The sequence below is a fragment of the Haemorhous mexicanus genome, chromosome 3, assembly GCF_027477595.1.
Source record: "Haemorhous mexicanus isolate bHaeMex1 chromosome 3, bHaeMex1.pri, whole genome shotgun sequence".
Classification (NCBI taxonomy): domain Eukaryota; kingdom Metazoa; phylum Chordata; class Aves; order Passeriformes; family Fringillidae; genus Haemorhous; species Haemorhous mexicanus.
In genome coordinates, this window is record NC_082343.1 from 92,431,419 (window position 1) to 93,008,134 (window position 576,716).

A 576,716-nucleotide genomic window follows, 5' to 3' on the forward strand; every position below is an offset into this window, starting at 1 on the left:
TAGATGGGAAAGGCTAGACTTTGGCCTGTAAACTTAATGTCTGTTATAAACTACTTCCAGATCCTTGTTGGGTGTACATGAATGGCAGCAGCTGTTGGACTGTCCTGTACTCCATGTCTACCAGAGCAATATGGTGCACTTAGGATTTATTTAGGTTTAATCATAGAATCATTGAATGGGTTGGATTGGAAGGGACCTTAAGGATCATCTCGTTCCAGCCCTCTTCCAATGTAAAGGGATACCTTCCACCAGACCATGTTGCTCAAAGCTCTATCCTGCCTGGCCTTAAATACATTTACACAATTTGCAATAATAATCTAAAGTTTCCACCTCAGAAATCATTGCAGTAGATGGAAATGCAACCATCAAAATAATGAAAGCTGTGTAACTAATACATATAGTCTGACCTTGCTTTCCAAAAGAGGGCTTTGGAAGCCTTTGCCATGTAAGAATATGTAAAAAAAAGTGTGTCACCTATTAGGAATATAAATATTTTCCATTCTTCCACTCTGTGTTAGAAAATCTGACACTAAGAGGTGAAATGCAGTTATTGCTTGAAAAGCAGTTATCCTACACTCATTTTAAAAATGAACATTTCTGCAGACTTAGTTCCTTTGTCCATTGTGGCTTTCTTTCTCTGTTAGTTATCTGCCGCTGATTTTTCCCCTTTTATTCATCAGTGGATTTCATCTCAGCAATATTGCAACTTTTTCTGATCTTAATCCTCAGTTGAGCAGAGGGGATTTTTTGATTTGTTTGTTTTTCCATTGCGACTATTTTATATTCTATGTTTTAAAAATTATTTTTAAGAAACACTCGTATTTAAAAGCAAGGTCTACACAAAGTGCACTAAGTACATTTTTATATACTATTTTATGCCCTCTCTGGGCAGTAAAAGTCAATTCTGAATTGCTTTAGCAAGAACTATAAAAATGTAAATTGCTAAGATCTGATTTGGTCTTATTGCCTGAGCTGAGTTCTAACAGCTAAATCTAGAATATATAGCTGCTGAAGCTTATTAATACAGGATAATTTACAATTCAGAAGGATCCTGTTGTAGTCTGCTCTTCTCAGTTAATATAAGATGGATGAGAAAAAGCCCCAGAGGACATCTAAACAAGGTTCTGAATTTGAAAATTTTTGTCTTCATTGAAAATTTAGAATTCCTTAAGAATTATATCAGTTTATAGGGTCTCATTCTCCCTTTTTTATTTTTGAAGGGTGTTTCAAATAATGAATTATTCCATATAGCTTACAATTTTAGAAAAAAATTATAAAAAGAAACCTAAAACTATTGTTTTGTCTTTGATCCTTAATGATCCAAATCAAATGTAATAAAATTAAAATTCCAGTCATATCTCTGTGATTTTGCAAGAGAAAGGTATATGTATACCAAAAGTCATACTCTGTATTTTTGCAAGAATTTTGTAAAATTAATCCAGTTTATGCTGCAATATAGCAAAGTAGAGAAAACTGTGGATTTTTCCCTCTACTAACTGTTTGATATTAGATCCTGATCCAGCCAGTCATGTGTGTACTCTGCACATGGATAACCTTCAGCAAAAGGAATTTGCAAGAACACATAAAAAAGATAAGAAAGCTTATATATTTCACATACTGTACGTAGTAGTTGTGTAACTAGTGATATTTACTTCATAAGTGGGCATTCTTTTAATTTAAATAGGCTAGTTAAACCCTATCAACTTTTCAGTAGAAGCAGCTTGTCAGTAATAATCTTACTGATTTCAACATGAGATAGACTCTGCAAAAACCTCAAAATGCTAAACAAATTTCATGGTCCAATAAATATAAATTTGACAGATGGAACTGGCTGGCATGGGATCTTTTCAATCTTATGATTCAAAACAGACCAGACATTTGTGTAGATGTTATCTTCAGACCAGCTACCTAGAATGGAATCAACAAACAGAGAAATCCCATAAACTGTTTAGCAGCTGCAGTCAATTGTACAGTTTTGGTACTCTTGGATATCTGTGGGTAGTACAGCCAGTAGGCTGAGCTAATCTAGTACTGCCCAGCTCACAGGTCACACCAAATGACTCCAGACTGCCCAGCTCACAGGTCACACTAAATGACTCCAGACTGCCCAGCTCACAGGTCACACCAAATGACTCCAGACTGCCCAGCTCACAGGTAACATCAAACAATTCCAGCATCAGGCTCACACCTTTAGCACAGCTGCTCCACATCTTTCAGAAATATAACTTCTAAAGACTTTGGTCATCAGACCTCTAGGCATTCTCAAGAAGAGAGAAACAGATTGTTAGTAGGGAGAATGTGGTTTAAATTACCAAATGGTTTAAATGTTCCATTTAAACCATTTGGTGATTTTTGCCTTTTTTCTTTATATAAACCTAACTTTCACCATGATAATTGTTCAGTGAACTTCAAATGAAGTGAATGACTGCAAGTGTGATAAAGTTGCAGTTTGCAATCTAAATTCCGTGATTACTGCTCTGGTTATTGAAATTTTTGTGTAAGAAGAGAATATGTGGTGGGACTTTATCCTGAAGAAATGTGTTGCCAGTGCACAAACACGCACAGAATTTAAGCTAAGCCATCAGTTTATATGTTATTGAAAAAAAGAGAGAGATGTGAAATCTAGTAAAGCCATGGACATTTAGATTTGCCAAGATTTAGAAAAAATGCTTGCAAAACACTGTAGAATGAGTAGTTCTAATATTATTGGCATAATTTATTATTCTCATTATATTGTCATTGAAGAGAATTCTGGCTAATATAGCCTGAAATTTTTCTAGAAAGCAACTATAATCTCTTCACGATTGGCACTGAAACCACACAAATAATTCAGACTTAGAAAAGCTGGGATCTACATTAAAATATTTGGCAAATATACATAAAGTTTTAAACTACTTTAAGAAGGCATAATATAATAATTAATTTTTATACAGCAAACTTCAAATAATAAATTCTTCTTCCTCTTAATTCACATGTATACAGTTTATTCATTTTATCATCCCTCTAACATTCCATAAAGCTATCTGTTGACTGCTCAGAAAATTGTTATAGCAGTAGCAAAAAGCCAATAGTGATAATGTATAGCATTTTTTTTATATATTGCCCCCCCACTTCGTGGGTATGTCCTAATTTCTGCAGATCCATTAGCTGGTATCAGGTAACATATTTGTCTCTGTAAATTGCACCAAAGGAGTCTTTTGTTATGCCCTCAAATTTTTTGTTTACAGGGAAGCAAGCAATCACAGACTCTGCCAGAGCCACAGAAAAACTTTGCCACCCCACAAGTCACTCAGAAAAGTGCACATCACCAGCAATTAGATGACAGCAGGTACTTCAACTTGACCATGCTGATTCACACAAAGAGCCAGCATTTGTGACTCAGATTAAAAAACCACACTTGGCACAACACTGTTTAGGCAGAGGAGCATTCTTTGCTTGTAGAGTTTATGATATCTCGGTTATATCTCATTCTGACACTTTAATTAGAAACTTAGACTTAGTGCTTTTATCTTTTCTATTCTGTGATAAATGCAAGCAGTAGTTTAGTTGAGGTTTCTAAACATATTCAGACACTTCAAGATGCAGACAAAACTGTAGTGGGATTTACGAAATGCTGTAGAAACTAATTAGGAATTTAATAGCCAGGTGCTTCTGAAATTCAAATTGGGTGGATATTTAAATTTTTAACAGCTCCTTTCAAATATAAAACTAAGTAGTATAGGCTCTAGAATAAAAATAAGGATATTTATTTAGTCTTTTAAATTAAATTTCAAATTTAATATGCTGTGAAAATTTATTTATTGTGTTGTTTATGTCTCTGATTCAGATTGCTTTGCTCTTTGTGCATCAGTGCAGTGAGAATCTCCACATGCATTAATGCAATTCAGTGCAATTTATTTTTCATAGTGGATTTTATATCATATACTCTAAAACCATCAATTTTTTGTAAGATAGACCTTATGACAGCAAACAATAAACAGTTTAACAACAGTAAAGAAAATAAATTTTATTTTCAAAGTAGTTAATTTGCGACATCCTGGGAGAAAAAAGTAGCTGTGGTGGGTTGACACTGGCTGGGTGTCAGGTGCCCTCCAAAGCTGCTCTACCTTTCTCAGTTGGGCAGGAAAGAGAAAATGTAGCACAGGGCACATGGGCTGAGATCTGAGCAGGGAGGGATCACTCACCAGTGACCATCATGGGCAAAACAGGTTTGACTTGGGTAAATTATTTTAATTTATGAAAAATCAATGGGAGAACAATAATGAAAAATAAAATCAAATATTAAAAACACCTTTCCCTTATCCGTCCCTTGTTCACAGCCTCAGGGGCAGTCTACAATTCTCTACCAACTCCCAGTGCAGCAGCACAGGAGCATGAGCTGTGGTTATTTCTTTACCTGTTGTATCTGCACCTCCTTCTTCCTCAGAGGAAGGACTCCACATTCTTCCCCTGATCCAGAGAGAGGGGTCCCTCCCATGGGAGACAGTCCTCCATGAGCTTCTCCAAAGTGTGTCCTTCCCTCAAGTTGCAGTTCTTTGTGAATTGCTCCAGCAATGACTTCCCGTGGTGTGCAGTCCTTCAAGAACAGCCTGGGTGCCCTATAGGGTCACAAACCTGCCCCAGAGAGGGCTCCTCTCTCCAAGGGGCCACAGGTCCTGCCAGGACCCTGTTCCAGTGCAGGCTTCCCACCAGGTCACAGCCTGCTTTGGGCACCCACCTGCTGCACCACGGACCCCCATGGGCTGCAGGAGCACGGCTGCCTCACCAGGGGCTTCCCTGTGGGCTGCAAGAGAATTCCTGCTTTGGACCTGGAGCACCTCCTCTCCTGGCTCTACACTCACCTTGGCGCCTGCAGGGTTGTTCCTCCTGCACATTCTCACCCCCCTCTTCATTGGCTGCAATTGCTTCTGCACTGTAACTTTTCCTCTTGCTTAACTATCCCAGAAGTTCTCCCTCTGTCACTGCTGGCCTCATCCATGGCCAGTGGGGGGGTCAGGCTTGGAGCCAGCTGGCATTGGCTCTGTTGGACACAGAGGGAGCTTCTGGCAGCTTCTAACAGAGGACATCCTGGTGAGCCTCTTGATGCCAAATCCTGGTCACAAGAAGCCACTACAGCACTACACTGTATTTCAACTTAATAGAAAAGTCTTCTGATGGTGTTCCCAGTACAAAGTGAAAAAAGGCCATAAAGAAATATTTAGTAAGAAATTAAAATATGAAAACATTGTAATACAGTTGGTTCTACAAGTGCATATGACTATAAAACTATAAAATTCAGTGATCAATAATTTAAAATTTCTTTGTTATTAAAATGTAGTTTAAAAGTAGAAAAAATAAATATGGTGATTAGTGGAAGGGTAGTTTGTCTAGTTGGGGGCAACTGAGTGAAATTTCCTATCAATATTAAGATTTGATATAGTGCATGTATTTTCAACAAAACAACCTCACCTGGTTAGTAAATTTTTGGCATTTATATAACTGATCAGAAAGCATCTTTCTCTGGAGGGGTTCTTAGGGGTACAGGTTAAATGCTGGTGCATATAAAAGAGATAAATGCCTCAAGATTTAAAATAAAGTCCTTGAAAGCAGTGATGGAGTTTCAAATCCCCTAGTATGGTCAGTGCAATATGTTCCACATTGATTATCTGATTACAGCACTATTGAATGTCATAGGAGGATTTTTTTTCAGTCTCTTCTTGTGACTTGTTCCATGCTGTATAAGATATCCATTACTTCTTTGGATCAGATTACTGTAATCAATAGGTTTAAAAGTATCTTGTAGATAAATATTTTGAACTAAAAAATATCACACCCCATTTAGAAATAGGAGATTCTCTTTCAGCTTTTTATTGAAAAACACCAAGTTGCTGAGTTTGGGGGCTCTTTTGTTTTTCTTTTTTACTTTTGATCAGAGTGGTGAGAGATTTTAATAGATTTTAATAACATTTTATTTCAATAAAGTAGAATTTTTTTTTTTTCTGAGAGCTTCTATTTCCAGCCCCTAAGTTCCAAGAAAAGTTAACACAGTCTCAAAAAAACAATGTCTACAAGAGGGCATTTCCCTGATTATTAAATCTCGGTGTTCTGAAGACTGACATTTTGTGTAATGTGAAATTGTGCTTCATCCATTATAAGACTACATATGTTTAACTCTTTAAGCTCTCAAGGAAAAGATAGGAATGGTATCTTTATTTCTGAGGAGATTTGTATATTCTTAAATTTAAATAAAAGAACTACCTGTAAAAAACTGTGAAAATGCCACCTTTCCAAGGAGAATTGCCACCACTTAGTTTCTAACATTTGCAGATGTCAAATGGTATTTTTTGAATTCTAAAACTGTTAAAGAGATCTGCTCCACACTGATGGGCTGCTGAGAAGATTTTAGCAATTAAATAAAACTTGTTAATTGCAGCTGAAACCTGAAACAGATGCCTCTGTGACAGTGTGGATTCTAAATTTTGCTAAGCCTGTCTAGACCTGTATTTAACTTGTATTCAGGATCTGCAAAATTATTATGTTCTACAAATCCCAATGTATGAGATATAAAATGTCTGACCAGAAAAAAACAGCTGGAGATGACTTTTGTGAAAGAGGTGCTGTGACAAAGCTCATTCTGAAGGCTGCTGGAATGATACTGCCTCCACTGACTGAAGGTGTGCATTATTACAGATATAACTGAAACATTTCCATGAGAGCCCTCCAGAAGTGGAGCTGTCGTGCAGCCAGCATCCTTGGAGGTTTCCATGACCAAACTGGATAAAGCCCTGAGCAACCCAGCCTGAGCAGAGTATTGTCCCTGCCTCAAGGGCTTGTAGTGGAAACCTGCTGAAGTCCCTCCCTGCCTGAATCATCCCATAACCTTTTGAGTATCAGCCCTGTTTGCACTTTGCAATGGCACAGATTTCTCAGTTTGTTCTGTGTTCCCAGCATTTTGGTCTTGTTGCACAGACACCCACATAAAATTGTTGAAAAAATATATATATAATTCATGGATTTTTGAATGGGATAATGCTCAGTATCTTAAATCAGTTGACTGCCTCTACTATGCCGAGATTACCTGGGAAATTATCAGTACACAGTGTGGATACTCACAGTGCCACAAACTTTTAAAACCTGGCTGCACTAAGGCTGTAACTTTAAAAAATCTTGGCTTTCATTCTTATATTACAACTCCATACATTTTGCCACAGTGTTTGTGAAGAATTAATCTTTTATCTTCACATATTTAGGATACACAGCTTAGTAATATATCTTGGAGTTGAAAGCCTGTATGATTTCAGTAGAGATCATTCCAATATGACACATTAGGCTTGAAAGTATCAGCTCAGAAAAGCAAGATTATTTTTTTGGAATGCAAGTCTACACCCTCTGCAAAAGAGGGACAAAGAGCACTTCTTCTATTCTTTCTGTAAGGAATGTTACATCCTTCATAAACACCCTCTTCACCTTCTTTGGAGATTTTTCAATATTTTATTCAAATACAAAAGAAAGTATATTATATATTAAAGTATATTATATATTCAAAATGAGTTAGTGACATTTAGAAGAAAATAAATCAAGACAATGAGCTTTATGTTTGTAACAAGGAGCTAAATCTGTCGAGCTTGTTCCCCAAAGACTCTGTTTTGTCTCTCTTCATGTCCACTCTTGTAACTTGAGTGTAGTGAGGCAGACTATGGTGTAGATTATGTCTGACCTGACTGGCATGAAGAAAGCCCTGCTGAAGAAAATGCAGTTTTTAGATTACCATGGAATACATACTTTTCATCGAGGAAGATTAAAACATCACTCTCTTGGTAATTTCCTAATTATATGGATAAGATACATTATTTTAAGCAACCTGTTAGAAATCTATCATCTTTGGGACTATAGACTCTCAAGGTAACATATGCAGCTAAAGACAGGCTAATCACACAGACTTTTAAGCTCAGTTCTTCCTTCTCTATACAGATCAATTCAGGGTTTGAATGTTATTCCAGAAAATATTATGTATTTGCACAGTACTAAAAGTTGATTAGTGCTCTTTCCAATAAATGTTGCATGAAAACCAAATCCTAACAGACTTTTAGCCACAGCCTTTTACATTACTAAAATAAGCTAATTAACAGATTTTGAAATTCTTTCAAAAATACAAATGAGAAATTTTTCTTATTTTAAATTTCCACGTCATCTAAATTATACTGTTATTCCTGAACTATTTCTGTTGTTGTGCACTTGATATTTAATTCAATATAACATACTCTATTGGTTAACCTTACATCTACATTACTCAGAATATCATTTTCACATTGAATAGATTTATTCATAATGCTTTATAAATGTGTGTGTGTATGAGGCATTCACCCTTGACTCTTAATACAGCAGTGAAGTCAGCACCTTTAGGGAGACAGTCATCTTGATCTGTTTTCCATTTACTGCTTTAGTATGAGATGAATTACACTCAAAAAGGTACTCATTTGTCTGATTAGGTTTAAGCATGCAAAAGACAACTGGCTCAGATATAGAGGATCTTATTGTGAATGCTGACATTTGATAAGATGCATAAGCTCTCCCAAATCCACAACTGGACATATATGAACCATTCCCAACAATCAGGAGGCATATTTGCAGTCTAATTACATTTGTTGCATTCAAAGTAAAAAGACAATAAATTATCTAGGGATAAATAATCACATTAAATTAATAAAACTCCTGCTAATTATCAAATAATGTTCAAGTATTTTTGTTCTGTAAAATAACACAGTAAAAAAGAATTTTACTATGAAATTAATGTAATGCTAAAAGTGTTTATTTCCTTTCAGCTGAGGGAGCTTAGGATTGCATAGGACATATGTGCATGTTTAATTACATTCACTCCACCTATAAAAAAAGCTTGTATCCTGAAAACCCCCTCTTGATGCTTGATTATCATTAATTTTTCAGTCATTATTAATGAACATTTTACAAAAATGATTATCTTGTATTGTATTCATGAATGAAATCAATCATTTCTTTCATACAGGAAAATATTCCATTACATACCTATTTCACTTTTATGACCAAGACCAATACTTAATATAGGAATGTCCAGGTCAACCTTAGCAACTAAGAGAACATTTAAACAGGCATCTCAAAAACTTAATTTCTGTTTGAAAGCCCCCATTAAAATGACTGATGAAATCTTTGATTAAACAATAAACACTTTCATGTAGGTGCCAAACTCAAAGTGACCAAGATCTTAGGTTGACAGATGCAGTAGATCATGTTCCAGGCTTTTTTTTTTCCTTTTCCCTTCTGACAAGAGCTAGTTAACATTTCAATCACCTAGGAATTAGGAACTTTGAGGACCATTGACCAGCATCAGCACTAACCATTGACCCTGCCAACACAGTAGCTAAATTTCTGAAGCTGTCTGCAAAACTTCTCAGTCAGCTTTGCAGCAAATGTCAGTCTCCATCTCTGCATTGAAAACAGGCTGTAAGGAAAATGACTCATTGCACTCAACATTATATCTGAACTGGGCACTGCAGTAACAAAAATGGTATTTACTTTGCTTACTTAAATGATATGAATTAAACAGAAAACCACCAACAACAAATTCTTCAGCACTGGACCTCATATCAAATCTTATTTCTTACATACAAGATTTTTTTTAAAGAAGTAAGCTTGGTCAGCAATCTGTAGTCTTTAGGTTTTGTAGTATCAAAGGAAACTTTGTCTGAGCCCTGCTGTGGAATGGTATTGTGGGTTTATTGTGGTCTGAGAGTTTTTTGGTTAGGGAGTTGAATTTTAGCAGACTACTTCTCTCTTCAAATCAGATCTATTTGAAGATTAAAACCTCAAATAAAAAAATTTCATACAACCATATTGCTTTCTTCTGATTCAGTTCACAATAGTCTCAGGTGTCGTTCTGAGAATAAATATCAGGATCAGAGGCTCCGTGGATGAAGCTGTCTCCAAGCTCCCCCTGCAAAGAAGGGTCTCTGCCCAGTGCCTTTGATCATTTCATGATCCAGGGGTGGTCAGGCATGAGCCAGCTGTGGACAGGGTGGGACAAGGGGAGGCAGTAGCTTGGCTTGTCACCCACTGCAGTCACTGGCACCTCTGCAGCCCTGTGGAAACAGGTATGGAAATTGCAGATTTGTCCAGGGAAATGAGCTGTGCTTTAGCTCTGGTAATACACCTAGCAAGCCATGGCTTGTCTCACATAGCAGATTTGTGGATACAAATGGAAACTTAAATCTGTCCTCTTGATCAGTTTATAAAAGTAACCTTTGTAATATGGGGAAAAAATTTTCTGGTAACAAGGCTGTAATTTTGACCATGATTACCTATATAGGTAAATACTGTGGTATTTGCATTAGGTTATTGTGTGGGATTGAATTCCAGAAGAAGGTGAAAAATCTATCTTCTTCTCTATTTGTAGAAATTACAGCCCAAAAAGATTACTACCCTTAAATGAACACAAGCAAAATGTATGAAACAAGATACAGCCACAAGAGGGGATGCATTTCTGAAACATGCCTTCCTCCTACACAGGGATAAAATGTTGGTATGGACACAGCTGGTATTGCACTTCCTGCCACCACAGAGAAAGTTTATACTTCAGGAAATTTTCAAAGACAAAATAGCAGGAACGTGCAAATAAAATATAAGCTCTTTGCCTCTGTTCTGGATTTTTTCCTTGGTAGGTGCTGTCATTTTCTTCAACAAAATGACAGACCATCAAACAAGGAATTTATGTTTCCAGAGTTACATTTGTTTCTTCTTTTATGGTTGAAATATAATTCTAAAAGACAGAAACTGTTTTCTTTGTTATTGATCCCAAATAAGGGATTTTTTGGAAGCAGAAATATTTGCAACAAAACAAATAAGGCCCTTGGTAGGCCCTTGCACCAACAGTCTTCCCTGAGCTTTTCTCATGCTCTGGAAAGAGGAGAGAGAGAAAATTTAGGTGAAACATCTATGTATTAAAGAATGTAAGAAATCTGACTTCTCTGAGTTCCTATGATAATGTTATGTATTTCTGGCAAGTGAGGACCATCAGCCTTTCCTCTAACTGCTAAAAAAACTGAAGAAATCCCTCTCTGCTCTTTCCTCTCATCTTGGCTGCTGCCAGCATAGTGACACGAGCCCTTTGCTAGTGTGTGCTAGCCTGGCAGGCAGCAATGTTTGTGTGCTTCACCCAGGAGGAAATGCTTCTCTGCCTGCGTGCACAGTGCCCAGGGACTCCCAGGAGGGGAAATGACCCATTGGTTCCCAGGACTGACTGGAGGGTTTGCAAGAACAGCAGCAAAAGCTGACACATCCCAGCAGCCACAGAGGCTGGGGAGATGTCTGAGCTCTTAGGCACACAGTTTTCTTGCCACTTAATTCACATTTAGACAATTATTCTCACAACTGGAAGGGGCAAAACTATGTTTTTAAATAAAAGCCTGACCTTTGCAGACATGATGACATTTGCCAAAGGGAGCATGCCTTTTTCTTAGCATTTTTCAAGCCTTGATCCCAGTGTGTTTTATATAGTCCAAAGTTTCTAGGAGAGAGAAAAAGGAAAGAAAGGGAGGAAGCAAATATATTTTTAAATATACACACAAATTTGAACACAAATTCTGCATCTATAGCTGGATTTAGAAATCAAAATTGGAAAAGGTCTCTGAAGTCATTAAGACAAATCCCCTCCTGTCACACACATTTTACTTTATGTTAGCACAGTAGCATATCCACATGCAGTAACTCTGTTGATCAGAGCTGTATATTAGACATTCTTCTCATCACATTTCTATTGACTAATGCAGATGCACTGTGCCTATTAATTCCCTCCTACTTGCAGTGGGATGAAGGAAAAAGGAGTTTTGTAAAGCTCCCAGTAACTAGGTTTTCTTGAACTAGTGAGCTAGTACATCAAAGAGTGACCACAAACTAAAATGTGTTCCACTCCAAACTATTCTCTTTACATTTCTAATGCAAAGCAAGGATCTTGTTAAATTAAAGAACAGGTTTGCTTGAATAAATTTAATTAGATTGACACTGCATGCTATTTCTTATTTTCACTACTTTCATGTCTAACTCTGTCACTCTTTAATTTTTATTGTTAGGGTGTGGTTTTTTCCTCTTAAGTTTCCAGCTTTTGGTGTTGTATTTACAAAGAACGGCCACTAGAGTGCTGCAAGTATCCATTGAAGCTGCAGTTGAGTACATTTACTATCAGCATTTCAGTGTCAGAGATACTTTTAACATATATTTATCACACAAACGTTTTTTTTTTTTAAGAGTTTGGTGCCAAGTAAATACCTAGAAAACTTTAAAATGTCTATGTATATAAGCTAGCTCAGATCTGATACTTTTGTGTGTATGGAAAAGATGCATATGACTGCTTACCATGTAGTTTACAATTCCACAAGAGTTTAGAGGGTTGAGAATTACATTATGTACACCATTGTGATTTAAAGGGTTACCAAATAACCACTATTAAGTACCCATTTTCTTGTTTAAGATGTATGTAGCATTATTGATGCAACTATAATGTGAGTGCCTCAGGTCTGTTGTCAGTTTCTGAATTCAGACTAACAGGTGATACAGAAAAAACTTGTTTCTGAAACTTGTTTGAGTGCTAAAATAAAAATCATCTTAGAAATTTCAGTACTTACTCAAAATTTTGGCCAAGTCTGTTAAACAGAACAAGTCCAAGAAGGAGTCACAATTTTCTGTGCCAAAGGGATACACTTTCCTTCCCTGGGATAAGCCCTGTATCCAGTAAAAGAGGACCCACTCATCCTTGAGATAACATGGAATCATGAAGTCATAGATTCATAGAATGATAGAATCAAGGAACCATAGAACATTGTGCATTGAAAGGGACTTTAAAGATCTTCCAGTCCCAACCCCCATGCCATGGGGAGGGACACCTTCCACCAGATTGGGCTGCTCAAAGCCCCATCCAACCTGGCCTGGAACACTTCCAGCAATGGGGCATCCACAACTTCTTTGGGCAACATGTTCCAGTTCCTCTCCACCTCTCTGTGTGCCTATTCTAAACCAATTCTCTTTCAATTTAAGGCCATTCCCCCTTGTTCTTTTACTAGAGACCCTTTTAAGGAGTCCCTGTCAGGTTTCTTTTAGGCCCTCTTCAGGTACTGGAAGGGGCTATAGAGTGGAACCCCCTCTTCCCCAGCTGAACAACCTCAGCTCTCCCAGCCTGTCTCTTAGGGAAGGTGCTCCAGGCCTTGCATCACCTTTTGGCCTCCTCTGAACTCACTCCTATGGCCCACATTCCTTTTATATTGAGGACCCCAGAGCTGCATGCAGCACTGCAGGTGGGGTCTCACCACAGTGGAGCAGAGGGGCTGGATCCCCTCCCTGGCCCTACTGGCCATGCTGCTTTTGGTGCAGCCCAGGAGACAAGTGACCCTCTGGGCTGGGAGTGCACATTGCTGGGTCATGTCCAGCCTCATTAACCAACACCCCAAATCCTTCTCAACAGAGCTTCTCTCAATCTGTTCTCCACCCAGCCTGTGTTGTACTTGGAGCTGCTTTGATCCACATGCAGAACTTCACCGGCCTCTTGAACATCACGAGGTTTTCATGGGCTCTTAGCACCCTGCTTGCTCTTCCCTGACTGTGATTAGTCCCTTCATAGCAGCAGCTGTGGGAGTAGTAGCCTGAATGGGAGAGATGATAGGAGCCCCTTTGCTGTAGCCTATTAAGTGTTGAGGAGAAGCCAAGGGCCATCTCATGTTTCTGTGGTTTTAAGGTTGACCTTGGCCCTGTCTATTACAGCAGAAGCTGTCTTGGTCAGACTCCCTTATAACCAGAAGCCAGAGGAAGGAACTGAAATTAAAAAAAAAAAATTAAAAAGCAGGCAAAATCTGCTTGAGCTACTACACTTCTGACAGTCTAGTTTAACTTATTCTAAAAGAGATATAAAAACATCACTTAAAAGCCAAAGACAAAGCCAAAGTATAATAATACTCAAAGGTTAAGAAGGGAAAGATTAAAGGTGGGAAGTCTTATCAGAAAGAAACTGATACTGGGGTAAAGATGAAAGCAAGCACTTCCAGCTTGCTCTGAGGAATATATCAGGACACAGCACAGAAAAGGGGAAGACTGGTGGGACAAACAGATTAACAAATGAAGTAACAGTTAAAGAATTAGAAAAACTGGCATTGCAAAGCGCTGCTACGACTGAAAGCTAAAAAAATCCTTGCAAGACCCTGAGAGACGGGACAACTGAGGTCACTGTAACTATGACGACCAGCAAAATGGACAGAGGGAAAGAGCAGGCAAAGAAAACTGAAACCAGGATGATTTGACACACACACATGCTCTTTCTGATCACTCAGGGGAAAAGGAGAGTGGAATGAAGGTGAAAAAGCACTTCAATGGTAAGCAGAGACGGGCAGGGTTTCTTTTGCCTTCTTCCTTTGGTTGGTATTAAATTCCTTTCCATTTCACACCTTCCATACTAAATTGGCAGTGTCAAATTCTGCTTAAAGATAATGAAGGATGTGTTTTCAAAGTGTTCAGTATTTAATACCCCTTTTAAATGTCATTGTGTTCCAGGAATTTCTAATATTGTTAAGTTTTTTATCAACCTTATTTTTTTTCCCCTTTTATACCTATCTTACGTGGTAAACTCTAGGACCAAGTATAGAAATGTCTGAAAATCCCCAAATATCAGCTATTGCAAACACATGGATTAATAATGATTTACTCAATCACCAAGGTGGATTTAATCCATGTAAACCTATGAGAACAGTTTGGCTCAGGAGGTAATACCATTTTGTCAAATTCTTCTTTCATGCAAGCGCATGCCAGCTCATGGACTGATGTCATACTATTGATTTGTCCTTTCAGGAAATTTGTATTTTAAGTGAGTTCATATTTTAATGCAGAATATAATCATCAGTGATTGTGGTGAATAAAGGAAAGTGAAATAAATAGAAATGCTCTTTGTCCTGAGGAAGGACCAGAGGGAATCTATGACTCTGATAGAGAGAGGAAATTTTTTTCTGCTGCCTGAACACCTGTGCAATCAAAGACATCTTGTCTGGGCAAAACATGCATGGCCTCTGGAAGGGCTGGAGCTTCAAAGGGCCCAGCACCCTTGTTGATACTTCCTGAAATCAGAATACACAGCTTTACTCAGCTGCACCTTTAAGTGCCAATCTGATCTCTTGCAAGACAACCAGTGCTCAGATAAATCAATCAAACTTTTTAAGTGCTTGTGCTAAAGTTCTGCCCAGAGGAAAGCAGTGTGCTTACCTTATTGTGCTGTGTCTGCTGCTAGAAGTGGGTTTAGCTTTGATCTCTACACTATGTTTTTATAGGTAATGCAAAGTCCAGATTGTGAAGGGATAGTGACACGAAAAAATAGGACTAGGCAAGCAGAGGTCTTCTCACGGGTTATTTAGTGTAGACTTTAAATTATTGCACCAATGGAATAGTATTTAAAACTTTAGTAGATTTTTTACTTCAGTGTAGAGAGTGACAGGGAGTGACAAGAGGGACAAGATCTTGTCTGTATCCTTTTAAGACCCTATGTATATCCCTTTGAATACCATAAGCAATGCATCTGTTGCATTTGGCAAAATACCAGAAAGGGATAGTCTGTTTAGAACAAAGGGAAAGACATTTTTTTCCTTTTAATAGAGATTATTTGAAAGTCTAAGCACTCTGTAGACTCCTCTCTTAATACCCAAAGTGGCTTAAATTGTCTGACATTTTACACACAGCTGAATTTTATTTCAGGTACACCAGGAGAGCAAGAAGGAAGAACCAAGGATCAGGAAAAGTGTGTTGAGAATTTCATGGTGATTTGCAAGCAAGTCTGCAGACAACACTTTAGGGCCAAAGCTGTATTTGCTAGCACTTGTAGTGAGTTAGCATCTATATGTGGATAATTCTCAAAACTGGTTCTACTCTAAACACCTCCCTGCATGTCAAGATTTAATTTGATATGTTTCTTAGCAATGCTCAGAGATGAGCACAGATAAAACAGATTTTTCCCTTTACCCCTACTTATGTCTATTACCTTCTTTTCTGTTCTCGGCAGAGCTCCTGGGACTGTAATAGAGGGATCATTATTAAAAAGAAAATCTCCTTAGATATCCTGTTGTATATTGCACCAAACAATTCTGGAAGATTCAGTCACCAAGGAAAAACTTTAGATACTTCAAGTCTCTCTGATTTCCCAAAAGCCAAGTACTTTCATATCTATTCAGAACAGTGATGCAAAGACTATTGTTAGTCTTCATTTTGACCATATCACCTTTTACAGTGTATTGCTTCACTCATTCTTTCAGTTTTATAATGTAAAACATAATAGGCTTTTTCATTTTCAGGGTCTTCCATGATCTCTCCTCTCCTATCTATCATTTCACATTCACCATGAAGATGTCAGGCCTGTCCCTGAGTCTTTCCCCATCTCATTTTTCAAAGAATTTTTTTTTAAATATCTTCCTTCCTTCTTCCCCAGTGTTTAAAATGAACTCCCTGACAATCCCTACAATAAAACTTTCCTGCTTTCTTTTAAAAGTCCCTTAAACTTCTCTTTTTGGAATAATAAATGAAGGATTTTCATTATACCTTGGTGCATTACTACTATGTAAAGCTCTAAAGCGTCTTCTTTTCCTCAGATTTTTTTTTTCTCTGTCTGTCTCTGTACATTATTTCTTACTTTTAAATTTATAATTCCTGATCTGTGGCCCAAAGATCATTTCTGTTCAGTGTTTTCACCAGGCTTAGAATGATGCAGTCCTGGATGCAATGCTGAGCTGTGACTAGAAAAACAAAACAGAAAACCAAAACCAATGGTAGAAGGACTGTCTTTGAAGAAAGAGTTGCTTATGTTTTCTAGGGAAAAAAAAAAAAAAAAAGTCATTTTCTGAGACCCAAAATGCACAATAAATTAAGAAGTTACAGTTGTTTACACTCAGAGTAGGAAATGTATCCTCAAGTAGCTGATTAATTTGCTTCAGCTTTCAGGGTGTACACACCTGCTGAATAGCTGTTCCAGAATGCCCAGTAACTACTTCCACAAAAAGCCTCCAAGAGACTTACATTGTTTAAGTTTCTATTACTAGATTTTACAGTTGTGTGGTCAGGAAATTACATCAAAGGTCAAACAGTTCATTGCTACAAAAACACTGTTTTTAGAAAGTCTGGGGAAATGGAAGCCCCCATAGCAGAGTCAGTAAATCTCTCTTTGTGACACAGTAATCACAGAGAGACCTGTTGGTTCTGTTGACTGCAGAGTATGGGAAAGGCTTCAGTTCCCAGCAGTATTTTCTGGATCATAATGCATTATTTTTTCTGAAAAGTAGAAGCAAAATTTGGAATATTTTCTTGCACAGACACCCTCACATAGCACAAAATTGGATTTTGTGATGAAAAGTACATAAATATGCCATCAAGTCACTAATCAAGAAATGCTAAACAAAACTAAGGAGCAGTAATAAAGGAAACACTAAATGGGAAGTCAGCAGTAAGAATTCAGTAGCCATTGAACATCTACAAGCATTACTGTGTGACAAAAAAAGATAAAATTTATAAAACCCATTTTGTTCAAAAAGGATAAGAACAAAATTTAAGTACACCCATATTTCTAATACAGTACAAAAAAAAAAGTAAAATCATATGGTTTTATAAACAAAGGAAGAATTTCTTTCTGAATGTACAAATTATTTTACAATAACTCTCTTCTTGAAACCAAATCTAAGGAAATGACTCATTGTTATATTCTACATTTTGCAACATTTTCTTAATTAGAATTCCATTTCAGTTCCATGCCATTAAAAACAGAGCCATCTTTTACAAAAGAGATGTTTGATCCTGTAAACACTTTCTTCATGCATAGACACACTGAATTCCAGCAAAATGTTCAGGACCAGACTAAAATAGAATTTTTTTAATTGTTAGAAAAAAATAATAACAATAGAAAAGGCCTAATTCCAAGATAGATGAGCCACAAATGTTTTTTTGTGGTAACAGTAATTAACACAGAAATACAGTTGAAATAATCTTTACAGTATAACATAATTTTAGCAGCTTGTAGTCTTACAACTTTGTTAAAATCCCTTTTGCTAGTGCCTCATAATATTTTACAGTTCTATTTTCCTGTGAAGATTGGAAAAACAACAGGGGGATTTATTTAAACAGTCGTAATGTTGAATTCAGATAAAATATGGGGTTCAATACACTAGTGTAACCCAGCCAATGAAATGTTTGCTGCCTCAGCCATGAATTTTTTCTCTAGGATTTACAGACGTGAAGAGTTTCTTTACTGAATGGCAATTAGTCCAGGTCCTCCTGATGTTCATCCTGTCTGTCAACACCTTCACTCCAACCTGCAGTGAGGGAGTGACTTCATCAGGGCGTGCATACAAACTTCTGCTGGCCTTTGTCTGGGGACCTTGAGTCCTGGTGTGTCACCAGGACCTTGTGTCCTGGCCCTGCCACCACACGGGCACGTCCCACCAGGGAACTGCATCCAGAGCCAGTGGCTCCTCCAGCCCCACCTCGTGCCAGCTCTGACACAGGGGACACTCATGCTGCCCTCCCTGTCTGCTGTGCACTTCTGGGCTGCCCCTTCACTGACACCCAAGAGAAACGTGTGTGGTTGCTGGCCAATCTGGTGAGCAGCACTGAGATTGGCCCAGCTCCTTGGGGCATGGTCCCAATAGTGCCAAGGTTGTAGGTTGGATCCTTGCTCACTTAAAAGGTGGATTCAGTGATCCTGATGGGTGGTTTCCAACTCACAAAACTGAGTGGTAATAAGAAGCTGTGCTGAGCTGATATATGGTCTCTTTGATGCTAGGTCTTATGAGCTCTTTGAGAAATATACCACACCCAAGATAGCTCAGCTACTTCAGATGGCATAAAATTAGCAGGATGGCTTCAGTGGCAGTCTTGGAAACTGAAAAGTTTTAATAAAAGGCAAAATAACAAAGCTCTTTACAGAGGAAAACTGAGTTAGGGCAAGAGGTTCTTGCACCTGATAAAACACTTCACAAAAGCAATTAGTTTCTTTGTTTTCTTCTTTTTTAGTAAATTGCTTAGGTGGGGCTTTTTGGCTTCTTTCCAATCGGCTATCCTTAAAGCTGAGGTGAAGTTTTTGAGGTCGTATGAGGTGTCTTCTTACCTAATTGAGGAGAGAAACTTCTGGGCTTTTTTCCTTTTTTAGGAGACAAAGGGTAGTTTTGTCACTCCATCAACAGGGGGCACATTCCTACACTGAGCCTTGGAAAGGCATTCCCACTTTTTACACACTAGTTTAGACACACTTCAATACTATTATTTCATGCTATTGCATCGGTATAATGGGGGACAGAACTCAGATTCCAAGTCAAAAATAGAAAGAACACTGTTTAAAAAAAAAATAGGGCAATAGAGCTTGAATAAATATGATAGGTTCATAATTACATTTCAAACTAAAGATAACAGCTACAAAAAGCTATGAATTTGTTTTCAGTTATAAACAGCAGTTATAAACACCAGTTTGGGCAAGTCTTCCTGGAAAAGAGAAGAGCCAAGACTTAGTTCAGGATGATATTTAACCACATGTGTAACCTTTAATTTTAACCTCATGAATAAATGCTTTGTAGTTTTAGAATATAAGTGAGAAAAAATAATCAACCAAAAAAAAAAAGGCTGAAGTATTCTTCTTTGACTTTTTTTTAAATTTGGAAATATGTTAAGCAGAGGCCTTAGTCTAAAATAGAAGATGAAAACTGTTAAATAATTGACAACTCAGGAAGAGAACTGTGGTAGAAATTTTTGTTGATTAAGAAATAATGCATTGCAGAAGTCCCAAACGATTCTGACAAGTGATTTTGAGGAATACAGAAGAAGCAGTTCTTGTCCCTAGAAGTGTGAGTGAAAGGGAAAGATGAGAGGGGAAAGATTGTTACCAGCTTTACCTAAAAGCCAAAGACAGAGACACAGGCAGTACTTGTAACTTGCCTGGCTACAGGCTAATCTGCTTTTTAACAGAACACTGACACTGATTTGCAGTCACAGGATGGCTGTTCCGTTTTTGATTTTCTCCTGGTGACCACAAGTTACAAATTTAACAACGTGTTCTGGCCGTGTAAAAGAAACCGAGAAAAAGAAACCGAGCATCCAGGTAATGAAACCCACCTGAAAACTGCAGCAGTGGCAGGTCATAGCCTCTGTGTGGGTTCTGTGGATTGCTACCTCCAGTCACTGCAGATTTTAGCTGGTTATTTTCTGTATATAAAGCACCAAGAAATAGAAATGAACTCTCGGAGATGATTTGAGTGGAATATAGTATCAAGAGAGCTGTCAATGTGCAGCACATTCCATTATATATGTAGGACAACTCTTAGAAAGAAGTGTGTGGAATGAATCCCTAGATTTGTAGCCTGACCAGAGTAACAGAATATCTATTGCCAGCAAAATCCTGGAAGCGATAAAACATTGATTTGCAGAGCAAAAAAGCAGAGGTTGACTTATTAGAAATTAAACAATAGATCTTCTGTCTAAGAAATTCACAGCATTTATGTTTGTTTGGCTCAGACATATTGCCTCTGGCAGTGATTCTGATTAAGAATATGAAGGTAAGTTGTTGTCACCATATATCAGGGGTTTTGTCCTGGTTTTTCCTCCCCTGTTAAGTTCTTAGGAGTTCCAGAAATTTTCCTTAAATTTCCTCTCTTTCTTGTGAGCACTGCTGTCTGTACAGTCTGGACTCCAAGGTCTTGAGTAGTACCTTACAGTTCTAATCCTTGCAGCTGAAAAGATCATAACAGGAATGACTGAATGTCATTCAAAGAGCTGAACTCAGAAGTGTGTTTCAAGAAGCATGGTGAGGTATGAAGCCAACGTTTAACAAAAAAAAAAAAATGCTAATTTTTATTTTTAAGAAATAGAATCTTCTTACAGTGTCACCCAGAGAGCATTGGTAGCACTGGATTGTGACAGTGTTAGGACCAGCCTCAATATTAGAACTCAATCTTGTTTGTATTACCATGGTATGGTTTTGGAAAAAAAAAAAAAAAAAAACAGGTTTTTGTGACACTACTTTGATTGTTATTGGTTGTTAAATTCAGTGTCAGGTTCTCAGTGGACATTTTTCTGTAAGAAAGAATTGAGTTATTCGCTTTCTGATAGCTATAAATGTAGACATGTTTGCTATGACAGAGCTCCATCTTTGCAATATAAAAACATAATGAAGAGTTTTTAAATGCTCTCACAGCATCAACAGTCAGAAACTTGAGTATTGAAATGTCTTTGAGAACAGACATGGAAATCCGGATGGTTATCATAAATTAAGTTGGTTTAACTACACTATCACCTAGTAGACTGTAAAGACAGCTTAAAGCTATTTTAACTCTCTTAATCATTTCCATGACAAAGACAATGGCAGCAAATTTAAAACATGGCCTGCATAGACATAGATTTTAATAATATGGGGGGGGAAATTGTATGTTAGAGTTCTCCCCAAAAATAAGAAGCTTCAAGTACTTTCAATTTCTTACTCAGTTTTATTATCTGAAATGCTCATTTGTTGTGTTGCCTTCAGTGGTGACTAAGAGGAGTCATTACCTTTGATGACCACTGGTCATCTCTTTGGAATGAAGACACATCTACTTCAAGTATTTAACACAGTGAGCAACGTGGTGTATTAATTTAGGTGAAGCATCTACAAGCTGTGCTAACAGACTTCGTGTTAGAGCAGTTATCCTCACCGCACACTGTCTTGTCTGACTGGGTGCAAAGACAGGGATTTATTTGCCAAATGAAAATGGTGGAGGAAAACAGCCAGGTTTCCTGGGCACTGAGCTTATGGTCTGATATTTAGACCATCTTTCACTTTACTTACAGAACAAAAGGTGGTGAACATGTAAAAATGTGGGGAATATCTTCCAGCACAACTGACATCTTTTCCTTTCCTTTCGTAGTTCAGCAGGGGCTTGAGATGCTGTTTATGGTTTGTGTGATGTGTGAATATTAAGCTGCTGTTCCAGATGAAATTTCACTTCCTAGCTGCACTGTGCCAGAGTATCTTAGTTTACCACTGTATTTAAGCTTCAATATCATAATGACTGCTTTTGAAATGCATGCCATTGTCTACTGTTGCTACTGAGCACAGAGAAATAAAAATATGAACTAGCCTTAATAGAATGGCCTTTGAGCATTATAAATTTTGCTGACCCTGAAAAGCATGTAAGACAAAATTTATGTCATTGGTACATTCGAACTTGTATGTTTTGTGTGAAGCTCAAGCCTCTGAATCTCTCATAACATACCCTGTACTTGTTTCCAGTAGTGTCTGTGTGATGCTAGCTAATCGGTATTAGCAGCAGGACACAAACAATTATTTATGGTTTCTGTCTGTTGATTTCAATAAAAACAGTAGTTGCTCATGCTGAGGTTTTGCTGTTTGGTTGTCAAAACATAACACAAGAGTTAAAATTGATTGTGAATGCTTTAAAACCAACCATTTACACCAGTCAAATTTTAGATTCCAGATAAAGTCCAAGAGTGCTATATAAAAGTAATAAATTTTCTTATAAATCTCTAAATCTCCATAACTTTTGATTTTTAAATAACTGTCACAATCCTATGAAATAATGAGACCAAAGAAAAAGAAAATAGTAAAAATTATCATGACTTGCATTCTTTCCTCCCCACTTTTCAACAAGTAGATTAAAACTTCTACAAGAAAAAAAGTTTATGGATGCCTTCTCTTACACAGTAGGATATCAGAAACATCCCATCTGGAAAAAAAATACGTACTAATTTTCATTACATTTCTGGCAAAACTATCCATAGGAAACTGCATTCTGCTGTAAATATAATTATGCAAGGAAAATGTCCACAAAATATAGAGAATTTACATATGAAAAAAAAAAGGCAATATTTAATGAGACAATATTTGAAAAAAAAGTGATAAAATAAAGCAGCAGTTATGCTTTTCTTCCTCTCCTGATTGATAATTGTCAAGATCATCTACAAAAAATGTTTATGGAGAAAAACTAATTTGTTCTCTGAAATTCATAGGTGAAACGTAGTATTTTGCTGGATAAATTATTAGATCAGGGCAGAGAAATATAAGGCACAATCTACATCGTCAGTGTAAAGTCATCCACAAAATAATTTTCAGTTCTTTCTTTATTGTGTAAAACTTTCAACATTTCTCTCCTTATTCTACTGGTTTAGTGGGTTTTTTCTACAATTCTTATGTAAGTGTGTTGCCTTGTTTACAAGGTTGTTTATTTGTAGATGGCTGCTCTTTATTCACTGATGTCCAAAAGGCTTTTGAATCTCTTTAGGGCAGCAGCTGCCTTTCTTATTGACACTTTTCTGATCTTTTTGGCTTTAATATTATAATAGCAGAGGCTCACAAATAACATCCCGTAGCCTGCTAAGAGTACAATTGCACATAGAGCTATTCATAGCTAAAACAGACATTTTATTTATTTCTTTGTTTATATTTATTGATATGTCTTTTTTTCTTCAGATTGCCGTCAGACTGAGCAAGCTAAACCTTCTACCCTTTGTCTTTCCCTTATCATGAGAAAACCATCAGTTGAACATGATATAATTTTCAATTTTCCATTTGCTACTTTCCACAGCTCTTTCAATGTTTGTGCAATTTTCATCGCTGCCTTGATCTAGAGGGAGAGTAAAGCTGCTTTTGCAGTCCAGATACTGCAAATTGATGTCACCAGCCTGCTACAGCTCTGCTAGATTCTGCATCATTGCCAGTCATCCTTCCACAGTGAATCAAAAGGTGTTGAGAAATAATCCATCATTCAAGTGACTAGCAGGAGCACATAGAAGTTCAGACTAGACTGGGATGGGACACACAATTTTATGCTGGACTCCACTTTATATTTCTCATATATTTACTAGAATTGAGAAAACAACAAACTAGAATATTGAGAAAATGTTGCTGAAAATAGGCTTCCACTTTTTTGATGTTACCACTTTAGGCAACTAAGATTAGCCCAGACAGATAATTGTGAAAGATGAAACCCTGTCAGTGAGAGTTTTGCCACTGACTCCAGTTGAAACTGAAATTTTTTCAGTTATGTCTCAAAATTTCAGTTCTGGAAATGAACTTTGAATGTGCTATTAATCTTAGAGGAATTAAAACAGCAACCTCTTGCTGCAGATCCAATAGAAATATGCAGTACCACAGACACCTCTCTTGAATGTCAATTAATTGACATAACATATAAGCTATCTGATATATCTATTAACCTATTTATCTAAAAATAATCCCTGAAACCCCACATATTTTCATTTTGTACTTCTATCACTGAGTAACAGTGTAAAATTTATTCTGTCAAATCCCATTTTTTTAACAAATATTTCAAAATTCAAAATTCTTTATAGGCATTGTTTAGAAGTGAAAAAAAGATTTATTATTTTTATCTCTTATTGAAATAATAGAACTTTTTTCCTTTTCTGTTCTGTTCACAAATAATGTCAAGAGTTTCATATGATAAGGTTTCCTGCATTATGTCAAAAGCTTGGGAGAAGATGGTCAGTCTTTGATTCATAAACTAATTCAAAGCAGCTGGTTCACAGTGAGAAATTATTCTTGCAAGGAACAGATTAATCTTGATTTCATGACCCAGCTGAGAGTATAATATGACTACTATCTATACTCCTACTTGAATTGTTGTATATTCATATTGATTTGTAACAGTCAAATCCATGGTAACACACCACTGTTCACACTTTTGTATGAAACAATTACTTTTAGGAATAATATTTTTTAAAATCTAGAAAGCATTCAGTTTAATGCATGAGAATATAATGTTCTGTAAATGAAAATTTAATGTAAAAATTAAATGATCAGTACTTAGGTACATCTTACACATATCTTATGTAGTAAAATTTTGAAAACATCCCTTCATGTTCTGTGTTTTACTGATTACAAGAAATCAGTATCACTTGCACTTCTTTAGCATAAATTTAATATGTTTGAAAGATTACTCTCTCAAGCATAAAAATATCAGCAAAGTGATGTATTCAGTGTCAGACAATTTATGCAGGGATTTCAAGCTTCTCCGAGGAACATAAGTAAAGCATCTGAAATGGATTCATTTTATGCACAGGTAAAGATGCAGTGTCAGGATTAAATAAAGCAAAAGTCCAAGTGAATAAACTAATTAGGAAATAAGTGCTGGCCAGAATAACTCTACACAAGATAGTTTTTCTACCATTCAGTATTTTACCTTGGTATATATTATGAGCTATTTTAGTGTCTTCCATTACTAAGAATGAAATAATATTAGCAGGTATTATAGAAAATAAAAGCTATAATCCTATATTTAACAATATACATTGACAGTTTAACTGACAGCACAGTCAACAAGTTTCTGATTTGAAATTATTTATCCCATCAGCATATTCACTGGAACATGAATACCCCTCCTTCATCTACAGAATGGTATCTAAACACTATAAATGTAGATGGAGCCCAGCCAAGCAAATATTTAATAATTATGCATTCATTTATATCTTCCACAACCTTGGAATCCTTAAGTTAGAAAGAATTTGTTTTATCTTCTATAGAATCTGCCACTCATAATACAGTCAATAAAGTTGAATCCCCTGTAGGACGTAGCCACCACTTATGCACCTGGGATTAAATCCAACATAATATTTAAATGCCCTTAATATCTGAATTTTTCATTAAATTTGCTCAGATATTTAAAACTCCATTCCATGCATGCCAAGGACGTACATTTTCCTCCATATCTGCCTTCTAAGACCAACTGAGATTCATAAACTCTGGGTTTTGGTGCCTCTAAAGAATTTAGTGAAATTTCTTTCAATGATGCCTAAGGTTTAGTACAATAATCCAGCTACTGAAATGGTTACCCATACTAGGAAAATTATTAATTTAGTTCTATAAATGTTCAAACATGAGTCTAAAATTCCTATATTCTCCTATAGTTTTCTATATTTTTTCCACTGATAGTTTATATACATATAGTGTATATATATTCCAATAACCACACTATTTGTTAATTGTTAAGTTGACAAAATGCAGTTTTGTCAGAACTCCATGGAATCAGTTATTCAAACCATAGGGCTCAAAGGCAATCAGCAGCCTGTATTTCTTGCCTAATCCCTTAAACTCCCAGTTAGGAGCTCTTCTGAGAAGAAAGTGTAAAATCAAAATTTTAAGATCAGTTTTGAGGACAATCTTATTGCCAGAGATTTGCTTCATGGTTTCTCACATTTCTTGGGAAAACGCATACATTTCCCAGCTCAAAGTTCTAATTCTATTTTTGAGTGTGGATGCTTGTCTGCTAGACATTTCAATGCAAAAAATTTTGTCTATAGCATTTTCCTGACTGTCACTGACCTCATGCATGGAATAGGGAAAACAGGAACATGGAATAGGAGTTTTGGTGTCTTATGTGAACCACAGAAAAACCAGATGTTTCCAAATAGTGTCCACAGAGTAAATTTTCTTTTCAGTGGTTAGTGTGAGAACAGAAATGAGAACACCAGTTCATAGTATAATGGACATATTGCCTGGGAAATCACTTGTCTGTGTTTCCAATACTGAGTCTGTAGTCTACTGAAAAACTTAGGAAAAGATGTGACCTAGGGTCTTATCTCCCAGGCATGATTTGTGTGAACTGACTTTAGCCATTCTTCCTTTTATTTTCTCTTCATCTTGAATTCCTTGCTACACATCAGCCAAATCTCAGCAGCAGTGAACAATTTTCTTTGCAAGAAAATACTGTATAGATTCTTTCAAGGTATATAGCTGAGAGGTAGCAGACAGAGGTTGAATGTTTTCATAAGGCTGAGTCTCCTTTGGATGTGTGTTTGCCCTTAAATTATTGAATTTTTAAAAATTGGGATGTTGCCATGGTGTTCAGTGTCTGATCCTGTGACTTGTGTTAAGTAGTAGCTGAGAAAACCTACTAAGCAGAGCAGAGCTCCTTTCTAAATCATAAATGGCTTCGCGTGCTGAGCTGTGCAGAAGCAGAACGCACAGTTGTCACTCAATTCAAACTTTATATTCCAAACCTGAAATGTTTATTAAATCAAAGCAGCAAGCATTCTGGATTTATGGGGGAAAAAAGCCCTTTCATTTAAATGCCATTTAAATTCCATTTCTTGGATTTTATTCAGAAAGATTAACCTTGAGTATTATTAGGTTTGACTGGGATCTTTAAATTGTAAAGTAGTGAAGTTAAGTCATATCACACACATCTGAAGACCTTAAAATAAATTATCTGTTAGCAGCTATGCTAACCAGAAATCACATTTTCCATCTATTGATTTTTCAATTTAATTACAAAAAAAATATATACTAAGAAAAATAGGTTAGGGAAAAAATCAAATAGAAAACCCTAAATTTATTAAGAAATTGATTCAAATAAGAGATAGAAAGACCACAAATGTGGCCTAATGGAGAATTTCCAATTTAACATACACATCTTGCCATGAAACAGACAAATTACAGGAGAAATAGGACTTCCACTGATTCCACTGGAGCTGTTGAGACCTAAGTGACTCTTAATGGGAGTCCACCTTAGAATGTTCTTTGAGGCTTCCAAGAAATCATCTTTACACCTATAGTTTGGGATATTAACTGAAAACCACAGATTCTTTCCAATGGCAAAGGTAGGTCTTGGGAAGAGATAGTTAAAACTCTTTTGGAGTTACTGATTTATTTTCCTCAAAACTAGAAATGTGTAAAAAATACCCACTTTCATCACTGCCCTTTAAAATATCTTACCAAGATTTTCAGTTGTGAATCTGAGATGCAATGGATATATTTAAACATTTGTACTTGTTTTAGTTCTACAAGATGTCACAGAAACTCACTCTTGCACTACACAACTGAAATAGCCATTTATTAGAAAATACTCATTAAGTTGCAGGTACTGCTGAATTTTGAGGTACATGTCAATTGCTTTATTTTACAGAATGATACAATCTCTTGGAATCTAATAAACATGTACTTGAATTTTACAGAGAAATTTCATTTTATATTTCCAGAGAGCTACTCATTTCCAGCAGTTTTCCTGTGAATCCAACAAACCTGCTTACCACAGAAAGTGATCATTAATAAATAGCTTCTAAATCTTTATAAATATCGTAACTGAATTTCAAAATCAGGAGATCCAATTTTTTCACATAATAAAGGTTTTGATGGCTGTATCTGAATGCCTGAAGCTTTTCAAGAAGCTAGAAGTTGGAGATCAAATTTCTCTTTAAAATAATTTTCTTTCTATGTGACTGCACCTACATTCTTCCTACAACAAATCTGTCTTACTAATGGCTAATAGTACTTCATTAATTTGTCATTAGATGTCAATTCAACAGAATCCAAATGCTTCTTGAACTCTGTCAGGCTGTGACCACTTCCCTGGGGAACCAGTTCCAGTGCCCAGCCACCCTCTAAATAAAAAAGCTTCTTCTGATATTCAAAATAAAACCCTCCTAACAAACCTTCAGGCCATTCCTTCAGGTCCTGTCACTGGACACCACAGAGAAAGAATCATGGTCTGCCCCTGCTCTGCCCCTCATGAAGAAGTTGTAACTGCAGCAAGGTCTCCCCTCAGTCTCCTCTTCTCCAGGCTGAACTATCCAGGTGACCTCAGCCACTCCTCATATGGCTTCCCTTGAGGCCCTTCACCATCTTTGTTGCCCTTGTTTGGATGGTCTCTAATAGCTAAATATCTTTCTTATACTGTGGCAAAGCCTGATTGAATTAAACTTCAAACCTGAATGAAAAGTCTGTATTTTCAGCAGACACAGATGTTTGGGGACATGTAATAAGCAAGCATGGAGACAGCATGCATAGGCCAGCTTAGCATGGTAAAGCAGAAATTTAGAGGTAGCACCCTCACCATAATCTGTGAGATCCATGTAACAGATTAACCTGGTACTGGTTTGCTTAGCCAAGCTTTGGTAGAGAGGAGGTTATAGAGGTGGCAACTGCAAGGAGCTGCCAGAAGCTTCTTCCATGTCCAACAGAGACAATCCCTGGCAGCTGCCAAACCAGACAGGCCACTGGCCAAGGCTGGCCAATTAGAAATGATGGTAGTGCCTCTGTGATAACATATATAAAAAGGGGGAAAAAAAAAGGTGTTGTGCAGTTAAAATTGCAGCCAGAGAAGAACAGTGTGAGAACACTTGAGGAGAAAACTATGCAGATACCAAGGTCTGGAGAGAAGGAGTGGGGGAGCATGTGCTCCAGGCACTGGAGCTGAGATTCCCCTGCAGCCCCTGGCTCAGCCCATGGTGAAGCAGCTGTCCCCTGCAGCCCATGATGACCCACAGGGATGCAGAGACCCACCTGCAGCCCTTGAAGGAGCCCCATGCTGGAGCAGGTGGATGCCTGAGAGGAGGCTGTGACCCTGTGGGAGACCCATGGAGAGAGATGCCCACACTGGAGCAGCCTGTCCCTGAAGGAGTGCAGGAGTGACCCACACTAGTGGGGAGGACTGTTGACTGTGGGATGAACCCATACTGGAGAAGATCATGAAGAACTATCTCCTGTGGGAAGGCCTCACACTGGAGCAGGGGAAGGACTCCTCTCCCCGATCAGCAGCAGAAGCAAGCTGTGATGAACTGACTGTAATCCAACATTTCCTGTGTCCCTCCTGTGTCCCAGCACTGCTGGGGAAGGAGGTAAAGCTGGGAAGGAGGGAGGGGTGGGGAAGGTGCTGTTAAGGTTTTATTTTGCTTTTCTTTATCCTGTTCTGATTTTGTTAGCAATAAACTGAATTAATATCTCTAATTCAAATCTGTTTTGCCCATGAGGGCATTTGGCGAGTGATCTCTGTCCTTATCTCAACTCACTAACTCTTTGTTACATTTTCTCTCCCCTGTCCAGCTGCAGAGGGGAGTGATAGAGAGGCTTTGGTAGGTGCCTGGCATCCAGGCAGCATCAACCCACTACACCTGGTAGTTCTGCATTATTATCATTTCTTTAGCTCTATGCTGTGATACACATTTCAAAAAGAATCATGGTTTTTAAAAATGAGTTGTTCCAAAGGACTAAGTGTGATTGGCAAATACTGTCACAAGCATTTCTGGTATTTGTTACTGCCTCTTCCAAGTCAGACAAAATAGCCACATAATCATTCTGAATTAATGTGGGTTTTTTTTTCCCTTTTAAATCTACGAAGGGACTTGTAGATGACTTTTTAGAGACTGCTTCCATGGTTGGAATGGCATTTTAGAAGAACATCCTCATTTCAGCTACCATCTTTGGAAAGCTACTGATTTGGAAAGATTATCACTCAATTAAACTATGCAAATAATTTTGTATTACTGGAATTTAACAAGTTTAGATTGTATTGTGGTTAATTGATGAACTGACAGCTCTTCTGGAATCCGTCCATTATCAATAAACTTGCAATTATGTGTACATGAAAGACAGTAAAATTATTTTGAAATCTTTCTGTGGGCTCATGTAGATTTGTTATTTTTTCAAGTAAAGAAAAATATTCTTTTAAAGATTTCTGTCACACAAAGTTAGTACATTATCTTTTTCTACTGCTGTATTTTACGTATTGGCTTTTCAACCACAAACAGCTAACAATACGCAAAATAAGGAATGATTATTAAAAATTTTGCCTGAAGATCCACTTGCTTTATTAAAAAAACCCATTATCAAAATATCTGTTATCCAGATAAGCTATGATCTGATGATTTACATCAAATTCATGCAGGAAAATGTCCAGCTCTATAAATATTTATATCAAAGAAATAATTGGAATAAATGCAGCAGGTATATTTCATCTTCTTAATGGGCAAAGTTTCTCTTTTGTAATAGATCACAACATCTCAGTAGACAGCAAAACAGACACTGTGGACACAGTGTCTTTCTTCAGGATCTATGAAACTTAACTTCCTGTGCTTCTATGCAATTTATCAGACTTCCAATTTCTGCATATTTTTTAAAAAATTATGACTTTCAATATCTCTGATTAGTATTGCAACTTATGTTTTGACTGCAAATTATTCTAAATATCTAAGCAAAGTAAATCAATTTAAATCTTATGGGCACAGGCCACACAATCTGTCGCAAGCTATATGAAGTATTTGGACATTGTCATTCTTCTAACAGTTAAAACTTTTCTTCTTATCTTCAGCACAAATGGATGTATCATTATTGCTTGTGAGTTACTGCTGTCTATTTCCTAGGCTAAAGCTGTATTTTACTTTTAATGACTCATTTTTTCCTCTTAGGTTTAACCACATATGTTATTTATTAAGAGTGATCAGCTCAGCAAGCTCTTTCAGCTGTCATGTCAAATTGAACAATCCTTTTTTTTTTGGTAATTTTTCTCTACTTGGATTTTTCATTCCTATCGCTATTCCAGTATCCTTCCATTTTTTCAGCTTAACTTTCCTAAACTAAGTAGGAAGGATCAAATTACAAGGTAGTGGGACATCTGCTGAAACAGATTTAAGGTTTTTGTTTATTTGGTGCACAGCCTCTTGGTATTTAAACAAAACAGATCATGAATGTAAAAATACAGTGTTTCCATACACTTCTACATTGTAGTTCAATGTGACTGATTTCAATTGAACCTTCACCATATTTTATGGAACTGCTGCTTTTTAGATTAGCTGTCTTTTCTAAAGTGATCTCTAGCTTGCACCATAAGAAAAAAAATAATCTTTTCTTTGCTTAAAAAAAATTGAAATTTATATATATAGTCTGAATATTTCACTAACAGATCACAGCAAAGTAAGATACAGAATTCTGAGTCATTGTTTTGCTCAGTATGAGAGAGGATTAACACTACCTAGCTTATTCTGGTAGATATTGGTTTAACCATCTTTCAAAGATCTTAGATGAGCCCTTGCCAAAGCCTCCTTGGACATTCCCTTTTTCCATTTTCACTCCTGCATTATAAAAAGCTTGTTTACCTGTTCTTGTGGTGGGCTAGCCTTGCATAACAGTAAAATGCCTACCCACTTGCTCACGGACTCAGCAGGGGGAAGGGAGAAAATTGGATGAGAAAGGTCATGGGTTGAGGTAAGACAGGGAAATCACTTACCAATTACTCTTGGTGGCAACACAGACTTGGCTTCAGCAAAAGCAATCCATTTTATTGCCAGTTAAAATAGATTTAGGTAGTAAGAAAAAATAAAAAAAGGATAAAAATTAAAACAACATCTTTCCTCACCCATTTCCAAGGCTCTATTTCAGTCCTTCCTCACAAACTCCTATACAAACCCCACTCCATCAAGCAGCACAAGGGATGGGCATTATGGTCAGTACACTGCAGTTTCTCTCTTGCCACTTCCTCCTTCCACTTTACCCCTGATCAATTGTGGGATTTGCACAAGCCCACTCAGAGATACCCACCTGCTCCAGTGAGAGCTCTTTCCCAGCCTTCAGGGGAATCTGTGCTCTGGGGATGGTGCCTGGAACACCATCTCTGACTTTATTGCTCTCCCACACCTCAGTTGTTTTAATGTCTTAAATACATTTGCTCGAGATGCCATCTCCTCATCCGTGGGCTCAGCCTTGCCCCGTGGCAGCTGGAACCAGCCATGTCCTGCCCAGGTCTGGCCTCTCCTCACAGAGCCCCACTGCAGCCCAAATTCAGTTTCTTTTCTCAATTTGAAACTGAAATTTTTGTAATGAAAACTTTAAGTCCCTTAGTTCTATTACTGCTCTACACAAACAAGGTTGGGAAGTTACTCCCTCCCCTAGTCTTCTTACCTAGATCTTCAGGATTCTACTCCCTTTGTTTTGCCCAGAAATCATGTTTCATAAATCACAGCACTTTCCAGATTCTTCAATTAAACTATGTCTTTCTCAAAGTGGAGCACACCATGGCCCACACAGGCCTAAACTGAGCGAGACAATTTTATGGACTACAGCAAAGGCATTTTTGGCAGCAAACCCACTTCCCACCTTCCTACTTACCTCCTAATTCCCCTTCTGGTAACGCAAGAAATCAGCTTCAGCTTGGGGTATGATACACCTTCTAAAACTGCCCTGAAAAAAATAAAATTGTTTTCCCAGCTTTTATCTGTGCAACTGACTATTCCTAAATAGTTAAGATGGTTGGCTGACTCTCACACTTGAGGCTCCAAAAAGGGCAGAAAGCATTGGAACTGACAGAACTGACAGACATCTATACTCTTGGGGCTTCAGAATTACCACCACAGGTCGGCACATTAAGAGGCTGAATATTACTTGATTTTATTATTGCAAGCTTAAAACTAAAAATTTCCACTGTTTAAAATCTAAAATTCTTGGAGATATTTATATTTTCTTATTTCGAATATGTGCTTTGAGACAATTCAACCCTGGTATTCATGGATAAGAAAGGTTGTCAGAAGACAGGACATATGTAGAAGAAAATGAGTCAACAATTGACGATAATAATAAAATAAATACCTTCAATGTTTTGAATTATATAATAGTGATAGAAAAACTAACAGCACGTTGAAAGAATTTGTCAAAAATGCGTGTAAGATTACCAAACTCAATAAAGAAATGTACTTGATTAAACCCACAGAGGAAAACATTGTGATATGTATCCTGTTACTCACTGAAGACATGTCTTTTGTTGCCTAGACAGACTGTCACCATGTTCTCATCCATCTTGGTTATTCAAGGGATACAACAGAACTATTGATTTGTGTTCACTCTTGTATTCCTGCGCATAATAATTGCTAAGGAAGGTAAAAGAATTTATCAGGAAGCTGCAATGTATTTTACTGTCTGACATTCACCATGAATTTAAATAAGAATATACCAAGTTATGGCATTCTGATTCCTTAATGTGATTATTCCATTTTGTACACATTTGTGATTAGTATTCAGAATACCTCATTTGAAAGCAACATGCACAGTGAAACCTCAAACACCGTTACATATGTCTTTCCTAATTTAGCTCAACTGATTAATTGAGATTTTTTACACTATAGCTTAACTAATAAAACAATTTGTCTCTAAAGCACAGATTTAAGCAACTTGGAAAGCAAAAGAATCTGGCTGTATGTACATCTATTTATTTTAACTTCAAAAATTAAAAAGTATTTTTTCAATAGTTGAAAAACTCTTTGATGTTTTCTGTCATGGACTGTGCAAGTGCATATTCAAACCAAAGCAAATGGACAATTTAAGAATTCTAATACTAAACAGTTCACAGGATGAGCCACTATGAACTCTTTAAAGTTGAGACCCAGTGATCTGGTATGTGCAGCAGGTACAGATTTTTGCAAATGAAAAGCGGAAATTCATGAGGATTAACAACAACCTTGGCTTCTTGTCGAACAGCAAGGAACAGTCATGTTCCTGAACTTCAGGAGCACTTTTACAACACAGCCCAGCAGTTTCAAAGACAGAGCCTACCTCTTGTCCTCAAATAGGTAGAGAAAACATCACACACAATGCTATTTGACCATAACAAAAACTCTTAAAGTTGCTCAATTTTAATTTCATTAACACTTGAAAATGGTGAATGTCTGGTGGTTTGCAGTTGTATGAAGGGAATAAAAGATGGTAGTTTAGAGTAAAGGAGGTAAATAGGCTATATCACTTCTAGTAAACTACATCACTTCTAGTAAATTGAAGCAGCCAAGGCCATTGTTTGGAGCAGAGGGCAGCTGGCTGATGATCACCATGAGCACTTGGACACTGACGCAGGGATGGCCCCAGTCCCTGCACCCTTGTCCTGCCGTGAGACGCTGCTGCTCTGCTCCAAACCCTTCCCACAGTCGAAGAGGATGAACAGTCACCTGGCAGCACAGGGTGCTAGCAACCTACAGATTTCCAAATGAAATGTTCCACTTTTCATAAAACAGTTATGATGCTAGCAAGTTTTTTGAGCAGACAGAGGTGATATTCAGCATAGGTAAGCAGTGACTCAGGACATTTATGCTGATCAGTCTCTGCCAAGTCAAACAAATGAGAATGTTTTCACTGCATTTTCAGATCAATATGTATTTCATTTCTGGAAATTGCAGACCTACATCTCAGCAGTTATTGGTAAGGCATGTGCAATCTCAGAAAGGAAGACATAAGAATTTTCAGGAATAAATCCTATAGTGAATTGCTGCTTCTGTAGCAATACTTTGGATCCCCAAGAGAACTACCAGCTCTGACCATCATGGACAGCAATCTTGCCCCCAGGCCTCACCTCATCCTGCCCACATCAAAGGTTCCCACAACAGCCCCTCGGATCCAGCAGTCCCTGCCCCAGTGATGCCACAGCAGGGCCAGTGCCCTCTTCTCCCCAGCCTGGCTCTGCCTGGTTGTGGGTCCTGCTGGATCACACCCAGTCATGAGTCCTGCTGCTCCAGGCACAGCCTTGGACCCATGTCCTGGCTTGTCCCTGTTCTTGCCTATGTCCATCCCCACAGAGGTGCCTGGGGCTGGTGCTGTCCAGGTGCTCTCAGCTGCCCTGCTTCTGGCTGGGGTGGTAGAAATGTGGTTTTGTTGCCTTGTCAACTTTCCTTGGGGAGCCCTGACCCTCATGGACAGCACTCCTGCCCCCAAATCTCCCCTTGTCCTGCCCACATCAAGGGATCTGCTGTACGATATCCCCAGTCTTTTCTCCAGGCTAAATAACCCTAGTTGTCTCAAATTGTCTTTGTAGGAGATGTGCTCCAGCCCTGTGATCAACTTAGTGGCCTTCTCTGGACTCAATCCAACAGGTCCACATCTGTCTTGTGCTTGGACCTCAGAGCTGGATGCAGAACTCCAGGTGGGGTCTCACAGGAGCAGAGTAGAGTAACAGAATCACCTCCCTCAACCTGCTGGTCACTGTTCTTGTGATGCAGTCCAGGACTCAGCTGACCTTCCAGTCTGCAAGAGCACATTGCCAAGTCATATTGAGCTTTTTTTCCACTAACATTGCCAAGTCCTTCTTGGCAGGGCTGCTCTCAATCCACTCTCCTTCCAGCCACTGCTTGTGCTTGGGATTGCCCTGAGCCACCTGCAGGACCAGCATTATGATGACACCACACAGCTTGTTTTCATCAGCAAAATGGTTGAGGGTGAACATGTACATTATATGTATATACATAGCATGGTATATATAGCACACACACTGCATTTATGTTCACAGTAAAAAGTGCATCTCCTGCACCATAATTATTGACTTCTAATTCTGGCAGACTTTTAAAGAAAAAGATCTTTATTAAACAAAAATTGAGTGAAGACTAATAAGAATACATTACATTCCATATAAGCCACAACTTTGCAAGTAGGAATAGTATTGTGTTAGAACTTGTGCTTCAAGCTGAGGTTATAATGAGATATTTCTAAATATAAAAGTGTGTAACACATATTACAATAGAACTGTCTGGTCTATTCTCCCCAGCTTACAGTTCTCCAAGGTTTTCAGTATCCTTAGCATGCATTGATCATTACAACCAGTAAAGCTGCGTTGGTTTACTGCTTTGTAAGGAGTTCTCAGCTTATTTGGCTTTTAGGTGAAAGTGTTTGAATTTTTGGCTGAGGTTTTCATCATAACAGTGACTCATCATAACAGAAAACCAAGAAGAAAAAGGTTCATTCCTAAACACACACAATCAATAATTGATGGGTAGCATGTTGCAGTACTATTTTCACACTTAACAATGAAAGTAAAGTCAAAACATATTTTTAAAAATGTCTGGCAATATATACCATTCAGACCTGTATGAGGCTTCGTTTATGTATACACAAGTGTAAGTGCAGTTGCAGTTCTGCATGTCAAATAAATATAAATGTCAGCAAAGACATCTTTGCACATGTTATCAGCAAAATCAAAACTGTCTTTTTCAGTCCTCAAGTATACATTTTCTGACATGACACACATACTTCAAAAACCTAAGTGTTTCCTATACTAAATATTAACAAAAATATTCACATTTACAGGGTGCATTGCATTAGATATGGGTTTCTCTTTCTCAGATACAGTTTTCAGTTTTTAGGCCTTTTGTATAATATCAGAAGTATTTCCAAGATATGGTAATAAGTCTAAATGTTTAACAGTTAATATCCCTTATTTGTTCCTGTCTAAGTACACATATACTTGAGACAAGAAACTAAACTACTCCAACTACTTGGCATTCCAAAATTCACATTTGAAATTACAATTTGACAGAGTGTGCACTGTCTTGACACTGAAGGGGATTTGGTCTTTTCATCCCAGTCTTTCCTGATGCTTAAAATGAGTTCAAGCTGCTTTCCCCTAGGGCAGTTTTAACATGATCATTTTTAGACACTCTGTTCTTCCTGTCACGCCCACAGCCTAGTCAGCCCTTTCATTCTAACAGAGCTCTGTGCATGCATTTGCATGTAGGAGAATATTAAACTACTCTACAATTCAAATATTTCAGAATAGAAGATAAGAGACATAAGTCATATTAAATATAGAAGGCAATTGTAACACATACAGCATGTGTTTTCATCACTCTCTTTGTTATTCCAAACAAAATGGAAAATTTCTTCCCTTTAGTTGTCTTCTGATTTAATCAATCATACCACTTTTTTTTCTATTTTTTTAAATTTAAAAATTAAATTTAAATCTCTTCCTGAAACGTGTCTCTAATCAAAGAGTACAGCTCAGCATAATACCATCTTCTCAATACAGCTTTAGATGAACCCTTTTTGTAAGATTTCAGGTTTGCCTATCAATTGGCATCAACTGATCAGCTTGAGTTAAAAGGATTTGTACCTGCTGTTGTCCTCTGCTTTTTTGCATGCATTACATGGATAAATAATATTACTTAGAGATAAAAAGCATAATGTTGATTCCAGCCCACTCAAAGTAAAGTGAAATTTAGTAATTCACATTATTAACATAATTGGTGGATTCCCTGTAATTGGATATTCTAAATCAAAACCAACTGATTTTCTGAAACTCATGCTCTAGCCATCCTCAGTTATTGGAGTCTGTAAAAGGAAGGGTGACTATAAATATTAATATTTTTCAGAATATCAGAGCATCTCTTTAAGTGTTCAAACCATTCTTCAAAACAATCTATGAAAACTGGCTCATAAAAACTGCTTGTTGTATATTTGCAACTCTTTTTTGAAAAAGGAATTATTGATATTTGCAGTACCCATTTTGTATAGCTGGTTCTTATAAAAAAGAGGGGAGGAAAATAGTGGAAATAACGTGGATCTTTGTAATGGATCCATTCCAAAATACAAATCAGTGAAATCCTACAGCACCAATTCTCCTAATTTTTCCAGCTGATCCATAGGTATTCTTCAGTTTACAAAAGGTCAGCATGAAGTAGATCTTAGTAATTTGCAAGTAAAAATTAGAAAAGGGACAAGATAAAATGCAGAAATTGTTTCACATCGCAACATACTGGAACAACTGTAATAAATGTGAACTGTTTGAATATTTGAAAGCTCACATATGTTGACCTCAATGGGACTGCATCAATAGTAGTAAAGCAGAGGCCGTTGTCCTCTCCCCACTGAGGCAGAGGTTTCATTTCCTGCCAAGCCAGCCACTGCTAATCACTCTCCTGTGTTTGCCCTTATGGTAGCTACCTCAATGAAAGAGTACAGAGAAAATTAATGATGTTACAAAAAAAATTTGAAAAATATGCCTATGTCCTTTCAGGAGTAAATCTGCTTTATCTATAGATATTTTACAAATTTTTGAATTAATAAATGGCTTTACTCAATCTCAGCAGCCCATGCTAATATAGATAAGTAAGAATTAGCAAACATGAAAAATTTTATCTTGTAGAACTGTACTAAGCCCCCTGTCTTTCATATAGAACATCAGCACAGATTTGACACTTGCCACTGACCTTGCTCACTATGACTGAAGGTATAGGATCTGTTGTGCTAACACGCATGGGAGAAAGATTGGCCTCTGATATGTCAGCCACTAGAAAAGGGTTTTGGAAAAAAAGTATATCTTTTGTAAATCCTGGCACCAACAGATACTGTATTTTCCTTGAGAAACAATGCAAAATCATAAGTATAATTTCAATTTTGTGTTTGGAAAATTTAGTGGAATATAAAATGCTTTATGAAATGCCATGAAAGATCCACATTCATTCATGCCAGCTATCCAATGGAGTGAGCAGTAATGCTTTCCTGTCTATTACATTTTTTTGTCTGCCTCATGTCCCTACTATTCTTCAGGACTGAAGAGGCTTCAAACAGGGCATTCTTGATATTCCTCCCAGATCTGTAATCACCCATTGAGGCCACATTTCTCTTTGAAGAGAAAAGCATGGCACAATGGCACAACTTCCAAAGGATATTTTCCGGGAATCTGAGCGAGGAACCTCAGAGAAAGCAAAAACAATTCTTATCTCATTTGCTGTGCCCGTGTTTCACAAGTGGAATGCATTATAGAAGGCTGTTTACCTGAGGGGGTTTGGTAATTGGATTCTGGTGTGAGTGTTTTGATTCACTGACCAATTGAATCCACGAGTGTGTGTCAGGACTGTCGGCTGACAGTCACAAGATTTTGTTCAGTTGAGTTGAGTGCTTGTGCAATTTCAGTTTAGATGTAGTATAATATAGGATAGAATAGTGTAGTATAATAAGCTAATTAATTAGCCTTCTGATATCTATGGAGTCCTCCTTGTCATTCCTCCCTGCCACGGGGGTTGTTTTAAATCCTATAACCCATGTTTCTTTATCTGATAACCAGCAGTCCTGATGCAGAGAGGGGGCAGAGCTTAGTGCCATTTTGGCACAGCCAGGTCACTATTCCATACCACTGCCATCATTGCTGGGGTTGTGGTTTCAGGGGGAAAGAAGAGGAACATGCCCCAGAAGCACAGCGCGGTGTCTCGGTCTCTCCATCGGGGGGATACAGGGATCAGCCCTGTGGGCCCCATCCTCTATCTCTGCCTGTCCCCTCCTGCTCCTGCAAGACATGGCTTGGACATGTGGCTCTGACAAAGTGGCAAACACAGCTCCAAGACGTGCTGCTGGGAGGTGGTGCTGGTGTGGGAAGCAGCTGCAGAGAACAGAGCAGCCCAGGCAAACCTGAGCCCAGCCAAGTCTGACCTGAGCTGAAAGGAGCTGAGCAGAGAGGGGTGGAGTGGGGCAGAGCTGTCTGAAGTGGTAGTGCAGCATGGTATTGAACCAGCAGTGTGTAGGGGTCAGGAAAAAAACGTGGTGAAGTGCAGATGATCTGGCTTTTTGGGGATTTGTCCGTCATTGCTTTTCATTGGCTCAGGCTCAGGGACAGGAGAACTGGATGCAGGGAACGCCTGCAAGCTTGTCTTCGTCTGAGGAAACCAGTGGAGAACATGTGGAACCATGTGGGAAAGGCTGCCATCTTGCATTTGGCCCAGGGGCCATGGTGAGCTAAGCTGAGGTGGTGAACATGCTGTGTGTAAAGCATCTTCTCTTTTTTATACACTTTTGTTATTAGTACCAATGCTGCTACTCTGCATTTCTTATTCCATTGCTGTTTGCTTTCAGTAAATTCTTAACTCAGCTCATATTCTCTGCCTTTGTCCCTCTCTTGCTGGAAGGGGCCTGGAGAAAGGGTGTGACTTATTTGGAGTTTAATTTGTGGATGGTATAAACCACCACACTATCTTTGCCCTGGAAAGCAAAGGGTTGAGGTTACACCCCCATTACTTCTTACTGCAGTGGATGTTATTGTGGCTGCAGGAGGAGCAGGGTTCAATGCTTAGATTGTCTGTGGCTTTGGTGTGCTGCCAGTCAAAAAGCAATAATGGAAGCCCCAACAGGAAAACAGCAATTCTCCATAGTTTATTGCCCAGTCAAATCAGAAGAAAATTTCCTGGCATCAACCATTGGTGTTTTCCTGGCACTAGAACTTTTTCCCTATCAGACTTTCTACAAATAATGTAGATAAACAAGCTACCCCCAAAAAGGGTCCAATGCTATTTCATAATGGAAAGTGTTTCTAAGTTATCCAAACCAGCAGATCACGATGCCTATGCTAAAATGAGATCTAAGTACTCATTCTGTAATACTAGGCTGTCTTGGAAATAGAAGACTAAACAATTTTAATTTCTTTCTATTCCCTTTAGGATAGCCCTATTATCACCAAGATTTTGTGATATTATATATACAAGGTATCATAAACTCACATGTTAGAACATTGAGAAATCTTTCTGTTATTTCTCAAAACATTTCAAAATAAATTAGCTTAAGTACGCAGGAATGCACTTACATTTTTTAAAGAACTTTTGGATGCATTATCTACTATGTCTACTATATGTTTAAAATGGTGATATACATTTTATTTTGTAATTTGTTTTAGCTGTTAGAAGCCCACTACCGGGTAGCTGCAAATGGTACATGCTACCTGTAAATTTTTATAATATCTGGACAAGACAAAAGTTGCACATCCTAAATCCCCCGGTTAATAAACAGACATGGCACAGAAGCACCAATCAGGAGTCTGACCATGCATTTTTCTTTTGCACATAGATTGCTCAGACTGGGAAAACTGGGCACTTGGCATTCCAGGAAGAAAAGCTGTTGTTGAAAACTAAGGATTCCCAAAAAGAAGGGGTCTGGGAAAGTAAAGTGAGCAAGTGCAAGCAGTAGCCTAACACAAACTGGCAAAATTTTCTGCCTAACCATCCCAGACCAGCAATGATCTGCTGGATGGGATGGAAAGTGGACACCCAGTGAGCAAAGCAAGTTAATGTGTAGATGCTTGAGATAGCCAAATAGGGTAAAACACTCTAATTTTTTTTCTTCTCAAGTGAACCATAGTACTTAGAACCAATCTAAACTCTTGTTTACTCTACTTGTGTAACAATGTTTTATAGATTAGTCCAGCTTCAGAATATAACTTTAGAACAATATTATGAATAACCAAGAAACAAAGAAAACAAAAGATTTTTTTTAAGTGCCTACTTTTGCAATAAAAGGCTTGATATGGGCTTTGAGATCACTGAAGCACACTGTTTTGCTTGGCAAAACTCCAGGTATAAAAGACTTAAAGTGGATATAGGATCAATATCACTGGAATGTTTTAAGTGATCTCTCTCTCAAACTCTAAAGAAATAGCAAGAGAGAATGATAAAAGAACTGTGATTTTAAAGAATAGAACCACAGAATAATTCTCACTGGGCTACTAGATCTACTAGCATTTAGGAGTGTTTTAGTTTCATAGGTTGAAGCCTCTGTTTTTGAGATTTGTGGAGGAAGGCATGCAGTTTCCAGGTTAAGATATATTCAGGACAGATAAATTTTTAAAATGGTTTTAGGTTGATTCACCAATGGTCAACCTCAGTTCTTTCTAAACCTACCTGAATTGTAGCTTACAGTGGCCTGAAAAGTTCTTCCTGTGAATATGAATCACAGATGATCTGACACACTTTTACTGAGATTAGAGAGGGAGGCTGGAATCCATCTAGTTTATGGTAGTATATGAAAATTTGTTGCCTGAAACTGTTACAATAAACTGAAGCTCACTTTGCAGTCAATGCAAATAAATAGATAAATGAGATGAAGCTTCTTCTAGAGGTGCTTAACTCTCCACTAAGGAATGTAGCATTTAATAGCTTTAAGTCAGGTTGCTGGCTTTGAGAGATATAGTTTATGTCTAAATGAATACCAGAATGTTAGAACACAATCTACTTTTACAAAAGCTATTTTCTGTATTATCTAATTTGTATTTTGACAGCAGAGTCCTTAGGTCTCATCAGTATATCTAGATTTCTTTGTGCAATCCATGAGTAAGGACTTCATTAGTGAAACCAGTAATCCAATATGATGATTGGAAAGCTAAACAATATTAACATCTGCAGGTTATACTTTAAATCTTGTCCCCTACGAGGTGCCTGAAATAAACAGAAGTACTCATTTCACAGCTACTTTCCTGGTGCTTGGCACCTCAAATTGATCACAGACATCAAACCTTTCTAAAATACAATTGGAAGACATGATAGCAATGCCTTTTTGTCAGTAGTGAAGTGGAGAACACACTAAACCAGTCCGTTTTTACTTGAGGAACATACATCTTGATCACCTCGCATAGTCATTGGACTGTAAACTCTTATAAAGAAAAGCTTTGTTAAAAATTCCTAAAGAATCCAGTATCATCAGTGTTTCATGGGCCAAAGCAAAATTAGGCTCTACTCAGGCAGTTCAGGGCATTCACTTGAAAGAAGAGATCTGAGTTGTAATCCCTCCTTTAATAACAGTCTCTGTGTCAGGGGTTAAGCATTTGCTCATGTGAGAGGTGGAAGTGCATTGTCTTCTCTTGGAATGACCCAAACCATGATGCCCTGATCATGAGGCTACAAGTGACATGCCTGGTCTTTTGTCTGGTAGACATGTAACAGCTGCAAACAGCGAAAGAGATTCAGCAGAAGGGATTCCAAGGACTCCTTATTGTAGAAGACAATGAAGAGACTGCAACAGTAAGAGTTTGCAAGTCTAAACAAGTGTTTGGTTGACTTTCCTAAAAATCAGTAAATATATGGAAAAGGTGGTGGACCCTATATTGCACACCAGAGAGACAACAGAGCTGTAACTGCTGCCAGCACCACACACATTCCATGGAAAGGAATGCTTTTCAAGGAAAAGGCTTTCAAGGCTGTAGAATCTTCCCTGTGGCATGAGAACCAGTTGCTGAGAACTGTAAGGAGACAAAGCGTAAGACACAGCCTTGTCAATGTCTCAGTCCACCTGGGTGCCATTCTGAGCTGTTGTGTCCTTCACATGTTGCAGAGTTAGCCTGCACACCTCCTGACTGGTGCCTGTCCCTAAGCAGCAATGGGGATGTGCAGTTCCTGGCACTTTCCTGAAATTGTGGCAGTATCAAGAGATACTGGAAGCCAACAGATTACTTTCTGAAACTGTCTTGAACTGACTGCTAATTAGTCCTGAATAGCCCTTTCATAGCTGGATGCATCTGGATGGAAGTAAACCACAAAGGGAGCACATTTTTGTTTATCATTAATTTTAACTTAGTTTTGTATAGACTTGTGAGACCCGGCAGTAATCTTCTTAATTTGTCACACATTGTAAATTCATTAGTAAGTTTATTCATTCCAGGAGTCTTTTTTTTGTTGCTTCTTGCAAGTCTAACCAAATTAATACATTTTATAATGGGTTGGATTGTGTGATATTGCTAAAACTAATCTGGTGAGCTTCTACTTAATTATAATATTAGATATCACTAAAGTTTATTATTAAATTTTCCAGTGTCCTGAGGGCATTTTCCATGTGGTAGAAAGGCAGGGCTCTGGGAGAACTTGTTTAGATCCTCATGATCAGCCCAGCCCTCCTGCCACATTTACGTGAAAAAACAATTACTTCGGTTTACAAAATAAACAATCAAAAATACAAACTTCTCTCACTCATGCTTAATACCTGCATCTGTATTAGATCAAAATCAAGGTATTCACCTACTGAATGATTGTTTCTAGGCCAGGGACACCAAGGTGTATGGGTCAGATTGAAGTGTAGGTATGAAACACCCTAAAAGTTTTAAACCCCATAAAACTCTGTATTTTAGGTATGAATATCAGTCGTTTTAAAGATTCATCCTTTTTAGCCAGCAGTAGTGTTACCTTTTTTGTGAGACAGCCACTGCATCCTTTACTTCTCTCCTAGTCCTCACAGGCTTAAAGCTTATTTTGTTCTTAACAGATGTTTGAGACATCTTTATCAGGAATTTAAGGAATCAATGTTTTGGCAATATCCCTTGCAGTTTAGCTACTGTCTTGGTTTTTAGTTCAGGTGCTTAAAAATGTCTCACTACCTAAAGATTAAATAAAACAGTAAGCTCATCTCCTTAATCATGTTTTAGTGAGTGAATTATGGTTGTCTTCTAGGCTTTCACTCACCTCTGCTTTTTCTTCAGAAAAAGCTTGCTTTTGCCTTGACAAGGATCTTAGGACATATTAATGCTGGCTCTCTGACAGGAGCTAACAAAAAGACTTCTGAGTGCAGCAGTTCCACTCCGCAGGGCAGACTCTTATCATCTTGAATGTGTGATCAACCATGACTCCAGAATTTCAATGAGGAAATAGACTGTCACAGAGCTGTGCAAGGGGCTAACCCTGGCCATGGGGGCTGAAAATCTTTAGTTCAAAGGACCTGTGCTTGTGCAGAAATGAGTCATTCTTCTCAGCTGAACTGCAGCATTGGCCGTACCGTCAGCTGTCAGTAGCTGTGGTGGCAGATTTGCAATGCAACTCTAATGTTTTCTGCATAGATACTTACATCAGGAGTATTCTTGGAACTATAGTTCACTTTTGGAAATTGGGGGCTCTGAAATCATGCTGAGGTCACTGATAGCTCATATGTGCCTAGTTTCTCCCTCTTGAACAGAATGTCTGCCAAGTATTAAGGCTAGCTCTCCCTGCTACCACAAGCATTGGCAGATGGAAAGATCTTACAGAACTATTTGAATAAAAATGCAGTAAATAACGTGAGAATAATGTTGGCCTGCAGCACCCAGTGAAAGAATAAAGAAAAATAAATTTAGAAGGACAGAGCCAGACCTCATTGCTAGGCTTCAATGCCACTGTCAGTGGTGGCTGTAAGCATACAAGGAACACATGAGGGACCCTGTACATGCTTATGCCTTGGTAACATATACACTGTTCCCAGGACACCCAGTGAAAAAATTAGAGTTAGAGAACCCAAGGCAGAGCTTAATCAGGAAAGCAACATGATTTTTTTTTTCATTTATTTTTTCCTAACAGAGACCAGACCTGCATGCCTATAGAATACCTGTAAAGAAGGGACTGCTTTAGTTTCTGAGGAGTGTAATTTTATGGTCTATACCACTGTTTTTTTTCCACTTTTGGCATATTTTTAACTACAAACCTGTGTTTATATGTTTTGACTCATAAGGTACCAGATAATTCCTTTTTATTTTTTAATTGGATTGTTTTTATCTGATGCTGCAATAAATTATTTTGGCATAAACAGCGTTATTGAATTCCTTTTTAGTTGGGCATTGACTTCACATAGTAATTCACTAAACTAATAGTATCTGAAGAAGTAAAAGGAATAGCATAGTCAGACTTGCTGCTTCTTAAAACAATTTCTTCTTAAGCCTAAAGCAAGGCATAGACTACAAGGAAAAACTGTCAAGCAGTCAAAGGAGAGCCACAAAACCAAGAAGATACCTATTGTTTTCTGGGCCATTACTCATTTCGCTTTTTCCCAGTACATATACAAAAATTTTGAGTAAAGTCTACTTTCTCCTCCTCCCACCCTGGTATTATTTATTCCTTCCTTCAAAGATGAATTTCTAGTCCCTGAGCAGTGTTTAGCAGGTAAAGGTGCACAGTAGAACACCGGTACTGATGAAGAATTCATACAGAGCCACAGTGAACAGCTCACAGGAGTTCCAGCTCATCTCCTCTCACCCCAGTCTGAAGCTCCCTTCCCTCATTTTTATAGAGGCTTTTTTAAAACAAACCCGATAACAGCACACATCAAATCTATCATCTACCTAGTTACTGATGTAAAAAATAAGACTTTGCCCACCATCAAGTGATCAAACTGAATTCCTGCAAATACTGAAAAGATCCCATAGGAGTGCTGAAAAATTGCAAAGAACTTTGGTGAATAGATGAAGTCACTGTAGGGTACCAATTGCTGTTGCAGCACCAATTGCTACTTATCCTTCCCCTTTGTGTCAAACCAGAATAATTTTCTTGTGAAAGGTCAGAAACCAACCAGATAAAATCTATTCAAAGGAACAGAGAACCTGATGAGGTTAAGAGGATTTGAAAAAAGTCCATTATTTCCAAGTGAGAAATTTCTTCTTAGGTGCCTAAGAAAGTTAACAACAATTTGATGATTGCAACACAGTCTTAGATAGGGAGGAAGTGGAATCCTCTTTTTAAGCATGCCCTTAGTAAGCATAAGTTGGGAGGGAAATCCCCAACATGTAAATAATTGGAATCTTCTTCCTTAAGTAAATAAAATCTGATTTATAAAACTATAATGTGGCTTCTAATCAGAACACAGGCTACAGTCCTAAATAAGTAATAGAGATAATTTTTCCTGTTTCTATCAAAGGACTTTATCTAATCAGATGCAGCCATCAGATTCATATGTCCAAAGCCATGCACCATGGGAGAATGAAAGATTGAGTTCATGCAGAAATTCTATAGTTGGTATCTGCTCTTTCTTGAAGCTGCCTACTTCCAACCCTTAAACCAGGACAATCTCTCTGCTTAAACCATGAAATGTGTAAGCCAGAAACAAGGGCAGCTGGCTAAATGTACAGATTTTTTCCCCAATGCCCTATTTTATGGGAATATGTACAGTTTTTCTGCTAAACTATGGGGTTGCTTTCAGCCATCAGAAACTGTTTTTTTATGGTAACACATCCAAAACTGTGGTCAGCAGAAACACATAAACTCAGAATAGAAGAATATGGATTGCTTATTTTTTTCTATTGAATGATTTAGTGACTTGAGAAAACCATATTAACAACTAAGAGAGATTAAGTTCTCTGTGTCTTACAGAGAACAATTGTCTAGTCTGATAAGACATCTCCCCTCTCTTGAAGAAAAAGTTAGTACATTATTTAGCACAGCTTTAAGCTTATTCTTATGTACCTACCAAGGTTCCTAGTTTGTTAAGAAAGCTCATTTTGTCCCTTCCTTACACCTATCTTCCAATATTTTTCTTGCATTTAGATGTAGAAATTGTTGTTCATGGTAGAAAAAGATGTAAGCAGAAATGAGCTTAAAAGAAGATGCAAAGTTATTTTGCCATTATTAATTTAACATTCAGGAGTCTCTCTCAGCTACACACATGATTCTTATAGGTTTCTCAGGATATAGATTAATACAAGAGCATAAAAAATCAATTTGGTTAGCAGAAGACAGGCAGCAGTGTAGAAACTAAAAAAAGAAATCGTTATTTAATTTTTATATATATATATATATATATATATAAAGAAAAATAACAAAAAACCCCAAACAAACAAACAAACAAACAAAACCAAACAAGCAAAGTGGGACTTTTTAACTCTGCAAAGGGTTAGAAGACTGTTCACTCTAGCTGAATGCCAATTGCCCACCAAAGCCACCCAGTCTCTCCTCTCCTCAGCTGGACAGGGGAGAGAAAATATAACAAAAAGTTCCTAAATTGGGATTATGGCAGGGAGAGATCACTCACCAGCTATGTCATAGCCAAACCAGAGCTGGTTTATGGAAGTTAATTTATTACCAACTGAAATCAGAACAGGATAGTTGAGAAGTAAAGCAAATCTTAAAAACACCTTCCCTTCACCTCTCCATCCTTCCTGGGCTTAACTTTATTCCTCATTCACTATCTCCTGCCCTTGAGCAGTGCAGGCAGACAGGGAATGGGAGATTATGGTTAGTTCATCACGTTGCTCCTGCCACTACTTCTTGGGGAGAGGAGTTCTTCTCCATTGTGGTGTCCTCCACGTGAGGGCATGAGTCCTTCCCATGAGCTACATTTTGCCACAAAGTGCTCCACTGTGAGTTCCCATGAAGTCACAAGACCTGTCAGCAAACCTGCTCCAGCGTGGGCTCCTCTCTCCATGGGGCCAAAAGTCTCACTGGGAGCCTGGTCCAGAGTGGGCTTCCCACAAGGTCACAGCCTCTATTCAGGCATTCCCCCTCTCCAGCAGGAGTTTCTCCATGGAGTGCAGGTGGGTCTTTGTTCCTCCATGGATCTCCAAGGGCTGCAGGGGCACAGGTGCCTCACCATGGGCTGCACCAGGGGCTTCAGGAGAATCTCAGCTCTGGCACCTGGAGCACTTCCTACCCCTCTTTCTCTGACCTTTGTGTCTGCAGAGCTGTTCCTCTCACATCTTCTCAGCTCCCTCTTCTCTGGCCACAGTTACATCTGCATGAATAATGTGAGGCTTTTTCCCTTCTTAGGGAATATAGTTTTGCATAATAATTTAAAAAATATTTTTAATAAATACCTTTAAATTAATCTATGTATTTTAAAAATAAAAAATATGTAACTATATTTGAGGAACTCTTAGGTAGCTGACATTTATGTAGTTTGGGAATTATTATTGTGTGAAGCTTCTCACAAGTTTTTATTTTAACAGCTTCTGATTTCCCATCTGTGTACGGTGCACTACATTTATAGAAATGCACAGCAATTATTACTTTCTGTTTTTTGATAAAGTTCTAAGTTTGACTCACCCTTAATAGGTCAAGGTTTAAAATAATAGTAAAAAATCCTATAAATTGAAGGTCAGAAAACTATATTGTTGTTCAGTCATTAAATAAAATTAGTATTACACTGACTGAACTGGGACAGTGCTTAAACACAGGTAACTGTGGTATGGTATAATCTATCCTTAAATTTCATCTACTCTGAAAGAAATTATATAATCATGGAGTTAGATCCTAGAGCTTTGGAATGACTTGTTTGGAAAATTAAATAATTGCAATATGAGACTGAACTTAATACTCTATTTAGAAAAAGAATGAATCATCATCCATTTGCTCCATGGGTGAATTGAGCTTTGCAATAGTTGAGATTAATACAGCCCAGCTCCTGAAATAAAGCAAATTCATTTGTTCTGGCACAAACAGCAAAGGAACTCCATCACTAGGAGCAGATTTGACAACATTTGCTGAACTTGGAACATTTTAACATTCTTATTACTTTATTTACTCTTACTGGAGCTGGTCAGGCACTGGAAACATTTTTCCTCCCCCAAACTTGCTAAGTGTTTGTCTGCTTTTTAAATTTCCTATCTTTTGATTTTCTTACCTTCTGCATGTATTATGCACATCTCTAAGAGAACTATGAGGAGGACAACCAAATTCTGGCAAATTCTCCAAAAAAAGAGAAACTGCTGGGAGCATTAAATGCCTTTGCTAACATTAAGAAGCAAAGAGAAAGGGTAAGTTTTGAAAGTTTTGAAACTCCTCATGATCTGAAGGTTTTACAATTTAGGTTCATATTGGTTTTTCTAAATCTTATGTATGTGAATGCTCATTGTGGACTATGGATATGTTAGGAGTTAAAGCACTCTTATCTAAATGAAAAACCATTAATTTGAAAGCCTTTTCATGGAGAAGTTAGAAAAAAAATGAGTAAAAAAGTTACTGTTCTTTATTCTTCTGAACTTGAAATCTGTCTCCTATTATGCATTAAAATATTACATTCAGATGTGCTCAGGTTTGATCAAATAAATTGTGAAATAATTTAAAACTTTGTGCCCTGATTTACATCTAATAAAATTCTAATGTGATTTTCAAATTCTTTTTTGTCTTAGAAACATCTTTTAGCATTCAGTGATTTTTTGAGAAAATGTTTGTGCTATGATCCAGTAAGTCTGAAACACATGTGATGTATTGATTCTATGACTTTAAAAACAGACAAATCTTTATGAGTGAGATGGATATTACTTCACTTCATCTGCTAAACTAGAACACACATTTTTGAAAGAAAATATTTTTCATCTTTTTTTTTGTTTTGCTTTGATCCATACTAGTGATAACATCTGCATTAATTCCTAAATTAGATACATAGGGGCTTCTTAAGGTTTCTACTAAAATGTTCTGGCTAAAACAGTTTTGTATAAAGTAAGTGGAGATATTTAGGTTCTTTTAAAACTACAAAGTTTCTCTCTTCAAAGGCTCTGAAGGGTAATAACTTCTAATCCTATATTTAGCATGTAGCAGTTTTCTTAAACTGTAAGGTTGTTAGTATTATACACTTGAAATGCATTTTTAATATATGATTATATAACTTTATGCTTAAAAGTATATGAAATTATAAAGATGCTGTAGGGTGTCACACCTTTCCCCATGTCACATTTCATTTTGAACAAAATTGCCATAATGCTTGACTAAGGTTTGATGAGTTAGTTGAGCTCTTTCTGATCTTTTAATATGTTCAAGTATCTTGAAACTTGTTTAGTGGAGAATTTTCTTCCTTGTTCAGTTTGTTGATGTCTTAGATGTCCTCTAGTTTTATATATTGCATTTTAAGATTGCCAGATGAATACCATCTGCGAGTGATTAATCTGGAATTTTCCATTTGTACTTCTACACTTCTGATGAGTAATTGGGAACAGGCTAAATTCTCTAGAGTTCTACATTGTAAATGTAATAAATAGACTTATGTTAAATCATTTGCCAAATTTGCCTCATTTAAGGTTTTGCAAAATTGCAACAGAACAATGGATTAATAACACATAATTTTATCTCATTGTTTGGATTTGGGCTTTGTGTACCCAAAAATAAATCAATCAATAAAACAATCAAGATCAATCAGTAAAATAATCAAGATAATCGAGATCAATAAAATAATTAAGATCAGAGAGTTGTCTCTATTGTATCCTTCTTATGAAAGCAAAGTTAACTAAATCCAGCTGCTAATTAATTACTTACAAATGAATATTCTCTGAACAGAACTTAAACCAAAACTGGATAAAAATTTATGAATGGACTGGAGGAAAAAAACCAAAACACCCACCAACCCCAAAACCAACCAACCAAAGAAATGCCACCAAATCCCCAAAATAAAGCAAAACAACTCCACAGAAAAGCAGAACTAGACGTATTACCAGCTTTCTAGTATCCATACCTACAAGCTTCCCTTTCTTTGCTTTCTAATTCCCATGCAAGTTCACTTGCTAAATGAAATGGCAAAAGTAGCTTGTTCTATTCAATATACATTTTCCTATGTGTAATATAATCTCCTTATTTCTAGCTTATATCCTTTGCATCCTCTAAATAATTTTATTCTCATTTGGATATAGTATTTTCTTTATGCATCTGTACATTTACTTACATGTTAGACAAAATATTTGTATGCATCTCTCTTTTTTTTTTTTCTCAAATGAGTTCTATCATTTTATTTTGAGCATGTTCTCTCTTTCAGCTTCTATGTGCTTGAAGTAGAAAACATTTTGTCTTGCAAATCACATGCACGTTTTGGAAGACTTATTTCTCAGTTCCTTCATTTGTTATATAATGATAAACTCCTCAGGACTCTATTGTCATACACTACTGAAATTTGTTTGAATTCATTTGTACTAATGTTGTTATGTACAAGATAGATGCTCATGTTTAATCTAGTTACTGACTTTATATCCAGTGGAGAGAAATCAGATTTCACATAGGATGACTCATCTCAACCGAAAATAGGTACTTGCAGGTCAGATGAATAAGCAGCTGTAAGAGCTTGTTTCAACCTCCTGACTGTAAAGGGTGTCTGTGGTGACTGGACTAGACTCAGACATGTGATTGTTACATGCCTAAAGCTCCATGAGACTACCAACTTCTCTAATTTGCTGTGCTGAATAATTGGCACATAACTATGAACTGAAGGATTAGCTCAAACAAGAGTCCTAGGAGTCTGGAAACTCTAATTCTATTACACTAAACCACATATCACCTTATTTGTGCCACTGTTTGTCCATTAGTCTTTCTTCTTCTTCTTCTTCTTACCCTGCAAGGGAGAAATTTGTGTTAAAGGGAGACTTGCATACTGGGAAAGGACAGTGAAAATAATATGCATAAAGGGAAAAAGTAAAAGAAAGGTACAGAAGGAATTATTTTGTATCAAGTGAAAAGGAAATTAGAAAGCCATGTAAACAAAGGTTTTATATGAAAAGGAACAGATCTAAATTTTGGAGATAATGCTGACAGATAAATGCGTGCTTATTGATAGCACTAAGGTTAGAGAGAACAGGTGAATGGAGACTGTGCTCTGATCATGGAGAAGATTTTTGTGGAAGTGTTTGAGCTACCCTCAATGGATGAGCTGTAATATAAAGGTCAGAATGAACAGCAGAGGTAGAACTTCAAAAGCAAGCAAAATATAAGGCCTAGTGTTTACCTCCATGTGGAGAGGAGGAACTTATGTTATAGAGTCACAATTTCGCTGTCAGTTTTTTTAGCATCACAACGAAGAAAGAAGACAAACATTCTAGATTGCATTTTATTCTTTCTTTCTATTTAAGCATTTTTCTGTGTTCAGCTGCTATGTTATAATTTATTATGCTCCTTAAAATTATCCCAAATTAATCATGAAGGAGACCTTTTAGTGAAGTTATGCTACCTTCCATGTCATTTACCCTGAGTTAAATTTTCTGTTACTTTTTCTTACAGCATTGCAAGAATGCTACTATGAACTAGAGCCAAAACATATATAATTTTATTGAATGTGTTTTGATGAACTAAGAACCTGTAATGTGGGTGTCATAAACCCAGTCATAGCATAAGGCAGAATTTTTGTTACACCTGAAACTCACACTGAACTCTCCTAGGGTTGCAGGTTCACTGAGTTTATGAAAATATTTAGTGTCTTGAAAGGAAATAAGTAAGTACTGATATATTTTTTTAACTGAAGCTGATTTATTTGGTTTGTATAGACTAATAAAAAATCTGTAAGAATTGTCTCCATTTAAGAAAATCAGCGTTTACTCAGCTGTATGAGGGAAGAGACCAAAACCCTGTTGAGATCAGGGACTTGCCACAGAGATCAACCATCTGTGTGTTGCACCGTATATGGCTGAGTCTTTTGCTGTGCCTGGGGTAGTCTGAAGGTGATCTGCAGTGACTTGTGCACTTGCTGCTGCACACTTCCCTTCTGGATTATACAGCAAGCTGTTGGCAGTGCGGGAGTCTTCAGGGCTGGCCTCTACAAGGAGAGGGTGTAGCCACTTCCATCTGGACCCACCACTGGTAAAGCCCAGTACACCATCTGAGTGCTGTTACATGGAAACAAGCTCTGTGCATGTTCAGTTGCCCCATAATCAAACCATGAAACCACAAGGTACAAGAACTGGTATTCACAGGACAGCATGCAGAGATCAGAGGGAGCCTGGGTACAGACTGTATTCAAAGAAAGAATTAAATAAACTACAGTAAAGGAAGTGGGGCCATTCCCTCTTTTTTGCACATATACTGCTGCTACTTATATTGTCCATTATAATTCTACTATTAGAGAAGGAGATGGTTACTTAGATTATAGAAGAAAGTCCCTGTTTTTTTTAAATGCTCATCTGCAGTTTGTTCAGGAACCAGATAACCCTTACCCATACCTAAAGCAAATGAGCCAGTAAAGAAATTTGAAAGCAAATTGAATTTCTGAAATAGAAAACTCTTGACTATTCTGATTTTTTGATGCATGAGGTCCTACGTATACTCACACACACATAGTTAACTATTCATTTAAATTATTATATCAACTTTATTGTGAGGTGTCAGAATTCTTTCTAATTGTGCTCACACTGACCATTCATTTGACTGCACATTCTCAAAAGATTTAATAATTTTTGAATAAGCATGTGCAAAGTTTGGAGTTTTTCTGTCAGTTGTTTGTATCCACTGCTTTTTGACTTCAGTTCTACATAATAATACAATATATTTGGATGGCACTGGAAAAAACACATAATGATTGTTACCTGTTCTGTCTCTGAATAAACTGCAATCTGGTATGCTGTGATCCACTTCATTATCAGACTTAGCAATGAAATATAGTACAGATAAACTTCAATTTGGCTTGACACTTCAAACTAAAGAGTTGTAAAATGTGTCTTTGGTTTTTAGTAGCTGTAAAAAAAAATTATCTCCAACTAGCAATGAAATAATGTTTGATGTCATTAGAACATATATTTCCTGTCAGGCAGATTTTAATGCCTTTTTTTTATTAATGAGGTATAAGGTAAAATTCAGAAAGGTATCTCAATGGCTTTGCAACATAAGTACCACTGAAAGTCAATTTAACTTTGTAAGTTTTCAAAAATGAGCGTACGGGAAACTTGTTTCTGTCTAGTTTGCTGTAAAAAGATGTGTAATGAAACCTGCTACTCTGGTCTACTCCTTCGACCAGAAAAAAGGAGTTAAATGAATTTAGCACTCCCCACTTGTTTAATAAACTTAAAGGTGTTTAAATCAAAGCTTCCTGTGATCTACGTAGGTTAAGTACAATTAAACAGAATAAAGTAACGTTATTCTTGAAGCACCTCAGATAAAAAACCCCCAAAATTCATCTTCCATATACATGACCATACGGTATGTCTTGAAAGGTACCAGACCAGGATGACTTCTGGGAGGATGGCTTACATTCATCTTTAAGTTGCTTTAGGAGAACGCACCTATCATTGGTCTTCTCTCTTTCTCAGCTGAGGAGCACCAGCCTGAATTGTTCTGGAAAACAGAGGTGCTGAAATACAATCTGATGACACAGGTGATCTCTCGAGCAAGACAGACCTGAGCTGTGTTGCAAACACTGCCATTTCTCCCTATGCTGTTAAATGGGAAAGGAGAACTATTCATGCGGTAAATTGAATCGGGGTAAATTATTAACAAACTATCTTAGTCCTGTGCTTTTCTTTGTTTTATTTGTTTGTTTTTTAAAGAAGGACTTATGTCTTCCCTTTATCCCCACACACAATTTGTAGTAAAATCTGATTGACTATTAAACCGTTCAATCCTGCTATCAGTCTTCTCTCCTTCTTCAGTGTTTTTTAAGTTAGCTGAAATCAACTATTTTCCTGCTCCTATTCTTCTCAGCTGGGAGATTGGTTCTCAGATATTTTATCCCTCCCTCCTAGAAATACTACAGAATAATAAGGCATCAGTCACGGACATTCTCTACATATTTTTGTAAATACATGCAGTCCCTCAATTATCTGCATGCTGAGTGGAAATTGCATAAATGTTGCCTGTATGTATCCTAGGATTTTGAAAACATTGCAGACAGACATTATGTAATGTCTGAAGAAAACATTCAAAACCCTGTGGATGCCATTGTAAAAATTTTGCTTTGATTTTTATCTTTTTCATTCCTTCTTCCTCCACCAACTCCCCCCAACCAAAGCAAAACCACAAACAAACAAACAAAATCTAAACACCACAACATCAACAAAAAAAACCTCCTTGAAATGAACAGTACTAGGCCATTCACAAATGTATTATTGCGACAATTGTCTATTTCATTAGAATAAATTCTAAGAGAGTAGTATTAGTGGTACATGCTAAGAAAGAATTTGACATAGGGTTGAGCACAAAATGCTGTATGGTGCCATAGACTTCTTGTTCTTGAGGTCCCACAAATGGAGTTTTAATGAGTTGAGATGAGTTAGGCATCTTTTGTTTACTTTCAAAATCAAAACACAGTACTGTATGGTCTGTTGGGGCAAAATCCTGAATAAATATAACCTAAAGTAAATGTATACTTAAAGCTAAACTCTAATTAAAATAAATTTTATTTACCCAAGCTGCAGACACATTAATTGCATAATAGCTCTAATTCTGTCAGGCGTGGCCGTGGGAGCTGCAGCACGGCATTCCTCGACAGAGATCGCGCTTTTCCCACAAGGACCCCCAGGCCCCTGCTGCTCCCTCTCCAGCTGCGCACAGCAGGCACGGGCAGACATTTTCGGCGCGGTCTGCGAGCAGCGGTGCCCGGTCGCTGATGCTCTGATCACATCCTCAGGGGAGAAGCTGTCTGGCAGCTCCAGCACGGCCACGCCGCCGATGCGGCACCGCTTAGCGAGGCGTCTACCCGGACCCCGGAGGACCGAGGAGCCCGGGAAGCGCGGCGGAGCTCCGGGGAGGCACCGCGGGCTGCGCAGGGCGCCGGGGCGGGAAGGAAGAGAGCAGCGCCGAGAGCCGGGCAGCGCCGCCGCCTCCCCGGTTCGGCACCGCGGACAGCGCCCGGCGAGCGGCGCGGGCGGGCGGGGCGGGCACCGCACAGGCGGCGCGGGGGCACGGCGGGCACAGAGCCGCGGCCACGCGTAGGGACACGGCCACGGACACACGTGCCGGGCCGCAGCACGGCGGCTGCCAGGAGGTCAGCGGCGTGCACGGGCAGGTTGGCCCACGCAGAGACACCGGGGGCACAGGCACGCTGAGACACGCGTGGGCAAACGGGCACAGGGGCACAGGGCCAGTGCGCGCTCTCGGGTACAGACACAACCCCAGACTCACAGAAAGCACCGCAGCACAGCATCAACACACAAACACACACACACACATACACACACACACATACACACACACACAGTTTTCACGCACACACGGACACGCGCCCGCGCTCCCACACGCACAGCAAGGGCACAGCCGCGCACGGTCCCTCGTACGCGCGCAGGCACCACGGACGCCCCTCACAAACAGCGCCTGTGCTCGCACTCCCGCTGACACACAGAAACTGGCACAGACAGCTGCACGCAGACAGACACACAGACACAGGCACTCACACAGTGACAGATGCACAGATTGTCCTGGTTCCTGCCTGGACAGAGTTAATTTTTGCTGTAGCCAGGAGGGGGCATGGCCAGGACCCAGAGGTTGTTCTGCTATCGCCTCAGGTCTCTTAGAGAAGAGGTTCCTTCTGGTCCAGCAAGGGCGGGATGGCGGTGGTGGGATAACCCCGATTCTGAGCATTTGGCATGAGAATCACTTGTCTCTCTAGGACACTTTTGTTATTGACATCATTGCTGTTACTGTTCATTTTCTTATCTCATTGCTGTTTCCAGTAAATTGTTCTTATCCCAACGCGTGATCTTTACCTTCGATTCCTCCAATTCTCCTCTCTAGCCTGCCACGGGGAATGGGGAAAAGGGTGGGGGGGAACGAGTGGCAGCGTGCTTTTAGCAGGAGCAGTAAATTAGGGAATACCAGTCCTAAACCACGACGCAGACACAGAGAGAGGGAGACAGACACACAGAGAGGCAGACGAACGGAGAGAAACAGACGCCCGCGGGCCCCCGCCTGGCGACAGCCAATGGCGCGGCGAGTCTGCCCCCGGCGGCGTGTAGCCACCAATGGGAGCGGAGGGGGCGGTGCCCGGCTGGCTCCGCCTCCCTACTTAATGCCGCGGGTGGCCGCGGCTCGCTCAGTGGCGGGAGGAGGAGGCGCGGGGGCCAAGGCGCGCGAGCAGCGGCGCGCGGCGACCCGCGCACGTGCCCGCCCCCGCGCGGCGCGAGGGGAAGGCGGGGCCGGGGCAGCGCCCGCCGCGGGAGGGGCGGCGGCACCTGCGGGGCGGCCCCGGCGCGGCCACCGGCGAGCGGGCGGCCGAGGGCGCGGAGCGGCGAGCCCGGCATCCCGCGCAGCCCGCCCGGCGTGCCCGCGGCGATGGAGCAAGACAAGTATCTGCCCGAGCTGATGGCCGAGAAGGACAGCCTGGACCCCTGCTTTGTCCACGCCATGCGCCTCTTGGAAGACGGTGAGGCTCCGCTCCGCGCTCCCCCGGCCGGGGCGCTCCTCGGGGTCCTCGCTCGGCGGCCGCGGCCGATTGGCACGGAGCGAAATCGGGTTTCCGGGCGGGCGGGACCCGGCCGCGCGTGGGCTCGGGGCGGTGGCGGTTCGGGGGCTCGGGCGCCCGGAACCGCCCGGAGGGACCCGTCCGGCAGCAGCCCCCGGCGGCAGCAGCGGATGCCCCGCTCCCCGCCGCCCGCGCTCGCTCGCCCACCGTGCGCCGGCTCTGTCGCGGCTGGGTCGCCTCTGCGGGAAGCGCTCCCCTGCTTCCCGGGCTCACTTACACAAAGACAGATGCTGGCGTTTCATTACACTCGTTATATTCTGTTTTCCACGCTGAAGTAATAAGGTTTATATGGTAATACTATTATGCCGTTACTGCTGCGCTGTTTTAGTCGACTGCGCGGTGTCAGACATTGATTGGATATGGCTTATCAATTTCATGACAGTTTCATCCAGGACATGATGATTTCCTCTTGGTTTTGTATGAAGATCAGAATACACTGGTTATAACATTTGGTTACTCAATGTAATTCGCCCTGCTTTCCTTGCTGTAGTTGGAGTAGAGTTTTAAGTTGGACCTCAGCTAGAGGTTCTTTAGAAAGTTTATCATTTAGTCTCTCTTTTAATAACTGCTCAATATAGTGGTTGAGTGAAGACCTCGTGGTACGGAGTTTCAACTTTTGCCAAAGTATAATCCATTAAGTTCCTCTTACACATGTTTTTCTTCTTAGATTTGTAATAGTCTTTTTAAAAAACCCTATTAAACTTGGAACCTGATGTTGAAAAGAAGAAAGAATGATGTATAAATCAAGATAACCTATCAAGCTCTTAAATGAGATTAAAGCAAAGAAATGTATGGTCAGGCCCGTGAGAGTCACACGTTCAAATAAACTCATATTCAGAGGTGGCAAATAATTTCCCAGGTTCTGTTTATGACTTAAAGAAAATCATAACTAATTCAGATTTACCATGCTAAGCAGTGTTTTTTCCTCTGTCAGCAGTTTTTATATTGTCTTTCCTTAATGTATTTTCTATTGATTGTGAATGAAGATATTGAGTCCAGGTTTTGTTGGAGTGCTTCTGTTTGAAAGCTTTGAATTTCAGTATGAATACAGACCAATTTTGTACTCTTTTGTCATAGCTGCCTTGCTGCTAAAGAGGCAGCCATGCTGCTTTTTACAGTTGTTTTTCTAATAATCATATCATAAACAAAGTCCTTATTTCTTAGAGGAATATACTTTTTGAGCCTTGCAGTTCGATCTTTTCCCAGAGGGGGGAGGTATCCACTGAGGGAGTGTGTGTGTGGGAAAGGAGGAAAATGCAGGAAGGACAAAACCGAAAGTAGGTAAAGAAAAGTAAAAAAATGGAAAATAAAATTGGTTTTTGTAGGCATCAGGTTCATGCAGAAGTTGCATTTTGAGCAACTGTGGCATTGAATAAATGAAATGTTTTCTCATTCCTTCTTAGCATAAGTAGGACTATGCATTATTTCACTGGATTTTTTAAAAGATGAAGGTGAGTTGTCTGGGAGAATGCTAATGTCAGATTCACACCAGGTACCTGGCATTATCCTTCAAAACACCATCTGTCAAGCTTTCTAGAGATTTGTTTTACATTCTAACATATGATGACTGGTAAAACACTTAACTGCGGTTAGAATGTTGCTACTTAAGAAAATGACAAATAATGCACTGGTTGCTGCTGGGTATAAATAAAAAGGAAATTTATAGAATGGGCAGAATTTTCATTTTTGGGTGCCAGAAGAAAATGGGATCCTGGAGCTAGCATCTCTGTAGTAGTGAGTAATTTTTAGGTTATATTCATGATAAAACATTGTTTCCAGACTCTGGATTTCTGTTCTTTAGAATGTAATGTGCAATCAGCTACATCCATAACGATGCCAGCCAGGTGGTCTTTTTATGGCGTCCTAAGCAGTTTTGATTGCCAGTACATTTTGTATCAAATGCATAAGTGTAGATTTGTTGTGGAGCTCAGAGCCTCAAGCATTCACTCTGACTTGAAAGTGCTGTGTTGTTTCATGTTGGCTGCTAAAACCTGAGGTTGAGAACAGTTGTGTTGCTGTGAGAAACCGCAGAAGGGCACACAAGCAATAAGTATTCCAGAAAAAGGCTTCTGATTTGCAACAGTGGATTTACTTGTAAAGATAAGACTGCCCATTTTTTTCCCAATATTTTTTTTATTTGTTTGATTCTGTTGCATGGGTGTTTTTTTTTTTGTTTGTTTTGGTGTACTTAACCAATATTAAAACCAGCATATTACTTATGTTTTCAATGGGTAGGTCTGTGTCCTTCAGGTTGACCTGTGTCAGATGCATACCTGAATCAGTAGCTGTTTATCCCTCACCATTAAGGGATGACTAGAAATTACTGACTTTAGTCCTTGCCTCGGTCTGGTGAAATCCCCAGAAAAGGGACATTTCCTTTGGCAGAGTATTTTCATACTTACCAAACAACACAAAGAAAGGTGAGGAAAAAGGTACAAGTGCTGTTTAAATACAAGGTGTGGAGACAAAAACCTGATCTCTTTAAAAACCACTGTGGAAATCTGTTGTGGACTCTGACAATGAACCTAAGTCTCTGAATGGCCAGTTGAGTGCCTTAATCAGAAGACACTTGATTTCCTCATGGGTCATAGCCTTTTTCCTGTAGAAGTAGATCCTACATGACCATTGCACTATTAGAAATGGAAATGTCATTGGTATGTCATCTTCTAGAAGAACTTGTGAGTGGCTGGTGGTATTTGCCTCAGCCTAAGTTTTTTCAAACTTTTGCAATATGCATCAAACATACTTATTCTGAGAATATAATTCATTCAGTAATGAAAATTAAATACCTTTTAATTGTAATAGGTAGTTGAACTCTAAAGAATAGGCCAATCTCCATCTATTGGAAAGGGCTTTCCTGTATCAAGTGAACTGTTTTGTCTACTAGGCTGTTAGAAGAGCTGGAGGTGTCCCTGTTTCATGTATAGCTTTAAACTATTTTACTGTATACTGGTTAACAGTAGTTATTTTCTCAGGTGAGATTGTTCTACTTTTAGTCAGGAGATGTCCTGATAAATGTATGGAGTCAAGTAATGCTTGGTTAGATAGGAAATGTCAAAAGTGAAGAGTATGTTCTTGAGCAGTGCTTTTTTTACCCAGCTTGTGCTTATACTGCAGTACACTCCAGAGCTCCAGAGAGAATGGAGAGCCTCTCTGTTCTAGTGCTGCTCCCTACTATGGAAGCTACCAGCTCCTCATATGTGTTACTTTTGCATGTCTGTAAATATTTATTGCTTTGTGTAAGATATCTGTGGTTATGAATATAAAAATAAGTGTGTCACTTTAGCTGTGAAGGTGTGGATGACATAGAAAGATAAAACCAGTTTGATAGTTCAAAACTGGTTTTATATCAGCATTCCATTTAATAGGCTAAAGTGTCAGCTAATTGTCTATGTACTTTTTGGGGTCAAGTAAATTATATATATATGTTTGTGAGCGTGTATATATATGTGTGTGTATCTTTTTTAACATGTGTGCAGCTTTGGAATAGCTTGCTTAGTGTGTTCTTAAAACCAACTCTGTGTTTTGTAATATAAACATAAAGGAAAAAGACCTATTGGAAAGAGCTTGCCAAAGTAAGAGCATCTCTCCCCATGGAAATATCAGCATTACTAGGGTAATGAGGTAGCTAATTTCTCTCTCTTATAATGACAGTGCAATTGACCTCAGAATTTCAGCTGGCATTCTGAAGGCAATGAGAATGAGGCCTTTAACTTTAATCTTGAGTAAAGTCCCTAGATCATTCCATGTGGTATAGCAGTTTGTTAAACCTCCAAGTTGTGTAAATTAGGCTCATATAGCTCAGCTATCATCCCCATACAGGCTTCTTGTAGGACAGGACATGATTATTCAAAACATTAGCCTCTACACTGAGCATTAGTAGGGTCTCATACAAGCCTGCAGTAGTAGTTCTAGCTAGTAGAAAACTGTTGACATAATGCAAGTTTATTTTGTCTTATATTCATGATTTCAACTAATACACTGTCATATGTGGGTTTGGGGTTTCTTTGGACTGTTGGAGATTGATTTTCTTTTCATATAGGAATGCAACTTTAGTTCATGACTGTGTTTCTGTTAAAAACGTGGGATGATAATAAGGTTGTTATATAAATATTATTTGTCTTGGAAATATAGAATATAACAATTGTATCCGTAGCCCTAGAAGTGAAAAGCTGTTGATCAAGCCGATGACCTGCTAAAACCAGGCCTCTGATGCTTTTTAGTTTTTATAATTTTTTTCATTGGAAACTACTTGTAAAAATATGCTTGCAAATTTATGAATTCATTTGTCTTGACAAGCCTTTCAAAATAAAGTATGATTAATGTAAAATGTAAATATAAATTCATATGATAATATTAATCTGCGAGTGGTCACTATTCTGCTTTTTTTTTCTTTTATTCCTATGTTTACATCAGGTGAGAAGAAATCTGTATTCACAAAATAGTTGGTATTAATCATTGTTTGCTTTGCTGTCTCAAGAAATGCACTGTAAATTCCTGGTAGATTGATTTAGGAAACATGCTAACATTCAGAGTGTGTATTTTAGGTACCTTGGTTTCATTAGAAACTAGATTTGTATTGATCATTTGGAGCCTTTTCAATAGAAAGTGCAAACTCTAGATGAATACAAGATACTTGGGATTTTTATAAAGTAGTGATGGGCTAGGCGTTACGGACTTAGTTCAAAGCTGACTAAAGTTAATGGGAATTGTTCTGTTGCCATTAGTGGGCTATCAGGCAGTCCTTGTAATACAAATATGATCTATTGACTGGTATAGCCAATAGGACATGCTTTTGCCTTGCAGAATGTAATGCAGATGAATCCCAAGTGATAACCAGAAAACATGGAAAACAAAATATTATAAAATGTTAGAATGAATATAACAAAGCAAACGTTATGTTTATATTGACCCCAGCTTCTTAGTCATAAAAGGCACTCTTGCTTCAGAGGAGAGAAAAAAGAAATTATAGATGTGATTTAAAAAATAAAAATAACACAAATCTTTCAGACATCTGAAGCCACTTAAGACCATTTGATCTGTGATCTTAGAAAACATGTGCTTTGAAACACAGTAAATTGTTTTGCAAAGAGGCAACAATATGAGTGCAGTAATTGAAGTTTAGATTCTGATACCCTGGTTTAAAATAAAAGGTGCTTTGCTCTTTAAATAGTGCTGTTTGAATCAGTGGAGCTGCTAAAGGTGCAATTTAGTGCAAATAGCAGAATTTAGTACCAACTGTTTAAGGGAAGATCAAAGGTATTTGCTGAGGTTTATCTGGATGCCCAGAGCCTCATCAACAAAGTGCTAGTTTGTTGGCAACGTGAATGTTTTCCTTGAGGAACAATATTTTTCATTTGTCCTGGTATTTCTTTTAGTAAATTTATGTCATATTTAGTCTCCTTGGTGTATACATTCAGAGTGTAACTGCTATAACTGTCCATCTCTCTCCCTCTATACCTCTGAGTAAGCCTTTTAAAATTCAAAATTTTGGAGATTTTTTAATATTTGCGGTTAGTACCAAGAGAAGGCAGAATACCTGGATGGCTGAGTAGAACATTGCTGTCAACTGTTAACTTCCTAAGCACTGAACACCTGTGTAATGTGTAGAATAGAGTGGCCATTCCTAACCAGGAGGTGGCATGATTGGGCTCCTCATGCCAAAATAGAGCTTCATATCGTGGCACCTTCTGAGAAAGGGCTAGTCGGGTCCAACAGATACATCAAATTCTTCTTCATTGGAGGTATACTTTTCTCATTTAGGCAAAATGCAGATAATACATACTGACAACAAGATGTGCTGGAGCATGCTGGGCTATTTAGTAGTCTATAAAATCTGATATGATCAGCAGTGATCTGTGCATGAGTCTTCCAATAAAGGCTAAACATCTGCCTAACCCACCAAAGCAGTGCCATGAGAGTGGAGAAGTTCCTCCATGACACAAAGACGGAGGTTTCAGGCTCGAAGTATGAGATGTCTTGGGCTTTTCTTTAGAAGGCATAAATGTCACTGCTGTTTGGTAGTTCTTCTCCAAGGTTTATTAAAATGGGAATATGTTACACCTTTCAGTGCCTTGTAGCTGTACTGTAGGCCACACATGCTGCTTTTATGAAATAGTTGTTTTCTGGATTGGCAGGGTCACTGCAGTCACCTGGTGCCTCAGTTCAGGGTAAGAGTGTCTTTTCAAGAATAAGCTGGTTTTAACTGTTTCAGTTAAATCTCTTTTCTTCCATAAACTGCTAGATGTGGAGGAAGATTCAGTGTTGCCACAGCTGATCTTAGAATATACAACTTTCTTTAAAATATTTTGAAAGTAAATAATAGGAGGAGTGTTTTCATCAGGGATTTGAGGTGTTAAGAAAGCATACACAACAGAAAAAAAAAATCAGTTTTGCAGATGGACTCTGCTAAGCATTGTGAAGATATGCATTCATCTTTTCTTCACCTTGCATTTTTCAGTCCTTGGATAGGTATCAGTGCACTACATCAGAATAAGCAAGGAAGCAGATAGTTTTTAAAATCAAGTATGTAAAGTATAGAACTTTACTGATGCTGCAGTTTAATCTTTGGCTGTGTAAGCAAATAAGATTGTGCAGTCTGACCAGAAAAATGGAAAACCTTAAAACTTGTGTGAAGATCTGGTGTGCATAGTACATGGAGTCTTGGCTTGTACTACATATCTTCAGTGAATGCGTTCTAAAACTCGCATCTGTAAGATGTAGACTGATGCTGAATTTCATTCAAATCTTTGAGATCTCAATGTGAAGAGACCTTCATAAGAAATGTGTAGTATTCTTATTACTTTTGGTACAAAATTACTCTTTTTAAAATTTGCAGGCAGAAATAATCCTGGATATTACAGTCCTCTGTAAATCCTGTCATATTTTAATTAGAATCCTGCTGGAAATGAGTACAGCTATTTCCTTATCCTAAAAACGGCCGAAACTAATAAAACCTGGAAGAATTATTTAAGACTTTCAGCAGATTAAAAACCTCCAACTCCCCCAACCCCTCAAAAATAATAACCCCCTCTTGAAATAATGTATGCCTGTTCTTGATTTCACAACCTTTGCTATTGAAAGGGAATTTTTTAGTTTGAATATTGAAAAAAAATATCAAGTGAAACTTCTAATAATGCTAATATGGCAATATTGAAGATCATCCACACTTAATTAAGATGGTACAAAGTTTTGATGGTCATATAAGGCTGCATATGATATAACCAAAGACATCTTAAAATCATCATGTTTTGCTTGCCTTGGGCATTCCTGTTTATTGTTCTTGCGTTAGCACGACGCAAAGACTGGAAGACACAGGGCAGGTCACTGCTGTTCTAGAATTTCCCTGCACCTGCTGAAGTGCTCATCAGTTATTCTAGCATCTATCCCTTGTTGTAAGGGTTGCACTGACAGATGTAGAAAAAAGTCAAAAGCTTTTGATTCATAAAATACTTCAAATTCTGGCAATCAATGTAACTATTAGGAAAAAATAATACTATGTGCTAGTCTGTAGAAGATTTATCAAAACATGCATTCCTCTTTGCTCTGCTTTGGATCTGGAACAGAATGTTTATTTGTTTTGTAGTAGAAGCATTTTGGCTTTTCTAACTGGTAAAGGCAGGTGTGTCTTCAGCAAAAGCAAAAGTAGGGATCAGAGCCCCTGGCTCATAATCAGTCAACTTCCAAAGAGCAGCATTGCAAATCAAGGAAAAACAGTTTTCCTAAGAGGTTTGAGCACTGGAGAAAGAAAACAAATTCCCTAGTTTAATGTTCCCTGGGATTTAAGTGTGTGTTTCAAAGCTCTCTTTCAAATACTTGAAGTTAGAGAGCTTGTCATCAAATCAGGGACTGTGTGCGTATGTTTTAAACTGGCTTTTCGGTATTGAAAAATTGAGTTAACTTACCTCTCACAGTGTGCATTTTTGTCTCTGTGTTTCTGCTAATGTAGGCTTATATTGCTGATTTTTCTAAATATTTCTAAGAAAACTTGTTTGTTGCATTTTGTCTTTTTTGTGATTGGGGAAAGGACATTTTGGTGTTGTCAGGGGTTGCTCTGAGGTCAAAATGTGAGCTCTAGCTGGGGGAAGAGTGAGACCTTGTTCTTCCTAAATACTTAGAACTACACTAATTTGCTGTGGCTATGGAGCTGTTTCCCTGACTTTCCCATTTTAACTTAAACTGATTTTTCTCCAGTTCTTCTGAAAGGAGCAGCACCAAATTCAAGTGACTTACTGTCTCTTATTTTGTTATTTGAAGGGCAGACTAAGGACTGATGAAATAAATTCCAGGAGACCTTTCTCCTTCCTGTCTTCAGATGGCTGTTCAACAGGAAAATGGAGAGTTAGTTTTGGTAAATGCTTATTATCCTAGTGTCTCCATAGGGCTATAGAGCTATCTAATAGCTTTAACTTTTGCACAGGTACAGATTTGCAGTTATTTCACAAATACTTGTATGCAAAGTAGTAGGATTTAGCCCATTGTAAAATTTGAAATTACATCCTCCTCATGCTTGTAGATCCAAGTAAATAAATGAATTATATCAATTTATTTGTGTTTAAAAGCCATTGGTGGGTAATCTGCCACACCCAGTTCTTATATTGCATGAACTCCTTTTCCTGATCCTACACTCCTATTTAAAAAGATCATTTTGTCTTTGTAAATGCAATATTGCAGAATGCCCTGATTCTCTTTGATTTTTAGGGGTTGTCCTGATGCTGTTGCTGCTGTTACAGGAGTGGTTGGTTTGTTCTTGCTGAAAATGGTTTAGTGTGAACACCAACAGATCAGGCTGTGCATAAGTCTGTGAAGAAGGGTTTACTCATCAGTGTCAGAGGGGTCCGAGGTCAGCAGTGAATGTGTGAAAACAGGTGTTCATGTTACCTGTTGTGTTGCTCTTCTTTTTCTGAAGACTAAACTGGGAGGTAACCTGGAAATACAGTAGTTTATGTTGAGTTGTGCATGACAAAAAGATGTTCATGCAGTACCAGCTTGTTAGAATACACAAACCATCTGTTCAGCACAAAAAGTCTCTTGCTGCTCTGAAGTGTATGAATAATCTGGAATGATATGTCAGATGCAAGGGGGAAGAGAGGACTAAGTTTTTGCTAGAAATATTTTGATATAATGCCTTTTTTAAGGAATGTTTGTACTGTACTGTAAGCTTTCCAAGTGCTTCTTGTGGTGGAAGTGGGAGAAGTTTTCAGCATAAAGTGGAAATGGAGCAGCTTGGTTTTGACACAAAGCAGGAACTTGATGTGATTCTGCATCCATCTAAACACTTAAGAAGTCATGATTTGGAGGCAAATAGAAAATAATTAGAAGCTGCTATGAATTGTAAACATTACTAACATGAAAGATCTCAGTTGCTGTTTAGACTAAACTGGGAGAATCACTGTAACATAGATTGTTGTGTTTGTTTACTGGATAATTTAACGCATATGCAGGGATGGCATGCACCTCCAGAGTCCCTCTGAACGCATGCAATACAACAGTATCAAAACGATGTAATTCTTAACAGAAGCTTTTCAGAAAGAATTGAATTTCATTTTTGTAAATAGACCAACAGCATTTTCAAATGCTTATTATACTACTTTTATCTATCCATTTTATATGAATAAAACTTAACTAAAAGGTTCCAGAAGTCCTCACTTACGTTCAGTATTTTGTGTTTAATGGATGTGTGAATGAGAGGATGTAAATTAGGGATTTGGGGCAAGTTGTTTCTTTTTGCTACTTGATTGAAAATGACACATTTTTTCAGTGCATTCCAAAAATACATTCTTGACTCCTAATTCTATTGCACAGATGGCTTCTGGGATTTCTGCCAACAGGTACAGACAGAGGACAACATCAAAACCTTTCCCAAAGCTTAAAAAAAAGAATATTAATAGTCTTATCCTATCCCTACATTGGAAAATTCTTCTATTATGGTTTATAACTTAAAAAGTTTTGCTAAATAATACAATACTGGTTAGTAAAAGCAAGTTCTCTTAACTCTGAATCTATGGAGAGTATCTGCATTGTATTGCTTCTGCCTTCAGCTTCACTTTGTGCATGCTGCTGGTATTGCTATCAAAGTGATTTTAAGTTTTGGATGACTAAAGTGTTTTTGAGCTTATCACTTGCCAACACATGAAGTTTTGGATATGTTTTTAACACCATCTTTTCATTAATTCAGTATTGGAGGGTATAATTTCAATCATTACGAATTTCAGTGTGGCCCTGTGTTTGTCCTAGGAGCTTTCAGTCCAGACAGCAACTCACTATCCATTTCTTTCCATTGGATAAGTCAGTGAATTAAAGTAAAGCTGTCTCATAACCCGTGAGACATCTCTATTGCCTATAGTAGCCTATAGGGTGCTTTTTCATCTGGCTGACAAAAGGCCCTCAGGAATTTTGTCCCTCATTTGAATACTGAGTAGTATAAAGGCCATAAGCTTGTGACCTCTGAATTCTATAACTTCCACATCTCTCATGATTTAAATGCTTATAGCCTGAGGTACATGGACTGGGAAGGGATGTTTGGTCCAGAGGCAAGTCTCAGTACTGCTGAGATAATGATCTTACTGTAAGAGTTATTCTGAAAGAAAAATAGTACCATTTTACAGTAACAATTTATTGGAGACCTTTAAAAAGGAGTTTTCAGGTGCTGGCTAATCTCAGCTATCATAACATTATTGCTATCACTAAGAAAAATACTTGACAACTGCAGGGGAGAAAAAGTCAAGTCTGTGATGTCCATATGTGTTCATTCATAAAGGGATATCTTTTAACTGTTTGCTGCAACTTTACAAGCAACCAGTCATTAGAAAACATGGGTATTGATGTTCAAAGTTAATTTTGAGATTGCTCTCATGTGCCTGAATTGAGGCGCAACTCATGTTGAAGCCTATTAGTTCTGTGTGGAACTTTAGAAGTAATCCTGTGGTGTTGGTAAATTGCACAAATGTCAGACTGAGGGATGATGGAGCACATGCCTTTTTGAGAAAATCTGGGAAGACATGTTTGAGGAATAATTACTGCTATTAAAGAAAAGAAGTGTTTTTTAGAGGCTGAAATACATAATTTCTTTGGTGGTTGGTATTGCTTCATTTGAAGTGGTTGAATATCCCATGCCCACTGACCATCTTTTCTGGGTGCCCTCTATTCCATGGTTCCTACTCAATGGTCCTGTTGGGTACAAAAGCCCTCTAGTGCTTTTTTCCCAGGAACTGGATGTATGCAAGCCTGTTCCTTAAGCTACATAGTGGACTGGGGGGAGGGGGGGAGGGAAGTCATAGTATCTACTGCTTTATATGTACAGGTGCATAATAAGTCTCTCAGTCTTTTGCACCCTGTAGTGACGACCTTGCACCTGGAAGTTCTTAATTAATTTTCGTTTCTTTTTATTGTTCTTTTTCATAATTCTTTTGCTTTCCCTTTTGTGAATTGTCCTATGTCATGTGATGCCATTGTCTTACTTGGATCACAAGCTATAGGAGGTAGGTGTGAGGTACTGTGTCAGTACATGGTGGTAGTACAGGTGGTAGTAAGTTTGTCAGGAAACTTATCACTGCAAAACAGTTGCCCATAAATGCCATCACTGAGCCTTGGATTCTATCCTGGAGATGTCTCCTACCCAAGTGTCACTGTTTGTATTGTCTGCTCATTCAAAGTTTCGTTCAGTTGGTCTCTTGCCTGTGGAGATATCCACAAGTGAGCTTTCCACTGCCACCTCTAATAGTTTTTTTTGCTTTGGTGACCCTTGGTCTTTTTCAGTTAAGTATTGAACCTATGATTTCCCCATCCTTTCTCTCAGTTAATTTATTTAGAAATTGTTGATTTTCTCTTCAAATGTACCAACCAACAACCCATGCATCCTGGCCTAGATAGAAAGGCCTTCCTGCCCTCACAACAGGGTCTAGACTGCACTGTTCTTTTTTTGCAAAATAATCTAGCTGTTCTTAATGTACCTCTTAGAACAACAATAATATCTTCTAGGCATTTCTTTGTTTCTTAAATAGCAAGCTGCTTTTGTCCCCTTCTGATTTTGTTCTAGTTTTTGTGTACCCACACATGCTATTCTGATTTCAACTGATGTACAACACATTAAGTTGTAAAACATGTTTCTTATTCATTCTTTTCATCATTTGTCTTCCCTGTATTTCCAGGCATGAGGTAATGGTAACCACCTGCATGCTTATCAAATGCACTTTTTGAAAACCAGCATCCTGTGCTTTTTCGGGTTAAACTCACACTGATATATTCAAGTTATTAATTTACATGGTTGCAGCAAAGAAAACTGATAATGGATTGGAAGGACAGTAAGAAATGAAGGGAGAATGCTGGGCTGGATATCATTAGTTTGTTTTTTAGGAAACAAAAGTCTCTGAGCAGAGGAAACCAGCATCTGTCTAAGGCACCAGAGTTTAGTAGAATGAATTCCCTGAAGAGCAGGTAAGTCCATGTGAATTAAATTGTGTGAATGCACTATTTAAAGAAAAAATCTACAGAACCTTAAACCTCTTGATTGGTTTAAGAGTTACCATTAAACAGCTACTAAAAGTTGGGATAATAGAGGAGACAATGTGAGAGAGATAGACAAGGTAGAGAATTAAGCTTGAAATAACTGGAAAGGAAGCTGGTGTAAGAGTACAAGAATGAAGGAAGTATTCCAGCATGTAGCTAGAATAAATTACAAGAGAAAAAGTGAGAACAGATGAGAAAGTTGAGGAATAGGGGGGGAGGGATCCTCATATGGCCATTTGCAATCATAAAAGGCTGCAAAAGATTTTGCAGCAGCAAGTCTAAGGTAAAAACTAGGGTTTCAGTAAGGTCACAGAAGCAAGAAGGTGGTTTCATGTGTCTTGCAGTATAATGCATTGGAAGCTACAAGAAGGAAGGGACCCATACTGGAGCAGTTTATAAGAACTGGGCCCTGTGGGAAGAACTCATTTTAGGAAAGGTCATGGAGGTCTGTCTTTCATGGGAAGGACTCCATGCTGGAACAGGGGAGGTGTGTGTGGAGTCCTTCCCGTGAAGAAGAACAAGAGACAGAGTGTGATGAATCAACATAAGTGCCTGGCACCTCCGATGGGGCAATAAGGGAGAGAATCAGCAATAAAGTTTTATAAAAACTAATCTGTCTGTCCCTCCAGGAGCCACTCTGTCAGTCCCACTCACACACCTGAGCTGGGAGCGAGGCCCCTTTGCAGCTGCATCCCCACACTCACACAGTCACACCAGGCTTCTGAGCTGGCCCAAACCCAGGTTTCCCACAGCAGAGTCTCAGATGAACCATCCTTAAAATAATTTAATCTTTGTGCAATAACTAAATAACACAACCAGCTTGAGCTGGTGCCTCTGAGGAGGAGCCCTGAGCAAAGGACCCCCCCCAGGCTTTTATCCTTCCACTGTCCAGGCCCAGGAAAGTCTGGAATCCTTGGCTCCTGCAGTGTCTCTGAGTGCCAGCTCCCCAGGCCCTTTGTTGGGCAAAGGGTCAGCAATTCCTGACCTCTTGCTTTGGGCTTGGGCTCCCACTGCAGCTGCTCACTGAGAGACTGGCACTGAATGGATTCCTCAACAAAAATTATGGGAGGAAGGGAGGGGTTGGAGGGGAAAGATGATTTCAAGGTTTGGTTTTATTTCTCATTATTCTTCTCTGATTTAATTGGTAATGAATTCAGTTAATTTCCCCAAGTCAAGTCTCATTTGCTGGTGTCAATAAATAGTGATAGGATCCTTCCTTTCCCTTATCTCAACCTAGGAGCCATTTGCTGCATTTTCTCTCCCCTGTCCAGCTGAGGAGGGCAGTAATAGAGAAGCCTTGGTGGTCAACCCAACACATCTCATCCATTTCAGTCCAGCAGTCTGGATTCAACGAGAAGCCTCCTTTGAAATGTATTATTTGTAAGCACTTGGTTTCCTGCATTGTAATTTCCTCTAATCTTCAGTAGCTTTGTTGGTCATTTTACCGTATTTTTTTGTAGTTCTATTTTTTAATACAGTATCTGGTCTTACCTTAATGGAACCTGCGTGTCACTTGCTTTTTTGTTTAAGTAGAAAAAAGTTTTCATCAGCGTGTTTATATCAGCTAGAGGCTGTCTCTGCTATGGTTGGTGTAGGGTATATACTGCTTTCTCCTACCTTGGGAGCTAGGCTACATACAATGTTATATTGATTCACTGTTGTTGTGGAACCAAGAATTAGCAAGTAAGCAAAGTAAGCAAAACACAAGCAGAACACTAACCTTTTGGAATAAGAAGGGAATACGGACAAAATACTTGCTCAAAGAATAAACAGATTAAAATGGGATACCTACTAATATAATTTTGCTATTGCAGTACTGTAAAATTGTTTTTAACAAGAGTGTACAGAAATGGTGGGCAGCTGAGTTTGGGACTCTGTAAGCATCACAAAAGCAAAGTGAGTGGAATGAGATGACAGAAACTGTGATGCTGTTCTGGGACAGCATCTTGGGACAGCATCTTGGGGATTAAATTCCAAGAGATCTGTGCACCGCTATGTGCACTCTAAAGAGGATGTTCCTTACTTAGAGATTACTCCAAGTCTTCATACTAAATAAAGCATTACTGCCTCTAACATGCCTTTTAGGACTCTCATACTAATCTCGGTGGATGGATGGAGAAAGGGAATGGTGGAAGCTTTACCAAGAACCCAAACACTAAGTGGCTGCTTTTTCCTGCTCAGATAACAAACCGTGCTGCAGAAGTGAGTGCCCCAGTTTGCTGACTACACGTTGTGGATGCCTCCTTTGTGGGATCTCTGCTATCCTACAGCATACAGTTTTCTGCTAAGAATGAGATCAGTGTTGTTCCATTCTGTTCATTTGACACCGCAGCTCTGTCTCCAGGTCCAACAATGCTAAGTGTTAACTCAGTGCAGCAGCTTGAAAAATAGTTTTTTATTAAAACTAATGCAGGTTGGAGTTGCATTAATCTCTAGTGATGATCGTACCAGCCAACTGTGTGCCTGTTCCTGTTTGGCATATAACTCTTCATATTCAGTTTCTTTTTAGTTTTTCCATGACAGTATCTTGACTTCTTTACCCTGGAGTTCTTCCTTGCAGGAAGCAGACCAGCATTTCTTCTCTAGAGTTTTATTTTAAAAACATATTATGTCTCTTAAGGCATGATGAGCTGCAGGAAGTGTTTAAACTGCCACTTGCCAACTCATGTTTTGGTTATGACTTATACATTTATATCGACAGCCGGCTGAACATGAGCCAGCAGTGTGCCCTGGTAGCCAAGAAGGCCAATGACCCCCGGCCTGTACCAGGAATAGTGTGGCCAGCAGGAGCAGGGAGGTCACTCTCCCCCTGTACTCAGCCCTGGTGAGGCCACACCCTGAGTGCTGTGTCCAGTTCTGGGCCCTCAGTTTGGAAAGGACGTTGAGATGCTTGAGCACATCCAGAGGAGGGCAACGAGGCTGGTGAGGGGCTTGGAACACAAGCCTTGTGAGGAATGACTGAGGGAGCTGGGATCGTTTAGCTTGGAGAAAAGGAGGCTCAGAGGTGACCTTATCACTCTCCACAACTCCCTGAAAGGTGATTGTAGTCAGGTGGGGGGTGGTCTCTTTCTCCAGACAGCCGCTGACAGAACCAGAGGACACAGTCTTAAGCTGTGCCAAGGGAAATATAGGGTGGATATTAAGAAAAAGGTTTTTATGGAAAGAGTGGTAAAGTACTGGAATGGTCTGTCTGGGGAGGTGGTGGAGTCACCATCCCTTGTAGCAGGCACAGGGCCGGCTGCGGCTCCGTGGAGGAATCTTTAGAGATAGGTAATTGCTGAGTCATAGGAATTGAACCAGGAGTCCTCACTCTGGTCCTCCAGGCCTGCTTATCTCTCTGTGACCCCATAGGCTAGTTTCCCTAACCCTTACAAGTGGTCAGTTTCCAAGCCCCCCTAACCCTATAAAAGGGGCTGTCTTGGCCCATTTTGTTAGAAGAGCTGCATTCGGACCCTTTGCGAGACTCTCAGAATAAACCATCGTGGAACAGCCGATGCTCCTTCTCCTCTCACCTTCATCTGCCTTCCTAGAAGCCACGGCCAGCCAAAGCCTCTAGCAAGCTAAAGAGCTGAAACCACAAAAGAGCTGATATTACTAAGAGCTGACAATCCCTGAGCTTGCTAAGAGGCCACAGCTGTGTGGTAGTCTGGGCTAGGGCACTCAGCCCCCGAAGGGCTGAGATACCTGGCCTTGAGACTGCTTGCTTGGGGCGCTTTAACCCTACGGGGAACCAGCTGTGGCTTCATTATTTTACAATCCCTGGATGTGCTTAGGAAGAAGACTCTGTGTGGGACTTGGTGCCATGGTTTAATTGAGGTGTTAGGGGATGGGTTGGACTCCATGGTCTTGAATGTCTCTTCCAACCTTGTGATTCTGTGAATTCTGTGAATCAGATTATCAAATTGCTACTGAAAGTTCTTACAGCCAGCAAAGAAAGTCAAATACAGTTATCTCAATGACACGTATAATATGGGCTTCTTAACCTGAACTTTTATTAAGCTGGTAGATTCTTGGTAGTCTAAAAGATAATTGCATTTTGAATAAGTCAAATGTCAGTTTTATGTTTTAAAAATTGTACTAGTAAAGCTCTGTTTGATCTTCAGCCTGAAAAATTCCCATTAAATAATCTCCAAGTCCACCAAAACAAAGGAAAGTTACAATTCTGAGATTAAATTAAGAGGAATTAAGAAAAAAAGATGGAATTGGAAAGTATGAATCTTAAAATTTTATTTTCTTATTGTACAGTTTTCTTTCAAATTTAAATATGGTACTGAAGCTTGATGGGCTACTTAAAAAATTCTGGATGTGCATGCAGTTTCATCCTCAAATAGATGTAATATAATAACTGTATTATTGATAGAACTCTTAGACAGTTAAACAAAATTAATTTCTACCTCTTCTTATGGGGTTTGTGTCATTTTTAATGCATTGTTCTAAGCTCAGTGTTGTTAAACTGCTTCTTGGATTTTACCTGTTGCAAAATCATCTGCAGTTTTAATAGAAGGAATGTATTTTGCTATCATCTTCCCAGATATCCCATTGAAATCATGACATACCATAACCCTCCTAGAGTACTGGTGCAAGAAGGATTTTTATGTTCAGTAGAAATGAACGTTGTTTATCTAGACAATACATGGTTTAAAAAGATGAAGTATTTTCAGGGGTCTTTATAAATTTGTTTGTTGCAAAAGCAGATATCCCATGATTTATAGTAACTCTGAGTTAGCAATTATTTGGTATCTTTCTAATGTTTTGAGATACTTTATTAATTTCTACTAATATTTTATAATTTTGTTTTGTTACTGTTTCCTTTTCTTCTGTTGAATCTTGGTAGTATTTTAGTCTATTCAGTGTTTTGAAATGTTGAAAAATCTTGATTTTTGAAATATACTTATTAGCAGCATTAGCATTATCTCAGCCACTTTTCCAGGTCACTTACAGTGACGTCTCCTCATCCTTTTCCTTCCCCAAAGACTTCTGCCTCTGTCTGTTTTCCTTCCTCTTCTCATCTTTCCTCTTGCTTTGTTGCTAGCTGCCACAGAGCAGTTGGAATCTCTTTGGCCCTTATTGCAGAGGCCTTCCTGACAGCTGAAGAAGTACAAGGGTGTTTATCCTAACCAGAATCCCAACTGATACATGGTTTCTGGGCCATGCTGCAGAAAGTGACCTGCCTTATGTGGAGCAAGTACAGTTTTAGTCAGGATTGTCTGCTTGAGCTTTGTGCCATATTGTACCTTTATGAAATTCATATAAATTCTATTATGTTTAACCAGTGTGAGAACTAAAGAATGATTGATCTAAGTAGTATTTAACCTAAAACTATTCCAAGATCTTTCATGTTTTAAGGCTACCTTGCTGATTTTTTTTTTTTTTTAACAAAGGCTGCAAGAAAGGAGGAATTCATTACTCAAGGTTTCTTGATGTTATCTGTTATTGTCATTAATATGTTCCTTTGTGCTAGTCAGAAATGTACTTAATAGTGTTTCCTTTAATTCCAGCCTAATCTAAAAGTGTAACTTGGTTTATGGTAAAAAGCAGTGAATAGCACTATTTCTGAAACACATTGCTAGTAAATCTAAATTTACTTTGTAAGGACAAAAATACACCTGTGAATTAGTTGGTTTTGATAGCTACATTCTTCTGAGGTATCATCATTCGTGTGTTTTAAAACACCAAATTCCAGTATAAAGGAGAAAAAAACCTATAGTATTGGTCTAACATAGATGAAGTATTAATTTTAAATTATTTTTCTACCCAAATACTACTGTATTCTACAAACACATTTGTCTTAAAATTTTGAGAGTAGTGATGACTCATGAAAATTAGTCTTACGAAAATAACCCTAATAAATAAAACAGATAATACTTCTGCCTTTTCCACCTGCTTTTCAGTGCCAGAGAAGGTTTTCCTTCATATTCCTAACTCTCTTGCCAGAACTTTACCAGCTCACTTAGACTTTCAGTTCTACGCTGCTTGAGCACAGTTGGTGTCTATGTGTATTCTCCACATGGTAAGCTGGTTTTCCTACACTTAAATTTTTTAAACAAGCAAGTTATTTTAATTTTTATTTCAATTTCCTCCCAGGTTTTTTCTTTTTCTGGCAATAGTGTGAGGATACAAAGAAACATAAAAACTGGAGAAACAATAGTTAGCTGGACAGCTCCCAGAAACCCCACAGCAAATTGCTTCTGGATAAAGTTAGCACAGCAGATTGTATAAATTGGGCTAGTGCAGATCATTGGTCAGTTACCAGCAAAAAACGTAGAGTCTGCTTCCAGAGAGCAGTGGCATCTTGGCATAGCTCTGCAGATATTGTAGCTCTTTGCTCCTGAACAGTTCTTCCCCAGGAGTTACACATAGATTAGTTTGCTTGGAGGTAAAACTGCCGGCTCACTTCTCTTCTGTGCTGCTTCAGCTCATTTTCCCCAGCTAGCATTTCCAAGAATAACTGCTAGAGAAGGCCACTATTTCCTAATCTGCCAGGACCTGCAGAGGCATTTTGCCTCTGCTCCAAGCCACTTTCTTTTATGTCAGTAGGCCAGAGAGATGCCAGTGAGACAAAAAAGCAAGCAAGCAACCAAAAGAAATGCTGGAATGCTACCTCTACGTACAACGTGTCCCTTAGCTCATCAAGCACTTGTGAGGTCTGAGGATGAGCTTCATGTTTTCTAGGAAGGAATCAATCCCAGTTTTAAACCTGATGCTTAAATTGCACATGTGAAAATTACCATGATATTGTACTGAACAAACAGCTTTGAGAGTATATTTTGATGTGGATGATCTCATTTGCAGTTCAAGATTGGCAATTAGTATATATGCTTTCCTTTTTGTTTTAATTAATTCCCCAAGTTTTCAGAAGGTAGTTATCAGTCTTTCATTTTATGGAAGCTTGTATTTATGGTATAACTATATGTATGTATATATATATGCCCACACTCTATCTAGTTATACACATCTGCATACATGTATAATACAGCTTTCTAGTTGTATATGACTTGTTTCACTTTGTGTTTCTCTAAACTGAGAATCAAAATCATTATTTCATAAAGCATTTGACTGAATCAAATATTCTTTCTCTCTGTAGAAATACCCATATGAAATAAAGCAAAAATTAATTAGATCTGGATAATGTTTCTCTAAATAGCCTTATTAGTAGATCATAAATTTCACAGCTCATACTTGACCTGTGTCTATGAAATGTTATATTTAGAGCATCATGCACATTTTAAATACTCTGAATCAAGCCACTTACGAAGGTGGAAGATTGGTAGAGCACACTGTATTTCCAACCAGTATTTGTTAAAGAAAACTGTAGTGTCAGTACTGTGATGTTGTCCTTATGGGAGAAGGCAGGAGATAGAGAGTTACAGTCTAGGAATTTTCTTGAGAATTTTGGGTAAGGTGAAGATTAGAATTAAAGACTGAGTAGCATGTTTATGTAGAGTGTTACGGGAAAAGTATCAGAATTTCTCTGAGGAAGAGTCTTCTTTTTCAGTCTGTCAGAGTTTTTTGAAAAAAAAATAGGTAAAGTACATAAAGGTTACCTGTCAGACATAATGTCCTAAGATTTTCACAAAGCCTTTGATAAGATTTTTCATAGTAGGCTGCAAAGAAAATGAATAGTGACAGAAGAAGTAGCTTAACTTAGGTATGGTTTAAAAATGGATTCTGCTGAAGACAACTGGAGAAGTAGTTTGCTTCTGAAGTAGCAGTATGACCAGAGTTAACACTGTTGATTGTGATGAAAAGGAAGCTGCATGAGGGCAGAATTTCTTTATACGTGTAATTTCTGATTAGGTAGAGCTGTCAGATCTGTATGAAGCTCCAGATTATCAATGTGGTGCAGTACAAAGATTTGGGTAACTAGCTTGATGGGTAAGGCTTTTTGGAGAGCAGCCTGTCCTTTAATGTGGTATTTAGGGCAGGATGAAGTACTACAGGAACAACTGTGTTTATTTAACTAACTGCTAACAGAAAATAATTATCATGTTGTCAGAATATTTTACTTGGCAAGAATGAGAAATGAAAATATGTTAATTTTATGGGAAGCAATCGGTGCATTTAGTCTTTTTACTTAAAAGACCTGGAAGGGACAAAATGCAGTTAACTGCATCATGACTGACTTGCAATGATTTATGAAAAAGGAGGTTTAATTTATTTTCAAGGGAAGTTAGAGAGTCAGAGAGCAGCCCAAATTGGAAGACACCTTGAAAGATTATCTGGTTTAACTTGTTGTGGGAAAGGGATCCTGTATGAGGTTACCTAGCACTGCGACCAATCATGTACTGAAAATTCCCAGTGATGGGGATTCACCATGTCCCTGGGAGATTATTCCAGTGGTTGAAGACAGCCTTTACTGAGGTATTTGAGAAAATTAATTGGTTGTATCTTTTTACTCTTTCCAAAAAATAGTAAAACAGACAGTTGTAAAATTAAGGAGTGCATTAAAAACCCATAAAATAAAGTAATTATGTATTATAGTCACCCTGTGGAAGTAATTAACTGTACAGGGCATTTAATAAAAAACCAAGGTTTGACTTTCATTTTCTGTAAGTACTGCATACCTAGCAACAAATAAATCAAGCTGACACTCTCCATTGCAGAGTGCTTTATATGTTTTTATATAAGATTATAAGATAGGTAGAAAAAATGCTTTCAGATTGGAAAAATGATACTGTTCCTTCTCTCAGCTGGAAATGACTAAGCAAGTTGATGATCAATGGAAGTTCAGACTGCATCTCTTTAGAAGGTTGAGTAGTGTCTTCCAAACTGCTGTTCTTTCAGTGTATTGTAATTTCTGAGAAGCATGGAGTTCAGATGGTCATTTCACTGGGAACAGTCAGATGCTGGAACAAATCTGAAAACTTACTCTGTATATCCATATTTGTATTGTCATTGTGGGTTGTGAAATGATTCTGATCATTTTGTAATTCAAAAGTCCCACATTGATGTTGCAGAGGAGCATACAAGATGTGGGTATTTTCCTGTTCTTGTACATAAATATTAACATAAGGTCCAGTGCTGGACTGAATTCACATAGTTTGAGTGTATTGTAATTTTGTGGAACAGACTGAAGACAACACTTAATGGCCACTGCTGTGCACTGGATCAGGTTTGCCTATTGTGCTGGCAGAGGCATGAGACTTGGATGGAAGGATCTGAAACCTTATCACTTTAAACAGAACTGAAATGGCTTTCTGCTAGAGAGCCTGTGTAGGACGTGGAAAAGTGGTGAGGAAATCAAAGAGTATGTTTTCTGTAATCCTCTGCCCTTTCTTCCTCTAATACACAAAAGCTGTATCCATAGTGTTAAATACAATGGGATAGTACTAAAACACAAAGACTGGCACATTTGCTTATATTGTTAAATTTGTGGGATATTTTCTGATGTGATTTTGGGGAATTCCAGCTGGAATTCTTCCAGAGAGAGCCTGGGCATGGTTCAGAGTTGAGCAAAAACTTGACATTTGCTGGAGTTAGTTTAGGCAAGCAGATGTGAGTTGTATGTGACAACTGGTTTTGGGACCAGAGGAAGTTTCTTGGCCCTATTATATTTATTTAGTTGGTGTATATTAAGATATTGATAATGTCCAGTCCCTTTTCATTTCTTTTCTTCTTCTGTCAGGTTTCTGCAGCTCCACATCATGATACTACATTCCTCATACTCATCACACGGTTTCCCTCTCCATTCCCAACACAACAACTTTCATACTACAGTCTACATTTTTCTGCTTTGCTCTTAAGTGCATTTCAGGTGATTCCTTCCACCCTATTTCCCTAAGCTGTCATGTTTGCTGCTCCCCCCCCTTAAAACCTTTGTTATTCTGTGTTATTTAATAAATGATTCAGAACTTCTGCAATTCAAAAGAGTGGTTTGAAAAGCAAAGCACGTACGATCTCTCTCCTAGTTTCCTAATTTTCTCCCTTCTTCCTTTACATGCACACACTCAAATGTGGTTTTACTTTTGCAATATTTTAATTTATAATTTCCTTAGGCAGGAAGCATCTGTGCCTTGTTCTGGATGTTTTTAATGTGTAGTGGATAATGGTGATAGGAAAGCTTTGCTTTTCAGAAACTTCTGCTAATCTTTCTAAAACATAATGCTGCTGATGGCCACAGAGTTGTCCATACATATTCCTTATGACTGCAATGAGCTAAGGTCACTTATGTGTTGAAAGCAGGTTATTGTTCTGAACATTCCTTCTATCATTTTTTTGTTTGATCACGTGGTTTATAAGGAGCCAAATGAAATGCAATGTTTGGTATCTTATAGTACTTAAAGTAACACTTAAAAGTCATCCCAAAGCCACAGATTTCTGAAAAAAAGATATTCACTTTTGTTTACATAATAAGGTTTGTTACATATGATTTTAAAATAGTTTTGAACAACAAAAATGGAAAAATACACCTTTTCTGTGGTAGTGTTTCCACAGATGTAACTGTATAATGCTGGATGCTGTCTGTGGCTTGGTAATATTATTTATGTCCATATTTGTGTAGCATCTGGAAGACTAAACATGGCATGAGTACTTAATTTATATCTGTCTGAATTGCTTAGAATACTGGCAACTGTATCCAAACCAGTCCCCGGACGGGACGTTTAGTTGGGAGGTATGTGTTTCTCAGATAACTGTGCTGTATGTCAGGAGGAATCCAGAAAAGTGCTGCGAGAGCTCAGCAGCTGCTCGGCTGCAGCTGTCCTGGCTACAGAATAATGTGGTGTCTGTCCATACATCCTTCTCTGTGTAGCTATCAATTGCTGTAGTCACTTTGGATACAAAGTCATTCTCCAAGGAGATTTTCTGATTTGAAGTGAATTGCTGGGGTACCCTGAGTAGACTGAGAACTGAAGCTTTGAGTAAAATCTTCTTCATATTAGTATTCGAAACATAGAACATCAGGTCCTAAAAATGGTTAAATAATTTGAACAGGCTTCTGTAAAAGGTCTGGACAATCTCTGTTTATCTGAGAAGACAAAAAAGAGTTAAATTAAAATAAATTTTACCAAGGAGTGTTGATTCTTTAGTTAACAAGTAACTTGTTATTATTATGAGAAAACAGACTTTTAAAAGTTTAATTTTGTACAGTAAATATATTTGGGTTTCTTTCCTGTAGCCACTATGAACTTGTCAGTTTCTTGGGGAAGGCATGGGGAGAAAATTATATTTCACTTGCAGTGCATTGCTAAAATTAAGTATTGATTAAAATTAAAGGCAAGCATATTTTATAAGTCTTGCATAGACTGGCCAGTCTGTCTTTGACTATATGAAAACAGACCTGTGATAATAAATTTTAAGTCAAAGTAATGGACTACAAAAAAAAAAGACAGTACATTGTATCATGGTTGATGATTTAAAAATACATGAAGAGATATTTCTCACCTGTCTAAATGTTCTGTGTGACAGTTGGCTGGCTGAGATATTTCCCAGTCCTCTTGAAGTCTGACCCTCCCCTGTATCTGTTGCTTGTGTCTGGAATGGTTGGCTTCTCTCTTTCTAGAACAGTAAAAGCAGTGCAGGAAGATAACTCAAGTTCTGTGCTACCACAATCCTATTAAAATTTCATGAATTTTGAGTATCTAGGAGACCAAGGAATGGTAATGCAGCTATTCTGAGCTGTTAAGTTGGCCTGGAGAACCCTCTGATGCTGGAGGAATGTTTTTCGTTAGAAGAAAATGGTGTGGTGTTTCTTTGTAGTGCAAAGTTTAGTTTCTTTTCTCAGTAAGCTGAACAGGAAAATGTGTTTTTGCCTCTTCTATTACAAAGACTGAGAAGACTTCATTAAAACTGCTTTCTCTTGGCATATGAAACATAATTCAGAACACTGGAAGGAAATAGATTTAACAGGGAAGATTTCATCTTAATGCTGAATATAGCTACAGTTTCTAGTCCCAGAAGGAGATAAGGAGTTTCTGAATTTAATGGTTGCCATCTAAGGATTGGAGCTGAGGTGCTGTCCAAGTTATCTCACATACAAAGAAGATGTAGTTCCCAAATGTGTTTTGAGAATGAAAAATGAACTGAAATCATCATGCTCTCAGGGATACACTGCTGCTTTACAGAAGTGTGCTTCAAAGAGCTGCCCTGGCATATATTTGAAGATTAATTGAAATGTTAGGAAACTGAGTGGGAATTTGTCTATGGATATTAATATCCCTAAGTAAATGTTACTAATCAAAAGCTTCAGTTTGATTATGAGGGCTTTCTAGATGAGATAATTTTGAAACTCTGTGTAGAAATCAGGCTTAAATTGTAATGCCAGAAAGACATCTTCCTTCTCAAATGGATATATAACACCAAAAAAGTAATATTTTCTGAATCAGTAAATGATCAAAACAAATTGGGAAGAAACTCTGTTAAAATGTTTTTAATGATTGACAATTCAGAGGTAACTAACAGATCAGTATTTTCATAAAACAGTGAACCATGCCACTAGATACAAGTGCTGTAAACTTCTCCATTTTAGTACATTTATAAATGGCCATTTCCTCCTGAATTTGTTGCCATGCAGTGTCTACCTACACCGCCTACACCGTATGGGCTGTTCAGGCTCTGCCTGTCTCTGTCTGGGGTAGCTGTACTCCTTTATCATTGTTCTCTCGTTGATTTGAATGGGCAGACCACTGAATTTATATGTTACAAGGGGTTTTTATACCTTCCCGATACAACACTTAAAGAGTTGGGGCAATCTGCAAAGTAGGGATGACACATTGGCACATCACATTCTGCCACTGTGACTTGTTTGGGGTGACACTCTTGCTCTGTGTAGGGCAGTTAGTTCTTTACTAAGGCACCTATGTTTGCATGCACTACGAGCTCTGTGCTTTCATTACAGTTGTCATCTGTGGAATGGGGAGAAATTTAACTGAGTGTCCACTTCAGTAGGCTGGGCTATTTTCCTGGCTTCATTATCTCTGTTGGTAAGATATCTAAGGTGGAATTGGTTCAGTTATCTGGATATGATCCAGTGCCATTTTCTATGTCCCATGGTATCAGAGAAATCATCAAATCAGGTACAGGTATGACACAGGGCCTGTGGGAGACTTGTCCCCTTCCAGAGTGGTAGCTGGAGCATAGATGGGCTGTCCAACATCTTGGGTAGTAGTAATTCACTATATTTTGGTAACTGAATCAAATAGTTTCATTTTCAGTAGACATCAAAATTTAGGTGTCTTAATCTGAAGCTGAATTTCACTCAGGTCTAAGGCATCCATGAAAGGATTGGAAGTAAGGCATGGAAATCTTTACATTTGTATGCTGCTGCACTACCGGCTTCAGGACAGATGCAGTGTCCTTTGGTATCTCAGACTGTGCTAGGGGTTAAAGATTAAGCAATTGAAGGAAGGGCAGAGTGGGTACTATAGTGTATTTTTCTCAAAGTTATAATAAAAAATACAGGAATACAAAAAGCATCAGCAGAATCAGTCAAATATCTTCTAGTTATTCCAGTCCAGTGAAGTTTTTGCAACCAAATTGTATGAAGTCTGAGCAAGAGTGGAATGTTGATGGTGTTTTTTATTCCAGAATTGCGCCAATCTGCCCCTAAATAAAATATTTATATAGTGCAACTTACTTTTAAATTTTATCTTACATCTGAGATTCCTAATTGGAGTTACCAAGATTTTTAAGCTTTATTTCATATAAAATAGACTTTAAAATCTGTATGGTGAAATCTGTATTAAAATAATTGAGAATAATGTTTGATTTGAATAATGAATAACATGTGAAGCTTTGTTTCAAAATACTGCTAATATTGTATGTGAATATATGAGAGTGTGGATTGCTCTTTAATAACAAGTAGCGGATGTGACTTGAGTTCCTGTTTGATATTGACATGCCTGATAACCAGTAAGTATTAAGTGAGAAACTCGGTGGAAAGAAAACAGTGGAAAAGATACCATTCCCAGAATAAACAGCTTCAAATGAATTAAGATAGCCATGTCTGCAGTTCCCTTTAAGAAATACTCACTTGACTCTATCCAGGCTGACATGTCTTAAAATTCCCAGGGCTGGCAGCCTAGGAGCTAAGGGGATTCTAAAACTTAAAGCGATATCTTAGGTAAACAGAAAAGTAGTTGTGTTTTAAACCATCAGAGTAAAATACATGGCTGGTATAAATACAGGGTGTTATACAGCTGGTATAAATACACTCTGCAGGGCATCCCCAGAGCGGTGACCAGCTGCCTTACGGTGTTGCTGGGAGGTTTGAGTGTTGCTGTTGGGGCAGTGGGTGGGATGAGCCCACCTAGAGCCAATGTGCTGCACTGATCCCGAAGAATCCAGGGCCTCCCAGGATTCTGGGAGATGTGGCAGAATTGTTGAGAAAAGGTGCTCAGCAGTGTATGACAAGTGAATACACATCCTCATTGGTGTGTTTATATCATGGGTGCCCAGCCTGTTATGGGCTGCTTTTTCCTGGTAACTGGCTCATCGTTTTAACAGTGTGAGATTTAAATGGGATTGTTCCCTGTATCCGCTGTTGTTACATTTCTCCTGTCATGGGTCAGGCCTAAGGCATTTGTCTGACATGAGAGCTGTCTTAGCTCCTGGGTGAATGAGGAGAGGAGGGCTCTGTCTCTGGGGCCTCAGAGGGAAGTAGATAACATGGCTGTGTTTTCTCTGTGCTGATTTCTGTTCTCTTTGTAACTTAGGTCACGTGGGGAACCTCTTCCAGTCACTGTCTCGGGTTTTTCACCTTGGACTGTTCCTTTTGCAGTAGTGAATGGCGATCCTGAGGGCTGGGCTGTTGCACCTCTGGTGGGGCCTTTTGTGCTGAATCTGCCAGGCGCCACGAGTTCGTTCTTTGTCGTGCATTACGTCTCAGAAATACCTGGAGCTCGTCCTTCTCTCCACAAATGATTTTGCTCTTCACTGAATGTTCTTCATTGAATACAGGTGGTGTAGTAGGTGGCCTAGATCCAGCTGGGGGAAGGGCAGGTGTTGCCAGGCTTATGGCCTGGACAGCTTTAGCATTTCTAGATTAAAATACTTGCTCTCCCCCTTTCCTAACCTGTGTGTACAGGCTATGTCCTGATTCTCCCCAGGTGACAGCTAGAGGCAGCCTGAGCAAGATTATAAGCAAGAGTTTGCTCCGTTTGCTCCTCCTTCATTTGAAGACAGATGAGGCCCTCTCTTGAATAGGCTGAGATGTCCCAGGTTTCCCATCAGGGCTGTGGAAAGTTCTCTGGGCTGTGTTGCTCCACTAGGTGCAGGGAAGCTGCTTTAGTAACAGTTTCTGTAATTTCATTTGGGCCTTTTGCCATTATAGTATTAGGCTTCCCTCAGTCTCATGGGTCTGTTCCTCCTTCCTGGTATGCAGCTCTAAATACATTATTGATTTTTAACCCTCTAGTCCAGTTAGAGAGACTCTTGCACCAGAGTAGTCTTCTGGGGATGGTAGGACTCTATCTCCCTCTCAGGCTTACTCAGCAGGTGTATTCTGCCTCAGTGTTCCCCTCATTTCTGCTCTGTTTTTCTTGTAGTTTTGCAAGTTTCCAAGGTGTATATGAGATAGATTTCCAATGTGTTTGATTTACTCCATCACCCATAATTTTTGTGGTCTTTGTTTTGCTTATAGGTCTGACTAGTTGCTGTTCCTCCTGTTCTGATTCTTTCCATGTCCTCAGGGTCATTCCAAATGTCTCTGTCCCAGTCTTCAGATGAGACTGTGAATTTTAAAGGTTTGAATCTGCTATTGCAGCTTCTGTTTTTTCTTCTAACTTCCTTTTTCTGTCCTTGAATTGACTACTGACTGCCAAAGTCATGTTTTGCTTGATTTCTATCTTGGCCTTTTTCTTTGTGAAGTCCCTGGCATTTACTTTTGGGCATCAGTCAGACATGCTGCAAGCACTTTACATATTAAATCCTTTACTTTTCTATCTTTTACTGATCCTTTGCATTCTCTTACAGTGCTGTTTTACCTTTCCAATACCATCTTGTTGGGCCCGATCCCTCCCCTTCTGCGTGGATTTGCATTGCTGGTTTGTAAAAGTTCTCTGAGATGTCAATTTCTAGTTTGTTTGAATACATGTATTTCCTTTCAAAGGGAATGGCCAAACTGCTGTGCTTGATATGCCTGAAGGGATTACCCTACTCTCTGCACCAGTTTTAATGTGGCAGAATTGTTGAGAGAAGGTGCTCAGCAGTGTATGACGAGTGAACACAGCGATCGTGTGGTTGATTGTGTTTAGATTTATTGCTAATGCAATATCTAAATGTTGTCAGTGCAGTGTCTAAATAAGCGTCTAACTCTATGATCTGTTACAATGGTTTGTATAAGCAGGTTGTGGTCCCTCTTGTTGAGTCATGAGGATTCGATGAGACAATTGTACTTTCTGAATTCTCTGGGAAGTCTAGGTGCAGCTGGGTCTACTTAGCCTCAGAACTGGCCAAGAGATTTGTCTAAAGAAGGTTCTGCTGGAAGAGAACGGGTTTATAGTTTTTGACCCTTGTAGAATTCAAAATTACAAGGAAATTTTGTATCTTCTTTATGGTTTAATTTCCTCATTTGGACACATACTAATGCTTTTTACTCAGCTTTCCTAAAATGTCTTTGGGCTGGATGTACCCTGCAGGTGTCCCTGCCAGGGTAGGATGCCCCCTCCCCAGGAGCTGCCTGCAGCCTCAGGAGACCTGTTTGCCCAGTTAGCCCAGTCTCCATTAGCATTTTAAGACCAGGAAACCTTAGGGCAGGGTTTTATGTCAATATATTTCTCAAGCCTTAACGATTCATTGCTGGTTGATTTGGTAAACTTAGTAACGTGGGACAGACTTTACAGAAGTTTATGTCATTACAAAATTTTGTTAGTATGAAAGACAATACAAGTGGTGTACATTCCGGTACATAAATTGTAGTTTACTTGGAAAATACAACAGTGGTCATGATACAAGTGAAAATTGCTTTATAATTTGATTAAGAAATTTTTTCAAATATAATCCATAAGGAAAAGCATCCATAAGTTTTTCTAAAATATCAAGCTAGTCACTGACCCTTCAGTTAAGGTTTTCTTGGTGTCTGCTTCTATTAACTCAGATTGTCTAAAGGTAGATTGTACATACTGCTGGGACCTATTGCTTTTTGTTGACACATTGAACAATTGTATGAATATTTGTAATTCAGTCTCTCTAACTAATTCTACATATACCATCTTTTTTCTTTAGACTTCTTAATATCAGTGATACACTGAGACAGTGCTCAGATTTGACTTCAATATGTTGCACAAGACTGCTTTATATTATTTAAATCTCATAAACCCTACCAGTGCCAAGAGGAAATGCCTCAGAGCCAATTTGATTTTCAAACAAAATGCACCCTCTTTGCAGCAAATTGCCCTGTGAATATTTATCATTGTAAAGATAGATTAAAAGAAAGGTGTTATTTTTCAGTTTTATGGGATAGAATGGGAAGGACCTGAGCTTGTCACAAGATGAGAGAAATTGCATATCTGTCTTCTACTTCATAAGTGTTACGGCTTTGCAAGAAATACTGGTAGCTTGTTGATGGACCCTTAAGAATTAATAGTTGAATTAAAGAAATTATAGTAACTGTAGATTTTTCTAGAGAAAAAGATTGCTTCCTGAATAATCAAACTGGAATCATCTTGTTATTACTCACATTGCTGCTGTCTTGTACTGTAAGAAACAGTACTGGTATTTCCAACACATTTATCTTTATAACAAGAATATTTGGCCTCAAATCAGTTACTGAAGCTAAAAGTAATATAACATGAATGGCACCACTTAATGTACACAAATACTGAGTCTGTCCCTCTGAGACATCAGTCTTCCCACTTCACCTGAACTTACACAATGAAATCAGCTGCATTCTAAGGCCAGTAGTCCTGTTGAACTGTTGTGAGGTTTACTTACTTTCCAAAAATTTTAACAGGTATTTCTTCAGTATGGAATGCTTTTTGGGAAAATTAATTTACTTAAATATTTCTATTGGTCTGATTGGTCAAAGAGTTTGATACATAGGGTTTAGTCTGCTGAGGTTCTGTATGTGCTTAAGTTCATAAATTTGAATAGTTGCAGTCAGTCATGAAAAGGAACCTAAAAGGTGCTATTTGTCCCTAAGTTGTGACAGCTCAGTTGTGAAACTTGGTGTGGTAAGATAAAGGTGCTTGAAAGGCTGAAGGTGACTGGGGATCACAGGGAATCTTGGGCAGTTATTCATTCCTGTGGTGGAAGGGTACCAAATGTGCATTTCAGATTAGACAGTCCATTCATTTTTTGATTACTTAATGTAGAAGCTAGTTGTCCCAGTTAATCAGTATGAAGAGATGAGCTCTTACTTTTTTTTCTTCCCAGAGATAAAATATTTTTAATAAAAAGAACCAGATTTTGTTGATGTAGTAATCTTGTTTTTTTCAATCAACCTGTTGTTCAGCCAGCTGCAGTTTTGAGTAATTACTTAGTGCCAAAAGAGCTACAACTACTTGCTTTCCTTCTGACTAAGAGGATATGAATCCCTCAGGGATGACAATTATCTGTAACATAGGCAAAACAATCTGGTTTAACATATTTTAAGTAATTAGTAGAGATATCAATTAGTGATAAGTATTGTAGTCTTTTGACAATCATTTAAAGTTAGGAATTGATACATCAACCTATGTTAGAGCTGCAGTGGGTTTTCCTTGTTTTTTTTACTTTTTTTTTTATTTTATTGTGACTGTTTTATATTTTCTGTCATAATGTCAGTGCATAGCATTGTAAATCATGACATTGAAAAAAGACAAAAAGTATTCCATGATTAGATTTCTCAATGGGGTGAGTTTACTGTTTATTCAGACTTCAGTTACAGCTGTGGAATCCATCATTAAGCCCTGCTGTTACCATGTGGAGAGCAGTCATGTGCTGGTCCAACACTTTGTGCATATGTTGGTCAAGTCATTTGGTCTCTGCTGCTTTATTTATTGCAGGTAACACTGACTCATTGTGCTTTTTTGTGTAAACAGAATCACAAGGAAGTCCATTCTGAATGAGACAGCAGAATGTTTATGTATGAGCTAAGCATGGATAGTATATGATAGAGCTATCATTTAACATTCCTTGAACATTTAATTTAAAATAAACATACGGGAAACTGAGAGTAGATTTGAAAGTGATTTGTTTGGAGCATTTTTTGTGGTCATGTGTGAGTCAGAACAATTTAAAAAAAAATTCTTTATCACTTACTAAATATATTTCAGTTTTAATAGGAATTTCCTTGTAGCTCTGGCTGATTTGCACAATCTCAGATGTTTAAAAGGAGTGCCTGCAAGGTTTGTGTTGTTTTGGGGATTTAGTTCAGATTGACTGTTGCCAGAGGATGTTTAAATTAGAGCTACCTTTAGTAAAACTTCAAAATTACCTATGTGTATAGTTCTAGTAATACAATAGTTCTAGTAGAAGTGTAGTTCTAGTAATACAATAGAGCTCCTTTTTAGAACAAGAGATAGATGGTTGTTTTTTATTAATTTGACCTTCAGTGGTATGACTTTGAGGTAGCTGGATGTCTAATATATAGGGAATCTAGCTTAATAATTTTAAATATAGCTCTCAATGAGGGTATGATTTCATAGTTCTACCCAAGAACAATCTCTAGTCTTTTTCTCTTTACTGATCTCTTTGTTTTTCTTTATACATTCATTACAGTTGCATTTTTTTTAGTAAAAAGCTTTTGAAGAAGAAAAGATACCAAATTTCAGGATTTTTGGAAAGGATTCAGCATGTTGGCTCTTCCCCAAAATGCATTTTGTACCATTTTCTTTGTGTATTCTTCCTTCCTTTAGAGGGAAATTGTATAATGCCATGCAGCGACTTCTTTAGAAGATGTTAAGAAACACTATTTGCTCTTCTAAAGTAGCCTCTACTCAGAATTTGTAGATGTCTGTGTGTGTTTCCCTTCAGATTGAAGAGGGAGCTACTCAATGAATGAGGCTGTCTGCCTAAAAGCCTCCTAAGTCCCAAATGGCAACCAAGTTTACTCTTCTCCTAGCACTGCCTGACTCCAACCTGGGCCCCTTCCCTCCTAAGTCTGAAAGCTTTCTGTCAGTTTTAATGCACTCATCTGTAAATGCTCAGAAAAATTACATTAAAGATAATTACCACTGCTGTAATACCCTGGAATTCTATCCTGTGGTATATTTAGCATTAATTTCTTGGGGGCTCAGCAGGGAGCCGTAGGCATGGAAATTCAGTGGATCAGGTTCTGTCTTGTTCTATGCAGCAAGAATAGAAAAAGAGGGCTGTCTCACTTGCATGGACTGCCCGTCTTTGCACATACTCGATCGCATGTGCTGCTGCTTCCACCAACTAGAGAGGAGACTTAAGATACCTACCCTAGGACAGTCACATGCAGACCTACTTAACCAATGGTTAGACAAAATAAGGCAGCCTGCATTTAAGAAAGTGGACCCTATTTCATAATTTTTGTATCTCATGCTGTAATTGTGATTATTAATTAGAAGAACTTCAATTGCTTTTACTGCATACGCTAACTTTTGCTTCTCTAGATTTCAGCAACAGTGAAGAGTTGATCTACACACATTTCACTCTTAGTTTTGAAATATATAGACCTTTGAGCATGACTAAAAAATAAGTAAATGAATGCTGTAATGTCTTCAGAGGATAAAGACTGTTAGGGTAGATATCATAAGCCATGTAGACTTCTGGGCATTGCTTTGTGATAGTTTTGCATTCACAGTGCTGGAGTAATTAGTAAAGCTGCTAATTCCTGCAGTGCCAACAGCAGGACCCTGTTCTAGGTTTGGCAGTAGCATTATTGGAGCCTGAAACACTGAAACAGGCTACCTCACAATTTTATCTAACACAGCCAGAGAGTGCTGAATAGTTCTTACTATGCTTCTTCACTGATTAAGTGCAAGATAATAATAGCCTTAGAAAATATATGAAAAATAAATATTACTTTTAGATTTTTGTGAGAAAAAACTAACTTCGAAACCTTTCATAGCTGTATTGCTGTTAGTTGTTTATACTCAAATCCATTTGCTTTTATTAAGTTTCCATGAACACTTTAAATTGCATTTATTATTGTGCACAGTGAGAAATACTTATGATTCTTGATTGCTTTTTTTTCCTGTGTTACATACTCTGCCACTCAAGGAGAAATGGTACTTATTTCACTATATTTTAATAATTTTTCCTGGGAAAGTATTTTTGTGTGTTGCAAATATGCATTTGTTATTTTTAAGGAAATGCTAATTACCTTCCAGGATACTTAGAACTCTACAAAGTGAGCACTGGAGGCAATTCAGCAGAGGACTGCCTGTCAGTGAATTCCTGGAGGAGAACCTGTGAGGTGGCTCAGGAGCTGGGGATGTGAGAGGGTCAGTTCCTCATGCAGTGTGTTGCTTCAGAAAGTTTGGGTGCCACTGTTACTTTGGCATTTTAAGCTGTTAAAAGTTATTTTGCCTCTTTGAATGGGCACCCAAAGATACTATTTTATTTTTCAGGTTTTTACTGACTTCTTAGATGTTCCAAATTTCTACCAAGTTCTGCATTTTTTTCCCCTGTGGAAAAGCTAGCGGACTTCTGTCTTCACATACATTAATGTTTTAGGTTGATATTTCTCAAGTCCATATTTTATGCATGTGTTGATTTATCAAAAATGTGTAAACCAGCATTAACTTATTTCCAGTCCAGTGAAGGTACATGCAATATATTATATTAAAGCAAGTCCAATGTAAACTTTGGCTAAATAAAAATGTCTCAGCAGCATAAAACATTAATAATATGTTGAATTACAGAAAGATTAGGCTTTGAAAAGTCACATGCTCTGTATTGACATGCCTTTAACTGAATCAGGTATGCTGTTATAAGATCTCTCTGTCCAGATGGATGTTGAAAATACCAGGTGATGGAAACTGCATAGCATGTTTCCCTGGTTACTCTGTGCCACTGCTGTTTTGGGGAAATACTTATTCTCCAGAGGTAGCATTTTTGCAAATACCTTCCTGTAGTTTAAGCTTCTGTCTTTTCATTCATTTATTCCTTCTTAGCTCTGTTTGATTCCTTGCATTCAGCACCCTCAGGGCAGCTTGAAGAGCAGTTCAGTAATGAATTCTGCAAACCTTATGTGTGTACTGTTCAGCCCAGTGGTTGTTTTTTTCCAGCATTATGTGGGTTAATATGTATTGCACTCTGTATCATACTCCATAACTGAACACATTAAAAAGATGGTTGGGCATCTGTATTTCATTTGAATATCTGTTGATGAAAATGTTCTATTGCAAACATCAGTCAAAAATTACGTGGATTAGGGACAGGCTTGGAAGAATTTTATGTCCATGAAATAAATTGATACTTTGTGGTATATATGATCTTTCTTCTGTAAGTTTTAAGTAATTTTAAATTAATTCACAATTAATTGCAGCATGATGAAATTCTATTTTGGTGTGTGTAAAAATGAACTTGACAGCATCCTAGAAAATTTAGTGTAGGACTGTTCCTAGTTACATTCTTTTTAGTGCTGAGAATCTCAAGAGGAGCTGGTTCACCAGAGATGTGGTTGTGTGCATCTGTGTGAGTGTAGCACAGCAGGAAGAGGAAAGAATATGCAGAATAAGAACAGCACCTGCTTTTCATTGCCCAGATGATCATAACAAAATGAGACTATTTAGTGTTATAAATTAGAGGTCAAAAAAATGTCTATTGCCTCGCAAATTACTTTGTGCCTGTCTCCCATATGTCCTCTAGTTACCTTAATAGTGGTATTTCAGAGATACTTTACTCTTTTTCAGCAGTGAAAATTAAAAGAGCAGTTGTTAAATTAGGTACCTATTTTCTAGGTCTATAAATCTACAAATCATGTATTAGAATTTATTTTAATAATTAAATATGTGCTCTTTCCTGCGTTGTTAGCAACTATCATACAATATTTCATACCACCGCTATGATTGCACTGTGTAAATGAGCTTAGGAAATGAGAATAATTCCTTTATTATAACCACTAAAACATCACTCAAAATCTTTCATCATATCCATATGTGCTCATGACTTTTTTACAGACTGCCACTCCTTTTCTCCTCACCAGTCTTTTTAGTGTCAAACAAGTTGGAAGGGTGAAACACTAGGAGCGAGCTTGTACAAGTCAGAAGAGAGTGGGACAGTTTGAGTAGGGTCTCTTCAGGTATCCAGTGATAGAACTCGCGGGAATGGTTCAAAGGTGTGCCAGGGGAGGCTCAGACCAGACATCAGAAGCATTTCTTCACCTGGAAGGGTGTGGATACCATGGGACAGGGAGAGAGAAATGGCAAGCGTTTCTCACAGCGGCTTGTGAGAAATTTTAGGGAGCTGGAAAGATGTGGTAACCGTTGACTATAAACAATTTGCAGGTGCTGTTTTTCTACTTTATTTTTCTGTTCCTCTCAAGGACAGTGCGTGAGAAAGATGTTTCTGTTAGTTAGCCACTAGAATAGAATCTATCGTACCACTCAATAAAAACACGTGGTTCTTTTGAATAAAGTTCTTCTTCGCCTTTGCTACGATCCTGCCTCTCGCCTGTTCCTGCCCCGACCCTGGTGCACGAGTGACAGAAGTGTGATCAGACTCTGGAACAGGCTTCCTAGAATGGGGGTTGGTGCTCCAAGCCTGTCAGTGAGAGGCATTGTCCTTAATAAGTAAATTGTCCTTAATAATATGTCTTAGCTTTTGGTCAGACCTGAAGTGGTCAGACTTGCACAAGGTGAGCATTGTAGGTGCCTTCCAAGGGGAACAGTCTGTTGTATTCTACACTCCATTCTATAGGAATGGGAAGGGAGCTGAAAGCATGTTTCAGCTGGAAGATGAGCGCTGTAGAGAAGTGACCGGGAGACATGCTGCAGGTTGCCAATCATTGGCTGAGTTCCCCTTTTAGAGCTTTCTCCTCCCCATCTGTGCTATTGCATCTCTGTTGCTGTCCTCCCTCATGTGCTTTTTTGCTGCCTTATCTGCCTCCTGATTTTTGCAGCAAGTTGCCTTGCAGCTGTGCCCTGAAAAGCACATAATGAGTAATGTGAAAACATACGTCTTCAAAAATGGCTTCCATTTGAGGTGGTAGATGCTTTGTTCATTATTTGTGTCAGTTTTTCATGTTGTTATTAAAGATGGGGAACCTCAATAGTGAATTTCCATACTTTGGGTTGAAGGGATTACATTTAAGACTGGCTTTAGCCCTATTCCTCTGAGCATGTTTGAGTGCTGGTGTTTGTTAGTAATGGCCATATGGCTGTCATCTCCATTGTCTTTAATGCACTGAAAAGTCCTCGGATTTTCCCGTCTCCTGTCACTGCGTTTTGATGTCTTTTTATCTTTGATGTGGCATGTGCCCACATTTAATAATTCCAATGCATTTTCACCTTGTTAGTAAATAACCCACCAGGTACTCTGCTCATTTTACTTTGACATTTATGTTAAGGTCCAGTATTTTTTTGTGTGTGTGTGTTTCTTGAGGACACCTGCTGTGAATGAAAAATATGCTTAAACAAATGAAGGCCATTTTGATTGTATATTTCAGCAGTAGTTATAAAGATTTAGATATAAAACCTGAAGAACTGATTCAAAAATCAGTGAGATAACATATTTCTGTGACTTCCATGATGTTAAATATGCCTGAGATGATCAGATTCATAATTTTTATTTTTCCAAGGTTTCTAAACATGTTGAAGTTGTAATAACCTAACATGCTTCATCATTGGATTGCATTGGACAAAGAAAAGATGTTAAAATACGTTTATGTATTTAACAATGCCTTTATTCATTATGAAAAATGCTATATTGACATTGATAAGAAGTATTTCTAAAGTTACAGTATAAAGATTTCATCATCAGTTAATCAAGACAAATTAGTTGTTGAGGAGTACATAAAAATTGCAGTGACACCTATTTTAACCTTATCACAATAAACATAAGAAAATGCTTTTTCAGTGAAGCATAGACCTACTGTCATTGGGAAGGAGAAGACATACAGTAGTTATATTACATTTCTTTGTGTGATCATGAGAATTTGAAAGCAATTTGTGCCACCAGAGCTGTAGATTGCCCAGATGGATACTTTATTTTTGGCTGTTGTTATTATGCTTATGATACTATGAGATGCTTGTTAGATCTGTGTTCACAGATGTAGTTGACTTTAACCTGCTTACTCATCGCTTTATGCTGAAACTTTGATAGTGCTTTGTGCTGCTGTTATAATTGTTTTGGATTTTCATTTTTTGTTTGGAGATTAATGTCATTGTATGAAATATTGATGGTATACTGTCAAAATAAATTTAGTTACCCTTATGTATCTGCTGAGATCCTAGAGACTCTGAGAAACTGTCTTCTAAGCACAGTCTGTGCCTGAAAATGCTGCTAAAATTCACTCTTTCAGCTTACTCTCTTGTTGGTACACAAAACTGGTACAATCCTTAGTCATGGGACTCTTCTTTGGGGATTAGACTGTTCCCAGATTTATTTATACCTCTGTTGTGATGTGAGGTCGATTGTCATAGTCTCGTAAAAGCACGATAATAATACTGCCTGAAATTGCAGTTTTTAGAATCTGTCAAATGGTCCCTGACTCTCTGGAGATGAAATGGTATATTAAAATCTATCTCTTTCAATCAAAATATCTCTATATTAGGTTTTCCATGAAGCCAAGTTATAGGTAACATGGACAGTGAATGTCTTGTTTGACAAACACGTCTCTGAATACTGTGAGGGTTTTTTGAAGTCAAAGTATAGATTAAAGGAGGGTACTTTATAATAGAAGATTATAATTCAGTGATTAGACAACAGATCTATTAGTAGGAGCATTCTATTATGTGACATATCTGGCCATTCTTCACTTTTGTGGTGTATCTTCACATTTTGTATTAACATTTCAGTTGTCTTGGCTATTTTCAGTGACACTGGTGTTTAAATAGAGCAGTTTATCTGTCTACATCAATATAATTGCTGACTATAGAAAAAGTATATTGGAATATTTGGAATCATTTAGATTTTACTTAAGGAGTTCTGGAAGTATATAATGTAGTATACAGATGGCTGCCAAATGTCAGCCTTCAATGGGGTTGCCATGGTTTTTTGCTGAAAATAAGGTAGCAGTGAGCGTGCAAATACCTCTTATTTTTTTTTTAGAGTATCTGGTATTCAGTAAAGTAGAAAATCAGGAATCATGATCTTTAGCAGGATTTAAGTGATATATGTGGAGCCAGTTAGGTGATGTGAGCTTGCTTTGAGGGTAGTAATAGAGAGTAATCAGAATCTAATGTGTGTGAACTAGAGACTCATGGTGAAACTTGGGATCCACAGAGAGCAAGCAGAAAGCTGTGCAGAGTGAGAGTCCAGTGCACTGCTCAGCAGAGCTGCTTTTATGGTAGCAATAACAAGAGCAAAATAACAATATAATAATCTCCATAAGAACTGTGCTGATCTTTTGAAGATTCAGAAGAAGTACTTTTTTCAAGACCATTCTTAATGCAACCCCAGATCTTTGAAGTTTTGTGTCATTTATTCATTCAATACCATTGCATACAATGGAAGAAAAAAGCAGCATATTTGAATTAGAAGGAAAAATAGCCAAAATACAGAAGATATTTCTGTGTAGGTCGACAGCCAGTTTTTGTGTCATGATTGTTTTGGCTCTGTTGAGAAGTAACTGTTATTACACCTAGTTTATTTTGTGCCTCCTGCTTCTGCTGACTCTTCTCTGATTCAGGGACTAACATCTGCTGTGAGGTCCTTTCCTTTCTTCTGCATTACCCATGACTTAATCAATTTTGGGCTATGCTGTACACAACACAGTGCAGAATAATTCATAACATTTGCTATACTTGACAGCTATAAAGTTTATATTATTGGTTTTGTAATTTATTTACACTTATTTATCTCACCTAGCTAATAGCAAGAGTGGACTGTTAAGATGTTTACCAATGTTTCCTTCAGCTTGTTTCTTTGCAATTACAATTCTAACACAATTACTACAAATAAATATGTCTCTCAACAAAAAAATGGTAATCATTACCCTATTAGTTTATTTTCCAGTTGAATCTTGAATTCAAAATTAATTTAGCTGGAACAGATAGTACTCATATATCCTCCTTCAGTTCAGTATGAATTAAGGCAAAGTTAATTGCAGCTGAATTTACTTATATTGCTCAACAATCCTTGTACAAAATAACTGGCATTATTTAAGGCCATCCTAGGTCAAAGATTTGCCTGCCCAGTAGAACTATATCAGAAGACTGGGTACTTTGTTAAAGAATACTTCTGTTTATGAAACAAAAATTCCATTGGGTTTGACAACCTTTTGCATATAGAACAGTAGACAGTGTCCCAATAGCATAAGGAATGCTGTGATGCACTTCAGAATTTCACTGGTACTGTGCCCACCATACTTTATGTTCTATAAGATAGTTTTAGAGCTGATTCATCATTAAGACTATAGAGTTGTACCTACACTACTAGCTTTTCACACAGAACAATGGAGCTCTGGAGAAAAAAAAAGAAAAAGGATCATTTCTTCATCATGTTTTTCTTAGGAGCATTGAAGATGTATATCTGCTAGCAGGTGAAGGACTAAAGCGTTCTAAAGTGTTCCTGAACCGTAAATAAAACCAGTGACTTTATTATTAGAATATATTTATTAACATTCTGCTATGAAAAAGTTCAATTTTTAATCATCTGTATTTACGACAATTCATATACATGAGAAACTTTCTAAAATTAGGAACAGCTCTTGCTTGTATTGCAAAAGGCAATGCAAGATGAATATTTAAGGATGAGTTTGATCTCAGGTTCTCTCTAGGCAGTATCATGTTGCCTGCAGTGCCAAATACTTGCAAGACAATTCAGGGTGATACCCACACCCAGGGGTATCAGGTTCTCTTCCCTTTTCCTTGCAACAAGCATACAGGTGAGCAGTGAAAGATCAGTCTTTATTTAGTCTGTCCATCCAGCTAATTTTTCATGTTTGCCTTTCTTGCTGCTTCTAAAACCTTCTCTCAGGACGTCAGCTTAAATCTGCCTGATTTGTATCCCTTCAAAACACTTCTGATTGTCCTTTCTTAGAGTTTGACCTGTAATTTTTATCTTTTCTTCCTGCAACAAGCAGGTTATGCTTATTTCTTCAGATCTCTTCAAGGCGTTTTCTCCATTCTGTCACCCACACAGTCATTCATCATTTGTTACTGAGATGTCATCTCCCAGCTAAGATCTGCCTGCTAAGCCAACCCTCATCACTCTTCTTGCAGATCCTCAAGGAGAAATATCTTTACTCTTCTTATGTGGTTGTCCTCCATGCTCGCACCTGTAAACTGCATTGGTTCTTCAGTGTCGTATTAGAAAACAACTCTTATAAATAAGTGTCTTTGTTAAAATGTATCTCTTTCCTGATGCTTAATATTGAAGGTTTAATTGGTAAAGCAGTGTATAAACTGGCACTGAAAAGAAAGCAGGTAATGTTTGCTAGAGGTGGCTGGGATTGGCTCTGCTGGACGTGAAGGAAGCTTCTGGCAGCTTCTCACAAAAGCCACCCCTGCAGCCCCCCTGTTTCCCAAACCTGGCCATGCAAACCCAATAAACACTGTAATAAGTCTATAAACATAATAAGACTGGGCTTCTCCTTTCTTTAAACTGTAGTATTGAAGAATGTAGTAGTATATGTTCATTGCTCAGACACCATTTCTTGGTTGGGATTTTGCATAATAGGAAAAATAGGCAAGGAAAACCAGTGGATGGATTAGTTCATGTTCACTGAAAACTCATGCATTTTTCATGTCTTTTTCCCACTGACTTCCTAATTGTCTGTTTCTAGATGTAAGCATATTTAGTGGAATCAATCTCAGGAGAGCCCTTTCATCCTACAAATGAGAATGTGTTGGCACAGTGCTGTGATTCATGGGCAGGTTTCATAGTATTGGATCTAGTGCTGTACTTGGCTGTAGAGAACTTCAAGATCCAGTCTTGGCTTTATTTGGAAGCATTAAGGGTGTGGCTTCAAAAGATACCTGCTCCTCTGAATCCTTAATTTCAGGCTCAGTTAAGAACTTAAACATCTTTAAAATCCAGAGCTAAGTAAATTTTTTCTTAAAAATGTCAGTTTTAGAACATGTCTCTGTTGTTCTTATGTTTCTCTTTAATACTGGGTTTTCACAGCATGTTTTCTGCTGATCCTGTGGCATATAATTGTTAGAGATGCTGACACACAGGTTTCTGCTCCAGTTTCATGTCTTTTGTTTAAGCTGTTCTGCCCTGCTGCTGATCTGTGTTAGCTAAATGTTTCAATGGACTTCTTACACAGAGCATTCTCAGATGCTTCTCCTTTAATAAAAACATCATAATTTCTCCAGAAACATTTATTTTCAAATTCACAGAATTTGTCTTGATGAAATTATTTTCATATGGCATGAGAGAGAGATATTTAATAGGGGACAATAGCCAATAGCCAAAATATAATACAGAGCACAAAGGTAAATCTGCATATTTTCTGTTTTCTTTTGGCAGATAGCCAGACAACCTCTTATGAGAAGTTACATTTTTCCAAGACTTTCAGTTAACTACATGAATAATTGCTCCATTTTTTGCTTGCAGATATTGGAATCTGTCTTCATATAATAAAGATAGCCTAGCCTTTAATTTGTGTGCAGGAATTTTAATTGGTAGAAATGTTTTCCATAGCAGCATGCATCTTCTGAAATAGAGCAGCACACATCTTTTGATTAGTGCAGCCTAAGTCCCTGGAGTGTTCATGGTGGCAACATCAATTTCAGGGCAGAAAAGCTAAAAAAGAATGCAGAAAGAATAGCAAGCCTGTTAATATCCCATGTCACTTTATTTGTATATTAATGTTTCAAAATCTAGATTTTTGGTTACCAACATGCTATTAAAATACTATTTTCTATTAGGAAGATGATGTTTTCTTGGTTTGATTGAAGAACGATGTTTTTTCCTGCACTTCTCTAAAATACTGGTAGGTAGATGCATGGATTCACATGTAATGCGACTTTTTTTTCCCCTACAAAAATTGAAATAAATAATTTTATGGAAAATTCCTTTCATGTCTGTTGTGTAATTTCAATTGTAGAAGTATGTTTAAAATAGGACACTTACTGTGGGTATTGCTTGACCCTGCTTGACTTGGACATCTTGGACTTTATAGAATATCCTAGAAAATACTACAGAGGCAATTAACATGTTAATATAACATTTATATGGAGTTTGTTTATCCATTTACTTTTTATTTTTAAACCTTGATATATCAAGTTGCTAAGAAGAGACTGTTAAGTATTTAGATAGTAGCAAAATTAATATTTAACAATAAGATTTCAAAGTGTGCCTGATCAGTGAGATGGTCTCTCTTTGCCCATTTCTCTTTTAGCTCCCATTCAGAAACAATTCTGTTCTTCCTCTCTGATACCCCTTCTTATTCTCAACCTAAGTGTGCTCTTCAGATTTGTTCTTTTGGTTTCAGGTGTCCTGCCTGAGAAATTGTTGCTGAAGATTGATGAAGCATGGCATGAACTTTTGCCCTTCTTCTCCTTTGTGTGTTTTTTTTGTTTGTTACTTTGGTTGATGCTGTCGTCTTTTTTTTTTATTTTTTTTTTTATTTTCTGCTTCGTATTTCCTGAAGTGTCTCCTGATCGTCTCTTGACCCCTTTTCTCTCCACTTTTCCAGATTCCTTGCCTTCTATCTTCATTCTGGCTTACTTTTTTTTCTAGAAAATATTTTTTTAATGGAAAACAAGCTATATCTATAGTGTCTAATGCCATATCTTGTACAATATTTTGGAAACAGTCACAATACTTAATTTTGCTTTGTGGAATTTAAGAAAATATTTTTCAGCCAAGAAAAGAGTATAATCCATTGTAGTTTTTGGAGAAAACAGAAGAAAATAAAGGTGCAGATAAAAGTTTCTATTTCTTGCCTATTCTTTTCCTCTTTTTTGTTTGCTTAATGTTTTAATTATTTACTTACTTTTCTCTTGAAATTGCTTACACTTGATGTTTTTGTACATGCCTGAAAAGACCCATGTCTTTTCTTAAAGCATCCTTTTTTACAAATACTTTTAAAATGGACTTTAATATTCTCAGCTGAGTAGCCATGAATCCATGTGTGGGCAAGAACTGACATGCCCCAGTTATTATCAAGAATTTTACCTGTGATGCAAGAGCATGTTGTGACAGGAGAAGGTGCAATGTCTTCAGACTGAAAGAGAGTAGATTTTAATCATGTATGATGAAAAAATTCTTTGAGGGTGGTGAGGCACTGGCCCAGGTTACCCAGACAAGTTTTGGATGCTCCATCTGTGGAAATGTTCAAGGCCAGGCTGGGTGGGGCTCTGAGCAGCCTGGTCTTGTGGAAGGTGTCCCTGCTCATGGCAGGGGTGTTGGAACAACAGGATCTTTAAGGTCCCTTCCAACCTTTGACATTCTGTGATTCTCTCCAGTACTGAGTGCTGTGTATTTTCTGACTGAAACAAAAATCTGTCTTATATTTTCATTACTCCATAAAATTGAAATGATTAATATAGAAGTGCCATCAATTCTTGCTACCGATGGCATCCTTCCTAAAAGAGAAAAAGCTATAAGATTTTTGTCAGCCTTAAAAAAACCCAGCATTAAAAAAACCCCAGCATTATACATACCAAGACCTGATGGAGTATTTTTTGTATGAAATGGTTAAAATTTGTTGAGAAAACAAGCAGTCCACAAAAATATTTAATTCCTTATTAGCTCAGCATCAAGTTGCAGTTTTTGTGTTGGGTTGAGCCTGAGCAGACATGTTTTGCAATGGAACAGATTGTCTTGCAACACTGTGTATTCCTGGAAATTTTCTTCTTCGAGAATGAGGCTGTGGCATTTTCTGAACATGAGAGGCTGAGCTAATCAAGGCAGCTGACAAACCCTTCAGCATGCTTGAATCAGTGTGGGTTTGTCCAGGTTCTTTTTTTTGCCCTGTACACCCTTAGGCACAAATTGACAGATTTTTTTTTTTTTTACCAGCTGCTGAGATGGTTGGCAAGAGACATGTGACCGGATGAAAAAGTTTGCTAGTCCGAGACATAAAATTTAGACAAATTGAAGAATTTAATTTTTACCTTTTCATTGTGAATTGTATTTCTGCCTATTTTTAAAATAATTTGTGTTACCTAATCTGCAGCAGCATAAGCACTTTCATCTGATTAATTAGGATGTTTCTTGTGAAGCAGGACAGTTGTCAAATATGGCAGGTCTTGGAGATCTCTCTGCTGTTTCACCAGAGCTGGGAAGAAAAGGGCTCCTTAAGAGATGAAGTTTTTTGTATGATTGTTAATGAACAGTGAGGTAAATTGTGAAGGTGACATACGAAGTGGGAGACAGGAAAGAAGTAAAAGCTGTTCCCAGATACACAAGGGTATAATGGGCATTTTTGTTTGCTTGATGAGTCTAAGAAAGGCAGTTGCTCTTTTTCTCTCTCAGAATGAAGGCCTACCTGCCAGTTACCTTTCTGGAAGGAACAAATTGCTCCTGAAAAAAAGCAGGCATATAGCAAATTTGTATGGCTTTCTGGGTAACAAGATTAACAAACATTCAAATTGGTGAACAAAACAAGCAGAAAGGTACTTAAACCTTTTAGATGAAATTTAATGTCTCTGGTTATGTAGAACATGGAGGCCTTCCCAGCCTTACTTACTCTGTGATTCTAAGATCGAGTCCATTAACCAACACTGCCAAGTCTACCATTACACCATGTCCCTAAGTACCACAAACTACATGTTTTTTGAACACTTCAGGGATAGTGACTTCACCACTTCCCTGGGCAGCCTGTTCCAATACTTCACAACCCTTTCAGTGAAGACATTTTTCCTAATAGTGAATCTAAACCTTCCCTGGCACAAGGTCCTCTTGTCCTATCTGTTGTTACATGGGAAAAAAGATGGACACACACCTGTGTACACCTCCTTACAGGTGGTAGTAGAGAGCAATAGAGTCTTGCCTGATTCTTCTTTTCTCTAGGCTAAACAACCCTAGGTACCTCAGATGCTCCTCATAAGACTGGTGCTTCTGATTAATTTCCAGAATTATATTGTAGCTCTATCCTGTTCTGCACAAGTATTCATTGGGTTCATAGTGCTTTACTGGGCTGCAGTACATTATTCCCTGAACAGTTTAGTGGTAGATGTGCTAGTAAGGAGAAGGGTAATGATGAGCCTGCAGAGTGGCAGCTATGGGCTCCTATGTCAAAAATGATTTTATTATATTCCCTCTCAGTCGTGTAATCTCTGCTTCTGCATTTTTCAGGTATTAGGTGTTCACAAATCATAGGGCAAAATGAGTACTGGAATGACTTTTATGGTAATTTTAAGAAAAATTTTCCCAGGAAATACAGTTAGTTTGTACAATTAAATAGTCTATTTGTCTGCCAGGCTCTTTTCCCCCAATATTTTCTAAACATGACAGCTAATTTCAAATTTAGGGAAAGCAGGAATTCATTAGTTACTGTCTTCTTACCATTTTGTGATAGTGACAAGGTAAAAGCGATGCCTGAAATCAGGTGTTTGGAAAAGAGTCATAATGCTCCTTAGTCTTCTGGAAATGCTGGTTCCTGAAAAAAACTGTTGTCTCCCACAGAACTGATCCCAGTCTCTTCCGCAGTGATAATACAGCAAGGTACACTGGGCTTGAGGAGTGAACTCTTGAGCCAGGCACAGACTTTTGTGCCAGTTTTTCTACCTGTTCTTTTCTTCCAGTTCCCCTGGACTAGGAACTGCCTGGAAAGTGGGTGCCATTGCTTTGACTTGTAATGATGAAAAGCCATCCATGGGAACTGTGAATGTATTTGGTTTTATGACTTGTTGCTGTAAGAACTGCAGGACTTAGGTGTTAAGAAAAAGAAAAGCATCTTTTTGACAAGGTGAAAAAAGATATTTGGCCATTTGGGCCAATGTGGTGTCTTCTAGCCAGCTGGAGTTAGGAATATAATGCCTATCATTTATGGATATCCACTTGTGTAGGGGTCCAACAAAGATTCAGACTTACTCCTGGACTGTAACAAACAGCTGTGTGGATTCATCACAAGGAGGTTTCACTGTTTTGGAAGCTTCTCAGGTTGCTTGTTTCCTGGCAGCACTCCTGCTTATTCTGGATTCAGTTTCATGTAACTGGTATTTGTTAGTGATCCCATCTGTGATGCTTTTTTTTTTTTTTTTTTTTTTTTTCAATTGAATAAGAAGCAAAGGATCTGGTGGAGAATAAAGGGATGCTTCTCATCACTGGTTTTTAGATACATGCCAGGAGCATACACTCTACTCATATTATTTGAAAACATTATCCTGGGCCCCTTTTTTCCCCCTTGACAAGATAACAGGCTTTGATGAAGTGGGTTGCAGACAGGTTCAAACATGTCTTCTTCACCTTTTAAAATTGATTTCTAGAAATGTTGTTGGAGGAATCAAAGGATATGTGCAGGAAATGAAACAGGTCTCTTTGACATCAATATGTGTTAATTTAGTGCTGTGGCCTGCAAAAGGAAAACAAATATTCTTAAGACAACATGACAAATCTATGCAAAACATGCATCTTGTTTGCCAGAGTATCAGTTGTGATACCAATTTGCATGAGTTTTACTGACATCATATTACCTGATGTTAACACAGTTTCTTTCTTATGAATATAAGTTCACTTGAAATTTCCTTGGTTGCCATAGAGTATCCTATTTCCAGGCAGGACTGAGGTTTCCTGCTTTTTGTTGAACAGTTTGAAAATAATTGGTTTATATCGAGTTGTAAGAATGTCCCTAATCCTGCCTCAGTTGCCAAAGCTCTTTCTTGTGTAAGTAAATTGTAGCCAAGAGCACTCAGGGTCACTTAAGAAAAACTAGTAGGTAGCTTGTTCCTACTTCTGATGTGGTTACTGGACTGGTTTCTGCATCCTTTTGTAATGGCTGTTTCATTAAATGAACAGGCCCAAGCCTTAGTACCTTGTTCGCATGTCCCTGTCGTGTCTGCAGATCAGTGGATGAGCAGCCGGTACTTAGACATGGCCTGAAGTGCAGCATGGGTGAGGAAAGCCTACTGAGTGAGGTATGAGCATGAGTGTGTTCTGTTAAATCCATTGAAAAATGCAGAAAAATCCACAGGAGGTACTGCAATAAAACCTCCTCAGATTATCAAAGTATCTTTAATTTTACACATTTTCTTCATTTCAGCTTCTTTTGTTTTCACTGCACATTTGCAAGTGTGTTAATTCAGGTTTTCATGGATCATATATTTCTAGATATTGCTGAGAATTTATCCTGAAGAGGTGGTGCAAGAAATTTGATCATGTTTTTAGTGTGTGCTACTGATCCTCTGGGGATATTTCTAGATATTGCTGAGAATTTATCCTGAAGAGGTGGTGCAAGAAATTTGATCATGTTTTTAGTGTGTGCTACTGATCCTCTGGGGCAAGGATTTGTTTGTAAGGACTTCCAAGTGGAGGCTTAAAGCAAAGATGTGCTTTCCAGTGAGTTTGTGAGTGAAGGCTTAAATACCTTTTTGCTGTTCAGATATCACTAGTTTAGTCCTTCAGTTTGAATATCAATTTGTCAAAAAGTTCTTCTTTGTAACTGTTGCTCTCAGTCTCAAGTAGGGTAAATCAGAATGGTATTACGACTGAAGCAGATGAGTAATTTTCCATTGTGATAGGAAATGGTGTAATCTTTGGATGAACTAAGAAATCCTGATAACATACAGTAAATCTCTCAACATCATTAAAGTTGACATTTGGATTAATATGTATGTTGCTACATAGTCTTAATGAGCACGTGGATGCAACTTTTCTGTAAATGAAGTCTTCGATGAAACAATGGATGTTTAAGAGAATGTCATTGTAGACAGGTGAACATAATCATTCTTACCAGTACTTGAATCTTTTGTTTCCTTCTTTTGTGCTTTTTTACCAGTTATGAATAAAAAGTTTTAGGTTTTTATATATAACTATTTGTTTTATATATATGAATACACTCAGTATTTTCCTGTCTTCATAGCAGTCAGAGCCATTCTTTGCTGACAGAGCACACTAGGAAGCAAAGGTCATACTCTGACACTAAAATCTCTTCCACCTCTCAGCTGCAAATTCCTTGCATTTACCTGGTGTCTCATCATCATCTCTTCTGAACTTCAGTTTTCCTGTCAGTCTTTCAGATACAGATTACTTTCTGAGCCCAAGACCTGAAGTCACGTCCTGAATGAAATCAACTATTTTGATAGTTTGTAGACTCGTTTCAAATACTTTGACAACTGTCTGAGCAGAGATTATCAACTCATTAGTGGTATTGCTCACTGGAAAACCAGGAGAGGTCAGTGGGAAGCCTGAACTTCAAGCAAAATTTTATACTGGTTCTTAACTTCAGTATATAGCATCTTTTCATAGTTTTCAATATTGTGAACTTCTAGACATCAGTCTTATTATGCAGCTGTTCTATCTCACAGTAGAAAAAAATCTGAAAAAGGCTAGATAAGAGCAGAAATGAAAAAATTGCTGGCTGGTTCATATCTCTGTCTTGCTCTGAGGACAGAATAGCAGACATTATTATCACTAATAAGTTCTAGGACTGAAGAAGGTAAAAGAAAATTCCCAGAAACTGTGAAGAGACAGAACAGCTTCCTTTTGGCTGGTTACTCCAGCTGGGTAGAGCAACCCACTCAAGAATGCCAGCAGGTTCCAGATGGTCAGGGATAGGTAATGAATATGTCACTGGTGGACTTCCCTGTGATTTCGCTGTTCGATTCGTCTTTCACCCCTGCGTATCTGTTCCACGCCACACAATATGTAGCACAGCACTGATGCTTTTCATCAAATTAATCTGTGAGAACACTTCAGTGTGTCCCAAAGTGTTTTGTTGAATAAACTTTGACACAGTAGAAACTACAAAAATATTTGGCAAAAAGCTACTTTTCTTTTCTTACATATCATAGCAACACAGTTTTCTAGGGTGTTAAATTCAAGGACACCTAGAGATATGTTCACAAATAAATACACTTGTGATGTTTTTGTTGGTTTTTGCTTTATTTTTTACTTGTCTGAGTAAATCTTCATGCTCTCTATTTCTTCTTTTTATCAGTAGTCTCATTCTCAGATGAAAGAAACCCAGGATTAAATAAAAAGTATTCCAACAACTTTTAGGTTTGCCTTTCATCCAACTGGTGACATACCCTTAATACTGTCTAAGCTGCTCTGAAGGTAAGAGGTAAGAAGGGAGAACTGTACTGGGAACAGGTATTTAGTGAACTGCACACCATAGTTAGAGCAGTACTGTTGCCAAAAGAACCTTCCAACTCAGGTCAACTCCCCAAAGGTATGTTTGACTTCAAAGACACTTTTGAAAGAACTTTAGTCTTTAAAATCTTACCCAGTGGCTTTCTCTCTTTTTAACAATTTGATAAAAAAACATATTTAATCAATGTTGTAATTGTTCAGTTCCTTTAATAGTTCTTCTAAAATCCTAACAATAGTCCTTTTTTAATTTTTCCAAAGCTAGAAAGCACCAATGTCTTGAAGCTGACATTGTTGTCACCCTTTAAATGTTTTCAGCAACTTTATTCAGTAAGTCATCACATTCAAAATGCATCCCAGATCTTTTCTTTATACTGCACTTGCTGATGCTGACCTTTGGATTGCGGTTGGTTATTTTTACTGAGGCGAGAAAGACTCCATCAATTTCCTGCAGCAAATTTCATTGTAAATAGTTTGGTGTTTTGTTTTGTTTTGGGTTTTTCTTTTGTTTTGTTTTTGGGGTTTTTTGTTTTGTTTTTTTTATTTTGTTTTTTTAGTGATTACAGTTGCTATATATCTAGAATTACATGGGATAGTGTATCAGTAATAGTGGGAGTGTTTTCACCAACTGAACTAGGATTATATAGACAGCTGTCTTGAGGAACTACTTGGCAATCAGACTTAAAACTCTCCATGGAAGGGTGTGCATCGGAGCAGATGTTCATAAATTCAGTAAGAACTAATATTTTCATTTCAGGACATTTCTAGTTATTTAACACTACTGGTATCCTCTTTATAGCTTTTTTAATATATACTGATCTAAGCATAGGTCAGTAGATGGATACATTAGGTAATTATTTTTGTACCAATAGTATAATTTGGACAAGAAACTACCCTGTGGCATAGCTTTGCAAGCTGCTGATTACACGATGGGTAGAGCCAAAGCAGTGACCAGGCAGTAAAAAACAGTTGTCAGTATAGAGGGGGGATAGAAATAGAAGTTTTTGCACACTTGAATTTTCCTCCTTTGTTTTCTTCTTAATACTCTTTGGTTTTCATTTAATGAGAAATACAAAGTTCTTTTGATCTTTAATTACTTTTGTACCTATGTTAGTACATTTTGTTAAAAATGTTTGCTAAGGATACAGGACATGGGCAATCATGCTGTTGCTGTCTTCTAACTTTTTTGCAACGACATTTAAATCTTTTGGACAAGTTCCAGAAATTTGACAGACGCAGATAAGTCTGAAATTTATTGCATTTGTAGGATCCTAGGATAGTTCACATGTAAAGGGGCCTTGGGAGATCTCTAGTGCAACCTCCTGCTCAAAGCAGGGCCAGCCAGGGGTTCAGACCAGGTTATTCAGGGATTTGTTCAGGTGGATTGTGAAATCCTCCAGTGGAGGAGATGGTTTATCTGGGCAACCTGCAGCCCTGCTGGACTGTGCTGGGAAAACTTTTCCATATGCACAGGCCAAACCTTTCTATTTTCACCTTTTCCCTGTTTTCTGTCACCCTTGTGTCACACTCCTGTGAAGAGCATGACTGTGGGAACATCAGCATTGCTGAGCTGCTCTTAGATCCCTCAGAGCTGTCTCTTCACCACAGTAAACAGGCCCAGTTCTCTCAGCCTCTGCTCACAGGGTGAGTGCTCCAGCTCTGACCACCACCAGTGGCCTCCACTGACCTTGCTCCACTTTGTCAATGTCTTTCCTCTTCTGGGGAGGAGAGGGCAAGTCTGGCCCAGTGTTGCACATAAATGCAGTCTAATTGAGTATCTACTAAAGGATCACTTTTCTGCAGTTTCTCTATGTTCTATGCAATAGGCAACCTGGTAGATGATAATGGCCATGAAGTCCAACAATAAATAATACCTGCATAATAAATTAAACTTTTAATGGATGCTGTATTTTCAGACATGCCCAAATTGAAAAGACCTTCAGTGCCTTATGGTACGGAATCTAATCATAAGGGAAGAATCTGTAAGAGACTTGGGTTTATCAATATGGATGCTTTCAGTAGTTCCCCTGTGTAATTACATCCTATACCCAAAAGATTTTTGGTTTTTTTTCAATCTGTAACATCGCAAATAGATGCTTTCCCTTCCTGAGAAACACTAAATAGCCATTTTTCTTTCTTCTCATACTGTGCCTGATTTTGTATGTCTCTTTCATTCCTTTTTGACTTGCCTTTCAGAATTCTTTCTGAACATTATTTTACTAGCCACTTTTCTTGCTTGAGAGATGAGGTGATTCAGCTTGAGTTAATACAGTTACAAAGCTTCAGCTTGTATTTGTCTAGAACAGATGATATAAACTTGTAGCTCTGACCCACAATTATCTAACAGGTATTGAATTCATCACTGGCAGAGGTATTGCCTTACTTGTGTCTGATGTAAGAATTATTCCCTTATCCTCTCTCAATCATCCCAGCTAGCTGTGTGACTTAATGAGTATGTGTACATAAAGTAAAGGAATGTTGTTAATACAATACATGAATGTGTTTCTGGGTGAATATAGGGAGCCATTGGCTAATTTTTCAGTGCTCATGGCTGATTGTACTGTCCTTATAACCCCTTCCCAACCGCTGTTGATGCACTCAATGTTTTTACTTTTAAGTTACCGATTCTTGCGGGTTTGGATGTCGTTTTTATTACTGGAAGCCTCTTAGGATGTTCACTTCTTATGAATTAATTTAACTTAAATTTGTTCAACTATTGGGCCATTTGCCCTTTTTTTTCCCATGACTCAAAATTCAATAGCCCTGCTTTCAATTAAAATGTAATGCCTTGGACAGAAAATGAGCCTTCATGTGTGTTTCCGGTATTTTCTGTTTCTAAAAATATGCTGGGATTTTTTTGTTAAAACTGTTCTAGGTATTCAGAGTTACCCCATTGTAATTTTATAATGAACCCTAAATTAAAAATGCTCTCTCTCAAATAGACCTGTAAGTGATTTGGTGATTGTTATTTTGCACTGGCATTGTCTCATTCTTCCTCTTACACTTCCAACATTCTTTCATTAACCTGCAGAAAAAGTGTACTTTGAGTACTAGATAAGCTTGATATACATAATAGTACATGCATGCAAGAACAAGTTGATGATACTCCCATTCTGGAAATCATTCCCATTAACAGAAACATATGATTCTTTCAGAGGCCTTGTTAGCAGCAGCCCATGAATCTTGATTGAAGCAGTGCCAGTACTGCAAATGCAAAGGCAAGAGAAGCCAGATAGGCTGCAAAATTCCTTTAAGTGGGAGGCAAATGTTGACAGCAGAAAGAATTGTGTAGATTTAATTTTTTGGTGGGTTGGACAGACTGACAAGAAGAAAATTATTTTTTGAAGGGTTTTGACATGACTTTTAAGTGTAGCAAAAGGATGTTTTTACTCTGGGGTGCCTAATTTTAATAGAAAAAATATATTCATTAGAGAAGTTTTGTAATAGGTGTCAAGGACTTTGAAGAGAAATGTAATTAACATCATTTTATTGGCACTGTAAGAGTAAAGCAGAGACTAGTGAAAAAGAGCTACTAACTTGGCTTTCCATTTTATAAATCCATAAAGGAAAAATAAGCTACTCCCCTCAAAAAAATTCCACATAATTGGGCTGACAATATTTCCAGGATTTTACAGCTCAAAGTCTGGAGATAGCTCAAGATAAATTTTCATAGGGAATAATATGTCTAAAAAGATATAGGTAGAAATGTGGTTTTGTCTCTGATACTTTTCTAGTCAGGGCCTCTTTTTGCATGACTGAAATATGCATGTTTTCTTCCAATGAAGAGGAATGAGAGATGTGTGTTACACAGAAGCAAATGCAAGATTACTGTGTTAATGGTAAAAGGCAAAAATGAGGCATGTTTGAGGATTGATCCTGGAGGAGGTAGTTGAATAGCTCTGTGTCTCCCTGGTTTAATTTGATTAGTTCAGAACAAAAATGAGTGGAAAATATATGAAGTGTCTTCTTGAAATGCTTTATTTTTGCTTTTTACCTAAGATCAGGGGTGCAGAAAAAGTACCACTGAGATCTCCTGTTTGCGCTCTATGGAGGAATGCTGTTCATTATGGACATTTTATTTCCACTGGTGTCGCTGGTTGACACTGACTGACACTGACTGGATGTCAGGCACCCAGCAAGCCACTTGCTCAGTCCCCTCTGCATCTGGACAGAGGAGAGAAAATTTAATGAAGGGTTCATGGGTTGAAATAAGGACTGGGAGAAAACACCCATCAATTGCCATCAAAGGCAAAACAGGTGCAACTTAGAGATATAAAGTGAATTTATTGCTACCAAAATCAGAGCAGGATAATAAGAAGTAAAATAAAACCCTAAAAACACCTTCTCCCTATCCTGCCCCTCCCTCCTTCCCAGCTCTACCTCCTACCCCAGCAGCACAAGGAGACAGGGAATGGGAGTTATGGTCAGTTCATTATCCGTAGCTTTTCCTGCTGCTCAGGGACAGGAATCCTTCCCCTGCTGCACCATGGATCCCTCCCCTGGGAGACAGTTCTCCCTGAACTTCTCCAGCACATGTCCATCTCAGAAGGAGCCGCTCCCTGTGAACTGCTGCAATGTGAGTCCATCCCACAGGCAACAGTTCCCTGTAGTATTGTCCACAAGGGTCCCAGGATGAGGGAAGAGACGAGAAAGTTGACTCCATGTATCAGCAAGCTAGGTTTATTATTTTATAGAAAATATATTAAAACTATACTAAAAGAACAGAGAGAAAAGATTTCATCAGAAGGCTAAGCTAAGAATAGGAAAGGAATGAATAACAAAGGCTTGTCTCTCACCGAGACAGTCTGGACAGGTGAACTGTGATTGGGCGTTAATTCCAAACAACCAGATGAGACCAATCACAGATTCCCCCTGTTGCATTCCACAGCAGCAGATAAGAATTGTTTACAGTTTGTTCCTGAGGTCTCTCAGCTTCTCAGGAGGGAAAAATCCTAAGGAAAGGATTTTTCCTAAAACATGTCGGTGACAGTTCCCTTCAAACCTGGTCACTTCTCCATGAGGTGCAGTCCTTCAAGGACAGGCTAGTCTAGCATGGGTCCCTCTCAGATCAGGTCTTCCATGTAGTCACAGCCTACTCTCAAGTATCCACCTGCTCTGGTATGGGGCTCCTCCATGTGCTGTGGGTGGATCTCTGCATCCCGATGGATCATCATAGGCTGCAGGGGGACTGCCTGCTTCACCATGATCTTCACCACAGGCTGCAGAGGATTCTTGGCCCTGGTGCCTGGAGCATCTCCTGCTCCTCTTCTTCACTGACCTTGGTGTCTACATAGTTTTTCTTCTCACATTTTCTCACTCTGCTCTTCTCTGGCTGCGATTACAACTGCCCCACCATTTTTGTTTTGTTTCTTCTTTAAATATGTTATCACAGAGACATTACCACCATTTATAGTTGTCCCAACTTTGGCCAGCAGCATGTCCATCTCTGGAGCCACCAGGAACTGGCTCTGCCAAACACTGAGGAAGCTTCTGGCAGTTTCTCACAGGAGCCACCCCTGTAGCTCCCTCTACTTCCAAAACCAGGCCACGCAGACCTAATACAGCTGGTCACAAGATCCTGTACTGCCTATAGCTTTCTGTAAGCAGCAACACACATTCCCCTGCACTAGGAACACAGTCTGCAACCAGCAGCAAAGCAGTGGGAGTCAAGCATTAAAGAACTGCCTGCTCTGTGTAAGGACAGCACTTGGGCTACCCCCAGTGCCAGGGACCATCCTGGTGTAGATGAGTGACACTGGAGTGGGTTGGCATGTTCCAACTCTCCGGGCAGGATGGCGACCGACCTTTTTGACATGTGCAGGAATGTGCTCAAGAGCTGTGTGGCTGTAGTCTGGCAGCTACCATCTCTTGGTAACTCTGCTTGAGCAGGGGAGGTTGCAGGTCCTTTCTTGCCTCTGTGGTTCTGTGACTCAAATCACACTCAAGCTAAGAAAGCCCCTCCAGATTTCATGACATGGGAAGGTTTGAATGATTCCATATGCTCACAAAGAGCCAGGTTTGTCTCCCACAAGTCAATTGTCCATGTGGCAGCCACCTCTTTTCTTTTGGGGGATTTATCAGTGCGTGCACAGAAAACTAACAAGCTAAACACAAACATGAGGGGCGCAATGAATGCAACATCTCACAAAAGGCATTGGTTCTGTTTTTGTAGCATGTGTTGCAGGTGACCATTGTTTTTGCATTTGGCAAGTAAAAATTTTCTGCTAAAGCAACTAGCTATGTGTTAGTGCTGTGAGCAAGCTGGCAGCTTGATCCTGGCCTGGATTCCTTCATGAGATTGTCTTAATGCTTCTTTTCTGTGATGGTACTATGTAGCAGTCAGAATTGCTGCTAGCATATTCCAGGGTAAGGAAGCAAAAAGGACCTTTGTATAATATCCACAGATGTTTTATTCAGCCTCATGGTGAGATGTTCAGGTCCCAGCACACACACACAGAGGGTCTCACTTTCTCTCTGCAGGGGCCTGGGGGCTGACCCTGGTCTCAGGGCAGTACATAGATGAGGGCCAGTCAGAGAATAGGGAAGGAATGGCTCAGGAACATAGGAACAGACATAGGAACAGGAGAAGGAGCCAGTGGGATCTAACATCTTTTTGAGGTAAGCGTCTTGTGTCTCCCTAGACCAGGGAATGTGCCCCCCCAGGGTCTCCACAGTACTAGTCATGGAGTGACACAAGGAGTGTACACAGTAGCGGCCGACTATGGTTCAATTCAAAAATATAATACAGTTTGTCTTGCTCCAGTAATTAGTGTATTGCCTCTGTCTTTTGAGAAGACTCCTCTTTTTGCTCCAGTCTTACTTGAAAGTAACAGTGCTTGACACAACACTGTTTTTTGATGACTTTGGTAGTCTTTGGCCATGGTCTGAAGAGCCTGTAGCCTGTAGTGCCACACTGGGCATTAAATCTGAGGCTTTGTACAGGGCATAGCATGGAGGCAAATTTCTTCATGAAGGCAAATTTCTTCATGAAGGCTTTGGGGTTTATTGTTAAAGTCTTTAAAGAAGAAGAAGGAAAATCTTTTCAGAGGCTTTCTACCAGGCATTAGATTTAGATATGTATTATAGGCAGTGCCTTTGAGATAGAGTAATTGTAAATTGACTTCACTATTCACTGCTTCATTGTGAGAAGACTGGCAACAGGAGAAGTTACTCTGGGGGATGTTTGGGATAAAGCATAAGAAAATAGGTGTGGGAGGACAAGAGATTTCCTAATAAGTTGTTGATGTCTTTGGTACCAGGGCAAAAACAAGAAAAAGTTGGTCACATTGTGGAAACCCAATATAGATGGAAAGGCACCCCCATACGAAATGTTCAGTACCCCATGTTATACGCGAGTGGCTACCATAGAACAGAATGACAAAAGCAGTAGTGAGGTTTCATGTTTGTTATCCTCCTAACCTGAAAAGGCTTTGTAAGGGTGTCTTTAGATTTTCAGATGCATTTTTTGATGGAGAATAGATCCTTAGCCCCAGGCTTGAGCATTTGATTTGACTTTATTTTTTGCAATTGTTAGTAGGGGCTTTTATCTAAAGTAGTATCATTCCTGACACTGGTAAGAGGGCATGCAGTAGTTCCCTTGTTTGTAGTGGGTCCTACCAGGCTCGTGCCCAGCATGGCTGCGGGACCTCCATGGGGATCAGTTCTTTGACACCTGTGATCCAGTGAAATCAGCCTGGCGTCTCTGCTGATGGCGCTCACTCCACCTCATGGAGGTTAGGATGTCACGTTCCATCGTCCTTAGATTCTCCCGCAGTGTTCGGTGCTGTGTGCTGCGGGACCTCCCCCGGGATTGGCTCCTTGTCACCTGTGGTTCCATGAAAGAACCTTGGCGTGCTTGCTGAAGGCGCTCACTCCTCCTTGGGGAGGCATGGATGCCCTGTTCAATCTGTCTCTCATAGCATTCCATCCTCCTTGGATTCTCCTTCAGGGGCAGTGTGCTGCGGAACCTCCCTCGGGTTCGGCTCCTTGTCACCTGCGTTTCTCTGTAAGAGTGCTGGTGCCCCCGCTGTTGGCTCCTGCTCCTCCCATAAGAGGCACGGATGTACCAGTCACGCCTTAGAGCTCGTCCCTCATCGCGTTCCATCTCCCTTAGAAACTCCCTCAGTGTTTGGCTGGAAGATCTGCGTGACCTCTGCCGGGATCGGCTCCTTACTGCCCTCGGTTCTATGAAAGAAACCTGGTATTCCTGCTGACGGCGCTTACGCCTCCGTGAGAGGGCACGGACACGCTGTTTGGTCCTTTGGCCCTTGTCACGAGCAGTGCTCCGAGCCCTGCTCTGCCACCGTCTCCTGCTGCTTGAGTGGTTGTAGCCCTGGGCCTGCTGGACCCTGGCGCGGCCATCGTGATGCCTCCTTGGATATCTGCTTTGGCTCTTCTCTTGGGCCCTGCCACGGCTGCCACCACGGCTGCCACCACGACTGCCACCACGGCTGCCACCACGACTGCCCCCACGGCTTCCACCACGGCTGCCCCCACGGCTTCCACCATGACTGTCCCCACGGCTGCCACCACGGCTGCCACCACGGCTGCCCCCACGGCTGCCACCATGGCTGCCACCATGGCTGCCCCCACGGCTTCCACCGCGGCTGCCACCACGGCTGCCCCCACAGGTGCCACCACAGCTTCTGCTGTAAGACTTGCGGTGCTGGCATCCTGGGGAATTATGCTGACCTCTTTCTGCAGAGCTGGACCCAGCTCGCTCTCCTTCAGTATGGCTGGCAGAGCTGATGGACTCCTCAATAGAGTGCACCTCAGAGTTACTGTCTCCCACCACGTCACATGTGTGTGGGAAAGGTGACTGGCATATCAAGCCCTCCACTCTTCTGTGGAACCACTCCACCATGCAGTAAAAGCAGAAAGGGTGCCAACGCCAGCTCATGGAAGGTTGGTCATTAATGCCAGCCTGGCAGATTGGGCACCTTAGGTTCTCTGAAGCACCTGGACGTGCAGCCTGGGATACCTGGCTGGTGCTGGCAGCAAGGGAAGAGGTGCCGCTTTCAGCCAAGTCTTCCTCTGAGGCCATTTTGACCTGCAAACCAAAGTGACAAGCTGATGTGTGCCCTGGTGCTGGGGATACAGTCTGCAGCCAGCAGCAAAGCTACCAAAGTCCAGCATTAAAGAGCTGCCCACTCTGCCTCAGGACAGCACTTGGGCTGCCACCAGTGCTAGGGACCATCCTGAGGCAGATGAGTGACACTTGAGTGTCTTGGCATGTTCTAGCTCTTGAGGCAGGATGCTAACTGACCTCTCTGATACGTGCAGGCAGGAGCTGGGGGGCTGGGAAAGGAATTCCTGGCCTCTCAGCAGCTGCAGACAGAGCCTGAGTGCATGGCAGATTGGGACCAGCGTCTCAGGTCCTGTCAGTGTCCTTGTCCAGCAAATCTCTGTGCCCTCAGAAAGCACACAATGCTATGGGGATCCTTTTTACCCCCCACCTTCAGATGTCGGTCCCCAGTGGCAGAGGCCAGACACTGTGGCCTTTCGGGGCTTCTCCAAGCATCCAAAAGGCTTGTTGTCACACGTGTCACAATGACTTCCTGGTGACATCGTGGGGCTTTCGGGGACCACACCCAGAAGACACAAACTCCAGCCCTAAGCAATGAAAACTTCCAAGATAGCTCATCTTACATGGCTGCTCCACTGTCAAGCAAAATCCCAATGCCATATTTTTCATATAAATTCATAGGTTACACTGATAATACTCAGCCCTGTGTTTGTTTTAGAAATAAACCAGCTCAAGGCATTTCTTATTCCTCAGTCAATTTTGTAGGTCAAAAGAGGTGATACGCTGCTGGAGCAGTCTGTCCAGTGTGCAGCTCCCAGCATAAGTAGAGATGGACATACTGGAGAGTGTCAAGTAAGGGTTCACAAGGATGACGAAGGGTCTAGAGCATCTCTTCTACAAAGACAGGGCTAGGAGTGCTGCCTCCAGGCTGTTCAATCTGGAGAAGGCTCCATAGGGGATCTTTTCCAATGTATACCAATAACTGAAAGCAAGGTACAAAGAAGACAAAATGAGGCTCTTTTGAGCGGTGCCCAGAACACAGAACTTCTCTCTGAATATTGGGGAACTTTTTTTACTGTGAGGGTGACCAAGCACTGTCAGGGTGCTTGTGGACTCTTCCCTCCTTGGAGATGATACTCAAAAGCTGTCTGGCTGTGGTCATGGGCTAGTTGGCACTGCTTTCTGGTAGAAACCTGGTGTCCCCAGTATCCCTGCTGCCTTCTGTTGTAATTCTGGGCTCATAGCCTGGCCCTCATCATGATCCCTTCTCATCTGCTTCTCTCTCTGTGTTTGACCTTAAGTGCTGCGGGACCTCCCCTGAAATGGGCTCTCGTTGCCTTTCTTTCCCTGGAGGAAACTCAACTCCCCACTGCTGTTTCTTGAGCTTCCCATAATAAGGTGGGACTGGCTCTTCTGGGTTTAGAGCTCAACCCTTGTCATGGAGTGAAACCAATTAAAGTGCCACAGCTTGTCTCAGTCTTGGTAGATAACAAAGTCTTGTTCACATAAGTGTGATAAGCTCAGCTGAAGTAGTCTTGCATTAGCTTCAGCAAAGATGCCACTTTCATTCCAAAACTTCCATGTACTCTCAGTTGAAAACAAAGCACAAGGCTGGGACTTGTTGCAAGGTCTGGTAGATGATTCAAAGTGGAGCATTTTGTCTTAACCTTTAGTACCCATCAGGACTGACCATACAGACTTTTAAGTATCTTCAGCTTTCCAGGAGAAGGAGTTTAGTTGTTTATAAAACCAATGGCATCCTTGCCTGTATCAGCAATAGCGTGGCCAGCAGGACCAGGGCAGGGATTGTTCCCCTGTGCTCAGCACTGCTGAGGCCACACCTTGGATGTTGTGTCCAGTTCTGGGCGCCTCACAAAGACATTGGGGGGATGGAGTGAGTCCAGAGAATGGCAGCGGAGCTGGGGAAGGGTCTGGTGCACAGGTCTGATGAGGAGCAGCTGAGGGAATTGTGATTGTTTAGCGTAGAGAAAAGGAGGCTCAGGGGAGACTTCATTGCTCTCTTCAACTACCTGAAAGGAGGTTATAGTCAGGTGGGGTTTGGTTCTTCTCCCAGGCAAGTAGTGGCAGGATGAGAAGACATAGCATCAGGCTGTGTCCGGGGGGGTTTGGGTTGGACAGCCGGGACCATGTCTTCACAAGAACAGTTACCAAGCATTGGAACAGATTAGCCCGGGGGGTGGTGAAATGTCTGTCCCCGGAGGTATTTAAAAGACATGCAGATGTGGCACTTAGAGATGTGGTTTAGTGGTGGACTTGGCAGAGCTTGATTAACAGCTGAACTTGATCACTTTAAAGCTCTTCTTGAACTTAAACTTCCATGGTTCTAGTGAAATATATGTGTACATGTAGATTGACTTTCCCCACCTGCCTTTTAGAATTATCTAATTTAGTACTGTGTTCACAATATATTTGGGAAATTCCTTTATTTAATTTAGTACTTACTGTGCTTGTAACACTTTTCCCTCTTCATGCACCTTTGTCTCTCCCCTCCGTACCCCCATAGCACACCCCTTTGTATGATTGCATTGGATCTATTTTCAAAGAACTTTTTATCTATTAAACCTGCCCAAATGAGTATTTTACTTACTTAATTGATGCTTGCTGCTTTCCAGATTAATCTTCCACTGAATGCAACATACCACATTTTTTTACATGTGTTCAAGTATTTTACAATAATGAAATGTTCTTCTGATGCTTTAGTGGTTGTAAATAACTTTTTAATCCTAAATTATTGAATATATATCCCATCTGAGGTCTTTTAGGTGTGTTCTGTGGGAGGTTTTAAAAAACCTTATGACTGTAACATTAGAGAACTGTCTGCTGGTGCAGGCTTTAAATAAATTATTTGATCTCATAAAAGCAGCATAAACATTTATTAACAAATCATGACATGGGCTTTTCTTTTCAAAACATTTTTTCTTTATACTTGTTGGAAGTGAAAGAAACTTTTATATGAATGTTGGATTATGCTGTGGCTGTGTTTCTCCTTTCCACTCTTGCTTTCCCATCCCTGAAGCAGCATGTTTCTGAGATTCACAGCTGTCCCTTTTCAGCTGTAATTCAATTATAATTAGCTCATTATAAGCATTGCCATTTTCTGTGCTGTCAACAATATCACTGCTGCAAAAGCAGCTTCTTCTCTGGTACCTGTACTGTGAGGGAGCTCTCAGGCACTATATGAGATGCTCTGTGCAGGATGATGAATTCAATTATTTGTTGTTATCCATTGGTTATAGAACATTAGGAAATAAAGAATTCAGAACTATTCTACCTGAAAATATTTTTTGTTTCTTTTTTTTAAATGTAAATTATAGCGTGTTCTACAGATTAGCAATTATATATATATATTATTTTTTTTTACTACTGCATTTCTTAATTGAAGAATATTTTTGAGCAAGAGTTAACTTTATTTCTTATCTTTAACTAATTCAGAAGTGCTTGAATGGAAGCTCAGTAACAAGAAGAAGTTTCTTCAGTTTTCTAGTATTTGTACTGAAAGTTAGCTATTGAGGTTAGAATCCAGTTTAGTTCTGACAGATCACATTTACAAAAAGCATCGAGCTGTGATGATGTTATTCCCTTTAAAAGACTGACAGCTGGAATTGTGAGCCTCATCTGTTCCTGCTCCTGTTGAGATCATTTGGCTTCCCTTTCAGCTGGGTAAGAATTAGTTGAGGAGCGTAACCTGTGGCCTGTCACCTCTGCCTCTCAGCGCTGCTGAGGGTCCAGGTTCTCTTAAAGACAGCAGTCCTTGTCTCGTGAGTGCAGACAGCACAGGCGTTCAGTGCATGGTCTGGGTAGGAATGTGTAAGGTAAAACTTCCTAAGGATGACAGCTACCATGTCACTGATGGTTCTGTTTTGTGATATTTTTCAGAAATGGAAAAATTTCAGGGTTCCGAAGGCAAGAAGGAAGATGAAGAAAAGAAATATCTTGATGTAATCAGCAACAAAAACATAAAGCTGTCAGAGAGAGTTCTGATCCCTGTCAAACAATATCCAAAGGTACTGTAAATCTTGGCTAACATTTGTTTAATATTTATTAATATAATGATGAAGAAGTTATACACAACCATTTTTATTGAGTCATAATATGCAGGCTTTGTGGTAGTAAAAAAAAAATAAATTAAGCTCCTATTTAAATGTATTTGTTAGCCATTACATGTTTTAGCTTCTGTCTCGGAGCCTTTCAGTAAAGCAATTAAAGTGAATGAGATTTTTTTTCAAATTCAGGTAGGTTTTGTCCTTACACAAACTGCTGAGGTTTTTTCTCAGTTTGTTTTTTGGTGTCTTTTTTTTGTTCTAGATATATCATCCTTTCATAAAATAAAATACCAGTTGCCCAAAAAAAAAAATGTTCCATTAACTCCAAAAAGCTTCCTCATAAAAGAGTTGGGGGATTTTCTCTGGTGTAATAAGTTTTAAAAGATCAGATGTCAGGATTACTGAAGGCTGTGACTGACAATGTACATTGCTGTTGATAAAAATCAAATGTTTTAGCATCTAAGGCTTTCTTTTTAGTTCTCATTGTTACATACTTTAATGCAGAAAAATGATTTTATTTCTTGCAAAATTTAGCTGCTCATGGGAAGCTTTTGGTTTATATTTTATAAAAATTATTGGGTTTTTTTTGAACTTGGGTGTTTATTTGTTTTTCTTATACAGTTTTTAATTTTACATAAACAGTTATTCCAATAGAATTCATACTGAAATGATAAACATCGCTGTTTGTCTCCAGAGTATTTTTTCCTTGCTGATTTATTATCACATGGTACATGGTTCACCATTAGCCTTGATTACACTTTGAGCTTTTTGCTTTATACTTTCATCAGAGCAATAAATTACATTGGGTAAAAAGCTCATCAAACAAAATGAAAGGTGTAAAAAAAACTGAGATTCATTGATTCTAGCTGACACTTACCTCATGACTAGTGAATATAAAACTGAGATAATGTAATAATCCAAATGGTAAAGACCTTAGAAACACATACAGTGCTCTAAGGAATTACTTTCTTGCTGCATAGCCTGAGGTGCTTTGCCTTGATTTGTGATGTTTTGTGTAAGTGCTGTAGGTGACCTGAAGTCCTTAGTCAGGATGTAATAGTGCTGTAATTTTGTAACAGTAGTGTGATAATAATTCAGAATACTGTTTGATGAAGGTAGTAGAATAAAAGACAAACTATTTAAAAGACAAAACACTATTATCTATCCAATATAGCACCTGAATGTGATTAAATTAGCTTCATTTACTTTAATGAACGTGTCATATTAATGAATAGTAAAAGATATAAGGCATTTTTTACTGCTTTTGAGTGGTGGAGCAAAAGAAGTCAATGTGATGGAGATGAAATACTTATTCAGTAATGCAGAATAATATCTTGCAGGGTTTCTGTAGTTGATTTGCTAGCAATATTCTGTGCTTGGCATGGAACAATTCCCAGAACTGCAGGTTTCCTGATACTGTCTCTAGGATCTATCTTTCAAGGACTGCATTTGCACTTTGTATCCAACAGCTGATTGCTGTGATCTAGTGTCTTGTCTTTTCTGGATAATTGTATACATTAGGCAAATCAGCACCCAGCAGTTGCTTCAGCTTGCTTTATAAATAATGAAAAAATGTAGAAAATAATTAAGAGGATTAATTTTATATATTTGGTATAATATGTTAATAATAGAAGCAGACTTGTGTTTATAAACAGTTAAGATAATTACCATATGATTTCACTTAGGAGTCGTTTCTGTTTGAAAGATCATTGTTATAAATCATTCATTCATTGTTTGCTGATAAGCTTTTTTGGGCAGTGCTAGGTAAGCAGGGTTCTGTAAATATGCAGAAAGTGTTCAAGTGTATAAAATTGTTGAAAAAAAAAAATCTGCCCAGTTAAAAACCATGTAAAGCAACAGTTTACAGGCTCTCTATTTAGGAATGAGGGCAGCTCTTGGAAGACATTTGCACTTACTTTAACTTCATGTAAAAATTCAAATTGCTCCAAGGGAACCTTTGGCCTAAAAATGTATTATGGTCTGTAGGCTAAACTTCAATAACAGCTGTGGAGTCAGCAGCGTTTTAAGGTTTGAGCAAAAGTTAACACAAAAGCCTTCTAGTGGCTAAATAGTTCTTGAAGTTGCAGAATAAGCCTTATGAAATTGTCTCTACTCAAGTGTCCACAGTCTGGTGCAACAGGACAACAGGAAAAAAATATCAAAGACTGTGATTAGCAACAGCTGTCTTATGTTACCAGCTGGTAAAGACACAGGCCTCTTTCCTCTGCTCTAAAACAGGGATCTAAAATAGAGATGGGGTGTTAGTTGATCCTTCAGCAATGATCTTTTCTGAGGTTAATTATCTTAAATACCAGCAGCCCAAGTAAAAACAGCATCTCATTTAAACATGCTCCACTATAAAGCAGATATTTTTAATGCAGTCAAAATTTCTATTGAAACAGTGATGCAATGTCTTTTGATCCTTCCTTCTGTCCCATAATGCCTTTTTTTTTTTTAACTTTCATGATATGTTAATTCCAACTAAGATTTTCATGCAAATACCTCAGGGTTTGTTTAAAGACTTCAGCACAAAACAGCGTGAACTTATTTCAAATACATCAGATATGGGAAAAGAGTGGGTTATTTAAAAAAATTTTTTAAATCCCCCCAAAATCTGAAATAATCTTGTTGCTGAAAAACAAAAGTGATGGTTTAGATGCTTGGTGGGCAACTTTGTAATTTGCATGGCAATACAAATTTTTGCCATTTACTTACTTGTAGTTTGGCTTCTGCTGTTTTCTGAAGTTCCTACCTTTTTCTGTGATAACTTGTTTAAGGAACATCTAAGCTGGGCTTTGCAAATTTGTTCCTTTGCACAGTTTAAGAATTTGAGAGCTTGTTTGAAGCCTTAGCTTCATGTAGCACACAAATAGGAAGTTTTTGTTTGCAAACTTGTGTGGTACACATTGTAAATTTAAAATATTGCTCACTTTGGCTCACTTCTGCCCTCATTATCCCTGGCTTCAGCTTAGCTGGGTTTCAGCCATTGAGGAATAGCTCAGTTTGTTGATTTCTTTTGCTTTCTGTTAGTGCAGATATATGAAATAACTGAAAAGTTAAAAATAAAGAGTATGTGTATAAAAGTCTTAAATATTGCAGTGCATTTGTCTTGGTTTGACCTCAGCCAGCAACCAAGCCCCATGCAGATTCTCACTCATCCCTGCACCTGTGGGATGGGAGAGAGACGGGATAGTGACAGTGGGCTGAGACAGGAGACTTTAATAGCTAAAGCAAAAGTTGTGCATGGAAGTGAAGCAAAACAAGGAATGTCTTCACTGCTTCCCATGGACAGGCAGGTGTTCAGCCATCTCCAGAGAATAGGGCCCCATCATCTTTAATGGTGACTTGGGAAGACAAATGCTATCATTCCAAATGTCTCCTTCTCCCACCTTTATATGCTGGGCATGACACTGTATGGTTTGGGATATCCCATTGGTATTTGGGGTCAGCTGTGTGTCCTCCCAACTTCTTGAGAACCCCCAGCCTGACCCTGCAGGTCAGGTGGGATGAGGAGCAGAAAAGCCTTGACACTGTAAATGCTGCTCAGCAATATCAAAAACATCTGTATTATATCAACATTGTTTTCAGCACAAATCCAAAACACAGACCCAGACTTCAAAGAAAGTGATCTCTACCCCAGCCAAAACCAGCCCAGCATCTGTTATTACTTTAAAGATTCAGTGCCATGTATTGTTAGTTTTTATTGTTTTATGCTTGATAAACTCATTACTTCAAGCAAATAACTTAGAAACACTCAGCTAAAGAATTTACTGTGAAGGGTGAACTTTTCTGGTTTTATTCTGTCTTTAATGTGTAACTCAGACAAGTAACATGATTTTTATTTAGCATTCTCATTCTTTCATTTGTTGTTTCTCTCAAACCTCATGGTTTCTGTTATGCTTTCAAAGCAACTGTTGTCATATTAATCATCTGCAGGCGATTTGTGTGTTTAGTTCACTTTTAACTAAGATATGAAGAATAATATATATATCCATTAAATGGAATGAAAATAAAATTAGAAAATTTCTGAGAGAAGTGGGACCTGGGCTGAATGAGTGGCCATGACTTCTCTCTGTGGTTTATATTGTTTTAATTAAATAAGTACCTTGTTGTTGGGTAAGGCAGGAAGAATGTTTGATCTGTCACTGATCCTGTAGTTGTTTCAGGAGAGTATAAAAACTCCAACACTTTAATAAGAGGAAAAAGAGCTAAGTATCTAACTACAGAATGGAGATTTTTACTTGCCTTGCTAGTATTTTTTTCCTCCTGTGTAAGACAAGAAAAGCCTTTATACTTTGCAAGATCCTGGAATTTAGACTGATGCCAAACTAAATCTGGAGATTTCATTGGTTCAGTATTCAACTGAGTTCTTTAAAGAGAAGCCTGAACATTGGAAGACAGAAAATTATTAATTTACATGAAGTGTGTTGTACTGAAATTGATCCTGCAAATAGTTGTATAAATAAAGAATGCTTTCTCATATATCTTGAAAGACTTCTATCCCTACCTGGTCTTAATGAAAGAACTGAACATGCATCTTTGTAACAAAATAATGCTTTTCTGCTTTATAAATGTGTGGGGAAGTTTCAAAATTCCTTTTTAGTTGAGCCCAGTTCAATTTTCATATTCAAGTGTAATTGTCACTTAGAATCTCCGATCCACATAACACCAGGAATAATAGGGGCAAAAACTACCTTACTATACTGTGTTTAATCTGGAATTTATTAGCACTTGATTTCTTAATTAAATTTCAGTTTCTGAAGTCATGATATACAGAAAATTATTCCAGAAAATTTATATAGTATTTTAGTACTTAAGGTTTATAAAAATCTAGTGAAAAGATACTTGAATAAGTGTTATTCAGTGGTGAAAGACCAGGCCCTATTAAGCACTCAGATATTAGAAGAAGGATCTTTTGAGTTTTCTAATGACTCAATTCTGCTTCTTACCAAATTCCCTATTAATGTATAGTTTCAATTTTGATCATTAGCTATATGTCAGATAGACCAGCAGAAATATTTCAAAATTTGAATTATAGTTGAGTACTGTTGACTTTTTTTCTTCAAATAAATAGCTATAACCAAGAGATTTTCTTTAAATCGCTTCTGTATGAACTGTCCAACTAATTTTGAAAAGTGAAATAAAATATGTGAACATTTGAAGAGAGAAAAGTTGGAAAAATAGTTGTCTTCCTGTACTTAAGCTGAGAGAAAAGGTAAAACCTCTCAAACCTCAAAATCTCATTCTACTTCTCCGAAATTTTCTTGCAAGTGGTGCAATTCTGCTATTCAGTGCAGTTTTTCAGTATTTCTGATTGTACTCAAGACCCAAAACAGATACTAATCTTCTGTTCCATTTAATTACAATAGGCATTTGGGAAATCCAGACAAATATGTTGGCTGTACTTTCAGTAAAATACATTTTAAAGTCTCACACAATTTCCACCCCCCCGACTTACCTAGGACCTGATCTTTCATCCATCTCTCTATTTCCCTTTTTCAGGTAAGTTCAGGAAATGAACCCTGAGTCTAATGCTTCTAGGGCCAATGCCAGTCTTGTGGAGCTCTTGAATGGTTACAGGAAATGCCTTTTATTATATAAAAATAATTTCTGTCCCCATTTTCGTTAATGTTTTATTTGCTTTCATAACACTGCTGTTGAAATCAGCTCTGAGAGCATTAACTACCTTCTTTGTCAGGCTGAGAAATGCTGCTCTGTACAGACCTCTTTAAAAATTGTTTCCTAAAATTGTTCCTGACTGCAGAGAATAAAGAGTATTCCAGGTAGAATTTAGAGATTTGCCTTGCTGTTTCATTTAACTATCCATGGCTGTATAAATCTTTAGCAATGTAATTAAAACAGCATTAACACAGTTAAAAACAAGTAGTATAAAAAATATTCCCACCATTAGGGCTTCTTTCCTCACCTTTGATTGCATGACGGTGAAAGATTTCTCATGGGCTATCTTCCCTTTATTTATACATGAAAATACATAGTTCAGCCTTCATCCTTTACTGTTTTCTTCCTAAACTCATTCTTGAAATTAGAAGCAGGGACACAAAATTGCTGCTGAGTGATTTACTGGGATTTACTCAGTGCTGTTAGAGTGGTATTGCCTTCCATATTTCAAGGCAGACTTTTAGAGTAGCTGGAATTTACCCTTTCATATTGCAGAGCACTCAAAGGCCAAAACCAAGATGGAAACACCCTTTGTACTCAATACACTTAATAAGTACACCAAGGAGCTGACAGATTAGAAAACACAATGTAAGTAGAAAACGGGACAAATGAAAATATGAGCAGGGGAAAGTTGGTAGCTGGTAGCACCTATGTGAAATACAGACATGTCCTAGCTACTCCCCACTGGGCATGTTGGTCATGACTCATGTTTTCTAGGCCATCAAAACTCTTATATTCCTCTCTGTTCTTCTTTATTATTCCTATTTGAAGGGGAAAGAAAAATAGAATTTTTACCACCGCTTTAATAAAATAAGTGTGAGAGTGGGCAGGAATGCATCCTGTTTAAGCCAACAGCTCCAATCAGGAGCATGATTTCATGTTAATGATACACTGGCTGTGTATGATTGATTGTGGACTTGTGTTCAGTCTACACCCAAAGATACTTGGGGTTTTCTTTGCAATTACTGCAGCATTGTTTCTTTCTCTGCTCTTGGTATTTATGGATGATTTGAGGGCTAAATTTTGTCCTCAGTATCATCAGTACAAGTTCAGTGTTTTCGAAGGAATCTGTTTTTGGAATCTGAGAGGAGTTCAGCAAGCAAGTATGTTGATAATTTATGATAAGAAATAGATTCTACCTCACTTCCAATTATCTGTGTTGCTTTTTAAGGACTAAAAAAAGTAGTGAACAGTAAAAATTAAACTTTCTGTCTAAATACACTGTGAATCATATCTACTAAAGCTTTCAAATTGGACCTGTGCTTCATGAGAACTGTAAAGCAAGCTATTGGTTAGAGTGAGATTTTTCAGAGTACCTTTGACTTCAGCAGGAGCAGAACTAAGCCAACTATGTGTATTAATCAAAAAGCTCACATATTTGTTATCAGGCTTGAATGACTGGTAACTATTTTTTTCCCTTCTATCTTTTAAGAAGATCAGTTGCCAGTTACATTAGTTAGCATTTGTAATATCAACATCCTAAAGTTGCAGGGCAGTAGAAGAAAAGGCTTTATGAGAAATTGGTTCTTTTGTGTGTCTGGGCTTTTCTATGTCCTTAGAAATTCAAGTTTGAAAAACTCATAATGTGTGCAAGTAATAGGTAGAACACTGTTGGGCTATCAATACTTCTTCTAGCACAAATCCCAAACACAGCACTTTACTGTCAGTAATGAAGGAAATGAACTCCAGTCAGCCATATCCAATACAGCTTTTCCATTTGAAATGCTGCTATCATATAGGGTCAGAGATTTTACCTATTTTAGTTTTGGTACTATTTCATATACATATTTTTAATAATAATAGTAATATTTTTAATAAGGAATTATAGTGCAATATAAATGTAATGAATTTTTTTTAATGTTACAGTCTTATGTGTTAGCAGAGAATGAAAGAACAGTAAACTGATAACTTTAAGCAAAATAGGGTTTAAAGAATGTTTTGGATATTTGTTAAAGCTGCTATTAAAATAAATATTTACTTCCTTTCAAACATTAAAAAAAGATCCAATATTTAAAGTAAAAAATGCACACTGGATGCTTCAAAATTGCTGCAACAGGTAGCTGCTGGTTGTTTTTTCCTATGCCTCCTTTATTCTAGTCTAGTTTTGTAAATACAGAATCTATGTTGGCTAATCAGTTCTTGAAAGAGAATATATTGTTTTGTCTTACACAAACACTCCTGAAGTATGCTTTTACCTCTTGAAGCTGAAGATGAAATCTCTTTTGTGGCTTTTCAGGCTTTTTCCTCTGTTCAAGTAGTGCTGCAAGGTCACTTCAAAGTAGTCATTAATGTAATTTATATTAACTCTCATTTGATTTTTGAAAATTACTTAGAAAATATTAACACAAGAGATCATACTCTGCCTGGACCCTTTTGCAATAGACCCAATGACTAGACAGGAGGTAATAGAGCTCATCGTAGAACAATTCAGGTTTCGGTGGTACCCAAGTACACAAGCAGTTCCTTGAACTTCAGAGCTAAGGAAGCTTTTCGAGTGCATCTGTGTCTTTTGCTTAGCTGTGAGCTCTGATTTGATGTTTTGAGTAGTATATTAAGTATAATGACAAAAATTTTGTCTTCTATGGATTTTCTGATCTCCTATGGCATAAGCATAAAACACAGCCTTTGCCTCAGTTTGAGCACGTTCTTCTATCCAGCTCTATATGTTCTCCAAACTTCAGAGATCTAACTTTGCCTTTGAAATAGCCTCCTCTTGCAAACTGAGCTGAAGTCAAGCTTTGAGGTCAGTAGTTACTAGGGAAAGAAACTGCACAAGGTAGATGTTTACCTTGCCTTGATTTCTTATGAAAGGCTTGGAAATTACATGGCCCCATGGGTCATGTATGACTCCTCACATAGGAGAAGGCCAATTACAGCAACAAGGACATACAAGCAGCCTTCTCCGGAGCCTGTATGCCCCAAGGAGAGTGAATGTGAATTTTCTGGACCAGTTAGTTCAGTGACAAGGTTTTCCTCCTCCTCAGGATTGTCCTTTGAATCATTTTATTACTCCTTTGTAACGTCATAGATTTTGGTGGCTTTCTTGCTGTTTCTAAAGCTTCCCACACATCATCAGAAAACTTTGAAATGGGTTACTATATGGAGGAGTATGGTAATGAAAAAATTTATACTGAAAATGCTCTTCTTGCTGAGTTGCAGCTATTTTGCCTAGAGCATGTTTGACCTCAGCCACTTTCTTTCCTGTTTTGTGTTTTACTCACACTGAGCAGACAAAATAAACAGGTGACACTTCCACATAATGCGAAGGATATGCTCTAATAGTGAAGAAATCTGTTTCATAAATGTATCTTTCATGTTTTTATTAGAATACATACATATATATGTGTGTGTTTGTGTTTTAATAAAACTTATTAAAATATGCCTTCCATTTTTAGCCTACATAGCTTGGTAGTAGCATCAATATATAAACATTTTCAGGGGCACAAGAATCAATTGCAAGCACATTCATTTGACAGAATTAGATTTTCTATTAACAGTAGAACCACCAATTTATCTGTGGTTACCACAGGTTATTTGTGGAGTTTTTTAACTGTTACATACCTGTGGTTTGGGATTTTGAGTCAGAAGAAAAATACTACACGCTGGAAGGAAACCATGCCATCCCTCTTTCATTTCAAGAAATGTAGCAATTCATAGTTCTGTCACTCACATGTTCTTAAAAGAACACAAGGAGGAGACAATTCTTCTGTCACTTTCCTAGATGTGAAGTCACAGTTTTGTTCCAACAGGATTAATTTAGAACAGGTGACAACTATGGCAAAAATGTTTTTCCATCTGCCTTCTGAGATCACAGTCCTGTTACTGAGATAAGGAGTGGGTAGCATTAAGGTAAATATTGTCAGATATGACTTATTCTACTACCAGAAATGTCCACCATGGCATACACAGCATAATTGCACACCCTTTGCTCACTAATCACTGGTTTCCAAGCTCTGGTAGACTGTCTAGTGATGAGACAAACTGTTTATTGTCTATGTCAACTCAGCAAGAGAGAATTAGATCTTCTTAACCTGGTTTATTTTACCCAAGGAAAATTCACTGAAGCAATGCTTAATGCAATATTAAAAGAAAAATTATGCAGGCTATAGAGAATTGTTCAATTTGATAATAAGAGTGAACGTGTTTCTCAGAAGTTAAAGAAATCTGGTATTAGTTTTGAATAAGTTATTTCTCTGCCATTTATTGAAAAAAAACCTGATGGGTAGCAGAAAGCCAGAAAAAGCCCCCCCCTTTTTTTTTTTTTTTTTGAAAGGGAATAATTTGTTACTGCTTTTACTACTTTTACTAGCAATAAATTCTTGATTTTTTTTTCTTATATACTGGCAATACTGTTTCATATTGCATAGCCTTAGGTTGCTCCTTATCACATTGCTTTAAATACTTATTTTTATGACTGAATGACAGTGGAATTTGGAAGAAATAGAATTCTTTCTGTGTAAGCTGTAAAACTTTATCTCAGTTACTCACATAGGTACCAGATACTGTAAATGTGTAACTTTATATATAAATAAGAAAGTGGATATAATTAAACCCAGGAGTCAGCATTCTCAATGAAGCATGTCCAGTGAATTTTCATGTTACCTAAAAATAATCAGCATACTGAGGTGAGCAGGTTATCTGCAGATTTCCAAGGTATCCAAGTACTTTAAAGATACCAGAAATCACAGCATATTTTTCTAGATGTGTTCACATATGAAACTTAAAACACTGATGTTTGGCGGCTTTATTGCCAAACATCACCTGACATTTGCTGCTTATGAAACTCTCTTCTTACTCATGATGCTATTTAGATATTTCTTTAATGGAAACCTCAGTTTTCCAGAAAGCCCTAATATCATGTCTGGGTGGGAAGGTAGTGAAGATGGTCATTATATACAGCAACTATTGTCTCTAAACTTAGCAAAATAAACAATTTTAATTCCAAGCGTATGAATCACATTTCAGATGGGTGTTGTCTGATGAATTGTCTTGCTTTAGTTACAACTTGCTTGTGATTTACTCCATGTAGCAGACACAGGAGTTGCAAAATTAAAAAGTAATTTAAAATTTAAGCCATTTTTGGGAAAGTGTCACTAATGAAGCCATTAACAACTGTGTTGTGCTCTCCTGGAAGAGTCACTAACTAATGTAGAGCAGAATTATCAACCCTAGAATGAGAGGTTCCTAATGTAAGCGCTGACACTAACAGAACTGTAGCACAGAAGTGGTGTCACTGTAATTAGCTTAGTGCTAGTACAAATCATGTTTTATTATTCTTCCAGCCTCTGCAAGAAGAGATAGTTTATTTCTTTCAGGTATAATTGCATTTGTTGCATTTTTTGATGTTGCAGAAATGATACAAGCATGAAAAGGCAAGATAACTTTCAGAGGACTCTATCTCATGCTTTTTGGAATATCATTAGAGGGAAGAGTTGATGGGGAAAAAAGTGGAAAACAAAAACAAAGCTTTCAAGTTTTCATATATTTTCAGTCTTTTTTTTTAAATATAAGGAAGATGCAGACAAGTTCAGAGGAGGACTGCCAAGATCACCAGTGGCTGGAGCATGAGCTCTGTGTGGAGAGGCTGAGGGAGCTGGACTCAATAAGCCAGGAGGAAGAGTTATCTCCAGAGGACCTAAGAGCTGCCTCCCTACTGTCTGCAAGGAAGGTGTTGAGAAGGCACTTCACAGTGGTGCATCTTGGGGGAATAAGAGGCAGCAGGTGTAACTTGGAAAAAGAGATGTTCAGACTGGATAGAAGGAAAAATTTTATCAGCATGGTAACAGCGAAGCCAAGGAGCAGGATGCCTAGAGAGGCTGTACAGATAGAGGTCATTCAGATTGTACTTGGTTGCAGCCCATCAAAACACAGTATCTTTAAACTGGCTTGTAGGGTTTTTTAGGAGGTTTTAATTTTTGTAATCTCTGGTAATCTAGTTGCAATGGCTCTGAGTTCAATAAGGGATTGCCAACTGAAGACTCAGATTTCTGAGTGGGTTGAGTAACTTCAGTGCTCTTATATGTCTTTCTTGTTAGCACTACACAAGTAGTGAATTTAGAAGTGATTTAGGTATACAAAGAAGTGCTCACAAGTGTAGAAATGCTCTTAGTTCTGTCCAGGATACTCTTTTACTGGGGTTTTAGATTATTCAGAAACTCAGCATTTGAACCTAAGAAATTAACAAAAGGGGAAGAAGACCCATTTTTTTTTTCTCCCACTATGAAAAAGCAATATTCAGAACAGAGAGTGGAATAAATAAAAGTGATGCCAGTATAAAGAGCTATTTATATAGCATAGACTTGGTTTCTTTCATGTAAGAGCCAGCAAGAGGAAACTGCCAGACAAATCACTTTTAATAGCAGATATTCATTGCAATGAAGAAACAAGAATATTTTCAAATAATGTATTATTTTTTTTCATTTTTAAGGTATTAGGAATGCTGTAATCTCAAAACACCTTTATAGTCAGACGAGGAAATGAATGCTAATAACCAGAGGCATCTATTCATTTGAGCTTTCTATTACAAATGCTATCATAAGAGATGAATTAACTGGTACCAGAAACATTGATAGCTATGTTCTGGGGAAGGAGACTCAAAAATAACTTCTGAGAAAACAGTTCAACTTTTTATTTGTCACTGCTCAGTGTGATCAGTCATTGAAGTACTTTGGAAATGATAAAAAATTCTGTGAATGCATTGCCCTTTCATGCTTTTCATGTTTGCCTATAGGTACTGCTGGAACAACGGTGGGAAAAGTCCCTTCATTACAGTCAGAGAGGGATGGAAAAGGGATTCTCCTAGAAAGGATTCCCTCTCAACTATGTCCCCTGCATTTCCCCAAAACCCACATGTGAGCAGACTGTCAAGCCTACAGTTTTCAAGGGAGGCATTCAGCATTTTTTTAAACTAAGAGCATTTAATGCTTCTTGTAGGTTGGTGTTGAAATGTTCCCTCATCCTTCTATAACCAGAAGCTTCCTTAAAGAATTAGAAAAAAAGGATTTTTCAGGGTAAATTATTTAATCCTAAATGTTTGCATGTATAATAGGTTCCCTAAAAGCACCATTTTGTGTCTTTTATTAGTAAGCTCACAATGTCTACTGTAAAGGTAGTGAAATGGAAACATCTAAGAAAGGGTAGTTATTGCACTCTTGGGACTGCCACCTAAAAATAGAACCTGATCAAAAACATTGAAAGCCATTGGAAAAGCCTCTCCAGCTCAGCTGTTGCTCTGACAGTGTTTGTTTGAAGATGCTAGCTCTCTTTACCTACCTATCTTTTTACACCTTGCATCCAGGGGTTTTATTCTCTGGTATTTGCACATTTTCTGAAAGCAGAGCCTCACACTCCACTTTTCTTTACAAATTTCTTTAAAGAATTAAAGAAAGTCACTATGGAATTAGAGATACTTGAAACCAAATGTTTGTTGCATAAAGAATGCACATGTGTACACATGTAGGAGGACCTTTTAAGATCAGTGATCCACGTGACAAAATATGGTTAATTTTACCATCATCACCATGGGAAAGATTTGTGTTGCATAGAGACAGTATGCAAAGATTGCATAAACTTCCAAACATATCATAATAAGAAAACTGGTTTATTAATGTGTAGTACTGTCCTGTACAAAAACAAACAAACAAAATGTGTAACATTAGGCTTTTATGAAAAGATAACTTTTTTCCCAATGGAAATATGCTCCTAAGTTTTTTTTATTTTTATTGTAAACTGGTTTTTATGTTTGGCAAGGTGGATCACTATCAACTCCCCTGTCTTATCTCCCCCCTTCCCTGCCTTTCACAGGCTTTTCCCTGTGAAAGAAAATAAAAATCAGTTTTGCTTAGAGGTTAATTTCCTGGTAAAGGATGATGGGGATGTACTGATAGGGTGGAGAACAAGGTACTTAATGCATTTAAGAAAGGCATGTGGGCAGTATTACAGCTGCTACAAATAAGGCTTGGAACAGACTAAAAAGAGTTGTAGAATTATCTTTAATTCAAGTTACTGTGTTGTTCACACCAGCAGCACTTGTGCTTGGTCTTTTCTGGCAGTCACTGTTAACTTCAGTTGTTACTTGAACAATTCTTTAGTACTTTGGCAGTTGTGACCTCAGTGTTGCTAAGGGTCCAGCTTCAATTTCAAATAGCTTGGGGTTTTTTTTCCCCCAAGTCTTTTTTCCCGGGTTTTTGGGGTTTTTTTGACTGCTCTCAGTGTATGCTGTTGTAAAGGTGGTGTTTGTATGTGTAAGCTGGGAAAAAAAAAAATATCTCTGGAAGTTACTTTGCAATTTAATTGCTTCTTTTTCACTAACTGTGTAGTGGGTTTTTATCAGTGTGATTAAATAGAAATGACAATGCAAAATGTGGTCTTTTTCTACCTCTCTCCCTCTCCCCTTTCTTTAAGTGATGCTCTTGGACTGTGGTTTTGCAGCTGCACAGTACATTCATGATACGTACATCTTGGCTATAACATCCCAAAACCAGACTCCAGTTTTTACAGGAGAGCAAGACTGGGCAGTTTTGAAGTACTTTGAGGATGTTTTTCCATTAAATCAGAGATTCTATTGCCAGCTGATTATAATCAGGTGTTCTGCAGTCATCACTGCTCTTTATTTTTTACAGGGAGTGATTACATCTGTAATGGTTCATATTATTACTTATATTTGGATAAGTAGCCTGCAGGAACTTTTTTCACATTTATCACATTTCTGTTTTTCAAATTTATGATGTTTAAGGAAAAGAAATGCTAACACTCTAGTGCTACCTATTATATAGTACTATTTGTACATGAAGACTGCATTTATGTCATAATGTGAATAAATGAGTCACCAAGGACACTAACCACAACAAAGTTAGTTGGGTTTTGGGGATGTGGTTGTTTTATTCAAATGAGATCTGTGGAAACAGGTACTAGTCTGAAGTGACACTAAAAATAAATAGTGCTCAAGTATAACAGCTTGAGAGACTGGCAATTAGGAATTTCATTATGGCATTGCAAGGATTTGTATATGTTTTAGATTTTTATGTGATCTGTTTAGTTTTACTGAAGACACTGAAAGCATTCTTCAGATGCATAAAAATAGATTCATTTTTCTAGAATAAAGACTTCACTGACAGCAAGGAAAGTGCAAAAAAAAGGCATACTGTAGAATCTGCTGTGAGTTACTGTTCAAACTTACTGTGAACACATTTTCTTCAACAGTTAATTTCTGCCTGGAAGAAATAATTGTAGCCTTATTCTGCTAACTAAAGTAACCTGAAATCTGTTGGAAAATAGAGTCTCTAAGATGAATGAATAAATTATAAATGTTTTTTCTTCAGTAGGCACACTGTTTCTCATTTTCTGAAAAATAGCCTCATTCATACTTTTCTAACTGGAAAATGGGCAAAACAGGCTATTTCTGGTGCACAGTCTGGTTCTATATCTGTATGTAAAAAGTATGTTAGAAATTTGTATAACTTCACTCTCTCTTCAAGTTTCTTAGTTTTGCAGCCACTGTAGTCTGTTAATTATTCGAGATATGAGCTGAGTTGAAGTGGGTGGGGTATCAGCCAGTACAATGGCTTATAGTGAAAAACAGCATGTACAGGACCCAGAACATACTGTGATAGACCTATTGACTGCTCACCTTAATTTTTAGGCAGTTTTTAATTATAATTTTTCAGCAAAACTCATTTATTACTGTTATGTAACTTAGAAGGAAAATGAGGTACTCTGTTTTAGTGGGGAACTGATCATGGGCACATCCTAAATTTTTCTTGGGTGGCAGGAGGAATATTCTCAGAAATTTACAGAAAAATAGTAAGAACAGTATTTCCAATAATTGTTATCAACTAACTTTGCAGTAAATCATAAAGGAAAATAGTGTCCTAGTTTTAAATTAAAAGAACATTAAAAAAGTTAAAAGATGATGAGAAAACAAAGAAGAATTGTACAGTTTTTCTTTTAGGCAACGGAAGGCCAATGGCTATTTTGAAGCTTTAAAGATTTTTTTTTTTTTTGAGGAGTGTGGTTAGAAGAGGTAGTAGATTTCATGTAAATTGTTATTACTGTGTTATTCTGGCATCCAGTGTATTTGTCAAGTTTTAAATGAAATTTTCAACACAGGAAGTTTAAGGTCATCATTTGACATACATCTTGTGTTAATTCAAAAAACAGTGAAAAGTGGTTGTTATTGTATCCATCTGTAACAGTGGAAAGCAATTTTAGTAGACTTTGGAATAAATACATGGAAGATGATACACATTTTTCAACTGAGTCTGACATCTGACTTCATGAATAAAAAAGACCCCATTAATCATGAGGTGATAAGAGTCACACATGTTGTATTTATCATTCTTGTTGGAAAGTAAGTTGTCTCTTGTTAATGTTTTAAGAAATACATAGTAATTATACAATACAAATAAGAAAGTAAAAAATACAGCTACCTTCTGCGGAAGCTTAAATGTTGGTCTCTAACTTTTATGTTACTACTTCACAAATTTTAATGTGTGCATGTAGGGAATGTAATTTCTTCATCTATAATTGAGCAATATGCATATAGGGATGTGTATGTGAATAATACTTAATTCCATGGCCTTAAAGCAACTTAGGCTAACTATATATGGACGATATCCAGCATCAGATGTGCTCATGCAATCTACAGAAAGTATTCAAGGACTCTGCATCAAGGATATAGAACTAGTATTTTCAAATAATCTTCAGTAGTATAACAGAACAGCAGTTCAATATCACAGTATTTATTCCCTGGAGTTGACACAGCATGTTGGCATGTATAACCAGACTACGTGGGGAGGGATCTCTTGTCACTTGGCTACGGGCACAAGACTATGAATATTTATTGAAATACTCATTTTTGATCTCTACCAGATAATTTTGTGGGAAACAAAGAATCTTTACTTGTGGGTACGCTTTCAAATACCACATGACTCATATTCCCCTTGAAGCAAGTAGAATTCATGACTGCTGGACATCTATTCTGAAATGCCACTGAAGTGATTTGATTATTTCAGTTGATTTGTAATAATGGTTTAATACCTCCAGTTTGTGTGCTCGGTCCAACCTCATTTTGTACATATTATGCATAGCTCTTGGGGATTCCTGAATGTTTTACCTATGCCATTAGTGTCTTCAAGGAAAGAAAAGATTCAAGTACTTACTCGTAATGATGAGGTGATTGCATAAATTACCTTCTAGTCTTTCTAGTGTAAGACAGTTTTCTTCTTCCCTTTTCACACCTCTTCCATCATTTTCCTTTGACATTCAATGCATTATATTAAGGGATGAAACTTTTTTGTAAGTATCAGAAATAATATTATAAAAAATATTAAAAAGTTGGGATTTTCATCTTGCTAGACTCAACAGTCTACTCAAAGTCAGAGGATCCCAGGCTGGACTCCTTCAATGGAGTATGAAGGCACAGAGAACACTGAAACAGGAAGCTCTAAGTGTTTAACAAACCAGTGCATTCTTAAGTCTTACAGATCTTAGATTCTTTTTTAAAGCTTCCCACCTCTTGTTGAGGTATCCTCTTAGTAACACTTTACTGCTACTCCATATTTCTCTTCTTATGTCTTAAAAGTCCTGAAATATGTCAGTGTCTCTTTCTTTCTTAGGTGTGTAACAGGACATTCTTGAAAACCATGTTCCATAAAAATGGCTTAATGGATAACAAGGTGTGCCAGTAACAAAGGCTATTTGCTATTTTTCCTTTCTTTTTATTTTAAAATAACAGTATACAAGTCCTGTGTGCTATAGAAGTAGTCTTGCTAGCTCTAGGTTGATGTCAATATGCAGTGTAAGATAGGAGTTACCAATGTGTACAACAGTGTGGGAGACTTCAGCTATTAGATCTGAAAGCAGATTTAGTACAAAATGGAGAGCTAAAATGACATATAGCAGGGCTAACAGAATAATTTCCATAATCCTTTTAAAATATTTTGTAAGATTTTTCTAATGGTTTTATTTTTTCTGAGAGCTTCTGCATTCTTCTTCTTGTGCATACTAAGGTTTCTGGCTTTTGGTCTTTTGTTCTAGGACTTAAGTCTATCATAGGTCATTGTTTGTCTGTTTGGTGTCTTTTTGTGTTTAGGAGAAAGAGAGACTTTGTGAGCTACTGTGTAGTACAAGTGTGTGTTCAGGCTCAGTCATCCACACAGTCTTTTCAATTCTGTGTGACTGACAAGTCCCCACATATTTTCATATCACTGGTTAGAGAAGTCTAGAACTGGAAATTGAAAACCACTCCTTTTCTCCCTCAAGCCCCTCATTGCCTCCATGTGTAGGCAGCTATAAGCAGCAGACCTGAATGGATTTTGAGGGGGAAGAGGCACAGGTGACTGCCTTGTGGCACTCATGAGCAGGCAGTCACAGCTCTGCATCTGTGTAGAGACAGCAGGACATCTTCATCTACCACTGGCCACTGCTAATGCCAGTTATTTGCCCAGTAAGACATAAACTATGAGAGCAATTTTTGAGGCCATAAACTAGAATTCAGTGGGAGCTGAAATTATAAATAATATGAGTTATACATAATGATGAGTAATACATAATGAATTACATTTTCATGAGCTGTCCTGAGTTACAGGACACACAAACCAAAGCAGGAATTGTCCCCTCAGCAATAAAGTGGCTGATAATTAACTACTGCAAGTCTCTCTCTCCTGTTGCAGACTTTTCTGTACTCTTGCTTTGCATCCCTTTGTGCAGTTCTAAAGGCTGTTTGCTGGAAAGTAGCTACCATGGATGATTGATTGTTTTTCCAAGCTGTTACTACACTATGAGTGGTGGGGTTTTAGGTGTGTGATCTACACACAGGTTTCTCCCAGTGTAAAGGAAGTTCATTCCTTGCTTTTTCAGATATATTTAAAAATATTACAGGCTATCTGCCTGTACTTATCCATAGCAAATTACAAGTGTGAAATGCACGGTCTTAAGGAGTGCCTTGCACGTGAAGTGCCAAGTCATCACCAGATGCAGTCCCAGTAATTTCAAGGGCACAGTTTTTCTCTTAGCTTCTTGCTAGCTGTAAAACTTTATGGATGCCAGACTGCCTAACAGGTGTTGCCCTTTTACTTTCTGTATTCATTATATAGCAGACACCTGATTATGTGTTTTTGTCCATCCTTTAGTTAGTTATCCTTCACACACTCTTGTCTTCCCATCTGTCTATTTCAGATAGACCAGTTTGTCTCTTTATAATACCTAGCCCTTCTTTTATGTTTTCCTAACAGCAGATTATATGGATTCTTGTAGTATTGTAGAATTCTATATGTAGTACTTCTATTCTATTCTATTCTATTCTATTCTATTCTATTCTATTCTATTCTATTCTATTCTATTCTATTCTATTCTATTCTATTCTATTCTATTCTATTCTATTCTATTCTAATATGGTATTCTGTCCTGACTAAATATTTGTAGCATTTCTATGCATGACCTACATATGGTCACCTTTATTCTTTTCAGGCACGCCTTTATCCTTGTGGAAATGAAAAAAAAAAAGTTTTTTTTAATTTGAAGGCCTCAATAATGTATTGTAACAGGAAGAAGAAATGGATATTTCAGAGATTCTTATGTATGGGGGCTAATATTGCAGCATCTGTGCATGGTTTTGGGTATTAAGCTGCATGTGGTAAATTACAGTGTGATGAATTCAGTAGTCCATGGATGTAGCTGTTCATTTGTGCATATACTGGTAATCTTACAACATACATATTTTCTTCTGACTCTGCTCCAGTGTTGTTCACTGTAGTATTTTATGCATCCTCTGTTAAGGAACTGTATTTGTTGTTCTCAGGAGGAGTGTCAATGCAACACTTGAGTGACCTCCAAAACTCAGTCTGTCACAGGTTTCCCATTCTCAGGACCCCTGACAGATTCATGGGTTCTTTCCTTCTCTTTAGTTCCTGACATCCCACGTCCTTCTCTTCACACGGAGACTTGTCACCACTGAATAATTAAAAAACCTGCCTCCCACTCATATGCAATATAAGCTGCATGAATTAGAGATGAAAATTTTCCTTGTTAGTATGTCTTTTTGACATAATTTTCCTCAAATTTTAATTTTAAAAAGATAGTAAAATCACTTGGTAAACATAACCTTTGTTCAGCTGTTATTTTGAATGTTTCTACCCAAATTGTGCATAGGGTAGTGTTGCCTTAGGTCCTGCAGACAAAAGCCATGACCATTAGGGTTGTATCCTTTACAGCTCACCTTGTAGTTGAATTCTTAGGTGTCCAAAAATGGCTTTTTTTTCTCCCTGAGAGACCCTACTTTCTTCTTGGCTTATTCCTGCTGTGTCTGATAGCACATGAAGACCTAGTAATTCTTCCATCCAAGCATGTGGGTGTCCTGAGGATGACTTGCTCCAGTGTTAGTGCATTGCTTGTAGGCTATAACTGAGTGTCTCCACTAAATATGTCAGTACTAACAGGCTGCTTAAAACACCACTGACTTCATAAAGTCCTTAGAAGAGGATCTGTGTCATTAGTACCTGTGTAACTGACACTTGTTCACTTAAAGAACAGGAAATTAAATAAATGCAATGGGAAAAAACCTTACATGCACTTAGCCATGAAAATAATTATTGTAATTAAATATGCTTCTTCAGGATTATTAGTGGAAAATTATTTTAAAAAATCTGTGAAAGGCGTTATCAAATGCAAACAGCATATACTTATATAGGAGTACAGTTGTCAAATCTGTCTGTTTCATAAATATGCAAGAAGGTATTGACTTCCCTGATTTTCTCTGTAAGTTCTGGGTTTTTTGTTGTTTTATTGTTAAATAGATAACTAATCAAGAGAATCAAAATGCTGAATAGTCTGTGTGTTATGCTGGTGCGGATCACAATAGGTGTTTTATTTTATTATTTTTTTATTGACTAATATATTTAAATTTATCTTATGTAGTACAGTATATGCATTGACTATGTGTTTTCTGTATATCATTCTCTCTAATGCACTTCAGGTTTTAAGTTGTTACAAAAATGTTTTCATATTGCAGAATGATATACTAGCATCTCTTCATCCTAGGTTCAGAGGGTTCTTGTTTTTTTCTTGCATCTCAACATAGGTTGTCCAAGTGAGTTACACATTCACAGGAGGAAAGTACCAGACATCCCTGTTGCTACTGCAGGATAGCCCTCAAACTCTAGTCTATGACTTAGGAACTATGTCTTTGCAACATCACTAAACCAGTTTGTTTAGAGAAATGTGGATAAAAACTTAATCTATTTAGTATTAATAAAAGATAGCTTAACACATGAATGTGGGCAGAGTGGGGGGAATGTGATGTTGAGCTGTTCGCTCTACCCACTTCTCCATTTTTTAATGGCTTTTCCCCTTCTTTCTCTCCTTAGTTTCTTTCCCTTTTTAAGTCCATGATTAGCCAAGTGTTCTTTGACAGTTAAATATTGCTCTCTCAGGTAAGAGCGACAACATTTGATATTGTTTCTTTATGCATAGGAAAGAAGGCAAAAAAAAAAAAAGTGTTAATATTTCAGTCCAAGATTTTTATGTGATTTATGTTTCATAAGTTTTTATAGTTCTTGAAAAAGAAATCACCATATTGCTTCAATGGAAAGTAATTCGTGGGTTTTAGATTAGAGCAGTGGTAGATTTCTTTCAATCAAATCTTACAGATTTATAAACATCAATATGTTTAAGACCTCATACAGAGTTGGCAATGTCTTTTAAAGATTTATTGTTGCAGTAGCAGCATATTTGTGGAAATAATAAGAGGCCATATGTCAGTTCTGAACTGCACCTGCAATTTGCACTGATGTCTGTTCAAGAAGCATTTGAATGGGTTGAGTCTATATGCTCTCTGAAACTGAGGTCAGCCAAAAATTGCCTGTCCATTTCCGTGCCCCATAAAGATGTGGTGACTTAAAGTTCCTGCCTTTCTAAGTAGGGCAGATCAAAGAGAAAATGACAGTGTTGCTAAAGAAATATTATACTTAGTGGATAGAAACCATTATCAGGAATTTCCTATCCTCTGGGTAGTTTCATGACTCTTGCTCTCACAGCTTGTGAGTCCTGCTTTTTAAGCCATGCTAAAATAATTTTCTCCCAAGCAGACTGATCCACTGAGTAGTTACTACTCTTGAAAGTAATATCTTTTTCTTAATATATTTTTAGGAACCTCTTATAGCTTGACATACTTTTTATTCTCTTCTTGATTATAGCAAATGAGATACAGTTTCATTTTGGAGAAATAAAGATATAATTTTTAGCCCTTGATATGTTCAACTGATAGAGCAAGAATGAACTGTCCTCATTTCATTTTGAGCCTAGAAAGATTTGTTGACAAGTAGTCTGTCACATTATGTCATATCACAGAAATTTCCCTCTTGTATAATGATCTCTGGTTATTACAGGAGGATGAATGCAGCAGCAGGATGTTCCTACATAATATTTAGTTCTGTGTAATATTTAATCCCTCTGTATAAACTTTAGAACTCTTTTCCCCAAATATTTTTCTTTTTTTTTTTTTAATTTTATTTCCTCATACCTTCAATGCCTTCTTAACAGGACTTGTTTCAGTGGGTGTTATAATTGAGAGAAACTAAGCTAAACCTGCCATTTGTCTTTAGGGCAAGATAACCACTTATGCAACTTTCAGTTGAATTGTGGTTACTGAAGCATTTTGCTGTTTCTGATTAGTCCCACAGAGTGTGAGCATCCTCATCTTGTCAGCTCAGAGGAGTCATTAAAGCCTGGGTAAGCTGTGATGATGTATGAGCTATGGGTATGTAAATTCCCTGTTAGCAAATGCATTCTTCATCTTGTCAATTTTTTGCTACCTGCTGCTAGCTCTGTAGGTAGCCCTGTGCAGCTGATTGAGGAGAAAATATGGAAAGTAGATTGCTTGTAAAGAAGTAGTAGAGGTGATCCCTACATGTTCATAATTAGGCTTCTTTGGAAGACCTTCTGTGAAAACTGATTTTCATGTTACTTGGATAGAATAACAATGCAACATAGTGTCTGCTCTTCTGGGTCTACCTTACCACAGAGAAATCTATGATTCTACCTAATATTAAGGCAGTTTTAGAATAGAATAAATAGCATTGAACTGGCAACTTTGAGATACACATTATATATTTTGCACTGTTGTATGTTCAAAAAATTATTTTCAGAGTAAATTCTCAGATGTTGTGAAGTATTTAACTTAGTTTCTTGTCAATTACTAATTCAGAATATACCTGAGGCTTTTCCACTGTATCCTGTTGGTTTCTCTGTAGAAGTTCAGCAACATAAAAATACTCCTGCTGTACTTAGTAGCAACCTTCTGTATCAGTAGTTTGTTTTCCAGCTGATGGAAATAGGTTTTCCTCTTAGCCATAATGATGCTCACACACACAGTGAGTGTATAGTGATACTGCTACTGCAGAGCCATGCAATCAGCACTTTGTTTGAGCATCACCATAATGACAGCATAGCAAAGGGTATTTCCTGTCAGAATTACACCTATAAGTTCAATTCAACAGGCCAGTTGAGGTTAGCTTTTTTTTTGTTTTAGTTTCTTTTTTGCTTTTTTCAGATTCCTAGAAAAAAGAAATTTATAAGCATTTTTGAAACATTTTGGACATTTTCAGAAAAACAAGTACATAATTCTGATGACTGCCACTTGCTTACTAGCCTCTAAGATTGTTTTTTGTAAAGGTACCTTTCATGAAATTTACCATCATTAACAAGTGAAAGTAAACAAAGCACAGTTATGTCCAGCTAGGAAAAAATGACTGTATATGGCACTCCTAATTAGCTGCCATATGTGCTTTTAGCAGTCATTCCCTTATCAGTATGTTTTATTTAATGAAATCTGGATGGTTGGTTTTTTCAGCTGAACTGTGAGGCACTCTGCACACACCAATCTGTTTGGTCATAGGAAACTCTCAAATGGCAGGTGAATATGTTACAAGTACTCTTTACAGACACTGAGACATTCCATACAGTTAATTATGAATCAGAGTAGAATTATTTCATGGCAATCAGCAGATCAATTAGAGAAGGTTTTCTTAAAATATTTATTTTGTTCAGAGATTGTTCCAGTTACTAGTCTGAGGGGGTTTGCACAGCTGGTGATAGTTTCTAGGGCTATATGTGAGTGATTATCCATCAGTCATATTGCCTAATTGGCAGAGACAGCCACTTTTTACTGTATTTGGGAAAAAACGTGAAGAAATGATTAGTAGCAACTTTCTGGTGTTTGGAGATAGCACAGGTTTTAGTGTACCATTGGGCTGAAGGAGAAAATGAAATGTTGGCAAAAAGAGCACCGAAACAGCTGCTGTTCTTTTAAAAGAATCTCTCCTATTACAGAAGTCCTTTTGATTTCAAAATCTCTTGTGAAAGATCTTGAACATGAATTCATTTTAATGGCCATGAACAACTGAATGTCTATTTTATGTACATTTATATGATGACACTTTATCTTGTATTGCTGTATTAAAATAATTTTCCCTCTGTACTTGACACTGGGGATGCTGCACCTCAGGTACTGTGTCTGGCTCTGGGCCCCTTGCAGGTGAGGGTTGGCCTCCTAGCCTAGCAACCAAAGACAGGACAAGAGGAAATGTCCTCAGAGTGTGCCAGGGGAACTTCAGGTTGGACATCAGGAAGAATTTTTTCATGGAAAGGGTTCTTAAGCATTGGAATTGTCTGTGCACAGAAATGGTGGAATCAGTGTCCTTGGAAGACTTCAAGAAAGGACTGTACACAGCACTTTACTGCTATGGTCAATTTGGCTTGGTAGTGTTTGGTAAAAGGTTGGACTCAAATGATTGTGGAGGTAATTTCCAATCTAACTGATTCTATAATTCTACAATAATCGTTGGCATTACAATAAAATAGTTCCTTCACAAATTACTTAATTTTATAGTATCTGGTATCCGGTTAAACGTGCTTGTCAAGAATGGTCAAAGAGTCATTGAAAATATTCCTTCATACAAAGAAAGAAAGGTTTAATGGATTAACATTATTGAACAGCATGTCCAGCTGTTCTGGACAGTTTTCAGAAGGATCTGATGCTTTGGGACCTTAAGCTCCTCCACTGCTCCATTGCCTGACCCTGCTCTTGGTAAAGAAATGCTGCCTGATGTCTAGTCTAACCCTCCTGTGGCACAGCTTTGAGTCATTCCCATGGGTCCTGCTACTGGATACCAGGGAGGAGAGCTCAGCACCTCCCTGTCCAATTCATCTCATTTGAAGTCTGTAAAGAGCAGTGAGGTTACTCTTCAGCCTCCGTTCCTCCGAGGTTGACAAGTCCAAAGTTCTGAGTCGCTCCTTTTAAGACAAACCTTCCATCCCTGCCACCAGCTTTGTTGCCCTTCTCTGGACATTCAAGGACCTTCATATCCTTCTTAAATTGAGGCCCAGAGCTGCAGGCGGTTCTCAGGGTGATACTGCACCAATGCTGAGTACACAGGGGTGGTCACCTTTCCTGGTCACCTTTTCTGACTGGCTGCTGAAGCTGTTTGATGCACCCCAGGGTGGGTTTGCCCTCTTGCCTGCCCAGGCTCACACTGCTGACTGATGCTGAACCTGGTGCTGACCAGAACCCACAGATCTGTTACTACAAAGCTTCTCTCCAGCCACTGCTCTCCCAGTTTATACCTGTGACCAGTGTTACTTCATTCCAAGTGCAGAATCTGGCATTTTGACTTGTCAAATTTCATGCCACTAATCATATCTCAGTGCTCCAGTCTGTCTAGATCCCTCTGCAAGCCTCTTGTCCCTCAGGAGAGTTAAGTGCACTTCCCAGTTTGGTGTCATTGCTGATGGTTCACTTGATAATCGCTAATAAAGTGTTTCTCTTGTTTTGCAGGCTAATGCTACTGAAAAATCTTTCTAATTAATTTATAATTGCATTTAAAATACTGCATCACTCATATCAATACATTACTGTTGTCTGAGAACAAGAAACAAAACTGTAGTTGAAATATGTTTGTTGTAGTGTTTGAGTTGTGGCAGCTTCTAACAAGTACAGGTTGAAACATCTGTTCTTGGAGAAGAAGAAAAGATGTTAAGGAAGTACCTCAGATATGTAATTTAAATTCATAATCTCAAAAAATGTCAAATAATAAAAGTCATAAACCTAAAAAATTTTTTCAAATAATTTTTCAAATTATTGAAAAATTATTTTTCAAATTATATGAACATTCTTTAAATATCTATGTAATAGATTATAAAATACTTCATAATTTATTAATTGAGTTTCACTATTTTTTTTTACTTTACTCAGAAGGAAAAAATTAAGGAATTTCTTATAAAGCAGAAACTACTTATTTTGAATAGTTCCATTATAAATTTCTTTGAATAAATTTTTAGAAATTAGTAGAATTGAAACAAAATGTAAATTTTCTGAAATGGTGTTAAATGTGATCAATAAGCAACAAGAAAACAACTTCACAGATAATTTGTTTTTTAAAAACATTTTCATGGTAGCCTACATTATGGCATATTGGCAGGTTTTGTTTCTGTTTTCATGGGGGGAGAGTCTACTTCCAGTTTAACATTCTTTCTCTAAGTGTAATGAGACCCTTATTAGAAAAGAAAGCAAACATTTATAATAATTTGATTGGTATTGAAAATCGTACTCTTTAAGGAGTGCATCACAGGTAATAAGGTTTTTATAGGATGTGAGCTGCTTGAAAGAGTGATGGTGTATTTTTTAAGCTTAAGGTATCATAGCTGTACCTCTTCCTCATTTACTGCAAATAAATTTTTCTTCCTGAAAGTTCCATTAACGTTGCTTGATATCCTCACAGCATGCTTGCCTTATGTTAAAGTGTCTCCATCTCAATAATTATGTTGTTTTACTGAAGTAAGACGTATTTATTTAAACAAAATATTTGATGCTTCTGAATTTGGGAGAAGTTAATATGGTGAATATGAAAAAATGTTAAGGAATCTGGCTAACCCTAGAGCTGATACAGCAGTGATTGCTATAATTAATTCTTTCCCAAATATTTTCTGCTGCACAGCGTAACTCCACATAATCTTTACCATCTGGCTGAAAAATTCCCCATTTAGCTCTGGTAGAAAGGTGATATTTTGTCTTTGCAATACACAGTTAATTTGTCACTCAGAACTGCAGAATAATCACTTCTGCTCAATAGCCTAGATTTCTGTGTCAGTAAGGGTTTATAAGGTGTTCAATGTTCCTGTGTTTAAAAGAAAAAAAAAAAGGCATAATATTTAGATTTCTGCACTTGGCATTAAAGGAGCATGTTTGCTTAGGGATTCTTAGGACAATTAAGTGCAATGAATTTTGGTATCCCAATTAATTCTAAATTTATTTGGTTCAGAAGTTAATTCAAATTAGGACCACATCAATTTTGAGTAAATGTGTCCAAATAAGAACAAAATGCAATTAAACTACTCCACTTTATCATTTGTTTTAAATACATTTTTAATAACATTATAAACAAAGCCTCAGTCTTTTAACTAGCGCCTTCTTTCATGGTGCATCTAGCAGTTGTTTATGCTAGATTTTCTTTGCCTTTTTAAATACAGAGAAGATGTGATGCAACACATGATCCTGAGCTGGGAGGTTTCCCCAGAATGGCTGTCTCAGGTGATTATTTGAGCAGCACTGTGTGGAGTGCTGGCTGATACCTGTGTCAGACTGCACTAGATACAGCACCTTTATAGGTGCTGGGCTCAGCCTTCCACCTGCAGCTTGCTGGCAGTTTGCTCTGCAGCTGCTGTTTCTGTACTTCCCTGAGCCATTTATGTCTTTCCATGATTGCCTAGTGTGGGTTCATAGCCCTTCTCACAGGAAATCTGGTGCAGCCAAAATTTCTCTGTGTTCCCTTGGAAGTCCAGACCAAAGTAAAGCTCTTTTCCTTGCCTAAGTGATTTGGAGAACACAAAATCTCTGGTGACAGACTCAATATTGTCATGGGGCAGTCCCAGATCATAACATTATCTTCTTCCTGAAGTCTTGTCCTGGGTATTCTCCATGGCAAGAAACCTAATTTTCCATCCCATGGCTTCTAAGTTTCTTTATTAGTATGTTGAGAGTGACTGTACCCAGCTCATACAGGAAGACAAAGTTTTTACACACTTTTCCCAAATAATCTGAATATTTCTAGCAGGTTGAGTCTGATATTTATAATAAGTTAAATATACATCATTCAGACATTGTGAAATACTGCTTCATTTTTTCCCCCAAAATACAATAATTAGCATTCAGTTGACCCATAGAATTCTTGGTCTTTGCCTCTATTTGTGTTTTGTACTGAACTGCATATTTTTCATTTCACATAATCCTTGGTTTTAATAAGGTAGTTTACTTCTTTACCAAGTATTTGTAAAATTGGGTTTGCGAAACTCCTTAGGTTTGTTGATGCACTCCAAATTGCTTTTTCAGTCTGCTGTTTCCAGTTACATGGTGGTTGGCTTAGCTGGGTAGAAGGGGGAAGGTCATATTTTGTTCTTTTTCTGTCAAAACACTTTAATTATGTTTGTTTGGAAAGTTATCTTAGAGTTTTCAAAAAGTACTTTAGGGTAAGATATTCATGCCCTCTCCCTTTTAGCATTATAATGGTAATCAATAGTCTTGTCTCAGCCTTCAGAGAAGAGATTTAACTGATTAATATTTATGTGTAATACCTGAAACACTGAATGCCTTTGTTTGTAGGAAATTCTGATTTAATGCAAACATGTCACAGGGTTTTCAGAGTCTTACAACATTAATCTAATCAAGATGAAACTTTAGGGCAGCGGAGGCAATAAATATTTTGCTGTTGGATTTGAGCTGTAACCAAAGCAGATGTGGCAAGTCCAGCAGTGCCAGTGCCTGCTGGCCCTGCTGCCTGCTGGCTAGCCACGTGCTTAGCATTGCATCTCCTAACTGTAAAAAGATGACTTGACTAAAAATGCATCTTGGAAATCACTCCAGTTAATTCCCAAGGGCTGCTTGGAGGCTGTTGGAGAGGCTCATGGACTGGCCCAGGGCCTTGCCTGAACAGTTGTTATGATGCTGGGGTTACCAATATCCAGCTGTAGTGCTGGGTTTGTCTCCTGACACTGTTCATGCAGATCTGCAGCCCGTGCAACACCCTCTGCTTGGTGGTTTAATAATTTCCAGAGTCCAAACAGAAGCAAGAGCTGCTTGACCATGGAACTGAGAGCAATTCCTCTGCCCACTTGTGCCAGAGTGGAGAAATGGAAATGAGTCCTTCAAATCTGTGCAGACACACACACATAATCCAAATGACAGCATGGCCATTGCATTGCAATTATTTTGAATTAAATGAGCTGTAATGCATCAATGTGAATATTTGAAACATGGAGAACAGTCCTGTGTTGCCTATGTATAATGTACATTTTAGTCAGCTTAAAGTTGTAAATTCTGTGGTTTATGGTTCATAAAGTATTTCCTTTGGGACACTGCTCCCCAGTGTAATACATTTCACAAAGTCCTGGCAATTTATAACTTCTTTGTATATATCTATATGAGGTAATTTTTACTGTGCCAAAGTATGATAAATTTATTTAAACAGAAATAAATTGTTTGGCAAGGCTAGAGCAGAGTCTTTATTTCTGAAGTTTGTCCTAAATAGTAATCTATCTTAATACTTTAAATAGGCAGTGGACTTTTTTATTTTAATAGGATAATGGGATTGAAAAATGCCATGTCATCTGAGAGGAAACTGATCTGATTAGATGTTTACAGACACTTTAAACAATTAAGGATTCATAGTAATTAACTCAGCATGTTAGAACTGTTAGTGATACAGGCTAAGACAAAGAGCTAAGAGAGAAAACACTTGAAAGGGGAAAATATGCCCAATATCTTTTTAATCAATATTTTTTTCTGGCTTGTATTTTCCAGTAGTAGAGGGAAATCTCAGTTATAAGGAACCATTTTGTATAGAATGGGAAGGTATTTATAGTTCCTTAAAAATTACTGTTTGTGCTTAGAGCTTGATTTGTTTTCAGAGATGCTGTACTAAATTTTGCTTGGAGACATTGGCACATTGATTACTTCTAGTTTTCAGGTCAATGGGGACTGTTCTCTGCTTATAAAAAAATGAGAGGTTACAGTAAAGAATCTTTGATGGTGTTAATTTAAGATTCAAGGACTTATTTGTATACGTACGGTTCTACTGACAATGGTATTTAAAAAGCCTCTTAGTATAAAACAAAAAATATTGATTAGCTGTGAAAGTTGTCATTTAGCAGTTTACAAGAGCACTTTGAAACCATTTATATGAAAATTAGGAGAAACTGAGTACACTGAATGTTTCATTAGTTTTATGTAGTGACATACATTTTTTTTCCAAAATATGCAGTAGACTCAAATTAACAGTAAATGCAAATTAACAGTAATTGTGATAGTAAAAGAATATTTTGCCATGTTTTCTGAAGACTTTCCATAAATCCTGGGCTGTAAATATCTCTGACTCACTTTCTTTTTGACTGATTTCTTATCTTCCCTGTGTCTTCTAATTTTATATAAACTGATATGTTTGCTTTAATGTTAATAATAGATGGTTCTTCATCACTTTAAAACCACCTCTCAAAAACAATTATTCAGGAATTTGCCAACTACCTCATGCCTATGGCCTATAAGGGCCTCAAAACTCTATAAAGATAGAATAAATATTTTGAAAAATATATATTTTACAGATGAACCTTGATCTCCACATCTTATAACAAAGACATTTTCACCTATTCAGTCTGTCCTGGTGAATTCTGTCATATTGTAAATAAATTTGATGTGTTTCAGTGACAAAGTAAAAAAGGAATTTCAATGTTACTACTTGAAAAGGCTGTTTCACAATTATATGACTTTCAATTTAGCTACAAAGTCTGAATCTACACTGAATGGCTATAAAGTGCTATCTTTTAAAATCAAGGTTGCAGGAGATGAATAATAACCTATTTCAGATTAATTCTTCTAAAGAATACATCAGATCATTAATCATTGTGGGTTTAGTAAATCAATAGGAAAAAAACAGAGAGAACCCCATTCTTCACTCTCCTTGTGCTTTTCCATCTGAAGCAGACCAAGTGTGAGTTGTATGAGAACCAGAGTGTTGAGCCATAATTCTGTGACATCCTTATTAATTACATTGCATCCATTTCTTAGTCCTAAAAATATGAAAATTCCTGGACAAATAGAGGAGTAGGATTAGGCCTTCAGTCTATTTTTATATGTTGCAGTATGAAGAAACTCAAGGAGTTTGTTTGTCATATTCTGTCTGGATGAAATAAAAAAATGCACGTTGATATCTCTTTCTGAATAGCAGAAGAAAGCATGCCACCATAGATGGATTGTAGTTAATGTTTCAGGGATGATAATTTATTGAAATGAAGAATATAATTTATTTAATGGCCATCACTGTTATAAATTGCTGTCCGAATCTCTAGGTATGACTGCAGAGTGCTGCCAAAAGTGCATCTTTAGAGCTTAATATTTGGATCAAAGGGTACTTCAAAATATATTTTAAATAAATTTCAGTCAGTTATGCTCAACCTAAAAGACAAGAATTACGTGTGCCTAAATTTTTAGAGTATAATATTATAACTCAAAATGAAATTTTGCATAAAAATATGTTTAATTTTTCAGTATAATACAGTACGAACAAAATTCTGGCATGTTTTGGTTTTTTTTCTAATACTTTTTGCATAGTATTTTGGTGGCCGGACACTGAATGAACACAGCATGTGATCTATAAAAAGATGGTAATACTTGCTTCACTATCTCTGACTATTTCATACTCTTGCAAAATATTGCAAATGACATTATTATCCATTTCCGGCATGACTAATGCTGTTGTTTAGCTCTTCCAGCAGTGACCAACACTGCAAGCTGTCACTAAAACCAAAATGGAATACAGTCAAAGTATGCAGAGACACATCTCCAGAATATTACCCCAACTTGCCAAGGCTATCCTGAGCTCAGGGTAGTTTCTTCTGGTGTATCTTCTGGTCAGTCCTTAAAACTCAAATTAGGAGGATTGCTATGCAGAAAGCAATCTTGTGCTGGTTCTGAGACTGCTGCTTGCAAGGGTCTCTTGTTTTCCCCTGAGGTTTTTTTTTTTCCTGAGGCAATTTCCAAGGACTTAGAATCAGCAAATAATTTTATTTGTAAAGATAGAGCGTTTTAATTATTTTACATTCATTTACATGGTATTTCAGCTGTAATTTTATCACCAAGTGTCATAAGGTGTAATTTTTTATAGCCAGTCCAGCCTTCAGAACCTTGACTTAGCTTAGCATCATCAGTAAAGTCTGTTTTCTCACTATTCATTGCTTTCCCTGGCTTCAGTCTCCTACTGGATCTCTGAAAGACTCAACTAATTACTTCCTTCCAGTGTGACTACTGGTGATTTACTACAATTTTTCACCAGTATTTAAACACACTTTCTGTTTCCATGAGAGGCCCTTCCTTCTAACACCATGTCATCCCGGTCTTTTGGAAATCAGGTGTCTAGTTATCAGTTTACTTTCTAACCTAGTCCAGGTTAGTTTGTTCTTTAGAGAACACTTATAGATGCCTGAGAAATTATTTCCCTTTAAAATAGCCACCTCTCAGCACTTTACCTACCTAATGTATTTATTTTATTCTTCACTAAATGCACTGTTTATTCTGATTTGTAGTAATTTAATTGGAAGTTCTTAGAAATTTTTTATTGCAGTCTTCCTCCCAACCACCTGTCACAGTTTCCTCCACTGTGAACCCAGATGGAGAGAAAGTATTTTATTTTTGTGTTCTGACCTCATCTTTCTTGAATCCTCCTTTTATAGCCTGAACATCTGTTAGCCCTACCAGCTCTCTGTCTGGCTTCCAGATCTCTAAATACTATTTTATTTTCTTTTTTTATACTTCTTCAAGTTGTTCCTCAAAGTTTTCTTTTACTTCCTGTGTGGAAACTGTACTTCGCTTTTTTAGGCTGACAGTTTATGGCCATTTTTGTTTTCCTTATTTTAATAAAAGGTTGGATTTAAAAACATCTTTTTCTTGAATTTAATAATTGAGTTAAATGTAATTCCATACCCTGCTTATGTCGTCTCTTTGATTTTTAGAGATCAGCTAGATCCCTTGTACTTCAAAGGAGGTATTTTCTTTTTTGTACAGCCTCTTCCTATCCTGGAAGTGTCTCAGTTCCAGGTGTCTCCCAGTTCTTCCTCCTGACACTGCTATTTCAGCCCATGGCTGGAGCTTTGCCTCGGAGCATCCCCTTCTCTCTGAGTCTGCCCACGCCATAGGGAGGATGTGGCAAAGGCTGCTGCCATGCAGCTCGCAGCTTTCAGCTCTCAAATGACCTGAGAATTTTGTCTCTGGAAGTTCTGTCCTGTGTCCCTTGTCTGTTTCTTTTTTTACTGTAAGGACTCTAAATCGCTGCTGCTAGTGTGTGTCTGGAGTCTGCACAGGTGTATGGGGTCTGCAGGATGCACTTCTCCTCAGAGCCACCAGTTCAGGTCTCTGTCCATGTCATGCTTATAAATATTCTGAGACATTTCTGAGAGAATAGTGCAGTTCTAGGCTCACCAGGCTTGACTGCTGTGACCCTGGAATTCATCAGGTGAAAGCCCCTTTAGGATTTGGGCATCCATGTTTGTTAGCAAGCATGGAGTTAATTTCTTTTGTATTTGCTAAAGATTAATGAGACAGCTGCTTGCATTATTCTAAGCAGGTGATGTACAGGCCTAAGAATAACCAAACATGTAATGCCCATACTCTGCATCTACAAGCATTTGACAAACCTTGGTCTGGAAATTACACTTCTACAATAGACTTAGAAATATCCATTTTCTGCTGTAATTCCAAAAAATGCAGAATGCCACATGGCATAAGAGAAGACATGGCAAGGGTGAAAGTTGTCGTCTGAGGCAAATCTCTATGAATTTAAATGCTTTACATGAAATTTGAGGTTATGCACAGATGCTAAAATAAGTAATCTTTTTATAAAGCAGTTTCTCATATTAATCTAGTGGTGTAAGTATATATACCACTTTGTGATTTTGAAGATGGTGCTATCAACGTGAGGATGCATTTGCTCGGTTGTCAGCATCATTGTATAGTGTTTTAAGTGAAGATTACATGAGTGAGTAGTTGTCCATTGATTTCATTGTTGCTGCAGGTTGGAGTGCACTGGTTTGTTCTTATTTTGATGCAATATTATTTACAGGTGTATTCAGTTTTAAGAGGAGTAGAATTGTTTTGTAAATAAATTTGCAGTGGGAAAACATTGCCAGTAAATTACACGTGGAACAAATCTTTAGTTTTTACCTTTAAGAATAAATCAGTTTGCTTCCTCTACTTTGCTATAATCTTAATGTTTGAGACATATATGGTCTTTATCAAATAAAAAAAGCTTCAAAACACTTTTGAGATTTACACAGAATATAATGTTCCACGTAAACTTGCACTTATATTTCCCCTCAGTGTCTGTTAGAAGTTAATTTTCCTTATTGTTTCACAGGTTTTTGTCACATATTTGCTGTCATTGTTTTAGTTCATTCCAGTAGCTATTGCATTTGCAGACACAAAGGGAGTATAAATGCTGGGAGCTGCAAATCAAAACATTTCCTCTTTTGTAACACTTGAATGCAGTGATTTCCTGGAGGAGCATGGAAGAGTACTGGAAGATGCAGGTTCCCAGGAGGAGTAGAATTTGTTCTGTTTATTGCAAGACCTAGACACTGAGCTAGGTGTGGAATTTATGACTTTTTGTAAATGGAAATGTGTGTGAGATCCCAAAGTTCACACAGTTACTTAAGGAATGAGGCAGTTGAACTGGAGATGAAGAGCAGCTCCAGGCAGAGAAGGGTGTGGAAAGGGACTGATGTGCTTGAAATTCAGTACACAGACACAAGTCTACCAACTTGGTCAGGTGCCACTGTGAAAGTGAGTTTCAAAGCCTGAATCATCTTCCTAGATACCAAATCTGTTATTTGGGTATGGCTGTGTCACATTAACAACTCCAGGAGAGGACTCACAGCTCCCTTGACTAGCTGGAGCTTGGGACGTATTGTCTTGACAAGGTGAATTGAAAAAAATTGAAAATATTCACTGCCTTCATATTGGTGGCTCTCTTTAATATGTATTTTACAAACAAATTCATCCTTCTTGAAGGTTTTAGATGTGCTAAAGCAAGGTAATTATGATGGAATAAATACTAAGTTGAAATCAGATGGTTATGAAATACACCTGAGGCACTTCTAAATCTTGTGTTAGAGAATTCAATATTACTTCCATAATATTCTTTTAAGTGTGAATCAGATCTGAGCCTGGGGTGCAGGAATTAAAAAAAAAGGTGCAAGTGAAAAAAAAAAAGCAGATAATTTAATATTTTATTTGGTAGGGGCATCCAAACCACAGTTTTGTTCACCCAGGAGTTTTTGTATGGCAATGGCAAGACTGTTGGGTATTCCAGCTTGCATTATTCAAAGGCACTCAGGCCTTCCAGCTCATGCTTGCCATCTCATTTGTCACATACTCTATGGCTTGGTCTTTCAAGGTGTTGTCCTGCGAGTACTTTTTCCTGTACTACACTAATGAAGTTTGAAGCACAGTATGTTGCTTGCAAGGGAATACCATCAGCAGAGTATTACAAATGAGTCTCAGGTTTTTGGATTCTTTTGATACTCAAATACTATAAAACTCTGTGATTTCTATTTTTTTAAAGAGAATGAATAGATATTCTGAATTGCACATAGAGAGTGCTATGAGCTTTCAACTTGGCAAGTTATGAACATTTACAAATCATAGAATCATGGGATCATAGAATGGTTTGGGTTGGAAGGGACCTTAAAGTTCCAACCCACCTGCCGGGCAGGGACAGATTTTACTTGATCAGATTGCTCAGGCCCTCATCCATCCTGGCCTCAAACACAGCCAGGGATGGGGCATTCACAGCTTCTCTGGGCAACCTGTTCCATTGCTTCTCCAGTCTCACAGTGAAGAATTTCTTCCTTTTTATCTGATCCTAGTCTGCTCTCTTCCAGTTTGAAGCCATTTCACCTTGTCCTGTCACTCTAAGCCCATGTGAACAGTCCCTCTCCATCTCTCTTGTAGGGTCCCTTCAGGAGCTGGAATGCTGCTCTGAGGTCCCCCCAGGGCCCTGTCTTCTCTAGGCTGACCAACCCCAGCTCTCTCAGCCTCTCTTCACAGGATAGATGCTCCAGTCCCCTGATCTTTTTCATGGCCTCCTCTGGATGCTCTCCAACCACCAAAAATAATGGGGGGAAAAAGTCTTGTTTGTTGTGTCCTTATTTAACACATTTGATTCTTTACAGTTAGCAAATCTGTAGCATTGCTATCAAACTACAGAGGAATTACTCAATATATTTTACCTTTTGGTTTGCAATCAGCAGAGTTAAATGAAATGCAAAATCAGGTATCAGTTCCACTGATTTTTACTATTGCAATTAGCCCTGTGTACTGTGGAGGAGGCAGCTCTGCAGGTCCCCTAGTCTGCATGCTAAAATGCAAGTTGGGGCAGTTCCAGTTTGGAGAATGCTCTCTCTGAGCCCAGTATGTTACCTATATAAACCAATGGAAAGCTCTCTGCCAGATAATGGAGGTAATGCTGGCTGTTTTCTTTCCATAAGCTCATCACTGTGAGAAAAAAAAAAAAAAATTAAGGAGGAGTCTATTCAGTTAGTGTGCAGTCTGCTCTTTGAACAGATTGCTACAGGAGGTGTCTGTTGAAAATCAGTTCATAAACAATGGCAATTTACTTAATGGTAATTATCCTGCGTTGTCCCAGTTTGTGTTCTGTCCTGTCACATCTGACTGAATGGACAAATAGAGCACAATATCTGTTCTCTTTAATTTGTATCATTTTCACCTGAATTATAGTTGAGATCGGACAGATGTCTTACCTCAGCTATTTGGGAACAGAATTCAGCAGCAGTTTGAGTCATTGAGTTAAGTCTATTAACTGTTTCTTTCTTGTCAATGTTATTTTGGGATGCTTCTTCCTCTTCAAATATTTCTTTGCCTTACCTTCTCAGATCAGTCAAGACCTCATTTAAAAATCTTGAAGGATACTTGGTTTTCTTCTCTAATTACAGTAGAAGTAGAACATAATTAGATGGAAGGAAGAAAAAAAAATTATCTCATTGAATTTGCCCTTAGTAACAAAGACCAAAAAAAAGCAGTGTAGAAAATGCAGCAGGGGAAGGTGAAGGAACCAGAGTTTCATAAAATATTTTGGAGTGCTTTCACAGGCTTGTTTAATTTCCACAGAGCTATGTGGTTTGCATATGTCAGTCACTTTAAAGTAATGCTTTGCTTTGATTATGGACATGACTTGACAATAAAATTGTTTGCATAGTGCTCAGTATATGTAAATTGATACTTAAATGCTATTGTAAGTATAATTACTTTAATAGCAAAAGGCAAAATCAAGTTTACTAACAGAGTTTTTAATTAAATTAACATAAACCATTTGTGTTTTAATACAATGGTGTTTACAAAATTAGATACTATATGCATGGATGTTAAATCAGTCCATTAACACATTAGGTCCAAATTAACTTAATATATTTCCTTGACTGATCAGAAATTTGTGTTTTATGCTACATTTGAGTAGTCCACTAACATACATGGGAAAGATACATTATTTGTATGGTTGGGTATTCAATCCTAACTTATCCTGTTTCTTGTTGACTTAAAGCTTATCTTGGGAAATATATCATCTGGCAAAGAGAAATCTTTCACATAATGGGAAATCATATTCAGTTCAGTAAGAGTAAGATGATGTGCATGGAAGTCCCACTGTACTATTACTTCTTTAGATATTCTTTTACATTACAAACTCTTCAAGTTAGAAAAAAGTTGTTAGGTTGCTGCCAGTTAGCAAAGAGCAGATGGTGTTTATTACTGTGACCGGTAAATTGTGTATCTGTGGGAGTAATAAGCCCAATTAGCCAAATGTTGATTGTGCTTTTAAGTGTTGTAGTCTCGGTACCTATTTCCATACCTGTGAGTGTGTTCATTAAAAACTTCTTTGTGCACTTTGGGAAAAGCTCAGTGGTGCACTTCTGCAGCCGTAATTGTTGGCATTTGTATAAATACCATTTTAGATAATGTCTTCCAAATGAGCTAGTCTTAGACACATAGTTCCAGGAATTCCTTATTACTTACTTTGTATTTTATTTTCCCGTAAGTGGTAAAATTTGACTACTTCAAGCTTGGCTAGAATGAATGTTAAAAGCCAGGTGGCTTTGTGTTCTAAAGAATCCTCTTGCCCTTCATTCAATAAAATACAAATCCAGTACAAGGGAAAGACATGTTTAGCTCAGCATACTCTGCAGATTTTAAAAATACTGCTCTTCTTGCATAGTTTCCCAGCAGGGAGCAGTGGCCATCAAAGCACTTCCATACCTTTTAGAGGCATGGGTTGGGATCAGTCACGACCTCTGACTGGTGGCCAGTTTGCTGACATCTCTAACCTCTCCCCAGCACAGGCTCAAGAAGCCTGAGAACCATTCCTGTTGGCCCTTCACTCCTGCCCCAGCTGGGCTGGACAAATAGGGACACCCTTAGGAAGAGCAGTGTAACAACCCAGGTTGCAGGGGACAGACAAAAGCCAAAGATTAAGTGTTACATAGAGTTGTACAATTGTTTGAGTGGGAAGGGACCTTAAAGATCACCTGGTTCCAGTCACCCTGGCTGTGGCTAGGGGCATCTTCCACTAGACCATCTAGCCTTGCCTTGAACATTAGGATCCTCTTTCTCATTTCGGAGTTGCAAAAAGCAGGCTCTGGTGGTGTTTTTCTACCAGCAGAAGCTGTTGTTGCTGCACTTACTTTGAGTATGAATACCCTTTTGGATATCCGAGCCTTATGATTTTAATAACAATGGTTTCACAATCCAGATAAGCAATAGTTGCTACATACATTCAGTGAGGTCTAGTTTGGGTTTTTTAAACATACGTGACAGCTCTATAGGGTCAAGATCATGTCTTCCTGCATGGCTGTGCAGTGCCTGGTACAATGAGTCTCTCTGGATACTTCTGCAACTAAACAATAAAACCTTTGCAATTAACAACTTGTTAATTGAGGATTTAATAGAGATGCGCAACTTCATTTGTTCCTTGGCTTTTCCTCAATTACCTCACCTTAGATTTAAAAACAATACCACATAAAATAAAATGCTTGGGTGTTTTACAGATTAGCAGATTTTAATAAATGACACCGCTAACTCATGTATTAGAGAAACAGCCACTCCCAGTTTTCCTGACTTAAGAAAGTTTTAATTAAAGAAGGGTATATCAGATGCCAATTTTTTCTTTTTATCATGGAATTTATTTTCATTTTAAAGCTCATTTAAATTGCTGTATTTGAATGCCACAACTTGTTGCCAGAATTCTGACAGAAAACTGCTAAAAGTGAAAAGTGAGGACGTATTTTTCCTATCTCAATGTAGGCTTCTATATAGAAGATTTTTGTCTGGAGTTGCTGACCATCTGTTTCATGGAGTTATGCCAAAAATATATTTTCACTGTAGATTTAGATGCTTGCAATGAACTAGTAAATAGCCAGACAAGTATTGCAGCATCTTCTTCTAGCATGTCGTAAATGCAAGTTCCCAGTACTTCTCAAGATAAAAAAAGGTGTAATAAAAACCCATTTATTTCTTAGTTAAATCTTCTAGTCACAGTAACTTTAATAATTCTAACTTCGTTAATCAGATTGAATTTATTCTTTAAGCAATTCCACTGATTTAAACCTGAAATTAATTTGGCCTGGAGTTTTCAAGAAGCTGTATTTTGTCTTTGAACATTTAATTTTTCTGTGCATAGCCTGGCACTGGGTTATTGTTCAAAGCCTAACAGAGAGATGAGACCCAGTGAGCTCTGGAGGAAAGGGCAGCTTTCTCCATTACTCCTTTGATTCTGGGACTACTGCAGAGACATTTCTCTGATACAAGACTATAAGAAAGCAGTAGCACACATTCTTTGGAGTGGATCTCCAGGGTACATTCCTTTTCTGCTTCTGGTATTTGCTGTCTCCTGACATGCTCTGCTAAAGTAGAGCTCTGCAAAGTTCAGTCCTACCAAACAGGTGTCCTGGAAGCTCTTCTCCAAGAGACAGCAAACATTGCATCACATAGTTGTAGTAAAAAAATAATGTTGCATGCTTATCTGGAACACTAAATTCATTTTGTTAAAGCCAAGAAGTACTAGATATTGAATGGGGTAGGCAGCTACCTATAGAGGGAGACAAACCTGGATTCTGCAGAATCTGCTGAGGAAGAGAAGAGAATATTATTATCACCACTTGTAATGAAGGAATGGGATGACAGTTGGGCTAAAACTGATTGATTGCTCCTCAGATAAACATCAGTCTCAGAGGCTGTGAGGTTTAAAAGAGCAAGCAGTCTGCTGTAGTTCAAAATGGTCACAAGTTCTTCATTACAAGACAGTATATAATTTTCTAATCCCATGGACAGTTGCCACAAAGTTTATTTTGCTGTTCTAACCTATCACCTTTACGTACTTCTACTGATACTTTTATCCAATGGCTACTATCACACATACAGACATATGCTTCTATTAGAACATCTGAACTCTTAGCTTACTCTGTACAATTACATCCCTACGTTATAAACCCTTCACCATCTTATCAATACAGTTTCTCACTTACTTAAGGCATGTTCTTACTTACAACTATAGAAACATAAGTGTATAATTTTTTTGCCTCATGTCTGTGTACTTTAATTTTGCATCAATCCAAGCTTCTTCCAAGGCTGCAAATCAAACCCTTCTGTGTCTGTGGAAGTTTCTATCTTTCCATTTCCCACAGTAGAATAGTTGCAGTAGGATAAGACCTACAATGCTCAGCCCAAATGCCTGACCAATTCAGGGCTGACCAAAAGTTAAAGCCTGTACAGGCATTGTAATACAATGCTTACAAAATGTTGAGAAAAATAAAATTTGCATTCATAGTAGTCCAGTACGTCCTTAACGTGAAGTCCCTTATGCATATCAAAACATGAGATACTTTTAAAATAAATGCTGTTCTAAATTAAATAAGCTGTCAAATTTCCTAGAATAGGACCTTAATTATAGGCAGGTCTCAAACAGTAAGATTTTGTTCAGGCATGACCGCCTTTGTCTTCTCCACTTTTCCTGAGAACAGGACGGAATTTAGAAAGATTCTTCCCCACCCTTATCCCCATCCTGCTCTCCATGAATAAGGACAGGATTTCATGAAGATAAGTTGCTCTGAAAATGTAATGACACTTTGTCTCTCCACAAAGGAACTGATAGCAATGGTGAACAACACACTGAGAAATAATAAACCTGTTTCATGTTGTCAAGCCAGGGCTGTTTCCTGGTGTGCCGCTTCTAGAAGAAATTAATTTCTTCTCCCAGTTCAGGGCTTTGTTCTGTATTATCTTACAGCTGGAAACATTTGTCTTATCCCATTCATTAGTTATCTAGCTTTTGTTACTGCTGTGAACACTGATCTGTGTATAAAATAGAAAGTCACTGACACAAATGTGTTTTTTGAATGGTAAGCATATTCCTTGATTCTGGTTGTAAAGCCCTATTAAATTAGATTTTTATAAAGTAAGAAGTGTCATAGTTCTAGTAGAAATGTATTCAGGCTGCAACAATTAGGGAAACAAATATTCTTCTAAATGTAAACATGCATTTTCTAACAGTCATTGTACTTAGCTTGAGGCTTGAATGCTGATGCTATAAACTATCCCTTAGATTTCTTATACCTGTGATATGTTGTCCTGAGGTAGTTAGAACAAAAACTTTTGATGAAAGATGGGGAGCCAGAGCTTTGGCTTTGGGCACCTTAATGTGTGATTGCTTGTGTGAGGTGTGAAAGCAATCAGGATGCCGATAAATCGGCTGAAACTGTTTGTGTATATTGGTTGGGGAAGATTTTGGAGATACTATCTGTAGATAAAGGAAAGATCTATTGAGCTGTATTCTCTGTCAGGTTTTATTTTGCAGAGGAGAAGGTTTATTTCACAGTTGTTGATACTCAAAACATCATGCATTTGAATACAAGTAAAGCATCCCCTGCTCTCACAAGATCATTTTCCCCTGAAGACATGCATCATCTCCCCCAGACAAATGATTAAAAAAAAATCTAAGAAAATAATATAAAAAAATCTCTGCCATAAACCAGGAAGGGTTTCTGCAAGCTAGAAAACCTAGCTTTTTCATCATGTTCATAAACATGATTGAAAAGTTAAGCCCCCAGTAAGAACATCTAGAAACACAACAGTATTTTTCAAATGGAAGTTTGTTTGCTCCCTAGCAGTGAAAGCTTTCTTTCAATATTCTCTCTTCTATATGTCAGCATTTCTTAGCTATCCTTTTCTAATATGACCAGATATTATCTAAGAGACTTAGAGCTACTGTTATTTGGAGAAAATTTGTACGCATGGCAGGATTGGAATGCATCTGAGATTGCAAAATAAGATTTGCAGTCACAGCTGCTGCACCAGGAATGTGTGTTTGTGAGCAAGGTTCACCATTATATGCAGTCCAGCTGCCTGAGTTTCCACATTTTCCTTCACTTTCTCTGTGCTCAGGTTATGTGTGCATGTGTGTGGCTCTGGAGCCTAAACTTTCCAGTATTAAAATTGGTTCTGCCCAGCATATCTTCATTTAAAAAAAAAAAGTGAGGAATGAAGTTGTGTTTCCTACATTTTGGGCTGTTCACTGAAACATCCTCTTTCCTATGTGCTGCTTCTACCTATATGTGAACATAAAGGATATAATTTTTCACAAGTTATTGAGTCAAAGTTACTCTACCAGTACTTTCAGACCTTGGGGAGTTTTGGGATTATAGATTGTGCTGAGGATATCCAGTGGCTTCAGACTTGCTTCAGAAGACTGAGTGTAAACAGTAGGATGCCAGATGCAGTGCCGTGGCTTTTTTGCAGTTTTAGACCAAACAAAACTAAGAGCAATTCAGTTTTCTAGTTGTAAGTAACTGCTTCCTTCCTGATATGTGTTTTGTAGCTAGTGGATGAAATGTGAGTGTCTGTCTGCTACATAATCAATAGAATTAAAATCCCCAGCCACTTATTTCCTGTGAAGTGATTAAAATCCACTTAGCACATAACGGGGTCTATGCTGGCCATACTGCTCCTTTGCAGCAATATGTCAAGGTAATGACTATACAGTTTATGAAGTGCTTAAATATAAATGGTCAACATAAATCTTCACAGAGTGTAATTTAATAGTTTTATTCCATTCAGAGAACAAATGTATTCAAGCTTTGGTTGGTTTTTGGTAGGCTTTGGCCTTCTCATAATTTCTTCCAAAGTTACATGTTACAGTTCTTTCACCTTTGAAAGGGTAGCTTTTCTTAGTTTTAAGAAACACTGAAAGATGCAGCAGGACATGGTTCTTGTCTGATTGGTGATCTGTAAATGTCACAAAAGATTTGGTGGTGTAACTTGTGACACCCTCCCTTCCACAGGTAAGAGGGTCCCTGCAAAGAAACAAGAGGTCTGCTGTTTGCTCAGCCATCCCTAATAAACCTTGCATACATGGGTATATAAATGGGTGATTTTTCAAATCTTATTTCTATCAATGGATTAAGTCTACTATCTAGTATTAAAGTTCAGTTCTTGCCATTTCTTCCTCATTGTTTGGTTTATTTTCATACAAAATTGAATAATCAATTTGAAGCCAACAACTTCTTCTAAGCCAAGTTTTCCATGGAAGAGGCTGAGCAACAGTTTGAAGACAGAGGATTGTTGATGCATTGACTGGGACATTGACTCGAAGTCATGACCTGTTTTGAAGAGCTGATACGTTTTATTAAATCAATAGATAGAATTGGAAAAAAGTAAAAACACACCAGCTTGAAAAATCTGGTTTTGGAGCTTCAAATCATGCTAAATTTTACTGAAATTGTTACCACTTCTTACTTCCTCCATGGGCACATTATCTTTTGGTTTAGGTGGCAGTAGATTTTACCATACATATTTATTTTTCCTGTGATTACATACTATTTTCTTAGATAGTTTACCCAGTATTTGAAGGGAGTTGAAAATTATTTTTAAGGCACTGGACTAAAAGCGAGATTGGGATTTGGAGCATCTGGCATGGTTCAGAGTTTGGGTGTTACTAAAATGGCTGATGCATTTGTGTTATTATGTTTTTGCTGGTTAAAGTGAAAACAAGAATATTTCCCCATTTTTTCGTTTTTAAAATAGAAGGTAGTGCAAAACAATGTATATTATAACATCTTGATAGACTTTTGTGTGTATTTTTGACAGCAACATTTTCTTGATTGATATTTCTTAATGTCATGTTCTTTTTCTCTGAAATAAAACCAAGGAAGTGCTGATACAATGACACCCCTTTTGCTTTGGTGGGGCTCTTTCTTTTTTGAAAGCCAGACCAGAATACTATCTGTTCGGACTTGAACATAATTCCAAAACATTTTAAGCAAGTGCTGGTGATGTCCAGTCAACTTCTGAAGACCACATATCATAGCATTTTAAAAGATGTTGGAAATAATAAATGAAGAATCTGTTGATTACAGAATGGACAAATTACTTAATAGACTTCCCCGTTTTTGCTGCTCTGTGTCAACTTGATATTAACACCTCATTTATTTAATATACTGTCATCTGATTTTCTTAAAGACATCTCTCCTCTTCATACAGAAAAAACTGCTGTATGTGTAGCATGAAGTGTGCAGTGTTTAGGAATATTAGCAGTGTGGCAGAAAAGGCCATGTTCATTTTAGAAAATGTCCTTGAATATCTACCACGATCTGTTGATTGTCATTTGTTCTGGTGCTGGCAGAAAGGGTATTTGAAGGCGATACACAAAACAGCACTTGCTTTCAAGTTGATGTACAAACCATCAAATCCCAAAAATCTAAAGCTCTAACTTTGCAGGATATACTACTTGCAAGTAAAGCTGGTTAACTTGGGAAAGAACCTAGGCATTCTCTCTGTTTCACCCGTGCCTCTCATGAGCAAATATCTTGTTTAGCAATTCACTAACCTAGCAGCCACTGGCCTGTTAGTCCTAGAGAGGAGCCTCCCAGGGTTCAAATAAACCATGAATGCTTTTACTGTCTTTTACACTAGATGAATGAATATATTGGTTCTCCAGTCTTGTATCTCTGTCAATTAGGCTTAAAGCTAAGTAGGAATATTTCTTGTAAAGGAAATCAAAATTTTCTTGTTTAGTCATCATGTTCATTAAGTTTTTGGAAAAATACCTGTGGGTCTAAAAAAGATTTCATTATTTTCTTTCTAGTTCAATTTTGTTGGGAAATTGCTTGGACCAAGAGGAAACTCTTTAAAGAGGTTACAAGAAGAAACAGGTGCAAAAATGTCCATCCTGGGAAAAGGATCCATGAGGGATAAAGCTAAGGTACTGTCTTTGGATTCTGGTAGCAATTAGTTGAAACATATGTTGTTTTAGGTGTTACACTTAGATTGTCAGTCTGTTTATTAATGACTCAATTAAAATGCCTATAATAGACTCTTGACTCCAAGGCTAGTTTGTGTTTTTCAAGTTGCATCATTTGCTTAAATAAAATTTTATTCTTGCTATGCCAACCTTGCTTAGACCTTCACAGCTGCTATAGTATCACTGTTCTTTAAGTAATTCACCTAAAAGAGAAACCAGTTTAAAGTTCATTTGCTCTTAGAGAAGTCTTTCTCATGTGAAAGTACAGCTTGTATATATTACTGCTTTAATATTAGTGTACATAAATGAGTTTTCTCTTTTATTTTCTGTTTCTTTAGAGATGGGGTTTTTTTAAAATGTTGAATATTTATTCAGGGTATAGTTCTAGGACAAGATAACAAAATGCACTGTAGATAAAGAAAAAAAAAAAAGGTGTTTGGAGTCACAGCCTGGTCAATGCCCCTAAGTAATTACTTGCAGGTAAATGTCATTCCTCCTCAACCAGTTCCTCACCCAGTTTATATACTGGACATGATGCTCTGTGGTATGGAATATCTCCTTGGCCAGTTTGGGTCAGCTGTCCTGGCTTTGCTCCCTCCTGGCTTCCTGTGCAGCTCCTCACTGGCGGAGCATGAGACACTCAGAAGTCCTTGGCTTTGGGTAAGGACTGTGTAACAACAACCCAAACATTAGTGTGTTATCAATATTATTGTCATGCTAAATCCCAAACACAACTGGGTGCCATTTATTAGGAAGAAAATCAGTCCTATCCCAGCTAAAACCAGGACATAAGGAAGCTTTCATGTATATTTGACCCAAAGAACAAGTACTGGTTGCATTGTGATGTCTTTTGAAATCTGTGGAACAGCAGTGTTATGGTCTATACAGAAATAATGACTGCTAATTGCACTATATTTTAACTGTATATAGCCTCTAGTAATGTTATGCATTATTCTTCTTTCCTTTCTGTCACCTCTGTCATTAATCTCAGTAGCTAAAATTATGAAAGCAATAATATGCCAAAGTAAAGGAAAGACCAATCAGGATTTTTTGGTTGGCAGTATCTGGTCTTGGTAATGTGTATCAGCAATCACATGGACATTATGAGGTCTGCAATTGCAATATTAAAAAAATAAGGTCACAAACTAGACAAAGTAGGCACATAGATCATATTTAATTTTTCAGTTTTCTTTATGATGTTTTAGTCAGACATTTAGTGACACTTCAGTTATGATTATAGGATAATACATGTTGAATGTACTACTGATTTTATTTCCAGGTATTGACAGGTAAAATATTTTAATTACTTATGTCTAACTTCTGGAATCATAAAAATTTCCCTGGATGAAAGAATGTATGTCCTGCTAAGTAGCAGTAATTTGCCTTTGTACTAATCTGATGCCCAGTTGCTCCATTCTCTGCCACCCACTCACATTATTATTGCTGAGAGCATCAGTTGCCCAGACAGGGGGCTGTAAACAAGTTTAAACACATAATAGACAGATTAAGACTTCTGATTTTGAGATTGGTCACTCTTCTCATCATATAATTTGATTTTCATCTGATCATAATGAACAGTGCCAGCATGACAGGTACTACATTCACTCATGAGTATGTCAGCAAAATTTGAGTATGTCTTCACAAGGTTTATAGTCCTTAAGAATAATCTGAAATTGAGCTTCATGGAGACTCATTCATATGAGACTGATGTAAGAAAAATGAAGTTCTAGGGTAAACTGGCATTAAATACAGCAGTCATGAAAGCAATTTCTGTAGAGAAAGGCTCATAAGCAATTTATCTTAATCCAATTTAGGCATTACTGACTCAAAAGAAAACAAAATCCCTTTGCAATTACAGTGAGAGGTAGGAATTTTCTCATCCATGTACATCAGTGTTACCAGTTCCTGGCAAAAGAGTGTGAGAATAATCATGGAATGGTAATAGTTACAATTAGCATTTCAGAGAGGTTATTCTAGGTTGAGATACTGATAAAATGTAAAGAAAACATGTTTGACTGTGAGCATAAATAATGGTGTGAATTGCTAAATTGCTAAGGAAAAAACAACTTGCTCTGGTTAAAACAGTTTTCTTGTCAAAAAACAAGTGCACTAGTATCATTTATGCAGTACTTTTTTACTGATTTAAATACAAATTACCAAAGTCTGGAGGCTTTTTGTGGGTTTTTTGAACCATAAAAGAAATCAGTTTATGTATATTGGCTGATAGATCTTTGTTTTGCAGGAGTATTCAAGAAAAATCAATGTAATTTCTCTCTAGAAACTAGAATTTCCTTAAAGCTGTCTATATTATACCATAAGCCATAGCAGTTTCTAGACAAACTGCAGGCACATGTGCTTTTCTCCTCCAGTCTGCTGCAGCTGGATGCTGAGTTGTATCAGAGAAGCAGAAACAGAATTGCTGCTGAAAAGTGCTAAATACATTTATGCTCTAGATCCCTAGATACTTAAATCTTCAAAAAGAACTGATCTGCTGATTTGAGGTTTTTTAGTGCCAAAATGACAACAGGGAAGTTCTTGACTCAACAATGAACTGCTCTGGCTATAGTTAGTAATTTTGGTCATACAGAGGGGGAGTTTCTGTGTCTGGGAAGTGGATTATATCAACAGAGGAATGCCTGTTCCTCAGAATTTCCTTATCTTCCTTAAAGAAACCTGTGGGTAAACTTAAGAGGCTCAAGATTTTAGGCTGTTTCCTTTCAGAGCAACAGGGAAGATTTGTTAAGAGTGACTTGAGATTCCTGAGTCTCTGCTGTGCCTACAGTGTGGGAACAGGATAGATTAATTTGAAAAGGCAATGCAATTTACCTAAAATGTGTATTATGACCAGCTCCAATTGTGCACAAAACACCACAGAGCTAATTTATGTCACATAAAGCTATGTTAGATGTTACTGAAGAGATGCCCAAGTATAACTGGATCAGTACTTTGTTTCTATTTTTAAGAACATTTTTAAGTGACCTAAAGGAGTCTGTTTGGAAGAGCAGAATAACCTAAGAACAATAGAATGTTTTAATTTTGATTTAGTAATATATTAAGTGTTTGACAACGAATGATTTTTGGTTACTTTTCATTATGTTTAAGAAAATGAAAACTAGTTATTTATCCTGCATATCTTTTCTTGAAAACTCATTGTTCATCACCTGCAAGACATTTGGAAGACTGATCAGTTATTTAAACTAAAGGGGGTCACATTGTCTTTGCTCCAAACATATTTTTGAACCACATTTTACTTACATGGAGTAGGATTTGGAAATTAGTGTCCTGATAGTGAGGTTATTTATAAGATTTAAAAAAAGCTAAAACATTGACTTTTACAGGTGCACCTGAGCTGTCAGACACACATGAAGAAAAATATAAGTCACAGTATTTGCATGAAATCTTCTGCAGACTGATGTATTCTTTCCATTCCAATTCCAAACTTTTTTATCTAGAGAAATCCTGTTAACACCATTTCCTATTCTGCACACTATCTGTTTGTTACCCATTTCTGTCATTCCTTAAACTTGCATTTACTTATGTCATTTGTCCTGGCTACTGAAAGGATTCTGTTATTCAAGATCCATGTTGAAAACTAAAGAACAAACTTGCGCTGCAGCTTTGAAAAACCACATTAACTACTTTTCTGAGACTCAGTCTTCTGTCAGCCACTGAGCAGTTTTAACTGCTGCCTTCTTCAAGTTTCAGTTTTTGTTAAAACCAGTTCTTAAGGAAAGAGGAGATAATTGCAGTCAAACTACATGCCTTTCTTTATTGTGTGGGTTAAGTGCTTTCCAAATAAGGGCCACTGTCACTGGACAACAGCTTTTCCTGCTAAACAGAATTTGTTTCTTTACCTTTTCTTTAGAAGAAAAACCAAGCATTAAGAGCTTGTTTGCAACTAAAAAGATCTGAAATGAGCACACAGTGAAACTGCTGAGATGCAATTATTAGCATTTCAGCTTTAGGTTGGTTTTTAGCAGCTATGTTATGTGAGAGCCTTAAAAAATAATATGAAAATATGGGATAGTTGCAGTGTGTACTGGTGCACTGGTCTCTTCCCTGCAAATTCTATGTGCTGTGAGGTCAATCCTGCAACCTTTAAATAAATGTTTCGATATCTTACAGAATTAAGTCCATATGTAATGTGAACAATGCCCAGTAGGTTTTTGGTTTGAAGCACAATATGGTTCTTCATTAGGTCATGTCTACCATGGGCATAGTGTCCTAATAGTGGAAAGTTAGTTTTCTGATAGGATTCTCTTGACTTCATTGTTTTTTCAAAAAAAGCTATAAATTAATGCTCAGATAGCCCAAAAGGGAAGAAAAATGCAGCAGGTTTTGTCTGTAGGATGTCGTGGTCCAAGCATTGGAGTATATTCTTCCCCAGAGCTATTGCTTCACTGAAATGTGAGATCAAAGGTGTTGTCTTTAGTGTCCAGAGTTTTAAAAGCTTTTGAGTGTCACGACTTGTCAAAACATTTAAGGTCATGCAGTATAGGTACATATGCAATATTTTTCCAAGTGACAGTGTCAGCATTCTCAACAAGAATAAGAGGTTACAAAAGACTTTAGAAAGTTTAAAAAAACCCCAAAACAAAAATAACCAAAAATCACCTAGTGGTCCGTTGCACCACATTTTGACCTGGTGCCACTCCACCCGTGCCTGAGAGCTCTCTTGCTCTGGCTTTTGGCAATGGTAGTTTAGCTCAGTGTGTTGCCAGGAGTTTCAGCTCTTAGAGTTGGAGATAGAGATTTGGGAATTCTATAAAAACTCAATTTAGTTTTTTAAAAGATAACTTTTAGATTTACTTCCAACCTGCTGGGAGTTTTGATTTGGACTTTATGCAAAATCTCTGAAATGTTAATTTATTAGGCAAGTATTTCTGTTCCCTTGAAGCAGTCCTTTTATCATATTCAGCTGGAAAATCTCTAGGGGAAACATAGAACAATGAGTGGCATTTAATTTAGAAAACTAGCTCACAGCTAGAAGCATCAATAGTAGTATTAAATCATTAATTGCTGCTCACCCATTTTGTATTTTTCTGCTAGATTTTCTTTTTGTGTTTAAAAGTCATAAAGACTTTGTATTTTTATGTCTACAGACACCAAACCTTACAGACATTTTACCCCACAAACAGGTTTATGACCAAGAGCAGGACTGGGCCCTCAGCTTGCCTTCAAGACGTGAGCAAAAGTTACAAGAGCACACTACTTCTGCTGCAGCACAGTTTTTTTTGTTTTCCTTAATATCTTCAGCTTCCTGGTATGAACTGCTGTGGGGCTATAAGGACCATAACAAACAACCAGCAACAAAGAAAAATGCAAAGGAAAGGAAACAAACAAAAAGCAGACCACCCCATCTTTTGAAACTGAAATCTTCAAGGACCAAAATGGCAAAAGGATGTTAACTCTTTAAATCCTACTGTAATCTGCATTCTCTGTTTTTCCTTTAAGTGAGCATGTCAAAAGGTGCCAAAGGCTTTCACAATCTAAACCTAGGTTTTTACTTGAAAAAAACATTCTAGATAAAATACTTTCTCCTTGTACAGAGAAAACATAAATCTGTAGGCAGGCACGGGTTAAGAGATCAACTTTATCACTGTTTCCTCCAGTGTTACTTGTATTCTACAACTTCCATCTGCTCAACCACCCCAGTTTCTTGGAAAATACCTCTGTGTAACACCCCTAGTGAGTTGAAAAGTTTTTTTCCATAATAGGGGAGGCAATTTGAGGTAGATACAGATCACAAGCAATATTTCTTAGAATAGCTTTTATTCTATAAACTTTTACTGATTCTCTTAAGTATTGCAGTGGTTTAGGTTTTTGCTAAAGGTGAATAATTATTCTCAGAAGCTATTCACCTTATTGAGTCTCCCATCTGAACTGCAGTCTTACAATTACCTGGTTAGAGCAACATTTGGGAAGACAACTCTTACTATATACTCAGAAAATAGAGGACTTTACTGGCAGCTCAGTGGTAGGTGTTCAGAAAGTCTGTCAGAGGAACCTTTATTTCATCAGCAGCATATGTGACCCCATAGTTTTCATCTGCTTAGAGCAGTCATCTTGGATACAGGCTGAGTTCTGGACTCACATGGACACAAATGTGTGCCTGTTTGCCAGCACCAGTAGGCTCCAGGGCTTGCCAGTCCTTGGGAATCTTTCATGCACCATCTTCTCAGCACATAATTTTCATTCCTCTGACTTTCTTCTTTATTTTTTTTGAAACTATTCTTCCATCTAAACTTACAATTGCCTATAGAATCAATTTGTGAGAAGTCAGTGAATGAGACATTAATGAAAAATGCTTCTTCCAATACTTCTCTTAGGTGTCTTATGTCCACGCATTGTCTGTCCCTGCTTATGTTTCACAGATCTGTGCAAATCAGCTTGTTTCTAGAAAGTTGTTCCCTCTCTTTTTTTTTTCAGAAGACTCCTTGTTACCCAGAGTGCAACACCTAGAAAAACACAAGTTTTCTTTTCTGCTTCTCAGCCACATCCTTTTAACTAAATTTGTATATTTTGATATCACAGTAAACTGAGTGCATTCAGTCATTTATCCTCCACCTAGCACAAAAAGAATATGTTTATTCAGTGGGAGTCTTTCTAGGTGGGGAGTCATAAACCTCTTCTTTTCTTGTCATATCACTTGATGTTTTGGTTTTTATGCTTCTTGCCTGTATTCTGGGAATGTGGTGCTACAAATGATTTTGGGAAAGACAGTAGGACTGTTGTCTTTCCCAAGATCATTTGTAGCACCACATCCCTGGCAGACAGGAGCATCTTCTGTCTAATAGCTTCTGCAGCTGCCATTAGTTACCTATTTGTCTGGCTTGTTGGCTGAAGTGGAAACAAGCTCAAAAATATGAAGCCATTGAGCCAAAGGAGTTAACTGGCCACACTGGGCTAAATTCTTCCCTTCCTGATATTCAAATTATCCTATCTGCATACTGAATCCAGGAGATGCCTTGTGATAGATCATTCCATATATATCAGAAAGCTCATCTGGGTTAACAAGCATCTCCCAATAACTTTGGGTTTGGCACCTGGCTAGAAACAGCAGTTGCCTCTTTTCCTTCAATTTATGCAGCTTCAAATGAACTGCAGCAGAGTAGTCCCTGGCTTTTTCAGTTTGTGCTATAAAAATTTGGAAATCCATTTGTTTCCATTTCTCTCAAGTTTTTTCTTTGCATTATGGATTTTTTCCTTACAAAGGTGGTTTGTTATATTTATATCAGAGATTTACAATGTTTTCTTTGACATCTCTCTCTGAATTTTTGAATGGGTTCAAGTATGTAGCCCATATTGCTGCAGAGAAAATAGCCTTTTAACCAATTCCTTTTGGGTTAAGAACAGCTCTGCTTTTTTTACTGGGTGGGTAACCACTCTGACCTTGCTTAGAGGAGTAAGGCTTAGGGTAAGATTTTTGAAAGCTTTGTAATCTGTATGTATATGTGGAGAGAGAAAGAAAGATATGTGTGTGATATATTGCTCCAATTCATGGTTGAGCATTAAGTCTGTCTGTGTTAGCCAGTTTCTTGGGTTTTTTTCCTGCACAGTGACTAGGGTTGTCTGTCTCTTGAGCATTTTTAACTCCCATGCTATTTAATGTCCAACTCTTTTATCCCCAAAAGATGCACAGTCACTTCCAAAGTCTCAAGATTGATTTGTAACTCATTTCCTAAATGTTTCTACACATTGGTAGGGCTTGCATTTTAAATGGAGTTGCCATCACATACATTTTAAGAGGAGTATAGCTCAAGTAGCTTAAGTAAAATTACTTTGCAATTATCACCAAATCAGTCAACAGTGTTTGTTCACTTTGATATAAAACCTGCTGCCTTCTCAAGTCATGCTTGAATAAGCCTCCAGATCATTCCTTGTTCAAAATGGGGATGATGAACCACCTTTTTATTTTTCTGCTGACTTTCATGCAGCATGTAAAGACAAAGCATCACTACCAAACCATTCTTTGGTTTAGAAAAAGATAGCTATATTGGAAAAAGATAGCAGTATCAGAACCCACCAAATTACTGCTTCCTGCCCATATATGAGGCAGTGCAGCTCCTCATCTCTGCAACAGTGACTTTCACCTTGTTTGAGTCTCTTAAGTTGTAGAAAAATATTTTCTCTAGAGACATGGCTTGTCGTTTTTGCTGCCTGTAAGTTCTGACCTGTGCTTCAGAATCTAGGTCTGAAGATTGGGCACCAGGGCACTCTGTTGACTTCTCCAGTCAGGTTCCAGTTCTTCTCTGCATCTTCTGCCTGGGCACTGTGGGAGTACGTGAACAGGACCTTTTTTGTCTCATTAGAGAAGTAATTTATATGTCTCAGTAAGCAGCCTGTTTCTGCCCTCACGGCAGCTGTAAATTTTTTAGTTGCACTTCTGTAAAAATGCTACTTATGAGTTTGTGTCAGCAGACTTTTACAGCATTCCAGTATTACAGCTAGAGCCAAATTTACTGCAGCTTATTTTTGTGTAATTGGATACTCACATGTACATCGTGTCAGTTTCTGAAAAGGGACACAGGATGTTGCACAAAGTAGATGTTATTCAGTATTGGAGTTTGCTTTCAGTGGTACAAGACCTGGACTGTCATCAGAGTCAAGAATAAGCCATTAGGAACTGCTGGGTCACAGGAGCATCACATTTATTTCCTGACCACTTCTTATGCAGTGTCTCCCTGAGGCAGTGGTAACAAAAAAGACCTTGGTGAAGATTGCTCTGGTGGTGTTTTGCTCAGTAAATGTTCCCTGGGAGAGAAAAATCCTAAATTGAACAAATGAAAAAAAACTTCATGTCCTTTTTGTCTCTCAGAGACAAATTTTGGACTATAAACTTTGGACTGCAAATATTGGAAAAAGTCTGCCTCGTTGATTCTGTAACTTATTTGTCTGTGATTTCTTGAAAAAGGCCATAAATACCAAAAAACTTGTGCAAGTTTGCGTGCTTATTAAAAGAAACCAAGCTGAAGTCTCTGATCTTTTTGATATTCTTGTTTTAATGAATGTGTTTGGTATTAAATGAAAAAATACTTACATTTCTTCATACACATGGAATATTGGAACACAAGGTTTTATTTTAAATTTGAAAATTTAAATTGGCATAAAATTGAGATTATCATATCTTCCTACATTAAACCTGTATTAATTACTGATGAAAAATTAAAGTTTATAGATTGGTTACATGCCAAGACAGGTTAAAACAACCAGGAAAGTGGGACATTCATTTGAGTACTTTAAATGTTTGTAATTTAAATAGAATTTGAAAAATGTTGGACTGTTCTTCTTTGATGCTTGAGGAGGTCCATAAGATATTCTCTAACATTTTCAGAGTCCCACAAGTGCATTTCTTGTACTGCTGAAGCCACTGGCAGTTTTGCCAATGACCAGTGCAAGGAATAAATCACTCTTAGTCTTTAGCTGAGCAAGCAAATGAAATTCATATGCAATCTCCATATAGTTCTCTGTTAATTTTTAGACTAGAGCTCCAGTCTGAAGAGTGAGGTGTTAGAGTAATTGTAGGGGTTCAACAAGATACAGCAATGCAAGTATTTCCTACTAGCACAATTCATGTAGTGATACAAGGCTTCCATGTGATTAGTGATGACATCTTCAAAACAGAATAGCCAAGAGGGCAATTTAGCTCTGTGTTAAAAATTTCATACTCTGAAGCTGATAGGTTAGAAAATTGCATTGTCCTCACATAAGACCCACATCAGACCTCCAGCAGATGTTGTTTTATTACTGATGTAACACAGTGGTGATATTAAAAGTCTTTATCGCCTCCCTTGAATGTAATGTTAAAACTGACTTAGATATTTTGTAATTCTGACAGGACATTTGTAAGACTTACACTGCTGGGTTTAAAAAGATGGGACACGTTCTTTTCTTTCTACAAAATTAGGCTATTTCCAAAGAGCAAAACATTGAGGTAGTGCTTCAGCTTTATTCTTTTTAAGTTGAAGGTAATGGAAGACCATGAAACTTTAAAAAAGGCAAGGCAAAGAAGTGGCAAGAGAGCAGTGTGGGAAGGGTAGAGGTAGCCCTCGGCAGAGAAGACGTTAACATGCTTTCTGTTTTGTCAACTTGTGAATATTTAGTAGTTTTTTTTACCTGAAAGCAGTTTAACTTTTTTGTTTGTGGAATATTGTAAGGTTTTCTAAATACCCCAGCAAAGTAAACAAAGTTATGTACACATGTATTATGCATTAGAATCAAGCTGCCAAGTGACTCAACTGCAATCTCCCCTCTGTCTGCAGTAGTGCCAGTTTCACACCCAAAAGTCTGAGTTTCACATCCAGACCTGTGCCAAACTCTTCTTGATTTCAGCTCACTTGTATTTCATTGGTCAGAGAACAAGCTGGTGCTTGTTGGCAGTGTCCCGTGTCTGCCACTCTCTGCGGGGACAGCCCTGTGCCTCACATCTCCCAAGAGGTTTGGTTGTGTGACCACCCACCCGACTGGGCCACCCCCTTCTCCTGCACATGGCCTTTGCAATCCTGAGTGGCATTGTCAGGATGAGTCCTAGCACTAATGTCCCTGCCTGTGGAACAGGCCATAAGTTTTCTTTAAAAAAATAAACATGGGAAGAAATAAAGCAGCGCATTCATGTGTGAGAGATGGGAAGGTAAAAAAAAAGAGACAAGGAAAGTAAAGTAAATTAACTCAATTGCTTACAGCAGTTCGGGGGAGTGAATATATTTTCACATTGATGTTTTTTCCCATCTATATTTTTTCAGAACAATGACTTATATTCCAAAGGATTTTATTTATCTCCATGCAGCTTCATAAAGACAAAGTTTGATCTTGCTGAGTTTAGTTTTATGTTTATTATTCTTCCTGTTTTACATATAGATAAATGCAGAAAGAACTGCTTTGAAATATTTGTAGCAATTACGTTAAATCCCAGTTTTCCATGCATAATGTTATCTGTACTCTTGAGGATCATGATAAATACTTTTAATATACTTTAATGGGCTACTCTTACAAGGAATTTTGCATTGCCACAATAGAGGCAGCATTGCAGTAAATTAAATTACAGTGCACACAATTAAATAGAATAATGAAAAAAAAAATCAGACTTGGAGCAACAACTCTTCAGAGTCCCCTGAAATTCAATTTCACAAGAAACAGAATAGAAGAATATGGTGAGTGGAATTTAGATAGCTAAGTTAGATATTATTTACTTTGTAATATCTCCATCAGGGATTAATGTTCTCTTATTCAGTTGCATTGATTAGTCTCTGGATCATTTTTCAGATTGATTACTGTAGTAATGTAGCATTCCTTTTTCATTTATCTACCCACCATCAATATAACTTTAGCAATATAACTTCATCGCAGTGCTGTTGTTATGTAATCCATGATAATTTGCAGCCTTTCAGTAATAGCTTTAAGGAAATCTTTACAGATTTAATTTGAGTTTATAGCCATTTATTACAAGAAAAAACACCCCATCTTTCTTTCATCTTCTTTGAAAAGAAAATTCTCTGACAGAGAGGTATTCTCTGACAAGCTTCTTTCCAAGTATGCTTGGCTGTGAGGTATGTTTCTGCTTTATCAAACATAGCTAAAGTAAGGCATATGTGCAGCTCTGGCAGTTATGTCTTGAATATGCAGTGGAATCAGAAAGTAAGATATTAGCATTGCAAGTGATATTATTTACTTTTTCCTAATTTTTGTAGTTTCTGGTTTTTTTGATTGCAGGTGAACATGAATTCAATCCAGTTTGGAGCTGGCACTTGGAGTCTGCAGGACTATAAAGTTTTCCTTTAGTTCCCACCACTTTGTGGCATTGGCTTTATTTCTCAGTTCTTACTTTCCATACAGTAAAAGCTCTTGTCCATCTAATTTAGAGGTGTCTGCAGAGAATTAATTTGTTGATAATTATAATTCTTACAAATGTGGCATGTTGATACACTAAATTCAGAGTTTTCTGAGTTAGGATGAATGAGCTGTTATCCCTACAGAATATATCCCATACCCTAAGGACATCTGTGGATGTGCTCAAGGCTTTCAGGCTCTTTTGTCTATTTTTTTATTGATACGATGTTATATCTATATGTGACTCAGATATTCCTTTGGTTTGAATCAGATCAAGTCAATTTATAATACAAAACAGAATGATTTTTCTTTTTTTTCCAGAATTTGTGGAGGAGATGAGAGGGGTAGCAGTTAGTGAATAAAATAACACAAAGTCTTGCCCTAATCCTTGCCTCCTGTCATCTTCTTCCTTTCAGTCTCTGAGAAATTTCTTTGAAACCAAATCTTTAAGTAGCAGCTCTAGCACTTACTGGACCCTGATCTCATAAACTGTGTTTAGAGTACATGGGAACACAGCTGGGATGTTTTTAGTTTATGAATGTGCAAATGCTTTGCTGAATTTTGGCCTTAAGGGCAAATCTTCCCTTCCTGTGCTTACAAACCCTGCTGTGAAAATCAATGGCTGCACTGTGTGTTTGTTCTTTGGTGCTCCAACAGATGAATGATTTAGGGGGTATCTATAAACTCTAAAGAATTCACTTAAGAGTAATTTTTATTAAGTGAGGAGGAAAAATAAATAAAAACTTGTCTTTTTTTCTGTCCAGCATCAGGTCCTGCTTAATCTCCTCTTATGTTAAAGAAGTCCCTTACCGAATGCTTATCTGGAATGAGAGAGAAAGGAAAATAATTTTTTCTTTGTATTATGTTGGTAATCTTTCTCCAGGGGTCTGTTTACAGAATTAGGGGATATAGGGAATGTCTAGCTAGTCTTACTTTCTTAATTAAAAATATAATTAGCCGTCTATATAACTCTCAACTCTAGTGTAACACTGGTTATATTGAATCTCTAGCTGTTGAGAGACTTGATCCAAAGGTATATATGTAAGTCTAAAATTAATGTTTCACATTTCTTTAAATTGATGTAGCAAATGTGTACTCTTGAATAGTTTGACAATAAATTATTAATTCTGTTTTACTATTTCAAGGCCAAATCCTGGGTGTCAACAGCTGCAAACAGAATTAATATTTTAGTTGGTTCTTTTGAAGATTTAGCTGCAACTGCTAAAACATGCTCTACAGAAATGAATCTCTTGCAATCATCACCCAGTCAGATAAAGGAAGCTTCTTCTTCAACTACTTTTAAGTAGAAGGCTCAGTAATGATGCTGAAAAGTGTGTGGTAAAAAATTATGTGATATTAAACCTTTAATTTTTTTTTTTTTTTGCCCCCTTCATGACCCAGACCCTGGATAATTTGATATGAGGACCTAACTGCAGCTTTCCAGTAGCTGAAGGGAGCCTACAAGAAAGATGGAGAAAGACTATTCATTTACAAGAGCCTGTAGTGACAGGACAAGGGGTGATGGCTTCAAACGGAAAGAGGGCGGGTTTAGATTAGATATTAAGAAGAAATTCTTTACTGTGAGGGTGGTGAGACATGAACAGGCTGCCTAGAGATGTTGTGGATGCCCCATCCTTGGAAGAGTTCAAGGCCTGTTTGGATGAGCCTCTAGCAACCTGGTCTAGTGGAAGATGTCCCTGCCCATTGCAGCGGGATGGGAACTGGATGATCTTTAAGGTCCCTTCCAAACCAAACCATTCTGGGAGTCCAAAACTGTGATATGAGTCCCTATGTTTTACAATTCCTGTATTTTAAACTACTGGCTTTGGTTTTGTTTGTTTTCTGCCATCTTCTCTCTTTTCTTTCTTATTACATCAGCAGAGTGACATACTGAATCTGCACATTTGCTTTCTCTTTTCCTGATGCAGACAGCTATCACTGCTTCCTATTCTGAAGTTTGTAGGAGAAACATTAATATTATATATTCTGCAAAAAAAAAAAAAGTTAGTGTCTGAACTTATGTGGATTTTTTTTAATGAGGTTCACATACAGTAACTGCTGTGGTTTTTTCTTTAGGGTTTACCCTTTCTTACTTTTCTGCCTAATGTACAAAATATACAATATGCATTATGAGCTACAGATGCATACCCAGATAAAATAGTTTTAATGCAAATTCACTATTAAATGAAGATGGCACATTAATTTCATTGAAGTATATCAGCTAGAATAGTTTAGGAAAGGTTCCAAAAATACTTGAAGTATAGCGAAAAAGATGTTATTCGGTGTTAGGACTATGTGGAATTTTGGCCTAATTCATCTACAGAAATACATTTCAAATGTATACTGACAATCTGCTAATTAGGGAATAATCTATAATTCAAAATAGGTGAAAGGATTTTACATGTGTAGAACAAAAATGCAGCAAAGAAGCCTGCTATGTAAACTTAAATTACTTTTTTTCACATGGGCTTCAATGAGAAAGGGCTTATGATAGGTCATAGACCATGTTATTTGTTGTATGGACTTTAGTTTCCAAACTGGGCTTCTCCATGTCACAACTATAAATTTTGCTCTTAAAATATAGCAATAAGGGCAAATTTTCACATTTTGTTTTGTGCTATCTGTATAATGTAGTTCAGCAGTGAAATCTAGGAGATGTTGTACTACAATGAATTATTAATTCATCTAGTGTCATTTCCTGGCTCTGGAAATAGTATTCAGTGGTTTATAAAATTGAGACAAGAAAGAGGAGCAAATTATATTCTTGGATAATTGAAAAAGATAGTGTGATTGAGGAGAGAATTTGTTTCTCTCACACATAAGTTATCACTGTATACCATGAAATACAGTATCAAATAAGTCTTCATAATACATTGGCTAGCACAGAAGCATATGTTATGTGTCTCCATTCAGCATGCCTAATTAAATTTTGCTAAGATATTTATGCAAAGATTTTTTGTTGCATTGGATGAGGAAATGTCACTAGAAAGAAAAAAGCACAAAAAGCACAACTCTTTTGTGTCTTTGGAATATATTTTATGTATGGGGTGAAAGTTTGGGAGGAGTATTGTAGGCAAGTATTAGAAGAGATTGCAGATACCAGAAAGGAAATCCAAGAATCTTTTTAGATAAGAATTGCAAAAAAGCTACAACAGATGGTCCAATCTAATAAGTTTTCCAATCATGAGTTTGATTTATTTCTTTCATTTTCTGTAAGTTAAACAAAAGGGTTTATAGACTTAACAGAAGCATCATTGCATTAAGGCTCAAATATTATGGGGCATGAAACACTGGGATTTCTTCCATACACCATGACATGTTGATGATAGTTTGTTCCTTTATTTCTGTGATTTTTGATGTATGCTCTCATTTTAATTTAGAGAAAAGTCATTCTTTATATGTTGAGCTGGCCACAGTTGAGTGTCATTAAGAAGATGCATGTGCTTCTGGACTAATATCTGAGTGTATCTGAGTGACTGGAAATGTTAGCAATTATTCTGTTGCCTTTTGGCATCTCAGGGGATAAAACCAAAAATGCTGAGACTACACATAAAATGATAATTCTATATTATGGGGTTCGGCTGTCTGTCTCTGCTCCCACACACGCTTAGGATGGTTCTTGCACGCTGGACCTCAAAAGATGAGTCTGGACTCTACGTTTTTTTCGGTCTTCAGAATTGTTTATTATTTCTATCTACAAAGTCCCTTCTCTGCCCTAAGGATCTGACCAGCACGGCAGCCAAAGGCACTCTGCCCACCCCCAAGGCTGTTGCGTATTTTATAACAAAAACCACGTATATCATATTTACCTTTTGTCCCCAATACCTCTGACCCTCATCACCAAGTACACCCTCACCCTAGACCAATCCACAAGTGCCAACACCACCACAGAAGATGGAAGAAAGGAAGAAGAAAGAAGAGCCTGGTGACACGCCCTGATTCCTCCATCTTGCCTCCATAACCCCCCTGCACCAAAACCCCAAAATCTGTGATTTACCCTATAATGATATCTTCCCTTCACCATTCACACCCGAGTGATTCTCACAGGTTCCATTTCCTCATACATCGGTGGCACATCCCTAGATGGATCAAAATCAAGCCACCAAGTGCTTTTGGCAACATTCCAAGACTCCTAAGCCCCCCCAAGGATTCTCTCGGTAGCTCTGGACATCAGGAGTGATGTGCTGAGCTCCCACACTATATTGTTTATTCTTTTACACTTTTTTTAGATGCCTTTGGTGACTGAGTTGCAGTAGTCATTAGTTGGAACTTTGAGCTGCTTGTAGTTTTTTGCATGTGTTGGTTTTGGATTTTGTTGTTCTTTTTTGTTGGGTGTTTTTTTTAGTACAATATAGTTTCTGTTTTGTTTCTTACTTTATTCTCAGTTCAAAAGCATTGTGTTATTTAATCTGGACGATGTCTAACCCTTTAGATAGATTGTTCTTTTTGTACCTGCACAGTCCCTGGTGTGGGTCTGACATGGATATACTCAATTCTGCAAACAACATGCACATCTCTGAAGTTTCAGTAAACTCAGACATAAAAGGAAGGGGAAACGTCACCATTTTCATGCACTGCTATTCACATCACCACAGGTGACTCATTGCTGCATTCTGCCATTCTTCAGGTGAGGCTCTTGGCTCTGCTGCTACTCCAGGAGTGGTCAGTGCTCCCATTTAGCTAGCTAAGGTCCATGCCCGATTTTGGGTGGTGCGACCACATTTGCATAAGAATGACCTGAAGCTGCCTCTTTAGGCCCGTAGTGCTAATGCATCACTGTGGAGTATAGTGAAGCAGTTGGATGAGAACTTGGACACGAGCCGGCAATGTGCACTTACAGTCCAGGAAACCAAGCACATCCTGGGCTGCATCAAAAGCAGCCTGGCCAGCAGGGCAGTGGAGGGGATTCTGCCCCTGACTCCACTCTCAACAGACCCCACCTGGGATACTGTGTCCAGCTCTGGCCTTCCCAGCATACCAAACACACGTGGATGTATTGGAGGGGCTCCAGACAAGGTCGGAGAGCTGGATCACCTCTCCTGTGGAGACAGGCTGAGAGAGCAGGAGTGCTCAGCCTGGAGAAGGGAAGGCTCTGAGGAGATCCAGTTGTGTTTTTCCTACATATAAAGGGGGCTTACAAATCAGACACAGAAATCCTTTTTACCTGAGCCTGTAGTGTACAGGGGACAGTGTATTTAAACTGAGAATGGGTAGATTTGGACTGGGGTTTAGGAAGACATTTTTTATGATGAGGGTGGTGAGGCACTTGGACAGGTTGCCCAGAGCAGTTCTGGGTGTCCCATCCCTGGAAGTGTTCAAGGCCAAACTGAATGGTGCTTTGGGCTTTGAGCAACCTGGACTAATAGAAGATGTCCCTGCCCAATAACAGACCACTTGGAGCTAGAAGATCTTGAAGGTCCCTTCCAACCCAAACCATTCTATTATTCTATAATAAAAATACAGATTTAATTTGGGAAGGCATAAAGATATCTGGGTGTGCAACACCCAGCATAAATGTTTATGTCTATCCTAATGAATAGTGAGAGTATAAAGCCTGACTTTGAATTTGTACCTATATTTAAATAAAGTTCTGATATGGTCAGGTAACTTCTTCAGCGACCTTGGAAGGGGTTCAGTAGAAGAAAATCTCAAATGTCATTTATTTGCATTCTGCTTTTGCTGCTCAAATAGATACCAATGTAGGAAATCTCAATTGTCTCAGATGTTATGTCTGAAAAAATCAGTAGTATAGTTTTCAGTTTTGCACATGGTTCTTACCTATTTAGATTATTATTTTTTCCAGACCTTCCCACTCTTTTTCCTCTATTGTAGTTTTTAATGTATTCATATGCATATCAAGATCTCATTAATAGTTTTGAGTGGGATAAATTTTTGACAGGCTAGAGTGTCATGATTGCAGAGAACATTTTTATTGAGCCTGAGAAAGACGAGTGTTTTGTAACAAAAAAAGTAACTTTTTTCTCTACCTTAATCAGATATTAAGATCAATGTTGCCAAGCTGAGTAAAAATAGTAGCTCCTAAGTAAAAATAACAGTTCCTAAGTACTAGATTACTGTTTATATTTTTATAAATTTTTATTAAGAAACAAAAAATAAGAAATAAAAATAGGCTACTTGGCTCTCATTGATTATTATCATGTGCAAAAGAAAAAAATAAATCTCAAATTACAGTTATTACATAATTATATATTATTAGTTTATTATATCTTTTTAAACTTTTGACTGTCTTCTACAGTGAAAAATGTTATTATATCTCCATTTTTAATTGCCTTACCGACCTTTATTTTTCTATTTTTCCAAAATCCTTTAAATATGAATATCATTTCAAAAGTGATTCCAACGTTCTAATTAGGTATTTCATAAATGCATGCTTCTGGCAGACTATTGGTTTAGGTGATTAGCCCTTAAATACTAAATACTGCATTTTCATTTAGTTTTGACATGGATAGGAATGACTGGTCAAGTAGCTTTTGAAAAAATGACATTACCGAGTACTTTTGCAACATAATATAAAATGAACTTTGAAATATAAAGTCATACTTTCTTAGACAATATGTAGGTTGCAATATGGTATAAAATATTCTGCTTAACATCATGTAACTTTCTTTTGAATTTTGATGTGAATTCTGAAACGAAAAATGTTTTCAAAAATAGAAAAGAATCATACTTTTAATGACATTATTTTTCCATTATAAACTTCTGAAAAAAATTAGGTATCACAAGCAACATATTTAGCCACAGTAAAAAGTAATAATTTAATTAATATGGACGTAGTGTTATTTCTCTCATGGTACATCAGAAAACACAGACTTCTAGAAAAATCTAATGAAGCTAGTAAGTGTATGTGGATTTAATCCAAGAAAAAGAATACTGTTTACTAGAGATTTAATAATGTGTAATTTGGGAAAAAATAAACAACGTTCTACCTGCCAAGGTCATGCAAGCCTTGGAGTTTTTTGGGGTTTTTTTCAGGATACTGCTCTACTTTCACTTTTGCAGTCCATCTTCTGCACTGCTGCTGACCAAACAATGTTTTGGCCGTCTTATCTAAATTCCTGTTGTGCCTGGAACACAGGAATTTAGATAAGATGGCCAAAACTAAGTACAGCTCCTGATTCAGATGCGTAAATGGAAAATGGCAATATGGCAACAAAACACATAAACCCTTCCTGGAATGGGTGGAGATTTACTGAGCACTGTCATTAGGGTGCAATTATCTCTTCATGTGACAAAACACAGACATCTGTCTTAAGGCAAGCTGAATTATTCTGTGGTCAGTGTTGAGTGTTGATTTGCTTAAACATGAGTGTCTAGTGCCCTTTAAAGTGCCTGAGGGTATCTCACTGTGCCCTGTCCTGTGAACTTGGACCTTCACGTCCCACACACTTTCCTCCCACCTTTTATGTTTGTTAAACTTCTCACATCCACTGGTGTGTCCTGGCATCTGCCATGTTCTAAGCCTTGTACTGCTTGGATAATTGCCTCTCTTGTCTGTAATATGCTTTTTGGCATACAGCTAGGATTGTGGACCAAGTATTTCATCAAAATTGAGGGGGTTAATTTTCTTCTGTGACTCCTGCTAATTTCTTAAATTCTTTTTAACTTCTTCTGGCTAGGTTTATATTTGTCTTCCAGTTATTCCTTTGTTTCATATAACGTTCAGAAATTTCTAAATTCTTCTTGTACCCCTGATGTATACCCTGAGTGCCAGTTTCATTACGTCTGGATGTTTAAACAGAGTTGCTTTAATGTCTGGTTTTGCAGTTTCTCAGTGTTTTCAATCCCCAGTTTTGCTGCTAGACTGAACTTCTCAGTCTTCCAGACATTTTGCCAACTATTCAGCAGTATTCATTTCAGGCCACCAGCATTGCTACTGTGTACACAGCAGTTGTCTTACTTGCTGCATCCTTTCTTGTTGTGCTTGAAAGCCCTTTTCCCTTCTGTAATCGCTGGGCTTTGGCAGCCTGGGGCTCACAAGAGGAGGCATGGTGCCAAGTTCTCGCAAGCTGTCGGTCTTGATTTCCAGAGCAAACCCTCTGAAAGGGTGCTGTGAATAACGTGGCCAGTGTTAGGAAGCACAGCTCAGAGTTTTTTCACATGCACACGCTGTTCACATTACCAAAACCCACTGGGCATTGGCAGCAGCTGCTGTGTCATTGCTCTGCCACCTGTCTGTCGGCGGTCCCAGGGGAGCATCTTCCCAAGCATGTGCAAGGAGACATGGCTCTGCACAGTTCACAGAGTTTGTAATTTCATTGAGGAAATTGCCTTTTAAAGCATACTATTCCACATGAGAATCCAGAATTTCCTTCAAGAATTTAATGCTTAGGAAAAGAGGTACAGAGTGTCACTTCCTCCTTGGTGAGGAAGGAGAAGTCAGTCCGACAGGTGCCTGCAGCCTCCTGCCCAGTCAGCAGTGTCACAAAAATCCCACTGGAGAATTCTGGAAATCCTGGGAAGGTGAAGTGGCAGAAGATGGCTTAAAGTGATGCAATTCAGTAGATATGAGGCACCATCCCACAAAACTGGTATATACAAATAAACATCAAAGCCCTGTCAGAAATGTCATCTCATCTGGGCCTGTTCCATGGAGTAGCTCTTCCACATTTTGAGTTTCTGTTTCTCAATAGACAGAAGGCACTTACTGGTTCCTTGCCACACACTCATTCAAGAAACTTTTAAGCTATTACAGAATACTTAATTCATTTATTTTTGCCTACATAGAATAACTATAAAGCACTAACAGTATTCTCAGTGCCTGTAGTCAGGAAAATATTCATGACACTTGCTTGGGAGCGTGGCTGATAAACCTTTCTTGTGAATTAAACATTTTTCTGCTTCCTTTGGTTTTGAGCAATTCTCCTCCTCAAGCATGCATCAGATACTGTCTTTCGAGTCTGAATGGTATGGATAAAAAGATTTTTTAAGTAAGTTGGGGTATTCATCTGAGTAATTGTCTTTACTGATTTTTAATATTCCTTTTAAGGTGGAGGTGGTGAAAGAGATTTTTAATGTATACTGTTTGTGTATACTGATACGTATTTCTGTCTGAGGAAAACTTGCATGCCATGAAATCCAGTATTTATATTGGAAGTGGTCTTATGTGCCATATCTGTGCAACCATGGTGTAAGGTCGTAGGAAAGACTAAGGCCAGTTCTCCTCACCCTCTTTTCTGGCAGTTTGAAATGTGTTGTAATAAAGGGATAACTTTGGAAAATGTCCTCTCAAACAGCAGACATGCTTAAGTCAGAAGATCCTGGTTTTTGTTTTGCATCTGCTCCCTGATTTTCTTCTAATGAAAATCTGCCAGATCTGCATCATCCCCTTCCATCCCACAAGTCATCCAACAGGTTCATTGGATTGCACATTGCAATGCTGTACCTATTCTGTTATTTCCCTTGCATTTTCTGTAATGCTTCACATTACGTTTTCAGGTCAAATTTGAATTCATTAGGAAAGAAAAAAAAAGGTCTGGGATATGAGAAATAGGGTTTCATAAACCTAGGAATGAGGACTATAAAAATGCTTGTGTAATTTTAAAAGAGGAGTTTGCCTTTTAAAAATAACTAATTATAACAAAAAACAGAGAAGAACTAATGACCAAGGACATGTTCACTTAATTTCCAGAAAGCTGATAGCACTCCAGCAGTGTCAAGGGGAACTTCAGTGTTTTGATGTCTTCATGGGAGCACTTGGTTTTAGAACACCTGGGTTCAAGGCAGGGGGCTGGGGAAAGATAGGCTGGATATTTATTCACAAAGTGTTGTGATTTAACCCCAGCCAGAGCTCAGCACCACCCAGCCACTCACTCCCTAACTAGATGGATGGGGGGACAGAATTGGAAGGGTAAAAATGAGAAAACCCCGTGGGTTGAGATGAAGATAGTTTATGAGTAAAACAAAAGCCATACATTCAAGCAAAATAAACTAAGGGATTAATGTACCACTTCCCAGGTGCTCAGGCTTCCCCAGGAAAGCAGGGCTCCATCACATGTAATGATTACCTCCGAAGAAAGCTGGAGAGGGATTTGGAGGGCATGTAGGGATAGGACGTGGAAGAACAGCTTTAAACTGAGAGTAGGTTTAGCTTGGATGTTAGGAAGAAATTCTTTACTGTGAGGGTGGTAAGACAATGGAATGGGTTGCCTGGAGAACCATGGACTCCTTACCCCTGGAAGTGTTCAAGGCCAAGATGGATGGGGCTTTGAGCAACCTGATGTGGTGGGAGGTGTCTCCCCTACAGCAGGGGGCTTGGAATTAGATGGTCTTTAAGGTCCCTTCCAAACCACACCATTTTATCAAGACCAACATCATAGTTTCAAACGTCCCTCCATTTTCTTTTTTTCTCGTTTCCTCAGCTTTATAGGTGGAGCGTGATGTCATATGGTATGGAATGTCTCTTGTATCAGCTGGGATGAGCTCTCCCTGTTGGGTTGTGTCCCTCCCAACTCCCATGCACCTCCAGCCTCCTCACTGGTGTGGTTGGGTGATAAGCAGAAAAGGCCTTGGCTCACTGCTCAGCAATAGCAAAAGCATCTTGGTATTGCCAACAGTGCAGCACGGTCCAGAGCACTGCCAAAATACCTCACACTGTGAAGAAAATTAACTCTATCCCAGCCCATACCAGTACTGGTGGAGCAGGCACAGGGAGAGTTAATAGGTCTTCTTTATTCATCCCTTTTCTAGAAGCTGCCTCAGTATTTGGTCTAATTTTGCTAGAAAGCATTAGAATCACATCCAGAAATACCCCGGTAGTCTGTTTTTTTTGGTTCCTTGTGCCTAAAAGGCTCATCCACTCAAGAAAGTCAAATAACATTCTGGTCAATAAACACTAGGGAAATTCAGCTCATTGGCTGATTCCATGTAAAAGGCATTGACATCAAAGAATCTGCTGCTAGGTACTTCGGGAGGAAAATCAGTAAATTAAATGCTTATTGCAGATTATTTATGTAGTTCTACTTCATACCCATAAATTAGAGACCTTTCAAACCAGAATCTGCAATTGCTGCCATGTTAACAAATTCATCTATGCAATTCAATATAAGCAAAAAAGGGTCTTTTTCAAAAATTACTTCCAACTAGCATAGTAATAATTTTGGTTTTTTCAGAATGATCCTAGAAAACTGAAAGGTGTTAAGCCCTTGGGTGTCTAAAGGAGGCTGTTCCTTTGTCCATCCTGCTCTTGGTAAACCCAGGAACATAGTACTTATGCTGGAAATTGCTGCATTCATTAATTCCTGCTTGCACAACTTGGTATGTTGTCTCCTATTTCCTTGTACTACTAGTGACCAGATAACTTCCAGGCAATTTAAGAAATCACTTAAAAAAGGTTAGCCATTTAAGCAGCAGTTCTTTATTCTTCAGGTGTTTAAATTGCTGTGACCTTCTCAGGAGTTAACATCTTGGACTTTCCTAAGTACTTAGAAGGTGATTGGGTTTTAGCTTTAAGAAAAAGAGGGATAATAATTTCAAAACCTATCAAATATAGATCCATTCACTTCTCAAAAGGAGGAGAAACTTCTCAATAAAAATGTAATGGCATTTATCCTCTGGAAAATAGCATCATGAATTTCGGTCTCAGATGAGAGGGCCCAGAGTCTGTAAGCCCACCCAGCATGCTGTGACCTCCCCAGGTTGTCCCATTAGGTGTTAATAATTCCCCTCACTGTCATCTTAGAGTTCCTTTGTCCAAGGAACTTATTCCATAGTCCCCCTATTCTCTGGGATTTAAGGTAAAAAGCAAAAAGAGAGGAGAGATGAGGAGTTACACTGGGGCTGCTTCCTTTCACATCCATTTCATAGGGAGAATTTGAGATATCTGACACTGTGGGACACAGAAGCTGGGCAGAGTCCCCACAGTAGCATTTCCATGGCCTCAAAATAATTTGGTTGCATTCAGATGAGAAGAAGAATGGATGATGAAAGATAGAGGTGGTCTATGGACTGCCTTTTAAGTCTGTGGATGATCACTGCTGTGGATAATGCTGTGGTCATACTGATGCATTTTTTTCTAACTGTCTTCCAGTTTTTCTCCCCAGAGGACTCTGTGGTTTAATGCAGAAGTAAAGCTAACACACAGGGTTGTTTGACTGAGCAGTTTTCCATCCCCTGCCATCACACAATGTTCCTTCTGCCTCCTCAGAGCAGGCAGTGTCTTTGTTGCCAGACCTGGAACTGGCAGGCTCTGTGGGCTGTACTGATTCCTGTGCCCAGCCCTGAGCAATGCTCCACTCCCTGTGGGCTCAAAAGTTGGAAGTCCAGAAAGAAGTAATAATTGAACGCATAACTAATTGTTACAAGATCAATAACTTGTGTATTTAGGATTGCTCTATTTCTTTAATTTCAGTGCAGAGATTTGGCTGCATTCAGCAGTTCTACAAACTGGCTTTACTCTTCAAAAAATCTGTCAATGATAACCTTTTCTCTTAATCACTTCTGAAAAAAAAGGGTCCCTTAGCCAGGCCATACCCAGTACTCCCTAGGTTCTGCACTGGTATGGGGAAATTCACATGTATTCATTACCAACTGCAAATATTTAAAAGGAAAGGCTTTTTAAAAGGAGCAAGTATGCAGCATCTTAATGCACATAATGTAAAGACTAAATGAGGGCTTTTGGAAAGCACTCAGTACTCTAGCCCCTCTTCAATGCATCACTATGTAGAAAAAAACTCTGCCATGAGAGATGTTACCCTTGTCACTCTGTGTTTCTGTCACTTCCCTGGTCTGCTTTGGCCACTCTTCTTGCTGGCTTTTCCCCACAGACAGTCCTCAGACCATCCTCAGCCAAATCTGAAAGCTCTCCTGAGACGGAGGTGGAGGCAGTCTCATCTGCAGCAGGGCTCCAATTCATGTTGCTTTGTTTAAAGATGAATGTGGAAGCATTATGTGTTACACAGCATTTTCCTAGGCAGTGTGTGCTTTTAAGAAGTACCTATGCTTTATTTCTCCACATACAAGCAGAAAATTTTCCCATTAGCTTTCAACAAAAGACAGACTGTGCAACAGCAGTTTTCTTTCCCCTAAGGATGGCAGGCTGTCATCTCTATTAATCTTCCACACATTATTGTCACCTGCGTGCTTTGTTCCAGTATGACGAATTTTTACACCAAATATAGAAAACTAGTGATATTTGAGAGGAAGTAATCCCCTTGACAGACAATTGTGAACATAAAGATGGAAGTGGACAGGGTTAAATTTGTGCCCTATGGCCTGTTTTGTTTCTCTTCTTCATTGTGGTTACCCAAGGATTTTTAAAACTCGGTAACAAAATTTCCAGGGAGTGTTTCCCTGTTTCTTTCTTTATGTTGGAGGTGATCTTATGTACTTTATAAAATTATCCTGTGAGCTTCAAAGGGATATTTGTCCCATTAAAGTTGTAAACATTGATTAGAGTCCACATTACTGCCACCATTCTTAGGGCAGCACCCAATGCATTTAATCCAAAAGGGATCTCTGAGCTGTCATCAGAATAGAAAAGGTTGAATCATGGGTGTTCCCATTCACATTGCTATTTTTCTTTCATAGTTTTTTTGTAGGTCTGGGGGTTTTTTTGTTTGTTTGTTGTTGTTGTTGTTTTTTTTTTTACATAACTTTCAATTGAAAAGAGCCTTGATTGTTTTTGTTACTCAGGTTATATTGTTAGTGTATGCTGGAGGTTGGCAGTGATGCATGGCAATGAACTTTATTGTACATTATAGCACTCTGTGCCATAGTACTGAGATCATATTATATGTTCAAGGCATTTTGTGAGATGCTGACTTAACACCATTTAAACAGTGTTTATGTGGGTTGTGTATTAAATTGTCCTTGCATTTATATTAGTATTGCCTCTAACTGAAAACTGTTAATTTTCAAAAATAAGAGGAAGTATTAAAGCTGCTTTTCCCACTAAGTTGTTTACTATTACATGTAATTAATAGCTACATTAAGTATTCTAGTTGAAAATGTTTTCCTGCTTTTTTTTCCTCCCAGCCTTCTATGCATTCTTATTAAAAATGTGATTTGGTTAGGATGAATTTTGCTTAGGTTTTAGTTATAGTCCACTACTGACTTCTTTTTCATGGGTCAAATTGAGTTCAATACCTATATTCCAAGGTACAGCATAGATATTTCTTAGAAGTGTCATTCTCTATAAAAATATATTATTTTCTTGGATATTTTGCAATCTGCTGGCTTAATAGCAAGTTACAGAATTATTGCCTCTGTGTTCCAAGTTGAAAGAAACCTTTGTTCAAAACAGTGAAATATAAATGGTCAGTTATACCTCCTGGCAGTACTGCAAACTTGAAAACTTTGGATCCAAATTATTTCTTTCAAAGTTGTACAGTTTTTAGTACGAGCTCCTGCCATTTTACAAAACCAGGCAGAGCGACCAGAAGAGTATTTGTAAAGAAGGAAACCTTGAAATGGTAAGTGAAGGGAAAATGTTTAGCTTTGATATTAATTAAGCATTTAAAAATTTTCTTCTGTAATATAAAGATACAAAATTACCCTCCATACCCCTTATTTTCCTGCCACACCATTTAGTATTATCCATTTGGGTTTGGAAAGCTGATGAGAACCAGTGAGGGAAAACAACATTAGCAAACTCATCAGGTCATACATTCTTGGCCAGGAGGTGGAGAGCTGTCCTAGTCCTGGGCTGTGTGGCTCCAGTGGGAGGGCCCCTCTCGTTGTCTGGGGGAGATTGTTGCCCAGGGTGGTGATCAAGTGAAGCAAACCTGGATTTATTATAGTTTCCTGTTTGTGGAGGGTGGCATTAAAGCCAGTCTTTGCTGGGATGGATCCTGGGGAAGGAAGCTGACTCAGAAGTACTCTCTGGGACAGAGCTCCTCGGGCTTTCTATTACTGAAGCAGCTTATGGGGTGTGCTGGGTTCAGTTTGACAAAATCCATCACCCCACACAGCATGACTGGGGCAGGACCATGAGAGGGGTTCCTGTCACAGCTGAGCTTAGAGTACACATGAGCTCAGGTTTGTCCTATGCTCAAGGTCTGGAAAATGATAGGTTGGAAAACAACCAACCAGACAACAACCCTACAGCCCAACAATTTTTAGCATATTAATTTCTGTAATAAATGAAGTGAAATGGAGTCAAGCCAGCAAGAAAATAACACATTTTTTTTTCATGTAAAATTCATTAGAACAGACAAGAACATGGGGGAAATAAACCACATCCATATATAAATAGAATGGATTCTTTTTTTTATGTAGTACAAAATAATATTGTTAATGAAAGATATTTTGCTCTCAGCTTAGGAAAGGCACTTTGTGTAAGCAGAGTTACTTTGACAGCTTAATCTGATTAAATAAGCAAAATTGAAGTAGGGGAAAGTCTTTTCAGTTCAAATACAGAGTTTCAAAATTCCTGCCATATTTTTTCTAATATCTTCATGGAAATCAAAATGAAGTTTAGAGGCACTTGAGTCTATTTGTTCCTGGCAATTTCAATTGCTGGCAGCCAGTGCCTGTTTTCTTGGCCTGGTGATTGAAAAAAAGGTTAAATAAAAGAAGTAGCAAAATTAGGTTGTTGGATTACTTTTTCTTAAAACTAACATAGCCTCAATTTTAAGACTGAGTTTTCACCCTGTAGGGAGTCTAGTTTTTTGCATCAGTCTGTACAAAGCTAAGATGAAAGACATATTGTAACATGTATATTTATGTAATATGAATCAACAAAAGTAAAAATGTGCAAACTATATTCTACTTTCTTCTTATTTTTATTTTCAGAGTATTTTATGTAAGAAAAAGTACAATTAAAATATAAAACATATAATGTGACTCATATTTTATACAACATTTTGATATCCTAATAGAATGCACTTGAAAATCTGGGTTTTCTTCATTATTTTGTTTCATATTGAAAATAGAAAAACATGTGTCTAATCATAAACAACGCTACTCCATTCTGCAGAAGAAGCAAACACTCTGCTTTTTGTTGGCTGACATACTGTAAATTGATAGTCCTGCCAGTTTTGTTGGTCTAAACAGTTTTGAAGGACAATGACTTCCAGTGTTTTTGCAGGTTACAGAAGTTGTCTCATGGCGGTTTAACTCATTTTTGTGTCATATATATATGGCAGGTTGTATAAAATTGGAGTGTTATTGTTCATCTTGGTAATACAATGCTTAGTGTGATCTTCTAATTGAAAGAATCATTCTTTAATGCCAGAAAGCTGTCTGCTGTGCCTAATGAGGAACATAGATAGTCACAATGGACATTTGGAAAATTCAGTAGCAAAATAATTGGTGTAAAATTGCAATTCAGCAGAGCACTAATGACCGTGTGCATAATCTCTTGAAATGTCTATTATGCCCACTTTATGTTCAGCACTTTGGCTGTACAGATTTACTGAGAGTCAGGAGTGAGAACAGGCTGCACAGTTCATGCCACACGGTTTGCTTTCAATCACAGCCCACCTCTGGTCACTGGCAGGCGAGCAGAGTGAAGCACCGGGCGCCACTGCAGGGTGGGATGTGCTGCTCAGGCACACACAGGCCATGAGCTGAGCACTGTCTGTCCCTGGCACTGATGTCTGCTTCATTTTGGAGCAGCCAGGAGGAGGTTCTGCTCAGGCAACAGCAGGCATCTCGTCTGGATTCATGGCAAAGCTGGCCCAGGAATGCTCACAGGCAGGAAGGATTCAGCTAGAGGAGGAGGAAAAGGTGACCAAGGAAACCTGGGCAGGCACTTGGTGGTCCTGTAGTGAACAGTGCAAATTAATTACATGGTTGTATCTGTGTAGGCGTTCTAAGTATACTTTGATGAAGTATTTAGACATAATTTTATTCTGATACAAACATGAAATTTAAAAATCATATGCTTCAATTGTAAGGTTTACGAGAGTTTCTCATTCTCCATTTTACCCCATTGTAAAATGTGCCTTACTGTTATTATTGCTGCACTACCATCCATTTTGCTCTTTACTTCAAACTGATGGGAAATTGCACAGTAAAAAGAAATTAAATATACATAAATAAAATTATGTATATATTTAATATTTTTCTAAAATAGAGGAAGAAATAAAATTACAAATATGTTGAAAAATGCAAAACAAATCAATGTGTTTGGCCTATATTTTTCTCCTAACAAAAGCATTTCATATTTAAGCAGTTCACATGTCAGTAAAAATAGTCAACTAACTTACCAGCACTCTGGCAAGGCATTGCTTCTACAAAAAAGGATACAGCAGCTATCTCATACATTACCTGAAGCTCCAAATACTGTCTGACTGACAGTCCTGGTAGGCAACAGAAATTGTAAATGTCCAAAGAAGTCAGTGAAGCTTCAGAATGTATTTAATGCTGAAGTGCCAGCCCAAAGAAGGATGATGTTAGGACTGAGCATAACAACTCTGTGTCAGAAGATCACACTTCCCTGCTCTAGAGAGGGACTTGCCCCTGCTCTGTCTGTAATCATATTACATGGCCATTTTAATGACCTGATTAAACTCTTACAATGAGTTCTGCTCCCATTACTAGGATCCGAAGTCTCTCTCCAGACAAAAATAATCTCTGGTAGTTAGAAATTTAGTCCTTCAGTTTCCTTTTTCTTCCTCTTTCTTTTTTCTTTGTTTTCTTTTTTTATTTTTTTTTTTTTAATAGAGAAGGTATGTCCCTTCTAAATCTGCTAGGCAAAAAGTGCAAGCTATTTTAAATGCCTCACCTGAAAGATACTCCCAGTAATTCTGAGCATCCTTGTAATTTGTCTTTGTACCTATTCCAGCTTGAACCCTAAGCTCATTGATGCTACATTGGCTGCAGCAGCTGTTTTCAGGGAAAGATTTTTGATCAATATTTCTCAATCTGCAACAAGCAAAATGCATTATAAATACTGCAATGAAAACCTCACTTCATTTATTACTTGGCTTAGAAACATTAAGGCAGATTATATCAACATTTACAAATACAACATTTTCCAAGGATATAAGTAAATTACTTAGTGCTTCTGCCAGAAAAATTACAAAAGAGAATCTAAATAAAAATGTTTATTTTTCAATGCAGTATAATTTACACAGAGCACAGCAGTAGATAGTTTGAAATTTAGAATTAAATATGAAGTATTATATTTAATAATGCATAATGTAGGTGGAAATTTCAGTATTTCTAAGCTATAAATTTATTAATGCAATATATCTTGTAAAATATTGTGTATCTTTTTTACTTTTATATTTTCTGAGGCCACGTGCACTTTTGCTGTTGTGTTGTGCTAATTTTGCTGTTACACTTTCAGAGATGCAATGTCTATGAAAAGAGGGATTTGGCAGAGAAAAAAAGTGTACTCATCTTATCTATATAAGCTTAGCAAAGCATTGCATAAGTCCTTTTAGTCCTGAAATAGTGTATGCAGATGCTTTCAGGGACTGGCCAGGAAAAGTGAATTCATTAAGCACTGTGATCCTGAGCCCTGGGGCTGCTGTGTTGGTGAATAATGCAGAGGATACAGTGCATTTTGCATTTTGCATCTGGCCTTTGTGATTTCTCTCTGTTGCCTCTGTATTTAGATCTTTTTCATTTGCAAGTCTTCTTTTTATTCTTTTTTTTTTCCTTGGGTTATTTTTTTTTCATTTAATTAAACCTTAGCACAAGTGGCATTTTCAAAATGAAAGCATTTCAAGCTGCGGTAGAAGCTGAAATGCAACTCTTTTATTATTCACAATCTTAAATGTTTTTACTAATTCATATTCACTTCACAGCCACAGAGTAGGCATTGTAAATTGCCTGGATGGTTCTAATGGAGCCACTTTCACTCCTTAATCTCACTTGCTCCTAAATTGGCAGTGACAGTGTAAGTCCATTTTCAGGGCATGCGCTTTTAAGGAACATATCATGGTTGGTTTTTGAAAAGTAGTTATCCAGTCACAGCAGGGGGATTGAGTGCCTTTAATTCAGGAATTACATAATTACATGAGAAGGCAGGACAGGCCTCCAAAGGAAAATGAAGATGACCAGTGCTCTGTATTTTACTGTTCTCAGTGTAGGAATGATTGTGGTACTATACCTAAAGCCAAGCAGAAGGTGACAGTGGGCACATTCAAATGTCTGGATTTATGCGAGAGGTGCGGTTTCATAGCTGATACTTTTATCCAGTTGAGATTTAGAAGTTGCACTATCTTTGGAGGAATCAATACACCCCTAAATGAACAGAGTAGTTGCCTTTGGGAAGTATGGATGTGATTTGACTTTGACAGGCAACTTTGAAGCTGTGCTTTGTAGAAGAGTCATGTTCCCACAAACTGGAAGATGGACACGCTTGAGGAGCTTTGCAAAGTAGGGAGGAAAAGGACTTTTTCCACTTATTTTGAGTCATTCTGAAAGAAGGGATGCTCTAATCGTGCCAAGAGAGACACAAAATATGAGACAGCAAGACTAATTGTGGCTGTGGGGTTTAGTTTTTCTTTTTTCTTCTAAAGGCAGGATACCAGCTCTGCTCAGTTAGTGGAAATGAACTGTGAATGGAAGACATCAGCTCTGTGCTGAGCCTGAGATAATGAACCCACCTTCCAGCAGACAGAATTAGTGTTTCTGCTGTGCTTGTTGTAGCTCTGCAGCACCTGGCTTTCAGCGAGTTCATCCCAGGCTGGGCAGAGGGCAGAGCACACCATCTAAACGTGTTCTCCTCAGCCAAGTTAAAAGATGACTTCTGGGAGGATTGGTTGTGCCTTCTGGTCACTCTGAAAAGAACTCTCTGTCTATTCCTAGTTATTTCAGGTACCGTCAGAAACCAGCTGGTGCAACCCACTTTGCTCTTTGAGACCTTTGGCATTCAGCATAGCTCATTGTGTCCTTCCTTGCCTTTCATTTTCAGGTAATGACAAGACTAATGAAACATGAGGTTAAAACGTGATTTTTCAGATGAAAAGCACAAAGGCAAATGTACAGGTCTTTATATAAAAGTATGTCAAACACACTTAGAGATTTATGAAGATCTGTGGTGTCGTATTCTGTGGAATGTGCTAGACTACAAAGGGCAGGAAAGCATATTCAAACAGAAAATAATTCTTAAAGTATTTTAGACTTTCTAAAGTCCTAATTTTGAAGTCAGTAACTCCTTTACAATATTCTATTGCTGTTTCTTAAATTTGTCTTTTAATATCTAGCCTTGCATCAACAAAGAGAACTCTCCTAGTACTTCCAAAACTTCTTACTCATTCTCTGTGGTTGGGTGATGCCCTTTCTGCATCTTATAGAAGAAGAAATAAGTAGCATTTCTGCACTTTGTCCACAGAAAATGTGTGCCACATGCCTTTTACCTGAACATAGCAGGAAATAACAAAGAGGCAGTTTTCTTGTTCAGAAAGGGAAGCTTTCCTTTAAAAATCCCGACTCCAGATAGGATCTTGTTCTTGGCTTCCTCCTGTGAAGACTTTCACATGGACTCCTATGTCTCTTGCCTCTGTCTTTCTTTGTTAGGAGGCAAAAAGACCTCAAGGTGTAGCCAAATGGGTACTGGGTCCTACCTTACCTTCCAGCTTGCAGGTGAAAACACCACACTGGATTGTTTCATTTTTCCATTCTGGAGTCTTGTATGCCTGCTGGTTTTAACCTCTTGATAGGCAATGTGTTTATTCATGTAGCCCAACCGGGTGATGTCCAGCATGACCACAGATCTGACAGCCACTGGTGAAAGACAGAGGCACTGGCAGATGTGACCAGACTCCAGCACACTGTTTTGTTGAACAACTCTGGTAGCTGTTCCACCAAGTTTGGTTGGCAGTACTGCTGGTGGCACATCTATGTCAGTCACTGCCAGGGCTGCCCCAGAGGCTGTGCCAGGCTGTACCTGTGCACACCAAGCAGCCTGCAAAAACCAGACAACAGTCAGCAAAATAGCACTGCACAACCTTCTGGCTGTGCCTGATCAATGTCTCATGGTTTTCAATTTGTCAAAAAGCAAAGTTTATCAGGCAACAGTGAAGTAGCTGCAGCTATCTCCACAAAACCCAGAAAAAGATGTGAGAAAATCTGGTGCTGTGCTCTAAAGCTACCATTATCCATTTTACAGAGCACAGTCACATCCCTTTCTTAATCCACTAGCTGCAGAAAATCAGCAATGAAGATCTTAAAGGCCTTCAGTTAGCCTATATAAACCTAAATAAACAGGGTACCAAAAAAGAGAAAGCTATTATTTTCTACCTTCATTACTGCATTTTATGTACCCTTTCCTTCTAGACCTCAAATTCTTTTTCCCCTGAAAATGAAAGCTGAAATTCTGTGAGCAGAGAGCAGAAGGATTCTGTTTCCAAGCTGCTTGTTTATTTATGAACACACTTGGGAAACACATAAAAAGATTCCCCCAAGATTATGTTTGCAGATACCTCATCTGAGTAGAAGGAAATGAATGGAAATAAGAGAAATAAAATACAAACCAGTCTGTTGAAAACAGGCAAGAAAAATTCCCTATCTATTTAGATGACTAATGTAATGGGCTATACTGGAGACACTAAAAGAGACTGATGTGCTTAAACCAATTGTCAATCAAGTTGATCAAAAGTATTGCAAACTTAGAGAATGCAGATTTTCAAAAGTGAAACCAGAATGGTTTGATTTTTCAGTGCGGAAGACCAAGTCTGAATTAAAACATCTGCATGCTGTGCCTAGATTCAGAAAGTGATAGAAACAGTAGGTGGCTCAAAAGATACAGCATGGGTTGATTACAAAACTAGTCAGCAGTCACAGGCCTCATGTGTTGGTAAATGTGATGATTTATATCATCTTGGACTTTGTTTGTGCACTGGCCCTTTGTGCTCTGGTCTGAAAGTAAAAGGTTCTCAAATCCGTTCTTTTAGGTTTTTTAACCGTGTGTTTCTTATTAGTGCATTTCCAGGGGGGTGTTATAAAGCAAAGGAGAATCCTTCAGAGTTAGGATTAATGCATGGCACTTTGTAGCAATGGATCCACCTAAGTCCTGTGTTCACAAATTGAAATAAAATGTAAAAGTTAGAGCAACCCATCACATCACCACATACTCCAAAGGCTTCCTTTGGCTCTCAGGCAATCTCAGGGAGATAGACCTGTTGATCTAGTGTTAGACTGGCTGGGTCTGGCAGGCAGCCTGTCCTCTTCTCCCTTCCACCCTGCTGGGACTGTTTCTAACACAGCCTCATGTTCTTTTTTTTTTTCTTTTTTCCCCTAGAAACATGTTATGCAATAGCATGCAAAATATTGTGTAATAATAGCAGTGATATTTACTGGCTTTACATGAAATTCAGAAAATAGATATCATCACAGCTTCTTAGCCTCTTAAATATTTCTTTACTGTTGCTATCAATATGGCTTCAATAAGATAAGGAGGAAGCACACTGGACCTCCTTAAAGTTAGAAATATTTCAATTGCATCTGCTGATCTAGGGAAAAGGACTCTAAACTTCACAGGTAAAGCCACTGCATTTTTGCATTCCTATCAATACTTGGATAATTTGAAAAAAACAGCTTTTTCTTCTTTCTGTGCAAAGCAAAATTGGCCAACCTCAGTTTTTTAACCTCTCCTTTCTACTCGTTGTCCAGGGACTCTACAATTCTATGTGATAGAGGATGCTAGCAGCACTTGGTCAAATATGTTCTCACTGGCATGGAAGAACAGCAAGCACAGAACTAAGCAGAAAACCAACAGGTTTTGGCTTTTAATTCTGCCAGCAGTCTGAAGTTGGTTTTAGATAGTCCAGGGTCAATGTTGCATTATATGCAGATTACATTTATTTGCCATAATATTCTCCTGAAAGTGGCATTTAATTTCTCTTCCCACACAGCAGGATGTTTCAGTTGCTGTTCTGCATTTCCACAGAATCAGAAGAATCAGATCTCCTGTCTCTGTGGCAAACATGATGGTTTATCTTGTTTGTCACCCTCCCTTGTGTCTTAGGAGACAGTGGCAGAAAGACTGAAAACCCACGTGGGAGTGGATTAGAGGGTTTGTGGGGAAGTGGATTCTTGGGGACCCTGTGCCCTAGGGAGAGATGCTCAGTAGCCTCTCTCACCAGGTGCTGCAGCAGGGCCAGGTGACCCCAGCAGAGGCAGGCACTGGTGAATGCAGTTTCCCAAAACAGCAGCAGCAAGGAATGGTTTGACAAGAGAATTTCAGAAAGATACTAGGGGGAAAAAAAACAAACCAAAACCAGAAAAACAAACAAATTAAAAAAAAAAAAAAAAAAAAAAAAACCAAAAAAAGCCATGCAAGCATCTTTCCTTCCTTGTTAGCCATTTTACATGTAAGTCCCTGGTGGGGGAAGGTCTCTCTGTGAGGATGAAGGAGGGATGTGCCAAGAAAACACATGTGCAGTGTGGGGCTGGAGGAGGCATTGCAGCCCCTGGGACAGGGAGCAAGGAGCACGGGAGGCCCAGCAGAGGACTGGAGGCAAGTGAGCCAAGGGTAGTAATCCCCATCGCGGCCAGAGGTCGAGGAGCACTGCTAATGGGAATTTGTCATGCTCTGCTTACCAAAGAGGCATCTCAATTGCTTTCTCCAGGCTTCTCCAAACATCTTAGGGGAGTGCAGTAATAAAACATGATGGCCACAGTGCCATTGCTCAGACTGCAGAGGAGCAGAACCTGTCCTTTGGTGACAGATTTACTGATTGTGAAAGGATATAATTGGTAAATGACAGCTGTTAGTTAATCAGCTGCTGTGGTGCAGCATGTCTCTGGAGCCTGAGCACTATGTGCCTTTTCTGCTGGGGAGCTCCATCACTGTCAAACCCCTCAGTAACTTACATAAAATGAAAATAGAACAAATGGAGTTTCTCATAATTAAGTATATCATCTCTCTTAAATCGTACCAGAATCTGTTGGCCAGTGTTGCTTTTGCAACTACTGTTTCTGAGTGAAATAAGAATTACACTGTGATGCAAAAAAAAAGGTATGAAGCTGGTAATAGTAACATCTCTGCCTGCATTTTCCTGATTGCTTGGGTTTCCACTTCTTTCTTTGCTCTTCATGTTACCAGCAGTGCAACATGTAGGTCAGTTGTAAAGTACTGCAATTCTCATTCAGCATGCCCTGTGAAAACATGCTTAAATATGTGTTTGGAAGAGCAAAATGAATGTTTCAGATTGATGATGGATGCATTATCTTTTCCTGAACAGTTAAAATGATGTCTGTAATCCTTCAGTCAGTTTCCAAAGCACAGGAGTCTTTAAACTTGTCTAGCATGGTCCTATACGTCTTCATTTTTTTCCTTCATCCTGATAATTTTTACAAAAGAATCCAACCAATGCTTTTTCCCCCCATTTTCATAGCTACCAATTCTATTTTGATTTCTTCTTTTTTAATATGATTTGGACAGATCCAAAAAGATACATAGATCCATAAGCTGATTCATTCACCTGAACTCCCAAGTCATCTTGAGCAGCAGCCTCAGCTTCAGATGAATCACCCTGTTTGTTACTATTGAGAGCTCCATGTGATTAGTTGAGGCTTGAAAATCTATCTTGTGGATGCCTAAGTCAAGGTAAATGAACCCCACTCACGGGACACAAATAATGGCTCATTTGTCCTATAACTGACTTTTCAGACTGGGACCTTTGTCTCAGATCCAGCAAGGACCTGGGGTTGAACACAGCCTTGGGAGGAAGATAATGATGTCTTTGAAGAGCCTGACTAATTTGGTCTTTGCACAATTTGACTCAAAACCCCTAACATTTAGATGGAAAAAGCAGCACAATGAGCTAAGTCTGTTAGGAGCTGAAGCTTTGCTGAGTTCTTGTGGTGCACATATTCCTTATTTAAGAAATATTTTTTATTTTTCCCTTTTTCCAATTTAGGAGGAAGGGATGAAAGAACAAGAAATATATTTTTTTTCAGCATTTAATATCAGTCATAGCATTTGAGGATGATCATACAATGATAAAAATATCTTCATCTTTTCTCTTGCATCTGTGGAGAAAGTCTGCCATTAACAGTGTTGTTGTTCAATTTTATTGTACCCTCGTTTGTACTGGTATTGAAAATGAGCAACAAGGGAGACCACAGGTGCTAAAGCAGTAAAGAACTGGAAAACAAATAAAATGCTTCATTTTCAGCCAGAGGCAGGTTACAATGTTTCCTGGGAAAAAGCTTTTAATAGAAAGGAATTTTGTTGTAAACTGATGGTGACATTAGGTAGAATTGACTATAATTGATTAATTTAATCTGCATTTTTTTTATTGTTTGAGATATGGCTACTATGTAATGAATATTTTGCAACACTCAAAGCCTGTGCACAAGGTTATTTCTTCATGCATAAATCTGAGCACATAAAGGGGGTTGGAGGAGTGCTTTAAATTGCCAGGGATGATCTGGATGATAAAACTTAAGTGCAAAATGAATATTAATTTTTAATGCAGTAAAATTAGCTGACTCTGAAGACTACAGGTACTTAACCTTTTCTGGAGTGCAATTATCTGTTTTAAACTGAATTATAAAATATTTTACTCTTTCAATTTTATGTATGTTTGGGGTTTTGGTGATAGTCCATTCTTTTTTGGATGCTGTGCAAGTGCATCATGGAAGATGGGGAGTTCTGGGTAGAGGATCTGGGGCAGTGTGCTTTGAGCTTTTAGAGGGAATGCCCTGACTGCACTTAGTCACTGACATCTTGGCATGGCCAGTTTAGTATCAGTGACATCTCCAGCCTGGGGTGAGCTCATCTGAAGTAAGTATATACTTGGTGTTTTCTTTGGGGCACTAGGAAGAACAGTGTGAAATTATGAACACTGGACTTCATGGAAGAAAGCCCTTTCCATCATTCAGGCTACTTCCTTTGTGATTTACCTTGCAAAGGTGTCAGTCTGCCTTCCAGTGAGGATGTGTCAGTTCTTAGGTAAACAATGTATTCTAAAACTTTGCAGTGAGGAATACTGAAGTTTCCACTGAGTCACAGACTCCCCAGCCAAAAGCTACCATCATCATCCCAGCCAAGTTTTCTCAAGATAAACAAACTTGACAGAACTTATTTTGACTTCCTTTACTTTTCCTTTACAAGTGATAGCTTTTTAAAGTACTCTCTCATGTTGCAAAGTTCAGGTCAGGTCCAGACTGCTCTGCCAAGGAGCTGCTGTTACCTGAATGGTTCATGGTCTGAGTACTCTGCACATTCCATGAAAATGAGTCTTCAATAAATTTCTATTAGAATAGCTATAATCACTAGTCATTAAAAAATCATGTATTTTACTCAGAGTCATTTATGGCTTATAATGGACTAATATCCTTACAGATTTCCGTTATGAGATTAGAAAATGTGTTCTTTGTCTTTGCAGAGCAAATCCCCATCATATCTGAGATGACCAAGAATCTGTTTGCAGGCTATTTTATTTGCAGTCAGCAAATCTGTCAGACATAAAATCATGATAGTTCCCCATGACAGGAAAGACATGGACTTTTTGGATCAAGTCCAGAGGGGGCCACTGAGTGCTTAGAGGGATGAAGTACCTCTCCTATGAAGAAGAGCTAAGAGAATTGGGATTGTTCAGCTTGGAAAAGAAGTTTAGGGTTGATGTAATTGTGGTCTTCCACTACCTGAAGGGAGCCTACAAGAAAGATGGAGAGGGACTTTTTACAAGAGCATATAGTGACAGGATAAGGGAGAATGGATTCAAACTGAGAGTAAGTTTAGATTAGATATTGGGGAAAAAATTCTTTACTGCAAGAGTGGTGTGGCAGGAACAGGTTGCCCCAAGAACTCGTGGATTCCCCATCCCTGAAAGTTTTCAAAGCCAGTTTGGATGGAGCTCTGAGCAACCTGGTCTAATGGAAGGTATCCCTACCTGTGGCAGGGTGGTTGGAACCAGATAATCTTTAAGGTCATTTCCAACCCAAAGCATTCTATGATTCATTCTATGATTTTATGGTACATGTAATATTGTTACAACACATTTATCTGTCAACTATTTCTGACACCTCTGTGAGAAATCATCCAAGAACTTGCAATCTCATTAATATTTATTTGTCTAAATTAATATAGTGTGAATAATTAGATTTTCTAGATAGCAGAGGAACAAGTAATTTTGCCATTGAAAATGTGTTTGGGTTTTTTATCATTATGCAAAACAATTCTACAAGAAAAGAAAAAGTGAAACTTGCAGAATGATGTGTGGCCGTCACATGGGAGAGGGAATATGTCATTTGCAAAACATCAAAATTCTGGCTCAGAAAAAGGATATGTTTGTGAAAAACAGTGGCACACTGGTTGATTTTTTCAGTTATTTAATTTGAAATACTTTTTCAGAAGATTATGTATTTTTTAAGTCAGCTCAGGTATCAAAACATTTTCATCTGTGTAAATGCTATCAGAGATACATTTGCCAATTATTTATGAACTTCTTTTCCCTCTTCCAGTCTCCAGAGTTCAGTTTGTCTCTGCCATTATGGCTTCCCTCCAGTGATGTGGTTTGCACATCACTGCATGAGAATCAAGGGGATACAAGAAAATTGTGGTCTCTTCTAAATTTGTGGTAGGATACTCAAATCCATTTACTGCTTTTGTTTGCAATGTTGTGGTTAATCAAGGAACAGCCTGAAGGAAATCTTTATTGACAATCAGCCAGGGAAATGAACTTTACAATACAGTTTATCAGACAGGTATTTAAACTGCTGGAAACCAAACCATCCCCATTACCCTGCCTGGGCCAATATGGCAATCAGGGAGATGTCACTTCCTTTACATCCACTATTTAGGGAAGCACATTTCTTGTATCACAGGTTCCACTTCCTATCAGGGTACAAAACACTAACAGGGAATCCTGCACAATGGTGGAGACTTGTTAGGAAAAGCAATGAGGAGTTAAATGGGATCATCAGTTTGAGCTTTTAAGCCTTGCGCTTGCAGGGGCTTTCCAGTTGGATTTGAAAGGGTTCTGCAGAGACACAGCAACATTATCCTTCAGAAAGTCTTTATATGTGGAAGGAGAGGAGGAGGCTGCCACCGCAGGAGGTGAGGAGGTGAAGGCAGCTGGCAGTTCTCCACACATCTTGCAGCAGGCATGATTCCTGAATTTGCAGCTGAAAGTGGCTGTAAATCGCTCTCCTCTGCACTCTTTCAGCTCTGATTATAATGAGCAATCAGAGTGGCTGAAGTGTTGCCTTGCTTTCTAGATGAAGCACCTGTAATAGTGTTTTGAGCTCATTTGAATGCTAATTAGTAATAAGATCTTTAACATCAGAAGTGGGTTCCATATTTGACACATAACCGCCGTAAGCATACACATCTATGTGACAGGTGATAAAAGATACATCAGCAAACAATTGCAACTGTCACAGAACAAAAACATAATACATCTGCAGGTTGAGGAATTTTCTCTAGGTATGCAACACATCATGCCCCATGTTCATGGGTTCACAGTTCCAAATGAGACAGGAAAGCATAAGAATGCACTCAGTCTGCAACTCCTGAAAGTTGCAGATTGAAAAGTTTGGGTAAGAACATAAGAACTAGTGAAAATTGAAAGGCTTTCCAAGAATTAATTGTTTAAGGACATCCTGAACTGCAGGAACATCAAGATTGCGAAGACTTTGGTATTAGTTTCTCATATGAAAATATTTCCATATTTGTAATAATTCTTTTAATCTTGATCTGTTTTGTTTCTAAACTTTATTAAATTGAAGCAACAAAATGGTCTCCTAGAGGCTTTGCAGTTTTCATTTATCTTCCTTTCTTAAAAATTGCCTAATAGAAAATACTCTAGTAATTGATATGATACCCTGAGCAAATTCTTTCTGTAGACCTGAGTGTAATGCCTTCAAGATCTTTCTCCTGAAATAACATTATCTAGAGTCTGTGCACACAGAAAGAGGTGGTCTTTATCACTGGAGAGTTTTTATTACTGTTCAACTCATTTTCTGGATTACTTATGAATAGTTTAACAGAACACGTTCCCAAATGGTTCTTGTGGGATTAATCTAGCAACTTCTCTAAAATGCACACCTATTTCCTGACTCCATAATGTGTAACTTGATGAGCTCTCCAACTGCTAGCTCATTAAGGAAAAGGGCAGCAGCTCCTCTTTTGTATTCAACAGGAGTGTATTGGGAACATCTGTCTTACTTAGTCCCTTGTTACTTTAGGAATCCCACAGAAACTTTAACCTGAAAGAATTATCAGATCTTCGTCACTCTCATGTGGTGCTGCTGCCCAGACACTTCAGTCTGAGGAGTATTACTGTGAACAATTCTGGCATCTGTGGATTTCAGGGATAGCAAGCAACTGAACAGGAAATTAGATGGCCACAAGCTGGTGTTTAGCATCAAAGTCATGCCTGAATCCTGGGTGTTTGAGTTCTTTTGCAGCTATAAGCTAAGTGAGTAAGTTACACAGATTGGGAAAGGCTTGGAGGTCTCTCTATGGAGGCACCTGCAATAGCAATTAGGCTTTGAAGTAACACCTACATGCATCAGTGGATCTGTTCTCTAGACCTGTATTGGGATAGCATCCTTCATCATGTGAGTGGTTAACCAAGTATTTACTTCCTAGTGTGTACTTGGAGCCTTTATCATGAAAATGGGCTTAAATATAAATAAATTGATTGCCAAAGACAAGCTGCAGCTTCCTTATAGTCTCTTAAGTGCACACATTAGACCTCTTCTGATGGATTGTTTCAAAATACAAGTCTTGTTTTTCTTATGCATAAAATAGCTTAGACATGGATTTTTCTGTCCAGAATTTTCTCCATGGTAGAAATATTCTTTCTACTATTTCCTTCAGGTGACCAAACCCAAAGTCTTTAAAGTACTTAACTACAACTGGAATTTACTTTTATTTCAGTTCAATAGTTTGTAGCAAAGTAATTCATTCAGAACCTGGAGAATGGCAAACGTTTCTTTTCATACAAGTCCCTATGCTTAAAAACAGAATATCCCTTGTGAATCTTGTGATACAAGTGGTATTTATCTGTTGGAGAAAAAAAAATTGTTCTTATAGGACTAATACAATCATGATAAAACTTAATGACAGAGAAGGAACAAAAAGGTGATACAGATATTTAATTTAAATTTTCCTGTTTGTACATTTTAAAAAAAACCAATACTGATTTTTATTAGGCACAGTTTTTTTGGGAACTCTATATACATAACAAATATAAAGATGAATGTTTCCTGATTAATAAGAATTTTTGATAAATAAATTACTGTCAGTTTATGGAATTCTTAGCATAAATACAGTTAACCTTCTTTTCATGATGTCTGATAATTTGTCACATGCTAGTTTATTGAATTACATAAAACATAAGTAGAGTTTTCTAGTGTCTATAACATTTGTATCACTTTAAGGTGACTATTCATGCTCTCTCTCAAAAAAAAAAAAAAAATTAAAATTTATAAAATTTTTGGCTCCAAACATAATGAAGTAGAGCTAGATTGATGTAAGAGAACCAGTAAAATTATGTCTGGAAAGTAAAAATGACACCAGAGGAAAAGAAGGTCTATTTTCCTCCAACCAGTGTAAATGAAGTTATATCTGCTTTTCTCAAATTATGTTTCTCTTCTGCCAAAGGCTTGATGCTTTATTTTTGACACAGTAAGCTCTTAAAGCTCTTACAGTGTCATCAGCCTTTATTATATCTCTCTACTCTTCATTTTTTCAAATCACTAAATAGCTGTATTTATCCTTTTGAATGGGGTGATTTGGCATTGGCTGTCAGCAGCCTGGGTGTAGTTAAGCAAAACCCTATATCATAGTGAGGAGCCCTTCCTAAAGGGATGGTGCAGTTTGGGAATACAGTCAGTGCTCATTAGTTTTGATCCTTTTGTGCAGAGACTCATCCTCAGCAGTAGCTGTAGCCATCACAGTTTACACTGTGGCAGAGCCCAAGCAATTGTTTGTTCCCTGAGATGGGCATGTGTATAATCTAGCATTGGTGGAGCTAAGCATTGAAAGCAGAAGGCCTCATCCAGCTATATATTTAGGTTTAAAATTACACACGTGTAGCTGAAAAAAAAATCTCTGTATCCCAAGAGTGGTTTTAGGACTGGTCATCAGAGGCAATTAGTTCCTTCTGTTGTCCTTCCACTGACACTGGTATCCCTGTGTCCCAGTAAATGTGGTGTTGCCATCACCTGCTGCACTTGCAGGCTTTGTGCTAAAACCATAGCATAGGGCTGGGATCTGCCAGCCTTTCTCTGGACTGCTCAGGATCTGTCCCCAGCTCCCTTTGAGCTTGCTGACTTCTAGCAGCCTTTGTCTAATGGCTGAGTGATTTTTACCTTCACTGCTTTCCTTTTTGCCTAGGTTTGTACAGTATCTGTAATTAATGGTAGCAATAATAAATCATTATTCTGTGTGGAATGTGCTGCTGTGGCCCTAGAATAAAAGTGCTGTGCAGGGGAGTACAGGGTAGGGATAGAAGTGGAGGCATTGAAAGTGAAGGCATGGGATGATAAGGAAGGCTCTGGGACTGTAAGCAGGGACTAGGCATCAAGGTCAGCTGCAGGTCATTAAAGGGACACAGCATTGGGATCTGGCTAAAATCACATCATGAGTAACAAAGAGAGCAAAAAAAAAAAAAACCACCAGACACAGCAGGTGTAAAACTTACCATATCTAGTGAAATTGGATGGAAAATGGAGTTGCTAAACAATGGAGAAAGAACAATGTATACAGCATGTTTACCATCCTAAAAATAAACCCCTGTGCTTCCTGGAGAGAGGAGGAAAAATTATTGCTGTCAGTTTTATGTGTCTGTGGTGGACTGTCTTTGTCTGGATGCCAGGCACCTACCAAAGCCTTTCTGTCACTCCCCTCCACAACTGCAGAGGGAAGGGAAAATATAACCAAGGATTTGTGGGTTGAGGTAAACGCAGAGAGAGATCTTACCAAACACTGTGAAGGGCAAAACAGGCTAGAATTAGAGATACTGTTACTAACAAAATCAGAGCAGAATAATGAGAAGCAAAATAAGACCTTAAAACTACCTTTCTCCCCACTTCTCCCTCATTTCCAGCTCTACCTCCTCTCCCCCAGTGGTGCAGGGAGATGGGGAATAGAGGGTTACAGTATGCTCAGTTCACCACAGGTTATTTCTGCCTCTGGTCAGGAAGAGGAGTCCTTCCCCTTATCCAGTGTGGGGTCCCTCCCACAGGAACAGTCCTCCATGAGTTTTTCCAACATCAGTCAATCCCACAGGCAACAGGTAATGTTGCAGTGTGGGTCACTGTTCCATGGGATGCAGTCTTTCAAGGACAGGCTGCTCCACCGTTAGTACCCCACAGAGAAACAAGTTCTGCAAGGAAACCTGCTCCAGCATGGGCTTCCCTCTCCACAGGTCCCTGCCAGGAGCCTGCTCCAGCACAGGTGACAACAGGTCACAGCCCCATCTTAGGCATCCCCCTGCTCCAGTGTGGGGCTCCTCCAAGGGCTGCAGGTGGATCTCTCCTTCCCCATGGATCTCCATGGGCTGCAGGGGCACAGCTGCCTCACCGTGGGCTGCACCAGGGGCTGCAGGGGAATCTCAGCTCTGGCACCTGGAGCATCTCCTGCCCCTCCTTCTGCACTGACCTTGGAGTCTGCAGAGATGTTCCTCTGACATATTCTCACTCTGCTCTTCTCTGGCCACAATTACATCTGAGACAAAACTTCTCCCCTCTTCTCCTTAAATATGTTACCGCAGGGGTGATAGCACCATTTCTGGTCAGCCCAACTTTGGCCAGATCTGGGATTGGCTCTGCCAGACACTTAGGAAGCTTCTGGCAGCTTCTTACAGAAGCCAGCCCTGTACCCCCCACTGCTACTAAAAGTTGGCCATGCAAACCCAGTGCAGTATCTTGCATCAAAGGACTCAGGGTACTGCAGCTCACATCAGTGTTGTCCTCTCTATGCTGAAGCCATCAACCTTAGGATCCCTAGGGCAGTGGAAGGGTGAGCGTAAAACCAGGGAAAGAGTCAGACACTAGAAAGTTAGTTTATGTGTCATTTTTGCCTGCATGGAATTTGAGCTGCAATCATTAGTATGGAACTAAACTTCTAATAAATCTAGGATTAAAGGAGAAAAAAAAATACTTCTTTTAAGATATGTTTTTGCCCATAGTAAAAGTGTAACATCTTGTTTGGAGTTCAAGCAAACTACATTGTAGCTTGGTTGCAACAAACTGCTAATTAGCCTTTCATAAACAAAAGCATGACATTTTCTACTCTCATTAATTAAGGCAGTCTTTTTCCTGAATCTGAAGGTATCTGGATTGCAGTGATCCCTAGTTGTGATCATAAGTTTTAAGATGAACATAATCCTATGAAGCATCTTTAGGTATGGTAATTGTGCATTTCTTGAGGATCTTTGATTTCCCACATAAGCTTTGCAAACTTGCAATTCACTGATTGTATTCAATAAACATCTTTGGCTTGGTTAATTCAAGAAGCAATTTTCTAGTGCCCAGGTGGTTCATATCTGTGCTGTTTTAGCTTCTGCTTAGATTTGTACAAACATAGAAACATTTACAGGTCTGTGAACTCAGTTTTCTGGCAGGGAATTTAAGCATAGACCACTAGCTGTTGGTCACAGTGGTCACTGTCAGGTACCTCAGTTTTGGCACATACCACATTAGTGTGTTAATCTTTTTCCTAAACTTTTCTTTTTATCCAAAGAACTTCTATTTTTTCTTCATTTAACCTTCCTGTTTGGTGTCAAGGTTCTTTCAGTAGTGGTTGTCTCATCATCACGTTCTTCTGCTGATTAGTCTTTTTTTTCCTTTTCGCCTCTCTAAATAAAAAGATGATCTAGGTATGGTTTAGTACCTTCTAGCCATTAAGATTTTGTTGCATTTCATTTTGAAAAGCATCAGGAAATAAAGCACTGAAGGACCTGTTTGCCCAAGACAGTACTGTATGTACACAATTCTCAGCTCCAATTCACCAAATTAACAATGAAAATTTTAATGATGAATCAAGTATAGAAAAATAATTGTTGTCACCTGTATCTCCAGTAATTTTCTCTTGTAGTCAATGTTCTTTCTAATGCCTGCATCTCATAATGGGGTCTCTGTGGCTGACTGCAGGTGCATTACACCCACTGTCTTTGCACTGCTATGTGAGCTCTCTCCGTGTACTCACCACTTCCATCTTCTTTGTTCTTCTTCCCTTCTTCCTGGAGTGAGAATAACTGGTTTAAAAATAAAAGTCAAGGAATAGCTAAGGTCTTTTAGCTTCATTCTGTACTCTACTGATTCTTCCAATGCCTCATCCATTATCAAATTGCTTCTCTTTTCTTTTTTTTTTTTTTTTTCTTTGTTTCTCCACTGATGGGACCTTGGACTTGAAGGTATTTTTAGCTCCAAACCCAGTACCCCTAATAAATGAGTTCACCATTACTTATACTACAGTCAGTGTGGTAGACAACATTTTGATTTTTTTCATTTTTGTCCAGATTAAAAATTAATAGGTTTGCATTTGTCAAACTGCATGCTCATTAATTTTCTTCTGTAGCATTGCCCAGTGATCTTATGAATAATGCCTGTGTAGCAGCAGCCCTGTGATTATCATCTTTGTCTAGTCTCTGCACTATGCTTTTCTTTGTAAATTCTTGCAAGATATGAAATCCATTGCAATTCTCAGATTGTTCCTCAAGCACCCATTGTTTCTTTTTGTAGCTGTATTTGTTTCATTATAGGAAGTTCTTTGTATTCTATTGATTAAATTTATCTCTGAGAGCTATACAATTCCTACTGCAAGTTTCTTTTCTATTGTTCTTTGATATCCTGTTACTTCAGTGTTATGAGGACACTTTTGATTCACCAGTCTGGACTGTATAACTCTTTTCTGTGCAAACTCCATTCCTTTCAAATTTATTCTAGTCTTTTTATTCAAGCATTTTGGCCAGGCTTCCAGACAGAAAGCAGTTCTCTGACAACACACATCCTTTTAAAATGTTAATACTCCTCTCATATCCAGAGATAATTCATCATTTTTCTTGGCCTTTATGTTCCTATCACTCACATACTTCACTTTTGCAGAGGTTGGTACTCCTAATATTTCTGCTATAGAGTTTTATAACTCATTTTCCCTGCTTTAGTCAACTGGAAATTATAAAACACAGTAGATGTTTCAAAGCACCTGTTATCCTTAGGAGGGAGTGGGTTGTAGAGCCATGCATCATGTTGAGGGTGGATGGACTTTCAGCACTGTGTGACAGACACTCTAAGAATGAGAGGAAGAAGAGAGAATGAAGGGAATGAAGGAAGCCTGAAGTATGTATTGTGTGAGGGGAGGTGGGTTCTGTCACTCTTGAGAAATGAAGGGAATTGACAGGCAGAATGGAGTGGAAGAGGATCAGGATGAGGAGCAGTTGTTTCTGGAGGGTGATACATGTTTTCTCTGCTGTGCTGAACCCACACTGAAGTAAAACCTTGTCTCTGTGAACTAAGAACCATACCATGAACCTGAGAGTCAGTACTAAGAGTGATTGCCATCACTAACCCAGAAGCCCAACAAATCTGTTCCTTTCCTTTTAGAAAGCAGAACTGAACAGGTCCCAGGTTTGTTGTTTTTCTACCCTAAGATCCAGTGCCTGAGACTTAACTGCATTTTGATCCAGTGAATCCATCAGGCTTTTGATCAGCTGGCACTGTGATTCATTCCATGTCTACATCAGTAAGCTTAAGCAGTTATCATTTCTGTGCTTGGGCTGTGAAGGAACAACTCAGCTGCTGGGTGGACACTGGCCAAGGCTGTGCAATCTGAACAGGGTCTAGAAAACTGCTGGACGTGATGTAGGGAATTGTAGAACGTAAAAAGCTATGAGAATCTGCCAAAAGTTACAGACAGCACCATGGGGAATACCTGAACCTCAGAGGTGATGAAGGCAGAGTTATATGAGAAACAGCCAAAGTCCACAAGTAATTGCACTGGTGCATTAGAGGCCACTAGGGCCTTGGAAGGCCACTAGCACCCAGATAGCCTTGTAAAGAACACCATGAAAAATAGATTTATGATGATCTCACTTATTCTGCCTTAATGTGTTAGGTACTGGAAAGTCTCAGAATCCATTTCAGTCCTTACCAGTCCTACACGGGGTGTTATTCATTGGTGTTTTCATTTGACTCCAAAGCAGAGTTTAGAGGAGAGCCTTCTGATCATTCCCAATTCCCATTATTTAAAGTGAGCAGAGCTCATGGGGTTTGAGCTGGATTCCTCTCCTATGAAAGTAAAACAAGGTTGGGCTCCAGAAAGAATCTCTGGCTTCTAATGGGAACTCAGTTATTGCAACCAGAGTACAAGAAGCAGGAGGCAAAACCCACTGCTGTGCTACACGAGGGGCACTGCTACCATCCTAAATAGAAGCAGTGTGGATACTGGGTCCACAGCACTGACCATTTTGCTGTGCAGTTGGGATGTCCTGCTTGCTAATGAAGATCTGCAAAGGTGCTGTCCATCTTCCTGTGCTCCTGGGAGGGCCTGTTCATCTGTACTGCCCTTGGAAAGCTGTATTAGCTGCCAGGTGTCACCTGCCCTACCAGCAAGTGTCTCCCCAGCAGTGTGAGCCATGTCTGTTGTTTGCTTTGTTGCTGCCCGATGCCCCACAGAGGATTAAATGTAAGACTGCATTCAGTCCCCAAATACTCAGTCATATTCACTGCTTTGGGAAGGAGAGCTTGGTGCAGTGCTCACATGGTCTGTGAGTTCCTTCTCATCCATAGTTTTCCTTAATCAAGTTTCTTTGTCTCTGTACATACACTTGCAATAAAAGGAGCATTATTGTGACATTTTACCCTATGATGGGAAGAGATACTGTGTGAAAATTCAGTCTTCAACCCTATGTGTTCCAAAAGATGAAACCTCAATAAATTTCTTCACAAAGAAATGTGTAGTATCTCATAACCACAGCCTGTGGTTTCCAACAGCTGTAGAAATAAGCTCCAAGTAATGACAGAAAGTATGTGCTGAACTGAAGAGGCAGGTTATAAAATGATGTGTTGTAAGAAAACCTGAGTTTGTTCAGGAACTAAAAGAGAAACATGATTGCCATTGTTACCACTGGAGAGGCATATTCCAGGTATGCATTATAAAATCATCTTGCTGATGTCTTAGCTGTGCAGAATCCTCATCAAAACAATGAGCCAAATATTATTCTTTTGCTTTTTCTACATCTGGAAAAAAGGTCCAATTTCTAAATTCAAAGTTTCTTGGTAGTCTTTTCCTGAAAGATAATTTTTGGGGCTTTCTGGCATTTGTTGGGTTTTTTTCCCTCAGAATCTTAAAAAAGCAATAGGGAAGAAACTTCCAGCAATCACTAGGGTGCACTTTTATAACAAATGATTCTACTGAAAACTCCATACCAAATTTTTCTAGATATAATCAAATGTGTGATTTTCTTTTTCCAGAAAACTGGAATCATCTCATGATAGATTTTTGTAATATGCTATGGTTCTTATGGAAATTTCAATGAGATTTCAGTGATAAGCTAAAATGCCAAAGATAATTTAACTGTAAAAATAAAAATACTGAGACAATTATATCTTATCATAAGTTTTTTAGCTTCAGTTGCCAACAAATATGTCAATTTTAAAACTTACAAATAAATTATAGTCCACATGTATTGAGTTATGATTTTATCATAATCTGCAAAACGTTGTGTTAGCATGGAGCCAGATCTTTGGTGCTGGAGCTGCAGGATGTAGCCTTTGTGTATTCTTTGGAAGATGAAAAAATCCTTGAGGCTGGATCTTCTAACATAGATAAAAAGAACTGAATACTTATTGTTAGGAGCATAGCATTTTGAAAATGGTAGCAAGCAATGGTGTAAATTAGTCAATGCTAAAAGAAGTGAAATTAATGCAGAATTAAATAAGCTAAAGCATTAAGAATTGTAATCTGTTGTTACAGTTTTTATACCTTAACTAAATGTTTATAAACTATTATTTAGTAGATACTAAAAAGCTGTAACCTCTTCACCATTTTCTTTTTCTGTGATATTGTTTTCCATATATACATATTTTCTTCTAAATTACATTTCTCAAAATATTTTTGAAGACTGAGAGTTCAACTCATCAATTCTTTAGCGTTGCTTATGTCTATCTTGTGTAGTGATGGACTGGATTTTTTCATTATGTTGTCATAGCCAGTGCCATTAACATGATCACTATTCTATGTCTTAGATTTTTATGGAGCAGTAGCTGCTATGAATGTATTTTGCAATTTACAGTTGCTCTCTCAAAACTTTGTGTAAGGAAGTGGATTGACATTTCAGAACATTAACATGAAGTAGGATTATTAGGCTTATTTTATAGCTAGAAAATTGGGAGTCAAAGATTGTTGAGCTATATCTAGGTGTGGTGATTCACCAGCTGAGCTGTTGTACACCACATTGCATAGGTACCCTGAATTGGGACTGGGGCTGAAACTCAGACATCGCCGAGTACTGAGGGCAGCTCAGGGGCTCTCAGCATAAGAAGCACGTGGATCAGTCAGAACAAGTCCAGAGGAGGGCCATGAAGATGTTCAGTGCTGGAGCCCTTCTGCTATGAAGAGAATTTGGGTTGCTCAGCCTGGAGAAGAGAAGGCTCAGGGTAAATTTATGGCACCTTTGAAGTGCAGAAAGAATAAGAAAGAAAGCTGGAGAGGGACTTTGTGAAAAGGTGCATCGTGAGGGGACAAGGGGTAGTGGCTTTAAACTGAATGAGAGTTAGTTTTAGGTTAAACATTAGGAAAAGGTTCTTCACTATGAGTGTGGTGAGACACTGGAGCAGTTAGACCAGAGAAGTTGTGGATGCCCCATTCCTGGGAGTGTTTAAGGCCAGGCTGGATGGGGCCCTGAGCAACCTGATTTAGTGGAAGGTGTCTGACACTGGCAGGGGCACTGGAGCTACATAGTCTGTAGTAGTTCACACCCTTCACGTCCAAACTATCCTGTGATTCTGCATTTAAATAAAAGTCCTAGGGCATATTTTTCTTTGGTGATACTAAAATTTACAGGCTGCAGATATTTGTTGAAGAACCTAAAGAGTTTACTAAACAGTAGTGTTCCAAAATGGTTAAATGCATCTTTATTTTATGGGTTTTTTTGTTGTTAAGAGCTAAGATTCAGACAGATGAATGCAGCTTTTCCATTATGGATTTAATATGTCAGATCTTCCTTCTGGTGTATTTAGCATTTTTTCACTGTGCTGATTAAAATCTGATTTAGATGATAATTATACTGGTTTTATAATTCAAACACTCAAAGTTGATTTTTAAATCTTTAAGTGGCTTGAACTAAACTTTTATTTCTTAACAGATTTAAAAGTCTGCTTACAGTATGTCCTTCTGTCATGTTGTCTGTGAATGCTAAATCACTGCAAAATTAGTAGATTTCCAGTTTTAAAAACCAAATCCACCCTTTCTTCACAGGAGGAAGAACTAAGGAAAAGTGGAGAAGCCAAATACGCACACTTGAGTGATGAGCTCCATGTATTAATTGAAGTGTTTGCTCCACCTGGGGAGGCGTATTCTCGTATGAGTCATGCCTTGGAAGAAATAAAAAAATTCCTGGTTCCTGTAAGTCACTTGTAACATTCTTCTTGACAGGTTATGGTTTTGTTGCATTGAGTTTGTTCCTTTTTTAGACTAAGGAAAAAACGCCTTCGCTGTGTTCTGTTGAACTTTTGTCTTTCATTCTTTTGTCCCAGGGAGATGCCAAACAGCCCATTAAGTGCCACAGTTGATACCCTGATATATTTTCTAGCTATTTTATTATTTCCATTTGTTAATGTTTTTTGCTTTTCTTTCTTCTTTTCTGGAAAAAATGGTAGATTACTTTTGTTTTCTCATTGCAGACATTAGTCATTTGTATGAGAGTGCACTTCCAGGATTTTTGAATATTTAAGTCTGTAAAAACATTTTAATACATGTAACAATTTACCTAAATATCTTGCTAATGAAGTTAATTGTGCAGCAAACAACATGAGCAAAACATTCCTAAGACATTTCTCTTCACCTTGTGCCTCAGACCACAGTTTGGCAATCTTCCATCGGAATCTTCTAGCAGAGTGCAGAAATGTACTCTAAAGCTGTGAACTTTTTCAATTTGATTTATACTAAATATATCATCATCTGAAATATTTACCTTCATGTTTATTGATTTTCCTCAAATTCTCTGGAAATTATTTTTTCCACATTTATAAGTGGATTCCATGCTATTTTCATACTTAAATTTGTCTTAGCATTGAAGCATAAGCATACTAAATATTAAGTGAAGTAGTACTAGAATTACATAAGTTCTTTTCTGAGGTTTGTTCTGAGAGTAATAGTGCTCTAAAAATGTTCAGAACTTACATCCCTTAAAAAGAATATGATGAGAGCTTGTTTCTAGTTTTGATTGAAAAAATGAAGTGTATGTTCAGATTTCTTGATAATAATGGAAGGATTCAAAGAGTGCCTTTTTTAATGAGTAGTAGGAAGCCAAGATAAGAGATGTTCAGGTGGGGCATGCCACTTGCTTGGCAGAATTTCAACACCTTTTTTGCTGTAGGCTTCTTGATACGGGGAAAAAGGGAATATGGTACAAGTAAAATATGGAAGTAAACTATTTAAATGTTAAATTTTTAAGAGCAAATAAACATTTTTTTAAGAACACTAAGTAGCTTAAGATCGTTAAAAATAAATATCTGGATTTTTTTTTTAAATAAAAAAATTTGTGGGCATCAAGTGCCCAGAAATGAGCTACATTTTAAACAAGTTAAATCTGTCTTCCTGATTTTTCCTTCTGATTTCCTTATGCTTCCAGTTTGGGAACACTGGTAATAAAATACCATTTAGAATTCTTTGAAATAACTGTGAGACAAGAAAGCATTTTATTTTTCATGATTTCTGAGTTTATGTTGAACATAAAACACAAGGGACAAATTAGGTCAATATTGTAATGCTAGCAGAATGTTTTGGAATGACATTTTGGCTGCAAGCTAATGGTGAAGATCTGCCAAGCCATTACACTGGAAGAAAATTTATCATTAAGTAACATATTCCTGAAAAGTCTGGCATGTTATAGCTTAAAATGATAGCAGGGCCAATTACAAAATATGCCAGGCTTTGTCATTTGGATAACCCTATTTCCAGTTGCTCATGACTTTCCAAAACTTCAGTTTGTTTCTATAAGAGGTTTCTGTTTCAGGTTACCTTTTTATGTCCTTTTCATTCTGGAAAAGAGCTCCTGCATTCTAGCATGGTGCAATGAAGGTGGCGTCTGGATTTTTAACATCCATCATGTGTTCTGTTCAGCCTGGGTGAATAAGGGAGAGAGAACCATGTGTTTTCAGAGTAGTATTAAAATCTCTTGTAATATTCAGCATCTGTACAAGCATATATTTTGGATGGCACTTTATTTATTTGTAAGGATTATATTTGTTTCCCAGCACAAGTATAATAGCTACACTGGAGGAAATATAAAAACAGGTTCTTTGTTGCAAAATTTTGAACATGGTTTACAGTGGCAGGGATAGACCCTGTCATAGAAGGCCACCAAATTTGTCAGGCATGATTTGCCCCCAGTGAAGCCAAGTTAGCTGTCACCATTCACCTCTTCATTTCACATGTCTTTGCAAAACTCCCAGGAGGATTTGTTTCCATGATCTTTCTGACCTGAGGTGAGGCTGAAAGAGCTGTAGTTTCCTGTCTCCTCCTTATTTCTCTTTTTGAAAGTGGGGGTTACTTTTCCCTTTTCCAGTCAGTGGGAACTTCGTGGACTGACATGACTTCTCACATATGATGGGTAGTGGCTCAGCCGCTTCCTCAGACCCTTCCCTCAGCACGAGCAGATGAATCTCATCAGGTCCCATGGACTTGTGCACCTTCATGTTCCTTAGATACTCTCCAGCCAGATCCTCTCCTGTAGTGGGCAATTCTTCATTCCCCCAGTCCCCACCTTTGCCTTCTGTGACCTGTGTGGTGAGGATGGAGCACCTGTCTGTGAAGACCAAGGCAAAGAAGTCGTTGCTGACCTCAGCCCTCTCGCTGTCCTGGGCAGCCAGGTCTCCTGGTTTGCTCCAGAGAGGGCCCACATTTTCCCTAGTCTTCCCTTTATCACTGATGTACTTTTCCTGTTGCCCTGGCCAATTTTAATTCTGTCAGGGCTTCTGTCAGCTTTCCTAACATGATCCCTAGCTGCTTGGGCAATTTCTGTATTCCTTGCAGGCTACCTGTTCCTGTGTCCACCCTCCATTGGCTTCCTTTTTGAGTTTATCCAGGAGCTCCCTGTCATTTTTGCCTGACTTCCTCTTCATTGTGATGCTCATTCCTGAGCTTGGCAGAGGTGATCCTTGAACATTAACCAGCCTTTTTGTGCCCCTCTTCCCTCCAGGGAATCACAATCACTCCAAAGAAGTAAAAATTGTACTTTATGACTTGTTTATTAGTTTTATCCCCTCTGCTTCATTTCAGATTTACAAAGCAATTATTAACTGACTGGCTGCAACATGTTTCAAGGGTTTTTCACTCAGAAAGATTGCACTAGATAATTTCCTTTTTGTTCCCTATTTGCAGCATCTCTTAAGTTTATTTTATGATGTTCTGTTGTTTTTAAGACCTAATTTATTGCAGCAATGAATATTTGGATTGCATGACAAGGATAAAACAGTAGACTAGAACAGTTTTATTTATACCAAATCAAGGATGTAATAAACTATTCAAATGAGTTTTCACATTGTTTATGAATTTTCTGAAGATTACATGAAATATTACACTCAGAAATTACATGATCATGTCAGTGAAATGGAATAATGTTTTTATACCTTCTTCAGAAGTTTTAATGAGACTGAATTTTAAGATAAATGCCCAGAAAACATAATAAGAGAAAAGGAGATAAATGTAGAACAGGACTGAGAGAAAAAAAATTGAACTTTTATTAAACTGAAGCAAAGTTTAAGTGAACAACTACTTTTGATGTAAATGTGATTACTTCTTTTTTACCTTCAACCTTACTCAGTAACAGATATCCATATTTTTAATAGTGAAGATTTTGTCTCTAAGCCAGAGTTAGAAACCCCAGTCTGCCCCACAAGTTACCACATTTCATAGCTGCAGCTCCATCTCAGTTGGTACCTTGGGCTCCTTCCAGCAGGCGTTTCAGTGCATGACTGAATCCCAGTGTCTGCAGCTCTGGCAGCTGACACATTTCCAAAGCCAAGCTGCTTCCTTTGCTGTCTGCAGCTTCCATTTTGCAAATGGTTGGAGGTCTGTGTGGGTGCTGCCAGCAGGATGTTGCTAACTGGTTGATAAGATTTATTCTGGAACTGACTGCTAGTTCTTTGGTGGGTTTTATGCAAAATTAAGTCTTTGTGGGGTGTCATATCCAATTACTAGCTAGATACTGTGCTTCATTATGGGTTCATGTTTACTTAGTATGAACATTTGCATATAATTGAAATGTGACAAATCAAAAGAGCCATGATTAAGTAGGTAGGATTAATCTCAGAGTCTTGAAAAACAACTGTCTGCTCCGTTATTTTTCTTGTAACCTAGTAAAAATGAAAACCAGAATGTGTTCCCCAAGTCAAGGTTTTACATTAGCAATCACAATTGGAACTGATGCTAACATGTTGGAAATTATCCAGTGTTAGGTGTGTGGAAAATGCAAACAATAGGGATGCCTAGGAGGAGGATGATTTTCAGATTGACCTTTGTGGCCAGCACAGATTTGATAAAATCCATAGGTATCTGACAGCCAAGTGCTTCTGATCCTAAACTGCCAGGGACCTAGGTCTGTGTGAGGAACCTAAGGCTGGGGTTAGATCTCAGTGCCTCAGAATGGGATGTAGGGTCAACAAACTAGAAGGGGAGACTGGGGAGCAGGGGGAGGGGAGGAGGACCTAGAAGCTTTTCAAGCTTTAAAATCTGCTGATTTTTAAAGGTTCATGGCTATTAAATGCAATCAAGTTTTTTCTATTACTGACCAGTGAAATTCTACATCACTCCTGTTATGCAGGATTGTATAATTTTGATTTATATTCAAACATACAAATATATTTTCTGAACAAACTCTTAATTCCCATGTCGTAAGGAGCCGTACTGTCCTTAGGAGTTCCGTTCTTTCTACCACAGGCAAAATCTTTCTTCTGATTCACATTTTTATCCCTTTAAGCAAAGCATTTTTATTTGACATGGTTAGCATCCCTTGGGAGAATGAGAGAAGCAGATACTGATCATTCATTTTACGTGTGAGTGCTCTGTAATAGGGAGCTATTATGTAGAGGGCAGATTGCAGCTGTGGTGACATGACCACTTTAAAAAGATTGTTTACAACCGTGCAGTCAGATGATCAGAAATGGAACCAATTACCACTTTAAAAACTGCTGTCCAATATATTTGCATGCATTATCCCAGCCACTTGTATCTGCTTTAAATTGAGGCTTATTGGCAGCACTCAAGGGCTGGGAATAAACACATGGTCATGTAGTGCAGTCCAGTTGATGGGCAGTGTCTGGTGATCATCTGCCTGTGCAGTTTTTTGTGGGTGTTTATCAGATCAGATTCTGTCATTAGAAATCACTGGGGTGAGGCAACAGGTGAATGCAGAGTTTTATGTTGTTTTTAATTCAGGCTACAATGTCTTCCAGACTTCCTTGTAAGTGCCTAAATATCTTACTGGCTGTTTAGCTTCAATCCTTTTATCTTACCTTGCTCTATACTATTGATTAAAAGAATTTTCTTACCAATCATTTAAGAATAATATCTGTTCTCATTTATCCAGATAATTAAATTGAAAAATCACTAGGGAAGAAGAGCCCTTCAGTGAAATCAAAGTTTACTAATTTCACACTGGAAGTTATTTATGCCAGAGCTATTTATGAAAAAAATTGAGATCTATGGGAAATTGAAAACAAACTTTGAGACCAGTTTGTTTCAGTGAGAACAATTAAAACATCCTCAAGTAGGGTTTAGTTCCTTGAAGGTCTTTCTCTGTCCAATATTGTAAAAAGAAATTATTTCACCTCAAACATACATTTACTGTATATGTAGGAACTCCTATTTAGTACAGACCAAAGTTACAAATAATCTGTGTATGTACAGCACGTGTAACAATTCTGTCAGTTTTAGGTATATGACATTTATTTTGCACATTTTTTATTAGCCATCTGAATTTCTTCTGTGCTATAGTATAATCTGATATCTCTATTTACATACCATTTCATAGTCCATGGTGTTGTAATCTTATGTTTGTTTCTAAATAAGCTATAGTGTGGGTGGGGGGACGCCAGTCTTTTTTTTCCTCTTTCAAAGAACCTCAACAGGCAAAATATTTCCCTGAATATGATGCTGAGCAGCAGCAGAGCTGCATCTCTAAAACTCAGCTTTTATGCCTGTCGAAGTAAATAATTTACACTTGCACATTCTTAAAAACTACTTGCAATAATAAATAATTAGTACAGTAATTATTTTAAAACTGTGCTAAGGAAAAATTTTAGCAGCTGTGTTAGCTGTGCTGGGTTGTTTTTCCCAGTGTGCAACATCTCTGGCAATTTCACACACAAGTTTTGATAATCAAGGAAATAAAATTCAGAGATTCTGTCAAGGTCTAAAATGTCACAGCACTTCAGCTCTTCACAGCCTTTTTTCCTAAGCATTGCTTAACAAATCAAATTATTATCAATACATTCAAACATCAGTGCACTCAAGAGAGTCATCATAACTTGTGCACTGTGGTTCTTGACTTTTCACAGATGCTGAAGTTTTTCCTAATAACAAACACTGGCTGATTGAGCAGCACTTGTGTTGTTTAAACCACTTATTTTAAGCTTCATCAAAATAATCCTAAATCTTCCCCTCAAAGTGAATGTTGAGGGGTGGAGATGTACACCAAAAATGTTTCATTTTTTCAGTTGAAAATTAAACTCCATTATTTTTTAATGGAATGAATTTTTTTATATAGTTATTGATGTACAGTATTGACTACTGGTTCTTTCTGCTGTAAAGCTATAAAATAGATAGCAATACAAAGAGCACATAATTAATCAAATGTCTTCATATTTGATTCATGAAGAGTGGGTCATGTATTGACATGCCAGACCAACAGTATCTTTTTCCTAGGCTTAGCTCCCAGCTGCTTCAAAGCAATTTAGATACTTTGCCACATCTTGTGTGGTTTAAGGGTTGATACTCCCACTATGAGTGGATTAAGACCTCTTTAGATATTCCAAGACTTATCCAGTCTGTGAAAGCAATTCCTTGGTGATCTCTTTCTGACACAGGAAGGAATCGATATGAGAGGCTCAGCCTTACTGTCAGAGCCAGCCCTTTTTAGATGGACCAGAGACATAACCTGAGCAGGGATTAAACTGAGCATGCTCTTGAGATGTGGCTGTAGTTAAAAGAGATACTTGCAACTTGCTTGGTGAGTCTATATTCTAGGCTTGTCTTGCTCCTTCCTTTTTTTAGGGCAGGTTTTTCACCAGTGGCAGATCAGAAGAAATTATTTTGGTGCAGGTGATAAAATTAATGCAGAAAAATTTGAATTCAACAGTATTGCTTGGGTTGTTTTAATTGCTGGTCTGTAATATATAGCAAGAAATTTGCTGTGGCATTGCACATTAGACTGTTCACCTTAGCAAGACCACCAGACCCTCCTGCACATGTGGCATTTCATTTAAAGCTCTGTATGAGGGTACAGATTTGGTCAATCAACAATAAAGGTTGTTTGTTTGACCCAGTGAAGAGTCTGCAACTTTATGGTTTGAAAATAAAATTCCATGTAGTTCTGTATAAAAGTGGCATGGAAAGTATATTTAAAATAATTGATTTGCATGCAAGGTATTACTTTGTAATCATGATGAAAAAATGTGCAGGATGTTTTTAAGTGTTCCCATTGCATATCTTAGTATCTCTTTTTTTCCCCCATACATCAATTTGAGGAAAGAAAAAGACAATAACTGGTGAAAAAAAAAAAAATAAGACGGAAAGCAAGGAAATAAGGGTTACTTATTTTGGCTCTTTCAAGGAATTGGTTATTGGCTTAACTAGGTTACTTTAACTTGCAGGTTACTTGTCTCTATGTTTCACATTTATTAGCAAAGTGACAATCAGATTTTTAAGGTTTAATTCATTTGTGAAAGTACACTTAAATAAATAAAACGTTTGAAAACCATACTGCAGATCCTACAGTGTGCTGGGGGTTGTTTTGATTTCCTTTATTTATTTTTAAAAACAAAAGGAAGAAAAAAGGTTCTGGTGGTATTAGTAAATATATTTTTTTAATGTAGCAAGTCAGTGTAGTCAATTCTCAGGATGCTGAGTTATGATCACTTAAGAAAACATGAAAGAAAATCAAAAATGCAGAGTAATCTTGCCTCAGTTGTGTTCTTTCAGCTTCCAGCTGCCAAAAATTCAATCTTTTCAAGGCTGTATCCAAGACCATCTTGCCTTATACCCGGTGGTAGCTTTTACTTCTCTTCCCTGAGTTCATCAAAGCCTTTTTTTGAACCTTAATTAAGCTTTTGTCCTCAGAAAAACTTAAGATTGCAATGAGTTTGACAGTTCAGTTACACACTGAGTGTGAAAACACAAATAAAACCCTAAGTTCCACTTCCTCTTGTTCGGTTTGAAGCAGTTTCTTAAGAGTTTTTAAGTGCCTTCATCTTCATGCTTGGTAAAAGCAGACGATAATTTCACGCCCATCCTCACTCCTGTGTTGTTCTGGATTTGTTTCTTTTCTAGCTCCCAACCTTTACTGCAAAGAAGCAGAGGTAATTCTGGTTTTCCATTACATAATTCTGACTATTTTTCTCTCTCATCCTTAGCTTACCTCTTTAATTTTACTGTTGGGCTGGAATGGCCAGGATGGCAGAGAGTAGCTCATCTTGGTAGTCAAGAAGAACTCCAGTCATGGAATGAATCTTCTGTTGTTGTGTGGTTCAGTGTCAGGGCTTTTTCTAGTGCTAGCCACCATTCATCCTGCTTGCACTGATTTGGTGGTTTTTTTTAATGGCATTTGTAAAAAATCCAGGGCATCTTTCTTGAATGACAATAACTTATAAGGAGCTATTTACTTTCAGTATTTTGAGGCTTATCAAAACTTCAGTTTAAGTATTTTCATAGCATTACTATGCATTTATCATCACTCCATTTTTTTCTGCCGGTTTTATTTCTAATAATAGAGTATAATGAGACCTTTCAGCAATTTTCCACAATAACCTTTAGATTTTATTGCTTTGAATAATTTAATTGAAATACTATCACTTCGCTATTCAAGATTTTTAATAACATTTATAAATATGATGAGCAGACCAGGTTTTTTAATCACTCCATAAATTCTTCCCCTCAGAAAACAGAAAATTACAATAACAGTCCAACTATTTTTCCTATTCTTTCTTTTGTAACCAAGAGAGAATTCCTAATCAACCAGGTGCTCTATTTTAGCACTTGACAACTTTGGTCTGGCAGATGAGAGGTTTTATCTACGTGGATGGAGATGTTTGAAAATGGATGTCTCATTGGCTGTGTGCCAAGCTTGCTGACATAAACTTGTTCAGAAATAATCTGCATGAAGGATAAAAGTGCATTCATCTGCAGAATGTACTTCTCCAAGACAGTAAGAATTGCCTGTATACATTCAGCACATGCCAACATGAGAGTTTAGTAAGTAAAGGATATACATTTGTATATATTCCTGATGTTTTGAAAGGTTTTAAGTCTCCTAATGGCAAGGAATAATACGACAAAACTTCATTGACATGAGATTTTTAAAAGAAAAAATAAATTTAAATTGCAAGTTGAGAAGGAAAAATTGGTGTTTGACTATGAAAACAGCTTTCGACATTAAAAAATAAACAAGTTTAGTTTAATATGGTTTTGGTTCAACCTGAGCAATGAAGGGATGGCAAAAAAACTTAGGAACAATGACTGTGTAAAAATCAGGAAAGACAAAAAAGACCAATTAATGGCAATCAAGTTTATAAAAATTCCATATTTAATTGAATAGTTGTGAAGGAAATATTTGGCAGCAGCGCAGTGATAATACAAATGAGTTCAAGGAATGTAGTAGAAATAAAAGGAATCCTAAATATATGCAGACTTGAATCCCTGGAGATGGTAGCATTATCAGTCATTAATGATGCAGAATGTTTAGGCAGGATGTTTCCATAATTATTGGTTGTGTAATTGGAAGAATAAAGTGTGGTGTATTTGTATTTCACCAAAATGATGGAATACATTGCAGTTGCTAGTATAGTAGTGTTAGTTTTAAAAAAAAAATCAGGAATGTAGAGAAGAGTCATATTTCACTGGGCTAAGAGCAGCAGTACTGCTTTCTAGGGGCTTATTTCTCATGCTTTGTATTTCATGTTTGGATTTTGGTTGTTCAGGTAGGAGACCGTTCTCAGTCTGAAGCTTTTATGAATACCAGAGAGTCACCACTTTGTTCTTTGGTGGGTTTTTTTGCTTATTTGATGTGGGCATTTACTCTTCCATAAGGGCATGTACAATGTCTTCCTCACAGTGTGGATGAGCACTTCCCTGAAACTGGGAAGGATTGACTGTTCTAGGACTACAAGACATCTGTCAGATACCGCTGGAGTGGACCAGTGAGTCCAAAGTGAGTTGTATTGGAATGACAAGCAGTGGAATAAAAATGTGGCCAGGGAAAGAAAAGCTTGCAGTAGCAGCACGACTGTGCAGTGATTGTGCCATGACCAGCCTTGCAGGAGTCCTTAACTGAATAGCTGGGAAAGTTTGCAGCTTATTGAAAAAAAATAGAAAAAATAACCTAACCAATACTTTGGTATTCTTATGTCACAATGAAAAATGAGTCAACAAATCTCACTTCTGGTTCAGTGGGAGTTTGTTGATGAAATTGTGTTAGTGACATTGAATTCCATTAAACATCTGTCCACATGTATGATGTGACAGGGATCAAACCTTCTTAATAAGAACGTTTCTCTAAGTATATGTGTCTGTAGCAATTTTCTTAGGGAGTTGATGTGTGAAACTTCTTTGTCTGTCAAACCTGCTTTGTGTATCAAATTCTGAAGATGGAGATTTGCATCTTGATAGTAGATTATTTCATTCCAACACAGCAGGTTCTCTTGGGTGAGACCTACACAGGTGGTGCGATACTTAGGCCCTGTAGCAAAATCTGTAGCCATTTAGCAGATGAAGAGACTTCTTTGTGAGAGTGGTATCTCAAAGTACATTCCCACCCATCAGCCCACTTACACCAGCATACAAAAAATGCTGATAATTAGGATGCATTTATAACCTGCCTGCCTTCTAAGTTTACACATTTCACTTTAGAAACATCAAGGTGAGAGACAAAACCTTCAGATAAGCTGTGTGAAACTGGAAAAGTCTTTGAACAGGAGAGGAAGCATTCCAGAGCTGCCCTTATGTCATTGGCTGCAAAGGGAAACTGTGTGACTTGGATTAAAACAGAGGAAAATTCTCATAGGTACATGAGTCTTTTTTGAGAGAAAGTCTTTTCAAAGCATAATCTTTCTGAAGAGTCATATGATGACTCTAGAGATTATGATCAAGTTTGTTCAGAACTGACTGAAGGTTATTATGCAGAAAGAGAAGTGAGGCAGTCCCAAGGCTGTAAATGGGATGCAGTTGGGAATGATGGCACAGAATATCACTAGCTAGAAGGGACAGGACCTCATTCTTAGGGAAAGGCTGAGGATAGATGCAGCAGTCAATAAAAGCATGCTTAAGAGGAAAAAACTCATGTTGCATATTAAAATTACTTGAGTGCAATTACTGCCTACCTCCTTGCTTGCATTTTCTCTCAGCTGTTTGAAAAATCTTTGATGCATGCAGTTTCTTTTTTAACTTCTTACTTACTAAACACAGAAAGACATTTGAGCTCTCTCCTTTTGACATGCTGGAACAAGGTTTGTGTCTGCTGGATATCAACTCAACTGCTGTGTTATTTCCATGTTGGCATAACTTGTGAATGACCCAGTGAGTAACAGCTTAGTTACAGTGCTGCTGAAAAATCAGTTTTTAGAGCCAGATTGGAGGAAGTGAGAGATTCTTGAAAGCAGACAAGCTCAGCAGGATCTGTGGCTATTTCTGATTGAGGTACATATTTAGCATTTCTGTTTATAATGAATACTAACCATGGAGATAAGCCTGAGGAGATCAGTACAAGAAGGAACTGAAAACAATGGAAAATCTTTTGAATTTTCTTTTGATTGTTGATTTACTTCTATAAACACTGTTTAAATGCAGAAATAAGACACTGAACAGCAGTTAAACCTGGGCTCTAATGCAGAAATGACACAGTGAACAGTAGTTAAACCTGGGCTCTAAGATTCTGATTAGACATGATGAATAGACTGTCCAAGAGCTGTCAGTGGGACAACTGTCAAAAACACAGGCAAAAGCTGATGTTTTTTCCAACCAATGTGGGCTTCAGAAGGTCAGGGAGAATTTTACAGAGGGGAAAAAAGCCAAAAGGTCACATTTAGTTTAAGATTTGATAGCTGTTAGTTGTTTTAATTATTTGCTTTACATCGTTACTACTTTTGAGGAAGTGAACAAATAGCACCTCGTTCTAAGGACATATTCCTGAGTTGTTTAAATTTAGTCATGAGTCCTTGGCCTGTAGAATTTCCTTAGGTGCCAAACACACATGGGCCACTGAGTTAAAATAGAGAGAAGAGCAACCAAGACCTGTAAAATAACAGTAGTTACATTGGGTTTGGAAACCAGAGCTATTATCTCAGAAGGGCTAAGAAAATTTCCTCAATGTCAAGAAAGGGAATTGCATGTGTAACTTCATGGTAAATCACAGAAAGAACAACTGTTATCTCTTCCCTGTCATTACTCCTAAACTGATCAGCTACAAATCAGTGAAAGAAACCAATGCTAAATTAAACAAGGATTTTGCTCTGATTTTGGATTGAGATTTCTGCCTATAAACACATCAGAAAAACAGATTGTGCCTTGGCTATTGGCTGGTCTACACTTGTATTTTGCTTTGAAAAGTACCTAATAGATTTATGTGAGTCTGTAAAATGAGAGTAGGAGTTTGCATTCCAGATAGAAGACAGGTGCAGTTAGAGAGAGCTGATAGAAAGCTCTGAAAAAATATTTGTGCTGGGAATGGGAATCCTGACAGTCTGCTTGACTACAACATATTGTGTGGTACAGTGGGTGATTGATGTCATACAGTGGGATGAGTCCCTGATATGCTATTGCATATCTGCACAAGAGTGGGGTTTTTCCATCTCCATCTGTCTCCCAAACAGTGTGAATATGTTGCAGTATGTTTAAAGAGATCTTTAATCTGGTTAATCAATCTTCACTCAGAGCTCAACTTTTTGCATGGTCAGAAATGATACTTTCTGCTAGATTGCAAAAGCCAGTTTTGTTTTGTAGTGCAATCATGTATTACAACATCACTTAAAAACTAATTTCTTTTGTGTCACATTTCAAACTAACAGCTGAGTCATATCCTTAATATTAAAATTGGAAACAAACAAAATCTGAATGTATCTCATTTTCTGCTGAACCCTAAGCTGTTGGGTTTTTTTTAATTACTGTATCCAGCCATTTATTGAAGGCTATTTATATGGTATATCAATTAAATATCAACTTGTACTTCAGCTCTTCTGGCCTAAAAGTGATTTTATGTAGTTTAATTCCAGCAGAAACAGAGAATCTATGGTAATTTTGTGTATATTATGGTATATTATTATAGTGTATGTATTGAGTTTCATATAATGAAACATATCTCTGTACTTACTAGGAAGTATATTGCTATAATACAGTGTGGTCTATTATTCTATAATGTTGGCCTGTTAGATTTCTTCCAGCTACCTTTGCACCGAGGCCACCAATTTTAGTTGTGCATCCTGCTCTTAGCTTATCTAGCTGCTCTGCACAATTGCTCTGATACTGCCTGGCACCCAGAGCAGGTGAGGAAAACTACCTAAATGAGCAGCTGAGGACTTTTAGGTATGGAAAAATCAATATTTCCAAGCAGTCTGGTTAGAGACTGAGAATCAGGAAGGGAGGAAAATCTCTTTTTGTTACTAAACTGGCAGTTTTCATGGTGTGTACAGGATAAAGCATTATGTAATGCACCTGAAAAGTTTTTCTCTACTGGCATAAACTGACTGGCGTACTGTCTTCAAGGGACAGCAGGTTTCCTGTGGCTCACAAGTATTTCCAGGGAAAGTAATGGTAAGGATGGGAAAGAATGCATATACCCAGAATTGTATTGGGGTCAGAAAAGCTTCTTTACCCTTCTAAGAGACTTACACACATCTTCTTTAGATATGTGTGGAGCATGATGGAATAATCTAGGTAGTTCTGTGTGTCCACAGAAGTTGCAAAGAAAAAAATCAAGAGAGAACTTGTAAATTCAAAGATTCTAAAAATGGAAGTTTGACTATTTCTTTTGAGCCACAGTCCACACAGGCAGTAGTATTTCTCCTAAAAACTGTACTAAATATGTGTGTCAGAAAGGTATCAAATCTCACTTCAAGCGCTCCAGATGATCTGAAGTTCATAGTCTGCATACTTAGCTTTTAGCTTAGCTTTTTTAGCAGTTATCCTCACTGGTAGGAAACTTTGTCTGTTTCCAAGCTGGTGGTTTTTGCTCCTATATTCAGGATTTAGTTGGTAGTTCTGTGTCTTTCCCACATTCAAAGCACCTCCTCCTCTTTCCAGCTAGTGGTTCTCCTTTGGGGGTCTCCAGAGAGAGAATGTCAAAGAAATCAGATGTTTCCTCAAACATGAATATTTCTATTAAGCCTCATTTCACAAGATCTTTTTTCTTTTCCTATTTGACTGCCCTCTCAACTCTTGAATCCTGACCCTGTTGTCAGAAGAGCCACATGGATTTGTGACAGTAATCTAGCCCTCACATTTTTACCACCTACTAGTTTAAAAAGCAGTAAAATAAAAAAGGATTTGATATAATTGTCCAAATAGTTAGTAAGAATATTTAATATTGTTGAGCCAGAAAGCAATTTCTGAGGTCATTGCTCTGCAATTTTATATCCCTCAAAAAAAAACAAAAAAACAAACCAAAAAAAAAAAACCAAACTGATACCACAATACCAGTTTGCAAATCATTCAGTGTAGTGCCTGGTGATTTATTATAGGGTTTAAATCTAGCCATTAACTGATAAAAAAGTTCAGGTGAGGTGCCCGATCTGGAAATGATAACATACTGTGGAAATTGTCTCATGTCCCATTCTATTAGAGAGGTAAATGTTCTTATCTACAAAAACCCCCATTTTCAGTGCAAATACAGAACAAGATCATGAGTTAAATGTCTATCTCACTGTTTTCTGTAACAATCTTTACAATTTCATCTAGAAACATACCCCTGCCCTATTTTTGTGGAATGGGATAGAGGAGAATTGAAGGGAGTAATCATGCTGTATTACCAAGTTGCCTGAATTGTACTGATCACTCTCATTTCACTGATGTGTTTTGCTTTCATAATCAGTCACCCACATTAAGTGAAAATATTTGCACATCCTTCTTACTGTCATTTTTACATTGTTTTTGTTTGAAAGATGCATTTAACCAAAATATCCTATTGCCCAGTGCCACTTTTTAATGTCTCTGGCATTTGGGTTATGAGGGTAGCCTGTAGGATTCTCCTCAACAGCAATTACAACCTGGCCTCTTTTGGCAACAGTATAGTTTTTTTGCAGTTACATGTTATGATACCTAGCAGATATCCCCAAGAGAAAGTCAGTCCCATTATACATATTTTTCTTCCTCTGTAGTAGGAGCAGAAGGAATATTTTGTTTTCTTGCACAGTTAAAATGGTCTGTGACACATGCACACCAATACTCCATCCTTTGCGTGAATAAAGCTCTAATTTCTGTTATCCAAGACTTTGATTCTACTCCTGTGAGCATTGTCCTTGCAGTAAATTATCATATTCCTGTCTTCTCTTCCCCCTTGAGACAGTGCTTAAAAAAGGGTCTTTTCTGCCCTTTTTTGTGGATAGCTTTACACAGCTTGCCAGTTCCTAGATCCTACCAGTGAGTTCTCTCTTCGCTCCTCTAAGCTGGTGTTTGTCCCATCTGTTGATGAGACCACATATAAAGGAGAAAAGAATGGAGAAAATAAAAATAGCAGAATGGGAAAGTTAAAGAAAACCAAGGGGAATAAATAATGAAAATTAAATTAATTTAAATTAACAACCAAAAGATTTATGAATAACGGTGGAAAGATAGTACCCATGGTTGCATCATCTATGAGAAATTTAGATGCCTTGAATTTTTTCTGAAATTTACATTCTCAGGAAAAGTAGCTATTAAGATGAATTAAGTGTATCACAAATATTTATATTATTTTATTTATGAAAAATTAATTCCAAAGTGTGTGAAAAAATTTGTATTGTTTATTTTTGTATTTTTCATTTTAAATGTGATAGAAGCATTTTCAGGAGGATATATGCAATAACTGGTGAATGCCATGTAAAATTTAGACATTGCCATTAATATATTGATGTTCATGTTCTTTATTTCAAAGAGAAATTGCAATTAATTATTACAGCATGCTCACACTTTTGATAAAATATTAATAGTTTTAAATTTGCAGAGATTGACAGGCCAGCTAGGGTTAGGTTCCCCACTTGAGTTTTTGCTCAGTGCAAAGCAGAAAATATCAGATGACTCAGAGAAAAAGATACTACATTGAATTTTTTATTTCTTTCCATAGATATCAATATTAAATTGTTTTAGAGAACAAGAGATGAACACTCTTGTGAGTTAGTGTGCCTGACTTTGTCAGACTGCTGGGGCTGCTTCAGCTGGGACTCCTGCTCCTGAGAATGACAGCTGGATTACAAGTTCTTTTCAGAAGTTCACTGGTCATTTCTGTTGTGTTTTTGTATATATTTATTCTTGCCCAGACCTTCTCTAGGGGTCTTTTACTTCTCAATGAAGTCTTACTACATTTTTCTAACAGTAATTCTGCCTTCTTTGTTGAGTCTGGGGAAAATAGTAAGAAAGTTAGGGAATTCTAAGCAATATAGTGCAGTGCTAAGCTACCTGGTAATACTGACAGTGTGTGGGAAGTTAAATTGGAGAAGAAGGCAAATAACTAAACGACATTTTTACCTAGGATCATGCCAAAATTTTTGCTGCAGTTGGTTAAGTGCAGAGTTCCACTGGGTACAAATTCCTCCACTAACAGTGTTAACAGACTGAGACCATGGGGTTGTGTTGCAGGGAAATACAAGACTTGCTTTCATTTGCGTTGGATCTGTGCCATGAGCTGTGTATAGCAGGAAAGGGTTTGTGTGTATGAATAAGAAATAAAGGTGTGTGTCCATGGGCAGATGTCATAGCACTGATAAACAGCCCAGAAGTGAAGGCTCTCTTACAATAATTTCATCATGATTTGAAGAGCTCTAACCATGCTCAGAGGAGCAGTCAACAGTATAAAGAATAAATTTGCAGATGAAGACAAGATCCCCTGCCAGGCTTTAGGTATCTCAGGGCTGAGATATTTTAGTGGAGTTGTTGGATATTTTAGTTACATGTTGAGTTAAAATCAGAGAAGCAATTTATTTTCTTCAAGGTTAAATTAAAAAAGATGGAGCTTGATATTGCCATGAAACATGTATTTTAATAAAAAGCACTCATTTTTCTTGTTACTTTAATAGGGTTTTCTTAGGTATATTCTCCTTTTTTAGAATTGCTAACTGAATTTAAACATTGTAAGGCCATAAATATAAATTACTGAACAACTGAACAGTCTCTTTTTCAGTTAGAAAGCTTGATTTGGAGATTATACCCTCAGAAAATATCTGAGAGTGCTGCTTATGACATTTAATTTTCATGAAGTTTGTGTCCCTGGGCTTTGGAAAAGATTCTTATTTACTCCCTCCCTGCAAAAAAGTTAGTTACTTTATAGGAAAGCAAATGTAAATCTGTCCCCACATACATGTCCCCCCAAACTCCATCACAGTATATATGAATCCTTTTTAAAAAATACTTAGAGCTTGAACTGGCAGAGCCAGACAATGGCAAACTAATACATTGACCCAGATTTTAGGACTGCACTTACCAAAGAGATGTAGAAAACATCTTGATCATGGCTGGTCAGTACAGAATTGTCCAAATTAAATGAATATTTTAAAAATAAGATCTCTCTTCACGTAAAGAGATGTGTACAGATGTTGGTGTTGTAAGATTTTGTATCAGCACTGGGTTATTAGTGAATCAAAGTAAAGATTATCTGTTTAACTAGAGTGTAACTGATTAAATATCGAACATTTACTCTGTATAATTTCATTACTTTCCTCCTTGTGATACATGCACATTGCAGTGCATCAGATATTTGGTGATTTTCTTTACTTTTTTTCTCTCTGACTTCCCATTGTTAGTTCCCGAGCTCCAGGAAAACCTGGAATTTATACTAACACTTATCTAACTTGCCATTAAGTCTTTATATTTTTTTTTATTACTTTAAATAAAGCATTCCATTCTGATATAGTCAGGGTAGAATGATCAGAAATTTATTTTTCACCTAATTTCTTGAATAAATGGGGCTAATGCAGCTGCAACATCTATGTGTCAGAAACTTTGAAATTAAAAAAAAATCAGTTGAAGGAGTACAGATTGTAAAGATGTCTTAAAGCTATATGAGAACTCATTTCTCAGTCAAGGGAGCCTCAAAATATTATTTTCCTCAAGGAAAAGCAAAGCTTTAACTTTTGGAGTTGAGCATTCCATTTTGTGCATTTTAGCTGTCCCAAATACCATTGTGTAGTAGTAATAAATTCATTATGCTGCCTTGTGATCCAAATAGTCAAGGCACTTGAGTCAGGCATGCAGTACAGAAGTGTGCTGGGTAGGACAGGGGCTGGTGGCTGGGGAGGATCCCAAGCACAGGAGGCAGTGCACTGAGGAAGGAACTGAACAGGAAACTGAGACCAAGGGTGTGGGACTGTGCCCTTGGGGCTTTTATGGTGGAGGAACTTCAACAGTAAAGTATTTTAGCACCAAGAAAAAAAATTAGGTCTTTCTCGTAATTGAAACATATTCAGAGAATATTTAGCGCTTCCAATTTCCTTTAAAGTTCTACAGTGATGACCTCTTGAACAGAGAGAACTTTTGAGTGATGCCTAATGTGTACATGGGGGCTTAAAACCATTTTGGTTTACTGATTTTGGACAGGCACAGGTCTTTTGAGGAAAGAAAGGCTGTTATTAGTCTCTGAGCCTCACAGACCACTTAACTGCCTGCAGGCATACCAATTAAGTGGAATTATCATCCCAATTAACCATTGTCCCTTGCCAGTCAAAACTCATTTGGTTTAATTCAGCTTCCTAGGAAAAGTCCTAATTAACCAGATTTCCTAATTATCTGTGTCCTGATTAAGTGAAGTGTACTAGTGTAGCCTTCATTAATAAAGGATCATTTTCATTTTGTTACTTAAATAATTTTCAAAAAATTATGTTTCATGGGTAGCATTCTCAGGTAGTGAATGTCCAGATCTCGGTTTTTGTACTAGTAGATGCAGACTTAAAAGTCAGTTGAGCTGCTGAAATGAGTAATTTCTGCAGGATTTGCCAAGAAAGTGTTATTAATAAAGAAAGGCAACAAAGGTGTTTGTATGTCCTGTTTTGGGCTGAAGATTTCATTGAGGTGTGACACAGCCATGAGTTAGTACTTTGACTGGTGAAATCTGCTATTGCTTCTTGTTCTCAAAAGATCTTTGCAGTCTCATGAGCTGAGAGTGGAGCCAGATTTTTTAATCTGTTTGGACACAGAGTTATGCACAGAATGTATCTGAAAAGGTGTGGTCTCTGCCACACAAAACACATTCAGATTATATTCAGCACTTTGTGACTTTGCTGGTTGCTTCAAGGAAAGATTTCATTTGTTGACTTCTCTGTGTCTGTGCTCCTGGGTCTGTGACCTGCTAATAAACATGAAACTGAGTTGCCTTCAAGTCAGGCCTGACCCTGATACTTCACATCACATAAATTAAATAAGATGATAGAAGTTGTTGGGAGGTGAGGGGGAGCACTTGAAGTTAAAAGCCTAAGATAGCTCATTCGTTTTATTAATTATACTTATGTGAGTAGAGTTGCCTTTGTAATGTTATGTAGCTGAGTCTAGTAGTTAATAAGGTTACAATGCTTTCCATCCAAGAATCTCAAATCTTGATTACACAGGAACATTTAGGAAAGGAGATAGAAGTGAATCAGTTACAGGTAGAGAGCAAAGTTCTTCTGTAGACGTGTTCTAAATCAGGAATAATGTATCTGAATACAATTCTGCACAAAGATGTTTCCTGTGCCTTGTGACATTTTAAAAGATTTGCCTGAACGCCCTTACACTGCTTTGCCAAAAAATGTTGAGACCCTTTCTGGAGCCTTGTATGACTTGTTACCCTCACTTACTCAACACAGGCTTAAAATCAAGCAAACTTTGTCTTCAGCTGTGAACAGGATATTGCAGGAAGTCATCCTGCTTCCTGATTTGGCAGAGGTATGACCTAAATGTGCCAGCACATGATAAATATGCACAGACAGAGATTTCTGTGGTACAGAGGTTTTCGTAGTGGCTGTTGATAATCACATATGTCATTCATATGTTGTTCACAACAACCAGGTTTCCAAAATCATCTCAGGACAAAGCACCCTCAACTTTCGTTCCCAGATGTGTGTGATGGGTAGCAGGAGCCTTGCCGGGTGGAAGGAGCTTTCATGGATGCCTGAGTGAGCTCTGCTTCTTTCAGCAACTCTCATCATTCCACTTTTTGAATCAACCCTTTTTAGCATCTTTTTTTATGGCAATCTGTCCATGACGAAGCTGAGAGGAGTCAGTATCAATCCCCACACTAACACAGGAAAAGGTAATAAATTCTAAAATATTAAAAACACTGCATAGAACAGAGGGATGTTATTGTGCAAAACTGATAACCAAAATGACCAAGGGTTACATAGACTCACAAAAAAGAAAAGAAAAGCCTTTTTAATCTTTTCTGGATGGCTTAGATATCTCAATTTATGTTTAAATCAGATAAAAGCTGTGGAGAAAGTGGAAAGAAAATGTCAGTAGCTTGATTACTTTCACAGTTTTTACTGTGAGAGATATTAAAAACATCAACAATAAATGGTATCATAAGAGGTTTCTGATAAGTTACAATATTCTCAAGCCAGCTGGGAATAAAAAATCTTGGAACCGTTTCCCAAGTGAAAAATTTTTCTGTCACAATGAAGTTTTCATTTTCTGTCTTTTATGCTGTGACTTTTCTGTTAGATTTGCTTGGAATATACTGAGTAAACCAATATTTAAAAAATAATAATTCTTTAGAGTAGTCCTTCAACACTGTCACGTAATTAGAAAACCCTGAACCACACTCTTATCACTCTCGTCAAGCTGAGATAAAGTGTTTTCATTCATGTTTGTTCTAGAGGTTTGCTAGCTCTCAAGATGTGCTTAAGTTTTTCAGTCCTCATACCCGGGATAATGTAAAAATTCCAAATTGGAAATCAACACACTTTGGTCAAGGGTTATGGATTTGACATGTATCATAGTCAGAAGTGAAGAATCAATGTTCAGCTCATATTTACCTTTGTATATTTTGAAGATAAATTAAGTAAATTAATTTTCTGTTAACGCGTTGTATAGTTATATTGATGACAATGCTTGAAAGTGTAAATACTAAAAGACAAAATTACAAAGCCAGAATTTCAGGAATTAAGCTGACAAGGATTAGCCAAGTATTCATATCCTTTTGGGCATAATTTCTGCAAGTAAATTGTGCAAGGCTATTTAAAATAGAAATGTTTCCTTTAGCTGTGAACACATAATTCATCAATAAAAAAAGCCCAATGCCAAATTTCACTCCTTAATTGCTATTTTTATTCAAGGCAAATGCAAATTTTACTTTTGTTCATATGGAAAAGTGTAGAAATGTGGTATTTTGCAACTTTTTCTTTCTTCTCACTGCAACGTAGGCTGTTAGAACACATCAGTGTTCCTAGTCTCTGACCTCATTGAAAAAAGTCAAGGGAAGCAGTAGAAAAGCCTTTGAAGGATGAAGCATTATACTAGAAATGGAAACTACTGAAGGCATGATAGGGAGTTCCAGCACTCAGAAAGAAAAGCCTCCTAGAAAGCTGGAGTTTTTCCTGATTTTAATTGCTCTGAATTTTTTTCCTTTGAGTAGTACCAACAATAGGAAAACACTCGGCATGCAAACATACGAATTATAACTTTGGGAGATTTAACAGTGGAAGCATAATGCAGGAAATCTCTCTCCCCAGGCCAGTGCTGACTGTTCTTTTGAAAATAATCTTTGTGCCTTGTAAAAGAACTATAAGAATAGTATATGGCGAAATCCAAATTACAGATAATAAATTTACTGTATTGTTTTTGTCTGTAGCTTGTGAAAATGCTGTTGCATTGAAGCAGCAAAAGAAATGCAAGTTAAAAGTAATTGCTATGCTCAGTTACAAGCAGTACTATTTTGAATTTTTGTCAGCATCCTGATGAAATAAGCCAGTCTAAATTTCAGCAGAGAGTTAGTAATGAGAACTCCAAATTGGTTATGACCTTATCCCATTTTTAATCCAGGGACCTTTGTGCCTCTGTGTATTTGTGTGAAGAAAAGTTCCAGAAATTCCCTAGCTGTTGCGTAGAATATTTTCTTTCACCTGTTCAGCCTCACTCTTGCTAGCTTAATGGACTGCCATCTGCTACTTGGGTCAGGAGTCTGGGAAGTGGTGGGGTGAGGTTTGTTATATTACAGTTCCTTATTCAGGATATACACAATCAAATTTTTTCATTATTTTGTAAACCTCAGTCTTATCCTTTTCAATGTTTATTGTGTACTTTCCAAAATGCATATTAATATTTTTAGCAATTTTATATTAATATAAAATTCTTAAATGTTGCATTTAAGACTACAGGAGAACATACAGAAATAATCCTAAACTTTTTATGTACAGTGTTGTCACAACACTGTTGGCAGCTGTGAAATCCCTTGGGAAGTGCTGAGTCAAGTAATTGTGAGGGTACTGTAGGGATATGCTGTTCTCTCTTGTCCGTGAGTAACTTCACTCTCTTCTCTGGCAATTCTTAAATACATTTTTAATTCATTAACCATATTCATAGTTATTAATCTACTTAGACAAAATTAAAAGAAATCTAGCTTCTTTTTTATCATTTTAGAATGACAAGAAATAACTCATGCTTGCCTTCTGTAGCTGCGCCTCTTTGGGAGAGCTTCACCCCCAGTTGCTTGTAGAGACCTGTGGGAGTTGTATAGTAGTCCAGAAGTACAGATGGGTATTTCATTATTCTACTTGCTGTATTTCAAGTTTAGAAAAACTGAAAATATTCCCCAAATGGAAAGAGAAAGAAGCTCTAACAAGATGATGAAGCCAGGAATTATGGTAGGCTGACCCTTCCACTCTGGCCTCATTGCTGAATGAAATATGTGAAAAATCATGAAAGCATAAACCAAAGTACAGGAATTCTCTTGTCAAGGAATTTCAATAAATTCTCATTGATAAGGATAATAATTAACTTTTAGTTAAGGTTGTTAAACATTAAATCCTGAGATTAAAACTCATTTTCAGAGAGTAGTCCTCAGCTTAGGGAATATTAAATTCTTCCTAGCAGGTTGTATTAGCACAACAGAAGGAGCGGTATGTGCCTTCACTCCTCCATAATGTTCTACTCATCTCCTGGTACATGGACTGATGGTTCACATACATATCTAGAAAACTGGTTCTCAGTTCCATCAACCAAACTGATCTCAGCTCCCAGGGCAGAAGCTCCAGCAGGGAAGCTTTGGCTTCAGCTGTGGTGTTTCCTCTTTTGGAGCTTGCTCTTCTTGCAGTTTGAAGACAGCAACAGCAACAGGTACATTTTATGAGACACCTGATGCTGTAAATGTGTACTGAGCATGTGTGATATATAATGCAGAGCTTCTCACAGCGCTGCAGTGGATCTGGAGTTCAGGAATCAAGCAGAAGATTTAAGCCTTCATAGGTTGTGAATTTTTGCTGAAAGAGGAACTTGTGCTCAAGAAACCTGGAAAAGAAGAAGAAAAGGAAACTTATGAAGTTTTGTTGCTTTCAAGACCAGATAAACCAAAAGAAGGTCAGGATTGTAGTTACAATTTTAGAGCCAAGTCTGCCTTCCTCTCAGCTTTGGTGTCTATGGCTTTCAGTGTTCTAGAAAACTGAAAGGAAAGGGTAGATTTGATCTTATGTGTACAAAAGTCTTGTTTGATCACCTACAGTTTATAAAGAGAAGACAGATGTTGTAATATTCAAGTGTAGGTAACAAATCTACTGTTAAATTTTTCAGTATTGCAAAGAAACTGTTTTGATCAATATTTTAATTTCACTTGGGCAGGATTGGATAGAGAGCTCAGCAGATGGTTGTCATAAACTCCATACCTCATTTTAGAAGTAGCATTCAAATCTCTCCAGCTTGGCATAAACTACACAGACTAATTTTCCTGCATTTTTGTGCCAAAACAAATAGGGCATGGAAAATATTTTTTTCTAATTATTTTCAGATTCTTTAACCATATCAGACTTGCTTAGCCTGTGATTGCTCTATCCATAAATCTCCTTTGTTTTACAGTTTCATCAGAAAAACTACAGTCAGTTATCAAACAGCAGTGATCTAAATGACTAATTGTTAGCATTATTGGGTAAATTAATTAGAACAATCTGTATATTTTCTTGGTACTACTGTTGGCCAGTGGTGAGTGAGTCTGAGCAAAATGATTGTGCCTAAATTACAAGCTTTTTGAGAAGAGGGAAATTCAGAAGACATACTCTTTAGCACAAAGTTGTCATTCTTAAAATTATTGAAATAAAACTTACTCTTATTTTTGTACCACTTTTGTTTTTTTAATGAGGGAGCAGTTCCTCACTGTATATTTGTGTGAAGAGAAGGAAAGTTGTATTGTCCACAGAAACTCTTTCCCACCCATTGTCCACCTCATCCATTACCTTAGTCTATACAGCATTGTGTTGGCAGGGTGGACCCTCAGCTGGACAGGGAAGAGAAAATACATCAAAAGGCTCCTAGGTCGGGATAAGGACAGGGAGAGATCACTCAGCAGTTACTGGCATGAGCAAAACAGGCTTGACTTGGGGAGATTAGTTTAATTTATTACCAGTCAAGTCAGAGTAGGATAGTGAGAAATAAAAATCAAATTTTTACACACTCATCTTTCTTCTTGGGCTCAACTTCACCACAAAATTCTCTTCCTCCTTCCCCCAGTGGCAGGAGGGGACTTTGGAATGGGAGTAATGATCAGTTCTTCACCTGTTCTCTCTGTTGTTCTTTCCTCCTTAGTGGGAGGATTCCTCAAACAGTCTCCCCCCTCCTGTGTGAGGTCCCTCCAGGGGCTGCAGGTGGATTTCTGCCCCATTGGACAGTGTAAAAGCATAGTGGCCCCAGGAGATGTTTCTTAAATTCCATGCCTCTCTGTTTAATTAGAACATTCTGAAGTTAATGACATGTTGTCTTCAGAAGTACTTCTTAAGTAAGGCTAAAAATTACCTCTGACAGATACCTCTGGAGGAAATTAGGTAGGAACAGAAAAGGATTGACTACCAAATAAAAGTCAGGAGCTTCTTGCTTACACTGTCTGACTGTGTACAAAGGTTTTTCATGTGAGAAAAATGGTATGGATAACATTTCAGTCTTAAAGATTGATGATGAAAATAATGAATGGGATGTCAACAGAGAAATTGGAATGTCCATGTTTTAGACCTCGACAACAAAGGCCATTGATATAACAGTATCAAAACTAGGGCAGGTGATCTCTCTGAATGCCCTAACACCAAGCTCCTGTCTTCTCTTCCACATTTCAATGAAGACAGCTAGTAAGCAGCAAAGGCAAACACCCTCCTTGGCACACTGGGACACAGGCACCAGTGGTAGGAGCTGTGAGACAGCAGTCTCTCCATCTCCCCCCAGGGGACTGAACCCCCTCTGCTAGGAAAGGAGGGAAAAGCCAGGATTGGTGTGCAGATAGATCCCATCACCAGGTGTTACCCATTAGAAACTCAACCCTTCTTCTTCCCCTCCTCCTCCTCCTTCTCCTCTTTCCCTATCCCCAAAGAAAGCAGATCTGTTTGTGTTATGTAAGTGTGCAGGTTAAATCTCTCCTCATTAGACTGACCATACAGGGAATGAAGACTTTCAGGAACTGAGTTTGAAGATGCTTAGCTTGTGTTTTGGTGTTTAATAACACGTATCCTCAGCTTCTTTGGCCTCTAACTGGTGTGGCTTAATAGAGGAAGTTGATGTCTTCACAAAAGTGAGACTAATAATGCTATCAAAATTGATTTTTCTTTTCATCATTTAGTGTATCATGCAGTAACATAACAGGAATCACTTGTCTAGGATATGCCATTAAAAATAAGAACCCTCCTTTAAATTTGTCTCTTCAACTTAACCTTGTAACTCAGTCACTGATCTCTCTTGAGTTGTTAGAAATACCTGATCTAACAAATTTGGGTCCAAATGTCCCAAAACTTTTTTCCTGATTGTTCATTTCTTTAACAAATGGCTAACTCATAACTTTGTTTAAAAATAAAAAAGTAGAATTGTAGAAATTGGGATGGCCATTTCTTCTAAGAAAAAAGTTTTTTTCATTTCTACACTTGATTGAGGTGTTAGATATGCTCTTTTTCCTACTCTTGAGAAAGAAAATTTTCTGTGTTCATCTTTGTGACTGATGTGTGAATCAGACAACAACCTCCCAGAATTCAGCAAAGTGAGATCTAGGTTCCCTATAAATCTTAAGTCTGGAAATGCTGGTTGGCTTTAAGACTTACTAATGAGGTAATAGAAACCAGGGAATAAAAGTCCAAGAGGGCAAGCAATGATTGCTATTTCTATTGGATCCAGCTGAAACTTTATGTGCTTTGTAAACTGATATTTTAACTGATACAATTGAATAAAGAAGAGAAAAATGAGCCCTTTATAATTATTCTCTTCAGGGCCAGGGGAAATTAGTTTATAAATAATGTGCTTGCCCTTTATGCTGTTACTCACATTTTTGAAAGCTTCACTGGCTGTTCTGCAATTATGCTAATGACATCTTTGACCCAATGTTCAGTGCAGAAAATGATGCTTAAGCTGTGCTTCTGTAGGTGGATTCCTCTTTCTGTTTCAAGCCTCTTAGTATTTACTTTTATAAGCATGCTAAAGAAGAGGCTGCTGTAATAATTAGTAGGAATAAAAGAATGCATTTTGCATTTGTACATATGCTACATGTGTTTAAACTTGTCCTTATTTGCATTTTGTTTATGCAGGGGTAAACTTTTCAATGCATTTGGAATGGATTGGGTGGATGGTTTGGATGCAGGAAAGAGTAGGATGGTCCCATAGGGGTTCTGTATCACTTGACTGTCAAATTTTGGCATGTTAAGGGGGTGCTAATGGTGATGCTGGTTTATCTCTTTTAGTCCTGATGTCCATATATACTTTTCATAAAGAAAAGCCAAATCAGCTGCCCATGAACTTTGAGGTAACTTCCCAGGTGCCCAAGAGCTTGTAGTCAAACATTGTGTTTGGATCAGAATTTCTGCTTTTGATTCGCTGTATAAACTTCTGGCATATATTTAACATTGATGCCACTTGCTACCTAATTAGGAAAAGTAGCATAATCATACTTAATTACTGTGCCTATTTCATAGGGAGTTTGAGGATAAATTAGGTATAAAAGCTTGAAATATAAAAAGATTTCTAAGTGGGTAATATGATCCACTTGTTCAGTCTGTTGACCTCAACTGATAATGAAAAAGCTTCAACTAATAAATGCATGAGAGAGATCTGTTTTAACTAATGATTTTTCTGCTGTACTGGGGCCTAACATATCTACTTCACAGCCTTCTTAAATTCTCAGAAAAGAATCTGTGGTAACAACTCAGAAAGTTTCATCAAAAGAGGAAAGAGAGCAAGAAACATTAAGCATAATTCCTTTGTTTGGAATGACTTACAATTCTGTTGTCAGTCCTACATTAATAGTTTTCAAGGAGTACAGGGACTACTATTGAGTACAGTATATTGTGTGAGATGCTAAAATAAGCAGTGCCTCTTGCAATGTTGCCTCATTTATGAGGCAATATGTGTAAAGATGGGTAGATTATAAAAACCTTCTGTTGCTGTAAAGATTTTTTTGTAAGAAACAGTGTCCATGGACAAGTAAGATCAAACAGGCACAGCAGATGATGATGATGATGATAGAAGTAACCCACTTAGGCAGGGAGAAAAGAATAATAGCTATGAAAAAAAAAAAAAACAGACGGATGACTATGCAAAAAAATAATAGACTTATTGAAATGCTTTTAGGCCAAGGGTGTAGGCCTAGCAACAGGTTCACTATTGGCAGATCATTTATCCATCATCTTGAGGAAAAAAACCCTACTATTTAGTAAAGGTGAAAAGGATGTACTGGGCAGAAACAACATATTATCCTTATGGTGTCCACTGTTTTCCCAGGAGACAAAAATGGATGAATTGTTACGGAAGAAGAAAGCAAGAAAAAGGAGTCTTTAGAAAGATTGTTAATATTAAACTATCCTCAGGAACCCTTATTCTTTTACATTCCCTTTCACTTGTCCTTTCCTAACAGAATGATGATTCATCCATGCTGAAATAGCTGCATGCCATGTTTCTAGCTCCAAGTCCTGTGGTGGAATGGCACTATCCTCCACTGTAAGTGCTTGTAGTTGGTTGACCCTGGCTGGATGCTGGGCACCCACCAAAGCCTCTCTATCACTCTCTTCCACAGCTGCATGGGGCAGAGAAAATATAACAGAGGGTGGGGTGAGGATAGGGAGAAATCACTCACCATACCCTATCACAGGCAAAACAGACTAGAATTAGGGCTACTAATTGAATATATTACTGACAAAATCAGAGCAGGATAATGAGAAGTAAAATAAGACTTTATAAACCCCTTCCTCCCACCCTTTCCTTCCCAGCTCTGCTTCTTCCCCCCAGCAATGCAGGGAGACAGGGAATGGACTAATGGTCAGTTCATCACAGGTTGTTTCTTCTGCTGGTCAGGGAGAGGCATCCTTTCCCTGCTCAGTGTAAGGGCCTCCCACAGGAGACTGTCCTCCATGAGCTTCTTGAATGTGAGTCCATCCCACATGTTCTGTGCATGACAATTCTGCAGAAATTGCTCCAACACGGGTCACTGCTCCACACGGTGCAGTCTTTCAGGCACAGCCTGCTCCAGCGTGGGCTCCTCTCTCCACAGGTCTCTGCCAGGAGCCTGCTCCAGCACAAGCTTCCCATCAGGTCACAGCCTCTTCTCAGGCACCCACCTGCTCCAGTGTGGGGTTTCTCCAAGGGCTGCAGGTGGGTCTCTGCACCCCCATGGATCTCCATGGCTGCAGGAGCACAGCCACCTCACCATGGGCTGCACCAGGGGCTGCAGGGGAATCTCAGCTCCTGCCCCTCCTTCTGCACTGACCTTGGAGTCAGCAGAGGTGTTCCTCTGACATGTTCTCACTCTGCTCTTCTCTGGCCACAATTGCATCTCAGCAATAACTTTTTTTCCCCCTCTTCTTAAATATCTTACCACAGAGGTATTACCATCATTTCTGGTTGGCCCAGCCATGACCAGCAGCATGTCTGTCTTTGGAGCTGTGAGGGATTGGCTCTGATGGACGTGGAGGAAACTTCCAGCAGCTTCTCAGAGAAGCCATCCCTGTAGCCCCCCCAGTACCAAAGCTTGGCCATGCCAAACCCAGTACAGTGGTGTATGTGGGACTTCACTGGTCTCAGATAATGGTGGTCTTCCATGTCCACTGTAGATGCCATGAGATAGAAAAGATGCTTTCCTTTAGCAAACAACATGAAAGCTGAATGATATTTAAAATTGCCAGAATGTAGAAATAGACCAGATGAAAAAGATGAGATTGAGAAAGGAATGATGGCAGGGTGAGCAGGTGCCTGGAAAAAGGAGGGGAAATTATTGGCTAGACTATGGCTAGACTTGTTGCAGACCAAGAAGTCAGACAATGGCAGTGGCAGAGAGCAGCTGCTGGGGGGATGCAGATAGTGTAACAGGTGCTGCTGGAGTCACTGTGGCACAGTGACAGCCTGACAACGCCTCTGTCTCAGTAATATGCCCCGTGGCACTGAGATGCCCATGGAGCCTGTGTCTGCCCACGTGTGCCTTTGCTAAGGTCAGTACTTGTTTGACAGGTCTTGATTTTGTGGTGACTTTGTTTCTTGTCTTCTTGTTTACTTGCTTGTGTTTTTTGGTACACCATCTGTTACTTCCCTCTCTGCTTTTTCTTCTGTTCTTAATATCATAAGTCATGTTGAATGTAAATATATGTATGCTTTTCATCTCGTATCTTAAATAGTTTGGGGTTTGATTAGCATAGAGTTTAGGTGCCTACCCTTTCTTTGACCTTCAGACAAATACCCAGATTTCAGTCTTGTGTACCCTTATTGTAGACCCTAAATAACTCTGTTGGGTGTCATGCACTGTATGCTGCTATAAATAGCAAGATAATTTCACCAAGCTGCAGGCTTCACACCCTTGCCATCTGGCCATGGCACAGACAGATGCTGGCAGTTCAGGAAGAGCCCTGTGCCTCTTTTATGCCACACAGAGCTCACAGCCCCAGCGCTGGTCATGGCCACAGACATCACCATGTCAGTGTGATGGCAGGGGCTGCAGGAGGCGAGCTGGCAGAGCTGGATGGCAGCTACCACCTCCATTTTGCTGCAGAGCTTTTTGTTTGATAATTCGTGCTTGGTTTTGGCTTTAATTGTACCATATGATGGCTCAGAATTATGGGCAGACGCTCCAATATTTTGTCTGCCATCCCAATCTTCTGCCATCCTTGTAGTCTTGCCTCTAGGACCATGATGCCTCCATCTCCTAGTGCATTTGCATGCTTGTTATTAATATCAGTCCCTTTCATGTATTAAGTGGTGGTTTTCTGGTTGAGAACTGCAAGATATCTCTGGCCTCATTTTCTTGCAGCTTTTAGGAGTGAAACAGGAGGCTGCATTTGTGTCCTCTAAATAGTCGAAGGAGCAGGACTCACACAACTTCACAAGCAACATCAGCAAGTTATTGCTTTGTTGCTCTGTGCCTGGGTCATGCCAGCTCCTGTCGTTGTCAGAACTGATGTGATCGACAGAACAGGGAAAGAACAGCAAGTCTCCACAAATTTGTGCTGAGATGAGGGTTTAAAGAATAGGCTGTTTCTTAAGATGTCAGAAATGCTGAAGGACAGCAGTGTCAGTAGGCAGGTGGGGAAGCAGAAAAAAAATTTCTGTGTGTCAGAGATCAGCAGCCATAATAACACACTTTTTCAATAGAAAACACACTTGTAAATGACCTTGTTTTGTCACAGAAGTGGATGAGGGAAGCATTTGAGAAGCCCTGGGAAGCAAAGTGGTGTTTGGGAACCTGTGCCTCTTGGAGGCCAGTGGTGCTTTCTCATTTACCACAGCAGCTGCAGCACCCCAGCACAGCATCAGTGCTTTGTCTCTTTTTTACTGATGTAAATAACCAGGGAGAGCCAGATGATAGCAGTTATAATTGACAGCCTCTAGGTTTAGTGAGAAGTTTAATAATAGTAATAATATTAATAATAATAATAATTTTGCTCATCTGATGTGTACAGTGATTCTTTCTGATGTTCTTAATGCTTTTCAAAACAGTGACATGTCTAACAAAAAGTCTTTTTTCAGTATATTAAATTTCTCAGCAACTTCATTTAAAAATCTCTAACATAAACATGTTTTAAATAGAGCAGTTCGAGTAAATAGATATTAAATATACAAGCAGGAATTTATTGCTGCACACAATCAATGAAGAAACTCATTAAAATATATTGTTACTTACTATTTTCATTATTTAAGTTAATTAACTAGCAAAAACATTTTAAACCAAAAATGAACAGAAATTTCCTTGTTTTTCATTTAATGTTTTGTTTCAGGGTTTTTTTGCTTGTGTCTGTGCATGCTAAGCTGCAGTTTGTGTTTAGGAATTCTAGTCCTTTGTGAAGGTTGGAAACTACAGCATGTATCCTCTAATACTGCATTCATATAGGAGGAGCAGACCTGAGCACATGCACTGCTTCCATGGGCTTTGTGCTAGTTGTCACAGAGCTCTACCACATAATGAATGGGAAGCAGAGATTGGAGGATAGTGTCACCAGAGATATTGCAAGGTTGCTCGCTAACCATTGTAAATGCATACCCACAGCTTCACACACATAGCCCCTGGATAAAGTGAAAAATCAGAGCAAACAAACTCCCAGTACAAGTGATTGCACATGTTGTTAATACAAGGAGCAGATTACGCTGGAATCCTCTCTTTCTGATTTTGATAAGTCTTCTCTATCCCTCCAGATAATCCCCACCATTTTTTTTGTCTTTCCTTTCCCCATTGAATAATCTCTTGTAGCTGCAAGCTAAACTCCTTCTCTCTGTTCATATAAGTGCAAATTTCTCTTGGCCTGAGTACAGTGAACAGATTTTTTTCTGTCCAGGAGATAGAAGACTTAGAAAGGTAACAGTGTCAGAGTTTGCCACAAACAGAACAGAATATTACTGAGTTAAAGGAAGACATAATGCTTTTTTCCTCTGGATTTTCTTACTGGATTTCTCACAAGTGTTTTGATGGGGGTGGGAAGGAAATTCTCAAACAGCACACCCTTCTTCATTGACACGCCTTTGCAGCAATCAGAGCTGCAATCGCTATGAGCTCTGACTTTGCTGGGGAAAGTTTAGAAATGTTGCCATTGCTTTTCTAGTAAGAAGGTATGACTCCAGGGTTTCTTTATGTGCCAGACAGTGATTACTGGAACTGGCACAACCTCACGTGGTTACTAGAAGAATGTTTAATAGCTTCTGAGATGCAATTCTTCGAACTTGTGTTGAAGGCATTCAGATTGATTTTTGTTTGGAAAATTCGCCGGAGTCAGATGTCGCTTTTCCTGGTTTACTTTCCTCAGATTTTTCTGTTAGGTAGAAAAATAAATGCAATTTGTAATGAAAACCAATCTTCAACCTTTTCTGTATCACTGAACAGAAATTTCCTCACAAATATTTGCACATGGTATTGCTTGCTATAGAATACCTAAGAAGCAGCTACTTCTCCTGCCATGTTTAGTAGAAAGATGAATGTTCCATCAGCCTCAGAGTAAAAATCAGGAAACCTGTGTTTTAGGCTGGCTTTAAACATGTTTGTGCTTGGTCAGGTGTTAAGTAAGCAAAGGAAGAGCATTACAATACTGTGGACCATAAAAGGGTTGCAACTCCATCATACTAATACCTATTCGTGTTCTGTGGGATGTCACATACTCTGGTAGACTTCCTAAAAGAATTATGAAACCTTTATAGCAAACATATTTGTCAGCTGATTAATTTCCATGAATGCAGACATAGTGTTTTATTTCATTAAAACAAACCTGTTCTGTTTGAGTAACAGAAACTGTAATTATTAAACCTTCCTGATAGTTTTCTGAACTTTGCTGAGTGGGACCTGAAGTCGAGGAAGGAGAGAGATTACTTAAGCAGACTCTGATGTGATAAATGCCTTTTTATTTGCTTCAGGTTAGATCGTGCATCTAAAACATTGGTGTTAGTAGCTCTGCTAAGGTCACTTATGGCCAGTGCCCAACAGAGATCACAGGGAAGTGTTCAGTAGTTTGGGCTGTATTTGAATTTTTGTAATTTGGCCTTTGAAAACTTTCGTGTACATTTCCTGTCAGGCTAATAGAAGTAAGAGATCTGGGTGAATGAGCAATCTTGTTGTGTTAGATAGCTAAGGTGCTGTATAGCTGACATTTTTGCTGTATAGTTACTGAAAAAAATCACCATTTTTTTCTGTACTAAAGGAATGAAAAAAGAAAAAAAAACAAAAATAAGAAAACCAAAAAAGAAAAACAAATCCAAAAACCACCAAACCCACCACAGACATGTCCCACTTAAGTACAAGGCAAATTGATCTATTTTAAATATGCCTGTTGTACTGGAAAGAACCAGGCAAACATCAAAACCAGAAGCAAAATAAAAAAACTATTTAATAGATCAGATACTACACATCTGTCTTTATGTATTGATATTTTCTGCCCTAAGGTTTCCAATCTGCTCAAGATGTCCAGTTTAGGTAGATACTGTCTTAGATGGTCTCTAAAAGACTTTGTTCTATCTAATATTTGTCTTTCTTAAAGAAAATTCCTGCACATTCAGGTAAATATTATTACCAAAGGACATATCTCAAAACCATTCCCATATTCTCATATTTTAGGCGCATTTTATTCTGAAGACAAATACCATTTACATTTTCAGGCAGAAACAGACATTGCACATCCATATGTTACTCAGTTAAATCTTTACTTTGTTTAGATGTTTAGTCAGATTTTGAATACCTGTAAAACTGGAAACAATTTCCAAAAAAATGTCGTAAAATAAGGGTCAGTCAACAAGTCCTAACTATGATTCTTTCTTAGTTTTGATTTGCATGAATGCAAATAAACTCCAACTGTAGCACTAACTTTGGATAATACAAATAAGAATATGGATGGAGCCATTGACTTGTTGGAGGGCAGAGCAGTGCAAATTCGTGTAGCTGGAAAATACTCAAAAACATCTAATTGAGAAAATAAAGACTAAAATAAAACTCACAAAGAAGGATGTGAGCATTATGTGCAAGTGCACAACAGATGATTGAAATAACTTTTAGTTACAGTCATCATCACAAAAAGTCATTATTTTCAGATTCCTCCTCTATTATGGCAATTCTGATATAATAACTGTATTTGATACAGAATAGTGGTCTTTTAATGCTGTTCTTCAAATGACTAATGTCTGAATATGGGTACTATTATTGCAAAAACTCATTTAAGTTCCTAAATTAAGTAGCATCTTATCAGCAGAGAGCTAAACCAAAGTATTTTGTGTGGGTTTAAAAAAAGAGGCTAGTCACTAAGTCATTAGAATTCTCTCTTAAAAAACAAATAATGTAAAATTGATTAATATTTTTCGATTTTCCTATTTGTACTATGCAGACAAGAGAAATTCTCTAGAAGAGTGCATATCCATAATAGCATACAAATCATCTGGAAATCATTTCATACATGGGTATTTTTCCTCTATATATGCACGATCATATATGCATGTGTATATGGGTATATGTGTATGTACACATAAACATATATATATATATGTTTTTATTGTTTGATGGTTTTGAGCTTTTAAATAGCACTGCATTCTCAGCCTTGAGGAATGACATGTAATATTGGATACTTTAACCACACATAATTGCTACCAAATTCCTCATGCCAAATTGGCATCAATCAGTGCAACAGTGTAATCATGTGTACTTAATCATAGGCAGAAAATGCTAAAAGAGTGAAGGAAAATCTCTTCCTTATGCATTTCATTATCTGAAAGCTTAAGTGGACGTTAAGTGATGCAGGGTAATAGCACAAAACATCATTATGAAGTTATTATATTCAGGCTTGAGTGACACTGAAAAAGCTGAATTTGTCTGATAAGAAATGCATATTGTTAAATTTAATGTTCTAAAATAATTACCATATTATCCATCATATAGAACTTAATCTTTTATTCCTGGAAATGGAAAAAAAAACAAAATCAAAGAACAGTCTATTATAGGATGGTTCACACAACTGAAAAACTCTCTTTTTGGTGGGATAATGAGAGAAGAAAAATCTGTGGATGTGATCCAGATGGAAGCTGTTGCAATGAAATTTTTATTTTGAAAGGCAGCGTGATTGAGATCCATTTTCCTTTCACCCTTTAACCTTGATAAATCCTCAGCACAGCTGTATACAGTGTATAGAATGAAAGAGAATATACCTGGGCAAAAAAATGTGTTATATCATGAAAGCTTTTTTAGACATTTCTGTGGAACTCAACCCTATATTTAATTTCAAATTACGAACTGGTGAACTGATTTGTTACTGAATCATCTTGGTCTGTGCCAGATGAATGTGAAGGATATAAACTGTAATTTTATGTCAGACTTGGTACCTGTGTTAAAATGAGAAGTACTGATAATGTTAGATGATTTATATCATGCTTCTACTTCAAAAATCTATGTAATCACATCAATGTCCTAAATGGAGCGTTTTTCCATAACATGCACATCTGGAGTAGTGAGTGTTGCAGTACTCTGCTGTCCTAATGCAGAAAATTCATTATCCAACATCTGCTTTAGAAGGCAGCTTGTAGTATCACTGGTGACAACTAGATTCCATCGTTTTCATAGGAGCAAATGTTGTACTTTCCCCATCAGCACTCAGGGCTGAATAGCAAACAATTCAAATCACGGAGTAAAATAACCAAAGATGATGAACTCTGAAGATACTGTTTTTGCAGATGATTAGATAATTTCCACAATGATAAACAAAACCATTGCCATTAGGAGACAAAAATAATCTTATCTTTCTCCCAGGTTATTGTGAAAATCATGTTCTAGCACCCCTCCAAGATATAGTAGCCTGTAGGCTCAGATCATTGGCATTATGCTGAGATAAAAGCTACTTGTTGAACTTTACACAGAAAACATTGCACATATTTCTTCTTTTCTAGTTTTAAACCCTGACATTTTCCTGTAAAGCAGGATTTTAGTCCTTAGTTGCTATAAACCAACTCTTTTTTGCATTAATAAAACCACAAACTATTTGGCAGTACAAAGGATCAATAGAAGTATTTATGTATCACCTGACATAGTAGAAATATTTACAGTTAGAATACATTTAATTTAGGGAGTGACAAAAAAAATCCAAGGATTTTGTTCCCAGGAAACAAATTTCATAATTCAGTGCTGAATTTTCTTATTGTTTGCTTTTAAAATTAAATGCATTCATTAAGCGCATTAATTCACTTAGGCTTTCTTAGATTTTGTATGCCATCAAACCAAATTGTTCATGAATCTGCCTCAATATCATTCAAAGATGCAAAAAGGAAAAGATAAAACTTCCCATTTAAAATCTTGCCTTTAATTGCAGACAGATCTGCTTGTCTGTGAAATGTTTCTTTGGCTACCAGTGGTGTACACCAAATACCAGTTCGAAAAAATTTGTGTGCTCCTAACATGACTCATCAACATTTCTGCATTTGAAATGGCCATTTGAACTGAAAATAAAAAATCTACAAGAGTTTTCCTTTCATTTGTTTTGTTTTGAAACACATTCTGCACTGAATCAAAAGATTTGATACTTTGTTGACTTACAACTGTGTTTAGAAACACAAAAAGGAAACATGTACCAAGTTGAAAAATCCAAATAAATTTTCACAGCAATGAGCCCTAGTCGCTTGCAAAATCTGTGATTGTGAGTACAAGCTGCATACAAGTACAGACACACACAATTGCATACAGAACAAGCAGATTTACAACTGTGCAAAAAGTCTTTTGTACTTCCAGTCTTTTGTGGCTGCATGACCATGTGCTTTCAAAACATGGCTGTAAATGCAGGCTACCTTAACAAAATACAACACGGCAGTGAACCCTAGCAAGTCTTACCTGGGCATTTTCTGATGTGATGGTCTGAAACTTGCATGACAAGAAAATCTCAGACCTGAAGGAAAGCGAACTGCTATGAGGATTAAATTGCATCTTAAAGGAGGTGCGATTCTGTGAATGTGAATTAATTTACATTTGTTGGAGAGTGTGATGACAGCTGAACAGACTCTTTTTCAAAATTACTTCAGGCCACGTTTTGGGAATGTGTAATTCAGCATAAGAAATGAGTTGTTCAGCAGCAAAATTTTGTATGGATTTCTAAGATGAACCTGAAACTTGTTTTTAAACCATCAAATAATTTAGAACATGGGACTTCCTTTCATAGAATAAGAATGTGGTTGAAGCTGGAAGGGATCTCCAGAGGTCATCTGGTTCAGCCTCCTCCAGGTTCCCAAGACTGTCCAGACAGCTCTTGAATATCTCCAAAGATGGAGACTCCACAATATCTCTGGGCAACCTGTCCCACTGTTCAGAATCCTCACAGAGGAAAAAAAAGTTTAAAACTGCATGATCAGATTGAATTTCATATGTTTAAATTTACAACTGTTTTCTCTTGTCCTGTCAGTGGGCACTGCTGAGTAGGGTTTGGCTCCCTCTTCTTCATTCCCCCCCTTCAGATATTTTTACACATTGCTGAGATCCCCCTAGGCCTTCTGCTCTGCAGGCTGAGCAGCCCCAACTCTCATAGCCTGACCTCGTGTGAAAGATGCCTCAGTCCCTTAATCATCTCAGTGGTTCTATGATGGACACTCTCCAGTGACTCTGTGTCTTTCCAGTTGGAAGTCTAGCACTGGGCACAGTGCTTGTGGCCATGCCAGTGCTGAGCAGACAGGAATAATCCTCCTGGCAGTGCTCTTCCTAATGCAGTCCAAGATGCCATTGGCCCAAGGGCACATGGCTGGTACCTGGTGGGCTTGCTGTTCACCAGAACCCCAAAGTCCTTTTCTGCAAAGCTTCAGGAAACTGCTTTGAGGAGGCTGAGCTTCCAGCAGGTGCTGGTGCCTACATTATTCCTCCCCAGGTGTAGGACTTTGCGCTCTTGTCAAAATTCATGAGATTCCTCTTTGCCCATTTCTCAGCATAGCAGGATCTCTCTGAGTGGTGGCACAACCCTCTGGTGCATCAGCCACTCTTCCCCGTTCTGTGTCACCTGTGAACTTGCTGAGGGAGTGCTCTGTTCTATCATCCACTCATGAATAGAGTTGAGCAGTGCTGGACCCAGCACAGACCCCTGGAGCACAACACTAGTGACTTGCCTCCTGCTGAACTTTGGGCCCCTGATCACAATGCCTGGGCCCACTCCCAGACCCTTGAAAATACAAGTTCACTAGCTCACATCTTTCTAAAAGTTATTTTCTGTTTAAAAATACTCATCAGTACTTGATTATCTGATGTCTTCATGAGGTTATGGGGGTTTTCTTGGTAATGTGGGGAAATTCTGTTTTCCAAATCGTCAAACTTGTGGCCCTGATGAGAAGAAAAAAAAGTGCTAGTAGGAGTTAATTAGAAAGAAACAAGTGATTTTTTTCCAAAAACCAGAAAACAAAATTATAATTCTACTAACTGTAAATGATGTTTGGGGAAATAGAAAATACTGAAATTACATGATGCCAGGAGACACAATGGGATACAGAAAATGTACTCGAATTAGTCATACTTGAGTCTTCTATCAGCCCCCTGAGCTCTTATCAGATGTTTTGGTTTAAAAAAAGATGGAAGCAAAAGGCAACATTTTTACATTACAATGTTGACTGTATGCAACTGAGTTGATGGAGCACTGCATTGCATTCTGTAGCACATACAGCCTTTTGCCTAGTTCTGGATATTTTAAGTTGGTGCTGGGAAGTGGCTCTAGAGAGGTGAAGATAAGATTGTTTTGCCAATAAAAAAAAACCTGGAGAAATGTGAAGTTCTCCTGGTTTATGCAGAGCACCTGGCAGAGTTTAAAACATACTGTATTGATTTCTATGGCGTGTCTTTAATTTCTTTATATCTAGGTTTGTGATTAAATGTTTAGATCTAGAGAGACAGACTTGACAGCAGTTAAAATTTCCCAGTGATTTTCCTGAAATCACCAAGTTGAGTGATGAAAAATCTCCAAGTTTTTAACAGCAGTATCAGGTCTGTAAATTCTCAGCATGCCTTAGTGAGGCACTGGCATGAAAGCAGGAATGCCTGGATGTCAAAATTTCAGGTTAAGACATAAATTTTCAACCCAGGTTATTTATAGAAGCTTTAATGAATCCAGGAAAATCATGAGGTTTTTACCCAAACCACTTAGCCCAAGTGTAATGAGTCTAAATAACTCTGGGTTATTGAGACCTGCCCAGCAGAGAGCTGGATTGGAGGCTGTAATCTCATAAACCCCAGGTCTGAAAAGCTTAAGTTCAATAAAGTAATCTACCTTTGCTGCTCAGTAGGATTAGTTGTAGCCACTGGAAACTGAGAATACTCAGCACCTTGAAGTCATATGCATTTGCCTTGGCATGTTCTACTGAATATAAATGCTTAATGAGACATTGATATCCAGTGCCTGTCCAGATTAATCATTGAAACACATGGCAAATACTTTAAATTAAATATATTTTGGTTTTAATTAAATACATTTCAGTTAAAATAATTGATCATTTGAATTACAAAAAAATTAAAATAAATTAGCGTCAGTTCATTCCATTTATAGCACTCTTTCCTTCAAAAAAACAAGTGATGCAGTTATTGTTATTTCTTTAGTGTCCACTCATATTTTCTATGATTAAATGAATTATTATATTGAAAGACAAGGTATATAGTTGTCCTAAACATGAAACATTTATTTAAATTTAGAACATTTTTATTGAATTTAATGGAAAACCAGAAGGAAGGTCTTGCACAGATTTCCACCATGCTTCTAAAATCAATAATGTAGAACTGGGTTAATTATGGTTAAATAATAATTTGGAACTAATGGGTTCACAATTGTATTCAGTTCCACATAATTCCACTGTAAGTCTATGTAATTTTTTGGTTGGAAAACATGCCAAGTTAGGTGACAGATATTTACGTATATTTTGATGTTAAGATAGCTCACCACAGACTTTCTAGCAGTATAGAAGACTGGTAAGGAATCATCATTGAGGTTTTTTTTTTTTTTTTGTATTCACATCACAGCTGAGGCTTATTAGCATTACCTATTATTTTTAGATAAAAAATAAATGAAGTTACATTTTTAGCTCTATGACTAACACCCCTGTATCTCCACAATTTGTCACTGTGGAGCTACAAATGTGATATATTTGGAATAACATGTCACCTGCTCCCGCTTTTAGTCCCAGAAGAGCACTGAAATCAGTGGGATCCTTTTTCATAGTCAAGAATATAGGGTTGATTTCTAACCCCAGTTGTGATTCTGCAGTGAAATCAGGTGAGGCTTGAGCTCACCAGGCAGCAGGGTTCTGGGTGCCTGGTTTGGGTGTGTTGGTGGGGTTTGTATGAGTGGGGTGGCTGTCCTGAAGCCCTGAACACAGGTGGAGGCAGTGGCACTCACACTTGGGCTCTGAACAAACATTCCACTTTTGTGCTGAATGGGAAATCTGCTTGGAAAATTCAGCCTATGTGGCACCTGGTTAACAGCTGCTGGCATTCACTTTCCAGATGGAATTGGTGAGTCCCTTTAAGGTGGCACTGAGCTCAGCAAAGTTCTTCAGGGCATTGGAGTTGTGCTTACTCATAAAACATCTCAATCTGCCCTTGTATTTTAAGGTAAAAAAAGAAAAGGTGAGACCTTAAGTTTAATTTCCTAATTACTCAACCGTATTTTTAGTATCCCAATTAAGAGTGTGACTTTAGGAAAGCAAATTTGTGGCCAGGATAATGTTAGCCATATTACTAATAAATAATATTGACTTAATAACCAGTCATCAATATATGCTGCATTTCAAATACCTGTACTTGCTTTCACACAGATTTAGAAAACAATTACAGAAACTTCTTGCTTTAGCTATTTAGGAAAGACTGAAAAACATAGTTCTAATATAAAAGAGTGATTAACATCTGCCTTAGAAAAAGTTCTGTGAGGATTCCTTTCCTTTCACCCAGTCATCATCTGTGCATTTTCTGCTATGAGAAAAAGAAAAAAAATCATCTCTGTGAATAAAGAAGAAAGTAACTTAATAATTCTCTTTTTCTAGATTTCTGACTCATAGTACAGAACTAAATTTATTAGGGCTTCTCTTTGATAAGGGTCCAGATTAGTAGCTTCAAAGAGACTTAGACATTCTGATACATTTCAGTGATGCCTATTCATAATAAGCAGGAAGGACAACTATATATGTTCTTATATGCCATTATTTGAATATTGTAAATAAATGTATACATGATATAAGTTTTAGAAATATTTAAAAAATAAGTATTATTAAGAAAATGTTAAAACATTTGTAAGTGCAAACTGTGTGGAGAGCAGTAAGAAGGAGCTAGGTGGGGTCACTTTTAAAATCCTTCAACATGTCTATAACAGTAAAATAATGTCTGATAGAAAGCAACTGAACACGTCTTTTCCAAACCCATTTTACCTTCTTCCCCTCTTTTCCCTTTTCAGTACCATATACAATTACTGATCACATTTCTTGGAAATATGATAGTTAAGTCTGACTTCTTTTTATGGCATTTACATCTTTCAATATGCCTGTGGTTTTCCTCTTGAGAGTACAGTTTGCTTCTGTGCCCAGTGAATATCATTAGGGTTACCTGATGCAGGAATAGATCACATTGGGAGCAACACTGGAGTGAATGCAAAAGCTGGGATGAAATACAGACCCTCATATACTGAATGGAATGTCTTGCTATAAATGCAGCTCTTTAGAAGCTGTTTTTCTGCTTCTTAATGCTGTTTATAAATAGATTTTTTTGCCTGTAAGTTTTCTGGCAGCATTCCGCATGACAGCCTACATCCCTTCCTCTGCTTTACTGCCACTTGGATTAAGAGTTGGGCTTGATCTTCAGTTGTTTGTGTTCAGATGTTTTCAGTGAGTGGGTCCTTCAGTGGGGAACTTATTGCACTTTTCCCCTTGAACCTGTAGAATTTGTATTTGATCTTAAGCTGGTCTTCTTGTGCAGCCACCTGGAGAGGGATAGGGTAGGCACAGCAGCCATGAAGAAATCTAAGAATCAAAAAGACTTTTTGCTGCCTGGTAAGAAGCAGGAATTAGATTATATTCTGTTAACAGAAAAAAAAAAAAAAAAAAAGGTGGTAATTCTATTAAAATACCTCAAAACCTTCTTCTACACATGCTACAGAGAAAAAAAGAAGACATAAATATCCTGGTGGATAAAGTTATTTAAAGGGTTTATGCAATAACAAAATAAAATATATTCAACTTTATTAGATAAATGATTACATTATTATCATGCAATATATTAAATTGTTTAGCTTGAAAATCTAAAAGTACTTTCACCTAGATCTGTCTGCATTAATTACTTACTCAGTTTTATATATTTCATTCTTAATCTTTCATATAATATGTATTTTATGGAGAGCAGAGAGACACTTGGGAATGAGTATATCTGTACTTGGCACATGGCCTAATCTTTCCTTTGTAAATTATTTTCTACCTCTTTTTACTCCTTGTTATTTCCTTAATAATTTTTCCTTTTGTCTCAAATCTCATTCTGAAAAAAAACAAGCTTAAAACCGATGCATACCTTTCTAATGGGATTATTAAATCAGCTATTTTAAACCTATGTACTCATTGCTAATTTTCAGAGCTTGCCATTTGCTTTGGTTTTCCACTGTCATAATTTCAGCTTTTCTTGTTTGATATGTTTCTTTTTCTTTCACTATTTTTTATTTATTTATATATTTCTACTCTTTCTCACATGAAATTAGGCATAAACTTCAGAAAGCTAAATGTATATTATTTTAATAGTCTTAGTTCCAGATAGTGACCCTGGGATTCAATAGCAGCATTCTTTAACTGTCTTTTCTTCATGCTTATTGAATTTAATATGGAGAGGGGGACTCCTTGCATACCTGCTTGTTCTCCTGTGATTGTCCTCTGTACCATTATGCTGGTTATCCATAAATCTACCAGCAATGAAACTAATTTAGATTACAGCAGTTCAAACCAAGCAGATTGAAAATATCTTCGATTCCAGCGGTGAAAATTGCTCTTGTATTTTTATGATGCTATTACAGACCATCTTCCCAGCATGTATCTTTTTTTTTTTTTTCTCCTTACTATGCAGAAAGTCTTGCCACTGCATGGGAGGTACTGTGCTGTTTACTTTGGGTTAGTCAGATTGCTGTGTAGGAGGAGTGCATGAGAAGTAGAGATACTGTGTTTTCTGTCTCAACCTCTGGCTAGGTGTTGGCTAGGAAAATGCTGAGGCACTGCTGCTGCCTTCCAAAGCCAAGCCCTCATGGCAGCCTGAGGTTCCCAGAAGGAGTTTCTGTCACCATCCTTTCTTTTGCTGTCAGTCCAGCTTTGCCACCAGTTTGTTCTCTGCCAAGCAGCTGTGGCAGGCAGTGATGGTTCTAGTGCCATCGGGAGTGGAGACAGTGCTGCTCCAGTCCTCAGTGACCTGGGAGGTCTTGTTTATTTTAAGCCTACAAAAAAACTTCATAGACACAGACTAGGACTAAATTGGATGATCAGAGAGATATTCAGGGCTCCTAAAGGGCCCTGCATGCAGCAGATATAGAACCCAGCAGAACCTAGGTTAGTCTGGAGCAGTCAATTTTCTAGAAAAATGGAGGACCAAGCACATAGGCCATGCTACCATTCCCACAGCTCCTCTGTAAAGACAGTGCTGACTATAATCACCCTTCTGCCAGATTCTGCTCCCAGACCACAGCTGGGTCTGTGGTAAGTGAAATTTAAAATATTCTTTATCTCCTGACTTATGGTTATTAATAGATTTCAGTATATGCTATCAGAATTATTAAGAAATTTCTGCTCTGCATCTGTAAAATAGACTTAGTGTAGTCCTTACTCCAAGGACAGCTCATGGTATCATAATCCTGTATTGGAATAAGTAAAAAAAGCCCTAAAATTGATTTAAAAACTAGTTCCTTGTCATGTATCAAGTTCAGTTCCAGTGTATTATATGCTATCAACCTGTACAGATTATCACCTAATGAGATTTTTTGAAGTTCTGAAACGATCCAGAAGCTGTAAAAGAAAGGGCACTCCACAGACCTCTGGTAAGATACTTTCTTGCCCAGACCTGTCTTTCTTGGTCACCCTTTCTAGTCTCTTTAGGTCAAGCAGCAAGTTTTGTTTACTGTGCCCATGGGGCTGAGGGAGTGTGGCTGTAGCCAGGCTGGACAAGACAGGCAATCTAAACAAGAGTAAACACATCTGAATTTTGCTGGCTGCTGTTGCCATCCCTGGTATCTTTGACTAGGGAACTGCAAACCTCCAGCAATGGATCAGCAGGAGGCAATCTGGGTCTCACCTGGCATAGCTGGAATAAAAATGTTGCATGTGTACTGTGCATAGCTTGTTACTTGTGTTGGCTTCCATGTAAATTATAGCAGACAGTTAATCCAGCCTTAAGAGCAGGTAATGATCTCATTAGTAGCAGAGCTTCAGCAAACAGCTGGAGAACAGTGGCAGTCCTACTCCTCTCCCTGCCTCCTTTGAAGCAACTGGGTTTTCCTGGAGGAAGAACAGCCATATCACATCCCTTCATTCCAAGAAGCCAGTGTAAACATCCAGTGGGAATCCATAACAATTTCTTTAGGATTAGGTGGCTGCACCACCCTTCCTGTAGCCTGCTATATTCCCTCTGCTCTTATTACCAATTCCCTTATAAGTCTCTTTCAAGTGACAGCTGTAAATAAGCACAAGTCTCTGGCAGGCAGAGCTCACTTGGAATTAAATTCAGGGATAGGGAGCTGTCAGCTAAGCGACTTCTGTGGCAGCATAGCTGTCGTTTGAATGAATTACAGACCACAGTATCCATTTCTATGGGGCCTGTGAGCAAGAGGGGTGGAACAAACTGGAGTAAATGGCTGAAATTAAATACAGGCTTCTGCAAGTTTTTCAAAAGCCATGTCCCCATCTTCAGTGTGATTATTTTGTGTGGTTAAAAGCATTTCCATGTAAACTGTAATAATCTTCTGTTGAAAGGTCTCTTTAGTATGAAAAACAAAATTTAAATTGGTTATGCAATTAGCTGAGACTTATTTTGCTCTGTTCTGTCAAAGACTAAAATATCTGGGTCGAAGTTTCTTAGCACTTTGCCTATGTACAATTTCCACCCTGGGATTGGCAGCTTCTCTTCAGATGCCGAGGAGCAAACACCCCCCTCCCTTCCACTCTGCTTGTAGAGAGCGATGCCCCATGCTGATGATGCCAGGCAGATTTAATTGTGCATGCTCAAAGAGAAAAATGACATCCACGCTTGGGTGAGTGCTCTCTGTGGCAAGCTGACAAATCCCCCAGCTGTCAACTAACCTCAAAGGCAAGTGTACGTGGCTCTAGCTTATGTCTGCTTGCTTTCTGCCCATAGGCATTTAGAAGCTGAAACTCATATTGGCTGCAACACATTCAAACTGCAACTGAAAGAAATGTATGGTCTGTTTTATGTGTTTCAATCTCTAAGGGTGATTCACACAATTATGGTTTATTTTTCAGACTGGCTGTAATCAGGTAAAGGCAGCAGCTTTTTGCATATGGGGCAAGTGAAAGTGCATAACGGTTATGGCTGTAGATCTGCCTAAGATGCTGATTGCTTAGAGAAAGTAATTTCTTCCTTGGGCTCAGTGGATTATATTTATATTTTTGTATATTTATTGGGGTCTGCCAGAGAACTACATGCATACAAAATGGCCTTACTTGAGTGCCAGTGTATATGGGCAAATGCAAAGAGGCGTGTGTTGCTAACGGGGTACTGGAGTCATTTTGGCAGCCGCTTTGTTACTTGGGGTGCACTGCAGGCTGTCCATCTAAACCCATCATTACCTGGCACCTATGCTCTGGTGTGATAACCAGAGCAATCTGTGAACGGGCAAAGAGCCATCCTAACAGATGGCTTTGACTGTAGGTAACCAGGAAACCATTCATATACATTAAACATGGGTTCAGCGAGTGTGGGTGTTATCTGGGAACATCAAACCAGCTGTGGGGTTTGAGCTTCTCCATGTACTGTTGAGAACATATGCCATACCCATCATACACACAGGGAGGGTAGGCTAGAGCCAGTTTCCACAGGTCTGGTGAACTTTGTAGGAATTGCTTGGTTGGGCATGGTTTCAGCTACAGATGAATCTCATATTTTGCAATGGACTTCAAATTAATATTAGAAAGACAAAGCATGAAGCTTAAGGATGCAGTTCATAGAATCATAGAATGGCTTGAATTGAAAGGGACCTTAAAGATCGCCTAGTTCCAACCACCTCCTACTAGACCAGATTGTTCAGAGCCCCATCCAACTTGGCCTTGAACACTGCCAGGGATGGGTGATCCACAGCATCTCTGGGCCACGTGTCCCATTGCTTTACCACCATCACAGTAAAGAATTTTTTCCTAATATCTAATTTAAACCTACTCTTTCAGTTTGAAAGTAGTCTTGTGACTCTGTGCCCTTTTAAGAAGTCTCTCCATCTTTCTCATATTCTCCCCTCAGGTACTGGAGTGACACAATTAGATCACTCCAAAGCCTTCTTTTTACCAGGCTGAACAATTGCAGCTCTTGGCCTTTCCTCATAGCAGGGGTGCTCCAGCCCTCTGACCATCTTGGTGTCCCTCTTCTGGACTCATTCCAACATGTCCACGTCCTTCCTGTGCTGAGGACCACAGAACTGGATGCAGAGCTGCAGGTGGGGTCTCACCAGAGTGGAGCAGAGGGGCAGAATCCCCTCCTCACCCTGCTGACCATGCTACCATGCTGCTTTTGGTGCAGCCCAGGACATGTTTGGCTTTCTGGACTGCAAGCTGACATTGCCAAGTCACTCTCTCATCCACCAGCACCCCCAGGTCCTTCCCATCAGGGCTGCTCTGGATCTGCTCATCCCCCAGCCTGGATTGATATCAGGGATTGCCCTGACCCAGGTGCAGCAATTAATTTACATGCCCACCTCAGGAGCTGTCTCAGCCAAATTTAAGGTAATGGAGAGGACTATCCAATCTACCTGGCACAATTGTTCTAAGTCTACTAACCTGACACTGATAAATGCTATTGGTATGTGCAGAAAGAAGTTCAGTATGTTTATATTTGAGTGCACTGGAGTCTTAGAGCAGGATTTTAAAATGTAAAAAAGTAACAGGAAATACCAAATATCTCATCAACTCAGGATTTAGTTTGTCAAGTACTTCAAGTACTGAGCAGCCAGTACTATTCTTTTTTGTAACAGCCTGATATTAAAGCACTCAACTAAAAAGTGGAAATTCCAGGGTTCTTGGCCTCTTCAGTGTACTGAACTGCAGATCCTGACCCCGTGAGTCCAGATAAGTGGCTCTCACTATGCCCTGAAGCTGAAGTATAGCACAGTTTACCATTGTAAGGACAAAAAAGCAGGAACTCCAGGAACTCCTTATCACCAGGTATTTTCACAGTGCTTTTTAGTGCTTCCCCATATACAGAAGGGAGCATGTGGACAATGTCTCTTTTAGTATCCAAAATTAGAATGTATCTAAAACCAAACAAAACAAAAGGGCTATATTCCCATCACCTGGCTCCACCTAAAATTCACTGTGTCTTCTGTGTCCCATTTTCTGGCTGTGAGTTTTCTGAAGCATGTACTCAATGGAAATTTTAGCCTAATTGGAATTTAAGCTGCCTGAAAATAGCCCCAAGGCAGCACCAGCAGAATTTAGGGGAGATTGTCTAGCTTCAGTGAATCTGGGCAAATACACAGAGCCCTGGAATTCTTTTGCTGATACAAGGAGCTGGGCAGGATGCAGAAATGATGCAGGAGTCCAAATCCATCTCCTGTTCCCTTTCTGCTCCCTGAGCACAGGAAGAGAGTGTGTCAGGATGGGCAAACATATGTCAGGGAATGTGGTGCTCTGTGCTGGCAACACAGAGCTTCAGAGGATGTTACATGTGTGGGAGTGAAAGAGTTCTTTATTCATGCTTCAAAATTGTCAGTGTGAAATATTGTGATTATCATTTTAGATTTGACATGTATAACTCCGCATTTTTAAGGTAGTTTGAATGTAACCTAAATTACTCTTCCCCTAGCTATCTGGTAAGAATGAAATTCAGCTGTCACAGATAAGAGTAATGATATTTATTAATAGAATTATAATAGAACTTAAATGGGCAGAGTACATCAGGACAGGAGATCACAGTCCTTTAAGGATTGATTTATCATTAACTTCTATGAGCCTTTGTTATGCTAATGATAGATACATATTCCCCAAATCCTTTTGGTCTTTCCGTGCCTTACCCTTTGATTTCTTTATTAACTCTCTTCCCTTGTCACTACATGTTCTTGTTAATTCAGATCAGGTTTTGGAACTTGCATCATACTTTGCTTTTCTTTTACCAAAATGGTTTATTGAGTTCTCTGGCAGCTTATGTGCTTTCCCCTCTTTGCTGCATCTCCTGCCAGTGCTTCTAGACCTGTGGGGGAGCTGCCCCCAGCCAGACTCTGATTTCCTGGAAAACCTGCTCATGGGTTTCCTTTGTTCCTACAACATTCAAGGCAACCAACCTAATTAATCACTCCAAACCTTCATTAATAAACGTAATTGCAGTAATTTGGGGTAAACATGTTGATGTTTTCTGGACTACTGAATGTTTTTTTAAAACATGTAATTTGGTTTTTTAGGCATTTACATAAACATGCAATTTATGGTAGCCCTAGATGCTATGATTTTGCTGATGCTGAAAGTCCTTCACATTTCTAAAGTCAAGATTTGTGTTTAGGTGAATAGTCATAGACATGGGTGGTTAGCTCACAGTTAGCAAACACTGACCACCATGATAAAAGTCAATTGCAGCCTCCTTATCAGCAGCAAATGAAAAAGCTGTTTATAGGTAGTTATGTCTTTAGGGATATAAACAAGAGCAAAATAAATAGGTCAATGTAGATTATCAGCTGTAAGAATAGGTATAAGACTAATAGAAGGCTATAAGAAAAGCTATGAAGTACAGGACATTTTTCATGAGCTTATTTTAACATAAAAAGGAGGTTGTTTTGGGTTTTTTTTTCTTGGAACAGAATATACTGCTGTAGTGTGTAGCTACTTCCTTGTTCTTCGTTCAGTATAGGTATGCCTTGAAACATCATGTACTCTTTTTTGGAACTAGATATATATGAAACATCAGCAGCATAATTTTGCTCATGTGCTGAGCTCTGAACTCAGATGCAATTAAATATTCATCAGGATAGATACCCTGACTCTAGCTATACTTGTAGCAGCTATGAAAGATTAATTCAGTGTTATGTTTCTGTTTAAGGGAAGAGGAAAAATGAGAATTTATGTTGAAAATTTCAGGTTTCATGTTTAGAAATTATGATCCTTATGCTTTTTAAGGAGCCTGTAAGATAAATTATCTATATAGAGTTATATTTTTAATAAAATAATTCTCTTTCAAGAGACCTGTCCCAGCATCTTCCTTTGGGAGTACTTTGCTGTCTTTACCTTGTCATTTCAAAATATGCTGTTTCTTAACTGAATGTGCAGCAAATAACCTGCACACAAAAACTAAGGGCATTGCATAACAGAATGGTGAAGTTTTTCAGATGTTGTTTTATATTATAAATGTGACTTGTGTTTTCTGTTTTGTTGATACTAAGATTTTAAATTATATTTTTACCTGAGGGCGTAATAGTTTCTTTGAGGCAATTTCTAGTAGAATTCATTTATACAGTAATATTCCAAAAGAGAGGGGTTAAAGCAGCAACACAGACATTACAATTTCTGATCCTTGCAGGTCGGTTTTTTGGGGTTTTTTTTCCCTCCCACATTTTCCTTTTACAAAATGTACCTACATTATTAATGTATTAATGTAGTTTGGTCTCAGTACCCGTGTGGAATTTGGAGGGTGAATTTAATCAGCAAGTTTGAAGTCCTAATCCTTGTAAAGCCAGTACGAATAACAGGTGATATTAAGAGGACACAGTTGATGGTACCTGTTCCAACAATTGATGTAAATGTGATCTCACTGATTCTGTTTTTCCCTCTGTATTTTACAGAGCACATTAATTTAGAAGATGTCTTTGGTTTATAACTATTAGTGTTAGAAGGATAGAAAAAAGTTCAAAAAGATCTGAACATGATATGAAATGAAAGCCATTATCTATTTTATTGTCAAATTAGGGATTTGCCTAATAAATTAGATGAACTAATTTTAATTATGATTGTGCTGCAATTATCACACACTATATTGTATAAATAGGGTTCTTTTCTGAATTTCAGTAATAGATTTTTCTCCAGCTACACACTCTAGATTTTAGAATTGAAATTGTGACCAGGCCTACACTCTTAGAACACAGCAGGATAAGGATCATATCTTTAAACAGATTTCCTGGACCTCCTTAGGTGGGAGAAGGAACAAGCAAGGCCACAGTTTGAGCTCAACATTTGCTTGGTCTTCAACTTGGCTGAAAGAGGTGTCACTTGTAATGCATTTTCAGGTCCTTGCATGACAGTCAATGGCAGTTGCTTGTGGAACGATGGAAGGACAGAAGAGCTGAATTTCAATAATCTTTCTGTTTTGAAACAATAATTAGCTATCACATAGCTGTGCTGCCAGTGAGCTCGTTGCTGCAGCAGACTTTCAGTACAGTGATCAGCTGGATAAAATGGAAGGAAGCTTAAAAAAAAAACAAAAAAAGAAATTTCTGACAGAGGAATTTGAACAAACATAAAGTAAATGTCTCCATTGTTGTGTATTATAGTGGATGAGACACTCTATAGACAGAAAAGAGCAGCTTCAGGTTCACAAGCACTGGTCCTCATGGGGTACTTCAACGTCCCCAAGATCTGTTGGAGGGACAACACAGCAGGGCAAGTGCATTCCTGGAATACATTGAGAGTAAATTCCTTCTCCTGGTGCTGGAGAAGCCATTGGGGAGATACTCTGTGCTGGACTTTGTTCTCACCAGCAGGGAGGGGCTGCTGGGGAAGGTGAAACTCAAGGCTAGCCTGGGCTGCAGTGACCATGAAATGATGGAGCTCAGAGCCTTAGGGCAGGGAGGAGAGTGCACAGCAAGGTCTGGCCTGGACCTGAGGAGAGCAGACTTTACTTTTTCCAGGGAACTGCTCTGTGGAGTGCAGTAGAATAGAGCCCTGGGAGGAAGAGGGGCCCAGCAGACATAGTCCACATTCAAGGATCACCTCGCTCAATCATGCATTCCAATGAAGAGGAAGTCAACACAGTGTCCATGTCAGGAGGCTTGGAATTAGATCTTTAAGGTCCCTTCCAACCCAAATAATTTTATGAGTCTGCGATTCTATTTTGTATCAGTGAGAAAAGGAAGTTCATCTGGTGTTCTGTTAACTGAGCCAAAAGAAATTGCAGTGCTAAAGTCTATACCCTGTTGACATAAAATGGGCCTATTTTATTTTATTTTATTTTATATTTTTTATAGTAAACATAACTTTGTTACTTGGCTGTTTCAGGATATACAAAATAAGTGAATTCTACATTTTGTAATGCTAATTGGTATTGAATTAAATCATCCAGTCATGTTAATATTCAAAATAAGGTAGAATTTGTATTTTAAGTGTATAAAAGTAGCCAGGGAAGTTTGCAAAAAAAAATTATAAAATGCTTTTTTTGGGTCTAATTACAAGTCGATTGAAATTAGTACCTTTTGTATGTGAAAGTCCATCTGCATTTTGCATATAGATGCATTTCTCGGTAATTATGCCTTCTATGGCTTTTGTGGGTTTTTTTGCATGTTCATACTCTTTATGTCCACCTTCACTACCCATACACCTACATTTTTCTGTTCATATATTATAGGCAGTTGTCCACTCCCACTTGTACAATTTTTCAGCATACCAGTGATAATGCAGAACAATTCACCAAAATGCCATCCACAGAATTTCTGGTTTGGTTGGTTTGCCAGCTCAGCCAAAATACAAAGTTTCAGAAAGCTTCACCTTTTGCATTTCAGGATTATAACGATGAAATTCGCCAGGAGCAGCTGAGAGAGCTTTCATATTTGAACGGTTCTGAGGATTCATCACGTGGACGGGGCATTCGAGGAAGAGGGATCCGTGTGCCACCTGCAGCTCCTTCAAGGTGTGGTAACCTGAGCCATTATGTTAGTAGTTTACAAAATGTAAGCAATAGTAAAAAAAACCCCATCGTTAAAAAAAAAGAAAAAAAATACAGTTTCATACATATCCTGGTCGGTAAACCAAAATATCTATCTTCTGATAACTGGTGTGGTCTATAGTGTTCCAGATTTTCTGATCTATAGGTCACATGGCACAGTGAGTGACAACAGATGATAGCAGATTATGAAGACAGGAAAAGGATGTTTCTAAGAATACTTTTATGCTAGTACTAAGGCAGTATGGTCAGTAACATAAAATGTTTGGTCAAAATAATAGTGTAGTCAGAGAAGGCCTCATGGTCTAGGTGGAACTTTATTTGCCAAATAATTACTTTTTATACATATTACAGCTATACTGTCTGTATATACAAATATACCTATATAGATAAACTTCATTATATGTGTTGATGGGTAATCAGTTTTAAGTTAATTTGATTGGCATAATCTAAAAACTTTGGGGTGTGAATGTGCCTGAGTATTTTTTCATATCTAAAGAACATATATCTCTGCTTATTATTAAGGCCAGTGTAAAATTTGTTTTTCCCTGTGAACTCTTAAGAACTTCATTTCCTTGAGTATCTAAGTTACCTAGCTCCTTCTAGTCTTCTCTCCATAAAGGCAATTTCAAGATGAGTCCTAAAAAATGAACACTTTTTTTGGAGGAAATAGGATATGGGGATGCCTTATGTTGTGCTGACAAAGGAGTTGATCAGTAATTGAATGGGCTGATCTTTCCTATGACCTCTGTGGTTTTTTCCCTGAGGGTGTCTCTCATGTTTACCATCAGTTTTTCCTACATGAGCTTTTTAATTGGCAGTGTGATGCACTTACACAGAAATTTTTGCAGTTGGCATTCATGACCATCTTCTACTCAAAGAGTATCTGGGTTCAGTCTTCCTGACATCCAAGATCTCTGAACAGCTTGACTTAATAATGCTGTTCAGAATGTCACTGCAGCAAACTAGCAGCTTTTAAATTGGCTTCAAAGCATAATTGGTGGAGTTCTGGCCTCCAATTCCTGCAAAATGCCCAGATGATTGAATCAGTTACACCGATCCTGTAATCTTGGATGCCTTCCCTAATTTCCAGTCAAAAATCCCGGGAGAATATTAAAAAAGAACTGTTGAAGCAAGTCCAGAGGAAGGCCAAAAAGTGGTCGGAGGTCTGGAGCACCTCTCCTTATGAAGTCAGGCTGAGAGAGATGGGTTGTTCAGCCCAGAGAAGAGAGGGCCCCAGGGATACCTCATTGCAGCCATTCCATATAAAAAAAGGGCTAATAAGAAAGAGAGAGACTTTGTGCTAGTCTTAAATGAAAAGAGGTTGGACATAGGGAAGAAACACTGGAAAAAGTTGTGGGTGCCCCATCCCTGGAAGTGTCCAAGGTCAAGTTGGACATATCTTTAACGATTCAATCTAGTGAAAGATGTCCCTGCCCAAGGCATGGGGTTTTGACTGGAGGATCTCTGAAGGTCCCTTCCAGCACAAACCATTCACTGATTCTGCGAGTCTAAAATCATCTACTGAAACTTGTGGTAAAGTAACGAACACCACAAGGTAATGCAGTGGGTTTGGTTGTCTCAGCAGGGAACAAGCCACAGTTCCTACTGCTACAGGAGACCTGAGTTCCATTCACAGCTGTTGATCTGGGTGTCATGCAGGGTTGTTTTACCTGGCGTTCACAGTCTTCCAAAAAGACAGCACACCAGGAGCATATTGCTGTCACACAAAACTCACAGACTGCTACCCTGATTTATCCCCCTTCTGTTTCATCACATGATATAGATATAAGTCTTTCTAAACAGCATCAGCTTCTTCTGACTTACTAATTTGTACAGCAAGGGAGATACAGCATAAGTAGCCCAGAGGATGCTAAACCTCTTTCCATGCTTGTCTATATGCTCTATTCTCTCTGTGCAGTGGGGGAAGGTAGAATCCCACACTACCAATCCTTTGTGCTGAACTAAGTTAGAAAGGAAGAAAAGTTATTCCTCTCCTTTTATATTCTTCCTCAACTTTGCCTTGCAAGTTTCTGTTGTCCTGCAATATCTTCTGCCAATCCATTTCTCTCACTCACCAATAAGCATGAAAATGAGAGTGATGACTGCTCTTGTAAAATAGTTTGAGAGCAACAGAAGAGGTTCCTCGTTTTCTTCATCTTCTGGAACTGCTTTGGAGTAATTCTGCAACCCTGTGAATTACAATGATTCAGAATCTAATTAGTACAAGCAACAAGAGGATCAGGTGCAAAAGGCACTGGGTAGTTTAAAAATAATATCTTTCCATAATATGAGTTCTGCCTGAGATGTTGCCTCAAAGTGCTTGACATTGTAGCTGCCAAAACCCCAGAGTTACATGATGCTTTAAATAGTAGTAAAAACGTGAGAGCCTTTAAAATGGGGACACGCCAGAGTGATCATTGCTTTCTGCTCCCCGCAGGGGCCGTGGGGGAGCCATTCCCCCCCCGCTGCCTGGCCGAGGTGCCCAAGCGCCCCGAGGAGCGCCGGTGACACGCGGAGCGCTCCCCGTCGCCCCGGTGGCCAGGGGCGTGCCCACCCCTCGGGCCAGGGGCGCCCCGTCCGTGCCGGGTTACCGACCGCCCCCGCCGCCCGCACACGAGCCCTATGAAGACTATGTAAGTAAATGCCCTCATTCACAACCCGTGAGCCAAGCTCTGCCATGGACATGGCGTCCTTCCGAGATGGAATAGTCCAGGCCAAAAGAGAAAGCTCCTCTGTCTCTAACGCTTTTCCCTGCAGGTGAACGGCAGTCTGGGTGATGCAGTGTGTCTGCAGGCCTGTGCTTGGCAATGTGGGTTTGTAGTTTGTTCACAGCTTAGTTTTGGATATGAGAGCTCATGCTGGATAGTTCTTGGGGTGTCACAAAAGAGAAATACAGATATTCTAAAATATGTATTGTATACTTAAAGTCAGTTTTTACTGTAACCAGGGTCCTAAGAATAACAGCTTACACACTTTGTGAGAAAATGAGGAGGTGGAGGGGAAGCAGGCTGTTGTTCCAAATCCTTTTTATTACATATTTGTATTCAACACTGTGCTACAGATACATAACAAATAGAAATTCAGGTAGTTTTCATGAAAGCTGATACAATGATTCATCTTTAGCCAGGAGCAGTACTAACTGACTGTCACCTTTTCTTATGAGGTGTTAAAAATAATTGTGCTGTACACATCAAAGCTTTCAAGTCATCCTCATTAATGTTTCCTCCTGGAACTATCACCATAACAACAGATATCCAAATAGAGAAGAAAGTGCTATCAAATATGATGTCTGAATTTTTCCAGCCATGGCAAGTCCAAGAGTAGTATGAACGTCCAATCTATTCCCTAATACTACCACCAGGGAAAGATGCACTTTTATTCAGTTAATAGTCTTCCTAGAACAGAAGGAAGGAGAATGAATCAGAAATTATTCTTTGTTTTTAAAGCTTCACTCAACCATGTGTATTTGTAATGTAGCGACTAGATCACAGCCACTTCAAATCAGGGATGCACATTCTCTTAATTCTAAGAATCACAATTGAGCAACAGCAGCAAGAAAGGAGGGGGGGAAAAGTCACTCCTCTATTACTTCAACACATTTTCCATTAATGAATGAGCTAAAAGTCCTGCTAAGAAATGGAATTTCATAAGTACACACTTCCTTGACAGTGTATTATTGTCTGTTAGTATCAAATGTATGAGACCTTCCTTTCTGTGCAGATACAGAACCCTTGTAACATAAAATTAGGATTATAATTGAAGTAATTTCTTTTTTCATTTACAGTAGTAGTAAATGTCCTAGAGTATTAACCATCTTCTAGGTAGCATTTCTTGCACTTTTTCTGGATGGTAAATGTATGGAAAGCAAAATGAGAGAGAAGTTGAGGCAGATGGATTATCCAGGTTAGAAAGGCATTCAGCCAGTTCCCTGTATTTTTGAAATGCCCACACTCTCAGGAGCACAAAACATAGACCCAATTAAAATAGTCAGTTTAATTTGTGATACATTAGTCCAGTAAAAACGAACATATGTGTTTGTGGGTTTTTTCCCCCTTCTTAGACAGCAGCTAAAAAAGTGCTGCCTTCTTGGTCAAAATTCACGTTTTGGAGATCTTCCATCTCCTGTGTCCTTTCAACATCTCTATTCCACAGCTAGGAATATATTAGCTTGCTATCATGCACCAGTTTGCAATGAAAATTTCTTGTTATTTTATAGAAGTTTATAAGTTCAGTCTAAATAATTTTCTGGGCTGAGATAATAACTAGAACTCTGATGCTATGCTGTTACAAGGAAAAGTTCACTGTCATATATCTGCGTATAATATTGAAAATGATGTTTTAGGGAAAATATATTTATTTTGTGGAAAGTAATCAACACATTTTTTCTTCCCAAATAAACCATATAATAAATTAGATGCTTGGCTGGGCACTAAAAGCAAGTGAATCTATTTGTGGACCTCCAGCAAATGTCATGTGTAATTGTTGTTCTTTACCCCTTAATCCTACAGATGAAAAACTAGTTTATAAGGAATAATTTATCCAATTCACTTTTTTTTTCCTGCTTCTAAGCAACCCATAAGTATATTAGAATTTCCTTATGAGTTTATATTTTTCATTTTTGGTTACAGTATTTCACACCATTTTTTTCCTACTATTTGCAAGCACCATTGGTTTGATTAGTGGTACATATGAATGCACTGTCATTGATTGTGAGTATCCATATTCTGTATTTTTGCTTGTTTTTTGCTCTAATGAAATATAGTAACTTGAATGCTGATCTGAAAGTGAATTCAAGAAATAGTATCGAGTGGCTACAACAGATTTTTTAAAAATGTTTAGACAGCATTTCCTGAAAAAAAATCTTTAGCCATTTGCTGAGCACTACTAATCAGAGAATGTATTGACTGTTTGACCTTGAAACATCTAACTATTAAAATTGGTTTGGATAAGCATTTAAAAGTTTGGATTATCCACTATATAAAAATTTTGAGGTTTCCGATGGCCTTTCTGAGAATTCATAAAAGCAGATGTCTGAAGGTTTCTCAAGAAATGTCCTGTCATTGTGGTGAATATATATTCATGTGCAAGATACTGAATGTCAGGCCTAGCCAGAGAGAAAAACATTTGGAAGAACTTTCAGAAAAGAGGGCTGGAGAAGGAAGGAGGAGTGACTCACCTCGTGCCTTTTTCTTTCCTTGCCTTTGAAACTTGCTTTATGTTGAGTGCACCCTAGATTCTATCTTAGAGGAACTTCTTGCTCACAGGAAGAGAAGGTACTAACATTAGAAATACATGCAAAGGGAAAGTAGTTACTATGTGAACTTTTCTTCACTTTAAAAGCAGTTAATTGGCTGTGAATCTGGATAGAGAGTGTATCTGGCAGCTGCCATGCAGCTTTTGGGATCAAGAGGGTTTGTGACCCAGTGTTGGGCTTTAACTGAAGCTAACAACTAAGCCGCACGCCCGTGCTCACGTCTCTGCAAGGTCAGGGACAGACTAAGAAGTGAAAAATGTTGGGTTGAGACCAGATAGTTGTAGTGGGTTGGCACTGGCTGGATGCAAGGCATCTCTATCACTCCCCTCCACAACTGGACAGGGGAGACAAAATATAATGAAAGGTTCAAGAATTGAGATAAAAACGGGGAGAGAAATCACTCATCAAAGTGAGTGATACTATCAAGGGCAAAAGAGACTCAGTTTGGGGTTGTTAATTGAATTTATTACCAACAAAATCAGAACAGGATAATGAGAAGCAAAATAAGACCTAAAAAACACCTCCCCTCCCATACCCCCATCTCCTTCCCAGCTCTGCCCCTCCCCAGGCACAGGGAGACAGGGAATGGGGCTTACAGTCAGCTCATCCCAGGTTGTTTCTGCTGCTGCTCAGAGAAAGGAGTTCTACACCTGCTCCAGCATGGGATCCTCTCTCCACAGGTCTGCCGATTCCTGCCAGGAGCCTGCTCCAGCACAGGCCACCCATGGGGTCACAGCCTCCTCTCAGGCATCCACCTGCTCCAGTGTGGGGCTCCTCCAAGGGCTGCTGGTGGATCTCTGCATCCCCATGGATCTCCAAGGGCTGCAGGGGCACAGCTGCCTCACCGTGGGCTGCACCAGGGGCTGCAGGGGAATCCCAGCTCTGGCAGCATCTGGAGCATCTCCTGCTCCTCCTTCTGCACTGACCTTGGAGTCTGCAGAACTGTTCCTCTGACATGTTCCTCTCACCCCACTCTTCTCTGGCCACAATTACATCTTAGCAATACCTTCTTTTTCTTCTTCTTCTTTTTAAGTTTGTTATCACAGATGGGTTGCTGTCAACTGTGGTTGGCCCAGACTTTGCACATGCTGGTTCTGTCCTGGAGCTGGCTGTCATTGGCTCTGATGATCATGGGAAGGTCTTCTGGCATCTTCTCACAGAAGCTCCCCCTGTAGCCCCCTCCCCCACTACTAAAAGTTGGCCACACAAACCCAATAGAACAGTTACATGGGTAGACAGGGGGGTGGATTGAGAACTGGCTGAATGGCAGATCCCTGGGGGTGTGATCAGTGGCACAGGGTCTAGCTGGAGGCCTGTCACCGGTGGTATCTGCCAAGGTTCAATACTGAGGTCAGTATTTTTTAAGGTATTCATCAGTGACTTGGATGAAGGAGCAGAGGCCTCCTCAGCAGGTTTGCTGATGACACACAGCTGGGAGGAGTGGCTGGTACTCCAGAGGGCTGTGCAGCCCTTCAGAGGGACCTTGACAAGCTGGAGAGATGGGCAGAGAAGAACCATCTGAAACTCAACAGAGACAAATGCAGGGTACTGCACCTGGGGAAGAATCATGCCAGGCACCAGCACAGGCTCAGGGCCGACCTGCTGCAAAGCAGCTCTGTGGAGAAGGACCTGAGGGTCCTCTAAAGGCTGAGGTCTTGTTGGTAGCTTGTGAAACAGGCAATAGGCATGACAGATTGAGATCCACGATTTATACAGAAGTGATGAGTACTTCAGTACTCATTTATTGCCTGTTGAGGCAATAAATCATAGAATCATAGAATCATAGAATAGTTTGAGTTGGAAGGCACCTTACAGGTCATCTAGTTCCAAACCCTCTGCCATGGGCAGGGTCACCTTTCTGGACCAGATTGCTCAAATCCCCATCCAACCTCATGTTCAACACTTGGAGGGATTGGGCAACTTGACTGGGCAAAGGCACTGTTTTGCATGGTATATTTTGATCTGAGCATCCAGACTTTTCCATTTAAGATTAAATATTAGAAGGGTACTTAATCCAATCTAAGCCAAAATTACTTTTGCTTTTTGATCTGGTTTGGAGGGCGTTTGACTCTGAATCTAAATTTTTTCCTTCTGAATCGGAATCTAGTAATGAACTGTCCAGTGATATTTTTTCTTTATATTTTTTTAGAAGCTAGGGTGAGCCTTTCTAAGAGGTCTGATGTGAGTTTTGAAGTGACTTATCACTTGTTCCCTTACACCAGATGGAAAGAATTACCAAAACAGAATATATTTGAGACTAAAATAGACATTGCTTTTGTATTTTACCTCCACTTGCATTTTCACTCTTGGATAAAAAAGAGGACTTTTGCACAGAAAGACACTCATCATAATATGAATACTTAGATGAGCTTCTTGCTTTTACAAACAAATGTATAATTTGTTTGCAAGGAATAGGCCTGTCTGTCAAGACACTGTGAAGCTATGACAGCTCCTAGGTCTAGGACAGCCAGATTAAGGAGCAATTTTAAATGCAAATATTCTCTCTCGCCTCTCAGTTCACTGATCAAACCAGCCAGATGCAGATTCCTGTTATCTTCTGAAATAAGTGGAGAGCAGTGCTTTTACAAAGTCACTGGAATAGAACCACACAATGAGATAGATTGTGCTTTTAATGTCATGTGGTTCTTCCTCTCATTTCAAATTATTTGATATGAAAGCAAATGCCACATTCAACTGTTTTTTTAAAGATCAATGGTTATTTACATTTTTCAATAGTTTTCAAACTGAAACAGCTATGCTCATGCTTATTCAGTGCCAATGCAGACAATGAAAAGACTAACAATAAGACGCCTTTTGTCACACTTTAGGATTTTAAAAAGAATAATCAACATCTACATGTGACTGCAATCCACAAAATTGCTGTGCAGAGGCTTTGCTTAATAATTTAAATGGGAATTCTTAGTGCCTTTAAATCCATTCTGTTTGCCATTCCCGGATGTAGATGGAAACTATATAAAGACCTAAACTTCCTATTCATGGCATGTTTTCTCCTGTACTACTGCTATAATAAATATGTTCAAGCGAGCAATTTCTACTTTTGAAGCCCATTCCTATAATCACAGTAGGACATTGTCAATGAGTGTGAGGCCTGGACAACTAAGAAGACTTTTAAGGTTGTTCCAGACCTTAAAACAGTGAAACATATTGGATATAAAAATAGGTAACAGGGATTACTTTCTTTTTCTTTTTTGTTTTCTAAACTGGTATTTCCAAGTTTTAAGATGTATCGCTTATCTATCTCTATGCCTTTTTTGGGTGAGAAAAAAAAAATCAATGAAGAATGTTCTGAGACTAAAGATCATTTGAATAAAGCTGGAATTATAGACATGGGAATCTGCATGGCTGAACAACTTATTGATTAAATATGATTGATTAGCTATTTATGTCCAAGGCACTTAGAAAAAGTGCTAAGCTGTATTCAGCTTGTATCTGCTGTGACTTGAAAAATCAAATTTTCTTTTTAGTACAATAGCGATAAACAGGATAATATTTATATTATCTTAAAGACAATACTGAGGTTTAGAAGGATGCTGTGAGATGAAGGTATAGTGGATTTATTCAGATTTTGGATAATATTGTCCATGAAAAGTATAAATATATTTATTGTGAAAAAATCCAGCAACATAAGTACGGAGTTAAAGTACTGGCAAAATTTTAATGTTTTTTTAAGAGCAGAATCCACAGTCAGCACTAAATCTTTAGTGTCTGGGAACCTGCAGGTCTGGAGTTTTTTGCTTACCTGTGCAAACTGAAGTTTGTATCTTATTCATAGAGATCTTAGACTGAGTAAATAAGGCTTTCCTCATGAGACCAGAAGAACTGTCCTGAGAGCAGTGCAGTACGAACTGAATACTGCTTTCAGACTGAAATTCACTGCTGTGAATTTCTCACATATTGATAATGTGATCTAAATCAGACTTTATTATATTATTTTCTTGATTTGAATTGATTTGTTTCTATTTGATTGTCTTGATTGTAGTTATTCAATGGACTTCACTAATAAAATACACAAAACTCTAATATCAATTTATTAATATTTCAGAAATATTTTTTGTGGAGAATAAGTTCTTCTGTCATCTCCTTCATGCTGTCCTTACTTGGCAGAAAGTATTCTCTCCTTGACATTAGTTACCAAGTTTTCAGATAAGAATTATTTTCTGTGCTAGACAGAATATAAAAGAAAATGCTGATGCAGCTGTACATGTTTTAGTATTATAAATGATGTTATTACAAGTACAATGTAATAAATATTTATATTTGTTATATAGAGATCCAAGTGAAGGGCATCTCTCAACAGATGATGCAGCCTGCATATGGCCCTTAAATATTCATAGTGTATGCAGTTGTATTCATAAGATCCTGCATAAAAAATACATGCAGTGTTATTCACAGAGCCAAATTTGTCTGCACCATGCAATGCACCATTTGATCATTGAACAGTGTGATTGTTCAGGGGCCTGTTACCAAAAATACATATCTGCTGTCACTTAGCTCAGTCACAACTTGTCACTCAGTCATTTATTTGATGGAGAACAGTCTAGATTGGTACACAATAACTCTACAGCCATTTGCAGGCTAAACATTATCAGTTGACTGTATCTCCACCCATATTATCCTTTCCCGACAGACTGCAAAGCAAAAAATATGTTTTTGGGGTTTTTTTTAACAAAGTTATACAAACTTAAAGAATTTTTCTTCAAGACTTGGGACAAGTTTGAATTAATTAGAATTATTGAGAGTTCAGCTACTCTGAATTCTGCTCAGTTAGAAGGAAGCCTTGGGCTTTTCCTTTCAATTCTCAAAGTTACTTAACGAGATGTAGTCCACTGAGGTACTAAAAAGCTGAACAATTTTGGAAGGTTCATCAGTTTCCAGGGCGACAGACACATCTGCACTCAGTAAGTGCAGAGACTTCAGCTGTGCCAGACAACTACAGGAGCTTTGAGCTCTGTTTTTGGGAAGGGCTCTGGAGAGTAAGATGCCATGGCACTTAACATTAGCACACCAACATTGCCTCCAGCATGCCTGTTGTTCTTGTGTTTTTCAGTCTAGCCTTTGGTGAACTAGATTAGGGGCTTCTTATTAAAGTAGATATACAGAGGGCTCTTTATATCAATAGACTCCATGTACAGATGACAGAGAGCTTCTAGTTTGTGTATTATTTATGAGGAATTTGCATTGTAGCTAAAATTTAAGCTTGATTAATGTAGTAAAATGCACAGTTTAGGAACTGTTTCATGTTAATTGAAAACTTACATGGGTTGTTCAAAAACAGTATTTGGGTTTTACTGGAATTTTCGGGCCATGTATTTAGAAACCACTTCCTCTTGCAAGAGCTTTCATCAGAGTTCAATACATTTGTGATATTGTCATCTTGCAAAATATTCTTCTTCCTGAAACTGTAGAGATACATATTTAGCAATTGCACTTATGATAAAATACAAATATTACAGACCACAGTTCAGTTTCATTCATTGGCTAATGGGACTTTTAGCCAGTTGCCTATATCCATACACTTATTGCTTACTCAGGAAAATGGAAGAAGAGGAAATGGATCTGATAAAATTAAAGGCCCAAACAGAAGCCTGTATCTTTTTTCCCTTATTCTGTTGGTTGCATTTGCAGCTCTGAATTTCCTAAGTTATACTTAGGAAGAAAAAGGTTTGGGCTGGATTATCTCATGGATTGGCACCTCCCCAGCAATATGCCTGTTCTTTCTGCGTATTTAAGGAATGCTCAAGTATATATGAGAGCTTTTATTCTCATAGATCTAGGAATGTATGTAAAAACCCTGAATGGATGTTGACATAGACAAAGCTGACTAGAGCTGTGCCTGGAACTCAGGATATCTGCTGATAACCCTGCAGCTTCTTCCCTAGCAGCATCATGTCAGTGTCCTGTTACTGCTTTTGGAAGGAGGAGGTTTGACTCTCCAAATCTCTTAGTATTTCCAGTAAATGTTTGTATCAGTATAAAGATATGTGCTTACACTCTGATACAGATATATAGATATAGATATATATATATATATATGTTATCTGTAGCTACATCATAGAAAAATACTGTCCATTTCTTCCAGCCCATCTGTTTATAACAACTTGATGCTGCACAGAGCTCCTCTACAGCAAGCAACATGCATGAGGAACTATGTAAGGAATCAGTCTGAAGGATCAACGACCTAAAAATTAAAGCATTTATTTTCTTTCATAACAATACAGTTTGGGGGAAGAAATGTAAATATAGGAAGGAAAAGAAAATACTAGCAAGTGTCCTAAAGGAGTGACTTAAAAGAGCAGTTTTACTTGTGCAATGAGATGGACTGGATGAAGGACACTCTTCCTTTTGTTTAGCAATGATGGTATTAAAGTGACTGGAATATTCATAGGAATACCTCTGTCATATAGGTAGACCAATGTAGTTCTCAAACACGCTAATTTAAAAAAAAAAATTATTTATATTTTATGAAAGGTGCAGACTTAGTGTACCTCTTAAAACTGCAGCAAAAACATTGTGAGAATTGATTTTGTTATGAAGCACAGTACCTTGAGTTTGACCTACAGGACTCTTAGAGAGTGCAGCAATCACTAGAAGAGGGAGATGCACTATAAAAGCTCCAGGACAATAAAGTAAAAGAATAGAGATGAAAAATGTTCTTTCTCCATACAGGCCTGTTTTTTTCATTATGAAATTATGGTTGCCTGCATTTTAATAGCTTTTACAAACACTGTAAGTGCTGTTACTCATAGATACCTACTGCTGTTTTGTAGCTCTTGTTATGGTGTAAAAATCTGTGGAGTGCCACATCTGAAATCATAGAGTGCAGTGGGGCTTTATTTAGTGAAATTATATAAATAAATGCTTCTTGTATAGCAGCATCAACAGGGACCCAAGCATGACCCTGTACTACTTTGTGCAGTAACATCAAACCACATTTAAATATTTCTTAAATCAGTATATCTGTGCAAATACATAATAACATTATGTATAAGTTCCTGAAAAAGTGCTTGAGTTGTAGCTTTGGTGTCCATACTATCCTCCAACTCTTTCTGAGCCACTTAGTGAGGTTCTGTAATGAAGATATTAATAAACCATTAGATAATATACTAACATGAATTCTTTTGATCACCCAGTCTTTGTCAGATACAAATTATTTAGGTCTAAATGGGGACATAGAAGCCTAAAGGTTAGAAACTCCATATTGTGTTATCTTTTATTTGGATTTTCCAATCCCTTATAATTGTCTCTAACTATTCAGTCTTGCAGCTTGTAGAATCCAAATTTTTAGAAAGCTGAAGTGAAAAGAAAAAAAAATTAAACAACGAGATATACCAAAGTGAGTCTTATTTAGGGCAAATATATGAAATAATGTACTATACTGAAGTATTTTAATATTTTAGTTTCTTTTAATATGTATTAGAATCTCACTTCTTTTCCCAGTTCCTTTTCTCAGGTCTTTCCTTTTTCTACCCAGAAAACCTCGAAAAACCACATTATGTACACTACTTACTAATCTTTCTGAGGACTGAACTGTAAAACAAGCAGGTATACATTTGAACAGTGCATATTTGGCTACTATAAAAATAAATTGGCCAAGTCTGATGCTTCACCATTTTACTCAAGATTGATCTCTACGATGTCATGTAGCCCGTGAACTTGTCTTTATTAGGACTTTGCATGTGTATACCAATCCTCACACATGCTGCAGCAGGAAGTTTTCTGAAAAAAATAATATATTTAAAAGAAAATACATTGGAATTCAAACTGCATTTCTATTTTAGCAACCAGTTGCCGTCAAAAATTTTACTTTTTGGACAAACACTGTTTGCACAATTTAACTGACATGCAGAATTAAGATGCACACTTCTTTCTTTTGATACAAATATTTTTTTAAGAATAGATAATTCCCTTTGTACTACATGTTTGCAAAAAAATTTCAGAATTAGTCTTGGTTGGCTTTGCTTTTCTTGACAAAATTGTTCATATATGTGAAAGCTGAACAGATTCTTTTAGTTTTATTTAGCTATAAATAACAATGAAAGAATAAGTGTTTATAAATTAAAATTAGCTTTGGAAATTGGGATTTGCAAGTATTTTGACAAAACTGCACCACTTAACAGATAATATGCAAATAAAAATATTATAATCAAATGCAGGTAAATCAAGTTTATGTAAATCAGGCTGTAAGGGAGATGCAGAAGGGATCTGTGTTTCATTGCTAGTTAAATTTTGCCAAATTTAGGTGTGGACACTTCAGCTCAGAGAATGAGAAAAATAAAAATAAGGAAAAACCACAGAAATCACTGAAATGCAGTTGTTGAGCCTGAGCGCATCTATCAAATAAATTAGAAGCAGCAAAACTTTGGTCATTTTTCACTTTCCTTGAACAGCCATTTTGCTTTCTTGCAAGGCCACCTTTCATGCAAACACCCTAAACAAATAAATCCAAAAAGCCATTTGGAGCTTTTCTAATTTATTACTCTTGAGGTGCCAATTACACATCGTCACTTTTGTAAAAGCAACAAAAGTGGCTTGTGTGTGCTAAACATAGCAAAAGCAGGGGAAAAAAGGTAATTTTCATAGAGTTTTATTCATTTCACTCAGGTTCCAATTGGTATTTTCTAAGGAGTAAAAAATCTCCCATGCAAGTGATGTGTCTTGCATTTGCATAGTCTTATTGTGTATAGTTGTGATCTATATTTACAAGTGAGGTTACTACATTGGTAGCTGTAGCCAGGAACTGTATGGCTGAATCAGTGCTTAGAATCATAGAATCATTAGGGTTGGAAAAGACCTCCAAGGCCATCACATGCAATCTTTGACTAAATACCACCTGGGCAGTGAAATCATAGCACTGAGTGCCATGATCAGCTGTTTCTTGAGCACTTTCAGGGACACTGACTTCGGCACTTCCCTGAGCAGCCCCTTGCAATGCTTGACAACCCTTTCATTATGGGAGCTGTTTCTGTTTCCATCAACAGTGCAGTATCAAGGGGAGTGAGAGTGTTTTCCTTGGGCTGAAATACCTTGCAGTCCAGGGGTATCCACTTGAGTTGGGAGCATCAGGAATGAAGTAGAGGAAAAACTGCAAGTCAGTCTCACATCTTGGATGAAAGAAATCCTGGATTAAAAAAAAAAAAAAAAAAAAAAAAAAAAAAAAGAAAAAAAGTGAAGGGACTACCTTTATTCCAGTCTTCTAGATTCTTTTTTATAGATTCAAGCTCTTGCAGAACACCTACAGAAGTAATGTACCTACTTCTGCACTACAGCAGGCTCAGTTCTGGGAGCAGGATTTGCCTTCCTGTGAGCTAAACAAGGGCACCTAAGTGGAGAGGATCAAGGGTCATTCAATGTTCTCTTGTCATCCTTGCCAAAAGGACAGCTAAAGGGTACTAAACAGTACAGCACTGTGGGTACCATTCTTAATTCTCTAAGTTTCCCTGTATATCTTTCAAGAAAGTATATTCGTCTTGGATGTAACCAATGCCTGCATGTTTCCTTTGTTTATCCAGGATCCAAATATTTGATCCTGGATCCAAAAAAGATCCTAAATTACACAAAATTTGCAAACAAAGCAGGCTTCTAAGTCCTTAAATTACTTCTGAACAGAGGATTTAAATTCTAAATGACTTAGATTATTTTTACATGCTATTCATTTTGTAGAAAACTTACAAGGGAGGGGGGAAAAATTATTTTAGCTTTTTCTGAAACAATCCTGCTTATCTGTTTTGACAAAGTCTATGACCTTTCTAAGAGGAAGGTAGACTACACTGTGGCAAAGAGGCAATACTGTTTCGATAGTCCTTGATTGAATGAGGATGTTTAGATAAAATTCAGTTTTGAAAGAAAGGCCCTACTTCTCTAAAGGCCCTACTTTCTTTCCTCAAGACCTCAGTAGTTGTGTACAGAGTATGTAGTCATTTGTTGTTTGTGTTGGTAGAAGGGAATTGATACAAAGAACTAAGCTTCTACTCTCTTTGGAAAATGCCAGCTCATCCATCCTTGATCAGAATATTTGAGGATAAGCAAACAGATCACTGAATAAAGTCTGAGAAAGTGTTTTACATTCTGTAGAGCAGAAATATTAATGAAAGCTGAAAGCTCTTACAATAAACTTCCCAGCTTAAGTAACATGAGGTTTTTGCCTCCCTATTTGGGGGAATATCTCATTGAACAATTTCCTTGTGAGCTTTGTATCTGTGTTGCCACAGTAAGTATGAATGTACACACTTGTATGACTCAGGTGTTGAGTAGCTATGACATAAAGCTAGAATAATATTTTGGGAAGGAAATCACCTTCAAGAATTTTTCATGTATTTTCCATTCTCTCAAAATGATTATGGAATAATTTGTTTTGTAAAGAAGGCTTTAGCTCTTCTACAAGTGCTGGTTAATTTTACAGTGTAAGTTTCATTACTGTTATATTCTTGAACTCTCCTTAGATTTGCTGGCTTTCTTAGAAAGATAAAATGAAAAATCCAAGCATACAGTATGATTCTAAGTTCAAAGCATTATGAACCTAATGCTTATTTATTTCTTGACATCTGCCTGGTGCAGCCTATAATTTTATGATTCCTTCCTAGCTTCCTTATTAAGGAAAAAAAATCAGAAATTTATTGTAAAAAATTCTGAAAAGAAAGCAAATGTTGTAGCCTACTTCATCCACTGAGAGGAAGAGAGTATAGAGGTAAAGAAAATTAACACTAAATTAACAAAACCAGCAGGATTCTCAGTGTTGTTCTTTAATCATCAGAGTGCTTAAGACTGTATTTATGTATACTATCTATTTGACTCTTGGAGATAGGGATTGTCACATTTTATATTGGCAGGTGGTCATGTAAACAATGTAATAAGGCAAAAAAATCCATAAATGAATCACTGTTAATACAAAGTGGCTATTCTGAAAAAATAAGAAAAGTGAGAACAGTTGCATTTTTAGCTATTTCCAGGAAAATTACTGCTGGGTGGGCTGAAGCAGGCTTTGGTACCTTAAGATACTCCTAGCTGGGCCACCCAGCAAATGATCAAGAATGTTACTATGTCATCCTATTCTTCTCAGCAATAAGCCTAAAAATCTTGAGAAATCTGGGAATAGCAGTAATAATTTTCAAGCCTGATTCAATCAGCAAGAAGTTACTGTGAAGCAGATACATTTTTTCCAAGGATGGAATTAGAAAGACAGTGGGATGAAGCTCCAAGATGTTGCTGATGTTACTCTGGTAGGTACCTGGGGGTCAAGAGGAGGGGAAATCTCTTGCACTGCACACAGGCTGAGGCTGCAATAGAAGCTGTAAACCTCAAAGTAATATTTCAGTGTGTGCCAAGCAGAAAAGGACTTGTCCCAGGATTGTGGTGCAACATGCTCTTTCAACAAGATTTTTGAGTAGACTCAGTCAACAAGGGCAGGGTATCTCTGTCAGACAAAGCAGAATATTGAATAATTGCCAAAATGTTAGTCCAATCCAGCTATGGATTTATTGAACTTGATTTATTTATTTTAATTGATACAGTTGCTTCCAGGATTTTAGATTAGCCATTTAGATATAAATATGCCTAAAGCAAATCACGTAAGTCAAATTGACTTTGGATTTGAGTTTCTTGCCCTTTATAGTCCTTGGAGGAGTACAAGTACAGATAAATGCCAAACAAAAAGCCTTGTTTAAATTTAATTAGGCAGCTGTCAATGACGCAGGAGCTATCCTTTACCAGTCTTGGAGAAAAAAAACTCATCATGGGTTATCTTTCAACTAAGAGGCTTATTGAGCAAAACAGGAATGTAAAGATGATTCCAAAGCGTTCTGGCCACTCTCTGAGTTGCCCTTGTGATTTACAGCCACAATACCATTCCCTGCATGAATTTCAGGGCATAACAATCTGTCAGCTCTCAAAGCTATAAAGTCATCCCTTGGAGATAACTGAGCCAGTCTCACAGTGATGGTTATTTCAGAACATGACTGTAATTTATTTGCTTAAAAATTACAGGTTTTGTTGTTTGGAATGTCCTGCTTTAGGTGTGAGACTAATTATCCTATTGAACTAGAAATGATAAGAAACTGTAGGTACTAATCTAGACTGAAATAATGTATCAGATCCTTTTCACAGTAAATAGGAACTGAAAACTGCCCATAAAGAGCGTGCAAAATAAATTGGATGTTGTAACTAAGTTATTTATTGAAATGTTAAAATGTTCACAATATTTTTTACTAAGATATGGGAAACTAGAGAGTTCAAACTCTCTTCAGTTGTGAAGTGCTAGGATTATTTTTTATTTATGTTTATCTAAGATTCCAAAGTTGTTTTGCTAGTTTACAAGTATGAGACATGAACACACATTGTTCTCTGAGAGTTTCCATTGTGTGTAGGAATTTTTTCTAGTGTTTTGTTGGTCCTAAATGTCATCAGCATGGGGACTGAGCACCATAATTAAGCATATTAAACAAGCCTGATTCTTTTAGATAAAAGTCCTTTGTTCTGTTCAGGATGAACATAATTTAAACTAGCTGTACCTGAATTAGAACTTGTTTAACTTAAAGAAATTAGTAAGTTTTGACTGCAATAAGAGGGAAAGAAAACTGGATTGTGAGAGCTTCATACTGAAGCTCACTCCATCATCTCTGGCTGGTCCCTGAGGAGGTTCTGTCTCAGGAACAGGAACTGTAAACTTGTGGTTTACAGTGCATTACCAGACCCTGTATGAAAGCCACGACATAATTGTGTGTTGATGCTAGAAGCTGCAGAGCTTTCATTCCTCATGAAAAGTTCAGTTCTTTCTGATAATGGAAGTTTTCAGCCAGCCTCTGATCAGTAGGTGTGTGAAAATTTTTAGTCCAGTCAGCATTTGGAGTAAGAAAGTCAGCAGCTTCAAGGTTCTCTCTAGAGAGAAAGAGAGATCTAATGTGTGCAGAGGAATGAGAACTTAGATACTGCATGTGGCACTAGTAAGATTTTGCTAAGAACCAGTGGTGCAGATATGCCCCACTGTGGCATTTTATTCTGGTTTTCAGGCCTGTTCTCTCACCCTGTTTAGGTGTACAGTGAATACAAAGGTGGGGAAGCTCAGAAACTGTGAAGTTCTCAGCTAGACCTATTCAGACTATACTGATGTCTATGAACAGAATGTGTAAAAGTATCAGACATGTTTGTAATTGTCTCTAACCAAGCCACAAAAAGTTCTTACAGAAGAATAAATTCTATTGAACTTTGCATTTTGAGAAAGATGGGTTTTAATGAAAGTTGTTACCCATGAAGTAGGTGGGAATGAAATGAAAATATATTCATGTCTCTCTTAGTAACTTGTCCTAATATTGTCTGATCATTGGGGTGCTTCCTGCACACCTGCACTTTCTGTGAGTCATATACTCTGCACATTAAAGTTATTAGCATAATGTCTGACTGTTTTAAAAATGTGTTTATATTAACTGCTCAGATTTTCTTTTTTGGGACAAGTAACCACAATATGGATAACTATCCATTTCTATCTGTAATATACATTAAAAAAAAAAAAAAAAAAAGGTAAAACAGAAAGTGAGAACTATGCTCTTGGAATTTTTCTTTGCAGCCTTACTGCTGCCATGCAGCTTTCCTTCACCATAGATTTCTGACAGAAAAAATACAAGGGTTGCTTTTCTTGAAGTCATCCACCATAGATATTGCTGATTTGTGCAACACACCACTATCTGGATACTGAACCTTTTGATCTTCTGGACCTGGATTTATTCTTGATACTGCTGACTTTACTAAAAAGCCATTTCATGATGAGGGTGAGAGAGAAAATTGAGTCACACTCCAACACCTGAGTCACACATGTTTTCTATTCTTCTTTTGTTCCATCTCCTCTGTTGCCAACCAGAAGCATTCTACTCCAATTTATAGATAGGACCTCTTTCAGCATATCTCATTTTTGGTATATTTGATCTAAGTTTTGAGAACTGGAATATAAGATATATGATGCAGAGGTCTCTTCTGAATGCCTGACTTATGTCTGCAAGCTGCAGCTTGTAGGCAGTGTGTCATCACTGTCACAGTGAATGTGGGATTAAAAAGCACATTCATCTTGCCAGATGAGCCTTTTTCAGCATGTGTGTAAGAGATTCTAAAAATCTCTTGTACATTCTGAAAAAAGTGTGAAGTCTGGAAGTGGAAGGAGAAGGTGAAAGCTCACTGCTGTTGATATGTATCCAGGTCCAGTCCTTAAGAAATTATTTTTGGAAGGCTACTTGGTTGAAAACTTGGTACAATCAAGAGCCAAAAATCTAGAAACAAGCAAATCCAACTCACATACATGGTTTTTAGGTCTCTTAGGAACTAACATTAACAAAAAGTCTCTTAAAGGAATCTGTTTGTCAAACACCATGCACAAAGTTGCTTTAGTCCCATATTTTAAATGGTGATTTTGCTTGAATTAAAGATAACGCTCCCTGTCCTCTGAATTGTCATATATCTTAAATCTAAATTGCAGATTTTTTTTTTTGTTTGTTTCAGAAGGTCTGATTGCCACTAAATTCATTAGTAAGGAAAGCTAGGTGTTGTGAATTAATAATTATTCTAATTTTACAGAATGTTCCTGTAGAATTTTTTCTTCTTGCACTGAAATGGAAGGATTGATGTAGGTTAATCTCAACACTAGAGTTATTCAACAAATGGCCTTTCCCCAGATGCACCACAGCTAGGTGCAAAACTGCATCCTTTTCTGTATGAAAACACACAAATAAACACTCACTAGCAGTAGAAACTTAATGGAAAAGTCATCTTTAATCTGTACAGCAGATCCATTTCAATTTACTTAAAAGGCATGTCTGTAGCTTAAATTACATAATAAAGTAGAAAACTAATTAAAGGAAGGGAACAATGAAAATATGCCTAAAATTTATAAGAACAGATTGAGAATTTGGGGTTAGATCTTGGGGAGTGAAATCTTCAGCAGAGAGTAGAAATCAGAATTCAGATTGGAGATGCCAAAATCTTCAGGGTTTGCCTCAGACTTAAGCCTCCTCATATTTCAGTCAAAAGCCCAACAGCCCACTAAATGAGTTATTAAAAGGAAAACTGTAGGGAAAAAAAGGGGAGTTGTTTGTTGGTCATTTTGGCATGTTTGTCTAATACTGGGAAAGGTATTTTATTTATATTATAAAGGTCATTTATATGAGAAACACTTGCTCCCAAAACACTTAGTATTCTATACAGACTTATGCAGTTGTTTCAAATCACATTAGATTGCATAAACTTTTCTGCAGTGTAATGGAATGGAAAAAAAAAATTTTACAGATGTAGTGCATCAGATTAGTTTCACAAGAGCAGTGTTTGTATCTAGCAAGCAATGACATATGCTGAAAGTGATACTCTTTCCAGCTTGCGAGTCAGAACTGTTTTATCCTGAGAGTTATTCTGTTTCCTAAAACTGTAGCAAACAGATATTCCAGGAAGGGAACAGTTGCAAGACTATCTCAGACTGTTTTTGCATCCATGCAAATTATGCATTCACTGATAATTAAAGTGCTTTCAAAGAGAATTGGCAAGAATAAAATAAACCTCCAGACTGTACAATTTTCTAGCATCTAAAAGGAAATTGCTGGAATACATCTTGAGTAGGCAGCAGACCAGCTTTTTTATTTTGGATTTGAATTGGTACAAGTGTACTAAATCTGATTTAGAAACCAAGAAGAACCTCAATGAAACTTGCAGCAAAAAGGGAAAAGAGATGTGAGGAAGTAATAAAAAAAAGATAGAGAGAGGAGGTGATGAAAGCAAGCAAGGACAGCAAACTTGAATTTTCAAAAAAAAAAATGTAAAGATGGTGTTGAAATAAAAGAATGCAGTCTAAGAAAAGACAGAAGTACTTGGAGCAGTGGAATAACATGCCTCTGTGAAAAAGAGAGAGATTAAAATCCTGGCTGAGGGAATGAGAACAAAGCAATAAACCCTGCTTAGCCTGGGCTGAGAGAAAAGGACTACTCATAAAAGAGGAGAAAAGGGAATGAGAGTAATGGAGTGGAGGAGAGACAGGAGAGGAGAGCATGAGAGAAGATGTTGGGAGTATAGCAAAATAAGAAATGTCAGATGTAGAAAGACCTGATCCTTTCAATTCCAAATAAAATCCAGTGGGCACCAAATGACTTAACATGCTGGAGAATCATACCTGAAGAAAGGGGATTGTCTCAGATTCTCCCCTTCCATTCTGCATGGGTTTTGGTAGTGTCTTCTTGCATTGTTGCCTTGTCTGACTGTGTTCTCTTCTTCAGTTGTCTGCAGTGTCCAGCAGTTTGTCCCACAGTTGTTGGTCCCTTAGCTTAACCACAGGGCAGAACTGGCCATCTGTACTTGTGCTGAGACATATTCATGGCTGAACAAGACTGGTCAGATGTTCATAGCAGATAATATGTGTCACTATTTCTCTGGACATGCATTTCCGAAATTTATGAAGCTCAGTGGTTCAATCAACCTGATGCATTGCAGCTAACAATCCAGCTAACACCTTGCTGGATTAGGTCTTGTATGCCTGAAAAATTGAAGCCATGATGTATTAGGAGCTTGTACATCTTTCTCTGTATATATTTCACATCAGTAAACACCAGCAAAGTCCCAATTTGCTTTTTTCTCACAATTTAAGAATTAAACAAACAAACCTCCCTTCACATTTTAGGTGATATTCATTTCTACTGTTAGAAACACCATTAAATCCTTCCTCTGGAGACATATCTTTTGGGCTGAGGACAACATTTTAAGTTACTAGAAAATAATTGTTCGTTCAGCTTCAGAAATTTTGGGTTATTTTCCTGAAATACTTTAGTAGGCCATTATTTTTCCACTAGTGGTATCTCCTATCAAATTTTAAGAGTACAGTCTTTTGTGAGATTATAACCTATGATGTTAACAGGAATGAAATGCTCACTTTCTAACTTGTCACCAGGCAATGGTTTGGACTATCCATCCACTTAAACCTATTTGGGCATGACTATTTTGAGGAGCCAGACCTAGTTCTCTCTCAAAACATACCAGTTTCTTGAAAAACTTGATTCCTCCTGGGCTTAAACTGTAGTTCTGGCTGTAGCCACTAGCCTACAAATTGTTAGGCCAGGCTGGCCTTCATTAAAAATAGCATCAATCACATACTTGAAACTGGCATAATAATGTAGGTTCACCTTGAGATATATTTCTCTGGTACAAGAAAGTATGATGGATGAACATGCTTGCCTACTTGTTTTAAGCTCTGTGAAGGTAGCTGGTGGGATTTGGAAAGTATCCATTGGTGCTTGTCACATGAATTGGCCATAATTCCTGGCCTTTGTACTTAGTGTCCTAAATGTATTCATTATGCACAAACCATTCATGTGGAATTTATTGGCCTGTTATAAAATTTTGAAAACTTACGGTGCGCTCGCTGATACACATTTTTCAAGCATGTCATTCTTCCACTTTGAACAGTAACCACTTGATGTTAAATGTATTTTGTTTTGTTCTTCAAACCAATATCCAAGATCAATTTATGACTGCAGTGTGGGAGGCAGCTTGCAGAAACTTGCTGGATTTAATGGCATCTTTATTTATGTAAGAAGCACAACTATTATCTGGACTGTTCATTTTCTGCACTTATAATGCAGACATAAAAATGCAAATGAAAGAATCTAAAGGATAAAACAAAGCTATGTTAGAAAGATTCAAGATAAGACAAGAAAGGTTGTAAACATCTTCCTCCTTCCCAAACAGTTCTAGTATTAGTTATCCTACCAAATCCCTAGGCATGCAAGCAACCTTTGAAATGCTTTGAGCAATTAACAATTTCATTCTTTTATGTGCAATTTAGTCCTTGAAGCATCATTTATTGCTAGCACTTTACTCCTACTAAGGTCTCCTTTTTTTTTTCCCAGTTAAGTATAACAACCAGTGGTAGGAGTGGCATAATAAAATAGCACTACAGAAGGATAAGTGGGGACTTACTGCCATTCTGCCGGGCTCAGTTTTAACACTTGCTTTCAATACTAAATCTTTACCTGAACTTACAAATTCTATTTGGATATGGTTGCATGTGTTTAAATTCTTAAAATTCTTAGCCTTTGAGCCAGCAGAAGAATGTTCTGCCTGTGCTTTTGAGCTCTCTGAAGCTCTGTGGCAGTGTTGCAACAGCATTGCACTAAACCTCATCGGAATGTATGCTACTGAGTCAGATCCAGGCAGCCTCAAACTTTTTACTGACTTTGCATTTACTTTCAGAATATTATCAAATCCTATGCATAGGAGGGAATAAATAACCTTGTTTTTTAAAAAAATCCTTCTCAACAAAGTTCTGCCTTTTCCCCTGGAGGATTTAAGGAAGGCAGTGACTCATTCTCCAGAATACGTATGGAAACACAGTGATTGAAATGCTATTGAGCAGTCCTGCACATTTCCAATAGTGGTGTAGTCTGCATTAAACTGAGGACAGTAATGTGTGGCAAGTACCAATTGCTAGGCTGAGCTGGGATAAAGGCTGGCTTGTCCTGTAGATCATCAGCACTATAGTAATCTGAAAGAGTACAAACGTAGTGCATTTTTATTACTAGAGGAAAGAGGATTATGTTCTGACCCTTGGAGAATTTCAAGGAGGTAGACTAAGGAATTGGTGGTTCTTACTATGTTTTTTGTAGGTGTAAGGGTAAAAGCAAATTTTTGCAGAATGGAGGGAACACATATAAATGATGAGAGAAGTTCACAGTCCATTTCTTGTGCAGAAAATTAGCTACATTACCAGTGATTATTTAAACTAGTAGGTAGAGAAAAGGTGACATTCTTGGGCTCATACACAGAGACTGAATCATACACCAGTAATATCAGAGTAATTCCTAAGAAAGTCTGGCACTAACAAGGAAACAAATAAGGTCATAGGAGCACATTTCAGAAAATGTGAGAGTTATCTGAGACAGAGGACAGTCAGAGAAGAATCCTTGCTTGTAAACAGCAGTGGCCAAAGCAATGCTTTACACCATCATTTTTTCTTCTGAACATTATCAAATCATGTCATCTTTAAAAAGGTTGTTTTTTTTCAAATAGTTATGGCTAACTCGATGTCATGAGCTTTTGGGGTGTTTTTTTTGTCAAAAACACCAAAATGTAAAAGCCTCAAAATAAATCTGTGTTAGATTAAACATCATTCCACAAGTTATCAATAATTTGATTACATGTTGTTGTCACAGAAAGGTACTGGTTTTCCGAATTATCCAAAAATGAAATTCGGCATACTGTCACATTCCTTATTACATTATTTCGTTATGCTAATTTAAGTAAGAATGTCTTACAGCTCTACTGGTATAATTTCCTTTATTGTGGTATCTCATCAGCAACAGGACAAATTTACACTTTGGGCTTTTTTTACCTTCTCCAGAACATTTGGATTCTTTCCCTAATTTTTCCTAAGATAACTGGAAAGTATCCAGACTATAGTATAAATTGCAATTCCAGTCATTTTAGATTAGTTTTTCATTTTTCAACATAAGTCTTTAATTTATATACCAAAGGCCTTTAAATGGAGAAAGTGAAATCAAAAATCCTTGTTATTCAAAGCACACTCCCTGTATCTGGATAAGCCCAAGGTTTTCATCAAGTACCTTCTACTTGTTCATAAGTGATCACAGGAAAGAAAGGTGTGTGCATGTTGTGTTAAGAGGACTGTGCATGACTGTAGGGGCATCACACAGTGGTTTAGATCTGGCTTGCTGTGGTTTAAATTAGCTCAGAACACTTAGCAAATGAGTTGCAGTTTAATTGACAAGCTAATGCTGTTATAGGACTGAGGTTCTTAAATATCTTATATTTCTCATCAGATTAGATCTGTTATTTTTTCACAGTTTATGCTAAAAACATGTAGCTGTAGCATGTTAGGTAGGCTGAGATTGATCTTATGTAATATGGCAATGTAAAATTTAGCTGTCTGGTGCAGCTTCATAACTCATACCTATTAAGTTTTTTTTAGATTACAAAGATTCCAACTACAGGTTTTCAAATTGTACCAGAAGGCTGTGAAGATTTTTCTTAGAAATTGTTTACTCGGTTCCCAGAACTTCAGTTCATTGAGATGTTTTTGAAAGAAACATGTATTGCATCCAATTTTAAATTAAGTTTAAGAGATTTTTAAATCATATCAACAGAAAGGTTTTTGACTTTATAAGAATCCCTAACCACTCATTCATTCTTGAGTCTCCCCAGAAACAATACATGGAAGATACTGAAGACAATAGGCTTTAATTTTCACCAGAGTGCTTTGCCTGGAGGATGACATCCTTCCTGCCACCAGAGGTCCCAGCCCCTCTCCAGTTGCTGGTGCTCAGAGCCCTTTCAGGAGCAGACAGACAGACAGACGCTGCTGTGCAGTCCCTCCATAGACACTCCACTCTCCTGTGATGGGAGGAGCTGGGCAGGGTGGTATCTGAGCTGTCCCACCTGCAACCATCCTCCTGTGCTCCTTTGCCAGCACACAGAGGGGCGTTTTAACTCAGAGCATATGAGGGAAATTAAACAGACATACTACACTCCAATTCATTTGTTTGCATTTTACATTATGCCAAAAAAATGTCTCAGGCGACTAAGGAAAAGCCAGCAGTAACCAACTAACTTTTTAACATAGGTTTCATTAGGAAACTGAGTAAGCAATACCTGATACTTTGATAAACTCATTAGGATTGTGATGGGTGGCAAAATAAGAGTTCTCTGCAGAAGAGAGAAGCAGACTAAACACCATTTATGGTTAATTCTAGCAGAGAAAACAGCATAACAGTTTTAGATGTGAAGAAAGCTAGAAGCACATAGGTTGAGGGACTTTGCTATGCAGCTTAGAGGGAAAGGACAGTTATTTTCCTCTCACAGCACTAAGAATGGAATCATAATGACTTAGCGTTGTTTAAAGCTAGTAAACTGCAACTGTAAATCAGCAAATTAGCTAATGATTGCCTCTGGGTAGTGATACGTAATGAAAAACAAATGAGGAAAGGTACTCATGCATTGCACTTTGTAGCTACCGGAAAAATTGAAGTTCTATCTTCATAAAAATACTGTTAAAGGGATGTTATGAAGGGCTGTGCCCTGGTAGCAGAACAATTACTGCTTCAAATGAGTGTGTTTTTAATAAATGCTACTATGGCAAGTCTGCAGTTCAGTGCTAGCACTTTTAAATGATCTGTGGTGTAACTGAGAGGCTGTATCTGCAGTGGGAAGCTGTGAAACCAAATACTGTACTTCCAGCCCTTTCCAGATAGTGCCAGCCTCAGGTACTGGAAATGCATGTAACTAGATAACCAAATAACACCACAGAGTGATATCACTATGCCAATAATCTTCAGGGCAGAGACAGTAATGGTAAGCAAGATCAGAGCTTTCAAACCATAAATTGATTTATTGCAATTTTTAATAAAATAAAGCAAAAATATAGTCATAACAAAGCAATAACAGTTTGATCTCTTGACCCCACACCCATCAGGCTTCTACTTGCACAGTTCCTGAAACCTGCACAAAGATTCTTCACTTCCTATATTGCTTGTTCTCAGCATCTTACTGTGTTTTTGCTTCCAAATTGAATTTCTTTTAGTAACTTTTCTGTGTTTAATTTTCCATGTTGTAAGTAAAATTTTGTTTCTCTTTGCTGTTTAAGGTTTCCTAGGGAAGATGTGCAGCTGAGATGCCTTGTATATTTCTTCTCACAGCATGCCTAACAACATTTTTTACATTGTTTACTATTTGTTTACAGGACAGACTAGTTAAGGGTCTGCTCAAATTTACATCTCTCTATATGAATAAGGGGAAAGTGTGGTGATGATGAGCTCATTCAAATAATGTGGAGTGCACATACATGTAATGGTATTATTTTTGCTTCTTGCTTCTACCACTAATTATTGATAATTTCTCTTCTGATAGATAATGACCTATGTTTTTAAATGCCATAGGGAAGGCATGGTTAGCTCCATGAAATTCAGAGAAGGCACTAAAATTTCCATACAGCATACAAAGATGAGCACACTAAAACAAGAAACTCCTTTTAAATCATGTGCCACTTCAGCACTTGGGAGCCACTCCCTCTAGCAAAACTTTCCTCCATTTTAGGGTTGTAGCCCTAACTGGAGGCACCTCAACCCCACAAAGGAGAGCCAGGATGCAGTATATCACACCCTTGGAGCCAGCAGAAGGGAATACAGAGCACTCAGAAGGTGCTGCAGAAGGGACACAGAATCCCAGTGGCATACTGTACCTTTAGGATGTTAAAATGTCCCCAAACAGGAAATAATCACATTTTTGTATTCCACATCTTGGATAGTCAGTCTAAAATTTTAAATAAAAAATTAGTGGGAATTAGTGGAGTGGGATTCTCTGGAATCACTTATTGGGTTCGGGTACTGTAGGCAAGGAATTTACCTTGTGGATTGGTTTTGGAGTTTATCACATTAGGAAGGTAACATTAAGACAAGAAACTGATTTTCAGGCATCTGATGTATTTTAGTTATGAAAACTTCTATCTTTCTTTCTGGCTTAGATGATAAGTGACAATGGTAATTTAGAGGATTTGAATTTTTGACGAGTATCCAAAGAGGCAGCCGTGCAGGCTTGTACTTCAAAGTGAGTGTAATTCTTAATGTCTTTAACCTAAGGAATTTTAAAATGTTATGAGTCACATTTTCCAAAAACTTCAAACCACAGCTGGAAGCTGTTGAAACAGATCTGTTGCTATAAAAGGAAAAAAAAAATAAAGAAATTTACAGGCTAGGGATTTGTAATCTCTTGTGAGGGGCACTGGAAAGTGGTGCACAACCTGATCCACTTGTCATTTTATACAAAGATTCTGCAAGATCTTTAGATCAAAAGCTTGTGTTTCTTCCACTCTCTGGTATTTAGAGATCATTATTATTTGTGAAAGAAGCCCTTTTTTCAGCATACAGCCATTCTATGCTTTTCTGGCAAAAATCTGGTTTGTGTACATGGATATTTGTATATGATCAATTTCCATCAACGTAGATATAAATTGTTTTGTATTTTAGTAGCCTTCATGCCAAAAATGAGCAGGGATGAAATAATGGAAGAAGAACTGCTGTGGGGAGAGATTATAAAAACATAGAAATATGTTTTTTAGTCCAGTTATGTTTTCTGGTGAAGACCATTTTGTGTTGTGATATTTTCTCTTTAAAAAGGAAATTGCTGCCTGTTGCCATTTCTCTGCAGCAGGTGTGCTTTGCAGACAATGCATCTGTAACAATTCATTGATATGTGAAAAGAAGTGGTTATAGTGATCTTATCTTACCAGTTACCACTGCTGATAGCAACATTGGCTCTGACTGGACATAATCTGATAGAGCACAGAGCAGGGACAGGGGATTCTTTGCCAATGAATTCAATAGATGGAGTCTAATTCCTAGTCCCACAATATTGTACATGTGGAGCAGTTCCAGTTAAGGCATGGGTTTATTACAGCTAAATTCTGAAATGAGAATTGAGACTGTTTGTGATGGTTGCATAAAACTATTTTCAGAGGTGAAAACAGTCTTATACTTTTGTACTGCATATTTTTTTCCATAATGCTCACCCAGATGTACTTCCTTGGATACTACTTGGATCAAATACCTTGAACCGTTCTTCAGAATTGCTGTCTCTCTTTACTGACTATATAAACTTTCAGATTTCTTATTGGGCATGTAAGTAAATGAGGTCCTCTTGTACTTTTGTTAGTGGTCCAAACTGGACACTTTTCAAGAAGGGGAACACTTCTATGTGCAGCAGCCTTGTGCAGAACAACCCCCAGGTCTGGGGACAGTAGCAGCTGTTAAGAGATGCTGCTTTTTGCAACAGACAATTAGTCTAAAGCAGACTGTTGTTACATGGAGGTAAATGGAGTTATAATCTAGTCCTTCTTAGATTTTTTTGCTGTTTTTTTAATAAAAGCTATCTTTTGTCAGAAAAATGGTGCAAAGAAAATGGTAAATGTTTTTCTCCACAAAGAACATATTTTCTACAGAGTCCACTTTTGACCGTACATATAAGTGTTTGACGGTTATAAGAGAAATTGCTGGTATTTTAACATTTTAATAAAATACAACCCCAAAGTTGTCAACTGTGGTAATGTACAGTGTGATTTAGTAGAGTCCTGGGAAATATGCCCTGAGATGCTGCCAGTAATGAAACTAAATCACTGCTTTATATTAGTCTGTTTTAGAAGACCAAGGGTTGCAATACTTGACTATGTCAAAAATAAGAACCCATGTAGAAAGGTACTGGTCAAATAATGGCAGCAGGAAATTAATGGTGACATGGCAAGGGGTCAAAGTTTTGATATTTTTATATTAAGAACTACTTTTCTCCCCCGTATGTAACAACGAACTCCGCTTTCTAACACAGTATCAGTGTCTTTGAAATGACATTTCCAGATTTAAAAGTTCCAAGGAGGAGCAAGCTCTGCTGTCCTGAGGAGACTGGAGCAGACTATCCATTTTTATGCTCTGCAGAGATTACATCTGAGGGGCACCTTCTGCAGTCTCCTGAGTTGTGAGAAGCCCTTGGGGACCCTCAAGTGCTGATGGAGTGGAGCAAAGAATGTAGCTGAGAGCAGTCCAGACATTCATTGCAAACTGTCAGAAGTCAGAAGGGGTCAATGCTGCAGTAAAATTTTATCATCGCTGAAGGCAATATCCTCTTTTTCTCTGTGGGTTATCATTTTAACACTGTGTTGGTTATTTGTAATTAGGTAGCTATCACAGGATGGGAGAAGAAAAGGGTGAAATAAGGCTCAGGTGTTAACACAAGTTACTAAGATTTTAATAGAAAATATAAAAGTAGAAATATAAAAATAGAAAATAGAAAAATAGAAAATTTGTGTATTTCCAGGACAATGCCAAAAATTGCTACGAGGTAATATAAAGATTCTACTGAATGTTCAACCTATCCTAATTGAGATCTCTTGCAAAAAATTTCCTTTCATTACAGGGATCTTTCTCATTATCACGGTCTCCATATCTTCTGTCATTGTTACTACTGACATAGATGGAATCTATCTGCAGTATTTCTGTATTTACTACATTCCTTACTTATATGTCTGGCAGAGCATTGTTAGACATACTACAGACTGAGAAGTCTATTTTAAATGGAATAACTAATAAATCCGAAGGTATTTATGGGATTTTGTATTCAATTAATTGCTTGAATGCAAGAATTGTATTAAACAGGAGATGTAGTTTAGCATTTGTTCTTTTCCTTGTAACAGTTGTGTTCTTTACAGTGCTGCAGGCAGTTGAGCATTAGCTTCACAATGAGGAGATTAAGCTGAAGTTATTTTGGGGTTGTATTTTTTTTTATAATGAAACAAACTAAAAAAGAACAGAGTGTAATTTTTAATTAATCAACTGAGATGAAAACAATTGACATAAATCCAAGTTGGAATTCAATTATGACAACAATGCCATATACAATATAGCTTACTATATAATGCACACAAAAAAATGTGGTCCTCTGCACCATTTTATTTGTGTGCCTATAGAGGAGCTTGATTTGCTGAACTTATTTCAAGCTGAATATCTTTAGAATATTAAGAAAAGATATTATCAACTTCATATTCAATTCTCCTTTATTTTATACTAAAGCCGAAAGTAAATCTGGACTGAAACTAAAGTAATTTATCATTTAAATAGACATAGGAAAAGAAGTACCTATAGATTTTGTTAACAGAAAAAATACAAAAATGATTTCACATGTTAAACAACAATACTTGTACAAAATAGATGAGGAAAAAACCACAGGCTTCATTTTTCCTGAATGTTTTGGTCTTAAGTGGTTACTCCATGCTGAAAAGCCATAAGCCAGATGCCAGTGTTCTCATAATATTACTAATCATGAAGTAAAGCATTAGTAAGGTATGAGGTTTAGCAAAATAGGAAATTTTCAGCAATAAATGACACAGTCAAAATTACTGTGAGAAAAGTAATGAAAAGGGTCAGAAGTTAATTATAAGAGGTTACTGTTAGCATTACCTTTTTCTCTCCAAATCCTAGATTTCCCTGAAGGATTTCCATTCAGTTAAAATCTCAACCTATCTATCTTAGGAAGGACACAATGACACTGGTACTTTGTGATATATTTATATTTGAGATACATCTTGAAAACAAACCAAAAGCTAATGTTGAGATGCAAAGGTCATTGTGCAGAATAAGTATCAGGAAGGGCTCAGAAAAACAACCACAGAAATGTCAGGTGCTGCTTTCTTTTAATAATTTGTGCACCAGTGTTAAGTGAAAGAAACTGCTTGGAAAAGAGCAGGATTGCATCAGTGTGAGCAGCTTGGAGGTAGCTGACATCCTGACCTTGATCCAGCTGTTTTCATAGCTGCAGCCACAGGCAAGTTCCCTGTCTACAGCAAAAATAAGGATGTGTTGCATTGCACAGTCTGTCACTATGCAACATTTCCAGAACAGCACTCCCACACCTCAGGGAATGTGCATGTATTTGTGCATGGTACCAGGTCTCCACAGACCATTCCTTGAGGAAGAGCAAATTCTGGGATGTGTTGCAGCTGCAACAAAGGCTTATTACATCAAGGGGATTTCTAAAATACAAGGCAATTCAGACCAAAATGGCTTTTATTGTACTTTGCCTTGTTGCAGCTTTATGTGTCATTAGTAGCTGCCTTGTCCAAAATCCAGGATGATTGATGTTGTATGAGTCTATGCTGGGTTTAGTTTAATTTGCATTTGGATTTTACCTTACCCAGTGACCATGTGCTGTGCACATGAGCAGCCCTTTGCTTGCTGTGCAGCATTATTAGTGATGGTAATCTGTGAACACAGGGGTGTAAGGTAAACAGTGGAATCATCAGTATGTAGAAAGGAATGTGCCAGAACATGGGAATGACATGACACTATCAAAGCTATTTTAAAAGTACATTTTAGAGGCTGCAGGAACTGCCTGTCCCAGAATTTAATCAGGATCCAAAGCTTTGGAAAGACTCCAGGAGGAGAAAAAAAAAAAAAAGAGGTAATATAAAAGTGTCACTCAAGCCAGCAGGCAATGCTAACAAATTGCCATGTCTTTGTCAAATGCTCATCACTCATTCTTGTGTCAGGTAATGACCATACAAATTGTAATTGTATAGATCAGGCAAGATGTTCATTCCAAGCAGTCACCCTTGCTATTTTATTACATGAATGTCTTGTAAACTCAGAAAATGTTGAAAGAACTGTAGTAAGAGAAAAAAAGTTCAGAAATAAATGCGCTGTAAAACAGGATTAATGGTATAAATTTGGGATTAGCATAAATCCTATTTACCCCTACTTAATAAGGCATTATAAAGCAAGCAAGGTTTATGTAATAGTATTTAATCTTATTTCATTTCCTTTTTTAAGCAAATATCCAGTTGACCTTAGCACATATAATACAAAAGACCATTTGTGAAATATTCTGCACATCCCCAAAATCCTTTGTGATTCAGGGCAGTGAATATACTTAGCACAGTTGTATGCATGCTCCAAGTTATCCATATTACAACTTTGTTCTACATTTGCCATGCAGGAAAACTTGTCACTAAAATCCAAGGGAGTCGTTGTCTTCCATAAACTTAATAGTGTATTGTCCTCTGCCTCCTTTTATTATTTTAATTAATTTGTAAAGACTTGGAAATGGATACTCCCCATTTTGATTCTACACCCATTCATGTGAAAAAAAAAATTAGTTGTTTAAATGGGTTAGTTTTTGTGAATATTCAATAATTTGATACATTTATGTGTATCTGGAAATAGTTTTCCAACCAGTAGTTTTTTATTCTGACTATAAGTCATGAAATAACTTCAACAGTAAATGATGATACCAAATTTGATTTTGTCAATTATAGACTTAATTACCACCTGTCTTACAAATACATTTGTAAGTTTATATTCCTAAATTTAAAAAAAGATTGTCTTGTTTGCATTTGAGCAATACTTTTTCTCAAGACAGAGGTTAATAATGAAGTATATAATATGTAGAGCTGGAAATGTTTTATTTATTACTAGGCAGGGTTTCTCCTCTAGACTGCAAATTTATTTTTATCCAATGTCTTAGAGCAGTTTAGATAAACAACATTTGAAAGTTCGCTAACTCATAAAATTGCCATAATTTGAATGCTGACAGCAAGATATTAATACAACATCTCAATTTAACTACTTGCAATGAAGTTACCATCTTTCAGATAATTTTAGACATCTGTTTACTATTGTTGCTGTCATTTTCATTGGTTAGAATTTTTAATATGTGAGGCTTTCAGAACATTTGAAAAGCTTATGTTTGCATGTGAAATATTTTCTCAGGATAATCCTGCAGGAAATTCTCATAGTATTTATGACAGCACCAGTGCTCCCTTGAACTCTGCATGGCCATGCTAATGATTTTCAAGGCTTTAAATTTGTAATGGTACAAATGGTATCCTGTATACCAGCTATCAGATCTGTTTAGTGAATGGAATTCCTTTCACCATGTGGGCATTTTTGTTATTAACCCTACTGCTCCTGTGCTGCTTATCTTGCTAACCCACTTTTTTAATTAGTGGTAGACTATTTTGAAATGTCAGGGTTTGAAGGTGCTTTTTCTTGTTGTAGAAAGACATTAATCTTGTTTATCAAAGCTGTCTGCAGAGGAGAGCTGAGGCTCCTTGGATGCATAAGTGATTTCCCTGCCTCAGATGACATGAGTACTGGATTGAGAAAACTGCCAGTACATGTGTCCTCAAGGAAAGTGTCACTCAGTGTAAGCAGAATTCTTACTGCTTGGAGGATCTGAGATTTTAAAAAAAAACTTCCCTAGTATCTCTTTTTTTCTTCCCCCTATGACTTTTACAGAATTTGTCCTTTTTGTTCAGGAAATGTATTTTGCTGATTTTCACCTTAATTCTGTTTCTCAGGCAACACAGACTACAGGAATTCTTGCTAATATGTTGTTAACTACACCATCCAATGTAATTTTTGTCCTAACTCTGACTTACTTGTCTCTACAACTACAGTTTCTGGCTGCTAAATCTGTCTGGTGCAGTTCTCTGGGAATGTTTTCATTTCTTCAAATGCATTTCAGTACATAGTATTTTCTATCAGTACTCTATCACTCCTCTCCTCCTCTGGACAAGGGAGGAAAACAAAAATGGAAGTCTCATGGATCGGGATAAGGTCAGGGAGAGATCATTCACCAGTTCCTGTCACAGGCAAAACAGGCTTGACTTTGGGAAAAAATTAATTTAATTTATTAAAAATCAAATCACCGTAGGACTATGAGAAATAAAACCAAATCTTAAAACACCTTTCATTCACTCCTCCCTTCTCCCTAGCTCAACTTCAGCCTCAAACCTCTTCCCTCCAGCCTGTGCAGAGGATGGGGAATGTGGGTTGTAGTCAGTTCATCACACGTCGTCTCCTTCTCAGGGGGAGGATTCTTTTACACTCTTCCCCTGCTCCAGAGTGGGGTCCCTCCCATGGGAGACAGTACTCCATGAACTTCTCCAACATGAATCCATCCCACATGCTGCAGTTGTTCAAACTGCTCCAGCACAGTCCTTTCCATGGTGTGCAGTCCTTCAGGAGCAGCCTGCTGCAGTGTGAGTCCCTAGGGGGTCACAGGTCCTGCCAGGAGTTTGTTCAGGATGAGCTTCCCATGAGATAACAGCCTCCTTTGGGCATCCTCCTGCTCCACCATAGGGTTCTCCATGGGCTGCAGGAGGATCTCTGCACCCCCTGCCCTCCATGGGCTGCAGGGGCACAGCTGCCTCAGCACAGCTGCACCAGGGGCTGCAGGAAATCTCAGCTCTGGCACCTCAAGCACCTCGTGCTCCCCCTTCTGCAGTGACCTTGGTGTCTTCCGAGTTCTTTCTGTCGCAAAGGCTTGCTCCTCTCTCTCTAACTGCAATTCCTGGGTTTTCCCCCTTCCTAACTCTCTTATCCCAGAGTTACTCCCACAGTCACAGATGGTTGGGCCATGTCCAGTGACAAGGGTGTTCTGAAGCCAGCTGGGATTGGCTCTGTCAGACACAGAGGAAGCTTATGGCAGCTTCTCACAGAAGCCACCACTGCCTGCAGCCCTCCCCTGCTGCCAAAACCTGCCCAAGCAAACCCGATTTATCACAAATAACAAATACAGCTGGTGATTTTTCCAAGTCATTCTTTATTTAGATACCTAATGCCTTTTAATTTCAACATTTTCCACATGTTTGGTTGATGGCCCAAACATTTTGGATAGATGACTGTTAACTACAGGGGAGAAGCTCCACAGGTTGCTTAACAAGCTATTCTACTCTGCTATGAATATTACAACAGCCTAAAATTTGCTGATGGCATTTTCCAAAGAACAGACAAGTTCTAAAATACAAGTAATTTTGTACATTCATTAAATGAATGAAAACATTAGTTTATTGTTTGCAGAAGGCTATGAATTTAAATTTTTTAAAATCCACTTTAAATATAGCAGCTGAATATTCAGAAGACATTGAAATAACTCATCAGTAAATAGCTCAATAACAGGTCATTGTGAAAGGCACTTCTGCAGAACATTGTGTCAGCATTGTGTACGGTTGTGGTGCTACAACCTTGAAAAAATTTGGTAATTAAATTTAAATACCAAAGATAATAATTAATTCTAAATGTATTTTATAGGCTGTGGTAAAGAAAAGGTAATTTATTTTGAAAAATAAGCATTGGCTTAACTCTGTGAAAAATAATTAGCTTTTGATGTAAATCTCACTGTCAGCATCTGATATGCTTGATTATTTTAAATCACATAGAATCATAAAATCACTCTGGAATTCAGTGGAAATGTTTGAAAAATCTGTCCAAATACTTTGTGCTCAATATGGATAAGCATATTTAGAAATTACCTTCAGTGTCTTTTTTTTTTTGTTCACAGAAGCTCTCTTGACACCATTAATGCTGGTCTGGGATGATTAGGGAGAAATAACTTGTGGGCACACTCTTGCAGTCATATTATGGGGTCCTGAACAAGCTCTCTGAACCCCTTCTACCTGCAGACACACAGTCATTCTGGTCTCCTCAGGTGCTGGTGGAGAGGGGTGCAGCTGTCCCAGTTCACTCCTTATGCCTTAAGCCACTTAGCATGGTTCAAGAGTTGATTTTCTTCAGTGACTGTAACAAGCAATAATGTGTTCTCACTGGGGGCATGCAAGGTAGGGTGAATAATCTAGAAATATAAATCAAAATCCTGTCCACTACCACTATTAAACAAAACTTAAGGAAGCTTTTTCCCCCCCAGTTTTTGCTCTGTATTTGCTCTAGATCTTCCTGTTTTGATAAAATTACAATCTACTTCAGGAGATCAAGTGCTGTGTCTGATTAGCTCTTTAAAATACCACTAAGTTGTGTGGCATCATGTATTTCCCTTGGTCCATTGACCTATTGTCTTATGGTTCTCATGGAGAATAAATATTGTCTATTCTTCAACTTTTGGTTTCATATTTAAAAAAAAAAATACTTCTTTTTGATGGCATTCTCTTCGTCAGGATGAAGGTCACTCTAAGTTATATTGCACCATATGTTGTAGGGTTTGAGCTATTCCAGGTATCTCAAATATGAATCTAAAGTTCAAAAAGAGAAGTAAATATGAGTGTTATCATTTGTTTTTTTTTTCTCATCTTTTCTACTGATACTTCTTTATATTTCCCCTTCTTTGCTTTTTTCTTTATCTCTTCTTTTGAATTTTATTTGCTCTATTTCTTCCTTAATGTCTTATGGACATTTTTTGTGAAATCTAACCGCATCATAAAAATGTTTTGAAATTGCTTCAGCTGAGATTTCTATATCTTTCCCATTTCTGGGTTATAATTACAAATATATCTACTTTTTTTTGTAGAAAAGTGAAAGGGGTTCTTTTTAATGTATTTTTGTAGTTCCTCAGTATTACCAGAAGCTTTTCATCATAAAAAGAGGTGCAAACTGTTATAGAAGTTCTAGTCATTTCCCATATACTGAAAAAAATGATAAAACATAATGTAAAACATTGATTCATAAGTTATTCTTTATTTCTAATCAGCTTTTCCTCCTAGTATATTAAATGCAAATTGAAATAATAATTGTTTGCATCAGATATTCTGGATAATGTATTTTGCTACATGAGTTAAATTCTTTCAGCAATATGTAACTAGTTAAAATTGGATTTGCTGTGCTAATCCTTTTAATAAATATTCTAGCATCTTCAACAATATCATCCCACTGCTTGAATCCTTTCCTCTTCTCTGTATACTTTCATATTAATTGGAAATTTCTCATCTTTGCTTTTAAGGGCATTATGTTTTATATTGCATCTTTCATGAGAGTACTTCTTGAGTATATCTATTTCTTACTCTTTTTCCTCCTCTTTTTTCTCTAAGTCATATTATTTGTGGTGGTATTCCCACATCTGCCATTTCAGCCATTTTCTGCTTCTTTTCTTGAAATCAGCAGGAATATAGTGCTTACAAGTAAAACAGGAGAAAAGGCAGAAATAGTAGCTCTGAGAAAAGATTTCTGAGAGGCTTAAAGCCTAAGTAGTTAAGGTGCCAGATAATGTACATAATCTTTTGCTTAAACAAAAGATAATTATTACAGAAACGTGAAGTCCAAAAGTATGCTTTAGCCAACAAATCTTAATTATGTCCAATATATGAAGATGACTTTCAAATTATAAGTTTGAATTTCCAACATATTTGCATTACCATTTCATCTTGAAGTCATCTATGCAATTGTATATTTAATAACTCCACCCAAGTAATTAAATAAAATACTGAATAGAGCTGGAGAAAGGATAAAGTCCTGTGACTGTTGCTGCATCTTTCTATTTTGATAGTGATTATTGGTAATTATTCTTTTTTTTAACACTTCTGAATCCATATTCAGATTCATAGATGTTTTTCTGTAGCAACTCCACAGAAAAGCAAATCAGATCTTACATGGGCCAAATTATCTGTGAAAATTCCATTTTTTCTCAGTGAAGAGTACAAGGCATGTAGAACAGTGCTTTCAAGCTAAGTATTCCAGTCACATACCTAAAGCTAAGAGGAAATATTCTGTGCCTTTGTCAAAACAAATGAATTCCAATAACCAAGAACAAAAAGTAAAAAAAAAAAAAGTGTAGGGGAACTAAAATGTCTTTCAATAGAAAAAGATCATAAATAAAGATACAATGAGTGAGAGTCTAAAAAAAAACAGTGTTAATGATTTCCTCTTGAAATTGGGAGTACAAGGGCATACAAAATAAGTTAGGTTTTCACTTTTTGCCTAGTAATGTACAGACAGTAATTCAAGTTGTTACTATAGAAGAGCTACTAAATAATAAAAATGCCTTATAATTATTTTTGCTCTCTCAGAGCAGATACTGCATTGAAGGAGGAAAATGAGACACAGAATATTTAAGGGGTTTTTATTTCAATAAATGAAAAAATGCAGTTGAAAGGATAAATGTTAAATTTATCCTCAATTTAGGAATGAAGCACATAAAATTCCCCCAGATTATGTAGTTGCTGCTTAAGAAAATAACACCTGAGTTTGGTCTGCAACAGAACTTATGAATTAAATACTAAGCAGGTATGAATATCAGATACTAGAAGTCTGTGAAATAGTCAGTGTTGTTTGCATCAGTGGTTATGTGTGACAGTGATCACAGGGGTCCCAGAATGAGGGAAGAGACAAGAATCTTGACTCCATGTTTCAGAAGGCTTGATTTATTATTTTATAATATATATTATATTATATTAAAAACTATACTAAAAGAATAGAAGAAAGGATTTCATCAGAAGGCTAGTTAAGAATAGCAAAGGAATGAATAACAAAGGCTCAGACTGACCAAAACAGTCTGAGACAGGTGGACTGCGATTGGCCATTAATTAGAAACAACCACATGAGACCATCACAGATCCACCCGTTGCTTTCCACAGCAGCAGATAATCATTGTTTACATTTTGTTCCTGAGGCCTCTCAGCTTCTCAGGAGGAAAAATCCTAAGGAAAGGATTTTTATAAAACATGTTGGTGACAGTTATGTTAGCAAAATTATTACAATTAACTTTTTTTCTTTATTTACTTGCAGACAGTTAATCTTTTTGGAGGTTGAGCAATCAGAAAAATGTGGTTTTTAATATTAAGAAACGAAGGGATACTCAAAACTTATGGAAGGTTTCTGAACAAAGTGAGTGCAAAATAAGCTAAACTGTCCAAAACTGTTTATGGTCTCTTAGCAAAGCAAAATTTCATTAGTATGAAATGCTAAATATATTACATCTCTATGCTATAAGCACTTGGCATGCAGAAAACATGGAGAAAACTCTTCTGCCCACAGGCAAAACAGCTGTAGATGGAACAGCTGTATCTTTTATCTATGTGTATAATGTTCAGCCACAGACTGTGAAAAGTAGAATCAAGTCTTGCTTCTTAGGTTCCTCGATCATTTCAGTAAAATACATGGAAGAAAAAGCTGAAAGGCTTTCTGTCTTCAAAAAAGCTTTTTGCATATACTTCTAGCTTCTTCTGCTATCTTAGTTATCCATATTTGTCCAGTCTTCTCAGAAATAAAACCTTCTTCTGGAAGTTTTTTATCTCTTATAAATAGTTCCTAGTATTATAGTGCCTAGTATAAAGAGTGCCTAGTATTTGCAGTGTTTAAAGCTTCTGAAGCCTGATTTTGTCTTCTAGTCACTGATGACTGATAAAGTATTTTCTTCTTTGAATACATGTGTGTGACTTGTGGTCAGAAGGAGGGGGTCTCTTTTTAGGACTTCATTGAGATTTATTCACACGAGGGGCATCTAGCTGTTAGACAGAGTAGGTCTAATCATGTATTGAAAGGTCTTTCCCTTTTTTATGCTACATTTTAAATATCTACCAGTCCCTTCAAGATATTTGAAATGAGATTGCCTATATTTACCCATGCAAGCATTGTAGAAGGCTCTAAAAAAATAATTTGTTACCTTGGTTTTTTCAAGTGCTAAAGGAACTACCAGCTGAAATTTTCCCAGCAAATGTCCCTAGACCATTTGTCTTCTTCATCCCCTAAGGGAGTTTATAAGCAGCTTGTTCATCCGTTTTCAAGTAACCAAAGCTAAGACTGTCAAAGCTGCTCTGAATTACACTAGATCTATAAAAAAGAAGCAAATGAAAGATTTGGTAGGCATATAGTACCAGTAATGACACAGAAACTCTGGAGAATGTCAGTCAGGTGTTATTGGTTCTTCTGGCTGCCTGTATCTGGATGCCTGTCCAATTCACTGAAGCAGTGGAAAGGACATATTAGTTGATCTACTCTAGGTCTTTACTACTGCAGTTTAGTATATGTGTCATAAACTTGTGTAGTGTTTTCTCTTACTCTTTTTCAAAACTTTAATTCTGTTTTCATTTGCAGTGCACTCTGAAACCTACTGAGATTGCCTCAAATGGGCTTTTAAATTAATTTCTTTGCTGTTGAGTGTTCTGTTTATTATCTTCCTGGCACGGGGTACCATCCCCAGCTTGATAAATTTATCAAAAGTGCTTTCAACCACTTTTGGAAGAAGTGTTTAATCCAGCCACAGTTCAGGGGCAAGGACTAGTCCTCCATTTCCACAGTTTGTTGCTAAGACTGACAGAGAATTTTACTCTCCCTTGGCAACTCAACAACTGCTTGGAACCCAGAAAGCTGTCTAGGCTCTCTGAGCACTTCAGGGTCCAAGTACACCAGCATGGTAATGGCCCTTGAGAGGGAGCTTCTTACTGTCAGGTACTCACATACCAGGTATTGACCCACAGATTTCTCACATTTATATTTAATCACAGTAGTCACTGCAAGCCTGAGCATGAATTTTGGAAGGTATTTCATCTATAGGGAATTCTTCAGCCACTCAATGAAATTTCTCTGTTTTTAACTCCAATGCTTGAAATAATTTGTGGAAAATGGACCAGGATTACATGCTGTGCAGTGCAAAGGGCCAAAACATGCCAAAACTAACCTCACAGATGATGCAAAAGCAGGGGAAAAAATCAAAGAGGAAGACACCACTTTGGAAGGAAGATAGGAGAGACATGGATACTGGAATAAAAAAAAAATCCATCACCAAAATGAAAGCCATCAAAAGGCATGGGATGCCATCAAGGGCAGGGACATGGACCACTGTATTGTCACTGTGAGATGTTTCTCTAGAATGCAACTTGCAGGTCATGTGTTTTTTACTAAGAATTCAAAGACTTGCCACAATAAATTCCAATTTCTGTGGAAACATTGCATGTGATCAGTGAACCTGTTAATGTTGTCTAGGTAATTTATGCTGTCTCTCACCTAACAGACTCTACACTTCCTGCAGGATATTCGTATTGAATGTAATTTAAAACCCTAGAATTATTTTAGTTTTCTAAATTAAAGAAGGAATATTATACTTCTTATAAATCATAAAGAACTTGAACCCAAATTTGAAGGGTAAATATCATACAATGGTTTTGCAAGATGCTAGCATGTGTAGCAAGGGGAACATACAATTTTAATTGCTTTGGACTATTGAAGCTGTCAATCTATAATGCTGCACACTACATAGTCAGCCTTGGGCACATCAGTACTCTAATTACAGAAAGTCTGGCTCTTCACAAATGTTTTAACATTTGATTTATTTCCTGTTCAGATTGTTCAATAGAGCCAGAGTTAATTGGTTTTCCAAATGAGTGTTAAAAATATAAAGACTCAGCTTCATTAAGAGGAGGCTGTACTTACTATGCACCAATGACTTGTAAAGCCATGTAAAGGTTAGAGAGAGATTTCATAGCCTTGTGTACAAAACCATGACTTGAATTAGTTTCTTTTGCTTACAAATTATAGGTAATATTCGACCCTAGTCAACAATTTACTCTAGCTGCCTTTTCTTTTTTAAAGGGGAATATAACCTGCCTGAGGAAAAAAAAACCAAGCTAAATATATTAAAAGTAGACTAATCAATTTGATTTGCTTCATGTGTTTACTATTTACCTAAAGGAATCACAGTATTTCTTTGCCATACCTATGTAGTTTCTCTGTTCACAAAAGGGATCAAGCTTTTTATTGAGTCCTTTCCTTCTGTTTGAAAGATTCCTCCAAAACATCCTGCAAACCAGCAACGTATCATGGATAAATCATTATTTCGTATTTTCATGACCTACATGCTGTTCATGCTTGTTCAGCAATCTCATGCTTCTAAATAGCAAAATTGTAATTTGGGAAACAAAGGAAGTCAGCAGATATGTTAACATTTTTAACTCCTTTTGAGGCAACAGAACAGGGTAGAAGGACTTTGCTGGGTTTCTCTTAAAAACAGCTAAACTTGATTGCCTTTTTTGTTCTGCATGGGTGCATTTGTGTAGTTTTGTTTTGCTGGGTTTTTAGGGGAAGGGTTGCAGTGTTCCCTTGTATTACATTTTTTCCTAAAATATATTAAAACTTGCATTCAGTTGTAACATTTGGTTTTTAAGACTCTTCAGTTTGGATTGAATAAAAGGAGTGAAGAATGATCTGCTGTGTTCAGAGTGTAGTGCAGAGGAGACTCTAGGAAAAAGCTGTGTGGACAGTGTGGTTCTGTTTAGGAGCAAGGGTAGGAAGATCTAGTGAGAAAACAGCTGCCAAGCCAGCCAGGGCTGGAGCTGATCAGGAGGAAGGAGTAGGTAGTGGAGATCCACAGGCACAGAAGTGGCATGATCAGTGCAGGTCTCCTGGTAAACAAGGGGCAGTAGCTGGTAATGGCAGACAGGACAGCAGGAAGCAGCAGGAGCAGTCTCCATAAGGAGAGCTGGAAGCTGGGCCAGAGACCTTTGGCCAAGGAGGGATGATGCAGATCTGTAGGTGAGACTGGGTGAGCTCAGGGGAAGAAAGGAGAGGAGGCAGAGGATGCGAGTTTCCCACCTGTGAAAATTAACAGTGATGTAGATGTTTGGGTTTCTCTGTCTGGAAGGTTGTCACAGAGCTGATACACTTATCTGCCAGTGGGAAGGCACTGAGACATCCCTGTGGTCAGCATGAACATCTTGTACAGCTGAATGAAGGAGATGGAGTTACTCTTGCATTTTTAAACGCTAATATTGCAGAGAAAGAAAGAGCCTGGCATATTAACAATGACTGTAGAACAGCAGAGCCCACTTTCTCCTAGGGAGCAGGGGAAGGGCCAGCAGCAGCACATGCTCCCCTGGGGTGGCCTGGGAGCCAGGGTCCATCCCATCCCCAGCCAGGAGCAGGGAAGCCAGGGCACACTGGGGCAGCCCAGCCCTTGGGCATTGCCCATCTCCCAGGGCTGGGACACGGTCCCACAGGTGAGCCCAGCTCAGCAGGGCCCAGGGCAGGGCAGGGCTGTGGGCACTTGGAGTCCAGCTCTGCTGCAGCATTGCTGGGGGCAGGGGCCAAAGACCCTGGGGGGCTGAACAGGGAGAGTCAGGACTGGAGGAGCCCTCGGAGCCCAGATGTTTTCAGCAGAAGTAGGAAAACAGAATAAGAATGTTGTATAGCATGGTATATTACTGCAATGACTAACTATCAAAAAATAAAACACAGAATGGAAAAAGAAATCAATGTAAATTTTAAAAATCATTGATTTCTGTGTTTAAAATAAATGCATTAATCTGCTGGAAATCTTCAGATATTGACAGAGACACCTGAATGTTTCCATGGAGAAATACCACAAAAAGCTGCATCAGGCTCTAACCTCACACCTAGAGATCAGAGTCCAAATGGTCCTAAATAGTAGTTGAAACAAATAGGAAAGTATTTTTTAATCAAAATGTTTTAAAAGTGCTGAGATAAGCACGACGAATTTCATTAAATTAATTTTCCTGAAATTTCCTTAAGCATATTCCATATAAAAAGAAAACTGAAATATCACCCTTTTACCCTTTTTCTCTCCCAGGTTATAGGTTATAGTCTTCAAACTGGGAACTACTGTGAGATAGAAACCTGTCTAAACAGTGATGTGCCAAATAAACTCCATTCTGTTTATTTAGAAAAATATTTAGAAAGTGACACTTTGCCCAACCAGCACTTGAACTTGACATTGAGTTTCAGGGAGCTAATCAAGGGCCTTATCAAATGCATTGGCTTAAATATCAATAAAACTCTTGCTTTGGGTCTTGCTACTGATCAGGTTTATCTGAAGCAGAACCAGATTTCTAATGTGATGTTTATATCAGACTACAACAAATATTTTAGGAAAGTTTTCAGGTTTGGTAACTATGAGAAATTTTTCTTTGCTAAATTCTCTTACATGTGAAAACATTTTAGGATAACCCAGTTGCAGACTGTATACTCTGTCAGCAGACTAATTGTGGTAGTACATCTCATTAACAGTGCTGAATGCTGTAACAGCTTTTCTGCAATTGCTGCTGCATCTAATGAGAAGCAGCACAGTGCAAGGCGTATTACCAGCCTGAGAATTTGTTCTATTGATTTATCACACCTCTTTTACTGCTGCCTACCCATAAGGATTGCAAAACATTCATCAGATATTTGTGGGCTCTGACTTCTTACCTTCACAAATGTACAAGATCTCTTTGAAGCCTTGCCACAGGAGTTGGTGCTGAGTCTGACCTGGATTTTTCATTTTTCCATTTTACAAATTCCAGCTCCATTCTTCAGTAAATCAGATTGAAGAATCCATTCTAAATTGTCTGAAAATTTAAAAATATTAGCAATGTCTTAATGGATAACTCTTCCATTTTATAAAACTGAGTTCTTCTAGCATTTTATGTTACTACACTATTTTTGGTATTAGTTTAAATATTTCACTCATACTTTATGTAAAATATACAAGAACATACATTTAGGGAAAGCAATGTAAAAGTTCATAGATTTTTCATAGGATGTAACAAGGACAAACTCTACTTCCAAGTTCTTAGTCATATGCAAGTTGCATAAATGCCTAGTTGCTATAGCTCAAATGTAATAAATGTTCCTTGAGAAATTACTCAAGTGATATGAAACATCACAGAAGTATTTCTACTAGGAAATGCTCATAAAAGCCCTGGACAGGAAAATGAAAGTACAATTACAATTTTACAAGGACTGGGTGCAAATTTAATGGAAATATGCACAATAATCCTGCATTATAAATGCATGACAGTTCATTGGCTGATGAAATCAGTAGAAAGATTCCCTTGTGAGGTTTGCTTCTAGAAGCTTCTGCTTTCATTATTGCTACCTACCATTTTGGCAAAGAGTATCCAGAGAGGTAGGATAGTCTGTGCTTCATTTAGCTGCAGCACATCTTTTTGTACATCTAAGAAAAAGGGAAAAAGAAAGAAAGAGAGATGGAATCGAAGGACATGCTGGGAACATGCATGTCCTGGGGTACAAACCCCAGCCCTATTCCCTAAGAGGATATTCAGATGCCTGTATCCCACACTGGAGGTTGATGAGTTGACAGAAATAATCAGAAGAATTACATAGGATGTGCAGTTTTTGAGAAAATTTATGTTAACACAGTCATATATGAGATTTTAAAAAAATCCAACTCTTAGAAAAACACAGAGATAACTGTTCTATAAGCTAGTAACCTTTGCCTAATTAGAAGACAGTTCTTCTTCTGCAGTTCAGAGTGGGTGTAGTTTCTGCATCCTTGGCACTGTCTACTGAACTTACACTTCTAAACAGAGAACTCAGCTTTCAAAGCAATGAGAAAATCTGTTTTGCCACTACACAAGTACTGTGCAGTATCTGAGTCATCTCCTGACTCTACCAGAGAGAGATCTGAGGTTGTTGCTCTTCCTTTCTCAGGAAATCTGACATGGAAAGAGAATTTAAGATCAGGGAACTAAATTGGCATCTGAGTGAGTAGTAGCTTACAATTTCCTCTGAAAGTTCAGATGCCTTCCTTGCCTATGAAAACTAACTGTGCTTCTTTTTTCTTTTAAGTGGTCATAACTTAAAAATATGGCATAAAGTAGTTTCGAAAGTCATGAAGAGAAAACAACTGCAGTGATATTAAAACATCATATGCACCAGAAAAATTACTCATGGTGTCTTCAAAATGAGATATCTGGAGGCATATGACAGACCTCCTCCCCAAATCCATATATTATTCTGGTAGGTGGTACTCCACACAGAAGAGCCTAGAGAGATGGGTCATAGCCTCCTGAGGGGCTGGAGATGGATGGCAGACATAGAATATTGTCTTGCTCATTATTTAAAAACAATAGTCATGCCAATGGACTGGCCTTACGTACTAGAAAAATGAATAGACTGATTGCTGAAGTGTAAGTATTGCCAAATCTTTCTAGTTATAAGTTCTATATGCTTCTAAGAAATAAAGAAATAAATTCTGGAATATATGTTGTGTGTAAAAGAACATTGTATCATGACTGTCATTGTGTATATGTGAAAATTATCAAGCAGGTAAAAAGCAGTTGGAATCAAAAGATTTGAGGAAGAATCTACAATCCAAATAAAGGAAAAATCACCCTGCAAGAAAGATGGCATTACCATTTCCTTCTCCCTTTCCATACATTTTTTTGCTATTATGAAAAAGCTTTTGCCCACAGTGTTCTGTAATGACTCTTGAAGGATTTTGGATGGGTACTTTGGTGTAAGAACTTTGGTGCCACCTCCTCTGGGAAGTCTCAAAAAAAGGTCAGCATTGCTGTTCATAACAAACATTTTTTTTTTCATTCAATTTCTGCCTTTATTTGCTACTGAGTGACAGTCTTTGGAGAAAATCTGTTCCACAAACTCGTGTTTGTGGTCCTGCCAATAGCCATGTCTGTGTAGCATTAGCTATTCCTGATCTCCACACGTGTACTACTCACTGTGGCATTGACTGGTAATGGGTTTTCATTCTTAAGATCTACAGAAAAGCTGCAAAGATACACAAAGAGCTGTGACTGTCACAAATACTGCAGCCCTAGTTTCATTCATGTCTTCTGAATTTTAAAACATAAGGCTTCAAGCAGCCTTCCTGTATTTTCAAGCAGCCTTCCTCAGTCTTGATAGTAGCATTTAATTATTTCCCTTTTTTTTATTCTAAATGTTTGTTACTGTGTTGTCAAAATCTTTCAGGCCAGTGATCTGTAGTGGAACAGTGTCCTGATTTTTTTTCTCTTTACTTATCATAGTCCTAAAGTCCTTGCAATTGTGACTGTGGAAAATACAGTAAACTGTATTTTTCCTTCAGAGCTAGCTGAATAAATGAATATATCATTGTCATACATTCCTTGCATATGCTAATCAGACACAGGGGTATGAATTATTTCAACCAAATATTTGAAAAATTAAGACTCCAGCTTATTTTGAATATTGTAGCATTCCTATGTGCCTTGATCCAACAAAGCAGTGATGTAGTCTGAGAAATTCCTAACTATAAGAGTATATTAATGCCAGTAGCTTCACCAAAAATTCATTTGCACTTCCAAGAGGTATTTAGATCAATATTCTCTCATGAGCCTTAGATTTGGCTGAGTCAGTTAATGAGGAAATCAGCCTGTGCATCCAATTTGCCCAAATCAGTGGCACCACTATCAACTGTGATTCATGAAATTCCTTCACTCCTTATGAGTCAACTATATAAATGAGAAATTGCTGTCTCTTTTCTAGTGAGTGTATCTACTGTGCTGAAGAGAAAAGAGAAGATATTTCAGTCAGGTCAATGATGGAACATACGTTAGTTTGAGTTGTTGTTTGCATTCTTACTTCTCAAAGTTGGTCTAGGGTCTTGAGCAAGTAATACCTGGAAGTTATAAGAATTCTGCAGGAGCAATGCTGATTATAATCTTCCAACCATTTCTTAAATACAAGGTTTGATAGATGCAAAATTACTTCAACAAAGCCATCTAATTCTTTCTTCCATGTACCTTTCTTTTAGGGTTTTTTTAGTATCTATTAAACAGAGAACTAATGCTATTACTAAGCTGTCGTGTTCCAAGTGAGGATTAGCAGTATGAAGTGATAGCTCAGTTTCATAAGAAAACAAGGTGTACATAGCTTGTAACAACCTGGTCGATAAATAAATTTCTAATATGTAGGGTTGCAGCCATGAACTTACCTTTAAAAAAGAAAAAAAAAGCTGACGTTTTGAAAATAACCACTGCACAATAATTATATATCATAAATCAAATACAAGCTTCTAGTTATTGATCTAGTGTGTTGGATGAGAAAAGGACACAATTCAGAGACCGAGAAAGTGACCAGACTGTATTTTTTATTTCAGTATTTTGCTCTCTCTTGTGTTTAATGAGCACATATCTATGTGGTCACATATTTGTAATGACTCCTTTGCTACCTGTTATATAGCTTTATATTCATTAGTAAATGGTTCATGTCATAAAAGAAAGAATATGCTTTTTCTTTGGTCAATAGTGTTTCTGAAACTGACTGCTGAAGTGGAATTTTACTGTAAATAAATTGAGTCTAGGCACAACTCAAATACTAACTACTATCGAGATTGAATTTAAGAAAGCTCAGAATTTTCTAAGTTATGAATTGCATATTTTAACGAAAGCTTCCTGCTTATGGCATTGTCTTCTCTTTAGTATAATTCTGGTTTGCATTTCAGGGTTTCTTTGTTTTTCCTTTGTAAGCTTATATGTACTCAGAGAAGCTTACTAGCTGTGTGCATATCATGAGAAAATCATTATATGTTTAAGAAAAGCAAATATATATAAGCTAAAACTAATTGATGGTTGAATATCAGCTATTAAATAATTATTTCTATTGTCAAGTAAAAAATAAGGGGAAAATTAGCTGCTTGAGGCCAAAGTCATTGAATGGGCTGCCCACTGAGCTGAGCACTCCCTCAATGGACAATATCATGTGAGAGTGGTTTTTTTAGAGACTGAATTGAAATTTAATTTGTTCTTTGCATCCCTACTCAAGAAAGCTAATTCAACAAAGAAAGATTCCTTTAGTACACGAAGCAGTCTTCTGTTTGACATTTATAACTTTGACACAAGCTGGACTGGATATTTGAATGTGCCATATAGTAAATGCAGTAAATATGTTAAATCTGAGGGCATAGATATCTAAGGAAACATTATGTGTGTGTCATATACTACTAACAGCTGTATCTTCTGATGATCTTCCAACTTACCTGGGCATTCATTAATTTTTTATGTAGATGACTAACCAGTTAATTGAGCACAAAGGCAAATTTCAACAAAGAGTGTCAAGCCCCACTTTTAAACTTGGCTTCCCTACCCTTCTAGCAGTATTCTCCTACCTCCAGTTCACAGTGCCTGTACATCAATTCTGTAAATCTACAAGAGGTTTTCCACTCTCATGTGACCCAACAACACAAACCATTGACGGAGCATTCAGCAGTGGCTTGGCTGAAATCAGAATTTGCTGCCAAAGACAGCGAGGACATTTCCAGCCAGGCTCCCATTTCATGTGTGACTAGGACAAGCTGGGGCCAGCTGTGAAATTTTTCAGGGAAAAGGACCTGGGGATCTTGGTGAGCACCAAGCAGACCATGAACAAACAACGAGCCCTCACAGCAAAGAACGCCAGTGGCATCCTGGGCTGCCTTAGGCAGAGCATTGCCAAGGGGTCAGGGAAGGTGATCCTCTGCTCAGTACTGCTGTGACACACCTGGAATACTCAGGCCAGTTCTGGACTCTCCAGTGCAAGAGAAACGAAGGTACTGGAGTGAGTCCAGCAAAGGGCCGTGAAGGTGGTGAAGGTGCTGAAGCACTGACATACGTATGAAGAGAGGCTGAGTGGATGGGAACTGTTCAGCCTGGAGACAAGGCCTAGAGAGATCTTACCAGTGTTTATAAATACCTAAGAAAGAGAAGTTAAAAGGCATGAATTTTTCCCAGAAGCACATGATGCAAGCTGCCAGTGGAAATACAGTGTCAAGAGCAGCAAGGGCTGTCTTGAGGCCAGTAATGGAGGCCAATATCATGGCCAGGAGGGCAGGGCCCTGGCCACCCAGAGGCCAGTCCCACTGTGTCCCTGCAGGGTAGACTCACAGCGGTGCCCAGGTTCAGTCAAGACTCCAAATCATCTTGTCAGTTTGTGGCAGAGACAGAGCTGAGGGCAAGCCGTGGAGTCAGTCACAGACCGTGATCAGATGTGGTGGGGATCAGCGGTGTCAGACACAGCTCAGTGACTGTCAGGCAAGTCCGTGGTGACAGTGCAGACCTGAGGTCAGGCTGGGAAGCAGCTGACCAGCTGGGATCCAGGCCAGGAGGGTCAGTGGTCCTGAGCAAGCACAGCTGTCACTCAGCTGGAGACTGGCTCTCCAGTGGTGTCACTGAGGCAGGGAAAGAAGGCCAAGCTGAAACAGGGCTCCTGGGCCCATGGACAGGGGTGTGGATGGAGCTTACAGGTGAGCAGGTCAGGGCCACTAAAGGCTCTAAGTGCACCCTGGCACACAGGCAATTCCTCTCAAATAAAATACACTTCTTTCACTATGGAGATGGTCAAGCAGTGTAATAGCTTGCTTAGAGAGGTTGTGGGGTCTTCATACTGGGCAATATTCAAAACCAGACTGGTTTTGGAAACTACCTGTTGGACTAGATAATCTCAAGATGCAACCTTCCAATGTTCAGGTTTTTGTAATTTTCTGAAAGCTAGAAGCAAATGTTAAATTTAAGGTGAGCATATGCCCATATGTAACTGCTATGGAACAGCTGTCTTTCAATTCACATCCCATGTTACTCATTTTTCCAAGCCTTCAACCCCTAAATCACTTTCTCTTCCATAAATGTATAGTAGAGATTCATATTCAAATGCATTTTTTAATTTAAGCTGTTACATAAAATTAATTATTCTTAAATGCATTAAAATGTGTAATTAATTAAAAGTCAGACTGTATATGTGCCTATATTCCTGAAGTTAAAAGTTTTCATTCCACAGACTATTTTCCCCATATTCATATACATGTACAAATACCCTACAGAGACACTCTTTTTTGCATCTAATTTGCATAATATATTAATGCTGGAAGAAACTAAATTGAGTCACAAGAAATCTTGACTCAGCTGTGGTGTTCCTGCTGGCTCCTGTTGATCTCAGTGTGAATTCTGCAGGCCAAAGGAAAGCAGCATGTCTGAACTAAGTTCAGTCATGTAGATCTAAGAGAATTTTCCCTCCCTATATTGTTTTGCATTTTGTGAGCTGTTTTGTTTATACATTATAGATCAGCTGTTGTCTGATAGCTAAGCTTTTATCCTGAAGTTAAAACCCAATAATTTCCTAACTATATTTTTATGAAAAATATAAATTTCCATTTTCTATTCCCTCAGCAATATTTCTGCAAGACATACTTGTCTCCTTTTTGGAAGGGGAAAAAAGCTACCAAAAATGGCATGAAAGCAGTTATTTTTCTTTGTATCAGATTCCTCTTGTGCTGGTTAATGCCTGTACTGTGATGCATAGCACAATATGCATACCACCAATTTAGCAATCATTCACTATACTAGATGTGTTACAGTCAAAAAATTTACTTAATCTGAAAAACATACTTGCCACAATTTTAGTAGAACTCCAATCCAGTTTGATTTAGCAGAAGCTATTAACTTTCCCCATGCTCATAAGGACCTAATTTTAGCACCCTTAAATACAGATTTTATACTCTACCAAAGTTAATTAGTAGTCAAGTATGCTTGAGAAATTTTGTCCAAAGCACAATCCAAATAAAACTAGTGTAGAGTATACCCAATGATATAGGAATGACTGGAATAACTAAGATTTTCATACCATTTCATCTCATTTTTTTCATACCATTTTCTCATCTTCCTAGTTATCATTTGTTTGAATATACAGGTAAAATTGAGGTGAAAGACTGAATTACAGTCAGTACCATTGAATAGAAAAATGCAGTTTTGCCTACATGGATGGTGGTGTGAAGACAAGAATGGAAGGATTGCTTTCATGAGTGCCATTGTTTGCATGTTTATTGAGTAATCTATTTTTGCATTCAGTAAACTTAGTTCAACTCCTTTGCTCTAATCTTTAGATCTTAGAACCCTCAGTCAAAAAGATGCTGCTGTTACAATTTCCTTGATTTTGCTGTCTTCATATTGCTAATTTCTCTACAGTGTTCATCTATTTTTGTTTTGACTCATTTAGAGAATTGGAGAAAACATTGTGGGTTTTTTTAGTTTGTATTTTAAAATGGAAAGAAAAAGCATTTGTTATAGATAAAGAAACTGACATATGATCAATAGTAAAGATACTAATGGGCTGTTTTCCTGTCACTTTGCTTTTATGTAATTCTAGTGTCAGCACTTACTGAAGTGCTGGGCTTCAAGAAAGCCAGAAGGAGTTAGAAGCCCTCAAAAGGTCAGCCAGAACCACAGATTCTGATAAAAGGACCTGTTTCCTGAGCACCACCATGTACCTTTACCTTTTGCTTAGGAAAATATTAGCATGAATTGTGGCCATTTGAAGGAAGAAAAAAAAAACCAGAAATAGGTAAGGCTGGAAACATAGTTTTGTGCTCTTAGGATTATCTTTTCTTATCAAACAATTGAAATCTTTTCTAAAACAATTTTTTTTTCTTGAGTGAAAGACAAAATTTTTTGTGTGACAGACTAGTGGATGCCATCCTGACTTCTTTCCAGATTCTCTTCAATTTCATCTTTCTACAGGGAGCTCTGCCTGTAATTCTCTTGAATTTTCCTATGCAAAAAATGCTCCCTTCCTCACATAACTAAATGATTTGGACTCTCTTCCAGTTCATCACAGATTACATCAGAATTATTTAGGTTGGAAAATACCTTTAAGACCTTCAAGGCCAACCGTTAACCCAGCACTGCTAAGTCTAGCACTAAGCCATGTCCCTAAGTGCCACATGTACGTGGGGACACAACCCTTCTGTCAGCAGTCTGTTCTAGTGTTCGACAAGTCTTTCTATGGAGAAACTTCTCCTAATATCCATTCTAAACTCCCTCTGACACAAACTGAGGCTATTTCCTCTAGTCCAGTTATGTTACCTAGGAGAAGACACCAACCCCCACCTAGCCACAGCCTCCGTTGAGGCAGAGCAATAAAGTCCCTGCTGAGCCTCCTCTCTTCCAGACTAAACACCTCCAACTCCCTCAGCCACTCCTCATAAGGCTTGTGCTCCAAAATCCTCACCAGCTTCCTTGCTCTTCTCTGGAGATGCTCCAGCCCCTCAGTGTATTTCTTGAAGTGAGGGCCCAGGAAGTGAGCACAGGATTCAAGGTGCAGACATACCCAGCTGGAAAGGTTTTATGGTTAGAACTTCTCTGCTAGATTAATCTTTTTCATCTTAAATCCTTTCTTGACTGCTTATCATCTGGTAGCAGTGGCAGTCACTTCCTTGATAGACAAGGAAACATTACTGAAATAGAATGAGGCTATATTATGCACACAGAAATATTCCCATATGCACACAGAAATATTCCCATTTTATATTAGAGAATGTGTTTCTCTCTCCTGGCAGAAGTTGATTTATAGATTTTTTCAATTGCTGTCTTTACAAACTGCAGTATCTGTGTGTTTCGTGAATTATGAGCATAAGTTACATTTGTGCATTTATATTCAATCTGTTTTTCACTCCTGTCTGAAGCTGAAGTTTTTGGGGTGTACCTTGGAGAGAGAAATACTGTGAGGCAGCAAGCCAGTCAAATTACTTGAGGCAATGCTGCAGTTTTCTGTGCTGCAGTTTTCCTTGGCTGAGATTGTCAGCTGTCTGACTTCCATTGAGCCAACTCTAGGGGAAAATGCAGAACTGGAACTGAATCAGTAACCAGGCTGCTTCCTTCCATGCCAGGGTAATGAGCATGCCTGTCAGGAGGAGATAGGGAGGCTGCTATCCCCCCAGGAATAAGTTCTGCTATTACATCTGAGTTTTTTACAGCTGCTTCACAGGTAATTTCCTCAACCCCTGCACATAGGTTAGGCACAAATATACTGTCAGTACAAGTAAGGAACTAATCAAGCTAGCCTGGCCACAGAAAAAAACTCTGTGGTTAGAAATTTCATGTGGCTCACAGAAGCACCATTTTAGAACCAGGGAGAAACATAGACCGAAGCCTAATATAAAATGATCTCATTGTGTTATGCAAGATGATTTTACTTAATTAGATCTCAGACTTCCTATCCATGAAAGCAAGAGGACATTAAATCTGCATGAAATGTCTAAGTTGTAGTTAAAGAAAGAAGATAAGGATGGTTATAAGGCACTACAGAAATATCTCACAATTGGACATCTGTGATAATTCAAATATACACATTCATGGATACTTTTCTTGTGCTTTAAGACATTGAGTAACAGATATTAGTGCAGGTAGTAAATTAATTTTGTAAATAAAGACATTTCTTTGAAGCTTTTTCTAACTTTTATGCATACCTGTCTAGAAGCAGTTCTTCAGAAAGACCAGCTTTCAAAAATATGCCTTCACAGAAGGATCTCAATTTCATGGGAAAGGTTTCACTTTTTTGAAAGGAAAATTTGAAAGGAAAATTGGACAGAAAAACTTTTTTTTTGAAATTGTGAAATGTACTATGATTAAATCAAAATGAAAGCATCAGTTTATTTCATCTTTTGGTAAATTATGAAGAAGTTCTTTTTCATCATACACTCCGTCTATTTTCTTCCCATTGCTTGTTTGCTTTTATGCCAGCATCCAGCAGGAATGGTGGGACAGACATTCTAAGGCCTCCTGATAGTGTTTTATAGGTAGAAAAACATAGGATTACACAAGATGTTAGTCTAAACCATACACACAGAAAAATACAAAGAAAGATGCAAGACCCAAAATATAAATATTTTAATTAAATTAAAACAAAATATTATGAAATAATCTTGACTTTAAAAATACTAACCAAAAACAAGTGTTAACGTTAGAACAAGCGGACTGTTGTACACAGGCTGTATCTGAGGAGGGGATGTCTGAATTTCCTGATAAAATTTAATTACTTCCCTCTGAAATGCAATGTTTAGGTGTGTGTATACGTAAATATTCAGGGCAAGCAATTGTCAGATGTCAGTGCTGCTGTCTCAACCTGATTGTAGACATCCAGTAATGGAAGAGAATTAATATGATATGATGAGAGATTATTTTAAAAGATAAAATACAGATAAAGAGTGACAGTGATCACAGTACTGGTAGAGATCTCTTCAGTATCATTCCCCTTGGATGAAACAATTTTAAAAAACAAAAGATAAAAATGAAAAACACTTCTATTCTTAAATACCAGACATACTTGGTTCGACCAGTCTTCTCACAAACAAAGAAGTTAAACTTTTCCCTCAAATAATAATTGTGAGATGGTCTGTTAGATCTCAGGAACACTGATGGGCATCACTAAGTATACAAACTTTTTTTTATCATCTTGAAACCTTATTAATTTTTTGTTCTGCCATTTTCACAATATGTGAGCAACGAAATGATGGGAAGACTGTGCTTTTTGTATGTTACTGAAATCAGAGAAATGTTTAGAAAAAGCAGAAGAATACTATGTCAGTCAGATTAGCTTAAAACCCTTCAGAATTTAAAGAGTAAGTCTGAACTTTCATCAGTTGTTATGAGATAATGAGAAAGTTGTGCAAGGGTAGGCTGCAATGAACAAAGCCTTAAGCTCACCAACGCAGGGATGTAGTTCAGAGCAATTTTAGCAAGTCTTTTTGCAACAGTAACTTGCATGTTCCAAGGTGACATAAACCTCTTACTGTTAACTCTGGACTCCAAATCATGGATCTTAAAGTGTTTGAGTTGGTGAAGCTGTGTGATAAGATATCTGTAAAAGTTTTAAAAAACAGCCTTTCACATAGCATCAATATCTAGTCTGCTTTTAAAGCTGATAGGAGCAAAGAATGACCCATACCACTTAGCAAGGTGGTGATGTGATCCAAATAACTCTGAGGTTTTTTCATTGATCTGCCACAGATTTTCACTTTGATAATGAGCATGTTAATTACATTAACACTTCTAAATTCTTTTTTCTGCATCTGTATAACAGGGATAGTGATAATTTGTTATATCATAGGTTTGCCTGAAAGTTGAATTCTTTAATACAGTAAAGAGAATCAGTATAATTATTTAAATTATTAATATGATGGTTTTTCTTATAAATAATGACAACTAGAGTATAACAGATTTTTACTTTCCATAGTAATACCTACAGTCACATTCCCAAAATGATCCAAAAGATCTAAAAATGAAAAAAAATTCCAATTTTTTCCTGTAATTTTGATGCCACTGAAGTCCGTGAGAGTTTTCCTGCTGTTTCAAGGAGGAAGTGCTCTTAGCTCAGTGGATAGCTTGTTGCTCATGTACTGTAACTTATAAAAATATACAGACCAAAACATTAGTAGTGTTTTTGCCACAGGTATTGAACAATCTGGAAGGCAGATAAGTCACGCAGAAAAAATATTTTTTGTTCCTACTTGTCATTTCTGTGATCAGTGCTAGCTTTTATAAAAGCAGAGAATTTTTTGGGAAACAGAAATATACAGTGCTTTTTGCATTTGCTTTCTCATTGAAAGTTAAAGCAGAAGCAAAATATGAAATACTGTTTCTCGTTATGAAATTATCATTGCAAAAGAGAATTAGAAGATGATCTGTAAACACACAATCTTTACAGAGATATTATTAATTTAAATACCAAGATCAAATATAAATATATTTTGAGAATGGAAATCAAGAGCCTTAAAATATTATTTCCAATTTCTTCCATATTAAAATACTGTGTTTAACATCCCAAATGCAATGTTATGGAAGCTTCATATAACATGCTTGAATTTATCTCAGTTATAATTAAATAGGTGTAAGTATCTATTTATGAAGTCCATTGGGGATAATTATTTATCAGCCCTGAATCTTCTGCAGCTAGAAAACTAAGGAGAAGCTGTATCTTTCCTATTGAATGCCAATGGAAGAAACCAGATAGTTTTGGTACTCCATGGAAGTATTGTGGTGTTGTACTCTATTAGAAAGAAACAGGGGGTATCAGGTGTAGTTTTGGGCACACTCCTGGATGTGTGTATTAGGTATTCTCAGGGCACGCCAACTAGCTCCAAACTTTCCTGGATGAGAAATGGAGAACTTAATGGACAGTGAGTAGATGTTATTGGTATGTCATTGTTGAGCCATTCACTTCTGCCAAGATTGAAGCTACAAGCCTGCCCAGAAGAAAAGTTTTAGAATGTCTATCTCAAAGTCTTAGATGCTTCTAGATTTCAGGCATATTGGCATATTGTTCACCTCAGTTTTGTAGGATCAGTGCTTAAGGCAGCTTGCAGCTCAAAACCCTAAGGTAGCTACACCCTTCATCTCCAAGCAAGTCCTCTCCATTCAGGTTCAGTCGGGATGCCTCCACACTGGTTATAGTGTCATTTGAAGACACTGTAGGGGTCTTGATGCCTTCAAGGCATCCACAGAGAATCCTTGATGTCATGTGAGACATGGGAGAAACCCCTGCCTTGCTGGACTAAGAGGCAAAAGCCAGGATGTGTTTGTATGTCTAAAATGACAGGAGATAACTGTGCAGCTGCTGAACTGAGCTCCTAATGTCTGCCCTATGGTCAGATATGAAGTACCTAGCTTTCACACTGACACCAAAATCAGTTAGTCTTAAACTAGAAAACTCCACTGAACTGTGCTTTTGACCTCCAGCAGGCACTGATGAGAAAGGCCTCTTCCAAAGAAGAAAATTGTGTTGCTTATCCAAATGGACTTAAATTTAAATTACGTTCAGCTTCTCCAAGCTACATCTTGAAATAGAGGAACCCCATTGATCCTTAGACACTATAGATGATAAAATCAACAAGAAGAATGTTGCTTTTAATTTCAACAAGGGACTTTTTCAAGTTTTCTAGCTGATCTGATTTTCACTCCTGTGCTGACTGCAAATATATTCATCAGTCTGCCTCAAGGTCGAAATTGAGATACAGCCTTCTTCAGCTGGCAAGATGACTACAATTTAAAAGCTGAAGGCCAGCTTTTAATCACCAGTGATGCAACACTTAATGTTTATTCGCATACTAATAATTTAGCATTTTTTCAGTGATTCTTGTAATTAAGTGCTCTGTGTCCTTCCTCCATTTTATCTAGCTGAGCCCATGTTCTGGGCTTCCCAGATGTTCAAATGGATGCACAGGAGTTTACCAGTCACACCTGTTTACTGACACACCTCCAAACATTTTACCAAGGAAATAAATACTGCTTGACCAAATTACTTAGTTCCTTTTTAATATTAATGCTAAATAGGCAAGTCAGTATTCAGTAGACCTCACTGAGGTCGGTGTTCTTGACTGGCTACTAGTATGTAAAGAAATACTGAAATCAAGAGGAGTTTAATTTTTATGTATTTCTAGAGGGATACATTTAAGGAATCAGCATAGATAAGTCAGCATCTTTTGCTTCTTAGATACCGCAACAGATGGAGAGTCTAGTAGAGATTTTAAGTCAATGAACTTTCAGCTGTGGTTTTGCTAATCTACTTCAGCCTCAAATAGAGTTCTTTGGATTCACAATGATGGGACTCAGAGGTGCAAATATTTTTGTGAGCCTGATTTGGAAGTTCCTTATGATAATATTTGAATACAGAACATTGCCAGTGACAAAAATAGTTTCCTTTCAAACCATATTCCCTTCAGTGCGCAATTTGCTAGTCAGGAAGTACATTTTAGTGTATTTATTTCCTTTTATGTTTTAGTATCTTTAGCTTTTAGAATTGATTTTTATGAACTTAAGCAAAAGACATCTTATTAAACTGAAAAAAATTAAAAGAGTTCATTGAATACAATTAATTTTTAAATTTTAAATTATGTCCAGATGTTTTTTTGTAAACCTATATACATATGAACACTGGACTAGCCTCTAGTCTTGGCTAGGGGGAAAAACCAATGCAAACCTTTTTCCCATGATTTTTCTGTTTCAAAACCCAACTAAATATTGCTATGAAGCACTGTATAAAGCACTGACACTGCCTCTGTGAATCATGAAGATTTTCTTTAAACATGGATTCCTGAGTCATTGCCTATTGCAATCGCAGCTAAATCAATGTCTTTCATATCCCCAGTGCATTAACAGAACAAGGACAGTCCCAATGAGGAGATAATACTGACATGGTGGAATAGTGATCCTACTCTCCAGTAACAACAACCCTGTTCAGAGCTACAGGCTGGGGGGCAGAGGGGCCGGAAAGCTGCCGGGTGGAAAGGATCTGGGAGTGTTGGTCGACAGCAGCTGGACATGAGCCAGCAGCCAGTGTGTGCCCAGGTGCCCAGGAAGGCCAGTGGCATCCTGGCCTGTACCAGCAATAGTGTGGCCAGCAGGAGCAGGCAGGGATTGTCCCCCTGCACTCAGCACTGCTGAGGCCGCAGCTCCAGTGCTGGGTCCAGTTCTGGGCCCCTCGCTGTGAGAAAGACACTGAGGGGCTGGAGCCAGTCCAGGGAAGGGCAGTGGAGCTGGTGAAGGGTCTGGAGCCCAAGTGCTGTGAGGAGCAGCTGAGGGAGCTGGGGGTGTCTAGCCTGGAGAAAAGGAAGCTCAGGAGAGACATTACTATTCTCAACAGCTGCCTGAAAGGAGACTGGAACCAGGTGGGTGCCAGTTTCCCCTTCCACGTAGCCAGCGACAGGACAAGAGGAAAAAGCCTCAAGCTGTGCCAGGAGAGATTCAGGCTGGATATCAGGAAGAAATTATTCATTGAAAGGGTTGTCAAGCATTGGAATGGAGCAGTGGGATCACCATCTCAGATGGTGCTCAAGGAGTGACTGGATGTGGCATTTAGTGCTGTGGTTTAATTGACGTCATGATGTTTAGTCAAAGGTTGAAATCAGTGATCTTGGAGGTCTTTTCCATCCTCAGTGATGCTATGAAGGTGAGAATAACCTTCTACTGATTTTTTTAGCATTCAAGCAGAGTCTAAGAGTTAGCTGCCATCTTCTCTGAACTGATAGTAAAAAAATGTATCCATATGCTTCTCCTTTTCTACCACTGCATGCGCTGATATATCCTCTTTGTTATTTAGCTGCAAACAGTCTTTCCTTCAATACTTCTAAAACTGACATTGTGGCCTTGTCAGCTTGCTAAGACCCGATACAAATTTCAAAGAATTCAATTTTAAAATTCCTGTTAATATCATTGTTCTTTAAAAGAAAGAAGATCTGAGACATACCTAGATTTTTATGTTATCCAGGGCAAGGTATTATCACAGCATAAGAAAGATAAAGATGAATGTGTAGAGTGCTGAAACAATGTTTAAAAGGAAATAGCAACTAACAAATTCTTTTCATCCCACTTCCCTACTTTCTCTTTCTGAAATTAAATTGATTATGATATATCAGAATTTATGTTTCATACAAGAAAAGTATCCTCATATAAAAATGTAATAAAATAAAAAGAAAGCTGAAATTATAACAATAAAAATAAACAATAAAAAATAAAAAAACCCTATGTCATTTAATAGTAGAAGAGTAATACAAATTGACTTGATATGTAGGCTTTAAAATTCAAATAGTTGAAAGAGCTAAAATAGCAAAAAATTGTCTTCAGTTCTAAATATAGAACTAAAAGGGTTCTGATCTTAGTAAGAAAATCTAAGAAATAATAGTAAAATTTATTCATTCAAAAAACCAGCAACAACACAAGATTTCGGGTATATCAGTCAAGTATTCACTGCAGTTTATATTGTGCCTCCTCATCTATGGCAAGAGAAAAATCGCTTCAAAGAATTTTTTCTTTTAGCAGGTAGTATTCCTGTCACTCTTTATCTAATGTAGTTGTTAAAGCAGGAACCAGAAATTACATTTGCAGTTACATTGTTGGACACCATGAGTAGATGACCATGGCTCAGTATGATCTGTACACTTTGGGAATTCAGCCCTAGGCATGCTTGAGAAGGTTGTTGAACTTTGCTTTTGGTGTCTCCATCCCAGGGCTTAGAGTAGAAGAGGCATTATTAGATGTGAACTTCTACTTGTATATGATAAATGAAAATCAGTACTGTTCTGGTTCGCAGTCCATCAATATTTTTAATCCTTTTTGGTCCTTAATTTGTTGACAGCCTGCACTGGGAAAGGTCAGAATCACTCTCCTGAGAAGTATAGGCTTGGAATGAACAGAGCTGTTAGCCTTTTTTAACTTTTCTTTTCCTTCTGTCTTTTTATTCCTTAGCAAGCATTAAAAGAATTAGCATAGAGTTACCACTGTGTTTTCAGGATGTCAGTTTTACCAGTTTCTGTGCCTTTAATGCACTTGAAGTCAGTTAATGGATCAAAGATCCAGGGAGTTTTCTGAGTTTTCAACCATGAATGATGTGCAGGTAAAGGCTAAGCTAGACCAAAGCCATTACAAGTACATGGTATAAAGAGTGTAGCATTAAATAGGGGAAACTATTACAATTCCTTTGTCTTTCTTCTTGCTGCAGTCTGAGATCACAACACATCCTGGTTTGCATGAGAGCTAGGCCGCTCCAGAGCCTTGGAATATGCCATACACAGTAACAGGATTTTTATTCTCTATTTTAGAGGGATTTTGTAACTGTGATCTATATGTGTATCACTTCCATCACCTTAAAAAATATATGCAAATTTGGTCTGGTGCACAGGACAAAGGCTTGCAGAGTCAGTTGTATGAGTTGCTGTGAAAGTCATATTCTGAGATCTATACAGACTTTCTGGGTGGATTTTAATGCAGTAAAATTCCATCCAGTAAAAAAGATTTAATTGAGACAGCTTGGCTACCACCACTGATAGACACTTCCTTTAGAAGGCTTTCACTGTAGGATACTACTGGTGGTATTTAATATTCTTGATCCACTACAGTTAAAGACAACCAGTACAACAATTTCCTGGACCCTATTTGTGAAGGCAAGGATATTTATGAGATTTTCACTAAGACTTGGGGGTGGGTCCTCACTGGTTGCTGCACTGTCTGCTGATCAGTGTATCTCTGTCTGTGTCAGGGTTGCATTGACTTTGAATCTTTATATTTGAGTAATTTTTAAAAGAAAATGAGAGAATATAACACAGACATTGGAGAACACTGAGAATAGTGAGTTGTGAGAATGCATCTCACTGGTACAGTGGGATATATTTAGTCATATGGGATAAAGTTAGCAGAGGTGTCTGACACAAAGATCTATTAGGCTGTCAGACAGTCTCCCAGGAGAAATGGTGGAATCCCTACTCCTGGCAATATTTAGCATTTGATTAGAGAAAGCACTAAAAAATGGGCTGAAAGAAGCAATCACATTTGACAAGAGTTTCTAATAGATGATCTGTTCTTTTCCATTCCGAATTTCTCTAATTGCATGTTCAAACTTCAGGGAATAACAATTTAAAGATTACCTTTAAATATCTCAGTAAGTGTTAACTACTCTTTACTGTTTTGCTCATTATTATATTTCACAAATGAGAAGTCCCATTACATTCTGCATGTTTTCTTTTAATTCTACCTGGCCTTTATGAATAATTCCTTACAAGATTGTGTTAATTGAGTTCACTCCTCTTACAAATTTTTTAAATCCAAGAATAAAAGCCTGCAGTACCTTTAATCCTTGCTAAAGTGTTTTTCCCAATCGGACAATATCTGTTAGGAAATTAAATATTGCTGGTAAGAAGATGCTGTGGGTAGGTACTTTGGATTTTGCTCCTTTACAGTATGCAGGATCAAGAAGAATTTTCAGGAACATTTTTATTCAAATGTGATTAGCAGCAGTGCCAACATTGCTGCATTCAGTGCAAGCAACACTTGTGTAATAAGCTTAATCATTGTCATAAGCAGAAAAAACGAGTTCATCTCTTCTGCAACTGATATCAGCTTAACATTTATTTCTTTAGTGACTGATTTTCATAACTTTTAAAAGCTAATTATTTTGTTCATAGTAAATTTCATTGCATCAGCACTTAAAAACTGAGTGCAAAGAAAAGTTTAATTATTCAAATGTGTGTGTTTGTGTATATGTATATATATATATCTATATATATATATATATATATATGGAACACATTATTCAGGTTACAGCTTTAAAAATATAATCTGAGGTTATCATGATAGTGGTGAAATACTGTTTAGCTTGATGGCTTGAACCAATGCTAAATAAGAGGTACCATTGTTATGTCTTCTAAATAATCCTGGATGGTCTTTCATAAGGTAAAAAAAATGAATGGATGAGTTAAAATATTTATGTATGGACTCAAAAATTGTGCAAAATTCATAAATCACATACAGAAGAGAATTTAAAATTCAGTGTCCAAAGTTATTTTTAGAAACACTTTTCTATAAAATTAGATTCCAGAAATTATGTGATGAAGTAAAATTTTGAATTTGGTTAAGCAAGAGCTATAATTTGTGAAAAAGGCATGGGGTGTCTTCCAAATATTAGGATATGAAGATTCCAAAATTAGGAATGCCTAAGCACTCACCTAGACCAGCTTCAGGATTAATAAATAAATAAATATTTATTTGCCTTGCGTTTTGAGCACTTGAAGATTTGTTAACTGTTATGTATTACTAATTCATGGAATCCCTAATGGTTAAATATAGTTAAGTAGAGGATGAAAGTGGATCAAAATCAGCAGGATTGCAGAATGAATTAACCTGTGTTCTTTCTTTTTTCTTTTCTTTTCTTTTCTTTTCTTTTCTTTTCTTTTCTTTTCTTTTCTTTTCTTTTCTTTTCTTTTCTTTTCTTTTCTTTTCTTTTCTTTTCTTTTCTTTTCTTTTCTTTTCTTTTCTTTTCTTTTCTTTTCTTCCTATAAGACTATTTTTGAGGAGCTTTTTTTGTTCAATGCTGCAGTAAAATTGTATAGCTGTTAATCATCATGACTCCTACAAGTCTTTTCTTTAGGGAATTCTGTAAATTTGTAGACATGGGCAGCTTATAAAATTTTAAAATGTATTTGCTATAGCACAGTATCTTGCATTTGGCCAAGTTGTATTTAAGTAGCCTACTTTCAGCATTAATAATGCATCATAGTGAAATCTGGTTTAAAATTAAATGCTGATTAAGGTGTTGTTAAGCACCTGTGAAAGCATTTCTGCTCCTTCCTAGTACCACAACATTTACATGAGCATTTAAAAGCTCTGAGATGGAATATCGAGTTTCCAAGGGCTGGAAAATAAAAAGTAAAATGTCTTGGCACTCCCAGCCATTCAAAGCCTGGAAATAAATTTCCTAGATTATTATAGGGTTTATTTTACATATATGACATTGTGTCTAGCAAGTGAAAACACAGTGAGATGCTTTAAACCATCAATAAATTACTAAACTTGGGCAGAAGAATTGTCACTTTTTAGCAGATATTTGTAATTATTTCTTTATCTCTGATTCACTAAATCTTACTGCTTGATGGACAGAGCCAGCTCCATCTATTTCTCTCTCTCTCCAGCTATGGGAGCATGAGGATGCATGAGAGGTTCACCATCTACTTTGCTGGAAACTTTGTGGAGAGGAATATTAGATAGAATAAAGATATTAAAACCAGTCGTGGGTGTATTGCAGCCCATCGTCCCTTGGCAGCTGAAGGCTGCTTTTTACTCCATTCATTTCAGTTCACAGGGAAAAGAAATCTTTAATTTAAATGACATTTATGTGATAGAATGTCACCAGTGCAACTTCCTACTGTAATATATTATCACTCAACTGCTATGTAAAGCAGTACACATCATCAGTAAAAATACCAATTAAAAAACCCTTTTTTAAGGAATCTCAGAGTCAGACAAATGCAAAAATGCATCTTACTGCAGATACACAAAGAAGATAGAGTTGGATTATTTTTCATCTCCACTTGCTGCTTATTACTAAAATAGGTCATTTTATTGATGTTGGAAGAAAGATATTTCTGTAAGACATTCCTGGGGAGTGGGAACTGAGTAAAGGATTGTCACACTTGTTAGGATGCCATTCCATGGGGAGAGGCAATCATAATGAAAACCATCACAAGTAAATGGGAGAGGAAAGGGTTTCAGAGTCAATGACAGCAAAGTTAGGGGGAAGTGCAAGAAGTTACATGGATGCAAGCAGCAGTTGATTGTACAGAGCTTTGACACGTGGATTAGAAGTTTTAATCTGGCTTCATGGCATAAAGAAAGCAGACAGAAGGATTTGAAGAAGGCTGTTAATCAGATGAATGCTGGAGTATAATTGCAGCAGCATTATTACTGTCTTGCAAATATGGGAGGAGTAAGAAAAGTCTCTCTTCTATTAGATTTTTGTTTAGATTTTCATTCTGTTCTGGTTTTCAGTCCACCAAAATTTCTTTTAATTGTTATTCATTGATTTTCCATTTAGTTGAAAAAAAAAAACCCAAAAAATAGAAAAGAAAATAAATTAGGCCTTCATCTAGAAAAAAACACAGCAATTTTTTGGAAGTATTTGAGATTCTGTGTTACTGTGCTTGTTTGGAACTTCATATCTGTTTGCTTTTATGTCCTCTGCCCTGTCTTTATCTGGGTACTAAACTTGTTCAGTTTCACTCATTCTTACTGCTCTAATTGTTCCATGTGAGGTTTATTTAAACCATTGAAATATGAGAACACAAATGTTCTCTGCTTTGAGTTTGTAAAATCTCCATGACTGTAATTATACTGAAACTTTAATTATATTATTATATGAGCATATGTAAATTTTTCCTCTCTTTATGTTTTACCATTCCTTTATGAAGGTGTTTCCCATTGCTGGTGTGAAAAAGAGTGATCTGGTTAAGAGGTCATGTGTGTTTCTACTCTGGTTGTCTCAGCACTGTAGACTCCAATTCATGCATTACATTTATGAAGTCCCTAACACAGAGCTCTGATTTTTCAATTGATTGGTATTCCCATTTTAATTTCAGCATTATTTTTTATTATTTCTACTAATTATAATTTTGATGGATACAGTGCCATTCTACTGATTTTTTTAGTTCATCTTCGAAATGCTTGTTAAGTCTTCCAGGGCAGGGGATATAAATATATATAGCATCTTAAAAAACCTGATAATATCTAGTTTTTCATTTTTCTGACGCTGCTGGAATAGCTGAGGAATCCATGACCAGGTATAAAAACAGATAGGAATACAATACCCCTATTTCCAACCTAAGACAATTGTTCAAAGGTCTCTTAACTGCTTTTATGTAAGAGTTACAACTAGAGGTGGATATTTATACCTTCACCTTCTCTGAGGTACAGGACCAAGTTTTGTGTACTGTTGGATGCAGCTAATGGGAAGGGCTGTTTGGTTCTCTGACTGCAGGTATTTTTCATGTTCACATGTTTGCCAACTAAAATACTGAGTTGCATAACTCACTTTATTTTTACTTACTGTTTGTGCTTTGGTTTTTTTTTTCTTTTTTGAAGTCTAACCATTTTGCAGTTTGCTGCTTTAGAAAGAGCTGGGCTATTTTCTATAAAAACCAAATGAGTTTCAACTCTCTTACAATGTATTTTCTCATGTATTACAAGGACATACATAAAATATTGTGAGTAGGACAGTTTTCATTAGAAGTATTAGATTTATTTTCCTTCTTGGTTTCACAGAGTTGAAACCTACCATTTTTCAGACCATGAAAATGTGAAAATTCTGTTTTCTAAGGCTATTCAGAGAAGAGGTGATTTAAACTTGGTGCATTTGAGTACAGTCTGTTACTGTTTGAAACAGGGTCTTAGTACTAAGAAGAAGATTCATGTTTAAAGACATCAGATTTTGTGGTATGATACCCTTGTAACTAATGATACCTAAAATTTTGTTTGTATTTCTAATATCTTTTTCAACATCTGAAAATAGAAGAGGATTTGAGTAAATCTAAATAAGTAAATTCTTCTCAATAGTCTCTTGAGTGCTGAATCAAATTGGTACTTAACTTTTTCTCAGGTAGTAGAATATAAGCTTTTTTCAATTATATCTCTTTTTGCTTCTACACCCCTTTTTCCACTGACTGTAATTTTCATTATCAGTAGAAGAGTAGGGAGTATTTCCTCCTGAAGTGAGCCTTACAAATGCTAATTTCAGATGCTGTTCTGAGATTTTCCTAAGAGTTTCTCCAGTCTTCCCTTCTGTGAGGGAGGTAAATACTTAGAAAAGCTCATTTTCAAATCAGTTTGTTTTTTTTTTTTTAATTGAGCTCTATTTAACTTATCGGCTTTTTTTCTATTATTTTTTAACTCTAATCAATACCAAAACTCCTTAAAATTGTTAATAAACATTCTTAGTGTCACTGCAGCTTCAAATGTGCATTTCTGTTCTTTTATCTCGCATCTAAGATGTATCGTTGTAGGGCAAGAGCAAATCCTAGTCACTGGAAGACTCACTGTCCTTTCCCGTGACACAAAGTAAAGAGGTTTGTTGAGTTTTTTTTATGTTTTGGAAAGTTGTTTTATTAAGAAATACCTGAGATAAAGGTACCCTGGCATAAAAACCTAGCCTAGAACTGGCTATCAGTTTAAATATTTCTAATAGTCGCCCATTGTATATTTCTCAGTTCATTGTAGGAGGCTTTTTCTTTTGAATGGTGGTGGCAGTTATTATGGGACAAAAAGACTTCTATACAGGAAAAGTTGGTTGTTTGGTTTTTATAGGAGCACTAATAGACCTAAAAAGTGCATGAATGCTGACTCTAGTGCTGAGTAAAAAGTTACACTGCATTTGGGGAGGGCATCCTGGGTTCTGGTCTCTGGATTTATACAAAACTGCTTTTGGAGCGCTGTTCTCATCACACATAGAGCAGAATATGTGAATTTGGACACTCTCAGACTCACAACTTCTGATCTCAACTGGGTTTAGGTGAGAGCTGGGTGCTTCATCTCTCAAAGTGCCTGACCAAGAAATATTTTCAAACATTAAAGATGTGAATTCTGAGGATCTGAAGGTTAAAGAGGAGAAAACTGCTCAGTGAGTTTAATACACTTCAAGGATGTAAAAAGAGCTATTTTGAGTCTCAGTTCTAGATACCTAAAGGTGTGGTGGGTGTTTGGGTACATTGTATTAAACTTTCAATAAATTAGAAGATAATTTTCATAGAGATTGGCACAAATAAAAGAATATTATCCAGAAAATAATTTCTGTTCATTAAAGGTACGTTGTGCTTTTTTTTTTGTTTTCCAACCATTCCACTTGAACCATTTGCCCTGTATTGACTTGCTCTGAGCCTTGAGGGAGACTGTTAAAGTCTGTAACGTGAACCCACAGAGGTGTCAAATATTAACAAGTGTTCTCTGCCCTGCTGATGCTGAACGTTGATCCACCTCAGGCACCAAGAAACTGAGGGAGCTAATTTGTAATTGTTGCCTTTCCTGTTCTCTCAGATGGTTGGGTAAGCAGGCTGAAATGTCTGTCCTCTAGCTATTTGACTTTATATAGGAACTCCTGTCACCCTCATCTTCACAGTAGCAGGATCCCACCCAGTAGCATACTAATCAATGTGACTAACATCTGTCTCCTGGGGTGCATTGTTTCTCTCATCCTGTCCCCCGAAGCAAGTTTGTGTATTTAGCTATATAATGTTAAATATATCACTGTCATCTGCAGGGATATGTTTTTAGCTGTACTTTTTACTATGAGTTCATACTAATGCAGACAAGTCAAAATGGTGCACTGCCGCCCAAAATGGAAGATGATGGGGTTTGTGTGGGCTTCAGATTCTGGGAGAGGACATTTCTAGTTTGAAAATGGACACTCCCTTCTGCTCTAAAAGGCCTTACCTTACTACAGCTGACAGAGTAAAATCACAGTGCAGAGTCCTGTCTTTCCTTCAGGTCTTGGAGTACCACAGGGATGAAGCCTCCCATCTGGAATCCACACTTACCCTCACTGCTGGGTAACCCTGAGGAACAGGCAGATTTAATATGCTTGACCTAAGGAAACAACTCAATGCTTCCTCCATAGAATGCTTTCTTGAATTTAGGAATGCCAGTGAAGTCTTATTTAATACCACTGGGCAGTTTAATTAGCAGAAATAATAAAGTACCAAACTAACTGTGCTTTGGGTGATTATGATAGTGTACTAGAGTGATTGTTTATTGAAATGTCTGAGGACAGACATTTCAGCAGTGACTGCTGTTATTTTGGAGTCCCTCATGCTGTCCCTTCTCCCCCAACCTGAATAAATTTTGCATAGCTTGTGGGAGGAAAAATTGCCTTTTTCTGTAACTAATATTGAATCAAAGTTTTTTAAGTCCACTATTTCTTTTCACATTTCCCTTAACAGGAAGGTTTTCTTTAGACAGCAAAATGTTTCATTGCAATTTAACTACAAATACTGGCTCCCAAAAATCACAGAGAAATAAAAAAAAATAGTTTCCATACAGCATTTCTTACATACTCTGTTGTCCTGTCATATGAAAAGAGTGTATCAAAAGTCATCCCTTGGATTATATCTTTATTCATTTATTGTGTAGTTCCTCAGCGTTCTTTGGTTCAGAGACAGCTACAATGGATCGCAATTGCCAGTGACTCTCTCAGTGGAAAATTCGGGCATTAGATGAGCTGAACCACCTTCTAAAGTCACTTGTGTCTCTCCGTCTTAGGTGAACTGCTCATCTCTCTGAGCTCTTCACTGGGAACCTTAAGTTAGATGGGAGGAACCTGTACTAAATTGTGGGTTAATTTGTCCAAGAAAAGCATGCCTTTAAAAAGAGTAAGATGCTCAGTGAAAGTAAAGGGGCTTACTCTGCACTATTTTTAAAGTCATCTGCCATTACTTGCTCGACAGATACTGTTTCTCATAGGTTGCTGTGTGTTTGTTTTGCTGTTTTGCATTTTTTCAATATACTGAATATTAAGATTTTATCACAACACCATTCTTAATAGTGTAGAACAGTCAGTATCTTTGACCTGCCATTTGTTCATTTCACCTGTAGGTATTTATAGAACTACTTATGTAACAAACGACTCAGAAATTGGTGGTTTTATTATTCATTCATCAGTATTCCACACAGATCCCACTGAAGCACTGTGGTTTGGACAATGCACCACATTTTATCAGTGAATAAGCTGAGTTCTTAAATGAGTGACTGATTTCTTTATTCTTGCAATGTACAGGTTGCTCTTCACTATTCACAATTCTCTTCAGTCACCTGCGTGTTTCACATTATCCTGGGCAAACATGACATGCCCATGTTGATGCAATTTATTTTTACAGCTGATAATATGCTTTGATTTATCACTCTTCTAAGCTGTGGTGTTCTGTTTTCCCCTTAGGGATACGATGATGGATATGGGGGTGAATATGATGATCCAAGCTATGAGGCATATGATAACAGTTATGCCACCCAAACACAAAGGTAAGAATTTGTGCTTTTACGTTATTTCTCCAAAGTACACTTTTTTATCTTAGTTTTTCATGTAAATTTCCTGGTTTATTTTCCACATTAAATTTTACAAAATCACTGAGTACTTTAGAAGTAAAAAGTAATAATGGCAGTCCAAATTTATATACAGAGATTCAGATGATGTAAAAATATAAGCAGCTATGCTTTTAAAATTGGTGCAAATGAAGTGTATTTTTTTAACAAGCGATTACATTGTTTTCGTATTTGATGTTATTCTTATAGGGATAACATCAAATACGAAAACTTCCTTAAAGGGAACTTATTTGTCCCCTTTTTTTTATCCTTTTCTGATGATAAGTTGTGAAGGGTATCTCATACTTATGGCTTTTATAATGTTTTGAGAAAAAACAGAAGGAAATTAAAAAAATATTTGTGATGGTAACCTGTTTCTGGTTGGCATCCACCATCAAGGTAAACTATAGAAGGGAATTACATGCCAGAAGTAAGGTTGAAGCTATCTGTTTTTAACCAGTTATTTTTCTAAGCAACTCTCAGAATTTATAAGTTTGGAAACTTATTTTTTGTCCTTGTGAAGTGGAATAATAGGAAAAGACTACATTCACATCTTATATTGATTTGTGTGAATAAATGAGGCAACAAAAATTATCCCTTTTTTTTTATACATGCACCTCACACACTCAGCCATTAATTGGACAGTCCGTGCTTGTTTATTAAATATGGAATGGCATATTTCTCACCTTTAAGCTAAAGGATAACAGGGTCTTTCAACCAGTTATTCAGAAAATGGTCTTATGCACTGCTGGAAGTACTTGTAAGGTTGTGGAAAGGCAAATGAAATTTTATCAAGTAAAGGCACAGATTTTAACTACGTTATTGTGCTTCTCACTGAGCAAGAAAGTGATCTATACATACAGAGTTCTACACTCCCAAGGCCAGAGGACCTTAAACTTTTTTTTCTGTTTAGCCATCTTTTTCACTGAATGCTTTGCTGATGTAAATGCCTGTCAGAATTATGTTCAGCTTCAGAACTGCTGTAGTGAGTGATACTTCAGTGGATAAAAAATACTTTATAAGTATTTTTATATCCAGTGAAGTAAATTTAAAAGGATTTGTCACACCTAAATGTGAACCCCATCAAGTATACTTTAACACTTTCAAGTAATTATACTTTACTAGCTGCACCCGTCATGTCATTGTGTAGGTAGGTATTCTTGTTGTCAAATGTACTTCAATTTTTTTTAAAACAATTCAGTTCCTTTTTTGCTACAAGAGTGAATTGTCACAAGAGATATTGCTTCTGATGTAAAAACAATAATTAGTTGGAAATATCTTGATATGACATTGCTTTATAACATCTGAATTAACCTGTAATTTCTTTGCAAGTTGATGTCCCAGGCAACTAAATGGCAAATATATCAACTTTATGAAGAGTGGATTATAATGCCGCTAGAACTAGTAGTGATAATTTGGTACAAGAAGAAAATTTATAGTCACATAATTTAGTCAATTAAACAGCTATTAAGTTTAGTCATCAGATATGTTTTCTACTAATTGGAGTTACCTCCAGGATACCTAATCTGTTTAAAATCTGCAACTAAAATATTTCCTTTTGAAATATATGACAAGACATGTGGTCGTACTTACCCATGTTGAGTGGCACTTAATGCCTCAAGTAGCCCATTGATTTCAAAGAGAGCACTTTCAGAGCTCCATGCTTCTTGTTTCAAAGATCTAAAGAACAAGTGGACCATTAAATATACAATTTGTATACCTGCACCTTATTGGGCTTTTAGCTTCATAGAAATGCCTGCTTACTGAGCAAAAAGAAAAATAGTACAATACAATGAAATAGCATACCCAAAATGTTTGGTTAGATGTGTATTTCAAAATGTTTTCTCCAAGTCTCAGATCTTGCTTATTAGTATAACCCAGTCATATGAGTCATGCCATGTGCATATCTAACAAAGAAGATAACCAGTACTACTCCAAAGTACTTACTCATCTCATCCGCTGTGTCATTTAAGGGAAAAAAATTAACAAAAATTTGCCAACAATGTCTGTGCTCAGACAGGAAATTATCATTGTTTCCCTCTGCAGGGAATGACTGAAATTCTAAAGCATGAGATGAGAAGCAATTGTAGTTAGTGGCTTAATGCAGAGTACCAAGATTTCTGTTCATGTTCAGGGCAGAGTTTCCCATTGCTTTTTATGGCTTATTAGGGACTCAATGTGGAATTTCTTAGAGTGGTACATACTTTTGTCTGTCTGTCTTGCTGTGCATGTTGGCCAAGCCTTACCCTCTTCATTGCTTCAAAAAGAGCATGTTGGGGTAGAGGGTCGTGAACTGACAGGGTGGATGGCCTGAGCTCAGGCTGACTTTGGTGTGCTTTAGAGTGGAGATCATAGTAAATTGCAAATAAGCAACTTGAAGAAAGAGAAAAGCAGGACTCTTACTATGGTAAGTGCCACCTGTACCTTATTGAGATAGGGAGACTTATTTTAGAAATAAGAGAATTATGGGTTATGACAGTCTATATTGCATGCATATATGTCTTGCTTTAAATAGCAGAAGATGTATTTGTAAAGCCACTTTTTCCCTCCTTATGTTCCTATCCCATAATGACAACCCAGAACACAAGATGGAACATCAGGACAAATTTAAATGAACTGTCTGTCCTTCCCAGCTGAGTCTGTAAGCATTATATGCAGGATTCTCTGAAAGACTACACATTTTCTGAGGACATTTAGAAACCCTATTAATTTTAGAATTTTTTTCACACAGATGTCAAAATGCAGTTTTTAACGTAATTATAATGAATGCTTTCTCAAATACCAAAAAGAGCAAGGAAACAACCATATCAGTGGGCAGGAGAAGACACTAGGTAGATGGTATGTTGGCAATGGCTTTCAGGTCTGGCTGCCTGGCTTTTTATTCTGCCTTTTTTCTGTATGGCTTTTGTTAAAAACATAGTTCAGCAGCTATATGAGTCGCCAGTGTATGCTGTCTATAGAAAGAAGAGCTGATGACTCTCTGTAAATAGACTTGTAAATATCAGGAAACACATAACATACTGACAAGAAGAATTAATAATTCAGTGATAAAAGACAGATGAAAATAGTGCACAACGTTGCTGTTACAGATTCCATCCCACAGCAGTATAGGCCTTGTGATGGCATGTTGTCATCCTTGCTGTGACTGCAGGATGACACAGGTAAAAAGCATTTCTCATGCCTGTCTGCACCCAGCCTCACTAATAATAATAACAGTAACCCAATTTTAGGACCTTGAAGAAATTCTTGGCAAAATATTTACTGTTAATCTTGCAAATAAGTTATGTAATGCTTTAGGCAGCAGTCCTCTGGGCAGATATTTCATGCTGTTATGTATATCATTTTGGCCAAAGAACTTCTTTTTGGTCTGTCAAACTCACACTTCAAACCCATCCCGCATCTGCTGAGGAAATAAACTTCTGTTTCTGATTGGAATTGCATATTATAGGCCACGTCATCTCCAAATTTCCCTTCTAAGATGTTAATCATAGTACTGAATCTAAGCTTTAACATAAAGAAAAATGGCACTAGTATATCTGGAATAAATTCTAAGTAGTTCTTGCAAGATTTGAAGGATTACAAACATTGTGTTAGATAATTGCTAAAATGGAATTATCTTAGAGGACTGAAGAAGAGAAAAAGGTGCAGTAACAGAGAAAAGTTGACTGATACCTTTCACCACACGGAATTGTGTTTAATTCAAAAGGTACAATAATACCTAAAGCTGCACTGTTATGCACTGCACTGTGCTAAATTCAGTTGGGCATCTGTTTCTCAATACTAGGAACAGAAGTAAAAGGACAAAATTGCTGCCTATGCCCACTATGCTGCTGTGGAAAATAGATGCTATAGCCATATCAATGTAGTTTTATCCCAGTAACTGTTTGTAGCAATACCTCTCCATTCAGCCTGTAATAAGTGCTACATTCTTCTAATTACTTATACCCTCAGAAAATTTCAAGAGCATATTCAGCCACTCAAGTTGAATACATGACAAGTTCTTGGCTTTGAAAAGAAACTGTTTTCCCTGGTTAATGTTTCTATTTCAAAGTTCATGTTATCTACTGTAAAGCTTGTGTTTAGAGCTTCTTTTTTCTGCAGTGTGGGCTGCTAATAGCAGAGCTTTAGGAATCACTTATTTCTGGTCTGATATACAGGAGTACAACATGGACCACAGTTCAGTCCATGTCACTTATGTGGCTTACAGTACAATCACATCAGTGCACAGCCATGCTGAAAAATGACTTAGGAAGGGTATTTCATTCAGGTGTATCGGAAAGAATTATTTGCATTAGCAGGATATATTTGCATGTGCCTCAGTTCATCCTGGTTATCCTTGCTTGACCTCCAGATATCAAGGTACTGTATGTACATCTGTTTCCAAAGATGAGTTTCTCAAAGCAGTGGTGCAAGTAAAGTAACAAACTGGTACACTTGTAAAGACAGCAGTATAAGCTTCAGCTGGGTGTACATGTTCCTTGATGAACTCTATTCAGAAGTCCCACTGTTTTCAGCTACTTGCTTTGTGAAAAATTCCAGCAGATTAATTGTGAACTATCCATAGTTAATGAAAGAATTTTGTCCTCAGTTTAAAAACAAGGGTTAGACAAGACTGGGAACAATCATTAATAGAATTAGTAGATTATCACATAGTTAAATGTTTTAGTGATATAAACAGAGGTTTGCACACTTTTGTCTCACTATCAAAATATTACTATGTAGTAAAATACATAAACACATAAATATAGTAGAGGCTGCAATAGGTAGAATAATTACACTGATTCTTTTCAAATTATGATATTCATTATTATTTTCTCTACTACTCACTCTTTCACTTCTTAAGCACTGTGCATTGTATTTATATTTTGTCATATTTCATTTTGGTGATGTGCTTATATCTGCCCGTCCATAAATAAAGATTTTCCTGTATTTTATTTCCAATCTGTTGAAATCAATCAAGGCAGGAAGCCTAGAATGTGACATTTTATGTATCTTCACAGCAATCTGCTTATGGCATTCATCATCAGAAACTCTTTTCAAATGCCACTTCTCATTTATTTGATTCAATGAGAAAAGTTGAGTCAAATTTCACTAGTCTGAACTAGAGAAAAGTTTTTCCTCTAAAACTGTCTAGGATTCCTAAAATGCTGCATCATTCCCTTTGCAAATACTGTTTCTGCAGACATTTGGTATTATATGCTGAAATAGTCATAATTCTGTATCTATAGAAAATGACAGTGGAATTTAGACTAGACAAATAGAAACTGCCATGTCAAATTAAATGGCAGATTGGTTTGTATTTCATACTTTGCAAAAAGTTCAGAAACCAAAGTCATCTTGCAATTATGTTGGCTCTCCAATCCTATGCTTGTATAACTTTACTGCCTTCATTGTTTATAATAGTTTTAAATTCATATTTTCAGTAGCGCAAAATCAAACCTACAAAAATGCTGGAGACAGTTGAATCTAGTTAAACTTCAGGCATGTTGTAATGTACTAAATAAATCCAGGAGTATGGTAATGGAGATATTATTCTCTGGTAAAAATATTGGATACAATCAAAATTGAGTTTTCAGAGAAAGGGAGACCTTATCCACTAAAATGCTCACCATATTTCATCAGTTCTAAAGAAGTATTGAGTAAAGGACTATAGATGTGATATGAGTCTGAATCTTGTAAGTTCCTTTATTTGAAAGATTTGTCATCTTCCCTATAGATACAATGCTCTTTTAAGTAAAAATGTTCCAGTAAGTTTCAGATTCCTAGAAAGATTATTTCTTTATTCACATATTTCCACTATGAGGTATAATTTTGTAAAAATTTCATATATTGTAATTCACGTGAATGCAGATCTTGCTCACCTCTCTTCCAGGCAGAAGTATACTGCTTTGTGTAAGCAGCTTTTCTTTCACAGCCAACTGTGTGTTAAATCCTTCTGATTCCCTCCCTCGTGTAGGAGGGAGAAGCTTTACAAATACAGTCTTACATAAAACAACTGCAGTAATATTAGGCTGCATCCTGTTAGCGCAGGAACTGAATATTTGATTGTACCACTTATTGATGTTGGAAGTTGGAAATGCCAAAGATTACTGAACAGAAATTATATAGGGAAAGGAGGAGATAATTTTAGACCAAGAGTACACAGGATCCATTTGAAGATGTGAAAAAGAGACTTGTCTAAAATATTGAATCCCACCTCTAAAATATTAAATCCCACTTCTAGGGGTCCTTGTGAGCTATCCTGGGCATTAGTTTGCTTCAAGAATCTTGTCTAAAGTTAACCCTGACTGGGATAGATCTCTAAGGAGTGATAAAGGTTCATTTATCATGTATAGATGCTAATTGCAAACTGTCAAAGGCTGAGAATCCCTCCTCAGAAATTTTCAATCCCAAACCACAATATTGGTTCACTCTCACATTGTTGATCTCTACAACACAAAGATGGAAGTATCTCAAAATATTTTTACTTCTTCAAAGGCTAGTGTACAAGTTTTTAGCCTATGAGTCTGCACTGTGGAACTTCATCAGCTGAATCTCTAGTTTGAATCAATTCATCTATTTCACAAAAGAAGCCTAATCATTATCTAACGGCAGAGTTATAGTTCCAGTGATTTATCAAAAACCTCTAAATTGGCCAGCTTCTTCCCAAACATTTCCCAATAAAATACTAACTATAATATACTAACATATATTCTACCAGTTAAAAAGTACCATTAGGGAAGAAAAAAAATTTTTTACAGGAAAATATTATCTGCTAAATCTAAATGAACCAGTCTTACTCAAAGACTTTCCATTTCTTAGGATCTTTTAGGATAGGCTTCAGAATGCACTTCTGTACGGATTCACTCGTTAGTGATGTTTAAAGAAGATAAACTCCTTCTTGTACCTTTCTGCTTCGGCTTTAGAGAGCTCATTGTATGTCTGCTACCACATTTGAGAATAAAAGCTTAGATGCATCCTTATCCCCAAAAAACCCTGAAGAACAAAAAGAGAGAAAGGAAGAACAAAACAAAAAAAAACCCCACACACAACCAAAGAGCACAAGGGAACAAGAAGTACTTCTGTTCTTTAGTTCTTGCAATGTTCTGCTGCCTTGTGTTACTGCAGCTGTAAGAGCAGCCAGGGAGCCAGATGGTAATGTTGATAACCCAGGGTTTCTTGCCAGCAGCTTCTTGCAGGTGCAGGAAGAGATTGGTCAAAGGGTAATGCAGTTTATTCATTAATGTCATGTTTTCCTGTACCTAACCCCAGTGACCTCTGAGTGGTGAACATCATGCTTCCCTTGGGTAGCTTGTTGACCCAAGAGTCAGGTTTTGTGGCTTCAGTCTTAACACTTCTGTGGTTCTCAGCCTAAACCACTTTAAAGGGCTGTTCTCTACAGGCTTTTGAGCAAGCTGTGTGGCTTCCCATGGGTATTGACACAGTCAAACTGGAATTTTTTTTTTGCAGTAATACCAGTTTGAAAAAGTCCCAGTTAATGAGAGGTTAAAAGTCTTTGTTGGCTTTAAAGGTTGCCGTTTGGATACAGTTTCTGTACTTGAGCCTTCATCATAGAGCTCATATCATCATAGGTACAGTCTCTGTACTTGAGCTTTCATCATAGAGCTCTGTACTAGAGCCTTCTTCATATCATAGGAGCACTAGATAATACAGCTTGGAAGGCATTAAAGGACCCTTATCTCTCAAAAACAAGCATCTTGTGCTGGTTTGGGGTTTTTTTCGAAACTGAGCCAGCTTTGTCAACATGGAGAGAACAGATCACCATTCATGAAAACTTTCATTTCAAATCTTTAAAACTAACATGTTCAAAAATATTAACCAAAATGAGAAGTTAAAAACAACATGCATAAATAGGTAAAGATTATGAACATTTCCAGTATATGTAATCTCCTTGGCCACAGAGTAGGAATTACGACAGGGTCATATATCTGTGTTGTAAATATTTCTTATAGAGAAAAATAACATCCGAATTTCTCACATACAAACCAAATTAAACTACTTCTAAGATACATACCCCTGTGTATATAAATTTTTCCATGAGTGTTACCTGTAGAAGGTTCCTAAAGTGTTGGTCATAGTACACTGAGACCTCTATGTTTCAGAAATATAGTGTTAAAGTATAGTGAAATCAAAGCTGAAAAGTTGGTAATGAGTTAATCCTGTCTGCTTTATAAAATGCATTGCATCCTGCTTTCAGATGGGTGCACGTACTTTAAGTAAATTACACTTCATGTTGCTTGAAAGTAATGAATGCTAATGATAGATAATGGTGTTTTGTTTCCAATTAGCACTGCCAAGAGAGTCAGTGGTTTCTAGAGCTCATGATCACTGTATTTTCCAGGAACAGTCTGAGAACTATAAAATTATATAAACAAGTATTATTTATGCTGAATGCATTTGCTGATTGCTTCCTTCTCAGTTGGCCATAATGCAAATGGAACTACCTCTCTCTGCAGTTCAGTAATTTTAAAAAAGAACATCATGTTGTTAAAGCCATAATCTATCACATATTTTTTAAAGATATCACCCATTGTTTATTTTGCTGTAAAACAGAGGAAAATGTCTACAACTAAATGCATATAATAGATTATAGTGACTATTCAAAGAGGTTTAAAATAAAGCAGGTGAATGGATAAGCAGTCTAGCCCACAAAATATGAGTTTAGGGCTGGTATTTCATAGTAAGAAATAAGTTTTATTCACTCATTTACATATCCTTCAAAACACTTTTCAATATGAGTTGGCAAGGAATTTGAAATGCCATTTTGGCTCAAATATACGAAAAGGATGTTCTATTCAGGGAAATAAAGTTGGAGAACTATGACACTCGTGTTGTGCTATGAATTACGTGTTTTCAGGATGAATTACATGTTAAGTATTATGCTCACAGACATCAAATACGCAGTGTGTAACAAATTACTTCCTTTTTATAGTTGTAATACAGATTGTTTCTTATTTTATGATTGTTTGTGTATTAACTTAGTATTCTGTTGACAGTGTATTTCAGTTCAGAATGTTCACTGCAGGATTTTTATCTCACATCCTTATTATCTCTATGATTGTATGTTTCTTTCTCAAATAAAAACGTACAACATCAATAATGCAGCAATGAATCTTTTACCTACTCTTGCAAGTCTTGTGTTCTGCTTGATGTTATGTTGATGGGTAATAGCTCAAGGCCCTCATCAGTGATCACTGAAAGCAGGATTGCTGTTGATAAGTTACTGGCCTTTGGATTGTCCTCCTTTTAAAGCTAACCTTTGGATGCAGCTACTTTGGTTTGCAAAAACCTATCAGGAAGAAGTATTAGCATCTTATCTGCTGGCAGAAGATAGGAGTTCTTGTGTTCCTTTTCTTTTAGCACCACTCACTAGTCCAACATCCTCCTCTAGCCAGGAAAGCAGGCAATATGCCAAAATGCAGTTTCTAAAATTAGTTTTTCATGAAGCTGTCTGCCAGAGCTGGGTGGTATGTCATGTGTCTGTTCTGAACACTGCAAGTCATTTCTTCATGAGCTTCGTAGCTATGACTGGATAAATGATTTAACCCTCATGCTGCAGTGCTTTACTTCAGCTTACGTAATCCTGTCATTTCATTTAATTGGCTACTAAAATAATTGCAAAATACTACAGAATTAATATTGTGTTCTACAAAAAAATGATGTGTTCTTCCTGTTTATTTCTTGCACCATTTCAATAGGAGGGTTTGTATAGTTAGATAATTAATTTTCAAGCAGCTGGATGGTTTCCATTATCTGAGAAGTCTTGACAATGATTGTGTCCTGTAGAGCTTGGTTGGCATTGGGAAAAGTCTTCACTGAAGTGTTAATTTCATTCATGTTATTCTTATGTCCATTTTCTGCAACTGCTTTAGCAAATCAATTTCATCTCTCCGATACTGGTGTCATTGTAATTCACTCACATGAATGACTTCTGACTAAACTACTGAATTAATGCACACAATTATAGTTACATTTTCAGTTTTAAAAAAAGCAAAAACCAAAACTAAGTAAATGGATATTTGTAGCCAAAAACTCTGTGAGCCATTCGGGGGATGATATGACCCAAGTCAAAACAGCTTGACTCTCAGTTATCAGATACATGCAGTCAGTGCTCTTGAGTGAGATGAGAACATGAATAATTCTCAGAAATTATTCCAGTAATAGTTATGGATAGCTATTAAGTTCAAGAAATTAAAAATCTCATTACAGGCTGTTTGTGAACAAGGTTAAAATTAGGTTAAGAAAATAATTTTTATAGATTGCTTGTTTATCTCTATTGCACTTCTGAAATATTTCTACTTGCAATCCACTGTCAGCTAAGCTTCTCTCTCAAGTGTAAACTAATATGTTTAAAACAATAATCCAATATGGAAAATGGCCAGAGCAGTAATGTTATAATTATAGCAGTATTGAGCTTCTTGCCTGCTTCTGTTCATTTGGCAAGAGTCTATCTCACACAGTGTCCAGGGAAAAAGAAACAGAAGTAACAACAACTACAAACTATCAACAGAGAAAGTGTTACATTTTCTGTTTGGTTCACTGCAGATTGAAAAAATACAAGTTAGTGGAGTTCATGAAGTTGGCAGGTTTTTCTGGGCAGAGACTGATTCTTGTGTGCTTACATGTTATCTGAGAACAGAAGTAGCCTGATCTTGAATTTGGTACCAGGTACCAAAACCAGAATGCAAACTATAAATAATAACAGCAGTGAAGCAAAAATGTGAATAATACCCTTTCTATTTAATTATGTCTCGGAGGCTGAATTTTCTGGATGCCCACTCCACATAACAGCTGGGAATTGCTGATTATCAGAATGTAACTATTATCTGAAATATTTTGATAACATGTTTATGTGACTATACAGAATTTTTGAAAACAGTGAAAAAGTGAGTTTGAGACTGTTAAGTGTGATTTTGCACTCATAGACCCTCGTTTGCGTTTTATTGATCACTGTATAAAACTTTCCATGGGTGTCCAATAACTACATAAGGAAAAAGGCTGTGGAGAATCAAATTTCTCTCTACAGGCAATGGGAACATGCTTCTTCTTCAGGATCAAAGCTGGAAACCTGTCAGTGTTTTTGGTAAAGTTGAGTAAGTTTACAGGTTCCACACCATACTATACAGTCAGCTTTGTGAAAACAAACCACACTGAGTTTGGTAACACATAAATGTTTAGAATTACTGGTAAATGAGGATGAAAACCCTTTTGTTGGTTTAAAAACAGTGGTCTTTTAATACAGTGGTCTTTTCTCAGACTTCATTTTAGCAGATAGAATTTCTCTCAGTCTTTGTCACGTTTCCAAGTTTACATATTTAGAATCAAATTTGTTTTTTTATGCTGAGTAGATAAGAAATGCTATATACTGTACAATAGCTTTTATTGTCACTGATGCATTTTCTTTCATATCTTTAAATATTCCCTATGCCTGAAACTAGCTGGACTGGGCTATGTCAAAGTGTTAAAATGGCTTTTATTTTGTGAGCTGTGTTTTGTTTTGAGTTGGTTACCCACAATAATAGTGACATGGCTATCTGAATCTGTTACAGCGTGCCTGAATATTATGACTATGGTCACGGAACAAGTGAAGAGGCTTATGACAGCTACGGTAAGGTCTCTCCTATCTTCTGCAAAAGTGTGACATCAAAGGAAAATATCTGTCACTTTCAATTCAGAAATTACTTCCATACGCTTTTCTTTATTTCTCTCATTTTACAAAGCCCAAACAAAATAGATTTGTGTAACTTTAGGGTGAGTTTTGACATGGGACCAGAAAATTAGATTGATGAATTTCAATCAAAATTACAAAGCCAGTTACTCACAGTCACAGGTCAGATTAACAGCAACAAAAGTTTCTATTGGTGTTTGAATATCTTTCACAGTGTTAAATTTCAGTCTGCTTGATTTGCCAACAGTATTATTTATCTGCTAACAATATTATGTAACTGCTGTTGTCATGTGCATCATTTCAACTAGCAAGGTTTGTGAGATTTAGAAATATAGACTTAATCAAAGTGGAAAGAAGGAGAGGGTGCTGTATCACCATGGGAACCCCTCCTGCACCAAGATAAAGGAGCATCTCATGCCATGCCAGGCAGTATTAGTAGAGGGAGGGCTGTAGTCTTTCACTTCCCCACTGAGTCTGTGTCTCAGCTGGAACAGTTCCACCTCACGGGTACAGGGGGCATGAAAGGAAGAGAAGTGAAAGGAAAAGAAGCTCCCATGAGCACAAATCATTTTCCAGATCTGTTTTTTGCTATTAGTGATATATTTCAATAACTGGAGCCTAGCCCATGTTTTCCTATTCATAATTATCAGTACGTTGTATGAGGTGGCACGGTGTATCTCACCCAGAGATTTTGACTGAAATAACAAGTTAGCTTAAAGAGTAACCCTATAATTCAGCAGAGCTTTCATGCCTGATTTACTGCTTCTGAAGTATCCTAAGTCTACATAGTGACTTCCACAGCATTGTGAAAATGAGAGCTGATGGAAATGATGCTGCAAATGAAAGTTACACTAAGGGGTTATATAAGGGTTGCTGCTTGAAATAAATAATTTTATTCATGCAGCTGTGAAGCAAATGTCACTAATGCTAACTTGCAGTTTCCTTTGTATTGGTACAGAAATAGACATTAGTGAGATGTTGTCAAAATGATTGCATTGCATAATCAGAAATAACTTATTTTTTTGTATAATCAGTTCTCACAATATATTTGCATGATACAATGTGCACTCAAGCACATTTTCAATGCTAGGCAAGTAATAATAATAGCTTATCTATATCAGTGTGAGTGGTTCAGTTACCCTTTGTTTTGCTTCCTTTTTGCACAAACATTTTTAATAGCTGTAGTGGAGGATCCTTCCTCCCATCTACAGATCCCCCTCTCCACTGCTGTCCTGAATGCGCTGCTAAGCTTTTAGGCAATGCAGAAAAGAATAGTCTGGGCTCAGCAGTAAGAATTACTCACTGTTAACTTTTAATTACACTCCACCATGCTGAATCTCCATGTGTTTGGGCAAGACATTTAAAGTAGTGTCACTTTCCTTCCAATCTCTCATTTGTAAAACTAGAAGAATATTACTTGTTTTCCCAGCAGGGATTTTGAATGGACTAATTAGCTAAGGCTTACAAAGTGTTCACAGAGTGGCATCATGACTAAGTTTATGCTCTGCATGAAGCTCCTTTTTTTTGGTTTTCCAGTCAGCAGCTGAAACAAACCCAACATGCTTGGGTTTCCTTTGCTAGACTTAAAATACATGGCTCATAACTGTGGACTTGCTTTGATTTTCACTTGAACTATTTTCTGAGATGGCGTTTGCATACAAAAATCTGAGTCTTATCAATAACCTGGAATAAACTTAAAGTTGAATAATACATCAAATTGCAGTTTTGCTACTTCCTGATAGCAGATACATTTATGTATAACCATTTATGCTGCTCTTGGTTCACCTGCTTAGGAGATTAGTAAATTTCATGCCCTGGAAATATGTGCAGGAACTTCTGTCATTCCCAAGTCACTGCTATTTATCTGAAGAGGTAATCTGAGTACACAGAGCTATAGAATATATCCTTAACTTCCTCAGTTTCTGAGTTCTTGCTGCATACACTGATGTTCTCTCTGTATCTGATCTATCACCCCTTCTCATCCTCACCTAACTTTACCCTAATTCTCTGTTTCCAGTTCTCTACATTTTCATGATGTTTTGTTTCAGGATGTTTTAATACAGTGGGATGGATTCAGGAGACTCATTGTGAGTCTCCTGAATCCATCCCACTGTATTAAATCAGCTGCCCCTTCATTTTTCACCATTTTTCACCTGCAGATATTAAGTTTTTCTTTCATTTGAATTCAATTTCACACCTTGTTTTGCTTTCCATAACAAGGCTATATTCCTCCTTTACAATTCTTTCTGGCACACCTCTGTAATTCAAAATTCTCCCAAACTCTGAATAAGACCACAGACAAATGGTAAATGAATAAAGTCTTCTTGTCAACTCTTAGGTGTTTTGTGCAACAACCTATCTTTTCTCCTTTATCCTTTTCAATAACAATATCTGAATTATCAAAAATTTACTAGCTTGGCTTTTTTTTACTTTCTTCCATCCATCCATCCTCTTGCTTCCAGCTTACCTTTAGGGAGGACAGTTTTTAAACCTGAGAAGGTTTTCTTTCATTTTTCGTGAAGTAGATTCAATGAAATAATAATGCTACTTGATACTTACAATCTTTTTAAGGTTAAAAATAGATTTCTCTGTAGCTTCTCAAGTATAGAGCACAATAGTGTCCTAAATGAGCTGCCTGCTATGACTTTCCTTGCTATCTGTACTCTTGAGAAGTAGCAGGTGGTTTACATCTCCTGGGTTCTTCTCTGCTCCTTTTGAGAGAACTTGTGGGGAATTGTGATTGGGGAAACTGTTTCCTCAGAAGATCATAAGATCTATATATTTATGGATTTTTCACAGTATGGTTCCAAAAATTAGAGGGGTGTTTCAGAGCAGAGCCCACCTGAACACCATTTAATTCTCAGGAAGTTCACATCTCTGATTAGATGGAAGTACTACCCAAGGAGGAATCTAAGTCACTTGTCATTAGCTGGGCAAGATGGATTCCTAAACAGTATTCAGTGCTGTAAAATCCATAACTTAACTGCCTTAACTCCTTGCTCAGTTTCTTTTGTGAAGGTTCATAAGAATTCCATCTCCTCCAAATCCATCTAAGGCATCTCCCAAGACCATAGGAAGATCAGGGATGTATGTAAAATCACACTGCTTTCCATGACTAAGGGATGTTCCATTAATGAAAATTTGCAGTACAGAACCCCCTCATGAAGTTAGACACTTAAGCTGTGTTGTGATTTGACATGCTTGTCACCCAGTCTCTCAGAAGAATCAAAGTAGAGACACTTCAAAGCATTCCCTGCAGCAATCTTTGAGCACATGGAAATACAGTACTCAGGAGTTATGAGATTCCTACAAATTTTTTATAAGATCAGGATTATTCAGCTAGAGAATATTGAGGATCACTGTTCCAGGCTGAAGAACATAAATGTGGGACATATGCCTGAAAATCTTGGGAATGTAGCCCTTTTAGGCTTCTTCATGTGAGTTGTAAAGAAATATTTTTAGACGGCAGTTTAAAAATAAAAGACCAGTCATTTAAAGTACTGTGCAAATTTTCAAAAATGTAAAACATCCCCACCCCTAATCACACTCAACAAACATTTATGATACTTTTGTCACTGAAGGTTTTGATACCTGCAGATAAGTCTAAACTAAGGTAATGGTGTCGTATTAACTTGTTGCTTATGTTTTAAGGGAGATGGCATGAAATTGGAATAATTTATGAACAAAAGGTTTATATTCTTTGCTCTCATCATACGTTAATTTTGTGGTTTCCCTTCTGGCACTGTTGTCATCTGAAGAGCTATCTAGTGAAAACATGAATTTAATTAATTGTCTTACAAATCGATAGGATAAAACATACACCTAAAGTTTGGTAACTAAGAATTTTTCCTGCTTATAATTAATGTCATGCCCAACTCCAAAAAGCATCTTCCCTGGAAAGGACCACTGTAAATAAAAAGCCCTTTGTTATCAATTCATGTTCTCATTTCTTTCTTTTTATTCCTTTTTTTGTTTGTTTGTTTTTGTTTTTTAGCGGAAGCAGCATTCTTGATCCAAGCGCTGTGTTGTGTTAGGCCACATTAGAGAGATAACAGAGAAAAGTATATGTCTTGCAGGCAAGGCAGAACCAAGCAGCTGTATTCATTACATCTGACCTGCTTCACTGTTTTTTCATCTGACTCCTGTTTCGCCCTTGTACTGATCAGAGCATTCCAAACTTTGTTTATCAGTGGCTCTTTCTGTCTTAGCTCTCCCAAAGGCTGCAGACTCCAGCGGTGAGCTCTGCCAGTTGTTGTTGCAGAAGGTTCAAGAGGCTTCGGCCCCTGCTTCCAAAAGGAGACTGCCACAGTAGCGAGAGTGCCTCTTGTCAGACGCCACAGTTCACAGCCTGGTGCATATCCTGCCTTGTGTATTACCTGAAAATTATGGCCATTATGTTTTTAAGTCAGGCCATGAACTGCAGTATCTGAATGACCAGTACACTCAGACTTCTTGTGATGCTACTGGAAAAGCAGAAACCCTAGACAGAGAGTGAAAGGATAGGTTGAAGTCTATAACCTCCTAAACCACCACAATTAAATTAGGAAAACCTCATCTGCCAGAGGCCTTAGGCAAGAGTTAGAAAGTTTAATCTGTAGCTTGCCACCTTCACAAAGAGGGAAGACATAAATGAAATCCAGTCACATTACTGCTGCTTTTCAGGAGAAGCTTGCAAGGCTTTTACTGCATGTTCTGCCATTGCATTAAGGAGACATTTAAATGTTTTTTGTCTTCACAAAAAATTTTCAGCTGTTTAAATTTTCTTAAATGACCATTTTTTTGATGCATATTCTACTCCAGTTTAGCATTAGCTACTTGTAAAGAACTGGGTACTTGGATTTAGGATAATTCAATTTTTAATTAAAATTGGAGAGTGTAACTGTTTGGTGTAATTCCTTTTAATGTAAGACATCATTTAAGTTGTAAAATGCTGTCACAAGATTTAACTATTTCACAAATAATTCCCTGCCAGTGGCTCCATATAAGAGCTTTGTAATTGTTATAACAATTAGTATACTGAGAAATCCTCTACAGAGATGACACTTCACAAACAAATTCTTTATAGACTTTTATAGCTAACAACTACAAATGTACAGCAATATTCCACTACTCCTTTATTATATAGTTTATTTTTTAATTCTGTGTTTGTCCTATAAAGTGTTTCATCTAGCAAATTAAGTTTTTCTACTAACTATTGTTATAACTATTGTTATTTTTCTAATAACAATAATAGTTTCTGCTGAACAAGTAAAAGTGTATCATGATTAAATTAGCAGAGGAAAGCGTGTATAGAGGGTTCAAACCTCTAGAATTTGGAGAAAGAGCTTGATTGAAGAGATGCTACCTTAGGGGACATGAATTCTCATACTTCATTAAATGACATAAACATGCTTATATCGTGGAGAAACTCAAGGAACTGCCACCCTAGTGTGAAATCACCTCTACGGCAGTGACAAAGTAAAATGAAGCCGTGTCACAATGTATACAGAGAAAATAATTGTGAATTTTGAAAAACCACTTCGTACCAATTGTTCTGCAGATGGAGATATGAAGTTTTTTCAGCTGTTGAGTCCAAGGTCCTTCCTCATTTTTAGTAACATTGGTATTGTAGATCATTGGTCCTAATATTCATTAAGCTCATCATGCTAAGGATTTCTTGCCCTATTTTTTTTCTAGCCTAGTCTCATTTAAATATTCAAATGTAAGAAATCAAGTGCTCAAATAATTCATAGTGATTGATTTGCAGATGTAAGAGATGATATAAGGTCTGATTCTCATCATTACAGTGTTTGACTTCACATGGCTTGTGATTGCAAACAATGTCTTTACCAACACGAATTAACAAAGTCTTACTAATGTGCACAAATTTTTCATTTATATCATCTGAGTGTATACATTTGGTGTCTCCTAGAAAATATCATGGCAACATGCTTAAGAAAACTTTCCTTGCTGTCTGGGTCTTAAAATCATCATGGAATGAATAATAAAATCATAGAATGGTTTGGGTTTGAAAGGACCTTAAGGGTCATGTAGTTTCAACCCACCTGCCATGGATGAAGACACCTGTCACTGGACCAGGTGGCTCGGAGCTCCATGCAGCCTGACCTTGAATGCTGCCATGGATAGGGCAATCACAACTTCTCTGGGCAACCTGTCCTTCACAACCCTCACAGTATAGTTTCTTCCCAATATCTAATCTAAACTTGCTCTCTTTGTGTTTGAAGCCTTTTCCCCTTCCTCTGTCATTACATGCTCTTGTAAAAAGTCGCTCTCCATTTTTCCTGTAAGTTTCCTTCCAATACTGAAAGGCTGCGATTAGTTCACCCTTAAGCCTTCTCTTTTCCAGGCTGAACAATCCCAATTCTTGTAGCTTTTCCTCATAGGAGACATGCTCCATCCCTCTAATGATCTTGGTGGCCTCCTCTGGACTCACTCCAACAGGTCCATGTCCTTCCTATGCAGGGGAGCCTAGAGCTGGGTGCAGCACTGCAGGTGGGGTCTCACGAGAGCAGAGCAGAGGGGCAAGATCACCTCCCTCACCCTGCTGACCTCTCTACTTTTGATGCAGCCCAGGATACAGTTGGATTTCTGGGCTATGAGTGCAAAAGGCTCATGTCCAGCCTCTCCTCTATCCCCAGGTCCTTCCCATCAGGGCTGCTTTCAATCCGTTCGTCCCCCAGTCCGGATTGATACCAGGGATTGCCCTGACCCAGGTGCAGAACCTTGCACCAGGTCTTATTAAACTGCATGAGATTCCCCAGGGCCACTTCTGGAGCTTGTCCTTGTCCCTGTGGATGCCATCCTGTTCTTCAGGTGTGTTAACAGCACCAGTCAGCTCAGTGTCATCTGCAGACTGGCTGAGGGTGCACTTCATCCCTTTGCCTCTGTCATTAATGAAGGTGTTAGATAATACTGGTCCCAATATGGACTCCTGAGGGACATCAATTGTCACTCATGTCCCTGAGGACTCCAAGCCATTGACCACTACCCTCTGGATCTGACTTTCCAACCACTTCCTAATTCATCTTATTATTAACTAGGCATCTGAGATGCAGAAAGGCACAGATTGTACCATTGTGGTGGAGGTTTTGTGGTGTCTTGACAGAGCACCTGGCTGGGTCTTCAGGACATGCTGGGTGCTTCTACACTAGCATGGGAGCAGGGGTGTTCTTTAGAAGCAGATTTACCAGTTGTCTGCATTTATGGGTCTTCTTTCCCCATCACTGAGTGGGTTCAAAGTACATACATTTTAGTTTGACACTAAAGCAAAATATGCAATCCCAACTGTTTGTGAGATTTCATTTCCAGAGGCTCAAACCAGTGTGAAATGAAAAATACCTATAGAAGCTGTATTGTGAATATCAGGTCCTCAGTGTCAGCTGCTTTCCTCTGCAGTTCATCCCTATTGGTGTGCACCGTGTGCTAATACTGATACGGCCCCTGTGTCTTCATGCCCCCCAAACTGTCCCTGCTAACAACCTTGCTACATGTGCCATGGTTCTGAGGAGTGTGATGTGCTCCTGCATGACCATCTTCATTTTGGGCTCATGGAGGCTTCTGGTCTCTTGCTGAGGAAGATGCTCAGTTCCCAGCCCTGGGGACTCAGAAGTGATTCTGAGTCTTTCTGTACAGCACTCAATTTTTTTTATTCCACTGGAAACAGGAGGCAATGAAGATTTCTACTGCATATGGACAGAAGATACGCCAAATAAATTGCCCTCCTTTAATCTTCTATTTTAATCATTCCTGTACTTACTGATAGCGGCACTCCTACTGTGGGACAGAATGAACTGACAAAAGCATTTTCTTGATTTTCTGCAAAATTTTAACAATTCTTTTACTGGAGGAATCACCTTAGCTGTATCTCAAGCTGCATTCATTCTCTCAGAGGAGATTTATGATTTTCATAAAAGCATGATTTTGAAAGTTTGCAGGGAAAGGAGCACATTTTGAATTCAGCTATGATGACTAATGTGGGGATGATACTAGAGTTATTGCTGTTTTGTCAAATCAGTGTTTTAATTAGACTATAATTCTTTAGAAAGTCCCATATTTAAATTCATCACATTCTTTTAACTGTCTGTATCTCCTAAAACCTTTGTAGTCCAGTTATGCTACGAAAATGGAAAAATCTGCATGTAGCACAAGACTGGTTTTAATTTATAGCAACTTATTGTGCTTCCTCTATTACTTCTGAATTATAAATCATTTTCTATGACAGAATAAGAATAAGTAAATCATGCAAAACTTTCCTATGTAATATTTCAAATGGTAATTTTACTGTCTGCACCATGGGAACTCTAGAGCTGAAGGATCTAAGACAAAAGTCCTGTAATATTGATGTGCATCTATTTAATTCCAATGCGGTATATAACTGCATGCTTCATGTTACATGACCATAAAGTAATAGAAAATTAATTTCTACTGAAAATAAGTGAAAAATAAAACTCCTTCTACACTGTAACGTTCACACTCACCTCACAACAACAACGATAGCACTCTTATTCCTCCTGGCATTGCAGTTTCCCAGGCTAGTTGTCAGTGTACTCTGATGCTGCTCCTTCCCTGTCTGTGGCAGGTGTTCTCTACAAAAGCGGCTGAAGCCTTCTAAGAAATAATTTTTTCCCAAGCCAGGGAAACTCTCAACCCTTACACAAATTTGGAGCAGCCACACAGTTTAAATTGTCAGCCCACCTGAAGAGAAGGTGCTATCAAGCATAGGGGCAGTAGTGGGGTTTTTTGAAGAGCTATGGCTGTGTTCACCAAGTAGGTTTAATGCCTGTTAAACCACAAGGTTTTCCATTCATTTCTAGTTTTTAAGCTGTATATATTTCATACTGTAGGTCTAGTAAAATAAAGGGTACTCGGAATGGTAAAAGCTAGCTTAAATTGTTTGAGCCTGTGTTTTGAAAACATTCCTTGTGTTCTCAAAACTCCAAATTTTAAATAAGAAAGGCACCATTTGTGAATTGAAAGAGTCACTTCTTCTCACAAAAAAAATAAAATGCATAGATGTCAAGTCATAAAATCCTGTGTATTTTGCAAGCATAAGGAAAAAGAGACCAGAAGAGTGAAAAAAGTGCATGTTCTTCTTAAAAAATAAAAAAACCCCAAAGACTGTTCTTGCATTTTTGTCTAAAATAATATATACTTGTCCAATTATGACACAAGAAAAGTGCAGCTACCTTTTCTGTGTGAATTTTTGGGCTGAAAATACTGGATTTGTCGGAGTTGGCTGAGCTTCAGTCATTAGCTTGTGTAGGACAAATTTTCCAACCATTTGCAAGTAGTATTTTGTCTCCATCCATCTTTCTATGGAGGCTTACTAGAAATACAGCACAAATTGAATTGTCTAAAGAAAGGCATTCTAGGAATTCTCATTTTAAAGCTATGTCTGGTTTCTGTTGGGTCTTCTGCTCAGCACATCTATATCACTTTTCTCTTACTGCTCAGACAATTCATTACATCTCAGAACACCCCAGGGAGGGAAGTATTCCTGTCTCATTCTACCAGTGAGGAAGCCATACTACAAAATATTGAACAATTGTCCAAGGTCACTGAGAAAACAAGGAGTAGAACTAATAATCCAAATTCCTGTGCAGTGTGGTCTCTCCACACATATGCAGTGAAAGAGTTTTTTTTCCTCACAGAAAACTGTTTAATTCTGAATCAAAATCAACTTCTGTTTCTAAAACACCAAAAGGTAAATGAAAAATCAAATTGAACCATTACACTACTTGCTGTTATATATATATCTTAACTAATCAGAGTAGCTCTTTCTAAACTTTTCCTGGCCACCTTTCCAAAATAATTGACCAGAAATTCATAAAATTGTGCCCAGTCATTGTGGGCAATGTTCAGATATTAAATAAGTTACTGGGAAGAAAAAGTGATCGGGTCTTGATTAGTACCAGGACTAAGCAATAACTATAAATAAAAAATAATAAGAAAATAATATATTTCTATGTAAATCACATGCCATTCATACATATTTTTATTTTTAACACATCCATTATTGTGATCTGCCCTTTAAATATTGCATTTTTCTCCTCTTTGCATATTTGAAAGACTTTTATTCAATTCTCGAAAATTCCATTATAAGGTTGCAGAATGCTAAATGAAGAGTAAAAATATGTGATTTTCTCAAATCTTTACCTCAAGACATTTAATCACCACATGGATAGACCACTGAATTTTTCAGTGCTTTCAATAATGCATAGGTGAAATAGTAAGAAAGAAACAACTTAATATCTATCCATCTCTGTGCTATCTCTGTGTTATTGTTTTGATCCCATATTCAAAGAAATTTCTCAGTGTAAAAATTAAATGATCTTTTATGGGGTTTTTTTTTCTTACTCTCCAGTAAGAAAAAAACCCACAAACTAAAATTCTGTATTTAAACAAATTAGAGCTATGGAGTCTCCTAGCAGTTGATCAAAAATAATCTTTAAAGACATCCTCAAGTAACGTATCAGTTATGTCCGTAATAAATACTGGGATCATTTCTATAACTCAGTGAACACAGTAAAGTAAATAAGAGTCCATCTGAACCATAAAAAGCAGAGCAAAAACACTAAAATGCAAATTCAATCAGGCATAAACCAAGGGTGCTGATTGCCTGTGATAATAAGAATTAAATTTTAAATACTAAAGGTAAGCTTCAAATACCAATTCACAGGAGCATATAGCAGTTTGGAAGACATATGCATTGTAATTAAAAGGGCTGTGCCCATGTCTTCACATTTCTTAGCAAAGCAGCTATGATATCACACCCAAAGCAATCCTTCAGCCCAAGCATTCTCAGATTCCTCACCTGTAAACTCTCTTAAGATTCCATCCTGCTACAATAACTTATATTTTTTTGTTTCTGAAAGCAAAGCATAAAAATATTTTGCCTTAAATAAGAACGGCAAAGTTGCCAATAACACCAAATTCCTGAAAAAAACTGAATCCTCTGCCCTCAGTTATTATTATTTCTTTTTAACCATAATCTTTGACACCTGATAGCTCTGGAGACAATCAGAAGTGAAAAGGACAGGGAATGAGTGTGGTCTGCTAGAGCAGAAAGACTGGATGGAAGTCTGGATGTCACCGAGGGAACAGGAAGGTCAGACCCCACGGGGCTATTCTTCCCAGGAATGAGAAAAAAGGAAAAGGAATCAGCATTAGAACACAACAAGCACCCTGCACCTTTCTTCAGCTCTTGGGCATCTTTCACAGTTCTCCCAATTACCTTTCTCTCTCCAAAGCTACATCTATTGCCTGCTCTTCACCTGAAATGCCTCTCAGTTTCCATTTCATTAACATGTCACTTTCTTAAAATGAAACACGTCACTTTGTTAAGATGAAATATTTCCAGGCTCTCTTTCCTTCCTCTTTTGGCACAATCTTTCAGAGAAAGACCAGGCTCACTCACTTTTCTCCTGTTCTCACAGTGAAACTCAGCCTGGTAATCAAACTTTCAACCCATCTGCTACCCAGGGAGCTACCTAAATCTCTGTGTGGCTGCTGAGGTAGTCGATAGGTCTCTAGCCTTTTAAGATTGTTCCCTATGATAGAGATTTCCATTCTCAGGAGTTCCCTTTCTTCCCTTGGTGCTGAAAGAAAAAGATTACCTTGGAGTTCTGGAAGGAAGACTTGAAAGACCTGTAATGACTAGCATGCAGGTATATTGCTGTTCATTAAAAACCACTCCAGGAGAAAACCACTATCAATCTGATTTCTTTTTTGGTGTGGCTGCATCTAGTAATGTAGTGGCACAGTGTGGTTCAGAGACTCTTGATAGTGCAGCTCCCTATCATCTTGCTCTCTCCACAATAAATATATAATCCTTTACTGCTGTATGTGTGGTAGACACCAGAGTTTTCCCAGTCAAAGGCTGTAGTCCCAGAACTTCCACATCTGTTTTGGCTGTGGATTCACCTGTTAATACAGTAGGGTCTGTCATGTAATATCAACAGGAGCTGTTAGCTGTCAACTCTCACTTCGTATTTCAGTGATGGTGTTAAAGCTTAAAATCAAGGAAATAGGTCCACCATGTTACTGAAAAAAAGAGCATAAGAGGCTTGTACCAGAAATTATAATTCATTTTTTGTTCCATATGAGAAGCTGATACAGTCACAGGAGCAATTTGCTTTATGAACAGTCAAGGAAAAGCAGTTTCCTCCAGTTGGTAATATAAAGTCATTTTTTATTGCATGAATACTACCAAAAAGACTGTACATTTCACCTTTATATGAAGGTGCTTCAATCTGGACAATGGTGAGGGAACTAAAAAGGAACAAGAAATTGGCTTGTCTTTGTGTTGTACATGTACTGAATATTTTTACTATTTCAGTCATTTTCATTTATATAAATGAAGCTTTTCTTTTTTATATAAATCATTCTTATCCCCAAGGCCTCTCTGCAAATGTAGTAACACTTTAGCAAAGGGTAACTGAAGCTGGAAAAAATTTACAGCAAAATGCCATTTTTAAAGGGTGTAATGATATATACTGCAGAGGCAAGATTTTTAAATTCACTCTACAGAAACTTATTCCCTGTAGGGATGAGAGACCTGAGGATTTAGAACCGTATCCTATCGGCTGCCACTTCTTCAGCCCTCTAGGCAGTAGCTTTCCACAGCAAACTTTGGTTTCATGTGACCATAAAACCCCTGATTTTCAAAAAGGGAACATCCTGAAGAACTCAAAGAGATAGAAAATAAATGGAGTGCACCAAAAAATCACAGTAGGAGTGTTTCTGGTTCCATAGCAAGATCAACTGCTACCAAATCTTTTCCAGAGATGCCCACTCCATACCTGCTAGCCTGAACTCACTTTAGCTCTACAGATGCTGTTGCCCTCATACCTCAAGGCAATGAGATAATGAAGAGTAGATGCAGAGAAGACATCTTGAAGAGAAGAAATAGATTTCAGAATTTTAACAGGGCTTTTATGTTTTATATTTTTATTTCTCACAGTCACATATTTTTGAAAAGGAATATTTGATACCTGATTTAAGCATTTAGGGTTTTTTGCCTTGTGACAGCTACTTATGTTCTTAGTCATTAGCAAAAACAACATGCCAGCAATGCTCACTCTGGTATGATGTGATACACTGCAGCTTGTGCATTTCCATTTCAATCACTCTAAATGTGATCAGTTCAAGTCACTGGAAGACAAAACCAGAAATCATTTGATGACTCACTGGCTGATTTAGGAGATAATTCAAGTTTTGGGTTCAACTGCTGGACCAGGACTGTAGGGAGTTTACTGATTGTGCCTTTGGGAGGGTTAAATTCCAGAAAGATCATGTCAGGGAGGAAGAAGAAGATTTGTAGAAGGAATGTAAAAACTGAACTAGGCTTGCAGTTTTTAGCTTATTCTTCCTGAGCATATTTGATACACTAAATATGAAAAAGTGTTCTAAAGATACTGCAAAGTAAAATCTCTTCTTGCTTCATGTGGTAGCTTTACTTCTACACATTTTTCTTCCATTATTTTCTTTCTTTTGGTCTCAAGGAAACTAAAAATTAAACATATCTTTCGTGTCTTTTCATAATTCAACTCCTCATCTTGTTACCATACCAACTGCATTAAATGCTGTTCAAATTTCTGCTTTAACTTAAATACTAGAAACTCAAAACTTCAAATAAATTCTGAACTGGCAGACTAATGCAGTGATTTTTCCAGAGCTGACTGTACCGCCAACACAGTAGTTAATTCTCTGCTGAAAGTGAAGGAGTAAGGCTTTTTTTTCTTCCTAAGATAGGCAGGTTTCCTGTGTAGAGAAGTGGGTTAGTTTTCTGTAAGTTTTTTTGTGGGAGGGTAAAGAAGTGGATGATAACACCGTCCTCATTTCGTTTTCTAAAGCTTTCAACCAGAACCCGCTAGGATTTTGACAGCCATTAGCAGGGGCATCCCTTTGTTCTTTCAATTTTAGATGTTTACAAAACTTGTTTTTCTCTTCTGTTTTTAGCACAAGAAGAATGGGCCACGACCCGTTCCAGCCTAAAGGCACCACCTCCAAGGTCAGCCAGAGGGGGATACAGGGAACACCCCTATGGTAGATATTGAAGGTCCTCCTCATCTGTGACCTCATCTCAAAGACAATTAATAGCCTGTGGTCTCCACATAAACAGCAACAAGACAAGTAATAGTCCATTTCTTTTCTATCCTAGGAATTACTGCTCATTATTATCCTATGTACTACTTGTATTTCCTATAACATTGGCGTGACATTGGCATTAGTATTATTTTATAACACGGACTTAAAAAAAACAGAGACAAAAAACCTTTGGCAAGCATTGTCTATAAACTATTCAAAGATGATGTTCTGTTGGTTGTATTCATTGCTGTGTGTAACTAAAAAGCATGACACTGTTACAGCTCTTGAGTCTCTCTACATACTAGTTAAGGCTGAGTTTCTGTTTAGGGTTGCTGAAAGACTGTAATATGATTTTTTTTTTTTTTGAGCCAGACAATAATCAAGCTGTAGATAAGATGTTTTAACCTGTCTTTTTTAATATATGTTAGTTTAGATTAAGATGCTCGATATTAAGTTTGTAAATTTAATTTTAAATGCTGTTTTAATGGGGTTGAAAACAAGCAGCTACTGTATGTATGTAGCTAACTGAAGTTGTTCAGTGTTTTAACCTGTATTTGTTAAAAAAAATCACTTAAAGTTCCATGTGTAAGCTTCTCTAAATAGGAAACCATAATTTTGTCAAATATGTTTGCCATAATTTGTCAATAAAGCTGAAACCTTTTGTAACAAACTAAATTTGGAATTACTTGTTTTCTAGCTTTAAATGCCTGCTTTATTTCTTTTTCAAGAGATGCCTAAAATGTTTTTATATAAAAATTACAAAAATGAACCCAAGCCTGTTTTAAGATTTTTTGTGTAAGACTTTAAAAGTTGTATTAATAACTTCTGGTTGTTAAATAATATAAAAGTTAACAAACTAAACTGTTACATGAATCATGGTTAGTATCCACTAATGTATAACATGTTAATGGAAAAAAATGGTTTAGAACAATAAATGGATTTTAAACTATCCTTTAAGCTTGATCTTGCTAAACACAAACTCTGATTGACTTGTTTGTATTAGCATGTCTCTCGTGAGAATGTAATGGAGTTTAAAGAGGTAAGATTACCACTTACCACTGTTAGACTGTCTAAATGCTAGTTCTTCAACCTTTGAGTTTCCCCGCACATTAAAGATCCCATTCAACATGTAAGCATTGCATAGATTCACCTATTTGTTTTCACTCAGAAGAGTGCGTGGACTGCATTTTTCGTAGTATATAACAATTTGTCTTGATAAACAAATCATCAGTGTCACTGCCCAGCTGTTGGTACTCAACTTCAAAAACTTTATTTGTAATTTTCAGTGCTAAATATCACCGCCCTTGAAGGCAGTTTAGAGGGCTGATATTTCTTTTGAGACTATCAGACTTGATGGCTGATGATTATTAAGGAAATATGTCGCAGGACTCAAAGGATGACTAAACGTTAAACAGGTAACACTAATAGTAACTCTGTAATTTTGAGTATGCAACAGTAATGTAAAATATTCTCAGTTATTAAGTTACTGATAGTTAAAAAAGTAAACCTACCAAAAGATAACAAATAGGTATATAGGCTATTAAAACAACTAATTAACATTAACTAGTGACAACAAAATTATTCTACAATATATAACCCTCAAGGTAATAAACAGAACTAAAATTAACAATAATAGTAATGCAACTCTTGCTAACAACAAATATATAACCTAAATTTTGATGAAGAAAAAAAAAAGAACAGAAGACTTGATGGTAGGGATGCCAAAACTGTTAATCCTTTCAGTACATACAGTCTTTTTGTTTACAGTGGCTTTTTGTCAATGTGATTGGTTTACTTTTTTGATGCGACTAAAGTACAGACCGATTGCTGTTCAGTTTGTGAACAAAATCTCTTGCAGCTGGAGTTGCATGCTAGCTCTTTTTGAATAGTTTATGATGAGTATGTTTTGTCCTTTGAAGTGTTAAAGTGAATTTAGTAGGCTACGTGATGGTTACATTGAGTTTATTCTGTCTCACTATTTCAGGCACTCACAGGCACTGGACAGCTAAGCAGCAGATCTGCTGAGAAGTGGTCAGGTAAGCTCTGCTGCATCTCAGGGGGTTTTCCTAATTCCTGTTTTATCACTGCATTTGTTTTTACTAACACCCAAAAACGTATTCAGCTACAGTTTTAAAATAAATGTCTTTCCAGCAATGTTTCTCTGCGTATCAGCATAGTGATCATGGTATAATGGCAATCAAAACATTTACATGTGTGTTATGATACTTTTCATTTCAATAAAAAAAGTCTTTGTCATCTAGCCTTTTAATGGTAAATATTAAGGTAGTGTACTTTATAACTGCTCTTGCTAAAAACAGGAGCTTCTGTTTATTAAAAGCATGCCTCCATTTTGGCTAGGCCTGTACCAAAGAAAAATGCAATGCCAATTGTCTTTGCTTCTTAAAATATTTCACATTTCTTCCTATGAAAATTGTATCTGTATAGAGACAGGAAGTTTGTTATTTATTCTTACACTTGGTTTTTCTTTTTTATTCTTTAGAATGGCAGGGACATTTAGGTATTACTATGCAACGCCATGAATGGAGGCGTTACTTATATTTCTCTGTTATATACATTTAAACATAAAGGTTCTTAAATAGACTTCAGTTTATATGTGAGATTTTTGACTGAAGACAAATGTCATTGCTGGAAACAAAAAAAATTCACCTCAGTTACAGCTTTGTCCATGGACTCAGAAGTGTGAACCTAATCACAATACAAAAAGTACAAATTCTTGTCATCATTCTTAACTAGATAAGTTTACACAAATACACAGTCCTAGACACATTTATTACTCTGGCATATTTTCCTATGACTGTGGTCTGGATGATGTAACATTTTCCAGGTTTGGTGGTATTCAACAGTTACTTACAAACCACAAGTTGTATTGTATAACAAGATATAAAGGGTTTAATTTTCCTCTCCAAAGCGTTGCCTCAAGATTTTTATAAATTGGTTTTATTGATGTGCTACAACCACCCACAGACCAAAGTGATCTAGTATGGCATTAAGGTTTGTCTGCATGTTACAGTCACATCAGTGGGAGTGTGCCACTGTAGGAAAATCTTCCATCGACCCACCTTACATGTAGTTACACTAATTGGCTTTGGTCAGTATATATCTCCAGAGAAAAGAAATATACTTTCCATTGCTATAAATAGTTTCATCCTGGTATAACTGTGATTATAGATTAATATGTATTATAGACTATAGTATATAACTATTCCAGGAAATTCTTCTATGCCTTGCTGAAATGATTAATAACACAAAGCTGTGAGCAGGTCATACCTGATGTAAGTGAGATCCAGGGCAAAGCAGATAAAATTAATTTCTCACTTGTGCATCACATTTTTATGTGAGGGTAACTACTGTGAACTCCTTGAGGGGGGACTTCAATAAATATAGCTTTATAGCAGAGTAATATCCTTTAATATTCCTGTCTCCAAGTCTACTTTGCAACCATTATTTGTCTAATTTTTAAAAATGGCAGAAAATGTCAGTAAAATGATGCATTGTGAAATATTATTACATAAGAATTATTTTGAAAAAGTAGGTTAAGCCAGTGCAAGCAAACAGCTGTTTATGCAAACATTTTTTCTATTGATTTTCAGGAAAATAGTATGAAAAATTACCCAAGACTGCATGTGCTGTTCAGTGCTAACTAAAAGTATATTTCACTACTGTTTTTGAAGAAGCCTTGCAGTTAATCAGCTACGTTTTAGGAAAAACATAATCCACTTTATTAATTTTTGAGAGTAACAAGAGAGTCTGATTATTCCAATTAACAGCTGTTCTTCAGGTCTTCCATGAAAGCTGTGACAAATTCTACACATCCACCATTAGGTCAGCCACAATTCTGAGGTCCTGAAAACTTATGTGCACCACCAGAAAACATGTAATTTCACTCATGCTACAGATCATTCCCAGACACTTGTCACCAACCAACCATTTTATCTGGCTTAACTCACTTACCAATTAGTTTTGTTTGCAATACAAAGAAAAAAGCAATATAAAATAACACAATAAATAAGTGAAAAACACTGGGAAAGAGAAATTTAAAATGCAAAATTTTTGTTCAAATATTTCTAAGATTTTTTTGTTTGTCTGAGTTGACCTCATATATAGAACAGTTTGATCGTTAGAAGAAAGTAGTGCTCTATAGTTTTTTTCCACTTTTTTAGTAGTTTAACCAGCAAATTCTACTTTGTTTAGAAGCCCTTTTGCAAGTAATCAAGAGCCATTCTAACTGAAAAAAATTAGGTATTTCTAGAGTAGCAAGTTATATTAGAAAATTAAGTAGCACCATGTAACTCTTTCCTATTTGACTTATCTTAGAGTGTTTAAACAAAGACCTTAAATCTTCATATGAATAAATGAAGAACCTCAGGAAGCACAGTGTATCTGACCTCACCACAGAGGATATTGGCAATGGTTTTGTACCTTAATGAGGTCCTCAACCTCCATTCAGATTGACAGGGCTACAGCCATAAAGCCAAGTGATCTCTACCCCCTTACTCTGCCCCCCTTCCATAGCCCAGCCACAATTGCTCCATTTTATTTAGACATGTGCTGACTTCCAAACTGCTGAGCACTGATATAAGTGATGGGGAGTGAGGCCATGAGGAACACATCTCTGTGTCTGTGGTAGCTTGGAGGAAATGGGTGTGCAGACCTTGTGAGTGAGCATGGCAGGATGGAAGGGCCAGCGTCTGTACTGCCAGGGAGCTGCCAAACCACAGCCAGGGCTGAGCTACTGAGCTGCACATCAGGAACTCAGTAAAGCAACCAAGGTACCATTAGAATCAGGATAATTAACATACATAGTGCACCTATTGAAAGGCTTATTATTTCATCATGATAATATGGGTTTATGGGAGTCCTCATGAAATATCATCCAGGATTATTATCTGAAGGGTAAAATCAAGAACAAGTAACCAGTGTATTGTGTTCAAATAAAAACCAATTTGGGCTACTGTAGCATTCACATTCTCTGAAAAAATCCCTTTGTTCAGGATTTTTCTCCTGGGAAGCTGAGAAGCCTCAGAGAAAAGGAAAACAATTCTTATCTCATTTGCTTCTCCTGTGTTTTGCTCATGTTGAATGTGTTTGGAGATCGTTTACCCACAGGTGATTGTTTCATTGGACTCTGGTGTGAGTTGTTTTGACTCTTTGGCCAATCAGGGCCAGGCTGTGTTGAGACTGAAAAGAGTCACAGGTTTTCATTATTAGCTTTTTAGCATTTAGTAAGTATCCTTTCTGTATTCTTTAGTATAGTATAGTATAGTATAGTATTCTTTAATATAATATAGTATCATGAAATAATAAATTAACCTTCTGAGAACATGGAGTGAGATTCATCATTCCTGCCTTCATCGGGACATTCCCAGCAAATACAATAGTCTACAACAGTGATGTATTTCCTTCATGTTTGACAGTAGGAGTGTTGTTTTATGAACTGTCTTTCTAAGAAGTCCAAAGTCTTGCAAGATTCAAATATTGCAGCTACAAAATTATAAGCAGAGGTAAAGGAGAATCATCAAATTAGCTAAACATTGGAGAGAAAACATCCTTCATTGTGAATGAAAGAAGCCTGTGATCCATTAAGGAAAGGAAGCCCTAGAACATTTTCCATATTGTATTGCATTAACACGCAGAAACAAGTCAAGGCTGTATAAAGGTTAAGTAGAGACAGCCCTGGATATCAGTGTTCTTCATGCAGCCTTCCTAGAGATAACTCATATTCTGTAAAGCTAACTGATAAATTTCCTTTTGTTTATGGAAAGATACTGTGTAAAATGAAGAGACAACTAAGAAACTCTACCTAAATTTCTTAAATAACTAGATATTTTGAGAGAAAATTGTTCTCCTGTTATCTTCTGTAATTTCTATTGTGAAAGAAATACCAGATCTAAACAAGATTATCATCTCCTTAAGCAATGTTTGCTAACAACTTCTTAGCAAAGATGTTAAAGAAAATAGTTTTGGTTTGTTTAATAAGTATCACCTGAATTCTTTTATAATGTTGTAGTCCTTCAATAAGGAGTCTTCTTCAAGACTGCAAGAAGATAAAGCAATTTGGGAAAAATATTCATAAAGTCAGAATCATAGAATAGGTTATAAATGAATCCTATGTGACAAAGAACCAATTTATCCCTATATCAGAATCCATGGATTTTTAGGGATCAGGAGGACTGAGTTCATTTGTAGATGTATTTTTTTCAAAGCAGGGCTAAAAAAAAAAAAATCACTTCACTTACAAATTACAAAGTTTTTACACAAAAAGAAAGGCTATAATTGGAAAGGTTGGCTGTAGTTAATGTCCAAAGAATAAAGATGATATTTGTTATTATTTCATATCATCCTCTGTTGTCAGCAGATAATGAAAGTACAAAAAGAATACAAATTAACAACTAAAATCACAGGAAAAACTGAAAAATATTTGAATATTGAACAGAAAAATAATGCTAATGTCTTCTGAAGTTTTTTGTCCTCCATTGAAAATTCAGATGCACTCTGTGACTTCTGTCAGTTATGAAAACCCAAGAGTTATGAGAAAAAGTGTCACATTATCCATTTTACTGTACTGGTCTGCTGAGAGAGAACAGGCACACAGGTAACTTTCTCAAACCAGTTATGGCTGCAGAGATGATCACCATCATCCCCCTTGTTCTTAGCTAATTAAATTTTTCTAGTCATTACTGTTTATCATTGGAACCTGACAGAAAGCTTTGAAATCATTAAGCCTTTCCTTTTCCTTCAATTGGTTTACTTTCTGGTCCTGACAGTCAGATGCTAACATTCATTTGAAACATTAGGGAAAATGATTCCTACTGAAAGATTTGCTGATCTACATAGTTATTAGACAATTTATGAGCTTTGCTCCTGAGAATGCTGGTATCTTTGGTGGAGACATTGTGTACAGTGTTTATGTTCTGAAACTATGGAATCTGAAGAACTGTGCCTGCCAGTATGAGTACAGGAAAGATTTTCTGTCCTTTCACAATCTCTGGTGGACTAAGTTATTTTTATTGCATCTTGGCAGAACATGTTGAAATATATCTCTAATTTGTGCATATCTGGAACAAAGTCTTTGTTCTCAAAGAGAAGCAATTTTTGTCAACTTAAGCATAAGAAATACAGATTTTTAAACTTCTACTAAAAACATGTCACTGTTTCAAAGGTTTGCTTTCTTATATAAATCCTTTTAAAAGGCTGTGTTGGGTAGTTATTGAAAGACATAAATGCCTCCTGTCCTAGAATAATTGAATTAATTTTTGTAAACCTAGTATGCTTTACCAGAGAATAGCAAGATTTGTTGAAAATGTAATTGCAGACATATTTCAAATATGTAAATCAGAAGGAAGGTTTATTGGAAGAAGACCACACCCATGCTGTAATGGTATAGGTCATCATTTACATATTAAAAACATAAGTATGAAACAAAAAGATGTGCAGTTGATCATCTGTATCCTGCATGTGCCCTAAGAATTTTTCAAGATGCTATATGGAAACAATCAGAACTTTCTAATATCTTTTCACTACATTTGGATGTACAAGGAAAATAGAAATGCTTCAGTACCCTGATGAGAGTAGAATTAATTATGAAAACGATGTTTCTTGTTTATTTCTGTTGCTGCTATACCGTATTGATTTAATGGAGGTATAGTTTCTTGCTATAGAGTATTGTTATACAGTGTGAGAATAGCTGCTTCTGTCTTGTTTGGCACTGTTGTTGCCATGCTGGATGCATTAGCTCGTGATGGATGGCTCACTCACAGGAAAGCAGTGGATACTTCTGTTACATGCCCTTGCCTTACAAGACCTTCACACTGTGTTACCCCCACCAAGTCAGAGGTACAAACTGCTGAGCTGCTCATCTGTGACTCAGCATTAGGGGTGGGCCTGCTTTGTTTACTTCTGCACAGTACACAGAATAATCTGTACAGATATTTTGTATCATGATCTACTGTGTTCATTTTGAACTCCATATTCATTGCTCAGCTAACAATTCATTATATTTCTTCCCGAACTTTATAACAGTCCTGGACAATCAGTGGCAAAATTCAGTGAAAAGGTCCTGCCAATACAGCTTCTTTCTTTCTCCTTTCTTTTTTCCACTTTTTTTCTCTTCTTCACAGAATAACATAATGTTTCCTATACCTATTTTAGCTGAAAAGATAATCGAGGACATTGTCATTCAAATGAAATGCTGTTATTTGCTACTAATACAGGAATTTAGTGTGGCATTCTCTGAGTATTTAAAACTGATAGGGTCCTTTTTATTATTTTGGATGGGATTTTGAGTATTCAATACCTTTTTAATATCTGGTTTAGAATTCACGATGTAAAGATACAAACAACTGACAGGAATGTTATATTACATTGAATTCTTATTAAGCAGAGTAGCTTTCTGATGGAGAATTTAATCCTGATCTTTCTCAGGTTTCATATACTAAAAATTCATGCTGACATCAAGGACTAAAAAGGGAATATGAAATTCAGAATGTGATCTGTATTCAGTTTTATAATTTAATTAAATTCAAACAGAACGCCTAGCTGTTAAGGACTGGATTGCATCATTCCAGCCCATGTCCTGCTTAGCATCAGTGTGAAATAACTTTGATCCAGGAAGAGTACTTTAGATACAGTACCATGTCAAGATTTTACTTTTCCTGTAATCATAACCAATTTTCCCACATGCAGGAAAAATATTTATTTGAAGGTACTTGCTTGGCACTGTTGCTCGCTCAAATCTCAACTTGGCAATCAAGTTCATCTGTTCATGGTAGTCACCACTTTATTTTCATGACAACTATCAAATTTCTGAAGGAGGCACAATACTTTTTGTATCACTGAACTTGTATGCAGATCTAAGGCCAAAGTGGGTTGCCCATTAGACTGTGAAGGCACGTGGGATACGTGCTTTAGGGAACCTAGTGCTCGTTTGAAAGAGTTATGGGCATCACAATAATGCTACATAGTCCTTAGAAGCTGAAATAGCACCTACAGGGCTTAAAAGAAAATTGCTGTACTGAACTCAAAATACTTACTAAAGGCAGCAGGTATTTCAATCTCTGCCTTACAATGGAGAGTTAGAAAAACAGTGAAGCTACAGGATTTGGCAAAGGTCACTCAGCAGGTCAAAGTGATGTAATAAAGTGCAATTGGCAGAGCAGCAGGTGAGGGTAAGAAGCTGCATCCGGGAATGAAACACAGGATGCATTCCGAGCTGGGATTTGTTTTGAGAACTGAACTCCCTTGTTCACAGTGCAGTTATGCTGTCATCACTTAGTGCTGGACTTTACCAGGCAATTGGATGAAGCCACAGCAGGTGGTGTGTGTATAGGGACCCTACCTACATGTACAAGATTTACACTGAAGAAGCCTGTTATTATTATCTTCATCAATTTCCTTTATAACCCTATTTTTCTATAGCTGCATCTCCTGTTGCCATGGTAAGTTTCTCATGCTGTATGTCTTTCATGAGCAAGAAGGACATCTCGAAACACTGAAAAGGGCTTGAGATACCTGGTAATACCCAATGTCCTCCCCATAGCACTGAGCACAGTTGGACTGGACCCTAAAAACTTACATATTCATTTTACATATTCTTAAACTTTACAGTGCTGACAGATCTAGAAATAACATAAGTTTTATTTTATACCGATTTAGGGATAATTTTAGATTCAGAGTAGTTCATTTGGGTTTTTCTACTTTGGAGTCTGGTTAGCTAAAGTAATGGAAATAAGGCACCTGATTTTGTAATACATAGTCAACCAAAAATAACCCTAAGAATATATTTAAGGATCTAAAAGGCAAACAGTTTTTGGTATAATAACACTTTATACCAGGTTCTTCATCTGGACTTACTTCAATGAATCATTCTCATTCATAGCTCTCACAGATAAAGTACAGAACAAGCTATAAAGTATAATTTGCCATGCCTCCATTTTTCTTGTAAATATACTTTTGGCAGGGCTGGCCATATTATCTGCCATAAAGATGTTTTCTAAGTGCAACTGCGTCCTCTTTAAGATGGTGGAATTTCAAGATGGTAAATTTTCCAAGATAGGTATCTGCTCAACCCGAGGATTTTGGTCAAAATGCTAAGCAGTTCAGAAAAATAATAACTTTTTTTCTGTGAGATCCAGAAAAGATGTTTGGGGTGCATGGTGAAGGAGTCAGGAGAAATATGTAGAACAAGCCAAAGCTCTGTCTGTATTAGCAAGTTAGACAACCCCAGAATGATCCTATCTCAGATTTATTTTCCCAGTGCTCATATTTTTAATTGCAGTCTTGCCTAATGTACAAGTTGTTGTCTGTGGAAATGTATAAGGGTTGTGTGCCCAAATAGGCTCTTAGCCACAGAACCACTGGCAGACATTCCCAGTGCTTTGGAGGGTGTTTAATGGCAAACAGCTGAGTTTGACTAAAACAGAGGAATGGATTATATTGTCCTTCAGCATTTCTATCATCAGTTTTGTGTGAGGGTAGACAAATTGCTCGAAGTAAAAGCCTGCTAATGTTGTGGGTTTTCTTGTCTTCAGATCTTGCAAAGACTTTTTGGATCTGATTTTCACCAGAGTTACAAGTGTCATCATCAGCTGTGCCTGACTGTGTAAAATGCTGGTTAAGAATAGGTGCAAGCCTTGGTTTTCCCAGGCAATGTAAGTGTTGAATGTTTTATTTTAACTAATAATACAATTAGTTAAACCTAATAAACTAATCTAATAAACAATTAGTTACATTTTTGAGGTACTATTTCCACAAATGACACAGAAAGCCAACTGCAGAAGTCATAATTTTGTCAAGAAAAATTAAAGTTTTGAATAGAGTTCAGACAATTAATAAAGGAAAAAACACATTGAATAATGAGGATAGAAGAAATATTGAGTAGCTGTTCTTTCAGTGCCCTTTCTTAAGAATGAAATCAAGCAGAAAAAAAACTCAGCCATTTCAAACTCAATAGTTGAAACAAAAAAAAAATAAAAACAACCTAACAAAGTTTGACTCAGGCACTGCCTACATCAAATGTATACATGACAAGACCTGAATTTGGGTTTCACTGACCTGTAACTGATATTTAACTAACTTCACAGTGTTTGGCTTACTTTAACTCTTTATTTTGAAAGCCTGATGTTTATACCCACCTAATAGTTTTCATCAAAGAGAAATGATTCCAAGTTTATGGAAAGGTTTACACAATTTGCAAATTGAGCTTTCCTGTATCACAGACTTCCTTGGGATGTAAGGAATTCCCCTGAGTGACCCAAAAATTATTTTCTGATTCTTTCATGAAAATCTATTTGTTTTAGAGAATATCACGAGACATCCACAAAGTTGTTGTTTGCCGACCCAGTAAACTTGGTAGGAGCTGTAAAAAGATGTCTGTATTCCTCCACTCCACCAATCAGAATTTTTTTCTTCTATGTGAAATTACCTTGGTATAAGACATGGGGAAACACAGAGCACATTCATCACCTAGCTTCAAATAACTACTTTTGCTGCTACAGGTTCTTAGAGTACCTGCACATTCAGTGGAGTGATCTTTGCTTAAGGGAAATAATTCAGAGTACCTAAGCCAGATGCTCTAAAACACTCTCTGGATGTTGGCTGGCTGAAGAGAGAAACTAATGTGTTTTAAAAATTCCTCCCTCTCCAGCCTAAATCTTTAAATTCTCTCACAATTCATTTATTCCAATAAGAACTTATTTTAATTAGTCTTTCATAGGCCTGATTTTGTTAATATTATCAAGAAATGAAACACAACTGCAACTGAACTTGTTTTTACAAGTTCCCATTCTCATCCATACCAGCACTCAGAATTAATTTACTCTGGAAGAATATAATTACTCTGCTTTAATATCTGCATAATGAGTGTTGGTGTTCATAATATTCACCCCCACAAACCTCCTTTTTTATTACATTGCCAAAAGCACACTCATACTACTGTGCATGGACTGTGAGCCTTCGTCTCAAATAGGTGGTTGCAGGTACAGAAAAGGTATTGAGGCAGCACCTGATAAATTTATAGCAGTATAAAAATTAAGAATTTAGATGAGAAATCTAAAAAACAGTGAAAAGAAAACCCAAAAAACAAACCAAGAAATAAATACCAGTGTTTAGTTTGTTCCTTTGCCTCTTTTTTGCCCTGTTGTTCACACTCATCATTTTAGAGACCCTAAGCAGGTGGTCACATGCAGTCCCATTCCCTTGTGCTTTGCAGGGAACAGGAATGTGTTAGAACTGTATAGCAAATTCTATTGTTTTGTAACGGCATTATCTCATAGCATGCAGAATTTGGAAGGTAATGTCTTCCAAGAGTTTTCCATCATCAGAAGTTATATCCCTGTGTCACAGAGATGCTATGTGAAGCTACGAAGGTCATTTAAGCAAAAATATTAATGTGACAACTGATTTTATGTTCTTTATTGAATGTCTGCCCAACTTTATCTTGATTTTCAGATTTTTGGAGCCTTAGGGAAGTACTGTACCTTTTGAATGATGTTCAGGGAACTGAGGGTGCTCAACATCATTTGCTTCTGAAGGACAGCCTCAGGTTGGGACTCTCCACAGCCCTGAGTTCTGGACCTACCATTACCACCCTCTCTAGGATATGCCACCACTCAGACTTAGAGTGATCTTCCAGTCTATCAGGTGAGCTGTTGTATTTTTCTATATGGTTTTAGTTTATGCAAAATGTGAGATAATTAGGTCACATCAGTCTGCAAAAAATAGGATTATTTAAAACTAGTTCATATTTTGTTTGCCATTGTAAAAGAGCTTATACAGAGGTGCCTATGGTGCTTGTTACTTTGAGACAGGACGGTTTGATTATGTATCTAAATCCTTACAATTTTTCTGTCATAAAGAAATACAACAGTTTATCATCTTCTCACAGAAGTAACACAATAATATATAAATTGTATTTTTGCAGTTGTTGAGCATCAAAAATATTTGAAGAAATCGTCTCTGCTTGGGATAAGTCAATCCTTTGAGACAGAATGTGAAAACAAAATTTTGCAGATTCTGGGGTGTTTTTGCTCTGTTCTCCACTTGTTCATCTCAGAAAATATTGGTATCTTCTTTGAGATGCTGTGACTATTCACTTATTAAGGTTTATATTGTTCAGTTACTATAGCATTGTTGCTACAAACTATACACGATGAAAATCTGTTAGAAAGTGAATAAAACTACAGCAGAAACCATTTGGATGAGAAAGAGAAAACAAAAAAGGGTCATACCAATGGAGCTTAAGACAGATACAAGTATTTAATTCAATCTTATATCCAGAATGAGTTAGTTCTTTTGGAGAAAAGGGTAGTAAGGGGTCCTGTAGTTAAAGGCTGTGTTCTCTTGAATATGCTAAAGAACATCATGTAATTGTATTGGAAATTATAAATCTAACATTTCCTAAATCCTTCAAGCTAAATACTGAGTAGTATTTTTCTGTAATAAGCTTATATACATCCATACGTCATAGAAAAGTACAGTTATTGCATTTCGTTTTTAGAAATGAACTTGCTTGTTTAGCAAAAAGCACATGGAACAAAAGACCTTTGTCACCTGCTGTTGGTAGCTAGTGCATCCAGAAGGTTTCAGCTTACAAAAGCAGTATCAATAGCTAATGTGGAGTCCTGCTGTAGCTGGAGTCAGCTTCATTTCCTGCACCCAGTCCTTCCCTTGTTTCTCCTGACTGCACACCAGAAATGGACCCAAAGTCTTCCCTGAGGAACAGCATGAAGTCCTCATATGGGACCCCATTCCCTGTCACTGTGTGTTAAAAAAGGGGTGGCACTGTTCTGCCCACAATAAAAACCAAAGTTCTGCCTAACACAGCTCTAGACTTGAGAAAAAACTCAGTGGATTTTTCAAGATTCTTTCTCCTGGCTAGAGCTGGAAATAAACCCTAGGTGACAGTATTCACACTCCAGTTTTATGTAGGCTGTGAGATAAAGAAATGGGTGGAAATATGCAGCTTTCTTAAGGGTTTACTTAGATTATATTTAAGTGTGTTAACACTGTAAATAGCAATCTCAGGCTCTTAGAAATATTTTTTATTTATTAGTATTTTTGCTTTGCATATAGCAAATGGAAGAAGAAGGGGGAAACTGCGCTACAGCTCAGAATACTATTCATCAGAACCAAAATACCTTTACTTAGAGGCCAAACTCTTAACCATTATACCACATATCCTAAAATGGTTTACAAGGGGGACTTAGAAGTAGGTGATCATGATTGCCTAAAGAAAATTACCTAGTATTCTTGGAAATAGTACTTGGAAGTATACTTGAGAATAGTAATTCCTTTAACTGCAGTGGTAACTGCAGTTTTTAATAAGTGATAAAATATTTCAGAAGGCTGGAAGACTCTACTTATATTTCTAGAAGATTAACAAAAGTCTTTAGAGGAAGAAAGGGGAAGTCTGATTTTTTCCTCATCCTGAGCAAGACAGAACTTTGTAACAAAGTACCGAGGTTTATCTAATTCCATTATTTCCTTGCATTTCCTGATTTTTTTTTTTTTGTTTTCCAGCTGCATATATGTGTATATATATGTCTCTGTGTATGTGTGTTTGTATATATATATATATATATATATATATATATATATATATGCATGCATATATACTCAGTTCAGGTCCAAAGCACTGTTTAAACACTTTTCAAGTATGTGTCAAAAAACCCAAATGAGATTAAATGCCTTCTACTGTTTAGAAAATGTTCTTAAATGCCTGGTGTAAACTATGTAGCTGTCTTTCAGGTAACTGAGATCAAGCAAAATTCAAAAAATTTAATGAACAAATTTTTCAATTTCACTTGTGGGCGTTGCTTTCACTAAAAGCTACAGATTGTGTATATCCTGTCATAACATTAATTAAATTGTGCAGAGCTGAGAAGAACAAAGCATGGGGCATATGCTAGTCCTTGGAATTTCAGGTAGGCCTGTTCTGTGCTCAGTGCTCTGTTGTCAAGCAAGAAGTTGAAAAATGGGTGTAGAGAAGGCCAGCCCAATGCACAAGTTAGCTGTGAGCAGACCATTCAAGGCTTCACTTTGAGCTTCTCATGCACCTCGTTCACCATGTGGAAATTGGCCCATGGAATTTCCCAGAGTGAATTTTCTGTACTTCTGTAACTTCTGCTATTTCTTACTTCTCATGGCTTTGTTTTTAAATTGGTTGTTTAGTAAAGAAGGTTGAACTGATTTGAATTGCCTTAGTAGAAGGCACTTCTGTTGAAAACTCTGAACATTTTTGAGACATTAGACATTCTCCATATTTGTGCACTTTCATTTTCAGAGGTACTTACAGCCTGCGGCTTTCACTAGTCTCAGGTTCAGGTTCTCAAAAACCAGGAGTCATGACTGGCATAAAAGACGTAAATATATCCTGACCCAAACCAGCTTTTTTGTACTTCTTGTCTTGCATCTTTATACAGATAGTGTTGAAATTAATATGTTACAGATTTTTGAGACAGCAAGCTAGTACTAATGAAAGCTCAAGAAGTACTGAAAATGCAGATATCACATGAATGTTTCACTATTAGCTGGAATTACAGCTGAAGTGAGCCTCCTTTATTTTTCTAGAAGCATCCCTAATGGCTGGGATATGTTGCTGTAGTCATGCACTATAATGATGGCTTACAAAACAGGTAAGTAAATGAGGAAGTAAATTGTGTAAGTATGTGCATTTTTCTCATAGGTAGAATTAAATGTTGGAGAATATTCAGCCTGAAGCTAATAGACATGAGACACTCTGAACCATACCAGCAATAATGAAAGCTCTCAGCTACTCCCAGTCCTAACTAGTGAGTTCTGTAGGTATATCCTCTGTAACCCCTCTGCAGCATCTAAGTTTGGGTGTCTAATCTCTCCTTATAACACTGATACAGATATAAATGTTTTGCCAGAGCTGAATCTAGCCTTTAGGCTGTGTCCTGAACTCTCTTTTCTCTCAAAGTCAAATATTATTTTTAGCTTTTATTGACCTGACCATCTGACTCCACTCAGCATTTGTTTCTGGTCAGATGCACTGCTCCCCATCTAGGTCTAAACTGACTTACCAAAGAAGTTGCGTTCTTCAGGCATGAAATGGGTTTTTATTACTGAGGTCCACAGTGCAGATCATTGGAAGTTATGTAATAATATGAGAGGACATATAATTGAAAGGCTGTCAGAAGATAAAAGGGTATCAAGCTTCCCAGAGCATTCACATCGCAACTCCTGAAGCTGGCTGACATTGAAAGAGCGATTCAGTGTTCAGTGCTGGGCCCTCTGGTAGCAGCTCTGCTCTTCCTCACTGCTGCCTGTTGAGATATCACAGAGTCTGCAGCAGAGAATTTAATACAGGAGTTTTCCATTAAAGACATTAGCTGCTGCATTTCACAGTTACTTCTAGCTCAACTCTCCTGCTGGGGACACAGTGCTTGAATAGGCAGGACTGTCTTCATCCTATTCTTCCCACTGGAGCAGTGAGAAGTAGCGTGTGAGTACATACTGAGCAATGCATAACGAGTGAGTAACTGCAATACAGGCATATATTATTCTTGGATTTGTTTTAAATGTCAAGCAATAATACATGGGAAGTAAAAGTAAGTCTTTAACTATCCTGACATTCTCCTAAATGTAAAAAACTGTAAGAGATGCCTATATTTACTACAAATAATAAAACTGGAGCGTTACGCTAATCAAATTCAAATCAGTTCAACTGCATAATTTTCAGTGAATAGGTGCTTATAAAACACAGAATGAACTCCAGAAGGGAAGGTTCATTGCTTCCTAATCAAAAGCAGTCAGCTTTAAACACCAGCCAGTCAGGTGATAGGTTTGTCATTTCTCAGCTGTGCTCTTGGAGGGAATTTGCCAAGAAGGCTTGACAGCCTTTAAACTTCGCAGAGCATTTTTTGCCTGTTTTTGAACATCGTGTTGAGCTACAAAAAACTCCTGGGAGACTGGGAGGAGAGGTAGAGTAACAGCAGTTCTATTAAAATATATTTGCTGCAATGACTGTCAAGCAGAGTTTATGGTGCAAAAAAACAAGTAATTCCTGAAAAGAAATTTTGACCTCCCTCAGGTCTGATTCTTTCTTGTCTAATGGTGTCCAGCTACTCTGGGGGACTGAGGAGTGTCAGTGATTAATTGCCTGGATGTCAGAGAAATAAAGGGTCATAATGTATCATTAAAAGCTAGAAATCAGGGTGTCTGAACTACCATGGGAAGCTTAAAATTAGTATATTACTGCTATGTACAATTAACAGTCCAAGTCAGAAATCATTCGCTTTCATAATTTAGAACAATGGCAGCTCTCCAGTGAAAATGTATTTACAGTAGTTTTACATTGCTTTCTAGAGGCTTAGTACAAAAGGGAGAGACAAAAATTAGTATGCACCAAGGCAGTTAAAAAGAAACCTGTCTTTGAACTGTTCTTTCATTTTAATCAGCATGAGCTCTGCTAAATAGGGAAAAGAATTATGAGTAGGAGGCTAGCATCTAGGTTACTGAGGGCAAATCACTCTCTGGGGAATAAGTTTGCAATCTGAGCAACAGACTCTGAGCTGTGCATGACTTGGGGTGAATAGGTCTTCTCTGTTTTAACCCAGCATCAACATCAATTGCAAGGTGGCCAACCTGAAATCCCTCAACCAAATTCCCCAACATGAAGGTCTGTTCTCTCCTCCAATGGCAATCGTAACACTGTGCTAGAAGAATTTTTCAGTGTCTTCTATTTCTATATTCCAATGTCTTTCTAATGTCGTTCTAGTGTTTTCTATTTCACATCCTCAGCTTTGGGACCTCCTACATGTTTTAGTAATTTTTGGTATTGGTTGAAGTCCCATTAAGCTTCTTAAATTCTTAAATGGCTTCTTGGAGGGATTTTGTTGGAAATTTTTACTTGTAACTTAGGTCATAAAAGTAGCACCATAAACATTAATTGAAGAGCCATTAAGCAGTAGGGCTGTTTGTTTTGGGTTGATAGAGGACATAAAACTTCATACCCTGTGGTGGAAAACAATTAGATCTGATGATGAACATGCTATTAAATATACCATTACCAAACTTCTTTCAGTTTAACTTTAGAAAATAGCAACCAGCTGTAGTCAAAGCATACACAAAGGATAGAAAGTCATATTTTAACTGTCATGTCATAGCCTATTATAAATATTGTCATTTCTAATGTTTTATGCTAATGACAGTGACTAATAGTAGTCATTACCTCTGTTCATTCTCATAAAAATTTCCTCTAGAGAATATGATTACAGCTAGAGTGCTGTTTAAAATTAAATTTTGTTTTTCTAAAATAGATAACATAAAAACATTCAAATACCGACAGGTTTGTTAACTATTTTTATTTTGTAATAGCATGTGTTCAACAACTACAGCTTTTGTTAATTGTGCCATAAGTTGAACAGATATCCCTTTCAGAAACGTTTCTGGCTTGCTAGCATGTGTCATATCTCTGGTCTCTGAACCATGGAATAAAAGGTGAATCTCACAGAAGCCATAAAAAAAGTCTGATGCTATCCCTGTAGAGGCTTAATATTAAGAACATTGAATTTTCTCATCCATTTCTTATTTCAGTTATGAATTCTGCTTACTTGACAGGTACAGAGTACTTCATTATGTGCACGAACAGAAATGCTTAAATGGATGAAGCAGCTATTTACGTCTGATAGGAGCTAAGTGGGACATTAAATTAATGCCAAATAAGTGAGTGCTCATTTTAGTTTTGTTATAAATGGCTGCAGCACAGCAGTAATGTGTTGACTCTTATGTGCTGATAAGTTCTATATTTCTTACAAACTTCCCTTAGAGCTCGTCGTGGAAAGACAAATTCACACTCTGCATGATGAAATTAGCAGCAGATGCATTAATAATTGAATAAGGATCTCTGGAGACACACCACAGCTCAGAAAGAGAGTTGTTGACTGACTGGTTTAAGTAGAGGCTTCTGTTCTTATATATATGCACTTACATAAGCCATGAGTTAAGAGCTGCTGCCTGTAGGTAGCCTTTGGTATCAAATCCACTTCCTGCTCTTAGAAGACTTTGCATAGTTACATTTGACAGGTCATGAGCAGACTGACAGCCGTTAATCTGGGCAGAGTGTGGCCTTGCTCATTTCCCCTTCTCTCTGATTCTTCTTAAACTTCAAGGCAAGCTGAAAGCAGTTTCTTTGGAAATTATCTCCAGACAATGAGCGGGATATGAGTGACTGGAAGACTTTCACTGTATGCCAGACCCTTGTCATGGACCTCCGTTTCTATAGGGTTGAAAGTTTCCTGAAGTGCAAATCCCAGTTTCTCTCACAGAAGGATTAGGATACTGCCACCTTCCTTTCCAGCAAATGTGATGTTCTTTGATTTATCCACATGCCCAGGTTTGAGAGGGGAGGAATTTCACAGAAATCACAAAGAGACCACAGTGAGTCACCTGATCCCATTTCCCTTCTCAAGAAGGCCCATCCTAGAGCACAGGCTTATGTCCTGTGCTCTAGGACAATTCTTTAAATTGAGGGAGGCTCCACAACCTCTCTGGAAAATCTATTCCAGTTCTCAGTCACTGCAAAAAGTTGAAAGCTTTAAAAGATTAAAGAAGTTCTTTCTCATATTCAGGTGGACTTTCCTGAGCATCAGTTTCTGCCCATTGTGTCTTCTTGTATTGCTCGGCACCACTGAGCACAGCCTGGAAACCTCCTCTTGACACCCTCCCTTCAGATACTGATAAACATTGATGAGTTCCCCTCTCAGTTGTCTCTTTTTGAGGTGAACAGGCCCAGCTCCCTCAGCCTATCCTTGTAAGAGAGGTGCTCCTATCCCTTAATCATCATTGTTCCCCTCCACTGGACCCACTCCAGGAGCTCCATGTCTTGTCTGTACTGAGGAGCCCAGAAGTGGACACAGCACCCCAGGTGTGGCCTCCAGGGCTGAGTAGCGGGGTAGGATCCCCTCCCTCAACCTGCTGGCAATGCTATTCCTGATGTACCCCAGGATACCATCAGCCTTCTGGGCCACAAGGGTTCACTGCCAGCTCAATTTGTGTCTCTTGGACTATAGCAAAGAAAGCAAGAGGATTGCCAGAAAAATACCTCTGCTTTTTAAAGATACCACCAAGTCTTTGATGTAATTTTTAATAGTTACTTTGCAAGCACACCGAATAATATTATGCTCAGAGGATATTGAAAAAATAAGTGTGATATTTCATCCACAGCAATACTATTGGAGCAAATTCTCCCAGGTTTAAAATCAGAACTTTATTGCACTATTGCCAAGAAAGTGATAGTAATTTGAGTAGTCTAAACATTTGTTCCACTTTGAAGAAAGCCAAGATTTAGCACAGTGTTACTAGATTAACTCCACAAAGCTCTCCTAACTATTAATGTAAACTTCTGTTGCCGGTTTTGAGCTCAGGTAGAATTGACTTCTGTGTTTTGCTTTCCTCCAGGTTATTTTATAAATCTCAAGATCTGTAAGAAAAACTTACCTTCAAAATATCTATCAGTGTATTTTCTGGAGTTTCATCAGCTAAAGAAATGCTAATTCTAATCTTAGATTTTAAATATATTACAATATTTTGCATAAACTACAATATGATTTGATCAAGTGGTACTGTCTTTAAAGCAATACTCAAGATTCAATTGTCTTTAAAACAATACTTCAATTCCTTCTATTTAGATATGCAATGCTTTTTATTCAATAACTGCATATGTTATTTGTTCTGTAAGAGTTGATATGAATTTCATCATAATGGAAATATGGAATTTGAGATCGTTTTAGTATGAGAAACATTTAAACAGTTTCTGTTGTCACTTGAAATAAGAGTTAAGTCCCAGAGATTTATATTTGTACAATGAAGTATTGTCTCAATCTAAATCACAGAATCCCTAGGTTGGAAGACACCTTCAAGATCATCAAGTCCAATCCATGCCCAAACAACTCAATTAAACCATGGCACCAAGTGCCACATCCAGGTGCTCTGAAACACTCCTCAGCAAGTGGCTCAGCTGAGGAAAAAACAGAACATATTTTGCTTTGTGATATTGAACCACAATGCAGATAAGAAATCAGAGACAATCAGGTGAAGGAGTAAGCATGGCAAAATAATACCGTGGTTTCAGCACCATGTCTTCTTTTGGAGTGCTTGGAACAAAGGTGTGAAAATTGGATTTACAGAAACTTTTTTACTCAATAGAACTCAGAATTAATATTTTTCATTTGATTCACACATGTATAATACATTTCACTGCTGTTTAAAAAGAGTTATCTTACCATCATCTGAGTTTTTTTAGGAAAAGAATAACTACTCAAACAAGGTCATGAACTGCTAGATGAGAGGAATATACATGAGCTGCATAGACCAAAGAGGAATAAAGAGACTGCATTGACGAGGGCAAAGGGAGAGAGATCACGAGTCATTAACTATGGCTTTATGCTTCACATCTCTCTACAGTGGGTTTAATCCTATTAACTGATTTCCATTCATTCTGTTATTTCCGTGGAATAAGATCCTAAGTCTTCTCCAGGTTAGAAATTAATATTATGCAATCCAATAACTTTTGTACCTATTATTAGCATATGTAAGGCACATCAGTGGCGCCAATGTTTATTCTTAACATCTGAAGTAATCACCAAATTTCACAACTCTGGCAGTTATCAGTCCTTAAAAGTGATGAGATATTTCTAAAGCCTTCTAGTGAGTGAATAAACCAATGGGTTTTACCCATGTCTTGCAGGTCACTGGACATTCAAAAGAGCAAAGCAAATTAAAAGAACCCCATCCCTTTTTCTATCACAGTAATTTTGCACTCGAGTATATGAGCTTTTGCTCATATAAAAGCTATAGAGAAAGATATGAAGGGAACTTCTTCTAACACTGTCTTATAAGATAGAAATAAATGTTGCGTTTCAAATCACACCTCTTCTTGAAATTTTCTTTTATTTTAAAAGGCATCTTGAGCACCAGATTTTTATCTCTGGTGACCTACAATCAAACAAATCCACTTAAATTGAAAACAGAGTTTTCTAATTGTCATCCTGTAACGTCAGCCTGAAGATCAAGTAGCTACGTTTGGATTTATGGGTCATCACTACTATTGATGTTTCTGCAGGCCATAAAATTTTTATCCCTTGTACCTTGCCCTTCTACCCTTCATGGTCTTTTCTCAGTTGTCCCCTTCTGTTATTGTTGCTGTTGTTATTATTATTATTATTGTAATTATTATTACTATGTTTCTTTGTATATTTGCCCAGATATTGTTCAGGTGCATCCTTTCTTGGAATAAGTTGGCGAGTCTGTTAGTACTCCATGCACCTATTTGTACTTCTCTGCAAATTACTCTAAAGAACAAATTTTTCCTTAGAGCCAATATGTGAAATAAGGGGGTGAAAAAATAACAAAAAAAAATTTTTAACATATTTTTCTGAACTTGAACATGGTTGTGGAGAAACTGGTGTGTGCTGCACCCTCCATAAGTACTCTGAGAGAGCACAAGCTATCAGAATGGCCAACACAACTGAAGCAGAGTAAGAAGCTGCAGCAGCAAATTATTGCAGAATATATCAGTTCTTTCCTCAGGAGCTCTTGGGATGGCAGACTAAGCATGGAGAATGTCCATAGAGAGTTCTTGTCTACTGTGTTCAAGCAAAACAAATATACAGGGTTGAAGTCACTGTGCGTTTCCAGATTATCCTCTGAGAGCTGTGATAGCTGTGCTGTGTTGGCAGGGCCAAAAATTCAACACAGCACTCTCTACAGAATACATTTGATTTCTTTGTAACCCACTCCAAGAGAAAGGTCAGGTGTTTCCATATATTCTCTGTAAACCTTCTTTGAATTTAATAAATTGGATGGGATGCCAATTGCATAGAATGATCCCAGCTTTTGGATAAAATGATACCACTTCATTCATCCCAGTAAGTAATCCCATGATTCTACTTCTCCTGCTATTTGAGAAATTAGGACCTGTTTTTTGAATGTCCCCTATGAGAAGTGGAGCCTTTCTGATCACAGACAAAGCTGGGTATTTTTAGTAGTTTTTCCCTTTTAATTTTCAGTCTACTGAAAGAGACTTCCCTCTCCCATCATAGTTTTTTGGGTTCCCTAACATTTTTCAATACAATTAGTGTTGCCAGCTGTCTTGCTTCTCTTCTGTCTCTCTGAAAATGCAGAGATAATGCACAGGATATCTCCTGACCAAAATAAAAATGTCAAGTTTGAACTTCCCTATGCAAAAATGTCTAAAATTGAGCAATAACTTAACAACTGCATTTCCAAAGTCTTGCACAGAGGACATTTAATTTTCCTTTAAAGAAATGTATAACATGATGGGGGTGTGAGTTGGAGGCAGAGACAACAAACATTCCCAAATTCTTCTGACAAACAGCCTCAAGTTTATTCCTGCAGCTCCTTTTATAGGAGCTCCAATTGCACATGTGATTTGTTGAGGTCTTAGCCCCTCCAGCTCTCTGGCCAGTGATGCATCTGCATTTAGGGCTTAATGACATTTGTCTGAGGGTCCCTGTGTAGTTTTGAATCCTACCTATCCTTGCCCACCCAGGGACTCCAGTGCTGCAGAAACAGACTTCTTCTTCAAGGCTTCTTTTAGGAACAGATTTCCCACTGCTGAAACAGTAAACTCAGTTTTTTCTTTCAGAGACTCTGGAAATGCCTCTCTCCCACACAGTTGAAGTTTCCTGTCCTTTCTGTTACCTACCTTTTTTAGTCATAGCTCCTGTGGAGTTGATATTTGTTCAGAGGTTTCTGCAACCTAAAAATGCCACTCTTCGTGGGGCATGAAGAAAAGTAAGAAGACAGAACCAGTAAATTTTGGTTACAATCCTAATCCAAGATGGAAATTCAATCCATGCACTTTCATCTTCCTGTAAAGTAATATTTAATACTCATCTCCATAGTTATATTTGAATGCTCTCAATGTCTCCTCTAATATACTTCTAGACTTGTCATTTTAAGATATAAAACCTTTTTAAACATAGATGGTACAGTAAAGACTTTCTAAAGATAATTACAAGTTCAAAGACTTCAGTTAGGGCAGAAGTTCCTCAGTGCAAGCAAATGGATCCTCTTAGTTAGTCATTAGATAAATGCATGAAGAATGTTAGAAAGGCTGGAGTCTCAAGATGGAATTTGGAAACACAAAGCAAGATAGAATACTTTTTTTCCTCTGAAAAATAAAAAGCTGTGTGCCTTGGAGGCTGCCTATCAGGGATAACTAAAATTTAGGCAAGGAATATTGTGCTTACATAACAGTGCTTGCATAGAAATTACCCATAAAGACCCAGGGAGTATAAGGTGCTTCAAAACCAGGTGACAATGCAGATTTAAAGGGTTGACTTGGAGTGGCTCCTGAAAACTCCTGAGCTCAGACATGAGCAGAAAGCTGGATGGTAGCACAGGAAGTTTCCTTGCCAGGGCAACAGATTTTGCACTCTCTGTAGCTTTAACAGCAGACTTACGTGAAATTAAAGCCTTAAAAGTGAGCCCAGATTTTGGCTGATTTTTTTTCTTTTTAAGCAATAGTCAAGACAAGGCTGGCAATGCATGCATCATTTTCCATATTATTGAAACAGGCAAAAAATTATTAATGTTTATATAAATAAGAAAGAACACAGGTTGGAATCATACTCTTCTATGGATTAAAAACTGAAATGATCAGCATGAAGCACCCTCATCTCTCAGTAAATGCAGCACAGATAAAGGCTGCATGTGTTGGCACCATGCTGTATAATCATCTTCCACTTGAGCATGGGGGCTTGGTGAAATAAGCAGTTACACTGATGTACAGAGGACCTCTCCCACATTGTGCTATGGACCCAGAAAGAGATGGCCTGTTGGATAACCAGTGCCAAATCTAAGCTAAGATTGCAAACATAGTGATTGGTTACCCAGGAGGAACAGCTGCCAACAGAGGAAGTTCATCCCAGTCTCAGAAATCTGATGTCTCATTTTTGTCTCAAAGGGGAAGAATTTACAACTTCTTGTTTTGGGTTTTTTTTAATAAGATGTCACATTGGTCTAGAATTTTTCTCTGTGTTAAATGTAAAGAACAGAATTCAGCATTAGGGTTCCTCTAGAAGACTAAAGTGGGGTTTGCCATGTTCACTCTTATGGAGGGATTAGGGAGTAATGTTTTCACTAGAATTATGGTTGTTCCCATTGCACATAAACACATATTTATGAAATGTATTAGGAGCACTTCAGTTCAGTGCTTACTAGGAATTAGGCATAATGATTTTTTCAAGCTCATTTGGCATTTTTAAAAAAAGTTGATTTTCTCTGAGCTTTTCTGCTTTTGCTTGTTTCTAAATAAAATTAATAATAAAATTTTCAGCTACAGGGAGCACTGGCAATTTAGCCACTAGAATTTTTCAAGTATTTTAGGTGCAGATTAAAGCAGACTATTGGGCCATAAATCAATATAATATTTTAATTGCTCTTCCCATTCAACTGTTTATTGTTTCTTGGGCATAAGTGACACATCAAGGAGATTTTTCTTTTAGGGATGGACACAATGGCTTCTAGATATTTTTCTATGAATCTGATGAATTTAAAATCAAGGAATAAAAAATTAGTATCCAGAGTTCTGAAGTACATCTTTCTGCATTTTGCACATTGGCTTATTTCATAGTAGCCCCTTTTAACATAATCTCTGAGATGTCTTGTTTTTTCAGTTCTATCCTACTTATATATTTATGCACTTCCTATTTTGATGTCTCACTTTGAGTCATAATCTTATATTCTACTTAAAGTATATTCAACATCAATCTTTATATGAATACCAAGTGGTGGAATATTAGCACCTTATTATGGCTTTCCAACTATGCCTATTGCTTTTTATCATAATCTCATCCAGCTCTTTAACTTCTCCCAGTTGACCCTGGTCCAAAGAGATATTTAAGATATGACAATATTGACATAGAAAGCAAGATTTTTTGTAATGACTGGTTGTTTAATTGGTAGGTGAATGGAAAATATTTTCAATATTTGGGTACTCACTCTGAGTTTGTCTATGAAATCAGGAAGAATTATCTCTGCAGAGAATCTCAGAAAAGGGTGCAAGGACTGTGAGCCTTTTGCAGGCTCTTCTAATGCATCATATAATGACAACACTGAAAAATTATCCTGAATTAAATACAAAAATGCAATCTATGTTTTTTGTGTTTTCTATGTATCTGCTGTTCTTGTGTTCCAGATCTCTTTCTTAGAATTTCTACTTGCCCTTTGTCCCAGAAATATTTTCTGAAATATTGTATTATGTTTAGCATTACCATAAATATACTTTTGAGTAAAAGCCATTTGTTTTGTATATATTTATGAACTGTTGAAAATCATTCAGCTATCCCAGTATCTGTGGATTCAGCTGGAAGAATGAGGTAAGCATAACATTGCAGGGGCAAATAATTCACTTAAAGAATACAATGTATAGTCTTCAGAGCTACAGACACCTCAGTAGAATCCTGCGTGTGTCTGTCCTTCCAACAAAAGGGCAGGTATTTCCATCACATGGAAATTGGTTGGCACAACTAGTTCTCTGTGAGAACTGGAAAAAGGGACAACAAGACTGATTTTGTCAAGGGCAAAAGGAGAGGAAAGGGCAATGCAACAAAAAAACCCAATCTATTTAGGCATATAATTTAAAAGATTTGAATGATCCTTATCCAAGCGAAGGACAGTTAAGAGTGATAAATGTATTAACTGTGAAAAATAAACATGAGAACTCATTTAAGCTTTTTACTAAAACCACAAAAGTTTGACTTATCATAAGCTATAAAAGATGTCATTAAATCATTACCCTTTACAAATTGCCTGTTGCGATTTCTGAGATACTCCTTTCTCTCTCAGTACTCTGATTAATTGTGCACAACTCCAGGAATTGATACCTGTAAGCAAGTTCCAGTGTCAGACAGACAAGGGAAGTAAAATATAAAGAGAACTCATATCTTACTACAGTGAGAAATGCTGTTCGCCTCAGTGGGTCTCATCATAGGGGTATGGGTGGTAAGATTTGTCTCTAAAGTGATGCTGTGCCAAATATGAGAGTACAGCAGACAGTTTAATAAATGGGCTACATCAAGTCAGTTCAAAGATGTTCTGTGAAGTATAGTCTACGTACCAATAAAAATCTTCACGATTTTTATTAATTCCATTAAAGTAGCATGCTGCCTCCAAATATTTATTGAGATCAAGCAGACTCACTTCTGGACAAGTCCTTCATAAATACCAGAGGGACCTTTCCTGAAATGTAAACAGTTGGCATCTGCTGAACTATAATCCCTAAATCAGAAACACAAATGTTTGGATTAACAAAAAATGGAAAGCCTCATTCTTTATTGTTGACCTCCCAGTACGTATTTTTTCACTTTCGGTGTTGTGTGCATGACCAGCATTCTTTATTCAGGACTGGAATTGCAGTGACATTTTGGCATAGTGACCACAAAGGACAGTGGTGATTAAATGCAAGCAAGCACAAACCCTCAGTGATGCTCACTGACTTCAGAAGATTTGAAATCAAGCCTTCAGTTCAATGGTACACATGTGATGCAGTATAAAGCAACTGTGATTTGATACCTCTAAGAATCAGATAATAAAAGGATATTTATTTTACCCCTTTAAAAGAGTATGTTGATCAGAGAAAGGAGGAACTTGAGGAAATATAAAATGCAAGCTTGTGAGTACCATCATTGAAATCTATTTGGTTTTATACACAGAGAGTTTTAGCATCCCACTGCACCAGAGACTGTGTTCAATAACTGTTAGTGAAAACAGTTCACAGACCTGGAATTGCTGTCTGTCATATGTACAGTGCATATATATGTAATACAGAATGAATACGTACAGAATATTCCATTGTACAAAGTAAAGCTATAATAATGAGCAAACTGCTTTAGTTGGAATGCTGTGCGAATGAATTTTGAAATTATTTTTCAAAGTAATTTATTTTTGGATAAGTAGTGGTTGTTTGTTTTTTTCTTGAAGAGATTAAATACACAGCTATTGAAAAGCACTGAAAAGCTGGAGAAGGAGAGTGAAGTTGTAGGTGTTGGTGCTGGGAGCCAGGGGCACAAGCAGCAGTCTTGGAATATTTGCCCTTTCTGGTTTGTGCTGTGGCTTTGGGCTTTATGGATCCCAGTAGGAAGAGCCACAATCAAGCTGGGGTTTCATGGATTTACTCTTCCCAAGCCACACTCCAGCCACTGCTTCCAGCCTCATACCAGAGTCTCCAAAAGTTGTTGGAGCTTTTGCAGGTCCATAGCAGGAGGTGAAAGAGTTACCTGGTGAGGGGCTTTCCTGCAGCCTCTGCTCCTAAGGGGAGAGGATTGGTAACTGCACTTTGGGTCTGGCAGTGACATCTCTGAACCAGCACCTCTTCGGGGCTTGAGGCACTCACCGGCTGTTGCCTTTGGCAAGATGACAGTCACATTTCCTCTGAATTCTGCCTAGCTTTACACACACTTGTGACAGGTACTCAGTGTACACTCATTTTTTCTTTTTGGATTTCAAAAATCTGTTTGGCTGGGAAGTAAATTCTAAGTAAGTTTCAGGGAAGACTGGAATTGTCTACCTTAAAGTTTGATGCCTTGAAACTGCTAAATGACAATAAAAAATAAAATCAGTAAAATACCACTAAGTGCAATTTTAATTGTTTCAATAAGTTTTTTCAAGTTGTATTTTCATGTTATTAATTTCTGGACAGTAGACTTCATTATACTGTATAAGAAAAAGGGAAGGCTTTCAAATAAGATTTGTATTTTCATGTTATTAATTTCTGGACAGTAGACTTCATTATACTGTATAAGAAAAAGGGAAGGCTTTCAAATAAGATTGCATATTGAATTTTAGGTCTGTGCATTAGAATTTTCATATGACTTCAAAATTATCAAAATAATTACTTCTTGTCTATGCAAGCATGAAGGGTTTGTCTTCATTCCTACTCTGTCAGAACAAATCCAAAATTCTTGGCAGTATAAAAACGTGCCCTGAAACCTATTGTCAATATTCACCTCTGTCCCTTTTCATAAGAGCGTGTGATTTTACCAGACATCTATCCAGCTACCAGAAAAGCTGATTCCTATGAGATACATATATAGTTAATGTCTTAAGAGAAGAGATTCAGCTACTTAATTTTTGAGGAAATTGTACAATATTCAAAAACCCAAGACTTTAAAAAGCAGAAAAGAAACTGAGGTGGGGGGGGAAGGAAAATAAAAAAAACCTTAATGTTAAAATCCATTGATAAAATAAAATTAGTTATCATGGGTTTAGCTTAGCTTAGGTAAAATATTTGGGGACACAAAAAATATTTCATAAACACAATGAGATCTTCTGTCACGTAAAATCCTTATCCTTTCTTCAAGGGCCTATCAAGAAAACTAGGTTTACTACCTAAATTTTATTTTTCAAAGTAAAAGATAGAATGTTCTGAAAATCAAGCTGTCAGTAGTTAATGCTGTCAAAATAACATGTCAATTTATACACTTGTTCAATTGGACTTCACTTTTTCTTCCTCCTCATTTTAAATGACGTTTGTTCATTTCTTATTCTCTGGGCCCTTTCTTCAGAGTCCCATGGAAACAAAACATAAAATCAATTATGCCAAAGCTTATGTAGGCTTAATATTGAGATGAAAAATGAAGGTGCCTGATCCTGCTGTCAATAAAAAGTATTTGTGTATTTGTGTAGTTCTCCATGTAGCACTTTGAATAGGGTGAGTGACAGGAATCTCAGTCTGAGAAGAGGAAGAGCCTAATGGCCTTATTGTATGGGGGGGGGGGGGGGGGGGCTGGTTTTATAATAGCCCAAAACAAAACATTCATGATCCTTAAACAGATTCAGATTACCAAATGTAGACAGGCAAAGTAACCCTGCACAGTGCTATGCAGTTCCACTCTTTTTTCCACATACTGCCCTGCTAGGAAAGCATGCCAAGGACTGTAGTTTATCAAGAAAAAGGAGATATGTTTCCTCCAAGGAATGTTTGGATTCAGCAGGAAGTTCTCATGGTTCCTGTAGTCACTTGAGATTAGATTATGTCTTCTAGTCTTTAGTGTCTCCAAAAAGAAAGTCCTCAAAGGCAGCCACGGGCAGAATGGAACAGCTGATGTGCCACATCATAAGTCCAAATATGTAGACGCTAGAAAAGGTTGTAAATTCACATTTCAGTCACTTTGTGTGTGTGTGCATTGCCTAACCACATGTGCATCCATAGGGATACTAGATCTCGGAAAGGATCTTAAATTACTTGCTTTGGCTTTGCTACTTCCTTTTGATATTGAGCTGTCTATATGAATTGAAAGTGAGAAAACAGTAAATACCATATCTGTGCATCATAAACCCTTCCTGACTGATGACTTGCCTTCTTCTGGGATCCAACATTGTAGCAGAAAGCAACTGGTATAACCTGCAGCTACGACTACTTCCTGCAGTTCAGCTTCTTTACTAGGGAAATGTACTTTTCCTTAATACTGATGTTCAGGCTCGGAAAAAAAATGTATCTGAGGAAAAATTATACATGGAACTTCAGGATGTTGCTCCTCTGGATGATACTTACCTGTTACCTATCATTGCATCCCCATGTTCATCTCTTAATACTTGTCAGTATGAGACAAACCACTTAAAAGAAATTTGCTGCCCAGACTGGGCAATTTCCTTGTTACAACAATATATTTTTTTTCTTATTTTGTGCTGTGGTTTCATAAGTGCTAACAGATTCTTACCCAATGCTTTTTAAAATGCTTACTGATTCACACAGACAGAAAAGGTAAACAACAGCTAAGCAATTGGTCTGACAGATAGTGCAGTCCCTCAGGAGGCATCCATAACATCCACACCAACACTGAGTTATTCTCTCTCAGGAGCACCATTAGCAGTTATTTCATCATCAGCGTGTCTGTAATTCTGTAGCAGCAGTCCCAAGGCTTGCCAATCCTCCTCAGCAGTGGTTAAACTCTAAGGAAAACCACTTCACTGTTAAAAAGAAAGTAAAAACCAGCCTAAAGTGTTAAAGTTCCAGTCTAAAGTCCCATTAATATGGACACTTACAGAAAAAATAATTGTGAACACAAGGGAGTAGTGTATTGACTTATTTTTAATTGTATACAAAGGGACAGCTTGCATCTAATTTTTTGCTTAGATTAATAATTCATTTTGGTTTAAGTATGTTTTGATCCTGAGTTATTCAGAAAAATAATGGTTTTGAGTAGGACACGGTGTCATTATAAATATGAATTGGATATGGACTATGAATAGGATGCTATTTAATGACCAATGGAATTTTGGTAAGAGTAAATAGGTAAAAAATATTCAGAAATTGGCAGGTTTTTAACATTTGTCAAATTTACTGGAAAGCCACTGGAAAGCACCTTTATGGTTTGTTGAAAAAGGTATGGAAAGTCAAAAATAGGTACAGAAAATAATTCTGAAAATTAAAAAAAAGATACATGAAGATGCACCAATAGTGAAATACTAAATAGATTCTTAGCCATTAAATCAGTTGAGAAAAGACTGAGAAGTAACTTGACTACAGCCTTCAGGTACCTACAGGCAAAAAGTATTCCTGGCAGTAAAGAGCCCTCTCATTTAGAGGAAGGAATGTGCAATTAGCTGGAGCCAAGAATTCCAGTCTGTTCCCCCATCACCAAATTAACAATAAGAGATTTCAACCATCAGAGCCATCTGGGTCCCTTAGAAAGAAAAAATCTCATTCAGAAGCTACAGTGGCTGACAGATAACATTTTGGGACCCCACAGGAGGTTAGACTGGACAATAATGCATCACTTCTTCTGCCCTTGATATCTATTTCTGAATCTAAATAAAAAACTAATGAAGTTAACAGAATCTGGCCCTCAGTCATATATATTTAATCATTTAATTACATTTCCATTTGAGGATTATAATTCAGTTCTCTTACGACTTCATCTCTGAAACTTTTCTACAGGATACCAGAAATAGAGTATTTCTTATTCTCATAATTAAACTTTGAAGCAAATAAAAGTTCTTCAGCTTGTGACTCTGAACTAGCATGTCAAAAATTTAAAGAAATATCATTTTAGCTTCTCTGTTACAAAAGATGAGAGCAATCATATAGCACAACAAAGTGTTAATATCTGTTATAGCCCTTGAGCTATACAAATGTGTGGTTTTGTTATGATCATGCTTGATATGCTATGTCTTGACTAGATCTTATTTCATTCTGTTTCTACAGGTTAGTGAGACTTTAATCAAGAAAAAAAGGATCTAATGAACAGTAATTTGAAACACAGCATTTGGAAAGGTCAGAATGGTACATTACATCCTTATTATCCAAAAGAACAGATGAGTTTAATATCCTGGCAGCATTTTCCTATGAAGAAGATATTAAACAAGAACTGAAAATGGTACAAAGTTCTTGCTTCCTTTCCTATGACAAAGATTGTAACATGAGGATGGAACAACACAGAATAAATCCCTATCTGCTTTAATGGTCCAGCTGTGAATTCTGTCTGGATTTCAAAAACCTAAGCCAAGCAAAGAGCCAGCAAGAATGCTATTTGTTTCAGTTCCTTTACAACACACTTTCCTGCTTACATGGCCCATTTTCCATAAATATTTTCTAGTCTTGAACATGGGAAGATATGTTAAGAGAAGGTGCACAGTACACCATGTTTTGCTGCATAATATGTTGAACTGCAGCAAATAATTTTCAGCACTGCTGAAAATACAGATTTTCCAGCTTTTCTTTGAATAACCTAAAACCAAAGATAATGAATTCCAACACACAACACATGGTGTGTGTCCTCCTTGGAGAGTGTCTGAAGGTATGGAACTCTTTGAAGGCAGAGGAATTTGCAGTACATCCAATAGGCTGTTTTAATATAAGAACTGTCAGAATTTCCTACTTAAATCATTATCTGCATGAAGACGCTTTTGCTTATAGTTCTAAGGGGGAAAAAAACCTTCTGGAACTGGATGTTGTATTTTATCCCTAAAATACACCATCAGGGTCCTCATGTAAAATCATATTATGGCAACTGAAAAAGTGCTGTGCTTAAAAATGTAAAAACCTAAGTATATAGCATGCCCCTGTATTAGTTACTTATATGCAGTCCTCATGAGATATGATCAATTTGCTATTACTCACAAATGTAACAAGTTAGATTTAAAAGATATTGATAATTATTAAAGAAAACATTTTATATCGTTCCAAGGATAAAAAGTCTTGAAGCTGAAGTAGACCTACATGGGTTTGAACAAGCTCACAATTAGAAATCATGTTGAACCTCTTTTTCCCACACCATCTTGAAGAAAAACTTCTCTGTGGTACATTACATGCAGCATCTTGCTGAGAAAAACCATTCTACTTTGGTCAAGAGAGACAAAACAGCCATATCCAAAATATGCTTTCAGTACCTCGAGTGAATGTATAAGTATGTATATTTATACTTGCTGGGGTTTCCTATTTTCTTTTTTTAAGTAATTTTATTTTCCACTGGAGATTGTAAATGTATTTTTCATCCTTTGTTTTGCAGCTATAAAGTAGAATAGCTTTTCAATGCATTGGCAATGTGCAATCTATTTCAAAACTTCAAAGGATTTGCAAAACCACAGACAAAAATCCCTAATGGGTGCTCATTTTGTAGGTGCCTACAGAAATTAATGTTTTCTGCATGCCTATAAAAAGTCCACTAGATACAAGTTTCTATTAAGTTCCTTGCTATTAAGCTAATAGTCCTTAAAACTGAAATTACTACAAATACCTCTTTTCTTCTTCCTAACTAAACATATCAGCCATCCAAAATGCCACATACAGAAAATATTAAATGAAATTATTTTAAGGTTCCTAATTATTATTATCAATATAAATATGTGAGTTTTTATAATTTTTTAGAACTCTGACCATATATATACTTTTGCTATGAAAAAAATAAAATATTTGCAGTTTTGTCCATCTTTTAAGAGATCATGTTTAGGGCATGACTGAATAGAGAATCCAGGATTTTTAGCAGAGACTCAATGTGTAGTCACACAAATATCTCCAGGATTTCTTAGAGAGTCAGTCTATCAACCCAATGTATCAAGTGAAGAAAATGGGTTTTGTTATACAGTTTTTAGTTCTCATGATTGTGAAAAATGTTGGTTTTGTATCACACAGTATTTAACATGGAGAACACCTTGAATACATTGTGCAATCTTATTTATTTATTCTATAAAATGGATTTTTTTCACTATGTGATCATAGTCATACTTTTGTGAAAAATTACCGAAATAATCAAGTGCATTTTATGAACCAATACAAAAACTTGAACTTGAACTTAAAGAGACACCTCCTTTTATCAATTATTTCCAATAAATAATGTAGGTTTTGGACATTTTCATGAAGTCTCTCTTCAGTGGGGATGGTGAATATGAGTTTTACATAAAATGTTGTGCCTGTGAACCCATCAGAACGTCTCCAAGTACGAGGATCATATAATCCTCTGTGAGGTATATTCAATAAATTAAAAGCAGAACAAAATTAACAAACAAAAAGGATGAGGCTGATGGAAAGGTGTCATATTGAAGCAAGATCACAAAAGAGACACATCAAGGCACAGCAGGCTATGTACAGCACACACATTCCTGCACATAGGATTTTGTGGCAGGAGTTGCTGGTTCATTGTAATCCCAGTAACAAGGACACTCAGACTCTGTGAAATGTGGTTTGAAATATTTAAACATTTATTGCAGCTAACACTTTAAAGAAAAAAAGGTTAACACAGATGATCTTACATCCATTCAGGTGCTGAGAAGCCCAAGTTCTGCACCACTGAATGAGCCTCCATGCAGGCTCAGAATCCTGTGCAGATCCTGTCCATGTAAAGGTTACCCAATATTTCAGTCTTTTGAGTTCCTGTAAGGTTTTCCTAAAACAAAATAACTCCATTAATCATTTTCACTGTCAAAGAAAAAAGGATACACACATGGGAATTTGTTGCTGCTGCTTTAGGGAAAGGCAAGGAGTTGGTGTGACCCAGTGGCAGCTGCCCACAGTCTACTTCATTACAACCAGCCAGCCAAGCTTGTCCTGCAGGCAGAGGATGTGCAGAGCACAGCACAGACCTGGAGATCCTGCGTGTGCACAGCACATTTTGTGTGCACAGCACATCAGAGCAGGCCTGGCCTGTTTGGGACAGTGGCTGTGTGAGACACTAACTCCCCTAGGAGCGATGGTCTCCTGGCCAGGATCTCAGCACATGTGTGCTTGCATACCTAGGTTGCATCTGCATATAAAAACCTGCTTTTGTTCTCCAAACTGAAATGGTAAACAGTGTTAAAGTCTGCATACATTAAAAGCTGTGCTTGTCCACTGCAAACACGCTTCTGTACAGGTCTCTGTTTATCAAGCTGATGTTGTGCCAAAGTCAGATAGGTTTACAATTACAGAATTTATTGCCACTAAAAGGCTGTGTAAATACATTGTTGCAAGTGTGATTTTTGTACCTGCATCTCAAATTCTTGTTATACTTGCATTTGAATTTGTTTTGTTTTGTCACACAATGTTACTTGGTATTATATGAATAATAATCTGTGAGCTAGAAAACAGACTAAAGTCAAAGGAACAAAGTCAGTTGCATTATTAAAGAGAGATTAAAATAATTTGACATGAAAGGCATTTTAGAGACAATACAGCCTGTCTGACTTGCCGATTTGCACAGAACCTAATACATCATTCAGCTCTGCTACCACCTGACAGCTGCTCAGCATCTAATGGGAAATGAGAGGGTGGTCACAGTCCAGATCATAGTGGACAGGTGCTGGCATAACAAAAATCATCATCACAACTGGCACTAATTGGGACCTTTGTTGACAGTCTTGGCAGAGACGCCACTGATTGAACCTGCACAGAGACTTCCTTGCAAACTCTGCTGGCTTAGGATGCAGGGCTTGGCTCAGCCTTCACTTAAACCATCCTTAGTTTTGCACATATTTCCTGGGAAAACAGTCAGGTCCTGACACTCTATTTGCCTGAAATTTCTCTGAGCATGCATATTACTGTGGCATCTCTCTGGAAGTGATACCTCTGCACAGAGGGTTAGACACTCCTCAGGGACAGCAAAACCTGCCTGCTGATGCTGGCCAGCAGAAGAGCTTGTGAGACTGGCTTGGGGTGGAAGAAGACAGAAGGGGATCAAACCAAATGCTGTTCTAAAGGAGAAGCTACACATGACCCACATAGAGCTCCAGCTTCACCCAAGCTTTTCTTAATTTTAATTTATTTTAGGTAAAACTGTGATTCTGTGAAGTTCTAGTACCCACTTTTACTCTGCGCTTCAGTTTTTTCTTTTGTATGAAGGTCTTATTATTTGTGTCACTCTCAGACATAATATGAAGCTTTACTAACTGATCAGTGTCCTAAAGTATTTAAACATTTCTGATGGAAGTCAATAGACACATTAAATATTAGGATTCAAATTTAGAGTAACTTTTGTTTCTTAATAATTCTATTAAATGAGTTGCAGGCAGTGGCTCTTGAATATATCCATTTTGCATTTATACATCATTCAGTCTGATGTAAATACAGTTGCATTAAATGCAGTTTCTTCTGTCACCTCAGCCTATCTTGTCCAAACCTGCAATTAAAACTAATTTTCCTTTAGTGTATAGAAACCTGTACTCTTTGTGGGTTAATTATCAGTTTATATTTTTTTTTAGCTCTGTAGACAAGTAAGTCAGTAATGTGACTAGGATTTGAGAATGTTTAAATGGTAACAAATAGAAGTTAAAAGAGGATGATAAGTTTGATTGCAATTAGCAGCAGTAACTGAAATATAGAGATATTATTAGAGCTCATTACTACCTTTTTCCAAAGTGAAGAAAGAAAGGCAGGCAGGTAGGAGGGAAGGAAGGACAATAAACAAAGGAAGTAAATAAAAAGTAGGAAGGTTGGATAAAAAGAAGGAGAACAGTTCTAATTTCATGTGTATGGAAAAAATGTTGAATTTATTGCCCATATGTTGGTCAGTATATGGATAAAAGTGAGAAAAAAACCCTAGAAAAGTGATAAATGAAATCAGGCAAAACAAATCTTAAAGCACTGAAAAAATATGTAAAAAGCCCAAGGTTTGTCTGTATCGATGTATCTGAGGAAGAATGTACTTTCATTAGGAACTACAAGGTTATAAGATAATATCAGCACTCAAAACACCAAGGCTGTAAGATAATAGGAGGCTCAAAACACCACCAAGCAAGAGTCTGAAATTCTCCCCGTTGATTTTTCACTTGAGTATTACATCTGATCCCAAGGAAATCCCTTCTCATTTACATGCATCTACATGAATTCTGGATGAAGCCACCAGCTTTCTCATCCTCCAGTGTTAACAATGAGCAGTGGCTGCTGTACTGTGCTCCTACAGACACTCTGGAAACAGAATATGTCATTGTTAGCCTAATGAGGGGAAAGGAGGAGAGAAATTGCTAAATGTTTTCTCTCTAGCCCAATTAAAGGAGAGAGAGCAAGACGAAGAGGGGGGAAGGCGTGCTGGAAGGAGAGCTGTGTACGTGACAGATTTCTTCCTGCCTTTAGCTACAAGAGCATTCTCGTTAGGGAGAACTGAAAAAGACAAGAGGATGTGGGAATATAAAGGATAAATCCTTTGACTGAAATCAGACTGTGGCAGCACGGTCCATCAGTCTGAGCTGCAGATTACATTCCAAAAATAGCTTGCTTGGGAAGGAAAGAATATGATAGCAAGTACACTCTTGTCATTACTGGTCTTAAGACAAATTATCCATACAAATAGAAAGGAACAAAATTTGTCTGCCTGCTGAAAAAAGCCTCCTTGGCCATCCACAGTCCCCCTTCAGGACTGCTGTAGGGGGAGAGTACTACTTGTGAATGAAGGACATCTCCAGGTTAAAGGTTGTTGAGCTCACTGACAAGTGCCAACCCACTCTTTATAAAGCAAGCTGAACAGATCCCATGATGTTTTGTGCCAGAAACATCAGGCCTGGTAGAAAGGGTGTCTACATCCCCAAAAACATGCTAGGTCCCTAACTTGTCCTGTCCCATGGGCCTTGGCACTGCCAGGTGGTACCTCACTGGGCCCAGACTTTTGCCAGGTACCACAAAAAAAAATTCCCATCACAGATAATTGCAAGCCAGAACTCAGGGCCTCATGTCTGGCCAGTATAGACTTTTTCATGACTCAGAAGTCTTTGGGGGTGAGTGTGTGTTTTGGAATCCAGGTGAGCTGGTGGGAACTGAGGCTCCTAGCTAAAAACCATGGTGTGAAGAGTTGCACAGGTGTCACTGAAGCAGAGGAGAATGTTCTTTTTCCAAACACAGAAAAGAATGTTGTGCCACTGTACACACATTCTCATATGACAGAAGAATACCTGCTGCTTTAAACTGCAGCAGAGATATAAATGGACTTGCTAGAAGCATTTCTTTGCACCCACAGCTCTGCTGTTGACTCCACATGCAGCTAATGGCACCTTCCTGCCATGCTGGGACTGCATAATAAAAATGTATCCAGCCCATGGGCCCCCAGCACTGCTGACTGACTGCATGTGACCCTGGGTCCATGGGCAGGTCCACGGTGTCTGCAACAGCAAAAACACGTGAGGAGTGAGAGTCAGTGGAACATTCTTTGTGCCCAGACTCTGAAATTTTGCAGAACTGCATGACTACTTTAAGGTGCAATGTTTTTCCAAGGGTTAAAGAGACCTATGACCAAAGGTAACTAGGAAGGTGGGAGTTTCTTTGTTATCACATCAGCCACCAGGCCCTGATGCAATTCCAGAATTATATCCCACACTGTTCTCATTACCCACACAATGGCCTGAGCCATTCAGTGGACAGAAGAAACTGTCTTGCATCCCTATTTATATTTAGTGCTCAGACACGAGCTGAATGATAAAAAGCAGGATTGATGTGCCTAGTAAAATCCAGTCCCCAAATGTTGAATTCCTCTTGCTTATTTTAAATCTCTCCACATTTCCTTGCATTCTGACTAAAATGTAGCAGCTTTGTGAGCTAAACTATAGCTGCCCTTTTACCACTTCAAGTGCCAGAAGCTTTAGCTAAGGAAAATTATTTTCTAAAGACTTATTCTGCACTGCTAGTCTTCCTGAGTGCAGTTTCTGCCAATACCTAAAAGGAAGCTGAGAAAGTTCCTGAGAACTCTCAGAACCTTGTATCATGAGTCACTTGCTGTAATTATTTTTTAATTCTTGACTCCTGGGTGTCCATCCTGGGAGAACTTCTGGCTTGTTCCATCACGAAGGCATGACTGGATAAGCTTTGTTTTTTTCCCTGCAATGAGACCTAGTTTCATTATTCACCACTCATCTGAGCACAGAAAATAGAAGGCAAATATTGGGTCTGTTTTCTGGTTGTCCAAAAGGAGTCACAGAGGTGATTTCCCCAGCCCTCCAGTTAGGAACACAGGAAAGGAATGGGACTCTCCTGTCAGGCAAACAGATGTTGGGAAAAGTAGCCTGTGCTGCTGTGCCAAGAAGAGTAGCCCAGACCCATATAAGTGAGCCCAAAGCAGCCATGTCTGTACAGTGGCAAACAAACAGGAGATAAGGGAAGACTGCAATTAGGATTCAGTCTCCTTACAATATTTTTATAAAATTTCATATTTTTTCACTGAGTGTTTATATATTATAAATATTCTAGTCAACATTAACAATGTCATAAGATTTCCTTTCAAATTTTGAAGGTTTGGGCCTTTAAGAGGGTTTTTCATATTAGATTCTTTTATGCTCTTTTATGCTTTGTCTCTTAAGAAGTACTAAGCTGCCCAGTAAAAAACACCCAACTCACATTTATAATACTCAAATTCTCTCTACTGTTTAATTAAAAATTTATGACCCACTAAATTCTGTAATTCAAGCACTGTAGTCTGTACAGGGTGCTAGCAAAATTAGTATACACATGGCTCAGTATTTTCAGTTCCTCTTCCCTGAACTCCAAATATCACAAGATCTGAAATAAGGACATTTTTCCTGATGCTTGAGCTCAAGATACAAAATTCAGTATGATTTAGTGACAAAGCCTGCCATTTTAGGAGATATAGTGTCTGTATAATGAAATGGTATCATGTTTGTTTACAAATGCCATCTTCTGAAATATTGTACTTGAAATTACCCACTTACTGTTTCTCTGGGGAGTTTAGCACAATGGTATAATATAAAGGACCAATGTCAGTTCAGTTAACTCCAACTCTTGAAAACCCATCAGATAACTGGCTCCCTCTAATGCTTACCAATGGCAGGTCTTTGTGCCCCAGCCTGGAAATAACTGCCCTGTGTTACCCAGCAGTGGTCTGTGGTGGTGTGAGGAGGAAGGAGATGAGAGCAGTCAACACTGGTCTGATGCAGACACTACTCAGATACTTTCCAGTTACTTTCCCCTTGCCTTCGTATCTCAGCTGCTGCCAAGTCTGCCTCACATTAAGCAGACTGAAGTTATTAGCTTCACACATTTTATTTTTTATATAAAAATACTGTATTAAATAGGAGAGTTGTCCTAACAGCTACCAGTAAAAATCCTGTCCTGATCAGGAATGCCATCACAAAAGGCCAACCTAGTCTGAATTACCAGCCAGCACTTCAGCAACATTCCAATGATTTTCATCATTTAGAAAGACCAAAGCAGTATTTTGAAATTACATCTAAAAGTGTAGCAGTTATTAATCAAGGAGCTCTAGCAAGCCAGATTCATGATCAGCAGAAAGGTGGAGACAGACACTATATCATTTTTATATTACAGTATAATTTGCTTTTAAGCACAAAACTTCTTGCAACTGAATGTCTTCATCATTTGAATGTCCAGAATAACAAGCAGACAATCTTATGGTGGTTTAGATGGCTTTTAATTCATCACAAGAAAAGTTAAATTAAATTGCATCTACCTCCCCCCAAACTGCCTGAATGTTTTCATTCATATACACCAATTTTTCATTCAATCTTAATTTCTCAGCCATTAGGATGCACAACAGGACCTGCCAAAGCTCTAACTGTAGCTGAACAGAGCTCAAATGAATGTTTAGGGCTGATGTTTTCTTACAGGCAATAAAAATAAATTTTTTTTCTTTAATTTATGGAACACCATGGCTACAATTTTTGTTTGTAACATTCATTCACATTTTCACTATGTAAAAAGCAATAATGTTCAAATTTTCTTGATAATGTGACATAAATTCTTTTGCCTTTAATGACATAAATTCTTTTGCCTTTAATAGAAAAATATTTTTTTTCTTCTGAGCAACTTTTGGACTCTTGCATTCATGTGCTCTAACAGGCATCCTCTTTTCTAGTGTAGCTTAGTTATGTCCTGAGGATTCTCACTTGGGTATTATGAAAAGAAAGACCTAATTTTACTTCATCTCATTTCTTATCCCAAGTCAAATAAATGCCTAAGGGTGTTATCAGTGGTTTAAGTTGCTTCTCTACTCCTTTAAAGTTCCACGGATCATCAAAACTTTGTAACAATGATCAGTAAACTCTGGCCAAATTTACTTTTATTATCTTAAAAAAGGAAGGTCTGTAAGACTACTTTTTTGAGTAATGCTCTTTTTTTTTTTTGTAATCTTAAACATTAAACAGAATAATTTCTTTCTATGTATTAAAAATTGGATCTTTCAAGCACTGGGTTTACATAATCCTATTTCTGATTAAAGCATCTCAGAGAAGCAAAAAGTTCCAAAAATTGCAGACCGTAAAGTGTTATCTGAGGAGTATTTTATTTCTCTGAAACACACTTCAGACAAACCCTCTCCATGTAATTATCCTCACAAAGAGCTGCTGGATTCTGTTTTACTTAAAAAAAATCAGAAAAATAGTTAAAGCTTTTCTCTGCATTAAAGCCACTTCAATGCCAACAGTCCACACTGTACAAAACCCCTTAAGATATCTCCTCAAAGATCAGTAATTCAGTTAGGTTCTGAAGAATGAGGAAGAGAGGGGCACACAGAATTTCTTTGGCTATTACAGTACTAGCCTAAAAAGCCTGTCTCATCTTTGGTATCAGTGAAATAATTCTATTTGATTCTTGCCACTACTTGCAGATAGGAGTGAAGGCTGCAGGTCTGGATAAATGTTGGACTCGCTGTGACTCTGAAGCACACCATAGCTCTGGTGCTGAGAAGGAATCATACAGAATTTCCCTGTGACTATCAGAAAGCCACTTTACCCAACAACCATAAATCATTCCTTTAGTGAGGTAGTGCCACTCAGTTTTGCCAGAAGCAAGAGGACTGAGGCAAAGATCCTTCTGTGTCTGCCAGCATTTAGACACTGTCCTTGTGCTTGTGCTACCAGCCACTTGCAGAGCTTCACCTTTGGACTGAACTCAGTATGGTCTGTCTATGGCTCACTCACACCCTCTACTCAGATAATTTAAACCAGAGAATCTTCTGCTCTTCTTCCTTCCACACTGGTTTTTGAAGATATGCTTGATCTATTTTATACAGACACAAGACCTAGAAATATTCTTGCCAGATGGTTACCTAGCATTCTTATTAATTACTAGTTGAGGGTACTTCAGTTATCATGACAGGAGGTTTACAAGTGTCAGAGAGTTCAAACAAACCTTTAAAATATTTCAGACAGAAAAATCTCATCTCATTTACAGCCTCTTCTGTCAAAGCCTTGATTTTGAGGAAATTCAGTCTGAATCCCATGTTCATACTTCAGGAATTTTCACTAAAACAGCATAGCACAGGATTCTGCATGAAACATAAAGAGAATTTTTTGTGACATCTCTGATTTCCCAATGATTTGACATAAGACTTGACTCTTCCAAATGTGCAATAGCTTGCAACCAAATGAGAAGTAGATACAGTGTGCCTAAATGTGATGTTCAAACAACAAAACGAAACCCAGTTCCAGCAATGTTAGTAACACAGCAAACAGATGAGGAGGGGATGTGTAAGGCTATGACAACCAATCTAGCCCCGTGTGTGAACAGATAATGCAGCACATAGGAGAGAATGAAGTTAGTTGTTGGCTGCAGCTCCTGTATGATACCAAGTTACAATTCTCCTCTTGTGCCATGGCATGTACATGTTATGCTATTTCCACAACTGAAAACAAGTGGATTAAGGAAAAAAGTGTCTTGCTAATAAGCATCTATGAGGAGCTTGGGTTTTAAACTATAAAATGTGGGGATGGGGCATATTTTAATTTTAATTGAAGCTCATCTAATTTTATGCAAAACATTTGACACTGTTCCTCAGTGTCCAACATCTTTGTCTCTAACTGGAGAGACGTGGATTTAACAGACAGACAAAGAATTGGCTGGATGGCTGCACTCAAGGTGTTGTAGTCAATTACTCGATGTCCAGGTGGAGAGCAGTGAGGGCTGTAATCCCTCGAAGGTTGGTACTGATGCTGTTTGACACCTTTGTCAGAGACATGGACAGTGGGATCAAGTTTAGCAGTTTGCTGACAACCTCAAGCTGTGAGATGTGGCTGACAGGTTGGAGGGAAGGGAAAGCATCCAGAGAGACCTTGACAGGCTTGAGAGGTGGGGCTGTGAGAACCTCATGAAGTTCAGCAAGGCCAGGTGCAAGGTCTTGCATGGGGGTGGGGCAATGCCCAGCACAAGTGTAGGCTGACTGGAGAATGGGTTGAGAACATCCTTGAGGAGAAGAACCTGGGGGTGTTGGAAAAGCAAAACATAAGCCAGCAATGTGCACCCACAGTCCAGAAAGCCAATGGCATCCTGGGCTGCATCAAAAGAGGAGCAGCCAGCAGGGCAAGGGAGGGGATTCAGCCCCTCTATTCTGCCCTCATGAGACCCCACCTGGAGTGCTGTGTCCAGCTCTGGTGTCCTCAGCAAAATAAAGACATGAACCAGTTGGAACAGGTCCAGAAGAGGCCACAAAGGTGATCAGAGGGCTGGAGTACATCTCCAGTGAAGACAGGCTAAGAGAGTTGGGGCTGCTCAGCTTGGAGAAGAGAAGGATCAAGGAGACATCTAGCTGGGTCCCAGTATTTTAAACAGGGCTACAAGAAAGCTGGAAAGGGACTTTTTTACAAGGGCATTAGTGATAGAACTGAAAGAAGGCTTTAAACTGAAAGAAGGTAGGTTTAGATTAGGCATCTGTAGCAGGGCATCTCACCCCACCCCCTCCTTCCCCCCAGGAAAGCTTCTCTGTTGCTTATTAGCTAGTGGAATAACTCAGGGCATCTCACTCTCACGAGCCTCACATAAGCCTTGGTGAAACAATTCAATCACTACAAGGCAGTTTGTCTTGTAGTGAGCTATTTCAGTGCCATGGAACTGATGTTTTCAGCTGACAGTAAATATCTTGCTGTGGAAGCAGATGTGGAAAGATAAGCTGGAATTTCTGACTGACAGACACTTCATTCTACAAACTCTAAAAGCCAAATTTTCACAAAGCAGAAATCTTCTGCACATTCCCTGGGAATCCGTGGGGGTCTCTTGGGACACCAGTTTTGTGGCTTTTCCCTCAAGGGTTGAGTTAAGAACCTCTGTATACACTATCATCATTTCAGTGGTAAGTTACATTGACTCCTAATCTATTCTATTTCTTTCCTAGCTATAATATAGATACCCAGATAATGCACTGTTTTATATAATCTGATAGTGGTTCTTGTGCTTTATACTGTGAAGTAACTCTGTTATATCCTCTTCTCTGATAACTCCTCTCTATTCAATAAATAACTCATTTTCTACTAGACCTGATCTGCCATGCTCAGAACCTGCGAGCTGGAATGATTTTAGGTGTGGGCCACCTAGATTCAAGCTGCTGCCAAAAATCTTAGCTTTAGGCAGGGCTTGTCTGAAGCTCCAGCTCAATCCATAACAATATAGAGAAGAAAGTCTTTACTGTGAGCATGGTGAGGAACTGGAACAGATTGTTCAGGGAAGTTGTGGATGCCTCAACCCTGGAAGTGTTCAAGGCCAGGTTGGATGGGGCTCTGAGCAGCCTGGTCTAGGGGAAGGTGTCCTTGCCCACAGTATGGGGGTTGGAATTTGGTTATTTTTAAGCTCTTTTCAAACCCAAACCATTCTATGATCTGTTCTATGATTCAGTAAGTGTACAGCGATGTCACAGCAGTTAAAAGGCCTCTTCTTGCTACAGCTTTCTTCACGATTGTCAAACTCTATTTTCTTGAGTTATTCAACACAATAAACACAGACGGAGAAGAAAAGCAAAAGTGCAACTTTTAAGAAGTATGATAGAATTACAAAGTGCAACACACTTGACCTTGAAATATTGCCACAGTTTCCTAGAGACATTACACAGCTGGTTTTGTCCTTCTTATGTAATTGGGGGTTTGGTTTTTTAAACAGATATTTTGTGTCCAAATGTAAGGATGCGCTTTAAAATTTTTACATGAAATTTCACATTTTTAAAGTGTCTGCTATTGCTATGCTTCTACTTTTTCTCCATATGAAAACATTGAAATCTCTTTTAAAATGCATTGCATTTAGAATGAGAATTAACTTCACTGTGTCTTGTCTCAGTAGGCTGTCTAATAGCCACTAAAAAATAAACTGGAAATTACTACTGACACAGCTGAAGAAGATGAAAGAAAAAAACATTTAAAACATTCACCCCATAATAAGATTCAGGAACTATTGTATTAGAGTTTCACAACCATAACATATTGTTATGCTGTATTTAGGACTCTGAAATGCAGTCCTAAATAAGCAGTTATAAATCCTTAGCTGGTTCAAGGAATTCTAACAACGGGATACTGCATGAATGAGAAACAGCCAAGCCAAAAGTGTATGATTTACTTTATCCCCAAAGCTAACACAGAGTCTTTCAGCATCAAAAACTCTACAAAATTGGAATATATGGGTACACACTTTTGAAATATCATCCTTTCATGTGATCAAAGTAAACAAACATCTAGCACACTTCAGCAATGAATTGAAGAGTTTTCTTTTACTCCTGGGATGCAAAATGAGAGCAAAAATAAGCACTGCATTCATATTTTGTATTTTAGAAGCAAGCAATTGTCTTCTTTATTTTCTCTGAAAAGCATAGTAGAGCTTGCCTGTGTAGTGTGTGGAATGAAATCCAGAATGCAGATATAGTTAACATATTTCAGAAAGCATAGCAATTCCACATCCTCTGCCTGATGCTTTCTGCTGGAATAGCCAGTAAAATATAATGTCACTGGCTGTTTTGGGGAAGGGATAAATCTTGAGTAGAATAACAGATTGTTATTATAACACCAGTATAAGAAATGTGGCAATATTTGAAAATAATTGTGTGAGTAAATAAATAATTTTGTGATTTTCATGCACTGGTGACAGAGTGAAAATTTTGGCTGACAAACCAACCAGTATAAACAGACACTTCAAACAATACCAGCTTTCTCTTCTAAACCTGGAAATGTCCAACACTTCTTGAAGGAAACCATGGACTACACTCTGTTTCCATAAAATAATTGAGATTTCTGCTAATACTGCAAGTCAGTGTGCTGCCTCTCTACTACCAACCATCAACCAGAACTGAGGCTTCAGGAGGTAACAGTCCTGCCCACGCAGATCTCTGAGCTGGAACCCATAGGATCATGACCACCTACAATTCCTTATACTTGTACTGGATTACAGCACACTGTTCTCTGTTTCTCTGTAGGAAATATACTTTGGGAGAGAAAAAGCTGGTGCTGGATGGATAGGGGATTCCACATCCACTCATGAGAAGCCCCAACCTCCTTCCACTTTCAGTGAAATGTAGAAGGGTTTCTCTGCTGGTACACTGTACAACATCAGTAATCTGAAATAGCATGTCTTTGATACTTCTGCTTCTCACATTAGGAAGACATGCATTGCTTTTCTCTTTACTGCTGCTGATATATACCACAAGCAATAATTTTGATTCTGCTTTATATTTTTTTCTCTCCTTTGAATGTAAGTTCTTTAAAAAATTGAAAAAACAAGATTTTCATTTTCTTTTTTAACTGAAAATTACTATCCACATTAGTTTTTTCTGTAAAGAGTTGGATTTAGTGACCATTTGAGATACACAGTCAGCCACAGACAGCAGGTCACTGCTGTCACAGAAATGGGTGATCTGAGAAACATGCAACACTCCACATAGCTAACACAGAGAAGCCCAATGCCATTTCCTCATCCAGCAGGATTCTCTAAATCTGTTGGTCTGATGTTATACTGGATGTAAACTATTTCACATTGTGTGCTTGGCACACAATGATTTAGATGTGCTAAATGACATTAATAAAGCAGAAGTGAAATATGCTAACACCAAAAGTTTTGCACAACATATCTGTGCTGGATACCCATTCTCCTCTCTTAAGGACTAATTTTAGTAATGCCCATCATCTTATCTTGATTCATTTCCCTCCCCACCATTCATAGGAGATTTTAATGCACTGAGTGACCTGAGCCTTAGGCTTTCAAGTAGTCCAGTTCATCCATGAATCAGGAAGGAATGGGCAGGCTTTTTAACAGACTGAGGTGGTAAAATATTTCCTGCTTGGTGAATATATTTCACAAACTTTCTTCCAAGAATAGGAACTTGAAGGCTACTTCTACAATGCTGGTAGCATAAGTGATACTTTTTGTCAGATTTTACAGCTTTGTCCTCATTAAAATAAAGTTAGTTTAAAATCTCATGACTTCAACCCCATTTAAACCCATGAAGTGTTGTTTGTTTCAGTTGAAGGGCTTCTGATAATTGCCAGCAAAATTTAAAAAAATCTTGAATGACAGAACACTCTTTCTGAAGGCTCTTTGGAAAAAATCACATTTCCAAGGGCATACGTAAAAATACAACACAATACAATTGAGTGTGGTTGTTCAACTACAGTAAAAATGTGTGTTGTGTGCTGTCTGTCCCTGGTTCTGTCACCTACCCAGCTATGGTGCTGCAGCATCTGACCAGAGGTGGCACAGTACTGTGCCACCCCAAAGCCCAGCAGGCAGCTGATTTCTCCCCAGAGCCCCTCTTCACTCTTACTCTGCCCTCAGAGATGCTGTTTGCCGCCACTCTGTGCCTGTCAGCAGTTTCTGTTTCTGCCCATCAAAACCTCTCTCTGCAGATCTAGAACAGATCATCTGCCTTTGCAAGGACCTCCACCCATCCACTGGGCCAGACTGAGGAGGAGATGAAAGAGAAGAAAGAGGAAACTCTACTTCCTTTCTCTTTAACTCATTCCAGTGCAACACGGGCTGGAACGCCATGCACCTCCTTGTAATTAGGACATCCTCATCAGCCACCATGAAGGTAAAGCGTGAGACGTGTCATGAGACAAAGCCTCCAAAATACAACGCTCACCCCAGAATTTTGGATCAGCTCTGGTCATCCATGAATTTTTTAATAAATTATTCTGCTCCCATTTCAGGTTCCTATGACTTCCACTTTGCTCAGTGTCCAGCTGTATTTGAAGAAACTCTGAATGAAAAAGCTTTTTGACAGCACAATCTCATATCAATTGAATCTGTCGTGCAACTACATTTTTCAAAGGTATTCTTTCTCAAAGGTTATTTTTAAACACTTTTTCCCCTCTTGGTCTTCCCTACTTTAAAAGGCCACACAGGAAGATTTGTTGGCAATTTACTGTATAGACAGTGGGGGAGTGGGAAAAACAGATTTCACTTGCCACCTGGATGGACACTCATCCATAAATCCTGTTTGAAGGTGTGCAATGCTTGATCCCACACCAAGGCAGAGTCTCATTTCACTCTGTTTCTGCCATCAATTCTGCCACTGATGCAAGCCCTGCTTTTGTACTGGCCCTCAAAGACAAAATGCTGCTTTCTGCATCATGTTCCAGCAATGAGGAAAAGTGACAGATGTGTGATCTGGGGTTTGACAGGCTGTTGGGATTAGTGCCTTGCTTAGTGAAATGGTTTTGAGGCAAAAACTTGGCATAATCAAGGGAGCAAAGGTCAACCTTTCTGTCAAAATATTAGCTTCCATTGTTCAGCTTCCTACATTTTCCTTTTTATATATCTATGGTAAACACTTTCAGCAGTCAAGGTACTCCAAATCTGTATTTTTTAAGAAAGACACAGCCTTAGTGAATGAAGCTTTACAGCCTGTAAGTATTCCAGCCATATCTGACATTATGCACATAGCACTTTTCAGAACTCTGTGTCCTGTCAGGGCAAATAAATTCAACAGACTTGGTAAACAAGGGGCCCAAAGGGAGCTGCTACTGGCTGCATTATAAATATTCAAGATCCAGTCAGCCATAATTAGTTTAGTCCCTTATGATGACTTACATCCCCCTCCTTTCAGTCTGTATATTTTGTAAAAGTTCTACCTTTAGAACAAAAGCTTGCTTGGGCAATTTTATCCTCCAAGCACAAAGAAAATCTTCTGACTGGGCAATAGGACTGTAAGTATATTCCTTACATACTGAAGGGGATAAAAAAGTCTGTCCTCCTTTTTGATGGGAACACGGGAATTTTATTATTCTCCATGTTTCTTGCAAAAGGAAATGTCACGATTTTTATGCTTTGTTCCTCCAAACCTTGTCTCCTTCTACATTTTACTTGGTTGTTAAATTTTTAAATATGAAAGTGTAATTTGCAGTCTCATCCCTATTAATGGTAAAAGTGGGTTTGCTTCTGCGTGACCCAGAAATTCTGTGAAATGCCTCTGTTAAAATCAGAAGCATTGAAAAAATTGGAAAATATGAAGTGTTGGGGTTTGTCTGCCACACAAACTATTTTAGTTCTTATTTGCAAAGTGAAGCATAAACACATTAAAATTAATCTGTTATACAAAGCCAGAAAAATCCACAGAAAATTTACTTCATTGACGGGACAAGAGATAAATTAATAAAGATATTACCTCTTCATAGTTATTTCTAGTGTTTAGCACTTGAAGCAAAGGAAGCTGGACTGTTTCTGGGCTAAAAGAGATTAAGTTCAGATAAAGCATTGCCTGCCCCTTCCTAAATACTGGTATTCCATCTCAGCAAGCTCATGCACAGTACCTCCCCTTCCTTGTCAGAAGCTGGCAAGTGGGGACATGGCAAGCTAAGTGGAGGGTGAATAAACTATCTGGTTATATTAGACATCCACTGCTATCTATGTTGTTTTCCTGTTTGAGAGCCTTTTCTAATGTAGAATTAAGATTTTTCAAAATCACACACTGCAATTACCATGATATAGGGTCCAGCCCCTGGAAAGGAATGAAAACTAAGCTCCTTTTGTGGAGCACATTGTATTACAACAATTCATTAGCAAGAACAGCTGGATTTTATAAGTGATTATTCCACTTTTAAACCCCATTTCAAAATGGAGATATGTTACCAACCATACAATCATAGAAATCTCATTAGAAATATTTTATAGTCTAATCACAAAGAGGCTCTTAAATACAGGAGTTGGAGCCATGTGCAACTCTCTTCAAAGCTCAAGAAAGTTCTGATTAAATGTTTGGTATTGATTCTTCTCCATTCATAGTAAAAAAGTGTAATCACTTTTGCAGCTAGAATCATTCAGAGAAAAAGCACTGAGAATAGCTTAGAGACAATGAAAAGAATTGTCAATGGAATGTGATATTTAGACAAGCTGTCAGGACCCTGAGAGTGCTACCATGGCTTTCTCTCCCTGTGCAGACCCCCAGCACCTTCACTCCCCCTGTCTGTAGCCCAGGACCACATTTCAGCCCAGCCTGGGGCTGCCAGTCCCTGCACCAGAGATGCTGCCCCTGGCTCTGCCTTCTGGACAGCCCTCAGTCCTCCACCACAGCCAGATTTCCGGACTTGTCCCCATGTTTTTCTGGATGGACCCTAAACATGACACATTACCTCACCTTCTCTAGGACTATGGATGGACTTTTTCCCATTACCACACCTGTCTTGCTAGATTTTGCTCAGTAATTTCATGTTCTTCGCTTGTGCCATGGTTGCCCTTCCTTGACTCCTGGCTCATCCTCCTGTGAGAAGCAGCTCTGCTATTGCTAGCCCCTTAGGCTGGGACTACAAGGTAGATTGCTTTAATCAGAGAAAAAAAAATTACTAATTGAGAGTAAAATGAGAGTGAATATTACTGACTCGATTGTATAACCAATGACAAGCAAATGCTCAGTTAATATTTCCTCCTGTCCTCAAGACACATTTGTGATATTTTGATAAGCCTTACTCTGACTTTTGTTGCAACAAGTGGATAAAGACCCTTCACTGTCATCACCCTGCTCTCCAGTCTTACAAGACACCTCTCCACATCACGTCTAATGACTGCTTTCTCCCTCACAGCTCTCATACTGCTGCCATATCAGGACTGTCACCATGTGGAAGCATTCAACATCTCTCATTGCTGCTGTTAGTGGGAAGTGCTGTTTGTCTGTCCTCTTTGAACTTCACAGTGCTCTATGATAACAGTATTTGGCTCGTAATTGTTGCTGTTAAACTTGCCATCTCGCCTTTCATCCTGTAGTTGCATCTGGTATTTCTGCTACCTAAACCCTTATAGTCTCAGATTAATTTACTGGCACTTGAGACAAAGAACTGGTGCAGTCTGGCTGTAAATTTGGTCTATATACTTCCCATTTAATTTTGATCCAACTGAGCCTGCGTTTTTCTAATGAACTGTGGAGTTAAGTGAATGATAAATACTGAAGGAAATCATGATTCAAGTTGTCAGAGAATCAGACAGTGAAAGCAAGGATAATTATTCTGGGAGTAGAATAAGAATAGTGTAGGAATGATGCCTGAATATGTAGGGATGATGTCAGGAAGGCCAAGATGTGGAATAACATTGGAACAAAAACATGCAGCAAACTAAATGCAAAAGTTCAGCTAATATAAATCCAAAACCACCACTTCATTTTCATCCCTTAAACCTACCTATCATACATTAGAAATCTGCCAGAGATCTCTGTCAAATTGAACTATTGAACTCAAAGTAGCAAAAGGCCCTCCCCAGGCAAGACATTTAAATCATTTTCAAAGTTAATTTCCTGCTCCCCAACTGAAAACAAATCTAATCGGGTCTGCTTCATTCTTCTGATGAAGAGGAAAATGTTGCCTGCATACTCAACAAGGGAGAGTGTCCTAGAAGGCAGCCAGAGAACTTGCTCTGCAGCACCAAAGAAACCTCCCCTGCAAAGCAGTGCATGTGCATCTGCATGTGGGTGGGAATTCTGATTTAACTGTCAGATCTTCCTGCTAACCCTGTTTTGTAAGGGGACTATGAACTGTTTACAAGCCAATAGTGCCCATGGGAGACTGAAAAGAATCAGAAATCTATAGTGTAGTTACAGGATTATGTTTCAGATGGCTGGCTATGCTTTCAAAGAGACCCACCTCTAGTCCCTCTGGATTCCTGGTGACCAAGGATTTTCACCAGGTTCTAAGGATATTTCCATAAAAACTTCTAAAGTCAAGTATCAAAACTTCAATAAGAATGGAAAAAACTGAATAAGATTGCTAGATGACTAAAGAGAGTTTGTAGAAGAGCAAACAGAAGTGCATGTGCACATGGGAACAAGAGCATACACATGTTTGTGGCACAGCAAGATAAATCAGGGTTAATTCACATCTAGATCACTGCATTATCAAAGGTAGAAGACAGACGTTATTAACTCTAAACAGAAGAATTGTCAGATTCTATTTCTGCATGCATTTTTACAACTCCATAGGAAAAAAATGTACAGAATACCACCTGAGTTCCTACTTTTACTTTAATGAAATAGTTGTATGGGGTTTCTTTTTTTGTTTTGGTTTGAATTTTTTGGTAGTTTTGAGTTTTTTGTTTTGTATGTTTTTTGGGTTTGGGTTTGTTTGATTTTGGGGGTTTTTTTTGGTTGTTTTTTTTTTTTTTGTGAAAGAGCTGATAGGTATTTAAGTGGAATTTTCCCCAATTTCAGCATGTAATATATGACTTTTAATCACTCTAAAAAGCCAAATTCTACATGTACCAAAAAAAAAAAAAATACTGGTGTTGTCAATTTAAGCTTACTTAGCAGTCACAAGTTTTTAGTCCGCCCAAAGAGATTCTATTTTCATTGCTAAAAGCATAAATCCTTATTAATATAAATTCTAGTGTTGTGCTTTTATTTGTGCATCAGAAGTAGAAGAATGAGTTACTTCAATGGTTATAGAGTTCTTAAGAACAGTATTTCTATTAAATGAGAAATAAAAAAAGTAAATTCCATTAAACTAATTTTATAGGGTTGAACAATCACAACAATAACAATCTCACAACAATCTCTTATTAAAAAATAATTAGTTCAAGTCATTGAAAACATACCTTTTCAAGTTGTTGCAAACTAACACTGAAAACTAGGTGTTGTGGAGTGGCCTGATACCAGGCATGCATGAGAGTCACTCGCTCACCCTCCCCTGCCTAAGCTGGGCAAAGGAGGGAAAAGGAGAAAAGTTACAAAAGCTTCATGAGTGAGATAAGGACTGGGAGAAATATTTCAAGGGCAAACCAGGCTCAACTTTAGTTAAAAAAGTGAAATTTATTACTAATAGAATCAGAGGATTATAATGACAAGTAAAATAAGCCCTAAGACACTGTTCACCCCGCCCAGCCCCTGACAGTGCAGGAAGACAGGGTGTGGGGGTTTTGGTCAGTTCATCACCCGAGGTTTTCCTCTGCTGCTCAGGGAGAGGAGTCTTTCCCCTGTGAGGCTGTGGGGTCCCTCCCAGGGGAGACAGTTCTCACTGAAGCCTGTGTCCACTCTCACAAGCAGCAGCCAGACCTCATCTGCTGCAATGTCAGTCCCTCCCATAGGCACACAGCCCTCCCAAAACTCCTGTGGCACGGGTCACTCTTCCACGGGGTGCAGTCCTCCAAGGACAGGCTGCTCCAGCCTGGAAGCAAGGGCTCTCTCTCTCCACTGAGTCTCCCAGTGGATCACAGCCTCTTCCAGAAACCTACCTGCTCCAGCATGGGCATCTCCCCCACGGGCTGTGGGTGGATCTCTGCAAATCCCTGTGGACCCCATGGGCTGCAGGGGCTCAGCTGCTTCACCACGGTCTCACCACAGCCTGCAGCAGAATCTCAGCTCTGGCACCTGGAGCACCTCCTGCCCCTCCTTCTGCACTGAGCTTGGTGTGTCCATGTTGTTACCCCTCACATGTTCCCACCTCCTCCTCTTCTCTGACTAGAAGCAAAACCCATGATTTTTCTTTTAATTTTGTCCTAAATATGTCATCACAGAGGTGTTACCAGCCTCTCTCATTGTCCTAGCTTTGGCCAGCAGCACATCCATCCTCAGAGCCATCAGCTATTGGCTCTGCAGGACATGGTAGAAGCTTCCAGCAGCTTCTCACAGGAGCAATCTTTGTGGCCCTGCTGCTACCTAAAATCAGGCCATGCCAAACCAATGCACAAGGACATGTCCAAGGAGCCTGTTTTTATTAGCTGATTTACTCAGAATATATCTCAGTTTTTTTACTCATTATTTCTCTCTCTATCCAGAAATTCTTCTTTCAGCATCCAGCTTCAACCCTAATGATAGACAGATATTTTTCTTTATTTTGAGCAATAATATAACTTAACATACAGAATTAGTCCTGCAACAAGAATGGAAGCATTTAATGCTATTGCTTACTTCCTTAATTTTATTTTGTCCAACAAGCAGACATAAACTCTTGCATAACCAAAAGATGCAAATCCTTAAACTGCTCAGGAGCAAACCTTAAATTATCCACTGAGCTAAAATTGACCCTTCTTGGCACTTAGCAAGATGGAAATATCTTTTTCAAATATGCTGAAAGAAGCTCAGCATGGCAAACTAGCCTGCCACATTTTCAAGAATCATTTCTAGAGCCCTGCTATGACAAATTAAATTGCCTAAGTGTTATGGATAGGAGAGGGAAAACAGGAGCTTTACTCAAAACTGTAGGATACTTTTCTTCCATATTGTCCTTCAGGAGTATACAATGAAAGAAGAAGCATCCCAGTTTCATTACTGTATCTTCAGATTTCTCTGTTACCTTCCTCTGTATTCCAAATGTTTCAAATGCTCAGACTACATTTTGAGAAGAACTGTTATTTGAGCAAGATTTATCTATCTGCTCTGTTGCTATTAATGGAATATTATATTACCATGGAAGAAGCATTCTAAGTTCAAAAGCCATGGTGGAATTTTTTTTAAATATTGTTTATTGTCCAGCAAAAGTTTTCGGGCTCCTTCTCATTCTATTACTTAACATTCTGTGTGCTCAGCAAAATTGTCTTTAGATCAAGTTACAAGAACAGTACAATGTAATCAGTTGGTTTTATTTTTGTAGTAGTGTTAACAAAACAGGTGAAGACAAATCCCATAATGTCACCATTACTGTGCATCATCAGCCAGGTGATTGTACCACCGGGCATTTTCATCCTCTAACTTCAAAACACAGATACAGTTAAGAAAACCAGGTAAGTAAAACTTGAAATCAAGATGTAAAAGGAAGGAGTAATTGACTGGTTTAGGCAATTAGGACTTTAATTTTTAAAAAATGGAACCCTGTTAACTATTTAAATAACTATATGAGAGCGAATGTCTTTTTTGACAACTTTTAGCAAAACTCCAGACACTGAACTTTACTGTTTCTTATGCTTCATCACAGTACATTTTGTGGCAAATTTTTTACCGTAAGTCTTTAATTGCTTTTGGAAGCTTCAGTTTCATCCAATTATTTAATAGCATACATTAGGGAGAAAAAACCAAAACCTCATTGCTTTATAATTCTTCCTGACAGATGGTACCCACAAAATACCCAGTAGCATCACTGAGATGACTATATTACAAAAATTCAGGGAAGATTAATATCTAATGCTCACCCAGTCATCCACAGCTAGATCATCATTCAAGAACCAGGCTTTAAAATAAGAATAAAATGACAATACATATGACATATTCATTTAGGTAGCAGGCCTGAAGAGAGATAAGGAAAACAATTCCAAGTATTCATTCCTTAACAGGAAAGACATGCAAGTAATCTACTCATAGAAAACAATGCTCTCATCTTGAAAATCACTAATTGTCTTGGGCGGGGTTTCTATTCTCTGTTCACCTGCCTTATGCCCAGAAATGTCTGCTGTAGCTTTCAGTGGGTCTGGACAGGGGGAAGCCTTGGGGCTGAAGCTTTTTCAAAGCTTCCCTCTCAGGTGTCAGTGGTGCCCTGTGATGGTATTACTCTGCTGCTTAGCTAGCTTGAGTTTTTTGTTAGCTTAGGCAAGAAGGTTTTTTTTCCCCATTTCCCTGGCCTTGGAGACTGTGGCAGCAATCCTTCAGCAGCCTTTGCTTCTTCTTGAACTGTTCAGTTTTGTTTGGGCTGTGGCATAGAGAACTATTGACATGAGAAGCAGGCCACTGGCTGAGAGCCGAGGAGCTGCTCCTTCCAGCTCCAGACCTAGGAATGCCCAACCCAGTGAAAGAAAGGACACAAAATTCACCACCTCCATCTGCTGTGAACAGGAGACCAACATCAGAGATTCACCAGGTTCCCATCTGGTTTTGCCCAAGCTGCTGTGACAACTCTTTGGTTTTTTCCTTCCCTGAGACAAAAACTGGCACTAGTTTTTTTTCTCCTTCACACCACCCTGCAGGCATTGGGGTTTTATTTTTTTCCTTCCCTGGCATTTAGGGGTTTTTTTATTTTTGTGTGGAGGGGTTAACATTTCAATATCTAGCATTTGATCACCATTTTTTCCCATGCAGTGTTGGCACTCTTGTCAATAAATGGGTTTTTTTCACTTTCATCCACTGGTCTTAACATCTCATTGGTAGAAAAGGATTGTTAGAAGCGTTCTTTGTTAAAGGAAACACCCATTCCATAGTATTCCATACCTCAATTTGTTTATAAGCCATGAAAAATGTCCTCCTCAATTTCAGCAAAAGGCTGTTCATCTTAGGGTTATGCTTTGAAAAACCACAAAGCCAACAGCTCCAAGGATGCTGAAACTACAAAAAAAAAAAAAAAAAAAAAAAAAAAAAAAAAAAAAAAAAAAAAAAGCCAAAGGGAGCAGGGAGCATGGGACTTCCACACCTGTATTTTCCCTCAATAACTTTCTCCTTGACACCAGCAATGTGCTGGCCACATCAGCCTCAGAGAAAACAGCTACTTTACCTGCTCCTCTTAGGGTTAGAGTTATGCCTAGGATTAGGATTAAAAAAGCCACAAAGCCCAGAGCTCCAGGGACACTGAAGCTACAAAACAGATGGCAAAGGGTGCATGGCACTGCCCGCCTCAACATGGCCCTTTGAACACCCTTCTCATGGAACCAGCCATGTGCTGGCCACCTCAGCCTCAGAAAAAGGCAGCTTTTAATTCTCAGTTCAGGGATATGGTTTAGCGTAGCGTTGGTGTTCAAAATTACACAAAACCTTGAGCTCCATGCTCACTACAACTACAAAAAACAGACCTAGGGGAAAACGGCAGTGCCCCAACATTATCGCCTTCAAAATTTTCTCATTTGCACCAAGGATGTGCTGGCAGCTGAATTTCCTCAGCAAAAGCCCCCTTTTACTGCTCTGCCTAGGGTTAAGGTTATGCCTAGGGGTAGGGTTCAGAAAAACTCAAAGCCCAGAGCTCCAGGCAGAGGGCAGCTGCGAAAGGGTTGCCAAGGGACACACAGGACTGCCACAACATAGCTCCCTCCACGCCTTTCCCTGTGGTATGAGCCATGTGCTGCCACCTCAGCTTCAGCAAAAAACTGCTTTTCCTGCTCTGCTTACTGGAAGGGCTACGCTTAGGGTTAGGTTTAAGAAACGAACAAAGCCCAGGGCTCCTGGAACTCTGGAACACCAAGAGGCATGCCAAGGGGAGCATTGCACTTCCACAACATTTCTTCCACCATACCTTTCTTTCTCCTTTGCAGCAGCCGTGTAATATTTTCTTGGTGTGGTTTTCAATTCCCTGATCATCTGCTCTCTGCCTAGAAATGTTTGCTGTAGCTTTAATCTTGAACAAAACCATCAGAGGGTGTACAGCATAAATTAGCAAAAAGCTGAGAAAAACATGATGTCTCCAGAAACTTCATTCCAAGTCTTAAGAACAGGGTCTAAGAATGGCAAATACAGGATAAGTTAATTTTTGGTAGTATTTTTGCAATTATTAGTACTGTTATTTTATTAAAAAATGTTTGTTACATTATAAAAATCTAGCAAGTCATGAGGAAATAAACATTGTATCTTTATTTTCTCAATGAAGTTATCCTTATAATAGACTGGGGGAGCACATCTGTCAATGTCACAGTTCGCATATGGTCTCTGCATTGTACAGTTGTTCCATACAGTACTGTAATTCTTTTTCCATTTTAAGCTTTTAGTCACTGTCAGTGATTCATTTAAACTTGATCATGTTTTAATTTAGAAAAAAAGACTGTGAACTTGTCTGAATTCAAAATAACCCATACTGCCTCTTCATGTGCTTACAACAATCCTTCCATTTTCTGTGGGTTAATCAAGCAAATTTCATGAGCACTCTGATATAATTAATCCAACAGGTCATGGTAGTTTAGAAACTGAATATCAGTTATTGCCAGAAAGGCTGAATTTTAAATAAATCTGCTTACAGTACAGTTAGGGTGGATTCTGGTCTTCTATTTGTAAAACATGGAAGGAAAACACATGCAAGTAGTCTCAACAGTAAATGTGTGATTCTACCATAGTACACAAACAGAGATCCACTAGGTCATTTTTCAAATAACAGTATTTCTTTAAATTTCCATCTCTTTGGAAAATGATCTGCTGGATATCACCTACATGGAAAGATGAGAAAAACAAAAATACATTCTGTTTGGAGACAGGAGAGCAAGCACACCAAGGAAGGCAAAGAGGCATGCCACAAATGCACAGTAATTGTAAATTTAACCTCTACACAATTTTTGCCCCTTCTCATTTAAGATTGATATTATGATCTTTTCTATTTCTCCTGACCCCCAAGAACAGGCCTTTTTTCACATGTGCTGTATCAGTTGAGGAAGAACAATTATGTGTAAATTAAGCTAATTAATTTGAAGCAGATAGAAGAGCACAGCCAAAATCACTGCAGAGACCACTGGTCTTTTGGACATAGATTTGTATCTTGCAAATCCAACTATAAAATGCTGCACAGAAGCTCATTCCTCTTTCAGATATTCTAGAAATTCCCATGACACTCACAGAATGAATTTAGGTATGGAAATAATTTTCTTCTACCTAGCTGTGTTCTAAAATAGCTGCTTTGTAAAGTAAAAGCTAGGACTATTTCTGACCAGAGTTTCTGAAAGAAAAGGCTGCTTCTAAGCATAAATCCTGCAAGGAATATTCTGTTGACAGTGGTTATTTTACCACTCAGTTCTAAAATTGTTACGTTCAAAGTAGTTCTATGTAATAACTTCAGAAAACCTCAAATAAAGAAACAAACAAGGTTAAAGGGCTTATTGAGGATATGATATAAGATGGCAGTATTTTACAGTATTCCTTTAGTAAAGTCACTTCATATATTTGTTTTCTTTAAGCTGTGGCAGAAGATTTAAGCCATTCTCTGCCATAAGCAGCCATCTGTCACATCACTGTCTTTCATATTTTCTTTCATTTCTGTGTAATAGCATGCAGTGACTGAACACATGGCCTAGAATGTGGACAAATGTCTCCCCTGGCTAATATGAACTATTAAGGGGTGTTTGCTGGTATAAATCATTACACCTCTCATCATTCCTTCAGGCAATCAGCTGTTAGCCCAGGAAACCATCACAGGAGGCTCCTATTCTGTGGTATATCCTTCCTTACTCTCTGTAAACCAAACTGGCCAAGGCAATAGTTAATCTGACTGGTCTTGATCTTTTTGCAGGGAAGGACAAAGGTCATTCTGCTTTTCATCTAAGTACAACTGTTTAAAATTATAGCCCTACTGAACTGGATGAATCCCGAAGGGAGGTGTGGAAGAACAAAAAGTCATCAAAGGTTTTCAATATTTTACCATGTGCCTCAAGTGTTCTGCAATAGTCTTAATTAAGGAGTGTATTGAGGAGAGATGACTAAGTAACAGTGGGATAGCTGGACACTCTAAACTTCAATACCAAAAACAAGTAGAGGAAATTCAACCTGCTGACATATTTTTATTTAACAGAGATGATGCTGGGTTAGATGAAAGAATAGGGTTTTAAACCTACACACATCTGGTGGTAACCTCGATAAGCTGAAGAAGGAACGGTAGGGAAGAAAGAAAACCATTCCTTACAGAGAGCGGGGAATTCTGTCTTTCATTACAAATGTTTTCTTAGAAAAGTGTGTCCTTTCCTGACTTCTACTGTTGCATAACAGTGCAGACCCCTTTTAGTGAAAAAAGTATTTGTTCAGCCTTTCTTGTCCAAAACAACCACACTCTTTTTGACTCATTCATAACAGATTCTGATCGTCCTTTGTGTATTAGTGAAAATTCAGTGCATGCAAAAAGTGAATCATAAAGGAAGCAGAAAGTACCATGCTTGAAAGAAGCCATCTTATTGGTTTGTTTCCAGGATTCCTTGAACTACATGACTTCCTATCAGCCTTATCATGGAGACTCATATTAGCAGAGATCTTCAGGGCTTAAGGATCTTCAAGTCAGATCTCTTGGAGGGGAGTGTTACAGTTCTATTATGTTGGCGTTTGGTCACAAACACAAATATGTCATGGCATACTCCTAACAAACCTATATGAGAACATAGTTAAATTAACTTGATAGGATCACAAGGCACATGAGCAGCTTAATTTTGCACTTTAGGAGTAGGGTTCATATATATACCAATAAAAAAAACATCACTCCTTCAGGTTTTTATATTTCTACAATATATCTGTTGCTGGGTACTTTCCTGGTCAGCTGTTTAAATTAGAGTTTGTTACATCGCTTGCCCAAGTATTTTAAATTACAGGTTACAAAAGCTATAATTCAATAATTATCTAATCAAAGACAACTTAGTAACTACAGTCCTAGTCCCTGTCAGTTATAGGTGGTAATTTTCTTCATATAAAATATACAGAGCCAGAGTTGTCTTTAATGCTATTGTCTTCAGCATGCTTATGTGATTTCAGTAGTGATCATTCTTACTAAGTGTTTGAGGCTCTAAAGTGCAGCAAAGATGGAGAAGCTTATTACATCACAGACAAACTAATAGGGCAGCCCCAAAATATGACTACAAACTTTGAAAGTCTACTGATGGTTGCAGATACAGATGTTTATTGTCTAAGTGAATTGCTCCAGATTCTTCCCTGTGTTCCAGTTTGGTAGAGTGCTAAGAGTCTTTCAAGACATTAATGTTTTTTGCCTTATCTTCTCCAATGCTTTAACCTTCAAGACAATTTTAAAAAGTCAGAGTTTTGTTCTCAAGAGTGTCAGGAGCAGGTTCATTCACTGACTGGATAGAGCTCAATGGTCCCTGCCCACACTTGAATACAGGGAACATTGACTTCTCACATCTGAATCATTTTACCAAAGCCATGGGCTAGTTTATAATGTTAATTAAACTTTTTGACCAGCTTGCTCACAGCAAGGCAATTAGAGGCACAAGTTAGTGGTTGATTCATTTTGATTTATTTGATATGTTCTGCTGCTTTTACAGAGAATTTGCAAAGGCCCTAGATGCTGGACTCAGCTTCCAGAGAAAAATAGACCTGACATTCCAAGGTTTTCACTCAGTGCAGTCACCTTCCTTTTTGTGCTTTTTCTTAGGGCCATGTAGTAGTCTTAAAACAGGCTGTGTCCTTCAATCACTCTCTTAAAGATTTTTTAAATCTTTTGGGGGTAGGGGGAGCAGTTGGGGTGTTAAACTGCTCCTTTTTTCCTGCCCAAAGCAGAAAAAGCAGAATCTTCCCTCTGCAAGTGTCTTTAGTCACCCCTCTGTTTAGCCATGACATGTACCTACTTACATTTTGATCTAGAACCTTGTACTGTCTTCTAGGACATCAGTCTTTGACATGCTTAAACCCATGTGTACGCCCTCCCCCACACCATGTCTCAAATTTTAAGTGTATTTAAGCCATGAATAATAGCAAGAAATGGAAAGATTTAAGCAAAACGGCAATATTTTTAAAGTGCCGGTTTCCTGTTTACTCAGAGGTCAAAAAATATTCCTTACACCCTTACACCTACAATGTATTCCTTACACCTATGATGACCTCTGAGCCTAACAGAGTTACTTCCTAGACTCTGAATAAAATGTATCTAAGGCAATTGCATGACAGTAATTAGAAAACAAATTCTGCTTTCCTACTGCTATCTTCCAATTTTCCTGTTGTTCTATCTTCTTATTTTCCTTACATTGATCTCCCACAAAGTGGCAGATCTAATTTAAAGTGTTCTTGTTAATATTGATGACAAAAAGAAAACTATTTTCCCTAGTAAACGGCCAGCTTGCTTTGCCTGTCGGAGAAAGACCAGCAATGGATGGAGTGCTTTTTTTCAGATGCCCATGTTTGTCTGGGGTCTTCTTTTTTCTATTTTAAGAGTTCTGCAGGATCAGGCAGCTAATTTCCCTCTCACCAGCCTCTTCTTTTCTTAGAAAAGATGAGTAATGGAGAACTGCCATAGGTACAATTAAATTGGTTGGTTGTTTTTTTTTTTAAAGGAAACACCCTTAGTCCAAATTCCTCAAACCTATCAAAGTGCCTGCCTCACTTAGAAATCAGTGGAAATTAGGTACTTCAATAACTGGAGATGATGCCTGCCTGGCAGTAATTGAAGTCATTTTAAGCCTTTCCAGAATGAGTATTTAAGCTTCAAAATGTGACATTCTCACTATTTCTCTATTAAAATAATAGACTTTTAGTGTAATTCAGGTATGAAAGGGCCTGAGTAGGTCTCCAGTTTAATCTTCCACTCAAAAGAAGCCCAGACATGGGATCAGACCAGGTTGTTTAGGGATTTACCTGGTCTGGTCTTGAAAAATCACCGAGGTAAGAGGCTATGTAACATCACTGGGCAACTTGCTACACTGCTGGGCTATCCTCATGAGAAAACAGCTTCTCCTTAAAAAAAATTTAAACCTATCTTTCAGTTTACAGTTTTACCCCTCATCCTCCCACCAGCAAGCACTGTGGAGAGCCTGTGGCCTCAACAGTCCCCATGTAAGGACTAGGGTCTGCTCTTTTGTTCCCCTGAAGTCGTCTCATCTCTAGGTTGAACAATCCCAGGTTTCTCCACCTTTCCTCACAGGCTAAGTGCTCAACTCCCAAACATTTTGGCAGCCTCAGCTAACTCATCCTAATTTGTTGAGGTCTTCCTCCTACTGAGGGCCTAAAATTGGAGGCTGTGCTATAGAATCAGAGAACATGCTGAGTTGGAAGGGACTCATCAGGATCATCAAGTCCAACTCCTGGCCCTGCACAGGACACCTCAAGAGTTACACCATGTACTTGAAAGTATTGTTCAAATGCTTCTTATTCTCTGTCAGGCTTGGTGCTGTCATCACTTCCCTGGGGAGCCTGTTCCAGTGCCCAGCCACCCTCTGGGTGCAAAACCTTTTCCTGATATCCAGCCTAAACCTCACCTGACCTAAGCTTCCTGCCATTTCCATGAATCCTGTCACTGGTCATGAGAATGAAGACATCAGTACCTGCACCTCCACTTCTCCATATGAGTGAGTGAAAGACCCTAGTGAGGTCTCTCCTCAATCTCCTCCAGGCTGAACAGACCAAGTGATCTCAGCTGCTCCTCATACAGCTTCACCTCCAGACCCTTCACCATCCTCCTGGCCTCCTTTGGACACTCTCTAATAGCCTAATGTCTTTCTTATATTGTGGTGACCAAAACTGCACACAGTATTCAAGGTGTGGCCACACCAGTGCAGAGTAGAACTAGGTTTAGCAAATGCCAAGAAGACGAGAGTAGTCTCTTCCCTCTGTCTATTGGCCATGATTCTCTTAATGTGTGCTGTGACACTGTTTGCCATCTTTGCTGCCAGGGCATACTGCTGGCTCATGTGTCACTGTTCAAGAGCTCAGCAGTTTTAAGCAGAGCCTGCTCCCCAAGCAGATCCAGCCCGTACCATTGCAGAAGGTTCTTCCTTCTCAGGTGAGGGCTTTCCAGCTTTTCTTTAATCATATGAGGTTCTTGTGGCTCACTACTCCACCCTGCCTGGTACCCCCTGAATGACAGCTCTGTCATTGATGGCAATCCAGAAACTTACCTGAGTTATTTAAAGAAGGATTTGTCTGCTGAACTGTAAGAGCTGAAATGAGAGATGTGGGACTCCAGGCAGCACTTCAAAATGCAGCTTATTCCATCCAAGAGGTTACAGCAGTCCAGGGTCGTGGGTGCAGAGCCTGTGCCTACAGCTGCCAGCTCCAGCTGCAGGCAGGCCTGGAGACCCTTTGGTTTTGGTTACATTGCATTATATACTTTTCTTTGCTGAGCATCTTAATACAGTAGAACCAATCTATACTTTAACTTTTATCTATAGCCTATCAGAACTACTATAATTACCATATTCATGTTACTATTCTCCAATCACTCACAGTTAGTACATTACAGTTTAAGCTAGAAGTTGTTTTTCAGTTTTCTTGCAGTGGAAAATTCTGAGACCTTTCTTCTACTTGCCACATTGGCAGGCTTGTTTGCCTGTGCTACCCTTCTGCTTGGCAAAAACATCTTCTTGTTTGAGTGGGTTTATCTTTTGCTCTTAAGTCATAAAACCCCCTTCTAACTAACATACCCTTTGCCTCCTTGGTTATCCAGTAAGAGTGGCTCAGCAATTCTTTTCTTCTATATCAAAACTTGCTTCCATCTCTATTCTTTCTTCAGACTCTACATTTGAAAATCTTTCTGCCAAGCATACATATCTGTGAAACTTTCTCGTCAAACTTTCATCCTTCCCAACACTCAACCACCAAGAATATAGGGTTTCTGACCAGAGACTCCTACCACAATGCCACCATCACTTACCTCTCCTCTGGTCTTGACCCATGAGCTGTCCCTCAGCCTTTTGTCTGTCCTATACAAGAGCTCCCCATAAGTGAGCTGCTATTTCATGCAGAGAGCACCTCCTCCAGCCCCCCTGCTTCTGTCTTCCTTGACAGTATTTCCTGAAGAGCTTGTTCCTGTTCATTGCAGGTATCCAGCTGCAAGTTGTCCCAGCATGTCTCAGTTCTCCTTTGCATTTCTGTTACCAGCAGGCACTCACCACATTTTGTCAGGTGGACCCCACTGCTCTCATTCTCAGGCTTTAGGGCTTTTTGTGTTTGTAAAAAACAGTACCCCATCTAAGACACAACTTTTGCACTGTGTGTTGTCCTGCAGGATTCATGTAACCCCCCAAGCCCTAAACCCTTCCCTTAGATCAAGGAAGCACCTCCAGGGCTTCCATTGCCCATGGGCTTGCCCCAGGAGCCTGCAGCCCCTCCTGATGTCCTCAGGATCTCCCGTGGCCAGACTGCTGGTGTTGCTCATCCACGTGGATGAGCAGGAGGGAAGTCAGTTAGCAACAATGCAGAAAAGGGTAAATTAACAAATGTAAATGTGTTTTAATGGGAATTTCTTAAAACGCTTTTCAGATTCATTAAGTGGCTAGATTTCACTTTCAGAAAGATATCATCTGTTTGAAAAAAAACAGCTGTAGTCTCTTCTCTCATATAACAAACAATAAGACAACAGGAAAAGACCTCAAGTTGTGCTAATGGAGGTTTAGTTTGGAAATCAGGAAACATTTCTTCTCTGGAAGGTTGTCAAGCATTGGTAGAGGTTGCTCAGGGAAGTTGTTTAAATACCCTGGAGGTATTTTAAATGTGTGCAGATTAGGAGCATGGTTTAATAGTAGACTTGGCAGTGCTAAGTTTCCATTGGACCCAATGATCTTCAAAGGTCTTTTCCAACTTAAGCAGTTGTATGATTCTATGATACCTAAGGAAAAATATTTGTAGCATTTAAGAGATTCCAAATCTGGCCCTGGTTCTGTTTTCAAGTTCATGGGGTGTAAGCCCAAAGACATTTCACTTAGGAAATGAATTTTTAATCAAGGTGAAGGTTTTCCTCAGTGAAGCCTTTTATTAGATATGTAGCTCTTCTGGCTTTGTATGAGTGTTACTGAAAGCAAAATGTGGTTCATTACAGCCATGCCCACATTTTTTTGGTGCCTTTTTTTTAATCCTCAGTTTTATCAAGGCCTTTCACATGTCATGCTGATGCTTACAGAATAGCCAAGGAGCATCTTTATTTTTAGTCAAGGTTCTCCTTTAAAACACCTTGCCAGTATAATGCGGCTGTGTTTCATTATCTAATCTATGAGCAGATCAGTCCTCTCAGGAAAAAATGTTAACTTGCTCCCAGGAGGCCAGAATAGCTGTTATACAGATATTTATCTGCATTCATCTCTCTTTTTGCATCTTTGTCATTCTGGTAAAATAGATTTCTTAGCAGCAGAAAATGTTTTGTATTCACATCCTAGTTTCCATCCATGGATCTCAAAGCACTTCTCCAATACTAACAAAGATAATTGTTAATTAAACAAATTAATCATCCAGACAAATATGACTATAGATATTTTTTGGGTAGGGAAGTCAAAGTACAGGAAGCTGAGATGATTTGCTTAAGGTCATATTGGAGACAAACAAGAAGATTAAGGTGTAAAAACAAGTTTGTTAGAACTGTTAGATCATTTTCAATTCCAAGCTATAAGCTAGACAGGCTAGAAAAATTATTTTTATTGTCACAAATATTTTAACATTTGAATTAAAATAAGCAAACTAGTAATCTATTTTTAACCCATTAAATCTTTTGGGGGGGGGGAAATGAAAGTATATCAAGGTACAAAATGACCTTTTTAAAAGCATTATTCAAACATGTGTCCTTAGGACACATCCTATAAGGAGACTAAGAAGCTACCACCAAGATTTATGTCCCAGCATCATCATCACCAGCATATGCAATCTGTGTGCTGCAAATATTTATGTACGTCCTGGTAGACAGAGATGAAGCAATTCTAACATCAATATTAGTACACAAAACTAGGAGCTATACTTCAAAAAGGAGTGGGAGGTTTTTAAATTAGGTATGTGCTACATGGCAAGGTCTGAGGTCTCAAGGGAGACTCACAGAACACTCATAAAAGAAACACACACCCAAAAAAAAAAAAAAAAAAGGTGTGTGTGGGGGAGAGAGAGAGGGAGGGAGAGGGAGAGAGAGAGAAAATTCTTGGCCTCCAGCTACAGCTCCAACAGAGAGGAATTGTCCCTTCGGTCCACTGCCATGTATGCCAGCCTTGTATAATTATTCTAGATATACCAAACTGTCTCCAATAGGACTAAATACTTGTATTTAGGCAATCCCAACCACCACATCCCTGTTCATCCTTCTCACATATCTCAACAGTGATGTAGAGGTGCCTTTAACAATACAGATACTAATTTAAGTAGCTGTTTAATCAATTTAGCAAGAATACTTTCTTTATCAAGTACATGGTAAAACAAAATGAAATCCACTGCTAGAATTCTCTGCAGTATCCAAACTGTATTTCATGATGGTTATTAAAACAGTTTTGTGATGTTCTTCTAAATCTCTGTCAATCACATCATTACCCTTTAATTCAGCTAAGAAAAATGAAATTATTTTTTGATCCTTGTATCAGATAAATAGAAAAATACCGAACTTGAATCAATATGCTCTCTGCTACTATAACCACCATACTGAGGTTATAGAGGAAAAAAGCCTTCTGGTTTTTCACTGTCCTTGTTCATGCAGTAGCCAGTTTGCTGATTAGAAAGCAGATCATGCTTTCCTTGGCATTTACCCAGTTGCTGTCTGGACTGAAAGGTTACAGAAGCACGCATACCATGGCTCTGCGCAAATTAGAAAGGCCAGCAAGTCACATATCCTCAGTGTCTGAGGCAGAGAAAATACTGTTCCCTTCTCAGAGCTTCTTCCCACCTTCAGTCTTCTGAGAGTGTCAGACATAAGGTATCAACATGCATTAGCAACTTTGGAGATTGACAGTTTTATTCATTTTCTTTGTCAGACTCTTAAGTGCAATGTAGCAGACAGCACATGAGATTACTTCTCACTTGTTATGCATACCAGAATTTCCACCTGGAAATCTAGCCCCACCTTTCTAGTCAATTTTCAGAAAATGCAAAAAAAAAACATTAAACCTTGAGACAAAAGCAAAAATTAAATTCAAACTGATAAAGGTAATTTTTTACATTAATGTTTTTTCAGAAATTGAAAATTCCTGATCAAAAATGTTCTGATTTACAAGAACCTCCCTGATTAAATAACACAACAAGCAATCAGAAAACAAATGTGCTGAAAATGTTATAGCTCTGTTTGTAACAGGGCTCTCCTACACAGTCCTTGGAAAAAAAAAAATGCATCACAGTCCCAGCATCTTCTATTTTAATGAGACTCAAAATTTCATAAGTCTGAATGGTCAAACTAGTTCTTTGGCTCAAACTAGTGCAAAAAACAATATACATCTGTGTATGTCTGCTCAAGCACAGCCTCTTGCAGTAGCACCCAGAGTATCCCAGGCAAATTAGCCCAGCTGTCACAAACAGGAAAGTCATATTAGACCAGCAGAATCCCTACCTGTACAGATGCCACAAGAGCAACAAGTCTAACACGACACTGAAGTTTTTCACAGGACTGGATCCAGACAAAATCGCTGGTTGGAAATAGTAGGGTGGCTTAGGCTTCAGGAATTTTATATAGCATGGGATTCATTGTGAGCTGCGTCTCACTGAGTCCAGGCTAGTCAGAATTCATCAGACTGGGAGACAGATCATAGTTAGCTGGTGGAGTGCTCAACCCTTTTTTGCTATTTCACGGTTCCCTTCCTGTACAAAGTCCATCACTGTCAGAATTTCTGCATGCAGTCTGTGTCTTCCTTCCTAAACCGGGTTGAAATCTAACAGCAAGGTTAGTCTTATCATCCTAAAATTTTCACCCTTAAAAATCCTTTTCAATCCCCTGCATTTGTTCCAAACCACCTTGGTATTTCTATATAGCTCCCTAATATCTCCTCTGCCTGCGTAAGGTCTGTTGCTGATTTGATCAGTCAAGCACTTGGCTTTATCTGGGCACTGCCAGGATTCACAGTCTAAGGACTGTTGTGTCTGCCTTACGTTTAGCACCAGATCTGGAGGATATATGTTCTGAAAACATCCTCTCTCATCCCAGCTTCTAAAAAAACCATGAAAAGCTTGGTACAAGTGGTCATAAATGTTGAGATCTACGATCTTTGTGTTGGCTGTATTAAAACCTATGCAGGGACAGGGTACTGAACACTGATCCCAGGAATTTTGAATGTCCACTGCTTCAGAATGTACATCAGTAGCAGATAGTTACTTCCCAGGAAGACATTTAGAAATGTTTGGTCACTGTACTAACATCCAATTCATAACAGTTTGATTTCTTTATATTATGAGTGTAACAAAGAAAATTGAATGCATTTTCTTGGATGAACTTAATATGGTTTCCTTATCACTTTTAAACTCAGCTTAAAAGATGATACAGCAAATTTCAGGTAGAAAAGAAAAGGCTAAAAAGCATGTAATTCAGCTCACAATGGGTTTTACAGGCCTCAATGGAATTAATTACTGAGAACTTGCACATGTAGTAATTAATTTCATGCAATTCAGCACCATCTGCAGATGCATTATTTCCTTTCAAAGCTACTATAATTCAATGTAAAAGAGAAATTGTTAGGAGTATTTAGGCAGCAAAAGTTTTTGTGTCTTGTTTATGCCAAAGAAATTAGATGAGAAAATCAAATATTATTTGAAAAACATAGCCTTTTTTCCCATTAAAGAGAAAATACCTCTCAATTGTCAATAAGGGAACTACTTGCATTTACAGAGATTTGGGGAAAAGAAACTTTGATTTAGGACTGGTTTTCTTGTTTAAAAAATTGTTGTGTGTTTTTTCCCAGCAATTGCTTATCATTTGCAGGTGAATTGTGCTATTGCATCAAACTTTGTACCAGCTACAAGCAAAACCTATCAAATAAACATCCCTCTGTTGAAGTATATTCCAAAATTACTTTATATTATTTGCTTGTGAGATATATAAAAATATTTAACTACTTTTCTCTTCATTAGCCTGTATATAACTTGCTCTGGAACAGAAAACAATTGACTGCAGCAAATGACATGATCTATTTTTCTCATATTCAAGGGCAGGCAAGGTGTATCTTTTTTAACTCCTATTGAGGGTTCACATAGAAAGGAAATTTCATCACCTAAAATAAATTTAAATTAGACAGTGTCCTGAAGCATTGAAGAGTATCCCTCAGTTGCATCTTTAAAGTCTCTAGACTTTAACACCAGAAATACTGTCAAAGAGCATATTAGAACAATGTGCTCTGTGCATCACTGAACCACCAGTTGTGTGCTGGAAATTCTGGAAAAATCAATTCCAACTTTTTTCAGGCATTCATGTAGCACCTAACACAAGGGCTGATTCTGCTGTAATGCTGTGACTGGGAAAGAGTATGTATTTGGGAGGGAGAGGCTATCCACATAGCACAGTTCTTGTTCTGTGATGTGTCAGGCAGCAGGCATTGCTCTTTGGCAAAAATAATAATGAATAGATTACAGCCCCATCAATCTATGCCCATTCAACAATATCACATTATCACAGAAGGGTTCCTGTTTTGAAAAAAAAATATGCAATTATTATTTGCATTTGTTAGCACTCACAATATTCAACTTCAGCTGAGAGCTTGTTGTCCTCTGTACAAAACAAACTCTGTGGTAAAAGAGAGCTGAAAGCATTAACCTTATAATTGTAAGAAGAGGCACAAGGCCAGTCAGGTTCTTTATCTTTTCCTCCTGCTGATAGAAGCCTGGACATGGTTTCCCTTCCTGAAAAATGCCCATTGAAGCCTTGTGTCTAACAAGCAAACTAGATAACAGCATTAAAATTGCATTTGGAGCTAAAGGAGATGCCATCATGCCATCACATTATGGGAATAGTAGAGAGCAATACAGATGATTGATTTTAGAGCAATCAGTTACCAAAGCAAGAAGCCGTAAACAAGCACAAACTCTTTCCAATGCACTTTACAAAGAAAACATGAAGACTTGCAGACAACAAATCTATAGTCTTCCTGCAACAACCACTTTTAAACAAGCTGGGTATCTTTACCTAGAGAAGAAAAGATGGTGAATCATTAAGCAATTACAGTGAGGTGTCCTTATTTTTGGATCCAGCTTTTTGGATATGTTCTGAAATTGAAATACAGCTTGCATTTGGATATGTAAACTCCCTGGTCCTTAAAAAAAAGTAAATTTGAAAGCACAGACATGAATGTAATATTCTGAACCCAAAGAGGCCAAAAAGGTTTTCTGAAAAGGTCCTTGAAATCAGACATTTAAATATGCCAGAGGAATTGATTTTTTTTGTACTGTTCTTACTGTCATTGCCTTCACTGATAAGAGAAGAGACAAATGGTTTGAGGGAGGGAAGACAAGAGAGATTCGCTCACTCCGCAGCCTTAAGATTTCCTCAGGCCTGGATTGACTGTCATTTCCTGATCTTTATGTGATGTTTATCACAATAGGTTATCACTGCCATTTAATGTCTCATATATTCTTAATGAATATTGTCATTCTCCTTACTATGATAAAAGGGCAGAGTCATCTAGTAAAGGCAGAAAACATCACAGATTCAATACATTTGCATAAAAAGATCTTCATGCTATGACAGAAAAGGCTCAGAATATATGCAGTCTGATGATTAAATTGGGAATTGCCAAAACAAGCAAACAAAAACATCTTGCAAATCATTCTTCCTCTAGACAGATTTAAGATTATGATCTCCCAGTTCTTGGTGCTGCTGTACATGTACAAGCAATTCAACCTCATCAAAGTCTTGATTTAGAGCCTAAATTCAACTCATTGCTCACTTTTTTGACTGAAACAAAATTATTTAGCCCACTGAAATGTTACCATTATTTCTGGATGACCTTAAATAAACAACTGATGCAATAAATTCATAGTTACTTGGTAAAGCTTCCATTTCAGCTAAATGGTGTTCAACTTGTTCATTTCTGTTAGCACTTTGTGGACTGTGTGGGCTCTTTTTTATGATGTAATGAATTACGCATTATTAATATTATGGAACTGTTTCTTATGGAACTGTGTCTTTGGAATATTTAAGGTGACAGTATTATAATCAAACCCATGACATGATGACATGTGTCCTGTGCTGTAATGAATGATATCAGAGCTTTCTCCCCTTACATAAAAGCTGTCTCATGGAGGCCTGAACCCTAGGGCAAGCATCTTGGGGGGGGTTACTATAAGTGTGGACACAACAGTTAATTCTGCAGTAAATGAGGTAAATAGACTTTTGACTGTCACATATGCTCAAAGACTGATTCTTTTGGTCTCTGGATGCTGTAGCTGGTCACATTTTTCTCAGTTTGTAGCCTTATTACAAACTAAATTCGTCTGTAATATCTCCTTTTTTAGCCAGGAAAAATTGGTCTAAGATAGAAGTGAGGAGGTAGAAGTTTTTATCAGTCTAATGGTACACAGAAGTACAGTAAAGAAACAAACACACAGAAACAAGTGTGTCAGATGACTAGCAACACACAAAGGAGTTGAAATCTATGAAGAGGCTTATGTGGTAGGCTTGCTCTTCTTATATGAGCCTTTGAACTGCACCCCTTTACTATATATCTGATTCAGATTTCTAAGTATGTGCAAGTCTCCATAAGGCCTTCCTTTCCACTTCCCTAAAGCAACAGACACAAGAAGATAAAATAAAGCTGGATTGAATTTTTTCCTATTGTAACTTCCTTCTTCTCTCCATTAAAAATCCTCCCATGTGACTTTATACTGTAAACTCAGTCACAGCTGGGCACAAAGGACTGCTTCATAGCATTCCCAGTAGAAAAAAGTATCCTGAATGCAGATATTTCTATGTAGTAGACTCTGATATTTTCCCTGAAAAATTTTCTCAAATTAAGTGAAATACTTTGCATTAAATGAAATAAGTGTAATTTTTCAAATGTTCAGGCTTCAAAGAAGAGATAAACATTTACACAAGAATATAGAAATATCATGTTTTAGTGATAGTCAAGTCAAAATAATTGCTAATTCTTCTCATTTGTCCATATCACTGCAATTCTATTTTCCAGAATCCCAGCTGCTTAAAAAAACAAAGGCATTCAATATCAAGTATCAATATTATATCAATATTACCAAAATTTAATTCTGCTAACAATAAGGTCATAAGACATGTTTCTCCATGCAGCTGCTCCAGCTGGGGTACAGTTGATGTTCTTCCTAGTAGCTGGTGCAGTTCAGGGTTTTGGACAACAAGGACAAGAAAAAATCCCAAATCAAAACAAAACTTAAACCTGATGTTGTTTAGCATAAAGTAGGAATGTTTGAGAAAAGAATTCCAAAAATAGTCTCCAATTCCCTAAAGGCTGCAGCAATAAGGAAGAAATTCATCTCTACTTGACATGCAAAGTTGATATGAGATGAAAATACCTGAAGTTACAAAGAGAAGTAATAGAGGCAAGACATTAGTTAAACATTTTATGACCAGAAGTGAAACTCTAAAGATTATGAGCCTGTGCCATCTTCATTGTTTGAGATCTTCAACAAAAAGTTGAGCAGATCTTAGAAAAAAAGGAAAAAACAAAGGGGGGGAGGAAAAAAAGAGGTTTCCTTAGGGTAAGGCAGTTGATTAGGTGACTTCCTAAGGTCTCTTTCCAATTAGCTTTTTAAGGTACGGCATAATTTTAAATGATGCACTTTTTGTGTACACTAAACCCTGTGCCTATTCTATCTTGTCACTCCTACATATTTTCATCTCATATATTTTCAAGGAAACTTTGTCTTTGCAGTGCCCAGTTTCATCTTACACATCTCCTTCAGCAATGAAGCAGGGCAACAAAATTTAACTTTTCTTACAGCATCAAAATATAGTAGTTTTCTCTGTATTTCAAAGCCATTCAACCAAGTAGCAGGAGAACTGTCTCTATTTTTACACCAGATATGCAATTTTTGTGCCTTTCTGAGTCACTGTCATGCCTGAGAAATGCCACTCCCAGACCCCAGGGGCTTCCTCCCTGCAGAGCACAGCACCAGCTTTGAGGGATGCTTAAGATCTTTGTAGCCTGCCCTGTGGAAGCAATGGCAACTGAAGCAGGGTTAGGACAGAAGAGCCTGCACTGGATATTCTTTTCTGGTGCCAGTGGCAGCTTGCCAGCTCATGGAGAAGAGTGATGACCCCAGTGTCACCTCCCATGTGTTGGTGCTGCTGGCTGCACTGGCCAAGCACTCATCCTGTCCAGGCTCTGGGAGCTCCCTGATTAAGAACTCAATTGGCCCCAATTTGCACACCTGCACATCCTCACCTGGCTGCAGTCTGGCCTTGTGGCACTGAAAGAATGCACATGAGGAACAGAAAATTCAAATACTTCCTCTTTATGACAGAGTACAAATAAACAAGAATGAAAGATTTATAGTACTTTAAACATTGGAGAATTCAATTGCTATAAATATAGTGTACTCTTGAAATTATGTGACAATTTGGAAGTAATTGAAGGATTCTATGTGTAAATGTGTCTCTATATACAGGCAGGTCTGTTCACCCCAAACTGTGGAGAATAAATAACATGCAATACATTTTATACCAAAATGACACTCTAGAGAAAATAGAGAGCAGAAGCAGGATAATGTGACAGAAAAAGACAGACAAAGGACACTGTAAAATGCTCAGGGGGGAAAAAAGGAGAAACAAGAAAAATAGGGTAATGTTCTAAGGAAAAAACCTAGGCTGCAAAAAGGAGAAATAAAGGTTGGTTGATGTGGTATGCTAAAACAAAGAGATTCAATGAAAAGGATAGGTGTGACAGTGAGAAAAAATGGGAAAACAAAAGAGAGTAAAGGTAACAGACTACTATACAGGAAAACAGCTAATATGATGTAAATATAAATAAAGCTAGTTCAATGCTAAAAGAGAAGAAGGGAGAACTGAAGGGAGAACTCAGGGTAGACTGGACATTCTTTTATTTAGACAAAGGGACTTACAAGTCTACAAAAATTGAAAGTTTTAGGAAACAATGGGAAAAAATGAGGCAAGAAGCTTTGCACCAATGTCATAAAAGTCCAGGAGTTTTGGAAATGAGAAGGACAGTGGTCAAGGAAGGTGATTCTATCCCCCTAATCCAGTCTCAAGAGACCCCATCTGCAGTGCTGCATCCAGTTGTGTGGTTCCCAGCACAGGAGCTTTGTGCACAAGCACATTGACTTTTTTGGAGACAATCCAGAGGAGGGTCACCAAGATAATTAGAGAAATGGAGGGTCTGAGAAAAGGCTAAAAGAATTGAATTTGTTCAACCTAAAAATAAGAAGGCTTAGGGATGACCGAATTGTGACCTTTCAGTGCCCAGAGGAGGCCTACAAGAAATGTGGAGAAGGACTTTTTACAAGATCATGTAGTGATAGGACAAGGAAGAATGGCTTCAAACTGAAAGAGAATAATTTTAGATTAGACATTAGGAAGAAATTCTTTACTGTGAGGATGGTGAGGCACTGAAACAGGCTGGCCAGAGAAGCTGTCGATACCCCATCCGTGGAAGTGGTCAAGACCAGGCTGGATGGAGTTCTAAACAACCTGGTCTAGTGGAAAATGTCCCTGCCCACTGAGGCATTGGAACTTCTTGATCTATAAAGGTCCATTTCAACTCAAACCATTCTATGATGCTATGACTGTATGATAGGGAATGGGAAAAGGAAGACACCTCACAGCATACACTTGTGAATATCTGAAAGAGTATAATTTGTACTGCTAAAAGACTTTTCTTTCTTTCTTTCTTTCTTTCTTTCTTTCTTTCTTTCTTTCTTTCTTTCTTTCTTCCTTCCTTCCTTCCTTCCTTCCTTCCTTCCTTCCTTCCTTCCTTCCTTCCTTCCTTTCTTTCTTTCTTTCTTTCTTTCTTTCTTTCTTTCTTTCTTTCTTTCTTTCTTTCTTTCTTTCTTTCTTTCTTTCTTTCTCTCTTTCTCCAGTGATTTTTCATGTGCCCATTCATTACCAGTGGCCCAAGGAAATGTGTACACAGAAGACTAGATGCAGGAGGCCATAGACCATCCAGAACACTGACATGGGGTTGGAGACATGACATAGGGTCTACAAGAAATTTTTTTCGGTTTTAAAACTAGCACCTGGAGCACAGGCATATCCTAATCTTGTCTCATCTAAAATAGCACTAGATAGTTAGGCAGCCCATGACCTACTTTTTAAGGGGATGGAGCTTGAATTTTTTTGACATAATATCTGTTGTAAAGGTTTTACAGTTGTGCGGATAGAGCCGTACAAGGTCATCTCACAGATACGTTCTCAGCAGCCATTAACAGGCAGAGAACACTACCTTGCCATGTTATAACCTGTCTGCATGAGATGTGACTGGGAAGTTGCTGGCAGGAAATGGCTGTGACTTTTACCTTCTCTTCTACTTCAGAAAACTGAAAACCTAGCTCAAATTCCAAAATTCTTCATAAACCTACAGCCAAGAAATAGATCCTAATTAGGTCACCTTGCAAAACCACTGTTCTTTCTCTAATGGCAAACCTGGTAGGTGCACTAAGTATTGGGGGGGATTGGCTTCAGACATCATCTTTACACATAAGGACTACCTATAACATGTGTTTCTCTTACCTTCGCTATGTCATGAGAGGAATTTTAGATGACACGAGCCTAAGCTGAAAGAGTAAGGACTACTTCTTGTTTAGAGAAATTCATCCATACTGAAAATTACTTCAAGTAGATTCATATCTAGATTAAGCCATGTCTGAAGTAGATAGGAAGGCAAACTGTTGGTTAAAGTCGTAGAAACCACAACACTTTGTACCAAAAAAGTGAGCTGCAAAACTGGGACTGACAAGCCATGTGGGTAGTAACACTTTGGTCAGCCTTGTAGACCAGGGAACAACATCTGCTTGTTAGGGGGACATGGGGACACATTCCATTCACATTAGCCAAGTATAAAGACAGTTTGTTCTCTCTGAGCTCCAGATAGCAGAAGAATTATGTATGGTTCTTATACATATGTATGGTTCTTATATTAGAGACTTTGAAGCAAAACAAAACAAAACAAAGCAAGTCCTCTGCTGTACTAGATGGTCCTGCCATAGAGGTACTTTTCTCAGACCTTAGTCTGAGATGTTGTTCTGGGAAAAAGTGAGAACAATTTGGGGATCACTGAGAGCAATCCATCATTCAGACATGAAAGAGAAGGGAGTTAAGGCCAATGCAAGACTGTTCTTACTTCTTCCTAGAGCACCCAGTCTGGAGAACAAGACAACTATTTAAAATTAATAGATGAGAAAAGTAATTCTTCCAGAAATAAGAATTGTCCATACAAAAAGCACATGGAAAATAGTTGTTTCAAGTTGTTTCACAGGTAATAACCTTCCTCAGCAAATCCAGGGCAACATCTGTGATCATCCCATTGAACACCTGGCATTTGAGACTTGTTTCTCCTTGCTGACGTCTCTCACACAAAAATAATAACAGGAAAACAGAATGTACTTCATCCTTCTCACTTGGACTTTTCAGAAGAAGAACTTGATCTCACATCTTCAGCGGAGATACCGATTTTCAATATTTTTTTCAGCTTTTTATTTCTTTGTGGGAATCTTTTTATCAGATTAGTGCTTATTTAGCACCTTCATACCCTTTTGTTGTTTCTGTCAAAAGAGCTGAAGCAACATCTGTGTAACTAATATTGGATATACAACATAGGAGTAAAACATAGTGGAATGCTGTCATTAAAACCCTTAGAATGCTGTATTTGTGCCAGAAATGTATACTCTACCTCAGATGATGCATTTTTCTTTCAATTTTTAAAAATTTAACAGATTTTTGTTATATTCAAAAACATTTCTAACATATCCAACATGGTGAAAATCCTAGAAAAAAGCCCTCCTTACAAGCAAAGTAAACTTGACTTTATGGGTTGCTAATCATGGGATAAGTACTATTGAAAGAAGAGGAAAATGTATAGATTTTCAGTAATTTCACATCTCCTTTTGAATAAAATTGGCAAATAAAAAGTTGTTAAATACTTCAAAATTAACTATTTCTGGCATTTAGGCTCGCCGGTGATTATGATGTGCAGCTTTCATTATAAAGCAATAAATATACACACCTTCTAGCTAGTAACTAGGCAAGATTGGTAGAATATTATTCTAAATGTGTGCCTTTGTCTGGTGTAGTACTTTTTCCCCTACTGTATCTCACTGAAATCATGGCATATTCAAGAAGATAACTCAGTGAATAGACTGCAATTAGCATAAACACCAAGTCTGGCTATTTTGTTATAGCATTTTAGGGCACATTTCTATTTTCCCTGTCAGTCAGCAGTTTTAAATTCAATTGCCTTTCCTGATTCCCAAATCAATTATAAGTAAAATCTTATTAGTTGCATGTGAAATGTATTTCTGCATTTGGAACCTCAGTGTTCAAGTGAAACCATTTCTTGCTTACTACAAGAGAAATTGTAGGTGTGCATAAAAAGGTGTGAATAAAGGTGAATTGATACATTTCTTTCCACTGTCAGCTGAAAGATAAGGACTTTCTTTGAAAAAACTGCTTCCCTGACCATGCTCTTGTACACTGTATTGGATCAAAAACCTGCACTTCAAACTCCTTAAGAAATACATCAGACTGGAGCTTGTGAACTGGTTCTGTTTGTCAACTGTGGAAATAAATATGTGAGCCAAAGGCAAAGAATTTTCATTTCAATGCATGGTAAGCATGGCTTCAAAAGCAGCTGAGGTTCATGCAATGAGACAGAGGGAGTAAAAACATGAGGCCAGTAAATGCATTCTCATGTCTGTGTGTATGGTTCTTAAGGAGTATTAGTGGCCAAAAAAAGCATGACTGGCTGGTGTGATTTCTTCTGTGAAAAGCACTAAAACAGTCACCACAGCAAGGAAAAGGTCATTATTGTGAGATTCTCTACTTCTTGTGTCTGCTTTTGATGTTTTCTCAAATTGAGGGTTAAGAAACTCTGCATTTTAAATATTTCATTTTAAACTGAACAATTGAAAACTGTAAGTGGCTCCAGTGGAGGGCCAGAGTGAGATACCTGCTGTCCATAGGCACTGCAATAACTGGGGTCAGATGAACCTGCTATTGTAAGCTGAGGCTTTTTGAGAGCAATACAAACTTTTACTGAATTTTGAAATATGATATTACATTTAGAAACTCAAATTTTGTTTTTAATCTCCTTCTCTATTTGTATTTTCTGTCAAGGCTATTCTTAGCTATTCTTTGCCTCTAGACAGAAGATATTATGGATCAAGAAAGCTTGAAAATTACTAAACTATCCAGATACTCAATCATCACAAATGTTGACATGGATGTATAATTGAGTTCCTCCTTGAAAGAGACCTAAAGGATATGGAAGCTGTCCTTGAAAAGGAGATGGAATAAATATTGTTAAGAAAAATCCCACAAAACAAAACCAAAAATTCTTCAGTTTGTTTTTGGTTGCTTAAGGTGATTTTTTGGGGGGACAGGGTTCCTTTTTTAATTAAAATCCACTTGTTTCTTCAGTAAGAAAATGTATTAAATAATTTACCAATTTATAAAGTAATAATACTATAGGACTTTATGGCTGGAAATTAACAACACAATGAATGGTTGAAATCTGAAGTAACCAAAGTGCAAAACAGTAATGCAGTAATCCTTATGAAGCAATCATAATTGAAATCACAAGAAAAAGAGGAAAACCAAAGAATATAAGTGCAACCACAATAAAGATTTTGTTTATTTTGCTTTAAAATTATTGCAGATTAGAATTTACTTGTTGCTAAATTACATGCTACTGGATAAAACACTGAGATCAATATTCTCTGGTATTTTCTAGGAGCTACATTGCAGTCTTTCAAGATGAAAAATGTCTTTGAGATTTATAATGCATTTGTCATTTGGTGAAGAGAATTCTACTCTCCAGTTTATTTTCTTTTTGGCAATCAATAAAGCTATTTGTACAAAAGTCCATTTGAATTTGTCTAGTCTGGTATTTTCATTTCTGTGAAGTAAACAAACATGGGATAAATAGGAATTTTTATTTTAGCTATTCTATTTGTGTCTTGAGTCACTCGAGACCAATACTTTCACAATTTAGAAAAACTTGAAAATGTATGCATTGGGTCACTTTCATTTTGTAAAAAAATCTTGGACAGCAAAACCCAGTAACCTTTGCTGAACAAATGATACAAGGGATTTGTAGTTGTAAAAAAGTATTAATAATAAGTACTGATATTTAGCAGAATTTAATACATTAAAACAAATTTTCTTTTGGCTGTCAGCAAGTGTCTGAAGACTCTTTGTACTTAATTTTTTGTGATTAATTTGTAAAACTGGAGTAAATGTGAGTTTGAAAAATTGCCACCTATCTCTACACCAGTACTCTCTAGCTCACAATATGTCTGAGTAACACTTCTGCTGCAAAATGGATTTTCTGACTATTCAAGGATACATCCACTTTATACATCAGCACTGAGGCAAGTTCCACCATCATATTCCTTCTCCCTGCCTCCTCTGAAGTGTTCTGTATTTCAGTGACAAAAGGCAGCATATAGACAGCATCCATATGATAACTCCTGTTCATTCTAGTCATTACTTTCTACCCAATTATGTCTGCTTATTATGCTTTACTTAGGTCTCATTTTAGGCTTCTGCTTCATGCAGAGATGCTGGAATCGTGTAAGGGCAAAGAGACTAACTGGCTTTTCACATCTGAGACTTGGAAAGAGAAAATTGAGTCTTCTAGGTTATGTTTGCTTCCCAGTAACCCAAAGACTTCATCAGTGGCTTTTCTTTTGAGGCATCTGGAATCACATTTCTATATGACCTAATATGTGTGAACATGTGTACATGTGTACAGATACATGTTTTGCTGGTTTCTGCATCTGTTAGTAACTTTCAATGTGCAGCCACTTTCACGTTGAGATGACAGAGCCATAGGAATTTTAAAGTCTGTGAGATTGCTAAAAGTCATGAAAATTAGCAACTGAGTGAAAACCAGGGAGTGGAAAAGGCTGGAACATCTCTCTTTACCTTTCTCACCCTGAAAACTAGCTGTGGCACATAAGGCTGCTTGCCTAGGCAGAAGAGGCAGGAGGGATTTGTATGTAGATGTTAGAGTTAGGAAGGAGCAGTGAAGAGGGAGAATGAGAGAAGACCTTTGACATGGCAATAGCAGCCAGAGACAAAAATACTGCCAGAGACATGAGACAAAAATACTGCTCCCAAGACCTGAGAAACTGAGCACCTTCCTATTATAACGTCTTTATTTCTCCTCTGCTAGAGGAGATCACAGTTAGTTACCTGACTAGGTAGCTGGATGGCAAAAGGATGTGTAGTTTGAACTGCTTTATAACCCAGAGATTTTAGGTGGACTGGAATATCTTGTTTTTTTAGCAAGTGGACCCTTATTGATAATGGCTCATTGACAAGGACAGCAATAAAACAGAAGGCTGGGATGACTATAATGAATGCACACAGTTAACTAGAATAAAGAATTTTGATGGCTGGTATTTTTAAATAATTAGCTCATTAACCTGAACTACATAAACCTTTTCTCTTTACCAAGGTTAAATAATTGAAAGGAAAGACTTCTGGGGAAGTTGCAATCTTACACAGAGAACAGCCACTTATTTACATGGTAGAAACCTGCTTAAGAACCTGTTTAAGGAAGGTGTTTGTAAGAGAGGAGAAATATTCACACACATACACAGAAATCAATATATGCTTGCATTTTAATTGTGAGAGAACATAACAGAAAAAAATTTGTGCAATTCTGAACAATTTTCAAGAAGTAGTCATGTATTTTATGATGTATTTATTTTTTCAGTGATAGAACATATCAATTTCTGCTTTGTTGCTGCAAAGCTTACTCTGTCTCCAGGCATCTTCACTCCCTAGCTATGGTTCTCAAAATTGTTTCAGTGACAGAAGAACTTGAGACCCCTGGTTAGCAAACAGGTCCCTGTGAAGCACATCACCATTGAAATTCTTATGGAAAACAAATAAAGTCTTATTTCAAATGAAAGAGAACCAAAAAGATGCTGTCCACTGGTCATAATACATGAGGGTTGTAGAAGCACCAGTTTTGTATTCTATGTATCATCTACATGTGACCAAAAAAGAATTAAAATGGACTGGTGTAAGACCAGTATGTAGCAACATGGTGGTGTTGCAGGGACTGTGCCTGGTGGTAACCACTACTCAGGGCAAAGAGCTAAGACCTGCCATCACTGCTACCTCATTCACCTCAGCAGTGGGCTGAAACCAGCTCCTTCCCACTTTTGAGGACATCCTCAGCTGCTGAGGGACTCTGCAGACCAAAGCTGAGAGAGAGTTTTACAAACATCCTTGGGTTGGCAGCAGAAAATCGTGGTGTGAGCAGCTAGAAGAGGCTTGAAACCTGAGAACTGACAGTTGTAGAGGGAGCAGAAATTGCAGAAATTTTCTGAATTTCTCTTTTCCTTAGGACTAAGGTGTGGAAGGTTGAATTATTCATGGCACACTAGGCTCAGCAGCAATACAAGAAGAAATACTGTTAACAGGGGTCATATTAGAGAAGTCTGCTTAGAGTGGAGGGAATCCCTTCGGTCAGACAGTGCATTCAAATCCGCACAAAGGTCTGAAATATTTCTGAGAGATCAGTCCAGATACTGTAAAGTATTTACATGGGATAAACATGGAAATTTAACTAAGTGATATATCCATCATCTGGTGACCTTACTTGATATTCCAATATAAGCTATCAAATCTGAGAAGTCTCAATAAAAAACAAACAAACAAAAAAAAAAAAAAACCAAAAAAAAAAACCAAAAAAAACCAAAAAAAACCAAACAAACAAAAAAAAACCAATTCTCAGCTCATCTCCTTCTTTCCAAGGATGGTTCCAAGCTGTTCTTCCTGTCTTTTTCCTAAGTTGCTTTTGGGTCTCAGTATATATAAACTGCAAAAATAAAAAATCATCACCACCAGTAAGATGTGGTGGTTTTGGAAATCTGTGCTGGATAAATGATCAAATTAAAAGGTAAAGGTCAGAATGGTGTTTTGCTAAAATCTGGCATCTAATTGTAAATATTTTAACTCTGAGCCCAACTAAACTCCCTGTTGTATTTCTTCAGATTGTGTCTGGTGTTTTATTTATGTGTGCAGTGTGCTGTGATTTTGTCTGCTATGATTTGTGCTTGTTTTTCAGCCTGTTCTTGCATATTTGACATGGATTTAATCCTTTCTGCAGCTCATCCTCCCCCACTTCTAGCCTAACTTGAGTTATAGCTTGATATTTGAAATATTTCCTGCAAATAATTTTATCTGGAGTGGGAGGATTATAATAATGTTCAGAATATTGATCTCAGTTAAACTTATAGGGCACAAAGTTGCACAGAGAATTGGGAGTTTACCCAAAGGCATAAAACATTAAATCACTCAGAAGGTTTATAAATATGTAGTGAGGGATGTATAATATTGAACTGGGTGATGCAGTTCAGTGGATAACAGGCAAGGTCCAAAGAATGGCTACACAATTCATTGCATTTCTAAGTTATTTATTATAAATATCATACTTTCAAAATGGCCTACAACTAGAAATACTCCTTGTTTATGGATGAATGGTAACTAATATGAGTGTTCTCCACCTACCTGTCTTTGGACCAAACTCTGAATATCTCAGTATTGAAATCCCTTACATTTTCTTCAGATAAGCAGTTAAATATACCAAAGTGTCCAAAATATTTTTGTCACTTCATTTGTTTAGTCATGACTTGAAAATACTCTAAAGAAAGGATTTCTTATTGTAGAAAGTGGTGCAGAAACAGATACTGTCTACAACACACATTTAATACCACACACAGGTACTACAACCATCAAGGAAACCTGGTGTGATTCCATTCTAAAAAGGCACTGGAATGATGAAGTGCCTTCATATTCTAGGCAATCAATATTAGTTTCTGTAAAATCGGGGGAAATCTTTAGTCACTATTATACTTTTCTGAGAAGAGATGGAATACAACCTTTTAGTTTGTTCAAAATTACAATTTTCTACACAAAAACTTTCCTTATCATAGTGTATAACAACCAAGGCCATGTAAAAGCCCAGATTTCAGCAGCAAGGATGATTATGAAGCTATCAGACATGCAGACCTTCAACAGTTTTACTCTTCAAGGACACACTTGGAGATGCACAATAGTCACTCTGAGCTGCCAGTATGGAAATTGTGCACTTTAAAAGAAGTGGTGAGTTTCAAGTGTCTATTATAAGTACAACTGCTTTTGTATAAAATATATACACACATTTTTCATATAAATACACACAAAAATTCTTTTAAAGGAGATTTTCAGAAGGTGAAAGGTGAGAGGAAGCAATCCATTATTTAGGTGCTTTTTAAAACAGTAGAAATTTTCTAAGATGCAGACTGTCAGTTGCAGAGTTGTGTGCCTTTTGGTGTATTTATTCTGTCTGTCTTTAAGGTTTCTGTTCCAGGAACCACCACAGACACTGGGACTTCCACTTGACACCTGCAAGTCAGCACTCCATTTCCAGTATGAAATCAGATTTGCTGAATTTGGTAGCCAAAGAGGCACAGAATACATTTTTGGTGATACTAAGACATAGAATGAGACTGCAGGACTTCAGAAATCTCCTATCTATGTCTATTTAGTCTTAGGCAAAAGCACTGCTGTACAAAAGTTCACGTTCCACTAGAGGACTGCTATAGCAGATATAAGGAAACACCCACCACCATAAACCCCCACTGCAGACACAGAAAGTGTAACTTTGGAAAACATCTGCCAAAGATTTTCAATAAAATTGTTTCTCCCAACATAAGTGTTAAGACAAGTAGGCAGACAGGCAGTCACACAGATGAGCAGACCTACACTATAAGGTAGGAACCATGAGAGAGAATTCAGAGTCTTTCAGCTTTTAAGAAGTTTGCCGTAGAGAGAAAAATATAAACTCATACACTTTATCCAAATCACTTACAGTAGATACCTCCTGAAAAAGATTGCTGTTTTAAAAAGCAATGCTAACATTATACTTCTGTAAGATTTTGATGAATGATAGATATATCCACACTTTAATATTCTGCCTACTGTACTCCTATCTGTACACTGAAGTATGAATACATTGGTTTCAAACCAAGTTCCTGCTGTCAGGTTAGAAATGCAATTGTCCAATACAAATCAAAAATGAAAATTTCACCTATAAAATGTTCAAGAGTTGATAATCAATTTTTCTTTTGTGAAAAAGATTCAACAGTTATAGGAAATAATGTAAAAAGTTTTTCTTTAAAAGGACTTGACCTGTTAAAAGTGTGCTCATCGTACTTTTTTCATAATTGCTAAACATCATAAATACATCATAAAAACATAGTCAAACATTTAGATCTAAGTTTAACAGGTCACGTTTAGTAATTACTGCACAAGAGAAGAAGACCCTGAAGATCATTGTTCCATCAGACTTTGAGGCTATGGATTCTCTGCAGATCACAGCAGGGAATTGACCAATCCATTCTACAGATGAGTTTTGGGAGGGTATTTGAATAATAAGCACTTCTACTGTAATTGAGTTACTTCTTGGTTTCCAAAGTGAATAAAGCATACTCAGATGTACAATCAGATATTGCCCTTAGATCCAGAAGCTACAGATACAAACTCAAGCCCATGATGTGGAGATTCTTCTCTGTTCTAGAAAAGATGCAGTGAACAAAGGCCACTCAAAGTCAATATTCAATAGACAAGAAATAAAATGCATTCAACAGGTGGCAATAAAAAGTTTGCAAGAGAATTTAGGCAATAACAGGGACATGGTTGCTCAAGGTCTTTGGAACTGAATCTTCCTCCAGATAACATCACCACAAATGTAGTCTTTGACATCCATGCAATATTGCATCTAAAACAACCTTAGTAGGCACAAAGAGTCTTGTAAGTGGCCTTTGCATTTATAAAATGAGAGGAAGAGAGGAGACATTCTGGCTTTAGGTGATCTTCCTCAGGACCAGTACTGAAGTACCAGTACCAGTACTGACTATTTCTGAAGGGATGTCAGGAAGGACATTTTTATTCTATTATAAGGCTCCATATTCAAAGGACAGTTTTGCTGAGTAATTTTACAAAAATTCTTGTTGCTTATTTGCTTTGCTTCACACCTGATTTGGACCAGGCTATCAAGCCTCTACATAGACAGAGCATGGTTTTGTGAATTTCCTGCACAGCTTGCTGTGCAAAGAATTTCACATTGAGCAGTTAGTGGTGTCTGCTCCCATACACATGCCAAATTTCAAAAAACTAGAGCAAGCTACCATGACTTTGGTTGTCTCCCAGTAACTGAAGGCTGAGCATGTGCACATTAAGAGTTTCTACACAGCAACTGGCACTTAGCAATGTGCTCATATTCTAAACCTCAAAACCATGTTTGTTCTTTAAAAGTCCCATTCATGTAATGCTCTCAAAGTGCTTATAATATCTGTCTCTTTTACTCTCTCTTATTGCTTTAGTAGCTTAATACAGGCTTACCTAGCATGCACATGAAAAGGCAGAGCATGCAATAAAAGCAGCAGTATAAATTCCTCATTTACTTTAGGAAATTACACTAGTTTAATTTCGCCTTACTCCCTCAAGCAGCATGAGACCCTAGTGTAAACAGGGGTGACAACATTAAAATGTGTTCATCTAAAACCAAACCATCAAAACTCAGAATTTGACTTTTTTTCATCCAAGCTGTACACTAAATGCTGTCTTTAAGGTAACTACCTTACAAATGAAGCCTCATTTTTCAAATGTTGTGAAGACCATTCATTTCCTCTACAATATAATCCTAGAAGCTAGGATGGCTTCACCAGCAAGCCACAGATCACCAAAAGGCTTCCTAATGATTTTTTTAATGGGGGAATGTGAGAAAATACATCGGAAAGTTAATAGCTGGCCTATTTGTAAAAAGCACCCATTGACACCAACAAGGAGCAAATGAGAGACAGTCTCAGGGATTTCACAGCAAGCTGACATAGAAATTGCAGACTGTGGTTGCAGATGTGAACAATCACATCAGATCAATATGCATAGCCCTGAACATTGTCTGAGCAGAGTCCACTTTGCAGTCTGAGAGTTTTGGTAACATGGCACCATGCCTGTGAGCCCAAAAAGCAAATCACAGCTGCACACAAACATACTCTGCTTTCAGACAGAGGGCTCCAACTTGCTCAAGTCTTTTAGCAAGAAACATTCAGCAATGGAGCTCTGGGAGAGACCACTGAATTCACCACCTCACTTCTGGCATAATCAACTACATCAAAAGCGTTCCTACAGCTATTTATCTATTCAGCTGTTATTACTTGAAGACAATTTGGTTCTTCAGAGTCCACTGTGTGTTATATTGCATTAAAATAGGTCAGATGAGAGTGTCTGGAGGGAAGTTTCTTCCTGGGAAAAATTGGGTATGATCAGATAGAACTGCCTGAATGTAGCCTGGAGCACAGGGGGATTGAAAGGGATAGCCATTAGGGAGGCTGCAGCATGAGCTTGACACAGGATGGCCCCAGACAGTATCTGGTTAAAAAGTGCACAGCTGGGCCTTAGAAAGAGAAGCAAATAGGATACTCTCCAGGAGAGCCAGAAGGGACTACAGAAAACATGTTGGTATGCAGGTATCTACTGAAAGTTTCTAGCCTGGGAACAAGACCAGAGTAAATGTCCCCCGCAGTGTGGGCAGGGGGAAATGGAGAGAAAACTGAAAATTCTTTCATTTCACCCAGCAGATCTAAGTATTCCTCACTTAGAGTTTCTAGTTCTAATTCATGTTTAGTAAAGACTACCTTGGCAGGCTATAACCCAAACAGGAATTTTTATTCACTCACTGAAGAAAAAAGAAGAAGAGAAGAAAAGATTCTGATGTGAATTCTCATTACTGTTAATTAAACCAGATTACTACTTGTTCCTGCCCTCAGAAGATGTGGACACACTGTCTTTTCATAAGAAATATTTTACACATGATCCCATCTATCTTCTCTGAAGTCTTCTTTTGTACAGATTCATCAAACTGAAGGTTTTCTATCTTTCCTTGGTAGTCATATTTTTTAAATTTAGCTGTTCTCTCAACTTTTTCCAGCCTGCATACAATCATCTCAAAATATGGTGCATAAAATTGGCACAGAAATTTATCTGAGACCACAGGGAGACTGGCTGTCAATGTACATTAAACAAAAGCAGTGATAGATTTATTTCGGACATGAGAAATTAAATAGAAAGCTTTCTTACAGTTATCAGAAATTATTTATCTACCATGTAAGGGGTCTTTCACAGCTACTGCAAAATAATTATCTCCTTGCATATTAGACTCTTATTAATACTTTAGAGTGTGATCTTCCTGCTATTTGGAGAAATTTCTCCACAAACGTGGACAAACTACCATGTTTGTTTGCATCATAACATAGAGGACTGGAGCTCCTGCATAGAAAGACCTTCTCCATTCATTCAATTTCCACCTTTTTTTCATCTTGATAATGTCAACTCACCTCTCAAATCCAAAGATAAAGAAAAACATTGGAAAAGGAGAAAAATTTTGTTTCAGGTTTCCTTTTAAATAGATGTGTGAATGGACTTAAATGTAGAGATCTAGTGAAGACTATTGAGTTAGAGAGTGTGAAAGATTAGAAGTATTACTAAGTGAAGAACTTCATTTTCAACATACTTTGTCATCACAGGCACTGAATAACAGAGGATGGGGAGGAAAGTTGGAGGAGGAGGTGGCATCATTCATACTACTCAGCTCTGCTAACTTCTACTCATGCCTCTAAAGACATTTGTAAGGCCTCCATGATGCTGAAAATAAATGATTTGTCTTTATTCCAGCCCTCTAAAATATTGGTGAAAATGTTGACTCACACTGACCTAAGATGAGGATTTTGTCATATTGCATGTGATAAACCTTTCCAGTTTGACAGGCAGCAATTGATGACTACTATCCCACTACAGTTTTTCAACAACTTGTGTGGCAACTTTACTGTAATTTCATGATGCACAATATCTTCATATTTCCCTGAAAGTGTCAGAGGGGATACCATCAAAAGCCTTACTAAAGTCAAGAATTATTGTATCTTCTGCTTCTCCTTTTGTCCTCTAAACCAGTTATCCCGTCAAAGAACGAAATTAGTCTGGTTTGTAGTTATTTGCTCCTAGCAAATCCATATTGGCTGTCTCTTACCACCTTATTGTCCTCCAGGTACCTTCAAATTGATTGCTTAATAAATTGCTCCAATAACTTTCTAGCACTGAATTTAGGGTCCCTGCTGTGTAACTCTCTGGAATCTGTTTCTCTACAGATAGATACTATGATTTCTGTCCTTTCCCAACCCACTGGAGACCTTCTCTGACTGGGACACAAATGCTGATGGTGTATTCAACTCTGATGATTTACTATTAGAAGAATCTATGCTAAAATTAATATTTCAAAGCAGACTATTTACAATATTGTATCATTTTAGCTTCAAATTAAGACTTTGCTTAAATGCATTCTGTGGGAATATCATTGTCCTCAGGAGAAGTTTCTATGTATTCCCTGAAATAGAATTAATTCACTCAAAAATTATGATCTAAATTATTGTAGGTGGATTTATAGGAAAACATGAAAAACTGAAAAGAGGAAAGGCAGAAAGAAAGGAATGGAGGGAGAAAGGGAAGGAAATATATTTCCCAAAAAGTTAATACAGGCATGTAAGAAGCAGCATCACAGGATGACTCTGAGAATGGTTTCTAGAAAAATCTCCATCACCATTTTTTAGGGTAGCAACAGCACTGCTTCTCTAAAAAAAATCAATAAATTTTAAAAATATACAATATATTTTGAAGTAGAGCACACAACAATAGTGGAACTAGTCTGTCTGTCCTTGCTTCTACTTACACATGTTCATGATTTTTTGCACTGCTTCAAGGAGGCTGATGCAGTTAAACCAAACAGCAACTTCTTCCAAAATATAGCTCTCTCTACAGAGGTGTTTCTTATCGGTTTAACATTAGGTATTTGAAGTGTTGTGCATGTTCCTGGAAACAGCTGTGAAGATGCACAGATTAAAAGGAAAAAAAAAAAAAAAAACAAAAAACACAGCAGCTTGAAGCTAAAAGACTGTAGGCTGATTTTCCAGACAGCTTTGTTGTTTTTTAAAGCTGTCATTCTGTTTTTAGGTGAGAAATAAGTACTCTGCATGGGAATGTTTCCTAATTTAAAGAACCTTGTGCTCATTTTTATTTTTGAAGATAACCACTGGTGAATGTTATATACTTTGTGCATATTCCTAACTGTTCTTATACAGAGTTTTCCACAAAAACAATACCTGTAGTGTGATGATGAGCACTGCAAGACCATGGTATATTATCTTCCTTGTTCTGTGAAAAGAGAATTCTTCCTGAGAAATCCTTTCACTCCTGTAACAGCCAGCCATAGACCTTTCTGCAGTACAACAGTGGTAATATTTCAGCAACATAGAAAAGTCAATGATGAAATTCTCTCTTGGTATTTAACTGAATATACTCAACAACACTGGCAGGTAAGCACTAACTGTACTTCAAAATGCTCTTAGGTAGGTGGAAGCAATAGCACACAGGGAAGTGAACTCTGCAAACTCTGAAGGGAAATATTAAGGTCATTTATCAAATTAAGGGGGGGGGAAGGAAACATTGCAAATATAACTGGCTTCCAACATTTACTTCTCCTTAAAACAAATTTGTCTTTTATAGATTACAGTAAGCTTTAAGGAGAGTAAGATGCAAAAAATCTTTTATGAAACAGGACAGGGAGACAGTGACAACTGGCAAGAAGTGAAGACAACTAAAGTGAGAGGGATATTTCTAAGAGGCATCTCTGTTCACAGAATGTAAAGAGTGGCTTGAAAAGGAGAAATACTCTGGTTCTAAGCCTGATTAAAGGAGGCAAATTCAGTTTTGGTCTCCTGTTGTTCCATTTCTGGCATATGCTCCTGTGTCTCATTGCATGCCGCCTGCACATACAAACACCCACAAGATCTTGTCTTTGTCTCTGTCAGCTACAGCATTCTTCTCTTGCTTTAAAATATTAACATGAAGTATCTTAAACCTATCCCTCTCAGCTTTCTCTGGTGAGAAGAAACAGAAGGCTATGTTTAAAGGGTCTTTTTTGTTCCATTCACTGCTAATTATGAATTTAGCTTGCACAGCATTTCTTCACAAAAACAACTTTTCATCCTGTCTCATAGCACATCACTTCCTGTTTTCCAAAACACTGCTACAGTCAGAAATAATCTCTGTTTTCAAACTGCATCCATTTTAGCTGTCTTGAGTGTCTTCCTCTCCCCCACCCACAAAATGTTACTCATTGGAGTTTCAGTCCGATCACTCTCTCACCTATTTAAATGTTCAAATTGTGTCCAAGGTGCCTTGAGAACCAGGATTGCCTCCAAAACCTGGAAGTTGTCTGTCTGAGTGTGAAGATGAATGAAAATATGAAATTTGACATTACAGCCAGCCATGGAAATAATAACTGGGAAAGACAAGAAGCCATGGTGAGATTACTGCTCATTATGAAAAGCTCATCAGACAACCTAGCCAAATCCAGGCAAGGCAGAGTCACAGATGTGACACAGGTGTTGAATGGCATTATCTACAGAATTGCTTAATATAGCTAAGATAATGTGCTACATATGGAAAAATATGAATTTCATACTAAACTCCAACAACAAAGAAAAAAATGTAACAAGAAGTTAATTTCATTGTAACAAGCATTATGAGAACTGTTCCAGCAGTTCCAAGAGTGCTTGCAGGACAAATCTCTTTACAGGAACCTCACTAGAGATAAGTAGCAATATTTGAGGAAGAAACAGTCAAACTGCAAACAGTTCTTAGAAGACACAAACAGGGCAAATAATGAGAGAAGCATTTCACTTGGGAAAAATGGGACAGCACAAAACATGAAATCATAAAAAAAAGGCAGAATGTTTTTGGAAAATAAAAGGCTCAATTAAAAATAAGAAAAAACCCTATATAAATGGTCTGCATAAGATTAAGCTATTCAAAAGCATAGACAAATCAAGAGTGCAATCAGTAAAAAAAGGCTAAGTGACAACAAGTGCCAAGGACAAGCCAGCAGGATAGAAAAAACATTTTGACAAAGTGCTAATCCCTGCTGACCATACAGATCCAAACAGTCCAGGCTGGAAGGACAGGGCAACTTTCAAGGCAGAAGGGAAGAGATCACTGTGGTGCCAGCAGAAAAAGGAGGCAGAAGGAATGTTGATGTATATCAGAAGAGGAGAGTTGATGGTGCAGACAGCAGAACTGCTGAGCTGTAAATAGCTAGAAGGACAAGTGTGAACAAAGCATCAGAAGTAGAATCTTTTAAGCTTTTGAGCAGAGGTGATATTCTGTGACTGGCAAAGCACAGCGTCTGTGTCAGTCTACAAGGCCGCCTAACTAATTCAGGCAATAACAGATATGAAAAGCATTGTCAGTTTCTAGGGGGGAAAAACCCATGAAGAATAAGACTTTTAACAGATTCAGACAGGTTATAAAGAGAGTTTTAGAGGAAAATGATAGTTTCAGATCAGGTACTGTTTGGAAGTACTCATCCCAAGCTGTACAAGGACAAAACAAGAAATAGGGACAATTCAGCAGCATGAGGAAAAAAAAAAAACCTAGTATGATTTTCCCATTTTTTTTTAATTTATTTGGAATACATTATTGAGAATCTAAAAAAACCCTATCAGATCTCTATTTGCTGAGGGTAAAGCTTATTTTCTACAGTGTTTGATTTATGTGTTTCAAAGGGTCTTAGCAGAAACAATATATCTATTAAGGACATCTTAAAATGCAAAAATACTGTTCCAGTTCAATAGATCCATATAAACTAATAAAAAAGCAGACATTTCAAGGGGACCCATTTTCACTGTTTTTTCTCCTTCTCCCACATGAGTTTGATGCAGTGTTAGAAAAGACGACTTCAGTTGCCTCACTCAGGAGTGAATGCACTCTGAACACATTAGGTATTCATGCTTGATTTCCTTGAATCACTGATTCTAGTTGGTATTCAAGTTCTGGGGCTAAAAATATAGCAGAATTACATTTTTCACTAATTTCCACAGTAAAATTTCAGTGAATGTGAAGTGATGCACAGTGGCTTGGCTACGGGACAGCTTCATAAACAATTAGGACAGAGGGTAATTACTGCAGTGCTACTTGAATGTCAGTGATGTTTCAATATTCTGTGGCATGATTGTGTTATAGTCACACTTTCTGGGGATATTAAATAAATGTAAACCTTCGTGGTTTTCCCCTTAACTTCTACCTGCCAGCATTTGAATGCAAATCAGCTGCAGAAGATTCCCTGGAGTTATTCTCAGAACAACCACGTTCCTTGTGTGCTTCCTCTGAATGTAAATGTCATCTAGATCACTAAGTAGGCCAGACAGCAGCTTGCTCTGGAAACAGCATCCTCTTTCAGCACAAACAAGGATCAGTGCTCCAAGCGTCAGAAGGTGGAGGTCAACATGAGCACCAGAGCCTGCCAGCACCCTCAAAACTTGAAGATTTGTGTAGGATATTTCTGTGCTGTCACAACGGTCAGGACAGAGAAGAAATTGTAATTCAATTTCATTGTATCTTCATGAGTTTCCATGGTGATGCAGGGGAAAAAAAAAAAAAAAAAAAAAAAACCTGCAGTTACTCCTCCCTGCTGCCAGTATCTTGGGAGACAGAGGTGGAGGCTTATGGTGAGGAGCAGGAGGCTCACAGACATTTCTCTCTTCAGCAGCATTGCAATCCTGCACAGGGTGATGTGATGCAACAGGCACAACCACACAACCCAGTAATGCCAGAGGAGCTGTTGTTATCACTCATCAGTACTAGGGCACCTCTGTATAACACTAATGTGTATGCATTTATTCCAGAAATCATTTGTCTCTAAAAGGAGAAGGGAAGTCCAGCTAGCAGCAGCTTCAAAAATTAAACTAGAATATTACCATCAGTCTACTTCCATCTGTTCAGCCCCCTGTCTTAGTCAATAGGAATGAGAATACTTTTGTGAATATTCATTACTTAGAAAAGGAGCAGAGGCAGATCACACAGCAAGGTCTCACACCCTTCTATTTTCAGGTCATGATTATGACAGAATGCATCTGCAGGACAGTATAATGGGTCAAATAAGTTCTAAAAATATGGATGGTATTCCCCTGTAAATCGATGAAAGACAAGGGTCTGAAAAGCTACAAGACTCAGCTGAATTCTATAAGCTACCTCTGTCAGGATGCTCAGCACCCCAGGGAATTTAAGTATTTCAAAACAGTTTTAAGAGAGGTTTTTTTAATCTAATCTGAAAGATTAAAACCTCATGCTAAGGACTGTTGATCACTTGCCATTCTCACTAATAGCTCAGCTATTAGATATGTTTTGCAATTTGGTTATTAAGCAACCAAAGAGATACTCTTTGGAGAAATAGAGCTCCTTATAGCTCTTTGAGACAGCACTGTGGATTTCATGTTATGATTAATACAATTTGCATACTTTGGGTGCTATTTCCTACTTGTCCTTTCCTAACAAAGATCACTGACTTTTTCAGCAGGGCAGAGAAAAGCTGCAGAAGCCAACATTGCTTATTTCCCAAATTAGGAGCATTTGAACGATCCATAAAGGAAAGTTTTTAAACATGAGAATAGCGACTGACACTTCAGCTGCAATACCATATATACATTAATTCTTGCACCCACTAAAAAATGTAAAAATAACAAATTTGGCATTCAGGCTTATATTGTTGACAGTACAATAATGCAGTTGGAACAAGATTGCAAACTGACATCCACCCTTTAAGGTTGTTTATGAAGAACAAACTACTCATAAATATGACTGGAAAGTACCCTGCAAGAATTTCCTAATGTATATACTTCATCAATGTCATCTGAATAAATTATAAAATTCAATTAAACAAAACTCTTCTTTTTTGAAAATTAAATATCTTGTAATATAAGATTTCTAATAGCTGCTGAAACATAACTGTTTTTTTCAATAAACATCAGCTGGAGAATGTGGAAAAATTTTTCCACGTTCTACTGCCTCTGGATGAGAGCATTCATGGTGAAACTTCGGAATGGCTGAATATCCAGGGTGTTTGGGCCTGCCTCCTCACTTCTGGAGCAGCTTTAGGTCCTATAACAGGTGAGTTCAACCCCTGTTTTTTTGTAGTGCCTTGACAATGTCACTTCACTATGCAGGGAAAACAGGTCCCCACCTGTGGGAAAATAACAGGAGATTGACAAGGAAGATGGCAAACACACTCAAGTGACTTGCAGCTGGGGTGTAGAAAAACACACACATCATTCAAACTGTTGTTCAGTTGTACATATTTGACAAGTACAAGACCTGAGTTTAGATAGCACAGGCGTGTGATAGATGTAGAGATTCCTACCAAACATGCTCGAGGTTCCTGCCCTGCTGTGGGAAGGATCAAGGTACAGTGGTGGTACATTACACCTGTGTGAATCCCTGATACACAGGAGGAACCAGCAGGCTGGGTGATCCCTAGCATGGAGCATGGTGCCTGCATCCCTGCCTGTGTGCCTCTGTCCACATCCTGCTTTGGACATCCCACAGCTGGCGAGGGAACAGCCACGCTGGCTGTGGCTGTCCCAGAGTCCTGCCCATGCCAGCTCACACATCACCCAGGTTGTAATTCTTGTCTGGGTCACCCTTTAGTGGTATAGCTGCTCCTGTGTGCTGTTTCTTCATGCAAAACAACTGTTAGTACTCCTGGGATTCTGAGAACCTGTAAATCACATACTCTTTCCCCTGCTTGTATTGCATATCTACCCTTTCAATTTATATTCGCCTGAGAAATGCTGCTCAAGCTACATGTGTAGAGATTAAAGGCAGGATCTGCTGTGACTTAAAGACATCAAAAGCCAAGAGCAGTATGACTGGAGTAAATTGCATGCTACTGGCTTTTGTTAGCCTCCAAAAACCTCTTATTATCATTCTTGCTGTAAGTGCTTGCTACCGCTTCTCTAGAGAGTGTGGATGCCCATCAGAGGTGATAAATACTACCTCCCAAAAGAGCACAGGTGATTTAATTGACATGCAAGGGCAGGAACCGAGGCGGGTGGGCTTAGTGACCTGTGAAAGCTGTTGTTCGTGACACATGGCACATTACATTTCCTGGTTAAGTTATTGTTTGCAGAAACAATTGCCTTTTGTCTAAACATGGATTTTGAACAAAAAAAAGCATCTATTGCTGGTGGTTTAAATACTCTATAAAGCCATGCTCCCACCACTTTCCTCTCTACTTGATGCAATTATACTGGTGTGAAAACACACCTTTATGCTTATATTCCTTTCTTTCTCTCAAGTGGCAAGTACCCTTTCCAGTGCAAGCTACCTTGAGAGCAGTATAACAAAATGCACTCATACAATTGCACCCCTTGAATGCATGAGAATGAGCACACTGTGTTTTTTAAAGGCCCATCCATCCTAGTACCACATCTCCAGCACCAGCTGTCAGCAGATCAGGATGAATTGTAAGACTGGAATAAGAGCATACAATATTCCCCTGAGTGCTGTTCCATCTCACTAATGCTTACTGGAGGGGTTCTCTAAGGTTGATATAGTTTCTATATTTGGAAATTTAGGTTAAAAACCATAACATAATTTTACATAATAACTCATGAACTGCGAAGACCAGATATAAATGGTTGGGTTTTTTTCTTTTCTCTGCACAATTTATTATATTTTACAGAAGTTGTCTACCTGCAGTTCTAACTCTAGGTTTCCCTCCTGGTGTTTGAGAGGGCTTATGGCTTGTTCATTCCCTTCATATCTAGCTCATCACTCTCCCAATATTTCATTCCTTTCTGTCCATTTCCCACATATTTCAGAGGTATTGCTTTGTTGTTTGTTCTGACATGGTGATCTCATTTTGCTCACTCATCTTAAATCTTCCTTCTTTTGTTCTTCAGTCCATAAGTGACTTCAAGTCCCTAAGCATAAAACTCTTGCAATAACCTGTGTGCAAACACCAAGATTTTTTTTTTCTGTATGAAAAAATGAGGATTAACTTTTTTGTACGTTCCCAGTGGGACTCTACACATATTCTTGAATTTATTGTAGAAATGCCCTGAAAGATGCTGAGTGCTGGGGTTTTTTTTACAGTTCAATTAAAAATAAATATTTATAACATCTTTGGATGGCTTTAGAGATTTTTTTTAAATCATTTTCTTTCCTTTTACTTCTAACTGTTTGGGATAGTAATAAAGTTATGTATATTTAATTGCAAAACCTGGTTAAAATATCTTCTTCAGAGAAGATATTTTAGATATGTGATAGCAAAGCTTATAAATTAGCACACCTTTTTTGCAAAAATTTTATGTATGAAGAAGAATTTAGTTAATTGTCAACTACTTTAGTTAACTAGGCATTATGCTGTACACAAAATTTTATGGCAAAATATGGAGTAAAAAGTAAATATTGGGTGACAAGAACAGGATGTGTATAGTATGACAATGGTGACCTGAAGAAATGGTCTGGAGAATGACAAGTCACACAGAAGAAATTTGTGAAAAATTGGGGGATAGGGGTTAATTAACTTTGCATGAGTTTTTATTTGTTCACACTGAATATTCTGTATTAATTTCTGCTGTATGCAATGCCATTATTTACACAGATAAAGACACTTGCTCTAGTATGTTATCTGCATTTTTTACTAACTTGTACAGAGTCAATCATGTAAAGACCGGGTGTCAGATCCTTTTTAGAGAGATTTGTCAACAAATGAGTGTTTAGGCCACTCAAAGAAACACTGTGAAAGGTATTAGAAAAGCAGCGGTTAATAGGATTTTGCAAAGATTTGGTTTTACAGAGTTTGATGGCAAAGTTCATGGCTTGTGGTAAGGCCTAGGGACACTTCAGTGCTTAGACAATTAGTCAAGATTTATCAGGAGCTTCTGAGATTAGCCCCAAGGATGGGGGAAGAACGGCAGGGGGATGCACAACCACAAGACTGACCATTTCCACACAGCCTGGTACTTGGCTTGAGTCTCTTTTCCTGAGATAGTCACCCAAAGCTTTTAATTATTTTCTGTAAGCTTTTGAAGATGAAATAATTTGAAATCACCTGAGGTTTGCATTTCAGGGCTCTAAACCAGAATTCTTCTAGTATTAGACTATAGATAGAGGACCGTGGGGTATTTAGGGTCTCTGTGTCAGAAAATATCTCTGCAGGACACAGTTCTGGGAGCTACCTCCAGAAACACTCTTGGCTGGTGAAGGCACAGTGCTAATAACACCAAGGCTGAGGGTTGTATCCCCATACAGGCCATTCACCTAAGAGTTGGACCCAATGATCCTTGTGGGTCCCTTCAAACTCAGAATACTCCGTGATTCTCTGATTCACACCAAGGGGAATACAGGAATGAACACAATATTTATGAGATTGGGATAAGTAGGGGCAAAACAAGGAAGCAAGTTATTTTCCAGTGTATGTATACTCAATGAGTTCTCAGATAGACTGGGGGGTTTCCAAAGAGGGCCTTTTCATGCAAAAACTTGGTATTATGGGAATAAATTAGAAGATGTAAGTAGTGGGCACTATACTTCGTGGCATAGATTTGGACAAGAGGAAAAGGATAGTAGCAAATGTGAAGGTAAATGAAAAGAGGCTTGCATGGTCACAGTAGGAGAGAAATACAATAAGAATAAGAACTCTGAAAACTTGTACAGAAATCAATGAGGATCTCTTCAAATTGAGTTTATTTACAAGGGAAAATTAAATCAGATATGACACTTGTGGGTTATGGGTTCGTGGGTTTCTGTTACTAGAGAATATATAGAAATGTATAGAGGAACCTGTGTACACTGTTGAGAATTACCGTGTTATCTTACTCTACTTTTCCTGTATAGACATTTTTTGTCTAGTTTCAGCACTATAGCAAAATAACAAATTTCAGAAAAGCAAGATAACAAATTCCTCTCAGGCTGTCAGTCTAGCAGGGGGTAGAAAACCCACCACTTGCCAATTCCCAAACTCCATTCTGATTTATTTCCTTTTTGCTGCTCTTACATGTATTGGAGGTTATGCTAAAACTGAAAATGTAGTGGAGTAGCAAATATCTATCCAAACAGTCCAGTCTGACAAACTCCTGTGTGGAGCAAGGCACAGGAAAGAAAAATTTTAAAATTACGTGTTAGAAGAATGAAAGATGAAATAAAAGGTAAATCCAAACTTCTCTTTCAAACAACCCAAGAACTCAAAAACAACAACAAACAAGACCTCTAAAAAAAGCAAAAACCCCTGAAATTGTTGGTCATTGCTCTTTGACAAACCTCTTTTCTGTTCAGAAAGAGCTTAGACAAGCATTATTGATCATCACAGGATTTCAGAGTGATAAACCAAGACAGGAAAACAATATTTTGTTCACTTGACAAAGCAGTCTAAAAATTTCAGAGCAACTGTTTTTACCTCTGTGGTAGGTTGACACTGACTGGATACCAGGTGCCCACCAAAACTCTTCTGGCATTCCCCTCCTCATCAGGACAACAGGAGAGAAAATACAACAGAACACCCATGGATCAAGATAAGGGCAGGGTGACATCCTTCACCAGTTACTGTCATGGACAAAACAGGCTTGATGAAGGGAAAAATTAATTTAATTTATTAACAATCAAATCAGAGTAGAATAATAAAAAAATTTTTAAAAAAAATGCAACCAAATCTTAAAAACGCCTTTCCCGCAGTCCTCCCTTCTTCTTGGTCTGAAATTCACTCTCAAATTCTCTACTTGCCCAAGTGGCCCAGTGGGACAGGGGATGGACGCTGCAGTCAGTTCATCACCCATTGGCACTTCTTCCTTCTCAGGGGAATTCCTCACACTCCTCCCTTACTCCAGTGTGGGATCCTTCCCAGAGGAGACAGTCCTCCAGAAACTTCTCCAACATTGAATCCTTCTCACAGACCGCAGTTCTTCACAAGCTGCTCCAGGATGGTCCCTTCCATGGTGTGCAGTCCTTTGGGATCAGTCTGCTCCACTGTGGTCCCCATGGGCTCACCAGTCCTGCCAGCAAACCTGCTCCAGCATGGGCTCTTCTCTCCATGGATACACTGGTCTTTCCAGGAGCCTGCTCCCAGGGATCACAGCTTTCTTTTGGCATCCACCTGCTCTGGTGTGGGGTTCTCTAGGCTGCAGGTGAATCTCTGAATCCCTGTTGATCTCCATGAGCTGCAGAGCACTCTCAGCTCCAGCGCCCAGAGCACATCCTTGCCATCTTCTTCGCTGACCTTGATGTCTGCAGAGCTGTTCCTCTCAAGGCTCTCACCCCACTCTCCTTTGGTTGCAATCACTCATGCACTGAAGCTTTTCCCCCTTCCTGTGTCATCCCACCCCCATCACTGACGGGCTCAGCCTTGGCCAGCAGCAGGTCCCTCTTGGAGCTGCTGGGATTGGCTCTGTCAGAGCCAACGGAGCTCTGACAAGTTCCATGGAGGAACCTTCTGGCAGCTTCTCAGAGAAACCACTCCTGCATCCCCCCAATACCAAAATCTGCCATGCAAAACCTATACTGAACTAGGATATTTTACAAAAGGGTAGGATTGCAGAATATTATGTCATATCTTTCATTAGTTTTCTCCTTGCTTGACATGCCTCCATAAATGTGAGGGTTTGTAATGGGGATGTTTGGTTTTGGTTTTTGGTGGGGCTTTTTCCATAGTGTCCCTTCCTGAGTTTATGTTTTTGCTTAGTTTAATCCAAAAACACACTTATCCAAATTTAACAAGTACATTTCTGAACATAATGTCTCATTATATGATAAAAACCAAGAAACTCAGCACAATGAATAGCTGAATGATCACTTTCTAAGTTGATCTGCAGAAACATGAACTCCAGAGTTATCTAATTGCTCTTAAGGAAGTTTTATTCCAAAAATTACTTTGAAAAATCAGATACCTCATATTTGAAATCCAACTCCATGAAGTTAAATAACAATATAAACCCAAAGCTTTCAGTAAGATTTTAACTGGGAAATGAGAAATCATGAAGATTATTTTTTTCCCATTGTAGTATCTTTTAGAACTGTCTTGGACTCAGACTGAGCTGCATCTACTACTTCCTTTGAAAGAAAGAAATCTTGAGAATGATTTCTGGGTGGGACCAAGAGAAAAATACTTTTTTTTAGCAGACATTGTCTGATTTCTGCTGGCAGTAGCAAAATCCTGCCACACATCTAAAACACTTATTTTTAAAACCTTCTATTGTCTACTCAAAAGGTATAATTAGCACTTATCTGTCATTTTGAAGTCTAATTAGTTAGCCTTGCATTCTTATTAAATTATGAAGAGTTGAAGGTCATGTCATGCATCATTTCCAAGGTAAATGTCCCCTAAGCTTTTATTACAGTCTTGAAATTTACCACTTTTACAGATATGACATTTGGCATTAAAAATTTCAACATCATTAAAATGCAGGTTTAAAAGAAAATTCCAGGTTTTATAAAGTGCATTGATTTTCTTATTTGATAGGAGGAAATTTGATTTCCCCCTTTATAACCATTTCCTAAAATCACTGATTACTACGATTCATAATTTTCAGATGTTTCATACTTTTCTCAATGACTGTTGCAGTTTCTCCTGTGTGTTTTGAAATGATCCACACAGAAATGGGTCCAGTTAGCTATCTATGCTTTTCAACATTTGCCTGGCCATATTGATTAACAACACAATTCCTCTGCTCCCTACCCCACCAATTACAGAAGCAGGATGCTCAAATAGCAAAGGAAAGCCCAAGTGATTTTCTGTGCTGTAGGAAGGTACAGAGCTGTGAAAGTGTAAAGAGAGCAGACAACCTCTGAGACAGGAAAAAGCAGAGGTGTGGAACACAACTTCCAAGTCTCCTGCAAACAGACATGGGGACAGGGCTCTGGCTCACTCAGGGGACAAGGTGGCAGCCTGCAGCATGCAGCTCTTACTTATGGGTGTCCCCAGGCACATCACTGTCTTGTGGAAGGAGGAAATTGAAGTCAACAGACATTGCCTTCAGATTTTACACCCCACAGCTTTGCTCAGACACTGTGAGGCCCCTTACAGCCTTGGCTGAGGAGTCCTGGCTGCTCAGCACCTGCTGGGTGTTCCTTAGCCCAAAAGGCAGCCCGATGGCACCTTCCCTCTGCTTCAGACTTCTGGCTATGAACAAAACCTCACATCAGCCTGAGCACATGTCTGTGTTTGCAAACTGCATCTCCAGTTTTGGTACAGGCTGTGAGGGGAAGACTTTACACTTGGAAGAAACTGTATTTTGAGAGTCAGCAGCAAAGTTTCAGCAGCTTTGGTAGTTTGGCTTGTTCCTAGAGTTCCCATAGCTGAACTCTCAACATTTGTTTATACTGAATGCAAATATCTGTGCGTGAGAATTGTTCAATTTTTCCAAAATAATTTAGAAATAAAAATCCATCTATGTTCTGATTTGCATTTAGTTGGTGCTTTAGATGTTACATTCGGGTCTCTATTGGTATAAATGAAACCAATAGATTTAATAGGATAAGAAGAATTTGGGGTTTTTTCCTGTAATTTATTGGTTTGGCAATCCTTGGTTCTTTCATGGGGTTTTATTTTCAAGGCTTTACTGTGTGTTTTGGTGCCAAGGTAACAAAACAAATGGTGAAAACATGTTCACTTGTACCACACCTGCCTTCATTAGCAGCATGTTCAGAGAGAAGAGACAGAGATGAGAAGGAACTCAACAAACCGAATTGCAAAGAGATAAATCCAACTGCATGTCAGTGAGGGGAAATCTTAGAACCTCTTCAAAAGAAGGCTGGCATCTCTTCCCTTTCTGTCTTAACAAACTGACAAGTGTCTTGCTTGGCTTGAGCAGATATTTCAGTAATTATTCCAGAATTATGGTCCATTCTGGGGGTCAGCCACTTCTTTGTTGGCTACAGCTGAAAAGTTACCACTGAAGACTCTTAACTGGTTCTAAGATAATAATTTATGATGGAAAATAGGGCACATATCAAGAAATAGTGATATTACATTTTCCTCAATTTCTACATGGAAATAAGAAGTGGAAGAAAGAAAAGTTTAAAGCTGGGACACCTGGGAAGAAACATTAAATTTTTCCTAACATAAAGGAAATTATAGGCTATTTCAGTGACTTGGAAATAAATAAAAAAAATAAATAAATTAAAAAAAAAAAAAGGCATCTCCTTGAGAAATCCAAAACCTTACATTTAGGGCCCAGAAATAGCAATCTGAAACCCAGAATCTAGCAGAGTACGTTCATCTGCTGCAGCCTCATTACTTTGTAAACACAAGCTCATATTTTCACTTGCAGTTAAAACAAAAAACAAACAAACCAAACAAAAAGAAGAAAAAACTAACAAAAACCCTAAAACCAAAATGAAACAATACAAAAATCAAAACAAACAAAATCAACAAACCAAAAAACCCAAACCCAAACAAAATCATAATCTCAGATAAATCTCAGTTTAAACTCAAAATTAGACTCAGATCAACTTTAACATCTCAGCTTCAGGCAAGAAAAGGAATATTAGGTAAATATATAAGGGCACAAATTCTTGCCTGGGGCTTGTGCATAAAAATGTTTTTTTATACCATCATGCCAAATTAAAGGCAAGGTAAATGATGTAGGTCGCCCTAGAAGCAGGGAAAGCTAAGTCCCCATCCAGCAAAGCCAATTGCAACTCTTCATCTGCTGAGCTGAGAGGCTGAGGATGACATGAATGTGCTGAGTTTCCTTTTCCCCATGTGATAAATTTGAACTAAATAGTTTTTGACATTGTTTAGGACAAGTCAGAGACAAAGCAAGCCTGGTTTATGTCTTGGGCGTAGATAAGCAGGGTAACCAGGGGACAGCCACTAAACATCAACAAATTGCAAAGCAATCACAATGCCAAGACAAAGGTAAAATCAATTAGAGTGACAACTAAAGTGGTCAGATATCAGAGCTGAAAGCTTTGCAGCTAATAAATGTTCTCCTACATGATAGTAGACTGTAGCCTTCCAAACTTTCAAGCAAACCTCCTGCCCTGCCTGTGCTGATCTTGGAGTCTGCAGAGCTGCTCCTCTCACTTCTCTCTTCACTTCTCTCTTCTTTGGCCACAGTTATATCTGCACAACAACTTTTTTTTCTCTTCTTAAAGATGTTACTCTGTCATCATTTCTGGTTTGCCCAGCCTTGGCCTGTGGTATGTTAGTCTTGGCGCTGGCTGGGATTGACTCTGCCAGACTTGGAGGAAGCTTCTGGCAGCTTGCCACAGAAACCACCCCTGTACCACCCCCTGGTACCAAAACCTGGCCACACAAACCCAATAATAGACTCAGACTCTCAAATACAGTCTCCCAGATGAAAGAGGTACCTCCTTGAGAACCCTGTTCAGGCACTTAGACTTCAGATAGGGTGTGGATTTCTGAAAAACAGCAGCCCTCATTCAGTCTGCAGTTACATTGCTTCCAAGGGACAGCCACAAAAACGCTCTTCAGGTTCAGCTCCTTAAGGATCCTTGGCAAGTCACACATAGCTAACATTAGCTGAAAAATATTTCCCGCTCTATAGATGAGAAATCTAGTACACAATCAAATCAATTTTCTAACAAAGTATAACAACAACAAAAAAAAACCTAAACAAAACCTGAATCCCATAATGTTTCTAGTAAAAAATACGATTTCAATCAGTCTTTTATCTAAGCCCTACTTCTTATTTAATTCCTAGGATCTCTCACTCTCAGAACTTCTCTAAACGATGGATCAAAATGAATAGGTTTACAGACATGAAAATCCATTGTGGTTGTGATTTGTTTTGAATTTCCAACCAGGAAGGGTCATTTTATATCACACAGCTGATGGCCAGGGCATTCAAGCACAATGAATTTTTTAACAGACTCACACTCCATGTGTATTAGACCTAAATCCTCACATTAGTGGTTTGTGTTTTTTAAATGATTATTCAAAACATTAGGAAAACCTAAATGCTTTAAAAAACAACTGCCAATACTAAAACTTGAAAAAAGCTAGTGGTCAAAATGTAAGAGCACAAAAATGCATGGAAAATTCAATATTAGTTTAATGCTTTAATCGTGTAGAAAATTTATCTGAGATAATCTATAACACTTTAAAATACTTACAGGGTATTATTAAAACCTTTATCTTACACAGTTCACTTATCTCCAAATGTTAATCCATTCATATGTTGGTGACTAGTCAGAATTATGAGTAGTTGCAAGGTCTTAATTTGCTTTTCCAATCAGATATGGCATCTTATTTGGGCTGAGGTGAGGGGTTATTTTTATTGCTAGATGGGTGCCAAAGGTTGAAACGGGTACATGCATGAAGCATTGTACCTGGCTCAATAAACTGTGAAGGGTTTGGCTTCTCTCTACATCACATATGTGCCCTTGTCTACTTTTCCATTCAGTAATGTCTCTATCTAGGCAGTTTCTGCTTGTCCTCTGGACTGAATGTATTCCAGGTCAAAGACACCTCCTTTCCATGTGAAGTCTAATGCATAAGCCACTAGACAACCTTCCCTGCTTTAGATGTCCTTTGCATTTTTCTTGTTCTATAATTTGGTTCAGTAGTCGGTTTATTCTTAATTATGTCTTCCCTGCACTCCTATAATTAATCTTTTAATAACTTTTTTTTCATAGAAGTAAAATGACCAGTTCAATCTAGCAATACAAGATGTCTTTGGAACATGAGAAGTTACTTTAAAACTGGAAAATACTAATATTTTTTATTTACTTTAACTTAATTTTTGTCCTTCAGCTTTCTGAATTTCTAGATTCTATCTACAAAACAGTAAAAGTCATAATTAAATGTATTCCATACATGTACATATATTTCATGTTACATATGAAAAACTTTCTTTTAAATGTTTTACAGCCATTACTATAGGTCTGTCTCTCAAGCTTTCAATGTTAAAACTAGACTGCAGTAAACAGAAGAGGGAATCTTATAGAGGGAAAACACTCGTCAACTGAGTGTCCTAAGGTGACGTTAGGATGCCTGTATCCCCATTTGTGTGTGTTATTTATGCTGAGACAAGATAACATACAGAATCACTCTTCTACCCACCAAGGTTCTGCAGAATAAACTTTTTCCTCCAACCTTTCTTTCTAAGAAGTTTTAGATTTCTCCCAAGCAAGAGTAAAATCTGAAGAAGCTGCTGTGGACTGCCAAGATAATTACCCACAAGTACAGGCAAGGTTCCTCCTCTGCTCCAGGGTACCTTCTTCCCCCATTGCCCGCTGCACCCGCACGTCCAGGGATCAGCTCTTGCAAGGCATGTTCGGGCTTTGCCTAGCAATGAAAGTACCTCCTCCAGACAGAGAATTGGCCAGAAGAGCAGGCAGCTGCCAGAACTGCTGCCTGTTCTTCTCTGCTTTGGAGCTCAGGATTATTTTTTTACCTAAGAAATACTAGTACATGAATCTATGTATGAACAAGATTAGAATAAACACACCATGTGCTCTGTCAGTTCTCTTACCCCAAGTTTGTTGTGTCCTTTGATTTAAAGGGAACTGCTAGGTCCAGTGTGGTTTTTACAGGTCTCTGTTCACAAGCAGGTTTGTGCTGCTGCTGCCTCTTGGTGACCCTGTAGTTCTGAAGCTAATTTATTTGCTTTAGTCTTGCACCTTCAATAGTCTAAGAATGAAAGCTCCTTGAGCCACCGACTTCTCAGCCAGACCATGTACATTCTATGACAACACCCCAAACACCAACCTGCCAAATAAAAATAAATTGTCCTGACATAAATGTTATGGAAAAAACCTACTAGCTCATAGAACACCTTGTTGTTACAATGAAGAGTATCTTGTTGTTACAATGAAAAATATCAGCTGCGTTGCAGCTTGCTTTTTTTTACTTCATCTCTGAATGATAAAGGCCCAGGAGACTGATTTCTTCCTGAAGAGCAGAAAGGTCATTCTATGAACTAAAAGCTGTGAGGATTGGATATGCTAGGGCTATATTAGGGTTTGGTTACTGGAAATATTAAATAGACACTTAATGACACAGAAAAAGTTTTGAAACTTCTTTTACAGCATTTGCAAAGGGGTTCCATGAAATTTAGGTACCTTTACATATTTGGATACATTTGTAAAAAAAAATGTGGTGATGTTGTAAACATCACATAGACAGTGACCAAGACAAAAAAAATGTGTTTATTAAAGAAAAGACAGAAATGTAGGGCATCCAGAAACTGCAGGGTTGATAAAAAATTGAACGACAAGATAGAATAAAAAGAAGAAGGTGAGATAAGCATTGATGATTAGGTGGAAGAGAAAAAACTATAAAGAAGTCATAGGCTCCAACATGGCTAAAACCTATACATAGATTTATTTTTGAAATGAAAGCCTGGCAAAGAATGTCGTAATGTGGAGTGTGTCAAAACCCATTGACAGAGGAACTACAACCAAAACTAGATTAAATAATGCAACAGGTACCTGGAACCTGCCTAAAAAGTTTGCTGAGGGTCAACAACATTCTCTGCAAAACAGTTTAGACTGCAGAGGTGGAAGAAGAGAAATTCAGTAGCTAAAAAGATTAGAAAGTCCAGTGAGATATTCACCCCGAGAAACAATGTCCAGCCAGCAAAATCTGTGTTATATGATGACATAGATAAAGACATATGTTCTCACTCTAGATTGCAGTGTAATATTGGAACAACTTGACCTCATTTTAAATGAGCTAGCTCAGGTACTGGAAGCAATGGGAATGCTATGCTTCTCTGCAGTATTTATCCTGCAAGAGCAAGTTCTGTGGGTGGCTTTCTTCTAAGGAGTTTGCTTGCTATTTGCTTATCAAAGCAATGTAGTTCACTGAAAGCCATTCCCAATATCTCTGCAGTCTTTAAATGGTACATGTACCCAGATGTCACAACTAATGTAAGACTGAAACAAATGCTATTGAGACTATACTGCCTGTTTTCTATCTGTTAAGAAAAAGGTTCATGAAGAAATTCTACTAAGATTGCAAAAATAAGAAAATAGTGGGAAAAACTATGTGAGGGCAATATCAGCTACCCAAAATGATTGTCTTTGTTGAGGGCTGAAAATCACACAGGCAAATGAGTGGCTCAGTTACATTCTGTGAAAAACATTTCCTGGGAGAAAATGGTCTTTGGCCTGATTTCACTTCTCACTACCAACCTCTATAACACAGGTGAATTTGAAGTCATTTCAGGCTCCCTGTAGGAATTTCAGCTTTACCTGGAGTAACTCTAGAGCAAACTTAAAATGTACAGATTCCAAGGAGGAGGGACCACATCTTTCTGCCAAGGCTAGGCACCACTGGCATGAAGGCAGATCTCTACTTTATCCCACCAGGGAGAAACAAAAGGAGATAAAAGATAAGGAAGTCTGGAAATATCAGCTTGCTAACTGGTCTTACACCTTACTTGCATCAAAACATGCCAATGGATTATTTCTAGATCCCTGGTCTGTGGGCTAGCTCCATTAATTGAATCTGATTTTATATTGGATGGACCAATTTAGTCCTTAATACAAAATAGCAGGACATCTACTTTGTAGGCAGATGTCATTGTCAAGGGCTAATCAAATCTGCAGTAATCTGGTTCACATTTATGTTCCCCTTCTAGTGAGCCAAAGCATTTTTTACTTGACTGTTAAAGAATTTTTTCTCTAGGTTGAAGTAAAGAAAAAATTATACTTCAATTGCCTTTAAGAGCCTTGCATTGCTTTATCTTAATTAGACCTATAAAAAATTCCTTTTTAACTATATTTTCTTCTGTATTAGTGAGAAATCTACATTGCTACAGCAAACTAGTGTCCTGGTGCAGCTCAATTTTGACTTGCAATTAAATTATCTACTACTTCCGAAAGTAACGTCTTCTAAACATATTTTTAGATAGTTCCATAACAAATATACTGGAAAGTGCCCTCACAGTAAGGTTTATATTGATGACAAGAATAGGAGAAAGGATCAACATGAATTTCACTCTTTGTCCTCAGTATTTCCTGCAGCCCTGCAGAGACTTATGAAAAATTGGACTTGAGCCAAAAATGTGTCCTCACAGCCCAGGCAGCCAAAGAAGTGTGGACTGCATCAAAAGCAGTGTGCCCAGCAGGTCGAGGGAGGTGGATATCGTCCCCTCCTCTTCTTTTGTGAGACTCTTTCTGGACTACTGTGTGTGGGGACCCCAGCATAGAAACCACTGCTGGAATGAGTCCAGAGGAGACCACTAAGTTGATCTCAGGGCTGGGAAACCTCTGCTATGAGGACAGGCTGAGAGAATAGGGGCTGGTCAGCCTGGAGAATAGAAAGCCTGGAGAATAGAAAGCTCTTCAAGCAGCCTTCCAGTACCTGCCATCCCTTGGAGATCTTCAAGACCATGTAGGATGGGGCTCTGAGCAGCCTGATGTAATGAAAAGTCCCCTGCTCACATCAGGAGGGTTGGAATTAGATGATCATTATGTCTCTCCCAACTCAAACCATTCTGTGTCTATGAATTTCTTCCCAGCAACACACAAAACTTGTGAAACTACTCTTCTGCAATTTAAAATAGATTTTGTTAATTTAAATAGCAGTTTATGGTGTAGTCAGTCATTCTGGAAAGAGGGAAGTCTTACCTGTGATGTCCAACATGGTAAAATTCAGTATAAATAGATAAAATTAAGGAGAAGCAGAAGAAACTGAGTATCAGATCTTAAAATGGAAAATGACAGAGTAATAAATTTCTGTCACACAAAGGTGTATGTACATACAGAATCATAAAATAATCAGTCTCTGTAACGTTTTCATTCTTTCCTACAGCACAAGAAAATTTTACCATATAAGCTGCCATGTGGACAGTAGACATCACATTATTACATACACAGCTAACTCACAAAAAATTGGATCTAGAACCTTGGGTGAATTCTATCCCTAGCTACATTTTCTTGTTATATTAAAAAGCAATTGAAAGATGAAAGGAAGCAGCAGTGCTATACAGCTAACTTAAATCCAAATAGTGGTTGTCTTTCAAAGAAACCTAAAACTTTAATAATTATAATCAAAGCAAGGCTAGAAATACAAACCAAGAGAAAAGAAAGAAATAAAACAGGGAATTATGAAAAAGGAAAAGTCAGGAAGAAAAATAAAAGAGGGGAATAAAGGAGAGTGAGGGCTAGAGAAAGAATAGAGGGGATCAGTCAAATGGATGGGCAGAAAATAGGGTTGGAGACAGAAAAGGAAAACACAGAAGGGAGATGAAAAAGGATAAGACACAACTAACCCATTTATTATAATTAATCCAATTTATTTCAAAGCAATCAAGAATTATCTGAAACCCCTAGTGTATGGTAATCATACTCACTCATAACTCAACATTGCTTTTGCATATTTTTAAAGGCAAAGACCAAAACAATTGTTCAAGGTGCAGTAAACCAAAATAGCCTACAGGTTGATGACATTAGTATCCTATTTTCGTGAAAGCTCAATAAATTCAGCATCTCCATGGGAAAACATGAAAACAAAGGCATTTGTTTGATTAATTACGTCTGCAAAAGTAGTCAAATTTTGCAAAACTCTGTCAGTAAAAAGATATCAGGTTTTAATACCCAGCTGCAATATGACATGAGAATGTTGTTATTGTAGCAAAAGGAGTCATGACAAGACATATACTCTGAGTTTCTATTTTTACACTATTTCTATTAAATCTGCTTTGTAGATAGTTGAAGTAAAATTTGTGTCAGCATGGGAGCATTGATGACTGCAATCTGAATTGAAGAAATCCTGATACCTTAGTTTGAAGGAAATGTTACAATATCCATTTCATTCAAGAGGCCTTGTATTTGTCATTTGCTGTTCCTTATTCTTAACCTATAGCAGATTCTCTGAAATTGTTTTATGTAGAAAGAAAAAAAAAAAGATCTGTGAAATGTTATCAGCTCGTAAACAATTTGCTGAATGAAAATATAAAATGGGTCTGCTGAGTATAGGCTATTTCTGCATTTTGTTCCTGAAGTTATGTAAGAAGGCAGTTTATAGCTAAACAAGGTATGTCCTTCTTAGCAATTATATGCTGCCATAATCCTGTTTGCTGGGGAAAAATCTATTTTATGTGGAGAAAAAGAATATGTAGGCATGTACACTGATGGCATATAAAACATCCCAATACACAACATACTACTAAAATCAAGTTGCCATTTTGAGTTTATAGTTTTCTCACTAGCATTCACTTCACATTTTTATATGAGACACTATGTAAATTCGAGTTTGTTTCACAGTGTTTGTGAGAAGAAAGATCCAGACTAGCAAACAAGAGACACATAAACACATTTTAAAACGTGATCAAATTTGCCAGTAGAATAGGAATTTCTCATCTCTGAAATTTAGTTGGTGTGCCCATTTTAGACAAGGACCTCTAAGTCATTCTGTTGAATGTCAGAGACTGATACTTAAATAATAGGGTCATGTCTAAAACATTTTTTCAGCTTTTCAGAATACACAGCTTCACAGCCCTTTAGCAAGAGATGGTTCCATGTTAGAAGAAACCTTTTTCAATATACTGTCAGAATTTCATTTCTGGGAAAGTGCAAAAGTGCATATTCTGGTACGTTTCAAAGTGCAAGGGAATTATTCACAGTAGATCCTGGGGCTTGTCAAATTCTTATGTCTGTCTAGCTATATAGAAATTTTTTTATTTAGCCCTATCCTAATAGAAAAGAAACTCCCTTGCTTCTACTCCCAGACAACTGGGACAGGAAACACCTGACTCTGCATGGGTGCGAAGAGGTCTGAGTACCAATCACAGGAGTGAGGCTGCAAAGCTCAGGGCATTCAAATGGGCAGATGGATGCAAACAACTGAAAGACCAGGGATCAGAGACCAGCTGCTGGGTTGTTTGAGTGGCTAAGGTCAGCAGCTGGAGTGTGCATGTATATATAAATATGTGTGCATGTATGTATATATGTATATGTATATGTATATGTATATGTATATGTATATGTATCTGTATATATATGTATGTATGTATATATATATATACACATACCACTAGCAGACTCCAGTCCTGATGAGCAGCAGGAGAGCAGAGGAGCACCACTGGGCAGCCCACACTACTCATGTTTACACAAGACCTATACATCCATGTAGGTGCAGGTAGGTCCCTCCTTTCCATCTGTGCTCACCCAGTGCCTGTGTGCACACAGATGTGCATGACTATCCATAATAATGAACTCAGCCTTGCTGCTGGCTGAACCTGGCCACAGGGAACCACAGCAGTCCCACAGCTTTGGGGTTGGTGAATACAGCAGCCACTGTGCTGCTAGAGATGCTGTCTGCAGAAGTCCAGAGCATACCTTGGGAATTTCTTGCCACCTGATCACAAGGTTTTCAGCCCAGCTCATCCTACTCAGGATTGCATGAGCCCTGCTGAGTGCAGTGGGGTCACATCTTGAAGGAGGACATTGCCACAGTCATCTCAGGTAGATTACTGAGGGGTGACAGCTTATGAATGCTAACATCCAGGTCTAATTAAGAAATTCTAGATAATTTGGGACATCTAGTTCCCTGTTTCATGTTTTGTTAATGAAAACAAAACAAATTCTTAATTTTATTATTTATTTCAACTGTTTCACTGGCAAATCTCTACTGAGATAAAACAGCCAGTATAAGGGGGTGTTCTAAGAAATACATGAAGAACATGCATTCATATTGATATCAGAATTTTTTTTTAAATTAATACTTTAAAACCCACAAATAATTTTTAAATTTAGACTATAGAGATAAGAATCTTGTAAGCAATCTCTGAAAATAAGGCAATTATAGACATGAGATCAGCAAATTACTTACTTTCCTCAAAGCAGCAGCAAAGGGTGAATCTGAGATAAATCAACAAAAAACCCACAAGGAACCTAACAGAAATTTCACCCCAGTCAATGACTTAATATTTCTGACATTAAATCCAAAGTAATTATGTTTCATTATCTGAAATTGTTGTAGGTTTATAGAAATATTTATTTGTGACAATTATTTTAGCTAATAACCAGAAAATCTTATTAGATTGTTAAGTCCATCTGCCTTCAAAAGCAGCATGCTTTCTACTGGCAAGGGGACAGATCAGATATTAAACTAATAGTTTGCTCTTAGCCAAAAAGCAGGAAAAAATATGTGTTAGCATATAATTTTCTTTATTGGAGACACTGCAGTTCTAAAAGAATAAAACAGGACTATTAACAGCATCTTGTCTTTTGTGCAGTGCATTTTTCTCATCTGCTTGTTTGGGTTCTTTTTTAAAGAAAAAGCCTCATAGATACACTGTGAATACTCACCTCACCTTTATTTGACAAATAACCTTGACAATTATTCATGGAACTTCACTGAAAAGAGACTCTGAACTTAAAAGGCGCTCTGGGCTATAGAAACACATTGGTATTTTCAGTCTGTTAACTGACAGTCCCATTGCCTGGCTAAGGCCATGCATTAAGAAACAGCTCTCTCTATGAAAACACACCCCAGCCCTTTTTATTTTTTTATGTATAAATGCCATCTATTTTATAAGATATAGCTAACCATTGTGAAACCACAACAGTATTAATATATTTTCTTTCACTTCCCATTTTTATCCAAGACATTAAGAAATTCTTTACTCTTGCTCAAATTAATTTCTTTCCTGTTCCTGGGCCCTCAGCTCTGTTCTTTCCCTAGACAGATCTCTCAAACACTTGTGTCCATAATTAGCACTTAACTTTTCCCATCTTTCTCCTCTCAACCCACTCTCCCAATCTGCCCTGCTTGCTTCTTTCACCCTTCCATCTCCCCTGTTGTCAGCGCTCTCTTGTCCTTTTTTTCTGTGCCTGCCAAAGGTACCCCTTCACCATGTCTGTGCTAACAATTCCAGTTACTCTCAATGGAGAGTTTCTTAAATAGAAATCAATCCCTGAGTCTATTTTACATGTCATAGAAGAACTGATGGTGAGAAGAATGGGTTTTCCCTTGATAATTTTCATAAGCACATACTTCTCTTCATTTACTGAGCATGTTATATTAACAGGAATAGCTATTTCTCCAGCAGATGTTACTGGGAGTTTCCAATCTAAGATTTTGATGAGAAATGTAAAACAGTCCAAACCTCAGTAAATGTGAACACAAGCATACATGATTGTCTCAAAAGCAGAGCCTCTCTGTGAGGGTTGTTGACAATCTGGAATTTGGTTAGCCAAAGTTTGAGCTTGTTTTTTTCCCGAACTAAGGGAATTGTTTACCTTAGGGCAATTTTATACACCAAGCACCACAAATTCTCAGACTGAAGTAAAAAAGAATTTTTCTCTTCCTTCTTCAACCTCTGTCTTTTTCATCATTTCTGGGCACAAAAAAGCTCTTACCATAGCTTCTGTTGTACCAGAAAGACAGAAGGAACTACTTTGCTTTGCCTTTCAAGGCAAGAGCTTTAATCAAAATCCCTGCTGAATGACACTGACCTGATAAACAAAGATCCTGACTCACTAATGAAATGTCTTGAAGCACTCCTACTGAGGATGAAATATTCCCATAAAACTGCAGAGAAAAGAACCTTGCATTATATTTTGTACTTTCAATAATGAGAAAATATACCAAATATATGAATATCCCTGTGATCAACAGGACAAAATATGGAAAAGTTATATTCATGTAATTCCTCTTGATTCATCTCTTCTGTGCTAATTGTTTCCTGGGTGTGTCAGCCCATCAGCTCTGGATTCAGAATAGCTTGACCATGCACTATGATGTTGATTTGTGTGACATCACTGAATAAAGAATCTGAGAATTTGAATGCTTTACAGTTTTCTCTGGTGAAAGAGGGAAGTCTGTTTTTTTCTGAGACTGATGAGGTGGGATGGAGGAACAATTATATTGTGTCATTCCTTTTTCCACTGGCAGTAATGCTCCATCCACCTGTGAATACCATCCAGTGTAACTTCTTTTTTTTGTTCAGGATTTCACTGTTCCTAACTCCATTCAGAAGTGAATTGGAGAATTTATTCTCACCATCTGTCTAGTTAGAGAGCATTCACTATCTTGTACTACTATAGCTGTGGAGAAAATGTAATTTAAAATGGCTTTAACTCCAATTTATTTTTCTCTAGCTGTCAAACCATTCTCTTTCAGGTGCTAATGAGAATAGTGAAAGCAACTATTTCCACTAGCTGCTGAATCCTGAGCATCAGGTAGTTCTATACATCTAGTCTTCTCTGTAACTAACAGTAGCAAATATAGTAATTAATTGGTACTTTGCCACTTTTTCAACTTCAGGGCACAGAACTATTAAAAAAAAATTTTAAAAAAGTCTTACAGCTTTTCTTCTTTTGTTTGGATTTTAATTTTAGATCTCTGTAAAAATAATATTTATCTGACTAAAACTAGCAAAGAATCAGGGCAGAAGTAGCTTGGGTTATGACTGGCATAAAGAACAACTGACTGGTGTGACCATGATGTGAAGTATTTGATACTCTGGAAGAAGCTTTTCTAACAGAATAGTAATTGAGTCAGCACTCCTTGCTTCTCACTTCTTGTTTATAGTGTCTCTTGTTACTTGATAGGTGAGACAGAGCAAAAGGGTTTCATTGAATACATGGTACATTTTAGAGATCATGTTTGAAACCCTTTCTCTTTTCCATTTCTTTGCTACTGACATATATCAGAACTGTGATCCAAATTTCAAAGCTGGTTCATTTTTACCCAGCTGCTACAACTCAGTAATTGACAGAAAGCTGCTGCTTGTAACTGTGCTACAGTTAAAAGCACTATTTTGTAAAGAGCATTTTCACAAGAAAGCAAAGCTACTACTCTAATTGAGTTTATCACTGACACCAATGACAATTTATTTCTACTTTGAAGTCAGCATGTAAGATCTACTTCAGGGAGAGCTGTGAAACTTGTTAGTGCTAGAAATCACTTTTCTTTAAAAGAAAGAATTGCCTTGAATCTCTCTGTTTAAAGACTTCACTACCACCACACCACAATGACCAATGTTCACAGGCCAGTTTTTTACATGGTTTATCACCTCCAAGAATCTCAGCTTTGCTTTTCAGTCATAAGTTTGTCTGCCTCATCATGTACTTAAAAATGTCTTAGGCATCAGTGCTAGCTGGTTCCTGCCTTATTCTCCCATCACTAGTACCTTTATCATATAGGTCTACCCACTTTGAATTTCCACTTATGCTGTACATAAGTCCCAAAGTACATCTTATGAACGCTTCGGAAGGTCATAAAATATTACAGAGCAGTATCCCCAGGGTGACATGGACAAGATTGCCAATTATCACTATCCCAGAGAAAAGAGCAAACATGACTTCATTCAATACAGAATGCAGACTTCTCTGCTTAGAATTAAGAAGAACATGCAGAGACATTAACAGTGAACTACTTAAAATTGCAGACCAAGTCCAAGATCCATTAAACTTGATGGATAAGCTCTTGGCTGATGAGTTTTGACAAAACTGCTGTAAATTAAGAGCTTCTACATGTCCAGCATGAAGGAAAAAGAGCTCAAACAAAGGTATTCAGTCTAAAGATTTTTAGCAAGCATCTCTGATGTCTTGGCAGTGAGATAGAATGTTTCCAGCCATAGTTGTGAAATTGTTCTGGTCTTATTCCATGATTATTCTATCATGAATACATTTGTCACTTCTGCTAAAGACCTGCTTTTTTCCAATTTCCTCAAGACTGAACAGGATATGCATGTTATTTAATAGTCCTCCATCTACTGTAACACTCATGTTTACATCTAGGCATGCTAATCAACAGGAAATAAATCAAGGTAAAGATCATCTATACAAGCAGTCTTCTCTATGATGTGAAAAAGGTGATGCGTATTTCCTGGCATATTCAAAGGCACCTTTTATTTTGCAAAGTATGGACAAAAAAGGCATTAATAAGGAGTGAATTATTTTGCATTTTGAGAACAATATATACAGAAAAAGCATTCCTATTAGTTATTCTAATCATCTTTTATGTTCCAAGATACAAAATGCAGTTTCATGTTCAAAACAAGTTTTAGCAAATGGTTTATGTGACATCAACATAAATGCACAGCAATACACTATTTAAACTCTAATGTGTCTTAAGTGTTGCTTCAAAAATATTTAAACAAATCTTTTCTAACTTTTTAACACCATCAACTATATGTCCTGTAGAGTTTAAAAATATATCACTGACAATTCCTGTGTGAAAGAATAGTAAGGTCTTCTATATCCTGTTCAACAAACCTTTGAAGGTTTCAGAAGACACTTTAAGGAATTTTATTGCAGTCAAAACTGCAAATTAACAATGTATATTATTTCTGTTGCTTTGTGCATCTTGGAACTTACAGACTGGATATTTTGGATATTTCCAAAAGCACAATGCCATGATATATGATTTTACCATTTGTCCTCTTTGTAAACAGAGAAAGGCCCCAGGGAAGGTTATGCCATCTTTTACTACTCACAGCCTTGGAATAAAAATTTATCTGGTGCAATTTTATTAACTCTATACTATTTTTCTAGTTCTATTGTCAGATGCAGATTGAAAATTATAGACAAAATGGCAAAGATTTCATAAATATAGTACTCCATTGAAAACTTTAGCAGCAGTTTTCCATCCTTGGGTAAGCAGACAACAAATTCCCCTGTCTCCTGTCTTGCCCAGACACATTCAAATCCTTCTACAGGGGTATCTTCTCAAGGCTCTTGATTAAAATTAGCAACCTATTGATTCCAATTATTACATGTCTACAGCTCATCCTTTCAGTGTTTAGGCTCAATAGGTCATGTCAGCCTGGGATGTAACTCCAAAGAACAGGAGATTAGCACTAGCCATGGTATGGAAAAGAGCTCTCAGGACTGCTACAAGTTGCACATTGTCAGGTTTTGTCTGCTGTTCACACGCAAAGCATGCTAAAGTACCCAGCTGGCAACTGTCAGACAGGTGTATTTACTGCACCTCTTTAGTCCTTCCCAGATCCCTCCCACAAATATTTAGTTTGTAAAAAGTTTGGTTCCTACATCTGACATTTTCATTATGTAGTGCTGGTTATGACTAAGCACAACTTGTCTCAGACTTCTCCATTTATAACATAGAACAGAGCAGCCACAAACCCAATCAAGCCAGCAAATTTGCCTATAATGTTAATGTCTGGCTGTAAGCACATTTACATGTGTTGTTTTCATAAATACAGTTATATTTATTTGTATTTTAATAAATCATAGTTACGAATATTACCAAGGAAGATGTTTAAGTCCAGGTCCTACCTGAAATTTTGAAGAATTTCTTCACGCAAATCCATTTAATAGTTTCCACATAAGGAACAATATTTTTTGCCCTCATTTGTAAATTAAAAATTAAATTCTTGAATTGTCTGACTGTATATCCACACTTTTATCATATAAAAACTCTACACTCACATTCAGAAAATCAGAATGCACAAGCGTAAAGTAAAAATGAGGAATTTTTTTTTTACTTTTGCATGGAATAGATTTTGGTATGTTTTTCTTTGAGGTTTGTGATCAAACCTATTTGCACCCCATTAATCATGTTTTGCCTGGAAAAAGCCCCACACATAAAATAATTCTGCTAGATCTTTCACTTTTGGGAGCAGATTTACCATGATAATTGAAATATGCTCATTTCCAAGTAATTTCAGATTTCCTTATGAATATTTCACACAATGCATCAGATAAAAATTCAGTGTGCAGTTATATAGGGCATGTCAAGAGGGACCATGTTTTATTCTTGCCCCTCAAATATTAGTGAATACAGTGTGTCAACTAACCCCTTGTTCATTTAGAAGCAAGACTCTGAGAAGCAGTCTGCATTGCAGAAAGCTTCAGCAGAAAATTATATAAGCAGAGATGATGGTTGAAGATCTCTTTAGAATGAATTTGACTTTCAGATACTCTCAGGAAATAGAACATCACAGAGCAGTAAAACACAAGTAAGTTTTACTGGAGCAGCTATATATTTAAACTTGATGAGTTACCATTGCATAACACCTTGCTTCCAATTGCACCATACATTTCAAAGCTTGGCTGTGTACTTCACATTTAAAAAGTTCTTTTTCAAGCAAAAGGGATCTTTCCTTCTTTTTTTTTTTTCCCTTTATATTTATGCCATGTTTCCTTTCATCTTACAATGAAATTCCTTCAACACAAGCAAGAAAAGCCTCCCCTTAAAACTCATCTCTCAAATTTTAGTATTCATTCACACTCATTAAGAAAAAAGCAGATGAAATATTATCTCTGAAAATATCAAATAGGAAATATCTCCTTCCTTAGATGGACTCTTTTCAGCAAATTGATTTTTAACTCACTCTCAAAAGCCAAATAATTTACTATATGTTTGAAATTACATTGTCTTACTTAAGATGTGAAAGGGATTTTGGAGGGTTTAGAAGTGACTTTAGTATAGTAACTCTCATATATAGTATTACCCTTTAATGTTTCAACCAAAGCAAATGGCATTGAAAGACTACTACCACTATGAAAAGCAACTAATATTGCTTCTTATATTTTCTTTCATTATTGTTATAAGTTACACTATAGTCAAATGGCTTGCATATGACAATTAACCAATTTTTAAGAAAATGCAGATTATCATGACAACTAAAATCACATGTAAAGACAATTGTCTGTCCTGTGAATTAGCTCCAGGTCAGGGTCACATTCCTGATTAATATACTGATCCAGTTTCTCTTTTCCAAGACACTGAGATTTCAAATCAGATTTAAACCAAATAGATTTTAAATTTTGAGTGCAGGATGCCCCTCTTTACAGCCAAGCTGAAGAATAGAACCTCGGGCTGTAGGAAAGATCATTCTTTAAGGATTCCCACTATGGAAGTTGTCTTTCTTGCCTTCCCCTGTCTCTATCTTTAGCCATGATCTCCTTAATCTCTTGGCCCAGCAAAAAAATAATTTGAGTCTTCACTTAACTAATACAACAAAAAAGGTGAAGAGTTTTATGAAACTTCTCACTCTTGAGATATGATTTGCAGCAATGCTACCAGGAAAGAAATGGGAGCCTCTGACCAAGTAGAAGATCAGAGAAAAACTGTCCCCTTTTAGCAGTGACAGACATGACCAACAGGCTGTCAGCACTCTCTGTCTATTCAAAGTGAAACCACACAGTATACAAGAGAAGCAACTGTGAAATAGCAGGAAATACATGGGTTTTTTTTCTTTTCTCTAATGGAGAGACAACAGCTATTTGAACACAGGCAAATATGGTCTTGAAAATATTTTCTTGTTCTGTTTAATAGCAAGTAGGTAGGCACAGTAATGTTGCTGTCCTCATCATTCAGCAAGACATCATTTCTTATTTGAGTTTGGATCTTTGAGCCAATTTATACAAAATTGTTCCATAAAAAAGAGCAACCCTTGCTAAGTAGGAGACAACAAAGCTGACAAAAAAAGTTGTCATGAACTCCATATAGTGTCTTAGGAGTTCCATTGAGAAAGGGGTTACAGATATCTCTAGTTTACCATGCTATTCTGTGAAATTTTGGCAAAGACTACTGGTATAGTAGCTATTAGGGTCCTGCTATAAAGTGAACTTCTTCAAAAGGAGTTATCTAATGAACACATAATATCTTTCCAGTATGATGCTCTTGTGATAATTATGGCTTCAAATACTTCTGTAATGTAAATATTGGGCAGCTGTCAGAACAAAATCCATAATTGTAATAAGCAATCTTTGGTTTGCAGGTTAGCATGACTTCTGTTAAGTATAACATGATTAAGGAACATTTTTCTCTTTTTTCTTTTTTAGAATACTGTACTTTTGGTGCTCTTGTCAGTCTCCAACAGAAAATAAAATTACATAGCTCAGAATATAATTTTATGACTGGCATTATAGAAGCATCCATCCTGTCTTGGGCTGCTCTGCCTTTCACACTCCACACATCAAATTTAGCTACAAATTTACTCTATTTTCACCGATACAAATTTCCCTAATAACAAAAGATTTATTTTGCCACCTGTTTCCATATTCAGTATCTTAATTTGGAAAAGCAACAAGCTGCAAAGAAACAGATTGCTTTAAGCAACACAGGGATGGAAATGGAATTTCCCATTAGAACTTTAATTGTTCATTTCTTCAAAACATAAGCTAGAGAAATGTGAAATAAAAGCCTCAGGCATGATTGACCATAAGGCTGATACTGAGTTCTAAAACCTGGACTTGAAGTGTAAAACTTCATTATGTAAATAGATTCTTTCAGGTTCAGCAAACAATTAACTACTACCAAGACCAGGCTGCTGCTCTGATGTGTGAAATGTGACCAGCCTACAGAACCACTGCTCTCCATGTGATGGTAACACCTACTCAAGTAAACTTTAACATTTTTATGCTTTATTGCAGCAGTACTTCCCACAGGAATAAATTACACACCGTCCCCACAGTGCAGGGGTGGTAATCACTGATCAGCAGAATGTCTCCTCTGCATCCAACGTTTCTAGTACACAGAATAATCAGTGCTAGCATTAGTAGGGAACCTTGGCCTGGAGGACCTCAGGCCAGAGCACCAGGGATATTATTACAAGGTCTACAGGATCTCTAACAATTTTTGCAGGTTTGGCTTCACTTTCATACTGACACAAAAGGTTGCAAATTTAAGTGCACTGTAATTTCTCCTCAGTGCTATGCTGATTCTTGACATGCTGGCAGTGAAACTTTGGAGTATTATGCTGCTTTTCAAATGTGGGAACCATGGGAACTCCCAATACTTTTAATCCTGGGAGATGCTCAGGTACAAAACTCTGTGGATTACCAGGAAAAGTTCTGATATTCATGATTTGCTGTTAGCAAAACATTGAAACAGATACAGGAAGCAGAGAGTTATCCATGCCTGTCAGAGCTTGTTGTACCCCTCAAGCTGCAGATCCTTTAGCATTTGATAGAGCAATTGTAGGATTTGAACTGCAACATGCACTTATCATTCACCATCCACACGTAACACATTGAGTAGTTCACTTCCCAGAGCAGGTGTGGTACTCACAGACAAGGTTTGTTTTGGAAGCCTCCAATTTAGGTACACAACAAATGTGCTCCATCACCTCCTGGGATTGCAAAACATAACAGTCCAAAACAGGGTTTGTCCTTTTGGCAATTTTAAACCACATCCATGATAAGGACATCCAGTTGAGGATACTAGAGTGAATTCAATCAAAAATAAAAGCCTCAGGATGGAGCTAATGTGGTGGCCCTGGCACCAATGACTTCACCCTGTGATCTGTTCCTACTCAGCCAAATGACTTGCAAGTGGAGATACAGCCTCAGCCTTTGAAGGGGGTCATGGGACCCTGAAAACAGACACATTACATTGCCAATCAAAGAAGTCACATCCTCAGCTTTTAATGAGGATGCCTGTAGACTTCTCAGGTACTGGTCACTCATACTCCAGAGGATGATGCAGGTCCTGCATCCCTATCCAAAAAATCTAAGCATAAATATGTATTAATCTTCCTTACAAGTTATTGATAAAGAATTTAGAAGTGCTTACACACAACTTGAGGAGAAAGCAATATGAGGATTTTACACCTAACCCAATACAGAAGTGAACTTTTAATGTAGTCTTCTTGGCATCTGAGCTTTCGTTCTAATTATGGTTAATTCATAACTTAAAGAGAATGCTTTTTTTAATAATAGTGCACCACTGGACCAGCAAAATCAGTGCAACAGGCAGAAAATCATATTTCTAGGGGAAAGAAAAAGACAAATCTGCAATTTTCAGAACTAGCTTAAAATCTTTCTGATGTCTGTACATTCATAATCCCCCCATCAGATACTTTCCAAAATACTGCTCCATAATCGCATTAGGTAAAATAGTATTAAATAAAATTATTAAGCAAGATCTGTACAGAAAATTCATCATGGAACTTATGTAAGAATACGTTTACAGGTATATTATGCATAGATTAGCTGTAAAAGAAAGACTTAAATTCAGCCCAAATACTTGAGCTACAAAAGGAAATGTATCTCATCCCTTTTCTCATGTTTTCCATTTGTTTCTGTGAATCTGACACCTTCACTGGGGGTTGCTTTTCTGCCAGGGACTTCTCAGCAAGGTGAGTTCCCACAGCACGATTGTCTGATACAATGACTCTCACTCATTTGCTCCTTGCACTGACTTTGTGTGGGTTATCTGATTCTGCATGTTATCTGAAGTGTATACTGTAAAACAAGGTTACTATTTATCAGACCTTGGATTTTCAAGTTTTCAGCTGAATCACCAGCCACTTCATTTCTACTTGTGCTGTGGTAATCTGTCTTTTCAATAAGGCTTATTTTGTGCCATTTTTCTAGTTTCTGCATGTTATGCATTTCTTTGTGACAGTACAACTGAAATCCAGGCAATAAATTAGAGAGGGATTAATTCTTTTGTTAACATTTATAACAAAAAGCCAGCCCTCAGCAGGTCAGTTGTCTCTAGAGTAAATTAGGTTATAATCCATCAAACAGATGTCAGAACCCCATAAAAATAGGAGCATATGTGTACACTGACAAATTAATTATATGAAAATCATACAGATGATGACATGAGAACATTTTATTCTACCCTTAAGCACCATGTATGAAACATATTTTCTGAATTGCAGTTTGCCATATTTTACTGAATTTGTGATGATAAATAAAATTATCTGCAATTGGCATACACGTGGCAATGTAAGCACAGCACGTTCACTTCTTGTGATAATGACAGCATTTGCCAAGACAAGGCAAAGGCAAGCCAAGGACCAACTAAAGAAATTGGCTGCTCTCAAACTTTGAAAGAAAGAACTTCATCCTTTTGTGCACTCCCAGAGAGACATTCAAGTACCCATGAATTTTCTCTCTGATCCCCACACAAATGGAATCCAAGTCCCAGGCTGGAAAGGAGCTGTGCTGTGGGACACAAAAGGCTGAAAGATCAGGTTGCTGGGGTGTACCATGGCACTCATGCTACTTTGTGTAGTTCTAGTCTGATCCTCAGACTCCCAAAAGTACCTTGTTTAGTAGTTGAAAGAAAGAGCCAAGTGAACACCCAGCTAGAAGCTACAGGGCCCACTGAACACACAAAGCACTTGTAAACAGCAAATAGAATAATCTCCCTGAGTGGGCCCAGAAAAGGCAAAAAAGCCTGGAGCTCCTCACAAAGGGACTGTGGAAGTATTCAATCCCTCTCTGGATGCTGTCACATACTTTGCATCATGCTTATCTAGGGCACAATTAAAAATTCAGCTTACATAGTTTTGTAGCCATATCATGACCTAAAATAGGTGCCTAACTTAGGTACTAAGACTGCAACAGCACTAAGATTCAAGAGAGCAATGAGAAAATGCACTGTTCATCCTGCCATACGCTGGCTCCCTATGGATTCCCTCCGACTGGGCACTTCTGATAGCTACACTTCCTGTTTTGGACACCATAATGAATTTATTCCTTAATTGCATAGGGAATCAGGGTCTAGCACCCCTGGTTAGCAAATAGTCCAAATAATAAACCTAATCACGAGGTGGCTGTCATGCTGGCCACTGCAGTTATTTGCACCTGATGCAATGGTACAAAACCAGAAGTGTCACTTGTTATACCCATTAACCCTGCAAACCATGAACAGATTGTATTAAAGAGACTCTAAACACCACAGGTAATTTTAAGCAGTTTGCATCAAATAATTCCTGGCCTACATATTATTTTCAAAGTTAGTGATATCTCATGAAAATTATAGCATTAAAAGATTATATTATAAATAGCAGCTGCACAGAAGCATTTAAATTCTTTTTAAATTTCTATACAGTTCATTTCACTGACTTGAACTATTTACAGTAAATATTTTTCTGAATAATCAGGCAATGTCATAGAAAAATGCAATGGTGGTTAATAGAAAATAGAGACTCAGGCACTCAGGTGGGGCTCTAGACAACTGGCACTCAGCTGTAATTCAAAATTATATTGTGACTAAAAGGTTTGTTTTCCAGGAAACCTAAATTTTAGGTTTCCTGGAAACCTAAAAATTATTTTTAACTTTCTGTTTAACTAGAATAATATCACCTATGGCTGTTTTCTTCTAGCAAATCAGGTTTTGGTTAATAAGAGAGATTAAATCCATTTTACATGATGCTGTTAACAAAGGGTTTTTGACTTGTTTCTGTTTTAGGCTCCTTTTGAGGTCTTTAGTTTGTTCCATCAGAGTTGCTTTGAATTAAAACACGTGTACTCCACGAAATGCATGATAAAATCACCTGACACTTTCAAGAGGTTAAGTGGCCATGATCTGTGCACTGTATGTACTGCAGCTGGAAAAAGATGCAGTTTGACAGGGTACCTAATTTGCTGTGACATTCAAGTTTTAAGGGATATTCAAGGAGATGGAAGTCCTGGCCCTAAACATATCCCAATGTGTGCTGGTCCTCTGTCTGTTAACTTACTAATGAACCATGATTGAGTAAAGTAATGAAGAGTTTACAGAGAGCCCCAGGAAACCAATTTCCAATTTTGCAACCAGCAGGCTTTAACTCCACTGCAGTCTTTGCTAATTTTGTCTAGGAGGAGACTTGGATACTAAATGCCATTTCTGCTTTGTGAATCAGACAGACTTTTCCAGTCCCTGAATATTTACTTGCTAATGAAAGTCTCTTCTACAGATCCATTTTATTTCCATCTGTAGTTGTTAAAAATAGGCTGAATAACTAAAAAATGATTACTGAGAGAAATGAAATTATAATCACTGAAAATCAGAGGCACTATTAGAATCATGGTGAGAAGGAAATTTAAATCTTCAGTCTGATCTGGGATGAACCATGAAAATAGGTGTAAGAAAAATATAGACAGTTAATTTTGAGGGGGAAAAAATAATCAGTGTGAAAATCTTTTATACATAATGTCTCTGTGTGGCTGAAGAACCAGAGCTTCTACCTACCCTGCATACAAAACAGCTCCATATGCAGTGCACAGAATCACATTTGCAACAAAAGTGTTTCTCTTGAGCCAGTATCCTCAATGTTTGTCATACAAGTCAGTTGGAAAGAACCGTAAAATAGGAGAGGAATCAAATATCAAGAGAAAAGATACATTTCTAAGTACAAGTTTGTTACATATTTCTGTGCTGAACAGCAGGGTTTCTATAACCAGGTCCCTATAAATTGCAAAGGCCTCATGTTTCTTTTTTTTCTCAGTAAAACATAATTTTAAAACACGGTTTTCAAAGATGATAATACTAGTGCAACTTTTCAACAGTTATTTCCATAAAGAATAATGCAGAAACACTTCTGTATTATATCTATTAAAACAACAGCAAAAGTAGCCTCTTTATTTCAGCACCTTTTAACTGAATTAATGTAGTTCACATAAATTTACAATCTCAAATGCTACCCATCATGCAAAAGGGCTTTTTTCCTCCTATTTTCTCTTGATCCGGAGGATGTAATTTAGAAAGCTCACAACTTTTTCAGGGGATGTAATCTTGCAATCCTCAAAACAGCTTTGTCTGTTTTCTGTGCTTGTATGAGCGCAGGTTGAGATGATTTGAAGTCATAGAGCACTGTATATTATTTTCTTAGTGAATTACACTATTGTATTGACAGGGGAATGACTTGAGATATAATGATTAAAAAGTGCATGAAAGTGAAATTGTGCATTCTGTGGACAATGGAGTGAGGAGAAAGCTATAATCTAAAAGTCATAAAATGTGTGTTGGTAACTATGCAGCTCCTATGGCTGAATATGACTCATACAGCTCTCAGGAATTCTGGGTGCTGCTTTCGATTCTGCATTCTAAAGGGCACTTAAATATGGGATATGTTTTAACATTTCAGAGCCTCTCCAGAGTAAATATTTGAGATCATCACAAACTGCAATCTATCATTGAAAGAATCATACTGCATAATTATCAACCAGAAAAGAGCCCTTTGTAGTCTGGTTATGTAAAAAGTAAAAAAAGCATTACCAGGACAACATCAGTCTGGATTTCTGCCTCCAGTGCTAATATCTCAGGCAACCTTTTACTTATCTTAGTTGAGTGAAGAATTCTCTGTTACTTTAGGTCCTGATGGCATTGAAGCACAGTATTCCATTTATTATCTCCATGTACCTAATATGCATTCCAATTTCCCGACAAATCCTGATGGATCCATAATCTACACACAGTATTACTTATTAATACATCAGATTTTGCTTTCCAATCTTAAAACATAAACAAGATATTCACTAATGAACAGAATTCTATTAGAATCTCAAGAATCTAAGAGAAACACTGTTAGAAATTATAGAAATCTTCTTAAAGAATTTAAAATGTTAGGAAAACATATTCAGGCAAAAGATATTATGTTTTTCCAAACAACTAAACCACTGATCTATGTGTGTAGGCTGCAAAGGTGAAAGAACATAGATGGAAGAAACAAGACTGAAGGAAGGGAAACCTGAATCTCTCAGATTATGTCTGTTATCTTTCAGATGAAGTAAGGTAATCCATTTGTTTTAAGAGCCTGTAGAAGGCAAGTCCTTAGATGAATAAACATCTTAATTAAACAGATTAGTGCAAAAATTATCTTTGGTGATATAAAATTGACTCATTATTATGGAACTATAATTAATAGTTCCATAATACTATTAGTATATACTATTACTAATGGTTCCATAAAACTATCATTAATAGTTCCATACTGTAAGTCTTACTATGTCTATTTAGAAATACACAATTATTTAAGAACAAAACAAAAACAAAAACCATGAGTTTACTTTATATAGAATTCCAAAACCACTAATTGAAAATGCATTATGAAAAAGAATTCATGGCTGAAGTACTTTATCCAGTCCAGTAACAGAATCAATGACATTTGCAGCAATAGCTCTCTATTATTCACATTGTATTACTTGGTAAATTTAGCAGAAAGAAGAGGATGGGAAAATATGAACACAAAAAATATGAAAATAATGAAACTTTAATGTAGCACAAAAAGTGTGACAGATGTAATACCACAAAGAGTCATTAAATACTTCCCAGTCCATCTCTTTTTATCTCTCACATCCTGCCACCATCAATTATTCCCAAAGTTTCTCCGTGTTCTGCAAGATTTAAGGAAGCAAATTTAATTTATGGTTTTTTCTTGTTATCTCTCCACCTAAACTTGCTACTGACACTTCAAGATGTTGAACCATGTGATGCAAAATCTCCTTGAGTGGAGGAAAACATAAACATTTTATTACAAATGCCACAAGCAATTTTAGTATTTGTTTGTTTCTAGTGTTCACATCTTAAAAAAACATGTCTAAACAAAACAATGGTTACAGATCTTATCATCTCCTTATCACATACTTGCTTCTTGTTTTTATGCCCACAACATATTTAAGTAGAACTCATAGGAGTCTTTTTAGTGTGGATCAATGAAGATGAAAGAGTGCCTTGAGCAGAACTCATTTGTCCTTGTCAGCTGTGGATAACCAACTAATACACTTAAAATAAAGTTATACTGCAATAGCCTGATCTTATTAGGCTTATTTAAATTAATAAGTACTATGAGGTCTTTAAGACCTAATTTAAAGTTGCAATAGTCTAGAGAGGTGTACTGAGTTCACCAGTATCTCATACAGTAAACTGAAGTAGTCTAGCATATAGAATGAAATCTTCTTTTTTCCACAAAAATAAGTTGCTCACTCTGAAGACAAAGAAATGCCAAAACCAAATCAACTATCACTTAATTTTACGTATTCTTCTCAGCTCAAAATTTTTCCAATAAGTACAACCCATGAAAAAATAAACAATAAATAGTAAAATACTAAGAAACCTATTTTCATTTTACAGGTCCAGGTTATTCCAGACCAATTTATTTAAATATTTAGAGGGATGCATTATGGGGATTACATAAGTGCAAGATTAGTGTTAGTCCTATTTCCTCTGTGCAACAGAACTGTTACTTTCTCATCTTGACAGGCTCAGTTATGGACATTTGTGCTTAGTTTCTATTTCCATTTAAAATATACTATTAAAATAGCCATTCAAATGAGATTCAAGAACACATTACAAAATAATAGGGAACATCTTATTAGATAATCTGAAAAGAAAATCTCATCATAAACAAATTAATATTTTACCATCTGCTTCACATTTTTATTGCATATAGTCTTTTTTTAATGGCTTATAATTGGAATAAATTGAACTGGTTTTATGTGAAATAAATATCACAATTTTGGGAAATATATAGGGCAAATATAGCTATAATGAATTAAGATTCAAAATATGCAAAATATAAAAGGTACAAACGTACCTTATTCAATGCACAAAGTGATATACACTCTAAAAAATTTTCCTATGCAGAAGCTGCATGATTTTGAAGAATCAGAAAGATTCATGTGATTTACTCCGCTGGCAAATTTGAGATATATAGGAAATCAATGTCTGCTGCCTTTTTCAGCTAGAATGATATCCCAGATATTTTCAGTTCACAGGCTGGGATTTCACTATGCAAATCACATTTCTGGTCATGAGAGAGGGAGCAGTGATTTTCAACAGCAATTACACCAGATATTTTTGACTGAGGTGGCAAAAATAGACCCTTCTTAGGTTTCTGCAGTGCACAACAGGATCAGTTTCAGGAATTCCAGTACTGACTAGACTCCACTGAATAAAATATTTTCATACATGAATAGGAGCTTCATTTTAAGCATCCTAACCTTGAATAGAATCCAGCTCATTCTATACCACTCTACTGAACCTCTTCTTGTACTCTGTTAAGTGCCCTGGTCTGACACCCTGCTTGAGGTTGCATTTGTAAGCAGACAAGTCTCTTTAGTGGAACTGATGGACCTCAAGTGTTGAAGCTTTCCCCTCTCTTTCACTGCAACCACTTTTTGTTGTTTGTTTTTATTTTTTCTGATTACTCAATTTCAAACATGGTTTGTAAATGTTATTCCAGAATTTAACTGACTTGCCAGCTTTCTGACAACCCAGATTTCCTCAGCATAAAGAATACTTTATAACTTTCTGTTTTGAGTAATCCAAGAGATTCCTTACTCATCTGTACCAGCTGGAGGTTGTATAAAACCATCTAGATTAAACATAATTTCCTCAATTTTCATAGAATAGCAACATGAAATAAAAACATGTAGTCTTGTAAGTTAATAAAGCTCCCCACATCACTCCCCTTGCTGCTGTCTGCTTCACTGCCTTCATGACTCTCTTCCTTTCTCTTAAGGAGATGATAAGTATTGACATTCTCATGCTGTGCAGGGCTCTGACCAGGGCTAGTTGCCAGGTGGCCACCAAGCCTCTCTATCACTCCCCCTCTATTAACAGTGCAAGGGGAGAAAAAAATACAAAAAGTTCATGGGTCAAGATAAGGACAGGGAAATAATATTACAGGCAGAACAAACTCAACTTGGGCAAATTTATTTATTGTCAATAATGGAGCAAGAAAATAAATAAGAGCAAGTTAAAAAATTCTAAAGACCCCCAACATTCCCCCACCCTTCCCTTCTTGCCCTCTTCAGCTTTGCACTCAATTTCTCTGCCTCTTCACACTGAGTGCCCTAGCAGCATGGTGAGCAGGTGTTTCAGTCAGTTCATTCCACATCATCTCTGCTGCTCATTCCTCCTCCTGCTCTTTCCTCCTCCTGCACTTTTTGTGCTCCAGCATGGGGTGCCTCCTGCAGAAAACAGTCTTTCACAAACTTCTCCAATATAAGACCTTCCTACATGATGAACATCTTCAGGAATGCTTCAGCACAGGCTCTCTCTGTGAGAGACAGTCCTTCAGGAACACACTGCTGCAAGACCTCTGGCCCTATGGAGACAGGGCCAGAGGTCCAGCTGGGAGCTGAAACAGAATCTCTGCTCCTGGAGCACCTTCTGCCCTCATCCCCCACTGATGGCAGTGTTTCCAGACTCATTCCTCTTACACATTCTCACTTCTAACTGCTGCTGTGAAGCTTTTTTTCCCCACTTTCTTAAATGTGTTATCACATTTAAGAGTTTTCCCAACAGAACTGTTTGGCTCAGCTTTGGCTAGCAGCAGGTCCCTCTTGGAGGTGACTGGCACTGGCTCTGTCCAACACAGCTTCTGTTATCTTCTAACAGAAGTCACACTTGCAGCCCTTTCCTCTCCACTTGCCACATAAGCCCAATGCACACTGAAATGCAGACCACATATCTGTGGGTCCTCCTGAAGGAAATTATTTGTGCTTTGCCAATCTGAGAGCAGTATTCATCTCAGCAGTCCAGGATGTCTCTTTCTGAAAGGATTGAGCATCCCTATCTCTGATGGGGGCTGGAAACCCATGAGAGAGACAACGCTAGATGGACTTTTTTCTTACAGCAATATCCTGGAAAAGCAGAATGGTTTTTGAATTCAAGAAAGACTGAGCTGGATTTTAGAATATAAACTTCATTCTTAAGTGAAAAATACTCTATGGAATTATATCAGGTAAAATATGAATAGCTTCTCATTTTGTACCATGCTGCTCTTGGATGCTTTGGGCTTGCCCCATGAATCAAAGTTTGGTGACTTTGCTTCAGCTGCCTAACTCACAGAGTGTCTGAGATGCAACAAAATCTGCCCAATCTTCTCTGATCCATGGGATACTTTTCCCACCCTCCATGACTCCTGAAGCCTTTCTTCCCCCTCCTTCTCTTTCCAGTAGCCATGCAGTGATGGGTACTAACTGCAAGCACCCATCTCATTGCTGTGCCCCCCAGATTACCTCTAACTGCAAGCACCCATCCCATTGCTGTGCCCCCCAGATTACCTCTTTCTCATGTCAAGCCTTTCCTGTGACCTTCTCTCCTTGAGCAGCTGCTGTAAGAAAGAGCAACCATTCCTTCTGAGAAGGCCTCTGCCCTATCCAGTCCTCTTTCTCACAGAAATATTAAATGAAACTTGAGAACAAGGTAGATATGGTTTTGTCAGAGACCTATAGGATGTTTTTCTTCCTTTCTAATCTTCCTTACCATTTTCATTCTTTCTGTCAGTGTGGATGTCTCACAGCTTCTAACCTCTGTAGGATGTTTTGAGTCAGTTCTCTCTGTCCTTCTTGGAAGCTAACACAGAGTGATGTTTTATGCCCCCAAACAATGAACATTCATCACTGGATGGATGGAATTTTGGTTCGTTAAATAAACTAAGAAATATGAAATGAGCTTTTTAGTACTAATTCCAGACAGATAACTAAAGAACAGAGATGACATACAAATACTATCTTTCTCAAAGTTAAAAATGATCCCAGATAAAATCAGCAAAATTACAAGGTACGTTGAAGCAAAAATTGGTGAACAATTTCCTGAGTGCTATCTACCTGACAGACTACACAGTTAGGGTGTTTATTCCAGAAATATGAATTTGCGGATAGAAAAATATTTCTAGCCCCTAATGCAAAAAGAGACATTTAAAACTGAATTATTGATACCATTTGTTTAAAAAAAAAGGTGTCAGAATATTTAAAATGCTATTATAAATGTGGATAAGTATGAAATTCATATATGGATATAACAAACATATGTTACATGTCATCTATTTTTTTGGTGTCATATATTTTTCTATTTGAAGACACAAAAAGCTAATGATTAGGTTTAAAATTCAAATTCTAAAAAAGGTGTAAATCTGTCTTCTGCAAGATCCTGAGACAACATTTGGGATTTGGTTACAGCCTCAGAGAAGAACTACTTTGCTTTGCAGGAGGAGGAACATTGTCCAAGGGGACAGCACTAGCTGCAGGCTCCCTTGGGTCTGGTGCCAGGAGCTGTGGGGGCTCCCTTGGAGGAGCCAGGGGCCATCTCACTGCTGTTTTCACATCCATGAAAAACAAATGTTTTGCAAGTGCAATACATTCTTATGCACCAAAAGTTACAAAAAACCCCCAAACAAACAAGCAAAAGAAATCCCCTGTAGGTTTCTAAAAGGAAACACTCCTAACCAGACTGCAGTTGTTTGCATGCCAGACCAACCAATGTTAGATATTCATGGTACCAGGAAATGCATAAAGTCTGAGAATTCAAATCCTTGTCTGTAAAATTCTATGTGACAGAGTGACTTTTCATTTTCCCAAATTACTAAGGAACTCATAAAAGTTGCATTGTTTCAGAAAGGTTTATTTATTGTGAACATTTACCTTGCTTGACCTCTCGAAATTTCACCTGAGTTGGAAACCTTGTTAAACAAAGCATTTAGGCTGAACTTTCTCGAGGCAGCCAGAAGAGAGCAGTAGGTTTTTCCTGTCTCAACCGTAAAATTTGCAAGTTAATAAGAAACATTGAAATTGAAACTTTCAATCAATTCCTAAACAATAAAACTGTCAAGAGATGGATATCAATACCAAAGGGACATAAGATCGACAGAGAAAAATCCAAGTCCTTCTCTGCTTTGGAAAGGAGCTGAGCACGTGCTTAAATATACACGAAAGGTTTGGTGCAAACAATTCAGCATTTTTTCCTCTACGTGTTCGTATTCTGGGCACTATCTAAGTTGATGACTGTTACCAAAAAATAATGAGATCTTTGTCCTGGCTCCCTTTAATTCAATGGGTTTGAATTAGTCAGCTGAGAAACTGTGTAGATATCTCTGTACTATCAGAGAAACTCAAAGACAAATTATCTTTTCTGGTCTTTTTCTCTTTTGCTCAATTTTTTACATCAAGTATTTAATCTAAAAGGTCCATTCTTATGAATATCATTATTGTATAGCAGACTGACTAATGCATAATGCATTTTTAATATGAATATTCTATATTCATATTTTTCAATATTCACATTTTTCCCATGGCAACTGCTGTATAGGTACAGTGTCCCATGCCACTAAATTGTATATCAAACAGTTTAATATAAAATATATTCTTTATGTGTATCCCAAACACTACTTCAGTGTTACTATTTATCTTATATTAGTGAACATAATTTTTTCATTAAAGGAAAAGTGCTAAAAATGTCAGTTTAAGTATGATCAAAGCCATGATGACCTATGGGTCTTCAAACAACAAACTTTTGGGAAATGAAGGCATGAGCTGTTGTCCAGGTATTTTCTGGCCTCACAAATCCAGGACTTGCTGGCTTAAGTTTTAATATATATTTTAATCATTTTCCAGTGTAAGATATAAGTAAAAAATTCACCTTTTTTTTTTTTTTTTTTTTTTTTTTAAGATCTAGAAATTTAGCTGTGCACAAAACAGCAGGAGATGGACTGCTATGTTAGCATAAGACTCAGACAAGAAAGCCAAGATCTTAAAAATGCTTTGGCACGACAGGGTAAATATGTTTTCCCTAATTTGTAGGTGTTTTGTGAGACAGTCTCTATATTGTAAATTCCTGAGTTGTCTATACTTTCAGTGAAGAGGAGGATATCCTTTCTGATCATCAGAGCAAGATCTACCTGCTGGTCTCCATTTAAAATTAAGTAACATATTTCACAGCCTTGCAACCCCTTTCTAATCCTTGCACAGTTATTTCAGTTCTAGTCTGAGTGATAGTAAAGAATGGGAAGGAAAGGAATACAGAATATTTTTTCATGTTTTGAATGCACCCAATATGGTGAATAATGCCAGCTAAATAAATAAGAAAAAGCGTTCTGAGATTTCACAGAGAATCAGTACAAGGAGACCTGCTCTGAAGCAGAGGAGACCTTGCCTCATGTATTAATGGGCCTTATTCGAGCTGACCAAGAGGAATGAAGTGCAACCTCAGCTGAGATTACTTTGGCTGTATGTTTTATTCCTACAAGCTCCATCAGCAGGAAAGAATTGGAATTTGGCAATCAGAAAATACTATCAGAAGGCTTGTTTATAAAAAAAAAAATAGAGAGAAAACTACAGGGGGAAATAACCACACAAGAATTCAAACTGGTTTTGTCCTTAGTGTCTGTGTCTGTAGGAAGGCTTTGCATGTAGAGCAAATTACTTGACAACCATAAAAAATGAGCTAAGAATCCAGAAACCCCTGTGGTAAATACAAACCGACAGCATCCCTCAGATGATAGGTTTGAAATAACCTTTAGTCCCTTATAAAAATGCACAAGGTTTTTCATGCTGTTCTGAAGCAGAATGTTTACATATCTTAGTTCATCCATCACCAGAGTAAGAGGATAGAGAATAACTCACAGCTGTAATTCAGAAGTACATGTCTTGGTCTCCCAACCAGTTTGGTATTTGTAGCATGGGTTTTTACTGCACTAAACTAATAGGTGGCTGTCAAGCACATTTGCAAGTAACAGGAAGAAGCTGATGTGTAAGAAGCCAAGGTATGCACTAGTTATTCCATTGCTAACAATTCCATTTACTTTTGCATCCTCATTACTGCTAACAACTTTTATTACAATCTGTAGGCATGAAATTCTGCACTTTGTTTTTGCACTCACTTCTGCTGAAAAAGGTAGAGATATTTTGGCAATTCTACCTATACACTGTAGTGTGGGAAAATTGATGAGAAAGCTGAAAATCTTGACCAGACAGCTGAAGATACTTTAAAACTTCAGAAGCCATAAAACTCTTTTAGTCTTCTGCTGTATGTATGTCTGTCGTTCACTAGAGCTGTAGGAACTGCTCTGACTGAAACACTCTCAGTTTAACAAATCCCCAACAAAGCTAACAAAAGAGTCCAAGAGGATCTGGTCTGAATCCCATCCAAATGGCCTCAGGATCTGCTGCCCTAGTGCCGTTTATCAAATCCACACCTTGTGGTGATATGCTTGGTGTAGGGTGTGGTCTCCAGTGCTAACACAATGCAGTCTGTGACTGGGGCAAGTGCAACAGTGCAAATGGCTCAAGACCAGAGAGTGCCAAGTCCCCTTGGCCAAGACAAGTGCACAGACTAAAGGGGAAAAAAAGAGTAAAGTGGTAATGTTGCTTGTATTCATTTATTAATAAGAGCATGTGAGCCTGAACTAGTCCATCCAGCAAACAGAAATAAGAACAGCTGTGGAATTTGATCTTCTGTGCCTCATATGCCTGTTTTAGAACAAATGTTTGCTCTTTCTTTAGTCTACAGGAAGACACGGACGTGTGGTCAGACTGCAAGATCTGTCTTGCTACAAACAACCTCACTTAATCTCTCTACTTCTGGTTAGCCTAGAAACCTTGATCAGAATTTACAGAACAGTAATGCCAAGCAGCTGGAATCCTGAGAATACCCCATCTCAGAAGCTGCCTGTGGAGATACTTGGTGGGGAAGCTCACATCTGTCAATACTGATAATTACATGAGAAAAAATCAATGGGATCAATGGCCTTGTTTTAGAATTATTTGGGACAGTAAAAATTTTTTGGAAAGCAAGATTTTTGACAGGAAGGAAACCCCCCATTCTAGTCATTTCTGATAAGGGACCCCTGTTCCAATGAAATCAGCAAGCACTGAGGGGAAAAAAACTGAACTCACAGCTCACTAGTAGGTATCTTTTCTCAGAATACAAGAATCAAACATATATTCCATATTCTTTGGCATCTAACCCTGATTTATAAAGAATATTTATTTTAGCTTTTATTTTAAAATTAGTTTTATTTCTCTTAGATAAGAATAAAGAAATACATGAACAGGTATAATATGTTACATTTAAAAAAAAAAAAGACGCGTCCACAAAAAAACCAACATCAAAATAGATGCTTTTTCTCCACAATATTTTGTAATATTGTCTGCTGTGATACTTTTTTCACTGGCAAGTTTTGGGTGTGTTATCCTCTACAGCACTTCAGAAACGACATTGTACAATATAAATATGACAAATCTTCCATTCTGTCACATTGGAATAAATTCCAAACACCTTTGAAGTTTTCCTGACCTCCTTTTGCAAACTCTTTGAGAGCTGTAGAAGAAAAGTAGTCATGATGCTAGATGGATATTATCATATCTTTTTTTTATGCACTTAGGGACAACTGCCATTTATTTTTCACCTATTTGTCACATCAAACAATATTTAAATTCCAGATTTGCTAAATGTTCAAAAATGGTTTCCATCTGCATCTTTGAAAGTCACTTTTTGTCTTGGGGCAACATTATGTACAGTTTCTGGAATGTGGTGAAAAGGACAGTTTCAACATCTAATTATGTTTTATATTGTTTGTCTATAGTTTCTTTGTATACGTATTTTTTTATAATGATAATTTTTGGTAAATTAGTTAGTGCATCAACAGCAAATTTTTTTCAGTCACCTGCCTGTAATACTCTCCCAACAATATCCACTGTCATGAAATAGTACAGTCTGTCCAAAGACCAAGGACTTGATAGAGAAAGGAGGGTCCATACAGTACCACATGCATGTTCTGCCTATGCATCAAACAACAAATTGCACAGAGACACCAACATGCAATGCCAGGTGTGGGTGTATTGTCTTTGACTCAGTACAGCACTAATTTCTAACTAAACTATACTTCTCTTGGTTCAAACATACTAATATCCTACTATTTTGGCAAATGAGCAAAAAAAAAAAAAAATTGTGATGATTGTGTTCAATAATCCTTGAAGATATACCATAAACATGATTTTTTTTTAATGACCATGAAAGAACAAGGAACTAACTTCCCTAACTGTGAGACAGAATATATGAAACAAGGAAAATTATTGTCATCCCTTATCCTTTAACTATTATTTAGGACCACCAGCTAACACCTAATTTGTCAGTATTTGGCTAACCAGAACATAATTTGTCACATGAACTTTTAGTAGGCCACTCTTAGTTCTTTTACCCCAAAATAAAGAAATAACCTCTAAGCTCCTTGCCCTCTGCACAGGATATGTAGGGGCACACTGAACTGGGAGTAAGCTGTGTCATTTTGCCTAACTAAAAAAAGAAAGGTCACTTACTGTCACTAACTGTGTCTTCTGCTGTATTTGCAACTATACTTTTGCTGGGTTCAATCTCTGTTAATAAAGGGAAGATGTTATCTTAAATCTTCACTGACTGACAAGAAAGTGCCATTGCTAAATAAGAAAATATTCTGCCTTTATTTTGCATATAGTATACTGTATAGTATATATTTCCAAAAAGGAGGGCTGTGAGATCATTTATAATTTCCTTATAAAAATAATGTAACTTCTAACCCTAAATGTGAGATCCTCTGGTCTTTTTGCCCAATAAATCTTCAGGTGTCATGACACTGTCCTAAAATTTGTTGGGAAACAAAAGAAAATAACAAGTTCTACTGGGCATTACTGAGTAGAGGAAATGAAATCCATTTGTGGAAAATTAGGCTACAATTCAGAAGATAAAATCAGATATGCCAATTCAACTGCATATGGTCTAAAAATGATAAAATAAATTTAAACAACTACTGAGAAATTTGTTTAAGCAACATCATATTATATCTTGCAACCCAGGTACAACATCTGATTTACTATCCCCATTCCTTCCTAGAATTTCAGTTTAGAGGTCATCTAAATTTTATTGGTCTGGACACCAAACAAGAAATAATTTTTTATTAACAGTATAATCTTTTTTGCCAAAAGAATTTTGAAATTTCTTTCAAGACATGATTTAAGATTTCAGGTTCTCCCACAGCATAACTATTTACAGCAAGGACATAGGTCAGGAAGGAGCAAAAGTAAGCTGAAAGGCAGGCTATGTGCAAGTCCAAAGAGGGACAACTTAGTGGTGAATAAAGCTAAAATAGAAAATAAAAAATTAAACCAGTAACTGAGGAAATTCTTCTCCTTTGTTCACACAGGTAACAGGTGAATGTACATTTCAATCTGCTGAGACAATAAAATATAAGACCCTGTGAAAACGGGCTTTACAATTACAGCAGGCAGTAAATACCAGGAGAGGAGCGGGGAACTGTATGAGCTAACAAATACTGCAGGCCTGTGAGCAAATTACAATGTGAAATATTCTCTTGGCATCTGAATATTTTAGTGGATGAGATAAGGAAGTTCTGAGGCAATCTTCCTCCTGGAGCAGAAAGAGCACAAACCAACTTAATATTAGCTATCAGACTGATAAACTTATGAAAGGAAACACACAAATGCTTTTCTGTGACTGCTTTGAGGTCTCCTTAGTGAACAAAGGACCCATCTACTATTCTGTGTCCTGTGTACATTTCCAGCCTCTAAAATGACAACCAAATTACATGAGATATTTTTCTTCAGTAGGTAATTTCAATCTAAAACTAACCTACTTTAGAGAGCATAAATTAGGGTGGGAGAATGCAATGGTTATAGTGCACAATGTGTGAGTAAGAAACTGAGGCACGGGCAGAGACCTACTGCCTGGCAAGTACAAGAATTTAGAAATGTCAGCCTGGGTCTACCAAGCACAGTGGGACTCCAGAAAGCAGTATCAGAAGAAGAAAAACCAGAGTGCAGGAAGCCACACCTTCTGTGCTGGGCACCTGAAGCTGCACATCCCCAGTAGGGACTCAGCCCTTATGTCTCTAATGGAATGATACCTTATGGATTGCATCCACACAACCAGACATAGGTACCCTCCAGATCATGGGAGCTTTTCCAAACTGCCCACTGAAAATGCTCCTTGCCCATGCCAAAGCTCAGACGTGGTTTGGGGTTTTGTCTGGAAGAGTGCAAAGCTGGGTACATGTGCTCTGTCATACTCCCAAACTCCTCACGACTTAATATTACAGATGCAGCCACTGGGACCAGTTAAGCTGCCCACTGTGCTGCATTGATAGATCTTCCCTATGAATTTCCTATAAATTAGAAAAACTTCATAACTCTTACCATTTTTACAGAATTTTTGAAAATATTAATTGTATTTAGAAAGTATACTTTTTGGAGCATAAAAAGCTTTTCCTACTCAGCAGTTGAAATAAGTCCAAAATTTTGATTTCTTTGATTATTATCTTAGACTTTATTTCCAATATCTTTACATCTTGGCATGTAAAGAAAATAAATATTAAGTAGAGAAAAACAGTTGTAGTTTTAGTTGTTAGAATCTATTTGACAGAAACACTCACTGCTTCATTACTGGATTGGGGATATCCCAAAATGACAGCTGTAGAGTTACAGCAAGACAGCTTCTGGGACACTGCAAGAGTCTTCACGGATTGTCTGCTCTGTTATGAAGTAGTCTGAAGGTTGATAGAAGGTTTCAGATAGTCTCCATCTGAACCATATTTAAACAAGAGTTGTGGATAGCTTTCTGACTTTGCCATCTGGCCTTCAGTGCATACATAGGCCTCAAAGTTAAGAAAAATGTTTCTCCTGTGTAGTGCACAGTTGAGAGTTGGTTAGATAATCAAAGTAAACCCAACTTGTGTAGAAGCTGCCTGCATTTGCTTTGAACCACAGTAGCCATCCCAGTGGCTGCAACTCCTGTTATGTAAGGCCTGATTGCAAAGTAGAGTCAGTCTGTTGTTTTCCTGTGCTTTTTCTCAGTGACTGAAGTTACTCTACAACATTGCTTTTTCTAAGACTCATGAAATTCTGGTGCTTTTGTTTGCTTGCCACAGCCTCTCACCCGATTAAGATGTCTCTGTAAGGAATACGTTACAGTAGTCTTGCTTTGGAAAAGCCAGAGATCAACAAAAGAGCCCTGACAATATTAAAAAATATATCATTTAGATGCAAATATTTGTGTTTAAATTAGATCCTTTAGTATTTGAGTGTTGAGATAAAATGTTTCAACCGATACAGTCAGAAACCAAATAATGATGCATTTGCTTCTGAAGAAAATAAGTTGAATTTTGATTGACAAAGCAGAATAGAAACAGTTTATACTAGTTAAAACCTTTATTGTTTCAGTAAGTTGCTCTATCTCTAAATTTCATAATAGCTGATCCTGTTCTAGAAAGACAGATATTTAATTATTTATATTTTATCTCCCTGAGATTATTGCAGAATTTTATTTTACCTCTACCGATAACCATGTTGAATGTATACATAAAAAGATATATAATGCATTTTTATACTAATTGAACATAACAAATTTTGACTAAGAATGAGGCTGGAAGATTGCTGCTTCATGAATTGATCATGTTAATAAAAAACGTGCTTATCTTTAAATTCATTAAAATTAGACAAGTATTAAGAAGACAGATCTTAAATTGTTTATGTTTTCTCTCTTCTAACTTAATAAAAGTATTTTTACCTCTACTGATAAAGTGAAGAATGAATTTTCATCACTTTACAATGCATAGGCGCCAGAAAATGTGCAGCACTGAATTACAATGACACACAGGCTCCTCTGAGACATTATATGGTATATCATCAAATGTCATACAGTAACTCCTTTTTGCTGCAGGGGATCGTTGTTCTTCCTATAATAATAGAGGACCAGTAAAGTTGGTGTTTCTGAAATGGAATGGGAAAAGTTAAACTTAGTCATTATAAGAAACTCTTTTAGTGGAAACTGGGTTTCATTATAATCATACGGCCCTTAGTCCATTTGTAAAAGAAATATGAAACTATTGCTTAGACACTTGAATATACCTGTGTTTTCTAGGGCCAAATTTTGGGGTAGAAAACAAAGCAACTTTCTTATGAATTGATGTATTTTTTGTAACATCTCTTAGCAAACTCAGCACAGCAGATCTGCTGCAATGGGCTTTTCAGCCCACGTATAAAACAGGCTAATGCCCTGCTCCATGAAGTTCGTGCTGGCCTTTGTTTCCCATAAGGACTGGCAGCCTTGCCCAATGCACAGAATCTATAGGGATTTAGGTTTAGGCAGTGTGTGTTTACTGTGAGCACAAATACAGAAAAGAAATTGTAGGTTCATAATAGGTTCTGGTAACCTGGAGCCCTGAATGAAAATGCCAATTAACAGAGCACCGCAAGTGGAAGAGCTGAAGATGACACACTGTGCTGGCAAGCTGCCTTGTGTACTACCAGAACCCCAGCAAGCATCACCTCTGAACTACTGAGGACCCCAGACAGAACTGACACACCAAGTGAGATGCTGCTGAGTGGCATCCACCTGAAAAAAGGATTGGAGATGAGGCTAATGAGATGATACCAGATGGGTAAATTCAGTCTGCATCCACAGCAAATGTTTTGGCTGACTATCTGCCCGTGGTCTGGACTGCCGGCAAAAATATTAGTCTTTTAAGTCTTGCAAATGTCGACAAATCCATATTTCCTAGATTGCTTCTCCTCCTCTATTTCTCTTTGTGTCTGTTTTCTTACAGGAAAATAACAGCAGAACTTAAAGGTGAGTTAAACATCCTCCATTAAGAGCTGTATGACAAATCAGAGAACTCCAGCGAAGATGTCTTAGACAAAGGTTTTTCCTTTCCAATAAACAGAGAACTGAAAGCAGGTTTTACATTGGGATTTTCCATTCAAGCTTCAATTACTTGAGAGTGATACACTAATACTGCTAAATTTCAAAGCAAGAAAGCACTTCAATTTCACCTGTGGGAAACAGCAGGCAATATTACTGCTATCTGTTGGAAAGAGCTCAAGGTATTCTCAACCTTTCAGTCTTCCTCTTACCTCCCCCGATTTTAAGCATAGTCTTGCTTGTAAAACTCTCCAGATACCCCAGAGGTGGACCAACTTTTTCCTGGCTTGCCCTTCTTCTAAGTTAGGTCAAGTTTCTCCCTTTTACTCTAATTTGGTGTGTTTCATTTCTTTGCTTCTGGGGATTTTTTTAGAAACTGGGAAACAGTTTCTCCAGTTAGTAGGGCAACAGGACTGATTCACAGTCTTTTTCCTATTTTCCTTCTGGACTGAAGAGAATTGAGGCACAGGAAATCTACTGCTAACCATTCTCCTATCCTTGTTTTCTCCTACATGCTTTACTTGATTTCTAGATTATTACTGCGGTCTACCCACTGATATTTTTGTTATTTGCTTAGCCTGTAATCTCCCCATAGCAGAGTTATCTTTAAGAATATTTAAATAATTTTCTATTGGAGAAGCTTTGAAGAAACCCAGAGTTGTGATAACAGTAAATATCAATATACAGAATTACATCTTACACTACCACCATTTGCATATGGTGCTGATATTTATAGCTACAATTTCTATTAACAATTAGATTCTAGTATCACCCTTCTGTGAGCCTTCTAGATTTTACCAAAAGTGCCTTTCATCTAAAAATGATGAGACTTTGAGATGGTTGACTATCTTCTTTTCCGTTGCCTGTTTTATTTTAAAAATGCTTTATCCTGCTTTGGGGTAGTTTCATCTGTAAACAGCCATCAAATCAGGTAAATGGATGAATAACAAGCAACATTAAATCTTTACAGGTGTGGAAATTAAAGGACAAAATAGGGAAAATATGGTATCAAGATTACTCAGCTAGGACAGTGATAGTGACAGAGAGAGGGTGAAGGTGATTAGAAGCTAAGGAGAAAAACCTGGTTATGAGACTCCATCTACCATGATATAGACTGGATAGAAATAACTTTTCAAGTGTGAAATCAAGACCACATTTCAGCCAAAATTACAGTTTTGCAGACCTGATTTAAAATTTACTTTCAAAACCTTGATGAATAAATATAATAATTTCTTCAATTATCTACTGAAGAAATAAAAAAGATATACAGGCACTCTAGCACAACTTAATTACAAAAAGAATTACATTAAAAATGAGAAAAATTTCTAGAGAGAAAAAAACCCCAAACCAGCAAAGCCAAAACTGCAAATCATTGGCAGATAATAATTTAGAAATTCAAAAAATTTTTGTCATTTGCCAAAATGCTTGTGGAAACATCACAAATAAAGTCAGCATGGCTAAACAACAAAGTAAAGAAGGTCATTTAAAATAAGAAGGCATACTTCAAAAATTTGAAATTGTGTTGCAAGGAAAAAAAGGGTAAAAGTGGTTTAGGTACATTATATCAAAAAGCATAAACACATTTACTAAAACCTTGTTCCAATGTGTTTATGGTTAGGGAATCCTATCCAGGGATGCCTTTGAAGAGATGGCCAAGGTGTAAATACACAGAGAATACAGGACCACAACAGACACATGATATCATTCTTTTCATCCAAGTTTACCAGCAAGCAAGGTAAAGCTTGGAGAGACATCTCTGTGACAACACTTTAAAAAAATAGAGGATTTATCTAGAACTGGACTGAGAGCAGAAGGTATGAGCAGTCTTAAAAATGTTTTGGGTTTTTTCTTCATTTTTCTGGACACCCACATTCCACTGACATTAACTCAATTGAAGCTTCCCAGGTTTGGAGATGCACGATTAAATGCTTATTTCTGACAGATTTTAGAGAATTTAATATCTGAAAAATGACAATTTTTTGTATTTTTAGAGATGCTTTTCAAGCTATTTCTCCTTAAACTGTGTGGTGATTATAACTGCTTGAGAAGAAAATGAGATTGTCATCTCTATAAATAAAAAATGTGCCATTTACAAATCTTAAAGATCTTTAAGACTTATTTATCAGAGATACATAGATAAGCCAATATTTCTTTGAAACAAAGGACTGTCCCAAAATAAAAAGTGTATTTAAAGCAAATGGTGGGAGTGGGAGAAATGGAACAAACAGCTTATTGAATATGTTTGTTTAGAATTTATATGTAGGTGATTGAAATATTTTCATAAAAGTTTTAATGTAAGGAAGAAATTCAGTAAAAAAGTGTAATAGAGTGTAATACTGTTTGTCTACTTATATAATGTGTATGTTGGGATAAAGGGATACATCTTAATATCTTTGTAATGAGTAATGTAAAAAGTAAAGAACTGCATTCATCCTCTGGATATTATTCAAAAGTTTTTCCCTGGACTATTAGAGACTGACTGTTTTCCTTCTGTGAAGGAGAGGACATACATATGAAAAAGCTGTAGTAGTGTTTGAGATTAATTTTAAAAATTGGTAAAACAGATTATACTTTTATTTTATGGTTCCATTAAAACAGTAGGCAAGTAGAACTATTCTTACTGTGGAGAAGAAATAATGCTTTCCCCTTAATTAAATTTTCTTGTGTATACCAGTGCCTTTTTCTTGCAATAAGATTGTCTTCAAATAAAACTGATTCTCTCAGTTCTATCAATAGGGCCAGTGCTTTCCCCCAGGCTAAGGTTAGCAATGCAGAAATCCTTGAGCCTGAGATCTTGAACCAGCTGGAAGAACAGGAACACTCTTGTTCATCTCCCCTGTTGTCAGAGCCAACACTGGTAAGTCTGTTATTTAAAAGCCCCATCAGAAAGATGACTTAACCTTTTGTTTAATATGTCACAAAAGCCTATTAAAAAGCGTGACAGAAGGGATGAAAGGGAATAAATAAACATATGTAAGTCATGTGTTATGATGAAATTAATGTCACTGTGCATGCATTCAGAAGTAATGTGAAAACGAACCTTGAAGAGACATGATTCAATTACAAGAATACCACTCCCACAAACATGTAAATAATATTGCTATTTTCACACCTTTTAAACAATCACTTCTACTTTCACACAGCAGTCTCAAGTGGATCTTAATTCCTTAATGCTGTAAATCATTTTTTTTAAAGTCTAAAAATAGAACACACTAGGACTACAGAAGTGACACTACTTTTGTAATTGAATCAATTTACGATGTAGCAATGAAGACTTTGCAACTCTCTTTTGTTGGTTTTTTGCTGAAAGATGTGGCAATTAGGAAGTAAGAACCAATAAATCAAATAAAATCCTCCTCTTAACTTTGATTGCATTTGAAAGAATTGACTGAACAACTCTCCAACTTACCAGCTACAGAGTAAATATGTCCAGCCAAAAACTATCATTGTTTGTAAACAAGATGCTTCTGAAGGAAATCTGATTTCACATTAGCTGTGACTTGTCTGAAGGAGACAGATTTCCTGGAAAGGCATACAAGGGGGTGATGGTCAGCTTTCTCTCCAGAATTTCCAGGGATTCACACCTTTGGGTACAACACAAGCTTGTAGTGGGCACAAATGAGCAAAGAAGCACAGTATAGCAGAGGGGAGGGGAATCTAACTGGTATGTTTAATAACTATTCAGCTGTTACTAGTATTTTATTTAAAGATCTGGCACCAAAAGATCCTTTCTCATTTTACCTAAACCAGTATTACCATCTTAAACCTTTTTAAAAGTAAGGCTAATCAAGCACTGATATAATTTGTAACTTTAGTAGGGACTTTTCATAACAGGAATTTTAGGAGGTAGTGGGTTGCTCAGTTCAGCATTTTCAAAAACAGGAATTGTTTTGAACTGTCAGGAATTGCTGAAAAACAGTAGGTTCAGCTTGGCCCATGAGAAGGATTTGCCATTTTCCTTTCAACCCTCTTTCCTACATGAAATTAATTCCAGAAATAGTTTTGCTTCACATTGAGCAGTTATATAAGGACAGGAATAGAAAAATGTGATTCTTTGGCAAATTATCATTGTTAATATTTGTTCCATTGGTGACGAGATGTGAAATGGATTTCTGTTGCAAAGATGGTTTTGGAAATCTAATTATTAGACTCTACCATATGTATAAGTATTCAAGTAAGAAAATGGAGAGTTGTGGTGGTTGTAGTCAGGAACACTTTTTTCACCTCCTTGCTACTATTATATATCTCCTTACTAATTTGTCATTTGCATTTAATTTCCAATTTGATTCAGCAAAAAAGTGCAATGCAACAATATTGGCTGCAGGTTATTCAAGAGCCTTTTAAAAGCAGTATATGCTTCAAGGAAATGCCCTGAATTTAGATGCATGTGTTATTAAATGAGATGGTGTAATACTTCTATTGCTTTTGAAATTTATCTTCCTTTGTAAATAAAATCTAGTAGACATATATGCTGTTTAGTGAAAGAGGGGACACGTAGCCCCTTTAAAGCACAGATTTACAGATCTGAACAGATAAGATATTGATCCAAACACTTTGTTATTACTATTTTTTTCTACTGAGAGGCAAATATGCCTCATTTCACCAAAAAAAAAAAAAAAAAATACAGCTGTAGATGCACAGCACCACAGAAAAGAAGATGGGGATTTTGATTTATGAAAGAAAAAGAGTACAAAAGACAAATAAATAGAAGATTACTAAAAGAAAGAAATAAAAGCCTAATGGGTAGCAGGTGGAGTTGACCACAGAACACAAGCTGAAAACAATTGGATTTTGTTATAGTTTTATTATGAATGGAGAAAAGAGCTCAGAGAAGTCCTGCTGTTGACTCACATTTCTGGCAGTAGCTCTGTTTGAGGCAGCCAGCACCCCAACTGTGTCTTGATTACAAGTTCTTAATAATGACTGATCAGGTCTGTTACAACATGAATTATTTCTTGAACAGACACAAGGAAAACAGACACAAGGCTTTAATGGCTTCTTACCACACAAGATAAACAGAAGAAACACTACTAGTAGGTTCATAAGACAGTGCAGGGGAATAAAGGTACATATATTACAGCTAGAAAAGAAATAGTATAGATTAGGAGCCAACGTAATTTATCAAGGAATGACAGCGATGTACAGAAGTTTCCCTTCACTCTACTTCCAGCAGGGTAACTCAGGATCAACATCTCCAAGGACACCTCCCCACACACTCAGAGAGTGAATCAGAGCTTTCTGATTTTATTAAAATTGTAGTGGGCTTTTATATTTTATAGAAGTGTTGTGTCTGTCAGTCATGAATTTTTGCTTATCCTTTCCTATGCATTCAGGGAAAGATGTTTATTGCTGGCTAAGGATGTTTTTCAGCCAGGATAATTCACCACAAGGCAAGCTATTCCAGCTTAACTGAGCCATGAAGGGAAAAAAGATAAGCTTTTTCAGTATCAGGGCTGAAAGGTCCTGTCACACCCTTGAAAGAAAAGAAGCAGTCTCAGCCAACTCAACTGCCTCTCTTCCTACAGAGTACTGGGCACATAGCTTTAAAACTGGATACCGTGGAAAGTGTCCAAGGAGGACTGGGAAAAATTGCCCCAAATCAACAGGGTTTTATTGTTTTCTTTAGCCCAGTTGCACTAAAAATGCCTATAAGACAGACAAAAAAACAAACTTGAGCCAACTAGATACTCAGAAAAGCATGTCAAGGGAGAACATTGAACAGCAGGGACCTTACTGCTTTTCTGGTCTTCTGTACTATTCTTAAACAACTTCCTCAATTCTTTCTTTTCTTTTCTTTTCTTTTCTTTTCTTTCCTTTCCTTTCCTTTCCTTTCCTTTCCTTTCCTTTCCTTTCCTTTCCTTTCCTTTCCTTTCCTTTCCTTTCCTTTCCTTTTCTTTCTCTCTTTCATTCCTTCTTTCTCATGGTTAATTTTTCAATTTGAACAGCTATTGGCATAAAGCATGCCTCATTAGCTCGTGGGAGGTAGTAGTCTCCATTAATTCAGTTCTCACTTCATTTGCTTTGCATATAGTTATAATTAGCTTCAGAATAACTCTGGTAACTTCAGCAGATTTATAGCTTCAGTTTTATTCTGCATTTGGTTTTTCCCTCATGTTTCAATATGTTGTATGAGTTTTAAAAAATCAAAACCAACAATGATTGCTTCAGGGAATAATTTAATGTTTCACTTTTAGAGTGACAGTCTGTTTACATCCCTCTGTATGTTGAGCTACATAAACAGTTAAAACACTAAGTTTTACATAATCTCCAATCATGTTTTCTTACAAACAGGCAGAAATTCACACTGTCTGATGTGCATTCTCTGAAGAAGCAATCCTATGACATGTATGCCAATCCCCACCAGAGTGGATGTGGCAGCACATCCACTCACTTCACTCCTCATACTATTCTGAGCTAAGGAAGAAATCATGTCAGTATTTTAGTGACATCCTATAGTCAAAAGAGGATCTGGTCTATTCCTTGGAGGCATACTCCTGTAGTAAGGATACACATGCAGCACTACACAATTCAAGCTTGTTTACGTAGGCTGTCAGGGCAGAAATGCTATTTTAAGAAGGGCAAAGAGTTAAAGATGACAGAGCCACAGCCCCTTCTGACACTTTTGAAAGGTTGATACCACAGAACTACAGAATTTTTAGGGTTGGAAAGGACCTCTGGAAATCATCTAGTCCAACCCCTCTTCATATTCACATACAAATTGTGTCAGTGTACTTAGTACATCAGCCCAGCCCTGGCCAAGCTGATGATTGATTTCTTCTTGTGGCAAAAGCAAAGTGCTTTATGTCACTATATTGGGCCATATGGAGTAAGAGGAGGGAAATTAATCCCTTCAGAAAAATTCCAGAGCTTTATATAAATTACCATTTTCTTGGCACGTGCCAAGGTACCACCAAGAAGAAAGATGCAAACACTCCCAGAAAGAAGCCATAGCCTCTACTAGAGATAACCCTAAGGTATATCTGATGTTGTAAAAAAGTTTAAGTGAAAAACATATGTGGCAAAAATAAGGTATCCAGTCCCTCCACAGACACCATTTGAGAACTGAGTGGGTCAGTACAGGACAAGAGTGGGGGTTATAAGTGCAATATTAACAGCAATACTGCAAAGACAGCAGTTTTCCTGGCTTAAATAAAAGTCAGTCACAAAGCTCTGAAATCTCTGTGCATCCACAGTGTGCCTAGCCACCCTAAATTCTCTACAAAGCACTGTCAACTCCAGCACTTCCCCAAGGAAACCAGAAACCTGTGGGTTAATGCTCTGTAACTGTTATACATCTCCCTTATTTCAAAAGCAGCTAGCAGACACCATCTAAAACAAAATCAGGCTGAGAGGAAGTTCTACCAATAAGTTGTCAGCAGCTCAGCTAATAGTAAGAAAGAAGTAAAGTGATGTTGCAAATGTTGGTAACCTGCCAAAATCCTATTAACATCTTTGCATGGACTACTAAGTGTGCCTTCTTTAGCAGTCCATGTGCTGACTCTCAGATCTTGGAGAACAGCTCTCCCCCATGGTTGGCCAGCATGGGATCATTCCACTGAGCCAGAATGATGGTGTTCCTGCCTCACTCCACATGTTCCTAAGAAAAATGTTTTATTGGCTCTTCAATACCATCTTCATTACAAGTCAAACGTTGGACTCTCAGGGATGTGATCAGTCACATCACTGCCACCAGATGAGCACCTGGCAAGCCCAAGCCCAAGACTCAAGTAGTATCCTTACATCTGCCATAAAACCCAGAGGTAATTTCACTCTGCTTGCTCACAGAAATGATTAAATGATATGCCTTCAACAGCAGACCACCTTTCAGAACAAATTGTTGATGGAAATCCAAACATGCAGAAAATTGAGCTGACTTAGTACTTGTAAGACTCCTGGCAGAGCCTCATGAGCAGAAAGTATGTTTGAGCAGCTTGTGCTGGTCAGATTTCAGGCAGGTCTTGGCATTTGGAAGGATACAAGAACAGTCTATTTTCCATACACCCTGGGTCACCTGTCCCAGATAGTTGATTTTGTGATATCATTCCTCCCATACAAGAGTCTTCCCTGAGACGACCAGTTAAAGAACTTTGTATCATATTGGACCTGCTTCATTGTGAGCACAAAAGAGAGTGAAGCTATGTCATTGAGAGGATGGTGATGAAATCATTTGTGATCAGTTTTGATGCAGAAATTGCATCAAAGAGTTGCTCATATATCTGTACAAATGCAAGAGATTTTCATCCTGACAGCACTTTTTCTTTTTTCCCCTCATTTGTCAGATAAAGTCTCCAGCCTGGAGAGATTCCAGAGAAAGATGATCCAAGGACTGGGAAGGCTGCCATATGAGGAAAGTCTAAGAGAACTGGGTTTGGTCAACAATGAGAAGAGAAATGGAGACCTTATCACCTTGTTCTGGTATTTAAAGAGTGGCTTAAAAGCCTTTTTAGGAGTCACATGGAAAAGAGATGGGGTAATGGGTAAAATTTACTCATGGGATGATTCCAGTTGGACACAGGAGGAATATTTTTCACAATAAGAACAGCATCTATTGGAATTATCTTCCCAGGGAAGTATCAGATTCCCCAGCATTGGATACTTTAAAGATTTGGCTGGGGAAGTACTTGGTCATGTCTAGACTGAGTTTATACCAGAAAAGCTCGGATAATATGATCCCAGAGTTTCCTTCTGATGTGGTATTCTATGATTATATGATATTTAAATAGATGCTTTAAAAAAATAGGAAAAAAAAACTGTAGATGAGAGTAAATCTTATGTCCTTTAAAATGCTGGGTATGTCTCCATGGATGTGTTCTGTGGCACACCACAGGAAAATTTATTTGGTTTCCATTTGGTGCTTTATAAAGTCAAGGTGACATCCAGAGAGAGCCCTGTGTCATCTCTCCCCACAAGTCCTTTTCCACCCCTCAAGCAGGACAGGTGTCTAGACAGCAGTTCCTACAGCCCATCTGTGGCACTTGGAGATTGTGCCCTACTGTAATGATTTCCCTGTGCAGGAAGAGCATTCTCAATGACACCTTGGCACACAGCCAGAGGCTGCTGTTTGCAACAGAACAGAAATGCCTGAAACCAATTTGAGACACTATTTCCTGGGCCTGCATGAGCTGGAACAGCCCTGTGTCAGTTTTAAGAGTGGTGATCCTATTTTTGTTATCCCAATAATCCATCACACAAATGGAGAGGTCTTAGGTGAAGTGTCTAAGGTTACCCATGCCTTGGTCTCTTGCAGAACCTTTCTTCTATAAACAATAAAATAGATCATGGCAGACCTAGGAGGATATGGGGACTAATTGCTGAAAGAATCCATATTTCAAGCTGGAGAAAGCTTTGCAGAATTTTTATTAATATTTGAAAAATACTGTTTCTCCCTTCCTAATGCATCAGTACTAGCTCTCTTCATGTTTTCTAGTTAGAGCAAAGTAGTGAGATGAACAAAGCCATAGCAAATGTTTTTAGCTGAATTTTCTCCACCTTTCCTAATTACTTTCCATTTAAGAGTTCAGTCAAAAGACTTTAAAAGTTGGCTATAATAAGGTAAAGGCTGCAGCAGTAATAGACTGTCTCTGAGTTTTTTGAGAGACGTAAAAAATTGCTTTAAAAAAAGAAAATTGAATTGCAAGCAATGCTGTGAAAGATCCAACATCTGGAAAAGGATTTGTGTTGCTAGCTACCATGAATAGTCTCTAATTATACAAATAGTCTTAATCCCAAGAAACAGGGGTTTTCAGCACAGGACAGTGGGCTGCAATCAAAGGCACACAGTGAATTCCTGTTCCAGAAAGTTAAAGATGCATTGAAAAGTCATAATGAAGGGTACAATTGGAAACATTTATCAGTGATTCTGTTCCAGCATGAGCCAAGCAATTGTCTGAAATCACTGGAAGCTGGTCTGTTGGCTATTCAAAATCTAGACTGAAGAGTTGATTGAGCTTGCATATAATTTTTTAACAACTTAAGCTTTCTGACTTCAAACCAATGGGACTGCATGCTGCATGATTGAGAGGAACTTTGACTAAGTACATCCAAATTCTGCCATTATATCCTCACATAGTCCAGATTTTGAACAGTTCAAGTTTAATTTCCTATGCTGAGCAGACAACAGCAGGACAAGTGGAGGGCCCGGGGTCAATCTACTTGTTCTTTTTCATAATGTAACATGAAGCACAAAAATAAGGCAAGAAATTTGGACCCAGATCCCCATGGCCTCTCAAAAGTCTTGTAGTTGGGCTTTGTCAACAGAAAGACTCCAGCCACATTCTCCCCCATGTATTTTCCAAAAGTGTCATCAGGAGGCTGAAATCATTACATTGCCTTTTGCTACCTGAACATACAATTCCTTGATCATCTTATTCACTTAATGTTTTCTTTTTTTTGTTGTTGTTGATATAAGGATCTGTTGCATGATAAATAAGTACAATACTATTGCAATTCTTCTGTCAATTGAAAGCATCAATCTGAATTGTTCCTTGATTAAAAAAAAAAATCACCTTTTAAGATTAAAAAGTAGTCTCTTGTCATTAATAAAGAAACTTTCATGTAAGAGACAGATGGAGATAATATTTGGGATGCCATCAACAGACTGTATCTTTTAACCAAGAAAAATCCAGCAATTTTGCCTGAATACCAAAAGCAATGGATATACAGGAATGGTGGTTACCAAATATTGTTCATCATTTAATGGAAAAAATGGGGGGATTATCATCAAGGATTATTATCTAAATGATGGTTCTATTTCTTTTTTGCATTTTTAAAACATGAAAGAAGGAGAATTACCTATGGTGACAGAAAGCTTTCACTTCTGCCCAGACAGCTAAAGAGGCCTCCTACTACACAACTTTTCAGCAGTGATGAGTTGAGTATTGTGAATTGAAACAGAGAAAGTCTACACAGAATCTGAAAAAGGCTCTCAGAAAGCCATCCCTTGACCAGAAATTCTTTCCTCCCATTTCACCCTACAGCTGAGCCCATCTTCTGGCAGTGCTGGGCTAAGGTGTCCTGACAGAGGGGCTCTCAGCATGTAGGTCCCAGTTCAGTACCAAAGTCACTCTTCCCCAAAGCCTCACAAAGTGCTCCTTCTCCTAGAAGGGCAGGCAGAACACAGCCCTTATAAAAGAACCATGAAAAGCCAAATGATAAATGGATGTGCTTTCAGTCTGAAATTAAAACCTATGTCAATTGTAATGGCAGAAATATATGTTTTAAATTAGACTCAAATTGCTTTCAGCAAAAAGACATTTGAAAGCATCATGAGCAGATTGAAGTTTCCAAAAACATTGCAGCTGCCAACATCAGAAACCCCTGGAGTGCAGTAGAGAACAAAAGAGCCTCCTCCACTGAATTTTGCCTGCAGAAAGCCACTGCAGCCTGGAGTGTCTGGATGTGTGCAAAGAATATATTTTTAAATGTACATTAGTACCAGACTAGGTCAAAATACAAACACGAAAGAAGGCTTGATATTTCAAAGACTATGGAAGTGTACCATTCATTTTACCATTGAATGCAGCCTAAATTACAAAGCTGCAGATTTTTGCACTGCCAGGATTCAGCTCTACAAGTGCTTAATCAGTCACCCTAACAATAGGACAAGGCTGAGAACTGCTTCGCTTTCTTGAGGGATTATGTTGTTGGCATTATCCTGTAATGACACAACAAATTCTATAGACAAATTTTGTTGCAAAAGCAATTTCTCTCATTTTCACCTTAGAAAACCTGCACCTGAAGTAATTAACTTCACAGCAGTTTCATTCAGCAAAGTAATACAGCACATAAATTAAAATATTCATTAATAATAGATTTTGAAAACTGCAGTTAAACTATGATTAGCTAATGTAATAGCTAACAGCTATAAAAATATATAGGACTATAAGAATATACAGGATTTGGTTCTTCACAAAAACAAAATATTTCAGTCTAACAGTGTTTGAGGGATTTTGGAAAGAATAACTCTAGTAAGATTGCAAAGGACCCTCTACAAAATGGATTGCCAGGAGTGCAGTGAGCACTTTTTACAAAGTTTTGACCCATACTGCTGAACACTTCCAAGAATTAAATCATTGATAATTTCTCCAAAAGCCAGTAATATATTTCTTCTAAAAATTTCAAGGACCAGCCAATGGTTCCTTCTCAGACATGACTCAAACTGGAAGGAAACAGAACTGCATTACAAATACAACCTTATCATGATGTATGGTGGAATATGGAAGGAAATCACTGATAAGTGCACTGAATATAGCCTTTTGTTTTCCTATTGAAGCTTTTGTCTTTTACTCTGTCTTTCACAACCCCCTTAATTTCAATTTGTTGGTGATTAATGGGAAACAAACAGAAGTCTACTAACCATGTTTGCCTGTGATATGGTGCTTTTTTTCCTTCTCGCTTCTTTCTTTGCAGGATAAAAATTTGCTAACTAACTTCTGCCAAAAAAGAGAGCTTGAAGCTTAATGGACCTCTGGTCTAACGCTTCAGCTTTTGTATGTTTAGCACCTGGAAATCCTTTTAGTCAGGAAAGGAAACAAAGGCAATAGAAATACTTAGTCCCAAGCTGTTTTTTTTTTTTTTAACTGTGTAGCTCACCTTTCATAATTATTCTACCCATGCAGCCTGAATGGTGCTGGAAAATAAACCAGAGGCAGCAAATTGACATGTCCTTTCTGAAAAGAAATGTTAGAAACAAGCATATATGAACTCCAGAATGCAGAAATACAGTTTGATAAGGATAAAAACCTACTTTAAAGAATATTATCTCTTTCTTCCCAAGGAATCAGATTTTCCATTCCAAGGCATGAGGCTGAATATGAAGCCAAGCTTTCTTTGGTCCATGGATAAAGCCAATACAATCTAAAATGCCTACAGAGATACTGAGCTTACCAGCCACAAAGGCATCAATATAGATGCCCATGCCAACAGATCCTTCTAGTCGTGTCCAAAACCTGCACAAACTGGCAATTATACAAAACTTATAGGAGACACATGCTTTTAAATGGTAATCTATATAATACAGATCTATAAGAGAGGCAGGAGTATAGGTGGTAGCACTTTTGGATGAGGTGAAAGGTTATCCAGCCTCCCTTGGCTGGGACTAGGATCCAGCTACCAACACCACAGTGCGTCCAAGGTGTCACAGGACATCCGAGACACTTCCACAGGACATGATGTAGGACTCACAAGGGGTCTTTTCTTCCTGGACAGGCTGCTCCAGCCCAGGCAGCAAATCTCAGACAGTTAGGTAGTACAGTTGCTGTTACAAGGCAGCTGAATCCCTCACTAGGATCTTCATGCAGGAGTTTGGGCAACTGGACAGCTTTTGGAAAACTAAAATTGTGAGGTTTTGTTTAGAATTAAATCCCAGCATAGAGGTCTTCATGGGAACCCTATTTCCCCAAGTTTCAAACAAGCTCAAAGGGTTCTAATTCATACTATAAATTTGTCACCAGAGACCCAAATATGTAACCAAAATGTTCATCATGAATAAATTTAAACCTCAGTTCCCAAACTTCTCTCTTGCATTCTTGCCAACTGTATATCCTCTCAAAGAGAATAATCTCTGTCCCCATCTGTGCACCTCATGTTTCTCAGCTAGTGATGTATGAAGTCTTCTCCTTTTTTTTACCATGAAAAAGGCACTGATGGTCTCATTACAACCAAATACATCCTTTTTTGTTTCAAAACTTCTGGTTGCAAAAGGAGAAAAAATAATTTCTACAATCATGCAATAAAAAATAGATTTTTCTTACTGATATCAGAAGTTTTGTAAGTGGTATTGAATGAACAAAGTCTGTTCAAATCCTTCTTCAGACAGCAATTCCAGCTGCAAGGGCAGAGGGTACTGTCTGTAGGCATTTAGAACAGTTGCATGTGATCACTGTAACAGTATCACTCCTAGATCCTGTAAATTGAGGAAAACAAATCGAAAAAAATCATAAATGTGCACTTATTCTTTGGGGTTCCTAGGAACTCACATAATCACCTTTCATCACATACATGCTTCATTTACATTTTCAAACATAAAATAAAAAGAATTAGAAGTGCCTATTGTCTAGGTAAGAGACACTTCTAACAGCAGAAGAACAGAAGATCTTTAATAGTACATACAATATACAATAGCTTTGGATAGTAAGTGAGAATTAATTTCCCATTGGGAACACAGTATGAATGTGGATTACCTGTTTCATCCTTATATTGACTCTCAACTAGAATCCTTATTATTAGAAGCCACCTACAGTCATTTTAAGGCTAGAAATATCTGAGACATCTGTCTTTTTCAAAAGGAAATTAAAGTTTAAAAAAAAGCAGACTAGAGGGATCATTTACATTTGTAATATACCTATCTCCTGTCCTAAATTATCATCAGAATGCCTCCTCATGAGGAAAAAGAAATTCCTTTTTTAAAGCAAATAGTTAAAGTATATTAAAATCACCTGCAACTAGTCAGCCAGCTGTATCTTGATGCTTTTGCAGCTCACTACCAAGAGAAAGTTGCTGCTACACTAGTAAAGGATTCCCAGAGATATTCAACTGATCTTCCTAACATCACCTAAACCCACCCTAATAGTACAAATCAGCAGCAAAGCAGTTGATTTGTAGGAGAGAGCAGGCAATGGGAAGTATTAGGTTTCTAAGCCTTAACCAAGACTTGAAATTCATCCAGATAAAGATAGAAATGCACAGAAGTGCAGTTCTCCTCCACTCCACTCCAAGGGCAAGTAGCATCATTTTTCCCTAGAAAACAAAAGCAGAATGGATTTACTCCAAAGGGAGATAATCTCAACAATTCTGTCCACTGATAGCTAACATCAAAATTAGGGCAAGCCCTGTAGCCAGGAGGCACAGAGATTGTTGACTCTGGCAACTCTGCTAAAAATTGTCAACTGGACATCAAAGGAGAATTCCTATCTGCTGAGAGAAGATCATAATTCACATTTAGTTTCAACCAAGATATTCTGCAGTCTCTTCTAATGAAACAAACAAGCAAGCAAACAAACTAGACTGAGATTTATTCCTTTATCAATAAGGAACCTGACCTTCTTCTTGGCTGGATTCTTCTTCTTCATCCCCAAAATCAACTGCCATGCTAATTGCATTAAAAGCAAAAGATCTGATAGACTATTAATGAAAAGAGAACAGAATAAGAGGCCATTGCATAGACTGCAATGTTGCAAGGCCATTGCAAGACAGGCAACATGTTGAGCAGCAAGAGGTAATTCTGCTAAGTGCAAAGATAACATTTATTCAGTCTTACCTAAAGAGGACTTTCATTTATTTCCAAACTCACAAAATTTTTAAAGTCTCCATAATGTTAACAAGAGAAACTTCTCTCCCTAAGTAAACTAAAGAAAGACTATTTTAAAAGTAATAAACTGACTAGAAATGTTAGGTTTTGTTTCTTTACATTATCAGTAAAAAAAAAAAAATAAGTTATAAGTAAAAAACATATTCTAAAGAGTTTATTTTAATTCCTACTTTTATTTACTGTTAATAAAATTTCCTTTATACCCTTTTAAAGGTTTGAGCCTGCTTTACCTTTCTCCTAATCCTATCTCGCAGCAAGAAGTGAGTACCCTACTAAATAACCAGCACTGAAACCCACCACAATCATCAACATATTAGTTAAAAAAAAAAAATCTCAAAATTAGAAAAATTTAAATTAGCAAACCAAAACCACGACATCAAATTGATGTTTCCGCCCAGTTTCAAATTGAAACCAACACATCTTTATTAGGAGTTTTGCTTTCTTTCCTGTTGCTTGAAGAAGCTGGGTGTGCATCCAACAGATATCATATTTTATGCCCATGTGTCCTCAGAAGGACACATAAATTATCTGCTGATTAGGCACTTACAGACCTTGCCTGCCCATTCCGGGAATGAGGCTGCCTGTACTAAGAGTGTTAAAGCTATAAAGACAGCATAGCTAAAACAGCTTTGGAGAAAAAAAAAAAGGAGTAGAATTTCAGAAAAAAAATACCTCTCTGACACTCCCAGTTTTTACTCTCCAGTATTGCCTCTGATGTAAATTTATTCTTCCATTTGTCTATATATACTCTATGTGAATCTGGGGAGAACTTAGACTAAGTCAGTGTTGCCATAGTCAAATGCATCTGTTGGTGAGAGACCACTAAACTTTTCATCTCTCTGTGGCTGCCTGAGAAGACTTTCTTTTCTTATCCATGCTTCAGGAGCCCTTATAGAACATGAGGTATTATTCAGAAATCCTAGCACTAAAAATATTTTTTATTCCACCTCAGAAGCCAGCAAATATGAGAAGACTAATTGAAGGACATGGAGATTTCAAAGTCTGGTACCATTCCATGTTGTCAGCAAAGTTGAGCTAAACATTTATTTTCTAAGACCCTTACCCAGTTAAAACAGCATCTTATAGTTTTGGGAGTTTTTATTATCCAGTGTACTGGGTCATGTGTTGTCTTCTGTGTAATTAACACAGAAGACAACACATGTGTCACCGACATGTTTTAGGAAAAATCCTTTCCTTAGGATTTTTCCCTCCTGAGAAGCTGAGAGGCCTCAGGAACAAACTGTAAACAATTCTTATCTGCTGCTGTGGAATGCAACAGGGGGAATCTGTGATTGGTCTCATCTGGTTGTTTGGAATTAACGCCCAATCACAGTTCACCTGTCCAGACTGTCTCGGTGAGAGACAAGCCTTTGTTATTCCTTCCTTTCCTATTCTTAGCTTAGCCTTCTGATGAAATCTTTTCTCTCTGTTCTTTTAGTATAGTTTTAATATATTTTCTATCATAAAATAATAAACCTAGCTTGCTGATACATGGAGTCAACTTTCTCGTCTCTTCCCTCATCCTGGGACCCTTGTGGACAATACTACAAATGGTGACCCCGAGTGAAAAAAGGACACCACCACAGAAGGTGAACACTGAGGACAGAACTGACAGATGGTACCTCGAGTGAAGGAATCACCACAATTGGACCCTGAGTGAGGAAGAATTCTTCATTTGGCTGGCCGCAGAGAGAACCTTTTGAAAAGTCTCCCTTCTCGCTGGCGCTGGCAAGAGGGGAACCAGTGCAAATCCACAGCCTGCAGGTTCCCAGCCCCCCCGAATCGCGGCGGGGGGGCGAAGTTTTGCCCGCGACAGAAGAAAAGTTTTTTTCTGCGCCTTTGGAGCATGCTCCGACGGAACCGCCTCCCCCGCCTTGCTGCTCTCAGGGGGGAGGTGAGTTGGCTCCACCGCCCGAGCCGGAGCCGCGGGCCCCACCCCAACCCGCCCCGCAGGAGGTGCCAGTCCCCGCGGCCCCTCCCGCGGCACCGCCTCAGCCCGGACCGGACCCGTCGCCTCCAGCGGAGTTTGTCGGCGTTCCCGTGGCAGAAGCACCGCCTTCCGGGGCTTCGCCCGAGTTGCTAGGCGACGCACTCGACAGCAATCGCCAAGAGCTCGCGACTGCGCTGCCGCTCCCGAAGCAAAGTGAGACAACAGTGCAGGCGGCACCGGTGGGCCCCGGCCCCGCGCCCCTGCCGCCCCCCGCGGCTGTCCCGCCGCCTCCCGTGTCGGCTCCGCCGGCTTTGCTGTCTGCGCCCGCGCTGCAGCTTCCGGTACCCGGAGAAGACGCGGCTGCTGTCCCCAGCCCGGCGGGGGTCGATGCCGCGCCGCCCGCGCCGGTCGAATCCGCGTTCGACCCTCCAGCAGAGCCCGTGAGGGCTCCGAACGCGGCGGCTCCGCCTTTGCCTGCCATGCCAGTGGAGGAGGCTGAGGTTGAGAACCACCAAGCGGAACCATCATTGGAGTCGCCCGTGGCCCCGCCGCTCCCCGCGGCGGCCACCGCGGCGCCTGCGATCAGCCTGGATTCCCCCCCGAGCTTTTCGGGCTGTCCCGAGGCTGCCCCTGCGGGGGGAGCTGGGACAGGGGAAGGGGATGCCGGTCTGCCCCTCCGTGGGGGGGTTGTGGCTCGACAGCTGATTGCGGGCTCAGCCCGTCTGCCTGCTTTCAAACTCAGCGTTTTTCGCGGGCCGGTTCGGGTTTGGTTCGGAGGTTCCCGCTGGGGGTTGGAATGCCTGACTCCCCCTGCGCACCCCAGCACCGTGGGGGAGGTGGCTCCTGAGCCTTCTGCTTCTGGTCCCCAGCCCGCAGGGAGTGGGGGTGGTACCGAGGGGCAGAAAGGAGGAACACCTTTTGCATTTGCGTTGCAGAGGCAGGAGAAACAGTGGAAAGTGAGCGTCGCTCAATTGCTCTGGGGACAAAGCACCCCCAGATCTAGGGTGATGATCCCTGGGAAAGCTTCTCTTCCCCAGCTGCTGGTCTGCGCTGGTTCAGAGGGGATGAAGCGTTCGGTCACTCGTGCTGCCCAGGCATTGGCAGCAGAGTGCCGGGTTGTGAGACCACAGAGCCCGCTCCGCGGGCCGGGTCTGGGCCGTTTGGCTCGGTTCCCTGGGCCAGGGCCTCCGCCCGGCCAGCGGCTGTTTGGTTCGGGGGCTTTGCTTCCCCCGTCAGGACCTGGGCCACCGTTCTGTAGGCCAGGTCTGGGATCCCTGATCCTTCCACGAGGACCTGGACCACCGTTCTGTAGGCCAGGTCTGGGGTCCCTGTTCCTTCCACGAGGGCCAGGGCCCCCGCAGAGCCTCAGTGGCTCCTCTCTGCTGCTGCTCTTTCGTCAAAAAAAAAAAAAAAAAAAAAAAAGAAAAAAAAAAAATTAAATAAAAAGAGTTGAAAGAGCTAGCAGCTCAAAAAGCGTTGAAAAGCCAAGCAAGCCTGTTTCAGGACCAAAAGGGACTTTCAGCGATGTCAGAGAGGAACATCTTCAGTTTGGACTTTCCCTGAAACTCAGCTGTTTGGACTTGAAGCAATGAACTTTCTTTTCATTGTTTTTGCATTTTCTTATATCTTAAGATTGTTTTGGTGTGTGATGTAATTTGATGTTTTGCAGGTGAAGAATTTCCCTGACGGTTCCACATCAGCACTGATTGATGTTTTGATTGGCAACATTAAGCCTCTCAGGTGCTTGTTCTTTCCTCTGCATGGCTCAGCAGATGAAATTGCAAACACTTTTCCTTTTAATTTATTTAAAATAAAAAGGGTGAGATGTCACCGACATGTTTTAGGAAAAATCCTTTCCTTAGGATTTTTCCCTCCTGAGAAGCTGAGAGGCCTCAGGAACAAACTGTAAACAATTCTTATCTGCTGCTGTGGAATGCAACAGGGGGAATCTGTGATTGGTCTCATCTGGTTGTTTGGAATTAACGCCCAATCACAGTTCACCTGTCCAGACTGTCTCGGTGAGAGACAAGCCTTTGTTATTCCTTCCTTTCCTATTCTTAGCTTAGCCTTCTGATGAAATCTTTTCTCTCTGTTCTTTTAGTATAGTTTTAATATATTTTCTATCATAAAATAATAAACCTAGCTTGCTGATACATGGAGTCAACTTTCTCGTCTCTTCCCTCATCCTGGGACCCTTGTGGGCAATACTACACACATGACCCAGTACACTGGATAATAAAAGCACAATATACTGAAGTAAAATGACTGCTATATAGGATGAACTTGTCCATCACTGTTCTTTTAATAAGTTTTGATTCACTTTCCTGCCTATAAATGGGACTTATTTCTCCTCTGTTTTGTAAAATTTTGTATTTTGGAGGATAATACGTTGCAAACCTCAGTTTCTCTGTGTTCTTTGAAGACATCCCAAGCAAACTAATGATTTTTATTTCAGACTCTCATTTCACTCTGCACTTTCATTGCTATGAGGACTTTGTAATGATCACAAAATGCTTACCCAAGCAAAATAAAACTAAAAGTCATCTAAGGTACCCAGAAGTCTACTACACTATCATCGAAAATGTGTATTATTCTTTCCAATATTTTTTTGGCTTAATGAAATGTGACTGTGTAACCGTTCATTTTTCTTTCATCCAAATTCACACTACCATTAACAGCAGAAAAATTACATATTTTCAGGTGCAGAAGTAAGATATTCCTCTTTTTGTAACTAATCTAAGTCAGCTTTGATTAGTTACAAATGGCTTCATGTCCATTTTTAAGCCAAAATCTGTAGCAAAATTTGTCATGTGCTTCATTACATACACGTGCCATTTGTATTTCATTGCAAAATTGAAATTACTTTACAAATTCTAATTTTTGCTTCATTACCAAATGCTGATTCCTGATTTCCTAATAGTTTTGAGCAAAAGTTGCCTTTTAAATTTTCACATTTTTACCAGGCTTTTTTTAATTCAAATCCTTCCATAAATTTATTTTCTACCTGCATATTTAAGTGGGGTTTGTGGTTGTTTTTTAAATTTAAACATTTTAAAATATTGTCTCTTATGCATTGCAATTAAAGGGCACCATTATATATTTCTAGACTCCGAAGCAGTGTGTTTTCTTATGGTGACAATTTTGTATCAGGAATAAATCACACAAAAGTGCATAAACCTTTGATATACAAATGAGGTCATAAAAATAATGACAGAGAAGCAATCTAATTCACACATAGACAAAATTGCTCCAAACATAACCTACCATCCTCTGAACCTTTAAACAGACCTGTTAGCAGAGAGGTTAATGACTGTGAGTAATCTAGATATGTACTGTTTCCAGGTTTGCTATTATACAGCAATAGCAACAATTCATAGACAAGCAATACCTGAGATGTTATTACAGTTGTTAAACCTAATTGCTTCCAATCCTTGTCAAAGGCAATTCAACACATGCTCAACACAAAAATAGGCATTGGACACTAATATTGTTTTAAAAATAGGTTCCATGTCCAGATAAATGATTTGTGAGCATGCTGCAAAATCTGGGTGAGTGTTACCCCAGTGCAGAAAAGTTATATTAAGCCTTCAAATATTTCACATTAAATGACAAAAGAAAAGATCACAACTTGAGTGTCCAAGCTATTTCTTCACAAAGATGTCTAAACACACATGAAGAATAACTTCCTTATATGATGTCTGTGAATATTCCTTTCAAAAAGGAATATATCTGTGCTCTTTTTAGAGTTAATTCCTATGGAAAAAAAATCTTAAAGTTGAAAAATAATATGAGAAGGGTAATAAAATGAACTTACTAACATGTATATGGCAGAAAGGAGAGATGCTGAAGTGAAGACCGAACAAGAAAGGAGACAGCAGCAAGTAAACATTCTGAACAAACCAGCCATTAAAACCACTACTGAAAATGCTGCTGTTTTGTTTTCCCTCCAGCATAAAATTTCACTCCTGAAATATGCTGTCTTCTAGGTAGTACAATTTCTAAAATGTACAATAATTTGCTTGGCAGTCACAATTTAGTGATCCATTAAAGACTTATCTTTAGGCTCCAGTTCTCTGAACCCATCAATCAGAGCTGAAGCAATAAAAGCTTGCTGAGGGCAGAATATTTGGGGCTCATTTTGAGAGCAGCTAAGCACCCTCAACTGTCAAAGTCATAGGTACAGGTCCCCAGCACAATAAAAAAACCCTACTTCTCATATTCTGTTATGTTGGTTTCCTTCACCTACACTGTCACTGAGCAGAGAAAATCTGCTTTAGTGTATTTCTCAGTAAGTCAGCTCTCACATTTCCAAGAGTAGTATGCATGCCAGTGTGTTAGGATCAGAATCAGTCCTTCAACAGTGGTATCATATTTTGCTTGGTCACAGTAAAGAGCTGCCTAAAACTACAGCAGACAAGGAAAGAGCAAGAAGGAGACAATAAAGTTGTACTATCATGACAAGGAGCATTAACGAGAAGCTGGACAGTCACCTTCTCCTGCCACTGAACCAACATCCTTCTAAGGGGAGTAGCTGCCAATGATCCATGAAGAAACTCCCTTCAACAGCATTGAAACTGTGTGGGTTTACTGCAAGGTCTGAATTTTCATTAGGGAGAGTTAGAATGACAGTATTTTCATCTGTATTTCGAATAAGTCTTTCCCTTCCCCATAGATTTAGAGCTGTTTGTATCGAGGATATTGACTTAAACCTGTTTGGATGTATGAACTGAAATTCAGATCCAAATCTCATACCTCAAATTCAGATCCAGAGCTAAGAACTGCTGTTCAGAGTTGGAAAATGTTTGAATTCAGCAATTTTATTCAGTACAGGCATGGTTCTGGACCATCCCAGGTAGGAACTGACCAAGTTGAGTGTGTTTCACCAAGCTACCAGGTGAAGGCTACCACTGAGGCTGAAGATCTGTTCTAGTCAACTAGCAAATTTTTCTGAACAAGAAGTTGGGATGTGATTGCCAAGATGCACACAAGATGATAGTGTTGCCAGCTCCCCCACTGTTGGTATTTATCTCTTGATAATAGTATTTTTCTTCAAGCTCCAGTTCCTGAAATTAATGCCTCAGTTTTCATTAAAAAAGAAAAAAAAAAAACCAAGAACCAAAAACCAAAACAAAAATAACAACCCAAAACAAAAACAAACAAAAAAACAAAAATTCTACAGATTTCTAGCTCTTTCTGTTGCAAGGAAAAGTTGGAAAATGAGAATTCAGAAGACCTGAACATTTTAGAAACCCCAAAAGGGAGGTGTTTAATTTGGATTAAATAAATTTACTAAAAATTAATTTGGGGATTCTGATTCCCTGTTTGTTAATGCACAAGAATGGCAATGATGAGAAATACACAGAGGGTCCCTAATGCAGGTCAGTGGGATACCAGGAAAGATACAGAAGATATTTTGGTCTTTTCTCTGAAAGAATAGCTCTAAACTAGTCAATAAAAATTGTCAGTAGGAAGAGAGTTGCCGTGACTTGCCTTCTTTATGTTTTATTTTCCTTTCAGGGCAGCAAAAAAGCATGCATGGTAGGCTTGTGTGAACTGCAGAGCTTGCATCATATGAGTAAGCAGTATAGCCCTAGCTGGAGACCAGCTGGAGCACACCTGGAGAGGGCTGCAAAGGGACATGAAGTCACTATCAATTTATTGCCAACCAGCAGAACCATAAAGACACCAAACTCAAAGACAAGAAATTGTTTGATCTCTTGGATACCAGATGCCAGGGTAACAAGAAGAGTAAAATGGAAATTCCCATGGGTAAGGGGAAATGTGATTTAACTGGCAACACTAAAATTAGAAGAGAATAATTCTTATGATTGGAATGGTAAAATCATTGGGATAGGTCTGAGGAAAAAAAAGTTGTCAGTGGGTGATATGGTGTGCTACATGAAAGAGAAAGCATTTCTGGTGGAGTAAATGAGGGCCCTGAGCAGCACGTTCTGCACATATCAGTTTATGAATCTATGTGTTAAGGAAGGCCAGACAGTCTAAACACAGGGTGTGTAACAGACCACTAAAACAGCCTGGTTAAGAGGATAAGTCCATCCCCCAGATTGAGAAAAGAATAGAAGCTGTATACAGAGGAGTTTTGGTTGGACAGGAGACCACAAGCAGCCAATGGCAAACAGGATTAGAGCTGCTTACGGGTACAGAGGATAATGGCCCAGCATGAACTCCAACAGAGAACTTTCACAAGTGGGGTTTGTTTGAGCTGAACTGATGGACTAAAGGGATGAACTGATGTCTGTGGTACGAGCTGTTGCCTATTACTACCTGTAAAACTGAGTTAAGACTACTTAGGGCACTCCTGTCTCTTTGTTAGAAGTTTCCCCAGATTAAATTATTACTTATCACCAATTGGTTTCAGTAATCAAGAGTACAAATCAAGTTTTTGGTGAAATCAAAGTATTTGTTTATTTTGTTTTTTCTTAACTCAACGTGGCAAAATATGGCTGCCCTTCTGGAACAGTCTTTAAAGAAGAACCACCTCATTCAGCTTGTGCTATGTGCCCCACTATCAGTTGTGCCTTTGCAAAATCTTTTCAGTATCACATGGAGCAGGTAGGCAGTGTGCATGACCCCGCAGAAAACACTGCAAGACAGAAATACAGCAATCTCCATCTTGAAAATGTGGCTGCTTATAACCAAACCAGAGGGGGAACAAAATGAGGCAGAGTGCAAAACTCTCAGCATCAGATAACACCTAGGGATCTAGGGATGCTCCTGGGACAAATAGCTTGATCTGACAGATGTGACAAACCTGTGACACATCCCAAAATCTGTAAATGCTATTGATGTCAATGTAAGATGCACAAGGCTTGAATCTCACTCCATCGACCCTATATGCTCCTTTCTGATACCAGCAGGAGAGCCTGAGAGAGGCACCTGGGACATGGTTCTGTGCCATGAGACAAGGAGAACCTTTTCCAGTCCTGTCAAAGGATAACCTGAATCTGTGTTGCAGTAAGGAGGCTCTTTAACTAATCTGGAAAGCCCACAGCACTGCACATTCACAATCACTAAAGTAGTATTCTGTTGGGGTGATCTCACAGATTTCCCAGCCCTGGTTCATGCAGAGTTAAAAGCTTCATTCTTAAGCGGCATTTTTAAGAGATAATTACATGAACTTGATTTTTTTCTGGTATATCTAAAATAGGTGGGCATGGCATTCCTGCTTTTTCTTCTTCTATTCAGATTGCAAAAGAAAATGGCTTTGCAAACTGTGGAAGCCATAAACCAGCTCATCCTAAACCATTTGAGATTTTATTTTGCCAATTTGTATTCTTAACTACCACCTCCAGGCAGAAATTTGAGAAGAATGCTTTTTGTTTGGTTTATTTTGTCACAAGGGAGATATGGACTGAGTTTTTTAAATACACCTATCTTATTTCCATAACACCTTTCTCTTTAATGTGCCCAAACTGGAGTTGCCCACTAAAACCAGAAGTATGAAAGTTAAAGTCCATCAGTAACAGGAAGAGACAGTGAAAAAAAATATCAGCCAGTTACAGGGTTCTGGGGAGTGCTGGAGAATTCACACAGCAATTCACAGTCACTAACTCCTTCCTCTGCCATAAGCGCATTTGATGAAGCTCCAAGAAGTATGTCAAGGTCACGTTTACCCAATTCTAATGAAGCAAAGCAAAAGTCACAATTTGTTAGCTATCCACTGGGAGTAAAAGTGTAATTTTTTTTTTAACAGCTAAGTAATTAAAAAGGCAAATGTGTTCCATATTGCAAGAGTGTTACTATATTAGATTAGGGAATGGTTCATGACCATATGACACTGTTAATATGACCAAAAAATATCTGGTCTCCTAAATTACTATATTTCCCTTAGCAGAATGTTAATTTCAGGTTAGTAATTTTAATTGCCCTAGTATCTGACTGCTTAAAATTTCATTTCATGTCTTTTTTAAGTTGCTCCTCTTTGAATTTCTCTTCCTCCTACTCAGGGTTCTGTTTATTTTAATTGGGGGTTACTTATGCCAGATTGTGTACTGACTGCCCATGATTTTTTCAAACAAGCAATTTTTTTCAAACACACCATACTGTGGAAAGAGTCACTATAAATAACAGAAAGAATTTAAAATCCAGTCTCCCTTGAATGGAGGGTCTCTCTCTCCAAGATGCAACATGATCTAATAGTTTCATGGCACTACATGTTTCTTGCTTGATTCTGTCACCCTTCTTCATGCTGATTAAAAATGTCTTTTGTAAGCAGTGGCCCTGAAATGAGTGTAAGAGGAAACTAGTCATTTTTACTTAGTCATCTGTTTTCCACAATGGTGGAACCATAACATGGCTACTTTATCCAGTGTGGAAATACAGGAGGAGACAGTAATTACATAACTTCTCCTTTTCTCTTAGTTTTACTATGAGAATTACAAAATAGCTTTACTTTCCCATTAAAGAAAATATTTGCATAATAATTTCTTTCTTTACCAAAAGTTTGTTTCCTTGGTAACTAAAAACTTTACCACGAACTCCAAAGAATGACCAGCAAAGCAACTAAATAGTTAACAAAGATGATTAAACCAGGAGCACTGACCATCAGCAGCCATGTACCTAAGATACCACAGTTTTTCTTAATCAAGTGCAGGTTCTGCTTAGGCAAAAATGCAGGGAAGGCTGGGGACAAAGAGAGAGAACTAAGAATTGTAATTAGTGCTGAAGGGGGAAAATTTGGTACCGATTTTTCTAAGGCAAAATGTTTCCTGAATTCCTAGGAAAGCTGAACTGAAAAATATGCAGGAGCTTTTGCTGAAGATTTTTACTGCTCTCTTATTTACTATTGTTAATGAGGTACTTCTTGGGTACCCACTGGGTGCCGGACACAGAGAAGGTGACAGCAATGTATCTTTCTAGCTGGTGATGTGACCTGCCATTTTGCACTCTTACCCTTTGGACATCTGTTAACTGAGCACATTCCTCAGTAAAACAGACACCCGAGGGGCTGGCACCCACTGTAACCACCTCTGGCCTTGCTTTAGCACTCTCTAATGCAGCACTGAGCACACTGCTCCAGGAGTCACATGAAGGTGCTGTGATGCCCCCCTTTAACCAGGACAGCACCTTCTGGCAGAGATTTCCCTAGAATAAAATATCCCACTTGAGACAGAATCACTAAAGACAGAAGGATGTAGGTAAATGGTAATAAATTAATCTTGGAGGTTTTACCAGGTGCAGTAATGACTGAAATGCTGTGTGTGGTGTCTTTGTTACTCAATCTCCATTTCAATAGGCACAAAAAGTGAGAATGAAAGTTAGAGAAAAATGTACCAAAAATTATTCTCTCCCAGAATGTAGATGACTTTTCATTGTGGCTAAATCCTCATGTAAGGAGCAAAGAAGGTTATTTTAACATTTTCCATAAAGTGTATTTGTATTTGGAGTTGTTTTCAAGACAAAATAAATCAGAGCTATTAAAATAATAGTATTTAAACCCACAAAATGGCACTGATATTCTTTGGTATATGATTCTAATTCATAAGGAAACAGATGAATTCACAGATTTTGTTGAAACTTAACAAGTGTTCAAATTCTGTAAGCCCTGAATTGCTCGTGTACTTGCAAATAATTCTAGGAGTCATTCTGATACCAGCAACTGAAAAAACTAATGACAATCACAACATACTATCTACCAGACATTGTAGCAGACAGATGTATGTTCCTTAAGAATCAAGGAAAAGGTATAGGTGTTGCTTTTTCAACAGGACATTAGATATACAGGTAATGTTTCCAGTTAAATCATTGTCTCAGTGATTTGTCTTACTGTAGCATTTCTGAAAAAAAGGTATAAATGAAAGGTTTTGCTGGCACAGAAGAGAAGAGAAAATAAAAATGCATGCTGATTTTAAAACTTTGAAGGTACAGGTGAAATCACTTCACCTCATGAATGTGAGGATCTGCAAGAGCAGCTTTGGTTACTGTTTTGAGAGGTAGCAATAATGGCAAGATTTGGCTAACTGTAAAAGAGATAAAATAACTCCATAATGAGTTTACCGCTATTAAATACCCATTGAAGAAGTAAACAAATTTTTCTCTTTAAGAACAAGTTTAAATTGGATACACTACAGATATCAGTTTTTGGAATTCTTAATTGACAAATGGAGGATTAAATGTATCCATAAAACATTATTTTCATTAACTGAGATGCACTTAATGCATCTTGGTCGTCTGATTTTATTTGAAGGAACTGAATAGCAGAAACTTGCTGCTATATCATGTGAATGTCACATAGTCCAGGGAAGACTAAAATAATGTACACACCTGCAGAACAAACTACTCAAGACAACTTTTACAAAGAATATGAGCAAGAATAAATTTCCTTTGCAACCCTATATCCGAGTAAGCCACAATATCTCATCCACTAGCTACCCACATTTTCATACTTCAAAAGGAAAGGAAAGGTCTGATATTATTGCAAGGTCATGATTGTGAGGAACTTTTTTGTTTGTTTTGGGTTTTAACTACTGTAAAAAACTATGACTGAACCAGTAGGCAAAAAATGTCATTGAATGATGAGACCTGAAGGTATACCACAAGGTATATTCATTATTAAAATTGCTACTTATTGCAACAGGTGGGGAGCTGATGCTGAAACCCTTAACAGCCTTTGAACCTCAGGAAGTCTGAAACTTCTGAAGAGACACAGCTCCATTTTTTAGCTTGTTTGATGCAAGGTGAATGTCAGAATCCTAAAGGAAGTATCTTTGGTATTTTGTGTACACAAAATTAAATACAGCTCTTGATTGTGTGCTTTCAGAGGCCCCCAGGAAGGTGGTTAATCTTTGTTAGAGCTCTTGAGCATTAGTGGCTAATGGAGGCTGGTGAGTATTGCAAAGTAAATATTAACCTCATTGGGATCCAGTAACAAGGTTTTCATAGTATCTGGTTCTTGTAGTGAATCCTTCTCTGAGAAAGTACATTATTAATAGGCAGAAACTCTACAAAGTGCCATAGCATTTGAAGGCAGGAGAGTGTGCTGGCATCATCCAGTCCTCATGACAGACAGGGAGAATTCCAACACCATATGCTTTCAGCTGAAAAACGCCTACTTCTGAGTAAAAGTGCCCCATAAAATTAAAATTATCTTCCTGCAGAACTCAAAGTCATTTGCAAGTCTGCTACTTTTAAACAAGCTCAGAAGTAAGATTAATGGAGTAATGAAATTAACTCTGCTCCAAACCAGCTTTATATTCTGACTCTTTCAGCAGGTTCTGAATTTCCATGACTCCTATGCAAACATATATTCACAGGACTCAAGTCAAAACTGTTTATCATCTTCCCCATGGCAAACACTAGTTCTCTCTTGTAGCATTGTTCTTTTTGTGGCATCTGGAGATTACACAGTCAAACATAATTTAAAAAACAATTCAATGCTTAGCATCACTCTTTTTTCACTGTTTCTTCAATTATGTCATGCCACTTACCCTGAAGAATTAAAACATATCCTAAAAAATACCTCAGAAAAGTGATGCTTTCATGATGTATCACAAGATTTTGCTATTAGCCTTATTCTTTTTCCAATTACCAAAAGTACACATAGCAGACAGACTGAGATCCTCCACAATGTCCAGAGGTGATTCTGCAGAGAAGCACAACTCCCTTGTACAGTGCACTCTATTGTACAGTGGCCTATTATAATTCCTTTGATAATGAAGAATCAGTGGTAAATCAATTAAAGTGCTAAAGTTATTGACAGACTAAAAAATAAATACTGACAAATGTGGCAAACTGAGAACCTCTTTTTTGGTATCAGAGCAAGAGGGATGGTTTAAGGCAGGTCTAACCAAGGGTTAGACTGCAGAGATAGCCAAGGGCAAAGTCATTCCATGAGTGCAGCCCACAGGGATACTAATTCTCACTCTTTTAGGACACCAGTAAGGGATGTACACCAAAAATGTGCTGCGATGTTTAACAGAGAAATGAACAACGCAAATGCAGACTTCTGAAATGTGACATATTTACATTTTTATATTTTTTTTTCTTGCTGTATTTTCCATTGCAGGGATGGTAGGATAACAATTACATAGATATATTTATTTTTTATACTGGATTTGCATGAGACGCTCACAATACCTGAAAAAAGCTATGAAAACCTATCATTCAGGTTGTATTATCCAGGACACTTTGTAGCTTTCCAAAGTGGCCTAAACAGGGCAATACAGGCCCAGGGATGGATTGTTATTTCTTTTCTCTGACTGACACAAAAGGCTTGTGGTGGGAAGGAAATTGTGCTGTGAATCACACGCCATCAAATGACTGTGGCATACAATGGGCTCCATATATCACCAGCAATATTTAAAACAAACAGATTTCACAGCATTGTCAGCCCATCAGGAAGTGGTTCACCTCCAGAAAGTCTTAATTTTCATTTTGAAAACCCTGCCAAAGGGCTTTGCCTTTCTCTTCCATTGCAGCAGACTCAGCTGCCTGCAATGTATTACACATTTTCACTTAAACCCAACAACTGAGCTTTGTTATCAGAGCTATATTCAGAAACACACTTCAGCCTAAAATGGAATGAAAATCTATTTTCACCTGTTATACGGAGGGCATTTTCTTCTTCACTGGGGTAAGACTATTAGAGGCACACACAACTTAAACGTATTATTGATTTTTAGAAATTAAAGCCAGTTTCACATAGCTCAGGGCTTCAATGAGTCATAAAACTCCATCAGCAGTTAGTTCAGACTTTTTTTGTTCCTGGAAGATATGGATGGGTTCATGTGAACTGACAGGTGGAAATGTATTCAGTGTGAAAACTTCTAAAGGAATTTTTGAAGTATGACTTAGCAGAGAGAGGTTGATTTTAACTAACCTACGACCAGCTGAGTACAGAGACCAATTTGTAGAGAAATGAGGTCATTGCATTAGGGAAGTCTGAGATTCAACCTGCAGATGTTCATGCTGAATGCTTAACTGAACCTCTGGAGTCCTCAAAGCTGCGCTTTAAAAATGTATTTTTGGGGTTTTTTCTTATGACATATACATCTCATAGTAATGCAGAAAATGGTCAGACCACAGTCTCCAGTTCAATGACTTTTTATCTTTCTTGTTTCAGGATATCTAAAGATGCTAAGATGAAAACCTGATTTTAAAATGAAAGAAAAAAAACAGCCTACAGAAATAAAACCATACATTTCTTAAGAAAAAGTATCTTGAATTTGTTCATGGTGTTTCTATCACGACCCAGTGCTTTCCTTTAGCTGATATTCCACTACATACAACTATCTAAAAAAAGCCAATTTTTTTCTCACCAAAAAATATATATCAGATCATGATCAAACACAAACATGTTCAGATATGGAAAATGTGTGTTCCCTAATATGTCAGTAAGTAGAAGCTATAAATACTACCACCAAAATAGTTATTACTCAGACAGAGGCCACTGAGTCTCAGTGTCCCACTCTATAACAAGAAATTTTCAGAAAACAGTGAAATGCATAAAGCTATCCAGCAAAGAGCAAAGAAGAACCCCTAAATTTATTTTATTTCTGGAAATCTTTGTAGATGCTTGCCTCCCATCACCAATAGCGCACCCGTCCAAGTCATGAGCAGCCATGAATTCCTCCAGGAGAATGCTCTGGGAAATGGTGTTAAAGGCTTTGCTAAAGTCCAGGTAGGCAACATCCATAGCCCTTCCCTCCTCCACTAAGCAGGTCATCTTGTCATAGAAGGAGATCAAGTAAGTAAAGAAGGACCTGTCTTTCATGAACTCCTGCTGGCTGTCCCTGATCCCCTGGTTGTCCTGTCCATGCCACAGGATGGCACTCAGAATGATCTGCTTGTGATGGCACTCAGCGCCAAGGTCAGGCTGACACATCTGTCGTTCCTTGGATGCTTCTTCCCACCCACCTTATGGATGGGTGTCACACTGCCTAACCTCCAATCACTTGGAACTCCCCAGTTAACCAGGATTGCCTTTCAATAATGCAAAGTGGCTGAGAACTTCTGTCAGCTTCCTCAGTACCTTTAGGTGGGTGCTATCCAGTCCCACAGGCTTCTGTGTGTTTAGGTGGTGTAGCAGATCACTGACCATTTCCACTTGGGTCATGGGGGCTTCCTTCTGCTCCCCATCCCTGTCTTCCAGCTCAGAGGCCTGGTATCCAGCTCTTACTATTAAAGACTGAGTCAAAGAAGGCATTAAGTATCCCAGTCTTTTTCTCATCCTTTGTCACTGTGTTTTCCCCCACATTCAATCAAAGACAGAGATACTCCTTAGTGCTCCTTCTGTTGCTGATGTATTTATTATTGATTAATGAGACATTATTTATTGTCTTTTACAGCAGTGGCCAGATTGAGTTCTAGTTGGGCTTTGACCCTTCTATTTTTCTTCCCACATGACCTCATGACCACCTTGTAGTCCTCCTTAGTTTCCTGCCTCTTCTTCCAAAGGTCACAAACTCTCTTTTGGTCCCCGAGTTCCATCCAAAGCTCTCTGTTCAGCATGTGTTTTACCCAACCCTAAGGTTTAATACTTCTACCTTTCAGATAGAGATCATCCACAAGACCTTAAAAAAAAAATTTAAGAGTTTTCCCTTTCCCTTATTATACTTTAACAATTGGTATAATGAAGGGATCTAAGATCATCTACAAAATGGCACTCATGGGACAGCAGGTCCAGGTCACACACACTGTTTTCAAAAACTCTCCACTCATATGAGCAATCTGCATACCGGTGTAAATCATTGCTTTCTCAGCAAGTACATTCCTGTAAACTAATATTAATGTCAAGTTTATACTCATGAATACATGCAGACTGAAAAGAAAAGTGACAGGCATTGATTTAATTTCTTGTCATGCATATATTTGCATAGTATTTACAGATTAATAAATGAAACATACCTTGTGTAAATCAATAGCTACCCTGCCTGTATAGTGTAAACTTCATTATTCATGGTCTTATACTATGTTGAATGAAACATTAAAGATACAAGTAAAACTACTATGGATTGCTTTGAAGGACATAGGGAAGGTCATTGACTTAGAAAGAACAAACAGGGATGTACATGATTTCACAAATTTCACTCTCTGACCCTTCCTTGGTTCTTTCACAGTTTTTTTATCTATTTCCCACTCCGTCAAACACAGATGAAAGCATCTCAAAGGGTCATGGTGAGAGGTTACCAGTTAATGTTTGTAAATGTCTGAGAAAAAGAATAATATTTTACAGGCATGGATGCCTTCTAGTTTACAGCATCATTAGGCTATTCCCTAACCTTGTACATCCATATGAAGTGATTATTTCATTTCAAAGAAAGGAAGCTACGTGATAAATAGAGGACAGCATTTGCCACTTATCTCGCCATAGAATTTTATCACCATACATTGATATCGTGATTAATTTGTGATTACTGTTGTAGATTAAGACAACATAATTTCAGCCTCTTTCTGTTCCCTTTACAGAAGCAAGACTCTGTGGAAAGTGCTCCGTGTATGTGGAAACATCAGAAGTCCCTAAGTTCATTTCTGCAAAGCACACTGGGTACAAGTGGAGTGAGGAGGCAGGGAGAAGAAGACTTATGAGACACTCCATAAAACACAATACCAGCTTTGTCCCAGGGGAACACTGCTGGCAACTAGAAGTTTGGTCAATCTAGTGGTCATGTTGGAATGACTGCTCCTGGACAGCTGTGTAACATAATGGACATTGGGCTAAGGTTTTCCTAGCTAACATCAGGACAGAAATAGCAGCATTCACTGTGACAACACTTAGCTTCTAGCCTGCTTGACAAGGCAGAAAAAAATAAGTGTTTGGGACTGGAAAAAGTTCTGTGACAAGAAAAACAGGAGATTTGTACTCCGCTTAGTCCAGAGCCTGTTCAGGCATCTGGACTTCCTTCCTTTCCTCCAGGAACTAAGGCAAACCAGTCCCCACAGCCACCAGAAGCCACTGGCTCCCATGGACCAGAAAGCAGAAATACCTCAGATCATGAAGCTGATTGGACCCAGTAAACTCAAGGATGCCCCCATACAAAAAGGATAAATGTGCTCCTTCCTCACCAGTGCATCAAGTATTTCCAGAACCCAGATTCTAACTGAAAAATATCAAGTAATTTCAGTCTGTTCTTACCACACCATGAGCATCTGGTGCATTTTCTGCCTTTCTTCTTCCATAATTGTTATCTTTGTGTTATCTTTATAACAGAGATGGACTGAGCTGAGATTAGGAATTGTATTGGGTTTGTGTGGTCTGGTTTTGGTACCAGGGGGTTTACCGGGGTCTTTTCTGTGGGAAGCTGCCAGAGGTTTCCTTCTTATGCAACAGAGTCAATCCCAGTGTGTTCCAAGATGGAAACACCACTTGCCAAGGCTGGGCCAATCAGAAATGGTGATAACACCTCTGTTATAAGATATTTAAGAAAAATGTAAAAAGTTATTGCTAAGACGTAACTGTGGCCTGAGAAGAACAGACTGAGGACATGTAAGAGGAACAGCTCTGCAGACACCAAGGCCAAATGCAGAAGGAGAGGGAAAAGGTGCTCCAGGTGCCAGAGCTGGGATTCCCCTGCAGCCCCTGGTGCAGCCCATGGTGAGGCAGCTGTGCCCCTGCAGCCCATGGAGGGCATGGGGGTGCAGAGATCCACCTGCAGCCCTTGGAGGAGCCCCACACGGAGCAGGGGGATGCCTGAAAGGAGGCTGTGACCTGGTGGGATGCCCATGCTGGAGCAGGTTTCCTGTCAGGGCTTGTGACCCCACGGGGTACCCACATTAGAGCAGCCTGTCCTTGAAGGACTGCACCCCATGGAAGAGTGACCCACTCTATGGTAGTTTGTGGAGAACTGTCTCCTGTGGGATGGACTCACACTGGAGGAGTTCATGGAGAACTGTCTCCCATGGAAGGCACCCCACAATGGAGCACAGGAAACATTCCTCTCCCTGAGCAGCAGCAGAAACAACCTGTGATGGACTGGGGTTGTAACCCTCTATTTCCTGTCTCCCTGCACCACTGGGGGAGGAGATAGAGCTGGGAAGGAGGGAGGGGTGGGGGGGAAGATTTTTAGATCTGTTTTTACTTCTCATTACCTGGCTCTGATTCTGTTAGTAATACATTCAATTAATATCTCTAGTCTGCTTCTCTCACAAGGGTATTTGGTGAGTGACATCTCTGTCCTTATCCCAGCACATGAACCCTCCATTATATTTTCTCTCCCTAGTCCTGGCATACAGCTAGGGTCAACCCACTACAGGAATATCATCATGCCATAACCCACAGTATGCCAGTAATCTACTGACACAGTTTTGTGCCCAGATTCTATACATATTATGTTTGAACTTTTCTGGTTTTCATATATTCAGTAAAACCAGTAGAAGCCAGTCCACTGTATCAGCCAAGTTCCTCTAACATGGTATTGATCAAACTTGCATTATTTCCAAGCAGTGAAATGTTATCACATTGAACCTGGAACCGATTTTGATTTTCCACAACTGAAAAAAACCAAAGATGAATCATTGGTGTTGACTTCCAGTAAAGAAAAGACAATCAGTAGAGATCACAGAGTTTTTCAGGAACTTGTCTTTCATCTGAAATTGTGAAGCTGGGAAGCAGAAGAAGCATACTGAATGGGTAGACTATTCTTCTGCTGGAGACAATGCAATAGAAACTGTGAACCCTCATTGCTCAAGCCAAGCACAGAACGCTGATGCTATGAATTTATGAAGATAAAATGCAACCAGAAAAATCCTCAGCATGCCCTGCCTGATCCTATAAAACTTGTCCCATTGCACCACAAGATCTAATCTTATAGAGTTGACAGCACTATTGGTCTTTCATAACATTAAAGAAAATAAATCCTCAAAGAAAAAAATGAAGCTCATATAAAAGCATGGTTTAAATTTTGGGTTACTTCTCAAACACCTTTTGCTCACCCTGACTGATCTTAGCCTGATCAAATGGAAAACAAATCTCCACAGAAATAGCACAGCTGTCTCACTGGACTCTCAGATTCTTTGGAGGGGTGGAGAGGGCACTCAAAACTTTAAAGTGTTGTTTTCTGTTTCTCTTTAACCTCCTTCTCACATTAAAAAAAAAAAAAAAGAAAAGATCATAGAAAAGGGGGTGAAGTCCTTCAAACTTGGAAGAGAAAAACTTCCAACTTTCTTAGCAAAATGAAGAAGTTAAAAGAAGGTTAAAGACTACTAGTGGTAACAGATGCAGGAAAATTCAAACACAGTGGCTTCTAAAATGGCTTAAATAAAAACTTGCAAGCATGTCCAGTCTTAATATTCAGACCTCAAATATGGTTCTGAGGACATGAGAAGGGGAATAAATGCAATAGGAGGGATCAGAGGTCTTCTGTCATCTTTTATCCAGGAGAAAAACAAGGATGAAATGGATAAAAGGATGAATGGAGCAAGAAGCAGGCTGTCAGGTAGTCAAATACATCTGCTGCTGTGCAAATGTAGGAGGTTGAGGAAGGGATGGGGAAACAGGATGACAAGATTTCACCCATTGGATCCTACCACATTTTTCACATGGAGTGACTGAAAAGGGCAAAAGAAAATGGAAAATCTCTCCATTGGGAGAAATACTGGACTGTACATTGACAAAAATCCAATAAAGCAACTTGAAAACTTCTTGCTAGAAAATATGGGGCTGAGAGGACAACAGTCAGGATTTCAAGTGCCAAACCAAAAGTCAGAACCTAGACACCTGAGGGAATAAAAAGCTATTTTTGTTTTTCTAAAGTCACTACAGCCTACACACATGCTCACACCTTTGCAGGAGCCCACCACTGCTAAAATAAAAAACAGTTGCAGCAGAGAGACAACTTGTTGAGTACACAGCCAGACTGATCCTTTTCCAGGCATCATAAGTCAGGGGGGACAAAAAACAAGATTTCTTTTTATCCCATGATCCTAATGGCTATTTTTGTTGTTCTTCAGCAACAACAACAAAACCACTGGAAAACTGTACTGAACAGAAAACTAAAATATGCCTGCAGCAAGAAGCAGCTTTTAAACTTCCATCTCACTAGTGCTTGTCTATACAAATAATGTCACCATGTCACTGCTTTCCTGCATTTTGTTGCAGAATATTCTTCCCCCAGTTTTATTATGCTATTCTACTTCAACTTGATGAATTATCTATATTATATTTTTTGAGAAATATTCCCTCTAGGGATGCACATATTTAATTTAGAAAGTTTTCAGCAGAAAAAAAAAAGGTAAGAAAAATAGAAATTTCCACATCTCCACTTTTTTTAAGCTACTCCTGGGACTAGGACATAATTACCTACATTCTGCAATTGCCAGCCAACTCTTAGCTGAATGATAAAATCAGTGGTACTGAGAAGTGATGTTCGGGCAAGTCTAGGCAGAAGGAAAAAAGAGTCTGTTAGCAAAGAGCAAGAATGGGAAGCTGAAATCACAAGATGGGGGACCAGCCAAATAGTTTCTCTGGCACTGAGTTTGTTTTTCTACTCTTTTCTCCATGGTTCTAAAACCACTTAGGCATTCAGCCAAAGAAACCAAACTCAACAACCTTTGTTTTGAAAGTGGCACAAAATAAGAAAATAGCTATTTCCACAACAACATTTAGCAGGAGAGTAGGTGGGTATGCTCTGAATTGTGTAGTAAAACAGATTTCATGTCTGATAGACACCGATTCAAGGTTAAAATATGTGGCTCTATGAATGTAGTTTTCAATATTTCCTCATCTCCAACATGAGAAATAAAAGGAAATAAAGTATGCAAAGTCACCTTCTCTTTTTGGGTACAGTTAAGAATGGATTTTGTTATAATACTTCATTTCAACAGACTTTAACAAGCATTGCTAATAAGATATCTTCTCTCTTCTGCAATGCTAAGGACCCCACAGGCCAGGCATGCATTGTTTGGCTTGTCTGCTACACTTCCAGCAGTCTATACTTCCACATGAATATGTTAACTCATTCCCATGGTGTCAGTCTAGGACAGAAATTCAATGCTGGACATGAAACCCGTTCAGTTGGGTTGATGCAGATACTCTTTTATGCTCAGAGATCTGTTTTGTCACCAAAGTAATTTTGGACAAAGAGACCCTATAGACTTTTTTTTTTTTTAATTAAAACCAAAACAACAGAAAAAAAAAGTCATTTTGGGAACATAAATTTCATCAGCTGAGTTGAGTTTCAAATAAGCTTGTAATTAATAATATGTGTTCTGCCACTGTGAAAATCTTTATAGGACTAAACAGTCCATGAGGAACTGCAAGCCAACATTGCCATGTAGAAAAATAGTAGTACAAAACCTCCTACTTACCCTTTCTTCATATTTGCTTGGTTTATTTCTGTTGACTACTAATTGGTTTTTAAGAATTGTAAATACTTAAAATTCAAGAATGCTTATTTTGTTTAGAATTAGGAAATATCTTCCTGTGAATTCAGTTGGAATGTAAAACATTTTGCAAAAATCTTCACAATTAAGCATACATGACAAAAACTTTATGTGCTTAGTGCTGTTTTCTTTTTTTCCCTTTTGAAGATCTGGCTTGTTGCTGTTTTGTTATGTAAAGGAAATGATCCACCTGGAGAGCCTGGTAAGCTTTCCATTGCTATGCAAATGTCCAAGGCTTCAAGTGCACACAACAACAACAGTTCTTACTGAAGACACATTATGGCAAGTTCTAGACTTACAGTCTAGCTGTAATTTTGTCCCATCACTTGTTTTAGGACATTTCCCTCATAGGGGAATTTCATGGTTCTGGTTCACCATGGATTTTGGACTTAAGGGTGCATTTCTGAAGTGGCTATATGTTCTTGTTTCCCAGTTGCTACTTGGCTACAATAAAAAGAGGAAAGAGCCCAATTCTCTAGTGATTTTTCCTTTAAAAAAGGAGAGAACAGGGAGGTTCACTATTGCCTCATTGAGAAAAGTTGCTTACATACCCAGGGCATGTATATTGCTTCTTTCAACTTTTAGGTTCAGGTCAGTTGTATGACATTACAATGGAGGCAAAGATGTTGACAGTGGGGGAAAACACTTCCTCTTCAGCAGGCATGCCTTCAATTTTCATTGCCCAGCACATGCAAGGACAGTTAAACAAAAAGAGGAAGAAGTTAGCCAAATTTTTAAAAGAATGTTTATGACAAGGATTGCATCTGTTTCCTGAGCATGTAACACTGACTAGTTTATTTGCATGGAGGGAAGGAGGTTATACATTTTGGAAAAGGCTCATACATCAGCATCAGAATCCATTATCACATTTCCATGAGTTTTCAGGTACAATCTCTTGGGATGAAAAATTATGACACCATTTAATGTGCTTAGCCTTTGTTGCATTAAAAAGATGATCATATTTTTAGCTGGGAGTTTCATTACATATAATCTTGACACCTCTCCTCTAAGTTTCACAGAGGGAAAAAAGAAAGCCTGAAGGTGTCTTGCAAATAGTTTTGTTTCTTTTTTTTTCCCAGCTGGATGTCTTGTTACAGATAAGAAATCAAATTTTGGTTTACCTATGACTGGAATGCATCTGTTCTTAGGCTCTTCAGGCTACTCACTTCTGTACTGACAGTCTTTACATTTATACCATTCCCCTCAAAAGGAAAGATATTTAGTCTTGCAACTACTTGGAAACAATCTGAAACATCACTATACACAGAGTCATTCTTTTAATTGCAAGAAGCCAAAAGAAAAAACAGTGAAGGTGGAATAGCCTAGAGGTAGAGCATTTGGATAGATTGTCAGGCTCTCAAATGAGTTGGCAAATGTAGGCTTCCTCAAGGAGACTGTCTGTTCCCTAAGGCCACATTTACTCACTTGGATATAGTAGGGGAACTCAGACTGGAGCTTTGGAGGAGGAGGAGGACCCAGCCCATTCTTAGGGGAGGCTTCACACCTTTAAAACTCATACTTTCCTTGTACCTTGAAATAGCCTGGTCCTGATGGCCTCCAGATTACATTGCATAAGACTATTTTTTTTCAGAACTTTGTACATAATAGAATAGGTGAGACTAAAAATGTTCAAAGGAATGATTTTTCAGCAGAAGTGACTTTCAGTTCTGCACTTATGATAAGTTCTATATTATGTCAAAAGTTCTGGGCTCAAATGAATGTTTACTGTTTCAAAAATCTAAATAAATACATAAATTCAGACAATATAATGAACTGCAGCTTTCAAAATAAATATACAATGTTACAGTTATGTATATATTTCAAGTAATGACCATCTCATTAAAGTCTGAATAATGGTCAGGTAATAACTATTTCACAATACTGCATTTAAAGAGCGGAAATTGAAAGACACAAAAATTGTATTTACAGATTCTTAAAAGATATTTTTTTAAGACTTATCATCTTAGCAACACATGTCATAAAAAAGAAGATGCAAAAATAAATTGCTTTATATACAGGGCACTTTTCAGCAGTCTGATTTCTCAACAGTTTCTTGGCCGAAAGAAACTGCAGGCACCAACTTTATGAATTTCAGGAGAACCATTAAAAGGTAGTTCCAATTAATAAAGGTGGTAGGCCAAGATAATTTCGACTCTTTCTATCTTGTAGAGGTCCCTGAATAATGTTCAAGAATGTGGCACGATTTGAAAGAAGCGAAGGTATTTCTGCCTTGCATAACCAAATCTGTCCCTCCCGACCCTGCATTCAGCAGCAACATCTGTTCTCTTTTGACCCATGATAAGGTAATAATCTCAGGGTGGCCTGTGCTGGGTGAAACCATCCCAGTTTTGTAGAAAAGTAATTTTTCCCCAGAAACAATGCTGCACACTTAAAACACACAGAGCATATAAACCAAAGTTAATTGAGCACATAATGACTCTCGAGTCATAAGGTTAAGTATTGAAAAACAAGGAGATAAACAAATCCCATACGCAAGACCACGGAGCAAGCCAAGTTGTAGCTGAGGTAATACACTGCTCAGCTTTCCTTCAGAGAGAAACAAGATTTAGGAAGTGAAGCAAAGCAAATCATGCAATAACTTAACTGAAACAATAGTCATTGCATTAATTTGAAAGAAATGTTATATCAGAGAAGTCCTTCTAATCTTGTAAGAATTTATTTTAGCACTATTTCACAGCTAGAAAAACCACAGAGGTTATTTCTGTCTGTAGCTATATTTCCAGAACCAGATATTCTGAGTGCTGGGTTGCAGTTTAGTGCTAGTAAGTCAGGGCCTTAAAGTTCTTTCTGTCAATAGATGTTTAACTGCAATATTTAAATCTTTATACACTACCCAACAGTCAAACAAGTCCTATCTATTTTATTGGATTTACTTATTTTTCCAAGATATTTCCATTTTCCCTTTCTTCTGCTGCAGCTATTATTTTAATTTGAAACTGAAAGCTGTTCTTTAAGTACAGAAAACTTCTGCTGCTTCCTAGTAATATAAATTTATATTCCCATCCATTTTATTTAAGAAGTACTGTTGGTTTGCATTTTTCAAACATTCAGAAATCTAAAACCACTTCTCAGAGATTAAGACAAGTGAACATAGATATCTCATTTTGCCTATCTTGCATCTAGGATTGAATTCTCTTGTTCAGTTAGAAACAGAAAACTGTGCTACAAATGAACTTTCTGGTCAAATGAAACAATACAATAATTGCCATAAATTCAACTACTAGAATAATGAACATTCCTTCATAACAATCAAACCCAAGAATTTTGTAGTAGGGAGACAAAATTACAGCTTGAATTATTCAGGATTAAAATAATTATTTTATTACACACATGTAAATGATGCTTATGAAAAGCTCACTAACCTTGAAAATCTAAGTAAGAATCCTTTCTAGACCCCCAAGACAGAATTTTGAGGGCTATAGACCGTTAGATACTTCAGTAATAAAAACTGGTTGTATCTGTCACCTTCCCTTCTCTGCAGAGTATATTTGTGCAGCTTGACACAGGGTGATGCAAGTACTGTATTCTAGAACTGTGGGTGTGTGTGCTACTACCCAACTGTGAATAAAAGCCCAAACAGCCCCTGCCTTGCAGATGTAAGCAGGCATTTCACATGACATGGCAGGAGATGCTGTCTTTGCTGCAAAGCACAGAAAATAGAAGAAAAATAAATCAGTAGGGTCGTCATCCAAAATAGCATTTGTATGCCTGAAATGTCATAAATCCCTCAAATTTTCTGACTGGAATCTTGCACACAGATGCCCATGTCTTTTACTGCTTAGAAACTCTGTCATCGTGGCTGAACAGGCTATTAAATGAAATCTGCCTTTTGCATGGGCAGAATTTCTTCCAAAGTTAATATCCTTGATTCCAAGCCCAAAAGAGGTTTGATCTAACAAGGACCCAGGAATTTTATCCTCCATGTTGCTGCAGAAAGGCTACCAAAAGAGTCAAATAATGAAAGGAGTGGTGGTGCCTTCCCTTCCTTCTGCTGCAGCTCCATAACTGGAATACCTCCCAAAAGCAGAGAGAAAAGAAACCCCCCGACAGTTTCCAGTCTAAAGGGTTGATGATTATTGCTCCTCTCCCTTCCAGAGAAGCGGCATTTGCCTCTATAAAAAAAGAAAAAACCTACACAAAACTAAAGGCATTTTTCACATCTCATTTGCAGCAAAACACAAAGAACTGGGAAACAATATGGAGAGCGAGAAAGGGGAATTCTGATTCTGGAGGACACATGGGGAACGTGATTCTGATCCCAACTTCTGCTCACAGAACTACTCTTCCTGGGATGTAAAAATAGGGATAATCCAGCTAGAGATGACTGAAGTTTTTTTCCTCAAAAATGAACTGGAGCTCTACAGAGCTTATCCAGTGCTAAGATGGTCAGTCTTGCAATGATAGGTTTAATGAGGCCCTTTGGCATGTTATTAAGAATATCACATCCTCCTTTTAAATTTACAGGTTGTAACTACAGACAGCAGAGACAGTCAAAAATCATAAGAATGAATGTCTGGAAAGTGACTAAGCCTGGTGAGATATTTTGAAGTATTCCTAGTCCATCCCTAGCATTTGTTTCAGCTCTTCTTCAAAATCTCTGATGTCACCAGATCATTAAAGCAGCCTTTTCTGGATTTCCACAATTTTAACAATGAGAAAGAATTTTTGATATAAACTTTCCAGCCCTCTTTCCTTCAAAATAAATAGCTTCTTTTTCTTTTGCCCACTGGCTATGTGGAATAGTTGAGCACATGGATCTTTATAAAACTCTTAAGCATCTCAGAAAATTCTCCAGTCTCTCCTTTGTCTTTCAGACTTTCAAAATAACAGCCACGGTTCTTCCAAATTTTGGGTTTTTTTTTTTTTTTTTTTTTTTTTTGGTTTTACTTAGGCTTCAAAACTTTCTCATAGCTACCAATGTTTTTTTTCTGGATGCTATCCAACTTGTTTCCAACTTTTCTGAGGTTCAGTATAAAACACCGGACATGGTTCTCCAGATAACCTCACTGGCATGGAGTGGGGTTCAGTAATTACCTTCCCTGTCTGACACAATCTCTTCCTTATAATCACTATTCTGGAATGACATTAGGTTCCTGGCAACAACAGCATTTCTTAGCCTGTTTTATATACCTCTTGCCATATAATCCCCTGCCTTTATCTGAAGTGCTGTTGTCTACTTACTTCCACCTTTCCATGTTTGTGTTTGATACTTCCCTGTGGAGAACAGAACGCTGTGCTCAGGCTCATTTCATATTGCAGATAGCAGAGCACTCTCTCAAACCATAAGCTCAAATGAAAGATTGTGGAGCCACTGTTTTAATCTGTTTTCCTTATAATAATTTGTGTGAAGATTACATTTTTTTTTGTGATTTCCTGTGTGTTCTTGTCATTTTCAAGATCTAATCATAACCCTAATTTCTTACTCCCCTTGCATTTTTCACCCAGCCAGCCACATTTTCATTCTCTCAATTTTTCCCTATTTTTTCCTTAATTCTTATTCTCTTTTACTTGGAAGAAATTGGAGAAAGACTAATATTTTTTCTTTCCTTGTGGTATAAAGTTCATTCTTGATAGCACGAAAGTGTTACAAAATGTACCTGCACTTAGAAAGAAAAGAAACATTTGTACCAAAAATTGAAAGATAGAAAAATATGGGCTCAAGACTGATCAAAAGATCATTTGGAACATTTAACTAAAACAAGAGACTTGGTGGGTTAATTCATGTCACAGGACTACTTAATATAATGTAGACATTACCTTGTTATCAGGGAAGATGTCAAAGAGCATATGTTACCTCTCTAGGTCACCAACAAAACTAACTGACCTGTTGGAAAGTGTTTTTCATAGGGGAAAAGACCACAGATATTGTAGCAGCGGAGTATTTCACACAGAACCAAACCAGCAGAAAATTTATTTTGAAAATAAATATTTTGATTATTCTTTAGACAATTGTTTTGAAACTGAATAGCACAAAAAAACATCAAGAGTTTCTAATCAGCAGAGGAAAAGTTATTGCAACACCAAGGGGAAGGGGATCTGGGGGAAAAAAATCAAGAGTGAAATGACATGTATAGAAAAAAGTAGAATGGGAAATTTTTAAAAAAACAGTATTTAGAAAGACAGCTTCCAACATACTGAAACAAATGTCAAGATTTAATCTCCTTTTCCAAGGAGGAAACCTGTTAAAGAGACAGTTCCTCAAAGAAACTCTTAATGACTAATACAGAAGCAATTTTACCACAGACAAAAGAAAAGAAGTCCAGCCAAGAGATTGATGTGGTTAAGCCATGGGAGCTTTGTAGATTTCAAATGCAGGGAGGATGCATACAGATATGGTGAGAAGCTCTGCTTAGACAAGACAAAAATCAAACTTTTAGCATGACAAGAACAGAGAAAAAATATGGTGCAAACTGGAAAGGAGCTGGCAAAGAACATGGAGGATTTTCCACACCTGTAAGTTTTCAATACCTTTCTTACTCTCCCTTGCTGTATTTTTTTGTGCTTTTCCTGTATTCTCATCCCAACATGAAGAACAGGGGTTTGCATCAGTCTGTCACACATCTAAAAACCTTCAGCCTGGTCTCCTTTGATCTTCTCTTCTAATCCTTAATCACATTATCTTTTTGCATTTTCTCCATGAGATCACAACTTCATTCAGTACAGCAGTTGCTATTCAGTATTTTGTTTCAACCTTCTTGTTCAGCTTATGATTCAGATTTTTTCTTCTCCTTTTTTTAGAAAACATATATACAAAGGTTTTGCCCAGATCACAAAATTGTTTTTTTCCTTCCAGTCTTTCCTTTGAGATGCACTGCATTTGAACACTTTAGAAGCATAATTTGTTTCTCTCCATAATGCAATTGTTATGAGATGGATGCTAAGCTCTTTCAACTGAACAGGTGGGACCTGAGGCACAGAAAATGAAGTTAGAATTGCTAAAAGCATTCATTAATCACCAAGTTTAGCCAAATAGGAGTGTGATCCTTCAGATTTTATGCAAGCTCAATACCCAGCAAAGATGTTAAAAATCCACTTCTGCAGATTGGTCCCTCAGTGTAACACACTGGAAACGTGTGTATGTATAATAAAAGATGGTTTTAAAGTATGTGCATATGTACAATACACTAATAATAATGATAATTAGCAAATAGTGCATAAATTGAAAAAAATATTATAGCTCCAAAAAACAGATTACAGCTTGAAATCTGTTTTTAACTTAAGACATCATGAGGAATCTGTTTGTTATTAAAAACAGAATAAATCCTCAAATTCCCCATACAGTTATCTTTGTATTGTGTCCAGAACATGTAAAATTAAGTTGTCCTGGTGTCAGATTTTTCCTGATGTAAAATTTCCATGCTGTCCATGTACCATAGTGCCAAGCATAGTTGAACTAGGAATAGAAGCAGTGTCTCACTGGAAACAGATTCCTGACTTTCGTGTGAGAAATGTAATTTGCTCATAGCTATGGAAGGACACATTTTTTCCTCCCAATAAATTTTATCAGTCATTCAAATTCACAAAACTGGCTTATCACACATGGTTCACAGCCCAGCCATCAGGGGAGCTGGGCACTTCCTCTGCAAGCTTGTCTCTCCCGCAGTGTCCTAAATAGGAAAAATGAAAACATAATGGATATAGCAAACCCTTCCTAACCAGTTCAGCACAGCAGAGGAGGAGCCCATAGGGGACTGCACAACGCTGTAGGGGACAGTCTGCAGTCCCCTCTTCTGGCTGGTTGCCCCACCTGAAGGCAGGTGGAGCCCAGGCCTGTCAGCAGCCCAGGAGTCACAACACAGGTCAAGAAAAGAGGATCATCAAAGACCTGGCCAAAGCTCAAGAAATCAGGGTTTGTCTCCAGTAAGCAAAGGGGCTGTGCAAAGGGAGCAGGCAGGAGCAAGGGTTTCTAGGAAGGTCAGGACTCATAGCCAAAAAGTGAGTTTTGAAGCTAGACTAGAAGCAAGGCTTAGAAGGTCATTTCAAGCCAGTTGGCCTCTAGTGACAGAGGGTTCAATGTCTTGAACACATTTAGAATTTAATTTAGTATAGGCACTGCCCAGGTGTCTGCAAGCTGCAATGACATAAAACTGCTGGAAGCTGTGCTTACATGGATTTGTTCAGTGGCCAGAATAGAGAAGCAATGAAACTGTTCATAATCTTAAATATAAGCTTTTCCCTACTAAAAAGAATTAAACCAAATTAGAAAGTGACAAAATTGAATGTTTCTGTATTTTTGTGCTATAGCTGTAGGTAAAGTACCTGGTAAAGAAACAAAATCAGAAATTATCAGATTACCTTGGGTAAAGTAAATTAACGGCATCTTCCTTTCCAGCTTGATCATATCCACCAAAAGATTTGAAAAATAACATTTTATTATCCATCTTAATTATTCAGTCCTTCCCATGATTCTAATTTAAGCCAGCAGTAACTGAAAATAGCAGAAATCTAAGATGCATTATTTTTAAGTTATGTATCTAGACCATCAAAAACAATGAATATAGAAAGCTTTGCAGGTTTTCTCAGACTGTTTCTATTTCAATCCTTCTTGGCATACTACTGAAAAATAAAATCTCCAGTCATAACAAAATAAGTGCAGATCTACCAACCTCATTTAGATTCTTTTTACAAATGCCAGGGGAAAATTAGACACCAGACACATTGTCTGGTTTCACCAGCATTGTTCTAAGTCAGGTGTTTGCAACCTGCAAATCCTTAAAAAAAAATTCAGAGAAATGTGGAGACCCTCATTGGGCAAATTTAAGCCTATTCTAACTTGGATTTTGAGACATCTTAGACAAAAAACAACTAACAATCACATTTTAAGTTTCAAGTCCATGTTCAATTCAAAACAAAAATATCAAGATTCAAATCAAAAACAATGACCTTTCTATTTCACCATTAAAAACAAATGCTCAGGAAAATTACAGCTGCCAGGAGAGCAGTGACTTTTGTCTCCATGTGATCCAAGCTGTTCACTGCTTCAGGATGCTTTTGCATGAGCAAAAGCTTGAGATGTTCACACAGTGTGCTACAGGTTCAGATCAATGACGAGCCACATGCAGACACAAACATGCAGGTGACTCCTGCCCACCACAGTACAGTAGAACCTTAGGGTTATCCAGCAGAGCTGGGAAGGAGCCAGTAGCATTGACCTTAAATCCTGTGCTGTTTCAGCTTTATGAATCAGAAACTGACTGATATTTGTACCATGCAATCTGTATAAAGCATCACTGTTTCATATTACATCCAATCCTATAACCAGTTTCTACATAAAAATGTGAATTTCCCCTCCATTCATCCATCTTTTCTCCAGAGAAATTATTGTTCTCTCAATGGTCTATAATTTTCTGAATGTTTTTCTTCACAACAGAAAACTTACCATGCCTTTCTCTGTTCATATAGAGGTTCTTATATACTCCTATCCAAAATCAGGGGAGATTATTTCAAAGAGAAAGAGAACAGATCCTGAAAAGTTGCCTGATCATCTCCATCTCCAAGCCTTGGAATTTCATTCAGTTCAGAACTTTTCAGTCACTTCTGGCATCCAATCCCTCCTTGATTCAGTGAAATACTACCTCCCCTCCAAGTAGGGTGTGTTCCTGCCATCCCTGGGCCAGCAGTTCTGTGCGTGGTCCCCATGTCCCCCATCACCCCAGCCCCACTCTGTGTCACCCCCTGGTGTGGCTGGGCCTGCACCTTTTCCCTGCCTGGTTCTTTCTGCCCCTTGTGTCTTTTTACTGAGGGGCCCTGACATCATCTTCCACAGCCAGACATACTCTGCTCACCTCCTGCAGGATCCCCCACACATGTCATGAAGCTCCAAAGTTCTTTATAAATACAACCCAAAATTTGAAAAAAAGTTCACAGCACATTTACCACAACATATAATTTGCAAGGAGAGACACAATAAGTGCATTGTTTAAATATAAAATCTGATTTTCTTCTCATGCAAAATACATTAATCCTGCCAAACAGCAGGCAACACTGTAGGAAATAATGCAGCAATGTTTTTGCAGCCTCATAGGAAATCCCAATAACAGACCATACAGGATGGTTGTATTTTTAAACAAAAGCAGTTTCAGTTGTTGATGCTCATCTTCTCCTATCTACATACTCACAACTCTAAAATGTGTGAGCCCTCGTCATTTGTCCAGCACCCAGACAATAATGCACATGCAGGTGCTCTATCTAGGAGTCCTTGCAATGACATTGGGAAGAAGAATTCCAGCTGTCAAGTGATTCTTTCATCTTCTGTGCTCTTCTTATGTTGGTGACCATGTACTGGCCTTAGAAAAACCTTTTTATATCTGTTAGGAACTGTCAATTTCTCCATCCCCACCTCCCTTAGGGTTTGCTCACTGCCTTTGTCTCCCAGTCCCAGTGGGAAGCTGCAGGTAGATGTGTGTTAAGATCTTGCTGACCATCAGCACACACCATTCTCATAGCCCTTCTCCTGACTTTTCCTCAGTGCTTCCACACCCAGGCATTCCCAGGTTTAAGATTTCTATAATACCTACTCTGACACCATCTCCATGAGAAAGGTTTTAGTGCTGCAGGTTGCAGGATGTATTTGGAAGAAGTCTGGGAGTTCAATAGTAGCTACTTCTTCAGAAGACAGTGCCTAGAATGATTTCTGGGCATGTAAGACACTTTGAGCTTGAACCCCAAGACAGCATTATTTGGAACTCTGTTCTGTGAGTTGGATATGCACCAGTGGATATTGCACCAGTGGAAACAGCCCACAATGAGTAGTGGGGGATCACAGGAATACAGACTGAGTTTTTCACTTGCCACTCTCAAGGTTCATTTGTATATCTCAGAGCCTGTATAAAATCCCATCAAGGGAAATACATTACTTTTAAATAAATTGAGTGTTAGTATATTTTCAGCAATAATCATTTTTACTTCAGTGGTAACTAAGACAGAAACATTCCTATAAAACATTCTCAAACAATTCTCTGCACAGAAGATCACAAACACATCAACAAAAACCAAACAACCCTGAAACTAAGACAAACAAACAAATAAAATAAAAAAACCCTACTGATGGAAAACTGCTATACATATACAGGCTTCCTATGTTCTCACAACATTCAACCTAACATAGAGAAATTGTGAGCAGAATAGGAAAAATATTATGCTTTAACCATACAAAACCTAGAAACAAAAGTTAACAGCCAATAGATGACTCACCAGATATATTTGCTACTTGTTCCAGAGCCTGTGTATTTCCCTGCTCTCAAAACCCAGTGTCTGAGCATCAGGCCCCTGATACTGCCCAAACACTACCATGGACTGCCTTCTCCTCAGCAGCTCCTGCCTCAACCCCAAACTGGCACTTCCAAGTATCAGCAGTAGTACTGCTATAAATTTGAACTTTCTGGCTATTACTTCACCCATATTGCTCATCTCAGACCCTGCTTTTTAGAAGAAAAGGTCACAGACAACAACGTGCCCCTAAAGCAGCTCACAGAACTGATAATGTTGCATCTCCAGCACTTGAAAAACCAATGATTTCTCTCTGACAGAGTAGCTAAAGATCAGCCTTCTTATAAGTCTGAGCTACCATGGCTGCATACAGCATCAACACAGCAATAATATTATTTTAAAAAAACAAATTGAGGGTCTAGATAATTTTCTGCATGTCCTTTCAGCTGGATATTATATATATATATATATATATATATAATATATATATATAAGAACAGTATGTGGGTAATATTTACTATTCTATTCTATTCTATTCTATTCTATTCTATTCTATTCCTTTCATTTCATTTTGTCTGTGCAACGTTCTTTCTTCCAGCTACAAAAATTTTTTTTTTCTCTTTTTCTTTGTTATTTCAGTTGTCAAGTATTCAAGGCTGTTTGACTGCAGCTTGCTCACCACCATGAGAACAATTATATTGACAGAGAAGTGCCTCTGACAAAAAAGTATCAGTGCCTCTGAAAGTATAGCACTAAGTGCATTGGTATATACCTCAGGCTTCTTTGGGGCTAATAATAATAATAATGACAGAGAGATGTGTGATGCTCCCATGATGAGAGCTCTGGGCTCTAAGAACAACTCATTTGTTCAGCTGCTTTTCCAACCTCCCTGCTTTGTCATTCCAAAACAGTAGTCCAGCAGTGAGCTGCCATGGCAATACACAACATTTTCTGGAAGTAAGCGAAAGACAGGGCTACATCCCTGAAGGAAAAAAAAAAGGCTTAATTTAAACATGTCCACAGCTCCACACATGGCCAGAGGGCTGCCTGCATTCAACCCTCAACATAAATTTTGTCTTGAGAATTGGTAAAAGGAGCGGTTCTTAGCATCATATTTTAGAAAGCCATGGTCACTTTGGGGCTTGAAAGTGGCCTGGTTTCATGCTTTTACAAACAAACAAACAAGAAAGAATTCTGAAGAACTGAAGAACTTTTATTTTTATAAAAAGCATAATAACCACACACTGGGATCCCTAGAAATTCCTATCTGAAGCAGGCATTTTGCTAATATAATGCTTCATGTATAAACTGAATTGGCCTACAACAAATTTGTACAATTTCATTAAAATTTATCCTATATAACACGGAGATTATAATATATAACAGAAAAATTCATCTAATTGGTGTCATATTTATACCATCAATACTTGCTTTACAATAAAATTCTAAATATGCATGGTGCATGGCTTTTTACATAACAGCCTAACTACACTGCTTCCAAACATGACATTTCATAGCTGCATGTGCATATTTTTAAATATTCTTTATTTTTAGTCTGCATACAATTGCACTTATGTATGATGCACTTGAGGTTAGTGCAGTGGAACACATTTTACCCAAAAGGATTGGTGTCAGCTAATCTTCTCTATTTAATGACAGCAGATCTTCTGCTGAAGAAGTTATGTCTCCAGATTACAGATAACCTATTCCATTGAAGTGGCTGTGATTAATGATTTGCTCAGTGTCACAGCAGTGGCAGCAACAATAGGTTCCAGTTCAGCTATGCAAAATCAAAAGCCTGTGCACACTGGAAGAAGCAGTCCTTCAATCCTCTTATTAATAAATAACTTAAATTATTGTGCAGCTAATCATACATCACCTTGCAAGAGGAAAACATCTGTAATGTTCACTTTTTATACACTGTCCACATGGGGTTTTCATCTGCTTGGTTAGTTCATGTGCTTTTTCAGACATTTCATAATATTGCAGCCAATAGGAATGAAGACTTTTTTGTTCTGCATAAAGCAGGACTGCAGAGCAAGATTACATCTGCCAGAAATGGTGTGTGTCTGCCTCCATGCAATGCACTGACAAACAAAACCCACCCTGATATAGTCTGTACAGGTGTGAGGGGGTGCAGCTTTTCTCACAGCACTCTGATTTATCTCACTGCTATGTAAAAAAGCTGCAAACAAGGCAGTTTAAGGGTAACAACTCATCTCCAAGCACAGAGAAACACACACCATTCCAGCTGGGAACAACATAAGTGAAATTTCTGCACATGGCCATGCTGCCTCCATGGCTGTTCTAGGGCTTGATCCCACCCTCCCTACTCACATCCCACAGAGTGAAACAGAGGTGAGGAAGAGCCTGAAGGGAAGATTTTACTCTTTGCCAACATAGGTGAACATGTAATTGTTATATCCTGTATATAAAATTATCATGAAGCCTGAGTAGTTATGTTACATGTGCATAAATAATTACTATTTGTATGGACCTGAGGATGAGCTCTTTTAGAGAAAGGTGTTACTATGAAGAGAATCCTACTTAAGACATTGAATATATTAATAATATCATTCTTAGGGAGAAAAAGATTATAGAGTTGCCATTACTATGTGGGCTAGCCTGAAAAAAGTGTTTCAGGGATGAAAAATTCTCTTGTATTATTTAGTGAGACAATAAAAGTGACAGCATTGAATGTCACCCTTTTTGCTGTGCATTTCTGGATGAGCTTTGTCAGAACACATGATCAGAATGCTGTAACAATTTAGCATTGCCAAGAAAAAAAGCACAGTGGATCTGCACACATTACATTGCCTGCAATGAAATGGCAGCAAGTATAAGAAGGAAAAATCAGGAGTACTCAAGATACATCTTATGTAGATATAATTGCAGGATTTCCCCTTTAACCTCTGAACTCAAGTGGGCATCAAAGGTGCTCAGCACCCTGCAGGAGCAAATCCTTTCCTTCCTCTGCTTGCAGTACATGTCTGCCTTGTAGATATTCTCTGCTGCCTCTATGGCTTCCCCCTGCCACCCCTTACTTCTCTATTTAGGTACTCCAGGGTGTGTCACAGGCAGCTCTGCTCACACCTTAACTGCTGTTTTCCTTTTCAATCCATGTATATCTCACATTTTCTGTTGGTTTTGTCTAAACACAGAAGTGCTCCCAGTTCAAGCACTGTCCTATCCCCTTTCCTGCAATCCCCCTCAGCTGCTGGAGCAAAACCACAGCTGTATTGGTGGAGACAGAGGGCTCCAAACACTCACTGCTGGCTGTGCTGTTCCCACCAAAGACCAAGGAACAAGCACATCTCCAGGAGGGAGCATGTGCAGGATGATTGCCCTGCTCTGTGTCCATCTTTGTCAGCAATTTACATGAGATAATTAACTATCCTACATGACACAATGGATAGGTCTTTTACTCTACCTTTTGGGTTATGTGTCAAGATACATATAGTGCAACATTTTGGGTTTGAATAAAAACTATGGAAAGAAATCCAGATTTCCATGGCTTAACCTAGCACATTTTTGTCAACCTTCACATTACCAGAGAAATGTCATTAAAACGTGCAATGACAAAGTCCACAGTGCCAAGAATCACACAAGCAGAAACCATTTACCCTAGATCCTCCACCTAGCATAAGGGCAGCAAAGTCTCTTAAAACAGTTTGCAGCAGGATTATTTTATGTCCTGAGTAGGACCATCTTCATGTCCTCTAAACCAGAAGGGCAAAAGCAATCCCTGTGGCACTGGAAACAGTGGAGTGAGTGGTGCAGTCAATGCAGGGCTGGCAGTCAGCAGCAGGGGACTCCTGAGCTGTAACCAACCCATAGAAGCACCTGATTTATTATGTGGCCTTAGGCAAATCCCTTCATTCCTCTGCTTTCCTTTAGGCATCTGTAAAGTGAGAACAGCAACGTGCACTTTGCAGGGATGCTGTGGCCACGGGCTGCAGTTGTGTCAGTGACTCCCAGCCACACTTTCCAAGGAAACTTTAGCCCACCCATGCAGAAAGCAAAGCCTGTTCATTCCCATGGCCCAGGCTCAGCAGAATAAAACCAGAATTGTGTGGAGGAAATTGCCAAATTAGAAAGTAGAGCCTGAAAAACAGAGCCTGAAAAGGCATTGCATTCAAAAAGGCACCAGCTTCCGTGGGATTTACTGAGCCCCAGGTGGATCATAAATATTCCTACCCCTGTTTGAAAGTTCTGGGGTCCATGACGTGAATATTTTACCCAAGGCAGAACACAAAAGCCACTTGATGTGACTGTAATTCTGACAAAAGTCAAAAGGGAACTTTTTATGCAGACATTTGAGCCAACATTATCAAATCTGTAAACAATATCCATTTTCTGTGTGTCATGATTCACTTCTGACTGGTTCTCACTATAAGCAAAGAGCCTTCATTTTTTACAGAGTACTGCAAAATACAACAGGTATTATCAAGAAAAGGAAAAAAGAATTGACATAGTCTATCAAATCTTGTCATGTTTTAACTGAGTCAACCACAGTAAACAACAAAATGTCCCAATGACAGCAGCTGAAGGAAGATGCACTTACAAGATAAAGTTCATGATAAAGCACCCACTTGAGCAGTGAAGGGTGCACATGATCATTGCTTGGAGCATGGGGCTGGCAAGAAGGTGTTCTTACAGCCACAGAATTGGGCAATAATCAGACATGTCTAATGTCTGTCCCATCCTCCATCCCTATGCAACAGGACACCTGTGATATGTCTTCTGACTGCCATTCTCTGCCCAGCCAATTCTCTCATTAACTTAGTTAAATACCTTTCTGTGACAAAAAGTAATTCTGAAACAGCAGTATCAGTGTGTTACACTCCCCTCTTGTTACAAAGCCAGCTACAAGTACCAGGGACCTAAGAGCAAGGTGCACAGCCTGCACATTGCCATCTATTTCAGCCATTTCCTTGTGCATAATGGCTTGATCTTATAAAATTAAAAAGGAACAGGCCTCCTATTTTTCTTCTGGTTGTTGGAGGGAATGCTAAAATCATTGGAGTAAATTATTCTAAACAGCAAATCCACTGTTTAAACAGCCTCAACATTTATTCAAAGAAGGAAGAAAGATTTTCAGAAAAATGTTTGACATGTAACTGTACAATTATTTGCATGTAATTGTTCTGAAACTGCTCTTTGATGCATTTCATTTTTGTCCTTTTAGGAAGCTTCTTTACAGGCTACTTTAATCCTTTTCAATGGCTTATGAATGATCTCCTGCACTTACCTGACAGGTAGTGTCATGACTCAAGTGATTCCCATACAATTACGATAATTACACCTTTTAATCTGCCAACACCCCTACAGCTCATGTTCCCACCTTCCTGCTCCCATCCTATCTGTTTAGCTGTCATCACCTGTTTTTCCCCATAGCTGAGTCACCAGTCCAAACACAGTGACACTTCAGGTCTCTTTGACTCTCCTTCTGACATCGACTCCGTACCTGTTGTATGAATTTTGAGAGGAGATCTGTTGTGACTTTCTCGGGGTAGATTTATAGAAAACCCTCTAGTTCTTCTTTCAGCTAGCATTTATTCACTGGGAAAGCAAGGTGGAGAACATGCTGCTCACCTGGCTAGGCCATTTACACAGAATAAACCTATTCAGAAATCCACCAAATTAAAATTACTTTATTTCAGTAGCGAGTGACAGAGCAAGTGTCCCAAATCACACAGCTATCAGACAGGCATTGCAGCTACCTAACAACATTTGAAGACAATTACCATTCAAAGCAGGGAAATGCTATCTGACAGCATGAAGGTTTAACCAAAGATAAAACTACTCACGTTACAACCAATCACCCTGCATCACACGCTGTGATGTTTGTGTACACAGACCCCTGTCTAAGTTAAATAGCCCTTCTGCTATAATTTTGTCTGCAGTGGGAACTCCATGCTAGATTGTGACAGGAATAAGAGAGACTGTGAAGGGAAGAGCAGCTCTTTTCATTCTGTTTTACTCGATGCTTTAAGTGTAGTTTTTATTGTACTTTGGTTCAATAATTTATAGTAATTGCATGCAGTGCCTTCAAGATCCATTTGCAGGATGTTAGGTCTGAGATCATTCCCTTTCAGTTGCCCAGCAAATCCTCCTTAGAGCCCTCAATTCTGCCTCTTTCATGCCTACACAGAGGGCTAAGGATAAGCCAGCTGGTCACCGGGACATCAGGAAGACCCAAAGAGATTTGGGAGTATCACAGAGGAGGATAAGACTGAATCATCAGAGGCCTTTGTGCACAACCATTGGAAACCCAGCAGGCTCAAACACAGCAAGAACTCCTTCATCTGCCACTGGGGTCTGAGACAAGCCACTGCAGCATGTGAGGCTTTCCTAAAAGGTTAACCAATTTATTTTTCATGTTTACGAAAGTCCATGGGCCTTGAGAATACTTTCCATCTCCCTCATCAGTTCAAGCCTGCTATACATTAAACTACATAATACACAGCTAAAGACATTGCCAGGCTGGCTCTCTGCCTGCTTTTCCAGTTTCAAAACACTAACCATCTTTGAAAAATGTGCAAAAGATGTATTTGATATACATTCTAAAATAAACAGCTGAAGGGATAAAGGGGGGGTTGTGCAGGGACTTCTCATTATAGTTCTACTATAAAAAGCCTGGAAAACAAGATTAAGTTGTTGTTGAGCAATTGTTTCAAAGCTAAAATGCAAAAGGAGGTGAAGAAATTGGTGCTTTAATTAAAACTGCAGGTAGTAGCAGCAATTGTGACTGCTTTAATCATAATCCCTAGTTCAGCAACAACTGATGCCTCGTTTTGTCACAAGGACAAAGTGCTGCTGTACCATCATGGATACTGGGGGATGGATGCAGTGGTTCAGGAGGCTGTTGACCCTTCCTAGATGCCACAAGAAAGAGGTCAACTGCTGTAGTGTGTTTATGCTAAATTATGACACCCATGTTGACCTGTGGAAGAGCAGTGGGATTCTACCCATTCTTCCTCCCTTGTCCATTTGCTCCCAAATGATAAAAACAAGAAATATTTCTCCATTTATCCCAGCCTGACCAACAAATTTCTTAAACAAAAGGCAGGTAGGTGACAGTCACAAGACCCAGAGGTTTTGAATGCCTGAGTTGTCTAATGATGTTCTGAAAGAAGAGTCTTGCAACTCAGGTATGATGCCAATGAAATCTTACCATTACTCCTCCTGGAAGTGGATCCATTTGCCACAACTTTGTTGGCTTTTATTCCATAAATTCCAGACACAAAGTGAAAATATCATGGTGCAAAATATTTTGCCATAATACATTAATATACTTACTGGTTTAATACTATCTATAAAACCTTTTTAGGAGAAAACTGGTATTCTTCTAATATTGTGATACTCCTTTCAGTTGATTGAAATACAAAATTAAACAAAAGCACTTTCTTTAATTTCACAGACTGTGAGTCTTGCACAAAACTTTTAAAGATCAGTTATGTCCCATCACTGCAGAAGTCAGGCTGAACTAAGTGATTTATGCATAAATAGCTTCATACAGTCAGCTACTATAGAATGAGCAACTCATCTGTTCAACGTGCATACAAAGTACTGTTATTTTTGTACATACTTTACCATTACATTAGTCTTTCTGATGTTTTGTATTTTCTGTCATGCAGGCATGTTGTTGTACATGTAGCTCTGTGTGACTTTCATAAAACACTTGTGGTTGAACAAAATAGGATTTGGAATACAAGAGCAATTGTTTATGGATGGGCCTGTACAATATCCCAAACACAAAATGAAAACAGCAAATTAATGCTATTCAAAGTCACCCTCAAAATTTTTCTTTCCATTCTTGTGGAATATAGAGGAAGCATTCCCCTTCCAGAAGAATAGCTGGGTGTGGCTTTTGAAGAAGTGACATTGCAATAACTTTGGGCTTTTCACATTAAACTGATGGCTTCCCTAAAAACTGAAGGCTTGCCTAAAAACTCTTCCTCATCTGCAGCAGGGCTAGCAATACTCAGGCAACACTGAAAACTCATTCTCCAACTCAGGGAGGCTGGAAATATTAAATAGCCAATATATTGTGATAGAGCTTGTGTGCTCTGGTGAGAGCTGAAGAAATTTTTTTCTGCTTTATTTTTAGTCCTACAGTCCTAGCAGTCAGTCATTTTATCACCAAGTACATCTCAATGCTGGTGTGACACAGCAGCAGGACTGTGGGCAGTACCCACAGCTAATGGAGAGTGGGGAGGAGCAGGGAGCCCTTCTGGATCTGTCATTTCCCTCCTGCTGCAGGGAAGCTGCCAAGCTCCCTGCAAAGATAAGGTCAGGAGAAGAGATGAGGGGCAGGCTATGTCCCAGTGGGTGGCACAGCAGAGCTCTGTCACAGTAAAACAAAAGACTGCTTGTTGTTTACTCAGAGAAGCCAAAAATTATCATAGCAGGATGCTGGTATTCACTGGAACCTTTGTGAATCTGAGAAATGGTCTACTAAGTCAGAACCTAACATGAAAGCTTCAGAAGTATTTTGGGCTGCCTCATAAAACATATCTGCACAGCAGAGAAAAATGTAGATTCATTAACAATTTCATTTCACTTTTTTAACTGAAGAATTAGAATCATATTCATGGTGGATTGCTAATCAGGCAGAAATGCCATTTTATTTTGCTTTTGAAGAGTCCTGAAAGTCTAAACTCAAAACACTACACAATGCAAATATTAAAGTAACAAAGAGATTCTCTGACAGAGAACAAATAAGCAATATCTATTTGGGCAGTGTCTAGCAGAGCAAAGAATCAACATTCAGAAATCCTTTGTGTAGTCTTGGGTCTTTGATCACCCAGTGGAGTAAATGAGTGGAGGTGCACCTTTAAAACCCACCTGCAAAGATGGAAGCACATTGACGCAATACAAAGCTTATCACACACCTCAATCTGTTATCTACAAGGAGCAGTTACAGCACTGTCATACCCAACAAAGCCTGCCCTGAAAACCAGGAAAGAACAGGCTTCTCTGCCTGCTTTAAGTTGAGCATCTGGAAAACACATTTCTCTTTGGGCCTGAGGAATTGTTATTCATCCAACAGCAGTGTGGCCGAGCCCCTGGGCACTGTGGTCTCTCTAGACCCTACAGGAGGCTTTGTGCCCTGTCAGTGGATGTGGGACCATTCTGGGCTCAGTCTGACTCAGCTCCCCTCTCTTTCATAGCCATGTTCTGGGTAGGGAGAAGAGAATGTCACTATCTCAGTGTGCTGCAAAACGTTATAACAAAAACTGACACAGAAATAACCATACAGGCTTAAGAGCCCTGTATCCAGCAGTCACCAGTCCTTAGGAGAATAATGAGGGACCAGGAAAGGAATTAACCAGAAAACTCTCATCTAAGAACACAACCTTTTATCAGAACTACTTCCTCTGCTATGTCCTTGCACTCTCTGAGCACAAGGTACTTACAGAATTTCATGTTTTATTGTTCATCCCGTATTTAAATTCAGCTAATGGATGGTACCAATTTTTCAATGAGTTGGTCAAGGAAAGATTTTAAGTCATGCTGAAACACAGATGACTTGCAAACCGATGTTTTGCAGATTTTATGCATGTGCTAGAACATCACAGCTTATACTTCAAACTCAGAAAATATTTTGAAAACAAAGAACTGTCTGATTCCACAGCACTCTGCAACCTGCAACCTTTTACATATGTACAACACAAAATGCAGCCAAACAAAAGCAGCATTTTTCATCAATTTCCCAGAGACATCAGAGAGATACCTAATCAGGCAGATCATTTAGGAATGCATACAACTTTCAACACACAAGCAATGTAATGCTGCTCTCACCTTCCCAGCAGGGTAGACAGAGCTTCTGCTTTGGTAGATTTGGCCCTAAAAATAGAAGACAAAGGCAAATACAGTATAATCTATTCAATAAGATCTATTAGACCAAGAAGTTTCCCAGCCCTCATCAGATGCAAGAGAGTTCAGTGGCCAGTGCTATCCTCTGACATACACACGGATCTGAGGGCAGACAGGGCAGGAAAGAGTAGTAACCCCCCTATTTTCTGAAAGGGCTGAGGTGGGATTATGTGTAAAGATGGCATAACACCCCTATGGTAAAGCAAGGTGAAGTCTTCATGATTTTTGTATTACTTGTGTTACTATATACTAATGTCAGGCAGTTTCTTTTGTCCCTATTTCCCTGCTATGCTGTTCATCTTCCTGAATCACCCCTTGTACAATTGCTCAGGTTTTGCTGAAGTTTTGCCTTTGTGAAGCAGAAGAGCACCAACATCTCCTGTGACTTAGGGAGAACTGTAAAACCCTGATTTGAAAGGACCTCTGGGTCTGCTGCCTGGATGCTTCAGGCAGCAAAGGATTCACATGCTATCCAATTATGGTCTTCTGTGGCTGAAGGGAGCAGCAAGGGAATGCCACTCTCACTGGCTGGTAGCACAGCTGCTGAAGCATCTTTTTTACAGATTTTAAACATCAAGTCTCCCTTCTAAAGTAGCAGTGTTGCATAAACAGCACATGCTGTGCCTTAGCTTTCAACATTCCAGCTGCTGAGAACAACTTAGCCTGATGTCTGGGGAGGTTACTCTAAAAGTGTATAATTACTGCATTACAGAATGATGTCCTACACACATATAATCACACAGCCAGGTGTTATGTAAGGTAAACAAGTTTACATGATGTATACACAATACACATACCTCTAAAGTCCTGTGGAATCACCCATTAGTACAAAGAAACATCAGATACTGTAGAACAGAAATAAATTTTGTATTATTTATAGCTTTTTGTTTTAAAATTATGTATGTGCAGTCTTCACAAAATGATTCAGTTATGTACTGAATCCATAAGCATATGATCACATATGCTGTACATATCAATTTACACATGTATATATAGATATAGATGTCTATAGATACAGATGTCTATAGATAGATACAGATGCACATTCTCTGCAGGTCTTATTGTATGAAAAGGGAACATAACAGCTTGCTTCCAGTGAAATTACAGCTAAGGCCCTTAAGAACATCACTGCAGTGCCCACATGAAGAACATTAGTGATGGGGAGATAGGGGAATAAGACTCACACTTGCATGCAAGACAAGTTTACAAGGTTATGAAGAAGGCAAGGTTATACTTTTTCCTCCAGCTACCAGTGGCTGCTGAGCTCACGGTGACCCAGGATGCATCTCCTCTCATAGAGACAAGATACCAGTGAACTGTTAGTGGCTCCCATCTGCTCTTCAGCAAAGCCTTCCATCAAGCTGAAGATGTGGCAGTGTTTTAAAGGTAGCAGTATTTCAAAAGCAGCAGTGCTGTGCAAGTAATTCTACTTTCCTCCTTCTTTGCAACCTTACATACCACACACTCATACACAAAGCAAATATCTTCTACAGTAAAAAAATTGCACATTTGTGCATTTGTGAATGCATTTCTCCAATGCATGTGTACATACACAACACAGAGTGGCTGTCTAGGAGCTCAGGACAAATGGGTTTTAAAGCACTTAAGTACATACCCACTCCTACATATGCAGACTATCCAGGACTCTGTTACCTATAAACAGAACAAATGCAGATGAATGGAGAAAACTGCATAAAGCTGTGTTTGTCACCTATTTTATTTCTTTATAACATTTATAGAGGACTTTGCAAAGCTAATTCTCAATTGTTACTTGCCATTTTGCAAACATGTTTAACACCTGCTGCATCAGGTAAATGTGTAGCTATTTATCCTTCTGTAGAGATGGTGCTGATTACATAAAGGAGCAGGTGTATTTCTTGAGTAATGCAGCTGAAACAGAAATATTTTGTCCCAGGGGAAACCAGCCATGATGTATGAAATGTGCTGAGGATACAGGATGCAGTGCTTACTAGGAAAGTCTCAACCAATTCCCTTGCAAGGTGTGTACGTCAGGGGCATTACCAAGTGGTACCAGAATGTGCTGTAATGAAATTATTGCACCAACAATTGCAGACTCTGTGCTTTCAACAGAGAGGCCAACAGCATTTTTTTTTATCAGCAAGAAAGACTAACTAAACCCTTTTTTTCTCTCTCTGTCCCACACAAACACAAAACCTTTGCACAGAACAGCCCCTTAAGTGCTCTTCTTTCCTTTGGCAAGCACAGATATTCTAAATCCATGAGTGAATACAGCAGGTCAGGAATGGGCTGTGCAATTTTTTTACTGTAACAATCAAGAACCATTTCAAAATCTACCACTCTCTGCTCCTGGGCCAGTACCATCACTTGCTGTAGGTGCTCTTTGCCGTATTTAACCTCAAACTGCAGCCCACACCCAACACTCTCTGCCCTGATGTCCTTGGCCAATTGGCATTCAGGTCCCAGGTCACACTCACAGCTACCACTGCATCTTCTTCATTTCAGCTTAGCTTAGCTTTCCTTTCATCCAGACCAAGCACAGCACCTTCAAGCCACATCACACACAGGCAGCCAGGCTTTGGATGAAGTTACCTCACAGTATTTACTACATCATTTGCTAGCTTACTCCTTAATGGGCTCTACTCCGGCTGCAGGCAGATCTAGTCAAAGTATGTTAATTAGCAAGCAGTCAGACCTATGGAATATTGGCCTTGTAATTATCCATTGAAAATTTTCATCTTACTGAACCACTTTTGAGCCCATCTAAATTGCTTCCCATCAGCCCAGCGGGGTTGCTTGAGAGGTAGGGACTGCTACAGTACAAAGAGGGTGAACCTCACTAATGAAACTCTCCCTGAGAGTAGTATGCAAATGAGATTTGTTTCATCCTTTATAGTCAGCAACTCTAAATGCTGTGTGGCTGCCCCACTCATTAGAGCAAAGGCATCATGCTGGATAAATACATTGCCCTCTATCCCTGTTGCTTCATTTCTCAGTAAAATTCACACTCTGGAAGAAGTGAGCAGTCAATATTATCCACTGAGCAATGCAGCACAGAGGAACAAGGCTCTTGCAGAGAATACAGAGACACACTGCAGCCTTCTCACTTCTGAAAGCCAAAGTGGTTTCCAGATGTTGTGCTTGCAAACTCTGCTCACAATCTGGAAATTCTTAAAAGGGTTTTGGTTCAGAATTGCACAGAAAGGGCAATGAAATACTGCCCTGTTGGCAGTTCCAAGTTAGGTGCTGCTCTGACTTAATAAATTGTGAGAGACCACAGGCTCCTGCCTGATGGAGAACTTCCTTGGTGGGTTTTTAACAGCTCTTTGATCTGAGGCTTCACAGTGTGGTGCAAAGATTGACTGAAAGACACAGTGATGTTACTGAAGTTTGAATGTTGTTTGATTGCTGCTGAATTGTACTACCTCCCTTTGTCTCCTGTGGCACTTAATTTGGTCTTCTTGCTCTTCCTCCCTGACATTTCTAATCACATTGCACACTTTTGTAAAGGCCAGGGGTGTGGAGGGGGATGCAGGACATGGGATTGTTTTCAGCCTTTTGCAAATCCAGTGAACTACCACAGTATTTCTTTTGCAGTTGTGCTTTCCTGGAGTTTTTCTCCATTCTTCCATTGCATTTGTACAAGTACCTTCAGAGATGAGAATTCAGAAAAAATATAAAAGCACAGACCTTGCAGGAGGTGAGTTTCTCATTATTCTCTTTAATGGCATTGATTTTCTTTTCATTTTCACTGCTGAAGAGAAAGGAAGAACTGTAAATAAAAGAATAATGCTACTGTCTATCTGACATACTGTAATGAACAGCACCATGCACCTTGAATGAAAAACACAGGAAAGCAGTTCTGTAAAACTACCATTTCCAGGGTCACAGGTAATATATTTATGGAGGTTTAATTTTTTTTCTGGCTTATCATGTAATGTAACTCTAGAAATGTAGAACCAGAAGATGCCCATGGGGTACTGTAGGACAGCTCCCAGTGAGACATTTAATGTCCTTCTCTGAGGATAGGAGAGTTTGGCACCTCTACACCTCTCCTGGACCGAGGCTCAGGTGCAGAAGGCCAGTTTATCAAAGCACAGGATGAGCTGCACCTCCCCAGCATGTTCCTCCTGTCTCTACAGCAGCCCTGGACCCATGTGGTAAGGGCAAGCTGAGAGGACTTTGGCCCAGAACAGACCACTACTGCACCAAAATGAGTCACCCTAGCCTACATAATCAATGAACTTTTGGGCAAGCCAGAGGCAGGCACCAGGCTGAAAACTTCTGATCTGTCCTACCCCTCCTTGTACCACACACAGTCCCCTGTCTCTGGACCCCCACACATCCAATTATCTTGCTTGAGCTCAACAAAAGACTCTTTGACTATGCATGCTGCGTTTACTCCAGAGAGAAACCTTTTCCTGATATCAAAACTAAATATTCTCCTAATGTAAATCAGACTAATTTATTCTGGTCTCTCATCAGAAAGTAAACCATAGCATAAATTACTTGTTCCAGAAAGATCCTGCTCCATCTTTCTGTCATATTTCAAGATAAAGCCTGACCCTAAGCAATTTGAGGCAAATTTTTTGACATAGGACTGTCACAACAGAACACAGCAAGAGGGTAAGGATAGAAAGCTTTGCCATTTCTTAGTGAGAAAGCTGCTTGGAAATACCTATTCTTGGGGTGATGCTGAGCTACAGAAGAGTAACTCACAGCAGTCTTACGTGGTAGGATTAGAGACAACTCAACAAGATGACTTGAAAAATTTGAACTGATGATGAACTGTGCCAAGAAAAAGTAAGCCTGTTTTAATTGAAATATTTCCTGAAATAACTGTTTGGAGATATCTGAGTTCATCAGTGAGTCAGACACAAAAGGAATGAAGCTATTTGCACTTACTCAACCAAATCCCATAAAAAAAAAAAAAGAAAATCTCAATTGCAATGGGAGAAATAGGGCTGGGGGAAGGGCAGGGGAATAACCACCAGGTTAAGCTAACTAATAGTGTTTTTAAAAATTTAAACATGTTTTAAAAGAAAAAAAAGCCAAAAAACGCCAAACCCTCAAATGCATTTCTTTGTATTGAAGTGGAAACCCAGAGGATATTGTGAATTTATCTAGATTTCAGCAGATTATCAGTCATAGTGATTTTGTCCTTCTACTATTTAGCAATCAAATGCTCACATTTTACTTGATCCTGGATGCAGTTCTTTAATCCTTCTTATAGAGAAGACTTTACTGATACAGATTGTTGTACAGCCAGGTTTTTGGTATTTCCATTGCTGCATTTATCTCTCCATAGATTTCTGAACGAAAATAATCAGAGCATCAGCTTCTTTCCACCTGCACAGAAACAGGAAAGGTTATGTGTTTCACTGTTCAAGACTGCCTCAGAGTCCAGTATTTTAAATTAGGCCTTTTGAAAAAGAACCAAACCTCTGAAAATGCAATAAACTTCCTTGAAGAGTATGAATTCTTTTACAAGTTAAACTTACTTGCAAGGCTGAATTTACAGTTAACTTTAGTACAGACTTGCAACAGAGGGAGGGAGTAAATGTCATGATGCCATGCTGAGAAAGGCCTTTATGTGAAAGAAAAAAATACATATGTGAAATCCTGAAGTACTTGAAAAGCAGTGAATCTGAGCATTAGTGTCCAGAGAGGGAATTTATGTGACACACAGATTTATCTGCCCTTATGAGGTCAAGTCTTTTATACTGGTGGCTTAACAGTAGGAGTTCAGTTTTCGTGCTCACAGGAGTTTTATGACACTGGCTTTCTGAATATCTCTTTGCCTATCAAGTACTCACAGACAGGAATAAAGATCAATGTATTTTTAACTTACTTACATGGTACATTTGTTACAGATTATGCCACTTTGAATACAGACAAGGAGCCTCTGTGAAACAGACCTTCAGCCAAAAGATGCCTATAAGAAAAGATTCACAAGAAAACATAAATGAAGAATTGTTGTATGCCAGTCAATAAAAACATGGAAGGAAAACCACAGGAAGAGACAAGTTAACTGTACACCAAGAAATGCAAGCTGGGTCTAGTCAAAGACTGTCTAAGGAGAACCTAAAGAGCTGATACACCAGAAAATCACTAGCTCTTCCCCTCTACTTGTGCCAGACAATGTATCTGTGGGCTACTGCCCAGGCCTCTCTAGAATAAGCTCTACAAGTAGGTGGGAATTTTTACAAATTTATGTTAGTCATCAAAGGGCAGAAAAGAGGAGAGCAACCACTGAGCAGCAGGATAGTCCAGGGTAGTAAGGCAAGCAGGAGGCAGTGGGAGCCACAGGGACAGGTGTGCTGGACCACACTGAGTGTGCAGAACACAAACAAGAAGAGCTTCAAAACCTGATTATCACACAGAAATCCAAGGTAAGGCAGATGCTGTCTGAAGCCACAGCAGCAACCTAAGAAGTGACAGACTAGCTATGCTTGAAGCAGCAGCCCAGCAAGGGCCAAGGAAGTGTGAGATTGACATAGAGGAAATGGGCTCTAACTCTGGGAGGCAAGTCTGTAACAGGGATTTGTTTGGATGATTGAAGGTGAGTAAAAGACCACGCTGACCCTGGTTTTATCGACTTGAAACACTGCCTGCTTCAGCAGGTGAAGTGGCTGCACAGAATTTCCAGGTCCAGAGGGAACACACCAACACCAGGAGGTACCAAAGAAATATCACCATCTTTCCCATGCACTGCAACTCAAACTTGGGTACATCACTCTGAACCAGTAGCATTTACAACAGAAGTTACTCACACTTGCAGCTCATATCTATTGGTTGCTTGATTTTTATTGCTTTTCTTAAGGAATTTCTAGATATCAAGACTGGCATCGTGCACATGAGGAACCTGGTAGCTGGAAGGTGGTACAATGTGTTTTAGAAGCAGAAGACAAGCAGTCCAGCTCCTCCTCACAGCAGAGTCAATAGAGCAGCACAATATTAGCAGGTAGCTTCAGTGACATGAAATTTAACTGATGTAAAAATGTAACCAAATACTGTAGCAGAATGTCTTGTAGGTGTCTGCCAAAATCCAACTGTCTCTCACTCCTGTGTGCTCAGAGGCACCACAGGCTCCTGAGCAAGAGGAGTACATCAGCACCACCTCCTGGCAGATGAAAAGCCAGAGATTTAAGAAACAAAGGAGAAGGTCAGAGAAAAAAATCATCTCCATGTGGGAAAGATGGCAAAATCATGCTGTCCAAGCAGTTATGATAATATTTCCAATTCCTTTAATGGTCTTTTGGTACCAGGATATGTGCCTGCTCTTTGGGAGCAGTGGTGTAGTCTGTGCCTTGAATGACTAGAGGGCAACATGGCAGGAAGAAGGGTAAGACATAAACACACCAAAACACATATCTTTGAAACATAAGCACAAGGTTGAAGAAACCCCAAAAACTCTCCTCACATCAAATGCTGTCATCTGAAAACCAAAGCACTCTGAAACCTTAGTGGAATTGCCTGAAAGAGGATTTGAAATGTCTAATCAGTCTTTGCAGTGTCTGAGTATATTCTTGCTTTACTTGCTCCTCATAGCAGCTGCAGCTGAGACTGTGGTCCCCTTAGAGAAGTCAGAAAGGCAATGTCAGCATTGTCTTGAGCAGAGGAGAAGCAATTCAAAGACAGGTGCTGGCAGCTTTCTTCAGAAGGTGTTGGATCGTGTACTTGAACATGATGGCCTCACAAAGGGCAGCATGTTGATTACCAGCACCATAAAAGGACCAAACAGCTCTCTAGCTCCTTCTTTGCACACTTGGCAGTGCAAAATGATGATGTAGGAGGGAAATCTGTGAGCATAAAATGCTCCCTGACTCTGAAAAACCACGAGGAAGAAAAAAGGAAGAAACATTTGCAATACTAAATGAAATTGTATTATTCTTCTGCCAGTTCTTCAAACTGTGAGATTACTCAAGCAGAACTGCTGGTAATCAGGAGGGCCAACTGGCAAATTGAAACCTGTTTATGTCTATGGGGAAGATAAAGGACCTAAAATAGATGGGAAATAAACCTTATCGTTTTTAACTAAAACTGAAAAAGGTGGCTCTGGGAGAAATCCTGGCTTTAATGTCTCAGAAGGAAGCTGCAAACTTCAGCATTTCATGAAAGGTAAACAGCAAACTCTGAGGATCTACACAGAGAGCTTCTAATTTGGAGGTTAGATAATTAACTTGCTCACTCCTGAACTTCAGTGAAAGGTTCTCAGAAGCCCTCTTCTTTTCTTGATTTATATAGCCCTCTTCATTTTCTTGTGGCCAAATGCAACTTCTACTTTCCATCAGTAGAAAAGCTATTTGCAGGCATTAGCAAGGTCTAGCACCTTTTTTTCTTCCTGACACAGAAACAAGACCTTTATTTTAATAGTGGATTAATCTATGTGTAATTTTTGAAGGATAAATTCTGCTCATTCACTAAAAAAAGAGTGTTACAGGTAAATTTGGTTTTTTAGGGAGTACAGAATGGCATTTCAAGGATGGACTTGGTCCCTCTGCTCTCCAGCTTTTGAAGAGTCACCTGAGTAAATCCAACTGCAAAGCTCCTGTAGGCTACTGTGTTACGTTCTATTAAACCTGGCAAGAGGAATGTTCAAAGCTCAATCTCACAGATCCACTTCCCAAAGTCAGACTGTTCAGAGAACAATTCAATATCTCCATTCTCTTGGAATCAGGAGGAGGGGATATTAGTAACTGAGATGAGTCACAAATTCTGTGTCTCACCTACCACTTCCCAAGCATACTAAATACAAGGTATACCATCTTTATCCAAAAATTAACTGAATGAGTCTGTTTCACTGGCTAGAAAGAACCAGGGGAGGTGGATACACAGCACACATACCCCCAAAAAAGCCAGGTCAGCTTTTGCTGAGGTACAATACTTTTTGTATTAAGCCTTCTGTTAAGGTTTAAGATCTCGAAGCAATGTCAAGTTGATTTCTTGACTGGACATCCAGCCCCTATTCCAAGTTTCAGAGCTTCCTGAATTTTTGATACTGAACCTTAAAATTAAGGAGGAGGGGATGGATGAGCTGTCCATGGCTTCATCTCAAGTGAGCACTTGCTGGCCACAGTGAGAACCATAAGATAGAAAGCACCTATGGTGAAACTTCCTCTGAAACTTCCTCTGAAATTGTTCAATGTTTTCAAAGGCTGGGAATGCAGTTTTTCTTTGTTTGGTGCAACAAGCTCTTATGCAAACCAGAGGTTTTGTGGGACAGAGCTGAGACAACTAATATGCTCAAAGCCAACAATCATCCAGAGAGGAGGACTCATTGCAGCAGGTAGCTTCTTTGCTATGTGTGCCTTTAAATATGATAATGTATAGCATGTGTTTGAAGAAGGACAATAAGCATTCATGCTCCCAAGCAAAGGGAAAGTTACTCAAGTCTGTTATAAAAAGCAGTGTGCAAGAAGTAGTATTATTCATCAGTTCTATAAAGAAGAATAACTATCATTGTTAAAAGGCCTAGACAGCTGGAATTTAATTCAGAGAAAATTCTGGTGAACAAAAGCACAGACTCCAAATGTTTTGCTTACACTAATAAAAAATTTCTTAATGACAAAGAGACAGCTATAAACATAATGGTTATTTTCTCCTAAATGGTGTATAAAGATCAACTGAGAAGTTTGGCTTAATAAAACATGCTCAACTTTTTGCAATCAAATTATATAATTCAAGTTAAAAACTTTTAATTAAAAATGCTTTATAAATTGCATTCATTATGTATATTTGCAGTGATATATTTCTTTGCCCTCTGGAGCAATTTGTTTTCCTTGGTTTATTTTTTTTTCGTTTAATAAATTATCCTCATTTACACAAAATGTTAACGCCAAACTCTTTATTAATAGGATAAATATGGGCTTCAGTAACAACAAATTATGTGGTGTCACTATTAAATGATCTTCCCCTTCCCAGCCAAAGTTCACTGTTCAACACCAAGCCTGCAAATGGTTTGGCAGCTGCTTTTTTCAGCACAGCACAAGAAACATTCAAAGCAAAGATTTCAGGAGTTACTCTTTTGGGATTGTCTAGCACAATTTGATGTTTCCTGTGCCTTATTTTGAAACAGAACAGTGAATATTTCCCTTTGCTGCACTGGCTTTCTTCCCACAGTGCTGCAGCAGATTAGGACACAGGGAAAGCAAGTGGCAGGACAGACTGGCTCTGTTTCTTAGCTGACATGAACAGCTTGACATTTAAACAAATTTAGGTCATGAGCCCCCAAATATATTGTGTGCCTCACAGATTTTGCCTTACAGAGACCACACAGACAGAGGTAACTCAGTGGAAACAGGCAAATACTGCTTCCATGGTAGAATTGCAAGTGTCAGGACACATCCAGGGATAGCAGTGTCATGCTTTTCTTATAAAACCTTACTGAATTTTTTTCACAAGAGCAAAATTTCAGGACATGGTCTTGAGCATTTCCAACTGTGGAACCCAGGCAGCAAGGAGGAGACAGCCACTTAATGCAGAACCAGGGACAAAAAG

General features: G+C 38.0%; 1 protein-coding gene and 1 long non-coding RNA gene across 2 annotated transcripts; both read left to right on the forward strand.

Annotated features, from left to right (window-relative positions):
* The first annotated feature begins 57,910 nt into the window (after positions 1-57,910).
* KHDRBS2 (KH RNA binding domain containing, signal transduction associated 2) lies at positions 57,911-366,266 on the forward strand. Its single transcript, XM_059843398.1, has 9 exons — positions 57,911-58,042; positions 120,768-120,895; positions 165,847-165,963; positions 217,127-217,273; positions 269,272-269,399; positions 271,873-272,068; positions 339,693-339,775; positions 351,385-351,443; positions 365,463-366,266. The coding sequence occupies exons 1-9, from the start codon at positions 57,952-57,954 to the stop codon at positions 365,558-365,560; spliced, it is 1,047 nt and encodes a 348-aa protein (XP_059699381.1). The 5' UTR covers positions 57,911-57,951; the 3' UTR covers positions 365,561-366,266.
* A 9,772-nt stretch (positions 366,267-376,038) lies between these two features.
* On the forward strand, positions 376,039-384,299 carry LOC132325838 (uncharacterized). Its single transcript, XR_009486039.1, has 4 exons — positions 376,039-376,258; positions 378,057-378,248; positions 381,177-381,241; positions 384,192-384,299. It is a non-coding gene; the product is annotated as an uncharacterized LOC132325838 (long non-coding RNA).
* The last annotated feature ends 192,417 nt before the right edge of the window (positions 384,300-576,716 follow it).

Excerpts from the sequence above, each read along its gene's own strand:
- KHDRBS2 (XM_059843398.1), top strand. The coding sequence starts at position 57,952 with ATGGAGCAAGACAAGTATCTGCCCGAGCTGATGGCCGAGAAGGACAGC. Across the intron at positions 165,964-217,126 it reads CCATGAGGGATAAAGCTAAG|GAGGAAGAACTAAGGAAAAG; the intron begins GTACTGTCTTTG and ends CTTTCTTCACAG. Across the intron at positions 351,444-365,462 it reads AGAGGCTTATGACAGCTACG|CACAAGAAGAATGGGCCACG; the intron begins GTAAGGTCTCTC and ends TTCTGTTTTTAG.